Consider the following 576,716-nt stretch of genomic DNA (forward strand, 5'->3'; position numbering starts at 1 on the left):
CATAGAAGCAATACTTGATTCTGTTTTTTTTTTTTTTTTTTTTTCCCACATGCCTACATTCATGTCCAGTTACACGTAAAGAAACTAAAAGCAATTTTGTGTCCGAGCGTTACAGTAGTGTATGATAAAATTCCAAATATATATATGAAGGTCCATAAATATGCAAATTATGGTATGGACCACTAAAATTAGTACAATACACATTGGGCCGCGGAGAACTTTGCATTTGGATCAATTTCACACGAATCCCGAGGGGACACTTCGCGAATGTACCTTGTAAGACGCATCTATCGTTTTCGGGTCACACGTCTTCTCAGTATCTGCAACAGTGTTGCTGTTTCTTCACATCAATTTCTTTCTGGAACCAAAAAACACAATTACTTGTAGGTGTAGAAAACAACACTCACTGAAATTTGCCTAACAATCAGTACACACACTTTAAACATCTTATTTTCCTATCGCTACTAGAATAACTATGCAACATTACTACACGTGCTAAGGTTATACGCAACGTTACCAAGCGTCAATACGATTGTATTCAGTTGTCTTGGGACAACCTTTGTATGAACAAAGCTTGCCGAAACTAAGGTAGCCAAGTGACGATATGTGTTCACCAGATGTAAAACTAAGGAAAATATGCAAATAATCTCAATTAGTTTGCCTTTACAGGGATGATGAACATTTCAGTGATTTAATAAATTTCTACACATAGCTTACGGAATAACTACCAAATAACAACAATAGTAAGAAAGGGAGTGGAAGAACGTGAATCAGGGTTTATATTTGAAGGTATCATACGAGCATTAGAATGGCGAGAGCTTCAAAATATTTAAAGAATCCCCCAGGATGGCCAGCCATCAGATTCGAATCCGAAATATCCCAATTGTGATTGCGAATGTTCACCACTAACACATTAAGTTCAGTTTTATGGAATTGTGGTAAATTCCTTTAAGCCATTATACATTTTTGAAAGTTTCTTCCAATAAGAGTACTTTTAATATCTCCTTAACTTGGGAAATTTTCATTAAAAACATAAATACATTATAACAGTGACAGTTTACAAATTATTAAAAAAAAATGTTTCATACATATATAGAATAAAAGGAGTAACAATTCTCGTCAGAATAAATCCACATTACAGAAATATGTTACAAAAGAATTCAAAATTTCCAACACATACTAGTTTTCAGGAAACTACTCTTTTTAGTTTGGTCAGCTCTGCTCTCTATGAATCTCCGTCTATAAATCTCTATGAATGATGATCCCAGAAATAAAGATATATAAACAGAAAATTCGTATTCAAAAATTATATGGTGATTGAGAACTTTGGCAGATATACATTTAATATTAGTGTGTGAAAGCATTACAAAATAGCAAACTGACTAATTGTATGGACCATGGAATCCGAAAGTTCAATGTTGCATTCACAAAAGCTCTCCACTGACTTCTATCCTTAGCTAAGTGCATCCAGTTTCTACTTTGTATCTCAATTTCTGCGAGATCCTCCTTAACATTGTCCACCCATCTACACCTAGGTCTTCCTAATAGTATTTTTTAAATCTGGTTTCCAGTTATATTTTTTTTTTCCACAGTATCCCTATTCTCTTCCATTCTGGCTACATGAACCGCCCACCTGAGCCTCTTAGACTTAATGACCTTAGCAATGCTAGGTAAACCTTATAAATTACACAGTTCCTCGTTATGAAGTTTCCGTCACTCCTCATTTCGGTCCCTTTCGGGTCCGAATATTCATCTTAGGATTTTATTTTCAAATACTTTCGGTCTACGTTCGTCCTTCAAAGTAAGTGCCCATATCTCGTAACCACACAACATAATGCATATAATTATCGTTTTATATATCTTAAGCTTCAAACTCTGACAGAATTCTCGAAGACAAAAGCGTTTCGACCAAATAATATGATTTCCCTGCTTCCAGTTGTCATCTAATTTGTTCGTGGACATATTTTGGTCTGTTAATATTGATTGTAGACATTTGAATAAACCAATACTTTTGACTTTGTCGTTTGGTCTCAATTGACTCTAGATTTTGCATCGATTTTATATAACTTGAAACTGAAATAAAATGTGTTAAAATCTTTGAAGAATTGAAAAACATAGTAAAGTAATTATTAAAACTCAACAATATATTTGGGGCCGCGGTGGCTCAGTGGTAGAGCGTTCACCTCTGGTGCTTGGGCTCCCAGGTTCGATCCCAGCCCCCGCCAAGTGAACTTTGTGGTGGACAAACACTGTGTGCATGGGTTTCCTCGGGTTTCCCTCGTTTCCTCCCACTTTCTTCATTACACCATTGCATTCATTACTCATCATCACCGTCTCCTTTAGCCTAACTGGCATAACTGTATGACGTAAAACTCAAAGACTTCATTTCATTTTCAAAAATATATTTAAAACATAAAACACACATATGGTTGCCCTAATGATCATTAATGAGTGTTTTATTGAATGTTTTTGCTTTTACGCAATGCTTGATTTTTGCATTAACCTTTTTTTTTTTTTTTGATGCGTTTTATTTATTTTCTTGATATTCTGCGTAAAGTTTTCCGGAACCCTGATTCTTTCCACTTTATTGTTAACCTTCCATTACGTATGTACTACATTATTATTCACTTCCTTTATTCCTATAAGTGCGAAACACTGAATTTCATTTTATTTTGAAAATTAAGGTAGGAAATTTCATTCAGTAAATTTCAGTGGTTACATGAAAAAAAAGTATATAACTCTAACCTCAGCAGTAATTTAATTAGTAGGTAAAACAGCGAAAATAAATAAATACGATGACAAATAGAACAGATATCTAACTATTTCAGTGCTTCATGTTTGGTAAGCAAAAATCTTTGTCCACTAAAAGCATCCACTACCAGAAAGTAAGGTCGCGCATCGAGAAACGGTCAGGCATCAAAGAGGTGAGAGCTAAAATACGTGCTTTACTGGTTGAGTTGAAAATGGAATTCAGTGTTATGATATGCAAGTTCCACAAACACAAATCAAAATTACGGAAATGAACCAACCCCATACACTCATGCACCGGAAATAAACAAGGTCCTTCAATTTCACTGCCTTATGGCGGAATATTACCAGCAGTTTGTTTCTCATATATAGTGTATGGTAAATAAACACAACATTGTTTATTTTAAACACTTTTTAATTTTTTCATAATTTAAATATAACTGCAAATATCTACAAAAAAAGTCGTCTGAATCAAAGGTTCTTTCATTTCTTAGCAGCTAATACAATTGTTGATTTTCATAATGCATTGAAGGCTGCGTCCAAAGTTATTTGAAAATTATAGTGTGTGTCAAAAAACAAATGAATTGTTACAAATAATTGAACAGTGATGGTGTTTACCATGAAAAAAACAAATAAAATTTGATTCAGAAAAAAAATGTTCCATACTTTGTATTTGTATTCACACTTGAATTACATACGAAAAACGAATGAGAGGGGACCCAATTAACATTTTTAGATAAATATTCCTTCCCAGGTTTACTAACATAGAAAATCTATCATTGAAATAAAATACATAAAACTCACCACACTACCTCCAGACGAAGATTAGAGAAGCCATCATAACTATTTAATATTTCTCTCTCGGATGTAGTGGTTGACGCTGTGCGATGACTTTTTTTAAACAAGAATAACAAGTGGGTGCGTCAGAGTAAAAAAAAAATATATATATATGTTTTACAGATGAAAAACGTCCGAAGACAACAGTGTGATAAAGTATCATGTCCATTGCTGCTAGTTCTCCTCTTTCGCACCTTAATGAAAGCTAAAAGATATCTGAATGTGTTGTAGGACCACGTATAGTCTATAATTTCTCAGTGCGACATTGCACTATTTTTTCTTTCTTTCTTTATTGTTACTGTATTATTAACAACTTTTTCGTGGGGCATTTCTTCATATTTCCCAAGCAATATTTGCGAATGCTGCACGATAGTTTCTCTGCTCAATGGATTGGCAGATATGACCCACGAGAATGATATGTCAACAGACCACATCTGACTTCCTACGACTTTCTTTGAGAAGGGCGAAGAAAATGTTCCGGAGATCACAGAATGTGATCAAATTGGAGACAACGATCGCCAATGTGTTCAGTAACATTCAACACAATCTACTGTAGTCGGAAATTACGAACGTGCTTATACTTATATATATATATATATATATATATATATATATATATATATATATATATATATATATATATATATATATATATGCCCTGTCCAAATATCCATATATCAGAATCCTGCTGTACTTCCGAAACAATTTTATAGATATAGTTGGTAAGTATTTTAAATTATATGCCCATAGCTAAACTCCCTCTATAAAAATTGTTGTGAGTACCGCAGGATTCTAAAACTTTTTTTTTTGATAGAGCACATATTGGTTCCTAAGTGAAGTCTTGACCCGACTACGGTAGGACCTTTAAAGTTCATATTTTCATGTTTTAAGGAGCCTATAACTTCGAAAGGAAGCATTTGTGCACCCAGGTTGGTCTATACTTCTTGTCTTGTCTTGGTGTCAGGAATCATCTCGCAAACAATGTCGATGTTGTTTTGAAACACCCTGTACATATATATATATATATATATATATATATATATATATATATATATATATATATATATATATATATATATATATATATATGCAGGGTGGCCCAAAAGTAGCTATATAGTCCCGACTGGATTTTATATAATTTCTTATTGCTATCAAACAGGTAGACAAAGTTTCTTTGTTATTTGTTCTTAATGCATTTTTACTTATAACTTAAGCCCGAAACAGTTGAAGCAAATAAATTCATAATCTAGAATTTTACACTTGATCAATACACGGATTGTATACCTACTTTTGGGCCACCCTGTATGTATGTATGTATGTATGTATGTATATATATATATATATATATATATATATATATATATATATATATATATATATATGGACTTAGTTGGATATTTTAAAAGACAAACAAAAGCCTCGAGAAACAGAATTATTAATTCTTCTATCATCATTCACGTGTCTTAATACGTATGGCAAGGTAGTCCCCCCACTTTAGAAAATTGAAACAATGACTAGGTTATTCGTTTGTACCGCTTGTACCGAAAATATTTTCGTTTGTACCATTTACCTTATAGGGTTACTTGAGAGGTCAACTGGGGTGGGGCTATCTTGGCGCCAAGGTAGCCCCCCTCATCACAGCACAAAAAATTGAAATACACCATTCGAAAGCAAATCGTTTGTACCGTTTGTACCGAAAAAAGTTTTGTTTGTACCCTGATGGTTTTCGACAAAGAGGGGGTGACATTTGAGGGGCTATCTTGGCGCCACGGTGAGGTGCTGACTGTCACTGCCAATTGTTGGTGCTGATTGCCACGACTGGCGCTGATCGCCAATATCAAGGCGCTGATTACTAAGATGGCGTGCTGACTGCCACGAGCCTGACAAGGGACATCACCCAATTGTCCGGCTCCGATTTCAATGAAATTTTTCTAGCTGATAGAGGACATATATGTATTATTTGTGACGACAGAAATTTTTGTCATGGTGCATGTTTTCTATTTTTTTATATTTTTTAAGAGTTGTGATGTGGTTATTAGAGATTACTGCAGAAGTTCCTTCCTAACCTTTGTAAACGGAGTGTTAATGAAAGAACAACCATGTAGATACATATAAGGCCTAGGGGGAAGTTGTATGGTAGGTATGACCTTGACGGCAGCCATCTTGAAATCCGCCATTTTGAATTAAGGTCAAGATTTTAAAATCGGAATAGGGTAATATGATACATAATTTCGGGCTAGAATTTAATCAGGAAGACAATTGTGAAACTAGTTTTGAGACACACCCATTTAGGGTAAAGTTACAGGCATTTAGTTGTTCACTTACTACGTGCGAAAGTCTCTTACCTCCGCTTCTAACCTGCGTATTAATGGTAGTCAGTGGATAAAAGCTTCGGCAATACATATTATGCCTAGAGGGAAGTGATACGGTAAAGACATCCTTGACGGTAGCCATATTGAAATCTGCCATTTTGAATTAAAATGAAGTTTTAAAAATGAAAACCACAGCACGTGACACCTCATTTTAATAACAAATTTTTCCAGAAAGCCAATGGTATGCTTATTTTTGTTCTATAGTTAACCAGAATGAATTTAGGACTGCTTCTAATGTGCACCAAACGTCCATTATTCGATCTTTCAAAGTGGCAACACTCCTAATTTTCACCGGATGTTTTAACATTCCAACTAGCACTTTGCAATTGTTGCTATGGCTCATGTTTTCAAAATGTATTACATTTTTTTAAGAGTTGCGATTTATCAGTTCGTGAATAGTGTTGGGATAATCATCCAGCAATCTTTCTGAATTTTGAAGACTTGCAATGTAATTATTTATTTTAAACGAGAATATATGAAGAACCTATGGACCTATGTGACGTAAAAATAAAAATGAAATTATAACAAATTGTTATTGTACGAACACAAAATTACCAGTAAATGTAGCCTATATGTTGCGCAAACGAGAAACAATAAAACAGTTTTAATAAATACAACTTTAAAGGAACAACACCAACGATAGAAAATATCAAAGAAGCATAATATGACTGTTCCCAAAACATTGTTTGTACCATGAACATAATATGAAAACAGATAACTTGTTTATAAAGAGGGTAACTTAATTGTGTTCCCGATCAATACTGATTGTAAATCTTACAAACATGAATCATCGACAACAATTGCTAGAAAACGAATGACTTTTTTGTCTGACTAGCTAAAAAATTGAAATAGAAAATAAATAAATAAATATACAATAAATAAATAAATAAATAAACAAAAGACCCTTGATTTACACAACAATCATATTTCGTTTTCCTTTTTGAAGTGAATTTTCATTTGATTTTTCGCCTCATCTACTATACAAGCTACGTCTTCGGTATTACCTGAATGCAAAGTTGGAGTTGTTTCGTTGTGCAATGATTCATGTCAGTAAACAAATTTTTGAAGGGAAGGTATAGGAAATAAATAATTACATGGCAAGTCTTCAAAATTCAGTAATATTGCTGGATGCTTATCCCAACTATTCATGAACTGACAAATCGCAACACTTAAAAAAAAGTGTAATAAATTTAGAAAACACGAGCCATGGCAACAATTGCAAAATGCCAGTTGGAATCTTAAAACATGCTGTGAAAATTATGAGTATTGCCAATTTGAAACACCGAATAATGGACGTTTGGTGCACATTAGAAGCAGTCCTAAATTCATTTTGGTTAACTATATAACAAAAAATAAGCATACCATTGCCTTTTTGGGAAAATTTGCTATTAAAATGAGGTGTCACGTGGTATGGTTTTCATTTTTAAAACTTCATTTTAATTCAAAATGGCGGATTTCAATATGGCTGCCGTCAAGGATACCCTTATTGTGTCACTTCCCTCCAGGCATAATATGTATTACCAAAGCTTTTATCCACTTACTACCATTAATACGCGGGTTAGAAGAGGAGGTGAGGTACTTTCGCAAGTAGTAAGTGAGCAATTAAATGCCTGTAACTTTTCCCTAAATGGGTGTATCTCAAAACTAGTTCCACCGTTGTCTTTCTGATTTAATTCTAGCCCGAAATTATGTATCATATTACCCTATTCCTATTTTAAAAACTTGACCTTAATTCAAAATGGCGGATTTCAAGATGGCTGCCGTCAAAGTCATACCTACCATACAACTTCCCTCTAGACCTTATATGTATCTACATTGTTGCTCTTTCATTAACACTCCGTTTACAAAGGTTAGGAAGGGACTTCTGCAGTAATCTCTAATAACCACATCACAATTCTTATTTTTTTGTTACAGAAATAGAAAACATGCACCACAGCAAAAATTTCTGTCATCACAAATAATACATACGTGTCCTCTATGAGCTAGAAAAGTTTCATTGAAATAGGAGCCGGACAATTGGGTGATGTCCCTTGTGAGAGAAAGTTGCTAGACGTAACATTACCGGACGCCAAGAAGCATGAAAGAAACGCGATGAGCCTTAGGATCGTATTGTTCAGACCAACTCCTAACAAAGTTAAACAGGTCTGTGTATGTACACTCATGTCCAAAATTATTGTCGCGTGACTATAAATATATTGTTCTAGTAATAAAATTTGATAACGAATTCGCCCGGTATTTCTCATAATGTTAGTATGTGTATAATTGGCAAATACAAGTATGTAGTAAATTTTTATGTCAAAAGAGCAGTAAATAAGAACAATGAAAGGAAAATAAAATTTTGTTGTCCATTTAGTTCCATTTTATTTCACTCATTATGATTTTAGTATTTATAATTCTTTCCCTATGAAATTTACCACAAATATACATTTCCTGATTATGCACATAGCATCAGAATTAAAAGTACTCTGCAAAATCGTTATCAAATTATATTCTTACAAGAAGACAGTTACAGATATGCGACAATAATTTTGGACATGAGTGTACTTTTAGTTTTGTCAAGGAGCGGTGCGTACAAAATTGGTACGATTTATGTGTTCTCACTTGAACTCCTTATGTCAGCATGAACTGTGTACAGCTGCGCAAATTGTTTCGAACAGCTCTTAAAAGTTCCATCAAAAAAGCACTACTGACTGGGATGTCCCTCACACGGGAGGTTCTGAAGAAAGCACTCGCCTGCAGAGAAACTAAGCATGCCATTTGAAGCCCCAATTCATGCTGATAACAACAAGCTAATAAAATTCCTGTACGATTGAGAACGGTTCGAGATATTCAACTTGGAAGTTTATATAAGAAAATGAGGATATGCGCGTTTATACGCGTTAAGCACAACACAATTAGTAACGAATATTGACATACGAATTGAAAGCTATCCGAAGTAACAGAAAGAAAAGTGTTTCGCAATAACTAACGGGTTTGTTAGATACAATTAGTCATTACACTGTTCACAATAATCATAGGTTAGAGATGAAAATTGATCACTGTTGTTCTTCTGTTTTATGAAGAAATGACGCTGGCAAAAGACTCCCTTGCACCATGAACATTTTATATGTGCAATTGCGTTGCATCCGTCAAGGGAACAGTTCGCAGAACCCAAGACAAAAGCAAATTCGACAAGTGATTCAAAAGTTATAGGCCTATAATTTGTTCGTATCCTGCCTTGTAGAACGCAAACTGAAACAATCCAATGTATCGCGGTGATCGGAAGTGATTCGTATGGACACGAACTTTATTTGATTGTTTCGTTGGTACATTATAACGTCTGGATGAAGAAGTTTCGTACAATGCACAAGTATCCTGCCATAATCTTTGATTGATCGGAATCAAAACATATCAAATGATTGCACAAATCGTGTGCAATTCTTTGGTATTTTCTCAACCATTACGTCTTTGCCATCCGTCATGCAACTTGTAATGGACGATTTGTCTGTGAATGGACTCCCGTGATCAAGCAATGTCAAGTTCAAACCATCAGGCTTCGCCATGGGAGAGAATACTTAACGCGTTGAAATGTGCATCCACTCATTTTCTCATATAAATTTCCAAGCTGAATATCTCGAACAGTCCTCAACGTACAGGAGTTTTATTACCTGTTGTAATCAGCATGAATTGGTCCTTCAAATGACATGCCTATTTCTCTGCAGGCGAGTGCTTTCTCCCGAACTTCCGTTGTCAGCTGGCTTCAGACCATCATATCCATTAAATAATACAATACAACAATTAATATAAACAATGAAATGTGCAAGTTGTACATATAACAGAAAAGACAATCCCTTTATAAATATACAAGTGTATGTCGTTCCACTTAGTGAGCAACTTTTTAACTTATAGGATGTCACATACAGTTGATTTTCTGTGATGATTACTAAATTAATTCCTACTAAATTAATTAATAATCATAAATTTAGTATGCGGGATTAATTCCTCTCTTTCCAAATACAGTTTCTCCTGGCTCGTGGCAGTCAGCACCTTCATATATGCAATCACCGGCAGTCTTGGCAATCAGCACCAATAATTGGCTGTAGCAGTCAGTACCCGTGGCAATCAGCACCTATCCCATACCACAGCACGAAAAAAAAATTTGTTTGTACCCTGATAGTTTTCGAGAAAGAGAGGATGACATTTGGGCGCTATCCTGGCGCAAAGATAGCCGCCCCTCCCCGTATTACAGCACAAAAAATTGAAATACACCATTCGAAAGCAAATCGTTCGTACCGTTTGTACCGAAAAAAAGTGTTGTTTGTACCCTGTGTATACTGCATACAATACCATACTTACATATATTTTGTATATTTTTTTGGCTATTTTGCCTATGTTAATGTCTTAATTTACATATCAATATTTGCATTATATTTATATGCATTTAAATAAAGGGTTAGCTGTGGAAGCAATATTTTAAACTTAGGTAGTTTTATGTGTGTGTGATTTTGTTTTTATGTATATGAAAATGTCAGCAGGATATGAATAAGCGACTGCTTTATTAATCATGAAGCGTGATTGCAAAGTGGAGCTAATGTTAGAGTGATACTCTAAATATCAATCACTGTATTAGAACATATATGAAGCTTCAAGGCTCTCTTAGAAATCACAGCGCAGGAGATGCAGAAAAAAATTAAAAAATGTTTTAACGGCAGAGTCTTTGTCTTCTACGAGAACATTACTCTTGGATTGAAACACATGTATCAGAGTTGCTATCTGTAATAAGCAATTTATAGGTACTTATGGCTGCATCATGATATATAAAGAAATGTAGAAAGGAAGTTGTCAATATAACTATAGGAGGATATATTGGTACGTGGAGTCTCCATGTCGCATGCATCTATTGTTTAAAGAGTACTAGGTATCTTCGGGAATATATGTGAAAACCCGACTACAATGGAGTGTGAATTTTGAAAGAACTTACCAGTTCTCGCAGGTTGATAGGCAGAAGCGTCTGTGTTCAACGAATTTTTCCGCCAGCAAGAGCGGACCTATAATTTTAAACGACAAGGATGTTGTGTTGAATAGTTGAGAGAGGGAGCTATTACTCCTAGAAGTCTTCACCCCTGTTTTGTATATAAGATTCCACAAATAATTCTTTATTGATGTAAAAATTTTCTTGAAGTTCACGTAATCGTGACTTGTAGTATAGATTAGGCCGTATCTTGTTGTGCATTTATATTTTAAAATCAAAAGGCTTATGTCAATCAGTGGCTGTTTACTTCAGCAGTCCCCATGGAGAGGAATCATGGTACTCGTAACAGAGGAGTTTATCTTCCCTGAGCAGAAAAGTTTCCTGAGTGGAAAACAGACACCGAATAGTAAAATATTATTAATACTAATCAAAATCCCGATTGACAACACTTCATACTTTATCCAGTTATGTAAATATGTACGCAGTTAATTTTATTTATGTGTTCCAGGTAATTAAAGGTCTCAATCACGATTTAAAAGGCAAAAAAAAACTATGAAACTAACAAACAGTGCAACCCCTCATGCAGGTGGAAAACCTTTGAAGTACTCACGCCAGGCGGCATCACTGTATGGAGACTGCAGAAAAAGTTCTGTTATAAAGTTTGAAAATATGTACATAGTGTTTTTATATCAATTTTAGTGTTGTTTTACAAAATTACGGGACGTGTTATATACCATTTAAGAGATTGATCTTTAGAGAAAACAGTGTAAGTGTTAGAATTTCAATCCAGTCTCATGCTGGCAAGTCATTAACATGGAAACATCCAAAAGTGTTGTAAGTTGGGAAGAAAGGGCAAACACCTGCAGTTGACAAACCCCCTCTCCGCACTCTTTCCCGTCATAAGAATTGACAGAACTTCGAGGCGAGCCCGAGTTTTTCGAGTAACAAGGGGTCGTCTTAAATAAAATGAATGGGAAGGAGGCAGGGGAGTCGTAGTCGTTGTTTCGTCTTGCATACGCGAAGTTTGCGGTTGTATCGGTACCAATAGACATCATGTGCTGTGTAAAAGCACAAACTAAGTCTTTATAGATTTGTTTAATGTCCGTGTTGGTGACGTGTGTGTCAGAACAATTCCAACCGACATTTTCACACAAAAGTACTAGTGAAGTGATAACATCGTTCAGCTTTGTAAAGTTACAAGAAATTGCAACTTTTAAAATATGACCTAAGGGTATCAGTACTATGTGGTCGAATAGAAGAAAAGTGTCATCTTACTTTTTACTATAAAGGGTGATGAAGTTAGATAGATGTTTTTTAGCCAGTTAACACAGGCTGGATCGTGTGAGATAGGGTAATACGCGACAAGAAAACGACACAAAACGGAAGATGTCCGCAAAAGTTCACTAACAATAAGAGGAAAGTATACAATTTCTCAAAGCCATAGCACCGAGTTGCAAGGCCTCATTTTTGCAGCAAGTTGCCGGAGCTACTCACGAGAAGGTCTTCGAGATCTTCGAGACATCTCTAATCAAGCAGCCGTGTCTCGTCAAACGGAAGAGGCGAGGCCAACGTGGGATAACCGAACATGGGACCATCACAGGAACACTAGAGAACCAAGACAGGATCAGGAACTGCAACGGAAGTCCGAAATTTAATAATGTGCACAAACGTTTCATCTTTTTTTTTTTTTTTTTTATTAAAAGGCCTACCGAAATTTCAATCATAAAAGTTTAAATTCAAAATTAAAGTTTTTTTTTTTTTTTTTTTTTAAATTTCGAAGTATGTCGTATCTTACTTGTGCGTGGGAGAGTGCATTAAAAGCTGTTCATACCCATGAAAATCGTATTGCGTTTTTCTTCAACAGGAAATCTAAGGTACGTAATGAGATTTTATGTAACATGTTTCTTTTCCAGATGCTTGGAGTTACGACAAGCCAGCAAGGCATGATAGCCCATACCATCATATCATTGTGTGTGAGATACTATTGGTCAAATAACCTGAAGTTAAAACCAGATGCCCCTGTAATTAAGAGTCTCTTGCTCACCTAAATTCAAATTATAGTATATTCATTTTGTTTAGGTAATCATCTTATCATTATTTTGCTCTACCGATTTTCTCTACCAAAATTTGTTTTATAAATTAATTCAATTTGAATATATTTAAATCAGACATTAATTTGCATCTATTTTTGTAAGTAATTATCTTGGGCCTTCAGCCATCATAAATAAACATCACACATTCATCATTCTCTGGCTCTCTCTCTCTCCTCTTCCCCCTTTTCCACCTGATAGTTTTCGAGAAAGAGGGGATGACATTTGGGGGGGCTATCTTGGCGCCAAGATAGCATCCCCTCCCGTTCACCTCTCAAGTAACCCTATAAGGAGAATGATGCAAACGAAAATATTTTCGGTACAAAGGGTACAGACGTAGTACAAACGAATGACCTATTCATTGTTTCAATTTTCTAAAGCAGAGGGATATCTTACCATACATGTCTTAATCATCAGTCTCCCTTATCCTAAAAGGCATTACCGTGGGACGTTAAACTAGAAAGTTTTTTTTTTTTTTTTTTTTTTTTTACCGAAACAATAAAAATAACATTCCTGAAATTAACCAGCTTTCAATGTGGAAATCAAGCTTAAATAACAAGTTTGGATTAGTCAGTTCATCCCTCTTACTTCTAAACAGCATTAAATAAAACTTATCTGTATCCTTTCGGTATTTAAAAGATCAACTTATGTACGCGTTTTTTCGTTCTTTCCAACAAGTGTGAATTATACAGAAAACATGCAGCAGAAAACTGCCAGTGCTAGATAGCACAACGATCTTTCTTCTTTCTTACATTTTCCTGACAACAAATAGTGGCCAATAAATAAATTTAGCAGAAAAAATTTTTGATAAATAAGTTACACACATCCCTGGTTTTTGTTTTCATCCCAGCACCTTTTGAACAAGGACTTAAGGCCGTGTCTAACGTTTTCAGCCGAGATCATCAATCCCTATATAATAACATGGTGAACTTCTTTCCAAAGTATAAGGAAAACTATCTGTCTTATTCAGTTCAAAATTTCTCCAGATGTTAATCTACCCCAATACTTATATTTAAACTAGCACTTTTAGTTCATTGATATTGCTTTTTACAAGGAAATGTGACAACGGTGGAAACTATAAATATATTATAAGGACATCTTCACCACTTGAAAGTTAACAAACACTTATACATTAATTTGACGCCATACGGAAGTCCTTCATGTTGGATACTTCACACAATATCTTCATTATTTCCTTAACTCTATTTGATTGAAGTATTACGTAATTACTGCCTTATTATTTCTCATTAAAGTGCATGAATTTTGCGTTATTGTTTTAGAGTAAATTCATAATTCTAGTGATGGACTACTATGCATAAGAAAATATACTTTAACAACTCAGCAGTAAATCAGCGTGGTTTAATACCATGCGGCCGGTGGTTTAATTTCTGGTCGTTTAAAGATAAAAAGGAACAAATAATAGTATTTGCATCTTTACACATTCGAATTTGTTTGGTAAAATGAAATTATATATTAAAATTAAAAAAATAAAAAAAAAATCTTTACCGTCTTCCTACTGGAATTGGATGAATCAATGTAGGCATATAGTAACCACCACCAAAGTAAGCATATTCAATCAAATTTCCAAACTCCTTGGCTACGAGCTCTCACGGAAAATTAAATTCATAAACACACATGAGGAAAGATAAATTTTAATTTTGTTTATCGCATATTCAATTAGGGTCTACACATCGCTTGAAATAAGTGGAATGTTCTCATATATGCAATATTCTTTAATTAATATTAGCTACTTGATTAAGAGGAAAACAAGTGGTTGGAAAAATAAACAGTTTACTGCAAATTAAAAAAAAAATACTAAAACACACTTCACTTACATAAACGATGCAAACAGTACTGCATCCAAACTCTTCACATACCTGTAATGAGACATTAATAGGTTATTAATTAAATTATTCGACATATCAGTGAGTATATTTATTAGATTCGAGCATAGAACAAAGAGTACTCATTACACGTCTCTAGCGTTATTAATATAGGAATGACACAGTTACACAAAATTCTTGCTCGTCTGTATAAATTATATTGTTCAATTTTAATTAATTATTCAAAGAATTTTAGATGGTATCATGAATTTTCTACCTTCAATAACAGAGGAATATCAAAATGTTCTGAGCACACATACATGTTATATACATACGGTGTTTCAAAAGAAAACCTGCAGCGTTTGGGAGGTGATTCTTGACTCCAAGATAAGACATAAAGTATAGATGAACTTGGGTGTAAAAATGCTTCCTTTCGGCACTATATGAAGCCGAAGAATTGTTGAAAAAATGCACAACCAGCTATAACTAGAGAACAAAATGTAGTATAGAAGACAGTTAAAAAGGAATGTATGTTATTTTTAGTCGTAGATTTCATTAATGCATAATTGGACTTGGCGCAGGGGCGACCCTCAAAGAAACTAAATAATTCATGGGATTATTTATCAAAAGTTGAAAGAGGTAAATAAGCAATAATTTATTACAATGTTTTAATGAACAAAAATGATTGTATATCGTTCAATTTAGGACACTGTTAGAATCCGAAACAAGCAGATATACACACGTTTGAGTTACTTTGTCTCAGTACAGAATAAACTCTGAGAAGAAAGGCATATTTGATACATCCTTTGAGTGTATGACTTATTATTCAGAATATATACGAGCGCTGTCCAGAAAGTAAAGAACGATTGCACATCCCGCGCGGCGCACACTACCCACCACTGCAATCGTGTGCGCGGCAGTTAGCACCTTTCTTCACCTCAGCGTGAGCCAACTCTCAATGCTGTGCGTTCACGCTATTTGTTTCTGCAGCGATTCAAAATGGCGGCGCAAATGGAAAATCCCACCAAAAGTGAAGTACAGAGTGTCATTCGTTTCCTGAGCGCGCAAAAAATTAAGTCTATTGAAATTTATAGGTAAATAAAGAATGTTTATGGTGAAAGTGCAATGAACGATCAACAGTGCGGAAATTGTTCATTATGTTTAAATAAGGAAGGACCAGCATACATGATGAAGATCGGAGTGGGAGGCCATGACTTGTTACCAAAGAACTGAAGGAAAAATTCGAAAAGAAAATAAGAAGAACCTACGTTTCACTTTGAGCACCTTACACAAATCTTTTTTATATATATATAAAATTCACGATCACTCCTGCATGAAGTAGTGAAAGTAAACTCTGGATACCAAAAAAAGAAAGAAAGAAAGAAAAGAAAAGAAAAGGAAAGAAAAGAAAAAACTGTGCTCGGCGGGTGCCAAAGACTTTGACTGATGCCCATACGGCGAATCAAATGGAAGCAGCCCTTGACTTTTGACACGATATGACAAAGATGGTGACAAGCTCCTGACAGCATTGTTGTGGGAGATGAAACTTGGATTTCACATGGGACTCCAGAAATCAAGCGTTAGTCAATGGAGTGGCATCATTCAAATTCGCCCACAAAATCCAAGAAGGAAAAAATTAACAACCTAAAAGTCATTGCAACGTTTTTTTAGGGGGTCGGAGACCGAAAGGGTTTACTCCACATCGAGTTCATGCCAAGGAAAATAACAATAAACTCAGAAGCCTATTGTGAAACTCTCCAACGTCTTCGACGCGCCATCCGAAACAACAGACGTGGAATGCTGTCGACAAAAATGTTGTTGGTCCATGAAAATGTCTGGCCTCATGCATCAGCACGAACACAGCAGGAACTTTAACGTATAAAATGGGAAATCTTTGATCATCCCAATTACAGTCTTGAATTGGCACCAAGTAATTTTCACTTGTTCCTGAAAGTTACGGAGTTTTTGGGTGGAAACAGTTTGCAGACGATGAGGAACTCAAGCAAGCAGTGATAGCCTCGTATATATATAAATATGCATGATCCATCATGGAGTTCACTGTTTCTGTAAATTTAATTATTAAAAATGCCTTGCACTTTATAAGTAATCTACCATTTTAATGTATCTCCTCATTAAAAAATATAATTGTAGAGTCTATCCCTGATGTGTTTACATTTCTGAAATAATGCACTATTGAACATCCTATTACGCATTTTTACCTTCACTATCATCTAACTGCTTTTTTTCTTACTCCTGAAATTTTCCTAGTTGAAGTTCGATAGCGCGTTTCTCTCGCAAAGTTATTCTTCTTTTGACTCCCTAATATGTTTCCGTTGCTCTGAATAATGAAAAAGTTAAAAATCCATAACAACACCAGAGGGAGGACAGGTGACTCCTGCACCTAGACATGCCGTATTGTAATGTAAGTCAAATAACATAAAACTACTTCCGGTATACAAAAAAGTTGCTTCTCCCAAAATATTTAAGCCTCTCTGCTTGCATCCCATCCAAGATATTAAAGCCGGCGTTATCACTGCTAAGGTTGCTTCAGTGAATTTCTGTATCAATTTCCTTCGGAAGTGAAATATGTATCACCGAATGTTTTACAGGTTAAGAAATAGTTTTTGTGACTCAAGAAAGCAGTCTATACAATTTAGTTTACTATTATTGACAGGGCTGTAGACAGAACATTAAGATGGAAGGAGGGGGGAGAGACCATTTTCAGGGAGCTGACTTAAGTTCATTTTAGATTCATGCATGCATACGTATAAACAACCGAATGGTTCAGAGGGCTGAACCCCGAGATACATACCTGAGTGATGACTACGTGGGTCTTAGCACCGATACGATAATACAAAGAGGGCCAAGTGAATATCCTCACATAGACAACACCTTATCAATATGAACTGAAGTTACCTGTATCACTCTGCAACACAGTCCCGCGTCACTACATGTTTTGCCATTTCGCTATGAACTTCTTTATTTTGGCACCGTAGAATTCTATTTCCCCGTCCCTTCATGATTAGAAAACTGTTTGAATCACTTCATTATCCATGATACGACTAATAATGCTTAACACTCGTAAATCTAGTTTCCTAGAGGTCTTTACGCTATTCATTCAATTTGAATTTTCTTAGAATTAACCTAGAACAGCAATTCTCAGCCTTTTGAACAGTCCCATATGACACTTTCTTCTTTACAGATAATAATGATAATGAAATGTATTAGAAACCATATTAACGGTGAACCACCGATAATACGTCCGCGACCTTTCGAGGGACGCAGCCCACCAGTTGAGAATAACTGATCTAAGAAATACACTTAATATTTCTGAACGAAAAAAAAAACTACAAATTCCACACTTTTAAGCGTCAGTATTTTTTTGTACATTGATTTATCACACAGTATTTATTTGACCGATATATCTAACAGAGTCATAGCTTTACTCCAAAGCGAAATGGATGGTGATAAAGTGCTCATTTCTGGTGTGAAGAGTCTATCGTCTGATCTCAGACCATAGAAGTTTGTGATGGAGAATACTATGTCCGTGAGTCTTCTCGGGTATTTTTATTTTCTCCTACACTCTTAATCCACGATTTCTTTCGTAATAATTATCTTTCGCTTTTTATCCTTCCCTATTAGCCTAAAAGACATAATCGTGAGACGTAAAAATTTCGTTTCACTTCGCCTCTTCCTATGAGAATTTTTTCTGTATTGAGAGAAAAGAGAAAACATGTGTATCTCTGATTCTTTCGAATTCTATGTCCTTCTAACTTGAACAATGTCCAATTATATTTTTGTTCTTTCAAATATTGTACATGATTGTTATTTATATGCCTATTTCAACTTTCGATTTAAAAAAAAAAAAAATATTCAGTTCATTTGAAGATCACTCTTGTGCCGCCCTGCGCCAAGTCCAGTTGTGCATTAATGAAAACTACTACAAAAGTAATAGATATTTCCTTTTACCGGACTTCTATCCGACATTCTGTTGTCAAGCTATGACTGCTTTTGCATTTTTCGACAAATTTTCGACTGACTATAACGCCGAAACGAAGCATTTGTACATCCAGGTTGCCTTATACTTTCTGTATTATCTTCGTGTCAGAACTAACCTCGCAAACACTGTCAGTGTTGTTTCCAAGCACACTATATACGTATATGGTGAGTACAAAAACAGTCCCTAATTTGAAAGGGGCTTAACATTAATACCAAAAGTATTATTCTGGTCAAAATTTTTGCACTAGTTACATAAACTCAAAGGGCGTTATGCAGAGTCGATTTGACGTATGACTAGCGTCATATTAAACGCCTGACTACTACAGGAAACATATGTTAGTCAAACTCTTTAGTATGGCACCAATTACGCGTCAGAACAACTCTGCATAATGCCCAAAAAGTTTTGATGGTGTTGATTAGAATTACAAACACGCTATGTTGGCGTCATCTGTTACGTGGGAACTATTAAGACGAAATCCAGCTCTAGCCAAATCTTATGAAGCGCAACTGATATAATGGAGTTTATAGCTGTACTAATGCGCTCCTGAAGATCTGGTAAACCTAGTCCATGTGCCTACGCTACTCGGAAACTTGAGAGATTGTCAGGAATGCATCAATATGGCTATAAACTCCAATACAGCCGTGACGCTTCACATAATTTGAACGAAAATGAATTAGCATCTCGATGGTTGTCGCGTAACAGATGGCGCACGCATCGCATGTTTTTAATTCAATTAACACCACCAAAACTTTTTGGGTTTATGCAACTGCTGCAAAAGTTTGAGCAGAATAGTAATTTTAGTATTAAAGTTATACTCCCTTTCAAATCAGGAACTGTTTTTGTGCGCACACTGTGTATATATACGTCGTATATTCGCAGCCATTCCAGCTATGCATCTATGTCCAGTATGTTTAATATTGCATGAGACGATCAGGAGAGGTTTCTTGCAATACAGAATTTGTATTTGTTATTATTATTATTATCTTTTTCTCAAGTGCAGACTTCTCTAGGTATTTCTTCGTTGCCTCTCAATTGCTGTTTTTGCACACACCACTACTATATTTTTTTCGTTCTAGGCGTTTTTCAAAAATGTTTTGCGAGTCTTCCCCTGAGTTAATATATTGTTTACATTTTTCTCTGTTGTTTTCTTGGTTTCTTTGCACGGTTTCCTCACCGAAATTAACAATTGCCTTTTTTCCCGCTTTAACCACTTTTGTAAAACGTTTTACGACATTTTGCAATTGCAAAGGAAGTTCTTATTTCGACACTCTGAACTCGTCTAACTTAAACAAATCTTCTGAATTGCTCCAATTGATCATACATCAGAGATTGCTGTGAGATAGTCACATGCTACATGTGTTTACTATTGTTTTCCACCCTCTCCTGTTAACATTTTTTCCTCAAATATTTTTCATTTGAATGAAACGAAAACATTACCTGTCCTTTCTTTCATCCAGCTTGTCTAGAAACTGTTTAATGGCATGTTATGTTCTGAAATAGAGTACGTGGAAGGCAATTGTTGTTTTTTTTTTCAGAGAAAAAAATAAACATCGAAGCACCAAAGTAAATTGTCGGAACCCTTTGTGGGGGCTCGGCCCTCCTGGGCCCACCCCTTCCCTACGCCACTGGAATAACCTACAAAAGTACCGTAAATGACAAAGAATTAGCCAAAAGAGCTTTTGTCGAAAAGCCTAAATCAAACATGTTTTCTTTTCTAGGCTTTGCACGAAACAATATATCCTACTAGTTTTATGAGCTGTTCTCTTTCGCTAAAGTGTTAGAAGTTCGTGACGGATGACAATTAAAATTCTACACTCAGTGGACAGACGAGACAAGTAAGTTAGATATCGATACTTTAAGTAGTTTGGGTTTAATATAATTACACTATGAATTGCATGTACGGTATGAACTTTCCATCACTACATTATAAAATCATGTTATATAATCAATAAGACAAGAAGTTCAGGAACATATTCTTGGCTTTTAGCATCACCAACTTATGCCACTGTTTCTACTTCTTCACATTAAGTTGAGATAACTAGTCATGTTCTAACTAGGTTCGTATTCATCTTCGTAGTGATAGAGTTTATAATAACTACTTTATGTGTATTTAGTCTCTTCAAATTTATTCCGTGAGGGACTACAATCATTTAGAGAATTGGAGGTGTGTCTTGGACTTTTGTCTCGTGAATTTGATCACCCCTATGTAGGGTTAATATAACTTTTTACAGCACTGAGAAACTATTCTGTCATTTTTGAGAAAATTGCCGGATAAAAATAAACTAACTCTTGTGGATTTTTTTCAGAAGTCATTTACGTCACATTGCAGGGTTTTTAATGCTCGATTTATGAAAGGTGAATAACATCGGCGGAATCGTTTCTTTGAAAACTGTCGGAAAATATATCATTCACAAGCGTAAACTAATTTTTTGCACTTTTTGTTCCTTCTCCAGAAAAATGAGTTATGCCATTTCTTAAGGCTTTTGATGAAATATTAATTTATGGAATGTAACGAAAATATTTAGAGCTGTTTTAGTGAAAATTGCGTTTTCATCTATTTCCACCCTCTAGTAAACTAGTCATATTTCGAGGAGTAGGAAGATAATTCGAATTCTCTAAAGAAAATCTTATAAAACAAAACCTTATATTTAGAATTTGGTCTGGAAACGTTTAGGGTATGGTCCCTAGGTGTGTGTTCACGTTTTCCTCTTCCACGTATACCTCAGCAGTTATCCATCCAAAATAGCAAATGCAAAAATTCACGACAAAGATGTTTTCACTAATCATAACTTCTAAAGACGTTACAAGTATACATTTTTACAACTGATCGGTCTCATATTGATAAAGCACACCTTGCTATTATTCTGTTAGAACAAAAGTCATAACTGTTCTGTATTCGAGTACGTGATTACTCTATGAAGTTCCTCATTACCGGAGAAAATATAGGACAAGTGGTCCTGATAACTCTAATTGACGTAAACATTAATTACAAAGCCATGTCCTTGAGCGAGACTGGCCAATTAGTGAACAGAAAACCAAACCAAACAATTATTACAATTTTGTAATAAGCTTACTACCTCTCAGAAAGGGAAGAAGAGATGTTTACACTAGTTCTCTGTCAGTACAATAAATAACGGGATCAGCTTTTTCTCATTATTGTCACTCTTTTCTATAACAAACATAATTCATAGTAGCATGAACAACAAAACGTTTTCGCGGTTATATAGCTACCGTCGAACAACCTGGTTGTTGTTACAAAATGATTAATTCGGACACTTTCTACGCGGGTATTAGTTATACAATGTCTGACTGGCTAGTATTACTTAATTAAGCTGGGTTGATAGACGTGTAATATAAATTGAGCCAGAGGAAAATGGACAGAGTCTGAGGTTCCCTTAATTACAGCCACATCTCTTTCAAGCTTGTCACGATATTGAATTTCGGTGGCGCCTGGCTTATAAGCAATTTTCGTTTCCCTTTGTTAAGTGTCGAGATTATTATCTCCTGTCATTGCGTGTGACGAGCTTCTTAGAAATATCTATTAAGCGAATCCCACAATGAAAAGATGAAATCCGGACCCACCTTACAGTTGGGAAAAGTGCAACATTCAAAAATGAAATATAAAGAAAAGTATGTTTCTACATTATCTTTACTTAGTTATACTTCGAAGTAGTAATATATATTTTAGAAGGTAAACAAAATGTTGTAAATGTTACGAAGTATCAATTTCTCATTCACGCAACTTTTAACATCTTACAAAAAAAAAAAAAAAGTTATAAAGGCTCGATGTTCAAGTCGAATATTCCAAACAACACGTGAAATCGTATTACGCATATTTTAAATAGACACAAGTCGAAATTTTCGCGAGTTAATTTTGGGTTAAACACAGTGACGAATCTACGAAGAAAAGGTTCACCGGGTCCGGACCTCCCCCAAAAACCTCCTAACTCAACGTACATTTATATATTTTGTCAATAAATCTACACTTGTTTAACACGGAAGTGATTGATGTATATAGGTAACCAAGAACTTTCTGTCGCTTTTCCACCCACCACCTTCGAACATCGATACGTCACCTAAGGTGTACCTGGAAGATCAAAACTAGTCCCCATCAGCATCGACTACCTTCTGGCAATGTTCTGGAAGGCCATGGATTCCATCGCGGTAGAACTTGGTGGGCCGCGAAGCGAAGAAGGTATGAAGTGCATTTTGCACCTCTACTAGCGATTTGAATTGGCGTCCTCTAAGGTAATTGTCTTAGGAATGGAATAGGTGATAATCGGAAGGTGCAATGTTTGGGGAGTATGGCGGATGAAATAATGTTTCCCATCCAAGTCGTAAAATGGTGTCCCGGGTCATCCTAGTCAGGTGGGGCTTAGCGTTGTCCTGTAAGAGGAGGGCCCCTTTGCGATTCAGAAGTGCTGGCTCCAGAGTTTTGAGTTTTTCTTGAACACGACTCAACTACTGACAGTACACAGCTGCCTTGATACTCTGGCCAGCTGGTAGCAGTTCCCGATGCACGATGCCGCGAGCAGTCCACCAAAAACACAGAAGGACATTCTTCTAATGTAGTGCTGGTTTCGGTTCTTTTGGAATCGGTTCATGGAATGCTAACCAATGATGGTGGAGACGTGGAGCTTCGTACAGTACCCGTTTCTCATGACATGTCAACATCCTGTCCAGATATGGCTCCAATCTCAGACAAGACAGAAAAAAAAGCAGGTGTCTTCTCACGTTGCCTCCTGGCCCGGATTAAAATCATGTGGGACCAATCGACCCAACTTTAGTGCTTCCCAAGTTGATAGAGGTGCTGCCGAATGGTTTCTCCACTCACACTGAATTGTAATCCCAGTTCTTCACATGTCTGGCCACTGTTCGCTTCAATTGCTGCCTGAAGATCTTCATTCTGTGCATGTGTTGGTAGTGCGGCAAGTGGTGCGTCTTCGAGTGTTTCGTCACCGTCCTTAAACTTGTTAAACCACCGCTGCACTGTCCGCGTAGTCACAACACCCTCACCAAAATCCTGGCATATCTTCCTCCCCGCTGAAGCGATGTTTGACCCCAGTTTGAACTCGTACATCATATACGCCCTTATGATGCTCTGTGGAGGTTCCATGTTCACTCAGTCTTTACACAAGTTCATGGTGTAACTGAACTGCCACATCCAACAACTGACCTTCGCCTTATCTCCATTCGCATTTAACTCATGGTGTGAGGGTCAACTGAGCCCATACCTGCACAAAAAGCGATAGAACTTTCTTGGCTATCTTTATAGCATGGAAATTTGATATTACACTTCATTTGTACCTTTCTCTCATAAAAACTATGTAGCTCTATCATTTTGTTTCTGAAAATATAGGTGGAAGTATTTTACAATTACTTATCGTATTTTGGATACATAATAACACCCGTTCAATATTGTATATCATAGTGGCTTGTAGTATTGGACCCCCCTACAGTTTTTACCCTTCTCAATAAAAATTTCTGGGTGTTCGCCTGGTTAAAAATGTTCCTGGCGGTTGGTTAGAGCTTACCGTCTGTTTCCAGTACAATACTATACGAAACGTAGGATCTAAAGTTTAAGGTGTAATCCAACCACTATAATGCGTTCAAATTTCAAGATTTTCGTACTGGGAATCAAACCCAGGACCTCGTGCTGCACCAACCGCCGCGCGTGTTAACCAACAGAGAAGCTGAAGAGCTAAAGTGTTGATCGTTAATGAATGCATGCAACCATGAGTTGCCAACAAAATGCAGAACAATATTTTTGTATATGGTCTTATGCTTGAAGTGAACAGTCATCGTGTTAGATGAAAGTCTCATATCCAGCCAGCTCTTTAATTGACTAAATGCTAGTTGAGACTTTGTATTTGTCCTTTACAAAGCATGATTAAAAGTCATCGATTTTTAGTTTCAATGTTAGAGTTTGATTTTGGCGCCGACTATCGAAAGATTTTCCCATGTTCTTGCAATTCAAACTGTCGAATAAGGGGATAGTACTCAAAAAACACCAAATAAATTACACTGCTCCACGAAACTTACGCAACCTGAGAGAACGTGGGATAAGTGACATGTGGGGATAAGCGACAGTGCTAAAGCGCGTGTGTAACACTCTCGCAACCGCGGTGAACAGATTTTGCCACGTAGCGTACACGACATGCGTTCGAGGCTGTTAGTTGGTGGCTCCTATGTGGAACATCAAGCGTAGACACATTGCAATAGCTGGCAGATAGCATTTGAATGACGTTGACCGCTGGCGAATAATTGGGCGACGGGAACTCGACCGACTCCAAGTGGACGTGGTGCAGAAATTCAATGTGAACAAAAGTGTTGTGTCAAGGCTGTGAAGTCGCTTCCAAAATGGGCATAGGCATACAGTCAGTAGACGTCACGGTGGAGGTCGTCCGAAGAAGACGTCGGCCGCAAATGACCGTTTTCTCACAATCCTGCCAGATGTGACCGTCAAGCCTCATGCTCTCAAGTGGCAAATGATTTGTTTCAGGCAACGGGACATGTTTGTCGTGAAACTGTTCGTCCGCGGCTCAATACAGAAGGACTCTATGCCAGAAGGTCTGTGCTGTGTTTGTCATTGAAACGGGATCACAAACGTGCGCATTACACATGGCGTGAGGAATATGATGCACGAGGCGCGCGTTATGTTCTCCGATGAGACTGGATACAGCTTGTCGTCTGATTCTGGTCGGACATTAGTATGGAGAAAACCAGGAACACGCCATCACCCAAACTTAATTCCTGAATGGCCATCCTACAGCGGTGGTTCCATCATGGTGTGGGATGGTATCATGCTGGATGGGAAAACGCACCTCTTTATTGTGGAACATGACACTTTGACGACACAACGGTATCAGGATGAAATTCTCCATACAAATGTGTGCAATTTCCGTCGAGTATTTGGTCCGGACTTTCTGCTTATGGATGACAATGCCCGCTCATGCCGTGCACATCGTGTCCGAGTATCTGAAAAGCGAAGGTGTTACGCACATTGCACAGCCTGCTTATTAGCCGGACTTGCATCCCATCAATAATGTGTGGGATGTTCTTGAGCGGCGAACAGCGCAGCGCAATCCACCACCACGCACTTTTCCTGAGGTGCAAACAGCTTTCCTCGAAAAGTGTCGCTATCTGCCGCAAGACGTGATCAATACTCTGATTTGCAGCATGGAGGACAGAGTCGTGCCTGTTTATCTGTTCGTGGTGTCCACGCCATATAGACTGCCTATGCCCTCACACACTTCAGTTTTACATGTCGAGGTATCGTAGTTCTGAATTTTCTGGCCACCCTGTATATCCTAACTGAATTGATGTCCTTCATTTGTGTTGTATTGTGTATCTGTACTGTCTTTCTGTCTATTATACTTGGTGCAGTGATCCTGTCGTTTTATTTACTGCTACTTATTTCGAGTTGCTTAAGTTTTGTTAAGCAATGTAATTTCCTCCTTTCCTCTACGACATTATTGGAATGAATATTACGTTTGAGATAACACTGGCATTAGTTGCCATTAAGAATATGGTAAGAACTAAATAACTGAAACAAAGGCTCGAATAACTGAAAAAATCACATAAATCAAATAAATGCTTTCGTTCCATAAAATTACTACAAATAGTTGTTTAGGGTCTTGTTTCGAGTGTTTCTGATTCGACGGAAACCCTTTCAAACAATATAGGTTATATATACACACTAGGTGTTACAATTGCGAGACTTTAAGCAGGGACCAAATGTGCCACAGAGGTCATGAAACAATTTTAGATCAGATTAGCCGTTGTGCTTCATCAAAATTTTGTGCGAGTAATTGTTTCGCAAGCCTATTTTCAAAGAATTAAACAGGAACAATTACGATTTGTTTAGATGGCTTCCTTCTTCCAGTACATATTTCATATATAGGCCTGATCATGTTTAGACAGAAGAAGCTGGGCGTCTAAATTGTTTTCTCGCACATGAACACAGTAGACTGCCAAATTTGATCAAAATCATTAGTTCCCCTGATTCCCAAAATTTCGAGGTCGTACAAAGTTGCTTTCTTACCAAACAATAGTATATTTGACCTAATTCACGAAAATCGTTAGGTCATCCGTTCGCCTCAAAGTTTTATTTATTTTATTATTTAAAAAAAAAAGAATCAAATAATGCAGCTGGTGTCGAAGTTAACATAAATGTGAGAGTAGAACTGATATTTTACTTGTCTTCAGCATTTTTAAAGAATTTCTTATAAACGTTTCAATAAACCTCTGTTATTACGTCTTTCTGGGCCCTCAGATACAAAGGTGATCATCCAAACTAGGTGAACACATAAAGGAAAAAAACGCATCATATCATATGGTTCTTCAACGATAAACGGCAACAAGGCACTTGCAAAGATAAGACCAAACACAAAATTCATTACAAGATTTTTTTTTCTTGGTCAATAACTATAGCTAACGGTATCACAAAAGGAAATTTTCCTGCTTGCCTTTACAAGTAACGCCTGTTTACGAGTTCTTTTATGTGAAATCGTTAGGCGCGCTGAAGAGGGTTTGAGTAAAAGATTGCTTTGGGACCTGATAGCCATCTCAGTCACCCCACAAAACAAGACACCGCACTCTTCTCTCAGATAAATGGGACAACCACTACAGTAACTCCCTTCCCTGGTGACGTCATTACCTACTATTACACATAGTATTTTACGTACCATGATATATACACGTTTGACGCGTATAGCTTATCTGCAATGGGAATCTGAAAAGACAAACAGTGACTGTGATCCATTAATGAAAAATAAATAATTCGTTATATTGCGTCGCTGACTGACATTATTGTGACGAATAGTAGTGATAATCGTTATTGGTTTGTGCTGTTTTAGATACTCTCGAACATCAACCCATTTCAATTTAAATAACATAGTAACTTAGAAATAACAAGCTTTCTTTATGCTCTAGTTCATTACCAAATAAATTGGGGTTCACACTCATATATTATCATAATAGAATATTCTAGATCCATCTCGATTCGTTTTATGGATCAACATACGTAACCGCACATAAGATAAAATAAGATGTATTGAGTATTGAGTTCAATCTAGAAGAGCAATGCTGACCTTTAATTTCCTCAATATCTTAATACAATATGTATTCTGTCATTTATTGCCAGGCCACCTGTAATTTCAGAAACTTCCATCCGCCGTAGTCATCTGCTAATTTCTTCGTCTTATAAGGAATGCTTCAGAACTGTAAAACAGGTTTTGTATATTCTTTAAATAATAATAATAATAATAATAATAGCCCCTCCGAAGGTGAAATTTATTCAAAAGCTGTAGCTGCCAATGGTCATAAATAATGAAATTAGGAAAGATGGGCCCAGACAACAGTAATATTTTAAAATAGATTCATATAACTTCAATCATAATTAAGCAATCTTTAAGAAATTTCAGTAACATTATACATACTATAGAGGTTATCGAAACACATTATAATCAATGTTGTAAGTAATGCAGTGTAGCCAACCCGGTAAGACATTTTTTTTTAAATTTTCAAATAGCACTATGTCATATTCTTACGTACGGAAGATGGTTACATAACGTTAACAAAAGTGTAAGTCTAATACGTGACAGTGTTGCAAGTCTGGTAGTTAGCGTACTGAATTTCCATGCAACACACTAGGGTTCGAATTTTACCCACTTTTTATTTATTTATGTATTTATTTATTTTACACTTGGTTCAAAGTCCGGGAAAACATTGTAGGACAGTAGAAAACTGCATACATATTCGAGATATCGTCAAATACTAACATCAAGCAAATACTGTTGAAGTAATGGTTAGACTACTTTGTTTTAAAATAACGGTACAATACATTATTTTGATCATTATAAAACTTAATTCTGTTTGCTGCCGACCAGCGTCTCATTCTTCTTTTCTACTGTAATTTTAATGTACGTTGTTTCATCCGAATCTTCACTGATTTCATCTTTCCTTATACTTCTCTGTTCTTTCTAACTCTTTGTGTACCCACAGTGCATTTTTAAACTATTTTTGCTTTGATGTGTTCTTTTGTCTTCCTCATTCATTATTTCACTTTCTGTATCTCGATATTATCCTGTTTTCAGATCTTCCTTCTCCTGATATTCAACTTAGTTTCTTAGCCGTTGCCTGTTTTTCTACTACCATTACTTCTGTAGCTTGTAATAGGCAAAGTTGAATACGCTTTCAATTCGAGTTAGTACTGGTAAACAGATGGCATTTGTTACTTTTATTCGAATGTTTGTATAAATCAAATCCTGGCTTCTTCACATCTCAACTTTTCACTATTCAACTTCCAGTTACCTCCTTTCTTCTACCTGTGTTACACCCGGATATCTACTTCAGCAAATACAGGGTTATGATCACACAAAATGCCGTGCTGTGGAGATATTTCACGTTCATTAAATTAAGCGATATCAATTTTTTTCCTGAATCATAAGATAATCCAATATTATTTTATATTTCAGCCATATATTGATGATTTTACCAACATCTCTTGTGCTTGTTAAACACATTATTCGCAAATTTTATCAGCAAGTAAAAAACTAGTCTTTTTCCTATCTCATTTTTTGCCTACACTATATTTGCTTCCAATACTACTGCACATGCACCTCTCTTTTCTTTGCCTGTATCTCTATTTTCTTACAATTTTCCTCTACTTCCTCAATTGTTAGTGTGTTTATGTCTGTATTACTCCCAGATCCTTTTCGTTTCCCTTAAGTATCAGTGGTAGCTCTATCAACAAATTCTACTTTCAGAATTACTCCTACAACACTACGATCACATTTTTCTTTACTTCAGTAACTCAATCTAAATCCTTCGCTGTAAAATTCCCTATTGAATTGTCCTAATATCACAAATTTCTACCAAACCTAGAATTCCTTGCTTAATCTTTTATTTCAGATTTTCTAAATTTCCTCCATATATATATATATATATATATATATATATATACAGGATATCCATAAAGTCCTTTGGCACCCTGTATATCTTCGAATCGACTGCGAATATGAGAAAACGCACAAACCCGTCATTCATTATTTTAAGGTTCTTGAACTTTGAGCTATAAAAGATCCACCCAGACACCCCCATATAGGGGTATGTGGGGTCAACTTGAAAATTTTAAGTGGCAAAGGGGGTCGAGTAATATATCGTTGGAAAGGACTCAACAAGAAAAATATTTCGCCAAAAGTTTCAAGTCCCTATGTTGACCCCCATCCAAAATGGCGGAGGTTCACATTTCATGTCCATAAAGTCCGCTGCCACCCCGTATATCTTCGAAACAACTGTGAATATCATAAAATGCAAAAGCACGACCCCTCGTACCCCTATCTGCGGGTGCCTGAGGTGGACCTTTTATAACTCAAAATTTAAATCCCTTAAAATAATGATGGGCGTGTTTTTGCGTTTTATCATATTCTTAGTCGTTTCGAAGTTACACGTACTGGTAACAGACTTTACGGACACGAAATGTGAACCTCCACCATTTTGGACGGGGTCAATATAGGGACTTAAAACTATCATGAAAATATTCCTTTTGTCAAGGCATTTCCAACGATATATCACTCGACCTCTTTTGATATTTAAAATTTTCAAGTTGACCCCACGTACCCCTATCTGGGGTGTCTGCACTGGACTTTTTTACAGCTCAAAATTCAAATCCCTTAAAAATGATGGACGTGTTTTTGCGTTTTCTAATATTCGCAGTCGTTCCCCAGGTACACTGGGTGGCAACGGACTTTATGGACACGAAATATGAACCCCCGCCATTTTAGATGGGGTCAAAATAGGGACTTAAAATTTTCGGGGAAATATTTCCCTTGTCAAGACCTTTCCAACGATATATTGCTCGACCCCCTTTGCCATTTAAAATTTTCAAGTTGACCCCACGTACCCCTATATGGGTGTGTCTGGAGCGGACCTTTTATAGCTCAAAACTCACGCCCCTTAAAATAATGACGGGCGTGTTTCTGCGTTCTCTCACATTCGCAGTCGTATCGACGATTCACGGGGTAACAACGGAATTTTTGGACACCATAGGCCTATATTATATATAGGCCTATGGTCCGTTGCTCTTTATGGACATGGCGGGGGTTCATATATATTAAATCACGCAAAAAAGTAAACTATCTCTTTCATTTATTTATTTATTTATTTATTTATTTATTTTGAAATGGAATATCAAATTGTTGGGTTATTATTGAAATGTTCATTTATGAAACAAACACAATCGTTAGATCGTTTTTGAGAAAATACACTTTAAAAAATCACTCACCAGTAAGCTACTCTTATTTTAGGAGGAAGAAAAAAATTCGAAACTTACTCGCTCTGGATAATTTTATAAAAACTTAACATCTGATCCGTATATGTTAAACATCATGATCTGTGCACACACGTCGGGATGAACACAGGAATGGATAAATAGACATCCAAAAATGTCGGCATCTGGGGCCATGAAACGTGTAAACACATTGAAATATTGAATGCGATAATTTTCACGATCATCTTATTTTCTTGTCTCATATCCTCACTCAAAAGTTATGAAACGCACAATATAACTACATTACCGTTGTTTCTAGAAACTAAAAGCGATTTTTTAAGACAATGTATTATAAAACATATAACTCCCCCCAATAATTTCCTAAGAATTTCAGCTTATTAGAGATATAGATTGAAATCCTTTTAGTAAGAAAGAACATGATAGTAGGCGCCTTAGAATTGTTCTTCAATAAGAATGCATAATGATTCTAAATCCTGGAATGTAGTAGAATATCCCGTCCTATTTTGTCTCTAAAATAAGAATTAAACATACATACAAAATTGTGGAAGACGTTTACTCTTAGAAGATTTGAGAGATCTCTTATGGTTTTGTTGCTTATTAGCCCTTTTTTCTGTTTTCATAAAGAGAGAAAAAAAAAAACAGAACACAGATCCTATGTTAGCAGTGGTGATTTTGGTCCCAATGGATTTTCCTCGAAGCAAGGAAATTATTTCCCTTCGTTGTACTTGAGCAAGTGGTCTCTCTCAGATAGACTCTTGCGGAATTGTAGCACCACCTCCTATTTCTCCCGTCCTTGTGCTCTTCAAAGCGTGTAAAGAACGCCGGCTTCCCTTGGGCTATGGAGTCTTACTCAGCCCGTTCGTCTAAATATTTAATAGTGAAGCGACTGAACTGGAGTGCACCTTTAAGAACAGCACACAAACATAAAATGTTGTTGATGTATGCTAGCTGAAAGAGCAGGAGAAAGGCCATTGCTACGGGCAACCAACAATTTAACCTCTTAGGAACAGACATGACTCTCTCCTAGGTAGGAACTATAAGTTACAGGTAAAAATGTTTCAACGTGTATTGCATATACTGGACTCCTTTGTGAGTCAAAGGTTTCTACCAGTGTTGAGACTAAAATATACCAGAGCACATTTCTTATTGTATCACTATTGCTACAGTATTTATGGTCTCTTAACATCATTTAAAAATACACTGAGAACAGTTACAAGTCTGAAGCACACTATTTACATTAAAATCAAACACATCTTACACTGAAAAATACCGAGAAAACAAACATGTGAATATTTATTCAACATTTTAAATTTATTGGTCAATTCTGTCTTGGATCTGAAGAATGACACCTATCTCAAAGCACACAGTCCAAGATAAGAGTGAAAGAAGGATTAAGTCTCGAATATACTGGATTAGTTCATATATTACAAATGGTTTAATATTTGTTTATTAAAGATTAGTGCCTCTCTTCAGCACAGAAACGTGAACCTTCAGTTTGAGGTGCAACACAAATCACTGTAACGCGCTCGATGTTCTTCAACTGGAAATTTAATCCCGGTCCTCGTACATTAAATGTGCGTTACTAGCCACTAGACTAGCGAGAAGGGCTATTCACCAGTTGAACACAACGTATAGATTAATCAGCATTTAGGATAAATATTCTATATTTGTTAATATCTAACTTGTAAATTATTCATTGTGCCTTTGGAAAATTCAAGATTACTAATAAAACTCCAACTGACCAAAGCAGTATATATATTTTAAAATTATATATAATTTTATTATATAATTGTAACACAAATATATAATATTAAAATATATATACTGCTTTGGTCAGTTGGAGTTTTATTAGTAATTAATATTTAAATATTTCAGAGTTCGCACATGTCACTGTTGTAACCATCGCACAAATGATTCGGTATGCAATACTTTTCTTTGAAGACCCTTAATACGACCCAAATGAAACATCCGGAACGAAATACAGAATCAGCCGTTATAGTTATCAACTACTGCTGGATGAAAAACTCTACAATTTTACTTCGCAATCATCTATCTTGTATAATTCCATTTCCGTGTTGCTACGCAGTACTTTTTTTTTTTTTTTTTTAATTTCGTCACATCTTAAGCGAAAACATTCCCCAAGTTACTTCTTGCCTGCCATTACCAAGATTTTATTATTTATTATTACTATTTTATTATTACCATTATTGATTATTATTATTATAATCAAAATGTCTTCTCTTTAATATATTCACTGTGCTGCAAGTTTAATGTCTTTATCTTCATGATAATGTTTCTCACTCTTATCGTCTTCTTGATGCATGTAATTATTTATGTATTTTTGTTGATGGTTCTTAGCACGCATTCTTCAATGTTTCATTACGTAATCTGTATACGATAAACGTCTGGTTCTTGATGTACGTCATTCGTACATGTATTTCACCGATCGTTGTTGGTAAAAGATATATTTTGGAATCTCAACATCCTTATCAGGGCTGAGGATATGTGAACAATAAGACCAACAAAGTTATCGGTAGTAAGTGAGTTCCTGTTTATAATTCTAACAAAATATAGTGACCTCACTTCTTTTTGTCTATTATCTGAAAGATTATACTTTTGCCACTCATTAATTTAAGATAATTGTTTAGTAGTACTAGCTTGAAACGTTGTGTCCGTTTCATAAATTAATAACAATTATCTTCGTAATTGATTACAAAAATGTGAGGTAGCGAAAATATACAACGAAGTGTTTATTTATGTTTTTTATTTATTTACAATTTGTGTGTCTATGGAGTAATATACAATAGCTTGATTGCTTCTTTTAGATATCGTGTTGTGTTATTACGAACAAAGAATTTTAGGCATCAAATTCTATTTAATCATACCCACATTTATTTTCATATGATTCTCTGAATGAAACTTAACTTTGAAGCATGACAGTGTATCTGGAACGCCTTCAATGGATAACCACGCTACACTTCTGACTACATTACACAACGTCTCCTATGACACAATTTAAGAATATGCAGTAGTAAATGCATCGATTGATGCTGTGTTATCCCACCTACATGTGCACTTTAGTTATGTTCAGTCATAACGAGATTTTGAAAGCCACGCACATATAACCCAAAACAAGGGTCATTTAGGACGATTGTTTGAGAGTCGTAACTGTCAGCTGATAAAGAATTATTGATTCGATTTATGAGCCAGTTTTAAGGTTCATATCCAGCAGTATAGTGGATAAGGTTACACATTCTATTTTAACACACCTGCGAAACGTTTGTGATTTTGAAGCAGCAAGCAATTAAACGATAGTTCTGTAAGCGTTTTTGAATAATAGACCAACTAGAGCAGTTAACATATTTGATAGTTCTAAAGTTTATACTTAGGCACGCTCTGGTCTGAGCTTCTGATATAGCATGCTACTTTTCAAAACAACTATACAATGAGATCTCTCATTACTTCTGTAACAGGAGTCAGAACATACAACTTATTTTACGAGTTACAGAGATGGAAAGCATTGTTTGTATGAAATAAAATGACTCTGCAGTTTAACGTCCAGCATTTTTTTTCTAATGATACACAAGGCGATTGATCAATAAAGGAAATAATAATCAGAGAATTAGTTGAGTAATGATAGTGGAATGAAATGGAAGAATCCCAACAGAGCTCATGGACACAATGTTTTCCTTCACAAACCCACCTGACACGGAATCAAACTATGGACTCTTCTCAATAGGAATAAGCGCTCCACCACTGGTAAACAATATTCCCCTCCCCCATTGTGCAAATATAATGCTTGTGTATAAAGAAGAGAAACAAAGTCAGTTATGTAACATGGAATTACCTGTAGGCAGCGGTAAATTCAGATTTCCCACGGGGAGATTTCAGTACACGGAAGTGGAGTGAAATATAGTACTATGTATATTATGGTAATCACAGTGACCATAAACGTAGATATGGCTCCCGACGGGTCACTACCTTAAGTAAGCCTACAGCGTATATTAAGTTAATGTTGTGGAATAGATGAATATTAGAAAATAACATCATATTATATATATATATATATATATATATATATATATATATATATATATATATATATATATATATATATATATATATATATACATACATATATATACACATATATATATATATATATATATATATATATATATATATATATATATACATATAGATATATATAGATATATATATAGATATATATATATAGATATATATAGGGTGTATCTTTAATAATGTGTCATGGAGAATGACGAAAGAAATGATTTAAGATAAGAAGTTGCTATCCTAAAATGCGTCAGTACTGAGCTATAGCCCACCGAAAATGTACCAAGATAGAATAAAAATGAATAGAACTAGAGAACGAATTGTCGGAGAAAGGTCGGGTCAAAGAAATAGTGAATTACTGGACCTGGAGATTCGATTCAGGTAAAAATCGATGAGGAACAGTGGCGGCGCAAGGGGACTCTCATATAACAGCGCTGGTTGGGATCAGAAACATTGGGTAAAACTTATCGAGAAGATGGAAAAGGACACAGAAAGCAATGCAAGAGACGGATCCCTTTTTCAGAAATGCAACAATCCCGAGCTATAGCCCGCCGAAACAGCGATTGACTATTACAAACGAGCGAGAACTAGAGAATGAATTGTCGGAGAAAGGTCGGGTCAAAGGAAATAGTGCATTATTGGATCTGGAGTTCGATTCAGATACAAATTGATGAGGAACAGTGGCGGCGTAAGTTTATGTTCACAGAAAATGGACATACTCCTCGTGCCGGAGGCAAATATCCGACGTGGGAGCGAACAACATAAATAAAGGATGTACACAATAGTATTTGTTTGGAAAAGACATGGCTGCACTAGGATCGAAGTAGGTTGCACTAGCTACCTACCGACAGTTCAAACGGAGGCGAGTTATCAGCATCATCATCTACTAGACTTGGCGACTCTTAGCCATAAGAGAGCTCCTATACCCCAAAGTTCGAACATTACCTTTTAATAACTTCGTTGATGCATTGTGGTTGCGTGGTAAAGCACTCAGATCTGAATCCAGGGGTCCTGGATTCGATCCCAAATCATGCAAAGTTTCGTGTTCGATGACATCGTTGTACTGGTGTCTCCGGGTTTCTCCTAGTTCCATATTCCACCAATTACTGTAAATATCAGCAGACCTGACTTTCAATAGCCTCAGGTTGCGTTTTATTCCTCTTTCGTAGCGCTGTGGCAAGTACAATGGTACTTGCTGTGAATGTAAGTACATTTGCTCTTTTTACCAGTATAATTTTCAGTCTTGTCAAGCCTTAGTATGTGTCGTCCTCCATTACCATACACATAACGTACCATTCTTGCACCCGACCTCATACGTCACTTCGTTGTTTTCTATTACGTACATATTTCTTGCTCTAAGGATCCTGCTTCCTAGGATCGCTCCCAACCTTTGGCGATATCCGGGTTTTGAGATCCCACATTTCACCACAATTTATACAGCTTTCGTGAACGGATAGTTTGGTCCTCTCCTGGTCCTCTTTTATGAGTGACTTGTGGGTGGATCGTCCATCTTCGCTCTCGTCTGGGCCAGTTCTTATCTTCCTCTTTCTTCTATTGTATGTTTGTAATCGTGTTGATAAACAATAACTCGTGTTTACAATTACACATGTCTGCAAAAATAAAACAATGCTAAGCTGTTTCGGTTTAGTTAACTGATTCGTATGTGTTGGGGTGCGCTGAATCCAGGAATGACAATCGTTTTTTTCCTGGGACGTCTGGGTTTCGAACAAATTGTGGTCATTGTTGAACACAAATATACCATTTACAGAAACACTATTAACAGCGTAACACAAATTAATGTTTAGAAATACGCGCACACGTGAAGACAAAAATGTAATACCGCCCTCAATCAGATTGCTTGTGAAATAATATATTTTTAAGACTTATTAGAGGAACTAGTACACTTTCTATCTAAATACCTATGTTTCAGAGTTGGGTTGTACCGGCGCAAATGATTTTAGAGAGAGAGGTGGAAGAGCGGTACCTATAGCTCCCTCTATAAAATCCGTTGCGCCGATACGTCCCAACTCTGAAACTTGTTTATTTGGATAGACAGTGTACTATTTCCTCTAATATTTCTTTAACAGATTTTGATATCTCTCTCAGTTTTCGAGCTTGGCATCCTCAAAGTTACGATTTTCTCGATTTCGGCATATCGTAACTTCAAAACAACGCGTTTTTCGCCTTATGTTCATATTATTGTTTAGGTGTGAGAATTTTACCAGTGGATTTTGGCTACATACTAAATGAACACCCTGTACATACCGAGCGTATCAAAAGTTCGGGGACATAGGCGAACTCCATTATGAGTAAAAATAAAAAAAAAAAAATGGAAAGAAAGGAAAGCTATTGGAAATAACTGTTTTTGAATGTATTTTTTTTTCTTTCTAATCACACCAGCCGTTTGAGCTGTACACTGCTAAGTCTCCCTATGCTAAACGAAAGAACAACGTTCGCGGTTCAGCAGATTTATAGAAAAAAGGAAAGACGTGTTGCAGATGGGAGCTCTAAAGAATGTTGAGTTGCAATGGAGGTCGAAGACTCATATAAAACATATATATATATATATATATATATATATATATATATATATATATATATATATATATATATAAGCAAACAAGTAAGTGGGCTGTGCAGAGCAAGGCAAGAAATGAGAGGGCAGATTGTAACTAAATGCGAGTTCGACAGGGATGTGTTCTCTCGCCGACGTTATTTAATATCTATGCAGAAGATATAGTGAATACATAATGGAAACGATATTTCGTTAGGGTAGATGGATCAGGAGTATACTGTTTGCAGATGATATGGAGCTTATTACGGAGTTTGACAAGAAAACCAATAAAATGTTAGAAAACTTCACGAAGGGTTGAAAAATATGGGATGAAAATAAATGTTAGAAAGACAGGAACTATGGTGACTAAAACAAAGCCGTCGGTATCAACAGTGGCGGCGATTGGACGTTAAAAGTGGGAGGGCAAGACATGATCTGAATATTGGTATATGTTAGTTTTTCTGGTTGTTTCTAACACTTTGTTTGACGAAAGGTTGCATAACTAATAGGGTACTATATTTTTCAGTTAAACTACCGTATATCGTATTTCATATTTTATTAAGTAAATTGACAAGAGCAACGCAAGTAGGTACTAGCCCTTTGTACTCTTAAACAACAAAAGTGTATAAAGAGATTTGATTCCTTACTTATGAACATCTTCAAATTCTGTCTGGAAAATTGCGTGATCAGATTATTTAATAACAAATTTGCAAAACAAATTCGTAGTGATGAATAATGAGGCTTGTTTTGTAGAAGTTTTATTGAAACTGGGGATTAATGAACAACATATATTTTTAATTCCACACATGCCATTAAATGTGTGTTATTACTCTTAGAAAACGAAAGATAGTAAGTAAACAAGCATATGCTACGACATTTAAAGAAACAGGCAATTGGAATATTAATTGTTTTCAATTGCAATTAAAAAAACAATTTCCGTAGCTTTAAACTCCACGGGAAGACAAATAACCAATACGTACTCACGCAACGGCAAATATTATATGCAGAGTTGGCTGGTTTAAACCAAGGTTGTTTAAACCATGGTTTAAACCCGCTGTTTTTTTTTTTTTTAAAAAAAGAAACTGCTTTAAACCAAAAAACGAAAAATGTTCCTAAAAGTGTAGGTGTTCGTAAAATCTTGATGAACACACATTTGTGGGTTATCACATGTCACTCCCGCATATTATTCGTATTATATTCAGACCTAAATTCACCATTCATTACTCAAAGAGAGTATACTACAAAATCAACTTTTTAAAATAAGTTTATGAATATTTATTTTGTGATTTTTTTTAGTTTGTTATTATTGTTATGCAACTGCAACCAAAGAAAAATTCTAAATATTGTTCTGCTTTAATAATGTTTACTATTGATAAAATACATCGAAATACCGTACATGGTGGGGGGGGGTCATACAAACTCCACGAGAGGTATTTACTGAAATCAGAAGTATATTTGGTATATATTTATGTATAAATGGGTCAGAGCCAAAGTGGACTTAATTCTTATATTTATTCACTTTTCTTACTGATATGCAAATTAAGTCGTTGTATTTCTTTAACTTGGACTAATAAAAGTCATGGTGAACTTACTTGGACTTAATTAGTTCTTCTGTACTCTGCAGCATTTTGGAATTGTACATATGTAAATCTGTATAATGGCTTCACTTGTGCAACTTTGTCCTTTTGAAATAACATTTGACAATTCTATTAACAAGTATGTAAATATCAGTACAGGAGTCCTTCGTGAGTGAGTCGCAGACGTATCGCATTTGTGGCCAATTTGTTCCGGTTTCGAGTTCAAATGGAGGACAATTTGTTTCGGATGTAAGTCGATAAACGATTTGGACTCCGTTTTAAAATTATGTGACCCTCCCAGCATAGCCCGGTTGTTGCATAATAACAGCAAGGTGAAACAAACTTATTTTTGTCAATGTGTGATATAAATATATAGAGCAAATGATTTAAACAAAAAAAAAACTGGTTTAAACAAAAAAAAGGTTTAAACAAAAAAAAGTTTAAACAAAAAAACGTTTTTTGTTTGTTTTTTTTTTCAATGAAAACCATGGTTTTTGCCAACCTTGTGGCACCATTTTTTTTCTATGAACTAGTAATACATACAAACACTTTACATTTCCAAATGAAACTATATATATTAAGGGGTCACTTGAAAAATGTGGGGGTAACTGCCCCTTTTTGCCCCCTTAATTGCCGCCACTGGGTGTCAAATATAAAAGTAGGAGGGAAGAAAATAGAACAGGTGAATAGTTTTCGATACCTGGGTAGTATTATTTATTAGTAATAATATAAAATGCGAATGTGAAATAAAAACAAGAATAAGAATGGCGAAAGAAGCCTTTATAAAGGAGGAAGAAAATATTTGGTGAGTCCTTAAATAAAAAAAGCTGAGGAAAAGACTCATAAAATACTTCGTGAGGAGTATTGTACTGTGTGGCGCAATAACATGTATATTACATAAAAGTGGTGGAAAACGATTGAAAGCTTACAAAATGTGGGTGTGGAGAGGAATGGGAGAATCAGCTGGTCAAGCGGAAAACGAATGAGGTGTTAGAAACGATGGGGGAAAGAAGAGAATTTTGATGTAATTCAGAAGAGGAAGATAAGTTGATTCGGACATTGACTGAGAAGAAACTGTATCATGAGGGACGTGCTACAGGTCATGGTGACAGGAAAGAGAAGGGAGGAGAGAAGGAGGCTACAGTTAATGGCCTAAGAAACCCAGAGGTTCAATGCCGCTTTCGCAAAAGCTGACCATTGACTTCTGTCCTTAGCCAACTGGATCCAGTTTCCACTTTGTATTTCTATTTCTGTGAGATCCATCTTAACATTATCCCCCCATTTGCGCCTAGGTCTTTGTGATGGTCATTTTCCAACTGATTTTCCAGTTAGAACTTTGAAAGCGTTCCTATATCAAAGCAGAAAAATTGAACGTAAAGACAAAAATGCTAGCTGAAGACTGTGGTGCATGGAAGCTTCTGAGTTGCGGCAAATGACTTGCCAACAATGGCAAAATACCTATGATGGTATAATCAGAAACCCATTTTTTGGCGGTAGGAGAAGAAATCTAGAAAAAATCTCATAAAAACGAAAAGTTTAATAGTTGGATATAGATTTTTTTTCATGTAGAAGTAACTTTCGCAAATGTAAACTATATTTTCTCTAACACCACAAAATTGTTTTTTAACCATATACAATATCTACATAAGAATTAGTTATTCAGTAACAACTATATTATGTATAGAGAAGAATTACTAAAATTAATTGAAATTATAATATTATATCTTAGAGTCTGAGCAGTATGTATTTAACTAACAAAAGAAAATTAAGTTCTTAGAAGGCAAAAGGATTAGTATAGAAAGAGAATACGAGAACCAGAAAAGAATCAATACTCGTAAAATGGGTGAATCGTTCAAGCGCTTCAGTAAGTACGATGCTTGTTTCGGAGAAAAAAAAAATGAAAGAAAACTGTTTTAAATTATCACCTATAGTCAATAATAAATTCCACATGTTGATATCTATTGTAAGAATGGACAATTAAAGACATATATAGTCTGTTTTTTCACTGGAAATTGTCAAATTTATAAACTAGATTTTCCCCTTGAGAAACCAAATTATCAACTCACTTTATTCAGAAACTGTTAGGGATAAAAATTCTATCCAAGGCAAATTATGGAGAAGCATCCTTAGTTATGGTTGCAAACGAAAAACAAAGTTTTATTCGTACCCCAAGTGACACGTTAGTATGCAGTTGGACAGGCGTTTCAGAAAAAAATATTATCTCAGTTATACGAATATAATACATTTAATTTTTACTAAACTTATTTCAGAACAGCAAATAGTAAATATTGACGTATATTCAATCAACTACAGAGATTATTCTATATTGTAGTCTGAAGATACATTATCTAGAATTTGATGGGCCAAAATGAATAAAAGAAGACGAGGCCTACTGCTGTGGCGAAATAACGTTCCTTTTCATAGTAATAGAGAGATTAAAAAAAAAAAAAAGATATGATGAACTCAAAGGACATTAAATTGCTTTCCCATTGTGCATATAGTCCAGGTATTGCCCTTCTGATTGTGAGGAATTCGATCCTTCACCACCTCCCTGCGGTATGAGGTTTAGCTTATTATAATGCTGTCAAAAACATATGCTGAGGGGATTTCAACTCTAAAGCAAAGACCAAAAGACCAGATATCATCATTAATGTTCTGTTTCAGATCACATACGGATTAGTATAACGATACACAAAGAACTGCACTTTCGTAGTCGCTACATCAGTAATGATGTGTGAAATATACGTGGGATATAACACTAATAAATAAATAAATAAATAAATAATAAAATAAAATAAATAACATAAATCTCCTCGTAAAGTGTAGAAGGCTAAATCTATGGACACACAGTATTAATAAGTTAAGCATCAACAACGCAGATACATACATATGAGTAGATTAGAATTCCATACTATGTATTTCCATTAAATATGTTTCGCTCTTTGATATTAAGACTCCACCCTTTCATTTGCTAACAGTCATATCTATGGGCAAAACCACATCCAGCAAGCAAGTAAACAAGCCACTTTACTGATCGAATCCCAAGTACCACTTTGCAGCACGCATGCTTTCGTGATTTGGTCCTTTAGAGCATGACGGTTTCTTCTTACGTGCTAGCGTGTCGAAGTAGCATGTGTTTATTTTTTTTTTTCATTTTTTTTTTTTAAATTTTAGTCTCAACTTTACAGCAGCATCATCTGTTGAACTTCAGCAAGCAAAGCAAAGCTCTTTCATATGAATGTCTAGCACGGATGTACTGTAAGTACAACAGTGTCTGTGAGTACTTTTTTTTTACCATTTAAAATTTTCTCTTTTCCCTGAACTGTCTTGAATAATATTTCAGATAATATAGTTATGCGTAAGGCTAACAATGAAGAGCTTGAAAGGAATGGAAGTTTGATCTTCTCCGCTGTACAGAGTAAGTTGTCTTTTTCTGCGACCCTTTTCTCTGAGACGTATGTCTCAAGAGATATTGATTCTTAAGACTGGAAACTATAATAATTTGGCGAAAGTATTAAAGCAAGACAATTGTTTTACCTTAGTATTCTACAGGAATGTAGATTCTAAACCAATTATCTGTCGTAGGTAATGGGGTCGGAAAACCAGTAGACCAGGGGTAAGGTGGCCAGTTTTATCCCCTGTGGCTCAAAAAGGCAGATATAAAGGTCACAGTGTTATGGAGATGGAATGAAGTGGTAGACCGAGAAATAAGAATAGCAATACTGTGCTATAGCTTTACTAACAAGGGACATCACCCAATTGTCCGGCTCCGATTTCAATGAAATTTTTATTGCTGATAGAGGACATGTATTCATTACTTGTGACGACAGAAATTTTTGCCATCGTGCATGTTTTCTATTTTTTAATAATTTTTAAAAGGTTGTGATGTGGTTAATAGAGATTACTGCAGAAGTCCCTTACTACCCTTTGTAAACGGAGTATTAATAAAAGAACAACCATGTAGATACGTATAGGGCCTAGGGGGAAGTCGTATGGTATGTATGACCTTGACGGCAGCCATCTTGAAATCCGCCATTTTGAATTAAGGTCAAGTTTTTTAAATGGGAATAGGGTAATATGATACATAATTTCGGGCTAGAATTTAATCAGAAAGACAATGATGAAGTTAGTTTTAAGATGCGCTCATTTGGTGAAAAGTTACAGGCATATTAATTGTTTATACTTACTATGTGCGTAAGTCCCTTATCTCCGCTTCTAACCCGCGTATTAATGATAATAAGTGGATAAAGGTTTCGGTAATACATATTATGAATAGAGGGAAGTGGTACGATAAGGGTATCATTGACGGCAGCCATCTTGAAATCCACCATTTTGAATTAAAGTGAAGTTTTGAAAACTGAAAACCATAGCATGTGGCACCAAATTTTAATAGTAAATTTTCCCCAAAAGCCAATGGTATGCTTATTTTTGTTCTATAGTTAACCAGTATGAATTTATGACTCTTCTAATGTGCACGAAACGTCCATTATTCGATCTTCCAAATTGGCAACACTCCTAATTTTCACCGCATGTTTTAAGATTCCAACTGGCACTTTGCAATTGTTTCCATGGCTCATGTTTTCTAAATGTATTACATTTTTTTAAGAGCTGCGATTTGTCAGCTCATGAATAGTGTTGGGATAAGCATCCAGCAATCTTTCTGAATTTTGAAGACTTGCCATGTAATTATTAATTTCATAGGCAATGTAATTATTTATTTCCTATACCTGCAATTCAAAAACTCGTTTACTGACATGAATCATCGCAGAACGAAAGAACTCCAACTTTGCATTCAGGTAATACCGGAGACGTAGCTTATAATGGATAGTAGATGAGACGAGAAATAAGTTGAAAATTCACTTCAAAAAAGGAAACGAAATATGATTGTTGTGTAAATCAATGGTCTTTTGTTTTGTTTTATATTTATTTGTTTATTGTATATTTATTTATTTTATATGGCAATATTTTAGCTAGTCAGACAAAAAAGTCATTCGTTTTCTAGTGATTGTTGTCGATGGTTCATGTTTGTAAGATTTATAATCAGTATTGATCGGGAACTCGATTAAGTTACATCTTTTTATAAACAAGTTACCAGTTTTCATATTTTGTTCATGGTACAAACAGTGTGTTGGGAACAGTAATATTATGCCTGTTTGATATTTTCTATCATTGCTGCTGTTCCTTTAAAGTTGTAAAGTTGTATTTATTTTTTTAAAAAATACTGTTTGTCGTTTGCGCAACATGTAGGCTATATTTCATGATAATTGTGAGTTCGTGTTACAAAAATTTCCTTTAATTTCATTTGTATTTCTTTACATCACATAGGTCCATAGGTTCCTCATGTACTCTGGGATAAAATAAATAACTACACTGCCTAGGAAATTAATAATTACATGGCAAGTCTTCAAAATTCAGAAAGATTGCTGGATGCTTATCCCAACACTATTCATGAACTAACAAATCGCAGCTCTTAAAAAAATGTAATACATTTAGAAAACATGAGCCATGGAAACAATTGCAAAGTGCCAGTTGGAATCTTAAAACATGCGATGAAAATTAGGAGTGTTGCCAATTTGGAAGATCGAATAATGGACGTTTCGTGCACATTAGAAGAGTCATAAATTCATACTGGTTAACTATAGAACAAAAATAAGCATACCATTGGCTTTTGAGGAAAATTTACTATTAAAATTTGGTGCCACATGCTATGGTTTTCAGTTTTCAAAACTTCACTTTAATTCAAAATGGCGGATTTCAAGATGGCTGCTGTCAATGATACCCTTATCGTACCACTTCCCTCTATTCATAATATGTATTACCGAAACCTTTATCCACTTATTATCATTAATACGCGGGTTAGAAGCGGAGATAAGGGACTTACGCACATAGTAAGTATAAACAATTAATATGCCTGTAACTTTTCAACAAATGAATGCATCTTAAAATTAACTTCACCATTGTCTTTCTGATTAAATTCTAGCCCGAAATTGTGTATCATATTACCCTATTTCCATTTAAAAAACTTGACCTTAATTCAAAAGGGCGGATTTCAAGATGGCTGCCGTCAAGGTCATACGTATCTACATGGTTGTTCTTTCATTAACACTCCGTTTACAAAGGGTAGTAAGGGACTTTTGCAGTAATCTCTATTAACCACATCACAACCTTTTAAAAATTATTAAAAAATAGAAAACATGCACGATGGCAAAAATTTCTGTCATCACAAGTAATGAATACATGTCCTCTATCAGCAACAAAAATTTCATTAAAATCGGAGCCGGACAATTGGGTGATGTCCCTTGTAAGTATTCACATGTCAATTAATATTCCTTCGATATTAGGACCTTTAATGTGTTAGGTTCTAAAGAAATTAGTTTCGTCCCAGATGCAAAATTAATCTAACAATTTTGATTCTGAAGTTACCTTAATTAATCCTTATAAACAAATGACAATAATGGTACACTGAAAACAAACAAGAAAGCTTCTCCTTTTTAACTGAATGTAAATCGCAAATCGACGAAAAATTGCACTTATTTTTTCTTCTTTCTGAATATTGCATCATTGTACTCCAAAATATCTCCCATACTGAATGTGATCTACTACAGAAATCATTCCTCTTCTAGCAAACTGCAGTGGCGTTCGATCCCTCGAGTTTTTGAATCTCCAAGTACCATTATCTGACCACATTACCAACCTGCTTGGTGAATTTTACGATAAAAGCTTTCTCACTTGCTCTCAAGAAAACTCGTTAAAACAGAAAGGCCTAAAAGCCTATTCACAATGCAGATCTTTCTCCCCACTGCTCAGGCGTTATCACTTCGTAATATACATCGTCTTCTTCCATTAAGGAATAAATTCAATCAAAACGCAGCAACAGTGGTACAACTTATTTTATAATAGCCAGCCATCTCGCGAAGGCTTCAAATATTTTAACTTTCTCATTTTCACTTGTGAGGAAGTAGCTTATAAAAAACAATGCATTCTTTAAAATTATGATTTTAGTTAGGACTGGATGAAATACACATTCCTCGCCAAGCAATAAATCTAAAAATTAAGGGCAAATACTTTTAGGATACAGTATACAATATCCTGATTCCAGAAGCCAATTGACGTAACTCTTAATTCACTGGGTTGTATGGCTAGTTGATAACGGTCTAATGTCCCTTTACGCAAAGGAGGCTACATGAAACGGTACCTGTTATTTAAAATAGTACCGTTAACACTATCATATTTTTATTCATGGCACCGGGAATCGAAATTGGAATCGTACACAAGGAGCATGCACCTTAGGAACTAGGGTATGAAGAGGCACTCGAATTCACTGTAATTTTGATCCTAAATACCCTTTCCTAAAACAAAAACCTAACTGAATCACTATACATCGTCTGAACATCCGAAAACAACATTCACTTCATTTTACAATAAATAAATAAATATGATTATTATTATAATTATTATTAATAATAATAGGTCAAAAGCGTTAAGTCCTTTTCGAAATGAGGTTCCCGAAATAGCACTTAAATACGTTTCTCCGAGTTGTCCTGTAATAAAATCACTTTCTCATAGCATAAAACAGTAGATACAACAAATTTCCTGAATATTAATCAAAAATATATTAACATTCTCAAACGAACTTTCGAAAGTCGCCGCTGAATAACTTCTAAAGTTCGGAGTTTGCTAGATCGTTTTTCGAGTTCACGGTGCCCGACACTTATTGAAAATCCCTATTCAACTTCTGACACATCTTGCTCTGCTTCTTGTGACTGTAGTAGTTTCGGGAGCCTAAACACGATTGTATTAGTCTATAACTACTTTTAACCGACATTAGTTTTTCTTTTTTGAGTTGAATGTCCCACAATTATGCACCGAAGCGAAGGGATATGGTAATGATGAGATGGATGATAATGTTGGAATGAAGTAAGTGGGAAAGACACGGGAGAACCCCGCGAACACCCATGCACACAACAAAATTCAGTAGACGCGAGCTGGGATCGAATCAGAGATCCAAGTACCAGAGGTGAATGCTCTATCACTGAGTCGGAACCGAGGTGGCTCAGTGGTAGAGTGTTCATCTCTGGTGCATTGGGTGCCTGGTTCGATCTTAGCTCGCGCCAAGTGGGATTTGTGGTAGATAAACGCCGTGTGCGTGAATCTTCTCAGGTTTCTCCAGTTTTCTCCCACTTAATTCCACCATTTTCATCCGTTCTCATACTCACCGTCTCCCTTAGCCTACACGGCATAATCTTGGGACGTAAAACTGAAATATTTCATTTCATTTTTATATTATTGAGTCACTTTTGCATTTTAATCGAAGTTAGTGTAGGTTCTACTAAAATCATTTCAGTGGGAGCTAATGTGACAACAACAAACCATATTGTGCAAAATGTCTTCAGTACAGCGTAAGAAAGAAGTTTTTTTTAAAAAAGTTTGATATTAAAGGTAATCATGATATAGGCTACTTGAAATTTAGCAACCGGAAAGGGTAAAGGATACGCTTTTAAGAGGTTTATTGTTTTGATAATGTCTTTATGAAATGCTAAGATATTCAATAACTCAATATATATATATATATATATATATATATATATATATATATATATATATATATATATATATATATATATCTACTGCAGTCAGATAGTTATTAATAAAAGATGCTTTCGCTGACCCAAACTGTACATATTAGGCTAACATGCAACTCAGAAGTAGAATGATGAGAGGAAAGTGAAGGTCAACCAAACATAAGTACAAGGTTAAAACATCCACTGCATGATGGGCATCTAAAATCTCAGAAAGAACTTAACACAAAAAGAGGGTCGAATTTGTGAGGAGAAGAAATCAATCTTAGCTTGTACAAAGCTACATTAAGAAAGACTTTTGTGAACTAAATGGACTTTAGACCATATTCATTGTACAATTCTATGGAAATAATTACAATTTTCAGAATTGAACAACACGTTCTCTACAGAGGAGACTTACGTAATATGTTAGTTCTTGCTTTTGTACAATAGAATGTCCCAGTGTTTGCTGTTCTAGTCTTACCTGTTGGGACACATAGTAACATTTCTGAAATTAATTCTGAGCAATCAATTTTACCGTTTAATAATTTATATAAGAACAACAAATCAAAAACCCATCTCCTTTTTTATAATGTTTAAAAACTAAAATTTGTTACTAAGTCTTTATAGAGGACATGCTTTGAGTAGAAACCGGGTTTTTTGTATGCTAGCATTTTAGCAAGAATAATTTAAACTGTATATTTTCCTATAAATTAATCCTAGGTTTCTATATGCACTACTTGTTATCGCGTCAATGTGTTGGGCAAAGGTTAGTTTGCTATCGAATATTACTCCTAGATCTTTGATAGTATTTGAGGTAGGCAAGGAAGTGTCACTTATTGTATACGTAAAGTTAATTGGATTTTCTTTCCTAGTGAAAGTTACAGATTTACATTTCGACACATTCACTAATTTATTCTTATTGTACCATATTTGAACTCTCTGTAGATCCTGTTTAAGTTTCCCGCACGCATCAATTGAACTTACTTTGGAGTATAATTGAAGATCACCGGCGAAAAGAAGAACTTGTTAAGTTTTAATACACAGATTGCTATCTTTAATAAGAAAAAGAAACAACGGGGGACTTAGATTAGCATATTGAGGGACTCCCGATAGCGTATCGAACTTTTCAGTTACAAATTCATTGTATGAAACATATTGTTTTCGGTCATGCAAGTATGATACAAGATATTCCATTGTTTGTTTCGAAAAATTCAAAGATGCTACTTTTAGTAGCAAGACATAATAACGACGCCTATCTAAGATCAGTATAAACGACATCTACTTGGCCGCCTATATCTAATTCTGTTGCTATAAAATTTGTTAAAATTGATAAGTTTGTCGAAGTAGATCTATTACGTAAGAAGCCGTGTTGATAAGTTGAAAGAACGGATTTTACATTAAAATTCGCACATATAATATATTTTCAAGAATTTTGGCAAAGGTCGACAGAATAGCTATTGGCCTGGAATTTTCTATTTCTCTCTTGTTTTCAGATTTAGCTAATGAACAAACTAAACTTTTTTTTTCATTTATCTGGGAAAGTATTTGCTCTGATAGAAATATTAAATATGATGTGGAGTAGGTATTTAAATACATCACTGCAACCTTTCACAACACAAGGAAGAATGTTATCAAGACCACAAGATGCTTTTGGTTTCAACGCTCGTATAGCATCTTCTACTTCTTCGAGTTTTATTTCATCTAATTGAAAGTTGTTTAATATATCACATTCGATCCGATTAGAAAGCAGAGTCCATATTTTATGTGGCGGGTACATTGTTGTAAACTGAATGAAAATAATGTACAAACGCTTGTGCTATTTCGTTGACATGTTGGGTATCATAGCCATTGCATGTAAGGATGCTTGATGACAAATGTGTTTTACGTTTAATAAAACAACAGATCTGGCTTGGGTATTTTTCGATAGAGCATTCTGAGTTTAAGATAAAAGTTTTGTAGGTTAATTTTATGTCAGATTTTATTTCTTTAGGCAGTCTTTCAAATTAGTCGCGATGATAAAGTACATTTATTAATCCCCTTTTCCACTTGATATGGTGGTACGTCTTGAATTTTATTTTCTTAATTATATTATAAGTAAACCAACATTCGGATAACTTCCGCTGATATGTCTTTTGGTTGGAACACATACAGAAAATATGTTAATGCAATATATACGATAGAAGTTTGTTAATGCAATATTTAAATCATCCGATTCCGAAAGGCAATCCCAGTTTACTTTAGAGAGTTCTATGTACATCTTTTGGAAACATGCTATTCTAAAATTAAAATCGGATACCTTAACTTCTTTCTTATGTTTTTGGAGGTGTTTAATTGGGAAAGAGATAACTATAGCTGGGTGATGCTTATCTTCATTAGTAACTAGAGAAATAGGACGTACACAGCGGGTGGGTCATTGGGGTCCGCCCCCCCAAATTTTGACTTTTAAGTAAATTTAGCCTAATTTTGGGGGCTATCTTAGGAATTTTAGTATAAAACACCCTCATATTGAGCTTGGGCCTCTCCCGAAATGAATCCCTGCGTACGCTACTACAAGAGAACACTCTTTTATTACAGAAACGTCATTAAGATTTGAGAGCACTAAGTCTAAGGTTCGACCATTACTATTTTGAATGCCATTATGGGGCATTAAGTCATAAGTTGAAAGTAGGTCAAAATTAGAACATGCTATTTGATTTATATTGAAGTCCACTATTGCAAAGAACGGTGCTTCCTATTGGAACATGTCGTTACAGTTGTATTCGGAGGAATGTATACTGCAAAAATAAAAACATCTTTAGTGAGTGACTGGAGAGCTTGACAATTACACATTCAAAATTTAGACCCAGGACCGGATTAAGGGACGGACTTAGGGGGGCTGTAGCGCCGGGCCTCCAGGTGGACGGGGGCCTTCATTGTGTTCAAAATCTCAGCTGGCTGTCTAAACAGAATCATACAAGATACAATCATCGCCATAAGATAAAATATACCAAAAATATGAAACATAGCCCCTTAATGTTCCAGATATACTTTCACAAAAATGTATTAGGCGCAGTAAGCAGGAGCCGCATTTTTTTTCTAGCCCCGGGCCTTCAAATGGGTTAATCCAGCCATCCATTGAAACTCCTCAAAGTGACATGTGACAATATTCTTTACGCCTGACAACATTTATAAATAGAACAATGGGGGGAGTATTTTAAAGAGGGTCGCAAGCAATATGCAGGAAAAATTTTCCTCTCTTCCTGGCTTCTGTTTCTTCCCTACTTGACAAATATGATATTGCTTTCCTTAGTGAATCTGTTTCCTTGAACATTCAAAAAAATCGAATTAAACTTTGCAAAAATTCCCTTTACTTTAAGTCCCAAACAGAAACATGACGGCAGAAAGTTTCGGAAAGTGTTGCTATTTTCACTGGTAGCTTCTCATTTTAGATAGTGTACATTTACAACGAAGGCGGTGCATATGCACCGGTTCACCCTCCCTAAATTCGACCCTGTACATATATGTATGTTATATACTTGCATTTGTATGTGAGATCCTGACCGCCTATATTTTCTCATACGAAAAATACGTACAGATGGAACACTTAGAGAAAGTATTATAAAACATACGTTTTCAGTTATACGTTTGCTGTACGTTAAGTCCAAAAGCTACAGGATTTACAAATGTAACATACGATTTTACGTACGCCACATACAAGTTTTTTTTTCTCAGTGTATGGTTTTGAAGTAAGGATCTCGGATACATAGCTATTATCTAGAGAGCACGACAATGAATGAGCATCAGGGATTGGCAATACAATAGAACTTGAAGGTGAAGGTCTGCTTTTAACACACTTGGGCTGGGATTTACTAATTTTGTTGTACTTACTAATTGATGCAGTTCCTGAGCACAAAATTATCATCGGCTCAGGTCGATTTCCGCTTCGCTGACTCGGGATTGGGTAGTTGGTTTCTTAACAATGGGGTTTCGGACGGGGGGAGGGTTAACATTCTTCAGAGCACTGCCTTAGGCTGATTTGGATACAGGGGTTCAGAAGGTGTCTGGATTGTGGACTACCAATGGTTCAATACTTGCACTATCACATTCACAATCAGTATATCATACTGTAACTTGGACATCTTCGTTAACTGACTAACAATAAAAAATCACCTATAAATTATTCCTAATAAAAATCATTGGGCAACAGTATTACAAGCCATCCCACTGGTCTAGTGGCTAGCACCCGCGTCTTTGGTGATTGATTCCTTGTGGGAAAGTATTGAGCGACAGTGGTTAAGATTCCACGTTAAAACTATAAATCCATGTTTCATATAGCTTCACTGATGAAAGAGGACGCTGAAAGATAATCAATGAATCAATCAACTGTATTGCAAATTTCAGCTACATAAACAACTTGTTAAAGCAGCTGTTTTAACGAAGTTTAGTATTAAGGTGTCACGTATTTCTATGAGATAAGAAAAAACATTATTTTGTAACTAAATGATAGCTCTATCCACGTGGATTCTGCAAACAGAAACAATGAAAATCGATATAAAAGTAACTCACATTATTTTAACAAAAATCGATTTAGATAATAGTTTGGTCTGTCGCAAATTAGGAAAAGTTAGAAAATTCCGATTAATTGTAACAACTCCATCAGGGGTGGCAATTAGAAGGGGAGTACACCATTAATCAGCCCATTAAAGTGTACAAACTCGTGAGCTCGACGCTCGCGAGCATGGTACTCGCGCTCAACCGGCCCCAATGAAATAAGTTCTGCGAGTTCAACTCAGAGAAGTGAGCCCGAGTGCAAGTGAGCTCGAGTGAGTGCAAGCTCAGTGGAGAGAAGTGAGCGCACGATCGTGTGAGTGCAAGCCCAGTGAAGAGAAGTGAGCGCGAGCATGAGTGAGTGCGAGCCCAGATAAGATTAGTGAGCGCGAGCGTGAATGAGCGCGACCCAGTTGAGAGAAGGGATCGCGAGTTCAGTTGATACAGGTGAGCGCTAGCCCGAGTGAGTGCCAGCTCAGTCGAGAGAGATGGGCGCGAGCGCGAGACCAGTTGAGACAGGTGAGCGCAAGCCCAGTGGAAAATGGCCATCTATGCTGTGCAGGTCACGATACATGTCGTTCCTCGAAGAATGTTTGCACACTCCTAAATACCTCGGTAGTAGTTTCTCTGAAGGAAAAGTATGAGCTCTGTCTCCTAAACTTAACTGATGTAACGGTCACCTGTGAAGTTAAACTCTATGCGTAGCAGCCAAAATAGCTTGTTGTATCTTAAGGTTTCAGACACAGTCACACATACTATTTGGCCCCTATGGTGTTTGAGAATGAATGCTGGGATTGCACACACGACGACAGTGAATATAGCGTACAGGCATCACAATTTTACAGGCAAAAGTGTGACCACCGTTTGCAACTTAGCACGCCAGCAATTGTGTTTATGAGCTCATTGCAGTCAGAGACGTTTTTAGTTCTGGGTCAGAAGAAGCCGACGCAAATGTAGACATGCTTCGGGTCCAGTGTGAAGTAGATGTCATGCCTCAGTATCAAATTAAAATTGTCTCAGCTCTACGTACAAAATGTCAAGCACCCTGTGGTGAGGCCAGATTGAAGTATGAACTGACCGCAGTCACTACATTGTCATGCTGAGCGTAAAGACTCAGAATTTTGTGTATGAGCCTTGTTCATATAGAAAACACGCAAACATTATTCACAACACAATTCAATATGGAGAATGCAGAGGAAAGTGTGTATGATATTATCCGCGGCAACACACGGATGTATTTTCTACAGGGGCGGATTAAGGCTTTTGGGGCCCTGGAACCGAATATTTCTAGGGGCCCTATGTTACGAATAATTCGAGCGCATAAATTGTCTTCGATGTCTTCCATAGCCTCATAGGTTAATCGAAACACCGAGAACTATGCTGTAAAATTTTAATGTGATCCAAGTTTACAATAATTAGTGTAATTACATTCATTATTAACAGTTAAATTCTAACATGCTGCTGTGTAATACAGTTTCTGTAAAATCACTAACAGAGAAAAAGGAGAAAAATTATACAAATAGATAAGGCTGTACAAAGCTAGATTGTTAGAAAAGTTTAGAGCAAAACATTGAGGTTCTGCTGTTTTATGTTAGGCCTCACTGGACTTTTTAAGCATTTAAGTTTAGAAAAGGTTCTTTCGCCAGTACAATTTGTAACAAAAAGAGAAAATTCTGTACACAATGCAGACATTTGGGAACACTGTATCTAAGTTACTTTCATATAACATCAAAAGTATTTACTTGCTGTAAGAGAACTCGCACTGTTATTTTGCTCGTTTCATTAGCAATAAGAGTTTGTCTATACAACATGAAATGACGAATCTCTTCGCAGAAATGACGAATCTCTTCGCTAAGTGTTCGCCTTTGGGGTGCGAAGATAGGAATGCATGTGCTTCGGATTTTAGGCCTACGTCTCACTAAGCTAAATACTGAAAATGACATTAAAAAGAAACATGCAAACAAACGAGTACTAGCAACAAAGATAAAACTGAATTGTTATTTCAAAAGGTTTTCATTGTAATTTTGAAACTACGTACAAAGAAAATTAAATATCAGTAATTACAATAGACATGTTCAAGATATTTCAAAAGCATAATAGTATGCCAGAGCTCTTAAAAGACACACACACAATTATACCTACCATAAAATCAAATATAGAAATCTCGTATTAAGAAAATTTCATAGTCGTAAGAATTTCCTGTTTGTTAGGGAGTACAAGCAGCAAAGACGCGTGACTGTATAGTCGTGCAAACTTAGTCTTTTTTTAAATATACATCGCGTCCCCCTCAGTAGAGGGCTGCTAATATTGAGCTATATATTAAGTTCCCTTTTATCAGCCAAAGGGCATACAGGAAAATCAACAATGCACAGAACTCGTTGAATAGCTTCGTTACCAACTACCGCTTCATTTCGTTCATGTTTTTCAAAGTCGCTGTTTTATTTTCTTTTTACTTTCCTTTCGCTTTTTTTTTAAAGTAAATAATATAAGGTACAAACGCTTCATTATATATACTACATGTGTCAAATACGAAATAAGTTAGTGCTTTTCGAAATTTCCAGCGAAAAGAAGTTAGAATTTTAGGGGTAAAAACTGGAAGTAAAGTCTTGTTACACATAATAGTCCCAATCATACATAACAGTGCGAAATCATCGTAGTCGGAGAAAAAAAGAACCTCGCAACGGAATGCTTTCACATAGAGAGTTCATATTTGAACATCCATAATTATTAATCTATGTGAAACTAGAGATACTGCTACACTGTAGCTGTTTTCTGTGTCTTCTAATATCACTAGTTCATCCATTAATTGCATATTAATGAAGGCTAATAAGGGATGGGTACGAGTCGTGCTAAAACTCGACTAAAATTCGAGTCGAGTTTCTAGTCGAGTCAAGAGTAATTTTCTCGAGTCGAGTTCCGAGCCGAGTCACTGTTTTTGAGGTCGAGTTTCGAGTAAATTCGAGTTTGATGAATGACCCGCTCGTTCGGCTCGTTTTGAAATCATGGCATGACTAGACTGCAAAGCGAAAACCATAAGAAATGTAAGCAGTGATGTGGAATACTTATAGTGTTTCTCACGAGAGGAACACTGCTCGCATATCCACTCGTCGCGATAACGAGACAACAATACATTTTCACAACGAGACAGCCTCAAATGTCGTGAGCACCAATATACGAGTTTACAATCAAGGCTGTGACCTGCACGGTCGAATTTTTGAGCCCAATCCGGGAAGTGATATCAACCGATTTGGTTCAACTGAGAGACAGCTCGAGCCGGCTCGGTTAGGGCGAGTCATCGGCTTAGTTCGGCTCACCTGGGACGACAACCCTAAACCTGGGCGGAGAAGTTTGAACAAGTTTGGCCGGTGCCCAATAACTTTTAACATTATGTATCTCCGGAACTCAAACCCAGGACCTCGTGAACGAAGTCTTTGCCTCCTAGACTTCACGACTACCAAGGTAGACAGTCAAATAGTTTTTTGTATTCAAATACGAACCACCTATCTTTCATGTTTATACACGGAGTTGTTATAATAATAATAATAATAAAAATAATAATAATAATAATTTGTAGCAGTAATAATATTGATAATAATTATATTGTCTATGTAGGATTCTTGAAGAGAGTGCACGAAAATACACACAGGATTTGGCTCGTTTTGGCTAGGCTCGACTCGAAACTCGACCCGAATTCGAGTCAAGAGCTCCTTCATGACTAAGCGTTTAGCGTACGCGCCTTTGGCGTGGGAGATCCGGGTTCAATTCCCGGTGGGATCTCACCTGGTTCGGATTCCACGTTAATCACTAGTTCCACGTTTCATATAGCCTCGCTGCTGGAAAGGACGTTGTTACGTTTAGTCGAATAATATATATTTTTTTGTTAAAAAATTGTTAATAAAATCTCCATTTTAAATGACAAGAAAAATAGTTTTAAATGGTTTTGCCAGTTGGCCTTGAGTTATCTATCGCTGAAAGTTCTCATACTCCCCGCTGCATGGCGCTAGTTGTGCCTGTATGGTCCTCTGGAGTGTGCAGCTAGCGAGCGGCGTATTGTTCCAGGTAAGTCTCGGTTCAGACGTGCAGAAAAGTCTGTTGCGGGCCCGCAACAGAAAACTCTGTTGCGGACCCGCGCGAGCCGGAAATACATTGGTTCTTATCATTCATGCCACACGTGCAGACTTTCCCGCACGACTCTGCTGCGGGCCCGCAGCGGGCGAAAATTGAGTTGCGGGGACTGCTGGCTCGCAGCGAGTCCGCACAGGTGTTGCGGGTCGGAAAACCATTGCTGGCAATGAGGCAAGCCACACGTGCAGACTTTCCCGCGCCCGCAGAAATGGAAAGCGAAGAACTGAATGAAGAACTATTCATTAACGAAATACAAAAATATCACGAGATATGGAATTTAAACTGCGAAATATATAGAGATAGAAATAAAAAACGGGATGCATGGAATAAGATGTGTGAAACCTTATGTGAGAAATTTAATGAAAAAACAGAAGAGGAAAAAAAAACAGCATTGGTATGCATTATTATTACTTTTCAATGTAAAAATCTAATATTCACGTAGTGTTTACATATGATTTTCGTCTAGCGTCCTTTTCCAGCAGAGAGACTATGAATACTTTTTTGTGATAATAGACAACAAATACGCTTAGAGAAAAAGCCTTTATTGTTAATGCAGTTTCTTTGATGAGATTTCTTGTCACTCACTCCGGAATGAACCGACTGTTTATAACATACGTTGCATTATACTTTAGGCCGAGGCAAGGGCGCCCATCAGGGGGGCAAGGTGGGGCGTTCGTCCCCCCCTAAGAGGAAATTGTACTTGGGAATATCGAAATCCCAATAGAATTTTTACATTAGTTGCAGCAAAAAATGAAACTATATTCGAAAAGTCGCTTATATTTGCCCCCCTCCCTTGAAAACCACAACATGGGCGCTCTTGGGTCGAGGTCACGTATTATATAGCTTCTGTGCTCAAAAGGGACGCTGAAGTCCAAAACAACCATCAACATAATAGCAGAACAGAAAAGAAAGAAAAAAACATCGTTTTTCGGCTGACAATTGTTGTTTTTATTTGTTAATGTACTATTTTTTTTTTAAAAAAATAGAGTTAACACGAAAATTGTTGAACATCAGGGTACTCATGTGATTAAAAAATAAAAAAGCATGCTGAGATGTAACAGAAATATTTTTGTTTCTCGTGCAATTGATAATATTGTGCACGTCGTTGCTATTCTAGAGATAACAACTGAATGTTTTCTTACCTAAAGAACAACTTAAACAAAGTTATCTTGCCATGGAACTCTACCTATGTCGCTTAAAAAATAATCAGCCCATCTGTTTCTGCTTCCGTTTGCTGTGTTGCCTCCTTTTGGTGTGCTACACGTATTGGGGATTTCCTCAAAACCTTCTATCGTTAAATGCCACAATTATAAAAATGTTTCCTTTTTCTCACCTTAGAAATGGATTATTCGGAAACACTAAATCCATTATTTTTATTTAAGAGTTTACGTTAAGAATTTCACATCTCCAATCTAAGCGAGTCCTATACTTTCTCAATATACGTATAACGGGAATGTCACTACTATAGAAATGAAATGAAATCCTTGAGTTTTACGTCGCACGATTATACCGGGTAGGCTAAAGGAAATAATAATGATGATGATAAATGAATGAAATGGTGGAATGAATAAAGTCGGAGGAAACGGGAGAACCCCGAGAAAACTCACGGACACGGTGCTTCTCGCACCACAAAGCCCACTTGACGCAAGCTGGGATCGAACTAGAGGTGAACACACTATCACTGAGTCACCGAATCCCACTACTATAGAAATCCCCCATCTCCCCTTTAAGAGAAAATTTTCAAAGACGCTGAAACCTGTGCTCCATTATTTTTAATATGAGTTTACATGCCGAATTTTACATCTCTAACTGAAGCAAATCCTCACATTTGGTAACTTGTGAATAAATAAAGGGAAATTTTACTATTATTGAAACGTCCCCTCTTGAGCGGGATATTCGGGAAGTCTAAAAAAATGTCTAATTTTTAATTTAAAGCCACCATGTCAAAAAATCGAAATTAGTCACGCAATTGTTAAACTACGCCAGTGGCCGCTAATAACGTCTGAAAATGTCTATGAATAGGTCCCCGAATGTTTAACTTTCTGTGCTCTTACAAACGATAATTAGTTAACATAATTAACTTACCTTAATGTAACAGCCAGAGCTCCTCCGTGGCTAAGCGGTTAGTGTACCCGCCTTTGGCGTGGGAGGCGCGGGTTCGATTCTCGCCGGGAGCTCATGTGGTTCGGATTCCACGTTAATCAGTAGGTCCACGTCTCATATAGCCCCGCTGCTGAACGGGACGTTAAACTCAAAATCAACTCATTAATGTAACAGCCAACATTTCCATTGGTAGTATCGCAAGTCTCATGAAAGTATCTTCTGCTTTAATTTTATCACTTATTTTCGATAAGAGTTCATCAAATGTAGTGATGCTCATGCGAAAATAATTAAAGGTCTTTTCTTCGTCATTGCGCAAATCAATAAACATGGAAGAAAATTCACCTTTAAGCAGTCGTGAGCTTACGTAAGGATGAACCCAGTATCGTCTCGTAAGAATTTTACTGGCTAAGCATACAAAAACAGCACGTTTTCTTTTTTCAATTTCCATCTTCAACTGCAGCTGAAAATAAAATGAGCTGTTTTCTATGTCTGTGTGAAGTGGTTGGGCTGAGACGCCCGCACGAGTCTGCTGCGAGCCCGCAGCAGACTTTTCTGCACGTCTGAACTGGTTGATCTTTGACGCCCGCACGAGTCTGCTGCGAGTCTGTTGCGGGCCCGCAACAGAAAACTCTGTTGCGGACCCGCGCGAGCCGGAAATACATTGGTTCTTATCATTCATGCCACACGTGCAGACTTTCCCGCACGACTCTGCTGCGGGCCCGCAGCGGGCGAAAATTGAGTTGCGGGGACTGCTGGCTCGCAGCGAGTCCGCACAGGTGTTGCGGGTCGGAAAACCATTGCTGGCAATGAGGCAAGCCACACGTGCAGACTTTCCCGCGCCCGCAGAAATGGAAAGCGAAGAACTGAATGAAGAACTATTCATTAACGAAATACAAAAATATCACGAGATATGGAATTTAAACTGCGAAATGTATAGAGATAGAAATAAAAAACGGGATGCATGGAATAAGGTGTGTGAAACCTTATGTGAGAAATTTAATGAAAAAACAGAAGAGAAAAAAAAAACAGCATTGGTATGCATTATTATTACTTTTCAATGTAAAAATCTAATATTCACGTAGTGTTTACATATGATTTTCGTTTAGCGTCCTTTTCCAGCAGAATACTTTTTTGTGATAACAATAGACAACAAATACGCTTAGAGAAAAAGCCTTTATTGTTAATGCAGTTTCTTTGATGAGGTTTCTTGTCACTCACTCCGGAATGAACCGACTGTTTATAACGTACGTTGCATTATACTTTAGGCCGAGGCAAGGGTGCCCATCAGGGGAGCAAGGTGGGGCGTTCGTCCCCCCCCTAAGAGGAAATTGTACTTGGGAATATCGAAATCCCAATAGAAGTTTTACATTAGTTGTAGCAAAAAATGAAACTATATTTGAAAAGTCGCGTATATTTGCCCCCCCCCTCCCTTGAAAACCACAACAGGCGCTCTTCGGTCAGGGTCACGTATTATATAGCTTCTGTGCTCAAAAGGGACGCTGAAGTCCAAAACAACCATCAACATAATAGCAGAACAGAAAAGAAAGAAAAAACAATTGTTGTTTTTATTTGTTAATGTACTATTTTTTTAAAAAATAGAGTTAACACGAAAATTGTTGAACATCAGGGTACTCATGTGATTAAAAAATAAAAAAGCATGCTGAGATGTAACAGAAATATTTTTGTTTCTCGTGCAATTGATAATATTGTGCACGTTGTTGCTATTCTAGAGATAACAACTGAATGTTTTCTTACATAAAGAACAACTTAAACAAAGTTATCTTGCCATGGAACTCTACCTACAGTATATCGCTTAAAAAATAATCAGCCCATCTGTTTCTGCTTCCGTTTGCTGTGTTGCCTCCTTTTGGTGTGCTACACGTATTGGGGATTTCCTCAAAACCTTCTATCGTTAAATGCCACAATTATAAAAATGTTTCCTTTTTCTCACCTTAGAAATGGATTATTCGGAAACACTAAATCCATTATTTTTATTTAAGAGTTTACGTTAAGAATTTCACATCTCCAATCTAAGCGAGTCCTATACTTTCTCAATATATAACGGGAATGTCACTACTATAGAAATGAAATGAAATCCTTGAGTTTTACGTCGCACGATTATACCGGGTAGGCTAAAGGAAATAATAATGATGATGATAAATGAATGAAATGGTGGAATGAATAAAGTCGGAGGAAACGGGAGAACCCCGAGAAAACTCACGCACACGATGCTTCTCGCACCACAAAGCCCACTTGACGCAAGCTGGGATCGAACTAGAGGTGAACACACTATCACTGAGCCACCGGATCCCACTACTATAGAAATCCCCCATCTCCCCTTCAAGAGAAAATTTTCAAAGACGCTGAAACCTGTGCTCCATTATTTTTAATATGAGTTTACATGCCGAATTTTACATCTCTAACTGAAGCAAATCCTCACATTTGGTAATTTGTGAATAAATAAAGGGAAATTTTACTATTATTGAAACGCCCCCTCTTGAGCGGGATATTCGGGAAGTTTAAAAAAATGTCTAATTTTTAATTTAAAGCTACCATGTCAAAAAATCGAAATTAGTCACGCAATTGTTAAACTACGCCAGTGGCCGCTAATAACGTCTGAAAATGTCTATGAATAGGTCTCCGAATGTTTAACTTTCTGTGCTCTTACAAACGATAATTAGTTAACATAATTAACTTACCTTAATGTAACAGCCAGAGCTCATCCGTGGCTAAGCGGTTAGTGTACCCGCCTTTGGCGTGGAAGGCGCGGGTTCGATTCTCGCCGGGAGCTCATGTGGTTCGGATTCCACGTTAATCAGTAGGTCCACGTCTCATATAGCCCCGCTGCTGAACGGGACGTTAAACTCAAAATCAACTCATTAATGTAACAGCCAACATTTCAATTGGTAGTATCGCAAGTCTCATGAAAGTATCTTCTGCTTTAATTTTATCACTTATTTTCGATAAGAGTTCATCAAATGTAGTGATGCTCATGCGAAAATAATTAAAGGTCTTTTCTTCGTCATTGCGCAAATTAATAAACATGGAAGAAAATTCACCTTTAATCAGTCGTGAGCTTACGTACGGATGAACCCAGTATCGTCTCTGTTTCTTCCTTAGGATTTTACTCCCTAAGCATACAAAAACAGCACGTTTTCTTTTTTCAATTTCCATCTTCAACTGCGCTGAAAATAAAATGAGCTGTTTTCTATGTCTATGTGAAGTGGTTGGGCTGAGACGCCCGCACGAGTCTGCTGCGGGCCCGCAGCAGACTTTTCTGCACGTCTGAACTGGTTGATCTTTGACGCCCGCACGAGTCTGCTGCGAGTCTGTTGCGGGCCCGCAACAGACTTTTCTGCACGTCTGAACCGAGCCTAAGTGAATTGGGTGTAGTTCGTTTCGAATTTGCTGCGACTTGATAATATGGAACAGTGAAATGAAATTGTGTTAACTTAGTGGGAGTTACCTACAGTATGAGCTAATGGAGATTTTGGCAAAATCTAATCACTAAATTACTATTCTTTTCAAAACAAGTTTTTGAGACAAAAAGGAACAAAAAAGAAAATGAGTGGTTCGTACTGGTTTGTATGGTATATTTAAGTCGCTTTAGAATACTATTATATTTATGTTTCGTATTTCATATTATCTAGTCTTGACAAGAAAAGAAAAGTAATGGGAATTAATTTTGAATTAGCTCATGTCTTTCGATTTAACAGTTATTTAGTGCTGGAGTTGCTGCTTGCTAACCTTTCTGACATAATCAATTAATTTTAACTACTAAATGAAGCACAGCAAACCGTAGAGAAAAAAGGAGGGAAAGAAATTAATTGCATTAAATATAGTATTTTGTGAGTTTAAGAACATATTCTCATATTGTTATTTAGTCTGGGGATTTTATACTCTTTTCGTTCTCTGTCAAACAAAACCTGGAAAAATAAAGCTAAACGTTACTTGTTACCTACTATTGAGATCTATTCAACAGAGTTAAGTGAAGTCGAATGCTATTTCAATTTCATATATGTTTCTTGTTATTGAATTTGTTCATAATATAATAAAGTTTATCAGTTTTGGGGAAATAGGTTGTTGTAATTGCCACTACAACTGGTAACCTGCCATACCGCTTATAAACATAAGATCTCACTCGACGTGATTCCGTTAATTTTCCATGCTGGTTGTTTTGTGTATGATAGTTTTGGATTTAATTTTTTAATTGTAAATACTTCAGGTTGCAGAGCAACGAGTACGGAGAATTTCCGGAGGCATATAATTATAAATGTGTGTTTATTACGGAACAACGTTGAACTCAAAATCAAGTCAACTCAACTCGAGTCAAGCTGGAAGAGATTTTTCGAGTCGAGTTCAAAGATATCTGTTTCAAATCAAGTCGAGTTTCAAAGAAAACTCGTTCGTGCCCATCCATATTGCTAATTACATATACATTATTGTAATTAATTCGCAAACTTTTTATAACATTATCACTACATTTAGACTTCAACAAGATATTAGTGAGAGAGGCTTCATTCCGAAAATATTAAATTGAGTAATTATTCCATGCCCAGGATTTCGCACCATGTTCTCAGGCAACTATCAGTAGTATCTACACATATCTACATGATCTAATTTCGTATATCAGGTTATTATTTTAATCACTTGATCTTTAAGTTCCATTGCATAAGAGAGAACAAATGCAAAAGACTATACTGACTTTATAACTAAGACACAAATCAAGTACTCAGCGTATAAGCTTCGTTAAAAAAATATGTAAGTCTATTATTATTGTAAGTAAGAATACGTAATATTTCATTTTTGGGATCTGAAGTTACAAAGAACTAACGGTCATGGTATTAGTAAAAGTGCGCACGAGTGGATAAAATTTTAAGCACGTTTTCTATAGTAATCAGATGACCCTGAATCCAACGGAATGATATTTAACTTCCATAAGGTCACGAGAAAAATTACCTCGAAGTTGGGAGCTTTGAAGCACGGCTTATGCCAATGATAAAAGAGCTCCTGACTCCCGAGTTCTTAAATTTTAAAAGAAGGCTTAAATATAAAATCTCAAAATACAAGTTCACTACAGCCTAATTCTCTCATTACTATGGTATGGGGTAGTTTTCCGGAGGAACGATAATAATAGCACGATCATTTCCAAAAAAAAAAAAAAAAAGAACCACTTGAGAATATTCCAAGAACATTACTGGAACAAACTTAAAAAGAATGGAGTGATAGAGCGGGAAGGATAACTGTCATTGTTCCTAGATGCAAAAGTCAATTATTTAATCCGCACCTTCTCTTTCTCGCAAAAAATAGCAAAATAGAATATCTCTATGACTTAAAGTTCTCGAGATACGGATGCTTAAATATCTAGAAATTCGAACTTTTTGGCCAATATCTGGGGAACGGTGGCCAGTTGGCCAGTAGACAGTTAATCAGTGGGCACCGGTAACTATTTGGTACCAAAATGATCACCATCCTCTTAGATATTGATCAACACCAATATGATCTATCTATGACTTACGGTTCCCGAGACATGGCTCCGTAAATCTCTGGAAGTCGACCATTTACTGGCCAATATCTCGGGTACAGTAAGAGTGACGCGAAAAATTTAATCACTTTCTCTGATAGTTTTTGATGTTGTATCGAATGCAGGGTTCAAAATTGAAAAAAAAAATCGCAAATAGCAGACAGACGGAGTCAGACACACAGACATAGAGAATTCAGTAACGAACTTGTTCGTTGAAAATTAAGTATAATATCTGGCATAAACCTCATACACTGTTGTAAACAATTAATTAGAAAGTAAGGAATCCTCACTCTTCCATCATTATAAATCCTTGAAATGAAATCATAGATGCCGTGAAAGGCAGCAAGTGGGATATTACAAAATTCCGTGTGCAGTACTCAGTTTCATGAGAGAAGAAGGAAGCAAAAACCTGAGTCGGATTTGTGTCTCAAAAACGTACCACAAATTGTATTCAGGTTCGGAGATTGGGCGGGCTAGGGGTGTCAACCCAATGTTCCTCAAACCACGCCGCAACAGCTCCTGGTGTGTGATTGGGTGCATTATCATTTTAGAATTTTGCGCCATTTTCCGGAAACAACATCTGGAACATAAAATTCACGTAGTTCCCAGATCTTATCCTCGACGATTCCCTTCTTTTTCTTCACCTAAAGAAGTGGTTTGCATCGAAGCGTTTCAACAGCAGTGAAGTACTCAAAACATTAGTTCTGAACTGGCAACACCCTCAGGTGGCAGATTATTACATCGGATGTACATCAGTGAAGCCATATCTAGCATCTTGGTGCTAGATCTAGCATACTTCACTCGCATTTAGCATCTTGACTTCATCATCTTGGCGAAATATAGCATGATTTCATTCTTCCGTCTGGAGAACAGAAAAAGAACGAAAATTTAGATGGTTCAATGACCGTTGGGAACTAACCCTTTTAGTTAAAGCAATATTTGGAGTAATAAAACCAGTTAGTATTTCCGCTGTTGTATTGTTGAATTCACAGAAATGTTCGAAAATAAGCAAAACGTGACTGTGCACAAGTTGTTTACTTACCCATAGTTTTATTATTGTCAACTGAACCCTGAGTGTGAGGTTATCTGGAATGTTTCTGTCCTTTCTCAGTTTACAACTTGAGAGGGTAGGGGGTATGATCTTCAGGGGACCACTACTAATACACCGTTAAAAGAAATGCTTCAGTGCTGTGTCGCAAGCGGTATGTTTTGTATATATTTCTTAAAATGTTATCCATCCATAAAATATAAATTCCCCCTTCCTCCCCTGATTCTCTTTCCAATACAGAGAACTGATTCTTTAAATAAATAAAGAAAGAACCACGAACCCTCCCGAAAATGCTAAAATGAATTATGCGTACAAATAACAAATATGTGGATGAATCAAATAATGCAGATACATGGGAAGATGATGGCACATGTAAACAGATTTGAAGTGTTCATATTTGTGTATGTATACGTGTGTATGTGCTAGTTTCTGAGTATTTAAATGTGTGTGTGTCTTGTAATTGTTATATTAATATGCACTAGATTAAGTGAAAGTAAAACGGATTTGATGGCTGCCAAATTCACGTCATCTTTGTAAGTCATTATTTTTTAATATTTAGTAATATTAAATTAGATTATAGTTTAGCGTCGCTTTCAGGAGTAAAGCTCTACAAGACGTGAACCTACAGCTTAGCGTCGGATTTGAAACACACGAGCTCCTACCATGAATCAAACCTCGTTTGAGAAAGACTCATACGCTAACCACATAGCAACGGGGAGCTCAGCATTTAGTAATATGTACATTAAGTTGTAAAAATATATTCGTTTAATTTTCACTAATATAATCTTAACAATGTAAAGCATTCGCTGGGCACGTTATCTTGTTTAAAAACAAAAAGCCTAGCTTATGTTTCCGTTTCGGTGTTGGACTGCGGGATGATAGAAATCCGAAAGAGATGTTTTTATTATATTTTGTACAGCAGATTTGCTCCTTAATAATCTCCGTGTTTGATAAGAATGAACCTACCTGACTCACGAAAATGTATACGTAAAATAGCAAACCATGCACATTAAATGCCAGACTAATATAGCAACCATGGGGAAGCCCCCCTAGAAAATTTTCTTCGGCCGCCCATGTCTGGAGGTACACAATTTCGCAAGTCAGTGAATACTATGTGGATGTATTCAAAGTCTACTGATTTACCCATCAAATTTAAATTTTATAAAAATATTCTCAGTGAATACTAGCCTGAGGATAACTATTTTTTCTAATTTGATCGCTAAAGGATTTTTTTTTTTGGGGGGGGGGGTTCACCAGGTCTCTGTAATCGTCCGGCACGAAAAGTGAAGTTTCTACAAGTGTTTCTCCAGGCTGTTAACAAAGCATTTTTTTTAGAAAGGGGGTAGGATATTTAGGGGATAGGATAATTCCTGCTTTTGTTATATGCATATATATATAGATATACATAAATATAGATATACTGTATATATATATATATATATATATATATATATATATATATATATATATATATATATATATATATATATATAGAATATAATATAAAGATTAGTAGGAGCGGGTCTTTAAAATTAGCTCAGAAAGGTAATTTGAAAATCTAGCATAATTTGCAAGAATCTAGCATAATTCATGCCCGTGTTTGGCATCATCGCGAGTCTCGAGTGTGGCAACCCTGATGTATATGGAGGCTTCTGCCATGCTACCAGAAGTGTCTGGAGCTTCATGTAACTATGCTGAAAAACAGCTAAGGTATGAGCTTGTATATCAATCACCACAAATTTGTTCTATCATTTTCTTGCTGTAGTTTTTACAATATTGACCCGTTTTTCTTACATGCGCCTCGTATCTTTGATCTTATTCCTCCATTGCAATCGGAAGTTTATAGACTTATTACTTTCAGTTTCAGCATTGAATACGCATATTTTAGAAGTATACTGTAGTTTTAACACTGTGAAACGAAGTCACTTGTCGGTATTTGCCTTGTTCAAAATTTCAGAACTTTTTTTTTTATTTATTATTATTATTATTATTTTTTTTTTTTTTTTAGGTTTACTCATTAGTTTGAAATATCTCCACTGCACTTGTTAAAGTAATGAAGAAACAACGTTGAAATTCTGTGCCACGTAAATATCAGCAGGGGGGCATTGTTTGGTATATAATCTGTGATACCACTCAGTTAACAGTGTTGCACCCAACATAAGTTTTACTGTTTAAACTACATCAGTTTATTAGGTATTTCAATTCTACACATTAACGAAAAGTTACAATGTTAGATTTATTATTCACTGTTGCAAGCTAAGGACACTACAGGATCACAAATATCCAATTTTTGGTGGCCTCTACGGAAACAATAGCAAATGAGACAGATGGGGCAATACACATCCAAGTACTTTTGTATGTAATACTATGATCATGATATGACGGATTTCGAATTAATACGAACAATATTACAAGGAACGGAAAGTATGGCTAGAATATATATGATAAAATTCCACCATGATGCAGAGAGACTGTTCCAAAAGTTATTTCAACCTTCTATATACAATATATGATCAAAAATATCCGGACACCTGGTTAAAAATGACTTACAATTTCGTGGCGCCCTTCACCGGTACTCCTGGAATTCAATATGGTGTTGGCCCCCTCTTATCGTTGATGACAGCTTCCACTCTCAAAGGCATACTTTCAATCAGGTGCTGGAAGGTTTCTTGGGGAATGGCAGTCCATTCTTCACGGAGTGCTGAACTGAGGAAAGGTATCGATGTAGGTCGGTGAAACCTGGCACGAAGTCGGCTTTCCGAAACTTCCGAAAGGTGTTCTATAGGATTCAAGTCAGGTCTCTGTGCAGGCCAGTCTATTACAGGGATGTTTTGGTCGTGTAACCACTCTGCCACAGGCCGTGCAGTATGAACAGGTGCTCGATCGTGTTGAAAGATGCAATCGCAATCCCCGAATTGCTCAGCAACAGTGGGAAGCAAGAAGGTGCTTAAAACATCAATGTAGGCCTGCGCTGTGAGAGTGCCACGCAAAACAAGGGGTGAAAGCCCCCTCCAAGAAAAATACGAGCACACCATAACACCACCACCTCCGAATTTTGCTGTTGGCACTACACACGCTGACAGATGACGTTCATCGGGCATTCGCCATACCCACACCGTGCCATCAGATCGCCACATTGTGTACCGTGATTCGACACTCCACACAACGTTTTTCCACTATTCAATCGTCCATGTTTACGCTTCTTACATCAAGGGAGGCGTTGTTTGCCATTTACCCGCGTGATGTGTGGCTTATGAGCAGCCGCTCGACCATAAAATCCAAGTTTTCTCACCTCACACCTAACTGTCATAGTACTTTGAGTGGATCATGATGCAGTTTGGAATTCCTGTGTGATCGTCTGGATAGATGTCTGCCTATTGCACTTTACGACTCTCTTCAACTTTCGGCAGTCTCTGTCAGTCAACAGACGAGGTCGGCCTGTATGTTTTTGTGCAGTACGCATCCCTTCACGTTTCCACTTCACTATCACATCAGACACAGTGGACCTAGGGATGTTTAGGGTGTGCAAATCTCGCGTACAGACTTCTGACACAAGTGACACCCAATCACCTGACCACGTTCGAAGTCCGTGAGTTCCCCGGAGCGCCCCATTCTGCTTTCTCACGATGTCTAATGATTACTGAGGTCGCTGATAATGAGTACCTGGCAGTAGGTGGCAGCACAATGCACCTAATATGAAAAGCATATGTTTTAGGGGATGTCCGGATACTTTTGATCACATAGTGTATATTACTTGAAAATTTAAGGTATTTATATTTGCACTGTTCACAAACTAAAAATGTTTAAGACACACATTAATCAAATTATTTTTGGAGTTAGGTTCATCATACTATTTAATTAGTCTTTTTTTTTTTTCCAGTGGGTAGTGTATATCTTTAACTAAAAGATAAAGTCATCTAACATTGTCAAAAAAAAAAAAAAGAACGATAATGCTTAACTTTAATTGATACAATTTTTCAACTGAAAACAAAAATTATGGTAATGGTGCCATAATTGTAAAAAAAAGAGTCCACTATTATATTTAAAATATCGACATCTCGACAGATTTATGTATTAGCATTTGATCCTGTGAGCATTAGATCAGAAAATTTGAAATGATACTATGTAAATATACATGACTGATTTCATTAAGCGTGCAAATAATGATACCTGTACAAGGATTATTGCAAAAACTAGTATTCATGTGTGATGTACAAACTATATTACAACTTGTGTAGATATGGTTATGGGAAGGCTAACCTAATTCAACTGAAGTACGTAATTACATCACATTCAAGTACCACTTGAACAGACCTAAAATTAGAAAAAAAAAATAATAATTTTAAATGTGTGAAATCTGATCCATATTAGAATTGCGTTTAATTTACGTGTAGATTAACGTACTTAATCAAGATTCTTAGTCACTTTCTCTCATTAATTGTGCTCCAGAAGTGTTTGCAGTATTGTAGAAACATACATAAATACTGCACGGAATCAAGAGAGACTAAATCAAACACTTTTTTTATTGTATACTGTAAAATTTTGGAAATATTCTTAAATATTCAAATATAACCTAATCCACCTCTCTTCATTGATTTTATCCCTTTTATTTTGAAGCTTTCTCAATTACCTGTTCGCCAAATAAAATAAACCATGATGAAATTTCGAAATACTCTTGTTCACATGCATAAGGAACACTACACCATGTTCGCGAATCCCCTACAATGAGTTTAGAGCTTCGAAGTTATGAGTTTCTCCCTACAGATAAATTGGGGAACTAAGCGTAAAGGATTATTACCTGAACTGAACGTTAAGAAAAACGTATATTTTTCTAATAAAAATGCAGAAGACTTTCCACTAATTTATACGCATCTTGTTATATCCTCTCCCAATGGATTTTCTCCAGGGGAATTGTATTTTTAAAGCCATGTAGAACGGGTAAAACATGTTATTCGAATACAAAGAGAACGAATTAAGAGTTATGGTATTCAAGTTAACCCACAGAGTTAATATGAACAGATCTGAGACGTTTCCTTTTAATATGTGATTCAGAGCGACAAAGTTTTTTTTTTTTTTTTTTAAGTTGGTAAGACGACGGCTAGTAATTAAAGTGCAGATCAAATATATGTCAACTTACTTAGTATTTACTTCCTAAATATTCAGAGGCAAAATTTGGGTAACGAACTACGTGTTCTGACACACACAGTATAATTTTCATTTGTCAGCTTATACTACACATATTATGAGTAATAGCATTTGACATTCACATCTGAATTTAATGAGTTCTATTTTTCCCTTAAATACCCCTAAGTCTCCCCTGAAGAGTTTAGTCGAAGCGCAGGACTACCTCATTGCCTTCTCGCATTCACAAATGGTAGTTTCAATCCAATTGTGAAAATCATAGGACAACATTTTTTTAAAACCTTCCGAAAGTCGATTCTAGGTCAGTGGACAGCCAAGAGTCCAACATTTAAAATGGTTCGGGAATAATTTCTTGGCCTTATCGGATGTGTATGTTTTTCTCTATAATGACCGCTTTAGGACAGAAATCCAAAACCACAATTATTTTCCCTCTATTTTTCCCGACTAAAACTACCATATGCCATGTGTGAGGATTTTTGGTATTTCGAAGCATATGAAGTTAATGACGTACCATACACTCGTTTCAGGCTATAGTAATTTTCTTACTTACTCCTTTTTACGGGTGAGTATATGCATAGTTTTCAAAAACATAGAACGTTCTGCTTTCCAATTTTGGTAACACATTTATAAGCACGCATGATGTGTTAGTCATTATACACATGTAATCATCCCTGATGTTTTCCCATTTTTCTCTTTTCAAAATGTTAAACAGAGTACATGTCTGCTCACCATTTTTATTTTCCACCGACTTAGAAAAAATGAGGTTCTCAATTCGACCCATTTCTATGTGTATGTATGTGTGTTGTGGATACGTTCGCGCATATCTTCAACATGAGTGCAAAAATTTTAATAATTTTTCTTTAGTTTGAAAGAGTATAGATTTCTGGTGATTCCATATAAATATCAAGATGCAATGAATAGTGATGGTGTTCGGAGCATGACAAAAAACACCTCACTGAGTGCAGTGTGAAAACCTTAATTAAGCAACTTCAACACACAGAAAAAATGTATGTGATGTACGTAAAACCGTAGGTAACATGCGTAAATCCTGTAGTGTTTGGCCTTACCGTACTATAGATAATATTCTCCAGCAAACGTATAACTGGAAACGTAGAACACTTTCTTTATAAGTGTTCCATCTATACGGACTTTCCATATGAGACAAAGAAGTGTTTATAGACGGTGAGGATCTCACATAGAGATGAACGTATATAACATAGCTGATGTTTGTAACATACGTATTCGTGTGTAATATACGGAAGACTATTAATGTCAGATATTCTGTAGCGACATGATGTAACATCTAAGCGAGAAAAAAGGCAGTACGTTTGAAGCATATGGATAATGTATGCTCCGTACAGATTTTCGTAGTAAACATATGCATTCCATATATTTGTACAACATACCGCTGTTCGGATAACGGATCTTTCTCAGTGAGCATGTGTATGTTCAGGTATACCTTCGACATGAATCCTACGATTGTAATGATTATGCTTTTGTTTGAAAGAATATGCTTGCTTTGTGCTTCAACGCAAATTTGATGAACATTTAATAATAGTCTTTGGAGCTAGACATGGAACTCAAAGGCTGACAGTATTAATACCAAAATTGTGGGAACAATCACCTCTAACTTCGACATAAGTGCTACGATTTAATTTAGTTTGAAACAGTATACTCTTCTGGTATTCTCATAAATTTCATACGAATATAATTATTGTCTTTGGCGGTAGACAGTAAAATATCTCAACGGGTGCTATGTGAAAATCATAATTAATCTAATTCAGCATCAACATGCCCCCCTCTAACTTCGACATAGTGTAGGTGCACTAATTTTAATTGTTCGTTTTCGTTTAAAAGAATATACTTTTCCAGTGATTTTGTGTAAAATTTTATCAGGATTACTGATAGACTTCGGAGCTAGATCATAAAACACTTGAGAAAACCGTAATTTACCGACTTCAGTATGTGTATGTTCACCCATAACTTCAAAAAAAGACGCGCCGCAAACTTTAATTATTTTGCTTTTGTTTAAAGCAATAAACTTGCTCAGGGTTCCATGTATACTTTACGAACATACGACGGCAGTCTTTGAAGCTATATAACTGAATTCCTCAACAGCTGACAGTGTTACTATATAATTGTGTGAAAGCTCACGTATAACTTAACCATAGGTACACCAGTTTCGTTGATTTACTTTGTACTTAAAAGGATATTCTTTCGCGGTGCTTTCACATAAATTGCACTAAGATCTAATGATAGGTTTAGGAGGTAGGCGATGAAATTCCTCAACCGCTGACAGTGTAAACCGACTGCATTGTGTGTATGTTCAAACATAGCTTACCAATTATTATTATAGTTTGAAAGATTATATTTTCTCGCAGGTTTTATATAAATTTTTATCAGGATTTGATAGCAGTTTTTGGAGCTAGATCATAAAACTGCTCAACAAATGGTAGTGTTAATACTGTGTGTATGTTAACGCATAATTCCATAACGTCCAAATCGATTTAATATATATTTGTATAACACTACACACACACACACACACACACACACACACACACACACACACACACACACACATACACACACACACACACACACACACACACACACATCATATCCTGTATATGTTGACCCATGTTTCGTGAGCTATCGTATCATGTTTCGTATCCATTTTATAGGAACTAAGCGTCCTATCTTTCGTATAAATATCTAACTAAACTACTTCAAAACGCAACAAATACTTGAAAAGACTAACAGTATATATATATATATATATATAGAAACAATGAATTGCTTTCTGCTTTTTTTTGCGCTTTTTATTTCAAGTAATTATTTTCAGCTTTTTTTATTGGGTTTTGAAGTAGTTTAGTTAGATACTGAAATATGCCTAAAAGGCCTCTCAATGAAACGCCTCTGCAAGAATATATTGAAAATTTGATCCCAAAACGCCCCTTGATGGAAATCCCAAGGGTACTTTGATTCACATCCAGAACACCCCTCCTTAAAGAACGTTATATTGAATGATTTAGTCTGAAATAGTATTGTTCAACCCAAATTCATAAGTAAGTTTTTATCTCAATCCCCAATAGATAGTCAAATTAACTTTCTGCCAGGATATGTCTTTGCCTTCTTCAAAGTTGATCAACTCGCCCCCCCCAAAAAATAGAGAAAACGAAATGAAGCAAAAACAAGTATTTTAGGAATGATCAAAAAAATGCATCAAAAGATTGCGAACTTGGCCAAGAATTTCAGAAATAGTCAAAACAATGTAACAAAGAAAAAGTGAAATGAAATCTTTAAGTTTTATGTCCCATGGTAATGCCGGTTAGGCTAAAGAAGACGGTGATGATGGGAAATTAATGAAATGGTGGAATGAAGAAAGTGAGAAGAAACATGGGAACCCCAGGGAAACCCACGAGTACGGCGTTTGTCCACCACAAAGTCCACACAGCGCGACCTGGGATCGAACCAGGGACTCCAAGTACCGGAGGTGAACGCTCTACCACTGACCCACCGCGCCCCCTGCATCAAGATTGCTCTCTTGGCCAAGAATTTTAGGAATGATAAAAAATGCATCGAAAATTTCAGTCTTGGCCAATAATTAGTTTTTGCATGTAGTACGCAAAAAATAAATTAATACGTTTTTTTTTTCTGCAGAAAAACTGTTTTAGGGGCAAAATTCCCCACCCAGAATTTTGGAATTTGACGCCCGAAAGGCAAGAAGAAGTGGACCGAAGTGAATGAAATTGTGCACAAATATTGTAGAAGTAAGGTGCATGCGTAACAAAAAGGCCGTATATGGCCTTACGAACAACCTTTTGTATTAGGACAGGTACTTCAAACATTCTTTCTTACCTCTTGTTTTCATGGCAAAAGGATTGTTCCGTCCGATTTCACGTTTCTACTATAGTAGTGTGGCCTGGACTATGATGACTGAGTTACTTCTACTCTTTTTATACATACTAGCTTCTAAAAACAATTCAAAGTGAACAAAGCTAAATGAATTTGTACGATCTTTAACTTTAATGTACCTAGGTATATCTGTTAGACATTCTCAATTATGTGATATGAAATGCAATTAAGTTTTATTTATTCTGGTTTTTTCCCACTAAGGTTCAACTTAACCACAAAGGCAGATCTTGAGAACCACACTATGAGAAGCACTACTCTAAGTTATAGATACAGATGGAGATCAGAAAAATTGAAACACCTGTAGTTGGCAACACGTCAGATGTATGGGTTGGCAGTGGTGTCGTGGCGCCCGCAGCGCCGGACCACTGGTGGTGGTGTGTTAGGTCGGTCTCCATACTACGTCAGGAGCAGTGGAACAGCAGTGTCCAGTGGCTGCAGCAGACGGAGGTAGTGTAAAATGGGAGACCTCTCAGATTTTCAAAGAGGGCAAATTGTTGGTGCGCGGTTATGTGGAGTGAGTGTGACGGCAGTGGCTACTGTGTTAGGTGTGTCGCGTGGAACAGTGTCGAAGGTGATGACGGCCTACACAACACACGGGAAAACCACATCGGGGAAGCGGAACAGCGGGCGGAAGAAAATCATGAGTGACAGGTCACGCCGGGTATTAAAGCGCATTGTCACGCAGAACCGTCGTGCCACTGCGGAGTAAGTGACGGAGGAACTCAATCAGCACTTCCCCCACCCTGTTTCGACAATCACATTCCGCCGCGAATTACATGACATAAACTTACGGGGTCGTGTTGCACGGGCCAAACCGCTCATCAGGGACCATAACGCTTTCGCACGCCGCAAATGGTGCCGCGACCATGCAACTTGGACCGTTGAGGACTGGAAACGTGTGATATGGTCGGATGAGTCATCCTTCACCCTATTCCCAACCACGGGCCGTGTTTGTGTGTGGAGAATGCCCAAAGAAGCTTATGATCTGCAGTGTCTCCGCCCAACTGTGAAACATGGCGGCGGCTCGGTGATGCTGTGGGTCGCCATATCATGGTTTTAATTGGGTCCTGTGGTCACACTTAGTGGACGAATCACTGCCAACGATTTTAGGAGACCGCTTGCATCCTATGGTCCGGATGTTGCTCCCGGACAATGACGCCATCTTCCAGGATGATAATGCACCCATTCACACAGCTGGCGTTGTTGCAGCGTGGTTTGAGGAAAATCGGGATGAAGTTCAACACCTCCCCTGGCCCGCCCAATCCCCAGATCTCAACATAATTGAACATCTGTGGTCCGTCTTGGAAACACGACTCCGGCGACGATTTCCACCTCCATCCTGTCTCACAGAACTGGCCGATGCCCTGCACGAGGAATGGTGTAAATTCCACTTGCTACCATTCACGATCTCTATGCCTCCATCCCACGTCGCATCAAGGCTGTTCTGAAGGCGAAAGGTAGCCCGACACCATATTAATCTGGTAAGTTGCAATTCCGTCCAGGTGTTTTAATTTTTCTAATCACCATCTGTACGTTATTAATGTAATTAACTTATTATATTTCTTGATATTTCTTTACTTAAAATACAGTATATCATATACGCTTTTTCAGAATACGGAACGTCACTTTGCTTCAACTGAAAGTCTTAAAAAAGAAAAACTATCAATTGTTTCCCCGTTTTATAGTTTTCTCGTTTCTGTTTCCGATTCCAATAGTAATAAGGAGTTATCAGCTTCTGACACTGATTCCTCTGTGGTTCGGGGAACATAAAAGTGAAGTAAAAGCAATGAAAGGATTCCACGCTGTGGAAACGCCACTGGGGAAAAGCAACGCAAATAATAATAATACACATGGTGCGAGTTAGCCCTCACTGATCCGCTAGAAAACCTACTAGAAAATAGTAATTCCTTTTTGGATATAAGTCTGAATCTACAGTTAGTCTAAAATCGATAATGGTCACTGACAGAAGTAAATAAAGTTACGCATGCAATACTGAAGCAATTTTCAACGTAAGTATTTCACTCAAAATTGAATAACACTTGTAAAATGTTTGTTCTTGAACATTAGTCATACCTGTCATATTGATGGACACTGTAATTTACTCATGTTCCGTATCCAAAAGAAGAACTCAGTTTTGCCATAATCTCACAATAAACAAAAACAAACCTTTCTAAGACACTGATATTATTATATGCATTTAACTCTCATATCCACAAAACAATGAAAAGCAAGAAACTGACAAAAGATCTAAGAGGATATATACACGATCCAAAGCAGGTATTTTTTTCTCCTGAATAATTAACTTTCTCAGTATTCAAATTTTCCCCACGAAACAAAATTCAATTTAGTATGAAATGAGCTTCACTCGTATTAACGTTTGCCAGTTATTTTATTTTATTGCTTAAGGCACATAACAACATAGAGCAGAGAGAAAATTGCGAGAAGTGTCAGGAACACTACAACAAAATGCCGATATAGGAGATCCTATTATATATCTAAAGAGAAGGAATTTATATGGTACGTATATCATGACATTTTATTGCAGTACAAAGACTGCATACTCACCAGAAAGTGTGCGGTTCGCAAAATTATATCTCACGCATATTAGTACAAAACTAAATACCCTGTCATTAGCATCGTGTCCAAAAGCATGTTAGAACTAACTCCCCTTCTTCAACACAGCTGGAAGTGACACTGAGAAAGGATGGAAACCCATTTTGTTTCACTAACGCTGGGAGGTAACTAACATGACATTGGGTGGTAAAATAGCTGAAACATTATTCAAATCTCTCTTTTTCTCTCTGTCTCTCTCTCGCTCTCTCTTTGTATACTGCACCTTCAAACATTTCATTCTGAATGAATACCAACCAAGAAACGATTAAGAATCAACAGATTAATTCTCCCGCCCCTTTCCAATTTGGAAGAATGAATTTTATAGCTAGTTAAAAGTGTAGCGGAAGCCACCAATTACGCAATAATTTTACTACTGCGTGTGCATACTTCTGTAAAAATGGCAAGATGGATACTTTTGGCGGAAATGAAAAAATCATCTAAGTATAATTTCTTAAACTAAATCTTCTTTTCTTTCTAAGAAAAAGAAAAGAAAACGGAAGTTAAACTCACAGAAAAATGTATTTTTGAACTTGTATTGAACTTAGAGAGAATAATTTCAGCTTCACGTTACATTCGTCAAATACATATCAATTTTCTACATGTATTTGTAACCTACTTTCGTGAACGAATTTAATATCATTCAACAACTGTTTTTAATTTGATGAATAGCAAAAAATATGGTCAGTTCACGTATTTCTTCATTGAAGTCAGGATAATGCAGGGATGGAAGTTTGCAATAGTTCACTATGAGGTAAAGGAAAAAAGTAACCTTCTGCATCTTGCATTGAAGTAGAACTAGTCAATTACTTCGATGTTTCACAAACTACTTCACACTATGTGCATAGTTTGATCATGTTTGTAAAATTTGACACCCTAGAAGAATTTCGATTAGATGCTAATAAATAAAAATCTATTGATACTATAATTCGTTTGAATGCGAAGCTTGTTGAAAAGTAATGCCTTCATGGTTATGGTGTGTGTGTGTGCGTGCGTGTTTATCGATTTTCGAAGTTCTTTTTGTACCTGGTAACTACGTTTGTTCTCGACGCTTCATCTGCTCCCAGGCCTCATTGGTGTGCTGATAACTGAAGAAGATGGTGAAAAACATTGAGATGAAGCTGAAACAGCGAGCAGTCGTTCAGTTCCGCTGAGGGTTGAGAGACTATCCAAATTCATGGCTGAATGACAGCTGTTTACTGCAACGGTACCGTTGACGTCATGACGGTCAGACGGTGGGCTAGGCAGTTTAAAGAAGCAAAACCGGCCACATTTAGCGTGCGTGATCAATCCCGTAGTGGACGACATCTCACCGCATCGGATGAGCAGCATCGAAATCGTTTCAAAGAAATGAATTGCGATAACTGTCAAATCAAATAGTGGCAGATTGTCACAGAACTCAACATTTCCCAATAAAGATTACACTTTGTTCTAACAGAGGTGCTGGAGTATCACAAAGTGTGTGTTCGTTGGGTCCAGCAGATACTGACGGAACAACAAAGTTCAGAATAACCAAGTTTGTCAGGATTTGTTGGCCCGGTTCAAGTGTAAGTGTGAGATTTTCTCCAGCGCATTCTCACAAAGGAAGAATCATTGGCACATTCACCCAAAGGACAAAAGATAATTGTTGGAGTACCGTCACAACACACATCCACGTCCCAAGAAGTTCAAAGTGGTCCAATCTGCGAGGGAAGTCATTGTGAGTCTTTTCTTTTGTGTAGAAGGAGATATCCAAGGTCTTGCACTGGTGTCTCTGGCATGTAAAATTTGGGGGGGACATCGAAGAAAGTGATTAAAATGGCGCTACCTAGCCTCGATTCCATTTGTTACCTCTCTGCTTACCTTCACGGATCCCCTAAGGTATATCAAGAACTCTGATATAATCGTTCCACAGCCTGAATAATATATTCCAAATAAATATAATTATTATTTATTTATTTATTTATTTATTTGTTATTCTGTCGTTAGTAAATAAATTAAATTAGAATGACATATTGAATATTTTGTACTTCAAAATATTGGGGTGACGCGACCCCCCGTCCCCCCCCCCCGCCAGAGACGCCTGGTCTTGTACTCATTGACTTCTTGGAAAAAAAAGCACCACGATAAACTTTCGACGTCATGTAAAGAAGTTCCATTGTTGCACCGAGGCAGGAAGGGTTTGGACATTATTCTGCAGCAAACAACGCTCGCCCAAACACGGGTCGCGAATCACATGACGGGTTGTAGCGCTTGCATTCAAGTAGGTTCTACCGCACTCGCCGTACAGTCCTGACCTTGCGCACTGCAAATTTCACCTCTCCCCAAATATGAAAGAGCACTTTAAGAGACATTACTTTCGTTGTGACGTGGTGAAAGCTATCATTCAATCCTGGTGTCGACAACAACCACCGGAATTATCTCCGACGGGTTTGCCCAGCTAGTCACTTGTTGACGCAAGTGCATAGACAGCGGTGATGATTATATGAAAATGTGAATAATGCATTACGTAGAGAACAAATGTACCTATCAGAAATAAAATGAAGCTTAAAAATTGGTTAAAAATAAAATAGTTACAGCCACGTAGGCATTACTTTTCAATCAACCCTCGTAAAATAAAGTTCTCATTATAATATTCAATTAGATGAAGACCAAATATAGTAAGCAATGTATGACGTGGCTTGTCTAACGCGGGAGTCTTCCATTGAAAACTGAACCCGGCCTTTCGCACCAACAATGGACTAATTAACAACTCAGCCACAAGCGGGTCCAAAGAACGATTTGTGTCTTCTCTATAAATTTACTGCAATATCGAAACACGAATAGCTTCTGGCAAAGAAATACCATAACGTCTCGGAACCATAGAGTGAAAGAATCCGCACACGAGAAGCTATACATATAATGCTTCATCACTGTTACTGTACTTTATTTTCATGCGAATGAACAGCAATGTTTTTTCTTTCTTTCTTCATCTCCCAGCATCCTGAGTTTCCAAGAAATATTCCTCATCGAGCATTTCGTTATTCAATAAAAATCACACCGTGAAATTAGGGTGCGTGACTCAGGGAACACACACTGATTTACCATGCTCAATTCACTTAACATGTCCCGCTTGGTTCTGATTTTGCACAGGTTTCTTACTAACACCTTGCAGTGGGTATGTTATTTGAAAGTTGTTTCCCTTCGCTGCTTATTTAATTATTGTAGTAATTTCAGTTTGTACTTGTCTACTATATACTAAAGACTCACCGACAAAGTAGACAGGAAAAATAATAAGTTACTTCATTAGTTCATATGATGTGGGAGGCGAGACTTTTGCCCCTTTTTATTAACTATAATTTAACAAAAAAAATGTAATAAACACTAAGTTAAAATTCATTATGCATATAATGGAAAAACAATTTTGAATTTTAAAACTAAGCTATTAAACGGAATTTGTTACGCACTATCGGACTTCAATACAAATTTGTAACCCACATTGTTATATGCAACTTATCTTATAATTTCCTACTGTTAAGAAAAGGGATTTATCATAAATATTCTACCATCATTGGGTCTAGATCAGATCGCTCAATTTTCAAAAGGATCAAATTGTTCATTAAATGATAAAAAATGCCCACAAATACGGCTAAGAAAGTACTGCCTGACTGCTTCTGCTGCGGGGAGTTCTGGTCGTTTCGATAGACAATCAGAACCTTTTTGACAAGTAGGCGTTCTAACTGTATTTGTGGACATTTTTTGGGAGTTCTCTCTGTTGGTCGTTTGGCCATTTTAGCAATTGGGCGTTCTAATCGTTCGGCAATTGGGCATTTTGACTGTTTTAGTGAACGTTTTGAACGTCACCTACTGTAGCATTTTCCTTTATTCCTTCTTCACAAATTTTCCCGACTTTTCTTTAACTGTTATAATCGTTTTGGTGTATTTCCCTTTGTTATTCGAATGTCCTTACGGTAGAGTTATCTTCTTTTCTTCTTCCTAAATGTCCATATTGTTATCCCTATCCTTCTTTCTACTTCACTTTAACACTAATAACGTCATTACACTTCAGGTTCTTAAATGTACAACTTTATGCTAGTCACATATTGATCAGCGAGGCAAAGGGAGGCAGGAGGGAATGCGAAGAAAGGGGTCTTAGGGTGCGTCTCTGTAACAAAGTTGCAGAGGTTATTGTCAAGTACATGTTCCAGTGAATATACAGTACGAGACTTTGTTGCATTGCTCACAGTACTGAACCTCGGTTCGGCCGTCTTGTCCTCTGGTCAATATACGGCTCGTCTTATTATACTTATTCTTACAACAGTACGGAAAGAAAGAAAGGAAGAACAAATACTAGTTATACGAGGGCTGTGTTTAAATTTCTGTAAACTACTTTTTGCAGTGAAAATATTCCACTCTTATAAAATCGGGATCGACTTTTAGTGAAAATATTCCACTCTTATAAAATCGGGATCGACTTTTCTGTGTTTAAATTATATTTGATTGTTTTTTTTTAAGTCGATTCGTTTATTTTTCACAGCAGTTTGAAGTAGTTTGTGTGTGTGTGTGTGTGAGAGAGAAATGGAAATTTATCGTGAACATTTTTGGGCAATTACTTTTTATGGTTTCAAATGTAGTTTAATACAAAAACAATGTGTCAAGCCACTTTAACTGGCTTCTGGGGAACAGTCGTCATCCAATAGAACTGTGTACATTTGGTCTTCCCAATTCCAGCGTAGCTGCACATTTCTCACTGACGAATTTTCATGAAGATCGTCCATCAACATCTGTTGTTGACGGTAATGTTGATGCTGAGCGTGAAATGGTTGAGGGATATCGACACGTGACGTCTCTGCATACTGACATGAAAGCAATATACGTACAATTTTGCATGTCATCTGAACGTACGAAAACTTTCAACCCATTGGACCCTGTGTAACTTGACCGAAGCTCAAAAATAGACTTTTGTCAATTGATGTAAAGAAATGTTCAGAAAATTTAATCGAGGTAAATCAAATTTGATTTATTACATATGTACAGGGAACAAAACTTGTATCTGTTCATAGGAATTCGAAACTGAAAAGAAATCCACTGTTTGGGTGTTTTAAAGTTGTTTGCTTGAGAGGTGCCGCCAAGCAAATAATTGTTTGTTTCCTCTCTGGAAACATTCACTATTTATTTTCCTCAATTACACGATGAATCACAACTGTCTTGCAGGAAAATGGTGATATACCGTATAGATCAGGCAGGATGAATTTTCATAAGGTATTTCCATTATTTTATAACCGTATGTTTATGATAGTAACGAAACGGAAATATTATCCTTTGGTGTGTTCACGAACTATTTATACGTTATCGAAGTTGTCCAATTTATTGGAATTTCAAAGCGTACTGTTCAATGTCTGCAGAAATGTTGTTATCTTCGAATTAGTAAGCTAACTGTGCGGACAAAATGCTATTAAAAAGAGAGTGTTGTCATGATTTCTGATTAGTAGCTAGAAACAGGTTTTAAACAAGGTAAAATTTGCTCCAAGCAGAGGGGTTCATCTCAAATAATTGTGGAAAGAACATTGAGGAATTCATATTTAAAAGTCATGCTTAATGTATTGGAATAATAGCAATCATAAAGTTTGCTTATATTGACATGAAAGCTCGCTAAAAGTTTCCCACAGCATGTGAATCATTTCTAATTTCCCCTAATCAAAACAATCCATATCTCTCATATTACAATTAATCGCTATATATTGTATTATATAAGTGTTAATAGCACAAGTTAAAAATGAAATATTTCAGTTTTATGTCCCAAGGTTATGCCATGTACGATAAAGGAGACGGTGATGATGAGAATGAATGAAATGGTGGAATGAACAATGTATAAGGAAACGAAATAACCCCAACATAATCCACACACACGATGTCTGTCTACCATAAAGCGCCTTTGACGCGAGCTGGGATTGAACCAAGGATAGTGGGGGCATGGCGGCTCAGTGGTAGAGCGTTCACCTCCGGTGCTTAGGGTCACTGGTTCGATCCCAGCTCGCGCCGTGTGGACTTTGTGGTAAACAAACACCGTGCTCGTGGGTTTTCTCGGGGTTCTGCCGTTTCCTCACACTTTCTTCATTCCACCATTTCACTCATTTCTCATCATCACCGTCTCCTTTAGCCTAACCGGCATAATCGTGGGACGTAAAACTGAAAGATTTCATTTCATTTCATTTTTGAACCAAGGATACGTTGTACCATAGAAGAACTCTCTTATGACTGAGTATAAGTTATTAGGAACATTTTTTTCAGGAAGTAAAAACAAAAAAAAAAGTACAAAACATCGCCAACGCTATTTTTATAATCCTAACTAACAATGGACATTCTTAGGCATTCATTATACTACATACTATTCTTATGTGGTTATCTTAAACATGTCAAATTCAAGCTATTTGGATCGAACCTTCGTGCAGCGAAGTCGCAACTAATATATATATATATATATATATATATATATATATATATATATATATATATATATATATATATATATATTGGATCGACTTATTTAAGTTAACTTTTTTTTTAAATATAACTTTCCTACAAGTAGGACCTCCTGTGTGTGGAGTCCCTTGTTCGATCCCAGCCAACTAAGTTTGTGGTAGACAACATTCTGTCCGTGGGTTTTCTCGGGGGTACTGCAGCTTTCTTTCACATTATTATTCTACCAATTCTTCCACTGTCATTCACTTACCTTAATCTGCGTCCTCCTTAGCATCAAAGGCATAATTGTAGGACATGAAACTGAAAGATGTTATTTTATTTTCCTATAAATAGGGCATTAGCATATGCAAAAGTTTACGTGGCACACGAACAATTATTTCAAGGTCTTGAAAAAAATGGCCGAAAGTTTGAAAGCATACCTAACATATGCAATAACTGAGAAAATACATACATATTCTTTTTAAAGTAAAGAATAAACTTGTTCATTATTAACACACAAAAACACCTTTTCAAAAACGTACTAAAAATATTCCCAAAATATTTGTAACGTGAAGAATCTTAATTAACTTGTTGTAAGCTGGTGCTGACAAAGATTAATGAAGTCAAATTGTGGTTTAAAATTGTCACCTTGGTTTACAGTTCCAAAACTGGTTCTTAATGTTCATCACATATATAATAGAATTAAATGTTGGAAGTATTCCTCTAGCTTCTTAGTTCATTTCTTTTGTCTTATAATGGAACTAGCTGAAAATACCCATTCTTCGCATGGGTCAGATAAAATATCCATTTAAACAAACTGAACAACGAAAAACAATGTTGGTTAGTATTTTCTACTACTTTTACATATCCCAGTAAACGCCCCTTGAGACCTCAAGGTTCAAATTAAAAAAAAAAAACGCCTCTGGCCCCCAGCCGATGGAGGCTCTATTTGAAAGTCAATGTCTGTGGGAGTACCAAGGTTCATCTCAGCGACAGTGCAAACTATGGAATGTGACACTAATATCGGCCATTTTGGATTATTTTTACATGTCTCGGTATCTCTCTCCCATTGGTGACTCCGGGCTCACAACCAAATGGGGTGGATTTGGAAGTTAATGCGTTCGAAGTTTCACCCTTGATATCAGTGACCGCGAAAACTATGTATTTGACACTAATATAGGTCATTTTTGATTTTCTTTAAAAATTTCCCGGTAAACGCTCCCCCTGAGACCCCTTCTGCTTCGAATTTTGAAGGAAACGCTTCGCCTTCCTGGGTCCTGGATCAAAGTACCCGTGATTGAAATTCGGTAACTCTCGGCCCACTCGTCTGGTCCTCAGGTCGTACACAGACAGACATACAAACACACACACACAAACATACATGCAAACAAACTCTCTATTTTATTTATATTAGATGAATAACATCCACGTACAGTATAATATTAAAGGCCAACACCCCCAATCAAAAATGTACACCTATTATACTCATTTTCCTAACGCTAGAATGTTTTGGACTAAACTCAAAATTAAACTGCAACGAGGAACAATACTCGAATGACCACGGCCCTAGCAAGATATTTTTTATCTGCTATAATGCGAAGAAAAACAAAATCAAAGATGAGAAACTGCTTCCGCCTTCCCTAGAATTTTCTTCTTGGGAGAAAGAAAACACTCAAGAGTGATTGATTGTTTGATGTGGTTGTCTACGATGGCCAGCCTATAAGCCATTTCGCCGGTCATAAACTACCGAAGGGAACTGTAAAACCAAAGGAGTGAAAGAAAGGATCACGGACGAAGGAATGATAGAATAGAACGAAAGGAAAACAACAAACGCGAAATGGAATGCAGAGAAAAAGAACAAAAACGGAAAAGCAATTGCACGTCCTTAAAACAAACAAAACATTTTCGCACACAGCTCCTGTTGGACGAAATAGGATTTCGATTTCTAAGGAGCACATACCAGAACAGAGGAAGAGTAGATTGAAATAGGACATACACTTGAAGAGATCGAAACACAAGAATTAAATTAAAGAAAGAAGAAAAAGTCTTCAAAGATTAAATTGTAACTCTGCCCACACTACCGGACTATCGAACATGATGTTAGTTATTGTATCTGAAGAGTTTCTTACACTTGAAGCCTCTGATATTGAATCACAGCAGATTCGCAGAAGGATGTTATCAAAAATAGAGAAGCAAATAAAAATATAGAAAGAACACACACACACAGACAAATAGATGAATATCCTTTCACACAGCACATACAGTTACCAGCCGAAACATTATGACCGCTTGCATCTAACTGGTATTTCCACTTTTGGCACGTAGGACAGCAGAAATGCGGTTTGGCATAGAAGCCATGAGACCTTGGTATTGAACACCACATGTGCACACACAACTTTCTTGATTCCTGTAAACTTCACGGAAGGAGATGATGTGCTCGGATATGACTTTCAATGGCATCCCAAAAGTGTCCAATTGAATTAATACAGAGTTTGTCTGGGGCCACTACAGCAATAAAATACACCACTGTACTCCTCGAACCACTGCAGTACAACATTTGCTTGTGACAAAGAGCATTCTCCTGCTGAAAGAAACCATTGCAAGTTGGAAATATGGCCGGCATAATGGTTGTACATGATCAGCGATGAACTGCCAATAGCTGGAAGCTGTCATGTTGTTTTCCACACGCACAATTGCGACAATGTTTGGCTATGTGAATATGTCCAAATCATAATGGAGTCACCAGCGACCTGTGGCGTCCTACTGTGACGTCTCGTGCAGCTGTTCTTTTGGAAGACGACGATTCTAACCCAGACATCGATATGGTGAAGGAAGTCTCGTAATTCATTGGATCATGCAACGTTGTGCCATTGCTTGATATTGAATGACGATGGGAAAGTATTCATTTCAGTTGTAATCGGCAATGATGTGAAGTTAACATTCGTATACATGTGGGACTTCAGCTGTGGAGCCCATATCTAACGCATATTATGAACTGTGTGTTTAGGCATACTCGTGTTTTACTCACTTTTAAATTTTGCTGTTAATTGTACCATAGTTTGTGGCCTATTCTGTTGTAGGTACCTCGACAGTCTACGATAAGGTCGTCCCAAACTTTGCGTTCGCTGCTGGTTTCACTGTTCTTATATCATCTTTGGACGACACTAACTACGGCAGATCGCGAATACCCAACAAGTCATGCTATTTTGGAGATGCTCATTCCCTGCCATCTGGCCATCTGAATCTGGTCAATATAAATTCTGATTATATATATATATATATATATATATATATATATATATATATATATATATATAGAGAGAGAGAGAGAGAGAGAGAGAGAGAGAGAGGAAAGGATACAAATATGGAATAGTACTACTAATATGGAATACCGATCTATAGCGGAAATATGGTGCTGCCGCGTAGGGGTGATAGGTGCAGACGCCACACTTGAGTAGAAAGTGTTAGACAAAAGAACCAGTGTGATACAGCTGTTGATAGTTTTTTTCTGGCTCCTGAGTTTTATGTAGATAAGTTTCTAGTGGAGTATTTTTTTTTTCTTAATGAAGTTCAATTGTTGTCATTTTGCATTCTGAATTTCAACAAATGATCATTTTCGTACAAAGCAGAAAAGAGTTGAAGTGTTTTGTACACTGCTGCAACATGTAACATTTCAAGGTGGCGAGGATACATATATAGAATACCAATAGGGTGATAAATATGGAATAGTATTCAATAATTGTCACTCTCACGATTTGCTTATTTTTTTTCTTTTTTATTTTGTTTCATACAGACATGCCTTCATCCAAAAAGAAAGATTCCCATCGGAAACAATGGGCAAGTAGCCATCTTCCAGGTCAGAAGTAAGAAAATAGGATACCTAAAAGAGGTCAAATATTATTGTTCCCAGATCTACTCTACTTAGGATTGCAAATAAAAATCCGCACGTTACACTTCAGGAAACTGCCAAAACAATACTTGGACGCAACTGTATTACCTACAGAGTTGGAAAATCCTCTAATTAAAATTAGTGGAATATTCATTGCTAATGAAAAAAAAAAAAGATATTACGGCTTCACGAAGACTGACGCGAAGAATATGGCAGAAGAGGTCTAAAAATTAAATGTCTCATTCGTCCTGAGGAAATAATACCAGTTCAAAATCATAGAAAGCAGTTAGGCAGCAGCAGAAGAAAAACAGAAGCACCTACAGTTTTGACATCCACCATATAAGAATACTCTTCAGCAGCTGAAGAAAAGAAACCCAACATACAACAAACAGAAAAAAAGAAAACCCAGATGATAAACAATACACGTATAGGAGAAGGAAGAAAGTACAAATGAGCCCACAGCAACATCAAAATATCGTGAACGAAGTAACAAACGTTTAAAACGACACAGAGAGCGATTCCAACTCATCAAAAGAATGTGATATCAATTTCGAAGACTCGTCTTTAGACTTTTCTCAGCCTGACGATGAAGTTATTCCAATAGTCCTGATGCAGAATGTCTCTCTTGAGGTGGAAACTTCTCATAAGATAATCATGGAGAGCAATGGGTGATGTGTCTTACGTGTGAACTGTGGTACCACGTAGAATGTTTTGGATATGAACGACGAGGTTGTTATATTTGTAACTTTTTTAAATATATTATTACAAATATTCTATATTTAGACCCATTTACTTAAACAGAAAAAATGGCATGTTATCAGTAAATCGTTAATATCTTAGTTTTATTCATGTGACGATTGTTACTCCTTAGTGCTATAGTAAACATTCTACTTTACCTTCTGAAGTATATTTTGCTGATATTTTCAGTTTTGGTGACGAGTAATTACTTAATTAGTAAATGGTATTCCATACTCTGTTTCAAAACAACACCGACGTTTAGGAGGTGGTTCCTGACATCATGATAAGACAAAAAGTATAGACCAATCTGGTTGCACAAATGCTTCCTTTCGGAGTTATAGGCTGCCGAAATTAAAAAAAAAAAAAAAAAAAAAACTTTAAAGGCTCATAGCACCAAAACTGTGGGGCCTACCGTAGTTGGGCCAAAACGTCACTTGGAAACTAGTATGTGTTCTATTCAAATATCCATGTTTCAAAATCCTAAGATACTCACGCAACAATTTTTATAGAGGGAGTTTGGCTACGGGCATATAATCTGGAGCACTTACCAACTACTTTTATAAAAATTGTTGCGTGAGTACCTGAGGATTCTGAAACATGGATATTTGGATAGGGCATTAACGGAAAATCAATGAAAAGTACCACTGATTCAATCATTTTCACAATAATCACAAGACAATTAAGTAAGAAAAGGTTTCATTACAGACTAGTATGGTCGCAAAAGTAGAGCTCTGTTACGATTTTCGTTTTTGTCGTATTGAACTGCAGGAAGCTACGGACAATTTTCATTTCCTGTTGAATAGTAATGAATGGCGTGCTACAATAATACCACCATACTAAAGTCTAACGAATCTGACATACTGTAATAAAGGTATAACTCGCATTTTATTCTTATAATTGAGAGAATTTAACGTTCACACACTCCAACTCACAATTTTCTGTTTTCGATTTTCAAGCTCCAAAGCGCATTTTATAGTTCCCTTAGAGCTCCGAATATTAATATAGAGGTACATAACGCGAAAACGATATACATAAACTTTGAAAAAAATCAAAAGTACTGCAAAATATAAGTAAAAGGTCTTAGTAAACCAAGATCTAAAAGCACTTTCTTTCAGCGACTGCGATGTTGATATTGAGTGACAAACACTTCGCAATTCATAGCAATGTGAATCACGAAGAAACGTCACATAATTATTATCCTACTAAGTGGAACATAAGATCGAATTTTTACGCGACTAGGTATGTGTAATGCAGCTGCACTGTTGCTAAGTAACACGAACAAAACAGGAAACATTCACCAACAACACAACTTCTACTTCCATTTTCTTATTGTAGAAGATAGTACTAGCTTTCTCATCCGTCGTTTTCTGTGATTTGAACTCACAAATGATGCATTTCATTTTGGAGCAATTTAAAGACGATGCACATGCAACCAGATGACATTAAAGTGACAAAATCTTGGTTTTAAAATATTAGCAGAAAATGACAACCAGGTCCAACAGTTCACAGTTTCTCCAATACAATACAGTATATATATATATAATCAAAACGCGCTGTTTGAGGTTCTGCAAGATGTTATACCAATAGCATATTAGCAACACCACTTTTAGCAAGTCTGACTTAAATATATTAACTAAAGTGGATTTTTTTTTTTTTAATTTCCGCAAAAGTGAATTGGAACGGCAAAGTACTTTTCAGTGAGTTGTCGTTCATTGAATTTCTTCCTACGAAATGTTATCTCCTGTGGAGGCGTTCAGTGAAGAAAAAGAAATATATCGAAAAAAAATTTGACAGAAGCTATAGATAGAAATGAAGTGTCTGGACAGGACTGTCGCCAGAACTAACAGTGAAGTTGAACAGTTATGTTATATAAAAGGTGTAGTTGAGACACTTATTTCATTTCGAACTCCATGTAACTTTTAAGAATTAGAATATGTTCCAGCAAAGGAAAATATTTAGCTCTTTGATATTATTTTAAGCCAAACTAATAAAATCTAGTATTTCTACTTAAAATTGTAAGTTGGAAAATATATTAAAAGAGGGGTGAGAGGCTAGATTTTCAGAGTGTGGCTGTACAATGTATAATGAAATTGTTGAAAATACTGTTGTAAAGGGTCGAAAAAAGCGATATTAAAAAAAAAAAAAAACATTGTTACCTTTAGTTTCCAGGGCCAGGGTAGCAAATTTGGTATAACACCCTAATCTTCATGTTGAATACAATCACATTTCTATACTTGCTGCTGCCAGGAACGGAACTAACTCGCACGTCCCACCTCACTTCGAACATACATACAAGCATACTCAAACTAAACAAGAATTTGTTCTTGTATGGGAAGTTGCGTATATTCATTAACTGAGAGCTTAATTATTTAAAGTTTAGAGCTTAATTATCTCCTTTTCACATGAAAACAGATTCACTACTATGGCTTTAACATTTTAAGCACCTCACTGCAAAATAAGATGTTTTATTCCGGGGGCAGCAGCGTTCACCGCCTATTGAATAACACGTAAAGTATGCATAACATGTATGCACACGGCGCCCAGTAATAGACCAAGTGTGCATAAAATGTATGCAAGTGGCGCTTAAAGTGTTAAGTTCATTGCTATAAGATACATTATATTTAAAATTTAGAATGGTTTAACAGAATTGAATTATTTTTATGTATCTTATAAATTAACGACAATATATGTGAAAATCATTCAATTTAGTTCGGGAACTCGGAAGTTGTTAGATATTAAATTTTTGCAAAATGAATATTACTAGGCCTATAGACCTATTCGTTGAATGAACAAGACACTAAAATTGCTTACTTTTAAAAATGATGCCTTGTTCAAAAAAAAAAAAAAAAAAAAAAAAAAAAAAAAAAAAAACTAACCAGCCACCTCTCCTTGAAAATCCTTATAGTCTTATTCTTATTTCATTTTTTTTTTAATGATATAACAATTATATACTGCACATAGCTCTAAGAATACAACTTTTAAAGAGAAGTGTGTGATTAGTTTCTCTGAAGATGCTTGTGCATGATATTCTTTGCATGTATGCAAACAATCTCATATGAATGTATACGGATTTACAAAATATACCATCCTCCTTCCCTTCTAATGAGTTGAAGTTACAATTTAACATATTTTAAGTACAGGAAATAACTAACTTGACAAAGTTTCAACTTCGAATAATAATCATAAATCGATTATTTTCTGGCTGGCATGGTATTCAAACAATAAACTACTTGTAAAACTCTAGCTGGAAGCTGTACATAATTTGTTCCATATCGCTATTATTTTAACAATTGTGTGACCTAAGCAATAGTTTGTTTTACGATTCCATTTGTTTTTAATATTTGAATACCTAGCAACTATTTCCTTATTTGGGGAAAAATTCGCCCTTCATTGATTTTAATAAACCTTTGTTGTAAGTGTACACTACATTTCTATTTGACATTTAACAGGATTGTCCCATGTCTTTTCCGTTAATTCTTGTTCTTAGTAACAATTAGTGATTTTTTTTTCCCGAAAATTTTAATAAGTTCAAACCCCAAATTTGATGGAAAATTTTGAGGGAATAAAAGGTTTACACAGGAAAAGAACAATATCTACATTTTAAATGTTTACTAAGCAAGTCAAGGTCTACCAACGTACCAAGTTTAGTCTAGTCAAAATCGAATGAATTCTGAAGAGCGCGTACGCTATTTACTGTCCTTGAGATTGATTTTTCTGAAAGAGGAATCAAATTAAGGATTACAATGGTTACAATTGTAATTCAGAAAGTTCTAAAATATACAATATTAGTCATATATAATGTGGGAAATGATGAAAACGCTTAGATTTAGGAGGAACAACCTGTATCCTCCACAATAATTTTTACATTTAGTTGTGGCCCCGATGCAGTAGTTGCTAACGCTCTCATCTTTGGTGCAAACGTCCCAGGTCCGATTCGCGGTAGGGACACTCGGTCGAAAATGTGTAACAGCTTTTTCAAGCCAACCATTCTGAGTCTTCCTCATTCTCACCAGGTAAATGCCGGGATGGTACCTAACATACTGGTTCCAGGCCGCTTCCATCCTTGCCTCTTTATCGGATAGTGTGCTTGCTGAAAGCCGTCATCCCTCATACGTTACGAGCTTACGGCCATAGATTCCGGTAATGTCCAGCAATATGTATAAATAAATAAATAAAATTCAAATTCACATCTAGTTCCACATCATCTATGTAAACAACAATAAATGTAACGATATTTGTCCGTTAACTCCTAGACTGCTGGACTGATTTTGATTTTTGGTACCTGATTTCACACTAATCTAGCTTAGGTTCTCGTCACATTAATCTGATAAATGAACAAATCCTATGTATGTAGAGGGGACTCAAAATTTATACCAAATTCCAGTATATCATAAGCCCGTCAAGCTGGAAAGATGAAACTTGGTATATAGACTCCTCATTAAAAATAATGCGAAATATGTCCCAGCGTTTTTGATAACTATATAAATAAAAACGAATGCAACAATTTTTGGGTCCGAAAACTCCTCCTACACGACTGGCCCGATTTTGATGGTTTTTGGTAGATGAGTCGACTCCGGCCTATTTTAGCTTTTTATTGCATTTTCGGCATGAGAGGTGAGGAGTGGTGGGATGACATGTAAAACTAATTGAAAACTATTGATATTAGTGTTAATCCTTAGTTTTTTGGGTCGCTGAGAAGAATATTGGCAATCCCGATGCTGTGTAAGACTAAATTCATCACCCATCGATATGGCGAAGAAGGGGAAGATGAAAAGAAGTGGCACATAAAAAGAATCGAAAATAATCCATATTAGTGTCCAGTCCATAGTTTTCGGGGTCGTTCAAATGAACAACGGCGGTCGCGATGTATTTTAAGTCGAAACTCATTCCCCGTCGTTTTGGCTTGAAAGTTCACAGAAGGGTTCCAATTATTTTCAATAAACCTATTCTTTCCATACAAAGAACGGTTATTTCACCGAGTTGTTCTTGGCAGAGGTTGATTGATTGATTGATTTTAGTTTAGCGTCCCTTTCAGCAGCGAGGCTATATGAGACGTGGACCTACTGATTAACGTGGAATCCGAACCACATGAGCTCCCGCCGGGAATCGAACCCGGGTCTCCCACGCCAAAGGCGCGTACGCTAACCGCTTAGCCACGAATGAGCTCTTTGGCAGAGGTTGAGTAAGGTTTACGTAAAGTATTTGAAAGATATATAACTAAGTACGAATTGTTTGGGTTTTAAAATAGTTGTTGATGAAAATTCGATTTCACAGGTGTTACATAAACTCTCATCCTCGTTTCATTCATTACACGCCATATTTCGCCAAATTTCATATTATCGTTTACCTAGGTTCATGGGGAATAATTTGCTATACAAAATCTAGAAGTTCTATGCCTAACAGCTTCTGAGTTCTGAAGCACAGCAACGAAATTTCCAAGTGTCCTCTTTTTCCTCTCCAGAGATTGCATTCCGCAGAATCTCATCTTCTCTGCAACAAAGGATACAAGTTATTATCTATCCAAAATGTCAAAGCTGTATTTCTAATAGTTTCGGAGATCTGGAGAACGCCTGAAAAACTTTTACGTCCCCTTTAGGAGTCGAATCCTGCAAAACCCCGTCTTGTATGGGTACAAGAAGACTATTTCTGCAAAAAATCAAGATTCTACATTTATATTTTCGAAGATCTAGTATCTATTGGTTCATATTTAGAATCTTTTGAATTTATTTCCACGCAGTGCTGCCTTGCTACAGCAGCAATAATTCAAAGGAGGGAATTTTGAGAGTGAATTTTCCAAAAAATTCCTCCATTACTTCCTTGTATTAAACACTATAAACACGAGTCATACACCAATTCTGTGCCTAATTCATTGTGATTCGAAGGATGTATAAAGCGTATTTCAGCTGCAAGTGGAATTGTGAAAACAACTCTTTTTGCGAACGCTCTTATAGAGTTGTTTAAGCAGTTCAGATAAGTACAATAAGAACTGCAAATTATTATTCCATTTGTTTTCGTTGGAATAATTTGTAACTTACAGGATATTCTAAGTATGTATCAATGCAATTTACACTTTTTTGTTTGATTTCCATGCAGTGTTGCCAATTTACAGCCGAAAAATCAAAGAAAGGAAATTTTGGGCGTTAAACTTTAAAATTTCCCGCCATTACTTCATTTTACTAAATATTACAGACAATTCATATACATTATAAAAGCATATTTTATTATAATTCCAAGGAGATATAATTTATACCGATAGACCAATTAGTGTTTCTGTTATATCTGTTGAAACCCAAACCTGCAACCTTCTTCGAAATTGTTCGAATGACAACGGTTTTCCAAGATGGCGAATATAGTACAACTTTTATTTAGAGGGAATTTATATAATTTAAATCAGAAAGCTCTATATAATATTCCTACAAACTCCGCTACTTGATTTTTTCTTCAAACATCTATTTTTGAGCCTATGTCTGAACTATATAAGTGACATATCTTGAGAGAAGTGATATACAAATAAGAAAAAAACTTTTTTTTTAAAATTATTCCAATCATTCCGAAAAAAAAGAAAGAAACGTTATTCTTCCAAGCAGCTCAACATTTCCGAAAATTTTACAAACAAACGATTCTGTGATATCTCAGAAGACAATAATTTGTTCAACAAACATAGTAGACTACTTGAGAACGTCATTAATTTCATTTTTAACCCCCCACCCCCACCCAAAAAAAACTTAATATTTTCTGCGCATAGTTACACATTTTGTTTTAAATGTCAGTTCTGACTCCAGAAACCTATAACATATAATTTGCCACCTGTACATCTATCTGAGATGTCATTCGATTACTATTAGAAAAAAAGACATGCAAACGATGAGCCAAAAGCACTCAAGCTTACGTATATCGTTTACATTGATATTCAAAAAGAAATGAAAAATTAGCTATGGATAACCTCTAATCTAAAAATGGATATCTTATACATTAGGAAAATTTGAAGCGAGTATTTATATATAGAACGAAGACCTTCAAGTAGAATAATGAGCTCACCTTGGGAAAAAAAAAAATCATCTTACGGGAGAAAAAGAACTAATTGAATAGAGATAAAACTTGTAAGTAATGGATTACCAAAGATTGCTCGAAAGAACTTAGACCTTGAACAATTCTGTTAAAGTAACTTTAGGATATTCTTTCACTCTACTTCTTCTTTGTTATCTTCCTTTCACTGTTGTTGGAAAGATTTTTTTTTACTGGTTTCCATTAATATTTACTTTCCATTTCGGAATCATAATGAATTCGATCCAGTACTCGAACTCTTTAGTCTTTTTTAAATCCTCTCTCTCTTCTTTAACAAAAAAAAAAAAGCACTACACAAAGCCAGGAAATGAACTAAGTAGACAAGTATACCTTTATTTTTTATTTTTTTTTTTTGTTAACTGAATATATACTAAATTAAAACGCAGAGAATTTTCATCAAGAAGCAATCATATTTTATAAACATCTGTTACTCAGCAAGTGCACACACAATGCTTTGTATTCACATTATCCAACTAGTGCACTGGATTTCATATGCGTACGCAGGTATTCAGCTGACGACTTTTTTTTTTATTCGTAAAAATCAGCATCTTTGTTACAGTGTTTTAGAATTTAGTTGAGGACGTTTAATTTGGTTTCGCTTCCTAATTCATATGAAATTAACTTGCTAAAGCGCAAGCATTCGTATTAATCTGCTAGTTGTGCAGAGGGTGAAGTAAATATTTTAGCACATTATACAAAGTCTTTAACATATTTTTATTTATTTTTTTAAAATTAAATACAATTTACCTCAACTTAAGCTCGATTTAACAATAACTGACAACGCTTATATGGCTATATACTAGCCGAAATACTCGTTCTTCACATGGGAAGAATAGGTGTACGGGAAATATTTTAACATCCTTCCTCCTTAGGATACGCATTTCGATGAAAGTGCAATGACAATAATCTATAAAACATTATATTTTTGGAATAAATTTTGAAACACCCTACCCCATAAATACAAACTTTTATTGAATGACATGATAAAAACTCGCCTTACGTAGACACTATGTTTCAAAAGTTATTTGAAAAAGGATCAGCCGTTTTTCCGACCCCTTCCCACATGGAAAAAATACAATCTTTAAGTTTTATGTTCCACGGTTATGCCGGCTAGGCTAAAGGAGACGGTGATGATAAGAAATGAATGCAATGGTGGAATGAAGAAAGTGGGAGGAAACAGGAAAACTTCAAGGTGTTCGTCCACGCACACGGTGTTTGTCCATCACAAAATTCACTTTGCATGAGTCCTCCCCACATGGATTTGATACTAATCTGTCATTTAGATATTTCATTTTCACCCCTTCTCATCTACCATCCCGATGGGCGCCGAACGTGGAATTAAACAGCACCGCTAGTGTCTGTATTCACCTTATCGATTCCGAAAACTAAGTCCGTATTCAATACTATTAGTGTCATTATTTGACCTTAATATAAGTCGTTTTCGAATACTTTCAAGTCACCCTATTCCGACCCTATTTTTGGATGCAAGGGGTATATTACCCACACTGCAGGTTGAACCGGCGTCATGAATATCAGTATTCATATCAGTGGCCCCAGAAACTATTTTTTTTGATATTAACATCTGTCGTTTTCGATCATTTTTATGTCACTTTAATTATTGTTATAGGTAATCTCTCCCACTTCTGCTAGAAATGCTTGGAGGTCTTGCCGCCACTGGGAGCTAAATTTGCACTTGACGGATACCTTAACTGTCACCAATGCACTAGAGCATAGTGACGAGTTTTGTAATCTCTTATCCCACTATTCTGGTCACTGAAGCTTGATCTCTGTGTGTATCGGATGAGAGACTTATCTAGCCCACCTCATCAGATACCTACGCAGGTTGATAGCCTCTTTGGCCCACCTAGACCATTATCCAAACGGGTAGTCTTTTTCAAACCTGTAACCTTCTAGACGACTTTCGCTATGGCTTCTGGACAAGTCCCTGGTCATACTGGACTACCTCCTGTTGTTGCACAGGGTCCTTTTCTGACGGAGGCAATGGTCGATAAACGTAAAGCCCGCCAAGAGTCAGAACCGGGTAGTTCAACGGCTCACTCTACAATAGCTGCTACTTTTGCTGCTGCGCTACAGATGACACCACCAACCAAACGTCATCATACTTTAACTGAGTCCTCAGCAACATCTAGTAACATGGAGACCGAAATCGCTAACAAAATACCATAATCTAAACCAGTTGTTCACTCTTTTTTACTTACCAATTACGATGCGAAATACCATGATCTAAAGCAAATCTACTTACGTCTGCTTAAGTATGTTCCACGCTCAGACGTTAAACAGCTAATGCCTAACAAGATGGGTATTATTGTTCGCTCAACCGATCCAAACATGGCCTCTACACTTCGCAATACCTACTCTTTCGAGATCTTCGGCGCCTCTGCAAACATTCAGATTACATCGAACCAGGCAAAGCAGCATCGACGTCCTCGCAAGCCTCCAGCTCTATATGTTGTCACAAGAGTAGAAGATCAGCAATATATGGATGCCGAGGTCGCTGATGAACTTAAGCTGGAGGGTCATTCATTCTTAAAATGCATTCGCATAAAGAACGCATCCGGCCCAACTTATATGGTCCGTGTCCTCACAAACAGCCAAGAGACCGTGGATAATCTTCTTAGCAATGGTGTCTTCATATACCTGAAGCGACATAGGGTAGAACAGTCTCACTCACCTCCGCCTCTTCCTGTACGTTGTGGGCGGTGTCAAACTTATAACTCACATCACACTAACGACTGCAGGAACCCTTTCAAATGCGGATTCTGTGCGGGTCCATATTCCACTAAGTCTTGCACCAATCTTACTAATCCACCGCAATGCTCGACTTGCCCAGGTCTGCATCCCACGTACAGTTATAAATGTAAGGTCAAACCCGCTGCAGAGATGCTTAAATCAGAGCTCACTGTACTTATCCGCATTCATAACGCCGATTATACTACCCCGCCTCCTAGTTCTGTACATCAACCGATCACCATCGACAAATCTTGCCTTTTCTCACTCTTACACTGCAGAACATACATCCCTTTCTTCGTCAACATATACTCCAACAAGTGCAACTCGCTGCTAAAACTATCCTGCATGTCAATTTCACCGGTACTTACTCCAACCACTACGCACTCCCTATGCTCATTTTCGTTCTACAGTTCATGAATCTGCAGTATAACTTTTCTCTCTGTCTATTTTCCCCATTCTTCATTATGGCAGTTCACTTTCTGTTTCTAAACGTTCGTTCTCTACACAAAAACAAGCCTCTGTTTGAAAAGCTACTTCTGGAAGAACACGTTCATTGTTTTCTCCTCAACGAGACATTTCTTACGTCTAAAATCTCTTGCAAACTCTCATCCTATCACCTTCTTCAACATGATAATACCACCCCGCTCGCCGTGCCATTGGTGACGTAACTATTGGTTTTCCGCACTCTATTTCACATCGAGTACATGCTACTGGAGATACATCACTGCCCGAACATCTTATAGCTATCTTATATTTCAAACAATGCTACGTCACTGTTGCTACCATCCATATACGACTAGGCCATCCTATTCCTCTAAGTTTCTTTCAATATATTTCTGACAATTTCCGGACCTACATCATAATGCCCGATATTAATTACCTTAGTCGCTCAGACCACCAAAAACGCACCTTTTGCAATTATATTCAGAACCAAACCACGGGATTTATTCATCCCATTCCTAAACCAACTAGCCCGGCTAAGAATACAACTCCCGATATAGTCATAACATCACCCAATATTCTCTCCAGGCTTACTCTTTGTGTGCTTGACCCGCATGAGAGTGATCATATCCCAATCAAAGCTGCTCTTCAAAATCCAGGTACACCTCAATCCGCTCTGCCTACAACTCCCCGCATAGTGGCTCGTTTCGACCGTGCACGTTGGCCTAAATATAGGGAATACCTTTCCAACAAGTTAACACCTCTATCCGCTCCAACTTCAAAGTCTGAACTATACGAAACTATAGATGAAATCACTGATAGTAGTTATCAAGCGTCCTTGCAGTATATCCCTCAGACTACAAGTGCTCTCTACAGACCAAAATTGCCACCACAATACTTATCTTTAATACGTCGTTTCCGTCAGCTTTATCGAGATTTTACTCGCACGGGCAATCTGGAATCGCTTCGACAACATCTCCAATACCAGCGGGCAGTGCATAACTATCTCGTTGCCTACAAGACCAGGAGCTGGATTAAAACCTGTAACACTCTCTCCGATACAACACATCCAACTAAGTACTGGAAACGCTTTCATCAGCTCACTGGTAAAACCCCTCGCTCTTCATATCCACTCATTCTCAATGATACGCCCTTACGCACCGACATGGACAAAGCCAATGCCTTCGCTGACCAACTTCAAGGTGTCTTCACGTCACTTGGACCTACACTCTCAGCTCGCACTCATCCTATTGACCGGTTCAATCCAAACTCGCCATCACTCAAGCCCCATGTTGACCATCGTCTACCCGACAATTCACCTTCGACAGTTCCTGTCACCGTCACAGAAATCACCACCAACGTCTCTCGTAAGGGCAACACCGCTCCAGGGCTAGATTCTATTACGTATCGCCATATCAAAGAAGGACCATACACACTCCAGTATCTTTTGTCTCTCATCTTCACGTTCATCCTCCGTACTGGTTTTATCCCTAACGATTGGAAAACATCCAAAACCTTAATATTCCTGAAACCAAATAAACCAGCTTCATCTGTGTCTTCCTATTGTCCAATTCAACTCACCCTCGTTTTCAGCAAGATACTTGAACGGATACTGGTCTCTCGCCTCCACACACATCTCGCCGATCACAACCTAATCCCTTTTCATCAAGCCGGATTCCGTCTAAACTACAGTATCAATGATCAACTGCTCCGCATGACCACGTACATCACTGCTCATTTTAACCAATCTAAGCCTTCCTGTCTCGTCCTTTTCGATTTAGAAAAGGTTTTCGATAAAATCCAGGCCTTCTGTAGAAACCATTTTCTTTCCGACTTTCAATCTGTTACATACGCTTCATTTACCATTTTCTCTCTAGCCGCCTGACCTATTTCCATCAATAACGTTCTATCTCACCCTAAGTTTATCCACTTCTTTACTTACTGTATGTCGCTGACTTTCCTGCTCTTCCTCCAAACTTCAGTCTTTTTCAGTATGCGGACGATACGGCATTCCCGGCAACGGCGAAAACTATTCACAATGTCAACCACATCCTTCAAACTGTCATCGATGCATTAATTCAATTGTGTGATACGTGGCCCCTTAAACTTAACGGCAATAAAACCCAAGCCATTTTATCTTTCTGCCACCAGGTAAACGCAGTCGTATCCATCGCAATCCGTCCAACCTCAGAATCGAAATTGCAGGTACTCTCCTTGCTGCAAGTCCCACTGTTACATATCTGGGCATTGTCTTCGACTCCCATCTAAAATGGTCTGCTCATCTCAAAAGTCTTGCTCTTAAAGCAACCAACTGTCTTAACCTACTCCGACCCTAACTGGGGATTAAAAAATTACATCCTTCTTAACACCTACAAAGCTTTTTTACGACCTGTATTAACATATGAATTTACAGCTTGGTTTTCTGCGCCTGAATCATACTACCGCCGACTCCAAATTCTTGAGCGCCTTGCCTTCCGCATTAGACTACCAAGCCCGACAAGAGACTTATACGAGAAAACGCCTTTTCCGAATATCCTTTAGCATCTGGAAGATCTCAGACTCCGGTACGTTACGAAGCGATTTCAGACTCACCATACACTACTGTTTGATGCAATACACAACGAAGCCACTCTCCGCGAACCCTCTACTATTGTAGCCCTCCCCACTCTCTCTACTGTTGACTCTATACCATTACGTTATTCCGCCAAATAGTCCGGACTTGCAACTTCTTGACGACTTTCTCATTGCCAACCCCCACCATACATCACTCCATCTTCCATCTTGCACAGTAATCCTACCGTACTAATGGGGCTCCCCTCGTTCTCATTGCGTCCGGAGCAGCCCCTGGATAGAAGATAACATTCATTCGTCTCTCTAACACTCCTATCTGTGTTGTATTGTGATGTGAAGTGCACCTCATAGTTTCATTTTATCACCACTATTCAGCTCTTACCACTCTCCTGATGCATTGTTAGACAGTGTTCATATCCTTAACCTATACTTATGATTATGGTTAAAGGCCATAATGTCCTGCAATATGAAAAACATGGTTATAATAAAGTTTATAAAATCTCCTTTGCCTCACGACAATTGCCTTCCACCTATAGTTCATCCTAAACTCTCATCCCAAATAAAGGGTGTAACCCTTTGGGTGGGTGCTAGCCAAGGGTAGCAAAAAAAAACTTGGTGTTGAATTGACACACAAGTAACACGCTAAAGTGGAAGTCATTTTGTGTTTTTTCAACACCTTATTTCTTGCTGTGTATATAATACCTGCACAAAGTCTGGTTAAAATTGCTTTAGGCATTCCAGAGTTACTCTGGAACATACATACACACTCTCAACCACCAACACACACACACACACAAACACACACACACACATTCATATATATATATATATATATATATATATATATATATATATATATATATATATATATACGAGGAGCTCGGGGAAACATAATGACGTGTCACATTTTCTGAGTGAACTGGGAAAGAAGGTTCAGCATTCTCAGGCAATTCAACGAACGACACATGTCCAACAATCTTCCCCTGCCTTCTGCAAGTACGGTTCCGAAATTAAACTACCTATACACACCGTTTTGTTCAATTCCAACCCACTTCACTTATAACTCAATTTTACTGGCAGTGGCGCTTACCATTATGTTCGCCCGAGCCACTCATTATTTGTATATTACATATAGTTTGGAAAATAGTACTGTGGGGGATACGACCCCTGGAATACTTTAGGGGGAGAAAGAGGGTGAAATAAAAAGAACGAAAATGACCGATATTAGTGTCGAATCCATAGTTGATAATTGAGCTCCCTCATAGCTAAGCGGTCAGCGTTCGTGTCTTTGACGTGGGAGACCCAGGTACGAATCCCGGCAGGAGCTCATCTGCTTCCGATCCAACGTAATGCTGTAGATCTACATCTCGTATAGCATTTCTGCTGAAACGAACGCTAAACCCAAATGAAATCAAATCCATAGTTTCCAGGGTCGTAGAGATTAATAGTGACACTCCCAAAAAGTTTAAATTTAGCCCGCATTAGCATAACTGGGGAGAATGGTGACGGAACAATAATCGAAAACGACCAATATTAGTGTCAAATACACAGTTTTCGGGGTTTGTAAGTTGATTGGTAACAGTTCTGATCCCCTTTAAGGCCAACTTCAGTCCCCAGTGGGAATAAGACCCCTAGAGTGATTGGAAGGTGACATGAAATGATCGATATAACTGTCGAATCCATAGTTTTCGGGGTCCCTAAGTTGATTGGCAACAATCCTGATGCCCTTTAAGCTCAAGCTCAGCCCGCGTAAAGTTTTGTTAAGAAAAGAATTTTGGTGGCGCACTGTGTTGTTTCAAAACTCTTCAGTAATACACGTATTTCCTTGTCTCTTACAACTAACGACTTCTTTAAAGCTGTAGTTGAAGTTTGTAGTTTTGTGTAATAGTTTTTCGCTAGGGCACGAACTAAAGTTTTCCCTCTATAATGCAACTTATATAAAATCATTTTTATTATTATTTACACATGTTCATTCCGACTTCATAGGTCACTCAAATGTTTCGTATGTTTTCTGAAAGTTCTAAATCTAAACGCACAAAATGTGTACAGTACTTACGAAATCATTACCTCAGTTTCACCCCACATGCATTCTCCAAAACAACTCACCTGAAATAAAAAATAAATAAATAAATAAGCTGGTAACACGTCTCAAATCAGTACTATTTTTTAAATATGTTTACCAGTAAATGAGGAATACACATGAAGAAATAAATAAAAAAGATACTACTTTCTTTACGTAATAATAAAGGAAAATTTTCATTCTTCTTTACGTTTGTCCTCAATATTACTTCGTAATAATTCTAGTTTTTATATAACGCTAATGTTAGATTAGGACATTAAACAATTAGAGTTTTAAGGTGAATTCGAAAGTTACTGAAAAAAAAATATTGTAATAACCTTAAAAATGTGAAACACATATCTGAATAAAAAGTGCATTTACAAAGAAATCCTTTGAACCGAAATCCATGCAATTAACAACTGCTCCGCTGAACATGAATTGAGTCGTCGTAGCGTCCACTTAATGTTGTAGACATGTCAAGTCGTGGCACTTAACTGCCCTTTTGGATGGGCGAATCTACCAACGAAATAAGAAAAAAGCTCCAGACTACATTTAGTTCAATGCTCTTTCCCTATTAGTGAGAGACATTAACACTCTTGTGCACACACACAAAGGGCCAGTTTGCAGTCAATTGGTAAGGATATAGAGCCAACCTGAATTCCTCTCGAAGGCAATCAAAAACTTCTCCAGACGAAGGTGAGTACCAAAGAAGACCAGATGGCTGGACGTGGCAAGTATAGTAAGACGAGTTTTATCTCCTAGAACTCGGAAACGAGCAAGTCTCATCTCATTTTTGGGTTAAAGAAGAAGAAAAATGACTAAAAGGAGGAAAAAAGGAAGAACGTCTAACATTTATGGAGCTTAATGGCTCCAGGTAAGCACTTAGTGAGAAGATCACGATGGACTCTTTTTCCTATCGCTGCGACTCCAAAATAGCAAAAGTAACTTTTCAAATTGAATGGTGATGTCTCAGGAAACGACGTAGAAAGGAAAACTAAACCAGCGAACTTCAACATTTATTTTTCACGTGTCGTTATATTTTTTCTCTTGGAAGTCTGTTTGAGAATTATGCCTCTCATTCAGAATATTATTACTCAAATAGAGTTATCTATACAGTTCTATCTTTTCATACCATAGGATAGCATCAACATCAACATAACAGTCAAATGCACTTGCTACCTAATCAATTTGACTGGTTTTAAGACACTTGTAAATCACATAAACTTGTTTAAACAATGTATTTCAATTTACACTTATAACAGAAATAAGGGTATGCTAATAATTGAAGTAAGCGAAGTGTGTTTCTACTATTCGATTCAACCGGCACTGTGTGTCTGGCTGTCTGTTTGTTCCATGATAACTCTCGTAAAATTTATCAGAATGAAACTGAACATTTACCTTTTGTACCCTCTACAAGCATTCGGAGATTACCCCATTGTTTGGGGTTAAAATCTGTCAAGAATTCAGAGGTTAACTCTATCCCACACTGTAAGTTAACACATGTACGTACACAAATACAACGTACTGTACATGTTGTATTTATATAACATTTTTCTCAAAAAACTGTAGTTCATATTTATCGACTTTTACGAACATACAATGTGTTTTTCGAAAATGAAATAAAATGAAATCTTTAAGTTTTACGTCCCACGGTTATGCCGGTTAGGCTAAAGGAGACGGTGATGATGAGTAATGAATGAAATGGTGGAATGAAGAAAGTGGGAGGAAACGGGAGAACCCCGAGAAAACCCACGCACACGGTGTTTGTCCACCACAAAGTTCACTTGGCGGGGGCTGGGATCGAACCCGGGACCCCAAGCACCAGAGGTGAACGCTCTACCACTGAGCCACCGCGGCCCCAATGTGTTTTTCGAATTGAAGACATTTGTATAGGTGAGACGGAAGGGTCGAAATTAGTCTCATTTTTCATAAATTCAATAAGGCATATGGAAATCTAGGTCTACATTTTCCCGTAGAAGCTTTTTATGTAATCGACAAACTCTTATAACAGGCGAATTTAATTGTGCCATAGTTTTAGACCTGTTCACTCCATCTTATGAAACCATGTTAATCATAACTTCCCAGTGGGTCTATTGCTTTTGTTGACATTACTGAAGGACAAAGGATCAAATTAATTTCAACTTTGAAATAATCCATTTAGTGTAACTTTTTTTTTTTAAAAAAAAAAACTTCTTTTATCTCAAAAATGTTAAGATACTTTGTATCTTTAAGCACAACCAAGTTAAGCACATTGATGTAACGTTTTAAATATTTTTTGGATTTTTGTTTCAGGTATTTCATGCATCAAAACAAAACCAGGATTCTGCTTGAAAGACAGCGAAATGAAGCAGTGTAAGCTATGGCTATAAGCACGTCCTTTCTGAAGACAGACCCCATTGTATTTACATACTTTTGTACGAGTATGTAACCTTAATAAATATACTGCTCCACAAATTATTTCTTTCATTCATAAATTAGAATAAATGTATGTCTGTTTAAAGAAAATGTTTGTTAGTGTTAAGTGCTTTCAACTCTTTTTCTCTGTAAATAAGAACATTATAAATTGCAATATTTTTTTATCATTGTGCAAGCCCGATTGGATAAAGTAAAATTCTGTATGAACTATTATTTCAGGCATACATTAATAACTAGTGTATTGTTCTGTATATAAGGCAATGGTATACTGAAAATGTTTGGTGAGGGTGTTGTTTTAACACAAAATCTGCAACTCAGGTTTTCAGTTGTCAACTTCGTTGGAAATTCGAAGAAAGAAAAAAATGTTGGACTTACCAACGTATATGTGTAAAGAACATATTTCAAAATTATTTTTGTTCAAATTCTGGACTAATCCAAATTATCCAGAGAAATCATTTATGTTGCATTCTTTAGATGTATCCTTTATCCAAATCGTATGAAATTCGACTTCATACATCGCTATATTTTGTATGAACTATGTTCCGTATTTATTTCATCACTTTGTAACTTTCTCTAGTGCTGACAAGGCCGCAAGTGTCAATCGGATTATTTATTGTTTCACTCGTGTTACCTTGTGACTAATGTACGTCCTGTCGGTATATATATGCTACTGGGTTGGATTAGCGACAAAAAATAGCATTAAACAAATGAAAAAATCTACACGCAATGAGATACGATGATCTTTGACTCATAGACAATACCAAGCAACTAATTGTACTGAGTGTGGTTGAGTTTACTAGTTATTATCTGGCTAAAATCAGTGTTTCGTTAGCTATACTTCTTTTCGTGCACTGAATTGCAAACTTTGATATAACCATTTCAAATTATTGCACATCTATCTATCTATATCTATCTATCTATCTATCTATCTATCTATCTATATATATATATATATATATATATATATATATATCTATCTATATATATATATATATATATATATATATATATATATATATATATATATATATATATATATATATATATATATATATATATATATATATATATATAATTGTAAACTTGGAACTTCGGAGTAATTCCCAGAATCATCGCTCTTTCTTTGAATAATGTATGAGACTGTTACACTACTCGTTGCTTAAAATGTTGCACTAAAAGGATAATCCAGGAAAGTCCAAATTTGCAAAATGTGTAGAAGAGAGAAGGATAAATATGTTTGGTCGATGACTCCACAACTTCTCTCATACCTATGAACTCCGCCAGCTACAGTTGATGAGCTGTGGCATTGGATCGTAAGATGCATGGCTTACCATACCAGATGAGAACATCCCCTCGATGTCTCACTGTGTAACAGTCGTTCTGGCTGTCAATGTTGGGCTCAAGGCCACTGACTTTCGCCAGTTCTGCTCCGCTGTCACCACGTTGTCACAGCGAATACAGCGGTAAGTTTAAGCATATTCTACACTTACTATTAGGTATCGGCCTGGGAACTTTGGCGCAGCTACCCTGTCTCCTTGAAGTTGCATTTTTAATGGCGAGTACTGTGTAGGAATCATCTTGTGAGGGAACACGTTTTCAGCTGATACCATGTTTTTAATTATAGCGACGTTTAAAAAATAACTTATCTGTTAATTAAAATGTGCAGAGAAGTTTTTTTTTTTTTTTTTTCTGGGAAACCCTATTCAAACCTCTTATGGTAACAACTACATTTTGGAAGAGGATACTATTAAGGAAAAAAAATGAGGTAAAGTCGTCTTTATATAGTACAAGCAATGGATGATAACAGCTTAATAAATGACTGTACGTAAGTCTTGTTTGAGTTTGAATATAGGATTGTACAATTACGAAAGAATGTATTCTTCAGATGACAAAATTTATTTTCCTAATAACTCAAGAATAAATTAATATCTAAAAGTACCGATTTTGGCAAGTTATCAAATTATAACTATTCTAAAGATAACGACAAAAAGATGCAGATTAATTCATTTGTTCCCTAAATATTGGGAAAAATAAAATTAGTCAACTGAAGAATACTTTCTTCTCCGTGTGTACTTGGCTGTGCATTTTGCATTATTATTGAAGTGCTGCAAATAATTTATTGCAAAACGTATGATAAATTCTTACAGTAATATTGTCACATATTGATTTACTCTGTATGGAAACGAAAATAGTTTAACATATGGTTAACCTCCTTTGTCCCAATAATTTTAAAATTAACGCTTGTGCCACTTTTCAACCTTGGCTTTGCAGTAGCTTTCCAACGAATTAGCAGGAAGCCCAAACTTATAGGACATCCTGTACGTAAATACATTTCTCTGGACAATTTCACTGCTACAAACTAAGACTGAAAAGTGTAGTATTTTTAATTTTATTATTGGCACAAAGGAGATAACCATATTTTAAGCTATTTTTGTTTTCATGCAGAGTAAAACAGTATGTGACAATATTGCAATAAGAATGCAGCATGAATTTTGCAGTATGTTGTAGCACTTGAATAATGGTGCACTATACGTATAATCTAGATCCTGCATATGTCCAGTTCATATATTACAAAAAGGCAATACAGGTACGTATGCGATACAGGTAAAATCCGTATATTTCATATGGAAAACCTTACATATGGCCAACCTGTACGCGACGTACGTATAATCTACATGCTGCATGCAGACAGTCTGTAAGCTACATATGTGCACTCTGTATGGCGCATACGGATATGCTGTATCTGGACAACCTATGTGCGACATAAGGAAAATCTGTATAATACATACGTACAATAAGTATACTGCACCTAGTCGTACGTATGGGGCAGATGTACAAAATAGATGCTGTCTCGGGGTTGAATGCAAGAAACGTACGTACAATACGTATATTGCTTACTTTTTGAAATTATGCTCCGTCTTGATAGTCAGTGTGTGTCGTCATTATTAACCCGCATGCTACATACGGTCCTGACGTCACAAAGCTAGATATCACCTCCGTATATGCTTGTCATTGCCGATGACGTCACACGACTGACGTCATTGCCTTTATGCGGACAGTACGTATAACATATACTTTTTTCAGCTATACGTTTGCTGCAGGATGTTATATACGGTTGTACGTTAAGTCAAACTACAGGAATTACGAATGTAACCTACGTTTTTAAGTACGCCATCTACATTTTTTTCTCAATGTAGATCTTGTTTCGAATTATTTCCGATTCACTTATTCTCCACAAAGCTTTAAGCATTTCTTCTATGCTAAAGCTTTACAACAAAAGACAGTATTAATAATTTTAGAATTTAGCGATGTATAGAAAGAAAAGTGTCGTAAAACAGATAGTTAAGTCTTACATTATTTTTCACTGAGAAATAACATGTGTCGATATTATTAGTAATAAAATTACCAAAACAGCTGAAAATAGTACGTCGATTAGTCTTATATCTCTGTTTCATGCTACTATCTACTCTCTAGCTCACTAGATTATCAGAATTTTAACATTGTCTCTTATCTTGTATTTATCATTTTAAAAAAAGTGAAACATCCTGAATTTATAGAGGATAACTGTAAATTTTCTTTTCCATTATCAAGAGTATACTGGATAATTATGAAACTGGTCAAATTGTTTAAAGTATAATCAAGACCATTACCCATATTTTATCTTAAGCATATTGTCCACCTGGAATAGAACCCGGAACTACATGTACCAAAAACATGCACCAATATTAAAATCAACACCATTTCCAACTTGTAGATGTATAACGTAGGAGCACGGTTTCACAGTCTGAGAAAAGCAGAGATAAACACGTTTAAGAAAGGAGGGGATGGGATAACGTAGGACAGTAAATGTTAGCAATGCACGTGTGGTTGTGGATTCACGAGAGTCACGTCTGCAAAATTATCAACTATGCTATTGATAATCTTCTTTACCAGTCACCACTCTCTTTTACAAACATCAGGCTATCTGCCAGCTCCCTCCCCTTTTATAGAAGGCTAGCATCAAATTGTGACGTCACAGAGCAATTAGTTGGAAAATTGATTAAAAAGTAGACCCTATAAAAATTGAACAACTTTGTATGTAATGTGGCAGACTTCGAATTATTATAAGGTGAAGAAGAATTTGACTGTTCCAGGGGCAATTATTGCGAGTGATTATTTCATGGGAGCCAGGGGTAAATATTAGTGGTGAGCGCAAAAATAGGTTTTCGCTTTTCTAGAAACACCAAACCATTTCTAAATCATAAAAAATATTTGGTTTTCTATCAAAAAATCTGGTATTTGAAACTGATTCGGTTTTCTATCACACCGTTTTGCTTCCATGTTAGCTAAGAGTAGCTACTAAAAGAGCAAGAATTGATACCACCTTCAGCGAAAATCACAAAGACCTCAGTAAAAACCCGAAACTTACTTGGAAAAAATGATTTTAAAAAACGAAGCTCGTTTCTAAAGAAGATCGAAATAGGTTTCAGTAAAAAACAGAACCGGTTTCCGTTATTTATACAAAATGGTTTTCTTCACCCTAGTTAACAACCTCGAGCGTCATATCTCCATTTATGCTCAGTTTGGGTTACTAGTGTTTGCGCAGCACTACTTTTATTCCCCGTGTACTGAGAGCCTTCCGGGAGAAATCTGAAATGACCAATAGTTACTATAATTTCCTACAGGATCTTCTTTGCTTCGTAAACTAAATTCCACAAATAAGAGAAAATTTAAACATTTCATTCTGAATCTCTTAATGACACTAGTGCTGCCCTCGAAGCAGTAATAATAGAGCTCATCCGTCGCAAACTGGTTACTGTACGTGTCTTTGGCTAGTACTGTACAGCCTCCCGACATGCTTGTGTGTTTCATTTTGTTATTCCTACTGCACAGTTGTAAACAATCAGAACTTTATTTATTTATTTTTTTTTTTTTAATTTATTTCTTATGTTTTATTTTCCATTTGTATGGTGTTCCAGCACTTGTGTTGCATGTGCCAAATAGGTTCATTTTTCTCTTTGTCCTGGCAAGTGCACTGCGTGCAAGATACGAATTTCTTGAGAAATTTTTCTATATTTCGAGTACGCCATACGTCCCAGAAGACGTGGGACATAATACAAGTTCTTTACATTCTATCAGAATCTGAACCATGGATTAAGAACTTACTTTTCATATGTGTCTAGTGTGGGACGATGTCCCGGACAAAGAGGGACATTGATACCATCGTGTCCTAGTTGCGTTCTACCAGAAAGTGCATCAGCTGTAATAGCAGAATGTACAACATTATATTCCTATTTTTCGCACGTGGAACGTGTCCCAGCAGTAGTAGGACATGTTGACATTTGTCTATTAGCTACATGTCGATATCAACACACACATTGATCACATTTTAATATCGATCATGCGACCCCACTAGTGACATTCCTTTGGTTTCTCCAGTTGTTTTTTTTTTAATCCCCTTGCACAATTTCAATTTGACCTCAGTTGTTGCATCCTTATTGGCATGCAACCGTGCAAATCATATTGCATCGGTTTGAGGGAATATTATTGGGGAACTGGCAATGACTTTCATGTTCTTGATGCTATTTCTTCAATTTCCGACGCTTTGAACTCACGTTTACTGTGTATGAGTGAATTTCTGGGCATTTTTCATTAAGTGTTTCCACACGTGTGAATCACCCTGCTTCATTTATCGTGCTCTACTGACACTCCAGATGTCTTTCTAGAGCATTTGACTACAAATTCGCTACACTTAATACTCAGAACGTCACTGTTAGCCAGCATCCGTACCTGGCGATTATGTAACTACCCACAACGAGCATGAAATTGTCCGGCATTTTGTATTTGTTCAAGATATCGACTTAATACAAACGAATTATTATTACCTGGTAGAAACCCTATCAATTGAAATCCATTTAGGCCAATTTTCATTTGGCAGATTATCCGGGACTCCCTACGTTCCTTTGGGGAATCCCTTGCGCGTGCATGGTAAGATTGTGAAACATGTATAATTCAATACAGCAGATATGACTTCTTCATTTTTTTTTTTTACCGACCTCTCTATGTTGGATAGCTTCCGAACTGCTGGCGTCCGAAATTCATTGTCCCATGCTTTCGGCACCTTGTAGACCCGAAACTATGTCCGATAGCCGAAAGTTCAAGAGATTTTTTTTCTTGTCACAGTGGCGAGAGTCACCTGCCAAGAATTGTAACACTTATTTTGCAACACCCGATATATATGTACAGGAGTTTTTGAAAGGTGACAACCCTAGCGGTATCAAAGGTAAAAAGGATCTAATCCACAAACAACATGGGATTGCTGTAGGGTTGACAACCGTCCGGTATTTTACCGGACAATTTGTTTTTTGACCTCCTTGTTCGGTATCCAATACAACTCAAAACCGGACGTTAAATATACGGCAATTGAAGACTTTGGGGCAAAAACCCGTCAAGTTCAAAAAGTGGAAGTTACGGGGATAGCTTCACAAGGGACTCTCTTCATCCGATTTCCTTTAAACTTGGCACATATATACTAAGTCGAAAATAAATCGACACGTATTTTTTTTGTTTCTTTCGGAAAATAGGTTAAGGGGGGCAAAGGTCCCCTTTTCAAAAAAGGGTCCTCTTGATTAAAAGGGCCACTTTAAAGAAACGAAACTCTGCCAATGCAAAGATGACTTCAAAGTAGGAAATACGGGTTTTGTCGTTTTCGCGAGACAAGGATTGCAGGGTGAAATGGCTCCCTTCGAAACGACAATGGACCCCGCACCGGAAATTGGATTTCGGTGGAATTGCTTGAGACCGTGATTTGTTGTAGATGTGCTGTTCCTGAGGAAAAGTCTTAATGGGCACAACTACCACTCACTGACAGTTTGGCCACTACGAGGCCAATTTTTGAAAGCAATCGAAGATAGGGATGTACTGGATTTCGATGAAAATGACTGAAACATGTCTACAACATGTCACGGTTTCAGTCATTTTTTACTGAAATCCAGAGTGTCATTATCTTCAGCTGTTTTCACAAAAGTGGCCCTGTAATTTTCAAAACGGTCAGTGATTTGTGGTTGTGCCCACTGAGATGTTTTCTTAGACAATATCTATAACATATCACAGTCTCAAGCAATTCCGCCGAAATCCAATTTCCGTAAGGATTATGCGGGGTCCTTTGCCATTTGGAAGAGGCCATTGCCCCCTGTAACCCTTTTCTCGCAAAAACGACGAAACCCGTATTTCCTACTTTGAAGTCATCTTTTCATCGGCAGAATGTTGTTTCTTTAAAGTGGCCCTTTTAATCAGGAGGACCTTTTTTTTTTTGAAAAGGGGCCCTTTGCCTCCCTTAATCTATTTTGCGAAAGAAACAAACAAAAAAAGTGTCGATTTAGTTTTGGTTTAGTATATATATGCCAAATTTGAAGAAAATCGGATGAAAAGAAACCCTTGTTAAGCTATCTCTTTTACACTTTCACTTTTTGGTCTTGACGGGTTTTTGCCTCAAAGTCATCAATCTTCCTCTTCCTAGTCCTACTCTCTGTTCTATTCAAATTATTGGAGTGACGAAAGGAACCATTTGTCGATGAACTTGTTTAAAGTAAAGCTTATAATTCGCTTTGATATCTACTTGTCGTGCGCGGCATTTGTTGAAAAATTGAGGGCAGGGAAATTTACTGAACTTATCAAAACTGCTGTCAACAAAAGTATATTTTCAAGGGCGAAGACAGCACTGCTTCACCCCAGCTACCTCTTCCAGTAAATAAGCATCGAGATCCAGTAAACATATGTATGCATTATGAGACATTACCAACCCCAGTCACTTATTTTTTCAAGTAAATTTTGTGCATGCTTATATTGTCAATTATATTTGCTTTTCTGTTTTAAATGCGATGTAATATTGGTGGTATACTACAAAAATTATATGTCCCGACTCAACCAAAGCTAGAAATGGGGCGCGGTGGCTCAGTGGTAGAGCGTTCACCTCCGGTGCTTGGGGTCCCTGGTTTGATCCCAGCTCGCGCCGTGGACTTTGTGGTTTACAAACACCGTGCTCGTGGGTTTTCTCGGGGTTCTCCCGTTTTCTCCCACTTTCTTCATTCCACCATTTCACTCATCTCTCATCATCACCGTCTCCTTTAGCCTAACCGGCAAAACCGTTGGTCGTAAAACTTAAAGATTTAATTTCATTTATTTTTCAACCAAAGCTGGAATAGGTAAGTTTAAGAAGTGCTTCAAAAGTAACTAAAGTTATTAAATTCGAACTCCGAATCACTCAATTTTATGTGAAGTAACCACTTTCAAGTTGTTCACATTTTTGATGAGCGACGATGTCACAATCTTAAGACTTAACGTACTCTAGGAGGGTGTCCGGTATTTCAATTTTCAAAAATTGGCAGCCCTAGATCTATTATGATATATCGAACCAACATCATAAATGATTCAATCAAGGAACGTAGCAAATAGCTGTAAAATGTATTATAAGAATTCAGACATAGCGGAACGCAGTGTCCACATTTTTCAAGTAATAGATTGCCTTTCTTGTAATGGAAATGTACTAGTTACCATATATATATATATATATATATATATATATATATATATATATATATATATATATATATTTTTTTTTTTTTTTTTTTTTTATGGAAATACACACACAGAGACATTCATACGGCAAACATGTAAAACAGAGGGCTTCATTCTAGCTCATTATTTCTGTTTTTCACACCCAGAACGCTCCTGTCACTTTATAACAGAACAATTCCAGAGAACCAGCAAGTGGTTTCTCATCAGAGGGATAAAAAAATGAAGAAAAAAATGCGTTCCTTCCTGACACAATATTCTTAATAATATACTTCTACACTGAAACAAAAGAAATATGACTCTTAATTATTCTCGTTCTAGCTCATTAACAAAATGAAAATGGCAGGATTCGTAAGCTGTTCATTATGGTGCATTTAAAGCAGGTTTGTTTTGCGATATGGCAAACAAATGGTATAGATTAAATAAATAACTATAAACTGAAGGTAAAACCAAAGAGAACTACGATTCTTTCACAAACACAAAAATCGAATTTTGTTTGAAGTAAGGAAGCGTCACTGTTCAAGAAAGCGTCAACACTCGAATTAATTATTCATAAAAGAATTGAAATGTTTGTTTTTACTTCTTTTGTACTTACTCTACGCTGTTTCTTAGAACAATAATGCAAACGTCTCTCAGGAGAACTTCACTTTGAAAGGTAATCGAAATTCCCTCATTCAGATAATGTGTATATATTTATCTTCAATAAATATTCTAGGGTAGGTACAACAAATGATATGTTCATTTCCTTTGTTAATACCTTTCAACTGGTAACACTTTAGGGCTATAATTTTACATCTACTTGTGTTGTTACCTGCATTATACAATGGAGATTATTTTTAAAGATTCCAAAATCAGAAATTTTAACAAATAAAATAATGATGGCAACATATTCGAAGAGATCACGTTTAGAATATTACTCCGGGATGCAAATGAAAATATGGGAAATATGGCATTGAAAGAGTAGAAAGAGAGTTGATCCAATTACTTCAATTGTAATGACTATTTTTTCTTTTCTTTTATATTTTTACTTACTTTGTGCAATATTAATCCAGTTTTCTTTCTTTTAGTTGTAAAGTAGTTGTTTTTTCGGCCCCCTAAACACAAAGATTTTTGAGCGAAGAAGTGCAGATCGCTGACTCTACCATGAAAAAGAACCATTAACACACACGTTTCTACAGGTGTTGTTGCTAAAGCATCTTAATCCACGTATGCACCACGAAACAATAATGGATTACGATTATAGATAAAATATACATAACGTAAATATAATCACTGTTAGATAGAAAATGTAAAACTTTGTAAGTACGAAGAAAGTTTTGAATTCATTTGATGGCAGTAAATATATTATTCATTAACTAATGCGCTTGATCATAAAAATTAGTCATGTATAATGGCTAGATCTTTATATACATTCTCATTCATACAAGAAGACCAACATTTATATTCTGCAAAATTGCAATCACTTTACATATAGTTCTTCAATGAATACCATATATTTACATTTTTTAAATCGGCAGACTGGACACAAAATCGTAAATATTGAATTTCCTGCTGTATCAAGTGTTCTAGCTAAAGACTATGTAAACGATCCCTATAAAATATAGATCCTATTACACTCTCCTGATATTTCTTCACTTTATCGTTCATTTTTTTCATACACTCCTCCCTTCTGTTGTATTTCACAAGATGGGCTTACACATTAGTTTTCTGGCGCGCCCCCAAAGCTATTTCCCGTCCTTCTAGGTTTACTATAACGTCTTTGATGAGGTCAATTAGGATTCGATTTTACATGGGGATGCATTAAATAACAATTTATTATTATTATTATTACTATTATTATTATTATTATTATTATTATTATTATTATTACATCCATTAGTTTATATGACATCTTTCAGCACACTCCTTGTCAGTTTTTGCTCCCATTAGTTTGGGAACCACTACTAAATGGACTATATGCATATTAGTAGGACTATATGAATATAGTAGAAGGGTTAAATTCTGTAAATAATACCAATTTTTTAAAAAATGCAATACCTCATTTTTTTTTACAGGCAACCTGTATCACAAGCCTTGAGTCTATGCACTTGATACGAAATAAAAAAAGTATGTATGTGTAAAAAAAGAGAGAGAGAGAGAGAGAGAGAGTAAAGTTATATGTGTGGTAATTGTGGGTGATTAGGACCACTTCTTAAAATATTACCTGCTGTTCCTTCATTGTTTATTATGTTTTCCGATTTTCTAGTAAATATCCTCCGTATGTCCATTAGCCGTTGATTCCATCCAGAAATGTTTAGACATCCCCTAAGGCTGGAGAGGAAATTAAAAAAAAATAAAATAAAAAGACGAAGCATTACGTGTGGCCCTATACGCCGTTGTTGATTGGGTGAATAGGCCCAGCCAAAGGGTGAAAATGCCACTGAGTTTACTTATCACTGAATGAATATATTTGGAAAATACATTTATTTATCAAGATAGCAAACATATGTGTTATCAACAGTGCGATAAAAGAACAATAATGCAAGAAAAAAGTTTTCTTTTTGCTAATGAGTAATGTAAGTACAAAAATATTGTTACTCTTACTCTGATACATTGGATTACAAAGTATTCATGAAATAATGAGTTATCAAAGAACAATGTTGTTAAAAAAAAAAGAATAGGTTTCCTTTCAGGATTCAGAGTAAGCACAAAACACTAGTAGGTTACTCGGAATGCAGTACATTACAGAAGAATATCATATGAAATTATATTGCTCGCATGAAATAAATACGTTATAATAATAGAATCACTCGAAACTCAATAGTTACACTTGAGTCTGAAGTTGCACTTATATTTAAGAAGCAGAGGCAATTAAGCATCACTCGCATGCGAATATTTCCTTCTTCTCTACCGCTAGCATTTTGCATGGAACCAAGCTTTATATTTCACACAAGATATCCAATCGCCATAAAAGAGACTCTCTCTCTCTCTTTATATATATATATATATATATATATATATATATATATATATATATATATATATATATATATAAAAATTATTCTATGTATTTTATATATTATTCACAAAAAATGCATTTTCCACAATACGCTTTTCCTTTTAAGCGACAAAAGTAACGAAGAAAGTATGATGATTATGGGAAAAAATTGAATTTGATCTTTCAAGGGATTTACACGTTTCATGATCCTACATACCGAGAAAGTTATTTTTCGACATCTGTCAGTCTGTTCATCCGGATGTTCAGTAGCCTAGAGACCATACCGTTCAACGTACTGCAACCAAATTTTAAACTTAAGGTTTTCATGTGACTCTCCAGAAGGGATTCTCGAATTGTTTCGTTCCTACGAAGATAAGGATAGTTTACTGAAGGGTAAAATCAATATATTGCGACTTTCTCAAAAAACTTCAAAGACTGTTTATATTTCATAAATCAATATTTCAACAACAACCCTATACTATGGTATAAGTAATTTCTCTGCTCAGAAGAATGGAGTAGTAGTATACTCTTGTGGGTGACCTTTTCGGAAGACTTTCTCAAAAACGACTATGGCGATTTTCTTCATATCTCATAAATGTTTCATTAGTAACTTGACAATGTGTCCTAACTCATTTGTATGAAGGGAAGGAGTTTATTCTTGGAGTGAGTTTTCTTAGACGATTTTCTCAATAACAGCTCAGAGATTGTATTCATATTTCATAAACAAGTATTTCATTAATGTTCCTATAATGTTATAAAAATCACTTCCATGAGAATATCCACGAGGATTAGTTCACTCTTGGGCATGAGATTTTTGACAGTTTTATTAAAATTTGACTCACGTGATTTTGTTATTTTATAAACAAACATTTCATTAATAACCCTTACACATGGGACGCTCATTGCACAAAGAATTTAAATCAAATTTCGGTTGTTTTTGACAAATTTTATATTTAAGATAGCTGAACCTTCTTTCAGTGCTTAAAAGATTAATGTCCAGGTATTGTAAATAATTCTTATAATGTAAAAAAAAAAGTTCACTTTTCTATGTATTTAAACGGAGTGTACAAACTTTGTTCTTTTATCTCAAACTTTGGTAATTGGTCTTTAGACTCTTTTGCTCTGAACGCCCCATATGGTACAATTTCGGTGATGAGCTTTCGTTGGTTGAGGTTTTCCGAGAACGCTTCATAGCTTTGTTTGCATTTCACAAGAACATATTTCATTAATTAGCTGCAGTACAACATGATTTAGTATAAGAAACTGGAGTAGGAAGCTTATAATGAAGTTTAGTGTAGTGGACCGTACCTTTTATTTATATTATTTAGATGTAGTTTGCACGGAGAACATTTCTTCTTCACAAATATATACCACTACAGTTGTTTCAGGTACGATTAATTTGGAAAAACATAAACAAGAAACATGCATAACACTTAATACTTTTCAACTGATTTTACATCACGTATCCAAGGTAAGATAAAACATTACACTATACGTTTATGTTGGTAAGAAGAAGGAAAACTGAACTTCGTTTCGTGCCCTTGCAAATAATGGAAAAACTTTCCCTTTTACAGTAGATCTCCACATGACTCCAATTTTGAATGTACAACCATCATCTCCGCGGATCATACATCTTTGACACGCGGCGATTGAATCCCTTCGGGTAGGCCATGCAAAAGAAGAAACTTCTGCAATAGGTAAGCTTCTTCTTTGACACGAACGTGGCTGGATTGAAAGAGAACCAGCAAATAGAATTTATAAGGCCCTTCTACCTTTCTCATCATTCAGGTATTCAGAAGAATATCATTCATCATCACTAGAGTAGCAAAAGGGATAGCGCTTTTGAGGATTTACAACTCCCCATTTCGACCCAAAGAGGAGAAGAGGATGCACGCAAGGTCTCAGAAAGATTTCACGCTTCTTGAAAGAATACTGCAGAAGAACGAAACAAAACGCAAAAAATCAAATATCGTATCATTTATTTTACACTCTGTAAAGAAAAAATAGCGACACTTGCTCGGATATGGTTTTCACAACATACATTAACCAATATGAGTTTTTACATGAATTGCTGATAATATTACAATGTATATTCTTAATGAGCAGTTCATTCTTAATACTTGCGCCGCAGTTTCAGGTTTTTTTATGTGCATATAATGAATTTATATGCATATATTAGTAGCTATATGTGTTTTCAGCAAAAACGGCTGTGGGAAGAATTATACATAAAAGTATGAAAGATCAACAATAATAGCACAAACCAAAAAATGTAATTTCTTAAGAATAAGGTATATTGTGTACGAACATTGAGAGGTACAATACATCAAACTAGATTTCGTATGTGGACCATGGGTTTTAGGACTTGCAGGGGAATCGTCGAGGCCTTTTGGTGACAAGGCTATTGCAAAATGCAACCTTGATTTCATGAAATCACGTCCGGATTATCTGTTCCGTGAGTTCCATTCTATCCGAGATAGTTGTCTATTGAGTCTTCTGCTCATATCGACCCAAACTTCACAATTGGATTCATGTCAGGTGAGTTTGGAGGCCACATGAGTCTTTGAATAGTCATATTCTTGCACCACGTATTAACGATTTTCGTTCATTGACATGAAACATTTACGTCCTGGAAAATGAAATAGTCCATATCTTCTTCAGGAAAGTTATCTTTAGCTGTTTGAAGAATTTTACGTACCAGAATTTGAAGACATTTTTATACATCAAATGACTCTTCACACATATCCATTGTTCTGACGTCTTTGACAGTGAAGCAAGCCCATACCATCACTCAGTAACTGAATATTTGCATCTCTTAAACAAAATCCGTATCAAGTTTCTCGCTCATTCGTATCCACAACTTCACACCACTATCGTTTCCAACTATTATAAACCTTTTTCAACGGAGAAAACAACATGCTTCCAGTTGTCATAAGTCCAAGTAGCATATCGCCTCACAAACGTACGTGTTGAAGTCTTCAGTGTTTTTGTTAGTTTCGACTTTCCAGGCGTTTTTTCTTCGTAATATCCTCCTCATACAGTTAAGACAATACAGTCGTACGACTAACTGTAGTTCCAAGATCAAAACGATTTTTGGAGAAGTCATTCCTTAATTCTGCAGTGCCATTGATTTTATTTGGCGATCAGCTCTGGGTGATGCTTTCTTTTTTTCTATTACACTGCTGACGAAGGGATGATTTCTTATACTATTTTTGCTTGTGAATTACTCTTTCTGCCGTCGAATGGTAAATTCTGAGTATTCCAGCCATCTCCCTTAGAGATGTAACTTAGCTGAGCAAAGCAAGAAGTATGTCTTGTTCACGTGACGACAAGTCACATTTCTTACCAATCATACTTGTTTACAGTTCACATGTAGCAACAATTTCATACAAAAACAACACTGCACAACAACAATATTGCCACTTGACACTGTTCAAACAATTACAAAGCATAGAACAATCACAAAATGCTAATTACCTGGGCTTACACATCACAAATGCAATACAAAATTCTTACCCCAATAATTTACGAGACGCTCTCGGGTGCCATCTGGAGAGAATATTACTGATACATAAATAATTAGTAAGCGTCATTGTACACCATAGGTGTCACAGATAATGGAAATGAATTATCACACTCATAATTTCCTTCTATTCCTCTTCTAGCCGGCTGCAACTATGGTTTTCTGTGTAAGTTACCTTGAGAATTGAGATGTCGCTATTTTTTCTTTATAGAGTGTAATATGAAAAGAATCATTATATAAAAATTGCATTCAGTAGGAAACTGATCTGAATTACGGATCTGGGTCAACTCATTAAAAAATATATATATTGATGTGTGGCCCCTAAATAAAGAGGAAACCAATAATAATAATAATAATAATAATAATAATAATAATAATACTTGGGGGTTCAGAAATGATTGGCACTACAATTATTTTGTTTTCACAGGAACCATTTATTGAACAAACGATTACAGTTTATTTTAGAGGTATTCCCCGCCAATATCTATGTACGTTTGCCACCGTTCTGAAAGCTTCCTTATTTGTGTAGCAAACCATTCTTTGGGGGTATCTCTCTGACACTGGCGGATAAATGCGTGGAGTTCATCATTTGTGCCGAACTTTTTACCTGTCATATCCACTTTCATTGTGTCAAATAAAGCATAGTCGCTAGGAGCCAGATCCAGCGAATATTGAGGATGCGGCAGTACACTAAACCCTAGTTCATGCACTGTGACAATTGTCTGGCGACTGACATGTGGCCGTGCATTGTCGTGTTGGAGAAGAACGCCACGGCCACATTTTCCGTGTCGGCGTTGTTGGATGCGTCGGCGGACTGTGCATGTCAAAAAATATGCGCATACATAGTTATTGTCGGTAGAATTATTGAGTAAATAAATCCCTTATTTATTACCGATGTCATATCATATCATATTTATGTGTGGGGGTAAGGCATTATTGTCTCATTTTGAATTATTGTACCTTCAGACTCTACGTCCTGTTGGCCTAATTTTATCCCTCCCAATATAAACTATCTAATTCGCACACTGCTATAGTCTACCTTAATGCATACATCAACAAACATTTCAAACTGCTACCACCAGTTATAGGGGGAGTGTTAATCATTATTGAACGAACTAAATAATAATAATAATAATAATAATAATAATAATAATAATAATAATAATAATAATAATAATAATAATAATAATAATAATAATAATAATAGGTCAGACGGCCAGATGGCTATAACACTATCTACTTGGTTGCTTGGATTTCAGTTTAGTGACCCTTTCACCAGCGAGGCTATATGAGACGTGGACCTACAGCTTAATGTGGGATCCGAACCACATACGCTTCCACTTGGAATTGAACCCAGGTATCCCGCGCCAAAGGTGCACGCTAGCTATATATCAACGATAAAGCTCAGCGACATGTACTATAGTGTTCTGTAATCACAATCCTAGCACTGTGTGCTTCTCTCTTCCATAAATCCTAAAATCATCGATTGTTCTATTAATCAACCTAGTAAAGAATACACCGTAGAAATGGTAACATTGTGAGTCATCATTTAAAATATCCTAATATTAATAATATTTTTTTTAAAAAATGATCAAATCACTAAGCACAAAATTGACTTACATACGTGTCCTGTGTAGCTATGGTGCCTTCTATAAAAAAGCAATGCATATGTAAACTGCATTTTGAAATGGACGAACTGTTTTTACATTACGAATGTATATTTTCTTATTAGTATGGATATACAGATGCGGAACATTCAGATATATTATTATTATTTAATGAAATAAAACGTTAAATTTCCTAAAATCAAAAGTATGCACTGAAATAATTGCGTTTCAAATACCTAGATAACGAATCATAATTTTACATAAGGCATATAATCTGTATATTACATTTTATTATGCTCTCAAAAACTGCATCTCATTCTCTTTTCTATTCTATCAGCACAAATTGTTTCATTCACATTCAAAGGGGCATCTTTTTTGCAACAGCACGAAAGTGACTTGACCAAAGCTTTTAGGTTGTTAGCTGACATCCTATAGGAGACATTTCAGCTCAGTTCACGACAGAAATCCACGAGACGCTTGTTTCGCCGTACACTTCGTTCATTCATCTGAACACTCCCACTGATGGATAGCCTCTTCTACTTTCAGGCGCTCATTGATTGTTTTTGGGATATTTTTAATGGTGACGTCTACAATTCAATGAGTATCCTTGGGAAAAGAAGAGGACGTATGCAAACGGTTCCAATTTAAAATCATTAACTAGTGTTAATACAGAATTACATGAATTGCTTCACGCAGTCGAGCTATATTGCGTGTAATGGTCTCAGTCCAACATAATAATAATAATAATAATAATAATAATAATAATAATAATAATAATAATAATAATAATAATAATATGAAGGTTTGTATCCATGTGTCCATTATTTATGAATTAATCAAAGTGTGAATAATTTAAACCAGATTGATGAAGTTTGTACTCAAATGCGATTTCATTTTTAAATCGCAAATATCAAGATTAGTATCGCTCTTTGTAATGCGCAATGGAAACAAATTCTATTAAATGAACATTGTAAATGCATAGTCAGCATATGATTTACTTTGCCAGAAAATGTTTCAAGTATGGCAGAAAATTTTACAATCATGCTCTTGTTAAACATAAAAAGAATATAAAAGGTAAATCTTCATGTACTGAAGAATGCAAAAAGTTACAAAATTGGAAACCCTGGAATACATATTTACTATAGAGTATAGTGTGGGTAATTTGGCGGAGACTTCCAAGAGAGGCAGTGCTCCCGGTGTTATTCATATGAAAAAAAATCGAAGCCACATAAAATGTTAGGTGGAAAGCTTCTAGCAATAAATAAATAAATAAATAAATAAATAAATAAATAAATAAAATAAAATAAAATAAAAAATCGGTTAAACATTTAGGACTGGATTCATTAAAGTTACTGTCTTTTTCAACAGGTTATGTGAGAAGAATATGTTGGTAAAATAAGACCCAAACCACTACTTCGGTTAGAGTAACTCCAATAAACATCGAACCCAAGACCATAGTCACTTACATACCCATGAATGGACACTAATTAGGTCTAGTGTAAAGTAGTAATAATGCAAAACAGGATATTAGAAAAGCAGATAATAGTAATCTTGAATAAAACAAACTGGCACAGGACACAATTCAATAAAAGACGATGGGTAGGGTCGTTCACGAGAATTTTCGTGAAGAAATTGCAAAGAGAATTGTTCATTTTCAGTTTTACGTCCCGTCGTTATACTGGCTAAGCTGAAAGAGGTGGTGATGATGAGAATGAATGAAAAATGGCGGAATGAAATAATTGGAAGGAAAGGGGAGAACCCCGAGAAGACCCATTTCACGTAAGTTGGGATAGAACCATGGACCCTTCGCACCCGTGGTAAACGCTCTACCACTGAGTCATCGCGGTCCCTCAAGAGATTCCAATAGGTACATATAGTTTCCAAAGTGAAATATGACTTTCACAATGTCTTTCCAAGATGAGATAGTCTCAATTATTGTCGCACTTTCTAACGATGAACCTTTTGTTTCTTAAGTTTCATAGCCACTTCCGTCAGTATAATAATAGAAAAAAAAACTCAGTTGAAATATTTATAAAACTCATTTTGATATTCACACATAGACATATTTTAATACTTTAAAAAAAAAATAGAAATCCATCTTAGCGTAATTTGTAACTTTTAATTGTATATATTTGTATATAGTTTTGTCTATTTTACTTCTCATCACCAATTTGTAAGAAATTACCAGTAGATCAGAATCATATTTTCTTTACAGCCTATGTATTTGTATACTCTATTCTAATATCCTCTTCCTACGGTGATACTTTTGCCATTCATTTCGCTTCCGCAAGCATCCACAAACATCCATCCATCATCAGTACTTGTGAGAATAAGCCAAGTGATTCCGAAATACATTTACACAGCACGTGATCATATGACTCATCAGTGAATTGCGTTCTCAGCATCTTTTGATTTGCCACAGATGCTTCAAACTTCAGAATCTGCCAGCTCATTTCAGTATCAGTTGATATGTTCTCCTCTTTGAATTTCCATAGGTTTCCGTCTTCCAAACAATAGGAAACTCACGGCAATATCGCCTGGTTACCCAGGGACAAAGGTACTTTTATCAGTCGTTAACAATCGGAACACAACAAGGACCCCTTAACTCGTAATCCTCCATATCACAATTAGCAACTTCAATAATTGGCACTTCTAATGAGCTGAGAGCAACCCTTGCATCTGTATGGGAAGAAACGAGGGGAAGGTGTAAGGAAGTATCTCGTGAATCCACCCCGACTCTCTTCTCAAACCCTACATATGAATCGTTGCGCACAGAAACACAAGTGAGGGGAAAGGTACTCGAGAGATATTTCTTCCAATAAGCAATACCGTGAAAAAGGTCTCTACCAAATATGTTCAGCCTGAATGAGAACATAATACCATCCTCCGTCTCTAAGGTGCTATAGAGGGATCTTTATATATATTCAGATCCCACAGATTCCCCTCCGTTAGTCCACGTGCACAATAACAAGCCTAATTCGGTCGATTTGACAACGTAGACTTAGGAAGGGTCATCCATCTGCATGGGAATCAAGAGATTTAAAAGGACACTCGAGTTCTTTTTTTTTTCTTTTTCTCCTACGCTGAAGATGAGCCAGATCTTTCCAGCATTATTTATTTCTTCCTTCGCATGAGAGAACATCCTATTAACTACCCTCATTAGATCTTTTTTTTTTTTTTTTTTTTTTTGTTTATTGCAAACTAAAACCAGCATTATAAAAATTAAGGATAACATCTCTACCTTTTTTCTGCCACATTGGATTTTTAATAATCAATACCGTACTAAACAGGGAGCTGTTTTTTATTACAAAATGATCAATGACGATTATGTGACCTCCACCTCTACTTATCCTTCTGAATAACGCATGAAAAGACCTGGCATGAAATTCAAGACTCTCAACAAATATAGCTGAATACGAATGAAGAAATATTCAAGGAACTTCATTTGAACACTGAATCAATTGAAAATTATGAGCAGAATTTGGTGTACCTTGACTCTGACACACGACTTCTTATGCACCATTTGAAAATTTATGCTGGCAGTATCGCGCAAACAACTCAAAACAGTAATGGAATGAAAGGTAAAGGCACTGTGATCGGATCTATAGTTCAACTTCCGTCGTAGAAATTCTGCCTGGAAAATTAGGATAGTGTGGGTGTCATTCTGCTATTGAGGACGACGACAAAGGGAAGCAAGCATTGAAGTATATCCCTGTTAACCGATGCATAGTATTTTGAGAAACCAGAAAAAAAGACAATTCTCACACAAAGTAAGAGAAATCCAAAGAAATCAGTCGCATAGACGTCCAAATTCCGTTTGTGCATTACGTCCACACTTTAAACAGAACCCCGAAGCTACTTTGTATCTTACGAATGCCTCTAAAACTGTACTCGTTAATAGATGTAGGAGACAGAGTGATTTCCCCTTCACTCATTTTTTAATCTAATGATTGATATCCTGCTGCTTGCTTTGTTTCCCAAGGTCGACTCGGAACTCGCAGACTTTGGAATTCTTAACTTCTTAGTCTTTACGGATGACAGTGGAAATTTCACTCATCACTCTGTATGAGTTGATAACACCTTCCTATTTAAAATTTTCGATTTTGATTCAGAATCTCTACTTTCAAGATCACCGATCATGATGATTATATTAGTCAACAAGTACTCGTTTTCATCTAATATTCATCAATTTCAACTGCCTCTCAATCACTTCAAATGTTTTCAAACAAAAACTACTGCTTACTTGTCTATGCTTCATTTTAAGAAGTTATTCAGTATTTTGGTTATGGACTTATTATCATATTATAATAATGAATGATAATAGTGAACTGTTGCTTGATATTGTAATAATGAAACATGTAAGACATACTAGTGTAATTGTTACTTTGTTCAGTAGCTCGATCTCCATGGGCCGCGATGACAGTAGTAGAGCCCTCGCGCACCTCTGATGCGCGGGTTACATGGTTGGATCTCAGCTCTTGCCACTTGTGCTTGGTAGTGAACAAACACAGTTGACATAGGTTTTATCGTGGTTCTCCGGTTTCCTTCAACTTTCTTGATTCACTATTTTTCGTTCATTATAATTATTATCACAGTCTTCCTTAGCCTCGGAACATGACTGTGGAATGTTAAACAAAAAAGATTTTTAAAAAAATCTTCGTATTAAAGAAGTAGACGACACTTTCTTCTTTTTCTCAAATTTCTATACTTTTCATCCTGTAATTTACTAAAACAGTCTTTGTCATTTAAAATCGGAAACAGCATTGAGATGACAGAAATGGTTCACCCTACTGCTACACAGACTAATTCCCCATGCAGACAATCTCACAAACTCGGACTTCGTTGCACATTTGTGTCACATGAAAGTATCTAGCATATAAATTCAAGTTTCTGATTGCGCTTCTTATACATAAATAATTGAGCGGAGAAAAGAGTGTGAGGGATAGAAAAAGATGCAAAGAAAATGAAATTATAAATAATTAAAGAAGTTGAAATAAAACATGAAGAAATAAACAGCTTTCGGACTACGGAGGCGAAAAAGAAATGCATCGAAAAATATGTTTCTCTCTCTCTCTCTCTCTCTCTCTTTCTCTCTCACTAAAGCCAAAGGAGTTACTATCACGTAGAGTCTGCCAACTGAGTTGCGATTCGATTAAGCTACGGGAGTTCTACTTTTAAGTAGCAGAAGTTAGTGCAGTGGTTGATGTGTGGCGTTTACAAATGCAACCATTATGGATTTACAAAGTTTAATTTAATCGTCAATTTTTACCTCTTTTTCTCTGTATTATATGACAATCAACATTTACGATATTTTTTTCTTTTCACTAGAATACACGTGGAAACCTAAATCTAAAGCTATTATTCCAAGTGTTGCAAATACACAGTACAAGAAAGCAAAAACTTCCAGTAACGCTAATACATAGTTTTGATCTTCGCGACTAATGGTTTAAGTATTATTCTAATGCTTGTAAAATCCAAATACATGGATTGTAACTGTCTGCAAGTTTTAAAATCGCATTCTATCTTACAATATTTATTATCTATCAATGATTTGTGAACGAATGAATATTGGAAGTAAAATATGTCATGTCTTAAATGCTATACATTTTCCCCTTTGATTGACAGAAAACTAAACACAAACTATACCATTCATTCCAACAAAATTGCCAGGTAAATGAAATCTGGTGAGTCTCAACAAGTCTTAAAAATGAGGATTTCAGGAAAACACACCCTTCCTTTCAACATACTCTAAAATAAGTTCTATCTGCTCTTAAAATGATATATCTTATGCAGAATACTTTGAAAGTGACACTCAACAGCAAAAGTAGTTATCTACACCGCAAAAGTAACTCAACTTGTCTATAACTGTTAGTGTGTTATTTTAACACCAAGTTCTTTATTTTGCCAGCTAGCCGACGCACAGTGGGGCCAAACCAGTCAATTCTTGGCAAAAATCCGAAAAATGAAGTAAAAGATTGGCTCGAAATAATTTGTTAAAATGAAACCTTAATAGAGTACGAATAAGATAGTGTGCAGGAAAATAAGAGGTAGCAGTTTACAATGACCTCATGTCACGCGTAAACTTGGTTATCCGCCAAAGACGGAGAGGCGCTGATTAGTGAGAAAGACAGGAAGTTGAATTTCACTACGACTATCCCTACAGCGCATATAGATATTCAGCGGCTGGTAAATATGGTGACACGACCCACAGATATGTATTGTTTTGTACATTTAGAATGTTCATTTTAGTTGTGTTTTACATTTCATACAATCAATGGGGTATTTAAGAATTTGTTTCAGGAGACTTTGCTTGTTTCAGGAGGGCCTTTGTTAACTTTATTCTTGGAAATGTGAAAATTCTGCAACCTATATATAAAACAATAAAAAGTTGCGATAAAATTTCAGTGAGTGCTTAAGCCCGGAAGCCACTCCCTTAAATATGTCATTGCATAGAATACAATATTAAATATCTTGGCGTTGATTCAAATAAGGTGACTTCTGAGCATTAACATTTCTAGTGAAGTCATTATCACGTGATGCATTAATTAATGATGAAGTATTGTACGTACCCGCACCACTGTGAGGGTACCTACTAGAATCACTAATAATTATAGATTTTGGCGTTGCATTTTATTTCATCGGCGGGGAGGGCTCGCTACAATTTTGCGGGTTGCATAAGTCGTACAGATGGGTCAATTCCATACGAGAGTGCGTACTTGTTTTGTTCGCGGTTGAAGTTAAGTGGGGATTTGTAAGGATGTTAAAAAATTTCCGTCCCGAAAGGGTTAAAGTGGGAGAAGCAAATGATAAACACTTGTCCAAGAAATTTGACAGTTAACTATACGAATGTACTCATTTCTTCTTTCCCTTCATTTCTAAATATGCAGGAAATGAAAACAGCAAATGAGGAGGATATTACTCTCATCCCCGCTGCAAATCTCAGACAGAAGAAAATATGAACTGCACTTCAAAATATTTGTAGTGGAGATAAACGGAAATATTCCATTAATACATTTGTGTGTTTTCCTCCATGTGAATATTTGTTGAATAATAATAATAATAATAATAATAATAATAATAATAATAATAATAATATACTACTTTCCGTCTACTTTTGCTTGTATAAATATTCATTCTCTCTTGTTAAATAACAACAAAAAACTACTATGTATACATGCACATAAATTTAACACTGAAGAGTGTTAGAAGTACAGCAATATTTCTTTAAAAACAAATAGATTTGGTAGTTTCTTTTGTTTAACTCAATAAGAAAAATAGAACTCTGACTATAATTTTAAACATTTTATGATACATTAAATGTTATCTGTGTTATTAGTTTACCGGGCCTACCCTACTTCCGAGATTACTCTTCGCCACTGCGTACCAGCAGGCTGAGCAAATGAGGAGTGGCCTTTGGCTTCAATCCTTCGGTTAGTCATCGCCGGATCACCTTGCGTTGCCTAATACACCAGAGTCCCTCATTACTGCCTTGTACTTCAATTCTCTCTTAATTATTGCAGCTATCATATATGTGTGTCCAGGACACCCAATCCCACACATATTCTTTTAGGATATCTCTAGTAACTCTACTACATTATCATGGGTGACATCAATATTCAAAGCCGTTCGGATAATCAGAAGCAGTTTCGTTGACTATCACAACTAATGCCACAGCTCATATTTTTTTTCATATACCCAAGCCTAGTAATCTATCACTGAAACTACACCAGATATAGTGATTTTTCTGCCAATTTTTCACAATGGTGAATTCTTGAAGTGCTACATTTTATAGGTAGCAATCATCTTCCCATCAAGCTTCATATCGATCAGCTACAGGCTCATACTCTTCGATTATTACTAGAATATCGTCGTGTTTCAAGCTTTGGTGAAGCAAAATGAAATTATCGTTCAACAATCACTGCCGATTTAGGTAATCTTGAGCCTCCTACTAGAGAAGGTTTTCACAATCGCATCTCCAACATTACCTACTCGATCCGTCATGCTTATGAACTTCATAAACCAACGCCTGAAATCTCCAGGTACCAACCACGTTTACCACCGACTACTTACCTCTTATATACCGCTCCCGTGAATTCTTCCGTGAGTTTCGGTGCACTGGTAACTTAGAAGCTCTTCGCCATCATCGTAAACTTCACCGCGCAGTCCGCAACTATGTCAATGTATATAAACTCCATAACTTGGTGAAGATCTGCACCAACTTAATAGAAACTTCCCACGCAACTAACTAGAGGTGTTTTCATATGCTGACGGGCAGGCTTACCCGGACACCTTATCCGCTGCTAGTAAATAACTGTCCGCTGCATACTGATGACGAGAAAGCCAACCCTTTTGCGGACTGTTTGCAGCCTACATTCAACCCCTTTCTACCAGTTTTTTCTCAGAGGCACTCTACTGATCTCTTAAACTTATCGCTATATCTACAATCAAGAGAAGCGCACATTCTTCCCGGCGAGAAACAGCTCCTGGTATGGATCGGATAATTTACCATCACATTAAAGTTACACCTTGCTGTCTTCTTGTTATTCTTTCCTACACACACACACACACACACACACACATATATATATATATATATATATATATATATATATATATATATATATAGTGTTATTCTTCGTACCGCCTACATCCTCCCTGACTGGAGACCTCCACTCTAATGTTTCTAAACTCTAACCAACCTCCAGATTCTGTTGCATCTTTCAGACCGATCCATCTAATCTCTGTATATAGTAAAATTCCTGAACGCATCATTGTCACCAGACTCCATCTCTCTACCCATAATTTGTTATATGTGAATCAGGCTGGGTTTCGACCTCCTTTAATGTTAATGACCAACTGCTCAGACTCTTAAATCTCATTATGAATCATTACAATACTGAATATAGATGTTCTCGGGCAATCATCAAGGTGAATTTCACGTCTACAATGTGGAATTCACCAGGCTGATTGCCTAAGAACAACTATGTTCATCATGACATCAGGAAAGCTTCCGTTCTTATTTCATTATAATACAGCTTGTCCATCTTGTCTTTTTATTTTCGATCTAGAAAAAAGCTTTTAATAAGGCGTGATACTTGTCTGTCATGTTTAAACTTTAATGCTTCCGGCTTCCAATTTCTTATTTCTGCTTTCTTCTTTCATTTTCTTTCTAATCGTCTTTCTTGTGTTAGTACCAATAGTTCATTATATCATCCAATTGTTATCCACTCTGGCGTATCTCAAAGTTCCGGTCTCTCATTCCTTCTATATCTTCTGTTTGTGGCTGACATTCTCATATCTTCCCAGTGTGCATACTTGTTAATATGCCGAGGACACTGCTTTTGTTTGCACAGCCGGTACCATTCAACCAATTATGATGAACATTCAAATGAAACCTGGTCAGTGCGTCTAACTTTGCCTTACATGTGAGGTGGCACCACATAACTGCGGGTATGGTGGCGCCATCGACTGGTAGAGAGACTGACGCTTGCGCTCCGTTTGACGTTGCATAGAGCCAGTGTGGTCTCACGCCGAAGAGAAGGTAGTCACGCAAGTCGTCCACTACCAAACATGCAGGTGAGTAAGCAGGAACAACGAGAAGTGATACGATTTTTGGCGTCGGAGGGAGTTGGAGGCCGTAAAATGTATCGACGGATGAAGGCTGTCTACGGTGAGTACAGTCTGAGTCGTGCAAGTGTTGTTGAATGGCACAAAAGATTCCTTGAGGGGCGCGAATCACTAGAAGACAGGCCTGGACAGGCTCATCGTGTCATCACACCGGAAATGATTACAGAAGTGAATGCTTTAGTCTTGGACAACCACAGAATCACCGTGGACGAGACCAATCGGTTATTGGATATTAGCGTGAGCACCGCCCACACCATGATGCATCAACACTTGAACTTTCGAAAAATTTGTGCGCAGTGGGTTCGCCACCAACTGACCGCCGAAAAGCGTAATACTCGAATGGTTCCTCTGTCTTTGAGTCCTCTGCAACGTTATCATAACGAGGAATACGGGTTTCTGTCGCATATTGTCACAGGGGACAAAACATGGTGTCTCCATTTTGAACCGGAAAGCAATCATCAGAGCAAGCAGTGGAAACTTGCGACTTCACTATCTTCAAAGAAATCAAAGGCCGTGCACACCAGTTCTGGTAAGGTCATGATGTCCCTTCTTTTTTGACCACAATGGCCCACTGCTTGTCGAGTTCCTGGAACGGGATACCACCATCAATGCACAGTGTTATCAATACACTTTACAGAACCTTAGACGAGCCATCAAGTCGAAACGCCCAGGCATGTTGTCTAATAGCGTTATCCTCCTGCATGATAACGCCCGCCCACACACGGCCAATGCGGTGAAGACGACATTGCAGCAGCTTCGGTGGGAAACGCTGGAACATTCACCGTACAGTCCCGACCTTTCTCCGTGTGATTTTCATGTGTTTGAACCTCTAAAACAAGCTATTCGCGGACATAGATTCGCAACGGACGACGAAGTGTGTGAGTGGGTCTAGGCCTGGATCCAACAGCAGCCTACTAGCTTCTTCAAGAATGGAATTGACCGTCTAGTGTGGCAATGGGATAAATGTGCCAACAGTTTTGGCGACTATTTTTGAGTATGTGTACTGTGTATCACTACATGTGTGAGTATGTGTACTGTGCATAACTACATTTTTGAGTTAATACAATCGTTACCGTTACTTTACACTAGTGAGCGGGTTTTATTTGAATGCCCCTTATAATTTTTCTCTCAGCATAGTAATTGCCTCTTTCCATCACTGGTGCAATAAGTGGCGACTCCGTATCAACTCTACTCGGACGCAAGCAATGGTATTTATTCCACCTTGCAAGCATTCTTGAGTCCAGAAAAATCCGAATCTTCTTAATATTAGTGTCCACGGCATACTCATCCGCCATAGAAAAAGGTCACTTACTTTGGTCTTACTATCGACCATCATCTAACTTAATGACCCCATTTGAAAGAAATCATTCGCATTCCCATCATTTAAATTTACTAAAACGTCTTACTGGTACAACATGGGGATTACAGCCTATTACAGTTAATACCTATAAGGTTCTTTTTTGCGTCCAATCTTGTCGTATATCTACCGTACGTAGATTTCCGCATTACCTTTTTTTCTATGACAAACTGAAAGTTCTCGAACGTCATTTTTTTAGGTTACTGAACTAAGCTTCCAAGTCCAACGCAGGAGTTGTATGACCGGATCACTTTTCCTACCATACTTCATCACATAGAAAAAGTACGGCTCAAATTCACTACCACCCGATTTTAGCAACGGTATCCTTTATTATTTAAAGCTATATGGATACTGACCGCCAATACGATCTCGGCTATAACTTCGTCACTGTCCCTCTAACTCTGCTCTTTTCCTTCTATCTCAAAATTCATCCCGATGACCAACTCGACCATTTTGTCGTTTCTGCTTATTCTTCCCACCATCATCCCCTTCACGTTTCGCCTAGGTGCCTACACATGCTGTATTCAAAATCCATCGTACTAACAGGGTTTCACTGGTCTACATTACTGTCCAGAGCAGCCCCCGGACAAGAAGATATATTCGTGTTTCTACCAATTGTTTGTTTGTTTGTGTTTGTCTTGTCCAGTGCGTCTCACTTTCCTTTCTTAGTCATTCTGCCCTGATGATTATGTTCACAAGATCATAATGTCCAAGTGGATAACATGTCCAGAATGTAGTAAAGCTCATTATAATAAAGTACTACTAAAATAAATGATATTTTCGTTTTTCCCACACACCTTCTAGACCAGTTGTACTCTCCTTTCTGCCCCATTTTTTTTTACTTTTCACTTAGAATAGAGGGCATAAGCCTCTCAAGGGTGCTAGTTTCCGCGTACCAAAAAAAAAAAAAAAAAATGGTGTTACTTATAAACACTTACAAAGCGATCTTACACCTAATACTGACTTATGGATTTACTGCCTGGATAGCCGCTCCAATAAATTTCTCATCCTCGAACGCCATGTTTTCCGTACCGTATTCCGGACGAGGTCGCCTAGTTGTATTCAGAAACTATACCACCTTATTTATTTTCCTACTTTCCAGTACCGCATTGAAAAACTCTGCGTTACATACTGTATATCAGCAAACACTTGCAAAAACAATACCCCTTACTTCATGGTGCAATGTAAAATCTTACACTCCATCCTACATTTCACAGACATATTAATGTCCCATTGTCGTTACTCTTTACCTTGTTTCACTATACCACCCAGAGATTCTACGTTCCTTCATCGCTGATAACGTTATTCATGAACATTATTCATTCCTTTTTTTTTCCTGCACAGTAATTCCCTTTGTCTTTACCATGGGCCTCCTCAGGCTCATTATTACCTAGAGTTGCAGAAGAAGCTTCATTTGTCGTACTAACATAAACCTACGTATTCCCCTGTGTATCACACTTCGGCTCATACCTCATCTTCATTATAAAAATTTAGTATATTTTTGCTGATCATATGCCCTGTTTCTCACCAAAATTATTAGTGTTATCCGTTACAAATAGTCAGGTGCATTTGTTATTTGTAATTAGAAATGCGTCAAAATTTCCCCTTCCTAATGCTAAGGAACAAAGTTTCTCAAGTCTGAAACCTTGAACAGAGGCAAATATAGACCATATATACCCTTCCTCGAACCAATATTCCTCCGCACCGCCACCTTACAGACGGTGTAACGCTCTTACACTAACTAGACAGTATGGTTAGCAAGTTAGAAAACCTTGATGTTGAAATCACACACTAACCGTAGAAGACGAATTGAGTTGTTCTAATACCATAGTTTCTCGCAGTGTACCTATGTAATTTATTTCTTCACAAAAAACTTCGGAATAAAGACAGCTCTTCGATTACATATTACTGAATTTTGAGAAAAATATAGTTTTCTTCAGGTTAAAACAAACTATTTAAATTAGCCCACACACTCCAAAGGTTTCTTTAAAAAATAAAAAGAGCATACGTATATACCCAATTTTCCGCGACTACGAATCATAAAGAAAAAAACTTCTCAGCAAAGACCTACTACGTTTATTTTATATTCGATTCTCCAGGTTCAGTCGCAGATATAACCATTTCTGTTACACCATTCATCCAAAATAAGCTAGAGAAAACTTCAGAGAGGTTCCCAATTCACTATTTGACACTTCCTATCAAACATTCCCTTAAATGTATTATTTTAAACCTCAGCTGTTTTAGTCAGGTAAATCATCATTGTTATTCTTGATGTTTTAATATTATCGTAGACCTTATTGCCTTAAGTATTGTTGCCTACTTCACGTTATTTACGAGAGTTTCTTACAAATACTGTATAATAAATAATTCTATTTTAAGGCCATTTCATTAAAAGTAAATACATTTCTTGTTAATATGTCTCTCTTAAATATATACAGGGTGATTCAATAAGAACGTATCAGGCCTATATCGCAGCTAATACTGCACGTAGAGCCTTCAAACAAAAAATTGCATTACCAAATCGTATGTGTAAAATGCAATAAAAATAGTAGCGAGACCAGTGGCGTCTCGTGAATACCTCCAACGGGGGCAACTTCAAAATTTGAAGTGGAAAGTGGTATAACTGTTGGAATCGTTCGAAAGGACATTAAATGTCATGCAACTTTTAGAGGACAAACTTTGTCATATCCTTTCCCATTTAGCCGCTAGAGCCGCAGACTTGTATCTGACTACTCGTAGCAGACCTTTATCTCAGCTAATAATGCACATAGAGCCGTCAAACAAACAATTGAACTACCAAATCGTATGTGTCGAATGCAATAACAATAGTAGCGAAAACAGTGGCATATCGTGAATATCTCCAACGGGGGTCATCTGCAAAATTTGACATGGAAACAGGGGTTGTTTGTGCCTCCATTGAAACAAACGCACAATGGGAAAAATGTCGAGAGGAAACACGTTGGCATATTTCTTCCTCGTTGGCAGCAACACGGTCGCATTACTAGGTGAAAGTTAGATGGTGCGAGGGTGTCCCTAATCACACCAGGCGAGTGCCGGGAGGGTACGTGCAAACAATGCCCTGGCAAACAACCGCCTACGCCTTTGCAGGATTAACTCGGGGCCTAAGCCAAGAGTAGCCGTATCCACAATGACGTGGACGCCCGATGTATCTTGTGTGCGTACGTACAATATGAAATAGGGGTGTTCGATAAGGCTGAGGACCTATCGAACTTCGGGACTGAAAATTTATCGAATTGTCATCGGTTACTCGAAACCGTTCGAGTATTTGAAATTATCGAAGTTTCGGGTATTATCGACATTTCGAGTATTATCGAAGTTTCAGATATTATCGACATTTCGAGTGTTATAGAAGTTTCGGGTATTATCGACATTTCGAGTATTATCGAAGTTTCGGGTATTATCAAAAGTAGTGATGGACAGTTCGGTTCCTTCACCTCTCCAATGATTTCGTCTTGCAGCCAAACTAATCAACCAACTTTTTTCACCTGATAAGTTAATGCAAAGTTGTATTTGTCGAAATCATATGTAAAATTATTTTCCTGCCTGCCCCGTTATTGGCGCATTCGGCAAAGTGGCTATTAGTAGACTAATGGTGTCTTGGGTTTCAATTCCATTCGGGTGGCGCATGTTTTCTCTTCCTCTTTCTCTCTTCTGACAGACTGCTTAAACCTTGTACAGATCTGTGGGGAAAAAACTTTTTCTTCACTTCATTGCTAAGGAGAGAAGTTTTAATATGAACACCCTACATATATATAATACATAATTATATACAACTATGATAACCTCGAATGCATTGTTTCTTCCGAACACTCCGATAACCACGAACTTTTCCAAATATTCAAGCGACTCGACAAATCCGATCATATTGATATATTTCTGTATTTGCTGCTTTCAAACAATTCGAGACTCTCGAACAGTTCGAGTGTCTCGAGGTTGTCTAATGTTTCTTACATTTTGAGTGCTTCAAACACTTCGGGAGTCTCGATCATTTCGAGAGTCTCGAACATTTCGGGAGTCTCGATCATTTCGAGAGTCTCAATCATTTCGGGAGTCTCGATCATTTCGAGAGTCTCAATCATTTCGGGAGTCTCGAAAGTTCGATAATTCGATAAAATTAAAATTATTTATCGATGAAACGGTTTTGAAATTTTATCGAATTGTTATCGATTACTCGATTATCGGAACAGCCCTAATATGAAATATCTCCCAAATCCGGGAGCATGTGTTGTGGGCTTGTTTGTCGTTGTTTCGAACAGCACACTCATTTATCGTTGCCAGTGATTGTGTGGTGGTACTCTTGTAGATCCAGTAACAAACACGTACATGACCTTCCTCAAGACATAGTCCATGCGGCCTCGAACAGGCGATTGCTGCTATATCAGACAGAGCGCAGAAGGAGCGATGATGTAGCCAAAACAGGTAACGCAAGCGTGTAGTGTCCAAGAGTGATTAACCTCTGCAGTGAGTTAAAGTGGTCCGTGTACTGGACAAGGTGTCGTGCATTGAGTTCTGCTAGCACTGTGCATTACAAGCTTGTGATGGAACGAATACGAAACTTCTGCAAGCAGTCAAACCTCTTTGATTGTGTTGACGTTTGAGTGATTGTAGCAGGAAGTGTCGGTAGGAAATAACATTCATGCGGTATACAAATTTGGAGGCATTACAAATGCTCATGATTTTAGGGGAATGCTGGGAAAATTATAGGGCTGCAAGCTCGATTATACGCTGAACGCTATCCACAGCGCAAGCTATTTCCCACAATCTGCTGCGGAGATTAGCAGCACGATTGTGGCAGACAGGCAACATGCGTGGACGCTATGGTGTCCGGAGAAGAGTCGTACAAAATGAAGACGTTGCCATTGATGTACTTGCCTCTGTTGCAGTAAATCCTCATGTATTTTCGCGGCAGATCAGACGAGATCGTGGTATCAGTCAAGGTAGTGTCCTGCGTATTCTGTGTAAATCACATTCTCACCCGTACCACCTCTCTCTGCATCAAGAAATAAGTGACGCGGACTGTAATTTAGGGTTTCTGTTCTGCAACTGGGTGGTCAATCGCGTGAGAAAACATCCGAATTTCATTCACTTCATTTTATGGACTGATGAAGCGACATTCTGCACTGATGGCAACGTGAATCTCCACAATGCACATTACTGGGCAGCGGAGAACCCTCACTGGATGAGAGAAGTCAATCGGCAACACCGGTGGCGCATTAATGTGTGGGGTGGCATTGTAGGGACTTAGGACATTGGGCCATGGTTTTTTGCTAGTCATTTAACAGGTGCAATGTTTAGAGATTTCTTGCGACACCATCTACAGCCGCTATTGGAAAACGTACCACTCCATATACGTCAGACGCTGTGGCTTCAATTAGAAGGCTGTCCAGCCCATAATGCTGTCATGTGTGGGGAAGAGCTAAATGTTCTATTTCCGCAACGCTGGATCGGAAGAGGTTCCAATCCACAGTTTCCTCCGCGGTCGCCCGACCTTACTTGTATTGACTATTTTTTTCTGGGAGCGAATTAAGGATCCTGTGTATGTCGACCGACCAACTACAATTTGCAACATGCAAGACCGCATTATAACCGCATTCCGGACCATCAACGTGGCCGAGTTGGAAGCTGTTGCTCACAATTACATACACCGAATAAATCGCTGTATTGGTGTTCGGGGACATCACTTTGAACATTTGAGAAAGCCAGGGGGCGTCGACTACACTCCGCAGAAGGTGAGCTGATTCTTTAGCTCTTTACTCATCTTTCTCCAATGGCTTGATTGCAACGCCTCAGCTTTCTGTCTACATGTTTTGTGCCATGCTTTGGCAACAGCACATTCGGTTCGTCTTTCTTCGTTGTAACCAATAGTTTATTCTTCCGTTTTGTTATAGCATCGTACATTGTCCCTCATCATAGTTCTCCCCATCCACTGCGCTTCTGTCGCAGCTATACGGAAACCACTCTCTTCAAATATTGCATCTGTCATTGGTTTCTATTTAGAGCTTCATTCAACAGCAGCAAATGTACTTCTGCCTTCTGTTACAGTATGTACCCTCCCCCAGTCATGGTCTCTTGCTGACGCCATTGTTGTCACCACTTAAACGGTGTGATTCCGCGTATGTACAATTGTACGTCCCCTTCGTTTCAGACCGGTATTTACTCATTCCTTTGGTTCAGCATGCAGAAACCCTCGCATCATCTGACTTTGACCTCGTAATGTGACCGTGTTGCTGCCACAGAGGAAGAAATACGCCAACGTGTTTCCTCTTGACATTTCTCCCATTGTGCGCTTGTTTCAAATGAGTCATAACCAACCTATGTTTCCATGTCAAATATTGCAGATGACCCCCGTTGGAGATATTCACGATACGCCACTGGTGTGTCGCTACTATTTTTATTGCCGTCTACACATACGATTTGGTAGTTCAATTGTTTGTTTAACGGCTCTATGCGCATTATTAGCTGAGATAAAGGCCTGCTACGAGTAGTCAGATACACGTCTGCAACAACGTCTCTAGCGGCTAAATGCGAAAGGATATGACAAAGTTTGTCCTCTAAAAGTTGCATGACATTTAATGTCCTTTCGAACGATTCCAACAGTTATACCACTTTCCATTTCAAATTTTGAAGTTGTCCCCCGTTGGAGGTATCCACGAGACGTCACTGGTCTCGCTACTATTTTTATTGCATTCTACACATACGATTTGATAATGCAATTTTTTGTTTGAAGCTCTACGTGCAGTATTAGCTGCGATATAGGCCTGGTACGTTCTTATTGAATCACCCTGTATAAGACACAACTGATATTGTATCTTTAGCATTAAATGGCTAACTGGTTAGCGTAACATCGAGGTAGATGCTTTGCAATAAATGTTGAAGAAACTATTTTCAAATGTATACCCTGAAATCAGAAAATATTGTGTTATCAATTAGATGAGATAGTAGAGAAAGGTTGATAATAATAATCTGCGAGAGAAGAATTTTACTAGGCGATATGACTAAACCAGGCATTTTACTAGGCATTTTCACTTTTTTATCAGCCATAACGGCAATAATGTTATATTTAATTTATTTTATATGATATTGTAATACCGGGATCTATCTGTCTCGGTATATTTGAGCTGACAGACAACAATTCCGACTTTCAGTGAACCATCCATCGATTTTTTTTAGGATCGAGTTACATGTGACGATCCGCATAGGCTTTCAGGGAATACCAGTTGATTGTGAAGATGTCAACAGAGCCTCCTTACTGACCCACAATAGGTGTTCAAACTCAGAAAGTGACGCTCATACATTCGAATCTTGAGTGATAGTGAGATCGAAATGAAAGTAAAACGAGTAGCAGTCAACCCGTCGAATTGATATGAGTGTAAACGCGAGCACGTAAGGCTGTGACACCGATATAAGAATAGCAGTGAGTGAGTTTAGATTAAAATAAACTTCCACAAGTAGTGTTCCAACTCGATTGCCGAAAAAGGTCACTAAATTAGAGTCAAACTTTTATTTTTAGGGATTTCTTTTTAGAATGTAATTGTTTTTGTCTCTTTTTCTTCCAAGAGATACCTATCTGAAGAAGAAGAAATAACTAACAATGTTCGTCTAATTTGTTGAAAGAACGATATCATATGAGCTACGACGCACGATTTGATCACTTATGGAGATTCATCTTAATAGCAGTAGCGGCTCGTAGTCTGTACAAGCACCGGTTGCAATGTTGTAATATCAAAGGTATGTAGGTACGCGCAAGTGTTCCCATCCCCCAGCATTCTTGAGTCTTATTCAAGAAATATTCAGGAAATATGAAGAGGAAAGTCTTTTAAGCTCTATTTGTATATTATTGATTAAATTATTTCTCTAATTTTAATTTAATATATAAGCTATTTCCTTTTTTTCAAACAACCACTATCAATGCATGTTTATACACTATTTATATACGAAACCTCTACACTCATGTTATTGAACACGAGATAAATCGAATATATAGTGCGTGCTGTAAGCCATGAATGATGGCGTTAATCCGAAAAGCAGGAAAAAAAGGCAAGAAAATTGCATGCACGCAGTTAAACAAAATTATTTAATTATATAAACTATGCATTATTTTAGAATGGAAGGTCTTTCTTCGATCTTTCGGGCTACAAATTTTTCTATTACCTTATTGAAATCTGAAATGCTGCTCGCCAAGTTTCTCTGAATAGAAAGCATCGCTACCGCAAATATTTTCCGCTTTATTTTCTTTAGGGTCCAGAAATACCTCTCTCCTCCGACAATATGCATTTTGTTAACATTTCTTTGTATAAATATACGGAACAAAAAGTCCATTTTCAGGAACCACGTATTTTTTGTCTGTAAAGAAGCATGAAATCTAAGATGTTTTCCTTTGAAAATGAAAAAAAAATAGTTTAACATTCCAGCAAATTAGGCTAAAGAAGACAGACGAGTATTGGAAGTGAATGATTTGATATTAATTTATGCTCTCCGCCGGAAATCGAACACGGAATCATGTGCACGAAAGACACAGAGCTAGGAATTAGACCAGTAGTAAGACATTTTCTTCTTGAAGACTCGATTGACGCCCCCCCCCCCCAGAATAGGATTTTTAAAAAAATAAATCTTATCCCAAGAATTTTCACCTATGTATTATAAATGTTAAATAAAATCTATTGACTTCGAACGACCGCCCCCCCAAACTTTCAGCCTGGATCCGTCCCGGCTACCACCAGACTTATATTTGTTCTTTGCGAGTTTATATTTTGTGAATAACTTCTTTCTTCCACGCATCTGTATCTTCCTCACTCTATCAATTGAGTGAAGCGCTGCTAAGCGGAGGAATTCGTAACTATTACAGAAGCTGACCAGTTGCGGAAAAAATGCAACCGTAAGGGACCAATACGGGAAGATAGGAGCGTTGCAAGAATAAATCCACTTCCCCATGTTAAGAGATAGGAGCTCGCTGCCATATGCTCAATGTTACTGCTTCCAGTGGCAACGTTCGCTGCCACCGGAAAGGTAAATCTCTCTCTTTCTTTCCGTTTTTTTAATTGACCTTTTTCAGAAATGCATCAATACTGTTTTGCGCTCAAGAGCAAAGGTTTATTTTTTACTGCTACACTACTTTAACACTTAAAAATATTTTTAGTATTAAAAAAAATATCCGGTTGCACAACCATGCAACATATAGTACCAGCCGCCACTGCTTAATAGTAGCTCTTTTCTGTTTATAATCTAATTTCAACCTACACTATAGCAAATAAAACTTTCCTTTTAATAAATTTATCTCAAATAGATTGCATAATATAGTTAAAGGACGTAACATTATATAAATATATAATTATGAATATTATTTTAATATATAATATATGAAATTATTAAAATATCAACAAAAATAGTATTTTACGCTAGATTAATCCGTTTGGTGCAAAACCGTGTTCAATAGGAACAAATTACATTTTTTTGACGTAAATACAGATCCCGCGTTTTACGTTGTTAGAAAAAAAGAACATCAAAATATTACTTAAAATAAAAAGATTGTAAACAGAAACAGAATATATTTGGGAGAAGGAAAATGTCTCACAAAACCAACGCAATAACAAAACAAATATGAAAAGGCTTTTGCTAAATACAAAACGTTTGGTTTTCAATGTAACATAGAATATTGATGAAAAACAGACATCACAGAGACTTTTGACATACAATTCAGATTTGATTTTCATTTTTCATCTTCTTTTCCTTTATGTTACTATTAATAAAGAAAATCGTTTTCAAAACTAGTTTCTAGGCGGAAAAACAGGGAAAAAACAATCTCTTTCAATGTCTTTTTCAGAACGAATTCTGAATCTTGATTCCGAGAAAGAATGCAATGAGGTTGTTTTCTTTTCTTCTGATCTGTTTAAATTGAAAACTGCCAACACAGTTAAGAATTTTCCTTCCCATTCGCAACACAAGCATTTCTTTTCAATGCGACATTCCTTTTCATGCACACACAAATTTTGACCCTAAAATTTAATATATATATATATATATATATATATATATATATATATATTTATATATCACGTGCATTAGGCATCACGTATGAACGATTATTATTACAACAAACAAAAGTACGGGACATCACACTAAAATGTTTCATTCAAATTTCTCAAATCAAATCATGTCCTGCTCCTTCATAGTATTACTGAAATATTTATTTGTGAGAGAACAACACTATTACAAAAAACTTTTGAATTATGTTTAAAGTGGTATAATAAAATACATTAGCTACTCTATCTTAACCAAGAGGATGACTTACTTAATTAAACTTAAATTGTCTAAAGGACGTACAGTTTTTTTTAAAAAAACATATTTATTTATTTAGTACGATGTTCAGTAGAAAAAAAATTCACTATTGCCTAGTACGCATACATTTACGATGGAGTTTTCATGAAAATTTCTAGTAGAGCTACACTCTATTGCAGATTAAGTAAAACACACATAATATACAACCTCAACAAACTATATCAACTAAAGAAGATATAAAATTTTGGCAAAGAAAAAAAGAGAGAAAAGCCAGAAACGCCTATTACCTAATCAATGTCCAGCATCATTCTCCTAGGTTGTGAAGCTCCGTTTTTGAGTGTTTCTTTTTTCACCCATGTTCTCAGTGTTCCCTCTCATCACAAATTTTGCAACACTGAGTATGCTTGGCACTTCATGTTTAACTAAATAGGTTGAAAATTGATTTTAAAAGTGTTAGTGTTAAAAGGGCTGTTCGCCCGGAAGGATATTGTGTTCTTAAGTCATTAAGAAAAAAGGAAAGGTAGAAATAAATAAAACAAAACCAAAAGAAAAGGAAGAGAAAAAATGTCTTCACAAGGAGAAACAAACACAAATTCTTTAATTCAAAAAGCAGTAAATGGATCTAATTACGTGCTATTGAATATTGCAGTGTAGTACAAACTGAAACTCGAGCACATGATTTGTTGATAATTACATCTTGACACTGATATTTTTGGCCTTTGATGCACATGATTAACTTAGAGAATCAGTACAAAAATGACTCTTTAGTACCAATTTAATGAAAATGACGTGGTTTTGAACTTCAATCTCTCAACATAAAAGCCCAGAAATATCCGGGTGTTTATTTATTTATTTTATGGAAAATATAAAATTCTGAGTACAGTCTTGTTAACTTCTGTGTTATTTTTGCATATTTTGAAAAGGCGATTACACTCATTTCCCTATGTTGATGCATGCTTTCGTCAGACAGATCTGTTGTTGTTGTTTACGTGTTTCAGGTCTTATCACACAGCAACCAACATATGAACAATAATATCTTATGTTTAGTATGGTACACTTGTATACGTTTTAGGGCTAGTGGCAAAGTCAATAAAATATAAACAATTGTCTAAATACACTAATTGGTATTTCAGTGCGGTTTTATGTTTATTTTGATTATTCAAGTACACAAATTGCAATTACAATTACGATTATTTTTACAAATTTCGTAGGTAATATTGGTCTCATTGCTAGCACGAGTATACTTGGAATTTTATTTTAAGGGCTTCTCGGATGCATTCTGAGTTGTCAATAATCAATATTATCATCACCATTTATGTTCTTTCAATTCAGTAATAAAAAAAATACATTAAAATCGAAAAATTTTTCTGTTTATATGTGTACAGAAAGCGTTGTTACGTGTGAATTCCATGCATATATTATATATATAAAAATTTAGTTTAACTTTGCCATGTGTTTGCCAACTTGAACATAGATGAAAATAAATACAAGCACTTTTATGAAGCAACATTAAGGAAAAAAAAAGCACCACTTCGGTTAAAGCTACGGGCAACTATGCTAAATATTATAAACTTGCTTTCTTTCCCCAGCCTTTTGACACATATCATTGCAATCGGTATTTTTCTGGACTGCGGTGACTCAGTGATGTGATACACCTCTATATATACATATACCACATTACATCTCTTTTGTATATAGTTGGATGAAATTTTCTATCCTCATTGAATTGAAAAAAAGGGAAAAAAAGTAAAACTGAATACCTATCCAAATCTGTAAACCCTGAGATTTTTTCATATGAATATATTTAAATAGTCCAGCTGATTCTTAGCTCACACTATTATTAGTAATAAAACAAATTTTCGTGTTAAGAGAATAATTTTTGAAGTTCATGAAAAGGAAAAAAAACGTGAAAAAATAAGTAAAAATGGGGGATCCAACATGCATAATTTTGCGAAATGAGCACAACGACTGTCCTGTGACTTCTGGTTCAAAATATAAAATATGTCTATAATCTACTGACCCACTTGATTCCCTTCTTATCTGTAAAAATTATCATTGATTTAAGGTGTTACCAATAAATGAAAAAAAAAAACTCATTCAATTTTATAATTTCGACGCGTGAAGATGATAAATATACCCATAATCTTTTCCTTAGTTTGTTATTGAAGATCTATAGTTAATTATAATTCTGCGAAGCGATTTCTTTCCATCTTCTCACACTTTTTCTCATTTTAAGCTAAACGATATTATGTGGGGTAAATTTAAAGATGTAAAGTACCGCATCTCCTCACCTACTTAATAGCTTTTCCAGCAGCTGTAGTATATTTTCCGATCTTTAATTATCTCTTAATTATATTCACTGACTTCGCAATTTCAGTCCTTGGCAGAGCTTGGAGCTCACGCTTCTTGTTTTCCAGAGCCTTTTCTCTTTGGTCGTATATTTAAAATTCCCGTTCGTAGCTTTACTAATACGGAGTTCTTTTTTTTCTTTTAAAAGACTATTAAAACACTATTTTCCTTATGTTATGTGTTTCATTTTTTTAGAACCACGAGACGCTGAAGCTATTGGAGGAAGATAAAATCTTTTGTAAAGACTTAACTTCTCTTTGTTTAATAGGATGTTCTGAGGTATAAATCACAAATGTATTTTGTCATTCTCCGAACTTCGAGTGACATTTATTGTCAAGTCAGGAAAAATATATCTTCAGAAGAGAGAGCAATATAATTTAGTTAACTGCAATGGTAAATAGAAATATGTTGATTTCCAACGAGTTGTACTTTAAAAAGTAGATTCCCAGCACTATTTAAAAAGATACTTCTATATATTTTAAATAATAACTTCAAACAACGTTTTAGTTTCTAAGCTGTGAAGGAAACAGGAGAAATTCTAAAATAAACCATTGTGATATTCCTTATCGTATAGATATTCCCAATTTATTAAGCACAAAACAAAATGACCAATAATAAATACTGTATTGAACACACAGACCAATTTATTTCAAACTAATTTGCGAGTGACCATCATTCACCCGTTTTGTTGCTATGCAAATTGCAAAATGAGAAAGAAAATTTTAAGATGTCAATGCGTAATTTTCTAATCCTGAACTTACTAAATACTATTCAGCAAATTATTATTAATTGTAGCTCTTTTACTGTTCTATCTATCCGAACTGTATTATCACAACTGATTCGAAAATATATTTAATCACAAGTGGGAAACATTTTTACGAAGATACTGTTCAACTTAATATTTTATTTATTGCGTCAGGTGTTACGCCGATTTTCACTCTTAATCTTTCACAATTTAAATATACTTTCAAGGCCGAATTAGCACTTAACCTGAGTAAGCTAAAGCCTGGAGCGATATGTAGCCTAGAGGCTGCATATTTGGCATCTTTTTCCCTCTTATATATGACATAACAAATTAATTTAGCGTAGTAGACATTTCCAACATTACAGATAACAACATGTTTTTCTCTTTCTTTATCATATAAACATTTGTTGAACAATGATACACTGTGTAGTCGCGACTGAATTCAGGGTATATATTGCAATATTTTCTCATATTTGTAAATAATAGCAAGTGCTTCTCCACGACATTCACGAAGCAGCTGACAGAAGCCACCCAGGAAGAAGTATAAGTGGAATTAATAACTAAGCACAACGTCTTTGGCGTTTCCTTTTTCAAAATAAAGAAATTAGTAAAATAAAAAAAACGAATAACACCATCTGCGTTGCCCCTACTGTTCCAAGGCCATCTGACATGCTCCTCCTTGCCTGCACTTTGGTCTAAATGTCATCGGGAGTGTCGCGAATCATTTTAGTGACCCCAAAAACTAAAGATTCGACACTAATATTTGTCTTGTTTTATTACTTTTAGAGAGAGCTACAGTGACTCAGTGGTAGAAGTTCACCTCTGGTGTATGGGGTTCTTGGCTCGATCCCAGCCCGCGCCAAGTAGACTTTGTGGTAGACAAACACCGTGTGCGTGGTTTTTCTCGGGTTTCTTCCGTTTACTCCGACTTTATTCATTCCATCATTGCATTTATTTCTCATCTGCACAGTCCCTTTTAGCCTAGCTGGGAAAAAACGTGGGACGTAAAACTGAAAGATTTCATTTCATTACTTTAACACGTACTCCCTTTCTACCACCTGGGAATGCTAAGAGTGTCTGGCCTAAATTTGGGCTTAAATGTAATTAGGAGTGTCACCAATCATGTAAGTTGACTCCGGAAACTATGAATTCTACATTAGCATCGGTTATTTTCGATTATTTTTACACTGTCTCCTTTTTGTCATCTATTGTGAGTGCTAGGTGTGTCTTGCTTCAACACCTTGTTTTCTTTTCTTTTCCTTTTTTTCTGACTTTAAGTTATTTTGTACCAAGTTTGGTTGAAATTGCCCTAGGGTTTCTAGAGTTATGTCATAACATACCCACATATGTACGTACAATATGAATAAATGCTCCTTCCCCCTTAAAACGGAAATTTTCAGAAACGGTTGGACATGGGTTCATTTGTGAGAAGTTTGTGTATACCAAGTACCATCTTGCTAACTTGATGGGCTCGTGAAATACTCTTTTTTTTCAATTAGTCATGACTTTCGATGCTCCTCCTTTAGGATATTATATATCCGCAAATTAGTATCATATGATCTTGGGGGGGGGGAGTGCAAGTTCGATAATAATGACAAGTATAATTTCAATTGGTTCAGTAGTTGTTGCGTCATGCTACCATACAGAAACCTAACATTGACCTTTATATAATACATTTATTATTATTATTATTATTATTATTATTATTATTATTATTATTATTATTATTATTATGAAAGGGTTTGATTTACTAAAACTCTTTTCATATTTCCCATGGGGGCCGCGGTGGCTCAGTGGTAGAGCGTTCGCCTCTGGTGCTTGGGGTCCCGGGTTCGATCCCAGCCCCCGCCAAGTGAACTTTGTGGTGGACAAACATCGTGTGCGTGGGTTTTCTCGGGGTTCTCCCGTTTCCTCCCACTTTCTTCATTCCACCATTTTATTCATTTCTCATAATCACCGTCTCCTTTAGCTTAACCGGCATAACCGTGGGACTTAAAACTCAGATTTCATTTCATTTCATATTTCCCATGGCCGCCCATCTGTCCGGGAGGCGAAAAATCTTGAGAACCAGTTAATCAATCATCTTAGTTTTTCATCACCAAGAAGAATTTAGTTAGGATGTAAAGGGCCAAATGTCAAGAAGCGAGTTAGTTTTCGGCTCCGACACTTAAACTGAAATTGGTAGAATATACCTACTTCCGGTTTTAACATTGTTCCTTATAGAGTGAAAAGTATGAAAGATAATGAGAAGCGGTTTTCTGCAATCAATTAAGCGTACCAAGAATATACCATATCCACTCCAATCTTTATGTTAAAGCCATAAGTGGTAGAAATTAACCACTTCCGGTTTTAACATTTATCACCATACAATAACAAACACGTAATAGTTGGCAAGATACTGTTTTCTGTAGTCAATTAAGCATCCCAAGAATATAATTAATTTCCAGTCTAAGTTCCTTACTAAAATGGAAACGGCAAATATCAAGCACTTCCATATTAAAAGTTCATCTTTATAGCGTGAAACGGTACCAGACCGCGAGAAGTGCTTTTCTGTAATCGATTAAGTGTCCCAAGAAAATTTTCCATCTTCGATGTAGTCTCTCTACTGAAACCGGAAGTGCTATAAATATACTACCACTTACGAATTCAGTAATAATTGAGAAAATATCACACCATAAAAAACAAACTCCTTCACGAAGTGTTCACGTGACATTCCTGTCATCACTTCAGATCTGTTTTGACAGTTTTCCGATTCTATAATAAAAGCTTTTTTTTTTTTTTTTTTTTTTTAAAGGATATACTTTGGCATAATTCGTATAAATTCTGGATTCGTCTATACTGCTGGAATAGTACCACAAATAAAACTCTTACTTTAAAAACAAAAACAAAAGAACAGAAAAGAAAAAGAGAAAATAAATTATAACAATACTGTCAATGTTCCTAATTCCTGTTACTGAATCCTTTCTATTCGTCGTTATTTTGCATAAGGACAAATGGTATTCTTTCATTTGGTATTCTTTGACGTACCAAATTTCAGTTCAACTGCGAGAATTAAGTTACGAATGTTATGTGCCTCTCTGCTTATCCTGGCTTTCCAACTGTGAATCGAAGCGAGATTCACAGGAGTCCCCTAACCATTACCTCATTTGAACATGGACTCATGTATAGAAATGTTACAAAGTGAAAGATTGTTTAAAGAATCTGAAAATTTTCACGCTTATACGATGAAATGCGTGTTGAAGGACCATCATTCGCAACGAAAATTGCAAGCAGCTAAAAGAAGAAATAAAAACATAGAATTTAAGTTTTTTTTTTCGAACTCTCAAAATTAGATAGATGTTCTAAAACAATGTAAATATCTTAAAATAAGAAAATAAAAAACAAATAAAAAGAGCAAAGAAAATAAACAAAATATCTTGTCTATTTTTTGTCACATAAAACTGGCAAGTTCTCAAAGAATAATCTTTGTACCTCCATTGACCAACTATAAGGTAACCAAGAATGTTCTGTTGCTTTTTGTGGAAGCCTGTGTTCAATTGGCCCTTACACCGTGTCTTTCATGGGAATGCAGAAAATGCGAAGGTCCAGTTGTTGGTCCGGGTATATCCAACATACTACCTGTTGTAGCAGTTCAGTTACACTGTGGGAGCTATTTGAAAAAAGCCCAAAATTTTCCAAGCAAAAAAGCGAAGCAGAAAAACCCGAGTTTTTCTTTTTTTTCCAAAAAAGCCGGTTTTTTTCCGAGCCCTTGCATCTCTACTAATAATTATAGATTTTGACGTTGCATTTTATTTCATCGGTGGGGAGGGCTCGCTACAATTTTGCGGGTTACATAAGTCGTACAGATGTGTCAATTCCATACGAGAGTGCGTACTTGTTTTGTTCGCGGTTGAAATTTAGTGGGGATTTGTAAGGATGTTAAATTTTTTTCGTTCCGAAAGGGTTAAAGTGGGAGAAGCAAATAATAAACATTTGTCCAAAAAATTTGACAGTTAACTATACGAATGTACTCATTTCTTCTTTCCCTTCATTTTTAAATATGCAGGAAATGAAAACAGCAAATGAGAAGGATAATACTCTCATCCCCGCTGCAAATCTCAGACAGAAGAAAATATGAACTGCACTTCAAAATATTTGTAGTGGAGATAAATGGAAATATTCCATTAATACATTTGTGTGTTTTCCTTCATGTGAATATTTGTTGAATAATAATAATAATAATAATAATAATAATAATAATAATAATAATAATAATAATAATAATAATAAAGCTCCCTCGTGGCTAAGCGGTTAGCGTACGCGCCTTTGGCGTGGGAGACCCGGGTTCGATTCCCGGCGGGAGCTCATGTGGTTCGGATTCCACGTTAATCAGTAGGTCCACGTCTCATATAGCCCCGCTGCTGAAAGGAACGCTAAACTAAAACCAACTCAACTCAGTTACACTGTGAATCTCATTTACACTGTAAGGAAAGAGTGTACATAAGACCTCCACAGAGCGTCATAAGGGAATGTATGCTGTACGAGTTCAAACTGGAGTCAAACGCCGCTGCGGTGGGGTGGAAGATATGCCAGGCCTTTCGTGAGGGTGTCGTGATTACGCGGACAGTGCAGCGGTGGTTTAACAAGTTTAAGGACGGTGATAAAACACTCGAAGACGTACCACGTGCCGGAAGACAACACATCTACAAAATGAAGATCTTCAGGCAGCAATTGAGGTGAACAGTGGGCACATATGTGAGGAACTGGGACTACAATTCTGTCTGAGTAGAGAAAAGATTCGGCAGCACCTTCATCAACTTGAGAAGCACTACAAATTAGGACCCTGGACCAGAAGACAACGCAGGCAGACACCTGTTTCTTTGCTGTCTCGTCTGAGGAAAGAGCTATTTCTGGATAGGGTGTTGCCATGTGATGAGAAATGGGTCCTCCACGAAGCTCCGTCATCATTGGTTAGCATCCCATGAACCGGTTCCAAACAGCCGAAACCAGCACTGCACCAGAAGAAAGTCCTCCTGTCTGCTTGGTGGACTGCTCGCGGCATCGTGCAGCGGGAAGTGTTACCAGCTGGTCCGAGCATGAAAGCAACTGTATACTGTCAGAGATGAGCCGTGTTCAAGAAAAACTCAAAACTCTGCTGTCAGCACTTCTAAATCGCTAAGGATCCTCCTGTTACAGGACAACTCTAATCCCCACGTGACTAGGATGGCCAGGGACAGCATTCTACGCCTTGGGTGGAAAACACTGTTGCATCCGCCATACTCCTCGGACATTGCACCTTCCGATTATCAACTGTTCCATTCCTTGGGGAGCAACCTTAGAGGACGCCAATTCAAATCCATAGTAGAGGTGCAAATTGATACTTTCTTCGCTTCACGGCCCACCAAGTTCTACCGTGATTGAATCCACGACCCTCCAGAAAGTTGGAAGAAGGTCGTTGATGTTGATGGAGACAATTTATCTTCCAGGAACGTCTTAGGTGACATATCGATGTTCGAAGATGGTGGGTGAGAAAGCGACAGGACTTTCTTGGTTACCTTTATAAAATTGATTAATACCTCGGATTGTATTGTGGCTTCTCTTGGTGCTGAATAGTGCTCTCAAACGGGTCGGGTTGAACCGATCCGACCCGTGACCCGACCCGAACCGAGTCGGGTCGGGTCAATCGGGTCAGCTCGGGTCGGGTCAGTTCACTTTGGTCAACTGAGTTTAGGTTGAGCTTAAACTCGGCTGAAGTCGAAAGCTGCTGTTTTTCACTAGCTGCCTAATTAAAAATAGCAATATTCAATTGATTTTATAGAAGCCATAAATCTATTTTTAACACTTGCAGCTAGTGTTTTTATGGTAAATGCTTATTGTTGTACTTGTGTGTACTTTAATTTTTGAATGTGGAAGATTGATTTTACCAATCAACCGTAATATTAATATCTACGTGGATTTAGAACAAAACTAGAAGTTGTTTAAGCAAGGCCAAAAGAAAGATTGTATATGAACGACCAAGCCCAAGCAGGGCCGCGGTGGCCCAGTGGTGGAGAATTCATCTCTCGTGCATGGTGTCCATGGTTCGATCCCAGCTTGTGCTAAGTGGGCTTTGTGGTGGAGAAACGCCGTGTAGTGGGTTTTCTCGAGGTTCTCTTGTTTCCTCCCACTTTCTTCATTCCACCATTGCATTCATTTCTCATGGTCGTCATATCCCTTAACCTCGGTGCAGAATCGAGGGACCTTAAACTAAATATTTCATTTTATTTCACCAAGCCCAAGAACATCGATACAAGAATAAGATAAAGATTGGATATGCAAGACGAAGTGCATAGTAATCTTGCTCTTGGTCTTGTTTTGGTGATCACCAAGTAGCGATGAGCATATTTTCTTGCTTTCCGTATAGTATGAAAGACCATAATCAAAATCACACTTGATCTTCATTTGTACCGATGAGGCGAGCATTCTTGGCTCTTGTATAGCATGAAAAACCACAAAGACTACGAAATGCAGGACCAAGACTTGACTGTGCAAGACAAAGAATAAGACGCAGTATTGATGACGAAGACCCAGGGCAGGGGCGGATCCAGGGGGGGGCGATCGGGGTGATCGCCCCCCCAGAAGAGAAAATTTTCTTATTTTTTGTATATAAATAATATCCATCCCAAAGTTTGGATCCCTTAAAATTAGCAGTATGACAACCCACCGCCCCCCCCAGAAGTCGGTCCTGGATCCGCCCCTGACCCAGGGTGCGAATTGTTTGAATTTCATTTGTTGGGCTGAAAGTGATGAAATAAAATTAGTACTTTATAATTAATTATTATACTGTATTTTTAAATTTTAAATTACAAAATTCATATTATGTATATTCTTACTTGCAACTATATATACTGTAAAATACGTTTTAATTACCGAGAAAGAAAAATCAAAGTGGCGCGGGTCCCGGAATCACAAGAACGTATTTTGGAATGAAAGTTGAAGGGCTGGAAAAAATCACAGGTGTTCTCCCGTTTCCTCAACCCTTATCATTGTACTTAAACGATTTTCTTTTGTTTCCGCCAAGAGACTCTTGCTGCTGCCTTCCGAGAAGACCCCTTGCTGTCCAAGCAGGTGAGAACACTGACCTTGAAGAACAATTTCGTCACATAGAAATAAAGCAAGAAAAAAATAATAATTTCTCCCACGTCGGACATTGGTATCAGTTATAAAAAGAAATAACCAAACCTCAAAAGTGCCAAATATTAATTAAGATGCATATGCAAATCCCCCGCTTGATCTAGCTAGTGGTTAACGTGTAAGACTTCGGTATACATGGTCCGGGTTCAATTCCAAATTGGAGTGCATTTTGGCGTTCACCCAGTGTCGTGACCATAGTGCTCTCAAACGGGTCGGGTTACGGATCGGGTCAGCTCGGGTCAGGTCACTCGGGTCGGGTCAGTCAATTCGGGTCACGGGTCGGGTCGGTCAATTCGGGTCACGGGTCGGGTCGGTCTTCAACCCGACTCGACCCGACCCGTTGGGAGCATTAGTGCTGAAACACAACATCCAATTACTGTAATTATTGATATAATAAGTGGCCAATTAATCAAACAGCATTAGTAAACACTTAAGAATGTTTTGTTACAATTAATTAAGAATACTTAACATTAAAAAATGGTATATTTTGACAGAACAACTGTTAAGTAAAGTGCGATGTTAAAATGGGAATAACAAAACGAACTAAAAAAAATACTATACCATTCAGCATAAAGCTCGATTTTTCTGACAATACACAAGTGCTGAAAAAATAATTTGACTTGATTTGAATTTGAGGTTAGCGTCCCTTTGATCAGGGAGACCATATGAGACGTGAACCTACTGATTAACGTAGAATCCGAACTACATGAGCTCCCGTCAGGAACCGAGCCAGGGCTTCCCACGCCAAAGGCGTGTACACTAAATTATTAGCCACGAGGAAAGTCTTACTGTCAAATTATGTACAGTCAATTTCAATAGTATTGATATGATCAAACGAAATTTACTGAAAAACGTAAATAAATTATCCAGCAAACAATAAATAAATAAAATAATTTTATTTCTAAGGTTATAATAAATATTCAAGAAAACACAACTAAGGATACATAATGCAATTGTGTGAGATTTTGCATAATAGTAAACATAAACGGCTTTCAAAAATAATCGAAAATAAATTTAATTAAAATGTGGACATTTAAACAGCTTAAGCTACTCAAACAGAGGACTAGGAAGGGCCTTTACTCCTAAATTGTCATTTTTGTTGGTTTCAGTTTTATGTTATTGCTGGATCAAAAGATCCAATATATTTCAATCAAAAATTTTCTTTTACGCCTTATATCTGGAGAACTACATATAGTGTACCTAAACACAAACTATCACTTAACTCAGTATAACGTGCTTATTCTGTAGAAAATACGAAAACTCGATTTAGGGTCCGTTCAAAAATTTTGTGGTCCCTGATCAAAAACTACCCCATGCTGTAAGGTCGGTTGACCACCGATGGGCAGCAAGCGACATCTCGCCAAAATTGGAGACCCCGCAGCGACAATCCGCGGTGGCCCCACTTACGTTTTCAAAATTATGCCACCTTTGGTCCAGCAACAGCAGAGACGCGACGTAACGCCAATGAACCAGAAAATTATTCCCCCAAAATATGTTATATCACCTATATGTGTGATTTGTTTCCATAAAGGTAAGTCTAACAAAACAACCCGGGGTGGGCGCGAATCATCAACTTTACGATTGCTAGGCGCGTGTTTTTCCGACTACGACACGGAGGTGAGGAAAGAAATGATTTGGCCAACTTTTATTTGACCAATGAAATTGCTCTTTTAACAGTGTACATTAGACGATAATCGTTTTGGATCCGATAAAATGCGTTCGCCATGTAATGTTATAACAAAGTGACGAGCGTCTATTTATTTTATTTCATAGTTCTCCCATATTCACTTTCTAATGATGGGTGATAGTTGCCACCTAAATTCATACAATTAGGATATACTCACTCATCTCAAGATCTTTCACTTCATGATGTAGGGGCAGGGGTTACTCTTGACCCTCGGAGCTCATTTTAGGAACAATTCGTCAGCAAAAAATATATATAATAAATAATAAAAGCATGTACATGAATGAGAATAGTTCGTGTTGGCCCCTTCGCGATTTTCAGCGACGCATCGTGAGAGGCCTGGGTTCTATTTCCGGCGGGAGCTCGTGTGGTTCGAATTCCACGTTAATCAGTAGGACCCCTCTCATATCGCCTCACTGCTGAAAGGGACAAACTCAAATTCAACTCAACTCTCCGCGACGAATCGAGGGAGCCTGGACCAAAACGAAGTCATCTCTGCTACGCGGTGGTAACTTCAACACCCCGACTCTAGATAACCTTTTCGACTCGACGAGACCCTACTGCCAGTGGCATACTAGCGACAATCCTTCGACACGTTGGTATATCGACGATCGCAAGTGGGCCACTAGGTGTTGGTGACGTTTATGGCATGGGATAATTATTGGCCAAGATCGCAAATTTTTTATGAATTCTTTTGGGTCATTCTTAAAATTCTTGGCTAAGATCGCAATCTTTTGATTGATATTTGGACAATTCATAAAATTCTTGTTGATTTTATCAGTTGGAAAACAATTGCAAAATAAAACACAATAAAACTAATACAAAATTTTGAGGTTGTCAAAGTGAGGTAACTAAAACCGGTTATAAAATATTAAATGTAACGTTCCATTCTGTCATACACATTTGCAAAGTTTCATTAAATTATAAATAAAAAGGAAAATATATTACTCTATATTACAAAATTGAAAATGACTATGTGACTCCTAATCTCTTGAACCACCCGACCGATCTCGATCAAATTCTCAACATGAATGAGGCTTGGACCTGGGGTGTTTCTTTTATAATATCACTTTCAGAGCACTAAGGGGAGAGGGAGATTCGAAAATAAATAAAACATAAATCTTGAACCACCCAACGGTTTTACATCAAATTTTCAACATAGATGAGGTTCGAGTCTGGGACGATTTTCATAATTTTACTTTGAAGGTGAAACGCAGGGGAGAGGGAGGCATAGGCTATGTAAAAAGAAGTAAAAATGAAAGTGATTATCTTTGTGACTTCATCTCCCTTGAACCACGCGATCGATCTCACTCAAATTTTCAACATAGATGAGGTTTGTAACTGAGATGTCTTTTGTCATATTACTTTGAGGGTTCAGGGTTGAGGGAGGCGGAGAGTCATTTAAGAATGACTGAAAATTACCGATATTAGTGTAGAATCTATAGTTTTCGGGGTCGCTGAGATGAACAGTGACCATTTGGATGCTGTTTAGAACGAAATCAGCTCCGGAACTTGGGGGAGGGAGATATATGTATATAAAAATGATAAAAATATGACTTGTATTAGTGTCGAATTATAATTTTCAGGGTCGCTCAGATGAACAGTGACACTTCCGATGCCGTGCCTCGCTACATCGGGGGGGGGGGGATAAAATTATCGAAAATGACCAATATTAGTGCCGAATCTATAGTTTCCGGGGTCACTTTAATGAGCAATGACACTTCGGATGCCGTTTAAATCTAAATTCTGCCGTGCAACATAGGGGAGGAGAAGAGGAGAGAAATATAAGAATCATCGAAAATGACCGATATCAGAAAGCGCTTAGTAATAGTAACAATTGACTGTCTAACGGAACATATTACTACTTTTCTTAATTTGTCCCAGCGAAGCGGGTAATTGATGCTAGTATTACATATTAGCCTACATGTAGATATGTGGATACAAGTGAAGTATTGATATTAATCCATAGAAAAAACTGTTTACTTTTGTTTTGTTTTATTGATTACTTTCTTTAAGTTTTTGCATATTTTTTAAATTCAAACTTTCCTTCTTTCCAGATTACAAGCAAGTTCATTGACGGCACCACTAGGGAATATTTCCAGTAGCTGAAGAAAATGGTAACTCCACAGAAGAAAGATTAAACTTTGTGCTGGTTTCTGAAAACAAAACTGGTGGCACAAACGCAGAAAAAAACTTCGGAGTACATTACCAGAGAGACTTCTCTTCTAGAAACAGTGTCCCTTGCTGGAGAAATAGGTTTTCAGAAACGGAGAGTGTATTTGATTAGCAGCGTTCAGAGCGCCCCAAGGTAAGCAATGAAGATGTTAAACAGGTCTGACAAACATTTCTATGCACACCGAGGAAATTCGTGAAAACAGGAGATTTTATATACTTCCTCCCATAGTTTAGAAAATTCTACGAAAAAGACAGTCGCTGGATGCATATGAAATTGGTACGCAGATATTTATAAAGCCTGAGCCCTTCAAAAAGTAGAAGGAATTAACCCTTTTCACCAAAACCATCTCATTTTTGTCCGAGCCTTATATTATTGTTATTTTCAGTATTTTGAAAAAAAAAATATTGTTTATCCAGATGATAAAATTAAAAGCTCAGAATTAGGAATGCGCAAGATTCAAGACATGTCTCGAATCTCGACTCGGTTCGATTTGAATTCCAGTCGAGACACACTTTGTAAAATTCGAGACGAGTCGAGACAAATGTATTTCTCGACTCGACTTTCCGAGTCGAGACACGAGTCAAGTCGAGACCGCTCGTAAAAATCTCAACTCGACTCGAATGTCTCGAAAATCTTTTTTATATAATTTTTAATATTATTTTGAAGAAAGTATTCACAGAGAAACGCATTGAAACAAATTCCAGCACTTATTACTTCGCAAAGGTACAGAACGCATAAACTTAATAGTTAATCTTTCGAGATCAAGATTTAATTTTCAACCCAATTCAGTTAATTGAAACTAATAATCAATATCGTGACATTTGATTGTACTTCAAATATAATAATTATTGTTATTATATTGTTTGTATAAAACTATTATCCGTAGCCTATATCTAGTTTGCATAAAACTACTGCGATAAGGTGAACTTCATAAATTCTCTGAATGAGCAATTGGCAGTCTATAGTAATTTAGCATAGTTATTATTATTGAGTTTTCCCATGAACGCAATAAGGCTACGTAACTTCTGGATTATTCGCTTCCCCAACTACTTTAAGGCTTTACTGTGTTGCAACGTATCACGAATTACGAATAATACATAATGTAACATTTGTTGTACATCATATGTTATGATACGAGACTATTTTACATAGTATATTAGAACTGGACCTTGGCGCAGTGGCAGAGCTTTGCATTGTCCGATGCATCCCGATACCTTCTTCATCATGACAATGGAAAGGTGCGAATCCGTCGTGTTCCATGTTAACAGCTCCTTGACACCTGTATTGCGGGACGGAGACAAGCTGGCAGCGGCTTAACTATGCTCTGGGGAACATTCAAGTGACGATCCATGTGTCTAATACAGTTCGCGCAAGGCACCATGACGGCCGAGAAGCATCGCACACTGCTTGCAGACTACGTACTACTCTTCATGACGACCATGTTTCCCGACGGTAGTGGCATTTTTCGACAATATAATGCACTATGACCAGGAATGTGATGGAGCGGTTCAAGGAACACAGGGGCGAGTTCCAAGTGATGTACTGGTCCAACAACTCGCCGGATCCGCACCCAATCGAACACATCTGGTATGTGATTGAACGTGTCATCAGAGCGCATCGCCTCCCTCCCCACAATTTACAGGAATTGGGTGACCTGTGTGTGCACATGTGGTGCCAACTCTCTCCAGCGATCTACGAAGGATCATTACGTTAATGTCAAGGCGCGTCGCCGTTGTTATCCTTGCTAAGGGTGGACATACTGACAATTAGGTAGGTAGTCATAATATTTTGGCTGATGCGTGCGTATATTTTAACTCGCATATTTTGACTTGACTCGAATTTCGAGACATTTCATCTCGAATTCGACTCGAGTCGAGACAGAAACATATTTTCGAGTTGAGACAACATTTTCTCGAAACGAGTCGAGACAGGCTTAAATCTCGACTCGACTCGACTCGTGCGCACCCCTAGTCAGAATTTGTAACTGACTTGGTATAGGGAACAGAGGAAAATGATGGATTTTTTAAAAACGAATATTATTCTCTAGCGAATCATTCTTTTACGCCACAGGAACACTGAATTGATACAATGTGCAAATTTCAGGATTCAAGGGCATGTATGCTTATTGGTGAATTGGAAGGTTACCCCCGATAGAGAATGTCTGGTTTGGTATTAAAGATGGTAGCGTCGTTGGTACTTTCTTTCTCGTGGCGACGACAGTCAAAGCAGTTAGTTACATAAACATGTTGAAAACTTCGTGCACCCATAAATGGAAGAGTTTTAGCCCGACATCATTTTACAACAGATCTTAGCACGGAGGGTGTAATTATTCGTCACGATTTGAGAGAATGCTATCCGCGAAGATATACTGGACATGATGGACCGATTTCTTGACCCGCAAGCTCAGCCAACATAACTTTATTGGTTTCTTCCATGTTTTTCTTTAACTCCGAATGCTTCAACCGAAAGATCAAATTTTGAAACCTTAATTTAACACATTTCCCGACGTCATACAATGATTAAACTTAGCACAGCGATGAAAGTCTGGTGACAATAAAATATCCCATTGTTGTATTCCTATAATATATACAACACACACACACACACACACACACACACACATTACATATATATATATATCCCTTTAGGGATCCCATGGTACAATCTGTACCATACGGGGTGTTTCATGGTACATCATGGTACATTGCGTTATAACTCTCCTATTTGAGCTTTTTCGTCCGTTTTTTTTTTTTTCAAGTCCAGAGGCATTGTAGAAAACCTTTGTTTGGTTCCACACCTTCCTGCGTCGAGACATAGGAGGTGGTGACGTCATAATTCTAAAATATATATTTTCTTTTAATATTGCGGGGCCGGTCTATGTTCATTATTTTTTGGCGGGCTTATTTTTGAACGTAGAAGATTGAAATTTTGAACAAACATTCAGTCCACCGACTAGTATTTACCAGATTTTTTTTCAGATTTCTGCGTTAAAACAGAGGGGGGGATCCAGAGGGCAAAATGTTGAAAAAAGGGATATTTTTACCAAAAAAATAACTTTCTTCGCGATTTTCCCGCCTTAGATACATGATGGAGACAAGTGAATGGTGCCGCCTGAAAAGCAGTTCTATTTTGAAGAGAATGATGTGCAAACCATGATCCTAGGGTAAATAGGGAAGTGTCAGGGAATTTTTATCAAAATATACTTCTGTATAGGGGAATTTTGGACATTTTCGGTATTATTTTTTGCGGGCTTATTTTTGCACCTAGAAGATTGAAATTGTGCACAAACATTCAGTCCACCGAGGAGTATTTACCAGATTGTTTTTCGTACTTCTGTGTTAAAACAGGGGGATACAGAGGGGCTAAAGGTAGAAAGAGGGACATTTTTACCAAAAAATCTCTTTCACGGGATTTTCTCGCGTCAGATACATGATGGAGACAATGAATGGTACCGCCTGAAAGGCAGTTCAATGCTGAAGAGAATGATGTGCAAACCATGATCCTAGGGTAATTAGGGATGTCTCAGGGAATGTTTAAAAATTTCCCTCTCTATACGGGAATATGGGACATTGTCGGTGTATACTTTTTTTGGCGGGCTTACTTTTGCACCTGGAAAATTGGAATTGTGCATAAACATTCAGCCCACCTATTAGTATTTATCAGATTTTTTCAGATCTGCGTTAAAACAGGGGGGTCCAGAGGGGCTAAAAGTTGAAAAAAAGAATATTTAAACCCAAAAAATCCCTTTTTTCGGGATTTTCCCGCCTTAGATACACGATGGAGACACGTGAGTCATACCACCTGAAAGGCAGTTCTAAGCTGAAGAGAATGATGGGCGAGACATGACCCTAGGGTAATTAGGGATGTCTCAGGAAATTTTTTACCTGAGATCATGGTGTTTTACGGTAATTTAGGGCATGGTGGGAATTCCTGATAAAATTTCTCCCGCTCTTATTATTCAAGATAGAAACTTGAAATTTGGCACACACATTGAGTATACCAAGTACTATTTACGAGATTTTTTCATATGGCTACGTTCACACAGGGCCGCTCCAGAGGGGCCCAAATTGCGAGAAAAAAATTTCCCTCCGAAATTTTCCCTTTGACATTTTTCCCGCTCCTGGTACATGGTATGAGCATGCACGTGGTACCATTTGAAAGCCAGCTCCATTCTGAAGAGAATGAGGTATGAACCACGATCCTAGGATAAATAGTGACGATGCAGTAGCTGCTTGACTGAAAGTCTAAAATATAGCCCAAAAAGCCGGAATCCGGAAAGGAATATATATATATTAACGTTTAGCTGGCCCGTAAGGAGATGGATTACATTGTATTATACAAGAATGACAGTCATATTGTTTGTGATAGAATCACGGCGAAAACAACTGAACCAATTGAAATTATTTCTTATTACCTACCTCCAAATGAGTTATAATGTTACTCTGATTAAAATGCATTTTGTAATGGAGCAGCGGGAGTCATAATTCGTGAGAAAAATTTATCATCTCAGGAACCCCTCACGCTAGGAATATGAAATTCGGTATATAAACTTCTCATTAAAAATAAATGAATAGTTGTTTGAAAGTTTTAGTTTATATATATATATATATATATATATATATATATATATATATATATATATATATATATATATATATATATATATGGGGTGAACAGAAAGTAAGGTTATACAAAGCCTGCAATGATACGCGTATATATTATGTCATACAACCAACACAACCAACAGATAATACATACATTAGAATATTTTGACATAATCTCCATATAAGTTGAAGCACTTGCCACATCATGGGAAGAGTTTGAAGATTCCCTCCTGGTAAAAATCCTCTCCTTGTGTGCTCAGCAGCGCTATCAGAAAGGGTTTCACATCATCGTTCTCAAGCGAAACGATGGCATCCTAGGTTTTCCTTCAAGTGTGTGAACATGTGAAAGTCGTTTGGAGCGAGGTTCGGGCTGTTGGGAGGGTGGTCTATTTTGTCCCCCGCGAAACTGCTTCAATAGCGTAGGGGTATTCTGGGTTGTATGAGGGCGGGCATTGTCGTGAAGGAAGATGATGCCCTCGGTGAGAAGTTCTGGCCATTTCCTCCTGATTGCTTCGCCCAATCGTTTCAAGTTCTCATAGCATCGGTTGTCGATCACTGTGATCCCTCTTTCTAAAGACTTTAAGAGTATGACACCGGCACTGTCCGACAACACTGTGGCCATCACCTTCCAGGCAGATGGTGTCACATGAAATTTCTTTGTTTTTGGAGTGGAGGGGTGTTTCCACTTCTTTAATAACCGCTTACTGGTTGGGGTGTAATGGTGGATTCATGTTTCATCACCGTGACAATGTGATGAAGAAAATTGTTTCCTTCTGTGAAGAACCGTTTCAAAGGTTGCAGACTTGTCCCCATGCATTTCTCCTTGTGTTGGTTGGACAGACTGCGTGGAACAAATCCAGAACAAATTTTCCCGCACTGCAAGAATATCGTGCACAATGTGAAGAATGCTTTCGAACGACATTCCCAATTCTGCCAACAGATGTCGTAACGTAATACGCCTGTTGTCCTGAATCAGCTCCTACACGCAGGCTGTGTTCAAATCTGTTGATGCTGTACTGGGTCAGCCGCTGCGCTCTTCGTCGGTAACATTTTCTCTACCAGCTGCAAACTTTCGACACCATTCTGCGACATGGAGATATTACAGCCCCTCCGTAAACCTCTACTAGGTGCCCGTGAATTTCAGCCACGGTTACATTTTTCGCCCACAGAAATCGAATATTGAGCGACATTCTTCGCGAGATCAATTTTTCGAACGAGTTGCCATTTGTGTTTATCTACAATTAGCGCTGTGGGTTGCGGGTGGCTGAAACTCTGCACAGTTGTAACTCCATATATTAAAATTACCGCAAACTCCATTATAACAGACGCAACTCCAGAAATATCGGCCTTGTAACCTTAGTTTCTGATTCTCCCTCCTACATATAAAATCACATAATGTTTATGTATGTGTGTATGCTCCAGCATAATTCTGGAACGCCTTGAACAACTGCTCAAACTTGAGATATATGATTTACAATCTCAAAAGGAATATTGTAAGACATATCTAGACTCATGAGGGTGTTAATAGGTGATAAGTAAATAAAATTTTATATATATATATATATATAATTTCCTTAAAAATTAAACAAATTGTCCTAAAAAGTGAAAAAATAACACAAATTGTAATAAAAAAAATAAAAAAAAAGTAATTATATTGTCAATAAAATTACTTTTTAACACATTTGTTTACACATGACCAAAAAGAAAAGCACTAGGAGCGCTCTTATATATAATCAATTCATAAAATCTTCAAATCTAACATTACACTATACTATAATGTTATTTTCTTAGTATATACACAATCTTATAATATACTGTAACTCTGTATAGCATTTCTTAGTATGAAATAACATTCCGCACTATATTATATATGTTTATTTGTGTATAATTCGTAATATAAATAAAATATTAAATTTTAGTATATTGTAATACATTGCAGTATCATTTTATTGACGTTTTATTTTTAGCATAAAAATAGTTTGTAAACGCATATGTTAATACACTACACAATACTATTATAGCATTTTTTTTTTATTATTGATATAAATTAAGGTATTACATGAGTACTGAACACTTTATAAATTGTTTGTATGTGAGGGCACTCCATATGCTTTTGTTTTTAGTCATGCATAAATAAATTCTTAAATAGTAATTTTGTTGAGAGTATAATTATTTTTTACTTTTTATTAGATTTGTATTATTATTTTATTAATATTTAGTTCATTTTTTACGTTTAAAGGAAAGCATGTTTATTTAATGTCTTTTTATTTAATTTTATTATTTTTCTCTGGCAATATGGGAAAGACAATGTTTATTAGGGCCCACGGTTTGTGCAAATAATTTGACCGTGTGTGGTGCTGTATGAACTGTTTGTGCAATCGTTTGCGCAAACTTTTTCTACATCGAACTCCTTAAAAAATTGTTTACACGAACATGATGTTTGCGCAACCACGTGGACCGTGTATGGGCATGTTTGTGCAAACACGAGCTTTATTTCCGAGTAAGAGGCCTAGTGTACAGACGCTTATTTCTTGCGATATGGCGTCAATGAATAGGAATCAAGAATTCTGGAGAGAATTTATTGAACTTGATCGAAATTTACCTGAACTGCGTAAGGTAAAGAGTGAATATTATTTTTTAAAAAAAAGGAATCTGAAAAATGCGGCGTATGAGAAATTGGTGGCTAAAATGAAGAAAATAGATTAGAAGGCGGATAGAGAGTCAGTGAGGAATAAAATCATTTTTTCAGTATTTCACCACAGGTAGTTGAATCCATTCGTAAAAAATGTTATAGTCCACAGTCGAACTTATCTCAAGTTCAGATATTACCTAGGTAAATTTTGATGACTAAACTTATACCGTTTCTTGAACCACTCCTTCATCCACACCCTCTTCCTCTGTTTTGGTTTCGCAGGTCTTTCCGCTTCCAAAGCACAAGCAATTACTATCGCTAAACGACATGTTTACGCGATAAAAGTCAAAACTGAACTGAAGTTTGCACAAACAGTTGAACCGTGAATTGGCCGAATGTTTGCGCAAACACAGTATTTGCACAAATATGATGTTTGCACAAACCGTGGATCGTCTATGGCCCCTTTATGGTACAAAAGTGATGAACATTGTTGAACTGAAATACAATAAACGTCGAAATAGCTTATCCTGATGTCAAGCGGTGGGAGAGAGACAATTGTAGACTTGACACTCTCCGTGAGAGCAAACAAGAAAACTATACAAGGGTACTAACACAGTATATAAACTTCGTTTTTAGTTTATCTTTCTATCACTGCCAGCAATTCGTATTTTCATTAGTTTCTGATTTAGTAATGACTGAAATGTGTCAGACAATTTGTGTACATCCTGTATATCCCTGAAAGAAGAAATGTGGAGAAGGTGAAATATGCAACCAGAAATATTGTTTGTGGATACAAAATGATGGTAATTATAGCATACTTGTGAATAGCTTCAATCACATGAGTTAATATTTATTACAAAAGCGAATCATATCCTGAATGAGAGTATCATATTGAGCATCTAACACCCTTTTGAGTACACATAAACACGAATATCAAATGTAAACAGTGCAGGTTGTTTGGCACAACAAACGACAAGCAAAGCTACCATGGAAGACGAAGAGATCTAAACTAATTTAACGGATCAATTCATCTATAGATTGCACACACATGCACATCATATATTCAAAGCATAAATATAAAGCACAATTTAACACATTAAATTCGTCAATGTAACGGTAGAATTTGCGGGAGAGGAATGTATGAGATAACTATACCGTTCGCTGTTAAAACAAAATAAAATACATTCTCGGTTCACAGCTCATTGATCAAAGGTACAGAGAAGGGAGAATAAATTAATTTTAAAAAATACTTATCTCCGTGTTCACTTTATTAATTATTAAAATATATGCCTTCAGCAAAAAAAAAAAAAATGACAGCTCAAAAGTCCTGATCCATTCATATTTTATTTCATCTGAAGTAATAAAAGTTCAAAGCCATTATAGTTGCATTATGTAAATGGTCATTACTCTTATTTAAATGTAGATACGATAATTGCAATAAAATACTCGAGCGCTTAAATGAAGAAAGAGAAAACATTCATTTACATTTGTGATAGGTGCAATATTCATGTATGGCTGAATACATAAACATTCAGAAGAGTTCCAGAATTGTTCTCCGTTTTCATTTATTTATTAACATCAACATTAACCCTTCTTTTCAAAACAAAATTTCTTTATGCTAGAGAAACATTTGGCTACTTGCATTAAAATTTTAATATATTCAAATGTAGCGGATACAGAGAGGGAGGGGGAGAAAAAATAGGGGAAAGAATATATACCAGCTGATAGTCTCACATACGTTCATGGAGAGTGCTAATTTCGCATCACCATTCATATGTCAATAAATCAGAACAAAATTCAAGGTCTGGTGTGCATGATTATGCACAGGATGTGAAAACAAAATTCACCACAAGCTATAAGGAAGGTCAAAAATAGAAGCTATATCCAAACTTAACATATAGGCTTCTGTCTTGCATCATGCTAATCATAAAAACGAACTTTAAAACATGTTATTATTATTATTATTATTATTATTATTATTATTATTAGTAGTAGTAGTAGTAGTAGTAGTAGTAGTAGTAGTAGTGGTGGTGGTAGTAGTAGTGGTAATAATAGTAGTACAGTAGTAGTAGTAGTAGTAGTAGCAGTATAAAATATCCTTCAAGAAATCATACTATATCAGATAGATCTATCTAAGAACAGATTTTTAACTATCTATTCAGGAACGATAAAAATAGTTGAGGCAAAACTGATATATGTACACTGAACGACTGCAGCATCCAAGTAAATGTCTCCATCCTATGCATTATAAAGCATATTGTCCATTCAAACTTAGAAGCAAAGTATTTCTCCAATTCAGGTTGATTATTACCTTCTGGTGTAAGAGCTTTCTATGTCGTCAACAAATGTATATCAATGACAATATATGAAATTATGTTTCGAATAATTTGCAGTTACACTTAAAACAATGGGAGACGAATGTATCAAAAAGAGATATATATATATTCCAAAGTGTCATCTATTTGGATTAGGTCATGATAAACAAAGATTGAATATATGAATAAAATATACAGAGTGGAAGGTAACTCCACCGAAAAACTTTCGGAGGTGATTCCTTATATGAAATGAAAGGAAAACGTTCTAATGCACATGGGTCGAAAAACGTCTCCTTTCAAAGTTATGAACCACCGAATATTTGAAAAATCACGTTTCAAAACGCCCTGGCTTAGAAACTATGGGCCTTATTCAGAGTTGTTTTGACGTATGATTAGCGTTATACTAAAGATTTGACTACTGCAACAACCATATGTAAGTCGAACTCTTTAGTATGGTACTTATCATGCTTCAGAACGACTCTGCATAAGGCCCTATAGGACCTATCCCAAGCGGTTTACGGAATCACACAGGAACTAGTATGCGTTCTGTCTAAATATCCATGTTTCAGAATTCACCGCTACCAGCGAAACGAACGAACCATTAGTACTTTAAGAAGTATCCCTATACCTCAACTTCCTTTTTCAGTTCGTTTCGCCGATAACGAAGGATGGTAAAACATGGATATTTAGATAGAGCGCATACTAGTTATTGTGTAATTCCTTAAACCGCTTGGGATAGGTTCTATAGTTTCTAAGTCAGGGCGTTTCGAAACGTGATTTGTTGAAGGTTCGGCGCTTCATAACTATGAAAGGAGACGTTTTTCAACCTATATTTATTAGAATTTTTTTTTTCTTTCATTTCTTATAAAGAATCATCTCCGAAATGTTTTCGGTGGAGTTACCTTCCACACAGTATATGTTTGTGAGCAAACATACAAATGGGCACCATAGCTGTCGCAATTCAATGTAGGGCAAAATTACTAGGTATTTAGATGGCAACATGTGTGGTTTACTACATTCTTTGAACCAAAATTTAAGTAGTTTAGTTACCTTAGTACCGCAATGAATCAACACCCTAGTCTCATTGATCACTTAAAAACAATTACATAGCAGGCATATGCCTATCATTTTCCCTCAGGTACATGGGAATTTGTCCAGTATGTACATTATGTACCTCTGAGAGAAAAATCGCATGGATGGTAAGTGATAGTCACAGTCTATGTCCGCCCCTAAGCACATGCCTGACATGTACCTGGCGAACGTGTCTAGTATGTTCTAGGTATGTTCCCCATGCCGTAAGCGTCAATGAACCACAAAATTACTCCCCCAAAATATGTTAAATCGCCTTTGTGCGTAATGTGTTTACATTAAGGTGACTTTAAGCAACCCCTTAAATAAGTAAAAAATGTACCCCAGGGTGGGCGCGAACCACCAACATTTGGATTACAAGCCGCATACTCTTTCGACTTTGCCACCGTGGCGATGAAGAGAACGTTGCTTGTAGAGGGATAAACTGTTGAGGTCTTTGGCTAATAAGAGTGTTCCTTTAACCGCGTATATTTGACAATAAACGTTTGGGATCAGACAAAGCTGCTCGGCATGTAACTTTATAACAAAATAACGAGTGCCTATTTATTTTATTTCATAGCTCTTCTATATTCATTTCCAAATGATCGGCGACGGTTGCCATCTAATAAAGTTGATGAGTTTGTTGCTTCTAGTACACAATCGCTTACAAAAAGAAGCAACACATGATCAAATGTGGGAGATGAATTTAGAACACCTAAATGGGTCATGCCTAGCACATCTTGTGCCGTTAGGGTATCTGAAACAATACGTACCTAAAGCACGTACCTAGAACATGAAAGATGACATAGACGTGACGACATAGAACAAATGACTGTTAGTGTGAAAGTGAAAAAATGAAATGAAATGAAATCTTTAAATTTAATGTCCCACGGTTATGCCGGTTAGGCTAAAGGAGACGGTGATAATGAGAGAAATGGTGGAATGAAGAAAGTGGGAGGAAACGGGAGAACCCCGAGAAAACCCACGCACACGGTGTTTGTCCACCACAAAGTTCACTTGGCGGGGGCTGGGATCGAACCCGAGACCCCAAGAACCAGAGGTGAACGCTCTACCACTGAGCCACCGCGGCCCCGAGTGCAAAACTGAGACCGGTATATAAATGCTATATTTGTGGTACATGGTTGCAAATACCAATTATGCAAATATCATATGTGCCAAGTGTCGAGTACCTAAAAAGTAGCTAGGACACGTAAATGGCACATGCCTAGCACATCTTGTGTTGTTGGAGACGACACACGTTTCAGTAAAAGTGTAACTAAAAATCCCGAAGATACTCTGTTCTCGGCATAAATTTTGAACTCCCCCTATCCCATTAGGATAATCATAAATCAATGCAACATGATAAAACATTGAAGCAGGAACTAATTATGTTCCAAAAATCATTTCAAACGGGTAACCCGTTTTACGTCATGCAATCACAAACAACAGACAACACGATTCTAATGTGGCATATGAGATATTATATATATATATATATATATACAGTATATATGTACCACAGAGAACTACTTTACAGGCCAAAATAAACGAAATTGTTCTATGATGGTATGCCCTCCGGAGCCTCCTTCAGCCGCTAGTGTCAATCAATACCGACTTTAGTTGCTATCTGGAAGGAATAGATATAACTATTTTACAGATTGGTAGATCTAATCTATGGTTCTTTACTTGTGACGTTGTCACAAAGTGTAATTTGTCTCCAGACGAGGAAATGAAAAAATGAAATGAAACTTTTAAGTTTTACGTTCCCACGTTATGCCGATTAGGCTAAAGGAGACGGTGATGATGAGAGATGAATGAAATGGTGGAATGAAGAAAGTGGGAGGAAACGGGAGAACCCGGAGGAAACCCACGGACACAGTGTTTGTTTTGTTCTCCAGACGAGGAATCGAAAGGTATATATATATATAAAACCCAAAACCGGAATTTTAGAAAATGCTGGATCACGTGTCCGCTTATTTGTAATTAGTACTTTATATACAGGTTTTCATCTACTGAAATTGAGAGGCTCGTAAGATACTTCACATTAATTTTGACCACATACTCCTTTAGGATACGCCCTTTAACCAAACTGGCGATTGAAACGTAGCTCGAGGTAGATACTAAGTATGTTCCAAAATTCGTTTCAAAGATTTCAGCCATTTCCCCGTGAACTGATCACAAAAAGCACGAAACGTTGCTTTCAATCCAGAGCGGAAAAATTAGAAAGTACCCCTTCTTCTTAAAACTGAAATTTTGAAAACGCTGAGGCACGTGTTCACTTATTTTTAATGAGGATTATATGTACCGAGTTTCATCTCCTAACTTCAGGGGTTTATGTGGTACTCTATTCTGCACAAAACATTTGAATCCCCTTGCCTCCCTTAGCATAGGTATTTCAGAAAAAATCTAATTCATTGTTCTCGGAACAAAAGTAGTTTTCTGTTCAAATCTCACGTTTAAGGATTTATTAGTATGGCCTTAATTTTCAGTGGGTCAATTTTATTTCTCCATATAATAGTACATGGTGTCTAATCCTTTTTTCGGGGGTGGAGTTTTGGAGAAATGTGTGTTTCTGGGTTTATATAAGGAATTTCACAGCTCGAACTTAACAGAATCCTTACATTAAACATATTTTGACTAAATAAATCTTTCAGTTTAACGTCGTACGTTTACGCCTGCTAGGCTAAGAGAAATGGACGATTTAGGCAATTGAATGACGATGTAAGCATTGGCGAAATGAGAAAGTGGAAGAAAATGGGAATACCGAGAAAACCCACACGATGTTGTTCACCACAAAATTAACTGACCGGGGATCGAATCAGAGATACAATGCACCAGAGGTAAACATTTTATCACTGACAAGGAAAGCTATCCAACTCCTCGATGAGTATCGCATTGAAACTTGCACAAGTGGAAGGACATATTGAAAGATGGAAATATGCGTACTCTTACAATTCGCAACGTCGTCGAACCGGAAGTAGAATGATCGTTCTCTCATAGCCCCTGTAAGTTATGTACTCTAGTCATACATGCCAGAATGTGTTAAACTGGAACCTGTTTTCTCACGAAGACAAATATTACAAATTCAAGATGATAACATTCGGTGGTGATTGGGGTCTCTAGTTCCTCATTGATTCGAATCGATGTCAAATGGAGCACGACAAAATACACCGATCGTATGTTCCAAACGAACATGTTTACCCGCTGGAGAAAAGAAACAGGCTGAAACCACAACGAAAAATGGTTTTCTACGATGATTATTATTATTATTATTATTATTATTATTATTATTATTATTGTGCTGAGCGAAGCGAAGCTCTTATACTCGGGTTAGCCGTTTGGTTGTCCGCGAACTCCTCCTAGACCGTTTGGCCGATCTCAACCAAACTTAGCACGCTGATAGAGTATGTCGTGCTGAGTGACAACATAGGTCGAAATCAAAAATCCGATGTGCCATCGAGGAATAATCACCGAAAAACGCTTACTCCTAGACCGTTTGGCCAATCTCAACCAAACTTAGCACGCTTATAGAGTATGTCGTGCTGAGTGACAACATAGGTCGAAATAAAAAATCCGATGTACCATCGAGGAATAATCACCGAAAAACGCTTCCTAATTACGTAGTTTAAGCTCGCTCAGCTCATTTCATTGCAATCAGGTATATCCATTGCATTCCTAGTTGAGCTGAGCGAAGCGAAGCTCTTATACTCGGGTTAGCCATTTGGTTGTCCGCGAACTCCTCCTAGACCGTTTGGCCGATCTCAACCAAACTTAGCACGCTGATAGAGTATGTCGTGCTGAGTGACAACATAGGTCGAAATCAAAAATCCGATGTACCATCGAGGAATAATCACCGAAAAACGCTTCCTCCTAGACCGTTTGGCCGATCTCAACCAAACTTAGGACGCTGATAGAGTATGTCGTGCTGAGTGACAACATAGGTCGAAATCAAAAATCCGATGTACCATCGAGGAATAATCACCGAAAAACGCTTACTCCTAGACCGTTTGGCCGATCTCAACCAAACTTAGCACGCTGATAGAGTATGTCGTGCTGAGTGACAACATAGGTCGAAATCAAAAATCCGATGTACCATCGAGGAATAATCACCGAAAAACGCTTCCTGATTACGTAGTTTAAGCTCGCTCAGCTCATTTCATTGCAATCGGGTATATACATTGCATTCCTAGTTATTATTATTATTATTATTAGTAGTAGTGGTGGTGGTGGTGGTAGTAGTAGTAGTAGTAGTAGTAGTAGTAGTAATAGTAGTAATATGAGCAGTATGATGAGTAAAGATAATAATAATGAGAAGAAGAAGACAACAAATGTATTGTTGGGCCCGTTCAGTAACGAAGGACTTCGGTCTTTCTTGAGTGTCCTCTAACACTGCTATAAAAGTTTCAGAATCCAGAGATAACCATAGCCCAGCCGAGATTCGAAGTCAGGACCCTTGAATCGCTGGCATGATGCCTCAATCCTGACAAACATGAGGCTTGCAAGAAGAAGTAATAGCATAGGACAGAGTTTCTCAACCTAGGGTCGTGAGGATAAGTGAAAGAGATAAATATAATTAGAATCTAATACCGGAAAGTATTTTTAAATAATTATTATTTTGAATTTTGTTCTGATAGACAAATTTTATTTGTATACATACTGTCAAGAATAACAAAACATTGGTCTACTAAACATTTTCAACAGACGCAGATTTGGTTAAAAATCAACTTAAATGAAAGAGGTACGATATGAAACTAATGAGAGCAGCATATTGAAATACCAGAAGAATGTAATTGCATTTTATTTTTGTTATCGTATGACCGAAAATTGAGGGAGTTATGGAGTTTTTAAAATTTCAAACGGCCTCCAATTTGAAACAGTACGAAGATCGTATTCGATTTTTGTAATATGAATGAACGGACCAAATTTGGTTTTAATCCATTCGCTTTTAGGGAAATTACTTTATCCACTGTATACAAGAAATAGTGAGACATCCGCAATAGGTATATTAAAAATTCGACACAAGCTTATTACTAGCCAGAAATTATAAGGGGATCGCCGGCAAGAGGATGTGATAATATAGGGGGTCGTGATCGGAATTAAGTTAAGAACACTGGTATAGGATTATTATTATTATTATTATTATTATTATTATTATTATTATTATTATTATTATTATTATTATTATTATTTCTCTGTAGTCTTATTATTTTTGCCGACCTCATGTTCGTGTTGGTTGAGGAGTCAAGCCAGCGTTCAAGAGTCCCGACTTCGAATCCCGGCTGGGTTATGACTGTTTGTGGATTTTAAAACCTTTATAGCAAAGCTAGAGGACACTCAAGAAGGGCCGAAGTCCTTCGTTACTGAACGGGCCTAACAACACATTTGCTGTGTTCTTCTCATTATTATTACCTTTACTCATCATACTGCTCATATTACTAATACTAATCATACTACAACTATTATTCTACTACTACTACTACTAATAATAATAATAATAATCATAGAAAGCCATTTTTGCATTGTGGTTTCAGCCTGTCTCTTTTCTCCAGCGGGTAAACGTGTTCGTTTGGAACTTACGATCGGTGTATCGTATCACGCTCCATTTGACATCGGTTCGCATCAACGAGGTACTAGAGACCCCAATCACCACCGAATGTTACCATCTTGAGTTTGCAATATTTGTCTTCGTGAGAAAACAGGTTCCAGTGTATCACATTCTGGCATGTATGACTAGAGTACATAACTTTCAGGGGCTATGGGAGAACTCTCATTCTACTTCCGGTTCAACGAAGTTGCGAATCGTAAGAGTACGCATATTTCCATCTTTCAATATGTCCTTCCACTTGTGCAAGTTTCAATGCGATACTCATCGAGGAGTTGGATAGCTTTCCTTGTAAAGACAATGTGCCCCCTTCTGACTAAATAGGCCTAATGAGAAATCTTAGTGTTGTAGAAATTGTTCTTCCTATTCCCTTTAGATTCGGAATTTTCTCAGATGCTGAAGTACTTCTTTATTTATTTTTATTTAAGAGTTTATATACTGACTCTTACATCTTGAACTTAAGCAAATCCTCACAATGGGCACATTTTTAATAAAGAAAAGGAAATGCGAATATTGTTGTAATGACCATCCACACATTCGACGTCTTTTAAATAAACACAAGGAAACTTCAACTGTAGTGAAATTGTTCCCGATTTTCCCCTTAGCAAAAAAATGAAGACGCTGAAACACTTATTTGCTTATTTTTTTATTTAAGAGTTTACACAGAACTTTACATGTTCAATGTGAGTGAATTTTCACATTGGGTACTTTCTCAATAAAGAAAGAGCGGTTTGGATATTATAGAAATGATCCAACTTTTTTCCCCTTAGAAGCGTAATTTTCAGAAACGCTCAGACATGTATTCCCTTATTTCCGTTTAAAAAATTATACAGCGAATTTTGCATCTCCAGTTTAAGGGAATGCACACATTCGGAACTTAATGAATCAGTAAAGGTAAATTGCAAAATTATTGAAATGGCTCACTTTTTCCTCTTTAAAGCGGAGTTATCGGAAACGCAGAAATACACGTGCCTTATTCTTCATTAAAGGTCTATATACCTCCGAGTATATACCAAATTTCACATCTCTAAATTAACCAAATCCTTACATTCGCCACTTTTTGATTCAGCAAAGAAAATTTTGAATATTTTATAAATGTTCCCCTTTCCTCCTTTTCCTGAAATACGTATTCCCTTATTTCTAGTGAAGAGTTCATATGTCGAGTTTCATCTGCCTAACGCCCAAGATTCGTAACACACATTGTTCCTGGGATAATTTTGAATCCGTTATACCTCCTTAGCACGAGTATTTACAAAAAATTATTATTTATCTCTTTCTTTCATGACAAAAGGTGTATCTCTCCAAATTCCGCCTTAATACATGTAGTAGTATGGCCTGGGCAATGATGAGTCACCCACTTCTACTCTTTTACATAATGTATACTCAAAAGTCCCCTGACATAGGGTAACTCTGTTATTATCAGTTACAATTAAATGTAAGAGGAGAAACCGTTTCCAAATGTATTGTTTTAAACCTAAGTGAAGGATTAAAAAAAAAAAAAACAGACTAGCCGTTTGGGTTGTGAACTCTTCATGCGCCCACCGTTAAATGAAAATGAACGTTGCCATTTACCTTGGGTTGGGAAGGGAAAGACGGGACGGAAGGTGGACAAATTTTGTAAGAGTATGGTGAATGTTGGCATGTTTGAAATGGGGGATGCTATCAATACGTTGCATAGCAGACAGTAACTTCATTCAGTTATGTTATGGGTCCAGGTAAATGGCAACGTTTCATTTTCATTTAACATTGGACGCATAAAGAGTGTACAGCCCAAACGGGTAGTCCGATTTAAAAAAAAAAATCCTTTACCTTAGATTGAAAGCATTATATTTGGAGACGGTTTCCCCTCTTATGTTTTGTTGCAACTCTGATAATAACAGAGTTACCCAATGTTAGGGAAGTTTTCAGACACATTGTATATACTGTAGATCATAATTCCATCATTTTTATTTTCTTTGACTTTTTTTTTTTTTAATATCAAATTCAACATCAGCAATTCCAAAAATTTCTATGGACTGAGTTTTAAAAAGGCTAGATTATGTTTTCGATTTTTGGTCACGATTTGGGAATTGGGACCGCTGGCGCTGTGTGTGGCGAGAAGAATTCGTAGGGATACCTGAAAGCAAGAGGGAATAGATTATGCTGATAAGTGTCAGCAACAATGATGATGAACTAACATTTACTAATTACAAATCACTGGTTGAATGACTTAAGCCTTCTGGACTCCGTGCCAATGAGTATAGTTTAGTACAGGCTAGCAGTTAACATTCTCGCTTCACAATCAGGACACCTCGAGTTTGAGGCCGGTGCCGATCATCCTGACTGGTTTCTTCAGGAATAATATTGAGCTGACAATTTCCTTTCAAATTATTTTTGTTATTACCATTGATGTAGATTGTCAATAATTCTAGGTTAAACTGGCATTAAATGTGTAGCTGAATATTTGTTAAATATATAAACAAATTATTAATGAATTTAGTACATATTTTCTTGCTTTCCATCGAGTAAATGTTTTGGTAAGGTCAAAATTAAAAGAAAATGTGTCCGTGCATAATTATGAAAATAAGTGAAAAAATGTGCCAGATTTTGTTTAATGAATTTTGCGTATTCATCGAATTACAACCTAAAATATAGTGCTTTGTTAATTTTATCGGTGATTTTTCAGTTTCGCTGTGAAAATACAGACAACTAAATCGCACGCCTAGAGTGGTTCAACGCTTCTCTCCCGCCTCGTCTATCCCTAGAGGCTACGAGGCTAGAGTAAGGGTTGTTTTTTCCTAAAACTTACACATTGCTCTGGTAAATCAGCAATCGCGACCGTTCCCTATCAAGCGACATAATCATTTAGCAGCTCATCTGGAAGCTTGAAAATTCCCTCCATGAAATTCCCCTAAACATAAAATCCCGTAGTAATGGCATCATCTATTCCATCATCCCTTTCCCCTCTTTCCTAAATGAATCTTGAATTATGGAGTACCACAACAATGACAAAGATTCACCTACTGCTACTGAATATGGACCACCATTGGAAATTAGACAAAGTTACAATAATGTTTTTGTTAAATCTACTAGAGCCGGAGCCCAAACAACTTCAGGTCGTTTTTTTTTAAAAAAAGTAGAGAATAAAATATCGTGATTGCTGACAAGCTGCAGAAGCTAAACTTACCTCTTCCTCAAATGCACTCGTCCCTCTGCCAGCTCTCTCCCTCTCGTATACTCTGTTTCCCGTATAGTTGATAAAAAAAAAAAAAAAGACTAAATTGCCACAGAAAGGAAATCCTTTCACACTACACACAGTTTGCTTTAAAATTCATGGCTTTTTAATGGAATATTATTCTACACCACTCCGGAACATTCACAAAGTGTAGTAGAAATTAGGATGTTAGAAGTGATTATATTAGGAAGATAATTCTTTTATGTGCGGTACTATGTAGGAGCTAAAAATTTTCTACATTATAAGTTACAAAATTAGTGTTTATGGGGATCACGGTGCTTCAGTGGTGAAAGTCCAAGCTCCAAAGAGGAATTTAGAATATTCAAACCTGGTCTGGTCACATCAACATGGATTTTGAGCTGTATATTTTGATGCATGTATCTCGGATTAATACCCTTTTTCATTTTACCATTATAACGTGTGTTTATTTTGCGTTTCCGTGCTTATAGCCTTTGGTTTTCGTCGCCCTGCATCCAATTCCCGGTCATAACACAGCTTTCGATATAGAACCAGTATAGTGAAGTAAGGGAGTTCTTAAACAATTTAAAAAATGAAATCATTGAGTTTTACGTCCCACGGTTATGCCGGTTAGGCTAAAGGAGACGGTGATAATGAGAGATGAGTGAAATGGTGGAATGAAGAAAGTGGGAGGAAACAGGAGAACCCCGAGAAAACCCACGAGCACGGTGTTTGTCCACCACAAAGTTCACTTGGCGGGGGCTTAAACAATTTAACAAAGAACATCAAACGCATCGTTGATAGAGGGCAATGCTAACTATTAATTATTACCCATCTGGCACGCGAGAACCCTTTATAGGTTGTAACGTTATTGAGGTATTTGCTCATGCATAATCGTTTGCTTTAGCGAACATAAACACATGAGGCGTTATGTTAATATTTCATTACACTAGTATTTGTCAGCATTAAAATCATAAAGAATTTTACTCTTTATATATGTACAGAGTGAAGCAAAATAAATGTTGTACATAATGTATAGTAGCTGAAGCTCATTTTAAAATGTATTTTCTGGATCATGAAGATTTTTTATTGATAACTGGTCAGGGCGAAAAAAATGGTCACAGAAGAACATTGACAACAGTGAAATGAGATCTAATTACGCAGCTCATTATGAATAGTGATTTCAATGCAATAGGAATACATTTCGTTTCCTTTCGTTCCGTCCAGTCCATAAAGCAGAAACACAACTCTTCCTTTACATCAAGAATGTTTTCTGATATAATTCTCATCAATCTAATAGCATCTCGGTTGTCATTTCCTTTCCGGAACCCAAATTGATCTTCTCTCCTCTCATCTATTTTACTTTCCAGCCGCCTGTTCAGTATGCGTGCAATATATTTTTTTTTCCAGTGTGGGAAATCAGGCTAATAGTTCTGTGACGCTGTACTTCTTTGCTTGCTTTTTCTTGGGCAACGCAATCATTGTAACATCAAGAAAGTCCTTTGGCCATCGTCCACTCAAGTAGAACTTGCGCAAATCTACTAGTATGTCGTCGTGGTCTGAAAGTGTATGTCTGTTATAACATAGCTGAACATCAATCACTACACTTAGTAGAAGATCTGCTCAGCAGGTGTCGTTACGTTCTACTTTTCCATATAGTCGATTAGTGCTCCTGCTGCCTTGTCGCACGGTCGAGCGCTCTCTTGACTTGTTAAGGCATTTCGCCTCGCGAGTGCCATGGGTATAGAAAATGGTATGTCGTCTCCAGTGACTTTTCTCCTTCGCATGTCTTTGATTGCTTGTACTACTCCACTTTTCAATATAGTGGGACCTTTTTCACCATCGTCGACCTCTTCCTCTGCCTCGATCGCAATATCTGTAAAGCGGTTCTTCTGATCACAGATTTTTTTTTTTTTTTTTTTTTTTACGTATTCCTCTCAAATTCTAAGGATTCTTTGATGGTCAGTGATTACATTACCTTGTTGATCTTCGATGCCAAACGTTCCTATACTTTCGTTAGCTTTCCCTTCTAATTTTGGGGCTTTCTGATACATCAGATCATATCTGCCGCGCCGCTGAAATTCTATTATTTCCTCACATATCTATTCAATGTACTTTTCTTTGGCTTTGTACGTTTCTCTTCTCAATTCATTAATCAGCCTTTTCTATTATTTGATGTCCGCTTTTTCACCCCTTTGCGTTTCTCCACCTTCTTAAGCATTGCTTCAGTTATCCATGGCCTTCTCGGTGCTCTTCCATTCCTGCAAATATTATTGTAGAGTGTTTCCAGTAAAACCTGTTTAACCTTGCCCCAACTATTTTCTATATTGTCGACCATATCACCCATTGCACAGAATTTTTCTTCAATCTCTTCTTTCACATCATCATCGATATTTCTTAGTCGCTCTAAGTTCCTCTTTCGATTTCTCCTCCCACTTTTATTCATCGATTTTAACCAGGCTGACACTTCCGCTACCAGTATAGTGTGATCCGAATCAATGTCCGCTCCTGGCAGTGTCTTCACGTCTCGTACACTATTGCTAACACGATGCTTCGATTTGGTAGCGTTTCTTATCTCCTGACTTTTCCATGTGTACAGCTTGTTTTTTTTTTCTTCTTCTTTTCTTAAACCACGTGTTCATCACCACCAGATCATGTTGCCTACAGAAATCGATAAGCATTTGACCTCGTTCGTTTCTTCTACCTAGTCCAAACGGTCCCACTACCTTATTCTCAGCTTCTTCTTCTACTACGCTGTTGAAGTCTCCCATTACTACGGCGTTGACCTTACTTCTTCCTTCCTGATGCAATATGTCACTAATCTGATCATACATTACTTCTACTTCATTATCATCGTGGCCGGTTGTTGGCATATACACTTGTGTTATCACAATATCCACTGGTTTTACATGTAGTTTTACAATCATCAAGCGGTCACTGCAACATTCCACGAATAAATACAGATAAAATTAAATACATGGAAATTCGCCTTGATCATAGTACTGCAAATTATGGATACGTTAAAATATCAACTAATACTCTCGTCAAAGTTAATACTTTTAAATTTCTAGGATCACATTAGGAGGTGAAAACCTTATCCACGAAGAAATTAAATATGGACTGAGAACAGGGAATTTGTATTATTATTTATTCCAAATTATTTTATTTTCGCGAATAATGTCGAAGAATTTAATTAAAAGATTAAAATACATAAAACGATAATCATGCATGTTGCGAAACATGGTCACTTACTTTGAGGGAAGAATGCGGACAAAGTGTTTGAGAATTGCATCGTGAAATGTATATTTGGACCCAAGACGGACGGGAATGGCGGAAACGAGGAATTGCGTATTTTATACTGTTTAGCCAAACATTATTAGGGTCATCATGTCTAGGAAGCTCAAATGGGCACCTCATATAGCCAGAATAGAAGAAAGTAGGAACGCTTTCAAAGTCTTAACTGGAAGTCCAATCGGAAAACGACCATTACGAAGGCATAGGCGCAGATGGGAGGACCATACTAAAATGGATCTCGCAGAAATAGGAATACGAAGTCGAAACTGGATCCAGTTGGCTAAGGATAGAGATCAGTGGAGAGCTTCTGTGAATGCGGCGTTGAACCTCTAGGTCATAGAACTTGTTAGAAGCAAACCAGTTCTATGATTGATGTAGAGCCCAGTCTTTACGATTAGTTGCGGCCACTAGAGTCATGGTTACCTATAATAAACAATGCATCTTTTTTATGTATTACTTCTTGTAATACTAGCGTACAGCTAATAAAAAACGGCACTGTTTACACATTTTACGAATTATTTCTTTTTTTCTTTCTTTTTAAAAGCAATTTCGTAACATTTTACGACTTGAACAACACCCTTTACTGAAATAGCAATTAGGAGTTTATTATAGAGGATAAGTCAATGAATTTCTCTCTTCTACTTTATTATTTCGTCTATAAACCGATTCTTCTTCCAATTTGGAAAGGAATACAGTATTTACTTATAACGTTGTTGACCATGACGAGAAATTTATAATTTTCGAACTTTTTCTTCACTATTTGGAACCTACATGCAGACAAGTCAAGATATTTTGTTATATTTATAATGATATATCGAAATGAATTGATATAACTGCAACGACATGTGATTTTTTTTTTTTTTTTTATGAAACTGAGTTACTAGCAGATAATGATGAGTGCACATCCTTGTGGAAAGAAAAGAAACCAGATTTCACGAATAAATGGATTGTAAAGAATGAAAGACAGAACGATATGAGTAAAAATATGCCCCCAAAAAATCTACAAAATATGATGGTATTCCAATATCTTTAAATAAAATCGACTACAATGACTAATTGATTTTGCAATTACAGGTTCAGTAGGGCTACTCTACAAGAATCTGTAATAAGAAGAAGAAGAAGAAGAAGAAGAAGAAAAATGCATTTGTTAGCCCTCACTGCTGATCTAATCCCTAGTACGTACGCCTTTAGTGCACGGAGTCCTCGGTTCAATATTTGGTGATAAATCTTTAAAATTGAATATATTACGGTGGTTCTGATTTCGCCTTATACTGTAATTCCACGTCTGACATAGCCTCGGTGCTGGAAAGGGACACTAAAATCCAACCAATAAAAGTATTATTATTATGGTTACAGTTTTACTGCAAACTTTGCATCTATGGTTTCCTGCGTAACATTATATCACTTAAACATTTGCAAGATAACGACGCTTGTAAGTTTTGTGAAATGGGCTCTGGTGAATTATATTTATTAGAAATCGTAACATTGTAAACTATCATTACATACGATTTTTCAGCATTATAATAGATACTGCCCAATATTACTACCATAATGATATTAAACGAGATGGTAGCATCACTAACAAAGCTTCTTACGACACTACGAGTGTTACGGATTTGACAGTGTAAGCTGCAGGATAATTCAAGAACTGGGTTTATATTACAGCTGGAGTAACATATATTTTCTTCAATGTATAACTTTAGATAACATCCTAATATTTCTAAGAAGTCAACTAGTGCCACAAAAAATAAACTTAAAAGAAAACTAGTTCCCTGTTCACCGGTAACGCGTGAATTCGTCAGAAACTCAATTTCAGAACAAATGTATAGTCCGGCCTTCTATCCTATCTTTGGGACGCCAAATCTCGAAGCAATCTCAAAGCTGACACGGAGAAGAACGACTTGAAATTTCATATGTCACCAAATGCAACACCTATCCGCTCCTTTATAAAATTAGGGATTTTGCCTTTTAAAAGGTGCAGAGAAACTACGTAGTAGAATTCTGGTGACGAAACGAGAAGCTGCATCTATTAGGTTATCTTTACTACGGATGGTACACCCAAGAGACAACAAAATCGATCAAATAGCAATCTTGAAGCACACATTGTATTCTTCACATTTATTTACTAATATAATTTTAAAACATTACCATTTTTTTTACCATAGTTGCATTTTTAGAAGAAAATTTCATATACACAAGATAATTCAAAATATACTTTCAACTCGCTTTGAATTGGTGATATGCAAAATATTTCAATTTACTACTGTATGCCAATCGATTTTATGAAACCTTAGTTATATACTAGTATCAATTACAGAAATAATGACATGATTGACTAATAAACAAAATTGCGATTGGCATAACCTTAAATGTTTAAAATTGTATAGGAAACTACAACCGCATATGACAAAAAAATGAATACAAGCTAATAGACAGTGCTCTTGTTTCATACTTAAGAGGTTATGAGTTCAACTATTAGGTCGATCACTCTGACATTTCGCCAAGGCTTTTCTTAATTTCACCTGGCTAATACCAAGATCGTAAATCTAAACGAGCCGTTCAGCAACCGAAAAGGCTAGGTTTATTTCTGGTGATTTTATTCTTAGTAAATTTAATTTTCTGCGTTCAAGTGCCGACTGTGAGCCGACTTTGCAATTTGCCAGCGTTTGCACTCTGATATCTTATCTCGACTGATTTGTTTCTATTCTTCTCGTAGCTATTTGTTTGCGCAACAGTTGACTAGAGTGTCTACATCTGATAGCACTTTGAATAATAATAATAATAATAATAATAATAATAATAATAATAATAATAATAATAATAATAATAATAATAATAATAGTTCAGGCTCAGTTTGGAATAAAAATAGAGTACAGAGGGTTAACATATTTGACAAAACATTTATCTGTAGACAGAATGTTCAATCAAGTGATCAACACTACATTGTAATAAATAGTATATTGTCATTAAATCTAAACTTCCAATGTACAATTAGTTTTCAGCTCAACTTTTTCAATTCCCTAACTTTTGGATTTGTTTAGTTTGAATTTTGAACAGTCCAAATATAGGACCCTGCGACTTTCTACCACATTATTTTCCACTCTTTTACATAATATTATTCTTCATTATTTGAAAGCATGCACTGAGAAATATCCATTATCCGGACAGCGGCGTATTGTGCAAATATACGGAATCCTCCTGCTTACTACAGAAATCAGTATGGAACATACGTTATCCATATGCTACAGGTGTACTACCCTTAGTTGGTACATCATGCCGTTGCAGGATGTCTGACATCTAACAGTTTTCCTTATATCACATGCATATACTTATGTTACATTCTTCAGCTATATGTTATATACGTCTATTTGTATGTGAGATCCTGACCGCCTATATTGTTTCATACGGAAAATACGTACAGATGGAACACTTATAAGGAAGGTATTATAAAACATGCGTTTTCAGTTATACGTCTGCAGTACCTTGTCCAAAAGCTACAGGAATTACGCATGTAACCCACCTTTTCAAGTACGTCACCTACAATTTTTTTCTCAGTGTGCTAAATAAATCAAGATTTGAAATGTAACATTTATTATTTTTTTTATTTAATCTGTTCACTTGTTTAAAGAATCGGATACATTATATTTAAATTTTCTTTTTGAATGAATTTCGCTCAACTTCTTCGTTAATAACATATACACAGCCAAGACTTCAGCGACTTAACAGTATCATTCATAATATTCCGACATACTGAAGCATGCAATTTACACAACCATGAAAGAGAGAAGAATACTACAAATTATTCACACTGTTTCCTCAGTGAGTGTTACAGTAAGCAGACATATTGTCTGCTTTCCTACACACAAAGAACAAGCATATCTCCTGAATCTCTATCTGGGTACAATGTACTGTCTTGTATCTTATTGTAACACTTAATTGACAGTCTTGTATCTTATTGCAACACATAATATTCCACCGCAATCAGAAACTGTCAACCAACGCAGGAATCTATATGTCAGATCCAATGTAAGAAGATAATTGAATATAAAAAAAGAACATAAGTTTAAACCACAAACATTGTACGCGAAAGTCTTGTCGATCCTGTGGTTTCATGAGAAGCAATACTCATCTGTATGACAGATTGCAGTTTAATAACTCGCACCTACAGTGGAACCAACCCATTGCATGAAATTACGTTTGACGTCCTTTTCCTACATACACAAAAATATAATAAATGACATGGAATGTAGTGCTTTGTTAGCAAACACTAGCTCTTTGGCAGCTGCACCCGTTTAAACATTTATCAAATGTCAAAAGACTTCAGCTGTTACTAAAAAAAGGGGCGCAAAGACCAGAACAGTCGCTCTGGCTTACTATATATCATCCCTAACACTCTGCCTGTTGCAAGACTGCTTTAGCAGAACGTGCAAAGCGTGTGCTCATCTTATCATCAGAAAGTCTGATTTAAAGCTCCACATCGATCATTCTGACTGAGGTTCTTCTAGTTCTCTTTAATTTAATCAGGCGAATAGCAACAAAAATAAATAAAAAAAATAATTACGTTATTTTACAATATCTGGACCCAATAAGTTTAGAATAATCCACCTTTAAAATTCAGAAACATTTAGACAAGTAGGATCAGAAAATAATATATTTGTGGCTAGAGAAATTAAGGCTAACAATGCTGAAAATAAAGTAAATAACTTTTAGAGATATGCTCCTCAGTACAACTCAAGTCCAAATATTCAATTGTATTTAAAGCAAATATAATCCAAAAGTATGAAATTTAGATTGCAGATAATGTGTAGCAAAGGTATGAAACTATGTTGAAAAGGGTCAATAAATAGAAGTGAGGACGTTTCCGGTCACAAAGGAAGTTCAACGCTTTTTCTTGTAAAATAGCATTCAATGGTAGAACAGAAACAATAAGCATGCTTAAAACAAAGAACTTCAGAGAGTGGCATTGATTCATTAAATCAATGAATACTAAACAATTTGACCAAGAGACCTGCTTAATAAATATTTCAAAGAAAAAAATAATCACCACCCATTGATCAATATGTTGACGGAACGATTAAAAAGAAAAAAATATGTCTGTCACAACACAAACCGCTACGTGTACCTTCTAAGAAATACAAGTAAAAATAGTAACATATAGAGCAGACTTGTCTTTTTCTCTGAAATTATAGGTCTTAACAGTGTTAGTGGTACACTCAGTTCTCCACCCAATGGTGTCACGAATGGACTAACAACAGTACAGCCAGTGTTCCTTTGATTTGTGTCAGTGGATGGTTAAAAAAAATCAACGCAACAGTGCACTCATATCTCGAGCTTAGGAACACGGGTTTGAGAGATCGATTCCAAGTCGAACTCTGTAAACATGTTGTGAATGAACACCGTCTGGTAGACTCAAAGTACCTACCGTTTTATCTAATATTTGATGATGGGTTGGTTTGAAGTTTAACATCCCGTTTCAGCAGGAGACTATATAAAATTTGGACCTGCAACTTCACGTAGGATCAGAATCACATCAATTCCTACTGGACTGGCAGGGTTGTGCAATTATCTAACTAACAAGATTTGTTCGCCTCTGTATTAACAGTTGATAATATTAAAACTGATCAGTGACTTTATAAGCAACCTTCTTAACGTTCATTTGTGTTCTTACAGTCTCGGACACTTTATAAGTCAAAATCATGATACTTCGACTCAAAATGTATTCGTGTATTACTTCAATCTACATCTACCTATTAAACAGAAAACAGCTGGATATTTACATTTCATACAGTGATTGGTTTATGAAATTCCGCAGAACACGTAATAACATTTTGGAAGACATCGCTGTGAAGTTTCCTATTTGCCATTATGTTATGAATTAAGTTTTCAGCTATTAACTGTTAACTGAAAATGTGAACTTGGTGGTTTAAATTTGGATTTATGTAGTCATGGAACAAACCTTTGAATCTTTAGATCAATGAAATTTACTGAATTCAAATAAAGCGTAAGTTACTCGTCTTTACTCTTTTCTGTCTTGAATTAAATTTCAACTTTTTTTTTTCAAGAACCATAAGCAAATATTAATTCTAAATTTCTACAAATTATATATATATATATATATATATATATATATATATATATATCAAGTCCTTCTTTCATTCAAGTCTTGTTCAACTATGAATAATTTATATTTGCAGTGTTCTTCATACCTTTGACGTCAACGTTGAAGTTCCCCATTCAATAAATGTTCCTGGTTGAGATCTCCATTACAGAGATTAACTATAGGAATCAAAAACCATCTCATTCATTCAACACTTTTTATAACCTACAATGAATTGCAAGTGCTTCCTCGTATCACTTCGGCTGGAAACAGAAACGATCGTTTATGACCATTTGTGGTAAATGTGAAACTACATTCCTTCTCTAACACAATGATCACTAACTAAAACAAATCGATCTATCAATTCTATAGAAAGCACGCGTAATACGATTCGATGAGCAAACATATCAAACAAAATACATGTGAATATCTGAGTATTATCACATGACTTATAGACCACATATCCAGAATTAACTTAGAGGAAAACGCACTAACTTCATCGAAAATTAAACTAGTTCTAGGAGTCAGTCCATAAAACTAGAGAAAGCAGACTTAAATTTGGAAGAACAATGATAAATCAAAAAGACCTAACAGATCTTGATAAAGGTGTACGCTACCAAAGGTTATAATTCCATTTGTTTAACAAGTTGGGTCAATTAGCAGACTCGATAGACAAGATTTATCAGTTTCCACAACAATGTAAAAGCATTAAACTCAACAACAACAATAATAATAATAATAATAATAATAATAATAATAATAATAATAATAATAATAATAATCTATCTCAGAGTAAGTGGGGGTCCACAGGTGGCGGATAGTGGGCAGGCATCCAGATATGGAGGTCAGCTACGAATAACCAATGAAAACCCCAATCAGAGCGACAGTGAGATCAGTGCGTGTGAAGGCTAGGGTGGCGCCGAAACCTCACCTAAAGACATAAAACCCTTATTCTCGCTGTGTCATGACCAGTATGTTCCGCCATCAAATAAGCACAGTTCCTTTAACACAAGAGGGTCGAAAACCCAGGCGTGTCAGTAAAAATTTACCCATAATGAGCGGCAACCTGGTTGGCTTCTGTATCCCCATGTTAAGGGCGGCCACAAAAAAAAAAAAAGTTTAAAATGCACCCACCCGTCAATGATAGAGATAACTTAAGAAAAGTTAGAAATAAAATGCCATTGCCTGAGGAACGTCAGGCACTTCTGGAGCCACTGCTGGAAGTGACAGCAAAACTAGCCGGTAGTGACTGGAAGCTAAATAGGCAGGCCTCGCACGGGCAAGATCCCGAACATGTAACAGCCAAAGATCGAAGAAACACCAATCAACAACAAGTTTCAACCGCTGCAAGTGTTTTAACGATTAAAAAGCCAATAACTACCAAAGTAGACAATGGAAACTAGGGCATCAAATGGTCCACAGATATGAATATAGATGTCATTTTTCTAAGAAATACAGCACTAGAAACCAACATGACTGGTTAGTTACAGGAAAACATGCACCAGTTATTCCTTGAACTCTACAAAGAATTATCCACAACCGTTAGAGAGCAAATCCTAGTAAGTAGAAAGAGTAATCAAAACCAAAAGCCTGCTATAGAAGTTGAGGAAAAAGACAAATTCGAAAAGAAATCAACAGCAAAAATGATGAAGAAACTGAAAAATGATCACATAATGTAAGATTAATGAACATGAGACCCGAGAGCGTAAGACATAGACTCACAGTTCAACGAATTAGCAGAAACGCAAGCACGAGACACCAAATTTATGAAGAGTATTCAAGTTGCATTCGGTGCTCTTTACAGCAAATAGGGCTATGTGCATATGGAGGTGAATGAGAAACCTCCACTAAGGAAACCCAAACACATTAACGAGAGATTCAATAAAGCTATTCAATACGTAAACACACAGATTATACCAAATTATACAAATGAATGTGAAAATCTACATATCACATACTGTGCTGCAGTGATGAACGTAGCACAGATACAGGAAAGAAATACAGAAAAACTCGAGAAGTGTGTGGTGCAGGTAGCCAGAGCCGAAACTAAGGTTACCAAAGAACACCAACACAAAGAAAAAGAAATAAATAAGGTGGAGTGGCTGGGAATATTCAAATCTAAAAGTAAAATTTACATAAAATGCAAATTACGGGTAACCGTATAGTTACTTCCCTTCTTGGAGATGAAGGTAATCTCCTGTAAGAGCCGCCACTACCACATGTAAATTCGGTAGAGCATGAAAAATTTCAGTTAATAAGAACAACAGATCTCAGGGTTATCTGTGCAACAGTCATGGCCTTGATGCTACTATAGTGAGTTTATGGAAAATAACAAAAGGTTAAAAAAAATTTACTTTAAATCAACAGGTAGCAGCCTGTTTTGAAACTCACTATACTCATGACTGTAAGCAATGGTTCTCTGGGCATACTACTCTCTGGGCCCCATTCAGAGAGCTGGTCAGACATACACACAACAAGGGAAATTGCTTCCTTGTCTCACACTCCTGAAACAGAACATTTTAATTAGAAGTAGGTACTCACCCTGCAGCAAATTGAGATGAAGACCAATTCTGGTTTGAGATGGCGGTTTATTTCCATGAAAATTGGACATCAAGATGAATGCTGATGTTTGTCAACACTCCAATACACTTTACATCAAACTTCCTTCTGTAGTGCACTACTAAACACATACACTATTTTATAGATTATTTATATATACAACACTTCTTTCTTTCCACTATAAAAGGAAAAATTTAACTGAGGGAAGGACGAAACTTGATATTTGAGGTCTGGTTGACCTCAGAAAATGACAAAGAATTTTATATACAAATTTCTTTAACTCCTCATTTTGTGAGTTCACAGTCTCTGACAGTCTCAGAGAGGAGAAATTACTATCACACACATTTTCATATTGAAAACAACACGTTACTGAAGATAAATTTTAAAGGAGACAAAATTGAAACTAATCAAATATCCTACTAGGTTCACTGCACTGTTCTCGTAGTTAACAGATCACTCACGCACAGTTCTAGATCGAAGTTACCATGTCCTTTCACATTTCCATTCCACTGAAAAGGTTGAAATGTTCTTCACAATGTTTAATACGCTGGATGGCAAATTATCTTTGATGCGGACATGTTGAATGTCCGTGAAAACAAACAATACCAATTGCTTGTAACCTTGTTCAAAAAGTCCAAGGAAGGCACTGTGTTAGTGATGTTACAGGCCTTTTTAAAATATCTCAACTAGAGATATTGAAGGTTTACTTTTCCACTGTCAAACTGGAAGTGTAAATGCTTCCCCATACTAGAGGTGGGGTTTTGACAAGATGTCTACTTAGTTCTTCTCATACGAGTATAGGTAGCACTGTGTTGTAAAATAAAAAAAAAACAATAAATGATTTTAACTGTAGCTTTCCATTGTAAATTGTCGCTAATAGGTACGACTTAGTTTTCACTACTTCAGATATATGTGCACTGTTCACCAAATTATTGTAAGTCACAATAGAAGGTGATATGCAGAATCAAAGTTCACAACACACACGAGTTTCCGATACATGGCGGTTCATGTATTTCTCAACAGGAATCTCCACGGGGACCGAATGTCCACACATCTCCTGGGTTATAGCTAACCGATAACTCAGGAAGTATAGATGACTTCCTTCCGTCGATTTAACGTGTATTTACTTCCAGAAAAAAAAATCTACTTGTTTTCTCTTCCAGCGCTATGAACGAACTACCCCTTGTTCACCACCGAACAAGTATATTTACTGCACAAAACTTCAGAAAAAGAAGGACTCGCTCCTTCTTGGTTCTTGCAACAAAAGGTTTGTTGCCCCAGGCAAATCTTCTGGGTGGTCTTTTGCAGAAATCATACGAAAACCTGCCTATGTCTGCACATACTTCCCGCAGTTCCTTTGACAGGTGCTGCCATTGCTTCCAACTGTGGTCACTTTTGATAGCTTCTGCTACCCCCAAAAGCCCTGAGGTTTTCAAAACACATAATTGTTTTCACATATAAACAGTATTATGAATAATAGAAGTACAGGTTATCGTACACAAAAATAAAGTAAAATACACATAGAATACATTGTTATAACTGACATAAACTGTCATCTCTCTCAGTACCGGAAATAAGCCCATTTTCCTGCGGCTGCCTTTCAAAAACGTCTGCTACTAATCGGCATCCATGTTTGTAAGGAGAGAGAAAAAGGAAACATCTTTGGTTATTATTAATTTTGACAATTACAAGATCCAAATGTCTTGTACGAAAGGGATACACGATGATAAAATAAGTCAGAATTTTGTACGGTATTTCCAAGAGCGATTTGAGCGTAATACGTTAATATTAATATTTTACATAGAAAAATGAGTCAAAATAATGTAAACCTTTTTAAACTGGCATTGCATCTTGGGTAAAACTAATAGGTCCGCTCGCTGACGGTACCGGCTATGGGAGAAGGGGGGGTGGAAGAGACGCTTGAGCTCGCTGCTATCCAAAATCACACCTATAGAAATCCAAAAACTCACATGTTGACGCTAAAATTTTTACAACTTTTACAACAATAGAAGTTGAGCGTCTGTAACCACTATTTCCAAATCAGTGTTGTTTCACTAAGAAGTGAGTAGGATCCTTCCTGTGTATAATAAGTCTTATTCTGTCCCTCATATAGTGCTTTCTTGAAACAGTGAGTTGTGAGGGACCTCCCATCTAGTATGCTAGGCGACGATGAGTCGGGAGAGAACGAGAGAAAAAAAAATTCTCTGTCAGCGCTAGCTCCGTCTTCCACGATTCTAGAATCAATGCATGATTCTCATAGAATATGCTTATTTCTTCATTAATTACTCCAACGTAGAGTATCTTAATATCATTCTTCCTTCATCCCCATGTATACTATATATTATACAGTAACCCAGTAATTAGATGCAAGCGTAAAATACAATATAATTAGCCTATAAAGGAAATAACATAAATGAATAAATACAATATAATACAATATTGTATTAATATTTCCGTACTACGCTCGGTGTTTAAACATAATAACTATATAATATCCAATAAGTATATAAATATTCAAGCAATTAATTGAATAAAAAAAATACTCCATTTACATATTGATATGTAAATGTGCCCCTCATCTACATTTTGATATGCAGATGATGGAGAAGGACATAGGCCTTCTACAGTATTTCCCCCCTATGATTCTAGGTGCTGTACTTGCTAGTACAGGACGTAGATCATAAAGAGGGCACATTTTTGTTCCTGAAATAAAATCACATAAAAAAACAACACAGTAAATCACACAGTAAACATAATGACAAAATTACCAATAAACAAAAGCTAAATATAGAGAATTCAGGAGTCCCTAACTTTACATAAACCTGAATCACATAAATTCCCATAAATACACACATACACTAATACACAATTGCACTAAATCACTATAGCACTAAACTATAAACACTGTTTGTCACTTCCGGGGTTCGAAGCATCAATGGTGTGATACTATTGCATCTGTTTCTTCTTCTTCTTCTTCGGTAGGTGGAACAACGGATGGAGAACTTCTGAGTTTTTCATGCTGGAGCATCTTTAATATTGGCAGTAGCCAATGAAGGAACGCAGTTCCTTTACGTTCCGGGGTGTTCTAAAATCCAACACCGACTTCACTTTCTCCGGATCTTTACCGATACCGGATTGAGAAAGTTGGAAACCAAGTATGTTCAAACTTTTCCTTGCGAAATTGCACTTTTTCAGCCTGAGAGTTAGGCCACCCGCAGTGAGTAAACCCAACACTTTGTCGAGGTGTACAATATGATCACTGAAGCTCCTGTCGGCCAAAATTAGGTCGTCGACATACGCGCCGCAGTACTCTCGCGCTTCAGTTCCTATAAGCATATCTAAAGCTCTGACACAAGAAGCAAGGCTTTGTTTAGTCCCAAACGGAAGTTTCTGAAAGACATAAGAGATGCCCTCATGTAAGAATCCTAAGTATTTTTGATCGCATTCCTTAACTTTGATCTGCAAGAACATTTCGGTTGCATCAACGCAGCTGAAATAAGAATTATCACAAATGTCCTGGAGAACAGATAGGGGTGGCATTGGTCTGTCAGAAAGATCACCAGATATTTTGGCCAGAGCTCGGCCATCGATACAGACTCGAATACGTCCATCACTCTTCGGTGTCACTACCAGTGGATTAATATACGCCGTAGGCTGTTTCTTGATCACCCCCAACGCTAGCCATCTCGAAATTTCATTGAATACTAAGTTTCTAAATCTCTTCGGGTAAGGATACAGTTTTGTCTTGATTGGACGTTCGTCCGTTACTCCAATCTCATGCTCGTAGTTAGCTATGCAACCTGGCTTGACATCGAAAAGGGCTTGATGCTTGAGCAGCACAGCTTTCAAACTTTCTCTTTGGGAGGCTGAGAGATCTGAGTAGTTCGATACAAACTCTTCTATCTCTGAATGGGAGGCACGAGTTTTCACTTTCATCCACTCTTCTGGTGGGAATACGTGAACTGCCATTTCTTGGGCACTTGGGAATCTTCCATCATCCAAGTTCGGGGCACGAGCTGCCTTTTCTCTGTAGGTCTTAGACTCATTCTGTGCACTAACCCGTATGGCCTTCCGCCTTTCGTCTGACGGGAAAAAATTACAATCAAAATTATCTACTTCCTCCATTATACTAAATGGTTTTTGGCACTATCCATTCAACTCCAAACAACGAACTACTAGATCCTCAGTCTCGCTATCTACTGATCTAAACGCCACTTCTACATCATGAGGATGTTTGAGATGTAGAAGGCCGGTGTCATAGTCTAACACGGCACGAGATTCGGTGAAAAAGTTGGACCCTAATATCAAAGACCTGTTTAGGCCTGAAATTATAATACCTAGAGTATGATATTCCTTCCCTTGTATCACAATGACTAACAGAGTTTGGCCAATTATCGTCGCTGATTTACTACCAAAAGCGGACGTTACCCGTATATTCTTTGCACTCAAAAATGCGGGTGGGGGTTGGCTATTTGAGACGGTGTCCCAAATTTCTTTGGAGATTGCAGAGCAAGTTGCCCCAGTGTCCAATAAACAATTTACTTCTTTTCCAAATAAACACACTTGTATCTCTGGTAGTGAGATGACGTTATTTGCAGGTAATGCATCATTACATGAGTCAAAAAGGTTCTTAAATATGCCATTCGCTTCTTCATAAATTTCCCTATCTAGGTCAATATGTTCTCCGTTCCTACTAAGCAATACCAATTTATTTTGAAACATGCCTTCATTAAAATGCTTCTTTGATTTTATCTGTAAACATAAATTACAATTTTCCTCTTCTTTTTCTTCTTCTACTACAAAAATTTCCTTCACTGCGGTTTCGCAAGAGTTATCATCATTTTCATTTTCTAAGTTATTTTCTGATTCTCGCACATACCTGGGATATAATTTAGTCAACTCGGGTGAACAAGTTCTCACCGTGCCCATCCTACCGCTGTCGCAAGTATATGTGGACAATCCTCATTCCCTTGAAGAAGGAGATGAGGATTGGTTACTCCTGGTATTGTTTGTATTCTGAGTGGGAGTAGGGGGCGCACGGTCATAGCGTTCGAGAAGTTGTATTTCCTCCTCTTCTCGACGGAAGGAATTCCCTCGCTGTCCATCCGCACTGCGCATTCCGCCCCTCCTACCGCGGGCTACACGACCCTTGTTGTTGTTGTGGTGGGTGTGGGAGTTCCCCCCACGTGACCAGCCAGCTGACCCACTTCCGCTGCTCTGGTTTCGAGGCGGTGAGTGCTGGTGGCTGTTTTGGTTCGTGTTTTGTCTCCGTCTCTGGTAAGGACGCTGGTTATCTCGTGTTCTGTTTTTCTTACGAGCCAGGTGCTTACCGCTAAGGCCTGAGGGGTTATTGTCCTCGCTTTCTATGCTCACCTGGAGCATGTTGACCTCTTTCCTTGGGTTTTGTTGGTAGAACTGGTCTCGATTCGTCATCGACGACTGCAGTTCTTGGACCAAATTAAGAAGTTCTGCTATTGTTTTCGGGCGAGACGAGACTATTGCCCGAAATAGCCAATTTGGAAAATGCCGTGGGAGTACTTTTAGTAGTGTCGCATCTGACATGCGCGGCTCTAGTATACTGTTCTTGTGCAGCAAATCCAGCAGATATTCTGCAGGGGATTTGTGCACACGACTGTCGAAGTGAGAAGTTAGAATGTTAGCCCTTAAGTTAGCCAACCGCTCTTCACTTAGGTAGCAATGCCTAAATTCACTCACAAAATCTTCATATGTTCTAATTTTGCTTCTGTTTACCTGGAACCATTGGTAGCAGGTATTCCGGACAGCTCGGGGGATGAAGCTTAATCTCATCTCATCCGGTACCCCTGTGACCTCAAAGTACCGGTCGAGATCTTGCAGAAAATTATACGTTTCAGTTTCGGTCTCATTCCCCATATACACAGGCAAAGTGACATCTCTGTGTATGAGACCTAACGCTGTTGCGAGATTTTGTCTCGTCTCATGAGTACATGAGCGAGACGTTGAAGGAACAGGGTCTGTCTCGTGGGCGTTAGCGAGGTTCCCAGGTTGAGAACCGGGCAAGTCGCGACTCGAGGTGTTGTTCGGTGATGGAGGTCGTTCTTGTGTAGCGGAGACGGAGATGCTCGCGAGTCGCCCCTCGATCACCTCACTCGTCTCCTTCTGTATGGAGTTTTTCCATTCCTCCATCTTCTTTTCTAGTTGGGTGCACACATCCTGAACGGTATCTTGCATCTGCTGGATGCTACCGTTGCATTCTGATCTAATTTCCTCGAGTGGCGTTTCCTGCTCGATTTCCCCCCTGAGCCTGGCTAGTTGGGAAGCGAAACTCACTTCCACTCTCCTGACCTGATTATTAAGTTGTAAAGTGGTCTGTTCTACACGAGACGAGACCTGTTGTATACTTTCTGAAAGATCTGTATAATTTTCTTCAAGTTTCTTCGTGGTTTCTGTGACGCGTGAGTTGAGGTCTTCACGAGCGCCTACAATCTCCCCCCTAAGCTCTACTGTGGTGATCTCTAGCCGCTCGGTCAGCTCACGTTCACTGTGCTCGAGTCTTGAACTCACAGTCTCCAACTGGAGTTCAAGACGAGCATTACTGGACTCGATAGCCTGTTTGAGACGTTTATACATATCTTTCGTCTCTTTATGTACTTTTTCCAGGCTATGAGAACTTTCCTCAAATTTCCTTTCCAGTTTGCTTTCTAAACTGTGCGAACTTTCTACTAATCTATTCTCTAAATTTGCTGCACTTTCCACAAGTTTTAATTCTAATTTTTCCTCTAGGCTCTTATTACTTTGTTCTAACCTCTCACTATTCTGTCTCGTTTCATTACGGACTTGTTCTATACTTCTCTCTATTTTTTCTCCCAATTTCTTCTCAAGGTTCTTTTCTAAATCCCGCTGGCCTTGTAGCAGCTTACCCAGTATATCTGCTAAATTTAGGCTACTAGTATTTTCCAACGTGCTACTAATGTTTCCCAAAGTGCTACCTTCGTTACTAGCTGGGCTAACTTCACTCGGAGGTACAATAGTTTCGTCCCTTTCCTCCCGCAACGGCACTTCCGGTTCCCTACCGGTGACGGGCGGAACCGTATCCACCACGTCAGCGTCTCCCACCACGTTGTCCATGCGCTCGTTAGCGCTCTGTGCTTCAACAACGCTCTCAGCTGAGAGCTCATCAGCTCTCTGCGCAAAGTCTTCATTTACAAACTGCTGGTCCATGTTGTCTATTTTCCGAGCCTGCGCTCTTGTTACGACCATTTACCAAAATAGAAATATAATGTTACAAAAAGTTACTTCCCCCCTAACTTCAAAAGCCTGAATTCTCTAATACAATGTTATAGTACGAAAATTCGAAATACAAGCATAAACATTCAAAACACAAGACACCGCCGTTCTTGGAAAATTTAGGGGAATAAACAAACATAAACCGAAAAATTTACTTCAAACTGTATACTGACCAGGGAGTATATGAAGTATACTCTATTGCCCTTAACGCTGCTGGCGCCACAGTTTTTGTTGGCGCAAGAGCGTGGAATATCGAGCCCTGCAGCTGGGTAGCCACAATTTTATTGTGTGGTGCAGGTAGCCAGAGCCGAAACTAAGGTTACCAAAGAACACCAACACAAAGAAAAAGAAATAAATAAGGTGGAGTGGCTGGGAATATTCAAATCTAAAAGTAAAATTTACATAAAATGCAAATTACGGGTAACCGTATAGTTACTTCCCTTCTTGGAGATGAAGGTAATCTCCTGTAAGAGCCGCCACTACCACATGTAAATTCGGTAGAGCATGAAAAATTTCAGTTAATAAGAACAACAGATCTCAGGGTTATCTGTGCAACAGTCATGGCCTTGATGCTACTATAGTGAGTTTATGGAAAATAACAAAAGGTTAAAAAAAATTTACTTTAAATCAACAGGTAGCAGCCTGTTTTGAAACTCACTATACTCATGACTGTAAGCAATGGTTCTCTGGGCATACTACTCTCTGGGCCCCATTCAGAGAGCTGGTCAGACATACACACAACAAGGGAAATTGCTTCCTTGTCTCACACTCCTGAAACAGAACATTTTAATTAGAAGTAGGTACTCACCCTGCAGCAAATTGAGATGAAGACCAATTCTGTTTTGAGATGGCGGTTTATTTCCATGAAAATTGGACATCAAGATGAATGCTGATGTTTGTCAACACTCCAATACACTTTACATCAAACTTCCTTCTGTAGTGCACTACTAAACACATACACTATTTTATAGATTATTTATATATACAACACTTCTTTCTTTCCACTATAAAAGGAAAAATTTAACTGAGGGAAGGACGAAACTTGATATTTGAGGTCTGGTTGACCTCAGAAAATGACAAAGAATTTTATATACAAATTTCTTTAACTCCTCATTTTGTGAGTTCACAGTCTCTGACAGTCTCAGAGAGGAGAAATTACTATCACACACATTTTCATATTGAAAACAACACGTTACTGAAGATAAATTTTAAAGGAGACAAAATTGAAACTAATCAAATATCCTACTAGGTTCACTCCACTGTTCTCGTAGTTAACAGATCACTCACGCACAGTTCTAGATCGAAGTTACCATGTCCTTTCACATTTCCATTCCACTGAAAAGGTTGAAATGTTCTTCACAATGTTTAATACGCTGGATGGCAAATTATCTTTGATGCGGACATGTTGAATGTCCGTGAAAACAAACAATACCAATTGCTTGTAACCTTGTTCAAAAAGTCCAAGGAAGGCACTGTGTTAGTGACGTTACAGGCCTTTTTAAAATATCTCAACTAGAGATATTGAAGGTTTACTTTTCCACTGTCAAACTGGAAGTGTAAATGCTTCCCCATACTAGAGGTGGGGTTTTGAAAAGATGTCTACTTAGTTCTTCTCATACGAGTATGGGTAGCACTCTGTTGTAAAATAAAAAAACAATAAATGATTTTAACTATAGCTTTCCATTGTAAATTGTCGCTAATAGGTACGACTTAGTTTTCATTACTTCAGATATATGTGCACTGTTCACCAAATTATTGTAAGTCACAATAGAAGGTGATATGCAGAATCAAAGTTCACAACACACACGAGTTTCCGATACATGGCGGTTCATGTATTTCTCAACAGGAATCTCCACGGGGACCGAATGTCCACACATCTCCTGGGTTATAGCTAACCGATAACTCAGGAAGTATAGATGACTTCCTTCCGTCGATTTAACGTGTATTTACTTCCAGAAAAAAAATCTACTTGTTTTCTCTTCCAGCGCTATGAACGAACTACCCCTTGTTCACCACCGAACAAGTATATTTACTGCACAAAACTTCAGAAAAAGAAGGACTCGCTCCTTCTTGGTTCTTGCAACAAAAGGTTTGTTGCCCCAGGCAAATCTTCTGGGTGGTCTTTTGCAGAAATCATACGAAAACCTGCCTATGTCTGCACATACTTCCCGCAGTTCCTTTGACAGGTGCTGCCATTGCTTCCAACTGTGGTCACTTTTGATAGCTTCTGCTACCCCCAGAAGCCCTGAGGTTTTCAAAACACATAATTGTTTTCACATATAAACAGTATTATGAATAATAGAAGTACAGGTTATCATACACAAAAATAAAGTAAAATACACATAGAATACATTGTTATAACTGACATAAACTGTCATCTCTCTCAGTACCGGAAATAAGCCCATTTTCCTGCGGCTGCCTTTCAAAAACGTCTGCTACTAATCGGCATCCATGTTTGTAAGGAGAGAGAAAAAGGAAACATCTTTGGTTATTATTAATTTTGACAATTACAAGATCCAAATGTCTTGTACGAAAGGGATACACGATGATAAAATAAGTCAGAATTTTGTACGGTATTTCCAAGAGCGATTTGAGCGTAATACGTTAATATTAATATTTTACATAGAAAAATGAGTCAAAATAATGTAAACCTTTTTAAACTGGCATTGCATCTTGGGTAAAACTAATAGGTCCGCTCGCTGACGGTACCGGCTATGGGAGAAGGGGGGGTGGAAGAGACGCTTGAGCTCGCTGCTATCCAAAATCACACCTATAGAAATCCAAAAACTCACATGTTGACGCTAAAATTTTTACAACTTTTACAACAATAGAAGTTGAGCGTCTGTAACCACTATTTCCAAATCAGTGTTGTTTCACTAAGAAATGAGTAGGATCCTTCCTGTGTATAATAAGTCTTATTCTGTCCCTCATATAGTGCTTTCTTGAAACAGTGAGTTGTGAGGGACCTCCCATCTAGTATGCTAGGCGACGATGAGTCGGGAGAGAACGAGAGAAAAAAAAATTCTCTGTCAGCGCTAGCTCCGTCTTCCACGATTCTAGAATCAATGCATGATTCTCATAGAATATGCTTATTTCTTCATTAATTACTCCAACGTAGAGTATCTTAATATCATTCTTCCTTCATCCCCATGTATACTATATATTATACAGTAACCCAGTAATTAGATGCAAGCGTAAAATACAATATAATTAGCCTATAAAGGAAATAACATAAATGAATAAATACAATATAATACAATATTGTATTAATATTTCCGTACTACGCTCGGTGTTTAAACATAATAACTATATAATATCCAATAAGTATATAAATATTCTATTTACTCTATTTACATATTGATATGTAAATGTGCCCCTCATCTGCATTTTGATATGCAGATGATGGAGAAGGACATAGGCCTTCTACAGAAGCCAGCTAGTACAAATATGGTAAAAGGAACCAAAGCAAACAAGATACAAAAATGGCTAACTCCTCTTGAAAAAACGAATAGATTTATTAATGATAAAAATTAGCCACCTGACACACTACAAAGAATGAAATAAATAAGCCAATCTGAAGAAAAATGTTGAACACATAATTAAACCATTAGAAATTCGTTATCGTAGAGAGTTGAGATTTGTTTTATCCTCTTTTATTTAACAACAGCTTTCATACAGTATGCTACTTGACCCCCGGTTCCATTTGCAAATTTTGAGTTGGATCCCGCCTGGGACCCTGCGAGTGCCCTGGGGACACAAATTTTTCATTCAAAAGGTGCTGGGCTTCTCACACAAATTTCTAAGGTATTCGCTGAGTTTTCTTACTCGACCGTTTCCGAAAAATCTGACCCGGAATCTGACTTTGTAATGTATAATATGGAGCTCAATTTCTAACTTTTCACGCTTATATCTCCGCAATGGTTGCAATCGAGGCTGTATCCCTTTTCGTGTTATGTTCTTTTGGGACAAGGTATCCAACGGCCATAGTCTCGACTCGAAGTCAGAGTTACACTTGGATATGTTCCCTCGTAAGATATCAAAAATTAATTAAGATATGTTTAAATGAATCCCACGGTAAAGTCCAGGTAAGAAAATTTTTGTCCACGAGCTTTCACGTCGAAAATGGTCCGAAACAGGGAGATGCGTTGTCGCCATTATTATTTAACTTTGTTCTGTAATACGCTATAAGGAAAATCAAAGATAGCAACCAGGGCCTAGAATTGAACGGTATTCACCAGGTTATGACATATGCTGATGATGTAAATTTAATAGGGGATGATAGGAGAACAATAGAAAGAAATGCAGAGATCTTATTAAACTCTTGCAGGGACATGGATTTAGAAGTAAATGCGGAGAAAACTATACACATGGAGGTGTGTCGGGACCGTAATACGGCAAATTATGGATGCGTTAAAATATTAAATAATACTTTTGATAAAGTGGATACTTTCAAATATCCAGGATCAATATTAACAAACGAAAATCATATTCACGAAGAAATTAAATGCCGACTAAAGCAGGGAATTCGTGTTACTATTCGGTTCAAAATCTCTTGTCGTCGCGAATTCTGTCGAGGAATTTGAAGCTTAAATATATATATAACGATATTCATGAATGTTGTTCTGTATAGTTGGGAAACATGGTCGCTTACTCTGAGAAAAGAACATAGACTGAAAGTGTCTGAGAACAAGATCCTGAGACGAATATTCGGACCCAAGAGGAACGGGAATGGGGAATGGCGGAAACTTCATAACAAGGACCAAACATTGTTAGGGTCATCAAGTCTAGGAAGCTTAGGTGAGCAGGTCATGTAGCTAGAATGGAAGAAAGTAGAAACGCTTTCAAAGTCTTGAGTGGAAGACCAATCGAAAAACGACCATTAGGAAGACCTAGGCGCAGATGGGAGGACAATAATTAGATGGATCTCGCAGAGATAGGAATACAAAGTAGAAACTGGATCCAATTGGGTAAGGATAAAACTCAGTGGAAAGCTTTTGTGAACGCGGCATTGAGCCTTCGGTTTTCATAGACCATAGAGTTAGTTGGTTAGTTATACACAAACAAAATCTTTATAGAACTCCCTCGTGGCTATATAGTTAGCGTACGCGACTTCGGCGCAGGAGACCTTGTTTCGATTACCGGTGGGAGTTCATGTGATTCGAATATCACATTAAGCTATAGATCCACATGTCATATAGCCTCGATGCTCAATGGGACGATAAACTGCAAATCAATCAACCAACCAATATATTTATAAAAAGTAAATCTGTGAATTGCAAAAAATGTTACCAAAATTACACTAATTAATATTAGAAACAAAATTTAACATTTACTTTAACGTCCAGTTATGACTTGTAGGTTACGAAATGGACAAGAAATGCTAATGCTACTAAACAACAATGCTAATGCTACTAACAGAAGACTGTCCCATGGATGGGCTAAGTTGAGAAGACATTTCAGGCCCCGTATTCGAGAGGCACGGCATCACTGGAGGAAAGAGTTAGGCTCTCAAGGAAAGGTAACAAGTTTTCTTTTCTTTAGAAAAAACATTCCTGGGATTCAATACATTTAGAGGCAAATCATCACTTTGTAAGACATTTTAAATACTGTATACTATTGTCGATGAGAAGTGGACTTACTGTCAACAAACCGCTATATTAAAGAGAACTCTCTTGTAGATTTTCCTAGCATTGATACGAAAAATAGTTAGCACAAAATAATTTATTCACGCTGAATATGGAATTCTCATCTACATCACTGAACTCGAAATTTAATTTTAATTCTAGGATATACAAATCGTGTAAGCGAATTCCAATTATTAGTGTTCATTTTTAAACAAAAGAAGGGATTATAAATAACTCTGATCATCATCAGCAAATCGCTTACACTGCGTAAATTTATTGAATAATTTAACATAAATTAAATCTTGAACAATATTTTCATCGTTTAGTACATTACGGTCATTCGTTTCAAAATTATCGGCAACATAATCCTAATACCTTTTCTGTTAGTTTGAATGTTTGTTGATCCATATTTTTATTAAAGGGGACATGGTGGGTCAGCTGTAAAGCGTTTATCTCTGGTGTGTGAGGTCCTTGGTTCGATCCGCGGCCAAGTAAGTTATTGGTGGACAACATCGTGGACGTGGGTTTTCTCGGGTCCTCCATTTCCTCCCACATTCTCATTCTACCAATTCTTCCATTATCGTTTACTTACATGACTAATCCATCTCACTTAGCATAATAGGATAATTGTGGGACGTTAAACTGAAAGATTTTCATATTTATCGTAAGGGTGCAAAAGAATCGTCTTCAAAACTCTGGTTAACGTAATTTATCAACATCTATGTATACATGCAAACAACTAACATAATAAAGCCACAGTGATTAACTCGTCGAATGAATATTGACGGTACAAAGGGTTGCAGACTAGATTCCATGTGGCAGGCAATGTCGTGTCCATGAATTTCCTCGGGATTCTGTTGACTTCTCCTACTTTTTGATTCCAACTCTTTCATCACTATTTATCTGAATGTATTATTAGTGCCTATATATAATAATCATGGAACTTTACATCTAAGATAACATCTGTAATAAACAAGAAAATAATTTTGGAAGTATTCCCACCTACAGAAATGCCCCTGCTTGCAATGAAATAAAATACGGAACAAAAATTACTTTATTGATTTTATTATCTTGCAAGTTTTACTCTTATATGACCACAAGTTACATTTTGTTCGAAAAAAAAAATAAACGAGATAAAAACTTTAATTTGTTTTAAAGAACGTGAATGATTGAAGAAAATGTGGATTCAGAATGTGGGAGGAAACTAAAGAATGGAAAACTAAACATACTTGATGTTGTCCGCCATATTCCGGTACTTATACGCCTAAGATCAAACTAGGAACCTCTTGCATTAAAGGTGAGCATTCTATCACTAAGCCACCGTGGGCCATATTTTATGCGAATCTACATTAATGCCATGGAAAGTTCCGTACACATAAAATATGTATTCATCGTTAATTAAAACATAAGGGAAATTTTGCCATACTAATTATGTGAAAGAATTGTTATTGAAATAAATAAATATCATGTTAGAAATAACAATACTACTTAAAAAGTATTTAGATTCTTAACTAGGTTTCTCAAACCTTAGCAAGCCATGAATCTGAGAAATGCAAGAAAGTCTACATAGGCAGGATAAGAAGAAGGACAATTGTATCATAAGAAAATCTGATGCATTGGCATGAATCACATGGTACATTTTTGTATAAAATATGGCAATTTTTACGTTTTGGTTTTGATTACACAGATTTGGTTGATCTGAATGAAACAAAAAAATTCGATGCGCCAAAATGTGTCTAAATAAATTATAGACTTGTACCAATAAATCACGTCAACCACCGTTATTGTACAAAATATGATTTACTACGAACAATACAGCAAAGAGCGCAGTCTTGGCTGGACAGAAAATTCATAAGAGCTAAAGTTGACACAACAAGGTTACCGACATAAATCATAAATTTAACATTTCGATATTTTAGAAGGGATCTACCGTAGACCTAATAATTCTTTGGAAGTAAAATTATAGACAGATGAAGCGCAGAGGTGTCCAGAAACATCCGTAAATATTTGAATTATTGAATCTATAATTTATACGAGATATTTATGTGGTGCATTCGTGTGTGGTTATCCTTACAAGCCTGAGAGCGAATTGATAACATGACTTACCTTTGAACTGGATACGTTTAAATTATGTCGTGCATTTTAATAGCCTTGTATGTTTTACAAAACATTTTCTGTGTAATGTTCCTTGAATTTACTCAGCTGAACTTACCATTGGAAATAAAATCAGTTGTATGCATATACGAAAAGTGAAAAGCTTGTAAAGATGCTTCAACTTGATTTGGAGTAAAGTAGTCCCTACGGGACTTGAAGCAAGAAGAAACTAATGTGGTTTCTCTATTATCAAAACTTACAAGCAATAACGATAGTCACTATACCAAATCAGGATCTTGTATAATGGGCAAAAATAAAACCATTACAGGGTGCGTGACTTGAGTAAATTATGAAGATAAAAATCGCATATGCGGCAACACTCATTGAGTAGTAGCGAATATACGATTTTGGACACTGATCAGATCAACTACGTATCTTTCGTCGCTTTAGATTTCAAATAGAGGCGGTTCGGATGCTTGGGATGTTCGGACATTCTAATCCTACTTTAACAAATGGCCACTGGGCAGATCTAGTCAGAAATAAAATGAGGAGAGAGAGGCATCCTTTCTCCCTGTCACCGCCTTCACATCTAATGCTGGGAAAACTGATGATCTCCATTCCCCCCCTCTATCCCCGCTGACAGTCACTCGCCATTCTGGTGATTCTACGCAATGTGGGAAGACAGTTTTCCACTAAATGCACACCCTCTTCCCTTCGTCTCTCTTTCATGGATAGGATACATTCAGGACGCTTCGCACGCATTTTTCATTGTTCCTTTGTCGCTGGATTGGAGGGATATAGCACAGGCTGACCTCAATCATGTTACTGAGATGGTTTTCTTTGTTCTGGGCGGTTCAAATCATTTGTTTTCCAAAGCATGATAGTCATGATTCCAGATGACTGAGACGACACTGTTACGCTTTTATTTTTTTCTTTCTTCATTTTTTATCTTCTATATATATTTTTTAGTTCTTACTTTTTCTACAGAAACCATTCAGTTTAAAATATGTGTACTGTGATTCGTATCTACGCAACTGCGATAAAGCATGTTGAATGCAGAACTTGGAATGCTTTTTTAAAATGGAAATCATGATACCATTTTAATAACAGCCCTCAAAATGTGAATGAATCTGTTAAGACAAGAGGATAAATGTACGCTTTAATATTTGCATGTAAAGACATATGATGTACCATATATTATTGTGTTTTAAATTAAAATATATTTGTTATTTTTGGCTGTCTTTGTTAAAAGATGGATCAAATTTGAAGCAATATATAAATGCTGAGTTGTGAAAGTGCATTTTGAATTATGAGCAAAATTGCTCACATTAAGTACATTAATGATGAGAAGTGTTTGGTACTACCCACTATAAAATATTTTATTTAGCAGAGGACAATGGATTAAAAAGAAAAGAAATCTGTTGATTGGTCTGGAATGTCCTTTTTAAGTAGAGATGAAAAGTACATCTACAGGTTAACGTGGAATCTGAGGAACTTCTATTGGAAGCTAAACCCATTTTGCCGCGCCGAAGCTACATATGGTTACCATATAGCCACGAAGGAACTCGCTTCTCTGATTGTATGGACACGAAGTTGCAGAGATGAACACAGACCTACGATTTTCGAATACGTATTTATGAAAATATTCATAGGGGAAAAATGATGAACAAGTACGTAACAGGAGGTGGTAACATAAGTAAAAACTCGAAAATACGTCCCCGTTACCAAACAGTCCGAATTCATTAGAAGTGCTGTGAAAAGTTCAAAATGAGAGGAGCAATAGCGGAAGTGTTGATTAATATGTATAGGACAAATTTCACGAATAAATCGAGAAAACGATGGGTGAATAATTTAAGAAAAGAGCTGACAAGGAGAGTAATAATACAGTAGTCTGAATAAAATAAGATTTTCTTGAGAGTTTTGCTTCTATGATATTAAAATCTAAACTCCGTAACTTATTGTTATTTTCCAGAACCGTTGTAATCAAAACAGCGGTTGTCGAGTTGTGTTCAATAATAAATTCAAGCACTAATGCACTTTTAATAACAAAATTTGTCAGAAAACATGTAAAGATAAGAAAATAATCTTAGCAAAATATTGGAGAAATTAACAAGACATAAGCCGTCGCTCATGACTAGATCCCGGATTCCATACACAAACCAACCCCAAAATATACATGTAAATATGCACGAAAAACATCAAAAATATGCATTTAAAATTAGAATATGCACTGAAATATACACTAAGAAAATAAAATGTAAGTTTCTTACAAAAAAAAATCTTATCTTAATGATCTCTGTTGCAATGAACTATTAACATCTTCTTTACGTTTTCTTCTGTCAACCTTCTGCGTTTATCAGTAAGAAACGTTTTGTAGGTCGAAAAGTTTCTTTCTACATTAGCAGAAGTTACTGACACATGTGGGAAACACCAAATGTTTTCCTATGTTACGTTCTCGTCCAATTCCATGTTTTCACCATTAAGTACATTTGCAATGGCAGAGATTCTTTTTTTTTTATCCGACATTTTTGCCTAATACTTTGCAAAGTTTATCTGACGGTATTATTACAAGGCCCTGAGTTATTTCACTGGACAAAGTCTGTGATAATTCGCCCATCAAGGAGAATGAATGCTGCATTCTTACGGAATTCCAACTGTCTGATAATTTCAGGTATTCTCGAGAAATGGTGGTGTATGTACTTAATTTTGTTCCCAATGTCACTTGTAAAGAAACATTTTTGAAAGAAATAAATAGCGGCTGCATCATCGGGACTTAGTAAGTCTATAACTGCCTTCACTTGATTTAAGTTATCTGCATAATTAAGGCACAGCTTCTAGCCACGAGCTCCACTGGTTGAGAAGGTACTGGAAAATTTTGCCTAACTTCGCGAAAGATACGTACGCGCGATGGATCTTTCACAAATACTTTCTTTATATTTGATACACGCGCGTCCACTGCTAGATATTAGCATCTGATTGTATCTGCTACGCAATGAAGACCGTGCGCAAGACAAGTCAGGTGGACTAATTTAGAAAAGGATACGCTGTCTTCTGTTATTCTATACAACATTTTATTCTGCGTCCGCGTTTACAAAGTGAGTCAGTTCAATTTAATATAACCTACTTTCTTGTGATATACTCTCAAATATGCTAGTATGCAGCAATAAAAGTCGGAAACATGCATGCACATCGAAATTTACTCAAAATATACACTTACATGCACCAACGCATGCGTCTCTAACGAATCCTTGCAAGTCCATTGTAAAGAAGAAAACATTTTCCATACGTTCCTGCATGTTACTATAAACATGCATTTTTGATATAAACTCGGGCTGTACTATTGGCGTTAGAATACAATTTCTCACACTGGGTCCGAGAACAATTAAGTGGCTCTCTAGGCCTGCTCTTATGGTAATCTTAAGTTGACCATTAGTCCAGATAGAGAATTTTGCACAACGCACTGTAGTTAAGAATCTCAATCAAGTATTGTTCTACAATTATCTAAAACATACTAATATGTATTTTCTCCTATTAGTTTGCTTAATGCACCAAAGAAATCAGGTCAAGAATTGTCATAGAAAATGAGGCATTCAGGCATGATAAAATCACTCCCAACTAGCAGGCTTACCAACAGACTAAGAAAGAAGCTGATCAAATGCTATATATGGAGTATGCAATTGCATGGTTCGGAGACTTGGACATTACGGAAGTTCGAGAAGAAATATTTAGATAGCTTCAAAATGTGCTGATTCTAACCTAACGGGGTCTCCTGTTTGTCACACGATCAGCCAACAGGCAGAATGCTTAATAATAATAATAATAATAATAATAATAATAATAATAATAATAATAATAATAATAATAATAATAATAATAATAATAATTTAATTACTTGTTTATATTGTTAAGAACACCGTTAGCCATGTATAGCACTAAAATATACAACGTTATAAAACACATTTGTACCCAATATCAATATAAAATATACAATTCAGTCTTAAATACCGCGCATAAGTCCCATATAAAATTTTACAGTGTAAAATCTGAATCATATAAAGTAAAATAAAATGAGATAAAAGCATTAAAATATACCTAATCAGCAGGAATAGATTTGTCTGATATTGGAATTACCTCTGTATGAAACATAATCAAGTATAAATTGTTAATTTCATTAGTTCAAAACGTCAGAAATAATAATAAATGTTTAACATAGTCATGACCTGTAGGATTCAACTTGTCTATTATTAAAAATACTGAGTAAGGTACTTGTAAAAATAGTGTCTTGTACCATTGAGAACAATTAAGTGGCTCTCTAGGCCTGCTCTTATGGTAATCTTAAGTTGACCATTAGTCCAGATAGAGAATTTTGCACAACGCACTGTAGTTAAGAATCTCAATCAAGTATTGTTCTACAATTATCTAAAACATACTAATATGTATTTTCTCCTATTAGTTTGCTTAATGCACCAAAGAAATCAGGTCAAGAATTGTCATAGAAAATGAGGCATTCAGGCATGATAAAATCACTCCCAACTAGCAGGCTTACCAACAGACTAAGAAAGAAGCTGATCAAATGCTATATATGGAGTATGCAATTGCATGGTTCGGAGACTTGGACATTACGGAAGTTCGAGAAGAAATATTTAGATAGCTTCAAAATGTGCTGATTCTAACCTAACGGGGTCTCCTGTTTGTCACACGATCAGCCAACAGGCAGAATGCTTAATAATAATAATAATAATAATAATAATAATAATAATAATAATAATAATAATAATAATAATAATAATAATAATAATAATAATAATAATAATAATAATTTAATTACTTGTTTATATTGTTAAGAACACCGTTAGCCATGTATAGCACTAAAATATACAACGTTATAAAACACATTTGTACCCAATATCAATATAAAATATACAATTCAGTCTTAAATACCGCGCATAAGTCCCATATAAAATTTTACAGTGTAAAATCTGAATCATATAAAGTAAAATAAAATGAGATAAAAGCATTAAAATATACCTAATCAGCAGGAATAGATTTGTCTGATATTGGAATTACCTCTGTATGAAACATAATCAAGTATAAATTGTTAATTTCATTAGTTCAAAACGTCAGAAATAATAATAAATGTTTAACATAGTCATGACCTGTAGGATTCAACTTGTCTATTATTAAAAATACTGAGTAAGGTACTTGTAAAAATAGTGTCTTGTACCATTTGTAGAAAATAGTTTTGGTTTCCTTGTTCTGTGAGTTGACACTCTGAATGAGATTTATTTTACTATATACTGACTGTAAGTTTATTTTCTAAAATAGAATCAAAAAATCTTCAGCTTATTATTCTTTTCTTTGTGACAAAATAACTAGGCTAGACATCTAGTGATCGCTCATAGTTACAATAATATTGGTGGTAAATGGAAGTACACACATTTTGTAAACTTTTTCTGAACTCCTTCTATTTTGCAATTATTTGTTTTATTTATATTTAACCATATCACACTTACAAATTCAAGTTTAGATTTGACAAGTGTTTCATATAGTCTTATCACAACTTTCACATGTTGAAGTTCTTGAAATTCGACTAGTTCTAAGTAAATTGCTACTTACTATATTAGCATGCTTAATAATGTCAGTCACACGATGATTGAACATGAGTTGCGAATAAAATGCTACACCAAAGTACCTAATAGATTCAAGGTTTTCTATAGAATTACTATTTATGATATAATTAGTTGCTATGTCATGAGTTCTTTTCATGTGCGTTATATGTTTTCATTTACTACTATTTATATTGCGCAATTTGCTGTGTGATTCTGACAAATTGATGTGCAAGATTTCTGCCGTATAATTACTTCAAGAATTCGTGGATATGAAAGGAATACCGACAATACAATTATTAGTATTTTCTTGTACATTTTGAGTAGCAATACTTGTTAATTTACTAAACATTTCAAAATAGGGTAGAATTGTATTTCGACACTATATATATGTATGTTTTTCTTTTATAATTAATTGTTTGAACAGTAGTAACGTTTTTCTTGTTGATTTTTTAGAACACTTGTTGGTTTGTGAAGAATTTTGTTTTAAGTTATATATATACAGGGTGGGCCATTTTAATTAATCCACGGAAATATCTGAAAAATGATAAAACATAGAAGAAATTTTTGAAGTACACGTTATATATTGCTAAGGGGGAAAACCAATTCCGCCAAAAGTACCCCTCCCCGCCCCCGTAAATGGGGGTAACGGGGGGTAACTTTGAAATATCAAATCGGAACATGGGTCGAGTAATACCTCGTTCGAAAGGTCTTGGAAAACTAAGTAACGCTGTACCAAAAGATGTTTCATATTGTGCACCAGTTTCAAAATGGCCGCCATGATATGGTTCGGAAACTCCAATACCCGTAGTATGAAAACCATGGAAGGTAAATGAATGGAACAAAATTGAAATACGTAAATATCATAGGGCATATCGAATGATGTAATCCCTGTGATCCCAGTGGCCTCCCTGAAGGGGTCTTGTGGGCTAATTTCAAAATTTCAATGTCCGACCGGACAATGGTTCGGGCGTATGCTTGACCTACCCAATGCTGTTTGGAAGGCAGACTTCATGCATAGAGAATTGGTGCACTAAGTTAACGCGGATGGCCACAGTTGCATTTTGAGTAACTATTAGCATTCATGTCATATTGTGAGCTTAAGGGACGAAACGGTGTGTACGTATATCCCCGAAATGCTTTCTGAATAACCAGCACGCATTGCATAAAAGTTTCTCTTTTTTTAGTCACTACAGCGTCATCCTTACAAACAAATGTTTCAACCACACCATACCTATTTGTAAGGTTAGCCTTAATTTACGAATTAAAGTAGAGTTCTCGTTTGAAGTTTCACTTTACTTTCCACCCCACTCACATACAGAGCGCAGGGAGAGATTATTTTGCAGGACTTGGATTTCTCTCTATACATTATGGCAATTTTACTCTAATATTTTTATCTCTGTTGTATTATTCTCGAGCCTTGGAACGCCTCCGTGGTTTTCCTATTTAATTTTCGTTATTTTCATTTATGTCTAACCGTATTCATACTATGGGCACTAGACGTTTTCTTAGACACAGTCACCATGTCTTTGCGATCATTTTGAAAACGGTGTCTCATGTCGAAAATTTTCTTACAGAAGCTGTTTGATATTAATTTGTCTATGTAACGTGATGTTACTCGCTTCAAGCTGCTATTTGAAATTTTCAAGTTGGCCCCGGATTCTTTTCAGTTGGCCCTTGGAGTCACCCCGACAACACCTCTCGACGTGCCTTACGTCACTTAGCTACTCCAGTTTTTCTTTTGTTGATTTATCTCCAATCGCTTTCATACTACGGGTACTAAACCTTTTCTCTGACACGGATACTATGTTTCGGCGGCCTTTTGAAAACACTGCCATTTCACATCAATCGTTTTCTCCTGCAATATGTTAGATTTTGCAAGATTTATCGAACGAGGTACCACTCGACTCATGTTACTATTTGAAATTTTGAAGTTAGCCCCCAAGACCCCTTCAGGGAGGCCACTGGGATCACAGGGACCACACCGTTCGATATGCCCTATGATATTTACGTATTTCAATTTTGTTCCATTCATTTACCTTCCATTGTTTTCACACTACGGGTATTGGAGTTTCCGAACCATATTATGGCGGCCATTTTGAAACCGGTGCACAATATGGAACATCTTTTGGTACAGCGTTACTTAGTTTTCCAAGACCTTTTGAACGAGGTATTACTCGACCCATGTTCCCATTTGACATTTCAAAGTTACCCCCCGTTACCCCCATTTAGGGGGGCGGGGAGGGGTACTTTTGGCGGAATTGGGTTTCCCCCTTGGCAATATATAACGTGTACTTGAAACATTTCTTCTATGTTTTATCACTTTTTTAGATATTTCCGTGGATTAATTAAAATGGCCCACCCTGTATATATATATATATATATATATATATATATATATATATATATATATATATATATATATATATATATATATTTGGTCTAGGAATTAATTCGTGCGGTTGGTACGCAGACATTGAAGCTGTAGTACAAACACAAAATACATAAATACCTTAAGAAAAATATTGTCCATCGCTAGCCACCACTTTCGCCCATCTGTCAGGCAATGTACGGATTCCGTGGCGAAAGAAGTCCTCATCCTTGGAAGCGATCCAGTCAGAGACCCATGTTTCGATATCTTCTGAAGAAGTAAACCGCTGTCCAATCAAATCGTTGTTCATGCAATCGAACAAGTAGTAGTCCGAAGGAGCAACGTCTGGTGAATACGGCGGGTGGGGTAAAACTTCCCATCCGACATTTTCTAAATAGGTTTTGACCGGTTTTGCGACATGTGGGCGAGCGTTATCATGTTGAACAATAAGTTTATCATGTCTGTTCTCCCATTCTGGTCGTGTTCTGGCCAGAGCTTGCTTCAAACGCATTAATTGTCGTCGATAACGTTCTCCATTCATAGTTTCACCCGGTTGCAGCAGCTCATAGTACACCACACCTTTCATATCCCACCATATGCACAGCATAATCTTTGCACAGTGAATATCTCGTTTTGGTTGTGATGGATCTGGTTCACCTGGTTTCACCCAGGCCTTTTTTCGTTTAGGGTTCTCGTAATGGATCCACTTCTCATCACCCGTAATAATTCGATGCAGAAACCCCTTTCTGCTCTGTCGTTGAAGCAGCAATTCGCAAATGGTTTTTCGTCTTTCAACGTCTCTGTCTTTCAATTCATGTGGAACCCAATGTGACATCTTTTGAATCATTCCCATGGCTTTCAAGCGTTTGGAGACTGTTGTTTGATCAACGCCTAATGCTGCTGCAAGTTGTTCCTGCGTTTGACACGAACCCTGCTCGAGCAATGCTGTCAACTCTTCGTCTTGAAATTTTTTTGGCTGTCCAGCTCGCTCTTGGTCTGCCAAGGCGAAATCACCACTTCTAAACCGTGCAAACCACTTCTGACACGTTCGCTCAGCTAGAGCATGGTCACCATACACTTCCACCAAAATACGATGACTTTCAGTGGCACTTTTCTGCATGTTAAAGTAATGCAGCAGGACACCCCGCAAAAACACTTTATCAGGCACAAATTGCGCCATGTTCACTTAACTACAAACTGGTGTTGTTGACGCTTTAATCCACTGCCCTATACTACGAACGATACGCGATGACAGGGGTTTGCAACACATGTGTGGATACACGGAACTGTGGGACGCTCCGTTCGTTGCGCCATCTCTTGTCCACCCGCACGAATTAATTCCTAGACCAAATATATATATATATATATATATATATATATATATATATATATATATATATATATATATATATATATATATATATATATATATATATATAAATTGCATATATAATTCCTTTATCATTTTCTGCACTTTGAAAGTTTTATATATCATTTTAGCATTTTTGTCCTCATGTAATTTATGTAGAACCTTCTTTTGCTATTACGTAAACTCTATACTCACTGTTTACTCCGGGACATTGTGTTGAAGCTTTATTTATATTTCTCTTTCGAATATTGTTATTAAAGCTACTGTTAATGTTTATGTATACTTGCCTAACTAGATTATTAACATTATTAAATGAGCTTTCAACTGTAATGTTATTCATACGATGGTAAATTGCTGTGAAATGTGATTTTCTAGTCATAATACAAACTATTGCCTCTAGCAATATTACAAGTCGTTACATTAATAGGTATTTCGATAATTATATTCGATAATATTATATTATAATATATAGTGGGTAATATTTATCTATCTTTACTAAAGCTGAACAGTTGTTAAATAACACAATTTATCTTATTTTTGTTAGGGACAGATCCAAAATGTTGGTGTTATAGTTTGCGTCGTATGTACAGTTATATTTTTTATATTCTAGTATATCACAAAGTTCAAGTGGTTTTGCAGCCGTTTGCTTAATATAATAATGCGATATACAAATTTCTTTCGAATTCCAGTTTACATCGGAAATATTAAAATCGCTTAACATAACTGTTTTACTGCCAATATGCATGTATATTCAATATAAGTGTATTTATATATTCAATAAAAATCACCAGCACTAGTGCTTGGAGGATATGGTGTAGACCTATTATTACGTCTTTTCTATGTGATTTAAGTTTAATTCATATAACGCCGAGATTATGGAGTCAAATTTAATACTTCATATATGATATTAATTAAAATATACCACTTGCCTTTAATTTGTCTGTTGCTTTAGTGTATCTAACTTTCCAAATTATTGAATAATTATACTCCAAATGACAGATATGTACCTTCATTTCTGAACAACTTTCAGATATACAAATTAGGTCAAAATAATTACATAATGTTTGACTAATGAACTTTTCAAGTTTTCAATTCATACTACGTGCGTTCTTATAGTACAGACTTAAATACATATCAGTCACTTATTGTTCGTTATTATTGTTGTTGATAACTCACCGGGTAACATATTAGAACTAGTGTTTTGTATTTTCTCTTGCACTCTTTTATCATTGTCGAGAGTGCTGTAAAATCGCGTTACGAGGATAGTTGTAGGCCAGAGTTCCGGATTAATAAGTTTATTGTAGTCTCTCTCGTCTACAGATATATCGAAAGATGAACACATGTTAATTTCAGTTTTAAACTTTTCCAATCTAAGTATACTGACTCCCATTTTGTCCTTTGCGAAAACTGTTATTTCTTCTTCCTTGACCTCAGCCTGCAACCGTGTTATAAACAAGGGCTTGGTACTCACTTTATTCTCAGTTTTCAAGGTACTGTCCTTTATGATCCCTATCAACGTGCAAGCCTGCATTTTTCTTTTCTCATCAATACAAATTCTTCACTTTTGCTGAGGTCACTGTCCCCACAAACCGTAGATATGCTATCACCACATTCACTTTTGTCGTTACAACCTTGATATAGGTTTGTGTATTGACCTTGACTTTGAACTATCGGTGCTTTCTTTGTATTTTGACATAGTTTACTTTCCAAATCGCTTGTTTACATTTAGATTTGTGAAAACATTGGATGCAATTGGGATAGTTTTTCACTATATTTGCATAGTAATTTTCAATAAATTTGTGATATCCACTCTCTTTTTTCTTAACTTGAACTATTTCGACATGTAAAGTTTTCACTTCTTGTACAAGGCTGTCTCTCTTATCAGCCATAATATTTACCAGATTTTCTAGAGAATGGCACTTGGTAATGCAAGATTTTGTGTCTGTACGTGTTCTGCTGGATTATTTTTATTTGAGATGTCTTCATCACTCACTGGCTGGGGGACAGTTCTAAGTGTCTGGTTATTACGGCTTCTTAAACATTTATCGCAATTGTATGTCGAAATTCCATTCTGCATATATGCTTCATATTTCACTTTACAACAAGCTATAGCACTTTTCCACAAATTGCTTTAGAGCAAGGCTGTTCTCTAGGCGCAATTTTGAATTGAAGTTCCAGAATTATTATTATTATTATTATTATTATTATTATTATTATTATTAATAAAAGAGCAGTAAAATACTTCCGACGAGTGGTGATACTCATTCAGTAGCGTCGAATACACGATTTTGAACATTCTCACTAATAAAAATAATCTTCAATGGAAAACTTCCGAGAAACACAGCGTTAGAAGTTTTAGGCCTAGCAAACTCATTGAACATGGAGGATCACAACAAACTAAAACGAACACTTTAAGAGCAGAAATACAGAAAAACTTACACTTCCTTGTCACAGACAAGTAAACAATCGCGGGCTCTTCGTGCAGGCTTCGAGAAACCAAAGAACATGTCACACAACGCATCAAAGACAATATGAAATGAAGGAAGTTTAAAGCTTCACGACAGTCTCTTTCATGAAACAGGAAAACGTACGTCGTACGTATAGTATATTGTTTTCGTTGTATTGTCGCGCACCTGTGAGAACATCAAAGCATGCAATAATTTTCCATAGGGAGAAGAAATAGTTACTGTGAATAACCAATTTCCTTTTGTATTCGTAACGCTTCACTCAAGTGGAAATTTGTACTTCTCAAACAACAAGGCTCAGTTTCAAAAACAACAAAAGTACACTAACATTCATGATTAACACTGACAGCAAACTGAAGTAAACTTACAACTTGTGGAATGAATAACTGTAGACACTGAATTACTAATGGTAATGGTTAGGGTATTAAATTGCATGCAGATCGAGAGATCGATTCTTGATTATTAACAAATTAGCACTCTTTGTTTATTTTACCAGGATATTTAATAAATGTTCGGAAGAAATAATGATAAACCTTTCTTCATTATTTTAAAAGAAAACTGTTCACTCATACCAAAAGAATTGAAAATTTATATTAAAATCTTCCAAAATTTTACGGAGTTGTTAACATAACAACAGTCAGAAAGAGATTCAGAGATTTTTTTTTTTTAAATCATGGTATGCAGCATTAAGGACATCCCAAGAATAACAGTCGATGCTAGGTAACGTACCAGCACCTGATTGGCACATATGCTTAGCTAAGCTCAATATTAGTAGTATTACAAATTGAAAAGAAAGTACATAATTAACAAATTTCACTATTAAACTTATCCCTCAGAAAATGCATTCTCGTTACTGCAATTCACTGCAACGAATAAACTGTCCAAATTTAACTATTACGTTGATGCGAATGAAATGTCCGTTTTGATGTATAGTGACAAACTCATCTCAGCAACACAATACGAGGCTATACAGGCGTCTAATATCACAAACTCAGTGCACATCCAAAAAGCAGGCGAAGATACCCAGACATTCAAGTGGTAGTGTGGTGTTGAGCAGGGACGTATGAAAGTGCATCGTAGTGAACATACAATTGAGAGTGATTTTTCTTTACAAATTCCAACTAGAGCATTCTGCACAATAAGCCAACATAATAATACTACATTTGAGCGAGGAATGGTAAATGAATGCTCCATTCGCCGTTGGCTTGTCAAATTTAGTGTCAGTGACAGCGTTGCACAATGAGGTCTGTGGGCACCCACCAAACATCTTGCAACAACATCAATCATGTTCGAATGGTTCCCTCAGGAACAGCGTGGAAGCACATCGTCGGAAGAGTGTGTTCGAGACAATGGAGACAAGTTAGCTATACACAATATCACTGTCGTCTGGTGGCTTCATGCAATCGGTAAGAGAAAAAAGTTGGACTCATGGATGCCACACGACTTGACAACAGCCAATAACAATAGCCAGCTGGAAGTATGTAAGGAATAATTGGAAAACTTTGCTGCATTAGATTGTCACTTCAGATGAAAAAGGAATTTACTATGAAAAACGTAAACGGTTAGTGCAATGGTTAGATCGTGATCAACAATCAGAATGGTTGTCTAAACAACTTATCTACCTATAGAACGTGCTGTCGTTAGTAAGGTGATCTATGGGTCATTATGTCTTTCTCAGGCAAGATGAAATCATAAATTCTGACCGTTCAGTGCTGAACTCCATAAAGTGCACTGTAAGTACCCAGCAATGATCACAAGACATAGCTGACTTAGCTGGCATTCACAAATTGTGCAGCCTCTCTCTGATAGTCCGGTGGCCGAGTCATTGGACGTGGAAATTAGTTACACGGGAAGTTTTATCATAGAATTCGCTCAAGGATCAAGCAACTAAACAAAATCTGGGGGGTGCAACTTTGGCACTGTTGGGCAATCGTAGGTAGTTAGTAGAGTTCAGTAGGGGTAGTGTTTTAATTCCCTATTTGTTATTGATAATGCAGATATGTATGTTTCTGTATGTGTTTAAAGTAATTCCTTTGTTTCTTTACAGATTTGTGTGTGTGAAGAATTGTGAAGGTGTCGGGGTGCTACTTTAGGAATACTCCGGATTTCCCGTGCCAGTCAGAATCAGAATTGTTGGTTACTCTAAGTTCGAAATTAATTCAGTCGATCATCACTGCAAGTAAGATGAGAGGGGACACTGTACATACGGACCTTGACGCAGTTTGTAAAGAAACGCAAAATTGTAACAGAATGTGGGAGTGAAACAGTGAAAAAACGATGCCGTTTCGAACTTCCGGCATTCGATTTTCTTCAGCATTGCCTATTTTGTGGCATGCAATGCGTGACAGAAAGAGACAGAAAACATCCTAATCGGTGGAGAGTAGTTAGGTTATGCAGTATAGTTGATTGTGGTGACGGACAAACAACGTTCAAACAGAGTATTCTTGACACATGCAACCAGCGGCGTGACAAATCGTCAGACGAAGTCAGGATCAGAATTATGGGAGCGGTAAGTGATTTGCATGCAGCAGATGCGAGATACCATGAGGACTGCAGATGCACATTCATGGTGAGACTTAACGTTGCTGCAGCTGCAGAGGCGAAAAACCAAGAGAAGGACGATGATGAAGCATTAAGGCATGTGATCGAGGAGATGAATAGGGACAAGAAACAAATTTGGAATTCAGTAGATATGTATAGTTTGTATACAGAGAGTGGTGGTACTCTACAGCGTAAGACTGCAATTAATTAAGAAGTTGATAGACCACTTCGGTCATGACGTTGTGTTACTTTCTGGTTGTGGGACCGCGAACATACTTGTATTTCGCAATACGGCATCCTCTCATCTCAAGATTGTGGAAGATGATGACGATACTTCCTTCATTGATAGAACTGCATCTCTGATCGTGAAAGAAATAAAGGAACTCGCAAACTTCACTGATACATATAGACTTGGCCTAAATACGGTTCGGTGTTCCCTGAAGTGAGTACTTCCCTGCTTGAGCTTTTGCCTTATATTTTCAAAAACCTTGATGACACCTTGCCTGTTTTAATGATTGCAAGTATGATTTCAGGTGCTATAACACACTACCCGGCGATGCTACAAGTTGCGGTGGGGGTCATGTTGCGCAAAAAAAGAAATGATTGAGAGATTATATAATTTTGGAGTCTGGTGCTCATATGACGAAGCACGCCGTTTCAAAACATCAGCAGCCACTACCGCAGCGGAGGTTAATGTTGGAGGACGTTTTACGGCTAATAATAGAGCTCTCATACAGACAGTAACAGATAATTACGATGCTGGATTTCATCACCAAACGGTTTAGCATCAACACACTCCATGGCATTACTTGTGACTCAAACTGTCAATATCAGGGAAAATGCTACATCTTTGAAACTGGAAACCATTCCCCGTGTAAGAAAGGAAAAACTACAAAATCCTGTTGTAGCTAATGTAGAAGTTCATAGATATAATGGTCCAAAGAAACCTCCAATGCAAGAAACTGAAGCGAGAAGAACAGGGTGGTGCCAACAGGTATTGCTAATGCAAGACATATTTGTTCGAAGAGCACAGCAACTGGATTATCTATTCCTAAGTGCTGTTGTATCGGAAGAAGACTGTCCAAAATTCGTTGGATTCAATACCCGTTTGTGTCGAGAACAAGGACACGCTATAAGGCCTGCAACCGTTGCAGCATATTGTGAAGGGGAGAGGGGGAGGGAGGCAGAGAAGCTGCCTTTGGACGGCTGAAGGCCGACACAATCTGCATGAGAACACTTATGCAAACAAGAAAACTATTTTAAATACTATGCAAATGCAATTAATTATTTAAATAAATGCTGTAGAGCAAAAAGAAAGCGATAGATCAAAAAGGATAAATTGATTTACTGAACAAAACGGATTTACCTTAATTAAAATTATCAACTGAAACTCGAAGTTTCAGGCACTATGTGGCTTTACTTCAGGTTTTCTTACGAATAATACTACTCACACAACCAACACGTATGTCAGCTGTTATCATGCCGTGATGGTTTCTGCAACTCCAGACAGCTGGAAAGAAAACATATTACTGAAAATTTTATCACATACCTCAGAGGAACACCTGGTGAACATAACACAACTACCATTGCAACAGATAATTTTAATTCGCACACATGAAAAATAACGATACACTTTCAACTATACACACAGAGAGGAAAAAACATATATTGATTTTCAGATTCTCAATATTTTAGGCTTTTTCAAGATTTTGAGAATGTTCGTGCACTCTTCTTTTAATTACATTTCCTGTGACGTGATTTCCTGTCTCTCCGTGGTTTCCAAGTCTTCACTGTGGTTGTTCCATGCTAAGTTGCTCCCTCGGAGGTCTCACCTCTTCCCATTGATGAGACAGCTGCCCGGTTGATTTAAGTTCTGTTCTTTCGAATTTCCTGAAGAAGCACTACTACATAGTCATCTTACCGCTACTAGCAAGTCCTTCTTGCAGTAAGAGACTTTTAAATTGGGAATGAGGTTGTGGTTCCAAATTCAAAACTTCTGTGTGTGTCTTCTTCATGAGTGAAATTTTTAGAAAGGTCGCAAAATTCCCTGTCTATCGCGATCCAACCATGAGTATAGTGGCTATATTTTGCCTAACTACTTTCATCACCCTTATAAGAAAAGGGAAGATGACACTTTGTATGATTGTGAAACGAATTACTGACATAAATGTTCTCGGTGTTGAACACCTACACGTAATGTTCTGTGACCATTTCGTTTTCATTACAATTTTCACTGTTATCACAGAAGTGATTAATTGTTTCCACGAAATTCTATACATATAATTATATCGTGTGTTAACGTTTTAGCACATAGACTACCAACACTGACAAAACTCACACTTATAAAGAAGTTAATATGTCACTTCGTTTCTGAAAACACATACACAGTACATGATGACTGTATCAATCAGGCAAAGCGCGCCGTTTGAAACTTTAAACGCAGCTCGATGTGAAGAGCTTCCCGACTAAGCACCAAATTACCTCTCTTCACCCCAGTCCTAGTTTTAAAACGAACCCAGGTTGCTGAGTTTTCTTGGGCTTGCTAAGAAGCTCGCTGAAATCTTATGGCGGGGGGAAGTTGAGGTGAAGAGGGTTACGACCACCGGTCTTTAAACTGCCTAACCTAATTACAGCACTTCACTAGTTTTTCAGGCTGATTACACTCATATGTGGGGTTTGCTTAAAATTTTAATACTTGCACTGTCTTCCTACAAGTTTAAGCTTTTGAACGATATATATCATAATGTACGTATGAACTTTTGATTAAAGCACTGCAATTATTATAAAACACTAATCATTCACCTACAATTTTAGCTTCCTTGTCCTAGCACGTGCTGCCTTCTAGTGGGTATACCAAAGGTTTCCCACCTTGCATGTGTGTTTGTTTTCAAGTATTATTAATGAAACTTTTGCTGTTTTAGTGCAAACTAAGCAGCAGATTAATTAAAACGCAATGTTCCCTGTCTATACGTTGTGTTACATCTTTGAAACATGGTTACATACATATTTACAAACATGGTTATGAGCTGAAAAGCTGTAATCGTATATTTTAACCCTTTCCGGATCCTAGCTTTTTGGGCTATTTTTTAGACTTTCAGTCAAGCAGCTACTGTATCGACACTATTTATTCTAGGATCATGGTTCATACCTCATTCTCTTCAGAATAGAGCTGGCTTTCAAATGGTACCACTTGCATGCTCATAACATATACCAGAAGCGGGAAAAAAATGTCAAATTGAAAGTTTCGGAGGGAATTTTTTTTTCTCGAACTTTGGCCCCCCTGGACCCCCCCTGTGTCAACGTAGCCATCTAAAAAAAATCTGAGAAATAGTACTTGGTATACTGAATGTGTGCCAAATTTCAAGTTTCTATCTTGAATAGTAAGAGAGGGAGAAATTTTACGAAAATTTCCCACCATGCCCCAAATTACCACAAAACACTATGATCTCAGGGAAAAAAATTCCTGAGACATCCCTAATTACCCTAGGGTCATGTGTCGCCCATATTCTCTTGTGAATAGAACTGCCTTTCAGGCGGTACCATTCACATGTCTCCATCATGTATCTAAGGCGGGAAATTGCAGAAAAAAGGGCTTTTTTGGTCTAAATTTCCCTTTTTTCAACTTTTAGCCCCTCTGGACCCCCCTGTTTTAACGCAGAAATCTGAAAGAAAATCTGTTAAATACTACTCGGTGGACTGAATGTTTGTGCACAATTTCAATCTTCTAGGTGCAAAAATAACCCCGCCAGAAAAAAAAATCAGAAATTTCCCCTTGTTACCCTATACAGAAGTATATTTTGAAAAAAAATCACTGAGACGTCCCTAATTACCCTAGAATAATAATTCGACCGTCATTCTCTTCAGAATGGAACTGCCTTTCAGACGGTATGACTCACGTGTCTCCATCATGTATGTGAGGCGGGAAAATCCTGAAAAACGGGATTTTTTGGTCTAAAAATCCCTTTTTTCAGTTTCCCCCCCTCTGGACCCCCCTGTTTTAACGCAGAGACCTGAAAAAATCTGATAAATACTACTAGGTAGGCTGAATGTTTGTGCACAATTTCAATCTTCTAGGTGCAAAACTAAGCCCGCCAAAAGAAATATACCCACCATGTCCCATTTTTCCCTATATAGAAGTATATTTTTCAAAAAATCCCTGAGACGTCCCTAATTACCCTAGGACAATGATTCGACCGTCATTCTCTTTAGAATGGAACTGCCTTTCAGACGGTATAACTCACGTGTCCCCATCATGTATGTGAGGCGGGAAAATGACGAGAAACGGGATTTTGGGGGTAAAAATATCACTTTTTTCACCCCTTTGCCCCTCTGGTTCCCCCCTGTTTTAGCACTGACATCGGAACAAAAAATCTGGTAAATACTACTCGGTGAGCTGAATGTTTGTGCAAAATTTCAATCTTCTACGTTGAAAAATGAGCCCGCCAAAAATATTGAACATAGGCTTAGAAAATGAGAAAATAAATTTTTGACTTATGACGTCATCACCTCCTATGTCTGGACGCAGGAAGGTCAGAAACCATAATTAATGTCTTCTACAAGGCCTCTGGACTTGGAAAACAAAAACAAAAAAAAAACAAAAAAAAAACGGACGAAAAAGCTCAAATAGAAAAGAAATAACGCAATGTACCATGAAAAACGCGTATGGTACAAAATTGTACCATAGGATCCCCAAAGGGTTAATGGATTTCAAAAATTTTAGTTTTGGTGTGTCTGTTTTTCACTCAAGACACCCTCTGCTAGAGACGGCCATCTTTCCGCTGTTACTAGCAATACGCTTCCTCCCCAAGGAGGCTGCCACAGATACTGTCACTATTTGAAATAAGCCTTATTTTATTAAAAGGTAAATATACTACAAGACACAGCCTAACCTAAGCTACATATTACCATTATGACTGGTTCAAGAAAATTTGTACATATATAAAGAATTATTTCTGGGAGCTTATTTACATTACCGGGGTGAAGGCATATGAGAGTACTGGCTCCCTCTCTCTCGTTTTCAAACCAAGTATCAGTGTTGTTCAAAATTCTAGGCTCATTTTCCTTGACGGTTAAACTAGCTGATGAGAGACGTTATCCCCTTTCGAGATGTGAAAAATAGCCAACTCTTAGAGAATTCACGCCTGATTGTTTTCTGTGTTTTCGCATTACTTTTCTAGTACATTTTAACAATAGCTATATGCGACACGAAGACTCCTTCTTTCATCGTGTCTTCCTATTGTGTTTTTATCGACTATATTCTTTAGTTAACTCTATACGCAGGATGCAGAAGCAAACACCCATAAGGTGCTTATTACGGTTAGTAACGCTGTTCTATATACTCCAGTACAAATGTACAGCTACCGTAGGAAACAAAGACTGTCTTTAAAACCTTTTTTTAATGTTCAAACACAGCTCCTACGCTATGACTTTCTGAGCGATGTTGAGGCTTCATACGTTTCAATATACTAATTAATAAACAATGTAATTCTTCATTATTCCGTCTATTCTGCAGCTATGATATATGATTAAACAAACAATAAAATAACTAAGTCCTTCCCCAATTACAATATATAACAAAATTACACACATATATAAATTAACTAAATATAGAATTATTCTTCCACAACTATCTCTTTATTGAAAAAAATATATGTAAGTAAAATATTGATACGCAAATCATAATCATTACTATATATGCAAATGAAACAAAAAGTTGATATGCAAATATTATATATATATATATGATGGAGGCCAAACGACTCACACATGATGCTGGGCAGGAATATGTTGTCTTTACAACAGACCAGGCATTATATCGAGTTGCAGTTGGAATATCATGGGCCTTTCCTGACGCTTGCGATAAGTTTGTTCTCCGGCTCGGGGGGATGCACACTCTGAGTTTCGTTGGTTGTGTTGGAGTTCTTATGGACAATAGTGGTCTTGAAGAACTTATGAACTGTGCATTTGGTGACGTCACTCATATGTTGGCACGAAAGAAATTTCCCCAGAATCTCTGTGATCTACGAATTGTAACCGAACAGTTGCTCAGTGATATTTTGAAGGAAAAAACAATTAGCAGCTTTGCAGATCTTTCAGCGATGTTGGAAACGAAAGCAGCATCCAGCAGAACGAGTAGATTGTGGGTGTACAGTCTTATCAAGCCTAATGATGGTATTCATAATAATGGCCTTCATTAGAGTCGAACGCGAAGGAGACTTTCCACTCCATCTCTGGGCAGTAAAGGAAATGCTTCCCCATTTTTTGCAGCTAACCACTTCAACTATGCGCGGTATTGCTTGTACTATCTGCGATATATGGAAAAAGTACCTGATCGTGTCTTGCAGCAATCTCTGAAGGGAGAACATGTAATACGACACAAACCAGGATACTGGAATCCTATCTGGAGCGATATGTTCATCGAAACTACATTCATGCGATGTGGGAAGAGTCAAAGTGGTATTTTACGGCAAACGCTTAATCTGAGAATGGTGAAGACATGGTCCCACAGTTTACACATCTGCAGTCAACCAGTCAAAGACATTGACAATATGCGCGATAATGATCATGCAACCAAGTCCGTCACGCATCACCGGGAAGAATTTGCAGCAAGAATAAAATCTGACCGTTCTGATCGGGAAAAGATATATCAGACATTAACTCAATACATCGATCCCCTAGATCCTCAGCAACACCCTGCTGGAATAATAAACATTATGAGTGATCGTGTTGCATCTTCTACAGTTAACGTGGATCAGGTAATGACTATCGGAAGGCAGCAACTGCAGATATTCGAAGAGACATGGCCTGGAGGATTCTACAACTCCATTCCGAAGAAGGTTGTAATACTATCAGTCATGAAGAAGAAAGTGAAGGTCGGTATACAGAGTTCGTATTTGATACATCGTTGATTTACACTAGGACGATTGGACTGATGTTGTCAGGATCAATTGACGTTGCAGACATGTTGAAGCACGCACTGACACCATTCCCTACCTCCCTCTTCAGAGATAATGGCCAGATGAGATTCACTCCCAAATCAAAGCCAAAGGAACTGCTGGCCATTCAAGTGTCCGAGAGACTTCAATCGTCTCCAAATGCAATTGTGATTGATGGATGTGCTGTACTGTGGACAGTCGCTTGGCCTACAAACGGGACAGTCTTTGACTTTGTGCAAAAGATGACTCATTTCGTGAAATGTAAGTTCAAAGATCCTGACGTATACCTCATCTTTGATCGATACAACCCATACAGTATCAAAAGCCAAACAAGATGCTTGCGCGCGGGTTCACATGTAACGAGGAAACATCAACTCACTCTTCATACACCTCTCCCACCACAGCAAGTAGTACTAACTGTGACCCACAACAAATTGAAAGTAATTGACATGCTATGCAAACATCTGGTTGATTGGCGCCTTTCTACCAGAGAGGCCCACAAACTCGTTCTGACCAGTAAAGAATACATGCCCATTGAAGTATCAGACGGAGCATCAAAACCAAGAACAGACTTGTACATCGTAAACGAGGAAGCAGATGTTATTGTGCAGCAGGCATTACGGTTGCCATCGGAGAACATAAGCGCTCACATTAAGGTGATATCCAATGACACTGATGTTTTAGTTCTTCTTCTTCATTACTATGCTGAGAGGGGAACAACAAGCAATATCACCACGAATCCAACCAGCAAAAGGAGGACGTCCATTGATGTTGGAGCAACAGCATCGAAGCACGTTGATATTTGTGCTAACCTCCTTGCAGCACACACTATCTGGATGTGACACTGTTGAGAGTTTGTATGGAATTGGGAAGAAAATAATTCAGAAGTTAAAGCAGGGGTACACCATTACTTCTTTAGGTAACCTAACGTCAGACATGTCGGACATTGTCAAACAGGCGACAGAAATAATTGCTGCGTGCTATAGTGCTAACGTCAAAGAGAGTATGTCCGATATGCGGTTTCTCGATTGGAGTACAAAACTGGCAAAACCAAGGAATGTCATCCGCTCCCTCTTTGAAATCATTGCCACCAACGAATGAAGCTTTCTACGAGCACGTTAAACGATCTCACCTACAGTGTGCAATTTGGAAGTCTATAATGGACCAACAGCCACACCTTCTGGATCCTCTGCAATATGGATGGAATCGTGACAAAGCGTTCAAAACTCTCGTTCCTGTGACACTACCCGACAATGTCCCTGTAGCTCCGCATGATATTCTTCTGATGATTAGATGTGGATACTCCCAGGAACCTTTATGCTCAACGCTACGGTGCAGTTGAGCTACGGAAAAGCGTAGCTGTTCAATGTTTTGTGGTTGTGTTGGTGATCGCACCTGTACAAAGATGTACACAAACATATCGAACTCTTCTGAAATTTCAGACGATGCAAGCGTTGAAGATGGTGCTGAAAGTGATTAAACATTCTTGACCCAACACTGCAGCAAGGCCGAACCCAGGATGGCAGATTACACACTTTACAACCTTAGTTCTAAATGTATTTTTTTGTTTAGAGGCGCAGATGAATATCTTCCACGGCATCAAAATATAATTAACAACACCAGTTTTTTTTTCTGTAATGATACTCTAGTAGATTTTTTTTTCTTCGTTCATAATACTTCATCGTTGAGGGGATCAGTGCTCCCCTTGCCTCCCCCCTGGGTATTGCCAAGCCCTACAGTAATCACCATTGGGCTTAAATATATAATATCAACATGTTCTCAGTAACAAATCATCAAAAAATACCTGTATTACAATCAGATGTTTGACGTCGTGATTAATTACAGTATATTTTTCGTTTTCATTTTTTTTCTTATTTTAAGGCTATAAAAAATTGCCCACCAGTGCCAGCGTTGCACCCGTCGATTTTGGTTTTAATATACTTTTTTTTACCAAGATGCCGTCATAACATGTTACGTGTAACGCATTTCCACCTACACAGCAATTTTTGCACTCTGCCACCAGACTATGAGATGGAATATGAAATTCTATCTCCCACACAATATTCCCGCAGTACCTGTCCCACAAACTACCATCTCTTCCGGTATCTAGAACACTTTTTGAGAGGAAATCTTTCAGTTTAACGTCTCACGATTATGCCCGTTAGGCTAAGGGAGACGATGATTAAGGCAAGTGAATGATGATGAAAGCGTTGGTGGGATAAGAATCTGGGGAGAAAACGAAAGTACTCCAAGAAAAACCACGGGCGTGATGTTGTCCACCACAAACTTACTTGGCCGGGGTCGAACCAGGGACCCCACCCACCAGAGGTAAACGTCCTACTACTGAGCCACAGTGTCCTCACTTCTTGGGAGGGAAGACCTTCCCTGATGATTGGAAGGTACAACGTGTAGTTGAATAGTATACGTCTTCGCGTCATACTCCAGACTTCTTTCGTTAGGAAATACAATCGTTGGCTCAGCAATGGTAGAAGTGTGTGTTTGCGATTAATTTGATTAACAGATACTGCACTTTTCATTTTTTCAACCTCTGTAAATGACGCGCCTGGAACGAACACTTCATTCGCACCAATCTAATATCAGTAAATATGAAACTTTCCTTCATATTAACCTTCTCAACGATTTTCGCATCCTCAAAATATATGTACTTAACATAAAGGCACATAACATTATGCACCTCCACAGAACTTGAACATCATTTACGTTACCAATGTTCAATAGTTCCGTAGGGAAAAACAAATTATTGTTATATAGCAATATAGTTGTATAAAGTCGTCCTCCATTAGATTACTCGTTTTCTTCTCTCCAAGACAGACGTTTTAATTGCTATTTGAGCAGTATTTATTATGTTCGTACGTTCAATGATTAAAAATTCGAATGTGGAAAGCTCCGAACCCAAAGTCAACAGAATGAAACATTTCACAAGCTAATAAACAGATCAAAGTCTTTCATCATGCCAAATTTGCTTAAGTAGCCTTTACCTAAGTTCACGAAGGCCGCACTAATGGAAAGTAACATTAACAACCAAAGTAGGTATGTTAATTTGGACAATTGACCAATACAACACAACAGACATGACATTGTGTCCATGGGTTTCATCGGGGTTCTTCCGTTTGTTCCCACATTTTCATTCTACCAATTATTTTACAATCATTTACTTTCACTAACCATCTCTCTTCTCAAGCCTAAAGGACATAATAGTAAATCATTAATTTAAATAACTTCATTTCATTTTCTACTTACGAAGTAACACGAAAAATTCAGAGCACTATTTGAAAAGAAACCAAGCTACTATTAGATACATGTAGACATTTTCGAATAAACTCTTCAATACCTTGCAAGGTTTCTTATTAAAGATCTTATTCACTTCTCTGCTTTACTATCCATTACAGAGTAGAATATATATAATTATATATATATATATATATATATATATATATATATATATATATATATATATATACAGGGGCGGATCCAGGATATGATCAAGGGAGGGGCTAAACCATATTTTGCAGTTTTATCCAGTGTAAAGCAGGATTGAAGCCCATTTTATCCAGTGTATACCTGAGCGTCTTGGGGAAGGGCTATAGCCCCTCCCTTGGATCCGCCACCGTATATATATATATATATATATATATATATATATATATATATATATATATATATATATAAGTGAGAGAGAGAGAGATTCTTACTGACTGACAACAATTATTTGATTAACTGTATCCCTCTTTTAACTTCTCGTTATCAAACAAGTAAACTATCCACATTCTGTTTATATATATATAAATTAAAACAACAAATTTCGATGTGAACTTTTAACATATCCTTTGTATTTGGAATGTTCTGAAAAGTACGACAATTCGCCGCAAAATTTAACGAAAAGACGACTTATGTATCAACACCTATCACAGCAATTGGTAACTTGCTGAAATGCGATCATATCTCCTAACGTCTAAGCATTAATCACTGTAACTTTTGTAAGTGTTCTCGTAATTCGAGTTATATAACGTACCTAATTCAAGTGAAAAATAAACACACAATTTAATGCCAGTAACTAGCCGTACTGCAACTCTACCAAATGTGTTCTTGAGTTGGATGATTTAGTGTTGGCCCCCACTACCAAAGTAGGATCTACATACGATACATTCATCATCACGAAGGTAGACTAGAGTAGAAGTGTTTTTAATAATTTATGTGGCGGAGATTTTCCCAGACAGAATGCTGGATGTCGTCTCTTCTCTCGAGTCCCTTGCTGTCGCCCATGAGTAACGAGCCTTGAAGCGAGGCAGCTGTTGCTGCTGTTTTGTACAAAACGCGCAATGCTAGTTCTTTACGCGCTACCTTCATCTAACTTTACGTGCATCAGTAGTGTTACTTTGATCCGCCACTCGTTTCATTCTTTCTCCATCTGTATACTCTTCTTCTCTCTTTCACTTTAGTTTTCTTCTGTCACTTTTATGTCTCTTTATCACACCCCTTATTCACTCATCCAGAAATCACTGAGCGAACAAAAATATTGCAGAATAGAATGTCAGCTCAAAAGGAAAGCACACTTCGCTACACTTCTTCTTTGCCTTTGACGCCCGTGAAATATTAAAACAATAATGTTTCATGCGCACAGTAATAATCTATTTCTTGTGCCACTTCGTTGTTAAATGTAAAGATAAACGGAACTCTAACTTCGTACCGGTGACCTGGTCGCACCCATGGAAGTAAAAATGATCGGAATTGGACCTGATCGTTTGATTGTCGTTTGGTCGCCACACATGGTGACGTAATAAGCATAATTTTGTAGAAGGCTAACAAATTAACCTTTTAGCCCTCATAGAAGCAAAATTGATCAAAATTGGACTAGATCGTCTGATCGTCAACAATGAGTCTTTGATTGTCATACGTACTTACGTAATACGCATCATTTTGAAGAGATTAACAATTTAACTCGTTATTCCCCCCCCACCTGGAACAAAATTGCTTGAGATTACGTCAGATCGTTTGATTGCCAACAATCAGTGCTTGATCACGACACGTAGTGACGTAATACTTTGTACGCATAACTTTTAGATAGTTAACAAGTTAACCTTATCGGCCCGATGGAAGCAAAATTGAATAAAATTGGTCCAGATCATTTGATCGCGTTTGACCATCAAAAATCATTGTTTCATCGCCAAGCTTAGTGACGTAATACACATATTTTATAGGGGGAGTTAAGAAGTTAATCTGTTCGCCCTTATGGAAGAAAAAAAATGATCGCAATTGAGCCAGATTGTTTGGTCGCATTGGATCGCCAAATCAATGTTTGATCGCAAGGACAGTTAACAACTTATCATGTTATCCCCTCACGTAAGCATAATAGATAGGAATTGGACCAAATTGTTTGATCGTGTTTGATCGCCAACAGTCAGCGTTTGATCACCACGCATACAGACGTAATTTTGTTAGAGGTTAAAAACTTAATCTGTAAGTCCCTTACGTACGCATGATAGATCGGAATTGGGCCAGATTGTTTGATCGTAGTTTGATCATGTTCGATTGTACCAATTATTGTTTGATCGCCACGCATAGTGATGTTATATGCATTTTGTATGAAAGTTAACAAGTTAATCTGTTACAACAGTGGAAGCAAAAGAGAACGGAATTGGCCCACTTTATTCCACCGTCGTTTGATTCTTGAACGTACTGACATAATAAGAGTAATTTTGTATGTGGCTAAGAACTTATACTGTTAGTCTTCCATGGAAGCAAAATTGATCCCAATTGAACCAAATCGTTTCACGATGATTTCATTGCGTTCTGTTGGCACAACCAAAGTTTGGTCACCGCACCCAGTAACGTAATACACATAATGTTCTGAGGGGTTAAAAAGTTAAATTGTTCGTCTGCATGGAAGTAAAAGTGGTCTGATTTGGTCTAGATTGTCATTTGATCGCGTTTGAACGTCAACAGCCATCGTTTGATCCCATGTGTAGAGCATAATACACACAATTTTGCAGGGGCTATAAAGTTTGTCTGTTAGTGTTCCATGTAAGCAAAATTGATCGGTTTAATAGTCGTTTGATCGCCAATATTCATTGTTTGATTACCACATGCAATGGTGTAATACCCACAATTATGTAGGGGATAAAACATTAACTTGTTAGAACTCATGGAAGTAAAACTCATGGGAATTGGGCCCCAGATCTTCTGATTATCGATTGATTGCTTTATCGATACATGTAGTTACGTAGTAAGCAAAATTTTGTAGGCAAGCTAACAACTTAACCTGTTAGCCCACCCATGGAAACAAAGTTGAACGGAATTGGGTCAGACTTTTTGATTATTGTTTGATCTCGCTTGATTGCCAGGCATAATTACGTAACATGCACAGTTTAGTAGAGAGACTAACGAATTAGTATGTTAGACCCATGACAGCGAAATTGATCAGAATTGTGTCAGATCATTCGATCATTCGGTCGCCAACAATCAGCATCTGGTGGCCACGCTTAGTAACGTAATGTGCATAATTTAGTGCGGACTTTAAAAAAAAACTTAACGCATTAGCTCCTCATGGAAGCAAAATTGGTCAAAATTCGCCGTATCACTTGATAGTTGTTTGATTGCCACACGTAGTGCTGTAATACGCGTTATCTAGTAGAGGGTTAACAAGTTAACATGTTAGGCCTCATTGTAGGAAAATTGTCTGGAACTGGGCTCTGATCATTCCAGGTTGGTTTGGTTGCGTTTGATAGGCAACAATCATCGTTTGATCGCCACGTGTAGTGATGTAACACGCATATTTTTATGAGGTTAACAAGTTAACCCTTTAGCCCTCCATGGAAACAAAATTGATCGGACTTTGGTTAGATCTCCTGATCGTCGTTTGATCGCCACGCGTAATGATGTAATAAACATAATTTTCAAGGCAACTATAAAGTTAACATGTTAGGCCTCACATGAAAGCAAAATTGATTGGAATTGGTCCAGATTTTATTGGCAAAAAACATCATTTGATCGCCACGTGTAGCGACGTAATATACGCATAATTTAGTAGAGGCTAACAAGTTAACCTGTTGGCATTACGGAAGCAAAATTCATTGGAACTGAGCTAGATTATTAGATCGTTTTGATCGCCATGCGTAGTAACGTAAAACGCATAATTTGCTAGGGGGCTAGAAACTTAACATGCTAACCCACATTAGAAGCAAAATTGGTTGGAATCGGTCCAGATCATTTGCTCATCGTTAGATCACCAAGAATGATCGTTTCATTGCCACGTGTAGTGACGTAATAGGCATAATTTTGTAGGGGGCTAACAAGTTAACCTGGTAGCCCTTCATAGAAGCAAAATTGATTGGAATTTGGTCAGATCGTTTGATCACGTTTGATTGTTAACTATTAGTCTGTGATTGCTACGCATACTGCGAGAATATTGCGTAATGAGCTGCGTATATTTAAACGTTGATAAGTGCTCTTCATTATTCGTACAACAATTTATACAATGAATCAAGTAATACTAAAACAGTGTTTCAAATATAAGACTTCGGTGAATAGGTGCTGCCCACGAGACTCGAGACATTTCTCTTCTCGTAGACAACATTATTTAAATACAATATTGTGTTATAATTGATATTTGTTTTTAATGAAAATTATAGTACTGCACATTATTAAATGGAAGGAGGAAGGGTGCAAGTTTACATTTGAATTCTTGACTGATTTTAAATCAAGTGGTAGGAACAATTATGAAGCCTCTAAAACGTGCATCATGTTACATTGTAATGTTTAAGCGAAACACACACACACACACACATATATATATATATAAGCCGTCAAGGGAGTGGTAAGCCGCCTTTCATAAATAGGGCTAAATTTCCAACTTCTTCTTAACAGATTTTAGTCGCTGACTATTAGTTACTACACGTGATCAAATGACAAGCAAATAATCTCTACCATGATCAAATCTCCTTCCATAAGGGCCAGTTAAACTTGTAGGCCCTTTGTAAGATTATTTGTATGATAATGCTGAGTGGCGATCAAACGTTGACTGCTAGCGATCCATCGCGATTAAACTATGGTCAAAGAATCTGGACCAATTCTGATCAATTTTGTTCCATGGATAAGCTAACAGATTAAATTGTTAATCTGCTTACAAACTTGAAGACTCGTTGTAGAAAACAATTCAAGTGCCACCTTGAAATTGTTTCACTTATTTTATTTTTTTAAAATATGTTTATGCCTTAGATTTTCATACTTGGTTATATGCTAGGTTGTATTTCTAGGCAATAATATTTTTTATTTTTTTTTTTAACACTTGGGCACAATTTACTATCTTTTGTCTTTGCTGTTACAGTAACTATTGTGTTTGGTACTTACATTGTTTTCTGCAGCGAGTCTTCAATTATGCTTACTACGTATCTATACGTTTCGATCAAAGAGTCAGGGCCAATTCTGACAAGTTTTGCTTTCGTAAGAGCTAGCAGGTAAACTTGTTAGCCCCCTACAAAATGATGAGCATTACGTCACTACTTCTGGTCATGACACGACGGTTGGTAACTATGAAACGCGTTTAAAGGACGATCAAAAGACCTGTCCCAAACCAAATAACTTTTTCTTCCACAGGGGCGGACACGTTCACTTGTTAACCTTATACAAACTCATGAGAAATGTATGGGGTGACTACATGTGATGATCAAACTCTGTTCCCAATCGAATGCGATGAAACAAAATAAAATAATCTATTTCAATTCCGATCAATCTTATTTCCATCGAAGCGAACAAGTCAGCATGTTAACTCCCAAATTATGCGTATTACTTCATTGCGCATGGTGACCAAACACTGATTGTCGGTGACCAAACGCAATCGAACGACGATCAAATGATCTGGCCCAATTCCGTTCAATTTTGCTTTTATGGTTCAAAACAGGTTAACTAGTTAACTTCCCTATAAAATTGTGCATATTACTTCACTATGTGTGGCAATCGAGTGATAATTGTTGGCGACAAAATGACGATCAAACGATCTTGTCCAATTCTGATGAATTTTGCTTTCATGGAGGGGCTAACAGGTCACCGGTGACTTCGTTAACAATCTGCAATTTGATTCCAAACCAAATCATGAGTTCAAAGTTTCCAGAACTTCAAACAAGCTTATGAAAAATCATGCTACTTAAAGAAAGACGAGAAAAGGAAAGAATGGATCTAAAAAGAAATCAGTTTGGTGGTCACAGGTATCAATGATACTAAAAAGTATATTTCTCTCCAGTTAAAAAAAAAAAATCAGATTTAAAGAAATGAGTCAAGGAACTATCATACAACAGTTTCTGTGTTCTGTTGTATGTTTCTACTCTCTTAACCAAATTCATCTTTATTTTTCAAATATCAAAATATAAGCAGGGCATACCAGAAAGAAAGTAATCAGAGTCAAGGAATCCATCCGCAGAGTACTCTATACTTTAATATAATAAAATGAGTCACATGTCTGTCTGTCACCAGCTTTTCACACAGAAAGGAGTGACGTAGAATCACTAAACTTGGTACTCAGACAGACCTTTACAAGATGTAATCATCTACGATGCTTTTCTTTAATTTTGGCACGAAGTTACTCGAACTAAAATAGGTTGCAGTACAATTTGTATTATTATAGCCTACTGAACGATTACGGGAACAATAATAAGCAGGGTTAGGATTTTTAGGTGCAATTTTCATGGCAAAAAGGGAGGGGAAAAGTGCTAAAAATAAGTCAGAAAGGGGACAAAGAGGTGCTCTTTCTCTTTATAGCTCATAACTCATTTGAAAGTTTAAAAAAAAGTAAAAAAATGTTCGTATTTGTAAATAAATAGTGTAAATTATAAACCTCTTTGCATTCTAACTCTATCCATAATACTGCTTTATCACAACTAATAAACGTAAGATAGCCCTAAAAAATGAACGACAAAAAGTTATCTTTCTCCTACTTAAGATAATTGAAATAAATTCACGTTTTTCCATACCATTGTTAATTATTGATCAGAGGAAGAAAAGAACATGAAGCTGTTGTACCTTAATACATTAAGCATCTCTATGTTCTTAAGGGTAAGATTGTTCCTATCGGAAGATAAGACGTCTTTATAGATGCTAAAACTTCTTTCCACATCCACAGACACAAGGGGGGCAAACTTCGTGTTCACTCGGAATGGTAACTCTCTAGATGTAGCAAACTCCACAACATCCGGATTCTTGTGAAGACTAGCCTCAAGCTTGTCTCTGGCAAAACCATCTAACTGTTCCCTCACCGATGTAAATATTTTCCACTGTTTTTCCTTCTCGAGGCCTTCTTCTTCCAAACTTTTAATGGCTACTGGAATATTGTATTGTATTGTATTGTATTTATTTCTTTTGTATGAACTTACAAGTACGAGGAATGTCCTCAAGTAAGTGTAACATGAGTCATATGTACAAAAAATTTGCATGAGTAAAATAACGTAATATTACCTTGTCATGATATACTTGTAAACATGGACACAAAATAGTTCTGTCTTGCAGATAGCATCTGCGTCAGTTGAATCCGAAGAAAGCACAAACTCATTGATCTTGTCAAAATTCTCACATACGAAAACACCACACTCAATCCATGTTCCCCAGCGAGTAATGACCGGGAATTTTGGGAGGGGTAGGTACGTGATTTCTCTGTAGACAACGGTGCGACTCGGGGCTTTGAGGAGAATTTTCTTCAGGCCAGCGATGAATTGATTCACTATATCGTATTCATTCCTAATAGATTCACAAACCCTATGAAGGGCATGGACCAAACAGGTTACATGCTTTAACTTGGGAAACAATGTCTTCAACTGGTTAACTGCTGAAAGCATATATGGAGCCTGGTCCGTAATGACCAGGACTACTTTCTCGAACTGGGTACCATTGGGCCAGAGCTTTTGACAAAGGACCATGAATGATTGCACGACTGTACTGGCATTGGTTTTCTGCAACTCATACATCATGAACAACTTTGGCTTAACTTTTCCATCTGCGAGGGGAAACACCAGAATGCTCAAAATATATCGATCCATTGAATCTGTAGTTTCATCCAGCATGATATGATTCTCACATCGAAATCCGACACTTGCTCCTTGATTCTTCGTATGGTTTCTTGATAAACAGGTTCAAGATAGTTTTTTTTCTTAAAGTACTCTCATTGGGAACTGACGTTCGTGTATACTTTTCACGAAATCCTTTCAAGGCCGGATGGTTCACCTTATTGGGTGGAATTCCTGCTTGAGTTAAAGCTGCACACAAATCAATGCTAAATTCCTTTAGTTTTTGGAACTTTGAAGAACACTGCTCAAAGGCGTTTCTTAATAGCGGCTGTTGGAATTTGTTAGTTTGAAGAGACTTATTCTTTTGATGCTTTGAACTAGAAATGTGTTGCAGGATACGGTCTCGATGTTTTTCATCCAATATGATTCATGAATCACAAACAGTGCATCGAATAATGCTCCCATCAGTCTCGATGAAATCCTGCTTGAACTCCTGAGACAGGGCCAAATATCTGAATTTGGACACCTTCAGCATGGGGAATTCTTATACTGAACTTGTTAAGCAACAAACAACTTCGATTCAACAACAAAAACGTACTGGGAAAAGGTTTGAGTTAATTTTTATTCCCTATTACTAGATTTAAATTTCAAGCTAGCTAAAACTCAGCTCTGACTGTTGTCAACAATTAGAATGTATAAATACATTGCTACTGATTCAATATAAATTAAAAGAACCCAAAGAACTAATGTTTCCATTGTTGCAGGTGTGCTGTATTTGTATTTCTTACAGTCCGGCATTGACGACAAGGCAACGAGAAGTTAATTATATATATATATATATATATATATATATATATATATATATATATATATATATATATATATATATATATATATATATATATATATCTTATGGATTGGAAAGTAAATAAAATGGTAAAATGTGCTGTAGAAAAATGAAGTAGCAGAAGAGAAAGACCAGAAAAGAGGGAGGAAAGGGGATTTGAACAGAGTGGAGGAAAAAGGGAAAAGGGGGAAAAAAGTTGCTGGAAAATGACTCCCATTCTGAATTTCAGGCAACATCTCACACATTGATATCTTTCAGAGAGCTCTAATTTGCCCTACAAAGAAAAAGTGCGCACCTAAAATCCTAACCCTGATAATAAGAATCGCCTAGCTAAAAAGGGACATCACCCAATTGTCCGGCTCCGAATTCAATGATTTTTTTTTTATTTTTTGCTGATAGAGGACATGTATTCATTACTTGTGATGACAGAAATTTTTGCCATGGCGCATGTTTTCCATTTTTCTATAATTTTTAAAGGTTGTGATGTGATAATAGAGATTACTGCAGAAGTCCCTTACTACCCTTTGTAAACGGAGTGTTAATGAAAGAACAACCATGTAGATACGTATAAGGCCTAGGGGGAAGTCGTATGGTAGGTATGAACTTGACCGCAGCCATCTTGAAATCCGCCATTTTGAATTAAGGTCAAGCTTTTTTTTAATGGGAATAGGATAATATGATACATAATTTCGGGCTATAATTTGATCAGGAAGACAATTGTGAAGTTAGTTTTAAGATATGCCCATTTGGGGAAAAATTACAGGCATATTGATTGTTTATACTTACTATGTGCGTAAGTCCCTTACCTCCGCTTCTAACCCGCGTATTGATGGTAATAAGTGGATAAAGGTTTCGGTAATACATATTATGCCTAGAGGGAAGTGATACGATAAGGGTATCCTTGACGGCAGCCATCTTGAAATTCGCAATTTTGAATTAAAGTGAAGTTTTGAAAAATGAAAACCATAGCATGTGACACCTCATTTTAATAGCAAATTTTGCCCAAAAGCCAATGGTATGCTTATTTTTGTAATATAGTTAACCAGTATATAAATCTAGTACAACTTCCGGTTTCAATATTGATTTCTACTAGCAATAATTGTAAGAGACAGCGAGAAATTGTTTTTGATGTGGACTCAGCCTCCGAAGAACAGTTTCTATCTCTGACGTTATATCTCCATTGCAATCGGAGAAAGCTATCAATATACTACTTATTCCAGTGTTAGTATTGTTCTTTTTTTTAAATAGTTTGGAAGTCTACTACTACAGTTTTACAATGTGAGACGAAACTCACTTGTTTGTTACAAAAATGTGAGTTTCATTACAACGCAAGTGTCTTTGTCATTATAAAAGAACTTTAAAGTAGTAAAAATGCATGAAAATGAAATTTTGAAATGCATTCTGAAATTCATCCACAACCTGTACTTTTAGAAGCAGCATGTCATCTTGGAAAAACATCCTCACATTTACAGTCTCAAATAATCTCTAGTCCACCAGGATCTACCTATTCTTCTCCTTATTTTGCTTTGTGACGTGTACGGTCGGTGAAAATTAAGAGTAAATTTACATAGTAGCCAGTATCAAATGCATCTCCCAGTCACTGGTCTACTTGGAAAGAAAAGAAATGACATCCGCGTATATTATCATGAGACATTAGAATCAAAATTCAACATTACCAACACACTAAACAGAAGACTAATTAAATTTAAGTCGCGAAGGCGACGTGTGCATGGTGCTGAATTTAAAATTGATCTAACGTCCACCGACATCACAGTGAACGTAAAGCCACAATGAAGAGGCACGGCCACGTCCTCAGCTCACCTCAGCTCGTATGCAAATGTACAGTTCTCTACACAACAAATTTCCATAATTCAACCTTCGGTTAAACAGGTTATTTAAATATAGGTTACTGAAACACAGTTTGTCTTCTCAGTGTCATTTTCTGTTGAATAACCAATTACTTTGTCCCGCCACACTTCAATGAAAATCAATCAATACATCTTGTTATTATGTTTCTTACGAAGCACCATATTTTATTATATACAGGGTGTTTCAAAATAACGCCGACAATGTTTGGGAGGTGATTCCTGACACCAAGATAAGACGAAAAGAATAGAACAACCTGGGTGCACAAATGCTTCCTTTCAGAGTTCCAGTCTGCCGAAAACGTGAAAAAATGAACTTTAAAGGTCCATAGCACCAAAACTATGGGGCCGACCGTAGTCGGGTCAAGACTTTAAAAGGAACTAATATGTGCTCTATCCAAAATACATGTTTCAGAATCCTAAGGTACCCACGCAACAATTTTTGTAGAGGCAGTTTGGTTACGGACATATAATCTGAAATACTTACTAACTTGCTCTATAAAAATTGTTGCGGAAGTACTGTAGGAATTGTTGCGACTACGGTAGGTCCCATAGTTTTGGAGCTATGGAGCTTTAAAGTTCATTTTTTCACGTTTGCGGCAGCCTATAACTCCGAAAGGAAGCATTTGTTCACCCAGGTTGGTCTATACTGTTTGTCTTATCTTGGTGTCAGGAATCACCTCCCAAACATTGTCAGTGTTGTTCTGAAACACCCTATTTATATAGAAACACCCTAGAGATAAGCATTTGATTATTTGATTAGAATAATATACTGCGTGGGACAAAATTACGAAACAACTAAAGGCGAAAATTCTTATAATATTACAGGGTCAATCCATACGAAGTGGTCCAGAGGTGATTGCTTGACAATCTTCGAAAATTTTTAAAATTTGAGTGAGACGAACCTTGCGTATGAGAAGGTCAATAACATCATTCACGTTGTCGTATGTACGAGTGTTCCTGAATGGCGGCCATTTTTGTTGTCGGTGGATTGCCATTTTTTCTTTCTTTTTTCTTTTCTTTCTTTCTTTCTTTTTTCTTTTTTTCTTTCTTTCTTTTTTTTTTTTTTTTTTGCATTTGTAAGCGTTTACGAAAACTACAGTTGCTCAAGATGTGCGAATCAGACGAACACCAAACAAAAACGAATGTTTACAGGAGAGACAGAGGTACACGGAGAATATAAACTTTTGTGTATAAATAAATATGCAGGGTTGCAGACCAATGCATGAAATCACCAGAAAAACTAGGGAAAATTACACTTTTAAACGAGCTGTATTTTGGAATGGCATTAATAAGTTTTGTGCTGAATACTACTGCATGCAAAAATACTGTAGAAGTATCAACAGCTATGATACTACTGACGCCGTAGATTTATGGGGGGGGGGGGGTCCGAAAGTTGAAGTTTGTGATTTTGATGCCATTTTTGGTGCCTAATATCTCACAAGTAAACCTTACGTTTGGGTGAATCGAGTTGCTGACTGAGACACATATGAGAAAGTAGTACTAAATGTGGTCAGTATTTCAGTGAAGTTGTAGGTGCGAAGCTCCAGGGGTTTGGGAGATACAGCTACCAGAACATCACATGGAAGTACAGAATAGTTTTCATACAGTTGGAGGTAAAAGCTTTGTAAGACCTCTTGTAACGACAAAAGGTGAATAACAAATATATGGGTACATATTAGGACTAGGGGGAAGTCATATAGTAAGGGTATACCTGACGGCGGCCATCTTGAAATCCGCCATTTTGAATTAAGGTTAAGTTTTTAAAATAGGAATAGGGTCATGTGATACATGATTTAAGGCGCAAATTTTATCAGAAGAACAATGGTGACATTAATTTTGATTTACGCGCAATTGGTAAAAAGTTACAGTAAAATTAAATATTGTTGCAGCATATGTATTAGTCATTTACCCCACCTTGTAAATTTTGTGTTAATGATAATAATTAAATAAAATGCAGGGGGATAAATATTAGGTCTATGGTAAGAGTTGCCTTGATGGCTGCCATATTCAAATCCGCCATTTTGAATCAGACAAAAGCTTTAAACAAAACGCACAACATTGACACCTTATTAATAGCAAATTTTACCATAAATCCAACGGTATAACCATTTTTGCTTTATCATTAACCAGCATTTGTTATCGCATAAACAAGTTGCTAATTTAAGGGAAAATGACCAAAGTGGAATTGAGTCATAATTGACCTTGGGTCTTTCTTCCAGAAAAGTCCTCAATTAGTACAATCAATATGTAGTTCAGAAAAGAGTGCATGACTTGCACAAATGCTCTGCTCACAGTGAGCACACCTGACAAAGGCAATCGAGTTACACTTGACACATTTGTCGTTAACAATTCCGTTAAAGCAGTAGTCGTAAGGAGCGATCCATTTATTTTTGTGCTGGTTAATGATAAAGCAAAAATGGTTATACCGTTGGAGTTATGGTAAAATTTGCTATTAATAAGGTGTCAATGTTGTGCGTTTTGTTTAAAGCTTTTGTCTGATTCAAAATGGTGGATTTGAACATGGCAGCCATCAAGGCAACTCTTACCATAGACCTAATATTTATCCCCCTGCTTTTTATTTAATTATTATCATTAACACAAAATTTACAAGGTGGGGTAAATGACTAATACATATGCTGCAACAATATTTAATTTTACTGTAACTTTTTACCAATTGCGCGTAAATCAAAATTAACGTCACCATTGTTCTTGTGATAAAATTTGCGCCTTAAATCATGTATCACATGACCCTATTCCTATTTTAAAAACTTAACCTTAATTCAAAATGGCGGATTTCAAGATGGCCGCCGTCAGGTATACCCTTACTATATGACTTCCCCCTAGTCCTAATATGTACCCATATATTTGTTATTCACCTTTTGTCGTTACAAGAGGTCTTACAGAGCTTTTACCTCCAACTGTATGAAGACTATTCTGTACTTCCATGTGATGTTCTGGTAGCTGTATCTCCTAAACCCCTGGAGCTTCGCACCTACAACTTCACTGAAATACTGACCACATTTAGTACTACTTTCTCATATGTGTCTCAGTCAGCAACTCGATTCACCCAAACGTAAGGTTTACTTGTCAGGATGGCAAACTACTAGAAATTACTGCTTATTCCGCAAAGTAGTTCTGTATGTGAATAAACTTGCAAAAAAAATCATGACTGATACTACATGGAGTTCAAAGTGAGGACATGGTAAAAACTCGAAGAAAGCACCTGCGTGACGATGGTCGTAGCTCGGAAAAATTTAGATATTTTTACAGTATATGTTTAATGCTAGATCTCAAAAATCTATGCATGGTCTTGCTTTGAAATTATATATGATAAAGTAAAGCATTGACAATTATTTTAAAATATATAAGTAGTATTAATGCTGTACAATTCCATCCATGGTTACGAACAGAGAATTTCAAGGAGAGGTGGATGACCAAGTATTTTTGAACAACATTGTAAAATACAAGAATTTATAAAATATTTTCTTCAAATCAGTCCCTTTCGGAAACTTTTCTTTTACTTAGAAAATTGTTAGGAGTGGTTCCGAATTTGTCAGTTTTTTTCTAGAACTTTTATTTAGTTACTTTGTCATGTTGAGGATTACTGTATAACTTCCGTGAAAATGCCTGTGTTATTCACAAACTTGTATTTGTGCCTTCTAATCTTACTGTATGCGTTTTTTTAATCAATATCTTGAACGTTGATTTCTGGAGCAAGCTCAAAATTTTATATTTGTACGTTGTTTAATGACAATTTAGCTCCAACGTCATCACCAACTCTGTTGCTATGGTTGCAGAGAAAGTGACGCTACAGATGTTGTGATGTAACTGACATTACTAGCTTCACATAACGATTGTTTTCTTCTCACGTTTACTACAATAGAGAACGATAACCGGACATTTTTGAACCTACACTGGAAAATATATCCCAAGAACACTGCAATGGGTGACAAATACTGAACTAATATTCTTTGATACGAAAAATCATTTACATTTATTTCTAATATACATGTGTGGAATAATGATGATATAATATCTGGAGAAGATCCACAAATGTACTGCTAATACAGCAAGTCCACATGACGCAACCTGGGTTCGAATTGATGGCCTTATGTTCTTGAATTACCAAGAATGTTCATTTTTTGCCCACTATACTCGCATAAATGCAGTATAATTTACTGTGTTGTATAGACTACAAACTCATCAAGTATTATTATTACCTTGTGCATTAAATTCTCGCTTACTCTGTTATTTGATGTACAATTATATTGTATATTTTTCTATAATTTATTACTTACATGTTTATTTCATCATTCGCTAAAAGTACGTACCATGTAACATACACGCCAGGGTGATGTTTTGTGATCACTGTTTATCTTAATGATTAAGAATCACTGTTTATCTTCGAATACATCACAAGACTTTTCAATCTATTGTAGAATTCAAATAATTGTCGAAACCAAATTTTGCCACATCGAAAGAAAAAATATCGGTCATTTTCTACTACTTTTACGTATAACGGTAAACGCCCCAAAAGACACCCTGGTTCGAATTAAAAAAAAAAAAAAAAACTCTGACTGCCAGCCGATCTGTGCTGTATCTGGAAATTAACGCCTGTGAGAGTATTACAATTCATCTCAGTAACGGCGAAAACTATGGATTTTACACTAACATTCGTCATTTTGGATATTTTTACATGTATCGCTACCCCCTCCCTATCACAGGTGTCCCCGGCCCGCAAAGAATGGTAGCTGAATTTGAAAGTAATCGCTAATGAAAGTGTCACCATTCATCTCAGCGACCGCGAAAACTATGGATTTGACACTAATAATGGCCATTTTGGGTTATATATATATATATATATATATATATATATATATATATATATATATATCGGTACCCCCTGGTGACCTCCGGTCCGCAGTTGAATTTGACGAATTTGGAGGTTAATGCAATCAGAGTTTCACCATTGATCTCAGCGACCGCGAAAACTATGAATTCGATACTAATATCGGTAAACGCTCCCCCTGAGATCCCCTCTGGTTCGAATTAAAAAAAAAAGCTTCATGTTGGTCTGGGGCCTGGACCAAGGTACCCGTAACTAACATATGGTAACTCTCGGTCCACTCGTCTGGTCCTTAGGCCGCATAGAGACACGCATACAAACCCTTTATTTTATTTATATTAGATAATATATACAAGGTCGAAGGTAACAGCACCGAAAAGCTCTGGAAGGTGATTCCTTATATGAAATGAAAGAAATAAGTTCTAGTAAACATAGGTCGAAAAATGTCCCTTTTCAAAGTTATGAACCGCCAAAAATTTTAAAAAATCACGTTTCAAAACGCCCTGATTTAGGACCTATCCCAAGTGGTTTAAGAAATTACACTGGAACTAATATGCGCTCTATCTAAATGTCCATGTTTCACCATCCTCCGTTACCGGCGAAACGAACTCTAAAAGGGAAGTTGAAGTAAAGGGATACTGCTTTAGGTACTAATAATGCGTTCGTTTTGCTAGTACCGTTGAATTCTGAAACGGATATTTAGACTGAATGCATACTAGTTATCGTGTAGTTCCTTAAACCGCTTGGGATAAGACCTATCTAAGCCAAGGCATTTTGAAACGTGATTTTTCGAATATTCGGCGGTTCACGACTTTGAAAGGAGACGTTTTTCGATCCATGTTTATTAGAACATTTTTTCTTTCATTTAAATAACTACGTCCTATTTTTTTTCGGTCTTCCATCCTGTATATATATAAGCACGAATGTAAACGAAGTAATACCATACATAATAAAGTATGATTTCATATTTTCACTTTAATTCTGTTTCCATTTATCATATTTACAACTTTTGTCTCATAGCGTCGGGGATAAAAAGTGACCTTAAACCTCCATCATTGAAATCAAACCGTACTTACAATTTGGAACGTACCCATTACATATTTTAATGTATAGTGCTTTAGAATATTCAGCATTGGAATTGGAATATTCAGCATTAACAGAAATACTATTACGGAAGGACTATTAGTCTCTACTGAACTAGAGATGAGAATCCTAAGACGTTAAATAAAAAAAATAAATAAAAATACAACAAAGAGAAGGCATACGGGAAATATGAAGACAAATGTCTTTTCGAATGAAATTTACATCGATTATTTTTTCTTTCTTTGATTACTCAATGGCTTAGTGAAACCCTCCGTAAATTCATCGAAAGAAACGTATTACAAGCGAAATTTACACCACAAAGATCTATATTCCTCTTATCCTTCAGGATATAGAACGCAGGTCTCCAAGACTTACTTCCGATCCAATCGCGAAGGATTTCTCTATCTCCAACTCGGATGTGACAACATCGAAAACACGAATTTGTACGTGATCTGAGAATTGTATGACAATGTTTGAACGGAACTTCGCCGACGGATGTCTGTCGTATGATTTCGTTAGTATTCAAGTCTCATAGGTAAAATCTACAAGCTTCCGCAACTCAACTTGATAGTTTGTAAGTGCCAGTTACTCCCCTTTCCTTCTTGGTAATAAAACCACTTCCATACACATCTTCATCAAATACTACTGTACGTATAGCTATAGCTTCACTCGAGTTATCCTCAGCAAAAGAAACTAAACAAGTTGCTAACAGCAATAAAATGTGTATGTTTCAAAGATTGTACTTTTATGATGTTATCAAGAAAACATCAAGAAAAAACACACAAACAGTGCACTTAACTGACGTATTTAGAAAACTCGTTTACAGCAAACAGCCCAAATATACAAGTCTCTAATAAATTTACTTAGAATAGAAAAGACCACGCACCAGTTCTCTACCAATTAAACAATGTTCAGATGATTGGCACAGAAATCACATGCTTGTTTCCAATTTGTGATTCACACACCCATACACACCTCTATTCATATGGTATATAACACTGTAACTCACATCAATAGAAGTGCGTGCCATGGAATGAATTAACGTATTATTTAGCTAATCACTATGAACATCAATTACCTGCAGAATATTAACGTATGGCAAGATAGCCCCCCCACTTTAGAAAATTGAAACAATGACTAGGTCATTCGTTTGTACTACGTTTGTACCGTTTGTACCGAATATATTTTCGTTTGTACCATTTTCCTTATAGGGGTACATGAGAGGTCAAGTGGGGGGGCTATCTTGGCGCCAAGATAGCCCCCCCGTATCACAGCACAAAAAATTGGAATACACCATTCGAAAGCAAATCGTTTGTACCGTTTGTACCGAAAAAAGTTTTGTTTGTACCCTGATAGTTTTCGAGAAACAGGGGATGACATTTGGGGGGGCTATCTTGGCGCCAAGATAGCCCCCCCGTATCACAGCACAAAAAATTGGAATACACCATTCGAAAGCAAATCGTTTGTACCGTTTGTACCGAAAAAAGTTTTGTTTGTACCCTGATAGTTTTCGAGAAAGAGGGGATGATATTTGGGGCGGGGGGCTATCTTGGTGCCAAGATAGTCCCCCCCCCCCGTATCACAGCACAAAAAATTGGAATACACCATTCGAAAGCATACCGTTTGTACCGAAAAAAGTTTTGTTTGTACCCTGATAGTTTTCGAGAAACAGGGGATGATATTTTGGGCGGGGGGCTATCTTGGCGCCAAGACAGCCCTCCCCGTATCACAGCACAAAAAATTGGAATACACCATTCGAAAGCATATCGTTTGTACCGTTTGTACCGAAAAAAGTTTAGTTTGTACCCTGATAGTTTTCGAGAAACAGGGGATGATATTTTGGGCGGGGGGCTATCTTGGCGCCAAGATAGCCCCCCCGTATCACAGCACAAAAATTTGAAATACACCATTCGAAAGCAAATCGTTTGTACCGTTTGTACTGAAAAAAGTTTTGTTTGTACTCCGATAGTTTTCGAAAAACAGGGGATGACATTTGGGGGGCTATCTTGGCGCCAAGATAGCCCCCCGTATCACAGCACAAAAAATTGGAATACACCATTCGAAAGCATATCGTTTGTACCGTTTGTACCGAAAAAAGTTTTGCTTGTACCCTGATAATTTTCAAGAAAGAGTGGATGGCGTTTGGGAGGCTATCTTGTACGCAAGATTGGCCCCTAATATGTACTTTTCCCATGCCCATTAATAAGTATTATGTGTCTATTCATGTGAATTTATGTAAATTTAGATCTCTTGATGTACATATCCAAATGAAAAGAAGGACTTGTTGGGAATAACGCAACGTTAAAACTGAATCGGCAAGTGGGAAAACAGTGTGAGTTGAAAATAAGCCATTTTCAGTTAAAGGCGAAAATAACACTAGAGATGTAGAACTACAAGTTGTAATGAAGAGCAGTACAATTTGGAACACCTCGCACGTTATAACAGAATGCTATAATGTCGACTGTACATTTGCGGCATTAACAAACGAAAGTTCTTTCTTCAAACATCTCAAAATGCGTTTTGTGCACTACTAGTGTTTTTCGGCTCAACGATTCAAATAAATTTAATCTATTTGTGCCCTTTACCGTAAATAAATACCGTAAAAAGCATAACGAAGTGTGTACAAATTCAGAAAGAAACTGGATTTACAGAAATAATCTTAAACAAAGAAAACTAAAAGATGAAATGTTTGCTCACCTAAACTGCGTCCTTCCACGTTTCAGCTTTACACCAACTGAAAAAATTAGCTGTTTATATCTGTCACATTAACGGCTCGAGAAGTTTGCCGCTTTCATAGACAATAGACGAAAGCAAATAGGCCATTGCTGAATAATACGTATTTACTTAAGGAAAAGGGCAGAAATAGAGAAAATTTAATTGAATCGGTGAGTGGAAAATTACTATAGTCCACAAAACGCATTTTGAGATATTTGAAAAAATAACTTTCGTTAGTTAATGCCACAAATGTACAGTCGACATTATAGCATTCTGTTATAACGTGCAAGGTCTTGCAAATTGCACTGCTCTTCATTACAACTTGTAGTACTACATCTTTACTGTTATTTTTGCCTTTACTTCAAAATGGTTTATTTTGGACTCACACTGTTTTCCCACTCGCCGATTCAATTCTAGCGTTGAGTTATTACTGAAAAATTCATTTTTTTATTTTGATATGCAGAACCAGAATTCTACATACACATCAATTCACATGGATAAACATATGATACTTATTAATGGACATGGAAAAAGTACACATTAGGGGGCCTATCTTGCGTACAAGATAGCCCCCAAATTGCATCCCCTGTTTCTCGAGAACTATCAAGGTACAAACAAAACTTTTTTCGGTACAAAGGGTACAAACGATTTGCTTTCGAATGGTGTATTTCAATTTTTTGTGCTGTGATACGGGGGGGCTATCTTGGCGCCAAGATAGCCCCCCGCCCCAAATATCATTCCCTCTTTCTCGAAAACTATCAGGGTACAAACAAAACTTTTTTCGGTACAAACGGTATGCTTTCGAATGGTGTATTCCAATTTTTGTGCTGTGATACGGGGGGGCTATCTTGGCGGCAAGATAGCCCCCGCCCAAAATATCATCCCCTGTTTCTCGAAAACTATCAGGGTACAAACAAAACTTTTTTTCGGTACAAACGGTACAAACGATTTGCTTTCGAATGGTGTATTCCAATTTTTTGTGCTGTGATACGGGGGGGGCTATCTTGGCGCCAAGATAGCCCCCCCAGTCGACCTCTCAAGTAACCCTATAAGGAAAATGGTACAAACGAAAATATTTTCGGTACAAACGGTACAAACGTAGTACAAACGAATGACCTAGTCATTGTTTCAATTTTCTAAAATGGGGGGGGGCTATCTTGCCATACGTGAATATTACATTTTTATACAAACTATAAAAACTTAAAATAACAGTCAATAACATATACTAATGTTATGTTGTGTCATTAGTCCGACAATAGAATGAAATCTTTGCTTTTTGGTTCACTTCATGCATGATTTTTAAATATTATTTTTAGTTTCTTTCTTTCTGTTTCAACAATTAAATAGACTGTGTACAGCTGTTTTTGCTTCTTTTTCAACCAACTTTTCGTATCAATTTATCCCTCAAAATGATTTTCTTTTTTTCATAAACGAAAGTAGTCATCTACGGACTTTGGAGCGACGAGTTCATGCTATTCAGGATGTCCAAAACATGACAGCTATAAACTTTACTGACAACAATTTTTCCACGAATGTAAGTATCTCAATACTACTAATGTTGTTTTGTCTTTTTATATATGCAATACATTTATGAAAAGACAGTAGAATTTACATAAACACAAATCTAGTGGAACAAAAATTAATACACACTCCAGGAGTAGTTTAATTTTAAGAAACAAATTTGTTTCACAAAAAAGAAAAAAACAGAAAAGAAAAGAAGGTAACACCTAGTATGACATTGTAACCACAGACAAAAAGAAAATATCATACTTACGCAGGTAGCATTTAAAATATGTTTTTCTTTCTTCACACACTGTACAACTACGAATCTATGTATGAGTATCAAAGGTGGGAAAACTCATGTAATTTGAACATTAGTTTGTAGGTCTGCGTTTTGCATGGCCTCTGCTGAAATCAGACGCTCAAAACACTCCAACACAACAAATTTCAAAAGCGTTCATTCACGGTCATCTTTGTGAGATACGAAATCAAACATACAGGAATGCACAGAATTAAAGCTTTTTTTTTTTTTTTTTACGAAAGACAAAATACACACATATATATATATTATATGCATACATACATTCTCTCTCTCTCTCTCTATTTTATATATATATATATATATATATATATATATATACAGTGGCGGATCTAAGGGGGGGCTATAGGGGCTATAGCCTCCCCTTGAAGCTCAGGTATACACTGGATAAATGGGCTTCAATTCTGCTTTACACTGGATAAAACGGCAAACTATGGTTTAGCGTCTCCCTTGATCATATCCTCGATCCGCCACTGTATATATATATATATATATATATATATATATATATATATATATATATATATATATATATATATATATATATATAATGTTCCAGACTTCCAGACTTGTTACATAGTTTGTAGTTTGTGAGTAGATTCGTTGGGCGGCCAGGTCTACTATTGACTGTACATCGTCTACTGCGCGACTGTGACATCGTTTTCGAGATACAGCGTTGCCCATTGCGACGCACTACTGACTTTCGAAAACGGTAAATACAATTCAAAACTGGGCCATAATAGTGCCAATATATTGCAGCTAGATGCTGTGTATACAATTAGTGGAACGAATACATAACACGTCAGTGAGACGGATGTGACAGTGTTCAAAACTGTCAGGTTATTGCATGTTTTGTGTGATTTGGTACTACTGAACAAAATATGGGAAGATAATAATTCTGTGTTTCTAACTATCAGGACCAGAGACTACATATCGGCTTTGCACTTTATCATAAGTTTCGAACATGTCGTACTGTCCCATTTCAAGATTATATCTTAGGGTTCATAAAAGCTGCACCGGAATATAACAAACGAATGAAAAGAGCTGTTTGAATAGCAAGGAAATCATACAGATGTGCGTTTGCAATCGGATGCCTTGTATATTCATTTGTGGATGTGATGTCACTTTTGAAGAATAACAGACAACAACAACGAGAAATATTGTAGCTCTCCTAGTGCTTTCCTATGTAGAATTGTAAATATTATAATTGGTCTTCAATTACTGCAAGTAATTAGAAAGTGACACTGAGAGGTGTTTGAATTGAACAATAATTACAACAATAATAAAATTAAATAATAATAACAGAGGTCACAGTGGCTCAGTGGTAGAGATGTAATGGGGCGTATACGAGAGTATATGGCGTACACTTTCCTAATTTTCTTTTCTAGATCATCGTATACTCACCCTAAATTTACGAAAGAACTAGCGTATACGGGGAGAGCATACACTATATTTTTGAACGGGGTCAAGTATATACCCAACAAAAATTCTAGCATTACACCACGGATTATGGGCCAAGTAAGTTTGTGGTGGGCAACATCGTCTCGTGAGTTTTCTAGGGGTACTCCCCTTTCCTCCCACTTTATCATTCCACTGATTCTTCCACAATTAATCGCTTACTTTAATTATCTTCTCCCTTAGCCTAAAAAGGTATAATCGTAGGACGTTAAACTGAAAGATTTAATAATAATAATAATAATAATAATAATAATAATAATAATAATAATAATAATAATAATAATAATAATAATATCAGGTAGAAAAGAAGAAGATAAAGAAGAGGTGGGGGAAAAGTAATAATTCTAGTTTGAATTGTCTATGACAAGAATCGACACGATCTAGAACGCTTTCAGGTCTTCGATCCCAGCTTGCACCCGCCTATGTTACTTGTACCCTGGATTATTGGGCTCCTTCCTATCTAAATAGTTAGCGGTAGATCTTGCATCAAATCCTGAGCAGAGTAAATGTGATGTCCATGATAAACAACAGATCCGTTGGGAAAACGCTAAACAAATAAATAAACAAAGCTTGGATTTATACTAACAAAGATAATTATCAAAATGAAAACACTCAAGTGAAACGACTCCTGAAAAAAGATAAGATAAAAGAAAAACAAAGAAAACAATAAATACTAACTTGCTATATAAAATTAATTCATGGTATGCTATCAAGATGATCTGATTCCATGAAGTATATAAAATATGCATGTCCTTTATAACTCCGTATGGATACGATGGAAAGATCTCTTAGGTATAATTGTTTTTCCTATATTGTTTTGTATTTTTGACTTTAAAGTTCTAGCTTGTGTCCTCTAGGCTAAAGTACACGATGGCATATGAAGGTTAATAATGAAATGAATAGCAAAACGACAAAATACATAACGCCTGTGCCCTACACAAGATTTGAACCACGTTTGACGTGTCTTGCAATTGCCAGGGTAATGGACCTTACAAGTAAAGGGTCCAAAAGGATGAATCGAGTTGCGGGATGAGACAGTGCGTCTGATAGAGGATGTGAATATATATATATATATATGTGCAAAGTTATAGCGGACGCCAAAACAAACGTAGAGGGAGGGGGGTCAAAGTTGGTGGGAAAGGTCTATGCTATGTTATAGAAATACATCAAATAAAGTGTTCAGTCGTAAAAATAGTGAAGGATAGACAATACAAACAGAAGTAGTTTCACATATTGGCAAAAGAAGAATGGACAGAGTAGATCATGAACCTCCGCCGCCATATTGAAATCTGTGATTTTTTTTTTTAAATAGAAAGGTAGTCATGTGATATATCAATTAGGGCCAGCATGTTCTCAAAAAGTCAATTATGAACTTCAGTGATCATTATCTGTACTTATTTCTAAGATTTAGGATCAACTTTATAGTTAGGCCTTTTTACAAAAATCTAGGAGCCTGATACTTGTATGTTGAAAGTTTGGATTATCACGAAAACAAATTTAAGTTAAACATATCTACAAGCCAAGAAAACTAACAGTGAAATTTGATATCCAAGGTGTATATTAGTGCATTATTATTTATGACATTACTTCCGATTTGCTTCATATAGTGTCGAAGAGAACTGTTCGGAACTGTCCGGAAGAACCGTTTCCGCTTTGTTTTTCGCTTTTGGTTGAAAAGAATGTGGATTTTATATAGATACCTTTTGTTAAATGACATACTTACTAATACAGACCATAACTCAACAAAATCTGATAGACTGGAATGCAATTATAACGTACTGTATTATTGTACTATAGTAACGTACTGTACTATAGTATGTAGACCACTATTTTTTTCACAACTTGCTACATTTTCACTCAACTTTCTTTGTCCACTTGCGTAAGCAAAAGTAACTTGGGTCTTGCGTAGCATGTGATATCTAGATGAAAAGTAGGATATTGCAGTCGAATGTATTTTCGTAATAATCCAAACTTTCAACATGTGAGTATCAGTCTCCTAACATTTCGTAAATAACTGTAAAGATGATCCTAAATCTTCCAAATAAGTACAGGTAACGATCTCTAAAGTTCATAATTGACTTTTTGAGAACATGCTGACTCTAACTGATATATCACATGACTACCTTTCCATTTCAAAAAAAAAAAAATCACAGATTTCAAAATGGCGCCGGAGGTTCATTGATCTACTCTGCCCATTCTTCTTTTGCCAATATGTGAAACTACTACTGTTTGTATTGTCTATCTTTCACTATTTTTACGACTCAAGACTTTATTTGATGTACTTCTATAACATAGCATAGGCCTTCCCCACCAACTTTGACCCCTTCCCTCTCCGTTACTTATGTTGCTCAGCCGCTATAACTTTGCACATGCACATATTTTTACATCCTCTATAAGACACACTATGTCTCATCCCGCAACTCGATTCACCCATTTGGACCCTTTACTTGTTAGGCCAGAGTAAACGTACCATGTACGAATAATGACATAGCAGTCATTTTAGAGGTGGCTAGGAATTGTTTCCGATATCTTGATTGGCTAATTGTCTGTTGCAACATTTTTCATTCTCCATTCCAATCGCAATTAAAGAATGAGTTGATTTGTAACTCGTTCAACTTCCATTTACACTGTCTTAAACCGCTTGACCATCTCATCAGGCAACCATCTGTGTTGTTTGTTCTCCTTAATAAAAACTGAATTTTATACTTGTGTGTATACATTTTGAATAGTAAAAGTGCACCTTAATTGTTTGCGCAACTGGCAAAAGGGATGCTAAACTCGTGATAAAACTTTTCTGATCAAACTGTGTTGATACTCTCTATAATGGAGCATGAAACCATTACGAATAGAGTGCTGCCGAGTAGATCATAATTCAGTTACCACTCAGTATATTGCATCTAGCATATACGTCACTAATTAGCAAATCTCATCTATAAGCTTTCTAGCTTAACAAGATAACAGCAATTCAGAGAAAATCCCCTATTATTGAGTAAGAAGAAATCACTAATACTAGTCTTTTTTTTTTTTTACTTAATCCTCTATCCTATCAACCTATTTGTTATACGACTCTATCCATTTGGTGTGTACTATATCCAACCGAACTCCTACCATGTAGTTCGTAATTAATCCAGAAAATTAATTTATCTATATAACATACTTTACAATTTAATTTCTTTGGCCTCCATACTTTATAGCCATGCGTGAGTGCTCGTTCTCAAATACAATATTAAAAAAATAAACTCACTGAGAGATATGGTCACTTTACTACGTAACTACATGAAATTAAACAGAGTCTGCTTTCGCAAAAGAGATTATAAGAGTTAACAGAAATTTCATCTGAGTGCAAATGCTAGATAAGCGTTTATGAATCGTAAAGTAGAGTTTGGACTGTATATCATATAACGAACAACTAACAGCAACAAATAGCATCAATTTGAAATGGTTGACCTAAGACTTAAAACTACAACGACCTTCAGTGTTCCTTGGCTCTATATATCATTCCATATAAGTGGTAATTCATATTTTAAAACATGTCATATTTACATTTAAGACGAATTCATAAAAAAATATAAAAAGGTGATACGAACAATAACTTCCGAATTATTACAATTAAAAAAGTCCATTCGAAATGCTATCAGGTTGTCGTGTCAGAACTTATGAACGTTTATGACTTCACATAAATGTAACTATTGCGATATGCATTTTCATAGTGATATTTCAGTATGAGATTTAAAAAGTACACAAAAGAACACGGTTGCTACCTCCATCACAATGTACGTTCTACTTTAGTGGAAGTTCAATCGTAATTGCAAACAATAAATCACAAAGATTTATAGTTTTATATAACAAATATATGAACGATGTCTTATTTTTCATTAATATTACTATACTTCAATTTTTACAGTAAGTTATCAAGCTAGAGAAAGAAGTCAAGATTGATTAAATTCAAATTTTACTATAAGAATTCATTACTGGTTGAAGGTGTCTCCAACTTCCTTACACACCCACACATTTTCGGCATTTCTTTCTTTTTTTTTAAAAAAAATGTTCCGCACTGGTTCTTGATTCTGTTACACCCCTTTGCGTCGGAACGCTACCTAGGTTGTTTCTTTCTTTTAGTCCTCGATAAGGACTTCTTCTCTTTACCAATCATCATTTTCCCCAATATGTCCTTCTCACTGATAATTCAATCTGTCACCTCTTTTATACTTCCACGTGATTCCTTTTTTCATCATAAGCTTCCTCGTGGCTCTATGCTTAGCGAATGCGCCTTTGGTGTTGGAGACCCGGGTTCTATTCCCAGTGGGAGCCTACATGGTTTGGATTATACGTTAAACTGTAGATTTACGTCTGATATAGCCTCGGTGATCAACAGGACACTACACTCCAAATCAACAATCAAGCAATCAAATAAACCAACCTTTTTCCTGTCTTTGCAAGTGGTTTTGTTCTAGAATTCACATGTATAACCCACATGTCAAAGCAGGCAAAATGCATTCCCTGAAAATTTAACGTACATATAAACAGTGTCGAAAAGTTGACTACTAATATAGCAACCATGTAGAGCGCAGCTTGAAAAATCTAACAACTATACGGTAGAAGTTGCCCAAAATCACGTAAAATGATCTTAGAAATTTTATTGTGCGGAAATAATGCTGACTATCGTAATCCCCTCAAGAAATTCTATAAGAATGAATTTCGTTTTTAATATCTATGTCTCAAAAGTTGGAATATAGGTATATAGTCTATTACATACTAATTAGGCATAAATGATTATTTTCTAGTAGATAACACTTCAATGTAGCTTAATTTCTTTTTTCAAACATCCAACCATGCAATATCAGTTTTCGTTTTCATCTAACAAACAATATTATATTCAAAGGCTATGCAACGACACACAATATCTTTTTTCTTCAAATAGATGTTTCTCGCAATAATTAGAATGCATTTAAAAAAAATAAATTCGAGGCTTCCTTACGGCCAAACTAAAGTGACTTCATTTTGTTTAAATATACGCATTCTGAAAATACGTGATATTTACGAGTTCGACAATATATTTTGTTTAGAAATAAAAAAAAATTATAATATTGTTCAACAGGAGCCGATGATTGTAACCACAGTAATCGTAAGCAAGAATGCACAAAAGAACATAAAGTCGATCATTAAAACTGATTACGTTATTGCTCTAATACTTAGATGGTGACTTGTTTCCTGTTAGGTCTATTACTAGAATATGAAAGGGAAACTAGATTACTATTTTCCACTTTGTCCTAGTTGTTCCAGTATTATAAAGAAATTACAATGGAAAATCTGGACGTTGGACTAATGACGACTAAAACTCTGATGACACGTTTACTGGCCAGTTGATATTCCAGTTACAAGTTTAAAACAAAGAAAAAAAAATACTTAATACGAGGTATAATGTCCTATAATATCCATAGAATAGTTTATTATCCTTGCAAACTACTAAAAAACTGTTTGTTGGTACTTGAAAAGTGCACTATTTCAAATGAGTTTGAAGCGAATTGATGTGAAAATAAATAATTGCAACATTAATGGAAATTATGCTACTACAAAGTGTTCTTTCAAATATATCTGGATTATCCGGATATGCGGGTTACTCAGTCGCAATCATGAGGTCTTACTATGTCAAGAAAGACAAGATGTAAAAGGGGAAGTTTGTTCTATATGGTTACGAAACGTGATTGCTTACTCTAAGGAAAGAAAGTAGACTGGGAGTATTTCAGAACAAGATAATGAGACGAATATTCGAACCCAAGAGGAACGGGAATGGGGAATGGCGGAAACTTTATAACGAGGAACTACATAATTTATACCGTTTACCAAACATTGTTAGGATCATCAAATCAAGGACACTCAGGCGAGTAGGTCATGTAGGCAGAATGGAAGATAGTAGGAACGCTTTCAAAGTTTTAACTGGGAGTCCAATCGAAAATGATCATGAGGAAGAATTAGGCGCAGATGAGATGATAATATTAATGGATGGATCTCACAGAAGTAGGAATAAAAAGTAGAAACTGGATCCAGATGGCTAAGGATTGAATCTCCGGGTTTCATATGCTAAAGAGTTAGTTAGAAAAGATGTTGCTTTCTAAACCATAAAATTGGTGCAATTACTTTGAAACTTTCATCACAATTAGTGCAACTAAGTGTAAAGCATGTTCCTGTATTAATAGAAAAACAATTTCCAATTCTGAGATAACCCGATTCTGATATTTTAACATCCTTCCACGCATACTTTGGTATTTTCTTTCTGTCAAGAAATGATCTTATCCTGCACGATACCTGCACTATCGCAATAACTGTACATAACATATATTTGCATATACATGGACTAAACCTTTGGAAAAAGTTTTAGTAAAACACGAATTGCACACTATATTCTTACATGAACTAGCAAGGAAACAGTATCACCGAGTAATAAAATAGTCCACGTGGAAAATACGAAAAAAAAATGAAATGAAATCTTTAAGTTTTACGTCCGACTGTTATGCCGGTTAGGCTAAAGAAGACGATGATGATGAGATATGAATGAAATGGTGGAATGAAGAAAATGGGAGGAAACGGGAGAACCCCAAGAAAACCCCGAGCACGGTGTTTGTCCACCAGTGGAAAATACGAAAATGTTAGAGCCGAAGATAGGTGATTCGTATACACCCTAAGAAATAAGATTGTTTGAGCAAAACTATTGAAAAGTAAAAGAATATTGAGTGTCGATAATGTCAGAAAAATCATAATGACGTAATTTACATCAAACACCTGCTTCATGCCAAAAATTATCTGCCTCAGGAACCAACAAATTCCAGTATTTCCTAGGATTAACTCTTCTAAATTGAAACAAGAAAGGTCACAACATGTACAAGATACTGTGAATAAAAGTTGTTAACTGTCGAACGAAAACAACGCCAAATCACAGTGTGTCTGGATAACAGAAGGGAAAAGTTTCATTTTTTTTTTTTAATGTTTACTTTCTAATGTTAAAATTTGTAGTTATATTTATTTAATAAAGTTACAAAACTATTTTATTTGTAATGCATTATATGAAAGATAAGTGGAAAATGTAATTAAATAAACTTACATTTTTCTATAAAAAGTAATGATGGAGAAGAAAATTTTGTTCCAGTATTACAGTCGTAAACTTTTAAGTAGCTTTGTCATCAAAGAGGGTTTTGTTTCTGGTAACGAGTCCGTTGTCTTTGAACTCAAGTTCGATGCGATATAGATAAGTCGATGATTTCAGAAGGAAAAAAAAAATCCTTTTATAATTTGCCTTGCACCTTCGCACGCATCACGCCACCACAAACTGTAGGTCTACATCTCACTTGGCCTCGGCGCTGAAAAGGAACGCTAAACTTAACCAATCAACGAAAATAAATGAATTCAAAAACATACACCGGGTCACAAGAGTGGGTAGCAGGGTTGGAAAAAATAGTTTAAAAAAAGAACAAAACATATGTTTAAAACATGAAGAAGCTGTTCAAAGTGTTTCAAACATGTTTTAAAACACACACACACACACAAAAAAAACATGTTTTAAACATTTGTAACAGTTTAAAAATGATTGAAAAACATATTTCAAAATCGTGTAACAACGTATTTATTAAGACTTTTTTGCTCTTGCGACCGATCTTTTCATTTATTTTATTTTCGTTAAGACTACACTGTGTTGAGTACAAAATATTTCAGTATAGATTAGTAATTCTCAACTTATTTCAGATGACGACTCCCTTTTAGTGACTCTTGTAAGTACTTTCTTGGTTGTAATACGCTTTTCAGGTAATTTTAAAATCAACCTACTATACAATTTCGCACAATCTATCAATATACGTGGCAAAACCATCGTTGTATGTTGAGAACGGGTTGAATGAGAATTATGAAACTTGGAAGTGGTCTGACGCATCAGATGATGCTATCAAGCATCATGACGGACATCTTTGCTTGGTATTCGAAATTTCAAATGCAAAGGGAGTCATGTTACATGTTTTAAGGTGAGAATTTTACCAGAAATACGGCTGTGCGATTATTTTAGACGTAAAGCAAGTCATTTCGAAGTTACCGCTTCCGAAAGTTTTCTAGTTATGCCTTTATGCCACGAAGCTCGTGTTTCGTGGAGGCGGGTGAGATTTTTGTTGCAAAATTTGATTACTATTTCAGAACACATGCTAATAAAATTATTTTAAAATAATAAATTTTCGAAAAGTAATCTTTGAAGCACACTTCATGTTGGGCTAACTTTAGAATATTTTCTGCAAAGCCTGCGTAATTTTTTTTTTTTTTTTTTTTTTGAGCCAATAATTTATTAAAGGAATGTAATATTTGAGGCGTCCAGAGCACAATGGATCCAAATCCATTTTCAAGAAAGTTCAGTTTTGCTCAGCAAATGAATTCTATTTCAAAGCATAATATCTTCGCAGTCAAAAGTCCAAAACAAATGCAACTAAAATCATGAGAAAGGGTGTGGGATAGTTCCATACGACAGCCGCTAGATAGGAGCGTCAGTGGTACTGGAGGGCAACCGCCCCCATCCCTACCCTGAATTTCAGATTTTGGGGCTAGGCTTACTCAATAAATGAATTCAACGTGGTCTCTATTCGAAGTTCTATTTATTCGAATCCGATAGAAATACAAAGAGAAACTTCGAGAACAGGTAAAAGAAAAATGTTATTTTGGTGGGACTGGAACTTACCTTTAAGAGTTCCTTACAATTTAGAAACAAATGCCTTATACACTTTGTTTCTTTTCTTTAAGTTAACTGATTCACTGAACGTATCTGAGTAACTTGTCTCTATTTTCTATTTGTTTAGGCCTATACACGATTTACAATCATTTCCTTTAAGCTTGGACGACAGGAACACGAATACAAAAACATCTAGAACAGTTAAAATTCCAAAGCTCCCCCACCGGGACCCCGTACAACAAAGGCACACGTGCTAGCCACTAGACCAGCGGTAAGATCGAATGAAATGTATTATGTAGTGTCTGAAGTTTATGCCTATTTCACCCTGACGTAATATGTCTATTGATGTTTTTATGTTTACCGTATTCGTTACTTTGAGGAATACTATATGTTATTCATATAGGTTGTATTACATATTCGTCCATAAATATTACATAAATTATCAGAATTATGAATGATCTTCCATGGAAATTCACTGGTGCATGGGCAGTAGAAACAGAAGAATGCAGTTTACTGATATTAGTTCGAATGCAAATTTCCAAAAGACTGTCAGAATTATTTAATGGAAGCAGTGTTTCCCAAACTGAGGACGCGCAGCTTCCTCCTGGTTAAGCATGATGAGGGAGTAAGGGGGGAAAGCTACTGGCCGAAATGAATTGTGAAATAAATAAATAAATAAATAAATAAATAAATAAATAAATAAAGCACCACTTATAATGACGCTTTAAAATTTAGTTTGACAATTTTATAATGACCTTTTAAAAAATAATACTGCACTAGGAGAGTATGCTAAAGTCTTGCTGGAAATAAATATAAATACCTGAGATTATTGTTATTATTATTATTGGACTCTCACTTCTTGGCAGAGACGTGAAATATTCACCACCTTCTTCATACCACTAAATCAATTTCTTCACTGTTTTTTTGTCACAGCCCATACCCCTAGCTATCTGAATAGCAGTTTGTCCCATAGTTACTTGACCTATGATTTCCCCTCGCATAGTAACAGATAGTTCTCTACAGCCTTTAGAGCAATGTATTTTGACAGCCTGTAGAAATTTGCATTGTGATTCGTATTAGCAGTGACAGTAAAGTAGATCTTTCTGCTTCTGCTGTGCATCATCAGCATCATTATATCAGAAGTATTCCGCCATTACCAGCGGGTCACTTACCGCGGCTGAGAAGCTGTCATGCTCTACAATCTTCTGTTAACCTTTCCATCTTCACATACGATTTTTCTGTTTTGATATCGCCAATAGCTTAATTCTGTTTATATATAGTCTAATTCGTCCCCTCCCTCTCCTGCCACAATACCCTCTAGCACATCCCTCATGATACAGTTCCTTCTTAACGAATATCCCAACCAGTTTCTCTTCTTCTTCTTAATAATATTTTTCTCCTTCCATTTCTAACACCCTCTCATTCGTTTTCCTCTCGACCCAGTTATTTACCTCCATTCTTCTCCACGCACATACTTCGAAAGCTTTCAATTGTTTCTCATCATGTTTGCTTAATGTCCATGTTTGTGCCCTATAAATACAGTAAAATACAGTACACGAAGCATTTTATGAGTCTTCTTTAAAATTCTATTCAAGGTCCCACAAAATAGTATTTTCTTCATCCTAAAAGATTCTTTCGTCATTTCTATCCTTGCTTTTATTTTACGTTCGTATGTCAAATCATCACTAATAATACTATACAGATATCGAAACCTAGCCATTTGTTGTTTTCTCCAGCTCCTACTTCTATATTTGACACCGATCGCTTCGTTTCAATCACCATGGATTTTGTATTCCTAACATTTATTTTCATCCCATATTCTTCAGAAGCCTTTCTCAAGTTTTCTACATCTTACTAATTTTCTTTCTAGATTCTACAACAACCATATCAACCCCAAACCGTATACAGCTCGTCATTTTATCTCCAACCGAAATTCCATCTTAATTAGGTAGACTCGTTTTCGCTATCTCTTCTACATAGCTGTTAAATAATGTCGGCGAAATACATAATCTTTGTTGAACTCACCTTCCAATTACACTGTCTGTCTATTGTGCATGCACCAGTGAATTTCCATGAAAGATCATGAATAAATCTGATAATTTATATAATATTTATGGACGAATATGTAATACAACCTATATGAATAACATATAGTATTCCTCAAAGTAACGAATACGGTAAACATAAAAACATCAATAGACATATTACGTCAGGGTGAAATAGGCATAAACTTCAGTCACTACATAATACATTTCATTCGATCTTACCGCTGGTCTAGTGGCTAGCACGTGTGCCTTTGGTGTACGGGGTCCCGGTGGGGGAGCTTTGGAATTTTAACTGTTCTAGATGTTTTTGTATTCGTGTTCCTGTCGTTCAAGCTTAAAGGAAATTATTGTAAAACGTGTATAGGCCTAAACAAATAGAAAATAGAGACAAGTTACTCAGATACGTTCAGTGAATCAGTTAACTTAAAGAAAAGAAACAAAGTGTATAAGGCATTTGTTTCTAAATTGTAAGGAACTCTTAAAGGTAAGTTCCAGTCCCACCAAAATAATATTTTTTATTTTACCTTCTCGAAGTTTATCTTTGTATTTCTATCGGATTCAAATAGAGACCACGTTAAATTCATTTATTGATTAAGCCTGAAATTCTTATAAGATATGGCTATGATTTTATCATTATTATTATTATTATTATTATTATTATTATTATTATTATTATTATTATTATTTTATTTAAAGTACGAAGTTTCAATTCAGGCAATGCAGTATTTACGTAAACTAAATTATAATTTATTTGATAATATTCACTAGCCCACTATACATTTGCGAGTTTTTGCTTTGGGAAATGAAGTGTATACGACATTGAATAGTAAAAATATTACAATAGAAATATATTATTAAAAATATTGATTAAGTAATTGGAGTTAAACATGCTTTCCAATAAGAATTATATAGAGAGAGGATTTACTTTAAAGTGCGATGCAAACGAATATTCTAGTTTTAATCCGATTAGAAATCGATAACTTACACAATAATATTTACTTCATTAGTTCTATAAATCTTTATGCTTATCGTATTATAATTCTCTTTAAAATTATGATTTTGTAATTTCAAAACGTAGAACGAGAAATAAATGTAATATTCTACCTAGGAATTTGTTAAGGAAACCTTTCAAACAGTGATGATTTCAGGGCATGACCTGTAAGAGAATTTGAGACCCTCTCGACATAAATTTCCCCCTTCGTGGCCATATCTTCGATCATGCTCAATGTGAACTATGAGTTTTCTATCAGTTTTCTCTCATTCATATATTGACCATTACCCGGGGAGAATCTTCTGAAATTATCATTGCTTAGAATTAGTTTTTCATTACAAATCAAAGGATAATAATGAAACATTGAACATTCTTAACATTTAGTTTTCAGCTGTAGATTTTAGATTTGCAATTCATATAATGTTCCCTTCTAATCGAATTTGAGAGAAAAGTAGTTGCCAAAGATTTATTCAAAGAAATGTTCCCAGTCCTCTGATGAAAATGGGAACACACTTTTAAGAAATAAAAAACAAAACGAATACTTCCTACTGGGTTTGAACACACCGACTTATGATTGGTAGACTATTGACCCAAACCGCTTGACCAGTTCGTACATCTTCACTGAGTTTCTTTAGACTTTTATGTAAAGTGGTTTCCTGCTCCACGATTTTTTTTTTTTTTTTTTTTTTGTTTATGTCGATACGACTATAAGTTTATGGTGAATATTTTGGCGTTACAGGTCTTGCAATGCATAAAAGTCTTTTTCGTATAAACTACATTCAATTTTACATCGTAATAACTTATATACAACAGGCTGAATCTGTGAAATGATTGGGGTTGGAGTGATCGTAAATGTTTTCATAGTTAGGAGCCCGGATATGTAAACCCGCTTAACTTGGGGATTTACTTCTGTGAAATTTTTACTGTATTCCATAGCTCTGGTATATTTATAATTTTCTTACATTCATATTCTTTGCAACAGACCAGCATTTATTTATTTTAAAATTATAACATTTGTTTTTTTGGTAAGCAGGTCTCAAAACACATGACAAATTATAACTTGTTTAAGATCTGTTACTCTAACTACTATATCAGAAAGACGTGACTTATAATCTTGCTCTATCTGTATATTACTCTTGGACAATCTTGAACCCCCAACACGAATCATGTTCTACGAAATACGACAGTCTGTTTTATTTTTATCTACTCTTTTGTCATCATTATGATTATTTCTATACACAAATTATACATTTAGTTGGCAGCAATGTCCAGATGGGCTATTTATCTTGTAAAGCTATTCATTTTTCTCTATATATGTAAGAGAGTGAAGAGAAAATAGATTTTCCTGTACTGACTGATCCGAGGGAGGAAAGGTTCTAGCTTAATTCTTTTGAACTTAGTATCTGAAATGCAGTCTAGTTTTCTGCGAACAGTACTGTACCATCAAGAAAATTCTTCCCGATTTCTAAGTGTCCGTTCAATATTCCTTTCATGTGTGCTCGCACCACCCAGCAATGGGCATCATCCATATGAGATACAGGCTGAGGTCTTTTGAGCAGAATACTAGCGGGGATCCGAAATTGTTCTCCAGTTCTTCATGTTTCGGACTGTGCACAAATTAATGTGACAAGAAAATTGATTACTATCTGTAACACCCAGTATTGCTACAGAAACAGAAAAAGACGAAAGATGGTTTTTGTGAATTATATAAGACGCCCTAGAGATAAACATTATATATGCACTATACTCTTTTTTTTCTTTTAACAATCGTTATTGCTAAACCAAGTGTTATTAAATGAACACCATAAGATTTCAGTAATATATAAACAAGAACTCTGTAACTTGACTCAATATAAAGCTACATAGCATCCCAGTAATTCTGATTGGAAAGAGATAGTATTATCGTAAATATAATTATCTACAAATCACAAATAATCACACACATAGCATAGAAACTTCCATAACAAATTACATATTTATGCAATGATACACGTGGATCTTCTACAAATCCGATCATATATCGTAACAATACTTGAATGTATAATTCTTAACTAATATGGTATTTGAAATTTATGCTCATATAGCTTTCACGATTACTACCTTCACACACACGTCGAGATGAAAACTCCTGGCAGGATCTCGTCCAAATCTCGCTACATGCAGTTTTATGTGTCTGTTGCTAGCAGCCAACTCTTCCTTGGTGCTGCTATTTCACACGCCTAATTTACATCCGGATTACGACTGTAATTTCCCCTGTGGACCAAATCGAGTGAAAAAGGCCGTCTAGTATTCATTTTTTTCTTTACATCTTCGTGTCTGACATTATCCTCAACGACTACACCATTCACTTTTACTTTACACTGAAATGCTCTAACAAAGTTCTCTTTTTATCAAATTATTAACACGATAAAACGTAACCCTTTAACTTCTCTGTACTTAATTTCTAAGAGATGAAACGTTCAACTCGTCAAACAACAATGAGTATAATAATGGAGAAAAAGACTTCTGTTGTAGTACTCAATTAAGAATACAGTACGTTCACACTTTTATGCTGTTATATAACTTCTCTTATATGCTTCACTTATATGTTAGAATATAAACACACATACATACATATATTCTCTCTATTCATATAAGGTATATCTTGTTCTCACACACATTTCTGCTCGCTGCTTGATAATAGAGTGCATCACACCTTCCATTAGGTGTCAGTGCTAGCAATTTGAAGAGAATAAAATTAGATTATAATATGATGTAATTTTCAGAATGACACCCGTACATTATCCTATGTATAATTATGATAATTACCAGCAGAAGTAAGTTTCGCTCATGAAATAAGTTTCGCTTTCAATCCTGTTCAGATGAGATTCTAGTGATGAGTTATCTTGTGTTCCTTCAAAATTCACCGGATGAATGTTATCAGGACACAAACTTTCATTTTTCTCTCAACATATATAGCGAAATGTGCGTTCACCTAGTATCGTTATAAGTATGGCAGGCATTTTTAAATTTCCATTCATTTCTCTTCATTCCTTCCTTAAAGTTGTGTAAACTGATTTTTAACAATAAAGGGCACGAATGAATTGCATAATCATCCTAAGACTGATAGTTCCGTTTAAGATACCAGGAGAGTTGACGCACGGAATTATTTTTGAGAGAGAAAAAAATGAAAAATAAACATAATTATGGAGCAAAGAAATGTAGAGCGCAATAAGGAAAGCAACAGATACACAGAGGAATGAAAATTGTCGCGCTAAAATTTTGTTAGTCGATTCATCCACCAGCAATGCAATGTCATTTGTTGGTAAAACATTACTGAAATGATATAACAGTAAAGGGTGGCGTAGAGTGGTACGAAGAAAAGAAAGTACAAAGGGTCTTTCCTAGTAAGATAGTGAAATCGGCCCTTGATCCAAATTGGGTCGCTATTGACCCAAAAAGTTACCCTTGAAATAAAACTACCTCAAAAAAAAATTTCGACCCCTCCCCCTCCCCTTACCGAATTATCGTATCATATATGCTCAACATTGAATATTTTTTTAAAAAAATGGTGGGGTGGTCGAAAAATTTTGAAAGTTTCACAGACTGTAGGTATTATCTAGATTTAAATGTCCAATTTTTTTTCAAAACCATCGATGTGTATTTCCTTTATTTTTTAGTGTGTTGAAAATTTCAAAAAAAAAAAAAAAATCAGAAAAATTGGGGGAGGGGTCACGTCGCTGATTGTTTGGTTACAAAATTTGTTATACCCATAGGTACAACATATATTTTTTTCGGGGCCTGAAAGTGATGGCAACATTGTCAAAAAGAAATAAAACCGAAAACAAACGTGTTTTCCGCAGTTTTTTCCACCATTTTAGGTGGGGTGGAAACGTGAGGGCCTCTTCAAACAATCCTTTGCCAAAGTTCACATTTTTTATTTCTCTTGCGTCCCTTCCGCTTCTGTCGTTCTTCGGCTGCTTCGCTTGTATCCATTTCGAAATAGAAACACCAAATATATCTCCGTAACAGTGCTTCCACTTCAACCGACTCCTGCACAACAAAGTTACACACCTCGCGGTAGAGAGCGTCACTATATGCGGCCAGTAAAGCAAGCACTGATAGATACAAGGAACCGACAGGAGGTGTGTGTAACTCCATTGTGCAAGAGTCGGTTGAAGTGAAAGTTCTGAAGTGGTTTTGAAAGCTGGAAAGTGAAGCAGTTTTGAAAAAATACACATTTACATCTAGATAGTATCTACAATCTGTGAAACTTCCAAAATTTGTCGACCATAACCACCAAAATTAAAAAATATTCAATTTTGAGCATTATGGTACGATAATTTTGTAAGGTGAGGGGGTAGGGGGTCAACAATTTCTTTTTGAGGTAGTTTTAGGTCAAGGGTAACCTTTTGGGTCAATAGCGACCCAATTTGGATCAAGGGCCGATTTCACTATCTTAATAGGAAAGACACTTTAGAAAAGACACAGCAATTTAAGAAATTAGGTTAGGCTGAAAAAGCTCCTGATAACAAAGAAACAACATAAAAAAGATGGAACGTACAATCAAAATTCAGATGAGATCCTTCGGTTTGATATTTTTTGTTAAAAGTATCTGTTTCGTATTCCCTGAATCCGAAGGAGAAACCCTGGTAATTTACGACGCAAGATTCTTGACTTGGTGAATCACATTAACCCTTTTAGGATTTCCACTTTTCTGGTAAATTTTAGACGTTCACTCAAACAGCTACTGCTTCCTTACTATATATCGTAAGATCATGGTTCATACGTCGTTTTTCTCAGAATAGGGAATACTTTTCAACGATACCACTCGCTTGTCCGTATTATACACCAGAAACGGAAAAATCGGGAAAAAACGGGCAATTATTCGGGAAAAAATCGAAATTTTTGCGCCCCTCTGGCCCGGGCCTGGGTTTACGTAGGGATCTTTTTTTTTAATACGTTGTTATGTTTATAATACGTGTGAGAAATTTCCAGACTTGTATCTTGAAAACTAAGGTCGGGAGAAATTTTTGAAAATCTGAAGGTGTCTATTTTTTTCATATATATAGGCCTAAATATATGAAATATATAAATATATAGGCCTATATGTACTTAAATACTAGTAATGTACTGCGTCAGTACTAGTTGCCCTAGAGTCATGGTTTAAACGCCATTTTCTTCAGTATTACGAGCAGTGGCGAAGGGTGGTAAGAGGCCCTAAGGCCCGGCCTACCCATTTATTTTCAGAAATTATAATTTATAATTAATTCGTTTTACTAGCACAGAATGTATAATTTTCTAATAGAAAGAATATTTTATTATTCGATAAAGAAGTCATGGATAGCACCACTGCTGGAAGGCTCAACGAGCAGTGTCTCAGGTGGCTGTAGAACTATCGCCAAGCAGTAGCGTACGCAGGAATTTATTTCGGGAGGGGTCTAAACTCAATATGAGGATATTTTGTATTAAAATTCCTAAAATTGCCACTAAAATTAGGCTAATTTTATACAAAATTCGAAATTTCGGGGTGACCAAACTCCCAGGACCCACCCCCTGCGTACGTCTCTGCCGACAAGCTACTCAGAAAATTCCGAGAGAGAACGTGTTAGTGATAACCTGAGAAAGAAACCGGCCTCAGCGCTTATCGACTTCCGTTTCTCACGAGACCGATTTCGATTCGATATGTCAAATAAATAATGACCAAGAGAACGTGGCCCCATTCCGTACCAACTTTGCTTAATTTTGCGGACTTTAACGCAGCGCAAGTGCTGGAACAAATAATTCTAAAGGTGCTACGCTTAGGCTAGTTTTAGACGTAAGCATTTATCGTAGCAAAAATCGTATCATCGACATTTTACTGTGTAAAGTAGCAAATGCTCTAGCATTTCCCATGCCATGGCGTATCCTATGGCATTTCTTGTCGACAGAACATGCTCTATTTCATAGCATTTTCCCCAGCATTTCTGTTCCGATTGCAGCGCCGTGGTGTGTTAAAAGGAAGCGAAAGATTTTGTGCCAAATATCCATGCTTTTTTTTTTTTTTTTTGAGTGGGAAATTGAATTGTAGTAAAGAAAAATGAGTTGGAGTAGGGATGCTCTTTGCCCACATACTTCTTTGTAGTTTTCGTTTTTTAACATAACCGGTGAGAACTATTGTTACAACCACTATAGCTTTAGCTACCTTACGCTTTAGTTTCGGAGCCATAATGGCGCTCTTCTCAAGTGATTTGTTTGCTACGTCACGACAAGATACTTATCGAAATGCTACCGAATAAAAGCTTCATACACTTTTGATGCCATAGAATAGTATAGGAGACTTTTGGCAGTACATCTGCTACGGGAAATGCTACGATAAATACTTCCGTCTAAAACTAGCCTTATTATAGCAAACTAATTCCACTGTATCCCGTTACGTTGACGCAAATCCGCATGAAATCAGACTCGTTGTGTTCATTAGCATTGAGAAGAGAGCGTGTAGTTTTGAGATATTGTAAGCTACATTTTTCTCTTACATTTGCAAAAATTAAGTGAGAGAATAAAAGAAAATGCCAGTAAGTGAAAAATATGAACATAATATAATTCCTATTAACTAATGCTCTATGTCAGTGGTCTTTCAAAAATTAATGTGTCATTGAGGATCGAAGACCAACAACTGTGTTGGAAATAGAGCACACAGAGGGCAAGAGAGGTCTGCATGCATTGGTACAAAAATGTTTAGAGTTGTTGACACATAAAGAGCAGTCTGAAAAACAAAAGTCTGGCTCTGTTTTTAAAGAGGAATCAAGTGATATACAAAATTGCTTGTTTGAACATTTGTAATGTGTTTTGAACAATATAATTAAAGACGAAATCTTACAGAGTTTGTTTCAGTACAAGTAGACGAAACATCATATATTTCTTGTAAAGCGCAGATAATGTTGATAGTTCATCTTGTCCACCCGATCACGCCCAATTCAAAGAATTAAATTGCATTACGGCGAATTAAGATCAGCTATCAGTCACATACGTGAATTTCATTACGAAAATTGAGATCAGAATCGAATAAGTGCTGTCGATGGTCTTCAATTACGTTATTGAATTGTATGTGAATTTGACTTCTTGTGTTTCTGTAGTAAAATATTTATTTTAGCAAAAGAAACACTGTTCATTTATGTATGTTATAATATATATATATATATATATATATATATATATATATATATATATATATATATATATATATATATATATATATATATATAATATTTATGTATATCGATAATCTGTTTCATATTTTGCAAAACAAAATACACTCCTAACATGTCACGCTTAGCTACGAAGGAGTCATGCAAACATTGACTAAGTTCAGAAGAAACTGTGCATGATCTGTTAAAATATTATTCGATTCCCGGCGGGAGCTCATGTGGTTCGGATTCCACGTTAATCAGTAGGTCCACATCTCATATAGCCTTGCTGCTGAACGGGACGTTAAACTCAAAATCAACTCAACTGTTAAAATATTAGTTCGTTGCAGTTCGGTGATAAGTAAAAGCAAACTTTTAAAGTCACTCTCCTACGAAATTTTGGGTACACTTGAAGTTTAGATAGAAACGAGTTTTGGTGATTTATTATATTTGGAATCTGTAGAACTACTTGACTGTGAACAGTTTCAGGAATCGTGTTTGTTAGAATTGCATTAGTAGTCTCATACATATTCTATATGAGTATGACGATGTTTCATTTTGAAAATGAAATGAAATCCAAGTTTTGTGTCCTATGGTTACGCCGGCTAGGCTAAACGAGATGATGATGTTTACAAATGAATGACATGGTGGAATGAAGAAAGTGAGAGGAAACGGGAGAAACCCGAGAAAACCCATGCACACGGTGCCCACCACAAAACTCACTTAGCGCGAGCTAGAATCGACCCAACTGTACCAGAGGTGAACCTCTACCGAAGCCACGGATCTCTCGTTTTTTCTGGGTCTGCCTATTCAGATCGATTGAGTTGAGTTGATTTTGGATTTAACTTCCCTTTCAGTAGCGAGGCAATATGAGATGGAACCTACTGATTAACGTGGAATCTGAAACATATGAGTTTCTGCCGGGAATCGAATTCGTGTATTCCACGCCATAGGCGACCCGTGAAGTCACAAAAGAATTCACAGAGTCAGATCGGATCGCAGATATGGTGGATCATGTGTCTGACTGCTTCCGGGTCACGAACTTGGTAATGCAAATAGCATGTACTGCTGAACTATTAAATCTACAACAATTTATATATTACCTATTGTAGTTCAGGTACACCTAGCCACAAAAGTATCTCTCCCCCTAAGCGCTCTAATTCCATTACTTGGGGTCCAGGTAATTTGCAGTTGTGCGAACGCCTAGACAGATGCAACCAAACTTACACGTACCTTTTCGCGGCACTGATATCAATAGGTAGACCTGATCCATGTGTTTATTCAGGTGTAAAGTACGTGACTAACGAAACAGTTCTCCATTCTAAGATGAATCTGTATGGTTCGGATCGTGTTTTCCGAAGAACACCATATATTAATCTCAATATTGCTGTGTATGTAACGTATTATTTCTTTATACACTGTATGTTTACAGAAATATAAATACTGACCATGTATTTATCAGGAAATGCTTGAAAGTAGGTGAAAATATCAAATCTAGAACAACTGCTGGAAATAAGTTTGTAAATGATTGCCTCCATTGAGAGACCTTCTCCAATTCTCCTCATTCCAACATCATTTTCTTGAAATTAAAACATTTGAAAAAAAGTATCAACCTGGCCGGGATTCGAACCCGGGTCCGCTGAACAGAAGTTGAATACTCTAACCACTTTTAATTACTTTTGTTTACATTATTTTCGAATTACAGTGAGAAAGTTACATAATTTACAGTTGTAAGTATTTGCACACTAAATAATTTGTATAAGAAAAAACCTTTACATTATAATTACACAGAGTGACCATAGAAGAGATAATGAAGGTAATTGGAAAATAGTGTTTTCTTCATTGGTGGGGGAAATTTACCATATTGTAGATACCGGAAGTCACGAAGTCGTCATACGTGTGACGTGCTTGAGGAGAACGAGGAGACAGAATATATTCAATGGTATTTGCACTAAGCCAAATGACAGAATGATGTTTCTGTTGTGGAAAATGTTTAAAATCAGGTAAGATTAGCATTTTAACAGTAAACACAGACAAAGCTGATCTTACACAGGTACTGAATCATTTCACAATAGATTTTCCTAACTTGTGTTGATCTGTTGCAAAGCGTGAGACGATGTTCCAACGTATCCACTTTTCCACAGATAGCACATCGATTGTCGTCTGTAATCTGGAGATGATTTCGTTTTTCCTTAGTGTCTATGATGTTGTTAACAATCCTGTACCATTATGAACTTGTTGAGGTTGATAGAGAATTAAAGTAAATGTTCCTCCAAATCTGTGTCTAATTCACATTAGGTAATTTAAAGTCATGCGATGACAGCGGCTGTTTTGTTGTTGTAATAGCAACGTATAAAGAATTTTAACACTTTTAGGAAGATGTTGGGTGCCACTGGCAGACAAATAAAAGTAAGTACATATGGCGTCCGTAAAATACCAAAAGTCGGGAGGAATCAGAATCAAACACACTGGTAATGTTCCATCATTCGTATCAAGTAGAGATGAAAGTAGTGTACTGCTTAGTTGGTCTCCAAATCCTTGTATATTTTGGAATCCTCTGTGGTAGAATAAAGCTTTTATTTCACTTTCAACATGTATCAGGTTCAGTCCTCCTTCATGATAGGGCAAACAGGTAGCTGGATAGCGCACTCGAAAAATCATGCCGGCCCACAAAAACCAGTTACCGATGCTTGTAAATTTGTGAATATAAAGTTTAGGCATAGGCAAAATTTGACATATGTACCACAACTTATAAAAGGCATAGGTGTTCACAAAATACATACGAGATATCAACGGAAAATGACGATATTGATGCTGATGTGAAACAGATCTGACCCTCATGAAAACATCTTCAAAATTTTTAGAAATGCTCTCATGCAAGTTGAGGGAAAAATAAATGTCCAATACTTTGAGAAGGAGCGCCACTGTCGGAAAATGGTGATATTAATTGGTAGAACCATTCCCTAAGGGCATGAGTTTAGTTTTCACTCGACTAAGAAGTGTGCCTGAATATTCACAGTAGTTTTGAACACAATCTTCAATATGTTCTAAATCCTGTGGGTCCCGAAGAAATACATTTACGTCATCAGCAAAACTACACACTTTGACAGGAACAGGGCAGATATTAAGACCTTGGATACGTTAATTGATTGAACACCCGCCCAGTAATCACAAGGATGGTGGTTCGAGCCCTCTCCGTGGTAATTTTTTAGTACTTTTATTTTAGTGTTTTAGACTCATCTTAATGTAAAAAAGAATGACACATATAGGCGATTTAACATATTTTGGGGGAGTAATTTTGTGGTTCATTGGCGTTTTGCCGCGTCTCTGCCACTGGTGGGTCACCCTGGATCGTCGCCGCGGGACCGTCGATTTTCGGCGAGCTGTCGCTAGTTGCCCATCGGTGGTCCGCCGACGCTTACGGCATGAAGTACGGATTAACGTGAATCCAAACATGAGCTCCCGCCGGGAATCGAACTCGGCCGATCGTTTTCCATTACTTTTACACACTAATCCACTATCTATTTACCATATGTAGAAACTGCACCCCTCCCAATAAGGAGAAGGTTAAAAAAAGCTAGGAGACGTTCTGTTCATTTTCAATAGAGTTAAAATACTGAATTTCTGCTAAGTAACTTTAACGGCTTGTGAGATACTCAATTTCTTTTCGCAAATATTCGGATCCCTATTATCAATTAGGATATTATTATAATGACCGCAATATGATAACATTACAGTTTGGATCAAGACCTAACTATATACCTAACACCATTTTTTTGATTGCAATTTGGCCGTGATGATTAGGCACACATAGTTACATTCAATTTTTCATATAATAATTTATATATTACAGTGATTTAAAAATGAATTGTTTCCGGTAGTTAGCTCCCCTAAAACTCAAAGGCTGTGTGTCTCGAAAGCCAAGTAATAGTATACGTCCTATTGCTATTATTACAAATTACAAATAACAATATCCAAAAATGCCTCAGGTTCTTTCTTCACTTAGAGATAGTCATCTGAGGTAAGTAAACAGAAGCAAATGAAAAAGGAAAATTGAGGCCTTGAAAGTAAAACATAGACAAATTGACCAGTGTTCAGAAGCATATTTTTAAATCACGCTTGACCTAGTCATAGGAGCTAAATACGTGGTTTTGGTAACTTGGATTTATCCGTTTCTTGTCACGTACCAGAAATATAGCAAACATGAAGTGTCTGTTACTGGCGGTCTTCGTGGCCGAAATTAGCCCTCCACGCTGGTCAAGTGCCTAGCACGTGCTCCCTTTGTTTACGGGGTTCCGGGTTCGATTCCCGGTGGGAAAGCCTTTGTGATTTTAATTGTCCTCGATGTTTCTGTGTTCCTGTTCCTGTCGTTCCTAGGTAAAGAAAGTTAACCGAGTAAAGCACGTAAAGCAAGTCAAGTATAGTTAGTTGAATTAAGTCCCTGAGGCACGTTCGGTGGCTCAGTTAACTTTTTAAGAAGATAAAAAAGTACTAGCAAAATGTGCTAGTAATTATAATTGCTTTTGGTGTGGGTTCAAACCTGGGCCAAGGAAAGTTTTTTATTATTTTTATATTTTACTTTTACAATTTTCAATTTTTTCATTAAAATAAGATGAAAATAATACTCAAAAAATGATTACGTTACGTGTGCAGTTTTGCTATACGAATCCACAGTATAAGTGGTAGTAGTAGTAGTAGTAGGAGGAGGAGCGGGTTAGAAACCCCGCAGGGCTCGTTTTGTTAAACTTAGACTGCCACGATACAAATTTAACCTCAACTGCTTCTTCAATTTTCTTCTTCAATTTAAACAAACTGACAATGTTCTTACCATAATACACAATTCAGACACCAGAAGGTTTAAACAATCGCAAGATGCAAAGAATCAGAAACGTGTTTTTAGTTTCTATGGCTAGGGTCGAGGGTGAAAAAAATATGCTGCTCAGAAGATGCTGTCTACACTGCAGTGAGCAGAGTGGGTCTTAGTTAGTGGTGGGTCGCAGTGAGTGACATGCTGTTGACCCACGACCCACTCACTCACTCAGAAAACTCGATTCATTTGACCTACACCAACTCAGGATTTGACACCACATAGAAGTTCGAAGATCAAAAATTGCATGTTCACCATATTTTATTGTTTTACTTCAGGCAAGGGAAGAACGCCTGAATAGTGTTTGTGATTTTTACTGTCCTCAATGTGTGTGTGTTTTTGTCCCTGTTCTTAAAGAGTTAGAGGGAAAAGTGTAAAACTGTGTAAGACGCGTACAAATAGGAAACAAGGTACTGAGGAAGGTTCATTAAATTAGTTGCCTTTAAAAAATAATCCAGTGCCCTGAAACACCAGATTCCAATCAATATAAGTATCCGTCCAATGTCGTGCCGTGAAAAATCAGGCCCCGAGGCGAGAGCATACGGCAGCGCCTCCGTACATATGAGTTGTCAATTTAAAGTTGATTTATCTGGACTATTCTTTCTGCATAATACTTTGCTATTTTATCATGACTGGAATCAGAAAGTTTCAGCATTATTACACTGGAATCGAAAAAGTGTGTAATTACAAATTTACTGCAGCTCCATTTTTTCCTTCTCCCAGAACAGTGATGTCTTAGAGTAGTGGCTTAAACGTTAGTTTCGCAATGTTGTGGACGCGAGTTCGATTCCGGCTGTGACAATTCAAGAATTTTTTATAATCTCCTAAACTGATACTTCTGATGTATACTAATATGAAAACTATTCAATTTCTTTGGATCTAAGAGTTGAGACAACCTCATTCGCAGGTGAAATGACAACACAAAATTACGTCATTCGTATCAACTTCACTCGTAACCATCTGAAAAGTAACGTGTTTGGACAAGAATTGATGAATACATAAGGGCTAAACACGTCCTTACTACTGTAGTATGGGCCGAAAATGAGTTCCAAGGAATTGCTCCTAGCTGTGCACAAATTGCAAATAGTGATCGAACTTACAACGGGGATGATCCTATTTAAGATGTCACCTCACCTTTCTACCTAGAAGACGGGCGAAACAAAACGCATTACTGTTATCAGCTAACAAATATTTATATTCCATTTTTGTCATAAAATGATAATTCTATCTGTGAATCCATAAAGGTAATAATATTATTGCGTTTATGTGTAAACGTAAGAAACACCTGACATACTGTATATCTTTTCTGTTCCTATGAATACCTTTGACTATATTACTTTTTCTTTACTTTTGTGGTAATAATAATAATAATAATAATAATAATAATAATAATAATAATAATAAAGGAATGACATAATTACATCACCAATTACATAAACATTATCTTCCCATTCAGAAAAAAATAATTGCCACGACGGGATTTGAACCCAGGTAGCTGCAATGGGAGTTTCCTGCTTTCACATTTTTTTTTAAAGTAAATCGCACCAACCACAGAATTGTTCGCCACTGGCACCTCATATCGTTTCGACGTATTCCAAACACTACAGGGACACCAACACAGAAATACTGAGGGCAGTTAAAATTCTGACCTTGCTTTTCAGCGGAATTCGAAACCCTAGTGTGAGCTCTCTCGTGGCTAAGTGGTTAGCGTACGCGCCTTTGGCGTGGAAGACCCGGATTCGATTCCAGGTGGAAGCTCATGTGGTTCGGATTCCACGTTAATTAGTAGTTCTCGCTGCTGAACGGGTATCATATAACCTCGCTGCTGAACGGGACGCTAAACTAAAATCAACTCAACTCGAACCCCTAATGGATTGCACCTCACGATCATGTGCCCTCAATTTGCCACAAATTCCTCATATGAAAATAAGAAAATAAACTAGTAGTTGTGGAACATAAACATGGAACTGTCTATTTCTACACGTGTTGATACAATTTAAAGAATGTGAAAATAATTGCTGTCGTCGTTTCTTCTTTGGAAATTAGAATTTATGGTAAAGACAAAATGTAATGTAAATAGGGACCATCCCTGCAACCGATGACCAGCGCCCTAACTTAGATTTTTTCTGGGTGGCAAGCATTAATAAGCTTATTTGGACATCCTAGAAGAAGTTGTTCTAATTTTTGGGCCCTCTCTTTCCAACTTTCTCTTAATCTTTATGGGCCCCCAGGAGCCTGTGGGCCCACACGCACGGAAAGGTCTGCGGTTTCGTTAGTTACTCCCTAGGCACATTCCATACATGACAAAATTATTAAGGGGACACTATTGATAAATCTCAAAGCCATACGAATAAATATTATTTCTAGAGCCCCTAATAGTAGACATTTTTTACTGAAATGGGTCCACGACTCATTGTTGTTCTATTTACATTTTGTGACCCTATTTAATGCTTCATTTCTAATTTCATGTTCCTATCGTATATGGAGTAGGAAAATTTTTGTCTGAAAATGGGCCCGCTCGAATGGTGGGGAGCTTCTCTAGGGGGCAGTTGCCCCCTGTCCCCCACAAGTTATGGCTCTGCCGATGGCGTAGCCTCAACTTGAAGAACGTTTCGTGATATTTTCCTCATTGAGGAACGTCTATATAACTTGTTTTTGAGTTAAACAAGGAAATCTCCCGCTGGTATTAAGTCATCAAGAAGTAAGTCATTAAGAGACACAAGTTGCTTATATTTTCTTATTTATATTTTGTTTATATTTGTTTGTTTTTGTTATATTTGAGTATCTTGTTTATATTTTTCCATGAAACGGCTTTAACTAGGTAATAGTTTGGGTGGAAATTTAAATGGCGCGGTAGGTGAGTGATTAGCGCATTGAACATGTATTTGGTGAACAAGGGTTCAAATCCCGGCTGGCTGAAACTTTTTCAAGTGTTTCTGTTTGAATTTCAATTACATTGCATACTCAGTGTGACAAGCAAGGTCTTCTCTCCTCCAGAAAGAAAATGATGTTGGAATGGGGAGAATTAGGGAAGGTCTCTCAATAGAGAGAATCATTAACGAAGTTGTTTCCAGTAGTTTTTTTTTTTACATTTATTATTTTCAGCTACTTTCAAGCATTTTCTGATTCATATGTGATCAGTGTTTCTATTTCTTTGAATATACAGTATATAATGAAAAAATACATTTCATACACAACAATATTGAGATTAACAGATGATGTTCATTGGACAACACGCTCTGAACCAGAGAGATTGATCTCAGAATGGAGAAATGTTTCGTGCGTCATCTACTCACAATTTTACTTCCACACACACTAGACTCAGTGCTACCAACTGCTGTCAGTGCCAAGAAAAGTTACGTTTAAGTTGGGTTGCATTTGTCTAGGCGTTCTCACAACTGCAAAAGACCTGGACCCCAAGTAATGGAATTAGAGCTCTTAGGGGGAGATACTTTTGTGGCTGGGTGTACAAGCAATATTCCACATTGGAAGCACCTACTATCACTCGACAGTTGGAAGCAATTTATAAAATAAATCTGAACATGGATTATGTTTAAAAGTGTATTTTGAAAATCGTTAAGTAGAGCACAACCAGACAGGGTGGCTGGTTGGATCTGGGAATGGGACTTATATATCCGACGAGTACAGCAGTTTTTTTTTGTTTTGTTTTTGTTTTTGTTTTTGTTTTTGCCATACTTTGAACTGTTATCCTTATTTCTATGCTGTTTAAAAGGTTACAGCAACTTCTCTCCTGTGTGTTCTTTTCCTAATACTAACTCTTCTGTTTCATGTCCTTTTTTCAGCTCAATAATTCTCGCTTTTTCATTGTACTTCGCATCTGTTCTGTACAATTTAACGAATACCTCCCGTTTTTGTCATTCATCACATATGCGTACAAACAAAAATTGTGTAACTCTTTTTGTCTAGATGTAACTGTCTCAGTATTAAGCCCATTTGAAAATTCTCATTACCGCATTCCCATATCTAGCATGTTGTTCACGACAGCAGATATAATATGTAATTTAGATAAGTTCTGAATATGTATGGTGGAAAGGACATCATTATTAAAATCTGTCTGTACATCATTTTGCGATCCAAAAATAAAGACCGATAGATTAAGTCTGTCTCTACACAAAACTGGCTCACGATGCTTATATCATTGTGAAATCAAACGCTTTTTTTTCTGTATAGGAAGTTTTCATTTATTATTTAATGTGCATTTTTTTTTTAAATTTTTACAAAGTGTATACCGATATCCTTAAATCACACTTAAATTTTCGTGCGTTGGATTATAGAATATTCAAAATATGTCTACTTTAGAAGACATTTATACGAATAAAATTTCAACTCTAGCACGCCATGGTCTACACTGAATAAAATAATGATATGTTGTTATTAATGGGAAACGACAAAAGACAATCGAATGTATGATGCAACATGTACTTCAAGGTATGATGCTACAAATGATGTTTATTTCTGGCTGTAGTCATCAGCTACTATAATAATTAGTCTTGTGGTATACTGTACATCTTAGGTATTGTTGGCATGGTAAATCATTGCACACGGTACTCGAACATTGTGTCGTTGGTCAACATCCAGCATACTGTTATTACTACCTAGGTATAATGATATTGAGCGAAATTTGATTTGAACACTCATTTCATTGTACAGTCGCCTGTGAAAGATCATATGTATAGGATGCATCAAAATAACGGAGCCATAGGACAATTTTGTTATGAATGAAATTACGAAAAGAGCGGAAAGTTGTTGGAAATAGGTAATTTTCGATTTAAAATGATTTTTTTTTTCAATCTCACCAGCTGTTTGGCCTATACACTGCTCACGCGGCATACGTTAAATGGAAAGGCAAATTTGTCAGTTCAGCAGGCTGTCCCTTTGGCCTTCACCATACCAACAATAGAGAATTGCTGAAAAACGGATTCGAAGTGGTTTGGATTTCCTCATACAACAATGTGTATGCTCTCTATGTCATTTCTGCATACCCTCCCGTCCCGTTCGAACAACTTGCTGAATTGAAAACGTTGTTTTTCCATTAACATAGGGCGTCTTATCAGTGTGGAACCAAACAGATGGTGCAATTGGAAAACCTTCACCATTTTAGACTGAAAAACCTATTTCGAGTTTTTCCTCTATTTCCATTTATTCGTACTTTTACTTATAACTAGGTTGACTTATGACCTCAGGCCTATATACCTGACATAAACTAAATTTTTGGAGCAAAAGCCCTCATGGGGTCAGAGCCTAACAGACGGCTTGTAACACTCATTCCTTTGGGTTTGTTGTGTATTCAATACATCGGATACCCTCGCCATTAATACGGGCTTTCTACTCGGTGCTATTTCCTTCTTTCAAGTAGTTTCCCAATTGTTCTCAAGATGTTGGTGGAAGCCGCAATGCCATCTGGTGAGAACGAAAGTCATTCGTCTTTCCAGATCAGATCCCACAAGAAGTGGTACTGCAGTGCGTCTACAGCGTTGACACAAACACGCACATATATTATAATTTTTGTATAGCAATTTTGGCAGAAATGCGTATTATTCACTTTATTGTTTTATATGGACATGAAGCAAAAAAAATGTACACAATGTTGTATATAACAAACAAGTATACAAGAGAAGAAATTACTTTTTTTCAAGCGCTATCTTTGTCATGCTGTTCCCTGGGATGGATTTCGCTTGTGTGTGTCCACATGGGGCTTTTTTTAAATGCTGAATCTTTAATGCCATCAAAAACACGGGAAATTGAAAATGTGTGGCCCATGAAGTCAATACATTTTTTTAAAGGAAAAAAATACATAGTTTCCTACGACATAAGTGTTAATTTTCTAACACATATTGTAACCAAATAATGCCCGGATCGAGTTTTTTTTTCTTAAGTTGTAAACCGGGGAACACTACTTTTCTTTTATCATTTCAGTGAAAACTAACTACCGAGAACGCAGTAAGATAATATTTGTGCACCAATGCTATGAAATAAGTATCGAAATGTCATTTATGAACTCCGTACCCTAGGGCTTGAATAACATAAAGACATAAAAGGGAGTACGCTGAAGTCTCGTATTTTTCTACTTATCTAAGTTTCGAAAAGTAAGCTAAGGATTTGTATTTCGAAAGCTCGTTTTCACTTTGGACAGTAACTCAATGCTCACGTTCCAATTAAACCTCACTAATCAATTAACCAACTAAAACAGTAGGTCGTCTCGCTTGTAGCCTCCGTTGTATAATGTGATATTAAACTTCAATCAAACCAACCGATCAACCTAATCCAAACCACCAATATGAAAAAGAAAAAAAATCAGCTGTGGTTTATAAGAAAGTTTATTCTCCACTTTTCCACACGATAAAACATTTCTCATCATTTAATTGTCCATTTCTTACTTTCTTTCCTGGATTATTTCAGAACTCTTAACTTTATTCTATAGGGAAAATATGGAAAAAAGAACTTTTGTCTTTGTGGATTGCGAATCATTACGAATAACATACATAATACTTTTGTTTAAACTACTCCTTTGAATACACAACCGCCCTCTTCAAAAAGTTGGAAATATGCCACTAGAGACCAATTCAATGATGTTTGGAAACAGCAAACTTTACACTTTTTGCTCTTTATTATTCAAATAGTAAATTCGAATTCCAAGGCAAGAAGCGGAATGTGTATTCATAAAGAGTGACAGATCATAATTGGTATACGCGACACGAATGCTAACTTGAAGACTAGAAATTGGATTTCAACAAGGCGCTTAAAAACAAACTTAACCAACTTCTTTGTTACTTCAAGCTCTATGGGCTTCACTCAACTGAGGCGCAAATTTAACAAGCTACAAAAATAAACAAGAAGCCACCACGAAAACCAACAACGTCTTTTTTTCCTTCTGAAGCAGCATAAATAAACCTCAGAATGGATTACACAACATTACGTACATTGGATCGAACTTAAGACTCTTAAACTTGATTTTTTCATAAATTAAAAAATGAGAGGCACTTTTGATTAAATTGTAGTGCATGATAGTGAACAATAGTGCAATTATGTAATTTTACAACGACGTTATTTTATAACTATGATTTCAAGTTCGTGATTTCCACTTCAGCAGAAACATAATATATTTGAACAAACTTCATATTAAATTGTTATGATAACAAAGTACACATACTGCGACTAATACCGTACATTATTTGTAAATTAACTTTACAAAAATCTAATAAATAACAATAGAAAAAAAAAACTCAAACAGACAGTATTCCTTACAGGATTAATTTCTCGAGATTTCCCCCCTCCCCAAACCATTGTGACCACTCCGGAGCTAAGATAATCGTAAATCAAATATCTACTGAACAGAACAGTACTCGCGTTACTGATTTAGGAGATAAAAATCTTGGCTATGTTTAAAAATTCAATGGGTTATTAAGTGTTAAGAAATTAACAAACATACATTATTTTAAACGATTGGTGCAAATTGAGAAACAAACTTTCTGATTCTTGGTAAGACACATATGATCACATTTGAAGTAATTGGAACTAGGTTGAACTAGTTGTACATCTGTTGTTTTTGATTGATATTAGACCATAGAATCTTATTTTTTGCTGGAATTCTCATAGACTACCAAGGGACGTATTCGGGTAGAGTACAAAAAAGAAAGACACTTATTTACTGCGACTCTCCTGAGAGCGTCCTCTACAATAAGAAATTATTCCGTCTTCTCTCACTTGGACTCACTTCGGCAATTTTCTAAAATCACGAACCACGCAAATTTTCTCAAGCATGAAGAATTGTAAGGCCAAAGTCACCCTTGCCTTCTTTCCTTACCATTGACTTCAAAAGCATTTCACTGGAAATTGAAAACATTTCCTCCAATATTAGACCATCCTATTCTTCGGAAGTACGATTTTTTTTTTCCTTTTTTCTTTTAACGTAAACATTTGATTTATTGATGTCAAAAGACTAGAAGATAATAATTCACGACTAACAAGGGACATCACCCAGTTGTCCGGCTCCGATTTCAATGAAATTTTTGTTGCTGATAGAGGACATGTATTCATTACTTGTGATGACAGAAATTTTTGCCATCGTGCATGTTTTCTATTTTTTAATAATTTTTAAATGTTGTGATCTGGTTAATAGAGATTACTGCAGAAGTCCCTTACTACCCTTTGTAAACGGAGTGTTAATGAAAGAACAACCATGTAGATACGTATAGGGCCTAGGGAGAAGTCGTATGGTACGTATGACCTTGACGGCAGCCATCTTGAAATCCGCCATTTTGAATTAAGGTCAAGTTTTTTAAATGAGAATAGGGTAATATGATACATAATTTCGGGCTAGAATTTAATCAGGAAAACAATGGTGAAGTTAGTTTTAAGATGTGCTCATTTGGTGAAAAGTTACAGGCATATTAATTGTTTATACTTACTATGTGCCTAAGTCCCTTATCTCCGCTTCTAACCCGCGTATTAATGATTATAAGTGGATAAAGGTTTCGGTAATACATATTATGCCTAGAGGGAAGTGATACGATAAGGGTATCATTGACGGCAGCCATCTTGAAATCCGCCATTTTGAATTCAAGTGAAGTTTTGAAAACTGAAAACCATAGCATGTGGCACCAAATTTTAATAGTAAATTTTCCCCAAAAGCCACTGGTATGCTTAGTTTTGTTCTATAGTTAACTAGTATAAATTTATGACTCTTCTAATGTACACGAAACGTCCATTATTCGATCTTTCAAATTGGCAACACTCCTAATTTTCATCGCATGTTTTAAGATTCCAACTGGCACTTTGCAATTGTTTCCATGGCTCATGTTTTCTAAATTTATTACATTTTTTAAGAGTTGCGATTTGTCAGTTCATGGATAGTGTTGGGATAAGCATCCAGCAATCTTTCTGAATTTTGAAGACTTGCCATGTAATTATTAATTTCATAGACAATGTACTTATTTATTTCCTATACCTGCAATTCAAAAACTCGTTTACTGACATGAATCATCGCAAAACGAAAGAACTCCAACTTTGCATTCAGGTAATACCGGAGACGTAGCTTATTATGGATAGTAGATGAGACGAGAAATCAAATGAAAATTCATTTCAAAAAAGGAAACGAAATATGACTGTTGTGTAAATCAATGGTCTTTTGTTTTGTTTTATACTTATTTGTTTATTGTATATTTATTTATTTATTTATTTTCTATGGCAATATTTTAGCTAGTCAGACAAAAAAGTCATTCGTTTTCTAGTTATTGTTGTCGATGGTTCATGTTTGTAAGATTTATAATCACTATTGATCGGGAACTCGATTAAGTTACACCTTTTTATAAACAAGTTACCTGTTTTCATATTTTGTTCATGGTACAAACAGTGTGTTGGGAACAGTCATATTACGTCTCTTTGATATTTTCTATCATTGTTGCTGTTCCTTTCAAGTTGTATTTATTTAAAAAAATACTGTTTGTCGTTTGCGCAACATGTAGGCTAAATTTCATGATAATTGTGAGTTCGTGTTACACCAATTTCTTATAATTTCATTTGTATTTCTTTACATCACATAGGTCCATAGGTTCCTCATGTACTTTGGGTTAAAATAAATAATTACACTGCCTAGAAAATTAATAATAACATGGCAAGTCTTCAAAATTCAGAAAGATTGCTGGATGCTTATCCCAACACTATCCATGAACTGACAAATCGCAACTCTTAAAAAAATGTAATAAATTTAGAAAACATGAGCCATGGAAACAATTGCAAAGTGCCAGTTGGAATCTTAAAACATGCGATGAAAATTAGGAGTGTTGCCAATTTGAAAGATCGAATAATGGACGTTTCGTGCACATTAGAAGAGTCATAAATTCATACTGGTTAACTATAGAACAAAACTAAGCATACCATTGGCTTTTGAGGAAAATTTACTATTAAAATTTGGTGCTACATGCTATGGTTTTCAGTTTTCAAAACTTCATTTTAATTCAAAATAGCGGATTTCAAGATGGCTGCCGTCAATGATACCCTTATCGTATCACTTCCCTCTAGGCATAATATGTATTACCGAAACCTTTATCCACTTATAATCATTAATACGCGGGTTAGAAGCGGAAGTAAGGGACTTACGCACATAGTAAGTATAAACAATTAATATGCTTGTAACTTTTCACCAAATGGGCGCATCTTAAAACTAACTTCACCATTGTCTTTCTGATTAAATTCTAGCCCGAAATTATGTATCATATTACCCTATTCCCATTTAAAAAACTTGACCTTAATTCAAAATGGTGGATTTCAAGATGGCTGCCGTCAAAGTCATACGTACCATATGACTTGTCCCTAGGCCCTATACGTATCTACATGGTTGTTCTTTCATTAACACTCCGTTTACAAAGGGTAGTAAGGGCCTTCTGCAGTAATCTCCGTTAACCACATTGCAACCTTTAAAAATTATTAAAAAATAGAAAACATGCACGATGGCAAAAATTTCTGTCATCACAAGTAATGAATACATGTCCTCTATCAGCAACAAAAATTTCATTGAAATCGGAGCCGGACAACTGGGTGATGTCCCTTGTAAGAAACGTACTTGTTTTGCCTGTTACTGTATTTAGGACTCCGAATGAATGTGTATAATTTTAAGTCCATCTTTCTAGCAACTTGAAAGAGATGACAATATTTCATATTATTTTGCTATTTTATGAACAAATTTAATCTAAAACTGTTAATAAGGATAATTTAAAAATAATGAATGGGTACCTAAACTACAGATTTTTCACAAAAGTAAAATTTGTCTTACTGTCTGAACAAAAATTAATTAGACTTTCTTGTAAAATAAACGCAAACTATACGACTTCTATTAACCACATTATGTCAGTTTATTGCAACCTTCTTAGTTTTTTTTTTATAGTTTTATTTCATAAAACCTTTTTTCCTTATCAAACAATACTTGCCAGCTTGACTCAATACTACCCAAATTGAAAAAAAAAAAAAATAATAAAGTTTAAAAATGAATTATGGACATTATACAACCCAAGTTAAGTTATACTGAAAGCCACCTTTCTGTTCACAAAAACCTAGATAGCCTTCTAGAGACTAAGCAAAAAAATGGCCCTAGATACATACGAATTTGCTTTAGGATCCAATCATTTTACTCATTTTTGGCACAGTCAGGGGTGAAATTTGACTTATAATTTTTAAAGCACACACAAGAAAATTTCATTGTAAATAAATAAAATAGCTACAGTACACGAAATTACGGCAATTTTTAGTCGCAAATTTGATATATTATTTATATTTAAATAGCTAGAACAATTTAAACAGCGATGGAAGTAACGGAAATATGATAATTACAACTATACTACATTGATCAACCAATTCCTTTACGCGAATTGTTAATTGTTTCATGGTCAATTCGAACGTCCCCGAACCATGCCTTTGTCTAATTACCTACCTTAAAGTTAAAAATGGGGAGAAACTTATGAAAATAAAACACCGATACCATAAGGATAAAAAACAAGAACATTCAGAAACATTCTGCTGTTTCCAAATATAACATATGATTCATCCGACCTGTCTTTTGCATAGGAGAATAAGAGCAATCTGGTCTTTGTTTCTAAAAGAGTTGGAGATTTCAAGAATCAAAATAAAATCACCTTTACTAGAAATGTCAGTGTTACAACTTCATGCCACAGTAAATTTACCTAATGTTAGAATATACTACGGCAGAAAATAAACCAAAATTTGAATAAATTTTGTTGCACATATAGCGCGTTACTTTTCTTTCTGTTTTTTAAGCTAGGCTCTTAAAACGATATATATATATATATATATATATATATATATATATATATATATATATATATATATATATATATATAAACTTCTCTAATTTATTTTCTGTAAAGTCCTTCAGCAAGTAAATAGTATTCAAAATAAACATACAAATACGACGAGAAGAACCTTTAAAATTATGAATCTATTTAAAAAATAAAATAAAATGTTTGATACTTTTATCTCTTGCGGATGAGTCCCTGGACTTTGTAGTGAATAAGCATTGTGAGCGTGGATGTTCTCGGAGATCTCTCGTTTTCTCTTACGTTCTTCATTCTACCATTATTATCCATCTCATTATCTCAGTCTCCTTCCTTTAGACTCAGTGCATAATCGTGAGACATTGAACTAAAAAAAAAAACTCCTCTATTTTTAAATTAGTCTCTAAAGGTTATTTTAAGATAAATTTCATAACAATTCTACAATTTGCCACGAAGAAAAATCTGAATTTTTAAAATGCAAGAATAATGTCGATGTTTCATTAATGTGAAAATAATCTTTAAAAACAAATAAGAAATTTTATTTTATTATTATTTGTTGATGTTGTTTTGTTCATTCCTTTTCTTTCCATAGATAGACTGATGTTAGACTAAAGTTTACAATTACATTCATATTTAACTTAAAAGCTACATCAGTTATTTGTTTGTCTCAGATTGAAATATCCACATCATATTTTCTTTATATCGTAGAACTTTATGTAATGCATGCCCCTTTATGAATCAAAAAGATAATTTCCAACTCTAGGATCATCCGAACATTCCGAACAAAACATTTTAACATTCTTTCATAAATTCTTTAACATTCTTTTCTGTTATGAAATCACCTGACACTATACGTACACTATCAGATGAATAGTACCATAACATGGCTTTGCATTTATATATATATATATATATATATATATATATATATATATATATATATATATATATATATATATGGAGTAAACCAGGGGCCGCGGTGGCTCAGTGATAGAGCGTTCACCTTTGGTGCTTGGATTCAAGCCCTGCTCCCGCCAAGTGAACTTTGTGGTGGACAAACACCGTGTGCGTGGGTTTTCTCGGGGTTCTCTCATTTCCTCCCACTTTCTTCATTACACCATTTCATTCATCTCTCATCATCACCGTCTCCTTTAGCCTAACCGGCATAATCGTGGGACGTACAACTCAAAAATTTCATTTCATTTCATATATGGAGTAAACCATTGAAAATTGCTTGGAAAAGGCGAATTGCACAATTCCCTCAAAATCCTGCATAATGTAGCAAGGAAAAAAATAGTATAGCCCTCAGTGATAAAATACTCGAGCAGTAAACTGCGTTGAAAATATGAAAATGGTAAAACCGAACGAATCCATCTAACGACCTACGATTTTTTCTTGAATAAAACTATGGTAAAGAAAGTGATTAATGGTTGATGGTGTTGAAATTACGAAATTTTGCTAGCTGTAAGGTCTAATTTGGGGATGTTCTGCGAAAGATACATCAATGAAATTTATTAAATCTAACTTAAAGAGATTTAATAAATCAAACTAACATAGTTTAATTTAGACTGTGAATTTAGGTGTATGTTGGTCAATTGCCTCATAAACTGACGAAAGCCTAGTACAGATAGATTTCTCAAGCACATACCTATAGATCCTGATGATGTTGAATATTCCTATTCCGTGCTTTTGCTTATTGCTCAGCTCCAAATCTGGTATAGTCTTGATTGGTGGCGGATTATTCTCTCAGAGACGAAGTAATGATGGGGCTAGTAAATCTTTACTAATCATGTAACAACCATGCTGAACACTCCGTTTCGGCAATGTTAAACTTGAAATGAATATTGTTTCATTACAAAAATTATCAGTCTATCTCTGAGATAGTTTAAATCTAAGTCTGCCAACGCAGAATGTAACTTATGTACATGATAAGGGCGGATCTAGATCTTCCTTATTTTCTGAGTGCAATTGAACGCCAACTTTAAAATTACCTAATATTTTATATCAGGATCATTGGTGAGGCGGATAATCTAAAAGCTTGTGGACACGACGTAAAGCCACGAGCACCCGGGTTCCAGAAGTTTCAGAACAAAATTTCGAAATTTAGAAAATAATATGTCTGTGCCAGCTTTTCGTAATGAGTTCTAATTATCTAAGTGAAGTTGCCAGCAGTGCATAAGACAAATTCACACACACAATTGTATAAAAGTGTTTACATCATGATCTATTCATCATAGTCTATACAATTATTTACAAGTGAACTTAGTTTCGTATGTTTGATCTTTAATAAAATTATGCCACTAAAATGAAAATTAGATTTAATTCGAAATAAAAATAAAATTAAGACTGCCACATCTCCGGGCTTAGATCCAGTGTTGCTACGCAAGATAGAAAAAAAATAATAATATAAGATTAAATGCGAGAAATAAAATTTGAAACGAATTAAATAAAATATTTGAAGTAAATATATAAGCAACAAAATCTGAAGTTAAATTCTGAATATATAAATAAAATAAATAGATATAATGTCGTTATCAATAAGAAATGTTCCTAATCAGAAATCGGCTACTTCAAAGTTCTGTTAAAACATGAACTTCCAAAAATAAAATTACCGATGGCAAAATGTGGTAATTCAGTCAGTTATAGAAAAGTTATCTATCCAGTAAGCAATAAAGCATTGAATGCTGTTTTCGTTACACGTTGAGGAATACTTCGGAAAAAATAAATGTTTTTTTTTTTTTTTTCCTTTAGCTGCCTTAAAAAACGCTGCATTGCATACAAGATATGCCAGGCCTTTGGTGAGGCTGACGTGACTACGCAGACAGTGCAAGTTTAAGGACGGTGACGAAACACTCGAAGACACATCGCGTGCTGGAAGACCAACACATGTATAAAATTAAGATATTGAGGTGAATAGTGGTCAGACATGTGAGGAACTAGGACTACAATTTAGTGTGAATGGAGAAACCATTCAGCAAAACCTCCATCAACTTGGGAAACAGTACAAATTGGGTCGATGTTTCCCACATGATTTGACTCCGGACTAGAAGACAACGCGAGCAGACACCTTTGTTTTTTTCCTGTCTCGTCTGCGTAAAGAGCCATTTCTGGACAGGGTGTTGACATGTGATGAGAAGCGGGTCCTCCACGAAGCTCCACGGCGCCGTCATCATTGGTTAGCATCCCATGAACCGGTTACAAAACATCCGAAACCAGCACTGCACCAGAAGAAAGTCTTCCTGTCTGCTTGGTGGACTGCTCGCGGCATCGTGCAGCGGGAACTGTTACCAGCTGATCCGAGCATCAATGCAACTGTGTACTGTCAGAGCTGAACCGTGTTCCAGAAAAACTCAAAGTTCTGATGCCAGCACTTCTGAATCGCAAATGAGTCCTCCTGTTACAGGACAACACTAAGCCGCATGTGGCTAGGATGACCCGGGACACCATTCTACGGCTTGGATGGAAAACACTGTTGGACCCGCCATATTCCCCGGACATTGCACCGTCCGATTACCACCTGTTCCGTTCCGTGGACAATCGCCTCAGAGGACGTTACTTCAAATCCCTAGTAGAGGTGCAAAATGCACTTGAAATCTTCTTCGCCCCACGGCCCATCAAGTTCTACCGAGATGTAATCCATGGCCTTTCAAAACGTTCGCAGAAGGTCGTCGATGCTATTTTTTTTATCTTCCAGGTACGTCTTATGTGACATATCGATGTTTGAAGGTGGTTGGTAAAAAAGCGACAAAACTTTCTTGGTTACCTTTATAATTGTAGAATATCGTGTAGTTCACGCCTTTTTTATCGGCTCTAAGACTCTTTTAATTTGGAGATAGAAAATTTCCAAAAACACAAACCTGTATGCCCTTGTTTGGTGGCAAAGTAATTTTAAAATGTTTTTAGAATTTAAGCCCGGAGACGATTTTTGCATAATGTATACATTTATGGAAATTATAGAGCTGCTGTTTAGAAAGTAGAACTTATTTTCTCAAGATTACTTAACCCAGAACCAAATAACATTTAATTATTGTATCAATATATTTCAACATTTTATTGAATATTAAGATATTAAGTCGTATAGGAAGCACGATGGGGTAAACATCTAGGACCGTTACGTTATAGGATATAGTGCGTATAGGTTAAAGAATATTCTTTTTTTATTATTATTATTTCATGTTTATTATTACTTAGACGCAGTTTTAGAAATTGATTTTAAGCGACAAGTAATTTTATCTTAAAATTAATAATAACACCTTTTTTTTACTCGATTCGTCTATTTTAATATCAACGACCAGTGGCGTATTTACTTTCTCTGGGGGGGGGGATTTGCTAACTTTATTTCTGGAAATGTGAAAATTCTGCAAGATATGTCATTTACTTTAATATAGTATATAAAATTTCTGGGCGGCTTAAGCCTGGAAGCTCCCCTTAAATACGCCACTGTCAATGACCAAACAAATAATGTCTTTGGCGTGGCAGACCCGGGGTCGATTCCCGGCGGGGGCTCGTGTGGTTCGGATTCCACGTTAATCAGTAGGTCCCGTCTCATATAGCCTCGCTGGTGAAAGGGGCGTTAAAATCAACTCAACTCAAACAAATAACGTATGATTAAGGCATAATTTCTAAGAAAACAAAGAAACGATGGCGAAAGGAAACAAACAGCAGCTCAGCTGAAGTGCTGTTTCATAGCATGCAATGCAAAGCGGAAAAGACAGGTTGCAACCAAAAAATAGAAGAAGACATAGAGAGAAGTAAAGAACTGGGCATGGGCACCCGGAGAAAATTTTCTAGGGGCTCGTCTCCCTGGCTGCAATATTACGTTTGATATTTTTTATTTGTATTAAGAAAAATCTTAAGAAATGTAATATATTTTCGTGAGCCAGGAGGGCCCGCACCCCTGCTCTCCCCCTTCGGGTGCCCATGCAACTAGATCATGAAGGTAGATTTGTACATTTTGAGACATGAATAAAAACAATTCGTTAAATTATTCATATGATAGATATATGAGTATGTTAACTAGGAATAAGTTTAGAAAATGACAAAAGTGCAACACCAAAGTTATATATATCTTTTCAATCTAGCAAACAGGAAAATTAAGAGCCTGATAGACAATTTTCGATGACTTTGTTGGGACATATTTATTTATTCAAACTCAAAGTGAGTGAGAAACCTCTGAAGTAAAATGCCCATAATGCTGATCCTCCTTTGGTCGTTTGTAAAACATGTAAATTATTTTTACTAGTCATTTAATACTATGATTTCTATCGAATTAGCTAGTATCAATGGAAATACGAAATCAATTATTAGTGAACAAATTATTCACATTTAAGAATTACTCCTCAAAGCATTAGAATAAAGTATTAGGTTATCTTACTATCTCATTAAGTGTATTAATTCATAATAAAAGAGATAAATACGAGATTTAAGCACATACTCACTTACTAGAACAATATAATCCGGAAATGAATCCTAGACGCAGGAAAGTACTTACCTGAAAAGAGGAAAAATAATTACAAGATTAGACAAGGATAATCAACGGATTTTACTATTACTTACTAAATAAGATATTAATTCCTGTAAATCTATGATAATCAATGTAGCAATATGCGCGTAAGTTTTCCCTGGGTTTTCCCGTTTTCATCAACTTCCCTTTTTTTTACAATTATCTTTCTTTCATTCTCATCATCACCATCTCCCCTAATTTGAGTATAATCGTGGGATACTAAAATAATAAGCTTATTCAACCCCTAACCAGTGGGCTAGTTGGTTGTGCAGGCATCTTTATTTAGTGCACGGGGTTTCTGGTTCCATTTCTGATGGAGCAGCTTTAAAATTTTAACGCATTACAATGGTTCGATTCCACAACTAAGGTCAAGATCTTATAACCTCAGGGTTGAAAATATACGCTAGACTTCAACAAATTAACCAAAATAATCGAAATCCAAAACATCTCGTGTCCCAAAAATAGACTTGCAATTGTACGTACACTACAGCTCGAAATATATACATACATACATACACACACACACACATTGTATATATAATGGAACAGTCAAACCTTGCCTTCATTGCAAGTTATTTTCATTTCTATTTTTCCACCTTCTGTGATAAAACGATGCATATAATACCTAGACTTTCACCCGATTTCTTACCAAAATATGCTTTTCGTTTTAAGTTGTTCAAGATTCTGAACGTGTATACTTTTTTAAAGATACAGGTATATATAGACCCTACATGTATCTTCACAAAACAATTTACAAAATTTCTTTATAAAGATACAAAATAAGTGTTTCCAATGTAAGTCCTTAGAATTCGTAAAATGGCTTCGGATGATGAAGGATCAAGTTAGTAATGTACGAAACCCCTTTGCCCAAAGCAGCCTCCGGGGTTTGTTATTAAAGGAGTTTCCTCTATTCGTAGCGACTAAGGGAGACGGTTTGTAAGGAACCTCCTTCCTTTAATCCGGCCCCCAGAGGTGGGATGTAATTAGGAATCTCCTTTGCTCAATGCAGCTACTAGAGATTAGGTGGGAACTTTCTTGTCCAATGAGACCTCAGAAGCAGGTGATGCAGGTTATGTGATCAGTTGTAAATATATATTTTGTTGTCTTTTATGGGTGACTTCTGGGCGATTCGACCATCTTCGGATTCCATCGTGTCGGCTTTGTGTCTTCTTGTTTCTTTTGTCTATCGTCTGGTTGCAATCGTGTTTATAAACAATAGCACCTATTTTGCAGTTATAGCATATGTTGAAAAAGTAACAGACACTGAAAGGTGGAGATCCTTACAATATAAAGCACATGAACCAATAACAATTCCTCCTCGCAAAAGAGAAACCGTCAATCCAAAATGAAAACCAAAGATATATTTTTTCGGGCCAGAGAAAATCGTTTTTCTCAATTTTCTCGAAAATTGCATAGAATAATTTAACCTCACCACGTTATCTTGTTAGGCTCGATTCAATATATCGACTGATACTTGGCTCATTATATGAACAATATTTACGTTAAAAAATTGAAACTTAAGAGTCAGTCGTAATTTTAGGACATACTTCGTTGATCGTACTATGCACTGTCGTCTTGTTAATACCATAACGAAAAGCTTAATGAGAGTCTACTTCAGGACGATTTTTACCTCAATAAGTGGTTTGATTCTAGTACAGTATCAATTTTAGGTTTACAAATTAACTGAGTTTTATTCATTATCTCGAAAACTACGCATGCGTTTTCTTTTTATATATTCGTGTATATCATTTTGTTCAGCTCAGAAAGATTCATCAATTGGTTTACCGGTATGTCTTATATTTAGACTTCTTTGTTGTTGTTGTTAAACGCTAATACTCTAATAGAAATTTCACGTCATAGTTTAAGAATTAGTTGCAACTTTATGGTTGGATTACGAATAACTTCTTGAGAAAACATTCATTCACTGGTAAATAACGAAAGCTTTTCAACTTTAAAACTATTTCTTAAAGGTGAAATTCTATTCAATTAGATAGGGTGCTTCAAAACAACACCGACAATGTTTGGAAGGTGATTCCTGACACCAAGATGACACTAAAAGTATAGACCATCCTGGGTGCACAAATGCTTCCTTTCTAAGTTATAGGCTGTCGAAAACATGGAAAAATTAACTTTAAAGGTCCATAGTTCCAAAACTATGGGACATATTGTAGTCGGGTCAAGATTTCACTTAGGAACTAATATGCGTGCTATTCAAAAATGCATGTTTCAGAATCCTGCGGTACTTCCGCAACAATTTTTATTCCGTTATTCCGATTCCGGAACAGTTCCTAAGTGAAGTCTTGACCCGGCTACGGTGGATCCCATAGTTTTGGATCTATGGACCTTCAAAGTTCATTTTTTTGTGTTTTCGGCAGCTTGTAACTCCAAAAGGAAGCATTTATGCACCCAGATTGATCTATACTTTTTGTCTTATCTTGGTGATAGGAATCACCTCCTAACCGCTGTCGGTGTTGTTTTGAAACACCCTGTATATGTGTAAATCCAGTGGCTTGAGCCACTGATTCACTCATCAACAGATCTCAATAACTACTAGACCTACACCATAAAATATTGTGGAAATGTTCCTCTTGCCTTCTAAGCTATAGATGAGATAGGACTAGGAGAAATACGTATTCTAAGGGGGGGATGAGGGGCTTGAATGAGTTTTTGCAGTTCGCCAGATCTCCGAAACTACTAGACGCAGAACTTTGAAATTTTTTATATAAATATTCTAAATGCACACTACGCTGCAAAGACGAGGTTTTGGTAATTGAGTATCCTAAGGGATGGTCTATTAAAGGATATACATGTTGCTCCATATAACAAAACAAGGATAAACTAGATTTCCCTTGTAATGAGATCCGAAGGACGAAAGAATCTAGGTTCAAGTTTTCGGACTTTGTTTCTGGACAGCATTCTAAGTTTTTGTGAACAGAAGTGTACCATCTCCTCGAATAAACAAACACAGTACTAAACTTCACTAATCCCTGAAATGTGGTCTTCAGTTTTCCATGGAGGCGAAAGTCATTTGGTGTGTTACAAGATCAAATCAAAGTAGCCTTCAACCATGCAAAAATAAGAGCTTTGTGTAGTGATTATTTACCTTTCCCCTCAAGGGGAAGAACAACGTGAACATTTATGATTAAATGGTCAAGATGTACGAGGAAATTGTTCTAGTACATTAGACACATCCAGTGCTTTAAACACGGGAGACGAACGGCAAAGTGGTTGGTCAATCGGAAACCAAACAATATCTCAAAAGTGGAAGACCTAGTGCTCGAAGACTTCCGTATTATTATCAACATCATGCAGAAGGTCAACATCAGTCTCAGGTCGGTTCACACCATTCACAATAATTGTGCTCTATCGACAAGTTCCGAGATTTTTCACTGTAGCAGTACTCAGGAAAGGTTGACAAACTCCCACACCGAAACATACTATTTCTTTATGCGGGTAAACGCTAAGTATCATTACGACTCGGAAAGGAATTCAATGAAAATACAATGGAATAACACATCTTCACCGTGCCCAAAAGAAAGCAAAAGCACAGCTGTCATCTGGGAAGTTGATGTTCAGTGTTTCCTGAAATTGCTACGGTGTCATCATGGCTGACTCTGAGCGAGGGCCAAACTAATACAGGAAAATATTACGCGACATACTCAAATAACTTACATAGCATTAATAAAAGTATCCTCGAATGCTGAGAAGAAGTCCCAGATCCTGAAAATGCATCCGCATATCCTGCTCAGCGAAATTAGTTAGTTCTTTAGACTATGAATTTTTGCTTTACTCGCCATTCTTCCCAAACCTGCCATTCTATGACTTCTTCCTCTTTACTTGAAAATCCAGTGTATGTTTGCATTTGCCATACAGAATCTACACCTCACATTCTAGTATGCAGGAGGGAAGCAATAAGCTACATACCTTGTTTGCCTTTGTCTTAATTCATGGTAGTAATGCTAGTATATAGTGCCACTTTGATGTCCTCAATTCTATCTTCCAATCTTATCCGGACAGTTTGCACACATCATCTTCCAGAAGAATAAACCGTGTCTCCATACCGCCAGGCCAATTCATGTGTGTTGTATTGAGAATAAAGCTTCTACCCTGTTAGGTTTTCGGACTTAAGCTCTACCAAGCGTATGTGCGATATTATGGAACACGGGCTCCGAAAACAGCCATCATTTAGCTCTGTTAAAATGTATAATGAACGAGGGATGCCATACCATAAGCATTCAAAATCTGTATATCGAGCTCTGTCCGAACTGCTGTTTGTGTGTCCTCTCGCGTGGTTGCATGGTGTAGCTGAGTATTGAATGTTTATGAACTCTCTGTATTACATTTTGGGAACGTCACATGATCGCCATTTGGAATTGCTACCATCCAGGATCACCCTCTTTTGTATTAACTTTGAGACGTATCCGTGAATTACTATTGGATCTTTTTATAAGCAACTACACCACTGTATTTTGTCTAGAAATAAAATCTCACAAATAAAGAATATGTAATAAACGGTATAAACTTTATATATTTGTGACATTTAGAACTCACCTGAAAGTATGCCATACGACAAACAAATTTGATGTCAAACATATCCCAGTATGTTGTAGACTTTTGTATAACTATTAAAACGACTACATGTTTTTAGTAACGTTTTCCTAAATAGTGTTTATCCAATAAAGACTAATAATAACTTGCGTGTGTTTTTTCCAGTAATAATCAAATGTCCATATCCATAAAAGTTGTTTTATAGAACATAAGCCATGTACAAATACTATTCTAAAAATAATAATCTCTTTCAAACCATCATGAGAAGCCGAATGTGTCATAAATTCATTTGTGATTAACATTAATTGACAAAACTGTGCTGGCTTAACAGTGCACTGAAAACAAAAGTAAGCTTTATAGACAATAGAATTCAATATCCATTCCCAGCCCATTTTAAAGCTTTGATCCGAACATAATACCTATTTCCCACGTATAGTGAACACATGCATATCACTTCTCGTGCAAAAATGCATTATACAAAGACAATTTACAGCTCTCATGACTCGTTGAATAAACATGAGTACACAGTAGAAAAACAAAGTATTATAAGGTAAAACATAGCTCATCCATTCGAATAACAGAAGTGAACGTTTTCACTTAACAAATATCTCAAGTGATCTGCCACACGACAAACAATTATAGGCCAAAATATTTCGCGGAAATAATTGTTGATTCGATTTAATACTTACCAAAATGTATTTCCAAGCTGTATTGGATATCATATTATTAGCATGAGCTTCTTACAGTATATTTATTGTCAGATGAAGAAATTATGCACTGAAAACGGTTTATAACACTCACTACAATTGAAATATTTATCAATTTGGAAATTATTGTATAAGATGTTCGTACAGTTACTACCACTATCAATGTATGCTTCTATGTAAGTAATATATGACTTAAAACCATATTGCACCTCTCTCTCTCTCTCTCTCTCTCTCTCTCTCTCTTTCTCTCATATTACATATACATCCGTAAGAAAGATTTTGGCAAACTAAAGTCCAGAAGTGCAAACGTGTTTGTACGTCAATCATCATCAAAACCATACTTCTTACCATCCCGAAGGGGTGGAATGGATTTCTTAGCATTCATGGTATTTTATCCAATGAAGTTAATTTGCGTGTGGAGACGATGCAGTGAATTAGTAGGTGGCTATCGTCGAAAACAGACCGCGACATGGGAAGCAATTTCATTAATGACTGAGGAATATGCGATGCGAATGCTCTGCCGATTGGAAACAAGGGAGGACCTAAAATAGGGTGACCAGACGTACTGACTTTTGCAGCACAGCAATGGCGTAGCCAGGGAGGGGGCTCTACCGTCTCAAGTCCCCACCCATTAGTGTTGTGATGTTGAAAGTGGATTCTGCTTACATGAAGTATGTTCCATTTGTAACGTTAGAACTTTTCTTTTTAGCTTCCATCGTAAGCACACGGGAGCTTGTAGTTTTACTAAAGATGAAATTATGTATGTGTGTATGTAGTACTTCATTCCTTAGTAACTGCCAGCCAAATTTAAACCAAATTTGATGCGCAAGTACTCAATCATCTAAGGAATAAAGATAACTGTATGTGATGGCCACGCTCAGCTCGGCTTGCCTTGTATGTTGTATTTTATTTCTCGGTAACTACTGACCGAATATAATCGAAATTTGGTGCGCAGATAGCCTATTGTCCAAATAATAAAGATCATTATACTTGGTGGCCGACTCGGCAAAGAACAGGCTCGGTTCGGCTCTGTGGGTATGTGGTACTTTATTTCTCTGTAACTACTGGCCAAATTTAAATCAAATTTGGTGGCCAAGTACCCAATGAACTAAGGAATAAAGATCATTATACATGATGTATGGGCTCGGTCGCCGACAGTCTCGGCTCGACTTTCGTTGTATCTTGATCTTAGTTACTACTACCCGAATATCATCGAAATTTGGTCAACAAGTAGCCCATCATCGCTACGCTTGGTGGCTAAGAATAAAGATCGCTACACTTGGTGGCCGACTCGGCCAAGAACAGGCTCGGCTTAGCTCGGCTCTGCTTGTATATGGTACTTTATTTCTTAGTAAATACTGGCCGGATCTGAAGGAAATTTGCTGGACAAGTAGCCCATCACCTGAGAATAGAGATCACTTTATTTGGTGGTCAAGCCTTGCCATATACAGGCTCGTCTCTGCTGGGATCGGCAAGAGGCTGTGTTCCACAGCTACGCACACTAGGAGCATCAGAGTTCGGATCACTGGCTGTATTCTCCTTGTTATAATTTATCACAAAGAAGAACAACGATTAGTCGCGTTAAAAAAATCCTGGAAGCTCTAGATTTAACCCTACAAAAGATTTCAACAAACTATTATATACAGAATCTTTCATCTTTTCGATATCTTTTTCTGTGGCATTATTAATTTACTAACTTCGGTAGCAAATAGAGGGGGTTAAACAATTATTTTTTTTTAATTAAATATATAGGGGAGAGCGGGGCTGGTTGACGAACTGCATATAACTCCTTCATTAATTAACATAATGAGCTGTTGCTGCTGTTGTAAAAGAGCGACCTATGGATGGAGCTGCCACCTTCATATGGAATTTGTAACTTGCGGATTATGGCGTCTATTAGATAAAGAATGTTTTTGCCAGTCTGAAGTATTTTTTTTAAGTTCTCCGTTACATCATCACATAATCGTCATTACTTGGAGTACAGAGGTAAGTAATATAGCATTAGTTAGATCTGAAGTTTGTTTTTATGGATATTCAATTAATAAAACGTAAATGCCAAACAATTGCTGAGTAATTACGACTTTGTTGCATAACATGGGCTTGGGGTTAGTTGGCGTATAGCATTTGGGGTTAGTTGGCAAGTGCGCCAAACAACCCCGTGTGGAATTTTATTTCATTTTACTTTTATTGTTACACTGTTTGTTTTATTGTTATGTTGTTTACAGTTCTACCAATCTTTTACTTTAATGATAGCATGTACGCATTGGATTACTGTCAAAATTTAGAAATCGAGATAAGACTATATGCCAGACTCTGAATTTTCTGAATACACCTAATTCTCAGGATCAAGAATTGCTCTCTTGTTACAAAAATAGAGGCCTAGCTATTGCTTTTTCTTTCTTTGTGGAAAGTAGGAAATAAACAGCATTTCTCGATAATTCAGCTAAAACATATCTTAGTTTCTCTTAGCTGCTTTGTGAGAGAAGTGAAATAAACTACGTTTCTTGATAGTTCAGTTATCCTAATTACATTTTGAAATAATATGAAGAATTAACCTACACCAAATCCTATTAAAACTGATGTGGTTTGATAATCTTGTAGCTTTCAATGTCATGACAACCAAGCTAGAATGAGAGAAAGAAGTTTTCATATTTCATAATGCTAATTCTTTTAAATGTTGTGAATAAAAGTCATTTCAAACTTCAAATAACCTACTTCATTGCAATATATATAATAGAATTTTGGAAAATAACGTTTATTTCTAATAAATCCATTTTTTTTTTGTGTGTGTGTGTGTTATGCTATATTTAAAAAGTATGCCAACTAGCCCCACAATATCAGTCAACCAGCCCCTTACTAGGGGTCGGTTGGCATACTCCGTTTAAAAAGGAAGAAAAATTTATTTCTCGAAAACTGTACGCAACAAAACAAAAACTAAAATTGAATTTATTAGAGGAAACATTGGTCTGTCTGTACACATTCATTACATTGCAATACTGTGCACCACCTGCTCATAAAAAAAAATAAAATAAAGAACGAAAAGTTCGCCAACCAGCCCCGGTCTCCCCTTCCGGTACTGTTTTTGCATTACTGAGCTCCAGCTTAGCTGAATTGTCTGTGCGCGCGACTTTGGTGTGAAGGATCCGTTACTCCCTGTGGTAGCACTAAAACTATTCAGTGTTAATTTAGTATCATGAGGCAATTGGGATGCTATCTGAATCCAGAGCTATCAAACTCCAGTCCGGGAAGCCAAAAATAATGGCGTTTGGGAGGTGACTGGCTAACCATGCATCACCGAGTAGATAGAGCGCCATCTGGCCGGCCAGAGATCTTTATGGGCTATGGCGAAAGGAAGTTTAATACAACTTCCCTCTACCTGTAAGCAAAATTCATCAGTTTCTCAATATCGTGCAACTAAAGAAAACTGAAAACAATATTACTCTAGCCAGCCATATGGTGCACATAATAGTGGTCAGACTTAATTTAGAGCCTAGATTCCAACCTAGGGCCATATAATACACTGTTGCCTTTTATTGATCCGGCCTAAACGTGCATTCAAGGTGAAATTTTCGGTGTCTTCCTGTTATGCCTAGTTCATGTTCTGCCTAATGACTCTCCAGCACTTTGTAACGCATTTTTGATCTAATCTTATATTTAGGCATAACATGAATTCCTGTTCTGCATAATTAACACAAAAAGGGATATTTAGATTTACGGGAAATTTAATACTAATTTTATTCCCTACAATCCCAGTTGCTTTCAGGCCTCTTGATTTTCTTATATCGTTTCAGCTTCTCTCAAATTAAATTAGCAATCATAGGCCACCATTATTTTACTACCAGTATATCTACGCGATACCTGTTGGCCGTCTACAACTTCAGCGAGGAGATCTTATCCTTCTGGTTGCTAGGATATCGCGTAACCAAATTGCAACTAACTGAACAGTAACATAGTTAAAGGTTCTATTATAACTACCCCTACGAAAACGTGGACTGATAATTTCTCATGACGGAAAATTCTTAAAAATAATAAGAAGAAAATTTATATTTAAAAAAATGACTTTTGATATTAAAGTAATTCAATCAACATTTCCTCGTACAGAAGTTGAAATATTAAGAATAATAGCAACATAAATATATAAATTGAAACAGTAGAACCTAACAGATTAGGTTGTATATTATATAAACAATTACGGACAACCATTCTTTTATTGTATGATTAATTTACGGATCTCTGTCCGTAGTCTAAATAACAATTATTATTTAAGTACAGTAAGGTGCTGTATACAAAAACTCTTCCGCTGTGTAGAATTTAAGTGTTACAATATGTAATATTTTACCATCGAAAAAAAAAAACATACTTCTCAACAGTAAAAGAATCTCCATTCGAAAGATGTAAAAATAAGCTTGTTTGTGATTGGAAAATATAAACAAATCCTTATTTCTGATTGGTGGAATGTCTGTTCACGATATTAAAATGAAACTTTTAGACATATTTGTATCTGTTGTTTTCTTTGATGCAAGTTTGTTTTCTTAACAGTTTTCCAATAACTAATTAAGTTAGAGTTAAAATATAACATTCTTCTTTCTTCGTGTTCGATACCAGCTCCCGCCAAGTGAACTTTGTGGTGGACAAACACCGTGTGCGTGGGTTTCCTCGAAGTTATTCCGTTTCCTCCCACTTTCTTAATTACACCATTTCTTTCATATCTCATTATCACCGTCTCCTTTAGCCTAGCCGACATAATCGTGGGTCCTAAAACTCAAAAAAAAAATCATTTCATTTTTCTTCTTCCTTCGTCAGTAACATACTGAGTCATGTCCCCCTATAGAACAACTTGCTGACTACATCCGTGAATGAATATGTGTTGGTCTCTGCATACGTCATATGTTGTTTATTACATTAGTAGTATAGCAATGTATGTTGATTTTTTTTTCTTTTCCTATGCATATCGATTCTATTACAATATACTCCAAATGGACTCTAGAACGTTTTGGTGTAAGGACGTTTGGTTGTAAGGGATGTTTTGGTATAAAAGATATTTGAGAGCATTAATTATATACTCGCAGTGAGAGAAAGGGGAGAATTAGTTCACATACAAAATATAAAATAAAACTTGATTAAAAAAAAAATTGAATTTTGTGATTTTATATTCGAATACACCGAAACTTTACACACCAAACCAGCTTCACACCTAAACGTCCTTATATCGAAATGTCTTACATCGAAACGCCATACACTGAAGCAGCCGTATCCGTATCCCACTCCAAATTATTGAGTATGATTAACATGATTACGTGATGGATGACCTACTTTCTCCGAGTCTATTCCAGTATTAGAAATCTATCCAATGTCTATTTTGATAATCAGCCTATTTTTTTCTTTTGCTATTTTTTCCCGTTTGCCGTTTTTGTTTTCGTTTACTGATGATGCGCCTTTCTTAGTGTACGCTTGAGTGTGATTTGCGCCCATGAAAAAAAAAAACTGTTCAAGAACTTCAGATGCGGCTATTGATAGTTGTGTCGAAAAGTTCTTTAGATATACACGTTATTTGTGGCCGTGTGGAACTGTTAGGTTCGATTCGATTCCATTCGATTAATCCTGAATTACACAAGTTGAATATACTTTCTTGTAATAAGGATGGTATATTTGTGGAAGGTTATTTTTCAAGGAGTATTAAAATATCGAACTTGAAGAAATGCGTTTGTCTCGAGGAAAACCACTCGCTAAACTATTAGTTGTAACGTTAGCTTCCAAGTAAAAGCAATTCTAAGGAGTCGTACACTATGATGCAGTACCTATAATGGGCTACAAATATTTCCCTTATGTTACTAACACCAAAAACAGTAAATTATGTTTGAAATTCAGAGTAAGTATGGTGTACATGTCATAGTGGAAAGCCATTAGAGAATTCTACGTACTTTATAGAACAATTCTAATTTAAAATGTGAAGGAATATCTGGCCTATTACATGCAAGAATTCGTTGACATTCAGTTTACTCGCCGAAGTAGCGATAACAGCAACAAATACTTGCTTCTGATTGGCCGAAACTAGATATCAATTAATTCTTTATCGTAAATGGCCAATTATTTTTCCATATTGAAACCTAAGTTGCTTATTTCAAATAAGGAGGCATTATAGGCCTGTTTCAGTTGTACTAGCTTCCAAAAGCTACGAAAATTGAATTATTTATATTATGTTATTTAATCGGAGCTATTTTATAAATAGTAGGCCCATTACATTTTAAGTGGCTTTCCGTAATAAAGTACATGCAAATTTATTTGCATTTCAAATTGAATTTACCTTTTTGTTGATAGTCATATATAGGAAAAAGCTTTCTTATGCTATAATTTTCTACTTAATGGTCATAAAATGAATAAAATGAGAGACATAAGCCCTGAGAAAAATCTTACTGAATATGAGTTGGTATAGGATAATATAGTAGCATTTGAAATAAAGCAAAGTCTAGATTTTTGATCTTACACTCATAGCGCACTATAGGTACTGCACCATACTATACGACTCATTAAGATTGTTTTTACTGCAAAACTTATGTTACAATGAACAGTCTTGAGGGTGTTCTTCCACGGGAGGCTTATGTTAAAGATAGAGCTTATGGGAAGTAAAGTTTTTGAACATGACTGAATGACTTGTTTTTTCGTAATGAATTACAGTATGTATATTCCCATTTCAGAAAATTTAATTTAAAGGGTTCTGGAATGGCACTTGAAACTCAAGGGAAAATAGGTACTAATAAATTTCCCTCAAATTTAAATATCCCTTTTGCGAGAACTAGGAAGAACAGGAATTCCTGTTCTGCCTAAAGATAAGATTAGATAAAAATTGTGTTACAAAGTGCTAGAGGGTCATTAGGCAGAACAGGAAGGAGCCGAAATTTTCAGTAGTCGCGACTAAATGCAGAATTCATTGTGACGACAATGTGATCATTGCAATTACAACACAAGAACTACGAACATATTTTCTTTGACGGAAGGGAGAGGGGCTGAACTATAGTCTTGGGTGTGAAAATGTGTTCATTTTGCCCTGTAAATGGTCAGTTATTCGCTTCGAATGCCATATTTCTGACCTTTTCAGGCCAGTATACGTAATGATTTCTATATACTGCTTTGCTATTTATTACGGGCAAGCGACAAAACCTGAAGTTTGAATCCAGCAACAAGATCATAGAGTTTTGTTGCAAGATATAATTTATGCAAATGTCTATCGCCAAGCTGAAATATTCAGTCATCAATGGAGACCTGGCGATCGAAAATTCCGACCTGGTGACCAATTTGATACATAGGCGTACATGGTTTGGCATTAAATTAGTTAGGCGCCAGATTCGTATTCCTAGTTGCCATGGTGACCTGGCACTTCGGATTTTTCAAGCCCCCCATAAATATATAGAGCTGTCCTACATGTTGCGAAGACACCTAGAAAATCAAGAAATATCCTCTTCTTTTGAATGTCCTAAGTTAACTTATTTGCAATATCTTAATGTTTCATTCTTTATTCACATTTTGAACCAGAGGCACTCTCTTCCTGAGTGATGAACCGCTATGTTTTTTAACACTCTTCAAAATATTAGGAAAGAAGAGCAATCAACAAACCATTGTCTTGCAATACATTGTTTTTACTGTGAAGGACTTGCTGAGATATCAGTAAGATAGAAAAGGTAATGACAGTTATGCTAACCAAGTTAATTAGAAGTTCCCTCGTGCCGGTCTATTTTTTATCATTCCTTAAAAAAATATACCACGCTCCGAAAATCGATTTTGAAAAGTCTTTAGCCCAACACGAAGTTTCACTGTATGTTCATAAAAATAAACCACTTTGTTATTCATCAAACCATTTACAGTCGTGCTGAATTCTTTCAATACTTCTGATCAGTACTTTTGTATTAACAAAATGAAATATGGATATGCGCATTTCCGACGCAGCAAACTATCATATACTTTTATATTTGTGTTCTACTTTTCGCTTGTCAGAATCTGATCACCGTAACCTAAAGTTAGGTGCAAATGTTTTGTTTTATTAACTTTGATTTGAGATCTGTTTCCGGCACATTCTATACAAATCATTTCAAAATGGTGTGGTTACTTTCAGTTTCCAGACACTACGTAGTAACATGCCTTGCTGAATTATTTTCTTAATAAATTATTCAGTCTTCATCGGAAGTCCTGTAATCAAACAAAATGAACAAGAATAGCAGCAAGCTGTATGATATGATGCATATTTGACCATCAAATTTCCGATCAACATTTACTTTTTTTTATGTAACTGCCCTTAGCTCAACCTATAATCAGGCCTGTAGCTAGGATATGGCAAAGATAGGCTGATCCCCCTGTGACCACCTTCAACCTCCCTTGAAACTTTGAGATGTTTATGAGATAAATATGTTTTAAAAAAATAGCTTACTTGTTGCAAGCAAAATAACAATAATAATAATAATAATAATAATAATAATAGTTCAAATTAGTTGAAAGGCAGAACAGAGAGCGTCCCATTAAAATACTTGCAGTATTTTCAGGCATTTTTCCGTTCTGACATTGTGAATATTTTGGTCTTTATTGACTTTACAATGATTCCTTTTATCACTGCCTCTTATCTCATATCTTATAAGAGATGATTTAACCATTTCTCTTTTTCAGAAACGCAAGCGTTTCCTAGGATGAATTTTCAGGAGCTAAAAATTACTTTAAAGTGTGCTACTTGTTCAATGTAAGTTACTTCAAATGCTACTGTATGTATGTAGTTCATTAAGATGATCATATTTCATAATAACAGAACTAATGTACTTTCGAACTATGAATGTAATGAGAACTCAAATTAGCTTCCCCATAATTAATTCCCCCTCCCGTCTTATTATTTTATCTACGGGCCTGCCTTACAAAACTATCGTTTATTTCTAGTCCATGAAGAGCTCCAGTCGGCTAGATAGTGTATGTTCAGTTAAGTATGGGTAGTCTGAAAGGATTTATATCCATCAATTCAAATAATTCCATCAATTTATTAATTCAAGTAACTCTTGGCTCACTGCCCCAGTTATGCATCAAAAGCATTGTGCCCTAACCAAATAATGGTAATGGACACGAAAGGAACGCAAACTCACCTTGGGTATACGAAGCTTAATCTATTCACAAACTAGCAGATTATGTGAGGAAAGTTCACTTCAGAATCTCAGTTTGTGTTCAACCTAATTCCTTCCTTGTGTCGAAAAAATATGAGACTCACAAATGTATACAGTATTCAAACCTGAACATCGTATTTATGTAGTGTTCAGAACTTGGAGTTACATGAGAAGACATAAAGTTTCATAACGTTACAGAACTTACACAAAAACGCAAACGAAAGAATATAGTGTACGACATATTTTAGCATCTCTCTTCTTTTGTTATCATTGTTTATACAGCTTGCGATGCTTTTTACAGTAATGCAGGAAAGAGTCAGTGGATGTACATTGTGAACAAATTTTAAGCCACACCATACCAGAAACCTTAGTGTCTTTCTTCTTTTACTTGTCTGTTAGAAATAACGGAAATTTGCATCTTAAAAAAGGCGAAATTAAAATATATTCACCATCCGTACTTCAAAGTAATTCCTCCTTATTACATTTGTTGTCACTGCATAATGTTCAAGGAAATTCAGCACTTTGATGTCAATTTTGAGATAAAAATACCCATATGAGCTATGTTGTAATTCTGAAAAATATGTAAGTGTAGAAAGGTAATATTTTAATGCAACAATTTACTGCATAAACATATATTATAGAAAACGAACGAAAAATATTGTTAACGTAACTCAATTCACGTTCAGGAGACTATGGTGGAGTTTTCGCGTGCAAAACAAAAACTGCATAGAACTAACATTTGATGCACGGATACGAATTATATAACATTTCTGTCGCATAAAATAAAACAGTTTCATTAGCCATGTGTATAATACGATTGAACATTTTAAAAAATAAATAAGTAAGTAAATGTATAAGAACAAAGCAAATTGTCTGCATTTAAACTGTATATTTGTACTTCATATTTAACTCGTTCATATTTCATACCGGTACCTTATTGTATTCATACTCAAGAATATTGTTTTCCAACTGTATACACATATATATAATTAGTATTTCTTCTGTAAAGATTGTTGGTATCAAAAAAGAAATTTTAGAAGATAACATCTAGAAAGCATCATGTAAGAGGTAGACTATATTGAAGATAGTGTACACGTATACTCTTTCATTGTAATTTCATTCTTCATACCACCTAGCTGTGCAATCGGGTATCCAACCTACTATGTTGTGCTTAACAAATACAATTCGATACTGGTTTCGACTCCAATCACACGCACGCCAAAAACCAACTTAACAAAACTACTCAAATAGCATTTAAAAATCGAATTAAACCATTAACTTAATATCAGTAACCAGACTGTACAGCAAAAATGTGGTCTTAAAACAGGGTTAAAAATCTCCCTGACAGTGACAAACCACTTAAAGTTTTTAGTACTAACACAGAGGCTAGCCCCACGAAATGTTTATGCCCATTACATGGGAAGTGGTGTAAGAGGAACATGAGACAATGAGTATAGGCTGTTAGTCTACGAGTAGTTTAATTTATTATTATACATATTAAATAATAAAAAAATATTATGGCTATGTGTATATGCAAGGTAAACATTAGTGCATTCTGCTATAATCATAAGGTTGGATAGTGACGGTAAGCAAAGTATGATAAACTCTGGGATCTGAAAATGCTTGGAAAAATGAAATGAAATCTTTAAATGAAATGAAATCTATGAGTTTTACGTCCCACGGTTATGCCGGTTAGGCTAAAAGAGACGGTGATAATGAGAGATGAGTGAAATGGTGGAATGAAGAAAGTGGGAGGAAACGGGAGTACCCCGAGAAAAACCCACGAGCACGGTGTTTGTCCACCACAAAGTTCACTTGGCGGGGGCTGGGATCGAACCCGGGACCCCAAGCACCAGAGGTGAACGCTCTACCACTGAGCCTCCTGAGCCACCGTGCCCCCTGAAATCTTTAAGTTTTACGTCCCACGGTTATGCCGGTTAGGCTAAAGGCAGAGATGGAGTGGATCGGTTGGTCAAGTTTTCTGAGTGAGTCAGTGGGTCGTGGGTCAACAGCACCCACTGTGACCCATCACCCACCGTGACCCACTGCGACCCACCACCCACCATGACCCACTGTGACCCACTATGACCCACCACCCACCGTGACCCACTGCGACCCACCACCCACCATGATCCACTGCGACCCACCGACTCAGTATGATCTACCGACCCACTCTGCTCACTGCATTGTAGACAGTATCTTCTGAAGACTAGTAAATTTGTCTTCGTTTTACTTTCAAGACCTTCATTTCCCTTCCTTTTCCATTTGTTTCTGTCTACTTACTTGATGTGAGTAGGCTATATCTAAATGAAAAAATAACTTCAGGCACTTTTGGATATTGATATTTGTAATTGTAATAATAGCAATAGAACTTACACTACTACTTGGCTTTCGAGACCTGTGAGTTTTTAGAGGAGCTAACTACTGGAAAAAATACATTTTTGAATCACTGTAATATATAAATTATTATATAAAAAATTGAATGTAACCATGTGTGCCTGATCATCACGGTCAAATTGCAAAGTCAAATGAAATTACTTTTGGTATATAGTTAGGCCTTAATTCAAACTGGGACGTTATATTGCTTTCATTATAATGCATAATATCCTAAGGATGTAGTGATGATCCAAATTTTTGCGGGAAAAAACTGAGTATCTCGCAAGCCGTTAAACTTACGGAGCTGAAATTTAGTGTATTAACTCTTTATTGAAAATAAACAGAATGTGTCCTAGCATTTTTTAAAATTCTCCTTTATGTGGGGGAGGGGGCACTTTCTATATAGTAGTGAGTTGGTTTGTAAAAATTATCGAAAACGATCGATGTTATTTAAGAAAAAATCAGAAACAAAAAATACAGTGCCCAGCTTCATATATCCATTGATTTCTACTAGAGTAGGGTGGGGGGACTCTGAACGGCGGGTGACTCTGAACATAGAGTCATTTGTTTCTAGGGATGGTATCATTTGTTTCTAGGGATGGTATCGAGACCGAGACTAGTCTCGGTCTCGTCTCGGTCTCGTCTCGAATTATCGAGACGAGACCGAGACCGAGACGGACTCTTATATACCGAGACGAGACCGAGACCGAGACGGACTTTTAAATACCAAGACGAGACCGAGACCGAGACAGACCTCTATAAATCGAGACGAGACCGAGACGAGACTTAGGTCAGTCTCGAAAGTCTCGGTCTCGTCTCGAATATTGATATTGATATATACTAAAATTACCTTCACTCAAAATTTGTTTCGATGCTATGTTAGGTAATATGAGAACGGTTGACTGATGTACAGTGGCGTATTTAGGGGGTGGCTATCAGGCTGAAACCCCTCCCGAAATAAATTTGTGATCATTTTTTGCATTGCACGTAGAACGCAAATGTTTCTTACTCGTTCCTGAAGCCTCTCCCGAAATAAAATCCACTGCTGATGCAAATAGAATTCTCTCTCTCTCTCTCTCTCTCTCTATATATATATATATATATATATATATATATATATATATATATATATATATATATATATATATATACAGTTTGTAAAAAAATAACTGCATCACAGATTTATAGCAATAAAGTTTCTTATTTGGGTCATATAAATTGTATGATACAGCATAACATATTTAAAATTTAACCAGCATGTTACTGGATGTTTATTGTAACTGCTAAATTAGTTCAAACACATTTTGTCTATAATTATTCACAAACTTATGTAAAATGAAGTACCCCCAGAACGCACATAACTATATTACAAAAATATTTTGCAACAAACTAATTGAAAAAAAAATATCTTATAAGGTAACATTTAGCAAGAAAAAATATTTTTTTCTTGATTTCCAAGCGACTGAATAACACAATATCATCCTTTTTAATACTGTCCTTCATTTAATATTTTGTATGGCCTCCTTTAGCCTTCCTGACAGCTTGAATTCTTCTGGGCATACTGTGAACAAGATTACGGCATGTTAACATGTCTAAATCATGGTACTAAGTATGTACAATTGCTGCCATTAGCTGGTTTCTGTTTTCCAAACACCTTTTCCGCAGTCTCTTGTTCATAATATGCCACAGGTTTTCGATAGGATTTAAATCTAGTGAATTAGGAAGCCACCAGATTCTCTCTATATTCATCTCCTTACACCAATTATTGACTGAACGAGATCGATGGCATGAGGCATTGGCATCCTGAAAGTAGAATTTGTTCAGATTTACCCCTGTAAAATAAGTCCTAGCTGTTGGAATTAATTTATGATCAAGAATTTGTATGTACCTTTCGCTGTTAACTGAACCATTACAAATTTAAATTTTTCCAATTCCACTCGATGTGAAGCAACTGCACAACATAACACTTGACGAGAACTTCTGTGTCTCAGATATACAATTATCATTTAATTCCTCCCCCTACGCATCCAAAGCTTCACTCCGGCATCGTTTTGAACGATATTAAACTTCTTTTCGTCCGAAAAAATCACACGATCCCAGTCTTCCTCTGTTCATTCCCCGTACCTTTGCACAAAAGTGTTCCTTGCATCCTTATGTTTCTTTGTCAGTTGCGGTTTTCTTCGCGGCTTTTTCTTGTCAAATCCAAAGGATTTCAATCTAGACACTACTGTTGAATGGCTCACTCTAATACCTACCTGCATTTCCATTTGTGCAGCCAGTTGACGTGAACTCATGCTTCTTTTCTGCAACACTAGTGACTTCAATTTTCGGTCAACCCTCGCAGATGTTTTCTTCTTCCTTCCACAGTTGTTTCTAAGCGAACAGTGTCCAAATTCTAGCTGTTTCTTAATGATTCTTGACGCTGTAGACTGATGAACGTTAACTTTTCTACCAAATTCTCTTTGACTTACTCCTTCCTTGTGTAGGGCCAATATTTGTCCTTGATTGCGAGGTGATGTCTCTTTCAAGCTCATGATTCGTCAAATCGATAACAATCTATTCGCATTAAATACATTGCTTATATATTTATAAACTTCAGAACACTATAAAAGAAAACACTGCAACACCAATCAGGCAAATAATCATGCGATAAGAACAATGTGCATTACTTTATCAATCTCCACCCGAGCTGCATATGCAGTTTTTTAACGACACTAGCCAACAACAGACCCACCTGGTGACAAACAAGGGAAACAAATAACAACAAAACAAAAGATTGTGTAAGAGAACCTCACAAGATTTGTTTTCATGAAAATTTATGAATGCATATCACTACTAAAAGTAACTACTGTTATTCTTTAGATGTCCTGCCATACTTTTAGCAAGTGATGCAGTTATTTTTTTTACAAACTGTATATATATATATATATATATATATATATATATATATATATGGTCGCGGTGCCACCCGGGGCCCAACTTTAATTTTAAATGGAAGCAAGGGGTGAGTGGTACCTCCTTCGATATATCTTTAAAAACTAAAAAGCGTTCTGGCAAAAGATCTTTCATATCGGACACTGTATTCAAAATGGCCGCCAAGACATGTTGCCTCTACCAGATACAATAAAACGTGCAGTACCACTAATATGAAAACGACTGAGCATAAACGAACGGAACAACAACTCAAATAGAAAATGACTTGTGGCACATCGATTGATATTGTCGCGGAGGCTCCCAGGGCCACCCTTCATGGGGGCCCAGGGCGCAACTTTAAAATTCTAAATGAAAACATGCGGTGAGTGATACCTTGTCCGACATATCTTTAAAAACTAAAGAGTGCTGTTGCAAAAGATTGTTCATATGGGTCACCGTTTTCAAAATGACCACCAAGACATGGTACCTGCATCAGATAAAATGTCCAGTATCACTAATATGAAAACACCAGAACAAATATTCGATTAGGAAATCACAGAGGGTATTTATCATTCTATATCTCGGGAATGTTGCAACAGTCAAAAAGATGATTAGAGTGAAAGTGCCATAATGGAAAGAAAGAAATCTAACTCCTAGAAAATTATTGCTCCAACCTCACTCCGTGAGTGAAGCGGGAAGGATCGATGAAATTGCAAATGAGAGCCTTAGTTTTTGCAAATTGTATCTACGAAACAAAGTTATTTGAAATGTGTTTTTATAAGAGATAAATGTCTCTGTAATGGGATAAAGTATGTAAAATTCTTGTTAAATGGCACCTTCCATTTTGATTGTAGGCAATGGTTTGATGCAAAAATAAATCAACTGAAATGCGAAACAAATTTGTCGAACAATGCAATTTTAGAACAACATTTACAAACTTCGGTTTTGTTCAACAGTCGTCTGCATGATATTAGTTCGCTTCTTTTCCTTCTATGTCTTCTTGCATGTGATAGAATATGAGTTTTACTGAGATGTTGTCCACAGTGACATTCCAAATAACTTGGTAATTTCAGTTGTGATCCCTAGTAACGAAACGATACATACTGATGCAGATATGTCCCAAAAATCTTGCACGCATTACGTTAAATTATCAGGGGCGGGCAAAAAGGTTGTTAAACTTGAATTTCACCTTATTTTTATTCACCTTATTTCACTTTATTTTTATTCATTATAGTACCAGTCATTTGTACACACAAGTGTTTCAGACAAACCATATCTATTGCAAATAAATATGAGGTTCTCATTTGAGATTTTACCATTCATTCCCGCTTCACCTACTTGCGGACAGAGATCGGAAAGATAATTTTCTATCATTTTCTCTTTTGCATAATGTCAATTATACTTTAATAATCTTTTTCTCCGTTGCATTTAACTTGAGATGTGGAATGATATATAGCCTTTGTGCTTTCCTATACGAGTTTTATTCTGTTCGTTTATCTCCAACTATTTTCATATTAGGGGTCTAGTGGTACTGGACGTTTTTTCTGATACAGGCACCATGTCTTGGCGGCCATTTTGAAAACGGTGACCCATATGAAAAATCTTTTGGCACAACACTGTTTAGTGTATTAAGATTTCTCCAAAGACGTATCACTTGACCCATATTTCGATTTCAAATTTCTAAGTTTGGTCCCCTTGAAAGGCAGCCCTGGGAGCACTGCGAAAACATTACTAGAGGCGTCCCATGCCTTTCCTGTTTCACTTTTTGACTGTTCGTTTATCTCCAACTGCTTTCATATTAGTGGTACTGGACGTTTTATCAGATACAGGCACCACGTCTTGGCGGCCATCTTGAATACGGTGATCGATATGAAAAATCTTTTGCCACAACGCTTTTTACTTTTTAAAGATCTATGGAACGAGGGCCATCCTCTCTTTCTTTCTTTCTCTCTCTCTCTCTCTCTCTCTCTCTCTCTCTCTCTATATATATATATATATATATATATATATATATATATATATATATATATATCCGGGATAAGAGGATAAGAGATGGCGCTGTAAACATTAAGTATTGGGGAGGTTTGCTCTCAGTTTTTATTCAATTTTTACTATTTACATTTCAATATTTTTGAGAATTTTGTTATTTGTTACAATTTTAATTTACTGTGATTCAATTTCAATATGTTCATGTGCCGCTTATCCTTCCTTATTACATTAACAGTGTGTAAAACAATTATAATTAAAACAGGCTAATTCGGCCATTTTGGCACGGTCCATCTTACTACATATTCTTATTTCAAACAAGTTTAATTTAAAACGAAATTAGTGAAACAGTCCAAAGGGCTCTAAGGCCGGGACTTCCTTTATATAAATCTCCCGTAAGGGAGGTAACTGGAGTTACATTCTTTTAAGCAGTGTTGCCCACTTATATAAATTGCTAAATATTATTCTAAATATGTGCAAATAACGTAGATAAACTGCAAAATATTTTAAAATTACTCGTAATTTGTTTTATGGTGCAAGGATGCTTTAAAGAGACGACGTTTTTCATAGTCTGTGGGCTACTTATAATGTTAATGTTTAAGTCTTCGTTCCAGCAATACATGTAAATGCAAATTGTAACTGAAATTAAATGTAACTGATACATTTTCAGTAACACTAGTTGTTCCCCCTAAGCCTTAAGCCTGGTGTACACTTTAGATTAAGAACGTGCTTAATTAAAAGTTCTAATTACACCCTAATTACATTTCACTTGCTTTAGTTTGACCACCGACCACCTCAAACTCAATCCATACCATATAGCTATATGAAATTATTCAAGGACTTACAGTTAGTAATACACAGTGTTCATTTTTTTTTTAACTTGAAGCCCACAGTTATGCTAGGGCGGCTAAAGGAGACGTAGAGCTAATGATTATAGTGGAATCCGAACCACTTCGGTCGTTCAAAATTACCCCTACCGGAAATCGAACTCGGGACCATGCGAACCGAAATCAAGCGTGCTATCCGCTAGACCAAACGGGGTCCTCACATTGTGTTGATTTAAATCATTTAGTCATGTTGCCAGATCCGAGGATTAAAAAGTAGCGTGTCTATACTCCGAAAGTAGCCAATTCGAACTATTTGTAGCCCAAATATGTAGAAATGAATACTGATGGTGCTAATGAAATAATTTAATATGAGATGGAAAGTGTGCTGGACGTATTGCAAAAAGAAATTATGATCGACGGACGAAAACAATTTTAGACTGGATACCACGAGACAAAAACAGCCTAGGAAACCTCCACATACAAGAAGGTGTGACGAAATCAAGAACCACTGAGGAGTAACCTGGAAAAGAATTGCCCAAGTTAGATAGTTGTGGAGAAGACTTGGAAAGACCTTCATCCAGCTGTGGATTGATAATTGTTGATTATGATGATGGTGATGATTTTATTATATCTGGACCTCAGAGGTAAACTAAATCAAGTCATAATTTCGTAATTTTACAAAAGCGAAAAACCGGTTCCTCAACTAAGACCTAGAGTACTGTTTTTCAAACTTACTAAGTAGTTACAAAGTAGTAGGATGCTTTCAGACTTACATTATTACAACACTGGAAAGAACATAGTCTATTAAAAAAGCATTCTTAACTCAATTTTGACCAAAAAGTGACTTAGCATAGTCTACCTCTAAAGTTTATATATATATATAGTGGCGGATCCAAGGAGGGGCTATAGGGGCTATAGCCCCCCCTTCCTTGACGCTCAGGTATACACTGGATAAAATGAGCTTCAATCCTGCTTTGCACTGGATAAAACGGCAAAATATGGTTTAGCCCCTCCCTTGATCATATCCTGGATCCGCCCCTGTATATATATATATATATATATATATATATATATATATATATATATATATATATATACATATACATATAACTTTACTAGGTGCACCCAAAATTTAATGAAAGTCGTAGAGCGAAAATATATTTTTGACTATTCAATCCATCATGTTGCAGCAAAACTACGAAAATTAATACAAAATAAAACTAGAAAGTTGAGAATCACTTGTTTTGGCGAGTGAAAAAAAAATGATACACATAACTCGAATTACCTATATACTTATATAATATGTATGTCCATGTTTCGCAAGTAATTTTCAATCAATATAAAATTTCAGCGTAATGAACACACGATTAGTTTTCTCGAATAAAGATTGCATGCACCGCTGAGAGCTCAGGAATATGATTAATCTATGTTACGGCACTGGATATGTGCTTATGTCTTGCATTACGACCTTATGAATTTGTATAAGAAACAGAATGCACTTAAAATGAGAAGCGAACTATGCGAAACATCGGACTTTGAATCTAACTTGTTTTGTGATCCAACTCGAGACCTCACATAGCAAAGATGAGTGTAGTAGCTCCCACCACAAGGTTCAGGACGTTCGTGTTATAAAGTGTCAATTAAACATGGAGATGTGAAACGATAATAAAGCATTTCATCAATTTGAAACAAAATACGTATATTGTAGTAATAATTTACCCTATTTGTGAAGATATGAACGTTATATTCTGTTTTGAAAATGACAGTCAAAGCAGAATGTATTGGAAAATAAATGAGAAATTGTAAAATTCCAATTTCGGTACGACTAAATACATTCGTGCGGGTATATGTTGCGTTATCCGTTAGGGGGTATTGAACAATTCTGATTCAAAGGAAGGAAATAAACTATTGTATAGTACGGGAGTTAATTTAAGAGAGTTTAATTGTATAGGCAGTACTGAGGCTATATGAGACATACCCACTGATGATTGAACCTGGAATACACGCATGGAAAACATTAGTACTAGCAAATTAGCTATGAAGAGTTACGCCGTACCATAATTCTAAGTCAAAAATGAAAGGAAAAAATAAGCGGAAACGACAGACTGTACGAGAACAATACTTTCACTATTTTAATTTCACACAATTTATTTCGAGACTTTCGAGACGAGACCGAGACTCGGTACTCGAGACCGAGACCGAGATCGAGACAAGCATCTGTTGACCGAGACGAGACCGAGACCGATACGGCGATTTTTTACTCGAGACGAGACCGAGACCGAGACCGTTATTTATCAACCGAGACGAGACCGAGACTGTACAAAGTCTCGTCTCGTCTCGTCTCGATACCATCCCTATAATTGTTTCCCAAAACCGCCACCTTGAGTTTGGTAGAAAGTGGTGGAATTGGAAGACGTTTGTGTGGTGAGCTAAATATTCGTGCGACGTGAGGAACTCACGTTTGTTTTGGAGAGGAAAGCGAAAGAGACAAACACAAATGTAAGGATCAAGTAATAAAATCGCCATACTGTAGTTTGAGACCTTGTGTATATAGTGTGTAATTTCTATGAGAGACAGCATAGAACCACGTTGTTGATACATGGAAGTTTGGCGGGAATTTAGTCATGCCTGACTGCTACATGTTGACTGGTGCTGCCATCTGTGAAAAATTACGAATACTTAACCGACAACCTGCGTTGTGGGGCTACTCTGAACAGATTTGATGGGGTGACACTGAACACAGCTTTGTATTGCTGTTATAATGTTTTTGCTCTACAATTTGTATACAGTGCCTTATCAGGGTTTCATGTTTCATTACAGCTGCCCAGAGACTACAAGAGAGTAAAGAATGGCACAAAATATGAACGATGGAATGAGCAAACAATGGCGCAAGCCTTCGAGGAAATTAAAAAAAAAAAACTGTCCCTCTGCCAGGCTGCCGAGAAATACGAGATACCCAAGGGCACGTTACACTTGCGGTTGAAATCTGTCAGTAGGAGGTCACAAGGAGGTCAGTCCGTGTTTGGGAAAAAAGAGGAAGACGAAATGGCAAACTTGTTGCTCAAGGTGGCACGAAAAGCTTTCTCTATAACACTGCAAAATGTAAGAAAAGCCGCATTTGACTACGCTGAAAAGAAAGCACTGAAACATCATTTCAACAGGGAGACGCGATCAGCGGGAAAAGATTGGCTTCGATTGTTTCTCAAATGAAACCCTGAATTATTATTACGAACCCTGAAACAGCTATCTCTTACAAGAGCAAAAGGTTTCAACAAGGAAGTTGTCACAGAATATTTTGATCTCCTGCATCAAACCGGCACTGGCTTGGTCAACTCTCCGGAACACATCTACAACGTGGAGGAGACTGATCTTTCTTTTAACAATAAACCGAAGCGTGTTGTGGCAGACAAAGGTTGTTCAAATGCAGTGTTCGTGACATGCGCCGAGAAAGGAGAAAATGTTTCGTTAATTACGCGATGTAATGCTGCAAGCGCTTTCATTTCTCTGTCCTGGGTTATCTGCAATAGGTAACTGGATGCAATGTTCAAGATGCAGCCGTTGGTACCGCATAGTCTGTGTGAGCACTGGTGACAATGTACTTTTTATCTGTGGATGATGCAGAACTAGTGCGTGAGCACATGTCAGCATTGCTTAGTTCTACGGGGTCTACGTTCCCCAAGGAGTTTTAATACACAGTAGATATATTATTGATTTTGTTTTGACTTTAGTAAATCTCTTCCTTTGTTCTTATTGGACAGATCATACATGCAGATTATTCTTTCCTAAAATATATACGTTTAGTATTTCTGCATATTTTTAGTGCTTTTTTTAATGTTCAGTGTCACCCCTCCCGTGTTCAGTTTCACCTCTCGATCGTGGGTGACTCTGAACAGAACACACGTGTTCATTTCCACGCATGTAGCATCCATTCTATACCAGATATCGCGCAGTGCTTGCATCGAGTGTTGAACAACATATTGGGGTTCCGATTCCATATAAAGTTTCTTCCATTCGTTGCGAACCGTTTGCTTATAAGGTAAATTGCCATGAAATTGTTCAGTGTCCCCCCCCCCCCCCCCACTATATAATAATTGCTGAAGCTTATGTTTATTATATGGAGCGCTTACAGCACAGGACAATCAACCCATAAAGTTGTGAGAAAAATAGGCATAAAATTTGAATTCTAAGCTTAATTACACGGAAATTTTAAGTTTGGATTGTACGCATAATTATATGGAAAATTTTACACTTTTTTCCCTTTACGTTGGTCTACTTACCTTGATTTGGGACTTTCAAATTTCATCCTTTTTTCCACTGAAAAGTATCTATAATTCAACAAGGAAATAATTATACTATGATAATTTAATTGAAATTCATCACAATTTGGCACATGGCAAACAGCAGTGTGGTAATTGAAGGGGAAGAAGGAGGGACATTTCCATTCACCTCTGAACACTTTCCAGGAACCTCGTTCCCTTTCGCTTTCTAGAAAGGGGAGGGAACTTGGTAATGGCATCAAACCTTCATGTGTAATTACAAAAATTAAATTTATAAACAAATAAGAAATCATCAGTTTATCAGGCTTTAATTGATAATTTATTCACAAAATTCCCTATCGAAGGCGTAGTAGGTGAAGTTTCTGTTCTCCATGAGTCGGCATTGCCAACTGACATGGTCGATATGGAAAAGATGTTGTATGGTGATAGAGAGGTGATACTTCTTGCTGACTATTTCAAAACTGACCAAGAAAAATCGTTATCAGACTTAAGTCTAACAAGCAGATTGTCGACGAGGAATTGCAGAATCGGGTAGAAGTATTATCAATTTCCACGACAGAGTGCGAACGTGTATTTCCCCTTATGAATTTACAGATGATTGATATTATAAATAGATTAAGTGCACAAACATTGTCTAACTTCTTGTTCATCAATGTTAGTGGCCCACCGCTAGACAAGCTCAAAGTAGACGAGCTAGTTATTTCTTCGCTGAAGGATGGACATCATTCCGCTGCGGATGATTTACCACGAAAAAGTTACCAACAGGAAATAAACCCGATTTCAGATTTGTTTTAAGGCGGAAAATTACGAGTTATGGAAAATGTATACTTGTATGGCTTATTAGTGTTACTCAACTTTGTAAGTAATTTTTAATAAGTCTCTTCTTTGTTTTAGGTAAACTACTTTGAATAAATATTCATAATATTTGCAATTATGCATATTTGTAACTAAAATTTAACGTGGTGTTTTAGTGATTACACAAATTACAATTACGAGCATACTTTATGAAGATGCTCTCACACAGGGCACCCGAGCACTTTATCCACTATGAAAAACTGACTTTTCAAGTCTTTTGTGAGAAAAAATACTGTGAACTGAGAAAACATAACCTTTTCCATATTGTACAGGGGCATTTTCCTGCGAATAGAAGTTTCTTTTGGAATGCGTTTAGAAATTAACACTTGCAAGAATACTCTCTAAGTCCAAGTATATTTTAGGCACACACTAATTTCCCCCCACCTCGAACTGTTTCAGTTTCCTCACTGACAAAGACTTTACCATTTTATATCGTAAAGGTCAGATCCACCGTTATTGTAACATAGTAGTGCTTGAGCGATTGACTAGAAATTCAAACTCCGATTAGTGACAATTTCACAGTCTTGTTTTATTAAAATGTAAACTCTTTAGCCAGTACAGAAGAGGCCGTGGATCGTGTTCAGAGTTGATGACGATTGATTTTGGTGAGTCAGAGTAGGTCACAGTGGATGAGAGTGGTTCATGGTGGGTGGTGGGTCAGAGTGGGTCACGGTGGTGGTGGGTCAGAGTGGGTCAGGTGGGTCGTGGGTCACGGTGGGTGGCCGGTCAGTGGGTCGTGACCCACGCCAACTCTGCTTAAGGAGACGGTGATGAGTAATTAATGAAAGTGGGAGGAAATGGGAGAACCCCGAGAAAACCCACGCATACGGTGTTTGCCCACCACACTTAGCGGGGGCTGGAATCGAACGCGCGGCGCCCTGAAAATGCTTGGATGGCAGTAAGAGCCTTGGAGCTATAACCACTAGACAGTTATAGCAGTGTAGATAAATTTATTAACAGTACGTAATTGACGAAAGACATTGTAGCGTTAATGCTATAATCATAAATGAAGGTGATATGCACTAGACATCACAACACATACTCGTAGGATGTTAGACGACGAATGAACTTATCTTCCAATCCTGAGGTAGTTCAAGACCACAATAGAGACAGTGGGTACCCCGTTAGAACGAATGAGCTGTGCAACATAAAATGGAAATATGAACGATGTAGAGGAATCTGATTTGTACGCAGCAACAGATTGAACATTGGGATGATCGGAGTAAAGATTAATGATATAAAGAAAATAGAAGAAAAGCTGGAGTATGAAGAGAGGATCTATCGAAGTTCAGTGCCTTACCACGCTCGGCTACCGTCGGCAGAAGTATTGCTTGCAGCTAGTGTCTATATAAAGAACGGAAGGAAAATGTAGTTCCCTCTGCATAGATCTGTAGGAATTGTGATGGATCTAGGCTCACTTTTTAGACTGTCTCTCAAAGGGATTCTAGATTTTTGTGAACAGAAGTGTAACAATTAGACGTTTTGAGTAAATTGAATCGATTTTTGGCTTTCTCGATAACAGTGAGAAGATGTAGCTTCTAAGTATGCTTGGAATCAAGCCAAGATATTTAAGAGTAAGATTGTGACCGGTGAGTAGTAACATGAAGGCGTAAAAGTTGCGATTTCGATAGACACGAGATCGTTGCCCAGATGGTAAGAATACTATTGCTTATGTTTCCGTAGCATTGATTGCTAAAATCCAAACGCTGCACCAGTCAACAAAAGTGGCTAGTTGAAAGTGATATTGGATAGAATTGATTGTCCATCCGACAGCCAGAAATGCGGTATCATCAGAAAATTGAAAAGTCTGTATGTTGGGAGTAGTAGGTAAGTCGGATACATCTAGCAAATATATCAGGGGTGAAAAAGAAGATCCCTGAGAACACCAGAATTAAATAAGACTGGACAGGACAGAGTATTGTTGATGCAGATGCTGTCGAGGCAGGCTGTGAGAAAGGAATGTATAACACGTTTCAGGGGTGGGGTGTTTCAAGCGTTTGCACACATCGTCTTGACGAACCGGTCGGTCCGTGACGAAAGCGGCCGGTACCGAAAAGGGTCTATTCCGGTCAACTACTTCCCATATAGGGATGGGCACGAGCGAGTTCGAGCGAGTTTTCTTTAAAACTCGACTCGACTTGAAGCAGACATCTTTGAGCTCGCCTCGAGTACTCGGCTCGAAAAATTTCCCACAACTCGACTTCGGATCGAGTTTCTAGTCTAGTCGAGCCAAAATGAGCCAATTCGAGCTAAATCCTTTGTGTAGTTCCATGTACTACTCTCTTCAAGTATCCTACATAGACTATATAATTATCAATGATACTACTACTATAACAAATTATTATTATAATATCGTGTATAAACATGAAATGTAGGTGGTTTGTATCTGAATACCTAAAATTAGTTGACTGTCGGTCTCGGTCGTCAAGAAATCTACAGGAGGCAAGGACATCGGTCACGAGGTTCTAGGTTTGAGTTCAGGAGAAGCAAGTATTCGGGCTCGAGCCAAAAATTGTTAAAAGTTCTAGGACTCCGGCCAAACATGTTCAAAACTGTTCGACCCTGGTTTAGGGTTGTCAACGACTCAAGCGGCTCGCTCACAGCTCATTCACTATTGAGCCGAACCGAGAAGTGAGCCGAGCCAACAGCTCACCCAACCGAGCCAGCTCCAGCTGATGGATCACCCGAGCCAAACCGAACGGAGCTGATTGCTCACCCCAACCGAGCCGGTTCGAGCCATTGGCTCAGTTAAGCTGACTCGAACCCAGTCGATTGACTCGTTGCAATGGAGCTGGTTCAAGTCATTGGCTCCAATCGAGCCGTGTCGATGACTCGTCCCTACCGAGCCGGCTCAAGTCATTAGCTCAATTGAGCCCAGTCGATGGGTCACGCTAACCAAGCCAGCTCAAGATGTTCGCTCAGTTGAACCGAGCCGAGCCGGTTGACATCACTATCCCGGTATGACTTCTGCTTTGGCTAAAAAATTGGACCGTGCAGTTCTCAGCCTTGATGGTAAGAAATACAGTATATACTTATATTGGTGCTGACGGCGTCATTAACTTGTTCCGCCACCAACGAATTTCGAGGTGCTTTTTTTGCATCTTTTGTGTCGCTTTGTGCGCCTAATCCCACTTTTTGTGCGTCACCGGAAGTGGGTTAAAATGAGTCTCCAAAGTGGGATGAAAATGACCCACTGTTCCGCCACTAACATATTCAAGATCGCTTCTTTCGCATCGTTTAGTGCCAGCTTTTTGCCGTTTTGAGCGCGTATTTTCATGTGTTGTGCGTCACCGGAAGTGGGTCAAAATGGGCTTCCAAGATGGGACGAAAATGACCAAGAGTTTCGCCACTATCGAATTTCGAGGTCGTTAATTTCACACCGCGTACCCTTTTGTGCGCCTATTTCGACGTTTTTTGCGTCACTGGAAGAGAGTCAAAATGGGCCTCCAAGGTGGGACGAAAATTACACACTGCTCCGCCACTACCGAATTTCGAGGTCTTTCCTTTCGCATCGACTAGTGCCTGTTTTGTGGAGTTTCGCGCCCTTATTTACATGTTTTGTGCGTCACCAGAAGGTTGTCAAAATGGGCCTCCATGACGAAAATGACCCACTGTTCAACCACTATCGAATTTCGAGAACGTTTTTTCGCATCGTTTAGTGTCTATTTTTTTAAAGTTTTCTGCGCCTACTTCCTCGCCTTGTGCGTCACCGGAAGTGAGTTAAAGGGGCCTTCAAAATGGGAGTTAAATGACTCGGTGTTCCGCCACTATCGAATATCGAGGTCGTTTCTTTCGCATCGTTTAGAGGCTATTTTTTAAGTTTTCTGCGCCTACTTCCTCGCCTTGTGCGTCACCGGAAGTGAGTTAAACGGGCCTTCAAAGTGGGAGTTAAATGACTCATTGTTCCAACACTATCGAATTTCGAGGTCGTTTCTTTTGCATCGTTTAGTGCCTGTTTTGTACGTTTTGTGCGTCACCGGAAGAGGGTCAAAATGGACCTACGAATATAACGAAACAAGTTAATGATGTTCCAGCACCAACGAATTTGGAGGACGTTTCCTTCACATCGTTTAGTGTGTTTTGTACCGTTCTGTTCGCCTACTTCCACGTTTTGAGCATCACCTGAAATGCGTCAGATTGGTCCATCAATGTGTGAGGAAAAAGATACATTGTTCCGCCACTATCGAATTTGGAAATCGTTTGTTATGCATGGTATAGTGCCTGTTTTGTACCGTTTTGTGCGCCTATTTCCACTTTAGTACAACAACGAAAATGGGTCAAAATGGCCTAGAAGTATAGCAGAATAAGTTAATGCTGTTCCGTCACCATCGAATATCGAGGTCGTTTCCTTCACATTTTTGTGCGTGATTTGTGTAGCTTTGTGCGTCAGCGGAAGTGGATCAAAATGGGTCTTGAAAGTGGAATGAATATGTCTTTTTCAGTCATTATTGTAGGTCCTCTTTGACCCACTTTCGGTGACGCACAAAACGTGAAAATATGCGCAGAAGCGGTACAAAATAGGTACTAAACAATGCGAAGAAGCGACTCGAAATTCGATACTGGTGGGACATTGGGTCATTTTTCTTCCCACATTGAATGTCCATTTTGAACATTGATTCACAACACGTGGAAATAGGCTTACAAAACGGTAGAAAACACGCACAAGAGGATGTGAAGGAAAGACATCGAAATCGTTCCTGACGGAACAGCATTAACTTGTTCCGCCATATTTGTAGGATAGCATTGTCCCATTTCCGGTGACGCACTAAACGTGGAAATAGGCGCACAAAACGAAACAAAAATGGCACTAAACGTTGCAAAAGAAACGACTTCGAAATTCGATAGTGGCGGAATTCTTGGTCATTTTCGTTTCATCTTGGAAGCCCATTTTGACCCACTTCCGATGACGCACAAAATCGTACAAAACACGCACTAGGCGATTTGAAGGAAACGACTTCGAAATTCATTGGTCGCGGAACAGCATTAACTTGCTCCGAAATATTTGTAGGCCCATTTTGACTCATTTTCTGTTACGCATAAAACGAGGGAATAGGCGCATAAAACGGCAGAAAGCACGCACAAAACGATGCGAAAGAATGCACCTCGAAATTTGTTGGTGGCGGAACAGTGGGTCATTATTGATTGTGGCCCATTTTGATCCACTTCCGATGACACACAAAACGTGGAAATAGGAGCACAAAACCGCGCAAAACGACGTGAAGGAAACGACCTCGAAATTCGTTGCTGGAGGAACAGCATTAACTTGTTTCGTTATATTCGTAGGTCCATTTTGACCCATTTCCGGTGACGCACAAAAAGTAAAAAAACAGCCACTAAACGATGCGAAAGAAACAAACTCGAAATTCGATAGAAGGCGGAACAGTGAGTCATTAAACTCCCACTTTGAAATCCCGGTTAATTCACTTCCAGTGAGGCACAAGAAGAGGAAATAGGCGCAGAAAACTTTTAAAAAATAGGCACTAAACGATGCGAAAGAAACGACCTAGAAATTCGATAGTGGCGGAGCAGTGGGTCATTTTCGCCACACAAAGGAGGCCCATTTTGACACATTTCCGGTAACACACAAAACTTCGAAATAGAGGCACGAAACGCCACAAAACAGGCACTAGTCGATGCTAAAGGAACGACCTCGAAATTCGATAGTGGCGGAACTCTTGGTCATTTCCGTCCCATCTTGGAAACGCATTTTGACCCGCTTCAGTGACGCACAAAACATGAAAATACGCGCTCAAAACGGCAAGAAATTGGCACTAAACGATGCGAAAGAAGCGACTTCGAAATTTGTTGCTGGCGGAACAGTGGGTCATTTTCGTCCCATCTTGGAGACCCATTTTAACCCACTTCCCGTGACGCACAAAACGCAGAAGTAGGCGCACAAAACGGCCCAAAATGATGTGAAGGAAACGACCTCGAATTCGTTGGTGGCGGAACAGCGTTAACTTGTTCCGTCTTATTTCTAGGCACATTTTAACCCACTTGTGGTGACGCACAAAAAGTGAGAATAGGCGTACAACATGGCACAAAGCGATGCAAAAGAAACCATCTCGAAATTCGTTGGTGGCGTTACAAGTTAATGACTCCGGTGCTCACGGCATTTCACGCTGTCTCGTTTTAAAAATCTATCGTCGTTTCGCTATCGAGACGAGACGAGATGCACTAAAAGTACCGTTTTATGTGCAAAAAAACATAGATTCAAAAAAGCCGGCTTTTTTTGCGTCTCTATGCATTTGTTTTGCTGGGTTTATTGCTTACGCCAACAGTAGGTAATGCTTGCAATGCCTAATAGTATAAAAAGTATTTTTTTTGGGAGGGAGACGAGAATTTTGGAAATTTTGGCTTTTTTTCATTTTCATGATTTTTCTATTTGAATAGCTTTCTTATAGTATACTCGAAAGTTAAATAAGATTTCATGACCTAAATACCATATTTACCTCTGAAATTTGCCATTATGATGGATAGAGCACATGTTTTATGAACAAAGTGAACGTACAATACGTAGTATTTGAGGGCAATTGTAGAGGATATTTAACTTCATTTTAACTTCTGAGTTATCAACATTTTTTTCTTCTCTACGTCATTTCTTTTGTTATCCGTGTTTCATTTCTTAGAGATTAATACGCCTACTCTAGCTTCTAGCACGTAAGTTAAACGTATATTTTTCAATATATCCGTCAGAGCGTACATTTGTCAGTATATTTGTCAGAGCGTACTTCCACATTTTTGTTATACTGTAGCTGTGCAATGATTTAGCAATAATCTTCCGGATACAACCTTGAATACAGTTTTATAGAAATAATCAGTAGCGGATTCAGAAAAGGAATTTGGGGGGTGTTTCTCTGCTTAATGTTCGTTTTTCTCTAAAATTTCCTAATTTTTATTTGGGAGGAGCTTGAAGTTTGAGTATAGGCATAACTAATATTTCGTTTTGTTTGTATTCACCAATAATCTTCCGGATACAACCTTGAAGATCATTTTATACTGATAATCAGTGTTGGATTTAGAAAAGTATTTTTGGAGGGTCCTCCATATTAATGTTTAGTTTTTCTAAAAATACCTAATTTTTATTTGAGGAGAGCTTGAAGTTTATGAGTAAAGGCATAACAAATATTTCGATTGTTTTAGAAATTCCGTAATTTTGGGGTACAGGCTTCAATCTGTAAGACATCCCCACCCTAACTTCCTTCGCAAATCCGTCACTGCTGGTAATTAGTAGACCTAATAACAACGATTTAAAAACGATAAAGGAAGTCGGCCAGGATTAACACTACACGCACTATCTCTACATTCACAGATGGAATTACGAAAAACTTTTCTCAAAATGCTCGAATTTGGGATTGAATCCCGGACTTCCCGATAGAAGTGCAAAAACTGACCTTAAACTCATTGTTGTGCAGTTGTGCTTAACTTAAATACATATATTCTTTCTCTCTCTCTATGACTTATGGAATCCGAAGATTCAATGCCGCATTCACAAAAGCTCTCCACTGACTTCTATCCTTAGTCAACTGGATCCAGTTTTTACTTTGTGTTCCTATTTCTGAGAGATCCATCTTAATATTGTCCTCCCATCTACGCCTAGGTTTTCCTAATGGACGTTTTCCGGTTGGATTTCCAGTTAAAACTTTGAAAGCGTTCCTACCTTCTTCCATTCTGGCAGCATGACCTGCCCACCTGAGCCTCCTAGACTTGATGACCATAACGATGTTTAGTAAACCGTATAAATTATGCAGTTCTTCGTTATGAAGTTTCCCCCATTCCCGTTCCTCTTGTGTCCGAATATTCGTCCCAGGATTTTATTTTCAAATACTTTCAGTCTGCGTTCTTCCCTCATCGCAAGCGACCATGTTTCACAACCATACAGAACAACAGGCATGATTATCGTTTTATATATTTTAAGGTTTAAACTCCTCAACAGAATTCGCGACGACAAAATATTTTGAACTGAATAATAACACGAACTTCCTGATTTCAGTCAACATTTAACTTCTTTGTGGATATGATTTTGGTCTGGTAATATTAATCCTAGATATTTGAAAGTACCCACTTTGTCGAAAGTATTGATATTTTCACGCATCCACAATTTGTCATATTACGATCCCGGTGAACTTCCATGTATTTAATTTTCTCTGCATTTACTTGTAAACCAATGTCACTGCAAGCGTTTAGTAAGGCCAATGCATTTCTTTCTATTGTTCTCCTATCATCCCCTATTAAATTTACATCATCAGCATACGCTATAACCTGCTGAATACCATTCAGCTCTAGGGCCTGGTTGCTATCTTTAATTTTCCTTATAGCGTACTCCGGAACAATGCTGAATAATAATGGCGATAACGAATCTCCTTGTTTCAGACCATTCTCGACGTTGAAGCTCATGGACAAGAATTTCTCTACTCGGACTTTACTCTGGGATTCATTTAAACACATTTTAATTAATCTGACTAGCTTTTTCGGTATTCCGAATTCTGTAAGAATTGTACAATACTTCCCTCCTATCCGAGTCGTAAACCTTTTTAAAATCAATAAACAGCTGATGTACTGGGTAAGATATTCCCATTTCTTTTCGAGTATTTATCGAATAGTAAATATCTGGTCGATAGTTGATCGATTTCCCTAAATCCACACTGATAATCTCCAATAATTTCATCTGCGTATGGAATCAATCTTGTTAATTTAATGTTAAGAGAAATGCCTCGCTAATTATTACAAGTTTTGTCGCCTTTCTTGTGAATTGAAACAGTGATTGATTCTTTCCACTCTTCTTAAATGTATTCCATAGTTTTTTTCTTTCAAAAAAAAGTTGAATTCCTGTCGTTAAAAATTCAGTAAACTTTCAGAACTGGGTAAACCGTGATGGTGGTTATAATTTTAAAAAAAAACGATCAGATGAACGGTCTATTACGCATATGATCCATGAACAGAAAATTCGGTACTTACCCGATTCTAAACAAGCTTAAGGAACAGACAGTGCATTATAGAATTCGGAATTTTACCGATTTTGCAGATCCGAAGCACCTGATAGGTGGTAAAAGACGTATGTGATCAACTAATGAAAAAATTGTTCGAAATATCCATACAATGTATATGAAAGTTAAAATTTAAAAGTTTGAAGAATGTGCAGAACCACCCGAAACCAAGCTCTTGATGTGCAGCCTTCAAGATTATCTTATAAATATATTTCTCTCATGTTTTATTTTATTTTGTTTCAAAAAGAGGGTGTGTGATATTTTGAAGTAAAAATATTACATACAATTTTGCTAGTTATTTGTGTATCATTTTTTTTAAATAAAAGTACTTACTTTTGTATATAAGAGGTTAAAAAACTATTACATCTATCGGTTAATCCTTAGGAATTCATAATATAAATGTTAAGAATGTTATTTTTTTTTCGAAATTCATGGTTTATTTTATGTTTTATACTATTACATACATCAGCCACAAATTAAATGAGTTTTTGTGCTGTAGAGATGTGAAACAGTCTGCTTTATCAATTTAAAGCAAAATTTTGAAAAAAGCCCAAAATTTCCCAAGCAAAAAAGTGAAGCAGAAAAAACCGAGTTTTTTTTCAAATGCAATCTCTAGAAATGTTTTTTTTTTTACCATTCGTGATTTTTTGAATTAGATACTAAATTCATCAGACATGAACGTAATGAACATACGCAGAACAGGAATATTTCCTTCTTCCACAGTCTTCATTAATACTTGCAGATCTCTTTTTTTGGTAGGCACATACAATTGGAGTTTCATGCATGGAATCAATATTAATAAACTGGTCACACAAGTGCCACAACATGCCAGGAAATAGTACAATGCTAAAGGAATCTATTAAAGGTGATACTAAATTTAATATACACTGCAAACATGCAAATCAACTCCCACCAAAGACACTGTACCGTTTGTTATTGTTCCTTATTTCTTGTAGATAGTAATCAATCAAACAAGTTATTATTATTTTTTTTAACCAACACTTCATACTTCTAATATTTATGTAAGAGAAAATAAACTTTCCACAAGATTATTTCATTGCTTAAGATGTTATCTTTTGAATTTAGGAGTATAATTATAATCGACCCAAGTGTGGCCAACATTTTATTTTTATTTATTTTTACGTATTCAATTTGAGTGTTGTTCAAGTTTATAACTCGTGAATATGACTATGTCCAAATGTTGTACAGTGACAATGTACTTTGATAGCAAGATTCATTAAAATAATTAAGCTTATTAAGGTACAATAGCTCAAAATTTGTTTATTCCCTTAACACAACACATGAAAATTCACTGGTGAGCAATTACTAATTTCTTCTGACTGATTACTTGACGTCGTTCAACTGCATATGTTAGCAGTGAGAACATGTTCGTTTGCATTTTGTATAGTGATATCTCGTAACGGTAATAATAATAATAATAATAATAATAATAATAATAATACACACGTGAACTTTCGCCAATGAACAATGAGCCATTGAGTTGTAAATAAAGACGCTACTAGACGTCTAACGCGCACCAGCACTGAAAAAAGGAACTATTTTAACGCAGTAAATTGAACTAACTAGCTCCGAGTTACTCCAGAAATTTTGACAAATAATTTCAATTCATTATTATTATTATTATTATTATTATTATTATTATTATTATTATTATTATTATTATTATTATTAAGTATTGCATTCAATTAAGCAACTAACTGATTTCAATTTGTTCTTGTGAAACTTGAAATGAGGGTTTCGTACAAAGAGAAAGAGAGAGTTTAAAAATTACATGTTCCTTACAACATTAGAATAGAATAACAACAATGATAATAATAAAGGCAGTCCAAACATTGCTTTCGTGTGCCCTTTATTGCAACACAAATGTTGATGTGTTACATAAACATAAGCAACATCATTAATATTCAGTAGGCCTTATCAGAAATATAATCACACTCATAGATAGCTGTTTGGAGCCATGGCTGAGTCCTAGCATGCTAAATGGTTAATTAAACTGAATAAAGTTACGAAGTTAGTGCACACTTTTTTTTCTTTTAAGTTTTCTTCGGGTTACCTCCTTCGTAGCTGATCGATCATCTTCGTTGCTCTCACTGTTTCATCTCGTAGCCTCCAAATAATTTAAATTGTTTACAAAATCACATCAGGTTGACTGCATTATACTACGTATTCTACACACTTGTTAATTGAATAGTAACTTAGCGTGAAATATTTTATCACTTCCATTTTCAGAACACTTTTGGATTGTATTTCGACTCTACCTAGACCTACTTCACAGGAATTTCATGTAAAATCAGCAATGGGGAGCGGGTAAGAAGGGATTATGAGATTTGACTCATACAGACAAACCAACCTAATAAAAGCTTTAAAAAAAAGAGTAAAAATGATAGAAGGAATGGATTAGCTAAGAAAAGTCATATTTTTACTTTTAAGGAGATTTCCAAATGTACGCTTTTTGACAGAAATATGAAATGTGTCACAAAGTATTACAAGTATATCGAAAATTCTGTCATGTTAACAGCTCTAAGAGTATTAAATACGAATAGAGTACTATTTCTGCATTTCTAAAGATAAACCTAAAAATTAATAAGGAAATAATTGAATTAATTAGGGCATATTTTAACATATAAGTTGTATTATGGAAAGCAGAATCAAGCAGACACCCATATTTAAGGACAACAAAATATATCCTTGTATGAACGATACTTCTAAATTATGAGCTTCTAACTTCAAAGTTCATAACCCTTTACACCTGCCCCTATAAAATGACACCTTACAAATTCATCTTACAATTTTACAATACAATCTATTGCTAAGGTCTATGAATATTCTCATAGTACTAATTTTCGTAATTTTGAGTTCATTATTTTATATTGATTTTGCAGAAGTGGAAATTGTTCATAATCTCATGATTATGCATACCGTACATTGTAAGTATTGATATCTGCTTTATAAAAAAAAATCTGGTATTCAAAGTTGTGCTAACCAGATACATATTCGAGCTCCAGCTGACTTATGACAATCCTTCTCTATCCTGAAATTTTCTGAACTTTTATTTCTTTTTGTTTCAAATCTCATGTATGACAAAGCACCCACGCTGAAAACAGACTGCTATTCATGCCATTAAACCCTGGTATTAGGAAAAGTAGATGATGACAGTTTGCCGGTAAAATCCTAAACTGCAATTATATATTCTTGATTTTTTTTCTTTTTAATGTCACGTTCGTGTAACCAAAACGTAAAGATTTAGATCGTCACTTGGCTTGATATTCGTAGCTATCATATGATGGGAAGTCGTCAAGAAAAGTCTTCAACGAAGTAGGTCGGATGGAAATCGGGTTCAAGGTTCATTTTTTCTCGTATGTTAACGTGTCGCAATAAACGTTGTTCTATCTGTCACGACTAAAAGCGAATGAAGTGTACTCGTTCTTCCCTGAAGACAGTAAAAAAAAGCAACGCTTGCTTTAAATACTCGCAAGATAACTTTATGAGCATACTACCATTACTTCCGATACGAAGAAAAATATTCTGTAGAGTACGAGCACATGATAAACCAGATAACGGGCAAGCACGCATCTGCTGATCTTCTCTGACTGTTTGTATTGACACTCGAACGTAGAGCGCAATGCTCGAAATATTTATATTATTTTATTTTATTTTATTATTTATTTATTTATTTTACATTTTGAAGAGAAATGAAAAACTTGGTTGGTTCATTCGTGTTTAACGTCCTTTTTCCGAACCATGACTATAGAAGGCGTGATCTATAGCTTAACGTAAGACTCGATAATCACATGAGCTCGCATTCAGAATCAAACCCAGGTTTCCCACACCAAGATAATAATTTTGGCTTTAGGATATTTCAAAAGTACAGTTACTTTCAAAACAAATTGATCCTTCCTTTACCTACAATTTAAGAACGATGCATTTATATAAATTACAAAACATATTTTTTTCCCTTCTCTAAGCATTTTAGAAAAATAAACTTAAAGATAGAGACGAGCAGGACGAATAAAACTATTTGTCAGAGGAGAGGTGAAAATGTATTCTTTACCGTACTTTCTATTTCTTGTAAAGAATAAATTAATAATGCAACAATTTTAGCTTATTGCAAAGAAAATGTTGTATATTGTCTGTTACTTCTCTAGCAGTCTGAGAGTTTGTCATTTTTCAGTATCACGGATACACAAGATACGCCCTTAGAACCCTTTCTCATTATCCAGCGAACTACCGTGAACAGCGACGGCGAATTTCCGGACAGGGTAGAAAGACATTGCATGCAACGGAGCTCTTCACACAAGCGGTTGCCGTCCATTTACGCGGCGAACAAAAACATCCACCTCTCTCTGCAAAAATCCGGCGCGGCAGATTTCTATAGTGTTTTATTTCCTAGCAGTACGCAACAGTACGACGTACCGGCACCTTTATAATGAGAACGGAATATTTTATGCTCTGTTTTAAAAAGGGGGTGACGAGAACTTCGAAAATAACAAATAGTAAATACACATCTTAAAAAAATCAAAGTTTTTATTGTTTTCCTTTTCTTTATTTCCTCTCTAGAGAAAGAGTTGCTAATCTTGGTTTCTTCTTGAAGTCAGTTAATCGTATTCAGAGACTAGAAATACTTGAGCCCTTCTCTCTCTCTCGTTCGCTGGCAGGTGCTCGCGCCTCCCTCCAACGAAATAATCATAACAGATTTGTTTGTCGTTGAAGTTAGACTAAATTGAAAAATGAAGTGAAATTTTTGAGTTTTACGTCCCACGGTTATGCCAGTGAGGCTAAAGGAGACGGTAATGATGAATAATGAATGAAATGGTGGAATGAAGAAAGTTGGAGGAAACGGGAGAACCCCGAGAAAACCCACGCGCACGGTGTTTGTCCACCACAAAGTTCACTTAGCGGAGGCTGGGATCGAACCCGGGACCCCAAGCACCAGAGGTGTTCGACTAAATTGAAAGCTAGTACAAAAATTCTGTTCGAACTCCACCTCTGTACTCTCTTCTCAGAGGAGCCTTTGCTCTGTTCCTATTTTAATGTATTCAATTAATTGTTTTGGTTCATTATTAGCAAGAGGATTAAATGAAAACATCCCCTAGATTTTTTTCGCGAAGTGTATTCAGTAGAGATTTGTAGAACATTTTGGTAGCATGATTAATATTCTGAAAGACATTATGTGAGCAATACACTGTATATGTGTTGTTATTGAAATTCAGTATTTGTGAAACTTTTGATGTCTTTTGAAAACAAAGAATAGCAGCTTACTTTCGCCCGTTTACAAAAAAAAAAAAAAAAAAAAAAGTTAAGAAACATCACTATGATATATTATCATTACGTTTATTGTATTATAAAATTAAGATGTAAGAATGAGACATTATAAAGCATTTTTATATACATAAGAGTTCTTAGTTACAACATTGCAGTGATGTGCTACTGGACATTATTATTATTATTATTATAGTTAATAATAACTATACCCTAAAAGGTATGCATTTTTTTTTTTTTTTTAACCATTATGAACCTGAGGTCCAGCGCACCGGCACTTTTACTTTTTGGAAATAAAACAAAATATATATATATATATATATATATATATGTGGGGGGGGAGTATGTTTGTGTATGTGGTTATGTTCTAGCCTAGGACACCTGGAGTAATTTTAACCGAACTTGTTACATACAATATATGGGAAAAGATGACATGTATAAATAATCGAAAACGGCAGCTACTACCAAAGTGTCGAATCCATAGGTCGTGTATTAAAAAATAGTCCAAATCAATATAAATTATATTTTTCTATGTAATAGAAGATTTGGAAAAATAAATATCCGAGCAACACTCGTCAAATGAGCTTGTAATTCTATAAATTTGTGGTGCCCTAAAATTGAAATATACACCGTCAAATATTTCAGCAATATTACATATTTAGTAATATTACCTTAATTTACTTTCGCAAAGCAAGAGAGAATTCATGATGTTATATTTGATAAATATACCGTACTTTATATATTTTATAATTGTCTTTAGCACTTCTATGGTTATAATTTCTTGAATAGTCCTTTAAATTCAGGGAGTAGAGCAGTGCTTTAAAGAGACTTGAGTCAATAGTTGGAACACAAGAAACAAAAGAATAAACCCGAAATACTATAATAATAATAATAATAATAATATTAATAATAATAATAATAATAATAATAATAATAATAATAATAATAATAATAATAATAATAATAATAATAATGTCTACAGATCATCCTTGGGCTCAGCGGTTGTGTTTTGTCTTGGGATTTTGGGATAGATCTCAACCACCGACTATCAAGAAAGGACTTTATCCTGGTTTTCCCAGTCACAACAGGTGAACACCAGGATGGCATTTTAAATATACAGAACCTGGGCGCTATTTTGCTCAAGTCTATCAATTGTGGAAACAGTATAGAAAAATCTTCAAGATACCACTTCTCTAAAAAAAAAAAAAAAAAAAAAAAAAAAAAAAGTGAACCTGTGTCTCTGACTTCTTTTTCTGTACCTAGGTATTAACAATGCGACTAGAAGACACCTTTGCGTCTGTCCATTGCAACCACCACAACACAAGAGTCACAAGATTTTGTTTCTTCAGTTGCACAGCAACCCTGCTCGCATATTTTTCATCCACGGCAAAACGTCGCGTAATATGAAGGGGGCAGGCCAAAACTCCCACACTCAGAAAATGTCACAACGCCCACACAAATGGACAAATCTCCCACATCCACGAACGGTCATAACTTATACACTCAGGAAACGTCAAAACGCCCACACAATCGGTCATAACTCTCACACAAATGGACAAATCTCCCAAATGCACGAACGGTCATAACTCCCACATAGGTAAGCGGTCATAATTTCCACACAAATGGACAAAACTCCCACACATAGCAACAGTCACAATCCCCACATAAATTGACAAATCTGCCACACAAATGGACAAAACTCTCACACTCAAGAAATGTCAAAACGACAACACAATCGGTCATAATTCCCACACAAATGGACAAATCTCCCAAATGCACAAACGATCGAAACACCCTTGTACTTCTTTTTATTATTTTCAGCATGTGAAACTTACAAGACGTACAACCAGGATCATTTCAAAGTATGGGAGATTTGTCCGATTGTGTCTGAGTTTTGTCCATTTGTGTGGCGGTTGTGACAATTTCTGCGTGTGGTAGTTTTGTCCATTTATGTGGGGATTGTGATCGTTGCTATGTGTGGGTGTTTTGTCCATTTGTGTGGGAGTTATGACAGATTCTGTGGGCGTTTTGACATTTCTTGAGTGTGGGGGTTTTGGATGTGGTCGTTATGACCGTTCATGCATTTGGGAGATTTGTCCGTTTGTGTGGGAGTTATGACTGATTGTGTGGGCGTTTTGACATTTCTTGAGTGTGGGACTTTTGGATGTGGGAGTTTTGACCTAGACCCAATATGAAAGGGTACACTTCTCAGGCGGAAAACTGATGCGAAGGGCGACGGAAAATCACCGCATCAATGCGAAAGAAGTGTTACAGTTCAACGTGAGATTCAAGTTGCTTCTTTGTACTTCCGGGAAAGAAATCTGAGTCTCTTGCACCAAAGGATAGTGCGGCAGTTTTTTAAATCGTTTTCTTCCCTTTGTTATAGCAATAAATCCCGGGTAATAAAATCATAAACAATAATTAATCCAGCATATATCTCTAGTGTTACCAACGTTAGCCGTTTCCTGCTAAATCTGGTGCTTTTACAGTTGCAAATTATTCGCAGTACATTTCAAAACTGCATGCAATTTCAAAAGCGCACGTTTATCTGTCAATAAGGGCTCATAAGTTAAGTATTTCACGGATGGTTGTGAAATACGTAAACACTAGAGAAGTAGCAACGTTGCTATTAGAACACATGGTATGTGTCAATGTCATATGTCCTCTCTGTGTTCTTTCACTGTGTACATCACACCTGCTATATGAAGCTTAGCAGGCTTTCTCTAGTATGAGCGAATTGCATTTTGGTCTTCTTATTACGCATTATATAGATATGATGAGAAAAGCATATTTTATATGTACGGTGTTAATGAACTAAACCGACTAAATGTAAGAGGTGATTCATCACATCAAAATAAGACAAAAAGTTCATATAGACCTGTGGGGAAAAGTGCATAGTATCAGAGCTAGGGCTGTCCAAAATCGCCAAAAAATCAAATTCAACAGACCCTATTTCGAATTCGACAAACTGTGGATGGTGGTCCTTAACAGCGTAAAGGAAATCATGCATACATAGTCCAAAAATTCACATTTCATTAATGTTCAACGGGTGTATAAAGTATTCCTTGCAGCGTGAAATTCCCAGACATGCCATCAACCGAATTTTTATATATGCTCTGATTTTATGATTGGTCCAAAGTAGGAAAACGATAAGACTTGATAACAGTGAACACGGAATCCTTTGGTACGATGTTGGAAGTGTTAAGGGTCGTCAGCAGGACGGTCTCTCGTAATCGGGAAAACGCGAAATATACCACAACGAAATACATCGAATCACACGTTATTCTGAACACTAAAAACATGGAGCTGCTGGTTACTAACACTTCCGACTTCCCTCCAAAGCACTGAATGTTCATTGTAGTCAAGGCTTATCTCCTGCCTACTTTGGACCCTTCTTGAAATCAGGATATATCTGAAAACTCTATTGAAAGCATATCTGAGAACAACACCGTATAAGGAATACCCTGTACACCTCTTGAAAATTGATTAAATATGCACTTTTGGATTGTGTACGCGTAGCTTCCTGTACGCTGAGAAGGACCACCATTCACAGTTTCTCAAATTACAATTGGGCCTGTTGAAATTTAGCTTTCTCGCGATTTTGGGCAGCCCTAGCTCTGAAACTATACACTTTTCGCCATAGGTCCATATGGACTTTCTCTTATTTTGATGTGAGGAATCACCTCTTACAGTTTGTCGGTATAGTTCATTAACATCCTGTATATATCGGGTGCTTTAAATGATAATTTATTTGATAATATTCACTAGCCCACTATACATTTGCGAGGTTTTGTTTTGGGAAATGAAGTGTATACGACATTGAATAGTAAAAATATTACAATAGAAATATATTATTAAAAATGTTGATTAAGTAATTGGAGTTAAACATGCTTTCCAGTAAAAATTATATAGAGAGAGGATTACGTTAAAGTGCAAGGCAAACGAATATTCTAGTTTTAATCCGATTAGAAATCGATAACTTACACAATAATATTTACTTCATTAGTTCTATAAATCTTTATGCTTATCGTATTATAATTCTCTTTAAAATTATGATTTTGCCATTTCAAAGCGTAGAACGAGAAATAAATGTAATATTCTACCTAGGAATTTGTTAAGGAAACCTTTCAAACAGTGATGATTTCAGGGCATGACCTGTGGGAGAATTTGAGACCCTGTCGACATAAATTTCCCCCTTCGTGTCCATATCTTCGATCATTCTCAAAGTGGACTAATAATGTTCTATCAGTTTTCTCTCATTCATATATTGACCAAGGGGAGAATCTTCTGAAATCATCAATGCTTATAATTAGTTTTTCATTACAAATCAAAGGATAATAATGAAATATTGAACATACTTAATATTTTGTTTTCAGCTGTGGATTTTAGATTTGCAATTCATATAATGTTCCCTTCTAATCGAATTTGAGAGAAAAGTAGTTGCCACAGATTTATTGAAAGAAACGTTCTCAGTCCTCTGATGATAATAGGAACACACTTTTAAGAAAACAAAACAAAACGAATACTTCCTACAGGGTTTGACCACACAAACTAATGATCGATAGGCTATTGACAGAAACCGCTCGACCAGATTTTTTTTTACTGGTTACATCATTTTATAATAAATCTTATTTAACCACAATACTACATATTTTTACAAAAATGTTACGCAGTCGGTAGGACTCGAACCTACGCTCCCAGAGGGAATCTGATTTCTAGTCAGACGCCTTAACGACTTTTTTTTTTATTTACCATTTGCAGAAAAGTTACATGAAGCTAAAACAGCTTAGGACAGATATTCAGTACATAGTATACGTAAATAATTTGAAAAATATTTGTGAGCTACATTTACAGAAAATTGTTTACAAGCAGTTTGAAAAAACATCCAGTTGGTACGTCTTCACTGAGCTTCTTTAGACTTCTTTGTAAAGTGGTTTCCTGCTCCACACACTTTTTTTTTTTTTTTTTTTTTTTTTTTTTTGCTAATGCCGATACCACTATAAGTTTGTGTTGAATATTTGGGCGTTACAGGTCTTGCAATGCATAAAAGTCTTTTTCGTATAAACTTTCTGCCCATCTCGGGGCTTCGCCTCCCACACACCGTCTTTGCTCGGCCTACGATCTCGCACCTTTTGAACCCACAATTTTATCGTTTCTTTTCCTGTTTCAACTATCTAAAAGATAAGATTTTGTATCCCAAGAAAACGTCCATTTTAATAACATGGGAATTTCTTCATCCCCCTTTACACTCCAAAAAATTTTAAAAAAATACTTTTGGCATTTTTTCTGTCGGTTAGTCCTGGAAGGCTACAATCATGACAAATTTCATCATTCTAATCATGCCGGAAGTGCCTAAACATTTTGGGGTGTAGAAGATGTCCCATATAAATAACATGGGAAAGATTTTTCAGTTCTCCATAAAATGACTCTACGGTTGTAAATTTTTATTTCTGATGATTCACTTTAGTTAACGCTAACGAAAACGTACAAGCATACCGAATTTCAAGTTTTTATTACAATTATAAGTACCTAAAACATGAGATTATAGGTTCAAAACAAGGCTCATTTAAATAACATGAGGAAATTCTTCATCACCTCTTTAGACCCCCTAAAAATTATTTCACTTTTAGCAATTTTCCTCTCGGTTAGTTCCGGAAAACTACAATCATGCTAAATTTAATCATTGTAGCCCTAAATGAAGTGTTCAATAATTTATGTCAGCTCATGTAGTTTTAATATATATTTATTTATTTATTATATTTGTCCAACAGCTTTCAATAAAGTAAATAAAGCGTAAGGTCGATTGTCATGCGGCTTGCGCCATGATGTATTATTTTTGCGCATATTTGCGTTGAATCTGTAACAGATGGAAACTTCGTGAAGGGACTCAGCAGTGGCGGATCTGGCCCTGGGTGGGGTGGCCTAAGCTCGCTAGTTTTTTGAGTGACAAAATTATTTGAATCTATTATTTATATACGTATTTTTGAAAGTTTGTAGTAAAGTCATGATCTGGGTTCTGGCTCCTCCTCCCCTAGATATTACCTTCTAGATCCGCCATTGGGATCAGTATATGACTTGTATTTTACATAATTGTTGTATTTTATTTTTCTTTGTCAAATGGCTGTAAAAAATCTATTTATATCGCTATACCTGGATTTCCTTAGTAAATAAGTCATTAGTGTTTTGTTTAAATTTAATTCGAATTCATCGGGACCTCATACATACAACTAGAGACAATATTGGAAACGAAAATAGTACACACTTAAGATACAACTCTCCTATTTCTTTTGTTCTTTTTGCAACAAGAGAAAACTCTTTCAGTCTTTCTCAAAATGTCAAGTACGGAAAAATTACTTTCAAGGAAACAGACTCGAGATAAACAACGTCAGCGTAAACAGAACAAAAAGTATGATGACGGAGCACTGCTCGAAAAATAAATGAAGCATTTTCTGTGAAGCAGCCCTTCACTATCTGCAGTAAAACAATAACGTCTTTTCATAAGCTGAGATCTCCAGAACGTCATCTTTTTCCTGAAGAGCGAACTTCGAGGTTTGCAGCCAATTCTTTCACAGAGGCAAGCTTTAGTCCTCTCTTTCAAACAAAATCTGTTAAAAGTCCAGGGCAAACAATCCACCTCTGTTATCGGACACAGAAGCCTCGAAGCTAACTCATAACAGAGACCACGTCATCTCAATAATAGGCTTACGGTCTTTCGGATTTTTAGGTATTTGAAGGAAGGTCACTCACGAAGCAATATTCTTTCAGAGAAGCTTGACTTGTTTCTTTGTGGTAGTCTGAGTGAAAAATGATCTTCCTTACACGCTTCTAAAAATCATCCATGATCTACGACTAGGCTTTTTACAGACCGCTATGATACATCATCTGATTTCAAAGGCTTCAAAGGCAGGCATATGAACAAGGGAACCCGCCTAATAGCACAGAGGAAGCTTTTAAACATGTTACAATATGTGCTTATTTCATACGCACATAAGCCTCTACTTCATAACAACACGAGTAAGGTAATGTGACACTACGCTTAACTCAAACCAAGAAATTAAAAACATCCGTACTAATTTTGCTTTATCAATTACTTGTACACGCTTACAGAAATTATTATACAGACATAAATTACGTTCAAGTATTTCATACCGATTTACATTTAGTATTTGTGTCGTCAGAGCTTTTGTTTGAAGATATTTGCACTATTGTTTTATTTTTTCAAGGATAAAATTAGGAAAATTTTACATGAATTTTATTGAATTTTGATTTCCCCAGTTTTTATCTCAGATTTTCTTTTTACTTTAAATTTCCAATCCATAGTAGCAGTCTTTATTTAAATGTGCACACTTTAAGATTCAATATGCTTAATTAAGTTACTGATTTAAAATAAACAAAATACTTCTCTACTTTTTTAAAAGTGGTTTCTTATGTTTAATTTTAGGCTTACTTCAAGAAGTTCCTGTGCATAATGTAAATTTATCAATTTTATCTTACAATGTCCTTAGCCGCCACAACGGTGTATCTTCTACAGTTCCGAATAGTATCTCCAGAATGGAAGAAACTTTTTAAATATTTATTATTCTATATTATACAGGGTATTTCAAAACAACACCGACAACGTTTGGGAGGTGATTCCTCACACCAAGGTAAGACAAAAAGTATAGACCAACCTGGGTGCACAAATGATTCCTTTCGGAGTTATAGGCTGCCGAAAACATGAAAAAATAAACTTTAAAAGTCCATAGCTCCAAACCTATGGAACCTACTGTAGTCGGGTCAAGAGTTCACTTAATAACTAATACATGCCCTATCCAAAAATCCACGTTTCAGAATCCTGCGGTAGTTCGACAACAATTTTTATAGAGGCAGTTGGAGAGTACTTCAAGTTACATGCCCGTAGCCAAACTCCCTCTATAAAAAATTTTGTGAGTACCTCAGAATTCTGAAACATGTATTTTTTCATTAGTTCCTAATTGAAGTCTTGACCCAACAACGGTAGGTTCCATAATAGTGGAGCAATGGACCTTTAAAGTTCATTTTTTTAAAATATTTTTGGCAGCCTATAACTCCGAAAGGAAGCATTTGTACACCCAGGTTGGTCTATACTTTTCGTCTTATTTTGGTATTAGGAATCACCTCCTAAACGTTGTCGGTGTTGTTTTGAAACACTCTGTATATTATCCTTGTTTACTTTTCTCTCACGGTAGTTAATTTTTCTCTTAAATATTTCTTACACTGAGAAAAAAATGTAGGTAGCATACTTAAAAAGATAAGTTACATGCGTAATTCTTGTAGTTTTTGGACAACGTACAGCAGACGTATAACTAAAAACGCATGTTTTATAATACTTTCTGTATAAGTGTTCCATCTATACGTACTTTCCGTATGAAACAATGTAGGCGGTCAGGCTCTCACATACAAATGGACGTATATAACATATAGCTGATGAAGGTAACCTAAGTATATGCATGTGATATACGGAAAACTGTTAGATGTCAGACATCCTGCAACGGCATGATGTAACACCTAAGGGCAGTGACTATGTAGCATACGGATAACGTATCTATGCTCCGTACTGATTGCTATAGTAAGCAAGAAGATACCGTATATTTGTACAATATACCGCTTTCCAGAGAACGGATTTTTCTCTGTGTAGGAGTATAAAATATATTATTAGTATAATGCCTATCAGAAACGGTATATGCCTTAGGTGTACGTAGGGTATCTTCCCATCTCGCTTAACGACTTACCAGCCATTGATATCTCCAAGATAAGAATTTCCGCTATTTTACGCAAGATGGGAACACCCGAATACCCATCTTGCCTAATCTCATCTCATGTAAAATGGTAACTAGGAAGTTTCTGTTTTAGCGTTCCACAGGAACAACGACCTGAACGTAGTAATAATTTGTTCTCTTGGGAATGCTTTTTTAAATGTATTCCCCTGCCTCTCACAATCGGGGTGCTTGTCTTAGGAGAGTCTCCTTGCTTCTCACACATCTCAATTGTTTACGGAAACAAATGTTGGAAATAGTGCCCGTTTTTTGCAATATACATTGCAAGTGTTACATATATAACAAGAGTATAACCACGGATTGCGACGCATAATCGCAGTCCCTGCTTCATAGACGGTAATTTGAATGATAAATAATGTATTGCAGAAAATAGTCGCCATGCCGAACATGTTCTCATCGTTTGTCAATAATGTTTATGGATGGGCACGAGTGAGTTTTCTTTGAAATTAGACTCGACTCAAAATAGATTATTATTATTATTATTATTATTATTATTATTATTATTATTATTATTATTATTATTATTATTATTATTATTATTATATTATTATTATTATTATTATTATTATTACAACACCGTGTATAAACATGAAAGATAGGCGGTTACTCAATACTAGATCTCAATACTAGGAACTAGTTGTCTGCCGACCTCGGTAGTCAAGAAGCCTAGGAGGGACATCGTTCAGAAGGTTCTGGGTTTAAGTTCCAGAGGTGGAAGTACTCCGGCTCGAGCCAAAAATTGTTAAAAGTTTAAGGCGCCGGCCAAACGTGTTTAAAACTGCTCGGCCTGGGTTTTGGGTTATCAACGGCTCGAGCAGCTCACTTCTCATTCACTAACTAGCCGAACCGAAAAATGAGCCGAGCCAACAGCTCATCCAACCAAACTTGCTCGAGCTTTCGGCTCAGTTGAGCCGAACGGAGGAAATGGCTCATCCCAACTGAGCTGTCTCGACCCATCGGCTCCGTTGATCAGAGCCAAACAAAGGTCGTTATAATAATCCCTTGTCGTCTTGTTATCGAAACAACAAGATGCGACCAGTGTCTCCTCTCGTGAACAACACTAAAAATATTCCACATTACTGCTTACATTTCTCACGACTTTCGCTTTGCAGTCTAATCAGGTCATGATTTCAAAACGAGTTAAAATGAGCTGAACGAGTGAGCCATTTATCAAACTCGACTCGACTTGAAACTCGATTTCCAAAACAGAGACTCGGCTCGGAACTCGTAGCTCGATTCGTGCCCATCCCTAACAGTGTTTACGCATTTTGATTTTTGTCGATTAGAGCGTCATCTATCACGCAACAAAAGGAATGTTCAATACAAAAGTTACGTATTTTTTCATGGAGATCCGAATCTGGAATTAAAAATATGGGGCTCCTATTTAAGATTTTAAACTTTATTCCCCTCCCGCCTCAGGAGTCTAGGGCAGGAGGTCGGGTATGGTATCATTGGATGTCCCCCTTCGAGACGAACAACTTTTGTTACAACCTTTTTAAAATCCGATTTGTAGTTTTCTAGGTATTGCCAAAAAATGCTTTAAATGCCTCATTTGTCGATTACAGCGCCATCTATCACGAAACGAAAAAATGTTCATTACAAAACTTACGTGTTTTTTTCACAGAGAATCAGAATGTGCAATAAAAAAAAATGAGGGTTCCTATTTAAGGTTTCAAAGTTGACCCCCTCCCGTCCACAGGGGTGAGGGCAGGGGGTCGAGTAAAGTATCATTAGATGTGTCCTTTTGAGACGAACAACTTTTGTTAGAACATTTTTAAAATCCGATTGGTAGTGTTACAGATATTTCCAGAAACAGTTTTAAGTGACTTATCTATCTATCTATATAGATAGATAGATAGACGGGAGCTACAAGGGAATGGCTATAGGGTCTATAGGCCCCCCTTGATGTTCAGGTATATACTGGATAAAATGGGTTTCAATCATACTTCCTTTACACTGGATCAAGTGGCAAACTATGGTTTAGCCCCTCCGATGATCATATCCTGGATCCGCGGATATCATAACTTTAAATTGTGTTATACAGCGATTGTACTTCCACTAAACATTGGCGATCCAATGTAGAGAATTTGTGCACTATGTTCAATTCGTTCTACGATTTATTTTTTATTATTATTTTCTATAAAACTGCGCCAAGCATTGATAAAGCTTGCTATTTACCAAGCATGCGTGAATTCTCACTATTGACTGACAACCTAGGTTCATAGGTTTGTACTACCGGGTGGGCGCTACGTCATCACAAAACTCATGCGACGGTAATGTAGAATCCACTATTTGGAAAAGTTCTCACAATTCAATACCTGACCGGTATATAATATAATATAATATAATATAATATAATATAATATAATATAATATAATATAATATAATATAATATAATATGCTAATATATTATACAGACATATAAAAAATTTGAACGTTCCATTTAAAAAATACTCTCATATGAATAATCTGATAAAAGTTTCATTTTTTTTTCAGTGGCCCCAGTAACAGTGCTTCCATGTAACAGAATGGTTAATACGAGTTCCTTCTGTACGCGGTGGCTCAGTGGTAGAACGTTGTTGTTTATTTTACACAGGATCAATGGTTTGATCTCAACTTGTGCCAAGTGGACTTTGTGGTGGACAAATGCCGTGCGCTTGGATTTTTTCGCGATTATCTCGTTTCTTCCCATTTTGTTCTTTCCACAATTTCATTCATTCTCATCACCACAGTCTCCTTTAGCATGCACGGCACAATCATGAGACGTAAGACTAAAAGATTTAATTTCATTTCATGTTACAAGTACCTTTTGAGTGTATTGTCCGGGTTTGATTTCCGGTTGAGCACACTTTTTTTTTTTGTATCAACATCTTGAGGCAATCGGGTTAGCTAATTGAATCATGATGCAATGTACTATCGTTTCGAAAGAAGTAGATTGACTGACAAGGGAAGCTAATGCAAGCTAAAGCAAGGGAAGCTAATGCAAGCTAAAGTAAGGGAAGCTAATGCATAATTCAGATGAACGTGGGCTATGAAGTTGGTCAGACCTCTTTGTTGGCTATAGAAACCAGGGAGTTCAGTTTATATATCAGAAACAATTACCACATATAGATACTAGTAGAAATCAAAAATTCTTCTTTGAAATCTATTTAACACAGTGTTAGTTACGAAAGGACAAGTGGTGGCTCCTGAGGGAAATCACAGCAGTAATAATTTAAATTGTATCCTTGCAAAGTAATCAAAGAAAATTTACCTAATGCACTAATCCATGTAATGTATTAATTCCTGAAGCTCTATGAAATTTTCTTCCCTTAGATTGTAGTGATAAAACTTATTTTCTTTTTATCGACGTGATTTCTCTCAAGACCGTCAATGAAAAAAAAATTATAACTCAATGCTAGTCATTCTTTTTATTACAATCTTTATTATTTAGTTGGTATTTTAGTTTTGCTGTATATTCAAAGAAGAGGGAATCCTTGTGATGTGGAAAATTTCTTCTATTAATATTACATGCTCAGTAAAAGTACGATATATGAGTATAAAATACTGTTCACAAACACGCGCTCGCTTGTTTGACTTTACATTAGAATTCACAACTGAGGATTACGGGACGTGGATCTACAATTTAAGTTAGGATTGATCCGAATATCTAATCCCACCGGAGTTCGAAAACTGACGCGTTTGCAAACAAGAAGATAAAGCATATATGCAACCCATCCACTGAGGGATTAAAATGCAGTAGTATATCACAGCGCACAAGAAAGATCGAATCGTGATTTGATTTCATAATGCTGAGTGGGCCTTGATGCAGTTTCAACCCATTTAGTCTCTTTACTTCTTCTTTATATCTTTGCCTCTTTAGCCCAAGCGTTTACTCTGATGTGTGCCAAATAGTTCGACAAAAGTTTACATTCATATGTGTTTGCTTTCACATTTGCGATCACCTTGACATAAGAGGGAGTCCGAGAATTAAAAGAGGCCCCATCATGGCTAAATTAAAATACCGCTAAGTTTACAGTACATGGTATCTTTAAATATATAAAATATAATTAAAAAGTGGAACAAGAGCTCGCTAGACAATATTATTTTACGTAAGACACCGTTGTCACGACTCACTACTTTCCATTTCCAGCTATTTAGAAAATCGGCATTTATTTCCGCGTTTATAAATGGCTGCAAACGTAAAACTACTAGGTGACTCATGATAACAGTACCTCATAAAAATAATATTGTCTAGCGCGCTCTTGTTCCATATTTCGGTTATATTTTACCACTTTGAAGATATTACATAATTACTGTAAGATTAGCGGTATTTTAATTTTGTAATGATTAGGCCTCTTAACTAAATGAAACAAAACAAGTCTAATTAACTAATAATTTAGAGCTCCTTTTCGATCTAAAGGTGATTCCAAGAAAGCAAACGTGCTCGAAGGATCAAATCCAGAGCCAAACAGAAAGCACACGCGCCATCTCACCAACTGCTGGAGTAGATGTATTTTCTATTGGCCTAACACATTAAAAAAAATATATATTATTAACGGCACTAATAATAAAGAAAACATACTTAATATCCACTCAAGTGGGTATCTTACAGCGGATAGATTCTGTACAAACCGCTGTCACTCAAATTTTCACTTCGATGATGGATAATCAGTGAAACAATAAAAAAAGAGAATCGTAGTTCGAGAAAACCCACGATCATGACGCAACCTGGGATTGAACTAGGACATTACATTCCAGCAGTAGGAGCATACCACTAACCCATAGTAGACTTTTCTTTCTATACATCAAAGGAAAGTGATGACAAGAAGGAATGAAAGTAGTTTTAAAATTCAAGTGAGCACATTAGAGATAAGGGTTCTCTCGAATGTCCGAAGGGCGTTCTTGTCCTTGAAAAAAAAAAAGTTAGAATTGAAAGGCACATGGGGTGGATAGGGAAAAAAAGTTGAGGTTTAAGAACGGGACCAAATTTCAAATGTCATACCTAGAAAAAAAGGGGGAAAGACAAAATTGATTTCCAATCCAATTCATATCTCCCTAGACTTCTCTTGCCACAAAGGGAAGCTAGCTCTGTAACAGGTGCCCGAGTAGGAGACCCTTTCTCAGTATGCAGGACCACGATGCCCTGCCTCACTCGTTCACTCTTTTGAGGACATTGCGTGAGGTGGGAAAGGGATTTCAGAAGACGACTTCGCGACACGAAAATAATCCCCCGCCAACGAAAAATCCTTCACGAAGTAAAACTTCCTCCGGCCAACAAGAAAACGTTTCCGCTCCTGAACACCTGGCACGGTTTTTCCTACCCAAAGAACATGCGATGTATTTTTTTTTCTTTCTTTCTATTTTACTTTTGTTGTTTACCTCTTCAACTACTTGCAAGATATCGTCTGTTGATTTGCCGCTGCATGTACTTTACTGCCACTACAACATACCACCATGCAATTCTCTTGTAGCACGAAATGTGGGATTGCTGGAAAGACGTTGATTAGCAACGCATGCACTGAGCTTAACCACCACGTCCATTCAGTTTCCCCTACACATTCAACACCATATAGGAATATATTTGTACAGGGTGTTCATGAACAGCTAAACAAAGGTAGTGATTAGTTGTGAGGAAAGCAAAAACTTAGAGGAGTTTTATAACGGCCTAGTCTTTCAGCTCACAACACTCTCAAAAAATTTAAGGTTATATCGTATCTGAAACGCATATGAATAATTTAATTGAACGTGGTGAAAAGGCTCATTGGCCCCACGATGGTCTAACTTCAGTGACGGCTCCAGAGTTCTATAACAGGGAAGTCACATCAGAAATGGTGGTATAACTTTCATTGCACCTCCCTCGCAAAATCTTTCGCTGCTTTGAGTTATTTAGTGATATTTTACTTTGAAGACAGTTTTTAAAGTCTATATTAGGAATAATTATTACAGGAAAAAATGCATTGTATAATTATATATTCAGTATATGTCTTACATTCAGAATTATTTAACTTTACATCTTTTTGATCAGTAGAAGAATTCAAGAAGTGAAAAACAATTTATGTTACAACCACTACTCAACCTGTTTCTTCAGTTGAATTTTCTCAACCAATTCTGAAAGTGTAATGAAATTTCTAGTTTTACGTCCATTGATGCTGCCCTTTAAGTCAAAGGAGACGAACGAATTAAAGAAAGTGAATAATGAAATAACTAGTGGAACAAGAACGTGGGAGGAAACGAGAAAATCCCGAGAAATCCCACGGACTCGATGCTGTCTACTACAAACTCGACTGAGCGGGGATCAAACCAGGGACCTCTCGCACAGCTTGAGTTCTCCAAATTCAATTTTGTTAAATTAGAACCTTATTTCAGTTAAATACATCCATGTATGTTTTTATTTGTTAAATATCTATGTTTAGTAATAGTTATTAGAGACACAAAATAACTGTAATTAACGTTTAACGTTTATTTCTGAACAGACTAAAACTTGTACGTTTTTATTTTTACCACTTTTCAGTACATCTAGGGATGGGCTCGAGCGAGTTTTCTTTGAAATTCGACTTGACTCGAAACAGACACTTTTGAGCTCAACTCGAGAACTCGGCTCGAAAAATTTCCTCTAACTCGACTCGAATTTGGGTCAATTTTCGAGACGAGTCGAGACAAATCGAGCTAAATTCTGTATGTAGTTTTAAGTACTCTCCTCAAGTATCCTACATATACAATATTATATCAATAATACCACTACTACTACAACTTTTATTATTATTATTATTATTATTAACAACACTGTGTATAAGTATGCAGGGCCGGCCTTAAGCCGATTGGACCGATTGCTCCCAATCGGACCCCGCGCTAGTGCCCTTTACTCTACTCTCCAGTCTAATCTAGTCTCCAGTGCCGTTTTAACAGCATATTAGGCCCCAGAGCAAACAAGTGAGTTGTGGTCCCTATGGCTAAATTTTGCTCTTAATACACGTCATTCTGCTCGCGGGGACCCCGGCCAAGTAGCTATGGTACCGTTCAGATGGCTCTGCTACTCTCGGTTGTCAAGTGCACCCAACAACACACTGCACTACAAATACATCCATGGACTCCACAAGGGAGACTATTGCCTCTTCGTAACAAGTAAACGAATAGTTTGTATTAAGTTTCCGGGCATAAGCAAATATTTTCTGAATTTAATACTGCAGTAGTTTATTCTTTTACGTTTACAACTTCTGTTGTAAAAATTAGATATTATGTTCAGGGAGTACTCTGCACACCCCTAACACTCCCCAAATTCCTTACACACATATCTGGGCGTAAAAATATTTTTTTGTTTGAGTTTATGTAAAACTGTATATCATTACTCTGTGTACACACAATCTTTTATCTTGAACACTAACTAAGTAAAAGTTTCTGGCGTTCTTACTGATTATGTCATGTGACACTACGGTGAATACCGAGATGGTATCAAATAAATCATCCTCAGTGCAACTTCTTTGCATATCCTTTCTCTTATTATCTATCTATTAAAATGCTACAATAGCAAAAGCGCCTGACTCCAACGTATAACTTTAGCTTTGAAATCTTTCATTACGGTTATGTGTGATTTCACGTTTAAAAGAGACAAACATTTTAAGTATTTGTACTTTAAATAGTCTAAATTAGTTAACTATATCTTTTTCATAAAGTTTATGAATTAAAATTATTGTTCAAAGCCTTTGTATTTTAATAAGCCTTCTCTAAAATCAATGCATGTGAGTTGTGCTTCCATCTTCTTTTAAACTATGTTTATATGTTTTTGGCCTTCCTTTCGACAATGATATCTCGGAAACTACAGGCTCTAGAAAAATTACGTTTTCACTAATCGATTGGAAATTTTGCGTAGGTTGTCCAGTTCTAATTGAATATTTAAAAAAAAACATGGCCATTATTTCTTTATTACATTTTTTAAGGGTACACTGGAAGCGTTGAAATTAAAAAAAAAGCATATCCTATGTGTTATACATTCCAACACCACAATGTTGTATATTAGGGTTGTATATGTCTCAGGCGTTTGTTCCATGGCCAAATAATAGTGAAAAATGAAGTATAACCATTTCTCGAGTCTTAAGATAAATCTTTATTCTTTGAGTGTTTTGCCCAATGAATACCATAAGTGACATTATAATTAATTGTATATGTAATGTATTTGCTTATTACATACTGCATGCAAGAAGAAAGAAAACACTGGTCATACATGAATTAGAAACCCCAACTGGAAGTAGGCTCAAATTTGCACACGGTGCGAGATATTGAGAAAAACAATCGAAAAAATCTCCCTTTTATGATACCCCTTGCCGATTTTTTTTTTTAAAAAAACAAGACGTCTTTCACTTGTGTCTGTAAAGGGACATGTACATATGTTGTGAGGAATGAGAAGGAGATTTATGCTCATATGCGAATGATGCGCTGTGTAGAGAGCGCAGGTTCAGCTAGTACCTATATTAAAAATATATACAAAACCAGAGGACGAATTTTACCCTCTCCAGCGAAAAATCGCATGGATGTTTATTTATTTTGAAAAAAAAAATAAAGTCAAGAAAATCTAATGTATACTAGTGCGTACTGAATAGGTGGTGTTTATGAAGGTTTGTCTTCTAACTCGAATAATCCAATGAAAAATATGTCATCCATTTTCTATCAGTTCCTTAAGGTTTGTGATCTCATCACCATTTGATTTTTTGTGCAGTCGATAACGATTTCAAGCTGATTATACCTTTCATAAGTAGCTACCTGCGATGTTTTCACTACCGTACATTAGGTTTTCCTGACTTGAATTCTTTTCAAAAAGATACAGCTGTTAAGAAATCTTTGAACCAACGAATTCATATCAATGTGCATTTCATTATGTCTTATAAATATAAACTTATGCAAACATAGATTTTACCATTTTCCTTTCGTAAAATTCTAGCCCAATTTGATATATTACATGACTCCCTTCCTATTTAACAATGTCGAGCGGGATACAAAATGGCCGATTTCAAGATGGTGACCATGATAATCATAACCTCAAATAGATGTCTACCTCCTCCCAGTGTCGGTTAATGTGTTTTTATTTTTCATCCTTTACCCGTTTTAAAAATAAAATGAAATTTTCAAACTTGAAACACATTGTTATGCCTTATTCTCATCAATCAGGTTTTTGGCCGCTGCGGCAGTGTTTATGAACGGAAGCACTTTAAATTTTGTTTACGCTCGTTTCTTGATATTTCACACTTCTCTGCCAAGGTTGGTCAAGAAACTAGATTTCGACATGGATAGGTTTACTTGTAAGAGGAGAAAACCATGAAATACTGGTACAGAACCTTCTTGAAAAATTGGGAAGCACAAGCGTGAAATATGTATTTTAAAATTCATTTCCTGTCTCATTTCCATTTTGGCAATGGGGAAACTAAAACTCAATTTTAGGGTTCCTCTTAACAACTTAAAAATTGTCGGGGGGACCGGGGGTCCTCAGCGTTTGGTAATGTTTGTAATGTGGGGACTGAAAATAATTCTACGTTCCAACTTTAAATGCCATCCACCCTTTCCATCTTCATCTACAAAAACAAAGCCATTCAGCAATTTTCTCTCTGGACAAAGCGCCTTCAAGGCAAGACGTTCTGGCTCTACTTCGCGCGCGGGGACGAACCAACACGTCTTATCCTTTCTGAACTAAACTAAATTAATTGTTTAAATAAATAATATCACAGTCACTGAAACAAGTAGGGCTAGTAAGACTGTCCTTTTCAGATATGATATACTAGTTGTAGATTTATATATACGTAATTTTGTATTGAAATGTACTTTGTGTAGGTATAGTCTGTTAACTTTCACGCACTATTTAAGAACACATTTTGATTACCATCCATTCTGATTGCAAAATCTCTATTAAACTTCGAAATGAAATTAAAATTATTTTTTTTATTATTTGACATCCCAGGATTTGTTCTTAGGAGATGGATGATTAATGAAAGGAAGTGATTATGGAATTAAATTTCGTGCGCTCAAGACTATGCACACTACAGGCGCATGCGCTAAACATTAGACCAGCAGGGAGAGCGCTATATATATATATGTATTGGTTCTACATACTTTGGTGTAATTTAGTTGTAAACCTGGGGCCCCGGAATATTCCCAATCAGGCCCCGGAACATCTAAGGCCGGCCCTGTAACCATGAAATGTAGGCGGTTTGTATTTGATTACTGAAAACTAATTGACTGTTGTCGATCTCGGTCGTCGAGAAATCTTCAGTCGGTCGTCGAAAAGTCTTCAGGACTCAAGGGCGTCGGTCACGAGGTTCTGGATTTCAGTTCCGGAGGAACAAGTATTCGGGCTCGAGCCAAAAATTGTTAAAACTTATAGGGCACCTGCTAAACATGTTAGAAACTACTCGGCCAGGGTTTAGGGTTGTCAACGGCTCGAACTGCTCGGCTCATAGCTCATTCACTATCGAGCCGAACCAAGAAGTGACCCGAGCCAACAGCTCACCCAACCGAGCTGGCTCGAACCAATTGGTAGTCCGAGCCGAACCGAATTGAGCTAATTGCTCACCCAACCGAGCCAGTGCGAACTATCGACTCAGTTGAGTTCAGTCGAACCGAGCCGATAGACTTGTTTCAAGGGAGCCGGCTCAAGTCGATGGCTCACATGAGCCAAGTCGGTGGCTCATCCCAACCGAGCCAGCTCGAGGATTTCGCTCAGCTGAACCGAGCCGAGCCGGTTGACATCACTATCCGGGTTGGGCTTCTGCTTGGGCTCAAAAATTCGACCGTGCAAGTCTCAGCCTTGATGGTAAGAACTACATACTTATATTGGTAAGCCTATATTTATATTGGTACTCACGACATTTGAGGCTGTTTTCTTATAAAAATATATTATCGTGTGGTTATCGAGACGAGACGAGACGAGACACATTAAAAGTACCCTACAACATGACTAAAAGTACGAGACGAGACGTACCCCTGTCGTGAGCAACACTAAAAGTAGTCCACATTACTGCTTACATTTCTCATGGCTTTCGCTTTCCAGTCTAATCACTTATTCAGGACATTACTTTAAAACGAGCTAAAACGAGCTGAACGAGCGAGTCATTTATCAAACTCGACTAGACTCGAAACTCCACCTAAAAACAGTGACTCGACTCGAAAGTCATTCGACTTTCGAGTCGAGTCGAGTTTTAGTTCGACTCGTGCCCATACCTAAGTGCATCAGGATTTTTTTTTTTTTTTTTTTTTTTACGTAAGAGTAAAATTCTTTGCAGGTCATGTGAAAGTTAGTTTTTACCATTAGTTCAAATTTCAATCAATTTTCAGACATACAGCTTCTTGCATCAGTCCAAGCATTTCACATCATACTAAACACTTTCACAAAATACATGCTTGCAGGTATTGATAATTGTTTCTTTTACCAAGAAAATAAAACCAGTGTCAAAATTATTAGTCACCCGTACATTTTGAATAGCAACCCGTACACCCGTATTTGAGTTATTAAACCCGTACGATACAGGTGAAACCCGTAAAGTTGGCAGCCATGCTCGTTTCCCTCCACTTTCTCATTCCACCGATTCTTCCATTACTATTCACTTGCCTTACAAGGGAAGAGAGAGAGATTATATATCGAAGTGGAAGATGGCTTATACACCAATCGAAAGATCTAATGACGCTTATTACGAAACTGTAATACCTGCATTTTTTTTTCGAATGCATATACTGTGCGAGTTATATGAATATACACAGTATCCAGAAAATCCGTTTCCACCCCTAGAATCGCAAACGGTGAGACAAATACCAAAACAGGAGAACACGTGTTCGATCATTTGAAAAGTACAACGTATCAAAGCAAAAAATGTTGTCCCAGGGGCACCTGCAGGATCCAACTCAAAAATTGCAAATGGTAAGAGGGTGTAAGTAACACGTCATTGGAAACGTGTTGGAAAATGAAAGAAGATATAACAGGTCTGGACTCTCTAAAATTACGCTGTGCAAACTGGCGACCGGTCAAAATGTCAGCAAAAACGTCATTGTAAAGTTTATGGCCACCCCCCAAAAAAACCTGAAATAGTGAGACAGATGTCAAAACAGGAAAACACATGTGTCATCATTTCAAAAGTACAATGATTGAAAGTAAAAATATTTGTCCGGAGAACGGATTTTTTCAGTGTAACTATATATAGAACTACATGAACTGATACAAAATAAAAAGGTACTTACGGTTGGCGTGGAAAGTTGAAATTTAGCGTGATTGAAGCTTTTAAATACTGACTCACAGGAAAATTGTCAAAAGTTAATAATTTAATTTTTTTAGGAGGTCTAAAGGGGAATGAAGAAATTCTCCATGTTAATTAAATAGGTCCTTTTTTGACTTATATTCTTATACTTTCGGTACTTGGACTTGGAATAAAAACTTGAAATTCGATATGATTGTACTTATCCGTTAGCGTTACCCAACTAAATCACTTTTTTTTTTTTTTTTTTTTTTTTTTTTTTTTTTTTTTTTTTTTTTTTTTTTTTTAGAGGAAAGAGGTTTTATGAGGAAATGAAAAATCTCCCCAATGTTATTTATATGGGACATTTTCTACACCCCAAAATGTTTAGGCATTTCCAGCAGCATTAGAATGATGAAATTTGGTATGATTGTAGCCTTTCGGGACTAACCCACAGGAAAATTGCCAAAAGTGAATATTTTTACTTTGTAAGAGGTTTAAAGTAATGGAATAATTTCCATGTTATTTAAAAGGGTCTTTTCTTGCGATACAAAATCTTATCATTTAGATAGTCGAAATACGAAAAGGAATTTGAAATTTTGAAGAATTCTAGGTCTTAGAGGTTCGAGGCCGTAGGCCGAGCAAACGCGGGGGTTTGGGGGCAGAGCCCATGGCTAGAGAAAGGGTAGTTTGCAAATAAAATGTCAAATTCTTAAACTCAATACTTTCGCTTTAATACAGTTTTGAAGAAAATCAACGGTTGACATCTTGTGTACCAGTGACATCCATGGAAACGTATCCTTTATTAAGGGTCGTATTAATCCTGGAGATGATGAAGTTTTCTTAGTGGATGCAAGGTACGAGTTAGCTTTACTATTTCTTCTTAGGTAACAGCACCTTACTGACAAAAGCAGAAAAGGAAAAGTTTTTTTTTTTCGTAGATGGCAGGCCTAAGGGAGTATTCAATTACGGCACACACGTGTTTGTTTTGACGATAAACAATTATCAAATTCGAGATCGGAGAAAATAAAAACTTTGTCTTAGATCTCCGGTCAGTGTTGCCAACCTCAAGCGGCATAAAAATTTCCTCTTTAGAACACCAAATTTCCCCTTTTCAGTCCAAATGTTCCACAATGCATTTCTTAAAATCAGTAATATGGATGCTCTCGTCGCGCGTTCACAATAACTATGTCCTATATGACGGTCTAGATAGTCTTAACAGTAAATGAAAAAATGGTGTTACAGCACGCACATAAGAAAATAAACCTGGAACGCAAAGGGTTAACTTGCCAATATTTATGAAAATGTTATTCAACCGAATGTTTAGATCCAGAAAAGTAACGTTTAAGTATTATTTATGGTTATAAATCTTCCTTTAAAGAAAATACGGAAGAAATGAATTTGAAAAGAGTAAGAAATCCCTCGTTTTGCATGGGCGCCGAAAAATGGAGCAAGTGGTACCTAAAGATGTCCGATTTGACCCAAATTTTGTAGGTTTACTATATACATCTTACACAACTTTTCCGCACTAGGCTGTTTTCAATTTCTAAAACAAAAAAGAAAGTTGAATCTGCCATTTTCGACCTTCCTCTAGGATGAAACCTATAATGCAGTAGAGTAACTCGAGGACTTCTGATATATTCTCTACTTTTTGAACCTCCAGAACATGTGATCCCCCATTCCTCACGAATCTAGAGCCAAAAACCGGTTTCGTACGTGACTAGACTGGTGAGGATCTATATGTGTATAAAACTTGGTGGCTCTAGGTGATTCCTTTCTATGGGAATGTCTGATATTAGTATGGATAAGGATACCCGTATCTGAATAAAAGTCACAAATTACGTTTCTCTGCAAACATTTTCCGAAACTATATACAATAAATAGAAGTCGTGGAAATTAAACACGGTTATTATCAACTATTTTAAAACATTATAGTTCATTCTTCTACAGCACCTACAATTCATCAAGGGAAAGCACTCAAGAAGAAACTGTCTCTCTCGGAATTCGATGTTGAAAACTTATTACATATTGTTTGTAGGTTCTTAAGCGTTATGAAGCAAGTGGAAAACATAAATTGTTACAGAGACATAGGTTTCCTGAGAGAATGTAAGATTGTACCCACAAAAAGCTGCTCGTTATTCCAGCAAACGCTACATGGAAAATTTATGCACGGAAAATATTTCATAAAACACATCACAATGCATTAATTACAACTGGAAACATATTTACTAATTGCATCTGTAAGGGCGATGGCAGGTAGCAAGCAAGACGACCCAGAAAGTTGCACATGGTTTAACTCCTCGCAAGATGGAAAAAATGTATGTCCCTTTCAAGATTGTTTACATGAAGAAATATAGTAGGGTTCCAAGTTTTTTTTTTTTTTTATGATAGTTACAAGATTCATGTAACGTGACAACCACGCTTTAGAAAAAGCACGTACAAGAATTTAGTAAATGGTTGTACGTATTTGTTTACCCTGTCTGTTTTCGTAAAACCATTAGCTATACCAGCTCCTTTTATCAGTGGGGAGCTTTAGTAATTTCGGAAAATTCTCAAGGTTAAAGCTAACCATCTCAATTGTCATCTATTGGCACTTGACAGCTTGTCGAAAGGTAGAGGAGGTTTCGAGATATGAATTCCCTTAAGATTTACTCAAAACATCTTTTGCTCCAAGCTGAACACTTGTAGCTCATTAAAAAAAGGTAGTTAACTACGAAATTAGAATGTACATATGTGCCAAAAAAAATAATAAAAGACATACTTCTAGAATGAACAACCATGAATAAATTTGTTATTAATAACTGATTTGCTACTTTTCAAAAGTTATCTACACAAAATATTTGTCACCGCCGAAAAAATCATATAAACTGCACATAAATTGTTCAATTTATAATGTTGCTTTTCTTGTTCTCAATCTGAATAACTCAGTGTACTACAATATCAATTTCAATAAACTGCGTACATACGTTTCGATTTTATGATTGTTTATGTTATTGTGTTTTCAATCCGAATAATTCAGTGTACCAGACTAGTTCTCAGGAAGAGGAAGGTACATATATTAAATATACTGTAGTAATTTTTCTACAGGCATTGGCATTGTTATGAATACTATCTATAAGTTATTTAAAAGTATCCTTTGTGCCATTGCTTATTAAAATTATACAATCAAGTAATACTAGAAACCCTATTCTAAAAAAATACACCAATTACACTTATTTTCTGTAAGTTGGCCACCTGTCTAAGTTGGCCACTTTTTAATGGACCCGATGGTGGCCAACATAGACAGGTTTCACTGTGATAATTACCAAAGCATCTCTCTTTTGTCAACATCTTATAAATCATCTCAAATAGACTGTTACAAAGATTGACCCCATATGCAGATGAAACTATTGGAGATTATTGGTGCAGATTTAGGCAAAATTGATTATCTATCGACCAGGTATTTATCATTCGTCAAATACTCGAAAAGAAATGGGAAAACAATACTTCGGTATATAAATTATTTATTTATTTCAGAAAGGCCTACGAGTCAGTTAGGGGGGAAATATTATATAACATTCTTACCGAATCTAGGATACCTATAAAGCTTGTAAGGTGAATTAAAATGTATTTAGATGAATCCTAAAGTAAGGATCGAGACGGAAAATACTTGTCCACGAGCTTTCACGACGACAATGACCTGAAACAAGGAGATGCGTTGTCTCAATTATTATTCAATTTTGTTTTAGAATACGCTATAAGAAAGATCAAAGATGACAACCAGAGCCTAGAACTGAATTGCCCTCACCAGGTTACTGTTTATACCGCTGATAATGGAGAAGAAATGTAGAGATTTTATTAGCACCCTGTAGGGATATGGGTCTAGTAATAAATGTAGAGAAAATTAAATAAATGGAATGGAAATTGCAGTAACCGATACTGTAAATAATGGATACGTTAAAATATCAAATAATACTTTCGACAAAGTGGATACTTTCAAATATCTAGAATCAACATTAAGAGACCAAAACGATATCTAGGAAGAAATTAAATGTCGACTGAAAGCAGAGAATTCGTGTTATTATACAGCCCAAGCTCTTTTGTCTCCGCGAATCCTGTTGAAGAATTAGAAGCTTAAAATATATAAAACAATAATTAAGTTTGCTGCACTGTACGGTTGTGAAACATGGTAACTTATTAAAAGGAAAGAACGCAGACTGAAAGTACTTGAAAATACGTAAAATCCAAGAAGAACATTTGGACACATGACGAACGGGAGTGGGACTGGTGGAAACTTCCTAACGAGGAACTGCATTATTTATACGAATTACCTAATATTGTTAGGGTCATTAAGTCTAGAAGGATCAGGTAGATAGATCATGTAGCCAGAATGGGAGAACGCACAAAGGAATATTTCGACTGGAAACCCAATCGGAAAAAACATTAGGGAGACCTAGACACAGATAGGGGGGACAATATTAAGATGAATCTCGCAAAAATAGGAATACAAACTGGATCCAGTTTGCTAAGGACGGTAGTAAATGGAGAGCTTTTGTAAATGCGGCATAGAACCTCGAGTTCCATACACCATAGAGAGAGAGAGAGAGAGAGAGAGAGAGAGAGAGAGAGAGGAAGAGTCAATGACGATATTTTAATTCTTGCCTGCTCTCTTGACTACTTCGTTGCTATCTGAGTACGCCTTATGACAAACGAAGCGCCGAGATGCGTCTCAGTATCCCGAGGAGCCATGTCTCGATTACACACCCTATATTATATCACTTATTATAACAGATTAGCAATGAAACGTATACCAACAGTTCAGGGTATCTCAATTAATTATTACTAAAAACACCAGGTAGAAAAATTATGCATATTTATGACGAATTATCATACTCTGAGAAGTAACTTCAACAAATAGGAGCAAGATCTACATTATATTGAAACGAACATGGAATTTGAATATGAAGTCAGTAGTGAGAACACGAAATAGTTCATTCATATTCTAAACACATAAATAAAATACGTACTTACTATAGATTAAATTATAGCAATTTCATATAAATGATACTTCCTGCTGGTCTAATGTCTAGCGCGTGCGCCTTTGATTCACGTACTCTTGAAAGCATTAAAAAATTGAAAACGCTACGGTGGTTCGTATTCCACCTTAAATTGTATGTTCAAATCTCATAGAACCTCGCCGCTAAAAATAGATGCTAAGCTTCAGCAAGCAAACGAATGTCACAAAGATAATACGTAATACTTAATATAGAAAGAAAATATCACAAATGTAATAAATTATTACAAAAGTTATATGAAAATTACACAGATAAAAATGGAAAAGTAGTCATATAGAGGAGAAATTGATGGATTTGTTTTTCACAATTAGATCAATCTATATATATAAAAGAGAACGTACAAATCCTTTGTGAACTCATCACGCTAATACGGCTGAACCGATTTCTTTCATTTTTGGGGGGTTGTTAGGATTTGGACCCTAGATGGTTTTTATCATATCACTTTAATTTTTAATTACCAGTGTCTTGAGATAATGGACCATTCAAGTCTCCATAGTTCATCATAGGTAAAAATAAACGTATGTATATGCAACCCGCATGACCACGTGACTCGGCGGGTTAACATAAATGACAGGCGATGCAATTTGAAAGCGAAAAAGTAAAAATTATCTAAGTAACAAAGTTTATTGCGTTCCGGGGTGACCGCAGCGAAGCGGGGTGAACGCTGCTAGTATTGGATATACTGAGTGTGTAAATCACAGCCGAAATCGTATCTTGTCTCGTTAAGGACAATGTAACGCATAAAAGCATTAACATAACGAAATTTAAGTTACGCAAAATATTTACTGTCTGCATCTGCGACAGGCAGATGTGAACATATTCCAAACGCTTGTGTCGTGATTATGTTTTGACCCAACGCCTGTCTCAACTGCAATTACCACGAGAAGCGATGTGGAAAGAGGAGAATGGGAAAGAATGAGACAACGCCACGAATACATCGTAAACAACATTTCCAAGTGTAATACATTGTTACTAGTATTACACGATAATTTCTAATAGTGGTCAAACAGAACGGCAATAAACTCCAAATAAGGTATCTGCATTATTAATGAAGTAATAAGTATGTCCAAACGCAAGAAGTCATCTATTGATGTAAACCTATTGTGCATCACTGATCTCTTAGATATGGGCACAATAACTGTAATTTGCGCTCGAATAATATAATTGATATAAGCATTAATAACAGTTTTACTTGCTACGAAGACCATTAAGACATTTTCCATATATATACTTGTGACAACTGTTCAGGTGTATATTCTACCACATATTAACGTGTTTTCAGCGAAGCTGAGACGTATTCGTTGACAATAGTGAAGTCGCATCGGTAAAAATTTAAATTGGATCCCTACAAACTACGGGAAGAAAACTTTCCTACAGTAAATAGCTTCCTAGAGCTGTATGAAACTTCCCCTCCTTATACATAAATTTTACAGCCATAAAATTTAAACTTTTCCCGATGTGACTTTCCTTAAGGCCCGCCACTGATTGATGATACGATGTCGTCAAGCGGATTTATGTTCAAGTTGTTAAAAGAATGTCTTGTTTTCTTGTGTGCTCAATCCCAAGTTTGATAGCCTGTGCGGATATTAAATATCCATATCCACGTCTGCAACATTTGTTTGCATCAGCGAATACTGGCATAGCATATGCAGTATGCAGTATGCAGTTACATATGTTATTTATCTTATTTGTTTCACAATAATTAAGAAGTTCCAAATATTATAATGTTGTAAATATCTACCTCCTTTGTGGTTTTGTAAATATTATGATATAATATCAATCAAATTCAAGATAAATGTTAAATACTATCTTTTCCGACTGTAAGTGAATTACGCTACATAAAATGAAAAAAAAAATCTTGCAAATACATATTACAAGATTAATGAGAAAAAAAATGTCTGCTTACTTCAGGTTCTCTCAAATGCACATTTCTGACAAGAACAATTTCAATTAATACGGTGTCTTTCAAGTAGTTCCAGAGCAATCGCTACCTTTTCGTATTTCATTACGAAATAAGGCACGTAGTGGCGTAGTCAGAAAATATCATGGAGAGAGCACGTGCAAACATACACGCTTGTGTGTGTATAGAGTACATAAAAACAAATATACACACTATTTAACAGATGTTATCTGCATATTGTCCTCGAAGTTGAATAGAACTATTACCTGACCAGGATATTAGTGCGGTTTTTCGTGGAGGGCGCTAGTGTAGTGTTTACATCAGTTTCTAGGTAAGCGCGGTGGGACAGGGGAACGGAGAGCGTCACTCTGCAGTGTATCCAACGATTTTCAAAAGTTGCAGTTTACATATTATAAGTAGCCTAATCTGTTTCGCTTAATAAAGAACTCCATAAATTATATACGTAGTTGTTATTGAATGCAGTAATGGTTATTCCTGCAGTAATGCAGATGTATTGTGGATAATGGCATATGCATGGAAATTAACAATTTAAGAACAAGATAGCATACAAGTGAGTTTCTACCGTGTATTAAGCAGATTATATAAAAAAAATGATTACGTTTTATTTGATTTCATTATAAAACAGTAGAAACCTGTAAAACTCAGTAATAAGATGTAATGACTACTATATTAATTATGGGTTGGTAGCTTAGATACTTGCGCAATATCTTGTAACTGTAAGTTTAAATCAAGTTAAGGCTCGCGATGCTTGTATTTGTTTTAATGTAGGTCTATCGATTGACAACTAAATTATTTTCTTGAGTTGTAGCCAAGAAAGAATTCCGATACGTTTCCACTCGAGAACTGTGGAAGTTCTGTCCGTTGGTCTATTGGCTAGCACATGTGTCTTTGTTGTACGTGGTTCTGTGAGAGCCCAACAATTAATTTTACAATGTTTCACTTTCATTAATCATCTGTCTCCTCTAGCATAAAGAGCATAATCATGGGACGTTAAACTAAAGAAATTTCATTTCATTGTTTCGATTAATGTGAACCCTTTGGGGGGAAAATGAAGTGAAGAAGAAATTTTCCTTAATTTTTTAAAAGGGCTACGGGATTGGATAGCTTGTCTTTCGGGATTGCCTTGTAAAACCTGATTACAATGTATCTTTCTTTTAGGATTATAATCGTAATCCAGCCTTTTGGTAAATGTGAAATAAAAGTATCGATAAAACATCAGCGTATGGGTAATGTAAGCATAAATATCATTGGTTCAATACACAATAAATTCAAAACTTTTATTTATGAGTATAGAAATTCCCTTTGAACTCCCTCTGAATTTGAGCTCCTCCGTGGCTAAGCGGTTAGCGTACGCGCCGTTGGAGCGGGAGACCCGGGTTCGATTCCCGGCGGGAGCTCATGTGGTTCGGATTCCACGTTAATCAGTAGGTCCACGTCTCATATAGCCTCGCTGCTGAACGGGACGTAAAACTCAAAATCAATCAATCAATCAAAACTCCCTCTGAATTTCTTTCAGACCCTAGGTCTCTTGTGACAAAGAATTAATTATATTATCTGTTTTCATACACAATATAATTTTGAAACTTGGGAGCCTAGTGTTGTCTTTGTGTCTGTAATACGTAATCATTTGTCGATTGACTTCAGAAGACTGAGTTTAGCCCGTGAGCATAAGTTGCATATAGTTCAAACATATTAGATGTACGGTCTTGTTTAACAAATCCTGTGTGCACATATGAAATTCAAAGACAAAGGTAATCAATCGTCTTTAAACAGCTGTATTTTTATTTCAAGGTAAGTACTAAAATGTGCTACGTAGATTTCCGGCCAATTGTTTCATCGCCGGTATCTTTGAGCAATGAGATAGCAGTGGAAGACAAACTTCGTTCTTCTAACTTGATATTTTGAAAAACTTACGCAAGCGGTTTTGTTTCTTAAATACATATCTATTCACTCTAATCAATTTCTAAAGTACCATTAACTTTATAATAACATAATGAATGTAAGAGTTACCCTGAAAATGTATTTTGTATTTCATTTTTAATATGAAATTCATTTTTTCTGAATTTCACGAGCTATAAGAAATCAATTGTCAGGCTCCCCACTTTAAATTTTAATCGCTCCCCTACCGCCTCAATGTAACATTGGGTTTATTTCTTTTAAATATTTTTTTTCAAAATATGGTAGAAATACTGGATTTTTAAATTACCAAACCATGCTAAATAATGACAGGTTAGATATCAGAGAAAGTTATCTTTATCTACCTTCTTAATTAGGGGCGGATCCAAATCTCCTTCGGAGGCGGTTAGATTATCAGTTTCTCTCTCACCAGTCTTTTGCAGCACATCCAAAAATGATCTCAATGCAAATTTGTTACTGAAGGTACTGTCAATCGATCGATCACATGGTCCAAATTGGTAGCAATTTTGAAGACGCCTTATCTCAAAACTACACAATAGAACTTGCTTTAAACAATGAAAGCGCAGTTGCCAAAGTATAACTTTGATTCACAAAGATGAACTTCGAGGTTTCGTTAACAGATGAATTAGGAATTCCTTACACTCTAATGCTACGAAGTTCTTAGTGTTTCTTTGTACAACACTGAGGTTAGTTTATTCGCAAGTTATTGTCATATTAATATGGAGGGTGTATGTACTTTTTTTTTTTTTTTTTTTTTTTTTTTTTTTTTTTTTTGCAGTCTCTTAAAATGTTCTGAAAATAACTTCCATAACTTTTGAAATTGTGTTTGTCTTAACTTGAACATATGCGTGAAGTGGTTTATTATGAACAGGACAAAAACAACTGTGATAGATTAATTACAAGTGATCCGGTTAGAAACACTGTTGTTTGTATTTTAGTTCCAAAATCGGCCGCCCGCACTCGTTCGCTGGTGGACTAATATCATTAAAATACGTAATATAGTGCTTCCTCACTATATGTCAGTACTCTCACGACTCCAACATGTCATGTATTACGTTTGTTTGAAACAAAATGGCCAGTATATGCATGACACTTCAGGAACAAAATTCTGTTTTGAAGTGGAATTTCAAGTTCGAAAATGCAGCTGAAGCTAAACGTTAGTGAAGTATCTTCAAAATGTCTGTATCCCTTATGCAAATTTTTCATTTATACCTTCTCTTCACTTTCCTATATTGTTCCTCGCGTGGTTCGGATCCCACGTTAAACTGCAGATTCACATCTCATTCGCCTCAACGTTGAAAGAGACGATAAACTTCAAATCACCACCACCAACAACACATAACTAATGTCGCTAAACACCAGAAATTTAAGTTGTTCAATTAAGGTTGCCACCTTTCGAAAATAAAATATCAGGATGCTTTGTATGGGTTGCCACATTTAATAAACAAAATGTAGAGACACTTCATCTATTCGGTGGAAGGGGATGTATCAGTATTTCTTTTTCGGAGGTAATGTAATACATACATATATATATATATATATATATATATATATATATATATATATATATATATGTGTGTGTGTGTGTGTGTGTTTGTGTGTGTAATATACATACATGCATACACACACAAACATATATATATATATATATATATATATATATATATATATATATAGAGAGAGAGAGAGAGAGAGAGAGAGAGAGAGAGAGAGAGAGAGAGAATATTAAAAATGGTACATTTGAATAGTATGTAGTCTATGTGCTATGTACACTCATGTCCAAAATTATGGTCGCATGTCAATAAATATGTTATTGAAGGAATATAATTTGATAACGAATTCGCTCGGTATTTCTTACGATGTTAGTATGTGTATAATCGGCAAAGACATGTATGTGGAAAATTTCATGTCAAAAGAGCAGTAAATAAGGAAAATAAAACGAAAATATATCTTTCTTGTCCATTTAGCAACATTTTGTTTTGCTCATTCCAATTTTCGTACTTGTAATTCTTTTCCTGTGAAATTTACCACAAATATACATTTCCCTATTATACACATAGTATCAGTATTAAAAGTACCCTGCAAAACCATTATCAAATTATATTCTTACAAAAGGACAGTTATAAATATGCGACAATCATTTTCGACATGACTGCACCTAAATACACGCGAAGCAAGAAATACAAATTGTTAACTATCCCAACACTTCAATATAATTATTGTTGTAGGAAGAGAACTGTTAGTTGTTTTTGTTGCTTTAGCTGCTGCAATCCCAAGTCTACTGTTGATACTGCTGCTTACATTTAAATGTATACTTCCGGTCACTTGTTGCTGCTTTGGGAAGTCAATCTTCAGCAATCACAAAGTTCCCAAGCACATTTCTACCTGCCTGCCGTAGTTGTGAAGTTTCTTCTTATTTTGAAGGCTCGCTATAATATATAAACTACGTTCCAATAACGATAATAATAGTTACCAACTTCATCAACAATATGAAATTGTTTAATTTACTTGGATGGGACATTTTAAAATTTCGACAGAGCCACATTGGAACGCGGGACATTTTCTCCAAAATCGAAACTATTCCAACCAAGCGGGACGGGCGGAACACTATGCCCAATAAATTATCGTCTTCATGCTAATAACTCTGGAACAGACGTCTGCTCAGCAAATTCAGAGCGTTCACGAAGAGCATGTTTTGACCAATGCCTTCTGTTTTAATCAAGAGGATACGATGATGTTTTCACAATCTGGTTTTACAATATTTTCTTTGTGTTCCCCTTCCCGACCATGCGCTTTGGCAAAGTTCACATGAAAGTGTTCATATATTTAAATATATTAAATTAATATACACCTATAATATGTTTAACGAACAGATTTTGTTCTTATTAACCACAATAATTGCTGCAATCATACGAACGTTCTACCTCTGGCTACATACCTCTTCAACTGCCTGGGCAAATTATTCTCTTAAATTTCAATGTATACAACCGAAACAGAATATCACCAATTTAGTTACTTTTTAAAATTTTTTTCTTTATTTTTATTTATTTTTTAATAGAAATTAACCTTTTACAAATCTTAAAACACTACAATCTTATATAATATAGGAGGAAGAAAGAAAATTTTAGTATATTTGAAATGAAATTAAACATTTAGTTGCACATTCCATGATTATGTCCTGTACAACAAGGGAGAGAGATAATAGTAAAAGTGAATAGCAGTGAAAGAATTGTTGGAAGAAAACGTGGGCAAAACGGGAGAACCCTGCGAAGCTCCACGGATACGATGTTCCCCAATAGAAACTAGAGCTCTCTCGTGGATGATCGATTAGGGTACGCGTCTTTATGGGAGACCTGGTTTCGATTCCCGCTGGGAGATCATGTGATTTGGATTTCTGGTTAAGTTGTAGGTCCATGTTTCATGCAGTCTCGCTGCTAAAACGAACGCTGCGCTCAAAATAAAATCGAATAAAATAGAAATTCATAAGGCATGGAATCAAACACGAGACCTTTTGCACCACTGATGAGGACTCTCATTGAGCTACCGTGGCTCTATTAAACATATTCAAATTTACTCGCAACTCCGGTATTTGATTATCCGCAAATATCTAGATTCTCAGATATGGTGACGTAAACATCTGGTGCCAAGTTTAATATATGTGCATAAACCAATTATGTAAGATAATAACTCTTTCCGGTATAAAATTAACAGTATTTCGTTAATGTTCTCTTGTTGAGTTTGCAACACAGAATTAATGTGCAGTTCAAACCCTGCTGGGAAAGAACACAGATAAAAGATTCGGGCCACCGTACTAAAGTTTCTTGCTTCTATTGCTTAATTTAAATCATACCGTGCTTCAATTATTACTGAATAATCTACTAATAAAATATGAGCAAGACTTTTCAGAGAACTTTGTCCCAAGAGAATTCACCACATGCGTAACTTCCCTTGAGGACTCGTTCAAAGTGACATTGCTTATACCATATTATAGCGTTATTAACGAAATATTGATTCACGAAATATAATCAAAATCGTTACAACCGTTTTCCGGAAAAGTCGCAATTTTCGATTTTCACCCTCCAGTCAAATATTCTAATTCTTTTAGAGGTAAGAAGAAAATTCTTAGGTCTCTCCTGCAGAAAAACCTTAAGTTTAAAATTTCGAGCGAATATACTAATTGATATTAACCCTTCGCATGGGTGCATATACCACTTTTTAGACATGTAAGGGCTATTAAACGTGTAAATTTGATGACATATTGAAATTAATGCAGATCACGATACTTCCTTCTTTCACTAGCAATTTGTCACATTGCAAAATATGTATGAAGCTTTTCTTTTCCACTTCGCTTTGAACCACAGCCACGAAAAGTGATGAAAAACATACAGCTTTTCATATGCACCTGTTTTCACATGGATTCTCTTTACTTTCGTTGCCTAGGAGCATTTCTGCACACCAGGGCAAAGGGCGTTTAAAATGTGTTCTTAAAGTTATACTTTGTTTCTAACGAAGCTAAATTTATTCCAATATACATTTCGTTCTTCCGTGATTAAAATTGTAAATTAGTACATGTCTAGCTTTGTTTATCAGTAGCACATTATACGAACGGATTGTATTCTTTTTTAACAAAAAATTCATTTTTACAAACTAGTTCGAGGAAAACATTAAATTTAAAAAAAAAAATACTCATATAGTTTCAGGCCTTCAAACTTTCAACATTTTATTTTATGTTTAACAACTAGTGGCTACCTGGAAAAATTATATGACTGGTTGACAGCAAGTGAACCACCTTCACCTTCGACAGGAAAACGAATGAGCATTTTTTTCTACCGTATTCTAACATACCTATCACCTGTCGCACTGTATCAACCTTCTGAAATATTTCGATTATGATAATGTATATTATATATATATATATATATATATATATATATATATATATATATATATATATATATATATATATATATATATATATATATTGTAAGATTCCGCATGTCTTCACATCATGCGATAACCATGTGTGTACTACATGTGTTGACAGTAAACAAATAACAACGCAGACGACAGTACCGAAGAGGAGTCGCCCACAATCGCCAGCAGTCGGCAAGACGGAGATTACTGACGGTAGCCGACATTTTACGATAAAAGACAGGAGTACGCCTCAAACAGCATCAATCTATCCAGGTTGATCAAACCACCTGAAGCCCTAAGGCGCCCGGCCATTGGGTCCCTTACTCTCTCATGACGCCTGGTCACTAAGAGAGACACCTAATCACACAAAACTTATCCCCTCTCACGACGCCCGGTCAAAGAGAGGAACCACACCTACAAAGCCCTACCACGCCTGATCATTGGGTTCCTTCCACTTTCTTACCTAAAATTATTAGAGGAACTACTTATTGAAATATATTTCTGTATTTAAAATATTTTAGAAGAAAATGTGATGGGAAAGTCCAAATTCCCGTGTACGATAATTGCTCCACCTTACATAAACTGAGATAATTTTACTATCTATCTATCTATCTATCTATCTATCTATATCTATATATATATCTATATCTATATCTATATCTATATATATATATATATATATATATATATATATATATATATATATATATATATATATATATATATATATAGGGTGTTTCAAAACAACACCAACAACGTTTGGGAGGTGATTCCTGACACCAAGATAAGACAAAAAGTATAGATCAACTTGGGTGCACAAATGTTTCATTTTGGAGTTATAGGCTGCCGAAATCATGAACAATTGAACTTTAAGGTTCCATAGGTCCAAAACAATGGGACCTACCGTAGTTGGGTCAAGACTTCACTTAGGAACTAGTATGTGCCCTAACCAAAAATCGATGTTTCAAAATCCTGCGGTACTTTCGCAACAATTTTTATAGAGCGAGTTTTGCTACGGGCATATAATTTGAAGTACTCACAAACTACCTTTATAAAAAATGTTGCGGAAGTACCGCAGAATTCTGAAACATGGATATTTGGATAGGGCACATACTAGTTGCTAAGTGAAGTCTTGACCAGACCGCGGTAGGTCCCATAGTTTCGGAGCTATAGATATTTAAAGTTCATTTTTTCATGATTTCGGCAGCCTATAACTCCGAAAGGAAGCATTTGTGCACCCAAGTTACTCTCTCTCTCTCTCTCTCTCTATATATATATATATATACAGGGTGTCCGAGAAGTCCTTCCCTGATTACAGAAATTGATAACTCAGGCTAGAAATAAGATAGAAACATGAAACTGGTGTTGAACTGTTTACAAACTATAAAAGTTTTTGTCTGTGTTAGGTTTGTTCTGTTTTACAAACTCTCATTTTTTTGTTTTAGGTTTGAAGTACGTAAGTAAGAAGCCCAAGAAGCCATGCCAACCAACCAGGAGAAGGCACAGTGTGTCCTGTGGTACCATGAGACACGATCACCAACCACGGTGCAGAGACAGTTCCAGACAACATTTGGGAGGACTCCACCTGATGTCAAGAGCATTAAAGCCTGGTATGAGAAGTTCAAGAACACAGGGTCGGTTGCTGACCTTCCGAGGTCTGGTCGACCAAGAACCTCAGCAGACACGGTGGAGGATGGAAATTGAATATCGCCTAGATGTGCTACGTGCTACCAAGGGTGCTCATGTGGAAGTGTACTGATGTGACCAAAACTTTTATAGTTTGTAAACAATTCAACACCAGTTTCATATTTCTATCTTATTTCTAGCCTGAGTTATCAATTTCTGTAATCAGGGAAGGACTTCTCGGACACCCTGTATATATATATATATATATATATATATATATATATATATATGTGTGTGTGTGTGTGTGTGTGTGTGTGTAATGTATTCTGAGTAGTGAGGGTAAACTCAACAAACTTGAATGCAACTTAAATGCTCGGAAATTACATTTCAGATGTTAAGAGTAGTAATACCAAACTGCCTTGTGGTAGCCATAGTGGAAGTTTTTTTTTTTTTTTTTTTTTGGTAAGATGGTTTCAAATTAAGTAGACGAAATTTCTGACCGCACAAATACTATTTTCAGAAAACAAACATTTGTTGAGTTATCCTTAACTACATTTGATGAGTTAACATCCTTACTACCTGGAACGCTTCATACATTCACCAAAGATTCGGGCGAACTTTAGTCTGCAATTTCTTCGTTTTCATAAAAGTTAAGATGGCTTATTCTGGCTCTCAGCATTTCGTATATACACAAAATCTGCAACTTGCAATACGAAATATGCATAAGGTTCAATTTAGGAAAAACACTGTGTGAAGTTGTCAAAGAAAATAGCTATAGGACAGTCTCAAAAATTACTTAGTATTTTAATTTGTTCTGTGGAAAAATAAAATATTCAAGTTTTACCTCTCACAGTTATGCCGGCTAGGCTAAAGGAAACGGTGATGATGAGAAATGAATGAAATGTGGAGTGAATGAAGTGGATGAACCCCGATAAAACCCACCCACACGGTGTTTGTCCACCACAAAGTTCACTTTGTAGAAATGTAAGAATTTTGAGCGTAATTGTTAGTCACAATATTGTACTGAGCATGGGCTTGGATATCAACTATGATACTGACAATTACATCTTAATCATCTTTAATTCCCTTAATGAACTATTTAAAAGAAAAATGGTACTAGCATCTGCAAACTGGTTAGGGAGAAAGATGTTATTAACATATTATATATGATTTGCCAGACACATAGAAAGAGTTAAATATATCGTGTTCATTTACTTCGTATTTCACTTTCAGAAATATGAAATATGAAGTAAGTAGAATAGTCCGAACTACTGTGAATTTACAATTAGGAAAGTTGCAGCTAACTCATCTCAGCATGATGCATGTTGAGTTGAGTTCAGTTGAGTTAGTGTTTCTCCAGATGACATATTTAAGTTGCTTATCTACAATTTAAGGTGTTTGAAGAAAATTTTACTTTGATTGTAGTGACGATCATAGCAAAGCTTATTCTCTCTAAAAAGTTTAAATAACGTTTTTGCTATAAACAATGTTTAGCTAGATCTACGCAAGAAAACGAAAGATTCTCTTTTTAAAAGATGGATCGCAATGACTTCATGTATGAGATGCTAAACTTGGAAGAAATTGTCAATTAACACAATTCTTCGCCATATTAGTGAGATTATAATTCAAGTGTTAGTGTTCAACAACTGTAATGTGGACTACACAAATTTATAATAACTCAACCCAAAAGAGTTTCCTTGAAAGTTAAAATAGGAAAAAAAAACATACTATATGTCACAAACGAAAGAAGTCTTTTATTGTATAAGAGAAGTTAGAAATTACGTTTCTTCTGTGTATTTTGTATATATTAAAACAGGGATGCAAATAACCACTCGCCCAAGAAAAAAGCTATTAGCCTATATCTCACAATATAAATCATTTACTTACCTTCGGTATACTCGCCTTACATACTCGCCCGCATCGATAAACCACTCGCCCCGGGTGAGTGGACGAGTGGTTATTTGCATCCCTGCATTAAAAATAACAGTGTGCTACATATCTAACAAAAAATGACCAATACGCAAGATTTTATATAGGATAATTGCAGGTGAGATGGCCGATCGCTCTCATTTCAATAATAGTAGCCCGATTGAAGTGTAACTCGGTAGGCGGCAAGTTTTTGGTGCAAACCTTGTTGCAATTGTTGCGCACGTGTTTAAAAATAGAAGAATTTTTAGCGGTGTACTTTTCCAAATTACTAATTATTTTGTGGCTGAAGAGAGAAGTAAGCAGAAGTGCAACGTTTTTCTGCAAGATGATTTTTTAGACATACATTGTTTGACGTGTCACATTTTATGATAATGTGACCTTTACATGTGGAAGAGATGGCCCATAATTTTCCGGTAGGTTGTCCAATACATTTTCAGGCTTACTTTGGCAATATTTTTTTTCTATTTTAATTCTTTCGTTGTAAATTTTGTTTAGGTGTTCGAATATATATACTCACTAATATTTAAAAAAAATGCACCATGTATATGCAGAAAGCAACCATATCATGATTATCAGTACTTCTAAGATGTTAATTTGTAGTTGTAATTTCAAGAAGTTTCCTTTATAAAGAAATGTTTTGATTTCTTAAATTGAAATAATTGTGATGAAGTGTTAAGATTAAATAGGACGTGTAACAAAGTTTACTTTCACGGAAAAGATCTTGTAACATCAAATTACTAGTATCGAACTAAAATTATTAAGTTCCAAAAGAGGTCCAAAGACGTTCTAAAAGTGACTTCTGAAGAAAAAATGAGAAACTATAACAGTCGCTGTATGCTGCAGTGCAGAAGGGCATTTCTTCCACCCAAGAATTCGAGGATGGGATGCCTCCAGGAGCAGTTCTCTATATGTCTGAGAAGTCATCATACATAACTCCATCTCTATTCTCTGCATGGAATCTACAGTACAGTCACTGATGTTTGTGTACCTTGTGTGCAAATGATAACAAGAAAAATTTAAACATTTGCTTTGCTGACAGAAGTATTTGTCTTCAAAACATATTCGTACATGATTCATGGTTGCACGTGTAGTCCTAAGCTTCCTAGCTTAACTTCCATACTAATGTGATGTATTCTTTGTACAACTTAAACTTTGTAATTTATCTTAGCTTTGTAGAAACAATATATTTGTGTTCTTTGTTTGAAAAGCAAATTTTCATAATTCTAACTGCAGAAACATGATGGTCAATTATACCGATATGACCAGTGTGACATTTCTATAAATTTGATAGTTTCTTCACGTGGTTGGCTTTTTACCACAAAGTCTTCATGTTTTAAGGCTTCGAAAAAAAACTATGACCACCTCACCCGGAATTACCTTAATCATCATCATTAGCATTACGCCATCACTAGCAAATACCACTTACAGGAAATTCAGAAGTTTCCATGGACTACAATCTTCAGCTAACCTTTCCGTCGCTGTAATATAATACATCTATTGTGGTGTTTTCTCCTCTCCTACTTTCTTTTTCTACCGTAAAATGCTATCACGTTTCTTACAATACAACTTCTCAAAATATGCTCTAATCAGATATTTCTTCTATACCTAAGTACGTCCAATACTGTCCTTCTCTTCCTTATTATTCCCAACTCTCCTTATTTGCTTCCTGATCGACACAGCTATTTTCACTCTTCTCCATACCGACATTTTGAAGTCTCAAACGGTTTTCATCGCTCTTTCGTAACGTCCACGTTTCTGTTCCGTATAGTGCAAAACTCCATACGAGACATTTTACAAAACCTCGTAATATCTTCATTCAAGACCCACATCATTCCTAAATGACTTTTTCGCCCTACATATTTTTGTTTCTATTTCTCGTTCATACTTCAGATAAGCTAATAAATCGATAAATATTTCTGATTATCTACTTCACCTTCTACTTTGTTGTATGCCGAAATAAACTATTTCAATCCATTATATTTTGGCTTATTTCATCCAATTCTACATTTAGATCTACTAATAACGCAACAAATTCCCATTTACTCCTCTTCTTTACTTTATTTTCTTCCTTTCTGTAGTTTCATAAACTTCATCTTCTACCATGTTATATGTTGGTACGATGAAGAAAATTAGGGTTCCACACGAGACGAGAGGATCAGAATTTTCATGACAAGATTCGAGACAAGACGGAGTTCATCCAAAAGAAACAGTCGTATACTTCTTAAATGAGACATCATTTTCATGGCACTTTTTCGAGACGACGGAATTATCATGATGAGATTAGAGACGACATCGAGCTCTTCCAATAACAACATATCTGCTTCTGAGACGAGACATCAATATCACTTGATATTTTCGAGAAGAGATAGTCTCATGCTCATTACTAAGAAAAATATTAATTCTGTAAATTGTGTAAATTAGTGGTGAGCAAATGCAAAACCAAGACCCGCGTGGTCTTAGTCATGCACTGGAACACTTTGTATTTGTCTACCTTGCAAGAGTCTTGCAAGTCTTGTTTCTAACTTGAGATTTTCATAGGTAAATTTTACTCTGGCTATAAGGGATAATAAATTCTACAATGCGCCAATAGTAACAGAAATGCAATGTATATTTCTAAATGTAATATAGTTTACTTTCGTAAAGGTATGATGATAGTATACAACATAGGCGATAACCTTTATTTATTTTTCTGTTTTGAATGGGTGCCCACTTATGAGATAACTCACAACGTTTCGTAATCTTTTTGTACCTTTTAACACAACCAATACTCTACTGGTTCCCAAACTGGGGAGGCTACACTTGAGACGCATGAAAGAAAATCAAGACGGCACAGATTACTGAAATGCCATGAATTGCAAAATTATTTCTACACTCCAAAAGAATCAGATTTTTTTTTCTTTTCAACCACGAGAGCTACGGTTTGTATTGAGCAAACTTCCAATTAAATATTGAGATTTTGTTTTACTGATTCCAAACATATACTCTATGGAGCAGAAGAGGGCAGCGGTGGCTTAGTGGTAAAGCGTTCACCTCTGGCGCATGGAGTTAATGTTTTGATCCTAGCTCGCGCCAAGTGGACTTTCTGGAGGACAAACACCGTTTGCGTGGGTTTACTAAGGGTGCTTCCGTTTCCTTCCCCCCACCCTTCAATTCACCATCTCACTCATTTCTCATCATCACAGTCTTCTTTAGCCTAGCTGACATAACAGTGGGACGCAAAACTCAAATATTTCATTTTTCTATGTGGCAGAAACATGAACATTACCCAAAAACAATGAAAAAATTGGGGGTTTTCGAAACATGGGCATGGAGAAAAAAAGAAGAGAATTAGCTGGGTTGAATGGAAAACGAATGATGTGTTAGAAATAGTAGCAATAGTGGAGAAAAGATGAATTTCAGATGTAATTTAGAGGAGAAAGAGAAAATGTTTGGGACATTGGCTGAGGAGGAACTGTACTATGAGGGAAGTGCTAGAGAGCATGGTGGAAGGAAAGAGAGGGAAGAGACGAAGGAAAATGTAGTTGAAGGAAGGCATTAAAACAGAAAATTGCTGGGTCAAGACGAAGAGACTAGCTGAGGATCATCGTACATCGAAGCTTCTCAGTTGCAGCAAGTGACCTGCCATTAATGGCAGAATAGTTATAATGATCATAAGGTTATGTTTAGCAACATTGGCCAAAAAGGTAGAAAAAAATAAAGTAATAATGGTTATAATCAAACCTCTAAATATTTTAGAATAATTTGAGATTCAAATGATAACGATTCAACTGTCTATGTCTTTTGTGTAAACTCAATTTATATAAATAATTTTGACCTATATTAGAAATATAAAATAACGGCATAAAAATGCAAGTTATTTGAAATAACTGTTCAAACTCACTCTCTTGTAAATATGGATAATTTATTGTTGTATAATGTTATATCAATTAATCCTTGATGTGCACTATACCTAGGTATAAGGAGGCAAAAAGTTATATTGATAAAGAATTATTCAACGTACTAGCATCCGGCCATGAAATCAAGCTTGTGGCCACATGCACAAAGTCTTTTGTCAATGTCATGAAAATGTTACTTCGATATTAATTTTATGAGCACACATTAAAAATTTCCAACGGATGCTTGAGCCTCGGAGCCATACCCATGTAGTCGGCACCCATGGTGTACGGAATTACCGATGTTCAATACTACATTTCTCTCTAGTTTTGAAAGAACACCACTAATATGTTTTGAAATGAAATGAAATATATGTAGTGTAATATCCCACGTTTATGCATCGAGGCTAAGGGAGACGTTGGAAAACCACGAGAAAACCCAAGTAAACGGTGTTCGCCCATCATCAAAGCTCACATGGCGCAAGCTGGGATCGAACCAGGGACCCCATGCACCACAGATGAACGCTCTACCACTTAGCCGGTACTTGTGCAAGACTCTTGCGCAAGAGTCTTGGTCTTGGTCTTGCATTGGGATTTCTGATCTTGGCCTTGGTCTTGCATGCAAGATTCTTGCACAAACTGCAACACCAAGACTCTTGCGTTCATCACTAGCGTAAATACATTAATATTCCGCAAATGAATGAGCAGAGAGATACTTTCAGCTAGGATATAAAAGAACAGCTCCTTGTTTAATATGCCATTATTTCAAATTGACTGTTTATTATGATTATTATTATTATTATTATTATCATTATTTGAAAACAGCTGCAGTATCATCCATGCATGAAAAGAGGCAAAAGGGTTGTGAAACATTTCAAAGGGACTCAGCGCTCTTCTTGGCTCGCTTGCAACCAACCACTGTAAGAGAGTAGACAGTACAGGAAGAACGATGTTCCAACTTCGTTACTAAAATTGAACAACGGTCCTCAATGTCACTTTGCAAGTGTACTAACAAAGCTATCGATCGCGTTCTATCAAAGACCGGGCCACGTGAACACTCGTTCTATCATCACCCTCCTGTACGAGGCGCTCCATTCCAACCAGTTCGTAGGCCCACTCACACCTGCGCTAAGCCTTCAGCATCCACGAAGCCTGTCCCGTGGATTAGTCTGTCAGCTGTTGTTAAGCACCACAGGAATTACTGGCGGAATAGATGAGAAACACGAAGACCCCCTCAAATGGAATAGCATCCGGCTTTGTTGTTGATGTGCTAGAAACAAGCCTTATTCTGGCAAATAAGTACGAAGAGCTGTATTACACTTTTGCAGAAAAACTGCTTTAAATGCCTTTCAGCTCACAGTCAGTTCCTTTCTATTCATAGAAGACGACACCAATACTTCTTCTCTAATGCTGTCGTCATCTAGCATCCATATCACACAAAAGCAAAATCCTTGAAGTCTGACTTCTCTGTTCTAACAATGGCGGCAGAGCACGCTGAAATACATTAAAAACTCACTCATTTCCACGAAAAAAGATAAATTTTGTTCATATTATAAAACTATTTTCCCATTAAAGCAAAAGCATTTCGAAAGAAAGAGAATTGTGGATGAAGATTTTGATCGAAGCTAAACAATACTTACCAGATATTGTAACGATGTCGGAAACACATGAACGAATTATTATTATTGACTACTATTTTCTCCCTATGACAAGAAGATTCACTGTTAATTCAATTGTTTCAATAAGAGATTAACAATAATTACTTGTGTCCTCCTTCCCAGTCCGGTAGATAGAGCGAATGCATTTGATGCATGAAGTCAAGATGTTCAATTCCTAGTGAAAGAACATAGAACGCACGCATCACAGCGGTTCTGATACCACTTTAAACTGTGGGTCTCATCCTTTATAGCATTAATGCTGACGAAGGACGAATATGCACATCAATATCAAATATTATATTATAAAATATGAACCCCAGAACACGATGTTATTCATCATAAACTTAAAAGATCTGGTATCGAGCATACGACTCCTCCCACCATAAATACATGCACATACCACACTTACAGATGTCATAGAGCTCGATCCCATAATAAAGTAATTGCTGAAACACGTAACCTGCTTAGCAATTTTCTTCACTCGAACTTCTGAGTTATCTTCCTTATTATTACAATTATTATTATTATTATTATTATTATTATTATTATTATTATTATTATTATTATTATTATTATTACCTTATTTACCGTTAATGTAGATTGTTAAACCTATACTTTCTTGGAACAATGATTGATTTCTGAACAACTTCCACGTCTTTTATGCTATACGAACATCAGTGGAAGCAATTTGCATTATACCTCCAATATAATTCTTAAATGTATGATTTGTTTATACGAAAACAAAGGGCTTTTGTAAATATGTTACCTCTTGTATGCAGGCAACACTACTTACTTCACTGTATGGTTGGTTGCACAACTACACTAACTGTACGGCGTAAATGGACCACCTAGTATATGAAACTATGTTTCTTGACTATATCATGACTGCTGCAATGATTTTGATGATTTCAGGAACATGAGTGGAATGCTTATTCTAAGAGGACGGTAGTTTAAATTTGAGAAAAATTGAGTATCTCACGATCCTGTCAAGATAGGAAGACGAAATTCATTTAAAATAAGTGGACCAGTAACCCAGGGCTTCTAAGCATCCCCGTTTTAAGGGGGCCAAGGGAATTTTCTGTACATATTAAAATTAGGATGTTTTTAAACAACACCGACAACCTTCAGGAGGTGATTCCTGACACAAAGATAAGACAAAAATTCATTTCGGGGTTATAAGCTGCCGAAAACATGAACTTCAAAAGTCCATAGCTCAATACTTTGGGGCCTACCGTAGACGGATCAAGACTTCACTTACGAACTAATATGTCTGCTATCCAAAAATAAATGTTTCAGAATCCTGTGGTACTCACACAACAATTTTTATAGAGGCAGTTTGGCTACGGGCATATTTGAAGCACTCATCAACTATCTCTATAAAAATTGTTGCGGAAGTACCGCAGGATTCAGAAACTTAGATATTTAGATAAGTCACATAGTAGTTCGTAAGTGAAGTATTGACCCGACTATGGTAGGTCCCATAGTTTTGGAGCTATATACCTTTAAAGTTTTTTTTTTATTTTTGGGGGGAAGGGAAGAGCCTATAACTCCGAAATGACGGATTTTTGCACCCAGGTTGGTCTACACAGTTTGTCTTATTTTGGTGTCAGGAATCACTTTCCAAACGTTGTCGGTGTTGTTTTGAAACACCCTACATATATGTTACTTTGATTGAGAATCTAGAGAAAACCCACCTGCACAATGTTGTGTAGTACAAATTCACCTTTTGGAGTAAAGAGAATCCTTTGCACCAGAGTTAACTGCTTTATCACTGAATCACCTTGAATTTTAACTTTACCATGCGCCATCATCAGAGGTAATTCTGTCATCACTACGAGCCTACTGGTTGACATTCAGAAGCTCCCATGCTGCACTACTACAGTCTTATGACTTTCTACAACTCTTCATTTTGACGTAAGAATTACTCTCTTTAATATCAATGAAATGCAATACTACTCTCTCTTTTATCTTCTATCATAGTCTTTATAACATCATTCAGAATACAATTCATTCTAAAACACAGACCTAATCACTATTCACGTCTTCTTTATATGCTTAATTATCTCTACAGCTGCAATTCTCTCCACAACGTTTGCTAACACTTTTCCAATCCAACTAACTAATTTTCTCAATCATTTTTTTCTCGATACTCTTTATTGATAGAATTTTGATTATTACTATACAATTATTACAGTCAATATTATTTAGGAACACCATGCGAATTATAAGTGTTCTTTAGGCCATAAATAACTGAAGGGTGAACATACCAATAACCTTCCTTCTTCAATCGAAAATTACTTCTAAAAGGCAATAAACCCAACCTTTCCATTCCTCCGTTATTGAAAAAGGAAATGAAAAGATTGGCTAGTAGTGCATTGCTTCCACTTTTACAGGAGAAGAAAATTATATACGTACTTGTTGAGAAGTCTGAATCATATAGAGAATACGCAACCGAAACAAAACAAAAAAAAAAAAAGTGTTTTTAAAAGAAGTATGTTATTGCTTATCATTTCCTCTGCAGACAATCTTGTATCAAGCGCATGCTATTTTTCATAAGTTTGGTTGTTTGTTGTTTCATCACAACACTCGCAGAATCTATGTCAGCCTTCAAAGCAAAACACACCTACACAGTTAAATTCGCGTCACTACAAAGCATTGTATGACGTAATTACTGAGTATGTTTACACACAGTACTTCTGACTGCAGTATTATTTAGTTTTCAATCTTCTTCGTGTTGCTTATAACAAGAAGCTCTATATGATTGTCTCTTAGCTTTATATGATTGTTTTATAGTAAAAAATAATACTTTTGTTGCTGAGCTATTTTGTGGAAGTGTGTTCAAGTCAATCAGTAGAGAAGCAACAAATCGGTGTTTTTTAGTACTTACACGTGGCTTTGTTGACGATCATTTGGAAGTAAGAAAAAACACAACACAACAAAACAAAACAAAATAGTTCTGATGTAAATGGACTGTCCACAAAATTCTCAACTGGTATTAATACCAGCAAGCAGAAAACAAATAAGACGCCACTCATTACAGCATCCAGTTAGACTGGTGAATAAAGTAAACTCTCAATGAACATTCCGCCTCACTGAACTCGCAAATTAAACAGGAATTTCATTACAGGAAGAACAGGAAGCAACTCTCACCTACTTCTCCAGCCTCATAAACACGACGTAAACGAAAACTCATCCAGAAAAGTATCAACGTCAGATACACGCGAGTTTATAATTCAAATTCTGAACTAATAATAGAATAGTTTTATCGAATCTTGAAAACCAAATCTACAACTTCAAGAGTAACATTTCACAATTTCTTAAATGAATTCTATGTTTTACCGTATAGACAACTAAAGTTTGTTATCTCAACGTGTTGACTACTTGTGCCATCTTTGTTTTCTACCTTATTGATTACAAGGAGAAGAGTTTTAAGAAAACGATCAAAGATTTTTACATTTCGATTTTACCTAGGTAATGATTTTTTCCCTTCAAGTCTAGTAAAAGATAAACTTAATGGGCCTTATGCAAAGTCGTTCTGACGTGTGATTAATGCCACACTTAAGAGTTCGACTAACATGTTTCCTGTAGTAGTATGACGCTAATCATACGTCAAAACGACTCTGCATAAGGACCTATATTACTTAAATTAAACTTAATTTATACACATTAAAATTGTACATCACAGAATTTAATTTCCACAGAGCAAGAGACATTCAAATAGATTTTTAGAAGAAATCAGTAAAAATCAACACATTTAAAACCCAGTTTGTTTCGAAGAAACAAAAACAATGCTTTTCCACATAAATCAATGGGATGAAAAACAAAGATGCAGCTGATATTCAATGATGCACTTAATCAGGGCCAGCCCTAGACAATTTTTCGCCCCCTTCCCTCTCCAGAAAGAAAAAAAATTTTAAAAGCCACGATTTTAAGTGTGCTACCCCATCATAAACCACGATGGGGAGGGAAAGAGTACTCGCACTCAGAAAAGCCAAAACACTGCAAATACAACCTGGTTGTGTCAGTTTTTCTTTCTTTAAATAATACTCTATTATTTAGCACAAGATAAAGCAAACACACCTGCAGAGGAAAGATGGTAATTATATATATATATATATATATATATATATATATATATATATATATATATATATATATATATATATATATATATATATAATTCAATATCGAGCTTCAATCTCAATATAACGAAATTTAATGTGTGCAGGAAACTAATAAATAAGCAAAAAGAACAACAACGATATATGAAGGCTAAGACCATGAGAAAATATACAAGTAACAACAGATTAAATATCTCAATATATCAGTTTGCAATTACAGTTCAACTACCTCTTTTGTCTTTGTTCTTTGATTTTTTTCTACATCTGTTATCTTTTTAAAGAAAAGTTTCCATCTTCAATGATAAGAAACTTGTTTGTGACACAGGCAATACTAGTTTTCATATCAAAACTGTGATAACTAAGCGGAACAGATGTTCGCTGCTGTTCGAGAATTGAGTTCTTGTATTTGAGAATTAAACAATTCAGTCTAGAATTTGTTTGACCATTTGCTTTAGCACTGTCCATGTGACCTTAAGTTAATGCGACCTAAGCATGATTTATGAATGTAGCACGATTCAAATAGGTCAGCTTAGTAAATTTAACTACCATTTTCATGAAGTCTGTTCCAACTAGAAATATTTATTTGAAAATATATAATTACGACAAATTTCGCCGCTCTTCGAAACTTGCCGCCCCGTGCAAATGCACGTGTTACACATATAGTAGAGCGACTCTGTATTTAATTTTAAACAGTGCGATTTTAGAAATAGATATGAATATCTTGTAGAAATATAGGATTAAGATTTTAATTCCAATTGAATATTACGCTTCATTATAATTTTCTGTTTTGTTTCGAAATTTTTTTTTTTTAAAGTTGTACCGTAGATGCGGGCTACTTGGACCCAATTTTGCAACAAATTCGTTCTTTCGGCCTATTTTCATCCACAAAAACTCGAAAGTTATTGTCACAACCCATATTAAGTGGAACTACAGGCTTTATTGCACATATCGAGGACAGTTTTAATTACATATACTGAAAACAAAGCACAGGCGATTATTGTAAAAAATGGGTCCAAGTAAGACTCGCGTTCGGGCTACTTGAACCCACCCCCATATTTTCCTACAAAAAACCATTGAAATCTGCTCTGAGACTAAGTACGACGTTGGTGTTCCAAGAACAACACTTCTTATTTACTGCAAACCACAAAAGAGAACATGTTAAGAGGTACTATCAAATATAATGATTGTAATAGCTGATTACGTTTTCTTCTGCAGCTGCACGAGCCCTATCTATATTAGCAGCGAATCTAGTCGTTGACTGGAGGTGCATTTTCTAAAATAACTTCACTCAATCTTGACTGGGAAGATTGTCTTAGAAAACAATGACAGTTCTCCCATGCATGGCTAAATAGGACTTCACAATAAATCTGAAATCAAGTTAATTAACGAGGAATCCGAAATCACAAACTTTATCAAGATAACTAGCGAAGGCTAATTCTTCTTCTTCAGTGAACACTTTCAGATGGCCCGGATTCTGCCTTGACCTATTCTTTAATCTTCTTTCTATGGTGGAACGACTTATCTTGAAGTGAGCTTCTGTTTCTTTTCGCGACATTTTCCCCGACTGTATTGCTGGTAAACATTCTTCAAGCTGTTATGAAAAATCAGCATATTTTCGACCTGCAGGCAATCTATTATATTGATGTACCATTTTGTACCAGTATCCTTAAGGAAACAATGAAAAGTCTGTGACAGTTGCATCATTACCATTTTTATTTAATTTTTAAATAAATCTTTTAAATTCAATTTTGCGTATAATTATGGACATTAGTGAATATAATTTTTATTTTCATTTTTGTTTGTTTAAAGAGCCAAAGAACATTCTCTTTATTTTCCCTTACTATCCGAGAAGTAAGATGTTTTATTTTTTTTCTTTTTTTTTCTGTATACCTGTCCGTGCGGCGAGGACAGTTGAAAGACCCTTCCATTGTCTCTCAATACCACTGCCTAAGCCACATACGTAGACCACACACAGCAGAGTTCCCGGCGTGAAAGCAAGAAAGAAGAACAAAACAGCTTTTAGCATCTTTTTGTGAAATTGAGAAAAATAATAAAGTCCTAACACGTTGAATAGAATCCAAGTAGAAATATAATCTCTGCGAATTTGTCAAAATCACAGCATAGACCATATGTCGCCACTCAGAACCAAGATAAAATTTTAACATAGAACTGTGAAATGGTCCAAAACCATGCACGAGACGACTAGGAGCCAAATCAACTCTCATAAAAATTTTCGATATAACATGTGAAATTTGAAGGAAGCACGTACGTTAGAGAAACGACGCCCGAAAACCGTAAATAGGCGGAGACCAAGAGAATCAAAATTTAGGACACCAAAATAAGTTAACGAATAAGAGAGCAGAGACGAAATCGAAGACACCGTTAGAGGCGTATCCAAAAAGTTCGGCAGGTTAAAAATTCAAAACTCCAAGTCAGTCGTAAAATAATTCTTCACCGGGAAACAGCGTACCACCGCAACAAAAAAACATACCCGGAACTTACACACACACTACATTTATAATCACAAGATAATCTCACAATAATAATGTGCGGCTAAACTTACCGAAGCCGAGTGTACGAAGTTGCAATCTTTCCCAAGCATAATAAGTTACACATTGATCTTCTTCAAAATATATTTATATATATAAACATATATATATAAACTTTGTAACGCTGCTAATATATATATATATATATATATATATATATATATATATATATATATATATATATAGATCGCGAAACGCCTACAAACATTGTTTTTGAGTGACAGAGAGTTTCGTACTTATAAACATAATCACGAGCTATCACAGACAATTAGAATAACCTACATACACACCGAAAGCACTTGAACTAGTTTTAATCATACATAATCAGTTTTTGAAGTATTATACACAATGCTTAAAAACAATAAACACTGTTTATCCGTGTAACACTACACTTTTAACACCGAGAGTGATGTTGGTGCAGTGTGACGTCTGAAAGTGCTTTTAGTGAGAGTGCATCCTATCAGAAATGGACCAACAGAAGCCCCACCTTGATGGATCAGGAGACGCCCAAGAGCGACGCCCCTTCCAGTTTGAGAGGAGGACGCAGCGGGAATCGAAGAGAGGAACTCCGAATCCAGGACACTTCTCACGAAAGAAGGAAGCCAGTAAACGCAGGGACATCTGTATGTGTGTTGTGAGCTTGGTGGTGAGAGCAGTGTGTACGACGAAAGGTAGGACCCATCCAAATTATTTTTTGTTGATTCCAAAAGGGAAATTTTCGTCATTGAATAAAATGCAAGACGTTTGCGATATAAAGTCGGAACTATTTGAAAACTGTTAATGTATTTACACCGCGTGGAGAAAAGATTTTCCAACTCGAACTGTAATTGCTAAACAATTAGAACTCTTTTTTTTCTTTCTTTTTTGAGCAAGGCTTATTAAAAATAGAGATACTTTTTTACAATGATACTTATATATATATATATATTCTGTGACTTTAGTGAATATGTCGTTGTTTTTATTAAGGAGATAGTAGTTTAGGCCATCACTCTATTTGTCACTTAGATTTTTTTGATAACATATAAAGAAAGTTAATTTAAAAGTAGATCGAATGACGGGTTGTAGACCTTTAACGATGAAAGAAGTATTTACTTTAACATATGGAAATTTGTATGAAATAAAAATGCATCATCTGCGCTATGTACATGTAATATGAGAACTTTAAGATAATTTTGAACAAGACATAATAGATATTCCTAGAAAATATATTCAAGACATTGTTTCAATTGTCCAAAGATTATAGTGTTTGTAAAGTAATTTTGCATAGAAGTGAACGTACTAAATGAGTCTATTTCGATCTATATACTAGTAAAACTCTAATAAATAATATTGTAATGAGTCATCAAATATATGTTACGTAAGAGAGCTAAAGGATTAATTAGTAACTATGATGTATATGCGACTAGTCTCGCAATTAATCATTTTCTTGGTTGGAGATACGTAATCCATAAATAAAGCGGAACCGACATTAGTACAGTCAGGTAGAATACGGATGAAAAATACGAAGTAGGCTAATTAAAGCCGCAATTATTACGTCAGTCTGATCCTCTAACAATCGAGCGATCAGACGTTTATGCGCATAAACTAGACGAACAAACATAGAGGAATACATGAAAATGTCCGGCCGTATACCAATCCTATTAATGATAAAGAGAAAAATCACGAAAAACTCAATATATTCAGATTAAAAATCTCGAGAGACGTCTTGACATTTATTATTAATATTCATATGTTACTTGATTTTTATGTATGTATGCATGTATTTACTTATGATTTTATATATATATATATATATATCTATATATGTTTGTGTCTATTAATTTTCTACTTGTGTTAATATGAGTATATATATGTAGCCTTTATGCATGACGAAATGGTAATGCTACGCTCATTGATTTTATGTATTTGATAGTGTATGCTTGTTAGGTAAATGTCAAAGTGCATATTTAGTGCACTTATTCTCATTCTCAGTTATTAATTTAAATAATTAGAAATGGTTAGCAGTCAGGCAGTAGGTTTATTTAACTCCTTTGGATCATTCTATGTTTCTTTCATACTTCCCACAAATCTCAAATCAAAGTCATGACTTGTTTCTCAATTTATTTTATTTTAGTTCAAGTTACTTCAACTCATTTCTACTTACTTCAACTAGTTTAACTCATTTTAAATCATTTCAATACTTAGTTTTCACCCGAATAAAATATAGGTTATTATATTCAAAATTCCGTCTAGCTATGTAATATCTTAATCTCGTAAATATTAAAAAGGTTATAGTCAAAATAAATCAGCTAATCAACGTAAACTATATACTTAGCATATGATGTCAAATAATTAGGTATTTTTCAAATGCAAAATTGTAAGTTAACCAGTTTGGTATGATATCTATGTAAATCAGGAAAGCCATATATATAAAATGTAAACAATGTAAGATTGCATCTAGCACTGGTTATAAACATCAATTCCACAGATTGTTTATTATTATCAGGTTAATGATAACAATTCATTCACTACATAGTTCAATGTAATTTACTTAAATTGATTTTTTTTTTGTGTTAAGGCCTTATGCCTTATTCTGAACATTTGTTGTCAGAAAACCCAAAATTCAATATTAACCTTCAGCTTGCTTAATTTGTTTTAGAAAACATTTTTTTTTTGTTATTGTTTTCATTTGCTCATTAAAACTTTTATTACATTGTTAATCAAATTCGTAAGCTTTTTCTTTCATAAACAAGTTGTATCCCAAACCTCAAGCATATCATTGGTTTCCAAAGGATCTGTTAGGCAAATTAGGCAATATTAGCATTTCTCGACTATAGTGGGGATTAGACTGATTTTCAGAATTTTCAACTAAATTCTAAATTCTAGATAGTCGTTTATTTTCTGGTTTTATTCTTATTACTACTATCATTGTTCAGTCCGCTTGGAAAGTGAGAGTCAGTCTAGTTCGTTCACACAAACCAAACATTAGAGCAAAATTCTCTTTCAGCGTTGCAGCATGTGAATTCAGGATACGTATGCGAATAATATCAAGTTTCATTTGCTTACACGGTTTTAGAGGGATCTTATTTCCCTAAAGCCCTGGGACACCGCGGGGAGATAGGATTTCCTAACCGTGAGATCAATCCTTATCGAGTCACAAACCATTTTAGTTCGGGGAACGAAGACTTTAACGGTGGTGCAAGGGAATAAATAGGGACAGACGGAATGTGAACCCAAAACCCGCTGTCTATTTTTTTATTTTTATCACTACAAAACCTGGCGCTACAAGCGATCACCACCGGGATCTTTCTCTTTTCATTTTTCAAATTTTACAAGTCCTTACTTGTGTGACACGTGACAACAGACCTTTATTTTTCATTGATAAAGATAATAAAGGATGGGGTGGGATAAAGATAACAAAAGATGTGGGACAAAATATCCATGTTTTCCAGGTTATATGTACACACTTCATATACTGTATAATGCAATTACGCATACATCTTATTGTATATGAGAAAGTTTACCATGTCAGTTTCACTAACCTATATGTAACTACTTATGTGTTTACTTAGCATTGGTTCCACTTCCTTGCAAATAGTGTCCACACATAAAAGTTTGGCGCTCAATAAATACACTCTTTTCGTCAACGACCTTTCTCACCAATGCTGCTCAATCGTAGCCTACCACAGAACTAGTTTCAATGTGTGTACGTCTGCATTATTATCCCATCTAACGGATCTAACTCTGAACTCACTCATTATTGCATTTCATATGGGACTTTAAACGAGTTTTTGGTATGGGTCCAAGTAGCCCCTTAAGGGTCCAAGTAGCCCGCAATTACAGTACTTAATTCAAAAGCAGTTTTCACATTCCAAATAGAGTGGAGAAGCAATCATCATCTTGTAATTTGAAGCAATTCGGTTCGACTTCGGCGAAATTTGTCTTGGTTTAAGAGACTTTAAAGTGGTCATCAAAATAACTGTAACTATAGTATTAGACAACATGTTTATGTGCTAGGTTGAGGGGAAAATTCCAACCACAGGCCACATAGTTAATTTCAGTAGTAGATGTTAGCTTTCTGAAAAAAAAAAAGAAAAAAAAACAAGGAGAGGCAAATGAGCCAACATGTGACCTAAAACAATCCTTTGATTGTCTCGGTTTCTTTAATTACTATTATATTATTATTTAGCACAGAAACTAAATAAGATCTAGAAATACTGTTTAACGTGGGATCCAAACGAAAGAAACCTCGTCCAGGTTTTTGGCAATAACAGCAAGAATTAACCCACACTATGAAAAATCCGTTCTCCGGAAAGTGGTATGTTGCACAAAAACAGTATCCTCTTGCTTACTACAGAAATCAGTATGGAGCATAGGTTATCCGTATCCTACATAGGCACTGCCTTTTGATGTTACATCATGCCGTTGAAGGATGTCTGACATCTAACAGTTTTCTGTATATTACATGCATATACTTATGTTACATTCCTCAATTATATGTTATATACGTCCATTTCTATGTGAGATCCTGACCGCCTATATTGTTTCGTAAGGAAAGTACGTATAGATGGAACACTTATACGGAAAGTATTATAAAGCATGCATTTTCAGTTATACGTCTGCTGTACGTTAAGTCCAAAAAATACAGGAATTACGCATGTAACCTACCTTTTTAAGTACGCCACCTACAACTTTTTTGTCAGTGCACATAACGTATATAGAACTCAGTTAAAATAGAGATATCTTCTCCAGTATTGCCAAGCTATTCAGCATGTCATTGCATGTAGCATATTCAAAATTTATTCTTGCACGTAGAACAATTACACCCTGTATCTACACTTATACGAATTACCAAATATTACGATGCTTACGTTCGAATAGGAAACGAGATTGGAGTTAATTCGTCACTACTCTGAAAGTAAGATTTAATGAAGTTTCTTCGACATTTCGAATGTTTTCTTTCCAAAAGCCATCAATCTCAACTAATATTAATAAGATAAAGAAAATTTTAAAATTCTTTAAAATATCAAAAGCACAGTGGAAAATTGTTTTTATGGGTTAAAAATATCATAAAAATGGCTAACATTTAGTCAAAGAAATGTAATATGCATATGAAAATTAGTTTATAATACTTTGAAAATATAAGATTTGAAAGTTGTTACTCATGTTTTAAAATCCAGCCTTGTCTTCTCTCATACACGAAATAACCTTTCTTTAAACGTTCAAGTACGTCTAGAACTGTATTTGCATAATGTTACGGGTAAATATTGTAATTTACTTATTATTTTCATGCGTTATCGTAAATCGTTTGTTGGTTGGTTCGAATTTAGCGTCTCTTCCAGCCAGTGTTCGAAGTGGGGAAAAAAGCAGAGGTAGTATGTTTTATTATGATTTTGACTCAACATACCGGTTATTTAAATATTGTCTTCATTACTGAAAAACCAGAGGCGGTATGGCATACCACCGCATACCGTCTCACTTCGACCATTGCTTTCAGCAACAAGGCAATATGAGACATGGATCTACAGCCCCATGTGATCCGAACTACATCAGCTCCCACCAGGAATCGAACCAGAGCTTCCCGTGTCGAAGGCGCAAACGCAAACCATATAGTAGCAAAAGACCTCTTATTGTAAACTGTATGTGGATTAAAAGTATCGAAAGATTCGATATCAGACAAGTGTTTGCCTTTAGAGAGGAGAAAGGGGGTAATTGCCCAACCCTGGATTTTCAAAAGGATCAGTTCCTTACAACACAACTAAAAATATAATATGCGTACTTACACACTTCAGTGTTTAGTATAGCCTACAGTGCATTCGATAATGGTAAAACAAGGAGAAACGAAGAGCACAGACTTCTTTTTAAGCCACTGACAAGCTATGTGACAAAAGGAATCCGAGTTGTGTGCCTTCTTGTGGCAGGCCAAATGAACTAACAAAAGTGGGCGCACTTTCTACTAATTTCTACACACTAAAACACTACGGTAATAACAAGATACTCTGACTGGTACACACCTCCCACCTTTTATGTGTAGAATAGAACAGTGGTTCCCAACCGGTATGTCGCGACACACTAGTGTATCCCGGAGTCTCAAAGTCACTACGGTGTGCTGCGAAACTTTAGAATTTCAAAATCATGAGTCATTTAGTGATTAGTTAAACTCAATTTTGAGACACATTGTATCAGCCAACGCCTTCAACGGCAGCAACAATGGTCAGTATTACACAGAGTCACTACTTTATAGAAACTTAAAGGTTTACACTATCATAATTTATATTATTAATAATAAAAAAATCAAACAAGTGTGTCGTGATGGCATCGCATTCAGTAGTGTGCCAGCAATCAAAAAGAAAGAGTTAGGAACCGCTAGCATAGAAGATGAAAGCAGGCTAGCATGTCAGGTTTAAAAATTACGTCTTTAGCTTTAAAAATTAAACATAAAAGCAGACTGCAGATTAGTCAATACTATTGCATTCAGTATAAAGAAATATGCAACATGAACCAATTGAGAATGCTCCAAGAGCATTGCCAGAACGAACCTAAAAAGAATGGAGAGATGGAGTGGGAAGGATAACTGTGATTGTTCCTACATGTAAAAGTATATCTTTTTTATCTGCACCTTATTCTGTTTCTAGCAAAGGTTCGCAAAATTCTCTAGGACTTACAGTTCCCGAGATATGGCTCCTTAAGTCTCCCGAAATTCGAACTTTTTTGGACAATATATGGGGAACGGGGGCCAATTGGCCAGTAGCAACTTGATCAGTGGCCACCGGTTACTATTTGGTACCAAAATGTTCGTCATCCTCTTAGGCATTGATCAACACCAATATCATCTCTCTAACTTACGGTTCCCGAGATATGGCCCCTTAAACATCTGGAAATCGGCCATTTTTGGCCGCTATCACGAGAACGATAAGTCACAGAGAGATGATATTGGTGTTAATCAATACCTAAAAGGATGGTAAACTTCTTGGTACCGATATTAATTGGTGGCCATTGGCCCACTGGCTACTGGCTAGAGATGCAAGGGCTCGAAAAAAAAACGGCTTTTTTGGAAAAAAAACAACTCGGTTTTTTCTGCTTCGCTTTTTTGCTTGGGAAATTTTGGGCTTTTTTGAAAATTCTGCTTTAAATTGATAAACCAGATTTTGTTTCGCTTCTCTACAACAAAAAAAGTCATTTAATTAGTGGTTGATGCCAATAATAATATAAAACCTCGAAAATAAACCATGAATTTCGAAAAGATATTTCAAAGAGTTTTACTTCTCAACATATTTACATTATGAATTCCAAAGGATTAAATAATGTATATAATAAGATTTATTTTTTAACCTCTTACATACAAAAGTAAGCAGGGTTGGCAAGAACCATGGTTGTTTTTGAAAATGCCCAAAACCCGTTTTTTGGGGGGAGTTTAAACTAGGCTTTTTTTGGTTTAAACCAGGTTTTTTTTGGGTTTAGATATTTTGCTCTATGTATTTATATTACATATTGACAGAAATAAGTTTGTTTCGCCTTGGTGTTATTATGCTACAACGGGGTTATGCTGGAAGAGGTTACATAAGCTTAAAGAAGTCCGGTCAGTAAATTTCTTAAATTGAGAAACTCCCGCCCTAGCCATCGGGAAAATCCCGTCATTACTCTAAATGTAAAACAATAACGGAAAAAATCCTGTTATTGCTTTGCATGTAAAATTTAAAGGTCAACGTATCATAATCAGTACGCTAGAACTGAGGTATTAAATTACAAATTTAGTGCGTACATATCATTGAAAATACAATCCAAGCTAATGTTGGAAGCTACGTAGGCAATCGATAAATTTTGTCAATTTATATCAGTATATTTAAGCAACCTTGGCTTCTTTATAAAACAACAGGCATTCAGGCATGCAGAAATATACAATTTAGTTTCGTTTCGTATGTTCAGGCTTAACATCCTTACGTAATACCGAGGTTATCAAGGAGAAGATTTTCGCTTAAAGTGACATCCGAACCGCTACTTTGTTTACGCATGAAAGAAGGGTTGTGGTTCGACCGAGAATTGAACATGGGACACCTTGATAAAAAGGTGAAAAGGAAATAAAACTAATACAGATGGTTTGATGTATGGAAACGTCACCATGAAGTTCACACGATTCGCATTTTTCGTACCTTTTATTTTTGTTTCGGTTTAAACCAGTTGTTTATTTAAAAAAAAGAAGAAAAACAGCTGGTGTAAACCAGCCAACCCTAAAAGTAAATACTTCTTTTAAAAAGAATACTCAAATAAGTAGCAAAATTCTATGTAGTATTTTTACTTCAAAATATTCCATACCCTCTTTTTGGAACAAAATAAAATTAAAATAAAACATAAGAAAAATACTTAGATTTATATGATACACTTAAAGGCTGCACACCTAGAGCTTTTGGTTTTGTATATTCTTGAAATTCTAGTTTTATATAAGCACCATCACGGTTTATTCAGTCCTCAAGTTTTCTGTATTTTTAACAAGAGGGATTGAACATGAAGGGTGTGAGATAAGAACATGGTAACCCATAATTTTACTATTTTAAGAAATTAGAAATTTTCTGCTGCACAATCCATTTTGAAAGTCGGAAAGCTGATTTTTCACATAAGTCTATACATGAGGGCTTAAACGAAGCGGTATGCGTTGCTGCCTATCTGATGCTGCGTAACTCAGCAATTGAAAATTTGTTAGTTACCATGTTCTTGGCTCACACCCTTCATATCATTATGGAACTCTCCCCACCCCACCAACACACACACAAAAAAGGACTACGGAATATATTTAAGTTAAGATAAATACAACTGCACAACAAACATGATTGACTGGAGCTTTTGCACTTCTATCGAGAAGTCCGGAATTCAACTCAGCATTCGACCATTCTGACAAAATTTTTCTTCATTCCATCTATGAAGTAGAAATAGTGCGTGTACTGTGAGTTGGCTGACTTCATTTCCTATTGTTTTTAAATCGTTATTATTACTAATTACCAGCAGTGACGGTTTTGCGAGGGTTAGGGGGGCCGTCTTTCGGACTGAAGCCTGTTCCCCAAAATTACGGAATGTCTAAAACAAACGAAATATCTATTAGTTATGCCTTTACTCATTAACTTTAAGCTGCCGTCAAATAAAAATTACGAATGTTTAGAAAAGCTTAACATTAGTAAGAAAAAAACCCTCCCAAAATACTTTTCTAAATCCGCCACTGATTCTCAGTATAAAATGATCTTCAAGGTTGTATCCGGAAGATTATCGCTAAATATATAAACGAAATGAAATACAGTATTAGTTATGCCTGTACTCATAAACTTCAAGCTCCTCCCAAATAAAATTAGGAGATTTTAGAAAATGAAACAATCAGAGAAACCCGTCCCAAAGTACGTTTCTAAATCCGCTACTGATTATTTGTATAAATTAGTATTCAAGGTTGTATCCGGAAAATTATTGCTAAATCGTTGCACAGCTACAGTATAACAGAAATGTGGAAGTACGGTTAGACGGATATATTGAAAAACGTACGCTTTGACGGATATATAGAAAAACGTAAGTTTAACTTCTGCGTTAGAAGCTAGAGTACTAAGCTCTTAGAAATGAAACAGACGACAAACTGAAATGATATCGAGAAGAAAAAATATCGATAACTCAAAAGTTAAAATAAAGTTAAATAGCCTCTAAAATTGCCCTCAAATACTACATTCTTCATGTTAGCTTTAATTCGTAAAACATGTGCTCCATCCATCTTGATGGTGAATTTTAGAGCGAAATATGGCATTTAGGTCATGGAATTCTTATCTAAGTATAGAATATACTATAAGAAAGCTATTTAGATAGAAAAATCATGAAAATGAAAAAAGCCAAAATTTTCAAAATTCTCGTTTTTTTTCCCAAAAAAGCTGGCTTTTTATGTGAAAAAAACCATCGATTCAAAAAAGCCGGCTTTTTTGCATCTCGACTACTGGCCAAACCAGTGGCCACCAGTTACACTTCTACTACAAAATGAAATAAAATCTTTAAAGTTTTACGTTCAACGGTTATGCCGGTTAGGCTAAAGGAGACGGTGAAGATGATAAATGAATGAAACAGCGGAATGAAGAAAGTGAGAGGAAACGGGAGAACCCCCAGAAAACCCACGAGCACGGTGTTTGTCTACCACAAATTACCAGTTATTACAGTAAGCAGCAAAACAAACAGTACTGAAATTCGCGTACGGGTGGCGCTCAGAGCTATGTGGTATGAGCTGTGAGTGCCACATATGTGCTCAGTTGTGTGTGGACTAGCGTAGTGTGCAGTTGGTGTGAAGATAATGTTACTCACAACAGAGGAGGAGGTACTTATTGTCGAGCAATATTTGCGCTCATACGGTGTGGGGCAGCATCTCACTGCAGGAATTTAACGTCAACGTCTACTGTATTGCTCTGGAGTGTTAGCTATGGCACATGAAAATGAAGATTTCAGCAGTAACATATGGTTCAGTGATGAAAAGCCATGTGTACTTTGATCGCCACATCAATCGACAGTTGATTATTGACCCTGTCTTGCATGATTTGTGCGACTTTTACCGCACGAAAAATCTGTCGTTATAACAACAATGGATGCAGAAAGATGGAGCTATTGCCCACACTGCAAATGAGTCGCTTACCCTTCTGCTCACAAGAGTTTGGATATCGCTTGATTTCCTGTGGAACGGATTTTGGATATCCTTCCCACTCCCCTCACCTCATGACTCCAGATGCCTACGTACGGGGTATGCTGCAGGAAGTAATTTTCCGAACAGATAACTTCCTACCACTATACCGGAGTTAAGAGAAAAGATTCGGTCATTTGCTTTGTTATTCCAGCAAACCATATTCACTAACATGTTCATCGATCTACAGGACCGATATGAAGAATATGTGCGACATAATGTTCAACATTTTGAATACATGATGTACAGGAATGATTCCTTGTAAATTTACAATACGTGTTGAGTAACATTTAGTTGACATCCATTTGACAACCTTTCTTATGTTTCGTTATGTTGTACAAATAAATAAATGTCAACGATGTGATTTCAGTACTGTTTGTTTTGCCGCATACTGTATTTGGTACCAAAATACTTACTATTCTCTTAGGTATTGATTAGCACCAATATCATCTCCCTAAGACTTACGGTTCTCGAGATATGGCTCCTTAAATCTCTGGAAATCGGCCACTTTTTGGCCAATATCTCGGGAACGATAAGAGTGGTGCAAAAAATTTAATCACTTTCTCAGATAGTTTTTAATGCTCTATCGAATGCATGGTTCAAAATTGAAAAAAAAAATCGCAAATAACAGACAGATACACAGACAACTTTGTTGAAAACAGCATTATACGAGAGTAGAGTTGTAAATGGGGAAGAAAGCGGCATTTTAAAAAATGTTTTTTTTTTTTTTTTTTAAAGAAAAACTTCGAGTCGCCGTTTTTCTAACACACTTTTTTAAAGACAAATATGAAAAATATGTGTAAAGCAATTAGAAAACAAAATAGTGCTTGGAATATGCTAACATTAGCTTAAAATGAACATTTTCAAAATAAGGTGCACTACAATTTGAACCTATGCTCCCCATATTTTGTGTAATCAAATTAGTGAAAAACTAATTGTTTAAAGCAGTGATCACCAAACCGTCGATCACGAGCTACTAGTAGCTTGCGGGAATATTTTCGGTAGATCGCGTTAACTCTCCGTTTGGCTAACCTTGAAATGTAAGTTTATAGGCAGTAAACAAATATAAGTCGTTTTCTAAGTAGGAACCTTACAGTAGGATTTAAAAACGGTACGGTAGCTCAGAAGTTTCATAATTTTGGGGACCACTGGTTTAAGGAGTATTTCCATTTCAGTTATACTAACAATTTAGAGATTTTACAGTTATAATAAAACAATTGAAGAATACATTCTTATTTCTACGTACATTTTTGACGACTCAAAAATTATGTACAGTGAAGAAAACAAGAACTCATTTTTATATCAAGATATATTTTTTAACTTTCTAAAAAATCAAATGAAAAATGAAAACACAATAATTTATTACTATCTCTAGATTGGTTTTCTAGTAATTATATAACGAAATAAAAATGTATTAATTAAAAACAAAGTTACCGTTCTGGGATTACCATGAAATTGAGGAGTTTGATGCAATAAGGGCGTAAGTCTGAAAGATGCAGTTGGAGAAAAACGATGTTGAAAATTTAAGTAGTGTTTTGTTCTTACATAAAATAATGTAATATGCAGCATTTTATTCCGATATTGAGTTGAAATGTTACCAGGAGGCTAAACAAGTATGACAAATGCCACAAATGCGTTTGATGCAAAAAGGGCGCAAACTCGCTTACGCCCTTATTACATCAACCCCCTCAATTGACAATAAATAACGATCGGATTCATGTTGCAAAATATTAAAGAGAAAGAAAAATATAATAAAGGATATTTCTCTCTTCGTTTCATTGTTTGTTATTCAACACACATTAACAACTATTTTCAGACGCACAACAGGGTCACTTCTGGTGTTTCGCTACTAAGAGAAGTGACAGTATGGATGTTTGAGCATTTCGTGGAACTGACGACTTTATCCAGGTCTACTGTTATAGGTGGAAGTGGAAATAATAAAGAACGTACTGTATCGTTTTGTCGCTAATTAGAAAACATGGAATTTAAAACAGCGTGCGAATGACAAACCCATATTCATATTTATTACATACCGTGTTCGTAAATTGTATAAATATTTTTTTACTCGCAAATTATAAAGAGCTAGCCGTAAAATTGACGCCAAAAAGGCCATATGCATTCGACATTTTATAGTATATGAAAATGAAGTACCTCAATGTCTTTTGAAATGCAAGATTTCAGCTTACTTTTAACAAATTAAATAAGCGATGGCTACTTGCCCACCGAATTTCATTCACATATGGCCAGTAGTTACCGAGAAATAAAGTACAACATACAAAACGAATCGAGCCTGTCCGCCAAATATAATAAATTTTATTCATGTGACATGGGCAATGTGCCCAGTAAATTTGGTTCAGAACTGCTTTGATTTGATTCGGGTTGGATTGAATTTGAATTTAGCGTTCCGTTCAGCAACGATGCTATATAAGACGTAGACTTACAGCTTAATGTGGGATCCGAACCACGTGAGCCTCTGCCGGGAATGGTTCAAATATGGCCAGTAGTAATCGAAACATAAAGTACTACATACAAGGCAAGACAAACCGAGTCAAGCCTTTCCCTGGCCAAGCCCGGCGCCCAAATACAGCGATCTCTATTTACTAGACAATGGGCTACTTGCTCACCAAATTCCGTTTAGTTACAGAGAAATAAAGCACCATATGCAAGGCGGGTTGAACTGAACTGATTCTGTTCCTGGCTGAAGCCGGTCAACAAATAAGGCATTTTCTAATCATTTGATCATTGGCTTTCATGCTCGCAGGGAGAACAGAATGGGAGAAACGAGACTACTGAAACAAATACCAAAAGCAAGTGCCCAAGACCGAAGACCGAAAGGAAGAACAAGGAAAACCTTGAACATGAGTGTTAAAAAGATATTGGAAGCATGAGGTTTGGAGTGGAACCAAGCCAAGAAAATGAGAGCAGATAGTTTTTTCTAAAGAGCTCTCTGTAACCCCTCGACACCAATGAGTAGAAGAGGATGCGACTCACAAGGAACGGACATGAACGTGTCATCCGGACATCCCAATCAAATATAGTCCATTCGATAAACATAACAAACATATGTTCATGCACAAAAAATTAAGTGCCATGGACAACGAAGTAAGTCCCTGGGACCCATTAACCCTGTTAATATAAAGAAAATCGCAGAGTCGCAGTGAAATAGCTATTGCATCAACACTGTTCATTGCAAAGTCATGGTTTATATTTTATTCTCTTAAGCATGAAACAAGCATTCCAGAGATGCTATGTATTGGAGCAACTAACGTACTTGAACAGGGAAAATTGGGAGAATGTTGGGAAAATTCCCTCCAGGAATCAATTCTATTGACTTTGGACCCTCTGGAGTGGCTCCGGGTAAAAGCACACAATTCAAATGTATGTCAACAATAGTATAGGTAGTATAGGGGATAAGGAATGTGTATACCAAGTTTTGTATTGCTAGGCAAAATAGGTATGAGGAGAAAGCGTGTACTGGTATACAAACTTTTCCCTCACATCAATTCCGTCCAGCTCCAGGGACTTATTCCTTTGTCCATGGCGCCTAATTTTTTGTGCATGAATATATCTTTGTTATGTTTATAGAATGGACTAGGCTTGATTCGGATGTCCGGATGACAGGTTCCTGTCCGTTCCTTGTCAGTAACTTGATCATGGTCTATTTTACCCTTCAAATTTGGCTTACAGTTGGCTAGTAGTTACAGAGAAACAAAGTACCACATACAAGGCGAGCAAAGTCGTGCCGCACCTGTCCTTGTTAGGCGAGTCCTCCTAGCGAAATATAGCGATCTTTATTTCTTACACAATGAACTACTTGCCCACCGAATTTCGTTTATATACAGGCAGCAGTTACCGAGAAATAAAGTACCACACAGACACACATTATATATATATATATATATGCTTCCACTGGGAGTTAGAAACATATATCGTTAGTAGTATAGATTTAGTATCATGACCGTAAAAGAGATGCCGCGCCTTGATAAGAGATAGTTTATCGCTTGTTTATTTAAGGATAAGGGGGTAGTATCGAAGGAGGTGATGCAATAGGATTAGGAAAGGGGGAAAGGTTAATTGATTGATAAGGAACACGTGATGTGTTTCACAATGATAGATGACGAAAGGAAAGGTTGAATGACCACTACGAAGGTCACAGTGGATGGTCCCTGTGCAGGACCACAGCACATGGCCCCTGAAGATTGCACCCTGTGCAGGACCCATGGCGCCTTGGAAATGACCCCTAGGACCCATGTTCCCTATGCATGTTCCATATTATTTATTCCTACGCTTCATTAGAAGCTAACTGTTAAAAAGGTAGGAGCAGATAAAAGGAAATGACCCCTGTATAGGGACACCCTTTTATGTTTAATGAATTTTAAAAAAATATGAAATTATATTTATGTGGAGACAGGAATTGAACTTGGGAAAATAGGAAATAACTTTATTTTATTATTCAGCCATATTTGATGTCCGTACTAAAGACGGAGTCTTGTTCTTGCACATCCATCACCGAAGAACTTAAGACATGAACTGAGGTTTAGCGCGCTTTGAAAAACCGGATGAATTGACCTTTGTACGATTAGATAAACTTGTTGAACGACGAAACATCATGTGACGATGAGTAATTTTGACCATTGACGTATGACTAAACATCATGTGATAAGTAATTTGGGGCTACAATCGTATGATTAAGTAACATGTGATTGATGACTAATCACATTGATTAGGCATAAGGTGAACACGTGATGAATCTGAAAGTACTTTAAATACAAGTTCTAAGAGAGAAAATATATAAAGACAGACAATGCAGTCGTATGAGAAGAAGGACCACTGCGATATTGAAACATCATTATCTGATGCTGAAACAGAAATATATGAATCATCTTCAGATGAAGAATTTGATATTGATGAAATAGATTCATCAGTATTAACAGTTCCAGAAACCCCAGCATCATCACCATCAAGATTTTGGAGTTTAGACTGTTCTTGTAATAGTCAAAATGTGGACCGGGAATGTATAAAGAAAGCTATTGAAAAATGGAAATTTAACGACACGTTAATATGTGATGGTTGTAGAGAAGGATCGTATCATGTGTATGCGCATGATTGTATGAAATTACCCCCAAAATCATTGGAAGTCCGTGCTTGGAGTGTTATAGCAAGCCCTAGTGTTGAAGATGATGTGTTTTACCTGTATGCCAACACCCACATTATTGGAATACTAACAAGAGAAAAATTTTATGAAGCATATTTGGAACTATTAAATGATATAGACTATTTTCCGGAATTACTAGAGGTTCTATTAAGAAAAGACAGAAGGAAAAATGTATCCGAATAGTGTGAGTGTTTTATGTGTGTTATGTAGTGCTAAAAATATTAATGTGAATTGTGTATTAAAAACAATAAATGTATACTTACGTGAGAATAATCCTCTGGATTGCAAATCAAGTACTCTTCATGATATTGGATCATTTGCAGCAAAGTATTTATCTCTTGATAAAACTCTTGGTGAACTTTTTGAATTGTATGAACAAGAACATAGTGAAATCTCATTTATATGCTTTATGCGTAAAACTTGTGATCTTTTAAAAAATACTGAATTTGTTGGACAAATTATACCATATTTCATTCAGCGCACAAATGAAATTTCACCTTGCGTAAATCAATACATTATTGATATTCAAGGTTTTAAAATGTCTGATAACGAATTTATTATTCGTGAGTTTTGTCTTAGCGCATGTGATGATACAGTAAATTTTCATTGCTTGGTAAAATCACCAATAGAATATAACTTATTGTCATTAGGTTGCCAAAAACAAATTGATTGGCTGACATTGAATTTACACGGATTGAACTGGGATAGTAAAACAGGATATACTGTATCATTCATACGTAACCTTGTATATCAATTATGTACAATGAATTCAACCTTTTATTGTAAAGGTTTAGAAAAATCTCTTTGGATTAAGAGAATATTTGCATTAGATAATGTTATTGATTTAGAAACAAAACAATGTCCAGCATTAAATGATTTGTGTGGAAATACATTTAATGAATATTGTTCTTTTCACAAAAATGTTGTAAAGAAATCAGGATGTGCATATCGTAACGCACAACAGTTGAATTACTGGTGGAAATATGAAAGATCAACAGCATTAACTAATGCATTATCAAGATTGTAACGAGGATTTGTAAATTAAATGCATGAATATAGTTTAAAAATTTTTATTGTAAAAAATATATACAATAATAAAAAAAAAATAAAAAATTACTTGTGTTTTCTTTTTAAAATGTTGTTTACATGTTTATAAACAATATCATCATTCTTTTTTAAATTTTTGTTGTTAAACAATTTTAAACACTTTTCAAATGATTGAGTGCGAATAATATGATGCAAAAAATATAATACAAAGTATCCGCATAACACAGAATCATCGTGCTGATATTGTTCACTGTTTGTAAAATACAATTTAGTATTTTTGGATAAAAAATTTTTTATTTCCTTGGGAATGTCCATAGCAAGACTGTCAAAATAGAATCCATGTTTTTTCCCATTAATGTACACTGCGACCCAGTGTGATCCACTTGAATTGGATGTATCAAGATTAATAACAAGTGCTGCAGGTGGTTCTACCATTACAGGAAGTTTATCAATAGGATAAATCCCGGTAACACTTGCACCAGTCACTTTATCAGTCACTAACACTTTTAACAATTCGTCACTATACATGATTATTATTTTTCTTAATTATAGTAGGTATGTAATTATCACTGTTTTTTACATGTAAAACATAATCATACACTTTTACATATTCACTATACAGTAATGCTTCATGAATACTGCACCTATATTGTCCAAAACGATGTTTATTATGTGCACACTTGTGAACGTGAAAACTTAATGCAGTATACTTTGGACAGTCTATTTCTTCCAAATTTGTAACATTTCTTTGCAGAATTTCTTCAAGAAAACACTTTCTAGTTAATCCATACGTGTAAATACTGGTGGTATTTGAACAATATGATTGAATTATTTCCTTAAGAAGTGAATACTCTACATCGCCCTCGTGCCAGGTAATGCCATATACATTTTCACTTAAATATTTGTTTGTATTTATGATTGGCTCAGACAGCTTATTTAATGGATATGGTGGTTTAAATATCCAATTTTGTAAAAACGGAACGTCAGGATTTACAATTGCTAGTTCCTTTACAATAAATTCCTCATCATTATTATGGAATGCGGAGAAGTGTACAACAACCCTCATTCTACTCAACTGAATAAATTAAAAGGTGTTATCAGTATAAATATTTCTATCTTTGTCTATTTGTGCTAACGAATCAAATTGCGCATAGACAATACATGTAATTGGTTCAGTTAAAGTTTCTGAAAATGATACTTTTAAATTTACAGGAGAATCACGAACTACATCCCAAGTGTTGTCATCTAAAGTTCCAGTTGGAGATAGAATAAATGCATACAGAGTATATCCATTAGGATATTCTTCAAGAGTAACAGTATGTGAATAATTTTGATAATATATACCAGTACCTGATATCAGAGTATAGTAACTTAGAAGGTATAAATCATTATTAAAATCAGGCGTAAGGGGGTTGGGAGGGAATGATTTTGATCCAACATGTAATTGCAGTTTGTTAACGTTAAAGTTCCGGAACTCATATGGATTAAGATGTGATTTACCATTGAAGGCTGTGTTGGAAATGAAACCAATAACCAGACCTTTAGGAACATTACCCAGAAAGAGATTATCAAGGTTATATGACTTGACTTGTGCAGGAATAGTATAAGATCTTGTTTCTACTCTTGTGAGAGGTAACTTGGCCGTTTCTGAAACCATTCGTGTATTTAATTGCATAGCTAAATCTGCAGCAACATCAATACGACGTACATGTAGAATAACTTCCTCAAGTGCAACTTTGTAACTTGTATTTTCAGGAGACATTAAACAAAAGTTATCTTTACTACGATGTAATTTTACACGTAAACTTACTTTATTAGGAAGCATACGATCTAAACTTACAATATCAGTATGAAGACGTCCGTACATTTCAAAAGATTTACTATTTTTTATTTTATTGGTACGCTTTTGAAAACCATCATTTGTATTATCTAATTTATTAAAATTTTTTGCAGTATCTTTATGCCACATAGCACATGCTAAATGTGTTTGAGAAGCATCATGAGAATAATTTAATAAAGTTTCAATGTATGCACGATAAGGATAAGATCCTGATGAAGAACTAATTAATTTATCATTTAACGAAATATCAATTTGACTAAATAATGAATGTAGGAAATTATTTACTGGTGCTACAACATCATCGTTAACTAAATTTTTACCATCATCTTTTGTAATTTTACAACGTACATAAAGATATAGATATGCTGGATGAATAAATTCTCCTGTTTCTCCAGGAATAACAAATTCAATTGGTCCTTCTGATGTTAATGTAGAAATAGGTCGATATTCAGCATTTATAGTTGCTTCAATAGCTGTTTGTGTCATTGGTATTGAAAAGAAATCAAATTCATTGGTACAGCATTCAGAACTATCGGAATTTAGGAGCGACATTATGAAAAGATATCGTTTATATGTTTACGTTTTGTTGGTGGTCCAAAATTTACAATTGTAGGAGCCTTTCTTTTGCGTGACCGTCTCTTACCACTACCAGTTAGCAACTGTCCAACTTTATTAATAGCTTTTGTCTTTAAATTATTACCAGCTTCTTTTACACGTGCACGAACCGCTTCTTTAAATGGTTTATTTTCCAATACATCACCCGCAACTTGTATACCGGTTTGCAATGCTTGACGTCCTACAGTTTTTGCACCTTGTTTAAGAAATGGTAATGCAAAACGAAATAACCCTTTAAAGAAACTCCCGATACCATGTCCCCTTTGATATACAGGTCCTGAAAAATATGGTATTCCACGTCCACGATGTAAAGTAACACGTCTAGATCTCATTTTATTATTATTATTATTATTTAACAGGAGAGCGTTTAAAATGAAGTGTTACGGTTAGTGTCCCAGATCGGAATGGCAAATTTCGCCCTGCATGATCTTTTAATAGTATTTCAATTGTATTAAAACAAAATTTTGCAAGTGGCATATAATGAATATCTTCAAAGGTAATTGTTTGAACTTTTCCATATTTAATATCTGAAATTGTTGCTATACGTAGTAACGGAGCTTTTGTATCACCTAAAAATTGATATTGTATAATGTCGGTATAAATAAAAATTTGATGTGGATATCCAATATCTACGTATGGCTGTTTGAATCCACGGCGTTCTTTTACAAGATCTGATTTTTCAGAAAAACCTAATTGTAAAGCTAATGTAGGTGACAATGTAACAGATTCTACACGTTCATCGCATTCAACACGTACAATATTTGAAAAGCTAAACCGTATAAATCTTGATATTGTATTTAATTCATCTATTAAATGATGAATGGATGGATAATATCCAACAACAACTTTACTTTTCATAGGGTCTGCATTTTTAAATTTGTACCATACAACATTTTCACCTTCGGTGACGTTATAACATGTTAATGGAATATGTACTTCACTTAACCCTACGTACCAATCGGATTCTGATAATCGTATATTATTTTTCAACTGATTAATAAAATGTGTTGGATTATTTGTAGGATATACATTTGTACTAGCATTTGAAACTAATGTAATGTAAAAACTATCATCAATACTTTCAGAAATCATTTTCGTTTAAAGTGAAGTGTCAAGTTTGAAGTCCCGAAACGAAATGGTAATTTTAAACCGTGTTCATCTTTTAAGTTTACTTCTATTGTATCAAAATATTTCTTTTCAATTTTAACATAATGGGGTGTATGAAACACAAAAGATTTTACATTACCGTGTTGTACATTATATACACTAAGTTTTCGAATTAACGGTCCAATATTTTGTTGATGTTTTACAATATCAACACATACATTAATTGAATTGGGAATATTATAATCTAAATTACATGGAAATTTACCCCGTGATAATAATAAATCAACATTTCTAATTTTTGTGTATACTACATTTTTAATATCGTGTGTATTTTCATTAATAAATCCAAAAATATGTTGTAATCCTGGTGTAATACCAATCATACACTGATCTTCTAATTTTAAAGAATGTTTAATTACAATTTGATTTTTATTTTGTAAATATTGTAACATACGAACATTTTCAGGAATTAACTCAAGAATAGATTCGATAGACGAATAATATCCCGGTGTTACACGAACATGATGGCGTTCAACTTTATCATTGATAACAGTAGTAATTATTATTTCTTCATTTTCACCAACATTATAAAAACTCCACGGAATATTAATTTGTGTTAATGCAACACCCCATTCCCCATCACTTAAATCAATAGGTTGTGCTAATTTAACGCGAAATGAAGCTGTTGTATTATTATTAAAAAGTCTACTACTGGCATTTGAAGGAAGAGTAACGTAAAAGTCATGTGTAAGGTTTGAATTCATTTTGAAGACTGAATAGAATCGGATCTAATCCATGAATTCATACTTGACGGATATCCCAACCATTTTACATACATCCACCCATTTTTACGTTTTAATACTTTTTCAATAAGATAAGTTTTTTTTGAATTTATAATTACTTTTTGTAATTCTTGTGCATAAAATATCCCTTTAATTTCTTCTCCATTCCAATCTTTTAATTTATAAGTCACAGGATTAGATTTAATACATTTATCGACAATAAATATTTCTTGTGACCATTTAGGTAAATATCCTTTTTCCAATACATGTTTATACTTACTAACACGAACATAATCACCCGGACTAAATTTACATCTTGTATTCTTTTTATTTATTGTATTTCCGTATAATGTTTTCCACACTTGATTCACATTGGAATCATTTACTTCTGCAGGCGCCATTTTAATACTTGAATGATATGAATGGTTATAATTATTGACAATTTGATCTAAGACATTAATATAACGATAAGTATTTTTTGCAGTAAAATAACGATACAATTTTTCTTTTATCGTTCTTATAAAACGTTCTGCTAAAGCACATTTAATTTCAGAATGAACACTATAATGATTAATTTCATATTCTTTAAACAATTGTTTTACATGACGATTATAAAATTCTGTACCTAAATCGGTTTGGACATTAAACACGGGTAACTTGAAATTTTTTAAAATTTTTCTTATTGCTTTTACCATTTCAGGACCTTTCTTTGTTTTTAAGGGGACACAATATGCATAACGTGAAAAAATATCAATACAACATAATATATACTTATAATTATTATTATACTTTGCAATGTTTTGCATATCTGCCAAATCCATTTGTAATGTTTCATTTGGTGCACTAACATAATACTTTTTCCGTTGAAAAACTTTACGAATTGGTGCATGCAATGTATATGCATCTTGAGAAGCTAACCAATTTTTAATTTTCTTTTTAGATAATTTTGTTTTACGATGTAATGTTTGTATACTTGATAAAGAATTAGGATTTGAATAATCATAATATATTTTTGATAATTTTGTCATTTTTTTTTACATACTATACTCTTTCCAATGTTTAAATAAATTAGATACTGCTTTAGGACTGGATGATTTTCTTATTTTACGAATACGTTGTCTACTACTACTAGTATTCAGTTTTGATGCTGGTGTACCAATAAATTCTTTAGGAACATTAAGATCTTCTAATAAATTTTTAAATTCATAAATACCTATAGGATTTCTTGAATATTTTCTTGTACGAACAACATCATTTACTAAATCTATAATATTTGAACCAGGTATTGTTTTTCCTTGGATACGGACTATGCCAGACTTATCCCACTGAATTTTATCAGAATTTGTTAACTGCTTTAATAATAGATCTGTTTTCCTACGTAGTGTTTTTGGTACTGAATGTAAAATGTCTGATACAAATGGTAAAATAGAAGTATTGTTATCCTGTTGCAAAGCAAGTGATGATAATTTTTCTTCTTCTTTTTGTTCATCTTGAATAACAGGTAATGTAATAGGTTTATGTGAAGAAGAAGAAGATGTATACTGTAAGTAACGATGCAAAGCTTGTTGATATAATTTCCATTTTTGTTGTACACTAATATCATGACGTTTTAAAATATTATTCATTTCTTCATCTAAACGTGATTGATGTGAATCTATTGATTTAAGATTGGACTGAATTTCATGTATTGCATTTTTAGGAACTAAAATCATTTTACGTAATTCTGACATAATTATCGACTAAAAATACTACTGCCTACTGCTGCTAGAAGTGGTCCCAAAATTAGTGGTAAAAGTGCACCACCTTTCTGTAGTAACAACCTCTTCTTTTTCTTTAATGCAGTACGCTGCTGAGATAAAGCGCGCAAGATCTTTTTATGTCTACGTAATCGTTGCTTCTGACGAGGATTTAAAGGGATGTTTCCTTTTATTGTGTTTTTAGCTACTTGAGAAATTGTTCTTATTAAATCCCCTGAAGCATTTTGTAAAATTTGTTTCCGTTTTGTATTTTTGCATTTGCACAGAGCACGGAGCGTGTTGTAGTGTTGTTTTACCTTCAACATCTTGATAGCAACTAAATAAAAATTTCTGTATGCATGTCTTTTATGTTGGCGTATACATGCATAATTTCATTAGGAAAAATATTTGTACGTATTCGCAATGCATCGTTTGTTTTTTGGGTTAGGTCAAATAACAAATAAGTGTGAGGCTCACGTGTTACTTCTTCGAATACATTCACAATTTCCTTACTATATCGAGGCATAATTTGCCTTGCTAAATATTGTATTTGTAATTTATCACGAGGATTTTTAAATACTATAATATAATGTGCATTTAAACTAATATCACGTGCATGTTTTCCTTTTGGAAATAAATTTTGAATAATAAATATAACAGTCAACTTTTTATGATGTGCATACTTTGTAAATAAATTAGCAACATCGCCATTAGTTTCTGACATTAAATCATCAAGTATTAATAATGAATTTTCTTTAATTTCAAAATTATTCATGTCAGGTATCCCTTCTACAAAACGTATTTTTGCATGTGCATCCAGGTTTGGTATTACTGCACCATAACACCAAACAATATCATTAAATTTTATACTAAACATTTGATCACGTTCATTAAGTAATCGATTTACAAAACATGTTTTTCCTGCCCTTGATGGACCCGCAATTAAAATGGTAGAGGGATGTTGAAACTTTAACATGTTGTACTCAAATGAATGCATGCAATAGAGCTTTTGCTTTATATACACTCACACATTTAAAAAGAAAAGAGATAGAGGTTTGTAAGAAAACAATCAACGATTGTCCTGAACTTCTATAAGAAGCAAACAAATAAATAATTAACAATAAGCTTCTAATGAAGCGAAAGAACAATAAAATAATTAACAACGAGCTTCTATAAGAAGCGAAGGAAAAAAATAATTAACAATGCACTTCTATAAGAAGCAGTCCAACAAATAATTAACGACTTTCCACTGGAAATTTTAACAGGCAGTTTCCAAAGAAACAAAAGAATATAAAAGCAGAGTTTCCATAAAAAACGAACTGGTTAAAAAAGAAAAAAAAACATTCACACAAGTCACATTTACTCGTTCGTGGGCCTATATCCGTAAGGTAAAGTCGCACGTTTTGTTATTGGTATATCGTCAGTCACGTCATCTTCGTCAACACGTTTACGTTTTTTATTTACCTCACGGTGTGTCTTAGTCTCTGTACGACTAAAGATACGGAACCCTGGTTTACGCACAATACTATTTGGGTTTTCTATTACTGTGGACTCTAATTGTCCAGACACTAATTTATAGAAACTCTCAAAGTTAATTTTTTGAGAGGTCCTATCGTTTAGTGTTATCCCCCTAATTTTGAGTATGTGCCGAACATCCCCATTGGCATTAATTAGCCTATAACAATAATTTTTCGCACCTAGACCGTAGAAGGTTGTAAATTCCCAACCTTCTGGAATTTCATCTGTTAGATCACCCAGATAGTTTCCAAGTGGTAACAAAGGTTCCTCATCTTTTTTCTGTATATACATAATACTGTCAGTGTCACAGTAAATGGCTCTGTCTGGTCCTACAGTCGTTAGTAATTTATATAGTTCAAGTCTAGCCCACGAAGTAATAAAGGCAGCTAATATAACGTTTGAAAATTCCAGTGGGACATTTTCAGTTTCATTATCTCTATATGTGATAATTAAATGATCATCATTAATTGGGACCACACTTTGAATTTCATACCTTGCCGACGTTAAATACCTAAGGAACGTAACTTCGTCACTAACGATTACACTATGTGACATATCAGTGCGCTGTCCCCATTTGCCATATAATGAATTGAGGTAAAGTTTTGCACATTGCCTCAATCCCGGGTTCGTCCTAATGTTATCATAATTTAACTGTATGCCTTCATGGGCATAATAGTCCTCGATATATTTTTGCTTGTCTCCTTCATTTTTACAATAAGCAGGAAAACCAGAGGCTTCCTGCTTCATCTGAAGAAAGGAATTCACATAAGTTCCGAACAAACCACCTGAATTCCCCTCTTCAGGATCCATGAGTTCGAATTCCCATATTTCATGTATATCGAGTATTTTGTACCCTTTTTGAAGAGCCAGGTGTAACTCTGGAGTACAAAGCGTACCTGTAATAGCACACTCATTGTCACTATGAGTACAATCATCAGTGTTTTCCTCTTCCATACATGTCCGGCATAAACCAAAAAGTAATCGGCCTCCAGCCACATACGGAATAATTGGAAAATACAAGTTTTTCGGGGGCAAAATAGTGCATTTTACTACACCATGAATACTTTCCACATCTGGAAAGTCCGGCCCCGTATGTATCTTAGGTGATTTAACGGGCATAGGCTTACGTGACATCACATATGGATATAACGAAGTTATATCGGCGTAACATAACTTCTCATTACCCGTACAATTCACAAAAGATTTGAACACTTCAGTGCGTCCGCCGTTGTAACAATTCTTGGGAATAAGGAAATCAGGCAGGCTAGTACAACGTTCTTTAATAAACCTTTGTACGTCCTTATCCGTCTTTACCTTTTCATCCCAAGAACATTCCCAGATTTCGTATAGGTTTATACCTAAACGTTTTAGGTACTTCCGGCGGAGCATTGTTTGTTCATATCTTTTTTCCATTGTATTGCATGAGTCTTGAGCGTCATGTAAAATGTCGTTACGGTTGAAAGGGTAACAACGCGGGCACGAGTGCCAGTAACAACCATAAAAATCGAAGGCAGCGTTGAGTCCCTCATGCCATCCATCAACTTGGTACCTACCAATATACTTTTCCCCACCTCTCCTAGCATGCTGGATTTCTATCCCTAATTGTTTTTCCATATACATAAGCCATTGCATAGCTTTAGTACTATACTTTGTCTTATGATGGAAACCCAACGCGGGAATTACGGGAATAGTATTTTCAGGTAAGTACAAAGTACGATATGTACGCATTGCAAGACCTGCAATGGTGGATGATGTCATGAAACATTGCAAACCATTCGTTTTCTCCTCGATAATGTCACTAAATTTGATGATCGCTTCTGCTAGAATTCTAACATCGTTTTCGCAATAAGACAGCATTTCCTTTTCGAGGTTAAACTCCTCGCCACTTGCCGCACGTTCTTGGTGCCAGGCTATTAATTCTTGTTTTTCTTCAGTGCTTCGTCCTTCAGGGTCATAGAATTCAATGGGGGGATAGGGACCAACATAATTTTGATTTTCCTCGGTGTTAAATAAATATGGGAAATCTCCCTTTCTTAAATTTCCGCGCAGGCCTAAAGTTTTGGGAAGTCTAGATAATTTACAACCAATAAATAAATAAAAATCTTTAAAGAAAATACGATTACCAATATTAATATTAAAAATTTTCTGACCCTGAATTACCACATTAGGAATAAGATGCTGCTCTTCTATTAGATTTCTAAGGCAGAAAAGACCATCGTATCTGCTACCATTATGTGCAATACAAATTATACGTCTAAAGTCAGGTCGGTCTGCCAAAACATGGTTAATAAAGTCCGTCATTGTCTTAAAAGAAAACGAACGATTTCCATTATTATCACCACATGTTTTACAGGACTCATCGATACCTTTATTCATACAGTTGTGGCAAATATGCTTACAGCATACAAGTACTACCACATGTTCCCTTTCACCGCGCGCATTTGGTGCCTTTAACATCGTTTCTATATCATATGCAATGTACATAAACCTATCAGTATGTACAGGCTCTTGTCGTTGTACAAAACATGTGTGAGTAATATCGACATGCTTACGACAAGTCGTGCAAAAATGTTCACCACACACATGGTTTGATTTTCGACGCCTGTTATCAAAGATGATACCACAATTATTGCAGATCTTAACATTATCACACACAGATTTCCCGCCTTTATTACATTTCTTATGATTCTGAAAACATGTACCCTCAGCAAACTCTCTATTGCACGCATTACATTTAATTTTATCACTATCATAATTTCGTACGTGTTTGCATTCACAAAGAGAACACTGAGTTTCACACTTATGTTTATATGCTAACCCATTATATGCTTGCAAACAATAATAGCAATACTTCAATTTACCAAGTAATTTTTTAATGTATGGAATGGGTTCAAAATGGCCAACAGTGTCACCTCTCCTATAGAAAATAAAGATTTTATTCTCTGCATACTCTCCCGGGTAACGTACTATATATTCCCGGTCATTATTTTCATCTTCCTCATACACCACAATTTGATACTCACCACTTAAATATGACTGTATCAAATCCAGGTCTTTAAAATCACATCCACCCTTTGCTTTAACGTCAACTCCTGCCATTTCGCAGAGAACTTCTGCTTTAAGAACCCATGTATCATAATCTCTTGTTTTTAATTTATATAAACTTTCGATACTTGCGGTGTGCTTTGTAATCCACCACACAATTGCCATGGGAAGGCAGTACATATTATTGTTTTCTATGCGTATTAAACGCTTTTCCAAATAATCTTGATGTTTGGAATACTTTTCAACAGCACTTGCTGCATTTCTTCCGTTTCCATGCATACTCTCCGCTACATGGAAGCGAAACAATACCTCATGCCCCAAAAGGAAATCCTCATTTGAATTTAAAACTCGTTCAACTGAGGAAAGGACAGTTTGAGCAGAAAAATTGGGTTTTCTTCTAAATGGAACATATACAGACTTGTTATTTCTACTATTGCTACTATCAATGTACAGTCCAATATAATCTGTGGGGCGAGCATTAGATAACACATGTTCTAATGCAAAATTAAATAAGCTTTCAATATAGGCCTGTGGATTATCAATACGTCTTTCATTATCCACCGGTCTAACCGCAATTTCATGGCCCGTAAGATGAAACTTACGAAACCGTTTTCTGCTCTCTCTTACTACTTCGAAGTTATTATTACTCTGATTTTTCCCCTCATTATTATTTCCACTACCACTACTACTAGTACTACCACTAGTACTACATTCAGTACTATTTGTACTTTTCCCATTAATGCTCCCATATCCAACAAACACGGGGTCAGGAGCATGTGAGGGTCCAGGTTGAGGATCAGATTGGTCCCCATAACCATGATTATCCTGTACACAAGGGTGATTGTATACAGGATTTTGTCCCTGGACTTGTTGCGTGGGTTTAACCACAGCATCGTCCACATTTTTAACCAATCTCCTCACTTCTTGTTCTTCATCGGAATTTAGATTTACTCCATCTAAAAATGCCAAGTCCTCATCACTCAAGTTACAATTTTCTTGAGGGGTCACAGTTATGGGTGATTCAGATGGAATTAAAGATTCATCCAAAACAAATCGCGAACCAAAATCAAAAAAGTTGGATAACTCTGTATTATTTATTCTATCTATTTGCCCTTCTCCGCACGCCATTAAATACATAAATCTGTCTTGAGCATAATTGTAAAACTCCTTATTACGAAAAAATCCATATACAAATAACTCAAGCACATCGGCGGCTGAAACGCAATGATTTAAAAGTATAAGGTCATTACCTTCTAAAGCACGAAGAGCGTGTAATAAAGCCTCACATCTTACACTGGCTCGATGACCTAATCGCTGCAGCTCCATTATCGCCTTCCACGTACTGAAGACACGAGAATAGTCATCAAGCCCGCGTAAAACTTCATGCAGGAAAAGTTCATCAATCATATTGAACTCACCATTGGAACACAGGAAATCCATCTAAAACAAAAAAAAGAAAAGATTTTGAGTTCTACCATAAATCTAGCAAAACAGGCAATAATCAATAACTTGTTCTGAAAAACTATAAAAGAAATTTGTTTATTAATTACTGGTTAAAAAACAAGGTCAGCTAAAGAAATGTTCAAGAACTTGGTTTTAAAAAGTCTTGTTTACTAAGTGTTGGTTAAATAATTAATGGTTAAAAAAACAAGCTCAGCTAAACAAATGTTCATTAAATTGGTTTTAAAAAGTCTTGGTTACTAATTGCTTTCAATAAATATATTAATAAAAATAATTATGAAATACACTCACCTTCTAATTCTTAGTTGTTCTTCAAAAACTGTTAAAAATGGCCTCGCTAATGTTTATTCTGCAACTGCACACTGTAAAACAGTAATAATATTTTTTACTAAATGTTATAATTTTCAATTCAGTACTACTATTAGCACTAGTAATAAGTCAGGGGTAAACAACACGTTACGTCCAACGGCGTACAATAAAATGATATTAAAACGGAATAGATATTATATATATATATATATGTCATTACATTAAACAAGTTTACGCATGTTTTGACGCAATCATGTGGTAAGTATTGCCACCTAGCGGTCTTATTCAAAAGCATTCAGTATAGTATTAAGGCGTCTGCAAACGGGTTCATAAAACAACACGTCTCTATGCATTTTTTTCCGATTCACATTCTATACGTGTTTCCAATAACAGTAAACCTGTATGTAGCCTTGTTCCAAATGTAAAATATCCTAAAGCCCATCGCAATATTTATTCTCAAACTAAATATAGCAAAACAAAAGGCCCTCATTCTGTACTGCAGTCTACAGCAATATTCATTCTCAAACTAAATATACCAATAGAAAAGGTCCTCATTCTGTACTGCGCCCCACCGCAATATTTATTCTCAATCTAACTATACCAAAACAAAAGGCCCTCATTCTGTACTGCAGCCTACAGCAATATTCATTCTCAAACTAAATATACCAAAAGAAAAGGCCCTCATTCTGTACTGCGCCCCACCGCAATATTTATTCTCAATCTAACTATACCAAAACAAAAGGCCCTCATTCTGTACAGCGCCCCCACCGCAATATTTATTCTCAAACTAAGTATCGCAAAAAAAGTCCTCATTCCACACTCTATAATTAAGCTTTCCCCTAAATAGTCCGTGAATATTCTTAGTATACCCCCTTGATTACCTTTAGTATCCCCTAATAGTCCTTAAATATCCTTAGTATGGGCTAGCTACCCTTTAAGTATCCCCTAATAGTCCTTCAATATCTTTAGTAAGGGCTAACTACCCTTTAATTATCCCCTAATTATTCCTTTAATATTCTTACTATGGGCTACTTACCCTTTAAGCATTCTTAATATCCCCTGATTATTCCGTGATTATCCTTACTATGGGCTAACTAGCCTTTAATTATCCCCTAAATAGTCGCTGACCATATTTAGTATTCCGTAACTACCCCTTGATTATCTTTAGTATACCCTAATTAGCCCCTAAATAGTCGCTGACCATCTTTAGTATTCCGTAGCTACCCCTTGATTATCTTTAGTCTTCCGTAACTAACCCCTGATTACCACCTAAATAGTCTTTCATTAACACATTGTGTCTTACTTCATAGTCTTTGACTAATACAATGTGTCTTAGTAAGTTGTCTGTTACTATCACATTGTGTCTTACTAAATTGTCTTCGCATTCTAGTTTGCGTAAATAATCCATCGCAAAATCCATAAAATAAGCAAATGTGTTACATTATAATCTGTGTTTTGCAGTCTAAATATCATAAAGGGTAGTGAATCGGCTCATATTCCTACAGGCTACAATACAAAATGACCTAAAGCATTTTCATTTATTTTTATTTTACAAACTAGGCAATACATATACTTTTTCCGCACTTGTAAATAAAGTATACCAAAAACAATTCCCCATTTCATAATAATTTCTTATTTATTAATCTCTTTAAATCAAAAATCTTCCATTACCATTCTCTAACTAAACACAAAGTATTAAGATTTACCAACACTGCTACAGGAAGTTGAGTCACTTCCTGTCCACGCGTTTATTAGAATACGTAAAGTTCAAAAGTGGATTAGAGATGTAATTAAAGAAGATTATATATAAAGGTAAGTTTAATATCATTTTTAGCATTAAATTATTTAGTATGTACTAAAAATCAAATATTTCAAATTAATAATCTTTTTTTCTACATTTATTTTATGAATACTTATGAAAATATATTCGTTCTTATGTGCGTTAAGCAAATAATGGTGGCCTACACTATTTCACCCATGTGAATGTTAGCCGATCGTAAGCTAATGTTGTTTTCCGTGTTTTAAAATCAATTATATTGCGTATTTGTTATTGTAGATGCATAAAAATATAGCAGTGATTAATTTTAAAAGCGTAACAATTAGTGCCCATGCATGCGTGCATTTATACGGAAGCATGCGTGCATTAATTACATTTATTAGTTTTTAAAGCCGTGGCAGTAAAAGTCCATTTGGGAAAAATACTTGCATTTATACGGAAGCATTCATACATTTATTAATATTAATGTGTAACAGTCGGTGTCCATGCGTGCATGCATTTATACGAAAGCATTCGTACAAAAAATAGTTCAACCCGTGGCAGTAAAAGTCCATTTGGGAAAAATACTTGCATTTATACGGAAGCATTCATACAATTATTAATATTAATGTGTAGCAGTTCAAGTCCATTCGGGAAAAATACTTGCATTTATACGAAAGCATGTGTACAATAATTACATTTATTAGTTCTAAACATGTAGCAGTCGGTGTACATGTGAAAAACGTGGGTGCGTGCATTTATGTGGGCGGGGCAGGGTAAAGCATACGCGCAACCAAGTGGTTTAGGGGAGGGCAAAGCCGGTGTGCATTTCCAAGCAATTATTCAGTATTAGCAAACGCGTAGCAACAAGTTAAAACAAAATAATAATTATTTTATACATTATTATCAAAAGTGAATAATGCTCCATTAAAATAAAGGCGCGTTACCGACGGTCACGATACCATAGGTGGCGTTAGCAAATATATCCAGCTTAGGTTAGTTTATTAAGGAACCATATGGTTTTCAAGTAAAGGCGCGTTAGCAACGGTTACGTTACAATAGCTTAGTAAAAAAAATGTGGTTTTCAAGTAAAGGCGCATTAGGAAGTATAGCCATCTTAGCTTAGCTTAATAATAAATAGGCAATTTAATTTTTGTGCTAGGCAACTAATTTGTCCGCAAAAGTTATATAACACAAACTATTTTATAACGCGTTCTCAAATGTAAGTTGGTGGGCGTACATACAATTTTAAAAAGTGCAACCAGTATGTGCTAGGTGAACACATTAATTTTTATTTTATGTTCGCGTACGTGCAATTTTAAAAAGTACAACCAGTATGTGCTAGGTGCACACATTAATTTTTATTTTATGTTCGCGTACATGCTATTTTAAAAAGTACAGCCAAGATGTGTTAGGTGAACACAGTGATTTTTATTTCGCTTTCGCGTTCGTGCAATTGTAAAAAGTGCAAACAGCTTGTGCTAGGTGCACACAGTAATTTTTATTTTATGTTCGCGTACGTGTAATTTTAAAAAGTGCCAACAGCTTGTGCTAGGTGAACACAGTAATTTTTATTTCGCTTTCGCGTAAGTGCAATTATAACAAAGGCGTAACCAATATGTGTTAGGTGCAATTGCATTTTAAAATTATTTCCGTAAATGTTTGCTATAATTAAAAAATAAATCTTTGTGTAAGCGCGCAACATGAATAGCATTTTAAACATAGGTGCGGCATTAATGCTAAAAATATTTTACAATTAATCACTTTTTTCTCACGTTTCAATGTAAATGCCTGTGGTGGGTATACTTTTAAAGTGAATTACAATTTTACATTTGTTCGTTAGCCCTAGGTTTAAATATTAATGTACAAAAGGCGCGTCAGTGAATATGTGTGAATATATATATCAACTACAATAATAACTTACAGTTTTCGCTGGTCGTCCAAACTTTTTAAAAATCGCAAACACACACACGTAAAATCACACAATTAATTATTATAAAAGGCACTCTCAGTAGCAACAATTATAATATATAGAAAAAGGAAGCAAAGGGATTTATATATAAGTACTTTATTTAGTATAGGCGGAACCATTTTTTTTTTTACCCATAAGTCCATGTACTTTATTGCATATAGGCGGGGCATGGTCAATGTTCTCACTGTGAACATTGAATCCGTACAATAATAATTGTTCAGTTCGGGGCATTAATCTCTAAAGTTACAGTTTATTTTCTCGTATTAGATTGTAATAACAAAATAAATGTTTTCGACGTTCTCTGGTTATCTCTAAGTAATAACGTTTCCAAATTGTATATATATATATATATATATATATTTACAAATACAAGTTCAGTTTGTAATAGGGCAAGCGTTCAATAACCCATCAGTTCTCGTGATTATCGGTTTATTTTTTCTATCGTCAATATCATTTAAACTTAGACACACAAACTCGTGATCCATCTGTGATTAACTCTGTTAGATATCACTCATGGTTGTCAATAATAAAGGTTTTTAACCTTGCACGTGATTGTTATTCACAGTTCTCATTAAGTTCAAATCATACAAATGTTTGTAGATGATTGCAAGCAAGCGTTCAATAACCCATCAGTTCTCGTGATTATCGGTTTCTCTATCGTCAATATCATTTAAACTTAGACACATAAACTCGTGATCCATCTATGATTAACTCTGTTAGATATCACTCATGGTTGTCAATAATAAAGGTTTTTAACCTTGCACGTGATTGTTATTCAAAGTTCTCATTAAGTTCAAATCATACAAATGTTTGTAGATGATTGCCAGTAATCTGTGATTCATGTAAATAAGTAAAGTCTATAATCACTTTTATCATTCTGATACGGTACAAAGTTAATCTTGACGTCACTAAAGCCACGCCAAACGAATTTTCTCTCGTTCATTTCAATTTCATCGGCTCTCAAGGAAGGACGTCTATGTACATCAGTCTTCAACTCGCAAGTAAGAAAAATGCTATAATAAATATTACCCTTTTCATAGTATACTTGTAGGAGGGGGAGGGGCTTATTTTTAACTTTTCACGTTGTTCAAGTCGAGGGATGCTCACATGATGTTCGTATGGGTCCTGCATAGGGGCCATTTCCAGGGACCATGGGTTGGGGGTCATTCACTGTCCCTGCACAGGGGCCATTTCCTTTTATTTGCTCCCACCTTTTTAGCAAGGAGTATGGCTTGCCATACAAAACATTCTCACATCTTTTTAATAGGTGGCTTCTAATGAATTATATATGCTCACATACTGTTCGTGTGGGTCCTGCATAGGGGCTATGGGTCCTGGGGGCCATTTCCAGGGGCCAGGGAAGGGAACCATTTCCTTTTATCTACTCCCACCTTTTTAGCATGTAGCTTCTAATCAATTATATATGCTCACATACTGTTCGTATAGGTCCTGCACAGGGGCCATGGGTTGAGGTCATTTCCAGGGGCCATATTTTTACCAATGAGTAATATTTTACATATTACGAACCATTACATAAGCTGCAAGCAGGGACCATTTCCTTTTATCTTCTCACACTTTTTTAGCAAGGAGTATGGCTTGCCATACAAAACAATAAAAATAAGCTCACATCTTTTTAATAGGAAGCTTCTATTGAAGCGTAGGGGCCATGGGTCCTGCATAGGGGCTATGGCTCCTGCATGGGGGCCATTTCCAGGGGTCATCCATTGTGGTCCTGCACAGGGACCATCCACTGTGACCTTCGTAGTGGTCATTCAACCTTTCCTTTCGTCATCTATCTCCAGGAAAAAAAAAAAAAAAACCTGACCCTATTTCATCACCTCCTTCGATACTACCCCCTTATCCTTAAATAAACAAGCGATAAACTATCTCTTATCAAGGCGCGGCATCTCTTTTACGGTCATGATACTAAATCTATACTACTATCGTTAACGTGAAAACCATCTCTTTCTTTATAGAACCATCAAAACTCACACGTTCTAGCTAATCATGAAAAAGTAATTCCGTCAATTCGTAACGTTTCATCTTTCCATCATTTCCACCGTCAGCAATATTCCTTCTGTAAAGCCAACGGTAATATAATACTACAGGCGATATTTTGTATTCTGCCTTCCGCACCTCTCACATAGAACTGATCTGTTCTCAGAGTCTCGCACGCCTCGCGTGAGAATCTTAGTGAAATAGTGGGGAACAGTAAATACCCACACATTTTGCTTCTATTCTATGACAAATATCTATACATGCTCAAACACGTTTTAATTATTTTAAATGAAAATCTATACACCGAACTTCCGAGATATGGACATCTTAACATAATTAACTGCACTCCCATATCCTCCTTCTTCTACATTAAATTTCAAAAAAGCTATCCCTAGTGATACTTTACGTCACAAATACTTCCCACTGCTAAATTGCAAGTTTCTAGCTTCAGGTGTTTGGCCTAGGCATTCATCAGTCAGTCAGCATTTCTTCTTCTATATGTATAGATCGAATAGAGTTTAACTTCCTTTCCGGCATCAAAGAAGGAACATATCTATTGAACTATAGTCTTAATCATTAGTCGGGTTTCCATTCGAAGCTAAGCACCTCAATACTGGGACTGAACCCAGGATTATGTGAAGGACTCTCTTTGCTGAGTTGTACGTTTGAGTCTAGTGCATGCGATGACTTTTTTGGGGTTAGGGGGCACAAGTATCGCGTGCATTTTTTTTCTCTCTCTTGGTTCTACCAACTGTTTACTCTCTCAGATTTAACATTCAGTGAAAATAAGCTACCGTAATTATTAAATTTGACTTTAGTACAATTTGTGCACTTTGATTGAAGTAGAAAACTTATAATTGAAAATATTTTGTAAGTATACAAAAATAATATGGTCAGAAATAAAACTACAGTGTGTCTTTAAAATATCTAGTAACGATTAAAAACGATAATTCTGTTATTCAATCAAGAATAAGAGACTATTACCTTCGTAAAGTATCGTTTGTAAAGGAAATTGGGAATCTCCCGCCTACAAGGTAAAAATCCTAAAACGATACTCAATCTCAATTCAAATGAAAATTAATGTTCTCTGTCAAGAATGAATCAATTGACCATTGCAAAAATATGACTAGAACTTCTTAAGTAGTAATGTAATCTAACAATATATGAGCCCATTATTTGTGGAGACTAATGAAAATACGAGTCTAAGAGAAAAACAAATGGAAACTTCTTCCGACCCCATCATGAGAGCCACTATCTTAAAAGCAAAATTATCGTACATGTCTTGCCGTTGACAAACTGTAGACAATACTTGTTTAAACTACCTTTCCTTCCCCAGCTTCGCTAATATGAACCGTAAAATACAACCCCTATCCCACCAACATGTTTCTTTTTCATGCCATACTCTCATTGTCTTCCCCTCCTCATCTGTCATCTAATATTTATATATGTCCAATCAATGAATCACTTGCTAAGAACTCAGTCTATAAAACAACCTTCACTTAGGCGGCGCCGTGTCATTTCATTTCGCGCGTGACACAATGACATTCATTGTTCACGCAACGTCTCTTGAAACACTTTATCTTGTAAAGATTACGATCTTTAAACCACGGAAAAGGGAATGATCTTGTGTCCATAGCTTTAACTTACCTCTGTCACACAGTTACTAGACCTTTCAGTCGTGGACAATCTCCGGAAGTTACTAACATTAGCTCGTTGCTTTTGTTACTAACATTGTGTAGACGCAAATTCTGCTTTCTCTCTCTCTCTCATCCCTAAAACAGGTAAACGTATACCAAGACAATGTTCGCAACAAATTACGTAATTTATACACTATGTTTTACTTGGAAACAATTTTTGTATGTCCAGATATATATTACTTCTAACAAAACAATGATACATTATACACGGAGAAAACTGAAATGTTCTAAACTATGAATACCATAGTTACACCTTATCACACATCACTTATTCCTATTTATAATAACATATAAAAAAAGAGCAAAGATAAGAAATGGAGACAAAGTTAACAGAGTCCGTATGAATTTTTTCATGTAATGAGTCTTTTCTTTTTCACTACATGATTATTTTAAGTCTTTCACTTATAATATTCGTTGCGTACTCTCCATACAATAACAGAAGTTTTACTGTGACTATACACTCGTTAGCATGATGAAACGATCTTTGCAAGTAAAGGATAGTATTTCAATACCATAGGACGCCACTATTTAAATATTTATTTATTTATTTAACTCTTGGGAACTCTAAATAATCAGCCCTACGGTTGTTTTTCTTTTCTTTTTTTTTTCGATGCAATACTGTCACATACGGAGCATAGCATTGAATTCACTCCCGTTGCTGAAGCGCGGTGGATACAGCAATTCGACACAATAAAACATTTTAAGTTAGCTATCTCTATAATTAATTGATCTCTGCTTAACTTAATCGCATACCTGTACACACCTGTAAATATATTCATGTCTTATTATCAACATGTAAGTTGGCCACTTGAATAAGATTGATAAACCGTGAAGATACTACTTGGTGTATGCAGCCACCTGTATTCTTACAGCAAAACCCTCGATTTCATTCATAAGCAGTTCTCCGACAATGTACCACTGTTTTAGTGTAGAACAGTGATGTCCAATTTCTAAGACATCGTGGGCAAGAACAAAATAACACCCAAATTTTGGGACCATCTTCTTTCCTCCCCGCTTCAGAGGATATGGTTTGCTGAATATGCATAAATCATATACTGAATCTTCGTTATATTCTTCTTCCGTAGGAGCCAGAGTTAGGAACATTTGAAAATAGTTCTATGAAGCCTGTAGCTTTCTAAAAGTCGGCAAAGTACCAACGGTCTTACCTTGCACAATAGGCTTGGTAACCAAAAGGACAAATAAATTATTTTCACAGTTAAGTCAAGTCTTGATTCAGGTATATTATAATGAGCACTTACACATTTTTATGGAGTTACTCATGGAGTTTTAAAATGAGATTCTTTTTTAAATTTTTATTCGCGGACTGAATGAAACATACTCGCGGGCCAGATCTTATAGGGATTTTTTAAAGACTACGTGTATTTCCAAAACGTTTGCACAAAAAGATTCAGCGAAAATAATCACAGCCGCCGCGAAGAAACGAACGAAAAGGCTGAGAGCAAAGTGAATCAGAATTTTATGTTGAGATTGGAAGGATATGTTAATGTAACCCACAATAAATATCTTCAATGTGTAACTAAAATATCATATTCAATAATATAACTGACAATTGCATAGACCAATATAATTTTTATTTCTACTTACTGTAATTGAAGGGTAAGGGGAAAAAACAAGGAATGTCCATGTATGAGGTTTTTCGGGTGCTTTGTCCTATCTGTTGCTGACTCTTGGTACTATTTGACTATATATGCCATGCATGCGTAGATGTAAAAATGTCCATGTAAAAAGGGGCAAAAGATGCAACTAACTCTATTCTTTTTACGTGGTTTTCAATATTAAAACGCCGTTTTCTCGTAAATGCAGTTTTGTGACATTCCTTCTTTTTTCCCCTTACCCTTCAATTTTGAAAATTAGTTACATGAAATTACGAAATTAAAACTGAAATATTAGTATAGTGAAATAGATCATACGATTTCTTTCTTTCTTTTTTTTTTTTTTTTTTTTTTTTAACAGTTCACACCAACTAGAATTTTACCTCATTTCTGAAATCAATAGTTTCCAAAAATAAAAGGTGTGAAACATTACCAGTTGTTGCCCTACGCAATTTGCCGTCTCTCTGCTTATACTATCATATACCAACTCTCCTCCCCCATCACAAAAAATACCTTATCACAATATTAAGTATGTATCTATCATAATTTTAGCAGCGATAATGAAAATTTACAATTCACTAAATAAGCAAAACTATAAAAATAAAACTATTAATAAGAATAATTGAAGCGCCAGTGAGAACATATAAAGTTATCATAGGTTTGTCACAAATTAAAGTTTAATTACCTCTTTCGCAAAAAAAAAAAAAAAAAAAAAAAAAAAGCTATTTTTAACTTTACTGAAAAGTGTCATGTCAACAACAGTGGAATCAGAAATGCAGTTACTCAAGTCTATGACTGACCTGCTTTGTCGCGCCACGTTGTATGATATTAACGCTGTTCACGCGATCATAAACATGATTTATGAATGTAATATGCAAATAAACGGGTCAGATTAGTAAATTTAACTAACATCATGAGTCAGATTTCAACAAGATATATTTATTTTAAACAGTTTATTTTATTTATTTTTTTCAATTTTTTTTATATATTTTTAATAATTTTCAATTTTGCTTATTTTATGTCAGATCTTTGCCGCCCTGTGCAAATGCACGTGTTGCACGTACAGTACAGCCAGTTCTGGTTGTTGGAATAAGTCAATGCTAGTTTAGTATATGTCATACTAGATCAAATTCCCGTCTATGCACACCGAGAATAGGTTTATGGAAACTGTTTGCGCCTCCTCTCCCCTTAGGATACGTATATCGATGGAAGTGTAATAATAAAACCCCATAATTTGCTATATTTTTGGCATAAATTTTGAATCTCCATCCTCCTAGAATCAAAGTTACATAATAAAATCCCAGGTTGAGACAGGAACTAACTACACTAAAAAAAAAAAAAAAAAAAAAAAAAAGCGGTAACCTAGTGGAGGTTAATGGACAATTTGGCTGCTAGAACCAGTTACTAATTTGCAACAACCCTCCTGAGACAAAAAAGGTTAATTTTACGAGGTCACCGGTAATCAATCGAAAAAGGTAACTAAAAAATGCGTAGAAACAATACATTGTTTGGTTGTTATTAACCTACAAAGTAGGTTAGAAGAAGGTAACCGATTCAAGAAGGTTAATTTAATTTAAAACACACTGTTGTTATCAACCGATTTTCACACAAGGTAAATTTAACCCTCCAGAACTTGTTTACTGGTAACACTGCATTGCTAGAAGCACAAACAGCAAGATCGCCATTTGCAATTTTAAGAACGAGAAGTTTTAACAATTATGAATACATCCGAAGGAATAGGAAAACAGTTATTAAAATATGGATTCTACATAAATTAATAGAGAAATGTGAAGGAAAGTCTATTTACGAAGGTTTATGCATTTTCTGAGCTTTAAATGAATAAAATGTTGTAAGACATGTTTCTAGTACAAATATCCACATTAGATGGTAGCATTACTAATCAGGTAATTGTTGTCAAATAATTCATACACTCGCAACAATAATGTTGTGATGTTTACAGGAAACATATTACGTTGTACGTTGCTTTCCGGTACAAATAACAAAATCCTTTTACATCTTTGCTTATAGGGAAGAGTAACACCCAAACAAATTCACACTGTTAGTTGTCAGATACTTATGATATGGGTGCGTATAAAGGTAGTACATACTGATCTTTCTCCGAACCTAACTCCTCTTGTAGTCAGTTACTGTACTATGCTGTGATCAAGTATAGCAAACGTACTTGTGAGATCAGTACAAATACCCTACTTAGGGGTCTGGCAGAAGGTCGTCATCTTTTGGAGGGTCTTAACTTACGACTTTGAAGGTCACTGTACATCCTCGGACAGTATAACAACGTCCATCCACTACTGCCAAATTTTCTAAAAATGTCTTTTCACCTCCATCTCATTCTCGCTCACCAAAACGATCTCGAACATCTAGTGCCATAGAGACTGCTACTCCTAAACCTGCACGTTCTCGCTCACACTCGCCAGTACGAATTCCATCTGAAACTAATATTCATGACTCATCTATGGATTACATTTCAACAGAAACTTCTGCTACTCCGTCTGCCTCTGTCAATCCTCAACAGCCAACTCTTTACAACTTTCTAATAATTTTGACACTAAATTCAAGACTTCAAAGCACATCTTCCAGCAACTTATAAAATACGTTTCGCGTGTCGAAATCAGTGAGATTATCTTCCGAAATATGGAGTCATTTTGAAATCCTTTAACCCGGATTTCCATTGCCATGTGCGAACAAAGCAACTTTAAAAATTTTTGCCAAAAATACCAATATAACGCAACTTCAACCCAGACAAAACAAACAACCTCCGCCTCCTCGAAAGCCTCCTATGCTATCAGTAGTCATCAAAGGCGTTGACCCTGAGTATACCAGACACTGAAATTGAGGAAGAACTCAAAGCGGAACAAGTTCAAGTACATAAATGCATTCGAATCCGCAGTGACAGGAGACCCATCTACCTAGTACGTGTACTAACTCCTGAACAATATGCTGTCGATCACCTGTTTCTTACAGGAGCATACATTACAGACGAAGACACAAGGTTGAATCTTCAAAAACTCCTGCACCGCAGTCTATACGTTGTGAACAGTGCCAAACATACAATCAGCATGTGGCTAAAGATTGTAAAAATTCTTTGATTTGCGGCTACTGTACGAAAGCCCATGCTACTCGGGATTGTCCTAATGGCACTGCAGCTGTATACGTATCGATGCCGATCAAAATGTTCCACCCCGCCTACAATTTACACCACTTCTATCAGCATATCAACTACGAGATTTATTACCAAACATTTATCCATCTTTTGCACTTTAATTTGCACTAACAAGGGCATCATAGTGTTCTCATTATGTGCCGAGTCGCCCCGGCACAAGAAGATAATCCTACATCTGTCTAACTAACAATATCACTGTGTTGTGGCATCTAATTTGCATCCCATCTTTCATCTCATCACACAAACATCTTGATAGATAATGAACGTATAATGAATAGCAATTCCTGATCAATTGACGAATAAAGATCCCAATTATGAATAAATAAAGATAATAAATAATTGAAATTAAACCTCTTTGTCCATCCAATGTATCCTTTATTCCCTCTACGCATAACTCCACTCCCAAGAGAAGGTATTCCCTTCTACGGGTTCTTGCATTGCAAAAATATATAAATAAAAAATAGTACATACTACAAATGAACAATAAATTTAGGTAGTTGTTACCTATTTTAATATTGCATTTTTTTTTATATTCTCATATCATCAGGTTGAAAGAGTAATGCCACTTACTGTAATTAACTAAATATGTTATATTAATCAAAATACACGGTTAGAAAGTTATCGCACCCTGTTTCGTTAACCGAGGAGCCGGTTGTTCTAACATGCTACATAGGTTGCCAGTTACAGGCAATGATCGGTGGTGGTAAGTACGTGATCGTTTAGCGTACCCCTGGAGTTATTACACTGTAACCCAGCAATATTAACCTGTAACTCAAGGTTGCGATCACCGTCTCGCGTTAACCTTTTTGGCTTGGCTGCTGGGACACACGGCTTTGTTGTCCCTATATTGAGAAACTAACTTGGTTACTCTCCACCTTGGCTCAGGTGGCTCAGTGGTAGAGAGCTTATCTCTGGTGCGTGGAGTTCCTGGTTCTATCCCGGGAAAGTAAGTTTGTTGTGCACAACATCGTGTCCGTGGGTTTCCGCACGGTGCTCTCGTTTCTTCCCACATTCTCATCCCACCAATCCTTCCATTATCATTCACTTGCCTTGATCATGCGTCTCCCTTAGCCTAAAGTCATAATTGTTAGACGTTAAACTGAAATGTTTAATTTCATTTTAAACAGATCTACCGTTTCCCCGTGACGCGATCACAAAACAACAGACAACGTCAATTTCAATGTAAAGAAAGAAACTATAGAAAAGGTCCAAATTCTTCCCTGCTTAAAACGGAAATATCCAAAACGGAGAGAGATGTGTCCACTTATTTTTAATGAGGAGTTTATGCTGAGTTCATCTTCTCCACTTCACGAATTTGTGAGATACTGTATGCTTGCCTGAAATTTTGAACCCTCTCTACACCCATAGGATACGACCTTTTAATCACAGCAATATAGCTCAAGGTAGTTAATAACTACTATGTTCCAACATTCATGTCAAACGATTTAACCGCTTCTCTCTCATGCGATCACAAATAAGATCGTTTTCATTTTTATATAATTAAATAGATCAATTGACAACTTCTATTTTGAAATTTGTTAGAGCAATAAGTTTTGAATATCAAAGAACGTAACTCGATATTTTTATAAAACTGCAAGAGTATTAAGGTTTTAAGGTCTTTTTTTCTTGTCTAGAGTAGTTTCCAAAATGTGCTTTTCACATGTTAAAAAAATACCTAAAAGGAAAAATATCTCAAGTAATTACAGTAGCCACTCTATTATGCAATAAACAGGATAAATTTTATTAGCGATTGGTTGTACTTAGCTTAGTCATATTTTGGATTTTAAAGAGGGACTTTTCATACAGTCTTACTTATATATATATATATATATATATATATATATATATATATATATATATATATATATATATATATTCCAACAAACAAGAATAATCATAAAATTATCTCGGACGTTAAACTCAACAGTCAAGACAAAAGTCATAACACATACTAAGTATATAACAAATACTATCTGTAGTAACACAGCAATATGAAAAAAACTAGAATAAAATTTACATACAAAGACGTATGTGGAAATCCATTATAGTCAAGATGCATACATATACATATTGAAGATTAAACTGAATCTATTTTCTCACCTCAACGTACGATAGCAAACAACAGACATAAATTATCAAAAATTCTTTCTCCTGAGGGACCAAAATGAGTGGAAAATGTAAGAATGTGAAAATGATATCACACTAAATTAGCCTTTGTCTACAAAAACACGTTCAAGAGCCTGGCATTAACTAAATGAGTAACTAATAAGAAAACAACATAATTGAAAATTTCACCTAATGCAAACCACATTAAAAATGATATTACAATGTATGATTGTTTAACAATGTAAAAGTAGTCAATACAATTATAGCTATTTTTAAAATATGAAACAAGTGTGTAAAAGCATACTGTCAATACTTAATGCAAAATTAACTCTTTCCGTCACTTCCACTGTATGTTCTTTAGTTACCCAAAAGGCTATTCACTTGTGAGTTAGTTCAATGTGAAATAATAATAATAATAATAATAATAATAATAATAATAATAATAATAATAATAATAATAATAATCGTAATCATAATAATAAAGCGCCAGATACGCATGTGGCCATCACGATGCTGCAGACAGAAGCGGGATTTGTCGGAAAAGAGGATGTCCTGCTATTCGTCTCCATAGGCGTGACGTTCGCCACAGCAAAGGACGCCATGAAAATATACCCCGCCCTGCCAAGAGACTTAGAGCTGGTCATGGGGACACTGGACGGTGTGCAACAACCTTCAGTGTTTGCGCCTAGTGTGACCACCGCTAGTACTTTCCCACTAGATCTAGTATCTTTTACAATATTTTAGTGTTCTAGTACGTTCACTAACAAATCTAGTACTTTTCTCCTCTTCTTATTTTCTCATAAATACACTTGGGAGAGAAAAAGGAATATCATGAAAATGTGGCAATGTACGAAAATTTCAGTTCCTGGTAACTTTTCTCTGCCTTTTTTTTCAACATTGGTATTTACAAGAGCAGAAGTGGCACATAGGTGCCTTCTCCAACTAATAAATAACCACAATAAACAATATTACATATTTGGTGATCCTTTAAACAGTACGCTATTAAGGAATTAAAACTCGATTTTCTCAATAAGCCCATTTTATATTTCTTGTTTTCTCCTGACATCCTCTATATTTGTCATTCTTGTGTTACTTTAGTGGTGTTACAGCGATTTCTAATATGGCAAATAAGCAGGGATTCCGCCAGGGATGTTTAGTTTGTGGGCGTAAAGTCAAAATTGGAGCGGTTGGTTTGCACTGTTTGTATCGAATTTTTACTGTAAAAAAAAAATAAAGTTGGAGCTTCTTTCAAGAATCTAGGGGTCACTCTCCTACCCACAGGGAGGATGCGCTGTCGGAAACCTTCTAATAAAATATTAATATCGTAAAATATCATAAATAGGGTGAAATGGGAGCAGATAAAATTTTAGTACTTTTCCCTAGATCTAGTACCTTCTTCTGCATAGGTTAGTACGAAATATTTCTGCTGGGTGGTCACACTGCTTGCGCCAATATGCGAGATGTAACTGTCCGATTCTCCAGAGCAATACATGTAAGTTGTCTGTTTCCGCGGGCCGTCATGCGGCACGATAGCTGGGATCCGGTGTCTCGCTGTGTAGTGCTTTCGTGGGGCTATCAAATCAATATGTGGTCACATTCCGTCCAATACGGGCACCAAAACGAAAGGATAAACCACATTCGCGACACGCCACTATTTGCCCCTGATCAACGGACAAAACCTGCTGGGAGGACTGCTGCATTCGGTGAGTCATCTTTGATCGTACGAACAATCGACCTCAAAACCAACCTTCGTCCACCAATAAATTGTGGCTCTCAAGCAGGCCTCCGCTTGCTGTCACTAGGTGACACACCCAGCGTCTTTGCTGCATCACGGTGCTGACGTGCTAATCAACTGTTTATCTTTCCATGTTCCAAATATTCTGCAGATTGCGACTACCTATGATGTCTCAATTGTGGTGCATCTTTAATAGAGAGCACTGTATATAAGGTAGGTGCACGTAAATACATCATGTTAAGGGCATTGTATTTTTTATGACTTTAATTTTCAGGAAACACAAAGGACAAGACATGTGCGTTGCAGAGTAGCCTATTCCACGAGTAGAAAAAAACGTGGCAATGATGCGACTCACTTCTATTTGTACACAAGGTAAAATAAAAAGTGTTACAAAGTGGCGTATTTACCAGCACTTGCAGGTAATTATACCAAGTTTAGGATACTACTAGAAACCTGTAATAATCTTGCAACTGCTTACATCGTCTGCATTATACGAACTCAAATATTACTACACAATATGGCTCAAGCAAAAACTAGAAGAACCAAAGTGCAAGACGAAGATAAAAAATAGAATGATAAAACGATAATATCCGAAGTTGAAATGAAGTTCCAAACTGAAAAGTTATGGTCCTTAAGAAGATAAACAAACAGTGTCAATGTACTGTGACTTTAAAAAACTACACCGATATTACATGGAACATGTGGGACAAATGAAAACATCTTTATCTTCTGCAGTCCGTCCTGCACAAGTCCTGGCGTATTTTGATGTGCCATGCTTGGTATTGATTTAGTAGCCATGGAATCACAAAACTCAAATTACATTTACAAAGAAAGTGTTTCTAGACGAAATAAGGCGTATATTGCTGTAAACAATCGGCAATGTTCTAAGTTAGCATGGTACTAATAACGGATTCTTACCTCTATTGAAATAATAACGTCCTTCCACGGAACCTTTCCGCAGCGAACAACGCTGCACAGCGTGGCTGTCTCAGCGCTGTCTCCCGGAGTATTCGTCAAATCAGACTTGTCCAAGACCGTCGCACATATTGGAGGCGCATTTTAGCGGATTTCGTCAGAAACGTCCCAGCACTGAACACTTGGCGTATTTAGCTGCACTGGCGTATATACCTGCAGTTACCTTATGAAATATTCAAGGCATAACATTCTGATTAGGAAATGAAGGATCAAAGAAATGAACGTTCGAGCTCGAGTAGTGGACATCATTAATCCACTATAACATCCTGTAGTAATACTCCAGAGATATAAAGGTAACAAAGGAAGTTCTGTCGCTTTTTCACCCACCCCCTTCGAACATCGATATGTCACCTAAGAGGCACTTGAAAGATCAAAAATCATTTCCCATCAGTATCGACGACATTCTATCAACGTTCTGGAAAGCCATGGATTCCATTGCAGTAGAACTTGGAGGGCCGTGAAGCGAAGAAAGTATCAAGTGCATTTTGCACCTCTACTAGGGATTTGAACTGGTCTCCTCTAAGATGATTTTCTAAGAAATGAAACGCGTGATAAACGGACGGTGCAATACCCGGGGAGTATGGCGCATGCAATTGTGTTTCCCATCCAAGGCGTAGAATGATGTACGGGTATCCTATCCACGTGTGGCTTAGCGTTGTCCTGTAACAGGAGGACCCATTTGCGATTCAGAAATGCTGGCTCCAGAGTTTTGAGTTTTTCTTGAATACGGCTCAACTGCAAACACTACACATTTGACCAGCTGGTAGCAGTTCCCGATACACGATGCCGCGATCAGTCCACCAAACACACAGCAGGACATTCTTCTTGTGGAGGGGATGCTAACCAATGATGACCGCGCCGTGGATCTTCGTACATGACTCACCTCTCATCACAGCCTGTCCAGAAACGGCTCCTTCTTCAGGCGAAACAGCAAAGAAACATAGGTGTCTGCTCGAGTTGCCTTCTGGCCCGGAGTCAAATCATGTGGGACCCATCGACCCAACTTGTAGTGCTTCCCAATTTGATGGAAGTGCTGCCGAATGGTTTCTCCAACCACACTGAATTGTAGTCCCAGTTTCTCACATGTCTTGGTACTGTTCGCCTCAATTGCTGCCTGAAGATCTTCATTTTGTGCATGTGTTGGTCTTGCGGCACGTGGTGCGTCTTCGAGTGTTTCGTCACCATCCTTAAACTTGTTAAAAGGCTACACGGTCCCCGTAGTCACGACACCCTCACCAAAGGCCTGTCCTACCTTCCGCCCCGCTGCAACGGCGTTTGACCCCAGTTTGAACTCGCACAGCATACACGCCTTTATGACGCCTCTGTAGAGGTTCCATGTTCACTCTGGCCTTACGAAAGTTCACGGCGTAACTGAAATACCACAATCAGGTAGTATGTTGGATAAACCCACACCAACAACTGACCTTCGCCATATCTCCATTGCCATTCGCAATCACCTCACGGTGTGAGGGCCAACTGAACACAGGTCTCCGCAAAAAGCGACAGAACTTTCTTGGTTGCTTTTTTGTTTAGCTGTTTTTAGGTGTCGAGTCTTCGAGTCATCGGGCGAGAAGCAAAACCGAGAGAAAAATTCTGGCTCAAGTGGGTCAAGTAATTCGTTCTCCTGTACTTTCGCTTGTGATCACGTCGTTTATTTCAGCACCTCACGTAAGGAATGAACATTACGCAGAAGCAACTAAAAGCAACTAAAAGCGACTGGAAGCTTTCGAAATGACCACATGCTATGAATGGGTGTGGAGAAGAATTTAGAGAAACAGATGGGTCGAATGGAAGACGAACGAGAGAGAATTAGGAATAGTAGGGGAGGAAACGATTTTAGATGTAATTAAAAAGAGGAGGAGAAACTTGTTGGGACACTGGCCGAGAAGGAACTGCATCGTGAGGGACGTGCTAGAGGGTATGGTAGCAGGAAAAAAAAAAGTGGGTGAAGGAGGCTACAGTTGATAGATAGCAATAAAACAGAAGAATTATACGGGAAGACAAAGAGGCTGAAGACCGTGGTACTAGAAGCTTCTCAGTTATTGCAAGTGCCCTGCCAATAAATCGCAGAATACCTATGATTATCACCATATTCATGTGGACTGTGCATGAGATTTGATTCCACAGTTCTTTCTTGATGTTACAGTTATTATTATTATTATTATTATTATTATTATTATTATTATTACATTTACCTATCTGTATCACATGTTAAAAGAGTTGCCTTAACAGAACTGTGAGACAGGTCTCTGAAAAGTTAAACTGAAAGAAAATCCTGGAAAGTTTGAAAATACATATACCTACAGTTATCAACATGCCAACTTGCTCAGTTGTGGCTACCCTCATATCTAGCAGCCAAACAACGGAATGGGAAGCACACATGTCATATGTCTTCTACTGTCTGTTCTGAACAAGTCAGAGCTTCCGTTGACTCGGCATCTTGAAGACAACTGAGACCTGTCTGAAGCCGTGTTCCCCTCATCTCGTTTTGTAAACTTCACTGAATGAGAAAAAACGCAAAACACAAGACATATTGACAAATGTTTCGAGCTCTCTGCGTTGTCTTAACTTGCAATGATGAAGTAGAAGTGATTTCGCTGTCAGTACCTTACAAAGAGGGACCTACAAATCTCCCCATGCTACAAAAGCCTCATTGATCCAACAACAAACCAAAACCACTTCCCTCAGTTTGGTTTGACGGCTCATCTGAAACAAAAATCATCGTTAAATTGAAATCAAGTTTGTGTGGTTCTATCCCTAATGTATGTATGAGACTTTTCTTTTGCTATACGTATTTACATTGCACATTTTCAACCAAAGAGCATCCTTTTTAGTAGCTAGTCCTTAAGAATAAACCTGTTTTGAGAGACAAGTCGAACGCTTTCTTTTCTTTCGTCTCTCCTATTTTGTAGTAAACTTTGAATTACTAGCAGTAATAATGTCGACTGGAAGCAAGAAATCCGTGTTATTATTCAGTTCAAATCCTTTTATCTTCGCGAATTCTGTTGAAGAATTTGAATCTTAAATATACAAGGTGTTTCAAAACAACACCAATAACGTTTGAGGATGATTCCTGACACCAAGATAAGACAAAAAGTGTAAATGAACCTAGGTGCACAAATGCTTCCTTTTGGAGTTATAAGCTGCCGAAAACATGAAAAACTGAACTTCAAAGGCCCATAGTTCCAATAGTATTGGACCTACCGTAGTCGGCTCAAGACTTCACTAAGAAACTAATATGTGCCATATCCAAACATCCATGTTTTAAAAATCCTGCAGTAGTTCCTCTATAATTTTTATAGAGGTAGTTGGTGAGTACTTCAAATTATATGACCGAAGCCAAACTTCCTCTCTTAAAATTATCATCTTAAAGGTTCCATTTTATTTCACTAATAATACAGTTTTAATTTATTTGAATGATTGATGGGGAAGGGTGGGAAATAATTTATTTGAATGTTTGTTGCCAATTCATATTGTCAGAAAAATAAAATATGTAGATTAATTATCTAAGTCAGGGAGGAGAGAGAAACAACTTATCAGCGGGAAGTGTTACCTAGTTATAAAATACACCACATCTCGATTGATTGAGAGTTAATGCCCCTTTTAGCACCAATACTATATTAGATAGGATCTAGCGCTTAAGATGACATGCAAACCACTACTCGGGTTCAGAGAAACTTACCCAACTGAAGATCTAATCCGGGACCACAAACACAGAAAGCAGGCACGGTACACGCTTGGTCATAAAGGGACACAACAGACTGTGTAGATAAATGTTATAGACATAATATTACACGTTTATACACGCCTATTTCTAGAGAGACGCTAAACGTTTAGGGCCTTATGCAGAGTCATTTTGACGCGTGATTAGTGCCACACGAAAGAATTCGACTAACGTATGCTTCCTGCAGTAGTCAGGCCTTTAGTATGACGCTAATCATATGTCAAAACGACTCTGCATAAGGCCTTTAGAGTTTTATACGAAAAGTTTACTTAATGAAACTCTACATTCAGAATGCTGTAATGTCCTAACATGGTTCTGTATTCGCTTTTAACTTATTAAATTGTGCGGGCAAAGCTCCTTATGATATGCTTGTATGTTACTTTGTCTCAAAACTTGTCCTAGGCTTTTGCAGTATGCAATCCTTAAATTTAGCATTTAAAAAAATAAACGATCTTATGTAAAAATGCTTCGACTAATCGCATCGTCGAGGCATGATAAAAAAAAAAATGCCTCACACACTTGAGAACATACATATTGTAATTTTTGATACCGCAGTTGCCAATTGCTCAATATTTCATTATATATATATATATATATATATATATATATATATATATATATATATATATATATATAAACTGCCCCGCCAACACATTTTCGCTATCTTATGACTGAATTATAAACTTCGTGCTAACAACCTTGAGACAGTTGTTGAAAGCCCAAAATCAATTTTTAACGCTGCGTACAGATTTTGTAATATGGTCTCGTACAATCTGAAACTATCAATAGCAGTTCACAGGATGGAGCAAGGGTCCAAAGGAGTGGTTCATTGAATGCACCGTCAACAGCTCAAATATGGGAAACCCATAGAACGGATTTGAGAAAGAAGTATTTCATTGCGAAACAAACTAAATGTCCATTCGTTCCCTAATAAACAGATACTTTGTACTTTTATTTTAAAAAATAGAAAACAGAAAAGAAAAAAATTGTGTACAATTGCAATCTTTGCGTCAGTATTTGATTTCCCTACTCCTATAATCAGTGATTACAGATTACGAAAATGTTTTTAAAAAATGTTCGACAGAACAAACGTCTAAATTTCTTTTCATCAGATGTCTATCAAATGTATAGCAATTACCTCGGAAAGCAGGAAAATCCATAGAATGGATCCTTGCCGTTATAGCAGAGAACAATACCAAGACCTATTAGATTTAGTCATGAACAGTTAGTTATCTTTATGTGCTGATCAATCATGTTCTTTAGGAATGGCAGCGATTCATCCCTTCAGAGGATCCAATATTTTAGAATTCAACTTGTGTATTGAGTGCGCATTGTTAGTAACTTGGCTCGCCACTATTACATTGTAAATGTCACTATTACCTAGCTATTACCAATGTCTTTCAAGGTTTACATCTGGGACACAAACATAGCCTGCATATATACATACCCAAATTTTTATGATGAAAGAAACGAAAAGAGGGAAAACCAGTTTTACATCGCCTCGAAGACAAAGTTGCCTGCTAAATGTATTGACAAAAAAGTTTTCATGTTTACTACTTCACCTATTATCAGAAAAACACACACGAAACTACGTTCCAAAGGAGATTAACAGTACTTCTCAAAACATGATAAGAGTTCTTCCTACAAATGCAAAGTATGTTGAAAGACCTTTGAAAATTTACTGAACCGAAAATCGCCCATTAATAGAAAGAACAAAGTTGAATTAAGAAGCTATCTCACTATCCGCAAGATCAGGTCAATTTAGATTGCCAATATATATTTCAGTCCTAGAAAATAAATAACAAAGACAATTATATGGTGCAGTAAAGTTGTAATTTAAGGTCCCTTTCGAATTTCGAATAACGATATGTACTTGCAAGGGCTTTTATTACAGAAACCTCAATAAAAATAAACACTAACACATAAGAAAAGTGAAATCCAATTATTAGCGACGTTTGGTCGCATCGCAACACACACTTTGGATTTGTGATAATTCTACTTTCTTGAGTTGCTGGAACTTTAAGACCCACCCACCAATGCGCATTTACAAAATCCATGAGCGAAAAAATTATGAACGATTACATGAGGAGTGTATTTCTAAAACATGTTAGATTCAAAACTGTCCGATTTTGACTATGGAAGAGTATACTATGGAACCTCTTACGTTAAATTTTGTAATTATTTTTTTGTCAAAACACATTTTTTTCTGTGGTAAATTCTGTTTGAAATATCACTTTAGTGCCAAAACATGCTAACTAGGAAAAGAATCTATTTCCAGACTATGCAATATCCAATTTCATGACATAAAATCCATGCTAGTGAGGATGACAGAAACAAACTTGTAGTTAGATATATGGTGCATAGAGATAGAGCAAAGCGTTGTATTCAAGAATTGAATCCTAGGCTAGGTAATACAATTACTTAATACAAATTTCGACTTAATGCAAAATCAACCTCTTCCGAAGAAGTCAATAGGATAGGCTTGGTACTACATCTTCGGAGTGGTTTTGCATGGTAAGAATGGCTCGCTTAAGAAAGAAAATGTTCGTTTTTTAGATGGCTGGAAACCGAATATGGACGTGGTTGCAATGAAATTGTATCATGTTTGTCACATTTTCTTAACAGAGTGCTCACTCCAATTACTTTGGTAGGAATTACAGGTCTGCGATTCTTCTCCGATTCGTGCACAAATCAAAACAAGACCTACGCAATGTTATTGATCTTGATGTGCTTCTGTCAAAAGAAAAAGTTACAGTTTGAATGGTACTTTCCGATGCGGGGTTATTATTATATGTCCGCTGATTGGGCATTCGGGAGAGTTGAAAAACGCTCAAGAAGAATTGAAACAATAATGCACCCGGCAAAATATGATAAAATTTTATCAGAAATTGGTATTCTTCATATGATGGGAAAAACGTAATGATAAAACAATGGAAAAAAATGTGCACATAAAGTGCTGAAGAGTAACAAGATTTCAACATTACAAATGCAAAAGTACTGTCGTTGGATGATCCATTACAGAATGTAATTAGCTTCAAACTCTTATATTCTATCGCAAGTACTCAACATAGAATTTCGAAACAGAACTATATGAAATCATCTCTTAATTTGAAACCAGTTAGACGCATCACACAAGCGAGTGAAGACAAAGTTAGGAATGTAAAGAATTTATTACAGGAAATGGATCTCGCGTAGGACACAATGGACTACTACAAGGACTGTCTTAAATTTTATAACCTGAATACAGATTACAATGGTGATTTCTATATTGAAGAGGATTAACGCATGGAACTGCGGAGAACAATGTTTGTTAAACATCTGAAAGAACTTATTACAAAATCTGTTTCAGAATATTATGTTACGGAGAGTTCATGTAAAGGAAATTTTCTTAATAATTCTCACTTAAATGATATGTACGTTAATATGCCACACAAGAAGGAGAAATGCTAACCAAATTAAACAACATTCTTTTTGTATTCATTCCATACATTTTGTAACTTTGTTTAAAGAATTAAAGTCTTTGTGAAGTCGTAATTCAATACTTCGTCTCTTTAGTATCAAAATATACTAAATCCTCAAATATTGTTTTCAAAACATGCTAAACGCCAAGTTTGTTGCCAAAACATGCTATGCACCAACTAAACCATTTCATTACCCTAACTTCTAGATCTTTGACAGGTTTAAAATTTTGCCAGCATAATCCTCTTTCTAGAGTCAATAAGTGTTTCTTTGAAACATTGCGATAGTGTTTTAATTGAAAAAGATATAGTATTTTGCCCTTTCTGAAAAATTCTACCAAATGGACTTAGCATGTTTTGGAAATATACCTCATCTGATTAGGTACACAGTTATCAAATGAAGCCTTATAAAAGAAGGCTTTATTAGTAGTAACAATACAGAAATAGTGTACCAGTTGTCAACAAAACTAGACTACTGAGTCATCTTTAAACTAGATCGTTCAGCACAGAGAGCACATATTCTACTACAAATATTTACGGAAGTTTCATTAATGGAGTTCATTCCACATCGTAAGCCAATTAATCATAATTCTACAATATTATTAGCATTGAACGAAAAAAAAGCCGAAGATGAGATACATTACCACATGCGTAATTTAAAAAGTAGATAAATGATTTTCTTGTAAACTTAAAAATAAGTGTTGTACGATAATCAAGTTGATTAAGATGAAACTGATACTAAAGTATACTCTGATCAAGTTTTTATCATGACAGTAGTGTACACACTATGGTTAATGAGATATAGCTCAAAACTATGATCAGCCCTTTGTGTACCAGTGACATCCACATGGATGTCATAAAATATAAGTTGCAAAATACCAGTGACTTTCGTGGGGATCTCATTCAAAAGTATCCTTTATTAAGAGTCGTATTAATCCTGGAGATGATGAAATTCTTTGGTGGTTTAGAGGTAAGAATTATTTCTATTATTCATAATAGTGAGACATACGCATATTCCTAATTCTAAGACATAATTCTGACAGTTACGCGCAAAAAAACTTGCGAAAGTATTTCGTCGCAAATTCACAAATTGTATACGTATTTTACTTTAGAAACTCTGAATGCAATAGACATATAAATATGAGAGCATCTAATAGTCTGACAATGAAGTCAGAACAGACGAACTTCTTGCACAACTTAGTTTAAAAAATAATCATTCAAAAGAAACAAATGTCAGTGTCTGAAAACGACTGAAGTTAATTTAAATGATCTTACTGAAAATCTCAATATAGGTCATTCTCCCTCAAATTTAAGTCACTATAAATGATATTATTATTATTATTTATTAATTAATTAATTAACTAATTAATTAAACGTCTGACATACAGCCACTACTGACAGCAAAACTGGAATTTTGAACATCTCACGGCCAAATGAGACGAATAATTAATGAAAGTGAACTATGTAGCAAAATGGTTGGACGAGAATGTGGGATAAAACGGTAGAACCCCGAGAAAAATGACCGATACAAAGTTGTCCAGTACAAGCTCATATGACCTGGGGGGATCTACTTGGGACCATTGCATCAGAAATGAGCGTTCTAACAGTGTACCCCACGGTAGAATTTAAATACGAGGTAGATACTCATGATTATTAGATAAACTAAATATATGAAGATATTGAAGCCAACCGAAGGAAAGTGCGCTACTGTCTTACGTGAGAAGCAGCCATTTTCGATCATGTTTAATTGTATAGGTAATATTCATCCTATGAGTAATGTTACTAAGGGAAACGGAAAATCGAAAGAATGCTATCACAATCTATTGTATCTTGTGCAATCTCAATCTACTCTACATTATTTCCCACCTAAGACTACGCTTTATCCTAATAACTTGATTTACCTAAAGGTCTTTCTCCTCTAGCCTCTCTCATCTGCCTTAGCCTAAAGGATATAATCGTGAGTAGTTAAACTAAAATATTTCATTTAATCTTTTCCTCTAGGCTCTCCGACTAGAGCTTGACGGATTCCGCCTATATGATCTCAGAAAGCGACGTATCCCGCCCACCTTAAACGCTTCGATTTTATTGTCCGTATGATTTTTGGTACTGATATTCACCGTTTTATGAATTGGTCCATTTGTTCAAGTCTCTTCGCACCATTTTCCCCCCTGAAAACTTTAGTTTCGGTAAGTTGTCTACGTACCAAGTAAGCGGCCCGGTTAAGATTCCCGGCGGGGATGGGGAATCCTTTCATTACTCAATCTTTCACCCAATTTCTTTAAAATTAGTACCTGAGGAAGTAAAGAATTAGTATTTGGAGCATGGTGCTAACAACACATCTCCAGAACACCGGAACAAAAAAAAAGTCGAATTTTACATCGGCTCTTCATGGCCCGTCTCAAAATGGGGACGACTTTTACTTGGCACTTAAAGTATGTTTACTTCTTGTCACCTCTTTACGTTATTATTTGGTGGTAATGGAATTTAGCATATCTGTCAGTACTAAGGCTATATGAGACATGGATCTACAATTTGACGTAGAATCGAAACCACATAAACTAGGGAATAAAATGCGAGACTTCCGCGACTAAAACGTGTCTCATATTTGGATAGGGCACATATTAGTTCCTAAGAGAAGTCCTGATTCGACTACGGTAGGTTCCATAGTTTTGGAGCTACGTACTTTTAAAATCCATTCTTTTCATGTTTTCGGCAACCTATAACTCCGAAAGGAAGCATTTGTACACCCAGGTTGGTCTATCCTTTTTGTCTTATTTTGGTGTCAGGAATCACCTCCCAAACGTTGTCGGTGTTGTCTTGAAACACCCTGTATATAAAGAAGTATTTGGTACAACAAACTCCTTTAAAATTGCTTAAAGAAACCAATTTTCGTAAAGTGAAACATAAATATGAAAAATGTTGATATTAAAAGTAACTCTTTTTTGACATCTACAGTAGATTATCTTTGAAAAAGGCAAATTAATAGAAACCAAACACTCTACTAAATCCAGAAAAGCATGTTAAACTCCATGCGCTGAAGGAACCGGGTGTGGTCCCCTACTATTCTAACAAGCTTTAGGTAGAATCAATACGCAATATTGGGTCGAATTCACGTTTTACAGAACAGTGTGTTTTTCTCCAAACCAAAGAGTGCCATAGCAACTTCACGAAAACATAATTTCCAGACAAGATACAAAACTTCCACTGTAGGTCTACTTAATATTAAGTCTGCAATTACATCTGATTAATTTCTCTTTACACCTTTATGCGACACTGATGCAAGGATGAACGTCGCCTATTAGTGATGTGGAATTTAAACCACTATTATAGCTATGGAACCAGAGCACTGTATTCTACCAACGGAGGCTAAAACTGGGAATATGCAATCGTAAAATCGCACGAAATAACTATAACGTTATAGAAGAATCGCTGGCTTTGAACATCCATACAGGGTCTACTTGTGCCTGCAAGTGTTTATGTACGCTAAACATGAGATAGAGAAGTAATTTAACGCACTCTTAGAGAGCAGTGACGTAACAATCTTGATTGACTTGATATGACATAACACATAGTACACTGGCGAGCTTTGGTATCTGCGGCGCTGAAAATCTTCGAAAAATTTAGAGGAAAAAGCTAATTGTTTTTAGCAATTTGTGCACCAACGACCCACCCTGTTTAGATACTAAATAATATAATGTTTATATTGTGAGTCATGAATACTCAAAATACCATTGTAAGTAGCAAATTTTAGGACGATATACACATGACAGATGAGTAGATACAAGTAACAATAAAATATACGAAACATTAACTTGAATGACTTTCATTGAAACACAAAGGAGAAGAAATATTCCCCGAGAAAACCCACTGATGCAACAAAAACCAGGAACACTTCATACAAATGAGGGCTGTTGGCAGTAAGACACCATGCTACCAACTAATAAAAAGAAATAGATCATAAAAATGTAATCAAGTACAGCTCATAAATACTAGTACGCCAATTTAAGTAAATAAACTATAAACTATGAAGTCAATATAAAAAATTAAGAATAGGCAACACTGTTTACATTCCGCAACATTGTTGTCCACATATCTTACTCAAACACGAACACTACAAAGATCAATGAACAAAAAATCACACCGAGCAAAACCAAGGTACACGCCATCAATCTCTACAACATTAAATTATTCGCTAAATTCTCCTCTATCACTTCTGATACGAATGCCTTCTATTTAATACTTCACTTTCGCTATGGGAATATTGAAACGACGGCAAGTATTCTAACATCATAATATAAGGTACAGAGTGTATCAAAAGTTCGGAACCATGAGCAACTTCATTACGAGTAAAGATAAGGGAAATTGGAAATAGAGAAAAGTGTCGGGAATAGGCTGTTATCAATCTAAACTGGTGGATTTTTTTTTAATTGTAGCAGTCATTTTGGCTTCATACTGATAAGGCACCCTGTTAAATGAAAAAGCGTATTTTCGTTTATCAGGCTGCTCGAACAGAAAAGAAGGGCACGCAATTCATGACAGGGGAATGTGTATGAGAGAATCTAGAACAGCTCGATTCCGCTTCCCAACAATGATGCATTATTGGTGTGATGAGGGCCAGAGGGAACAGAGTAGTAGGCCCCCCCGTATATTGCGTCGAGTCAGCAAAAATTTTTGTGACGTCATAGGTCAAAGGTCAATGACCTTGGCCCGGGGTCAATGACCTAGGGGTACCTAGGACCACCCCCTCTAAATTTTGGCAGGGGTACCATGGCCCACCCCCTAAATTTTGGCAGGGGTACATAGGACCACCCCCCTTAAATTTTGGAAATTGCCAAATCTAAAAATTTGGTATGGTAGCCTAGGACCATAGTATGTACCCCTATCAGTATTGGGTGTCTATGTCGTTCCCTTTCATGGGTAAAAAATTGCCAAAAATTCAAATTTCGGGGGGTTTTGACCTAATTTATCCCCTTTGATGAGGTATTATTACCCTATATAGTTATATGGGCGTATACAGGGGTCCATTCCCTTTTATAAGACATGGGTATATTAATGCACCCCTTGAAAAATTTGGGAGGGGTACCTTGGCCCACCCCTTAAATTTTGGAAATTGTCCAGTTTAAACATTGGATATTATAGTACAGGACCCTAATATGTATTATGATAAATTTGGGCGGTCCACCTTGTTTCCTTCTGGGGGTACAAAATTGCCAAAAATATAAACGTAAGCAATACGTTGTACCACGTGTTTGGTTTTCGACCTAATTTATCTCCTTGGATGAGGTCCTATTACCTTATATAGTTATATGGTCATGTATAGTGGTCCATTATCTATTATAAGACATGGGTACATTGGTGCACCCCTTGAAAAATTTGGGAAGAGTACCTTGGCCCACCCCTTAAATTTTGGAAATTCCCAAATCTAAAAATTTGGTGTGGTAGCCTAGGACCATAGTATGTACCTCTATCAGTATTGGTTGTCTATGTCGTTCCCTTTCATGGGTAAAAAATTGCCAAAAATTCAAATTTCGGGGGTTTTTGACGTAATTTATCCCCTTTGATGAGGTGTTATTACCCTATATAGTTATATGTGCGTATAGAGGAGTCTATTATCTTTCATAATATATGGGTACATTGGTGCACCCCTTTAAAAATTTGGGAGGGGTACCTTGGCCCACCCCTTAAATTTTAGAAATTGCCCAATTTAAACATTGGGTATTATAGTACAGGACCCTAATATGTATTATGATAAATTTGGATGGTCCACCTCGTTCCCTTTTAGGGGTACAAAATTGCCAAAATATAAACGTAAGCAATACGTAGTACCACGTGTTTGGATTTTGGTCGATTTTATCCCCGTTGATGAGGTCCTATTACCTTATATGGTTATATGGGCGTATACAGGTGTCCATTACCTTTCATAAGACATGGGTACATTAATGCACCCCTTGAAAAATTTGGGAGGGGTACCTTGGCCCACCCCTTAAATTTTGGAAATTGACCAATTTAAACATTGGGTATTATAGTATAGGACCCTAATATGTATTATGATAAATTTGGATGGTCCACCTCGTTCCCTTTTAGGGGTATAAAATTGTCAAAAATATAAACGTAAGCAATACGTTGTACCACGTGTTTGTTCTTTTGGCCCATTTATCCCCTTGGATGAGGTCCTACTACATTATATTGTTATATGGTTATGTATAGGGGTCTATTTCCTATCATAAGACATGGGTATATTGGTGCACCCCTTTAAAAATTTGGGAGGGGTACCTTGGCCCACCCCTTCATTTTTAGAAATTGCCCATTTTACACATTTGGTATAATAGTATAGGACCCTAATATATATTACTATAAATTTGGGTGGTCCACCTCGTTCCCTTTTAGGGGTACCAAATTGCCAAAATTTTAGTACAACCACGTGTTTGGACTTTTGACCTAATTTATCGCCTTTGATGAGGTGTTATTATCCTATATGGTTATATGGGCGTATACAGGGTTCATTACCTTTCATAAAACATGGGTATATTAATGCACCCCTTGAAAAATTTGGGAGAGGTACCTTGGCCCACCCCTTAAATTTTGGAAATTGCCCAATTTAAACATTTGGTATAATAGTATAGGACCCTAATATATATTACTATAAACTCGTTCCCGTTTAGGGGTACAAAATTGCCAAAATATAAACGTAAGCAATACGTTGTACCACGTGTTTCGTTTTTTTACCTAATTTATTTCATTGGATGAAGTCCTATTACCTTATATCGTTATATGGTCACGTATGGGGATTCATTTCCTATCATAAGACATAGGTACATTTGTACACCCGGGAGGGGTACTTTGGCCCACCCCTTTAATTTTGGAAATTGCCCCTTTTACATGTTTGGTATTATAGTATAGGACCCTAATATAGATTAGTATAAATTTGGATGATTCACCTCGTTTCCTTTCATGGGTACGAAATTGCCAAATTTTAGTACAACCACGTGTTTGGTTTTGGCTCAATTTATCCCCTTGGATGAGGTCCTATTACCTTATATGGTTATATGGCCATGTATGTATTGGTCCATTTCCTATTATAAGACATGTGTACATTGATGCACCCCAGGGAGGGGATTCGGTATCATAGTACATGCCTCAACATGTATCATGATAAATTTGGATGGTCCATCTTGTTCCCTTTCATGGGTAAAAAATTGCTAAAATATAAACATAAGCAATATGTTGTACCATGTGTTTGGTTTCTGGCCCAATTTTTCCCCTTTGATGATGTTCTATTACGTTATATGGTTATATGGACATGTATATGGGTTCATTTCCTATCATAAGACATGGGTACATTGACGCATACTTTAAAAATTTGGGAGGGGTATTTTGGCTCATCCACTCGGTTTTAGAAATTGTTTAATATAAGCATTTGGTATCATAGTACAGGACCTCAATATGTACCACTATAAATTTGGATGGTCCACATCGTTCCCTTTCATGGGTAAAGAACTACCAAAAATCAAATTTTGGAGGTTATTGACCTCGTCTTATAAGGTTTTAACGCGTTATATGGGTATGTACAGAGGTTTATTACCTTCATATGTTTATGTTCCCTTTTAAATTTGGGAATTATCAAATAACAAAATTCGGTAAACGTTTTCTAGGACCCATTGGTGTTCCTCTTATGACCAAATATTCAAAATTTAAAGGTTATTGACCGGCTTTATTATTGAATAAGTACAGGATTTATTACTTTTTTCATAAGACACAGGTGTGTTTGTGTACCAATCTTAAATTTTGGGAGGGGGTACATTTCTTATTGTCATATCAATAATTGGTAATTGTTCTTAGAATTGGGTGGTATCTCTTTCTTTGGGTAAATCATTGTCAAATATGAGTATGATCACGTGATCAGTTATTGACCTATGATGGGATTAGGAGCCCAGGACATTGGTACATTTAAACTTTATAGGATAATTTGAGAATGCGTCATTGGTATTGATTATTACAGCCAAATATAAACGTAAGCAATACGATTTACCACGTGATTGACCTTGATGAGGTAGTGTACAGGGATACATAGCTAACCTTATTGAATCTTATGACTCATAGTCTTAAGGAAATACTGGCAAAGTTATTGTTGATGCAATTTGATTGGTGGATCACTATCTTTCGTGCAATCTGATTGGCTGATCACTATCTTTCGTGCAATCTGATTGGTTGCTGATGTTCAAATCTTTGCTGCATTCAGTTTTAAGTTTTGTTTAACATTTAAAAATCTTGGTTTCGTTCAACATTTTGCACTCACTGATAAATATGATCAAAACCGTTTATTTGTTAATCGAATAGTTAAAAACCGGATAAAGTTTGACGGTTAACCGTGAAACGTAAATTGTTTTTGTTTGAAAACTCTTGTTTCAAATTTGTTTGAATTTTTTTGAAAACCGTTTATTTGTTAATCGAATAGTTAAAAAACCGGATAAAGTTTGACGGTTAACCGTGAAACGTAAAATTTTTAGTTTGAATTTTTTGTTTGAAACTTTGCTTGAAAATTCTTGCTTTCAAATTTTTGTTTGAATTTTTTGTTTCAGAATTTTGTTTGAAATTTCTTTGACAACTTTTGTTTCAAAATTTTTTGTTTAAAAATTTTTCGTTTGAAATTTAAAAAAAATTTTGTATCAAAATTTTGTTTAAAATTTTTGTTTGAAATTTTTCGTTTCCAAATTTTTTGTTTGAAATTTTTTGTTTCAAAATTTTGTTTGAATTTTTTTGTTTAAAATTTTTTGTTTCAAAATTTTGTTTGAATTTTTCGTTTCCAAGTTTTTCCGTTTCAAAATTTTTTGTTTCAAAATTTTGTTTCAAAGATTTTTGTTCGAAATATTTGTTTGTAAACTTTTTTGTTTGAAATTATTGTTTGGAAAATTTTGGTTTGACATCTTTTAAGTTTGTGCACTCATTAGTAAAGAACCGGAACTGTTTAGAACTAAAACCTCTGGCAACATTGTGGTGCACGTCAGAACATGATGTTGTAACGTCATCGGTTTTGCATCATCGTTCGAGTTAGTATTCATGATAACGTCATCATGGCTACTTGTATGCAGTTTCTAAATACGCGTGATGTGATGAAATCATTTACCAAGATTACTGATTTACAAGAGAATGTACCTTATAGAATCTTAGCTAGCCAAAAAATCCCTACAAAGTTTGGATTAAGAATCGTAGTGAAGCTTGAAAATGATAAGAATATAATTTTACCAGCAAGATATTTACCCATGAAGGCATCAAAACAAGAAGAACTGCTGCGTTTCTTAAATACTGGATCTGTATCTTTATGTTACAAAGGATTCTTGGGTCGAAGTCATCAATTTGAATTTAGTATACAGCCGGATTCGTCAGCAATTGTGATTCAAACGTCAGCACATTAGACATAGTTGTATGAATTTGGTTGGTCGGCATGACGTCAGTAACTGTGATGAAATCATGAATTCAAACGTCAGCACATTCCTTTCCAATGACGTCAGCAATAACTATAAACCAGCAAATACAGTGTCATCCCACGAAATCATTTGAGCAAGTGCTTTTCAGGAGGAAAGATGTGTACTTCTAACGATAAAGAGTTCATCTTCGCAAGCTATTATCCAATCAATATATTTCAAACAAAACATGTGATGATTGGTATCAGTGCTAGAACATTTGAACCAGTGATTCGATTGGGCAAAGCAGAACAATTTGGTGTACAACTGACCTGTGAAGAATGGCAAATATTATGTTCACGAATCGGCCAAATGAACGATTATTTTCATGATGAGTTAAATGTGACCATAGTCAAATCATTAGGCTCAAATCATGAAGTGGTGCTACGTACAGTCCTCGAAGAGAAGATGGTGCTGTTACGTAAAAAGAGTACATTCCATGTCCCTCGCAACATGGTGTATCTAACGCAAACGGAATGGAACAAATTCATCAGCATATTTCAGTGTGTTAAACATGCAGTGGAAGTGTGCAACAAAACAAGTATATTCCTGAAAAAGTACTATTTTGAAAAATGTGTTATGCATATTGTACAACATGTATCTAGATATTGTGATGGTTGTCAACATCGTTCGTGGGTGCATACCTGTATTGATAAACAGTTTATTTGTGATCAAATGGACATTGAGTTTCCACCAATTGATATTGCAATAGACCTTAAAAGACTTCAATTGGAATTAAAATTATATGCTAAAGACAAACTAGTGCACGAAGTTCAAAATACATTGTATCGACAATATCCAGAACCACTATCTGGTATGGATGTATGTGGAGTGTAATAAAATGATCCATTTCAATGAAGTGTTTTTTTTTCATTTCAAGTACAACCCCATGTTCTGACGTGCACCACAATGTTGCCAGAGGTTTTAGTTCTAAACAGTTCCGGTTCTTTACTAATGAGTGCACAAACTTAAAAGATGTCAAACCAAAATTTTCCAAACAATAATTTCAAACAAAAAAGTTTACAAACAAATATTTCGAACAAAAATCTTTGAAACAAAATTTTGAAAAAAAAAATTTTTGAAACGGAAAAACTTGGAAACGAAAAATTCAAACAAAATTTTGAAACAAAAAATTTTAAACAAAAAATTCAAACAAAATTTTGAAACAAAAAATTTCAAACAAAAAATTTGGAAACGAAAAATTTCAAACAAAAATTTTAAACAAAATTTTGATACAAATTTTTTTTTAAATTTCAAACGAAAAATTTTTAAACAAAAAATTTTGAAACAAAAGTTGTCAAAGAAATTTCAAACAAAATTCTGAAACAAAAAATTCAAACAAAAATTTGAAAGCAAGAATTTTCAAGCAAAGTGTCAAACAAAAAATTCAAACTAAAAATTTTACGTTTCACGGTTAACCGTCAAACTTTATCCGGTTTTTTAACTATTCGATTAACAAATAAACGGTTTTCAAAAAAATTCAAACAAATTTGAAACAAGAGTTTTCAAACAAAAACTTTCAAACAAAAAAATTTTACGTTTCACGGTTAACCGTCAAACTTTATCCGGTTTTTAACTATTCGATTAACAAATAAACGGTTTTGATCATATTTATCAGTGAGTGCAAAATGTTGAACGAAACCAAGATTTTTAAATGTTAAACAAAACTTAAAACTGAATGCAGCAAAGATTTGAACATCAGCAACCAATCAGATTGCACGAAAGATAGTGATCAGCCAATCAGATTGCACGAAAGATAGTGATCCACCAATCAAATTGCATCAACAATAACTTTGCCAGTATTTCCTTAAGACTATGAGTCATAAGATTCAATAAGGTTAGCTATGTATCCCTGTACACTACCTCATCAAGGTCAATCACGTGGTAAATCGTATTGCTTACGTTTATATTTGGCTGTAATAATCAATACCAATGACGCATTCTCAAATTATCCTATAAAGTTTAAATGTACCAATGTCCTGGGCTCCTAATCCCATCATAGGTCAATAACTGATCACGTGATCATACTCATATTTGACAATGATTTACCCAAAGAAAGAGATACCACCCAATTCTAAGAACAATTACCAATTATTGATATGACAATAAGAAATGTACCCCCTCCCAAAATTTAAGATTGGTACACAAACACACCTGTGTCTTATGAAAAAAGTAATAAATCCTGTACTTATTCAATAATAAAGCCGGTCAATAACCTTTAAATTTTGAATATTTGGTCATAAGAGGAACACCAATGGGTCCTAGAAAACGTTTACCGAATTTTGTTATTTGATAATTCCCAAATTTAAAAGGGAACATAAACATATGAAGGTAATAAACCTCTGTACATACCCATATAACGCGTTAAAACCTTATAAGACGGGGTCAATAACCTCCAAAATTTGATTTTTGGTAGTTCTTTACCCATGAAAGGGAACGATGTGGACCATCCAAATTTATAGTGGTACATATTGAGGTCCTGTACTATGATACCAAATGCTTATATTAAACAATTTCTAAAACCGAGTGGATGAGCCAAAATACCCCTCCCAAATTTTTAAAGTATGCGTCAATGTACCCATGTCTTATGATAGGAAATGAACCCATATACATGTCCATATAACCATATAACGTAATAGAACATCATCAAAGGGGAAAAATTGGGCCAGAAACCAAACACATGGTACAACATATTGCTTATGTTTATATTTTAGCAATTTTTTACCCATGAAAGGGAACAAGATGGACCATCCAAATTTATCATGATACATGTTGAGGCATGTACTATGATACCGAATCCCCTCCCTGGGGTGCATCAATGTACACATGTCTTATAATAGGAAATGGACCAATACATACATGGCCATATAACCATATAAGGTAATAGGACCTCATCCAAGGGGATAAATTGAGCCAAAACCAAACACGTGGTTGTACTAAAATTTGGCAATTTCGTACCCATGAAAGGAAACGAGGTGAATCATCCAAATTTATACTAATCTATATTAGGGTCCTATACTATAATACCAAACATGTAAAAGGGACAATTTCCAAAATTAAAGGGGTGGGCCAAAGTACCCCTCCCGGGTGCACAAATGTACCTATGTCTTATGATAGGAAATGAATCCCCATACGTGACCATATAACGATATAAGGTAATAGGACTTCATCCAATGGAATAAATTAGGTAAAAAAACGAAACACGTGGTACAACGTATTGCTTACGTTTATATTTTGGCAATTTTGTACCCCTAAACGGGAACGAGTTTATAGTAATATATATTAGGGTCCTATACTATTATACCAAATGTTTAAATTGGGCAATTTCCAAAATTTAAGGGGTGGGCCAAGGTACCTCTCCCAAATTTTTCAAGGGGTGCATTAATATACCCATGTTTTACGAAAGGTAATGAACCCTGTATACGCCCATATAACCATATAGGATAATAACACCTCATCAAAGGCGATAAATTAGGTCAAAAGTCCAAACACGTGGTTGTACTAAAATTTTGGCAATTTGGTACCCCTAAAAGGGAACGAGGTGGACCACCCAAATTTATAGTAATATATATTAGGGTCCTATACTATTATACCAAATGTGTAAAATGGGCAATTTCTAAAAATGAAGGGGTGGGCCAAGGTACCCCTCCCAAATTTTTCAAGGGGTGCACCAATATACCCATGTCTTATGATAGGAAATAGACCCCTATACATAACCATATAACTATATAATGTAGTAGGACCTCATCCAAGGGGATAAATGGGCCAAAAGAACAAACACGTGGTACAACGTATTGCTTACGTTTATATTTTTGACAATTTTATACCCCTAAAAGGGAACGAGGTGGACCATCCAAATTTATCATAATACATATTAGGGTCCTATACTATAATACCCAATGTTTAAATTGGTCAATTTCCAAAATTTAAGGGGTGGGCCAAGGTACCCCTCCCAAATTTTTCAAGGGGTGCATTAATGTACCCATGTCTTATGAAAGGTAATGGACACCTGTATACGCCCATATAACCATATAAGGTAATAGGACCTCATCAACGGGGATAAAATCGACCAAAATCCAAACACGTGGTACTACGTATTGCTTACGTTTATATTTTGGCAATTTTGTACCCCTAAAAGGGAACGAGGTGGACCATCCAAATTTATCATAATACATATTAGGGTCCTGTACTATAATACCCAATGTTTAAATTGGGCAATTTCTAAAATTTAAGGGGTGGGCCAAGGTACCCCTCCCAAATTTTTCAAGGGGTGCATTAATATACCCATGTCTTATAAAAGGGAATGGACCCCTGTATACGCCCATATAACTATATAGGGTAATAATACCTCATCAAAGGGGATAAATTACGTCAAAAACCCCCGAAATTTGAATTTTTGGCAATTTTTTACCCATGAAAGGGAACGACATAGACACCCAATACTGATAGGGGTACATACTATGGTCCTAGGCTACCATACCAAATTTTTAGATTTGGCAATTTCCAAAATTTAAGGGGGGTGGTCCTATGTACCCCTGCCAAAATTTAGGGGGTGGGCCATGGTACCCCTGCCAAAATTTAGAGGGGGTGGTCCTAGGTACCCCTAGGTCATTGACCCCGGGCCAAGGTCATTGACCTTTGACCTATGACGTCACAAAAATTTTTGCTGACTCGACGCAATATACGGGGGGGCCTACTACTAACAGCCTGCTGAACTAACAATGTCGCTTTTTCATCTAGCATAGACCGCTTTAGCCAGTGTAGAGCTCAAATGTCTGTTGCGATTGCATAAATTTTAACTGTTTTAGAAAGAAAGCCACCCATTCCCAACAAACTTCGCCTCTTTCCATGTTTTCGTATCTTGGCTAATAACGGCGTTGGCATATGGCCCCGGACTTCTGATACATGTGATATGTAAAATAATGTCTCCGTTTGTTTATCTCTGCGTGTGTCATCAGTAGACTTCGGATCGATATGCACTAAAAAACGGCAAAATATACACTAAAAAATAAATATGCACCATTCAAAGGTAAAGTTAAATTAGGAATATTATTATCTGTAGAGAAAAAAAAAGTGTATTGCATGAACTACATATACTTGGTGTATAGCTATGATGCATTCATGCTACAATACACAGCTATGTAGTTTTCGGTATTTTCTGACAAAAACCTGCATTTGTCAATCAAAACATTACTGTACGTGGAAAATGTTACTTCCGTGTCACGGGTCGTTAAGGGATAGTATTTCAAAGAAGCAATGCTACTGCCGATAAATCTGAAATTATTGCGTCGTTGTTCCCAGGAACACTTTGTTTGCATTAGACAAGAATTATGTGCCAGGTTTTTTCGTGTCAATTGACTGTGCTTTTCGAAAAAAAAAAAATGCTTGTCGAATTGGACGTGGCGGAGTCTGTTTCATTAATGAATCAAACAGCTCAAATGCAATACAAACTCCTAACCATCGTTCTTCTAACCTCGTTATGATCTTTGAAATTGAACTGAAAGAGTATTGATAAACACAAGTTCGCTTTTAATGTTTTCAGTTCCGCAAGCGTCCACGCCTTCTTGAATACATTTGGTTCTTCCGGTTCAAACAGCTCAGTATGTGAAACTAAAATACATGGATATAGTAATTTTCAAATAAAAAAGATTAGAATGCCACAATTACCTGCGAATAAAGAATAAATATACTCAGAGAAGTAAATAAATATTTCTGGCATAAGCATATAGTAAAGTCTGCATAGTGAAATTGAACAGGACTCGCAAAAAAAGGACCCCGCACAATCCTTATGGAAGTTGAATTTCGGTGGAATTGCTCGAAACCGTGATATGTTGTAGATATTCTGATCCTGAGAAAAAGTCTCAATGGGCACAACTTCAATCACTGACAATTTGTTCGCTATAGGGCCATTTAAAAAATGGCCGAGTACAACGATGTTCCGGATTTCAGTGAAAATGAATGAAACTGATATGTTGTAGATCTTGTCATCGTTAGAAAAAGTCTTAATGGGCATAATCATCAATCATTGACTTGTCCACATTTTTAAGAACAGCCAAGTATAACGATATTTTAGATTTCAGTGAAAATGAATGAAACTGTGATATGTTGTAGATGTCGTGTTCCTGAGAAAAGGTGTTAATTTATGGCTATTGAGTAACGTTAGATCATTTAGTAGAGCGTTTAGTCACATTGGGAAGTTTCGACCCAGGCCGATCATCTCTATGACTTCCGGGGTTGTCCTTTGTCTTGCAAAATGAATATCGGTATGTTACCAATGCTTAAATGACGTTAGCTGCTACTCACCACCTCCCTTTACCGGGTAGTGTGATCGGATGAGAAGATCTAAACATTTTCACGGTTTCATACAATTCCACTAAAATCCCAGAATATCGTTATCTTCTCGTTTTTTTAAGGCCTCGTAGTGGTTTCAAGCAGTTCCACCAAAATCTAGAACACTGTTACATTCTGCTGTTTTGTGAAATATTTCGTTAAAAGTAGCTCTGTAGTGGCCAAACGGTCAGTGATTGGTGGTTGTGCCTATTGAGACTTTTTCTCAGACTCCAATATCTATAACGTATCATGGTTCCAAGCATTTCCACCGAAATCCAGAATACTGTTACATTCTGCTGTTTTCAAAAAAGTGGCCGTTGGTGGTTGAACCCACTGAGACTTTTTCTCAGGATCACAAAATCTACAACATGTCTCGGTTTCAAGTTAAAGAAGATAGATCTATGCTTAAATAAAGAAACAATATTATACATACATATAATGGACATAGTGAGGTAAAATAAAATGTACATACCGTATTCAATTACAGTATTTATTTATGCTACGAATTAATACGCATAAAACTCACAGCGAAAAAAAAAAACCTACACACTATTTCCAAGGCTAAGACAAAACGTAGATGCTATGCCCTTTTCGGCGCTCCTTCCTGTACTTTTGGCTCCCTTTTGATCTATTTTGTATATTATGCTCCTGGTTCCATGTCTCTAGACCAGCTAGAGAACGAGAAATTGGTATTTACAAAAAAAAAAAAAAAAAAAAAAAAAAAAAAAAAATTGGAAATTGCACTTCGTTCAAAAAATCGCATGGTATCTAAGGCCTTACATGGCGGCGGACTGAAGGTTGAATGTGTAAGTAGAGTAACAAGAAAACGAAGACCTTTACAGGGAACGTAGTTCATATCCCTAACCTATCACAGAATGTCTAATTTTTTTTTCTAATCGCTGCGTTCTGTAACGTGAAAATTTCCGTTAAAAAGTAGTCTAAATTTTAACATCTGTTGTCTACAACACTGATTCCGCCTAATCAAGAGAATTTAACAGTTTTTTTTTCTTTTTTTTTTTTTAATCTTTAAGTTCACGGGACCGTGAAATATTTCCGTTTAAGATAAATTTCCGTTTTATAAAGGACTTGTTGAAGGCAGTTTTTACTGTATTAAAACCTGTATTCAAAACCGTATGTTCTTGTTTAAAAGAAAATAAATCCATTTGAAATTGCTTTTTGTATTCAATTATGTGTAGATACTAGAATATTTTCTTCTACCGTAACAATGTCCGCTTCAAACAGCAATAATTTACAATGTATAGTATTGATACTTTAAATGGAATAAACTGATTTGAGGGAGACATGAAACATGAATGGGATGAAGGTAAATTTATCGAAAACATAACAGAAAACTTAGTAGGAAAGTTAAGTTTTGAGAGGCGTAGATGCGTATCAAAACAACACAAGCTTACATTTAAATACCCTCATGAACTCCTTAAAGGAAAACTCGGGAAATTATCTCATCTCAGACAGTAACTGCTGCGACAAGTTTTAGATTTTGTAACGCAAAGATTTTAATTAATTGTAGAGCTCATTTTCAAGAAGGTTGTTCATTTCTTTCCGAAATATATTTTTCAACGCTTCGGGATGAACTCTGTCGAGTATGAAAGAAAAAAAAAGAGCCACATCTGGGTTACTTTATAGCTGTATAAACTCCTTACCAGACTTGAAAGTGTTATGAAAATATAATAAGGTCAAAAGATAGGGCGGTGCTGAAGTTTGAGCTTTTATTGTCGAACAAAATGGAAATGTTCTTTTCTAAGATCAAGCTTGTTTACTTTGAAAATATTACTTGTTAACATACACTTTGCAAAATATATTTTCTTCTTCAATCCCTTGTTTCAGAACGTAACTCCTAGAAGATTTTTCTTTAAGGAGGAAGCCACAGGAACACACAATTTCAAACCCATACACACAGAACAGTAGCAACTTTAACTTCCGAGATGGGTGACGTGGAAATTTTGTTGTATGTGATCTGACACTGTTATTTATCTTTTGAAAAGGTGACAGTCATGCATCATTGCTGGGAGAATGAATCACTCACCCTTTTCTTATTATTTTTCCTTCACATGACCTTCAAAGATACTCTAAACTGACAACAATGACCCATTTCAAGGTCTTGAGTCTATTTATATTAGAATCTTGAAATTTCATTTATTAGGAAAGTTGCTTAAAAATTATCAATTTGGTCATGCCTTTAAATATGCATTTATATGCAATAACGACATAAACATGCACTATCCTCCGAAATATGCACTAGAAAACTCTATTTTATCCCAAAACAGCTCAAACGAATTTCTGTCAAGAGCATACCAATATCACGTCAGGACAAAAACATACAAATACGCAAAAATACGAAGTCTAGTCATCAGATTCTAGTATGCAAAGGAGTCGCCGTTTTATTTTGTACACAGATCTTAGTCAGATCTAATCGCGTACGAAGCAGTCTTCTTTCGACTCGATGGGGAATTGAGGAAGGGTCAAAATTTAGAGTGGAAATGTGTATAGTGAACCATAATACCTGCGAAATAAGTAATTTAACCATTTTCCTGTTGTCCAGGTTGCTGTCCCGAGAATAGATAGGAGTAATGCTGAAGACATTGCTAGTCGTTATATATTTCACACATTTTTTTTTCCTTCCAAAGGTTTTGCATAAGCAGTATTCTTATGGTGCAAAGAACGGACAATTCTACTAACATTAAATTACATTTACTAGCTATGTAAGTGTATGAAATAATATGGTGTTCCGGCTTCTGAGGAAGAGAAAGCAAAATCTAATGAAGGGTATTTTTTTACAATTACGAGTATTCCATTTGTGCACACACACACACACATATTATATATATATAGGTAACCAACAAAGTTCTGTCGCTTTTTGTGGAGGTCTGTGTTCGATTGGCCCTCACACTGTGAGTTAAATGCGAATGGAGATAAGGCGAAGGCCACTTGTTGGTGTGGGTATATCTAATATACTACTTGGTTGTGCCAGTTCAATAACACCATGAATTTGCGTAAGGACAGAGTGAACATGGAACCTCCACAGAGCGTCATAAAGGCGTGTATGCTGTACGAGTTCAAACTGAGGTCAAACATCGCTGCAGTAGGGCGGGAGATATACCAGGTCTTTGGTGAGGTGTCGTGACTGCGAAGACAGTGCAGCAGTGGTATAACAAGTTTAAGGACGGCGACGAAACATTCGAAGACGCACCATATGTACAAAATGAAGATTTTCAGGCAGCAATTGAGGCGAACAATGGCCAGACATGTGAGGAACTGAGACTATTATTCAGTGTGAGTGGAGAAATCATTCAGCAGCACCTCCATCAACTTGAGAAGCACTATAAGTTGGGTCGATGGGTCACACATGATTCGACTCCGGGCCAGAAGGCAACGCGAGAAGACACCTGCGTTTCTTTGCTGTCTCGTCTGAGGAAGCAGCCATTTCTGGACAGGGTGTTGATTTGCGATTAGAAGTGTGTCCTGTACTAAGCACCATGGCGCCGACATCATTAGTTAGCATCCCACGAACCGCTTCCAAAACAGCTGAAACCAGCACTGCACCAGAAGAAGGTCCTCCTGAGTGCTTGGTGGATTGCTCGCGGCATCGTGCATCGGCAATTGCTACCAGCTGGTCAGAACATTAATGTAACTGTGTACTGTCAGAGTTGAGCCGTGTTCAAGAAAAACTCAAAACTCTGGAGCCAGCATTTCTGAATCGCAAAGGGGTCCTCATGTTACAGGACAACTCTTAAGTCCCACATGGGTAGGATAACCCAGGACACCGTTCTACGCCTTGGATGAGAAACACTATTGCATCCGCCAAACTCCCCGGGCATTGCACAGTCCGACTGTCAGCAGTTCCATTCCTTAGACAATCAAGTTAGAGGACGCCAGTTCAAATCCCTAGTAGAGGTGTAAAATTCACTTGACACATTCTTCGCTTCACGGCCCAGCAAGTCCTACCGCGATGGAATCCATGGCCTTCCCAAAACGTTGACAAAAGGATTTCGATGCTGATGGGGGTTACTTTTGATCTTTCAGGTACGTCATAGGTGGCATAACGATGTTCGAAGGTGGTGGGTGATAAAGCGACAGAACTTTCTTGGTTGCCTATATATACCTTAGTCCATTCAAGTAAAAAGGAAATAGTGATTATTCTTAAAGAACCAAATAATACTCCATCCACTTTTAACATCTGAGAGACTTCCTTCATATTCAACTGACTTTTAAAATTCACTGCTCATGAGTACTTGCCTACTTCAACCTCCTGTCTGTACCCAGCTTCCGTTACCTTTTTGGCACAATAGCAAAATATTACATTACGAAAGTTACAGCATAAAAAAGTCATCGATTAATCCCTGTATATATATAGGGAAGACTTCAGGAGTGAGAGATGTTGCAAAACATGATTTCAAAATCACGTGTAGCGAATTCTCAGCTTCATAAATAAACACGTAGCAGTAAGCACAGGCGCATCCTGAATTATTGGACGGGACGGAATGTTTGATCTCTTCATGTAGCAGTTATATATGGTGTTAAACTGCATGTAAAATTATATAATCGGGTGCATCTTTTAAACGTACGTAAGGGGTGCAACAAATTACGAACATACAAAATAAAAATTTTCGAGATACTATCTTGAGAGTTATCCCCAAAAATGTACCTTATTGTTATTGTTTGTATATCAAACTATTACTTCTCCGTGTTTCTTAGGTCAGCCAAGGAAGAACTGAACCTCTTCAGGTTCCACTACATGAAAGTTTAAAGCAAATAAAAAATGCTTTCTAAAAAGTAGTGCTCGTGATGAGATAAACATAACCACACACACACACACGAATTCTTCTTAATGTAACTTCAAATAACCTTGAATCATTTTTTCAATGTTAACACAATGGCTTGTTTCTGAGCTTTGTATTAGTAATCAAATGCTGCAATAAAATAGGTGCTTTACACTATGCTTAAATTACTGTATAATCTTTGCACAGGTAATTTATTCAACAAAGAATTACAGTGGCCATGAATTGCCGTAAGCAGGCATGTAGTGTAAATTTACTACATTCGAATAGATCATGATTAAGTAACTGTTGAGAGAAACCGGAAACAGTATAAGAAAAGATTGTATAAGTTGTTAATCAGGCAAAGTATGAATTGTGTAACTTTATTTCACGCGGACAACGATATAGACGTAATAATGGTACTTGTTAATTTGATCGGAAGTAAACCGTACTGTAAGCGGAAGAATATGTAGGAGTATGGCATACCTCTAAATTGAACCCTCCGAGACTACAGGTATTGAGAAAGCCATGAACAACTACATAACACAGTCCTAACCACACCACTTGCGGCTTTCTAGGACAGAAGTCGATACATCTTACTTTAAATAAGACTTTAACTGCTTCACAACCCTAGGAACACCAAGGGGGGGGGGCTCGGAGGCCCAAAAGTTTTTTTTTTTTTTTTTTTTTTTTTTTTTTTTTACAATATGTAACATTTCTAATTGCATAAAAATCTGAAAATAATTGATATTGTCAAGCTTTACCCCATTCATCATAAAACGCACGTGCTTAGTTTTTAGTGTTTTATTCTTCCTATTTATAAATAAAGAAAGTGCTGTGGGTATCAGAGTCTCCCCCCTTGGTAGTACTAAGGGGCTATTCTCCGCATACGCTAAATGTTATATTCCAGTGTTTTGGTTATTTATTATATTTTCGTTTGAAACAATTTTGGTATTACAACATGCAGGGCACGCTGAGCTATTATTCTTGTGCAGTGTTGCCAACTGCAGATTATAAAAATTTAGTATAAACATTATTTCTGATTATTTTTTGCACCTAAATATTCGATTTTCAATTAGCTAACACCTAAATATGTCACTTTATATTAAAATCACACACACACACACACACACACACACACACACATATATATATATATATATATATATATATATAACAATCACCAGATACAGCTCAGAGGCCATTTTACACTGGATATCCAACAACAACAACAACAACAACAACAATGGAAAGGATTTGGGAAGGTATCGGCCAAGGCCTGTTTAGTAGGTTCCATCCCGGCATTTGCCTGGTAGGACTGAGGGAAACCCTGGAAAACCTCAGTCAGGATGTTCGGCAGCGGTATTCGAACCCACGACCTCCCGAATGCGAAGCCAACGCTCTACCACTTGAGCTACTTCGCTCGGTGGTAGCTATATATATATATATATATATATATATATATATATATATATAGATATAGATATAGATAGATAGATAGATAGATAGATATAGATAGAAAGAAAGAAAGAAAGAGAGAGAATCAAATTTCAATAGTGATTGGAAAGAACTGTGCTGCTGCGCCTCTGGTGCTATCAAGTATTTTTAATTATAGAATCTACAAGCATCAGCTTGCAACACTGACTGAAGACGCATATTTCATAGGAAATTGTCAGTTCGTTATTTTGTGACAGACTGTATGTGGGAATCTGCAGCAGCATTGGAACAATGGCAAATCGTGTTCTTCGCCAAAATTCAATTGAGGAAGAACTTAAAGAACTGTAAAATGAATCTGACATAGAAGGTAGTGAGATCGAATATAGCAAGGTGGAAATAACCCTCTCAGATTTTGATGCAAAAGACAATGATTTAAACATTTTATTTGGTAATGCAAATGGAACAAATGGAAGCAGTCGTACGTTTCTTGCAATGAATTCCTTGTAATATTGTTGTAGTGGTGTTAGTTTACAAAACTGACAGAAAAGTCGTAGCTTCGTTCTACATGTTTATTCCAAGATGCAAAAATCTGACGTTGTACTACTAGAAAAATTGTAACTTATGTTGTGTTGGCAACACTGCTTCTCTGGTGACACCCCTTATAGTGTCCAATGACCTTGCCTCGCACTATCTTTTTGCGAAGACAAAACTTGAAAGAATTTCGCCATTTCAAGGATAACCGGGATGAAATTATAAGAGATTAATCCAGAATTCATTGGAATACTGAAGTATACCCCATTCTTCCCCATTCTACCCTACTTTACAACGCCACCACCAAAATGCTTTTAGAAGACGCCTTTGTACACATACTACACTGTACTAAGTTGTTATCGATCTGTTTGATAGCTTTTCTACACAAACAAATAAAATAAATAGGTCATAGTTACTGACATAAATAAAAAATGATAACTTAAACAATTACACACATATAGTTGGCAACACTGTACTTAGAAACTTAGTAAGAATAGAGAATAAAAACATATGATGTCTTAGACACCCCAAGTTCATATTAGACAAGATAGATTATTTTCCGTGAGAAATAATGGTCTTTATGCTGTGGGCCTCAGAGGCGTTGGTGTTCCATGTAACCCAAAAATACCTTGGTGTTCCTAGGGATAATACTGGGTGACAACCGTAACAATCGAGAGCACTTACTGCCTATACCCAGGATTTGAACTCATCAAAATCTGAAATGTACCAAACAATAAAATTAATGTGTCTGTTTGTGCAATAATACCGTTGCACACCTAATGCATCACCAAACACATCGTGAATAAGTGACAGAAGCAGTCATTTGCCTAGTAACAGTGGAAAATTCAGGCAGACCAAAAGACGTAGCACCTGCAACGACATGTATAAGGTCAGCTGTATGTTGACCAGAGGACATGATAGCCTAGCTGAGGTTCAGCACTGTGAGCAATTGAACAAAACTTTGTACTCATATTTCCTCGAGCGTGTACTAGACCTCTCCAAACCTGTGACTGACAGATACGGGTAATGCACTCAGGTCTGATTCTCTGCATCCTCTCCTGCCTCCCTCTGCTTCATCTTGGCTGGTCTTCTTTAGTCAATGTGCAGCCGACTTGAGATACGTTTCTTCGTAGTTCTTGGTCCCGCGAATACGACTTCAAATAGAGGCACAGATGCTTTTCGGTGTTGATCGAACATTGTGAGTCAAGACAGGAAGTTTGTGCTTGAATTAAGACGTATAAATGTCCGAAACACTTATGGAAAGCCAGAAAACAATCTCATGGGAATGAGTGTACGGACAACATATCAGGTAACCACCTGGGTGGTCATAACCCTTCGTGGATCCATCTTTCAGAGCCTCTGGTACTTGCACAATCATTTTAGAGAGACTGTTTGGGAGTACTTGATCACTCTCCACCTACCTCTCTACAAATTGGTGTGCAAGTACTGGAGCATTTCTAAACATGGATATTTGGATAGTTTACATAACAGTTTCTCAGTGATGTCTTTACCCGACTATGATAGGTCCCATAGTAGTGGAACTATGCACTTTTAAATTCCACTTATTTCACGTTTCGGCACCCTATAACACGGAAACTATCCACTCTTAAGCACAGGTCCAGATGAACTGTTTTTTTTTCTTCCTATTTTGATGTGAGAAATCTGTTCCTAAAATAACGTGCCACATTTATGTAACACCCTGTGTATATATAAAAGCAACTATAGTAGCATGCGCGTGTGAAATTCTTTTTTTTTTCTTTCTTTTGAGATAACTACAGGTAGTCTTTAAATAAATAAAGTACTACCTAAATGTCATGAATTTTGAAATGATATGAGGACATGAGTTGCTGCTCTTAAGAGAAGTCACGCCTATGAAAAGCATCTAAAACGTTTTATCGCTTCAAACTAAGGAAACTTTCTCTCCCTTAGTTTCAAGTGCTGTAAGTGATTTCTTTTTATTAATTTGACTTCCCTCAGAGCCGCAGATGAACGATATACCCAGAACCACACTACTAATAAGCAGAACATTAAGCACTCAAAGCGGAGAAAACCTAAATACGCTACCTATAGAGCTCACATTTTTCCACAGCATGATTAAGAAAATGTCGAGATGGCAACGGGATACAATTAACACTTCCTTCAAGGATCCTTATTTTTTGAAAAGCAATTAAAGTAAGTATTCACAAAGACGGAAAAAAATTACACAAAAATATTTCCAAACCTTGCCTTCAAAAATTAACAAGATGTTATTATTAAAAAAAAAAAAAAAAATACACAATACGAGATAAGGTATACTGTCAGTCTCCTAATACTTTAAATGTGACGGATTTCAATTGACGTCTAGACGAAAATAATAATAATAATAATAATAATAATAATAATAATAATAATAATAATAATAATAATAATAATAATAATAATAATAATAATAATCATCATCATCATCATCATCATCAAAGCACTGCAATCAGTGAATTACTCTGTTCGACCAGATAGCACACATCTAACTGTTTGAACCATTTGTACGATTCTGCGCATTGATCCTCAGTGCTACGAAACGAATTACATCCCTTGCATCTTGTTCACGAAAGAGTTTAAGTGGCACATTAAAGAAAATACATTTCAAATCTAAATCAAATTACTCTTACATATAGGGTGTTCAAAAGCACAATATTTACTCTAACAGCACGATAAGCACACCGAAACGCCTAACAAAAAGATGTTTACGTACACAGCCGGTTGTTGTGCAGATGCAGAATATAATTCCAAGAATGCTAAAACCTTTGCGTTGTTTGACAATGCTCGTTGTCAAAACCTGGTTAACGATCAGAAGCCATTCCATCATGTTCTAAACGTACTCGATGTATACTAAACGCAATGTTAACTTGAGAGCCGAATCACAAGCGCATTAGTACATGTTGGCGCGCGAACCTTTTCGCAGGGAAGCCTTTGTATGTGTGTGTGTGTGTGTTTTGGTTGGGTTCTCATTCGCCACGGTTTCAACTGGCGCTGCTCTGGGTCTCAGCTGATATGCGCGGAGCGGTGATTTCTCGTTCTTTTCCTGCCGCTACGAAAAATGTTTCTTGGTTTATTTGTTTATAATAATTCATGAAGACACGACAATAGTAATAAATATATTGGAAATTCGCACGTGATGTATTTGCAATCCTCACAATTAAAATTCGAGAGCATGAAAACTATTTTGATTATTCATTTCAATTGATTAAGGTAAGAAAGGGTAAGAAATGAAGTTACTCTCATATATCTACCTGGAAAAGGTCAATCATAAACAGAAACACACAAGCAGCCACCCTCCCACATAATAAATTAAAAATGCGATTTTTTCCCCTTAAAGCACAGCAACTCTACGTTAGCAATGAGTAAACCAGCTGCGAACCGGCAACAATCATATCAACAATTTCTTCAACATTTTTGTCTGCATATTTTTCTCTTAGTCGAGCAGACACATTGATGACAATTTACTTTGCTTGGCTTTAAAGAGATTTCCCTTCCTCGTGTTTGCGATAATACTGAGAAGATAATTCGCATTCATTCATGATTTTAATTTCGCGCTTAGCACTCTCCGTGGTTTCAGTTTCACTACACCCACGTACCCACACTAACGCACGCGCGAAGACAATATTTGGCAGAGCAGTGTTACTCTCTGCACAAAAATTGCAGAAGTTACATGTGAGTCCCGTTCTTTCTTTTGTTTCATTTATCAGCAGGCATAGAAGTTCCTTACGTGGTAGCAACTCTATTTAATTTATACATCATATAAAAATATTAAGCCATTTCCTATCCATTGTGGACGATTTCTAACATTGATCAATTAACTAATTTTACTGGTCTTCTGTTTTTGATATAAGATTTTTCAAGTTTATAATCTTGCAACACTTGCAAGAGACTCGCATCTTAGCTGCCGGCTTTTCACTTCTTTCTTTCCTTCTCTCTTTCCGATTCTGAGTCGTGACGTCATTTTCATAACCCGTTACTAATAAATCTAATACCTTTTATTTTAAATATTGTGTCTGTATTAACATTTTTATATACTTGAACTCAATTAGCTCTTTGAATTCATCTCCTAAGTAATGTTTTACGTGTGTAACGTGAAGAACTATGTAACATGCGCGGAGTCGCCCGAATTGAAGTTGCGTACCTCGGCTATCAGGATAAGGTCGCGGCGAGTATAGTGATGTCAACCGGCTCGGCTCGGTTCAACTAAGCCATCGGCTCAAGTCAGCTCGGTTGCGATGAGCCATCAACTCGGCTCGTCTCAGGTGAGTCATCGGCTCGAGCCGGCTCGGTTTGGCTCAGCTCAGGTGAGCCATCGGCTCGGTTCGGCTCAACTCAGGTGAGCCATCGGCTCGGTTCGGCTCAGCTCAGGTGAGCCATCAGCTCGAGTCGGCTCGGTTGTGGTGAGCCAAAGGCTCGGCTCCGTTCGGCCCAACTGAGCCGAGGGCTCGAACCGGCTCAGTTGGGTGACCTGTTGGCTCGGCTAACTTCTCGGCTCGGTGGAGATTGAGCCGTAGGCCGAGCCGCTCGAGCTGGTGACAACATTAGATTAAAGTTACTAACTACGTGCTACGAAATGTTAAAACAAAAGCCCAATTTTCGAAGTTCAATTATTTAAGACAAACAAAATGTTTTACATTTGAATTTGTATTAACTGATCTGCTAATCAATCTCTTAAATCAGTGGGCACTAGTTGCATCTATGTTGTATATACCATTCAAGAAACTAATTTAATAATAGTACAAATATGTAAAAGTTCGGTACGCCTACAACTATTATTGTTAAGGCCGTGTAACAGCATCTACGTTTTTTTTTTTTTTAACGCATCCATCCTTTGTGTTCATCTAGACTTGTTTTGTTTTATTACTTCCATCTATTTATCAATAACTGAAAAAATATTTCTAAATGAACTTGTATTTTTTCTTTGTTGTTAAAATCAGGACGATGTTGCGCCCAACCGGCTCGGCTCGCCCCGGTTCACCTGAGTCATCGGCTAGACCTCAAGTGAGCCATCGGCTCGGTTCGGCGTTGCTCAGGTGAGCCATCGGCTCGGTTGGAGTGAGCCATCGGCTCGGCTCGGTTCGGCCCAAATGAGCCGAGGGCTCGAGCCGGCTCGGTTTGGTGAGCTATTCGCTCGGATTACTTATCGGCTCGGCTCGGTGGTGACTGAGCCGTGAGCCGAGCCTCTCGAGCCGTTGGCAACACTAACTCGATGGCGCTTAGGTCTGCAGACTTCGCAGGTCAAGGTAAAAAGCACACCCAGCAGAGCACGTTGGGTTACCCTGGATACATGAAGACGCGCATCGTAGTGCTAGATGTTGACCCGAAAAGTGTCCAGATAAATCCGAAAGACAAGACTGGCGACATAACGAACGCACGGCGCAATATACATATTCCTTAAATGAAAATCGAAAGCTAATGAGCTAATATATTAGGTTTATTCTCCGACGCCACAACGGCAACTACGTTTCCTATCTAATGAGTGCAAAAATACACTATTTTTTTTTTTTTATAAATTTTTCTATGGGTCTGCACGTCTACAGACACACACGCGGCTGTCGCTGATACCACAGACCTCCATTGACCTCTCCACTGCAGCCTATCTCGACAGCTCCTGAGACGTTCTTGGCGATAGTCAGGTACACTTGCAAAGTTCAAATCTTCCCCAACCGTCTTCCTTTGTACTCAGGCAGAAAATTTACCCTAACTGCATTCTTAAATAATACTCCGAACAAGCCATAAACGGCACGAGTGTGATGTCGACGGAACGCGTTATTGCCATCGCTAAAATTATAATAAAAATGGATGCATTTGCTAATATTTATTAATATAAACAAAAGTATCACTAACATTTTAAAAAAAAAAAAACTAAAATTGTCCTCTTAACGTAATACAACATATTACATACGGAGCTATAAAGGCCAAACAACGTATTGACTACGTTTGTATTCCAGTTTTCGGTGCGAGAGGGCTTCAAAAAGTAACATCGCTCCCTTTTCCAGTAGGCCAACTGGAAGATGATCCACAACTAGAAGAACTTGTTGAAATATCCCTCTCATGTAACAAAGAAACATATAGGCCTAGTTTACTTCAATGTTGTTTCGCTTCCTTTAAAGCCGCCTGAGGGACATTTGGCATCGCAGACCCTATCAGAGGCATTAGTGGTAGCAAATCGTGACTCTACCCCAGCAATCGTCTAGTGTTCTTTCGCTTACACTAAACATGGAGGTACGGTGGCTCTCATAAAGCACATGAATCCCGCCCTATGCGGCATGACGTTCATTAATATCCCGAGGCGTCCCCAGTGCATCTTAGGGACAGCGGTGCCACGTCTAATTTGGAAACCCTGTTTCCTGTCAGGCGCGCACCCACGCGGAAGCCATCGGATCCGGACCCCTCCCCCAAAAACTTCGTAACTTGACATACACCTGTACACTTTCTTAATAAAACCTATACATGTTTAGCAGAAAAATGATTAAAGGACAAAATTTGATTTTACACTTCAATCGTACTTTCTTTTCTTTATTTATTAAGTTTTACGTTTCTTTTTCTGAGGATATAGGTGGCTGTAGTTACTAATCACTTACAGTTTTCTCAGGTGTACAGTAACACTGGTTCTATACTACATAGACGAAGTATCTGTAGTATTGACCACTCCCAACAATAATTTCTGGGTGCTCCCCATCATGTAAACAACCCATTCAATAGTTATAAGTCAAGACCCACGTGAATGTCAATTCTAGAAAACGACCAGCCCATTTCTCGTAATCCTAGTTATACGGTCACGCTGGAAGTCACTTAATTGCACAACAGATGTTTCCTGGCATAGTTGTAGCATTCCAAACACGGACTGTGATGCACAACTACACTTGGGTTGTTCGTCGACCTTCAAAATACTAGCAGCATGTCTTGTACAAACATAGTGAACACCCTGCCTTCTACGGTGGTCGGTGTGCTAGGATCTTCAAATTAAGATAAGCATGCCGTCTACAGTTAAAACTTAGTTCGAACCGCACGAAGAAATAAATGAATAACTAAAAATTTTCAGTTTAATATCCCATAATTATGCTCTTTAGGCTAAAAAAGACGAAGATTAAGGCAAATGAATGATGATGGAAAAGTTGAGAATGAGAATGTGGGAGGAAACGGGTATCCGAAGAAACCCACGCACATGATGTTTTCCACCACGAACTTACTTGGTCGGTGATCGAATCAGGAATTCCATGCAACAGAGGTAAGCGCTCTACCACTGAGCCACCGTGCCCCCCCCTCAAGAATAAATAAATATGATAAAACAATCAGATTTTCAATAATTAATGAAATGATGTTAAAGTTGAGTTGATTTTGAGTTTAACGTCCCTTTCAGTAGCAAGGTTATACGAGACGTGGACCTACTGATTAACCTCGAATCTGGACCACATGAGCTTCCGCCAGGAATAGAATCCGGGTCTCCCACGCGAAAGGCGCGTACGCTAACCGCTTAGCCTCCAATGAGCTGTGATGTGAGAGGAAGCAAACGAAGCTTGTGAAGAGCTATGGTGTTTCAGCACAGAGCAGCAGAAAATCGAACCCGCGATTAAGTATCAAATATTAATACTTGTCCGCTGTACCAAAGATACAATTGTTTCACTGAATATGATGCAGCAGACAGTATTATACTTACCCTGCAATTAGGGAACTTCAAACCCATTTATCTGGTATTCCCATTATGATCTTTGTTTATATATATACATTTAGCGCCCCTTTTCAGCACCTTACATGAAACAGGGACCTATAATTTATAAGGTGGAATCCAAAATCACCGTAATGCTATCAATACTTTCCCACCGAAAATATTACCCAGGACATTGTGAATTAAAAGCTCACGTGTTAGTAGGCAAGCGAGGATGCAATTTTCATTCAGAGTTTCATCCGTTTTCCTTACGCAACACGAATCAAATGTAGGACTCATGGCACCGCACTAGTAGTGCGCTCACCTCCTATTTTTGAGGATCATGTTCAGCCTCAGCGCAGGTTGAGTTCACGATGAATAACACTGTCCCCGCGGTATTTTCAAGTTCTCCCATCTACTCCCCCCTTAGTTACTTTCGTATCACTATTAATATGATCATCATTCACTTTCTCTAGCATACAAAAAGTTGAAATAAAATTCCAGTTCAATGTGTTTTATAATACAAATGACGATATCGTGCTTTAAATGAGAGAATATTGGCTATTTTTACAAACAATGTTTTGCATCGGATGTCACTCTTCAGAAAACTTATCCCTTGATTTAGTGCTAGTGCGCACCTTTAGGTGCACGGGATTCCGAGCTCGATATCTGGTGCAGGACCATATTGATCGCATTACAGTGGAATGGGTTCTGCCTTAAACTATAAGCCCATGTTTCATATAGCCACAGTGCTGTAAAGGCGCGTTAAGTTTCAACAAACAAACAAACAAAAATCAGTGGACCAACCAGATTATTATACCTACTAGCCGAACCTGCGCTATTTACACAGCGTACAGATCTAATATGAACATGAATCTGCTTCCCACTTCTCGCTATATCTATGTAAGTCTCTTTACAAACACAAGTAAAGGACAGGAAGACTCTTAAAGGGAGTGAATTGCTATAGACGAGCATATAAATATAGTATTTTAACATTTAGAATGTTGGGAGAGTTTGTATCAAACTTGGATAAGTAATAGATGATGCCAAATGCAAATATTTTTCTTTCCGTATTTGAGTACGCCTCATTGTGGGTCCACAACCCTTCGAAGTAGCCAGCTTGCAATAGGCTTTGTCATTCAGAATAAAGCAAAGCGCCTGAAATGTCCATCAACCCGCTATACGTAGCTCCTCTACTGGTTGCCTTTCACAAGGATATCAACCTAGTTGCAATATTAAACTAATAGGGCCAAAACAACGCCTACAATGTGAAATAGAAAAATAAAGACAGGTTTGTTTGAAAAATTGAATAAGAACTAGCAAATCTGCACAAAATTTGAAAAAGACCAGCCAAAACGGCACGTTTCTAGCACTTGTGGTTTTTGAGAGCTCATTGTCGAAAGTATTGGCCACAAACATATAAACTTCCCTATCATTTGAATACAGATACTATTCAACATAGGTCTACATTTCAGATGCTCCTTGTATTTATTTACGACGATTTGTCATACCTGAATTTTACAGACAAGCAAACAAGTACGTTCTAACATTTCTACCTCATGTTATCGGAATTTCAACGCGACACTTTATGGAGACACAAAAGAGAAAATTAAAGTTTCACTTACCTGAATCTGCTAATGTATTCCTGACGACACAACACAACAAACACAGAACTCCACACAACATATGCATATTCACCATTTTGCTCCAAGCAAAATGTTCTTTATATTGACAGTCAAGTAGTAAGCACAAACAGAAACGGACCACAACGAGAACAGAACAACTTGTTCACAATTGTTTAATTATATTTTTACAAAAGTGTACTCGAAACGACTGCAAAAACAGTTACGGACACACCTTGTTTCTAAACAGTAATAGTCACAGAAAAAACACACAACATATAAAAAATCGTCCATGAGAAGGTCAGTTGCAGTTGCCCCAATCCGGATTTTAACGTGAAGACCCTGAAAAGAGAAACAAAAATATTACACCGCAAATCTTATCCAAACCTGGAATACACATAAATACTACATACTTATCAGCTACTGTAAAACGTTAACATCGGTGTCTTCCGAAAATGGAGCGTTGAATGGCGCATTTTGAGTATTTCCTTTAAAACAAATGCAAGACGCACATTTGCAATAAATAAATAAATAAATAAATAAATAAATAAAACGTAGCCCTACGTCACACTTAATGCAAATTACTATCTAGCACACGAATTCCTTAAAAAGCGTCAAACTATGAGCACAACAATTTTGTTTTAATTTCAAAGTTTGCTATTCTCTCAGGTAATACACTCCATACAATTCGCTATATATATTTCAAGGGTTAGAAAGGATTTCCTATTACTAAGACGTTTCCATGCCTTCCGTTAAGCAAAAACATCACGCGCAAAATAGTTTGTAGTTGTAAACCACTGTAATACGTTTGATGCGGGACGCACGGTGGCTCACTGATACAGTCCTTCGGTCCACGGCCAAGTGAGTTTGCACTGGGCAACATCGTGCCGTGGGTTTTCTCGCGATACTCTCGTTTCCTCTCACATTCTCATTCCACTAATTCTTCCAACACCATTCATTTACCTTAATTATCCATTTCTGTTAGTTTAAAAGGCATAAAAGTAAAACGATAAACCAAAATATTTCATTTTGAATATCTTTGCCGCTCCGTCACCGGCAATCAAACCCAAGAGCTTGTGCACGAGACACACGCGCTAGCTACCAGAGCAAGGGAGAGAGGGCGTATATATGTCTTAAGTGTTATATAGTAGATTAAGAGGGCAACTTACATTTTTTTCATAATCATTAACTAGCGCATCTTACCTCAGATTATATATAAAATAAAAATTCACATCTAAATCCCTGAGGGGGGAGACTTCCACTTTATTGATCGTCAATCTAAGTACGATCTAGAAACGTACTCACTACTAACAGGTCACGATTCTTATCCAGTAATAATACACCGATATTAATTGAGCATGGGATACCGACATTACTATATATGTATCACACAGACAGAACGCAACACAGGTATAATGTGTTACTAAAGAATACGATCCTTAGTCTTATATCATTCTAACACAAATCAGAACAGTAAAGCAATACCACAAGATGAAGCAACTTACATGAGTGACAGAAAAACAAAGTATGTACTGTATACTCTTAAACTGCATACCTCTAATATATATATATATGAAGAGAAGGTTAATGTAAACCAATGCTGCACACATTCTTTATAGTGGGTAGAACACCTTCATGCCTACCGTAACGCGTCTTTAACGCGGGAGACTCGTGCTCTAAGCCCGGTGAGACCTCATATGGTTAGGATCACATTTTAAGCTGTAGGTGTACGTCTCAAATAGCGTCGGTAAATACTAATCCAACAATCGTCATAGGGACTCACAGATCCAATCCCAATGCAGTCCGAAAATTTTCCGCTCTTTACATCACGCAGAATACCGGACTGATAATTTGAATTAAGGGCCGGACTGCTTTCTTCTCCATGAAGAATCATATGGGATTTATTAATGCTGAAAAACAACCTTGAAAAGCATCATCTACAAATTACAAACTGAATCAATGAATGATATCCAAGATAAAGGGAACAGACAAATATTCCGCAATTTAAATCAGGAGAAACTAACTTGTTCATTGTTACAAAGTTTTTTTTTTTTTTTTTTTTTTTTTTGTAAGATAAAAGTTAAAGGCTCTTTATGGGTATTTATTGATTTCTTTTTAAATATTTCTTGGCTTACTTTAAAAGTAATTTTAATTAGACAAAGCAGCCAAGGCCAAGGAGTATTAGTTCATATAAAAAGATAAATGCCGGTCATTTGTTCTATGAATATATGTTTACAAATGATCAGCGTAGAAATTAGAGTATTATGATCAGAATTAAGGAAAACCATACAATAATAATAATAATAATAATAATAATAATAATAATAATAATAATAATAATAATAATAATAATAATAATAATAATAATAATAATAATAATAATAAAAGCGTGTAGAAATTACAAGTTTAACAATTATTCAATAACCAATAACACTCTATAAGAAAAATTATCTTCTGACTTTTTTAAAACTGATACTATGTAGTCCAGTACTATCCAATTCTTCCCTATCACATAAAAAACAGCGCATTTTACGGTGTATCTATAGAACGTCAGTCTGCGTCTGATCTGTGAAACTCTGTTGAATGGAAAAAGAAATACTACAATCTAGAACATATCCCAAGAAAACAAGAGCGAGCTGGTCAATCCCACCTCATGGATATTACCCGACCAACCGCTAGAGAATTACATATCACCGGCCACAACGCTTCAAGCTTCAATAACTGATCTATTGGATCGTGACAATATCAAACAAGAGTTGTTCATTTCTGCTCGATTATCTTTTTTCTAACAATTTTCATGTCAGCAATCACGGACTAACTAACATATGCAGTTTTGAACGAAACCTTTGACAGTTTTGAACGTGTGACGAATTGCTGCTTCTGACTTCTACCTTCTCTACTGCAAACGCCTATACGGCCAACCTCTCGTATACTTCAACCCGCAAAAGCTTCAATGGATAATTTAATATTCGCATTAGAATCAGATATCAAGTGTGTTACAGACTAAAAAATTCTTAGAAATGAAATTTTTAAATCTTGCTTTGACAAATGAACGACACAGCGTTACGAATCTGTAACAAACAAATAAAAAAAAAATAGAAAGTCTGAGTAATCACAATTTTCAAAATGTTCAGAAAACTTCATCTTCACGTTCCATTTGTTAGCGATAGATCATAACCACTTCCTGTTATCGTAGACAAACACAAAACTTTGAACTTATTGAGCACAATGAGAATTTTGGATTAGAGCTTAGTGTCGGCAGCGGGGTTACATGACATGTTAATCTAGAGCTTAACGTGGAATCCGAATTACATGAGCTTCCACCGGGAATTGAACTCGGGTCCCCCACGCCGAAGACGCGGACGCTAACCATATAATTATGAGCGAGCTACACTCAACGGGAACTATTATTATTTCCTACTAGCAATTTTGAAAACTGTTTAATTCCTATATAACACGAAAACTGATATTACATGCGTCACTGTTGACCCGACAACGAAAGATCTTTGTTCAATTCAGGTTGTGAAATTTTCTTATGAATGAACGAAAAACGTACCGGTACGCAACTTTTAGACAAAATCATACTTGACTAAAATGTGATGTTGCTCCCACAAAGATAAATTAAATTACTACCAATTATCCAAATATAGAATAATGTAAATACGAATTTTGTACAAATGTTTAGACTGGATTCATCTTTTGAATCAACTACCGGTAGATTAATTGAATACACAACTTTAAGACGTCCAATATTATCATAAATATACGTAAAAATACCACATTTTAGAATAAAGTAATTTTAAAAGTAAAATATTATAGTTTCCTGTTATGTGCTTAAATGTACTGTCCTTACAACTACATACGTGTGGACTTTGTAACTAAAATGCATTATGTAGGAACTTGTAGCTTCTTAAATAAAATATCCACTTGGCACTAGGTCAAAAAACGTAATGTGTATGAACACTTGTATTGTGTTTATGTGAATACGGTAGTACATATAAACAAATGAGCACTATTTACCGGGTGTTTGAGTCTCTCCTCGTGAGTGTTGTTAAGGAATCAGCTGCTCGCTAGCAAGGTCAATCACTGACGCCAATGGCAACATCTACTTGCAGACGAAAACTATCCACTATATCACGAGTCGAAGTGAACTTGCTGAGAAATAGTAACAACAATGGGTTCCAATAAATACAAACACTCGTCTCTATCACTCCACAAACATCTATTTGCTAGCTGGTGTGCCATTGCTGCCTCGGCCGTCGGCCACACACAAAGTGCATCAACTCATCTCTACGCTGCTCAATTTTCTTTGCAACCGGCACGTAAACATTCGATAGATGGTAGCACCAATCGAGGAAGCGCATGTGCTATCAAGTGACAATTGACTGTGCCGTTCCGCCACTCAGAATGCGACAACATATTTCTTGTTATTTCTCTCTTTTCTTTTCCCCTCCTTTTTTCAAAATTCTCTGAATGGAAGAAACTGCCTTTTCAGTCAATCTATAGCCCTATGACACTTTTAAAATCACCAATGCGATTAAAACTGAATATTTAAAAATTCAGTATAAAAATGTAGATCTTAATAAGATGCTTATAGCAATGTTTTCACATAAAACACGATCATACTTATCGGCATGATGCATTTTGTACTTATATTCGAATCTATTCCGTATGTGCAAATTAAAGGGGGTTAAAGAGAGGATAACATATCCTCCCTGAAGTGTAACATATTCTGATCTGGCGATCCCTCGTGGCTATATGGATAGCGTACGTGCATTTAGCGTGGGAGACCCGGGTTCATTTCCCGGCAGAAGCCCATATGGTTCGGATTCCATGTTAAGCTCTAGATCCAGTGGCGGCGATTGAACGTTACAAGTGGGGGGGCAAGATATGATCTGAATATGTGTATATCAATGTTAGTGTTCCTGGTTGTTTCTAACACTTTGTTTGACGAAAGGTTGTATAACTAATAGGATACTATCTTTTCCAGTTAAAATACCGTATATCGTGTTTCATATTTAATTAAGTAAATTGACAAGAGCAACGCACATATATTCCTTGCTCATGAACATCTTAAAATTCTGTCTGGAAAATTGTGTGATCAGATTATTTAATAACATATTTGTAAAACAAATAAATAGAAAGGATATTATTAATCATATTAATGAATGATGAGGCTTTATTTGTAGAAGTTATATTGAAACTGGGGATTAATGAACAACTTACATTTTTAATTCCACACTTGCCATTAAATGTATGCAATTACTCTTAGAAAATGAAAGACAGTAAATACTACAAGCATATGCTACGATGCAATTGTAATAGTAATTCCTTTGAATTGCAATTAAAACGCAATTCCTGTAGCTGTCTTAACTCCACGGGAAGACAAATAACCAATACACACTTACGCAACGACAAATATTATATGGTACCACTTCTATGAACCAGTAATATATATATATATATATAAATATATATATATATATATATATATATATATATATATATATATATATATATATATATATATATATATATATATATATATATATATATATATATATATATATAAAACTTTACATTTCCAAATGAAACTATATACATTAACCATTTTAAATTATGACTTTTTAAAGGTAAATTATTGAATTTCAGTCAATCAGCTACAGCATCATCTCTTTTTACCCTAGGATCATGGTTAGTACCTCATTTTCTTCAGAATAGAACAACCTTTCAAACGGTTCTATTTGTGTTTTCCTATCATATCCCTAAGGCGGGAAAGTTTGAGGGAAATCTGGATTTTTTTTCTTTTTTTTTAAACTTTGATCCCTCTGGACCCCCTTTGTTAATGCACAGATCTCAAAATCAACTAAAAAACTACGAAGGGGTGTACTAAATATGTATAAAAATTTTCAAGCTTCTATTTTGAAAATGTGCGGGAAAGTGCGGAACGTGCGGGCGTGCGGGAAAATGTTTACCAATGAGCTAAGAACATTCCCACAATGCCCCAGATGACTCGGATGTAATATAAAATTTTCCTGAGACATCACTATTTATCCTATGATCATTGTTCGTACATCATTCCCTTCAGAATAGAACATACTTTCAAACGGTACCACTCACATGTCTCCATCGTGTACCTGAGGTGGGAAAATCATGAAGAAATGGACTACTTGTATAAAAATATTCCTTCTTTGTACTTTTCTGCCCCTCTGTATCCCCTTGTTTTAACGCAGAGATCTGAAACAAATCTGAAAAATACTAAGGCGTGTACTAAATTTGTGTGCAAAATTTCAATCTTCTAGGAGCAAAAGTAAACTTTGCAAAAAGTAATAAAAAAGTCAAAACAAAAGCAAATATTTTTTAGTTATGACGTCATCACGCTACGTCTCAACGCAAAAAGGCGTGAAAGCATATGTAACGTGTTCTATAATGTCTCCAGTCTTGAGAAAAATGGAAGTGAAAAGCTTTTTTTGGTACTTTTTTAAATCGAATGAATGAAGATTCTAGCCTATCCCCGAAAAATATATGATATAATTTAAAAGAGTTAAGTGGTCACTTCAAAAAAGTGGGGGGGCAACTGCCCCCTCTTGCCCCCCTAATCGCAGCCCATGTCTAGATCCATGCCTCATATAGCCTCCCTGTTGAACGGGACGCTAAACTCAAATCTAACTAATATCCTCTGCAACGAGTGCCTGTTATCTCTTAGGGAGAAGCCTACCATTGAATGACAATAATCACAAAACGCACTACATTGTACGTAGCTCGTAGCTGTACCCAAATATTCTCAAGAGAAAAATAAAGAACAATATTATTTTCTATGTCCAATAATTATCATTCAATATGTAGGAATATTAGCTTTTTCAGTCTAATGTTACACTATGGTGGATATAATTTTATTTAAAATGATTTATAGTCACAATTATTTTTAAATGTAATGTTTTAATATGATGAACTTATTCTTTACGTTGATCTCGAACCACGCTGGGAATTGCATTCTTTTTCAATTGACCCACACACATCATCATCAAGCAAACTTGTCTCGCCTCACCTTTTCCACTTTACAATTTCTTCTCAAGGAAGCTAGAGGATCTAGCTACAAATCACAGCTACTTGCTAAACTTCGGCAAAATTATGACTGTTATTTCCTTAACTGTATTGTGGATACATTTGTGTTCTATGATACCAAAGATTATGAACACTGTAAGGGGAATGGGAGAATTCGCATTTCCTGTCTTAATTCTTTCTTCTTAATTGCATAAATTGTGACATTTTCTTAATCTGTATACTGCATTCTATGCCCAAGGCGGCAAATTGCCAGGGGCCGAGATTGAAGTATGGAAGCGAAAAAGAGAGGTTGTCCACGAGACAGTAATTTGAAGGCGACCTATATTGAAAGGAATGTTCATACCACAGTGCAACCGAGTTCTGCCGTTACGACTCTATAGCGGCGCTGGAAGGAGTTGAGGCTATTGCGCATTGGCTGTCAACGTAAGCTATAATGTTCTGTATTTTGTCAGTTTTGTGTTGTTGTTTTTTCTTAGATATAACTGAATACGAGTAAATACTGATAGACACATTTTCTTGAGCCCAGAGTGGCATTTTGATCAGGAGAAAAAAAAGTAAATACCGGCCCTGGTGCATTCATACAATCATCACATTCACACGATGTTTTGTTTATGACCACAATACTGTAAACAGGCATTCTCGTTAGCTAATTAGAAAATATAATACTTAGAGATGAATCAATCAAGAATTAAAACTAGACATTTATTTATTTATACATATTTCTGAGAATTACCGGTATCTACAGCCTCAAGTGCGCCACATATGAGGAACGACATCCCTCGACGAGTACACTACATCCGGGGAAAAAATGAAATGAAATCTTTGAGTTTTACGTCCCACGATTATGTCGATTATGCTAAAGGAGACGGTGATTATGAGAAATGAATGAAATGGTGGAATGAAGAAAGTGGAAGGAAACGGAAGAACCTCGAGAAAACCCACGAGCACAGTGTTTGTCCACCAAGTCCACACGGCGCGAGCTGCGATCGAACCATGGACCCCAAGCACCGGACGTGAACGCTCTACCACTGAGCCACTGTGCCTCCCATTATATCCGGGGAAGTGAAGAAGGAAGGAAGGAATAAGAAAGGAAAGAAGTGACCTTGAACCTGTAAGTTAGGTACATCCCGCTATTTCTTTGTGTGAATGAGAAAAACTCTGGAAATATCTTACTCAAGATAGTGGGCCTGAAAAAGCTCTTATACATTTTCGACCAAGTTTCCCCAACCTTGAACCGAACTCGGGACCGCTCGCACAAAAGCAGTAGTAACACTACGTATGCATAATAAAGTAAAATGGCCTGCGTTATGCACAACCAAATAATAATAATATGCATCATTCAAAAATTTAGAAATGTTTTTAATAGCAACCAGCAACCGTTATCCCAATTAGAGAAAGAAAAATAGAGCCCACACGAAGGGATATAAAAGCCTGAAATGTTAGGCAATATGTTTTGCAATATCATTTTATATGTTGCAGATAATAAGTTTCCATTAATATGTCAATCGTGAATATGAAAGAGAAACTATATTTTCTCTCCATCCGGAAGTTCTTAAATCTGACGTTGTCTTCTTTCTTACTTAATTTTCTTTTTTTCTTGCCCTCTTTTCGTCCTTCATTTGATTTTTCCTTGAGAATTTAAGGACACGATATATTTATATATAGAGTTCAGTCAAACTGCCGTAAAGTTGATATGATAAAACTTGACTTGCTATATAAGTGTATAAAATATTATGTGCAAGTTTATGGTTCCTGTGTTATAGGTGGTCAAATTTTGCGTCGTATTTTCGAAGGAAAAGACCAATACACCAAACTCATAAGATCAGAAACACACCTGGCGTCGTGGAAGAACTTCATCTAGCAAGAACCTACTATAAAAGCAAGTGAAATATTGTGCTGTGCAGGGTTGCAGTTCTCGAGTTAGAGGTGCTCAAATTTTGCATCATATTTTCCAAAACAAAACTCCACGCACATGTAAATGATCTGGTCAAGATAAAAAAAAAATGATGGTACATTTACACTTGCTATGTAAGCGTACGAAATATTGTGTTGTGGAGGTTTACAGTTTCCGAGTTATGGGCGGTCGAATTTTGCGTTGCATTTTTAAAGCAAAAATTCGTACACTAAAGTAATCCAATAGGGATCAAACTTGACATGCTGGTAGAACTTAACCTACTAGGAAATCACGTGAAATTTTATTATGTGTATGGTTATGGTTCCCGTGTTATAGGCGGGAAAGTGTGCGTCATATTTTCAAAACCAAAAACCCGTGTATATGCAAATGATCCGATCGGGTCACATTTGAATAGTGGTAGATCTTGACCAGCTATATAATCCTATGAAACATTTTGCTATGGAGGTTCAAGGTTCCCGAGTTATGGATGGTCGAATTTTGCGTCATATTTTCGAAAAAAAAAATCAATAAACCAAGGTTCTCAACCATTTTGACTGACGAAACCAAGAATGTCATAAAATAGGGCTGCAATGATATTGCGCACACTTTTCCGGTTTTATCAGTTTTACCTGATAAGCCGTTGACAACCTGTCATAATGTACAGGATTGCGCACAAAAAAATTAAGCAATGTTGTCAGAGTAAAAATATTTCCTCTTCTGTTATGTTTGTATATATGTATGACTTTATTGACAAGTTGAATGTATTTGTTTATACCTTCTTTGGGTTTGTGTTGTGACTGCCTTGTTTTGACACTGGAGAATGGCGGATTTCCGAGTAAGTGTTACTGAAAAAGGAGTTGCTTGTGTGATTAAAGATGGTTTTAAGTATCGTCGATTTCGGGAGAATAAGAAAGGATCACAGTAACGGTAAGTAAAGTATAATTATTAATTATTTATTTGATGAGGAAAAGAGCATAGGATAACTATAAATAATTATATTTTTTGTATTAAAGTATATACAGTACTAGCAGCGTTCACCCCGCTTCGCTGCGGTCACCCCGGAACGCAATAAACTTTGTTACTTAGATAATTTTTACTTTTTCGCTTTCAAGTGATATGATAAAAACCATAGAAGATTGCAGTAAATGTTAACATTATATCGCCTGTCATTTATGTTAACCCGCCGCGCTTCGCTGCGGTCACCCCGGAACGCAATAAACTTTGTTACTTAGATAATTTTTACTTTTTCGCTTTCAAGTGATATGATAAAAACCATAGTAGATTGCACTAATGTTAACATTATATCGCCTGTCATTTATGTTAACCCGCCGAGTGACACGGTCATGCGGGTTGCATATAAATACGTTTATTTTTACCTATGATGAACTAACAAAGGATTTGTACGTTATGGACACTTGAATGGTCAATTATCTCAAGACACTGGTAATTAAAAATTAAAGTGATATGATAAAAACCATCTAGGGTCCAAATCCTAATAACCCCCCAAAAATGAAAGAAATTGGTTCAGCCGTATTAGCGTGATGAGGGAACAAAGGATTTGTACGTTCTCTTTTATATATAAGATAATTTTAATATTATATAGCAAAGTAAATTTGCTAACGATATACCACATATATATCTAACACTCTTGACAAATTTATTTTCCAGATGTACGTTAAAATCATGTTGTGCCGTCATTATCACTGATTGCGACAGAACTGTTATTTTGGAAGAAAGAGGACAGCACAATCAGTTGAGCGATTTTTCAAGGGTTCAAAGTCACGAGTTACGAAAAATCTGTAAGAAAAGAGCAGCGGTATACCCGAAAATACAGGGAAATTAACGCATAAGGATATGAAGAGGTGTAGAGAAGCGATGTACTGTATTCGAAAAAGAAACACACCAGTTCGTCCAAGAAATATTACAGAGGCTGTTGAGCAAATGATTGAAAGAGAAGATGAGTTCAGTCATGATGGAGAAAAGTTTCTATTTGTAAATAAAGAAGCTAAGATTATCGTCCTAACTTGTGCGAGTAACATTAGGTACGTATAATGATAACATTTACTGTACATAGTCGTAGTGTATGTAATAATATTTAGTATAGTTTCAATATTGTTGGATGTTTTTTTTTTTCCTTTAAGCTTTTCATTTGACATTTTAGACTTGATGAACAGCTGAATAGTAGGAATTGTTCGATTTGTAGTATTAGTGTTAATAAATTTAATGCAACTGAAGTAACATTTCTCCTCGTCTCACTTTTCAGATTTATATTTGAGACAAATGGTGTTGAGATGTACGCAGATGGTACATTTACATATGCTCCTCGTCATTTTCATCAGCTGTATACTATTCACGCATACAAAAACCAATTTTATTGGCCTCTATATTATGCGTTTTTTGTTGGGGAAGGATAAGGAAACTTACAAGGCAATGTGGGAAATTATAAGAAGTTTAGAACCTGAAATAAATTTGAAGACGATCCATGTAGACTTTGAAACTGCAGCTCACGAAGCTATCAGGGAGGTATTTCCAGAATGTAACATCATTGGATGTCGATTCCATTTGGGTCAATCTTGGTGGAGAAAGATCCAGGGCAACAAGCACTTATATCGAGCCTACTTGAATCCTCAGTCTGAGTTAGGTAGGTACTGTAAGTGATTTTCCTTCATAAAGTTTTGCTTGTTAGCCAACTAATCAAGACAGTGAAATTATAAACTTTCAGTAAACAAAATTGATTCTTCTGAGATGTAATTGCTTTTAGTACCAGATAAAGATGGCATGTAATAATATATTTTTTAAATAATAAAAGCTTTTAATTGTTAACAAGTAAAACAATTGATTATACCTTGTTCAAAGTAATTCCAATCTGTATTGTTATTATACACATTTCGTTAATAGTCTTCCAACATTGTGACATCTTACCGTCGTTGGCACTCAGAGACTAAGTCGTTCCTATTCGATTCTACTTTTGTGACTCTCCTTTAGCCTAACCGGCATAACCGTGGGACGTAAAACTCAAAGATTTTCTACTTTTGTGAACTACATATCGTTGAGTTAAATAGAAATTCTTCTGAATAATTATGGGGTTCCTTATATAAGAAGGATTCCCTCTTGTCTCATATAGGAAAGAAGAAATACAATATATCGTTGTCTGGGATTAAACAGCTCGTATGTCTCCAATTTTGGCGAACTTGAGTGTTTGATACTATTAGAATCAGTATAAGGTTGTGCACAATCTGGTTAACGATAGATGATTCTGTTATTCCCTAAAAGGCTAAAATTATTTTAGCCTGTTTATATTAAGGCTAAAATTATTTTTGTAAACGTTTTTTTTTCTCCTGTAAAATTAGCGAAGAGTTACTTACGCGGTGTTGAATCTCAGACGACGATATAATAAATTGTCAATTTTAACTATAATGATCATCAGACTTGTTATATTTTAAATTACATTAGAAATCATAAAATACCGAAACAGTAGTGTAATTGAGGGGTTTAATTGTATTTTACAGGGATGTGGTTAAAGTCGTTTTTCGGTCTTTCATATTTACATCCAACTGAAGTATCCGATGCGTTTGCAGATTTGATATCAGTTGCACCGGACAATGAAGGTCTTCGCTTCTCCGAGTACGTACTCGAAAATTACATTGAAGAAACTAGCAGGTAGGTACAAAATAATGTTTCTAACTAGATTTAGGAAGGTGATTTAACATATATTGACAGATTCCATATTATTAATAAGTAAATCGTGTAATATTGCAAGGATTATATTGGAATAATCAGTATTTATATGAGGAAGTCGATTATAAACATCAATGTTTGTATTAATAGTATTGTAATCTAAGTTTATTGTATAGTATATTATTGTAACAAGTATATTATATGGCTGAAAAAAAAGATGTTAAGGACAGACGTTAATAAATTTATAAAAGCAAAGTTTTACGACAAGGGAGAACATTATTCATTTTGATTTTCAATTGTCAATTTTTCCATAAAACTTGGATAATAGTGAGAAGCATGCCTACTGTACTATATTATTATTATTATTATTATTATTATTATTATTATTATTATTATTATTATTATTATTATTATTATTATTATTATTATTATGTTTTTTAATAATTGTTTGCTTCGTTTTATTTAGATTTCCACCTAGAATATGGGCTTCAGAACCCTCAGTAGCTCCTCGAACGACGAATAGGGCGGAAGCATTCCATAAACATTACAATGAACAGTTCTATTCACCGAGTCCGTATATTTATCAGGTGATTTCATCTTCGTTGAAGACACAATCCGAAACAAAATTGAAATTAAGATCAATTACTAATGGAGATACCAATACACAAAGAAAGGAAGATGTGAAGAGATATAATTTCATATTGAAGCAGTATGAGATGCTTAAAAGTGGTGCATATTCAGAGTATCAGACAAGGAGAATTAAATTTCTAAAAACTGTAGGCTTAAAATTACAACCAAGAAAATTTTAACATGTACATTATAAATATAGAGAAACTTGGTTTTGGAGGTATCTTGTATTGTATTTACTGATCCAATTATATTTAGTTCATGCCTAAAAATGTTTAAAGGTGATACATATTCAGAGTATGAGATAAGGAGGATTACATTTCTAAAAATTGTAGGTTTAAAATTGGAACCAAGAAAATTTTAACATGTGGCTTGTACATGTAAATACTTGGTTTTGGAGATGTATTGTATTCATTGATCAAATTATATTTATTCAATCCAATTTGTATTTTATTTCTAATTTCTGTTTCTATCCTAGTCTGAAAGAAAACCTTGTTTGCGCACAATATCAAAGCTGACATTGTGGCAACGTTGGACAAAAATATGTGTTAAAAGAGGCCAACAGAGATTTGTGTGCAATTCGGGATCTAGAGTGTGCGCAATCCAGGTGCTCCCTAAAATAGAGGATCTGCCCATACGTATCTTCATTATATGAACTCAATGAAGCCAAAAAACAACCAAGCATCGTCTGAGCCGGCATATCTGATTGGCTACTCTGGTTTCCGCCATGATTGTTGGCTCGAAACATTGCGATCTTAGTGGCGCGGAGTGGGCAGAGTAGGTGTGGCGAAGCTGTGACGTATGGCTTCACGATTTTCTTCTTTGGGCAGATCCTCTATTTTATAACATCCTTGCACGAAACACTTTACTGAACGTCCAGGACATCGCGATACACTTGTTTGATATTTTATTATAATTAATGATAATAATATCTATTATAACAGTGAAGCCAATTAGTTTTTATAATGACTCTAAAGAGCACTAAGCATTATTGCTACCGTTGGAGGTATTGAATGGTACAGTCTGTTTTTATTTTAACTAATTAATATTAAATTCTTCATGATTTTTAAATTCTAAAATTTCGCGACAAACCCTAGAGAATGCGTGACACACAAGTGTGTCGCGATACATCGGTTGAGAACTACTGCACGAAACTCACCCTATCGGCTCGAACTTGGCATGATGGAAGAATTTAACTACTAGAAAAAGAGTGTGAAATGTTGTGCAGCTTTATGTTCCCGAGTTATATGTGGTCGAATTTTTTGTAATATGTTCAAAAACAAAAACCTTTATATAAGTAATCCAATCAGGATCAAATTTGCCGTGGTAGATCTTAACCGGCTATATAAACGCATGAAGTATTATGTTGTGGACGCTTACGGTTCTCGAGTTATAGGTTGTGAATTTTGCGTTATGTTTTCGACCAAACTCATCCGATCGCGATCAAATTTAGAATGATGGTAGATCTTGATCTGTTTATTAGCGTGTCAAACATATTATTGTGTAGATTTTGGTTTCCAGAGTTATGCACAATCCAATTTTTAAATCATTGGACATAATGAAAACTTAATAAATACAGTTTAAATAGCAATTAAAAGATCAGTCATGCAGAGAAAAAATAAATAAGAATCTAAAGAAGGACGATATTTTTGCGACTACGTGTATTTCATTTGTTGAAGAAATACTGCTTTCCCTCAATAAGATCGAAAGTAGACATAATCAATACGATATAACATATAAATTCTGGCCATTATACTGAGAATATTTCATCACATGTCAATAGTGAAGCCTAAATATTAGGACCTTAAAACTAAGAATGATAATTGGTCGTAATTGAGGCAGGTTCAGAAATGACTACTATGTATTTGAACAATGAAATACACAGTCATAACAAAAATCATCTTTTGGTAACTTTTTACACTGAGAAAAAAATGTAGGTGACGTACCTAAAAAGATAGGTTACACCGTAATTCCTGTAGTTTTATCGTTACGTACGTATAGTAGACGTATAACTGAACATATGTTTTATAATACTTTCCGTATAACTATTCCATCTATCCATACTTTCAGTATGAAACAATATAGGTGGTCAGGATTTCACATACAAATGGACGTACATAACGTATAGCTGAGGAATGTAACATAAGTATACACATGTGATATACGGAAAACTGTTAGATGTCAGACATCCTGCAACGGCATGATGTAACATATAAAGGCAGTGCATGTGTAGCATACGATGGATAGTATGCTCCATACTGATTTCTTCAGTAAGCAAGAGGATTCCGTATATTTGTGCAATATATCGCTGTTCGTAGAACGGATTTTTCTCAGTGTACTTTTGATGCCCAATACTGACCTTCAATTGCTATTTAAGTGGTATTTATTGTGCTTAGTTTTGTCCATGATTTAGAAATTTTATTGTGCACAACTAGGAAACCCAAGCCTCCAAAACGTAATATTTCACACACTAATAAAGAGATCAAGGTTTATTTTCATGCCGAGTTCGATCTCAATCAGATTATTTCGGGGTAAAATTCTTGTTTACAAAAAAGGACGCAAACTTTGAATGCTTATATATGTATTTTTTTTTAAAACATGATGCAAATTTTGACCGTCCAGAACTCGGGGACTGTAAGCTTCTACAACATGAAATTTCATACAGTTATGTAGTAGAGCAAGATATGCCTACATGTGAAATTTGATCTCGGTCGTATGATTTTCATATATAAGGACTTTTTGTTTCCGAAAATATGACGCAAAATTTGACCGTCCATAACTCGGGGACCCAAAGCCTGAACAACATAATACTTCGCGTGCTTGTATATCAGGTCAAGCTCTACCACTATGCCTGCTTTGATCCTGATTGAATGAGTTCGGCTGAAATCGTACGATATATGATATCCTTTCATTTTCAGAAAAAAAAAAGCAAATGAAGGCCAAAAATATTAGTTTCAAAAAATACAAGTTAAAATCGAACTCTTTAATAATTTTATTATGAATGTCAGGACAGGAATGCGGTGACTTAGTGTTAAATCACTCACGTCTAGTAGAAATGTTCATGTTTTTTTTCCTAAGCCATGTGAGTTCTTTGAGCACAACGTCGCGTCCCCGGATTTTCCCGGGTTATTTTCACAACACATATTTAAAGAAAATCAACTTGAAACTCAAAGCGCTAAGTTCAGTTGGCGTTGTTGTTGCCACATCACACTCAGAAATTAAAACAAAACTTACGATTGTATTATACCAACACTGAGATACATGGAAATCATACTAATATTCAATGAAAGGCATTGGACCCGGTTTGAAACTTCTTTACACAAAATCGTCATGATACTATCTGACTCCAGAACTTTGCAAGGAACTAAAGGAGTGTTCCAATGTACTAACGTGAGAGTAAGACCAGTTAAGCACTCATCTCGTGTCCTATGATAAATAATTATTTAATTATCTTCATAGTCAAGAACGATCTTTCTACACTAGCTGTGAATACTGGGAGAGAGAAAGAGCTTCCCAAAGAAAATAAATATTTAGATAATAGAGCTTAATCAATCTGAAACCTTAGCATGAAACCTCCAAGCTGGATGCATTTGAAATGTGGTGTTGGAGCAGAATGCTGTCCATATCATGGACCGAAAGGAAAAGGAACGAAGACGTGCTAAAGGAAGCTAAGGAAGGACACCAGATCATGGAGATAATAGGGAAAAAAAAGAAACAGCATGCTCGGCCATCTTATTCGGCATTCCGATTGGATCACTGTGTTGGTAGAGGGAAAGGAAGAAGGAAAACCAGGAAGAGGAAGACCAAGGATAGAATATCTAGATGCAGTCATGAAGAAGAGTCCTTATGAAAGTATAAAACAACTCTCTCAAAGGAGAGAAAAGTTTTAAAATTTCCATGTTGCCCGCCAATCTGTGATTGAAGTGAGAAAAAAGAAGTATGAAACCTGTCCAAGCACTAAGGTAGTACCAAAAATACTATACTCTGTTCATGTAAGTTTTACTACGACGAAATGTCTGCTGAAAATGACCACTTGTTAAATAAATTCACGTTTGTTGATGTGCACTTTAACCAGTAGTGTAGCGTGGTATTCCGAAATGGGGATGCCAAAGTTAGTCACTTGTCTGATATAATACAATACAATGCAATAAATGTTCAATGTGTATTCTCCTTAACAAGTGAAAAGATTCACTATGCAGCAAATGTTGTTTCGATGACTCATGTTTTATAGCTTTCTTCATGAAATTACCCAAATCAGAAATACCGTTTGAACACCACTTCGACTCCTTTGCTCCAAACATAATGCAGACGAAACATAACATTTTATTCCCTACAGAACACCCAGAAAGCCAAGAAAACCTATCACCATACCACGAAGACTGAAATATTCGCGACTGATTGCTAGTTGTCGTTTTTATGGAAAGCTTTGAGGTAGGTCTCTCCCTTTCAGAGAGCAGCGCTGCTCGTAAGTCAACCGAGATATGGTAGTTGTTAACAAAAAATCAATTAAATTTGTGTCTGGTACTGCTATCGTAGTCATCATTTGCTAAAAGTTAATAAGGTACTATACCTTGTAGCAGCCGAACACTTTCCACAGCTTTGTTTCTTAGTTATAAATGCAATTTTCTTCATACTACAGTAAAACAATAAAACAAATATTCATTTCAAATCACAACACAAAAGAAACTTTATACCGCCAATTTTTCTTGACCACCAACGATCAATGTTGCTAATCAAAAGCATAAATCTAGTACAGAACGCAAGAGCATATCCAGGAAGAGGTGAGCCAATACCAATAATTTATCACAAGAAAGGATTGTAAAGTCATGTTCATTAAACAACTTGCAGAAGGTTTATATTTAGCACAGCACAATTTGCAATCATCCCATACGATTACACAACACAAATAGAAGATTAACAGGCTGTGTCTGCTCATTAAGGCCCGCAACCAGACATTAAAGTTTAGGAGGGAAGCACAAATATGCTAGGGGGTCCAATCGTCACAATTCTAGATCTCTTTTATCAAAAACTACTCTTAATAATTAGGAGGCCAAAACATTTATGGGGCTAGGCTCCCCTAATTGTACGCCTGGTGGGGCATACAGAAGTAAATGCGTAGATTACGTTAGACTCCAATAAGCAATTGTCTCAGCTCCTTTTCTGGCACTAGCATTGTGACGAGAAAAACCGGCTCCACTTTTGTATGAATATTGTTTTCAGTATAATTCCCTTTATTTCTCTCTCGTGGGCAGCTTCTTTCTCCGCATACCATACTTCAATCTCGTTTTTTATTTTTCAATGTCACCCCTAGAAATTTGTCATCTTGGGTCCGGACCCTTAGGTGCCCGTTCGTGAATATGGGCCTGAGTATGTATATCATTTGAAGATATAAATAGAAAGCACTTAAAGCAACTCTGGGGGCCTATTTCTGGGTATCTACTTCATTGTCAGATATGCAGATACGGAAGAGCCCAAGTAAATTTTGTGAAAGGCGGAGGGTGGCCTACCAGATCGGTGACCGTGATTCTACATAATGCATTATAGTTATGCCTGTGTATGTGAGTCCTCTCAAAGAGTATCTGGCTACACCCTGGGACATGATATGTATTTATGATGTAGACAGTAACGTAGCGTGAAGTTTTGAAATGGGTAGGCTGAAATTAGATTCGTAGCTAGAGGGTGGCTAGGAGGGGCCCAATCCCCTGAAACTTGCACTTTTTGTTGTATGTATATATGATTGTAAAGTAAATTTAAGTTCCCCCCCCCAAAAAAAAAACTATCCCGCCCTTATTTAAACAATCACGTCTTAGTATTCTGACTACGCTGTAATGCTTGATAGAAAAATGCTAATTCATGCAATATATTTTTCATACAATGCAAGAAAAAGTATGAGAGTGGTTCTGCTTCATATTTCCCTTACATATACGGTTTCCTTACATATGCGATACTAGCATATCACACAAACACTGTATTACTGTTTCAAAGAAACAAATAAAAACGGATAGCTATAGGACGATCTTAAGTGTAACTTCCCCAAATCATAGACAAACTTAAGCACTTCACCCACAACAACACATATCAGCATACTAATGGAAAACAGTGGAGCAGTAACTCACAGTCAATTGATGATTTTTTACAGAAAGCTATTTTTAGATTGAAAGTATGGAAAAAAAAAAGAGAAAGAAACTATACCTCATCTGAGGTCTCCTTCAGTATCGATCTTCGAAAACTTGCGGATAGCAACGCAGCGCCAAAAATACAACAAGCAATTATAACTGCTATGTCAATTATCAAAAACTGAAATGTAAATTTTTCGCTGTGATAACTCAAACCAGTACGCAATAACGTCCCTGATGTATTAATACTATTCATAATAACATAACATTTTTATTATCTCTGTCCTTTTTTTTGGGGGGTCAAAATTCGTTACTGAATGTGAGCTTCTAAATGTTTCATAGTCTCTGTTCTATACTTTCTTACAAGACCGCATCCTGTCGCTTTTGTTTCGCCAAACACCCCGAAGGGCTAGCCTAGCCTTTCGTCAATATTCGTCCACTTTCGTTGCATCATGTTGAATTTGTGTATAGCTCAAGAAGTTTTCGTCTGCTGAGGGTGGCGGGAAAGTGATTATCACCGCCCCATTCTCCTAATTACATGAAAGAAACGGAAGGCTAGCCGCCGATAGCCTTCAATGCGTTCTTGCAGAAGCTTCGCTTCAACTCGCTTGATGTTTAAACAGCGTATTATAAAATAAATCCATTTTAATAAAATAATTATATCAATATCCAAAAGCAACATTTGAGGCTGATGTATAAATAAATGGATGGGCTAAGCCTTATAGCCTTAACGGACACTACGTCTCTGAATGTAGATTATTAGTTTGCCTTTAATTACGATTAAAATTACGATGCATTTAATTACGATTAAAGCATAACTATTTTTATACTACCACTTACATAAGCGACATGCTTCATAATGGCGTTGAACTAACTATTTATGTTTTGTTCTATTTCCTTGACAGCGCTCGTACGTTCTATACAGAAACCATAGCTTAGTTCAAAATATATAGGGTGGTATGAATAAAATGGAGCCTAGACTCTGCTCACTTGAGGTGAGCATGCTCTATTCGTGAGCAAACTCTAAAAATTTCGTATGAATAAAAACTATCAATAGTTTTGAGAGCTTACTCTTGCAGAAGCCGAGCATGCTCATAGAGGTTGCTCCACTCCGCGCTGGGACGACGAAGCAAGCAGTCTGCAACTGCACTTATTTCTACTATATTATTTTTAAAAGAATAGCATGTATTGTCATTTATTTTAAGAAGTGTCAACAGACATAAATGAAACAAAAAAAGAGAGAGAGAGACATTTATTTCAAGAAATTTGTGTTGAACTTTTCTATAAAACCTCATAGATGCTATAAGATTTATAAGGATTACTAGGTCTGTAGTATAACATGAATATTTTATATCAAGTATTTGACAAACTACTACTGTAAATAAACTGTACTTTTCATGAAAGTTCTTACATTATAATGACGAACTATCATCCTGGCAATTTCATTTCTCCTTTGTTGCCCCCGTTGTCTCACGCGCGGGATGCCCTCGTTATCCTCTTCCATATCGTCATAGTCTTCAAACGCTCTCTCAACAATGTAAAACTCACCGTCTTTTAGATATTTAGCCACATTATGAAGAACAAAACAGGCTAGAATCACCGAAGGCACTTTTGTTGGTCGCCAATCGTATTTTATTTTCCAGTATAGGGAATCGCTGCTTGACTTGACGAAGCATCTTTCTATTATAACTCGTTCTCCTTTGAAGCAGTTGTTGAATTTTCTTTCTCCTTCTGTAGCTGGATTTTGGAAAGGAGTCATAAGCCAAGGAGCAATGGCGTATCCAGAATCGCCCAGAAGCAAGGCTCCTGACCTGTTTTCTGTCATGACCACACGAACAGCTGAATTCATCCATATTCGGGAGTCGTGCACCGAACATAGCCAGGAAGCATCAACGCTCGTGAATTCCTCTTTACAATTACAAGTGGCTTGAACATTCAAGGTGAAACGTCCTTTACGATTTATGTACTCCTCCGCGTGTACATGAGGTCGTTTAATTTCCACATGTGTGCAATAGATGACCCCGATGGCAAAGGGAAAATTGTATTTTTGGCGCCACTTATTCATTTCTGCCTGCTGTTCAGCAACAGTTGTTGGGAACTTCATCCACAGGGGAGCCTTTTCGATTATTTTGTCTAGAACATTTGCAAATGCCACGGACACCGTACTCTGATCCACACCTATATCCTCCCCTTCCCACTTTGAAACCCTAAATCACTCAAATATCTCAAAAAAATTCGCATTCTCTGTTCGTTAGTAAGTGCCCCGCCTCTAGTTTCATTTGTTGCATCTAGGGAAACCGCTTCACGTTTTCTTGATCAAAGCGATACAGAGTTTTATAGTCCACTTCCCACGTGTTTCTGCGCTCCTTGTATATTTTACGTCGTTGTAAATTCATGAATTCAGCCATTTTCACAACACACCTTCACTGCACGGCTTGAGTCAGCTAATGAGGTGACTCCAGATTTTTGGAGACAGTACTCCGAAGTGCGAGCACGAACTCGTTTTTTATTCATATGAAATGTGAGCATGCTCGATAGTTTTCAGACCATGCTCCAGCACTGAGTAACCTCTCCCTGAGCATGCTCTCTTTGCTCCTCTTTATTCATACCAAAAGGAGTAAACTCTACAAATACTGGAGCATGCTCACCTTGCTCCACTTTATTCATAAGACCCATTTATTTCAAGAAATTTGTGTTGAACTTTTCTATAAAACCTCATAGATGCTATAAGATTTATAAGGATTACTAGGTCTGTAGTATAACATGAATATTTTTTATCAAGTATTTGACAAACTACTACTGTAAATAAACTGTACTTTTCATGAAAGTTCTTACATTTTAATGACCAACTATCATCCTGGCAATTTCATTTCTCCTTTGTTGCCCACGTCGTCTCACGCGGGTGACGTGCATTTTCTCACGGTGCAATCTCGCACGGTGCTCATTATCGAGCAATTTCACACGGTCCTGGTTATCGCATTAATCAGTCAGCAGGTGTGGTGCATTTTCACACGGTCCATCTGCAATCACGTGATTCACCCTGAAACTTCTTTCACTACAAGGGGAGGGGGGACAGAACAACTATGAACTAAGTAAGAACAGAGAAAGAGCAAATACAAGTTAAATACGAACAATTGCAAATAACAAGATAGAACAAAGAAATAAGCAAATAAAAACAATAGTAAAGAAGAAGAGAAAAATAGCATATACAATAAGAAATTGAAATAAATAAAAAATAACAGAAACTATCGGAAATTGATATTAATACATAAAGAACAGCAAATGAAAATAAGAACAAATAAAGAATAATCAAAAATTAAAATAATTAGGGACAGAAGATAGAATAATCACATATTAAAATAAATAAAGAATAAAATAAGCAGCACATCAGAGAATTCAGACAGGTAGTTCAACAATCGAAGAAAAATGTGCCCGCCCTAGAGCATAGAAAAACGTTGTGATTTGTAAAACACACAATATTAGCTCCATACTCCAAGGCGGTTCTAAGAAGAACCTTGTCATCTTGTTATTTTCCGAGCGAACAGCACGTCGTTAAGATGGAACCTTCTACTTTTGTACGTCGTCAACCCATTTTTACAGTTCATAGCCCATTATCTTAGCTTTTGGAGATAGCTCAAGCTTCTCAAGCAATTTTTAAGGTCTGCGCCATTTTCTAGCTTCTCCAGGACTAATTGCAATCGTTCGTCAAGACGGATGTAAGTGAATTTTCTACGCTTCTCCGAATTGCAGTCTAAGCCCTGTCTCGCGAAAGCATGAAAACTAGCTGTCGCATCTGCTTTTAATACACTCACAAGCTCAAAGATATGTGGTGTACTCTTAGATATGGTGCGATTTAACTTATTGTGCCAACCCTCCACTGGGTTGTTTGTTCTGTGCCTTTGACCGTTGCAGTTCCATATTTCTCTTGGAACATTTGGATTATCCATCCATTGTTCAATGAAATAATCGTTGAACATTTCGATTTTCTGGCCAGATGGACAGTCCTCCATGACGGTGAGCCAACCTTCATCGATCCTGCTTGTTGGTATTAATGCCAATGCACTACACATGCGAACATGATGGCGTACATCTTCATTGTGGAGGTATTCTTCGACGAGACCTATACTCTGAATCTTCCGCCAGATACTCTGGTTGAAATGGTAATGGCATCCGGAAACCTGTGAATTGGGAAACACTGCACGCAACGCATTGATTGCAGCAAGTTCAAAATCTATTTTTAACACTCGAGGTTCGTTCTGGCCAGACCACGTTTTAAGAAATGTAAACAGTTGTTCGTATGTTCGCTCTGTTTTATCTGGCAACAATGCATACAAGACCGGTACAACCAGTGTCTTATCATGTGTGCTTCCTATGTCTGCATGTATGGTGTATAACTGGGAAAAATACTTACAGGAACTCTTGAACGTTCCGTCAAAAAAACATTGTTCGCTTTCCTTCAGTGCTGGTTTCAAACCCTCGTAACCAAAACACAGAATTCGTCCGTCTCCTTCCAGTGCGTCGTACTGTAAAAACGAGGTACCATCTTCAAACCGAATCATATAATCGGGAAAGCAGATATTTCTAAGAGTCGGTGCACCTTGATGTATGCCGAGTGATTTCCTTCTAACACCATTTAAACCCCCTTTCTTCTGATCATACGATGGTATGGAGGTTACTAGGTCCAGACCTTGATTAATTGGAACAGCCATTTCTTCTTTGAAGATAACAGACACTGGTGTAAGGATCTCGTCTCTTGCTCTCTTCTTGCAATTTGAAAGTCGCTTTCGTATCTCGCAAACTGCAACATCAGGTACACACTGATGATCTCTTTCCACAACTGCTATTTTATCTTCTGTCTTGGGCAGATTGAGCCTGCCATGGCAATTTACCTTCTGTCTGTTGATGCATAGCTAAAATAATAATAATAAAAAAACATCAGCTTCTGAAATAAACAATTGAAATGTGTTTTCCCATATACGTACACACACATAAAAAAGCGTTTGCTCGGTTACAAATGTACAAAATAAATTATTATTCATAAGTATCTTTTGTTTAAAAAATGAAACATAAAAACTTGCGAATTTGTGTTATTACTTCCTTTTACGCAATTATATATGTGTAGATATTTGCTTAGGCAAAATATCACATGAAAGAAAGTTAATTTTTAAACACAGTAAAGCTCCGATTATCCGCGAGTACTTTTTTTTAAGCTGCTGCAGCCGCCTTCTATTATTTTTCATAAGTACTCGAGTCGCTGCGGGATGACAATCCGTACGCAGATATGTACTGTATGTTCTAATACATAAAAATAAATTGCATTGTAAAAATCAATATTTCCAATTTTCTGCTGTATTGTACATATTTTAAAAGTTTTATTATGTCTTGTTCGTACAATAAAACAGTGTTTATGCTGAAATATTTTTGGGTTATCGGAGATTTTCGCCATCTCTGGTGCCCTTGCTACCAAATTCCGCGGAAATTGGGGCTTTACTATATTAGAAATACTAAAACAACGTGAAAAAATATTTATGCTTTAGAGAAGCAAGTATACTGTCCTCTCAGATAAAGATTAAAAGTAATACAGATACTGTTCTTGTAATTCAGATAAAGATTAAAAGTTACGAAATTTTCAAAATACCATCATACATGTAAGATATCATAAAGTAAGATATCATACATTATTGCATATTTTCGAATGCCTTAGACGATCGGTGCCCAGTTTATGAAAACAACCACCAAGAAAACTAAGAATGTATTAAATCCACAATATAAGCCAACCTACTTCATTAAAAGAAACTAACATGTATTACGAGAACATGTCATGTCTAGACATCGGATTTTTATGCACTTAAAATTTATGAAATATGCATACAACTTCAGGGACTTCTTTTTAGAATTTACTTTTGTAATAGTTATAGGTTACATACTCTTAACGTTTTAAAACACACACAAATAATGGAATTAAGTTATATGAGAACACGATCTCTGGTTTTCTTGACATTTGTATTTTACAGTGGATTCAATTAACACGAAATAATACGAGTTGAGTTGATTTTGAGTTTAACGTTCCGTTCAGCATCGAGTCTATATGAGACGTGGGCCTACTTATTAACGTGGAATCCGAACCACATGAGCTCCCGCCGGGACGAAATAGTACGAGTCTACACGTTTCCATTGTACAAATAGTAATAATAATAATAATAATAATAATAATAATAATAATAATAATAATAATAATAATAATCGTTTTCAAGGGTTTACTCTTCCCGCAATTAGCCTTACAGTGTATCACAAGATGCTTCTCTTCACTTTTTGGTATCCGTTTAAGACATTTGTAGCCAGAAAATGAACTATTAACATCAATAGATGTTACTATACAATATTTACGCAGAGGAGCAAGTGTAGTATATATATCGGGTGTTGCAAAATAAGTGTTACAACTCTTGGGAGGTGACTCCTGCCACTGAGACAAGAAAAAAAGTTCTCTTCAACTTTCTGCTATCGGACATAGTTTCAGATCTACAAGGTGCCGAAAGCGTGGGAAAATGACTTTCGGACGCCAATAGTTCGGAAACTATCCAACATAAAGAGAGCGGGTAAAAATTCACTGAAGAAGTCATACCTGCTCTATTGAATTTTGTATGTTTCACAATCCTACTGTGCACGCGCAAGGGATTCCCCAAAGGAACGTAGGGAGTCCCGGATAATCTGCCAAATGAAACTTGGTCTAAATGGATATGAATTGATAGGCTTTCTACCAGGTAACAATAATTTGTTTGTATTAAGTCGATATCTGGAACATATACAAAATGGCGGACACCTTCATGCTCGTTGTGTGTGGTTGCATAATCGCCAGGTATAGATGCTGGCCAACAGTGACGTTCTGAGTATTAAGTGTACCGAATTTGTACTCAAATGCTCTAGAAAGACATCTGGAGTGTCGGTAGAGCATAACAGATGAAGCAGGGTGATTCACATGTGTGGAAACACTTAACGAAAAATGCCCAGAAATGCATTCATACTCAGTAAACGTGATTTGAAAGCATCAGAAATGTAAGGATTAGCGTCAAGAATATTAAAGCCATTGCCAATTCACCAATAATATTCCCTCAAACCGATGTGCAATATGATGTACACGGTTGCATACCAATAAGGATGCAACAACTGAGGCCAAGTTCAAATTGTGCAATTGTACTCACTAAGAAACTGGGTAAACTAAAGGAATGCCACTAGTGGGATCGCATGATCGATATTGAAATGTGGCCGATGTGTGTGTTGATATCAACATCTAGCTAATGGACAAATGTCAACATGTCGCACTACTGCTGGGACACCTATACTAATGCATCTATACCTGGCGATTATGCAACCACACACAACGAGCATGAAGGTGTCCGCCATTTTGTATTTGTTCCAGATATCGACTTAATACAAACAAATTATTGTTACCTGGTAGGAAGCCTATCAATTCATATCCATTTAGACCAAGTTTCATTTGGCAGATTATCCGGGACTCCCTACGTTCCTTTGGGGAATCCCTTGCGCGTGCACAGTAGGATTGTGAAACATACAAAATTCAATAGAGCAGGTATGACTTCTTCAGTGAATTTTTTACCCGCCCTCTTTATGTTAGATAGTTTCCGAACTATTGGCGTCCGAAAGTCATTTTCCCACGCTTTCGGCACCTTGTAGATCTGAAACTATGTCCGATAGCAGAAAGTTGAAGAGAACTTTTTTTCTTGTCTCAGTGGTAGGAGCAACCTCCCAAGAGTTGTAACACTTATTTTGCAACACCCGATATATATTCTGGCAAATTGAAATTTAACCCTTGGAGATATTTTCCCATGGCTTCAATTATTTTTAGTTGGAGTTTCTCCCAATAAGATCCGTCATTTTTTTTCAAGGAGTGCCGGAATTTACCAGAAAATGACCGGAGCTCGTGTCGAACTTCACCAACTAGAGCTAAGCATTCACTGAGTAGCAATACTCGTATCTCTTGTTTCTGAATTAATGTCGACACGATATTACAATGTCATTACTATTATCAGATTTCTCTTAACGTTTTGGTAATTGTGGGCATTTCTGCTCTGGTGATCGGTTTCTAACATTATTGGTCGTCTATAAATTAGGAATTCTTCCATCTTCTCATGCAAAAAGCCCTTCCGTTGCATAGGCATGTAAATGTATTGAAAATATAAACTAAAACTGGATTTATTCCATGTTGTAAGCATACATCTGAAATAAAAACTTATAAAATGTGCTGAATATGCTCTTGAGTACTAATATATGCTCTAACCTTTGAAATATGCATTTATATGCACTACAAAGCTTCAAATTCGGACTATATTATTATTTCTAGAAACCCCTACCAAATTTAACAGAGATGCATACGAGCAAACAATGCATTTGCATAAAAATCCGATGTCTAGTCATATTATATGAAGCCTTCGCGCCCCCCCCCCCCCCAAAAAAAGAAAAGAAATTAAGAACATAAAAAAAGGAAACATGAATTTTTACAGAAAATCCTAATTCTATTAATACGATACTTACCCATACTGTATGATCCCTGTTTTCTCTCTGCATGTAGTACTGGAACCCTGCATGAACTAAGAGACGATTACCTCTGCTAGTTGTTATAAACTCCATTTCTACGTTGAATCACTATGTTCACCCAACAACGAAAACGCTAAAATTAAGGAATTAGACATCAAGGGCGATTCTTTTATACCCTATTTATCCCCCACCCTCCAATGACATGATTCACAGGTGTACCATGGCCATACGCACCTGCAGAGATAACTAAGCAGTAACAGGAAAAGAATAATCACAAAATAAAAGTTTATTTAACTCATCTTTCTATTTTTAAACAATGGGTTCCGACTTCATTAACAAAGTGCTTATTTTATTCTTTGCTGTGGAGAATGACTTTATTGTCCATACATTATTTCCGAAAATAGAGATCTTGATCAACTTAGCCGCAGAATGCCTTGAAAGTCGACCTGCAGAGACGATATCAATTTGGAGTGGAAACCAGTAACACATTTTAGTCTGTTTTCGCAAGATTATTTGTTTTTCTGAATTTTTATTTTCATGTACTTTAATTTGCTATTATTTTCGTTATTAGTTTTATTTTATTTTTGTAATTATTTTCCTCTTCTTTAATATAACGTGTGTTTGTTACTTTTTTCTTTTTTCTAGCTTCTCTAGTATTAATTGCAATTGTTCATATTTAACTTGTATTTGCTCTTTCTCTGTTCTTACTTAGTTCATACTTGTTCTGTCCTCCCTCCCCTTGTAGTGAAAGGAGTTTCAGGGTGAATCACGTGATTGCAGACGGACCGTGTGAAAATGAACCACACCTGCTGACTGATTAATGCGATAACCAGGACCGTGTGAAATTGCTCGATAATGAGCACCGTGCGAGATTGCACCGTGTGAAAATGCACGGAATCCTCACGCGCGGGATGACCTTGTTATCCTCTTCCATGTCGTCATAGTCTTCAAACGCTCTCTCAACAATGTAAAACTCGCCGACTTTCAGATATTTAGCCACATTATGAAGGACAAAACAGGCTAGAATCACCGAAGGCACTTTTGTTGGTCGCCAATCGTATTTTATTTTCCAGTATAGGGAATCGCTGCTTGACTTGACGAAGCATCTTTCTATTATAACTCGTTCTCCTTTGAAGCAGTTGTTGAATTTTCTTTCTCCTTCTGTAGCTGGATTTTGGAAAGGAGTCATAAGCCAAGGAGCAATGGCGTATCCAGAATCGCCCAGAAGCAAGGCCCCTGACCTGTTTTCTGTCATGACCACACGAACAGCTGAATTCATCCATATTCGGGAGTCGTGCACCGAACCTGGCCAGGAAGCATCAACGCTCGTGAATTCCTCGTTACAATTACAAGTGGCTTGAACATTCAAGGTGAAACGTCCTTTACGATTTATGTACTCCTCCGCGTGTACATGAGGTCGTTTAATTTCCACATGTGTGCAATAGATGACCCCGATGGCAAAGGGAAAATTGTATTTTTTGCGCCACTTATTTCTGCCTGCTGTTCAGCAACAGTTGTTGGGAACTTTATCCACAGGGGAGCCTTTTCGATTATTTTGTCTAGAACATTTGCAAATGTCACGGACACCGTACTCTGATCCACACCTATATCCTCCCCTTCCCACTTTGAAACCCTAAATCACTCAAATATCTCAAAAAAATCGCATTCTCTGTTCGTTAGTAAGTGCGCCGCCTCTAGTTTCATTTGTTGCACCTAGGAAAACCACTTCACGTTTTCTTGATCAAAGCGATACAGAGTTTTATAGTCCATTTCCCACGTGTTTCTGCGCTCCTTGTATATTTTACGTCGTTGTAAATTCATGAATTCAGCCATTTTCACAACACACCTTCACTGCACGGCTTGAGTCAGCTAATGAGGTGACTCCAGATTTTTGGAGACAGTACTCCGAAGTGCGAGCACGAACTCGTTTTTTATTCATATGAAATGTGAGCATGCTCGATAGTTTTCAGACCATGCTCCAGCACTGAGTAACCTCTCCCTGAGCATGCTCTCTTTGCTCCTCTTTATTCATACCAAAAGGAGTAAACTCCATAAATACTGGAGCATGCTCTCCTTGCTCCACTTTATTCATAAGACCCGTAGAGTTGGCAGTACTTAAGCATACGCCAGCTTATATCTAAAGCAAATGTTTGGTTGCAAGGGATGACGGGGAGTAGGAAAAGAAGTAGTTGGGCATGCGCATTCGACAGAAAGCAGGCGAAAACCCGGATGCTTGCAGTAGGCCTGGATGCCCAAGGAACATAGCATACAACAAGAGGAAAGACAGAAAATGTGCATCTGAGTGATGCGCATGCGTAGGTTCTGCTTGCCAAAGTAAAGCGAGAGAGCACATCCAGAAGATTGCAGTGGAAATAATTGTGGTAATTATAAGCAAACAATTTATAACTATAATGAAATACTTACTTTTTTCTTATTAACAGGGGATGCCGGGCATACAGGCGTTCCCTTACGCTACGCCGCTGACTTTAACATTGAACATAACTTAATATCCAGGTTGGTCGATTTACTCTTCAACACCGTCACCGATGATATTGACTTATTGAAAAGATACTTAGACCAGATACATATTCGTGATTGGTAGTAAGGAAAATTTTTCAATCTTGGGAAATTATATTATACAGTACATCTATTAAGTTAGAAATTGCAGGTAGGGAACAGACCCCTCCAAACTCCATCTTTGATGTCCATGTCGGCAGATACTGCAATAGCAAAGCGAATGTAGATTGTTGGTACTTAGTGATAAGATTAGGGGCGTCATTTAGGGGGAACAGGAGGGGCAATGTCCCCCTTAGTTTGACGCACACACACACACACACACACCTATTAGAAATATACCATATGGGGAAACATGGTTGGAACTAAATAAAAATTGTGTCAATTGTTAATTTGTTTGTTCTTTAAATGGCTGATTTTAAAATATTGCAGAAAAATTATTAATGTATCAATAATGCATAACTACTATTGAAGTAATCATTTAGTAAATATAGCCATACATATCTCTGCATTTCCATTTATGCTCCACAATATGAACCATGGGTGATATAATAAACTTTAATGAATATATAGCTAACACAGGAGTATAACTTTAAAATTATTTGAAAATGTACAGCTCTAAAAGATCACAGTTCAAATGAATAGTTTTTTTATTTTCCAAGAAACAATAAAAAAAAAGAGGTTTACAGTCATATGAATGGTACAAGTGTTTTCTTCAAATATTTATTGTATCTAAACATTAAGTTAGATAATACCTAGAGCATAAAAATCTATAGACACAAACGATCTAACCCTCTCTCTCTCTCTGTATATATATATATATATATATATATATATATATATATATATATATATATATATATATATATATATATATATATATATACAGTATGGCGCTAAATTCGTTGTACAAAAGCAGAAGAGTGATTCCTGAGAGTAAAACAAACAAAAAAGTTCCAATAAACATACGGCGAAATCCTCATAGTTTACCTGTTATAGGCTGCCGAAAGCATGAAAAAATGAATTTTAAAGGTTCATAGCTCCAAAACTGTGGGACCTAGTGTAGTCGGGTAAAGACTTCACGTAGGAACTAGTATGTGCTCTATCCAAAAATACATGTTTTAGAATCCTAAGGTACACACGCAACAATTTTTATGGAGGTAGTGGGAGAGTACTTTATATCATAGGCCAGTAGTCAAATTCCCCCTATAAAAATTGTTGTGGAAGCACCTCAGGATTCTGAAACACGCATTTTTGGATAGGGCACATACTAGTCCGAAGTGAGGTTTTAACCCGACTACGGTAGGCCCTATAGTTTTGGAAATATTGACCTTTAGAATTCATTTTTTCATGTTTTCGGCAGCCTATAACACGTAAACGATGGGGTTTTCACCCTATGTTTATCGGAACTTTTTTGTTTGTTTTACTCTCACGAATCACTCCTCTGCTTTTGTACAACGAATTTAGCGCCATACTGTATATATACAGGGTGATTCAATAAGAACGTACCAGGTCTATATCGCAGCTAATACTGCACATGGAGCCTTCAAACAAAAAAAATGCAGTACCAAATCGTATGTGCAGAATGCAATAAAAATAGTAGCGAGACCAGTGGAGTCTCGTGAATACCTGCAACGGGGGTCAACTTCAAAATTTGAAATGGAAAGTGGTATAACTGTTGGAATCGTTCGAAAGGACATTAAATGTCATGCAACTTTTAGAGGACAAACTTTGATATATCCTTTCCCATTTAGCCGCTAGAGGCGTTGTTGCAGACTTGTATCTGACTACCCGTAGCAGGCCTTTATCTCAGCTAATAATGCACATATAGCCGTCAAACGAACAATTGAACTACCAAATCGTATATGTAGACATCAATAAAAATAATAGCGACAAAAGTGGCGTGTCGTGAATATCTCCAACGGGGGTCATCTGCAAAACTTGACATGGAAACAAGGGTTGGTTGTGCCTCCATTGAAACAAGCGCACACGGGAGAAACGCCGAGAGGAAACACGTTTTCATATTTCTTCCTCTGTGGCAGTAACACGGCCGCATTACTAAGTAAAAGTCAGATGGTGCGAGGGTGTCCCCAGTCACACCAGACGAATGCCGGGAGGGTACGTGCAAACCATGCCCTGGCAAACAACCGCCGACGCCTTTGCAGGATTAACTCGGGGCCTAAGCCAAGGGTAGCCCAGACCCACAATGACGTGGACGCGCGATGTATCTTGTGTGCGTACGTACAATATGAAATATTTCCCAAATCCGGGAGCATGTGTTGTGGGCTTGTTTGTCGTTGTTTCGAGCAGCACACTCATTTATCGTTGCCAGTGATTGTGTGGTGGTACTCTTGTAGATCCAGTAGCTAACATGTACATGACCTTGCTCAAGACAGTCTATGAGGCCTCGAACAGGCGATTACTGCTATGTCAGACAGAGGGCAGAAGGAGCGATGCTGTAGCCGAAACAGGTAACACAACTACACAAGTGTGTAGAGTCCGAGAGTGATTAACCTCTGCAGTGAGTTAAATTGGTCCGTGTAATGGACAAGGTGTCGTGCATTGAGTTCTATTACCCCTGTGCATTACAAGCTCGTGACGGGGCGAATACGAAATTTCCACAAGCAGTGAAACCTCTTTGATTGTGTTGATGTTTGAGTGATTGTAGTAGGAAGTGTCGGTAGTAAATAACAGTCATGAGGTATACGAGTTTGGAAGCATTCCAAATGCTCATGATTTTAGGGGAATGCCGGGAAAATTATAGGGCTGCAGCTCGATTATACGATGAACTCTATCCACAGCGACAAGCTATTTCCCACAATCTGCTGCGGAGATTAGCAGCACGATTGCGGCAGACAGGCAACATGCGTGGACGCTATGGTATCCGGAGAAGAGTCGTACAAAATGAGGACGTTGCCATTGATGTACTTGCCGCTATTGCAGTAAATCCTCATGTATATTCGCGGAAGGTCGCACCAAATCGTGGTATCAGTCAAAGTAGTGTCCTGCGTATTCTGTGGAAATCACATTTTCACCCGTAGCACCTCTCTCTGAATCAAGAACTAAGTGATGCGGACTGTAATTTACGGCTTCTGTTCTGCAACTGGGTGGTCAATCGCGTGAGACAACATCCGAATTTCATTCACTTCATTTTATGGACTGATGAAGCGACATTCTACGGTGATGGCAACGTGAATCTCCACAATACACATTACTGGGCAGCGGAGAACCCTCACTGGATGAGAAAAGTCAATCGGCAACACCGATGGCGCATTAATGTGTGGGGTGGCATTGTAGGGACTCAGGTCATTGGGCCATGGGTCTTTGCTGATCATTTAAGAGGTGCAATGTTTCGTGATTTCTTGCAACCCCATCTACAGCCGCTATTGGAAAACGTTCCGCTCCATATACGTCAGCCGCTGTGGTTTCAATTAGATGGCTGTCCAGCCCATAATGCTGCCATGTGTTTTGAAGAGCTAAATGTTCTATTTCCGCAACGCTAGATCGGAAGAGGTTCCAATCCACAGTTTCATCCGCGGTCGCCCGACCATACTTGCACTGAGAAAAATCCATTATCCGGACAGCGGTATATTGTACAAATACAAGGATTCGTTATGTTTACTAAGGAAATCTGTACGGAGCGTACTTTATCCATATGCTACACAGGTATTGCCTTTTACCCGCTTAGATATTACATCATGTCGCTGCAGGATGTCTGACATCTAACAATCTTCTGTATTTTACATACGTATACGTATGTTAAATACTTCAGCTATATGTTATATATGTCCATCTGTGTGTGAGGTCCTGACCTCCTATAGACACCTCTTTCTTGCACCATAGATGACGTCATGAAACAACGGTCGTTTGCTTGCGAGTTGGTTTATAAACGAGGTTGTTTACAAACGGAAAAGAAGAGTGGAAGGAAACAAAAGCCTGGGTAAGTAAACTATCACTTTAGTTAAATATTCCATTAATTCCTTTAGTATAACTTGCTTTAATATAGTACTAAACAAGTAATGTGATTTATGACTACAATTCTTACTATTGTAACTCGTTAATGGTTGAGGAGAAAGGAATGGGTTAATCTGAATTTTGAGAAATCTTTGAATATTAATGTTTTGTAACTTTTTACATTTCAATGTACTCAAAATGAATGTTATGTGTTTATTCATTCCTTTTTATATGTGACGGTTTATTACTTGATGGAGATTTACTACAGGACTGCTTAACATAATTGCTAAGAAACCGTTTTCAGCGCGAACATTTTCTTGTGTAGTGAATGAAGATTTAGGATTTAGATTTCTGGGCTTTCGGCATCAATGACCTTGTTAGCCCGTCACATGTGAGTTATGACGTCCCTCGGTGAGCACACTATCCGGGGAAAGGGAAGGAAGCAAACGGCCTGGGACATATATGTTGGGTACCACCCGGCATTTGCCTGGTGTGAAATGAGGAAAACCCAAGAAAGCCTCATTCAGGATGGCTGGACTTAAAAGCTTTTGATACTTTTTCGACCGAGTGCCCCTACCGGAATCGAACCTGGGTCCGCTCGTACCGAAGGCGAGAGCGTTAGCAACTACGCTACGCGGAGCCACTTGTGTCTAGAAAATTTATTTTTACTAGGATATTTGCAACAAAATTTATTTCATTTCTTTGTTTATTTTTCTTTTTCTTTTTGTTTTTTAACAATAAAACAAAACATATTTTACAGCCTCACTGAAATTTAAAAACAGCAGTCAGTTCTTTTTGTTTTGTTTTGTTTTGCTTGTTATGTTCTCTAGTTAACTAATGTTTGAGTTACTGAGAATTAAAACATTATTATTATTGTTTCATAATTTTGGAACCAAAAATTAGATGTTTTTATTTTTTTCCTTGTGTTGACGTCATTGTGGCAAGTTGGGGTGTTTGTATCGTACCTTGGCATTAATTTGGTTACTAGCACTTAGTTTCAAGGTCATAAGTTGCAGACCGCTTGAACCAGCTACTACACAGCTTGAAGAGTTAGGAGTGTCAGGCGTTTGACTTGCAGCTTTCGTTACAGCGTCTAAATTGCAGTATTGGATTGCGTCCAGCTTCTATCGCTGGTAGAAAAGTTATATCGCTTTCGTAATATGGTAAGAAATACAATGTAACAGTTAGGTATAGTATATATGACTAGTTTAATCAGTCGGAAATTACTCTGTTTCCTTGTCTTATTCTTTCGATTATGTTTAAGTACTGTTACTTCATAGTATTGTTTCACTATTTCTAGAAGGAATTAAGTATTAACGAAGTAAAGAATAAGCATAAGCCCACTTTGATTGACGTTTACTATTTCTCATACTTCATTGAGAATGTTTTGATCCCCAATTGCGCAAACTTCTAGTATATGTATGTATTTATGTATATATGTGTGTGATTGATTGATTGATTTTTTGAGTTTTACGTCCCGTTCAGCAGCGAGGCTATATGAGACGTGGACCTACTGATTAACGTGGAATCCGAACCACATGAGCTCCCGCCGGGAATCGAACCCGGGTCTCCCGCGCCAAAGGCGCGCATGCTAACCGCTTAGCCACGAAGGAGCTCTCTCTCTCTCTCTCTCTCTCTCTCTCTCTCTATATATATATATATATATATATATATATATATATATATATATATGTGTGTGTGTGTGTGTGTGTGTTTGTTTCTTTTTTTGTTTTTGTTGTTGTTGCTTACACTGCTTTTGAGATGAGCTCCTTCATGGCTAAGTGGTTAGCGTACGCGCCTTTGGTGTGGGAGACCCGCGTTCGATTCCTGGCGGGAGTGGTTCGGAGTCCATGTTAATCAGTAAGTCCACGTCTCATACAGCCTCGTTGCAGAAAAGGATATTAAAATCAACTCAGCACTGCTTTACAGATGGAGTTGTTTGATTCAGGGTTCGAATGAAGCTTTTTACGGGAAGCAGGCACGTAGCCGAGGGGTGGGTCCAGACCCCCCCTTTGGATCCAGAAATGAAAAATATTAAGGAAAGATGAAACAGATGAATCAGCCTCAAAAATATAAAGCTACAAGAAGCGTTTGGTTACTCTTTCTTACGAGGAGCTTTGTGTGGAGGAAACGGGGGGGGGGGGGGGTCGAGTTGAAATTGGATATTATTGTAACGGAACATTCCGAATTCCATCTAGCTCCATGTTAACCCTATGCAGCGGCGCAAATCTGTCTTCAACATTGAGAGGGACGCGTAAGACAGTTCTCATAATTTTTTTAAAGATGTTCAAAATATTTATGAAGTTGAAAAACAAAGCTGCGGAGGATCAGGGGAGCAGAGTTATCTTCAAAATTGTGAGGCGGGCAGATAGAAGGCTTATTCTGGGGTGGGGACATCATTTCATCTTACTTTCCTTTGTGGCAATCGGACACAAATCATCACATTTCTCCCCCCAAAAACGCAATTCAAATCGGATTATTGAGGGGAAAGTCCCCCCCACACTTCTAAGATTGGAGGGGACATGTCCTCATCCCCCCGGGATTTGCGCCGGTAACCCTATGGACTAAAATGACGATCTATAAACCGGTTCTTTCAGATAGCCTGTCAGTTAGAACTTAAGCAATGCCCAGAATTACCAATAATATGAACCATTTTGAATTTCGCGGCAACACTAATCCATTTTATAGGATGTCTTTACTCCCGAAAGAGATCTCGTTGCTATCCTTGACGGCATTAAACTAAGATAAGAGAAATAGAAAGAAGACGAGAAGAACCGAGTTCGAATGACCTCGGGAGACTATGTCTTTGTTAATACTTTTTTCTATTCTTTTACGCAAGATTTCTTCATAATTCTTTAATTAAAATACTTACTAACATATCCTCATTTTATTGTCCTAACAAATCAATATGGATATGTTGTCAGTAAAATAGTTTAGATTGATCGATCCCCTGGTGTTGTAACCACAGTATTTCAAGTCACGCACCCCCTTCCATTACGAAATCCTGGCTAAAGGAACGAATATATGCTACCAGTAAAACAGTTTAGAAGGATCGAACCCAAACGAAGCAGGTAATTAACATTAGTACTAGGTATGTGTAGACTAAATGAGGTGATTTGCTTCGTGACCCTTCGAACAATGTACGAAGCGGATGCAAGCAGTTAGTACATGGAGTTAGCTTACCTAAATTTAGATTTCGCTTTCCGAAATCTTAATGGATGTATTAAGTGATTTCGTTACTTACACTCTCAGTCTCTAAATACAAGGATTCAAAACACATTTTCGATTCCAAACTATGACTCTGCTAGACAAAGAAAGCATAGGCCAGTGTATGTTTTACTTCATTTTCATATACGTGCTTGTAGGTTTTCTCGGGGACTTGGTTTCCTCCCACTTTCTCATTCCACCAAATATTCCATAACCATTAACTTGCTTTAATCACCGTCTCCCTTAGCCTAACAGCATAATCGTGGGACATTAAACTCAAAGACTTTATTTTTATTTTCAAGTAATTACTTTTCTCTCCCTTATTTATTTTTAATTTAATTTCTCTTTCAATTTCCCTCTTTTAGGAACATCAACATAATTTGCAATTCTTTCTCATTATAATAACACTATTAAAAGTCTCATATGCAGCTTACCACGTTGTAACCCAGCGGAAACGGATGAACAACGAATATTGTCGAAAATATGTATTGCTTACAGCGGCGTAGCGAGCATTACAAGATTGGGAGGGGAATGAAACTTGAAATTGCCAAGTCTTGGTTTCTTTCTTTAAAAAATGTCAAGTCTTGATTAAAAAAAATGCCAAGTGTTTCGAAAATCTTACAAACCCTGTGGAAAACTATTACAGGAACCTTATTTTCATATTCGTTCCATTTCATGCCCTGTCTGAGACACGAATAACATCAGCCCTTGTTCCGCTCTCGAGTCCAATTTAACATCTAACCTCAGGATCATTATCATCACCCACGATGCACAACTGTTAATTTGATAACTCATGGCTATGTCAGGTAACCTCCGCCAGCTAATCTTCACGAGAACCTTTAAAGTTACAATCAGTTGTAGAAATGCATTTAAAAACGTAGAATAAGGCAGGATATATTAATTTACTGTTTGTGATGTAGGAGTGCCTAATTTACATATTAAACATTCAATTGAGGGGTTCAGTGAGGACCAGGCTAACCTACATCCAGGTCAAGATTGAGATTTTGACGGAACAGCATACCAATGTCATTAATTGACCTTTGCCTCAACCACTTGTCGGTGTAGCTTGCCCTGAGTTAGGGGCGGATCCAGGGAGGGTCTATCGCCCCCAAGAAGAGGAAACTTTGTGTATTTTAATATAAAATAAAATCCACCCAGAGTTGAATCTCTTAAAAGTAGCGATAGCTTGTAAGTAGTGGCATTACAACCCACCGCCCCCCAGTAGTCCATCCTGGATCCACCCCTGTTGTATACTAAGCCAAACTATGAATATCAGACGTATCCTTTGTAACGTGCTGTTTTCATTTGTTTCCTTTTCTTTGAGAAAGTTAAAATTTTCAGTTAGCCTAGTCTCTCGCTAAACTGTCAATTGTGACAAAACACACCAATAATTGTTGATGCCAACTAAAACATACATATCCAAAGCCTACAAAATATATCACATTATTTAAGTTTTTTTTTTTTTTTTAATCAAAATTGCTTGCAATGTTTTTCTTCGTGCCAAGCATCCGAATGTCATCTTGAATTCTGACCTTCTCATTTCACTACAATTCTTTGAAGTATAAAACTGCGCAGCTTTTTTTGTTTTTTCCTCTCTCTCGCTCTCTTCAGTCCTTCAGTCTCCCCCACTTTGATTTCATGATTTCGCACTCTGATGAAAAGTATTAAACACCAAAACGGAAAAGTACTAATATATAACCTCTCTTTTAGTAGCCCCTCCAACCACGCGCCCGGGGCACGTGCCTTGCTTGCTCGCCCATAGCTCTGTGAGCTATATAAGTAACATACAATGCGCGCGCATATGTAAACTTGGTGCCAGCTTTGATTCTCGCTGAGAGAGTATACATATAATGTTGGTTCGAATTCCATCAAAACCGTAGGCTCATTTTTGTGTAACCTTGGTAGTGAAGAAGACAGTAGACTTCAACAAATATTCCTGTCGGGCCTCGATGGCTCAGTGGTAGAGCGTTCACCTCTGGTGTTTGGGGTCTTTGATTTGATCCCAGCTCGTGCCAAGTAAACTTTGTGGTGGACAAACACCGTGTGAGTGGGTTTTCTCGGGGTTCTCCCGTTTCCTCCCACTTTCTTCATTCCACCATTTCATTCATTATATCATCATCAGCGTCTCCTTTAGCTTAGCCGGTATATCCGTCGCACGTAAAACTCAGATTTCAACAAATATTCCCTTTCCAGCAAGACATTAGGTTAAATTGGAAACAACGATCTAGATCACATACTTCCAACTTCATTATTGATACAACTGTTATATACAGGATGCATCAGAAGTCCCTTGCCATCCTTTCTGAAAACTACAGGGATGTAGTTTCATTGAGTGCGAGATAAGAGATACACATTAGGCCCAGAAGGATACTTTCGGATTACATCACGCGGACGGTCGCCATCTTAGATTCGAAATTGTAATACGGATGATAAGTGGGTAGTGTGATACATGGCCATGCACTAAAATGTTCTGAGGATGTCAAATGTGCAATCAGATATCATTTAACTTATTCTGGTGAAATGTTATTGGCAGTGAACCAAGTGAGACTATATGTAGTATGTCATACCCTTCTGTTTTTTGTTTTTTTTTTTCAGTGATAGAGACATACCGTTTCTGGTTTTTTAGTGATCAAGATATACCTTCAGGGAAGAATAAATGCTAAATACCTTTAATAAATCCATTTTTATATATTGACAAAGATTTTATTTCTCATGTAGAAGTAACTTCTAAGTTGACAATACTGACATTTTTTTTACCTTTTTCTACCTTTTGTTTGTAAAATGAGGTGTTTTCAAAGAAGTTCATTAGTTTATATTTTGATGTGCCATATTGAATTGTTTCTTTCGTATGTTGGTATGTGTCGTCTTGTCTGAAGTCTTATAAGCGTCGTGGTTTGAGCGTGGGAGGATTTAGGGGATTGCAGTGGGGGCGAATCTTACGGGAGTTTGAAATACCCCTCATTCGAGTGTGTGGTCCAGGAGTTTTCCCGCTGGAAATTGTTAATATTAAAAGTCGGTTTTTGAGCACTTTCGTGTATAATTCTCTGATACAAGGTAAGGGGCTATTTTTTTTTTTTCAGAAAGTTGTTCACGATGGATGGATCAGTCTCTCCATTTTTTCTCAGTAACTAAAGAGGCTTTCCAGTGGTTTTCAGACATTATGTAAATAGAATTGCAATCTTGTAGGCTTCACACTTCACTACATTTGAACATTTAGATAGCCGATATGTCGAGTCAAAATCGTAATAAAACGCACCGCCTCTGATTGTTCCCACTTCGAACACATTTCCCTGTTAGTCAGGGGTAAAAGCGAGGGGGAACGCGGGAGACACAGTTCCTCACCTCGAAAAACATGTACGGCGTCTCCCAGACCCTAAAATGGTACAATGGGCAAAGATAGGCAGGAGGAACGGCGTGGAGTGATGCCGCTACCTACCGTCCCCCCACCTTTTCAGGTCCACTTTTACCCCTGGTTATAGTATATGTTCCACATGTTCCTACTGAGGAATAAATATTTGCCGAAGCTTCTTCCAATTAATGTGGACACAAAGTAGGATATAGGGTCAAATTCGTGCACAGACGATGGCGATACTTTGTTCTAGATGATAAAAATTATGAATATTTACTGCACAAACCATAGGCTTAACATGTCCACAAAGCTAGAAATATAACAGCGTTAGGTCCGGTGATCGGGCAGCCATTCAACTGCCTCTCGTCGATCAACTCATGTTTTAGGGAATTGTTCAAGTAGTGACGCACCACGAATCCATAATGAAGAAAGCGCCATGGTGTTGAAAAAACTGCGAGAATGTACCATCCTCGGGCATCGCAGCTCGCAATATCTATCCCTGTACGAGCGTGAGGTATCATTTATCTGCCAACATCATAATTAATTTTCTTTGCGCTGGTCATGTTGGAGGGGTCTTGCACGCGGGGTTGTCAGGTGACCAATTGTGCATGTTCTGCCTATTAACCTTCCCATTTACGTAGAGGTCAGCTTCATCTGAAAAGAGTATTTGCATAAAAATGTTAGAGTTTAACCATAATTACTCGATAACTCGGTCACAAAACTGCACTTGGCGACCAAGATCGTTCTCGTGGAGATGTTGCTTCATTTGCACCTTGTACGGATGCACTTATACACGCGCAGACCCTATGACTCAACCCACATTGCATTAATAAATGACGTGTGCTCCTTTGGGGCCACATCGAGAAGGAAGTCAGCACTGCCGTAGGCGTTGCTTCATCTGTAGCTGTCTACGATCGTCCGCTACGACGTATGTCCACGAGTGTGCCCGTCTCCTCAAATTTAGTTAATTACTGTGACACTGCAACATGTAACACAGTCACATTGTGGATGATTCTGTTTGCAATCGGTAACCACTGCACAGGCACTCCTCCCGCCCCACAGTTTGAATATTTCGATACATTCCTCACGTTCTAACGGTATGGTTCTACATCTAGAAGAAAGAGGTAAATACAACGTTCAATTGGCAATAACTTTTCACCAAATTAAGCTCCATGGAATCTGATTGCATATTTGACATACTGAGAAAATTCTAGCCCGTGGCCATATATATATATCACATTACCCACCAATTTATAACAAACAAATTTAATCCAAAATGGCGGCCATCTGTGTGAGTATTCCCAAACGGCCTAATGTATCATCCATCTCACATTCAATTAAACTACACCCGTGTAGAATTTAGAAAGGAACTTCGTATGATGTATACAGGGTGTTTCGAAAGTCCCCTGACACAGAGTAACTCTGTTATCAGTTACAACAAAATGTAAGAGGAAAAACCATTTCTAAATATGTTGTTTTCAATCTAAAGTGAACACTTTTTAAATCGGAGGAGCCGTTTGGGCTGTACTCTTTATGCGCCCAATGTGGAATGAAAATGCAATGTTACCATTTACCTGGACCCACAACATATGTGAATGAAGTTACTGTTTGAAATGGGCCATCGACATGTTAACGTAAAAGACAGTAACTTCATTCACTTATGTTGTGGGTCCAGGTAAATGGCAACGTTGCATTTTCATTTAACATTGGACGCATAAAGAGTGTACAGCCAAACGACTCATCCGATTTCGAAAATTCCTTCAACTTACATTGGAAACATCATATTTGGAGACGGTTTCCCAATTACATTTTGTTGTAACTCTGATAATAACAGAGTTACATTATGTCAGGGAACTTTTGAGACACCCTATATATCTTATGGAATATATGTTTGATGTCCCTATAACTGTGGTATAATTTTGTTTAAATTTACAAGTTATTACAAGTAGATTCTGACTTACATGCGTAAGAGTTTGTATGTAACTAACTAATGAATTGTATTTCATGAAATTTACATTGAAATATTTAACACAAAATCTTTTATATTCATGCTTAGTGACTTGGCTTTGGACTGCAACTGATTATTGTACCCCATTATTGCTTGAGAAGAAAACCGATGTCCGAATCTTCATTTGGAGAAACCAAAGTTCTATTGGAATGCTGAGGATTGCAATTATTAATTTCTAGACTTCAAGGTGCGTAAATTATATCTAGGTATATTCTGTGTTTATTGTTATAATTACTATTACTATTATTGGGTTTAGAATCAATCAAGTACTTCGTGATATTTTAGAGGGATCAAGATGGCTGCCAGATAGATAAATATTTGAGCGTCAGGCCCTTATTTCTTTTCAATTTTATATTTAATCAATGTCTATTTTTCCCCCTCATTATTCCACCAAATCGTATTCCAAGATCATCAATTTTCAATACTCATTTGGGACTGTCAGCATACACAGCATAACCGTAGGACGTAAAACAAAGATTTATTTTTATTTTTCGTTTTCATGTCTTTTCTTCATAGCTGTGAAAAATAACGCCTTCAACATCATAAATTTGTATGCTACTTGCCTGCATTCGAGCACAGTAATCAACTATTTGGACATTACGAAGCAAAGCAGGTCTACTTTGCAGTTAGCATAGTTTTGAAAGGATGTGACATAATGATATTGGTGTTGCGATGTTCAGCACCGTAGATAATTAAACAGTGCTAGTAAATAAATTTGTAACAATTGTATTGGTGTTTAGCTTGCATGACCTCTAGACGGGCCATTTTTTTACAACATATTGTTACTTGTACTCTATATGAAGGGCCGCGGTGTCTCAGTGGTAGAGCGTTCACCTCTGGTGCTTGGGGTCCCGGGTTCGATCCCAGTCCCCGCCAAGTGAACTTTGTGGTGGACAAACACCGTGTGTTCTCGGGGTTGTCCCGTTTCCTCCCACTTTCTTCATTCCACCATTTCATTCATTACTCATCATCACCGTCTCCTTTAGCATACCCGGCAAAATCGTGGAACGTAAAACTCAAAGATTTCATTTCATATAAACTTTGGTGCAAAGTAACCCCATAGATGAAGATATTTTGCACCACATACAAAAAAGTATGTTCAACATACTAACATAATGTTTGTCTGCAATGTTTTCTCTCCTGTATTTATACATTTCACTTTTTACACAAAACTGCATGCAGTCTACAAATATTGATGTTGGAATTATGGTACCGGTATCAGTACTTAGTATGAATTATCGATATTTGTAAAGAAAATTATGTATTTTCTGGTACCGATATAGGAGCCACATTCTGATAGTTTAGCATGACCCACAAAAATGGCAACTGAAAAACACAAAAAATCTCCGTGAACAGATTTGCCTTGGCTGCTCTTTATATCCAAGAATATCTTCTCAACCGTAATCAGTGGAAGATTTACGGGATTTGGGGCTTTCAGGCTGAAGCCCACCCAAATTGCAGGATTTCTTTTTAAAAAATCTAATTTAGTCATTCCTATGCGTATGCCCGTCAAGCCCTTCAAAAAGTCTAGTGATTTCTAAATAAACGAAGTATTTCTGTGTGAAGTCCCTCTCAAACTATTCTTCTGAATCCGCCGCTGTTCGTAATTTATTTTCCAACAAGAAATCCATTTCGACATCTATCTAAAGAGGAAATTTTCCTAAAGTTAGACGAGAGGAGGTGCCAGTAGTAAGAATTTCCCATTTAAGGGGTTACGTTGACCCGGTGCAAAGTAACCACGATTTGAGGCTCAAAACAGCCTTCTCCCAGTGTTATTTTTCTATGACTTTACAATGTTTCACCCTTCAGTTTCAACTATTGCTTGGAAGTCCCATCATACACAGTAGAATTCTACGAAACCGACTTAACTTTGACGGAAATTCTTGTAGGTGATATCTTCCAAATTTTGTCTGCATTTACAGTGAGTGCTTTCCATACCTCTACAACAACAAACCCTTCAGGTGATTAGAACTGATGTTAACCGCCAACATTATAGCCAAAATCCAGTTAGATGTTCTATCTTACGGTGGCAGTTGAAACTTTCTCTTTACAGTTCATGGGTTTACCGACGGAAGACTGTGTAACTTTTTTCGTATTTTGTGCGAAGTTAACCCTGAAGTGCAAAGTAACCCCGTCTTAAGGTACTTACAGATTACCTAGGTAGTTAGCAATTTTCACATTCTTTTTTAAGGTGGTAACAGTTGGAGCCAAGGGATGTGCGATATTTCGATCGAACGATTAATATTTTCAAATATCAAACGATCGATATCGAAATTTTTGACCGACATATCGATGTTTTTGATCTTTATCAATTTCTATATTTTCGATTTTTGATATTGCTTATATTTTGATATTGCTGTATTTTTTGATATTTCGAACAAGTTTCAATAGTATTTCAATATCGATTATCTATTTCAAAATTTGGATATCACAAAGCCCTATCGAAACCCCTCCGAAATAAAGTTTTTGTCTATGGCCTGATTAGGGTTGCGCACGGCACGAGACTAGACAGAATTTTTGTTACGAAATTCGAGACGAGACATAGCTCTACCAATAGAAACAGATACAGATTTCGAGAGGAGACAACTTTCGCGACATCTTTGCGAGAGGTGACAGTCTCAAATCATTTCTCGTGCGCACCCCTAGCCCATATCGTGAGTTATCAAAAAGCATGTTAATGAGAAATAACAACATGTAAATACAATATAGGTAGTTAAAAACATTTTTGTTTTCATTCTTCAGTAATGCATTATTATTAACCTCCGTATTTTATAGTCCATTCTTAATCTTAAGGTGATGTATAATTAAGTTTTGAATTCGGTTAACTTATTTTGTTTCTCAAATTGTTTTAAAAATATATGTACAAACATGTTTATTTTCATTCTTGAGTGCTTAAAGTCACTATAGTTATTAAACATAGTATTTAATATTGTACTCTTAACGTTAAAATAATATACAGTTAACTTTTGAATTCAGTTAACATTTTTCTTACTGAAATTGCTTTAAAAAAGTATGTAAAAACGTTTTTATTTTCTTTCTTGAGTGCCAAAAGTGATGCACAGTTATTAACATTAGTACTTTATACTCTATTCTTAATTTTAAACTGATAAACAGTGCGTTTCTGAATAAATTATGTCAAGTTATTTGAGTGGCGAACACTGGTAGAAAATTCTGACTACTACTGGAACATTTTGATTTTAAGCTGACGACTACTGGTGCAAGGATTTTAAAATATTGGTTTTCCTTCAACGGCTACTCCTTTTTGAATTCTGACTACATGGTCATTATAGGAAGGATCAGTGAGTCTTTCCAACTATGGTACAGCTCCGACAGATTCACGATGTTCAGAGAAGAGACAAAATAGTATGTTTTCAACCTTAAAGTGAGAACCACTGGCGTCTTTACCCTGCTATGCAAAAGTAAGTGGGTACTCCAATGGGGTTCCAATGCGGTACCTAATTTCTGCATTTTAGATATATGGAAATGCATGTGTCTAAAATGTAAAGAACTGATATTTGTTTACTGAAAACTGCAACTCGGTAAGCCTTACGGATACCGAGATATGGGAAAATAAAGAGCGACACGATATGTATGTGGGGCTTGGAGCTTGCATACTTGAAGGTACAATTTGGAAAATGAATTAAAATATGACTAAGGCTTTCAAGATATTGTCAAATAAAGGGAGGACCATTACAAGTATGAGATTTTCGTGTTAGATGATAAAATTTCCGAAACCGGTCATGGAAAGTTAATAAGCACCAGTAGCAATTCCATCTTCAAGTAATTAGATATTTCTATGGGGTATTAGAACATCTTACAGTCTACTAAGATTAAATTTTAAAAGCTTTTGAAAATATAACTTGACATTTGTAAAGAGTATTAGAAATATGTAAGTATAAATATGTTTACCTAAAACTTCCAGCCAGTACATTTAACATATAGAGAAACACCGTAAAATAAAAGAGTATGAGATGTTGAAACTTCGGAAAAATTATTGGTCCCAACAAAATTAAATAAGATGGTACTTCTATGGGTTAAGTGAGTACCTCATTACAATTTCGATGGAAAGATTAGTTCTAGGTTTTCTTCAGGCAGTTCCAAAGGTTCATCGAGCTGTGTAAGAGAGTGAAAGATCCCTGTGAATATCTAATATAGTAACCAAAATATAACGAGTCATATGTTTTATGACGTAAAAATAGAGATCTTGAAGGATTTGTACTTCTGGGTCTGTGCTATAAGAAAGAAATTCAAAAACCTACTGTATATACCTTAATAGACAATTAAATCAGTGAGGACACAGTAACTTCGTGGTGGGGTGTTTACCTAGTATGTTTTGCAGAAACTACACTGGAGTATTCTCTTAATCCACAGAGATACGATCACACTTAACTGCCCATTTAATTTTAAAATGAAATTAAGGCAAATGAATGTTGATGATAGAATTGATGGAGTGCAAAGGTGGGAGGAAACGGGAGTGCCCAGAGAATACCCACGAATACGATGTCGACTACAAACTGACTTGGCCGCGGATCGAACCAGGGACCCAATACACCAAAGGTACGCACTCTACCACTAAGCCACCGTGCCTGCACCCATTTAATTGTCTATTAAGGTATATACGGTAATTTTCTGAAATTTCTTCTTCTTACAGCAAAGACTCAACAGTACAAATCCATGTGGGTCTCCATTTTTACGACGTCATAAAATACATAATTACTTATATCTCGGTTGCTATATTAGATATTGACAAAGAATTTTCATTCTTTTTGTACGCTAGGAATTTTTACCCGAAGAAAACTTCGAGCTGAATTAATCTTTCGATCGGAATTGCCCTGACGAGTGTGAGGTACTCACTTCACCCATATAAGTACCATCTTATTTAACTTTTATTAAGATCAAAAGTTGTTTTATGAAATTTCAAGATCTAATACTCTTTTATTTCACGGTGTCTCTCTAGCTGTAAGATGTACTGGCTGGAAGTTTTGGCTAACTCTATTCTCTTTTCTAACACTCTTTACAAATGTCAAATTATATTTTCCAAAGCTTTTAAAACTTAATCTTTTTAGACCCATGATGTTCTAAAACCCCATGGAAATACCCAGTTACTTTAGGATGAAATTGCTACTGGTGCTTATTCAGATTTCATGACCGGTTTCGGAAATTTTACCACCTAACACCAAAACCCCATAACTGTGTGGGTCCTCCCTTTATTTGACAATATCTTGATAGCCATTAGTTATATTTTCATTAATTTTCTAAACTGTACTGTCAAGTATGGAAGCCCCACATACCTATGGTGTTCCTATTTATTTCACCATATTTCGGTAACTGTTAAACGTACCGACTTGCGGTTTCGGTAAACACACACCTGTAACGTTCTTTATAAGTTTATTAAGATATATTTTAGAATGTTTAGAAATGGGAGGTCTGTGAATGCCATAGTACCCGAAAACCCCCATAAGGACGTGTGTGTAGTGTATTGAATTGAAACTACTTTTGAGGTTGTTGTTAGCTCTCAGTAATTACGTTTTCGAAACTGCAAAATCTGGTACGCAAACCTCACACTTCTATGGTGTTGTTCTTTATTTTCCCATACCTCGGTATCCATAAGGCTTACCGAGTTGCGGTTTTCTGTACTAAACAGATATCAGTTCTTTACATTTTAGAGACATATATTTCCACATATCTAAAAATGCAGACATTAGGTACCCCATAGTACCTCGAACGCCATTGGGTACCCACTTACTTTTGCATAGTAATACATTTCGAGTTGTTCAGCATCAATAAACACTTTTTTTTTAATTAATCGTTTTTCTACCAGAAACCCAAAAGTCCATACCTGACTGAACAGATTTTGTCCATTTAATTTTAAAAAATGTTAAATATTTTAAAATGTAACATTTTAAATATTTTTTGGATTTTTGTTTCAGGTATTTCATGCATCAAAACAAAACCAGGATTCTGCATGAAAGACAGCGAAAAGAAGCAGTGTAATTTGTGGCTAAAAGCACGTCCTTTCTGAAGACAGACCCGATTATATTTTCATTCTTTTGTACGAATATGTAACCTTAATAAATATACTGCTCCACAAATTATTTCTTTCTTCCATAAATTAGAATAAATGTATGTCTGTTTAAAGAAAATGTTTGTTAGCGTTAAGTCCTTTCAACTCTTTTTCTCTGTAAATAAGAACATTATACCTTGCAACATTTTTTTTATCATTGTGCAATTCCGATTGGATAAAATATCTGCACGAAGCACTATTATTTCAGACATACATTAATAACTAATGTATTGTTCTGTGAATAAGGCAATGGTATAGTGAACATGTTTTAACATAAAATCTGTAACTCAGCTTTTCAGTAGTCAACTTTATTGAGAATCCGAAGAAAGAAAGAAAAAATGTTGGACTTAACAACGAATTTCAAAATTATTTTTGTTCGAATTCTGGACTAATCCAAATTATCCAGAGAAATCATTTATGTTGCTCTCTACAGATGTATCCTTTATCCAAATCGTATGAAAAGGAGACTTCATACATCGCTATATTTTGTATGAACTATGTTTCGTATTTATTTAATCACTTTGTACCTTTCTCTAGTGTTGACAAGGCCGCAAGTGTCAATCGAATAATTTAGTGTTTCACTCATGTAACCTTGTGACTAACGTACGTCCTGTCGGTATATATATATATATATATATATATATATATATATATATATATATATATATGTTACTGGGTTCGATTAGCGACAAACAATTTTTAGCGTTAAACAAATACAAAAATCTACATGCAATGAGGTACGATGATCTTTGCCTCATAGACAATACCAAGCAACTAACGGTACTGAGTGTGGTTGAGTTTACTAGTGGTATTATCTGGCTATAATCAGTGTTCCGAGAGCTATACTTCTTTTTGTACTCTGAATTGCAAACTTTGATATAACCGTTTTAAATTATTGTATATCTATCTATCTATCTATCTATCTATATATATATATATATATATATATATATATATATATATATATATATATATATATATATATATATATATATATATATATATATATATATATATATATATCATATAAAATTGTAAACTAGAAACTTCCGAGTAGTTCTGAGAATCATCGCTCTTTCTTTAAATAATGTATGAGACTATTACACTGCTCGTTACTTAAAATGTTGAACTAAGAAGGATACATCCAGGAAAGTCCAAATTTGCAGAATGTATAGAGCAGGGAAGGATAAATATGTTTGGTCGATGGCTGCACAGCTTCTCATACCTGTGAACTCCGCCAGCTACAGTTGATGAGCTGTGGCATTGGATCGTAAGACGCATGGCTTACCATACCAGAAGAGAACATCCTCTCGATGTCTCGCTGTGTTACAGTCGTTCTGGTTGTCAATGTTGGGTCAGTTCTGCTCCTTTGTCACCACGTTGTCACACAGCGAAAACAGCGGTAAGTTTAACCCTTAACGTACCAAGCCTAAGTCGTCACAGTTGTTTACCAAGCTGGAGTCTTCTGGAGACCCCAAGTATTATTTTAATTTCTCAACATAGTATTGCAGAGGGTTACTCCAACTATTATTTTTTTGGATGTCTAGAAGCATACTTAAGTTAAATGAACATTGTTGACATCAAATATTATGTATATTTGAGCACTATTCAGTTCTTCATACAATTTTATATTTTTGTGTTCGTAAATCTGAAACACAGGTTTAACAATGGAGTTTTTACATTTTCAAGTGTGTTTTTATTTTTTGTATTTTTTAAAGAAACGAGTCGTTGATCTAATCATGTAATTAATATCTCAAAGGGTTGCAGGATACATATAAAAATTGAGAAGAAATTGATTCTTATGATTGCGGCAGTATCTCTAAATATCACTCTCTGGGGTCCCTAGAGTACCCCGCTTGGTATGTTAAGGGTTAAGCATATTCGACACTTACTATTAGATATCGGCTTGGGAACTTTGGCGTAGCTACCCTGTCTCCCTGAAGTTTAATTTTTAATGGCGAGTACTGTGTAGGAATCATCTTGTGAGGGAACACGTTTTCAGCTGACACCATGTTTTTAATTATAGCGTCATTTAAAAAATAACTTATCTGTTAATTAAAATGTGCAGAGAAGTTATTTCTGGAAAATCCTATTCACGCCTCTTGTGGTAACAACTTCTGCATTTTGGAAGAGGATATTATTAAGGAAAAGAATGAGGTAAAGTCGTCTTTATATAGTACACACGGAAAAGAAAGTATTTGACAGTTGACAAATTTTCTTTTGCCAATAGCTCGTGAACAAATGAATTTATTTGGATCTTTTTGTTGTTATTCTTCGAATAGTTATAACTTGACAACCTGCCAAAGTCGGTACTCTAATAGGTTAATTTATTGTTGAGTTTTTAGGAAAACAAATTTTGTCAAATGAAGAATATTTAATTTCGTGACTGTACAAGCAATGGATGATAACGGCTTAATAAATGACTGTACGTAAGTTTGTTTGTTTGAGTTTGAACATAGGATTGTACATGGCTGTGCATTTTGCATTATTATTGAAGTGCTGCAACTAAGTTATTGCAAAAGGTATGATAAATTCTTACAGTAATATTGTCACATATTGATTTACTCTGTATGGAAACTAAAATAGTTTAACATATGGTTAACCTCCTTTGTGCCAATAATTTTAAAATTAACGCTTGTGCCACATTTCAACACTTGGCTTTGCAGTAGCTTTCCAAAGAATTAGCAGAAAGTCCAAACTTACACCCTGCAGGTAAATACATTTCTCTGGACAGTTTCACTGCTCCAAACTAAGATTGAAAAGTGTAGTATTTTTAATTTTATTATTATTGGCACAAAAGATCAACCATATTTTCAGCTATTTTTGTTTCCATACAGAGAAAAACAATATGTGATAACATTACAGTAAGAATATATCCTGCATTTCTCAGTATGTTGCAGCACTTCAATAATAGTGCACTATACGTACAATCTAGATCCTGAATATGCCCAATCCATATATTACAACAAGGCAATACGTATGCGATACAGGTAAAATCCGTATATTTCATACGGACAATCTATAAGCTACATACATCCAATCCATACATTACATATGGCCAGCCTGTACGCGACATACGTATAATCTATATACTGCATGCACACAGTCTGTAAGCTGCATATGTGCACTCTGTATGGTGCATACGGATATTCTGTATGCTGTATCGGGACAAGCTGTGTGCGACATAAGGAAAATCTGTATAATACATACGTACAATACGTATACTGTATCTAGTCGTACGTACGGGGCACAAGTACAATATAGATGCTGCCTCGGGGTTGAACGAAAGAAACACACGTACAGAACGTATATTGCATACTTCTTGAAATTATGCTCCATCCTGATAGTCAGTGAGTGTCGTCATTATTAACCCACATGCTACATACGATCGTGACGTCACAAAGCTAGATATTACCTCCGTATATACTTGTTACTGCAGATGACGTCACACGAATGACGTCATTGCACTTATGCAGACAGTATGTATAATACATACTTTTTCAGCTATACGTTTGCTGCAGGATGTTATATACGGTTGTACGTTAAGTCCAGAAACTACAGGAATTACGAATGTAACCTACGTTTTTAAGTATGCCACCTACATTTTTTTTTCTCAGTGTGTATGGACTTTTTTTGTCTGGGGTCTAATTAAGGATCTTTTGTATGTCAACCGACCAACTACAATTCGCAATATGCAAGACCGCATTACAACCGCATTCCGGACCATCAACGTGGCCGAGTTGGAAGCTGTTGCTCACAATTACGTACAGTGAATAAATCGCTGTATTGCTGTTCGGGGACATGACTTTGAACATTTGTGAAAGGCAGGGAACGTCGACTACACTCCGCATAAGTTAAGCTCCATCTCCAATAGTTAAGTTAAGCTCCGCATCTTTCTCCAATGACTTGATTGCAACGCCTCAGCTTTATGTCCCCATGTTTTGTTCCATGCTTTGGCAACAGCACATTCGGTTCGTCTTTCTTCGTTGCAACCAATAGTTTCTTCTTCCGTTCTGTTATTGCATCGTACATTGTCCCTCATCATAGTTCTTCCCATCCACTGCGCTTCTATCGCAGCCATAGGGAAACCACTCTCTTCAAATATTGCGTAAGTCATTCACTCCCTATTTAGAGCTTCAGTCATCAGCAGCAAATGTACCACTGTTTGCTGTAACAGTATGTACCCTCCTCCAGTCGTGATCTCTTGCTGAAACCCATGTTGTCACCACTCACACGGCGTGATTCCGGGTATGTACCATTGTACGTCCCGTTCGTTTCATACCAGTATTTACTCTTCCCTTTGGTTCCCCATGTAGAAACCCTCGCATCATCTGACTTTGACCTTGTAATGCGATCGTGTTGTTGGCACAGAGGAAGAAATATGACAACGTGTTTTCTCTCGACGGTTCTTCCTTGTGTGCTTGTTTCAATGGAGGCACAACCAACTCCTATTTCCGTGTCAAATTTTGCAGACGACCCCTGATGGAGATATTCACGATACACCACTGGTGTCGCTACTATTTTTATTGCCGTCTACACATGCGATTTTTTAGTTCAATTGTTTGTTTGACGGCTCTATGTGCATTATTAGCTGAGATAAAGGTCTGCTACGGGTATTCAGATACAAATCTGCAACAACGCCTCTAGCGGCTAAATAGGAAAGGATATGACAAACGTTGTCCTCTAAAAGTTGAATGACATTTAATGTCCTTTCAAACGATTCCAACAGTTATACCATTTTCCATTTCAAATTTTGAAGTTGCCGCCCATTGGAGGTATTCACGAGACTCAGCTGGTCTCGCTACTATTTCTATTGCATTCTACACATGCATTTTTTCTTTGAAGGCTCTACGTGCAGTATTAGCTGCGATATAGACCTGGTACGTTCTTATTGAATCACCCTGTATATATATATATATATATATATATATATATATATATATATATATATATATATCAGACTGTCCTATTAATGCATACAAAATATTTTGGGGGGTAGATAGCTGATGTCAAACCAAGATAAAAGTCCATTTCAACTTTGACCAAAAGTCCATAGTTTCGGAGATATAGGGTGCCAATAGCGTGGAAACTGAACTTTAGAGATCTATATCTTTACTATCCTAAACGATAGAGCAAAGGCGGTATGGTCAAGTTGAAGACATCGAATGTGCTCTATACAAAAATGTTTATGGTGCAATCGTGAAACCCGTGATCAAGGGATTCCCCAAAGGAAGTGAGGAATCCTCGTAAATTCTCTTGAGAAAGAGAGGTCTACATTAGCGTGGTTCGAAGGCTAGAAAAACAGCAAACTGTAATTCCTTGTCGGGAATGTGATATCTTCAACGAATTCAACATGGCGCGGTAATATTGTAAATAGCTATATGGGGTTGCATAACTGCAACATCAGTAAAAGGTAAAAACATATGCTTTAGTTACCATAATTGAGAGAGTCGGGCCATTCGAAGTTAATAACAGCAGCACAGTGTGTTTATACCTGCAATAGGAATTGGAGTGGGAACATGAATGAAAAGAGGTGCTGTAACCAAAACCATAGGAAATATGAGAAACTACTGAAAAGAAAATGCACATGAGGAAAAGTGCGTACTAATCAGCATGCAAGTTGTGCAGCAGGGGTGTGCAACTTGGAACAGTGAGCGGGCCAGTCACAAAGCACTAAATGGCGTTGCGGGCGTCACTGTAGGTATATCATTTTTACGACAATTGAATAGTATAGTATGAAATGGTGGAACATGTTCATCGTAATTTACATCACAATAACACAAAACAACTGTTATATTGGTAACCAAAATATTTACTCACTAAAGTGGAGCATAATAATGTATTTAGAGCATTATCAGTACATCTAGCAAACCTTATACTGAATGAAATTTCCCCCAAGTACCCAAATGCTTAAAAAAAAAAAAAAATGCGCGTACACTGTAACTCACGATTTTATGCATTTATTCCATTTTCCTTGCGTTTATGGATAAAATTCAGTTATTAGTAAATGACGATAATAGAAAGCAATCCATTTAAGGAGATATTTAAAAAAATATATAATAAAATAATAAAATTATGCTCAGTTTTGTGCCTACTGGCAATCATGCTTTCGAGATATGTTTGCAGTAGCGGAGGGAATTTCAAAATTTCGTTGGAAAGTTGGATCAAGAAACTAAGAAGAAAGTGTAGTAAAATATTGCATTTATTGGTTTAAACTTAGTGTCTAGATTTGTCTGCAAAATATAAATTAGCTTCTGTGACCAAGATGTATGAAACTATAGAAACAAACACGAAAACTCTTGTCTTGAAGTTGGAAGTGACACGCACGAAGACTATGAGCATTTATTTGTTAAGAAAAAGAAAGGAACCAAAAATTAGTTTCCGTGGTTAGGTGGATAGAGTGGTGAACTAGTACTTTTTATACTGTTTTGATGCCAGATCGACTCCCATCCCAACTCATCCCATCTTATTTTGCAAAACATTACAGGAAGTTAATAATTTTCATGTTAATAAGAACCGAAACAATATATTAAGGAAATATCTTATTGATATTTTCCTTTAATTACGTATTTATTCAGGATTAGAGTACCATTGGTAATAGTAATTGTTTTCAGTTTATGCTATTGTATAGCTTCTCTCATCCTCTTTTCTTGGAAAAAGAACAAATTTGTCTCCAACAAAGTATGAAAGTTTACAGACAGAAGCAGACATTTTAGTACCAAACGTGATTTATCGTGATGAAATGGACAAGTTTGCCGTTGTTAAAAAAGAAAGGTACAGTAAATTATTGAAGTTGTTTTTTCTTTAACTTTCCAGCATAAGGCAATGTGTGCGATCATACCCACAAATTTAGCTAGGAAGTGAAAGATGATTTTTTACACAAATAATTTACAGGTTTATGTGCGTGAAACACCAATACACCATGGTCTCGCTTATTCGATCTTCGATTATTTCACATAGCGTATGATCCGACATACCAATGGAGGTAAAAATTGGAATCAATCGGTAAGAACTGCAATTTGTGATCTTACAATTTGTTAGTCTATTTTTTGATGCTCTGGACTCTATCGCCTAACGCGCCCGTCTACACCATGACTCATATGTCTATCATTCAGGGCAGGCCTGTATCCAATTTTTCTTTTCGGAGGGGACCCAACACAAATTCTCCTAAGGACGTAATTATAATGTTTCAAAAAGTCAATTAAATAATAATAATAATAATAATAATAATAATAATAATAATAATAATAATAATAATAATAATAATAATAATAATAATAATAATAATAATAATTGGTCTAGGAATTAATTCGTGCGGTTGGTACGCACACATTGAAGCTGTAGTACAAACACAAAATACATAAATACTTTAAGAAAAATATTGTCCATCGCTAGCCACCACTTTCGCCCATCTGTCAGGCAATGTACGGATTCCGTGGCGAAAGAAGTCCTCATCCTTGGAAGCGATCCAGTCAGAGACCCATGTTTCGATATCTTCTGAAGAAGTAAACCGCTGTCCAATCAAATCGTTGTTCATGCAATCGAACAAGTAGTAGTCCGAAGGAGCAACGTCTGGTGAATACGGCGGGTGGGATAAAACTTCCCATCCGACATTTTCTAAATAGGTTTTGACCGGTTTTGCGACATGTGGGCGAGCGTTATCATGTTGAACAATAAGTTTATCATGTCTGTTCTCCCATTCTGGTCGTGTTCTGGCCAGAGCTTGCTTCAAACGCATTAATTGTCGTCGATAACGTTCTCCATTCATAGTTTCACCCGGTTGCATCAGCTCATAGTACACCACACCTTTCATATCCCACCATATGCACAGCATAACCTTTGCACAGTGAATATCTCGTTTTGGTTGTGATGGACCTGGTTCACCTGGTTTCACCCAGGCATTTTTTCGTTTAGGGTTCTCGTAATGGATCCACTTCTCATCACCCGTAATAATTCGATGCAGAAACCCCTTTCTGCTCTGTCGTTGAAGCAGCAATTCGCAAATGGTTTTTCGTCTTTCAACGTCTCTGTCTTTCAATTCATGTGAAACCCAATGTGACATCTTTTGAATCATTTCCATGGCTTTCAATTGTTTGGAGACTGTTGTTTGATCAACGCCTAATGCTGCTGCAAGTTGTTCCTGCGTTTGACACGAATCCTGCTCGAGCAATGCTGTCAATTCTTCGTCTTGAAATTTTTTTGGCTGTCCAGCTCGCTCTTGGTCTGCCAAGCCGAAATCACCACTTCTAAACCGTGCAAACCACTTCTGACACGTTCGCTGAGCTAGAGCATGGTCACCATACACTTCCACCAAAATACGATGACTTTCAGTCGCACTTTTCTGCATGTTAAAGTAATGCAGCAGGACACCCCGCAAAAACACTTTATCAGGCACAAATTGCGCCATGTTCACTTAACTACAAACTGGTGTTGTTGACGCTTTAATCCACTGCCCTATACTACGAACGATACACGATGACAGGGGTTTGCAACACATGTGTGGATACACGGAACTGTGGGACGCTCCGTTCGTTGCGCCATCTCTTGTCCACCCGCACGAATTAATTCCTAGACCAAATAATAATAATAATAATGCAACAGTTCTGTATTTCTCTTAAACTTTTACTTACTTTTCATTTATGAACCGATTTGCTTTGAACAAACTGCATTTGTAGCACAAACAGAATTAAAAATAGTTTCGAGAGACTTGCAACCAGTGGGGTATTTAAGGGGGGCTTTCGGGCTTAAGCCCCCCGAAATTTTATTTACTATATTAAAGTAAATGAAATATCTTGGAGAATTTTCACATTTCCAGGACTAAAGTTACCGAAGCTCCTCCGAAACAAAATCGTAAATACGCCACTGCTTGTAACTAAGGAAAACTTTTCACTACGTATTGTTACGATACTAGACGTCCGAGGACCTTGGTTCAATTCCATCGACGGACTTTTGGATTCACGACATCTACTTCTCTGTATTATTATATTTTTCTTTCGTCGAAAACTTCAATTATATAGTCTCGAGCTTCCTGGAAGCATTTCTGTATACCTTTTTGTTTTATTAAAGATAAGTGCAATAGCAGATTTCTTTAACCTTATAACGAGTCAATATCCTTTGCAATCTGTCAACTTCCTACTTGTGTCTGGCTACGTTTTCATTTCTGGGCCTCCCCCGCCAAGTGAACTTTGTGGTGGACAAACACCGTGTTTGTGGGTTTTCTCGGGGTTCTCCCGTTTCCTCCCACTTTCTTCATTCCACCATTTCACTCATCTCTCATAATCACCGTCTCCTATAGCCCAACCGGCATAACCGTGGGACGTAAAATTTAAAAATTTCATTTCATTTTCATTTCTTGGCCGTGTCACTATACTACGTTTGAGGACATTGCTCACATCCAGCTAAATTGTAAATATTTCGAGCGCCCAGTTAGCACTCCTCTAGCTTACTCAATGGATTGCCCCAGCTATAATATTTTGTCTGGTAACTACGTCGGCGATTATTGTTAAGTTTGTATTTGGTGTTTACTTCTTTTTGGTAAGGTTTAGCTCCGCACTTTGATTTCCGCAGAAAATACAACTCAAGATTATGAGTTGAATTCCCCAGCTTGTGAGGTCTTCGACTCTCAAACGTTTCGACATAAGTGATGTCACGAACCCGGTGTTATGAGGAGGTTAGATTTTATGGATTGACCACATTTGGTATAGAGGAAATCAGGAGGTGTGGTTTAGGCCTGAGATCGGGAAACAAAACTGAATGGTCAGAGTTTCTCGGGGTACTTCATTTAGAGTTGTGGGAAGAACAACGAGAAGAGAGAGAGGAGAGAATGGAGTGTCATCCATTGAAGAAGGTACAGTAAATACGTCGAAACATCTAGTGACAACGCCAAACTATTCACTATTATTCTAACTTTACCTATCCCCATCTGCTGCACTTTTAAAAATTAATATTAGTGTTCGAGTTATAATTTGCATACACATATGAGCTAACTAACTAACTAATTAACTAACTCTATGGCCTATGGAACCCGGAGGTTCAATGCCGCGTTCACAAAAGCTCTCCACTGCCTTCGATCCTTAGCTAACTGCAGCCAGTTTCTACTTTGTATTCCAATCTCTGCGAGATCCATCTTAATATTGTCCTCCCATCTGTGCCTAGGTCTTCCTAATGGTCGTTTTCCGATTGGTCTTCCAGTCAAGACTTTGAAAGCGTTTCTACTTTCTTCCATTCTAGCTACATGACCCGCCCACCTAAGCCTCCTAGACTTGACGACCCTAACAATGTTGGGTAAACCGTATAAACTATGTAGTTCCTCGTTATGAAGTTTCCGCCATTCCCTATTCCCGTTCCTCTTGGGTCCAAATATTCGTCTCAGGATCTTGTTCTCAAATACTGTCAGTCTCTGTTCTTCCCTCAGAGAAAGTGACCATGTTTCGCAGCCATACAGAACAACAGGCATGATTATCGTTTTATATATTTTAAGCTTCAAATTCCTCGACAGAATTCGCGACGACAAGAGATTTTGAACCGAATAGTAACACGAATTCCCTGCTTTTAGTCGACATTTAATTTCTTCGTGAATATGATTTTCGTCTGTTAATATTGATCTTAGATATTTGAAACTATCCACTTTATCAAAAGTATCATTTAATATTTTAACGCGTCCATAATTTGCTGTATTCCGGCCCCGACGCACTTCCATGTGTTTAGTTTTCTCTGCATTTACTTCTAAACCCATGTCCCTGTAAGCATTTAATAAGATCTCTGCATTTCTTTCTATTGTTCTCCTATCATCCCCTATTAAATTTACGTCATCAGCATATGCCATAACCTGGTGAATACCGTTCAACTCTAGACCCTGGTTGCTATCTTTGATTTTCCTTATAGCGTATTCCAGAACAAAGTTAAATAATAATGGCGACAACGCATCTCCTTGCTTCAGGCCGTTTTCGACGTGAAAGCTCGTGGACAAAAATTTTCCTACTCGGACTTTACTTTGGGATTCATTTAAACATATCTTAATTAATCTAATTAGCTTTCTCGGTATTCCAAGTTCTGTAAGAACGTTGTATAATGTTTCTCTCCTAACCGAGTCGTACGCCTTTCTAAAATCAATAAATAGTTGATGTACCGTCGTATTGTATTCCCACTTTTTTTTCGAATATTTGGCGAATGGTAAATATTTGGTCGATAGTTGATCGATTTCGTCTGTATCCGCACTGATAATCTCCAATAATTTCATCTGCGTATGGGGTTAGTCTTGCTAATAAAATATTTGAAAGGATTTTATAAGATGTTGACAGAAGAGAAATTCCTCTATAATTATTACAGTCAGTTTTGTCGCCTATGAGCTACATTTCCAATATTTCTAATTTGATAAGTTGTTATATTTCAGATGAAATTTACTTTCATATTCTAGCGTATGTTGCTGGTGGTGGAGAAACGTCCCCTAAGTTTGTCATCTACCCGTCTCTTAATGACCAAAGGGATAGATGTGATTAAGCTGAACACAACTGCTATTTAGTCATGTTTCAGTATATAACATAACAAAAATAGCAAGAAGACAATGAGTGTATCGTTCTTATACTTTAAAGCTATAAACAGAACGAAAACTAAATTCTAATTCTATTTAAAAGTGTTTTTAAATTCCACCTGGGATCAATTGCATTACGGTATTTTTTTAAGAGTGTAACACGACAACAAGACATTGTCTTAAGTTTGGACACTGACTTAAAGTAATCCGTTATAGAAGAACTACAACAGAGTAAAAGTAGGTTTATTAAAAAGTGCTTGAGTTTCGGAAGGGGAAAGCCTCAGGACCCAATGCCTCCAATCCTGGGGCCCCGAGGGTGCCTGGGCCTCCATTGTTCATGTGGGCTCCCACATTGTATTTATGAATATACAATATTTGGCATAATTTGAATTCAATTTATCTTAAAATTCTCATATATATTTTCTGCAACCAAGCACGCATCTATCTGAATGTGCCTCCCCTAAAGATACAGAGAAATCGGCGCCCTTGCCAGGACCTCACGCTGGATACGTCCCTAATTCAGTGCAGTGCATTTATTTGTTTTAAAACATGATTATTAGATGTGTAATATGTAAAATTATATCATAGTTTGACTTTTAATAGATCTTCTTTTTTTAACTCATCCATATTATCCGGCGTTCTGCCTATCTGTTTCTGTCAGATAATCGAAACTCTACTGTATTTCCAAAAATAGCATATACACGAACTAGAATTGTATCATCCTAGAATAAACAATAGTGTGAGTCTGAAATGCTTGTATTAAAAGGCTGAAATTAAAAAAAAAAAAGCATTAGTATTGTTTTGGTAGTGTGAGAACAAATTAAAAATAATTAAGTATATTTTCTAGGTTTCAGATTATCACCTCGTGGGTCGATGTGTATTCTTTTTTAAACATAGTTTTAAATTTAATACCATGAGCAATATTCCTAAAGAAATCGAAAGAAAAACTCCCATGTGCTTCTCGTGGCAAAGCGGCTAAGGTGTATGGTCTGGAATTCGTTTCCCACGTTAAGGAATAACAAATCGGTGCATAAAAGAAGTGTTAAATAAACCAAAACAAATAAATCAATCACTCAAACAAAGCCCTACAATATTATGAAGATATCAAGGGTATATTATTTAAAAGAGGTTGGAGCGATTGAAATGTCCATCTTACATGAGTCACTTCTAGGGATAGGCACGAGTCGAGCTAAAACTCGACTCGACTCGAAACTCGAATAGAATTTGTGTCGAGTCAGAGGTAATTTTATCGAGTCGAGTTCCGAACCGAGTCACTGTTTTGAGGTCAAGCTTCGAGTCGAGTCGAGTTTGATAAATGGCTCGCTCGTTCAGCTCGTTGTAACTTGTGTTGAAATTATGACCTGATTAGATTGGAAAGCGAAAGCCATGAGATGTGTTAACGGTAATGTGGAATACTTGTAGTGTTGGTCATGACAGGAGACGCTACTCGTATCTCGTCTCGTCTCGATAACGAGACGACGATAGACTTTTATAACGAGACAGCCGCAAAGTTCATATCATCAAGGTATAGACTGTAGTACTTACCATCAAGGCTGAGACCTGCAGGGTCGAATTTTTGAGCCCAAGCAGAAGCCCAATCCAGTAGCGATGTCAACCGGCTCGGCTCAGTTCAACTGAACTAACAGCTCGAACCGGCTCGGTTGGGATGAGCCACCGACTCGGCTCAGGTGAGCTATCGGCCCGAGTTAGCTGGATTGGGTGATTAGCTGTGGGTTACTTCTTGGTTCGGCTGGATAGTAAATGAACTGTGAGCCGAGCTGCTCGAGCCGTTGGCAACCCTAAACCCGGGCAGGGCAGATTTGAACATGTTTTTTTTGGTTCCCTATAACTTTTAAGAATTTTTGGCTTGAGCCCGAATACTTGCTTCTCCGTAACTGAAACCCAGAACCTTGTGAACGGTGTCTTTGCCTCCAGAAGACTCATCGACTACGGAATCGGTAGTGAACCAATATTTAGTATTCAGATACAAACCACATATCATCTTTCATGGTTATAGACGATGTTATAATAATAATAATAATAATAATAATAATAATAATAATAATAATAATAATAATAATAATAATAATAATAATAATAATAATAATAATAAGTTGTAGTAGTAATAGTAGTGGTATTATTGACGATTATATTGTCTGTGTATAATACTTGAAGAGAGTACTTGAAACTACATACAGGATTTAGCTCGATTTGGCTCGTTTTGGCTCGACTCGACTCGAAACTCGACCCGAATTCGAGCCGAGTTTCGAGTCGAGCTGGATTAAATTTTTCGAGCCGAGTTCTCGAGTCGAGCTCAGAGATGCCTGTTTCGAGTTGAGTCGAGTTTCAAAGGAAACTCGTTCGAACTCGCAAGTGCCCATACCTAGTCACTTTCAAAGGTAAAAAAAAGAAAAAAATGAAAACTACAATACTAGGTTTAGTCAGCAGTCTCTCGCTAAAGTTACCTTGCCAAGAAATTACTGAAATATCGGAAAAGGTAGTAGTCGATGGGAGAGATTAGGATAATATTGTGAGTAGAGACGGGTTTTATACTTCAAATCATATGTATTATACATCATCGTTTGAGGAATTACATTGAAGTGCATATCGTTGCTGAGCCTTCAAAAAGCTCTATGTGCAGTTTTTGTTCAAAGTATGATTTTTACAGATGTAGGCGCAGTTTGGTATTGAGCATATACCTACAACTGTTACGTGATATCGTTTACTTAAGGTGTTGTTACTTCATAAAACAAACTCGCTATGTGATGTTGCAGTCAAACTGCACCTATTATTTTCTACCGTTCGCAAAGACACCTAGCTGATTTTATGTTTGAAGGTAGCAATAATGCGTGTCCAGCAGTTGCTCATTAGGGTGGATCGAAAAAACTTTTTTTTTTTTCGAAATCGATAACGGATCACACGGGAAAAGTTGCCCACCCATAACAATAGTTCACTGATTTTTTTTTTTTTTTTAACATTTTTCGGACGATGTCTTCCGGTGCCGCAATCGCCCTAAAATTTTGGAAAAGTCGACATAGGCCACACGCATTACACCGTATGTAGACGTTTTGTTTTATCTTCCAATACGTTTCGGAAGTAGCATATTTCTCTACATGATCGTTCTTCAACTTTATGTGCTGTGCTAACGTCACTAATATGTACAGTTCCTTGCTTGTTTTAACAGTAAAATTGCATTTATTAACGTCGAAGCTGCGGAAAGAATAGGAACGACGAATGGAAGCCCGATTCCATTGTTGCGCGCATCAGCGTAAAGCGATACAGTTAGTGTTTGTTTCTGGTAGTGGGCGAGTTCATGTTGAATGAATGATATGGCCAAAGGAGGGTTGGGTTGCTGGGAGGGCCTGTGCTTTGCTTTAGTACAGTGTCGTCACTAGCGGATCCAGAAGGATCGTTTGGGGGGACGGTCCGCATCCTGGAAGATGAGCATAGCCTCAAGGTGAAAAGAATTTTACTTTGCAAGAATCTGACGCATATGAATGCGGAACTGGAGGGGGGGGGATAAACCTGATTACTAGATTCCATTTTGGGACTCGAATTTCAATTTTATTTTTAAAAAATGAAAGTATATTCCTTTTGTAGATTTAAATTTAATGCGCGCTTTCGTTTTAGACATGGCGGTGTCATGATTCACTAGTCCCTGCCATATATCAGATGCACTGTCTTGCACAGTACTTGCACAAAAGTAAATACTGTATTGACGATGACATTCATTTTAACGAAAGAGTGTACAATTTGCACTAATTATTTATATTTTGAATAACAATTGAGAGACATCAATTGAAAAAAAATGACACATTCGGTCTACGCAAAAATAGACAACAAAAGTATACATGCATAAAGAATAATACAAAGTGTCAACAAATATCAAAAGACATTATGATATTTCTATGTGCACTCATGTTCAAAATGATTGTCGCATATCCATAACTGTTTTCTTGTACGAATATAATTTGATAATAATTTTGCAGGGTACTTTTGATACTGATACTATGTGTATAATCGGGAAATGTATATTTGTGGTAAATTTTATAGGAAAAGAATTATGAATACGAAAATTAGAATGAGTAAAACAAAATGTTGCTAAATGGACAAGAAAGTTTTATTGTTCTTATTTACTGTTCGTTTGACATGAAATTTGCCACATACATGTCTTTGCCGATTATACACATATTAACATTAAAAGAAATACCGGGCGAATTCGTTATGAAATTGTATTCCTACAACAACATATTTATAGATATGAGACAATAATTTTGGACATGATTGTACATTTCTTGGTAGTAAAAATAATACAATAATTAATTATAAAGTGATGTTTAATAGTATATGGCACACAGTGTTCCAAATGGTCCAAAATATGGGGGAGCAATCTTTACAGATTGCTTTCATTTCTGTTTATATCAGGATATAATTCAGCAAATTGAAACTTGAAAAGAAAAAGTATAATATTCAAACTGTACTCCAAGGATATTTAGTGGCTCTGTGATTATTCCCAGTGATAGTGATTGCTCGAACATGAATTTAGTGGCTTTCCCCCCAAACAAGAATGTCATGGTTTTTGCCTTAAAAGAACTGACCTGCGCACTCAAGGGTACAGATCAAGTACAGGAGAATGAAATGGATACACTTATTAATACATAATACTAATCCTCACTGTAATTAAACCTTGTACTGTAGTACTAACAGTAACCCAGAGCGACGGTTTGAAGTTGAACTACAGCAGTAACATGTAAGGAAATGATTTATGAATATAAATCCTATATAAATGTATATTGCAGTACTCCTTAACAATATAAATCACTACGAAGGTAAATGCACAATTTATTCATAAAATACTGCAAATAATGTAATAACAAAAATATCAATAATAAACTTTTCCTTACAGAAACTCAACAGAAATTTTGTCAGATCTAGCACGAAATGTGTATAAATTTTATATGAATTAAAATATGAATTAAAATTATATAGAATCACAATATAAGCCATTATAATGTATAAATACTGAAAATTGAAAGATTAGCAAAGCCTACAAAAACTGAAAGATTAGCAAAGCCTAGAACAAAATGAATTAAAGATCAGAAATGTAAAACCAAAGTGATGTTTCCGTTCATCACAACACACAAACTATATTTCCTAAAACATACCGACTGGCGATTTTATTTGACAATATCAGATATTTGAAAAAAAAATGCAAATTAAAATTTAATTTCAAAAATTCTTACCTTTAAACGAAATTACCAAGAGAGAATAAAGTACGTAAAACTTGTTGTTTTTGTTTCATCTCAGATATAATATGGACCCCGTTTGGTCTAATGGCTAACACGCTTGCCGTTGGTGCGCGTGATCCCAGGTTCCATTCCCGGTGAGGGTGCAGTTGAACGAAAATAATGGTTCGGATTCCACTATAATCAGTAGGTCCACGTCTCCTTTAGCCGTCCTGGCACAACCGTGGAACGTTAAACAAATATCATATGTATAATATATAACTGTTCATTAAAAATGTAATATAGCCTATATACCAGTACACATTTTTTTACGATCGTAGTTGTGCCGTTTTGTTTCAGTTAAAGATTTTATAAAAAGCAATTTCAAAAACTTTTTCAAATTCGTTCATCTTCCTTGATTTTGTTTGCGATTCAGATACGTCCAAGCAGTTCAACTTTATACTCAGATTGATGACTTTTGGGGAATACCCACGAGTTGAAAATAATTACGGCAAAAATCACGACGGGCGGAAACCACATAACGGCCTTAGTCACTTTGCAGTCTATCTCTGTGAAAGTCACAACAGAAACTCAAATCTACGTCCTTTCTTGTTACTGGCAAATCTGTCGATACCACGATCGTAATCTACGTTTGTCCCGGTGCGTATACAGTAGTGCCAGGCCGCTAAGTCGATCTGCACTCATCCGAGATCGTAGCCATGTCTTCAACCTTTTTAGTGTTGAAAATGTTCTTTTGGCTAATGCTCTGTATAGGGTATTTTGTGCGACTACATCGCTTTTGCAGTGGTATAATTGAATATGTAAAAAAAAAAAAAAAAAAAAAAAAGCATTAGACCAGACTAGGAACACTGAGTTGGAAATTGGCTCTATTAGGTAATTTCTTAAATGCAGTTTTTACAAACATAGTATAATTATAGCTATGCTTACAACAACACTAAAATTGTATTTTATTAGCCTTCGCCCCCAGACCCTAAATTTGCTCTACATTCGGCCTCGCACGAAATAGCAAATGCTCCTACGTGCTACTGTGGCACAATATTTCGCGTTCTTCCTTCTGTGTCTTTCATATTGAACTGGATTGAGCTAAAACTCTCTCATGAAATTCAAACACATTGAAAGGCATTTTAGTGAACTACCCCAAATCTTTTCCTTCCCTTCTATGTTAAGTAACAAAAAACGCTCAAATACATGTTTATTTTAAATGAAAAAATAAACTACCAACTTTCATGTCTCTAACCTTACGGGATCCCGAGATATGGGCATCTTAATAATAATAATAATAATAATAATAATAATAATAATAATAATAATAATAATAATAATAATAATAATAATAATAATAATATTATTATTATTATTATTATTATTATTATTATTATTATTATTATTATTATTATTATTATTATTATTATTATTTCCAATCCTTTTCTTTCCTTCTAGGTAAAATATCCAAAACGTTGAAATGCGTATTGAATTATTTGAGTGAGAAGAATTTCAAGTTTCTGACCTTCAAAGATTCTTAGATATTGATATTATAATAATTGCATTCCCCGCCCCCTTTTCTTTTCACCTCTTTTTCCCCATTTTACTGAAGTATCAGAAAACGTTGAAACGCGTATTAAATTATTTTAAATGAGAAATCCAAATACCAAATTTCAAGCCTCCATCCTTAAGGGATTCAGAGAGATGACCACCCCTTTCTTTCTTTCTTCGAATTCCAAGAAATCCTTCCTTAGTGACACTCTACATCTAAAACTCTTACCTACTGCCCGAATTCCAAGTATTTAGCTTGAGCGGTTTGGCCTGTGCGATCAGTTATTCACTCAGGACTTCGTCTTTTATATAACAGCTTGTAGCTTGCGTTATTTCCCAAGAAAAGATTAAATGTCGTTAAAAGTCATATTGAATCCCTGGTCCCTTCCTAATCTTTCCGTGTTGGACCCCAAAAGTCACGGCTCTCTGTGTTGGTGTAGTAGCTAGCGAACGTATCTTTGATACATGAGGTTCTATAGTTTGATTCCCGGTGAGTGAGCATCGAACGCACTACAGCAGTTCAGATCTAATTTTAAACTCTAGTTCTCGTTCTGTAAAGCATCGCATTTGACAATCGACGTAACCAACCGAAAAGTCTCAGATTCAGAGAGCTTTTCGGTAAGGAGTGTTGAAGAATCTATATTTCTCTTTATTTAAGGTAAAGGTACCAAATTTCACAAAATTAAATCCCCACGTCAAGCGGGTTTGCATATCCAGGCTCCTAACTATGAAAACATTTACGCTCAGTCCAACCTCAATCATTTCACGAATTCAACCTGTTTTATGTATGTTATTAGGACATAATATCAATTGTGATTTATTCTAAAAACACTTTTATACATTGCAAGAGCTGTAACGTCCAAATATTTACTGAGAACTCATAGTCGTATCGGAATAAACAAAAACGAGTATGGAACAGTAAACTGCTTTCACAAAAGGCAAAAGAACATGTGCAAAGGCATACAAAACGGTCGAGTGGTTTGGGTCGATACACTATCAATCAAATGTTTGTGTGTTCAAACCCGGTAGCAAGTTGTTTCTTTTTTTTAAGTGTCTTCCTATTTTCATCCGGAGGCTGAAAATATTTCTTTGAGTAACTCATTGAAAACTTCTTTTGTTTCAAATTCGATTAGAACGGAACATTATATGAATTGCGAATCTTAAATCCATAGCTAAAAAAATGAAGTATACTCACTACTCCATTATCCTCTGATTTGTAACGAAAAACTATTTATAAACAGTGGTGACTTCAGAAAATTATCCTTGGGGGGAATTTCAATATGCAGGTGGAGGGCAAACATTGGTAGTCCACATTGAGCACGATCGAATATATGGTCCTGAAGGCGGAAATTTCTTAGCTCGAGAGGGGTCTCAAATTCTCCCTCAGATCACGTCCTGAAAGCATCATTGCTTAAAAGCTTTTCGTAACAAATATAATATTACACTTGTTTCTAGTTCTACATTTAGAATTGGTAAAATCATAACTTATAGAGGATTATAATAAAAGCATAAAAATTACAATATGATACCAATCATGTATAAATTATCCTGTAAGTTACCAACTTTGGGTCAGATTAAAACTCAAATATTTGTTTTCGGATTGCACTTAGAAGTAAGTCCTCTCTATATAATTCTGATTGGAAAGCCATGTTTAACACTAATTAATTAATCAATATTTTTTTATTTTACTATTTTTACTATTCAATAGTATATACACTTCATTTCCAAAATCAAAATCTCGAAAATGTATATTGTACGAGTGCAGACTCGCAAATAAATGATTATTTATCATATGTATTGGTCTCTATTCGAAATTCTATTTAATCGAATCCGACAAGAACACAGACAGAAATATCGAGAACAGGTGAAAAAAAGAGTGAGAAAAAAGCGTTGTATCCGGCGGGGACTCGAAGTAAGTTCGAATGGTGCTTTACAAGCCGAACGCCTTAGACCACTCGGCTATGGAAACAACTAGTGATTGTAGCAAAGGCTTCGAGTAGTAGTTCTTATTACAGAATAACATTTTCTATTGCCTAAAATTTAAACCTAATTTACTTTGATATAATATATCTATTAATTTGTTACATGAACACGTTTTCGTTACTTTGATGAATGAAGTATGTTGATATAGATTCTATTACATGTTCTTTCGTAAATATTATAGAAAGTATCAGGGTTATTTATGATCTTTCATGGAAATTGACTGGCGCATGCGCAGTACACAGACAGTTCAATTGGAAGGCGAGGAAGGAAACGCTAACACACTGTTAGAATGTTTCATCGCTGTGAAGTATAAAGAACAGCTAAAATGTATTTTACGCTTGTCATTTCGTAAAGAATCACCAGGTTAATGTTTGTCCAAGTTCTCACTAATCAACTGGACTCATGAAAAATAATTAGTATTGTCATTACTGCAAAATATGAAGAATAAAGAACGTATATTACACAACATTGTTCTCGAATTCGAACTTAGCTAAGGAAGGGACAATAAACAAAATGTGATTTATTCATTCGAATTGAGATAATTCAATGAAACTAGAAATTACACAATCAAAAGGATATCGTTAAAAAGACAATAATACTTTTATCCAAGATGTGAAATAAAGTTAACTAATAACTGAAATGAAATTACTATTGGGCATGATATAGAGTAAGGAAAAAAGTAAATGTATTCTTAGAAACGTTCAAAGTAAATTCACAAATACTTTTTGAAGATATACTACTCTTCCTTTACGTTTTAACGAACTAATAAGTAAACAAGCAGAGGAAAAGAATGAAGAACGAAAGTATTGCTCTTGAAAAAATATAATAAATAAATGAAACTTAAATAAATGTTTACACAAAAAATAACACACTAGTACTTCGTGTAGTCAACTGCAGAGTCAGTAACTTCCTGAAGTCTGGAGGGGATACTAGATACAAGTCTCGAGCAATACGACGGTGTCACGAAAATGTTGCCACAGTTCCATAACATGATTTTGAAGAAACGTTTGGTCTCTGTCTTCACGTCTCTCTTCCCATTCTTGCACCATGTAGGCCCACAGATGTACAATTGGGTTTTAAATCTGGGGATAGAGGGGGCCACTCAATACAAATTAACTCTGGATGTTCACTTAGCCACTCTCGTGTTTGCCGGGAAGTGTGAACAGCACTGTTGTCATGTATAAATATATATTCTTCCTGTTCGGGGAAGTTTCTTTCTAAGGACGGTAACAACGTATTTTCGAGGATATTAATGTAAACACTGCTGTTCATTCTCTCAGGCACCGCAACCAAATCTCCAGGACCAGCAGCCGTCATGTATCCCGAAAAGTGTGCTGATATTCGTCCTGAACAAGAAGTTCTGATAATTTGTTCAGCATACCTGGTTCCGCGCGGTCTATACAATATAACTCTGCATTGTTGGTTAGACTTGACCTTCTCGTCGGTCCAGATGACTAAGTCCCAATATGACTGAGGTTGGGTTATGTTATTCTGTGCTCATTCCATTCGTCTGGCCTTGTGAGTTTCAGTCAGGAGAGTCTTCCTAGCGGGTCTTGAATAGTGTAGACCAGCCCCCAATAATCTTCTTATTATTGTTTCGTGAGAACAATTATATTCTCTGGCTTTGTCCAAGAGGATTGACGTGTGGCGTAGAGGTCTGTTGATTACTTCTGTAACTAAAGCTTGATCTTGAGCTGCAGTTGTCACTTTTGGCCTTCCACTTCTTGACTGAGACCTGAACCATTCACCACCTTCTTCATGTCGCTGAATCCATTTCTTGACCGTTTTCTTGTCACATCCCAGATCTCTAGCAATCTGAGGCACAGTTTGTCCCATTTTTGCTCGGCCTATGATTTCTCCTCTCAGAGCAACAGACAGTTTTCCACAACCTTTAGAACGAGGCATTTTGAGAACCTGTTAGAAATTTGCGTTCTGGCGTGTATGACAAATGTCGGTAAAGTACATCTTTCTGTTTCTACTGCGCATGCACCAGTCAATTTTCATGAAAGATCATAAATAATCCTGACAATTGCTGTAATATTTATGAACGAATACGTAATAGAACCTATATTAACAACATCATTCGTCAAAGTAAAGAATACCATAAACATAAAACAATTTCAACAGACTATTACATCAGGCCAAAATAGGCTTAAACTTCAGAGAATACAAAATAAATTTCATACTGTAACAAAAGATTGAACATGAAACACGCTTATTATATTTTCAACTTGTCACATTAGCCGAGGGGACTAAGGCGTTCGGCTAGAGCAGTGGTGTCCAATTATAACGAGCCTGAGGGCCCTAACAGTCTTTACTAGTAAGGTGGAGGGCCGCAGCTAATAATAATAATAATAATAATAATAATAATAATAATAATAATTATTATTATTATTATTATTATTATTATTATTATTATTACGGTACAAAACAAAAATATAAAAATGTATTTTGAAATATTACATACCTATTCAATGTGGCAAATGAGGGTGACTAGTAGCGTTTACAAGGGCTGGGATATCTACATCCATTTTTGTTGTTGCTAGAGAACAGGAGATGTAAAAGAGAAGAATCTCCAAGGCAGCTTCTGAAGAATGGGTCAACCTGAAGGTCACAAAGTTCGAGCTGTAAGTTTGGAGCTTGTTCTTCGATGTCTATTGTCAATGGATTAGTAAATAACGCAATGTCGTGTTTTAGTTTGTCAAAATCTGAGAATTTCGCATTAAATCCATTCGTGATACTCTCGATGTCTCTACAGAACTCAGAAAAATTAAATGCTTCATTTTCAAAATCTAATGTCAGACGATTGCAAATTAGAAAGTATGCTAAATTGTGTTTATCACAAGAAGTGGTGTATGTCTTGTGCGCTATGGCTTCTAGGCAAAGTTCGAGGCAGAAAGGGTCTGATTTAAAAAGCTAGATCAAATATATATACGTTCTTGAAGTAATCGTCCCTTTCAGCAGCGATTACATTACCGACTCCAGTGTTGCCATGGATGCTCGCGTCTTTTTGTTGTATAGAAGCGCTAAATGGTTGCCTTATTCCGCAAGAAGAGTGGAAACATTAAAAGAATGAATGAATATAAATTAAAATATTATGTTATAACAATCGTAAATCAAGAAAGCTTTGCGGGCCGCAGAAAATGGTTTGGCGGGACGCACGCGGCCCGCGGGCCGCCATTTGGACAGCCCTGGGCTAGAGATTCTGAGGCACCATTCAAGAGTAGTTCGGATCCCACCACAGTACAATTTGGTTTTACCTCTTCTTGACGTTTCTGTTTGTGATTCTGCCGGATTCTATTAAATATAATTCCGTAATACGATAAATATACGTAATATTTAAAGTTCTTAACCTCCCATTTTTACATTTTTCAAGCTCAATTGAGAAGAAAGAGGGAAAATGAAAGTACAAAGATTTACAATAATTACTAGCATTTACTGTCATTGTAATTGTGGATATTTTATTTATGAAAATGTATAATGAACTAAAAATATATTTAGTAGGTCACATGTCTCCATTTTTCGATTCTAACTTGAAAGTTACAGTTTAGGCCGTGACATATCGAAGACCCAGGGGGTTGAGGGGGTTGTAACCCCTCCCATTGAAACTTTTATATTCTATTGAAATAAAAAGTGTTTCAGTTTATAATCTAGGAAAAGCAACAATCACTGTGTGTGGAGGACGGTTTATTTATACTACGATTTATCACTTCCAAATGTGTAGAATATGTGACTGGATATTGTGTATAATCATTCAAGAAATATGACAACGAAGGGACTTCGTAAATCCTTCACGCCACCCCAGGAGGAGGAAGTGCGTCCCGCCGTCCCTCGGTTGGGAACTACTGCTTGCGAGGAAAACATTCTAACAGTGTGTTAGCGTTTCCTTCCTCGCCTTCCAATTGAACTGTCTGTGTACTGCGCATGCGCCAGTCAATTTCCATGAAAGATCATAAATAACCCTGATACTTTCTATAATATTTACGAAATAACATGTAATAGAATCTATATCAACATACTTCATTCATCAAAGTAACGAAAACGTGTTCATGTAACAAATTAATAGATATATTATATCAAAGTAAATTAGGTTTAAATTTTAGGCAATAGAAAATGTTATTCTGTAATAAGAACTACTACTCGAAGCCTTTGCTACAATCACTAGTTGTTTCCATAGCCGAGTGGTCTAAGGCGTTCGGCTTGTAAAGCACCATTCGAACTTACTTCGAGTCCCCGCCGGATACAACGCTTTTTTCTCACTCTTTTTTTCACCTGTTCTCGATATTTCTGTCTGTGTTCTTGTCGGATTCGATTAAATAGAATTTCGAATAGAGACCAATACATATGATAAATAATCATTTATTTGCGAGTCTGCACTCGTACAATATACATTTTCGAGATTTTGATTTTGGAAATGAAGTGTATATACTATTGAATAGTAAAAATAGTAAAATAAAAAAATATTGATTAATTAATTAGTGTTAAACATGGCTTTCCAATCAGAATTATATAGAGAGGACTTACTTCTAAGTGCAATCCGAAAACAAATATTTGAGTTTTAATCTGACCCAAAGTTGGTAACTTACAGGATAATTTATACATGATTGGTATCATATTGTAATTTTTATGCTTTTATTATAATCCTCTATAAGTTATGATTTTACCAATTCTAAATGTAGAACGAGAAACAAGTGTAATATTATATTTGTTACGAAAAGCTTTTAAGCAATGATGCTTTCAGGACGTGATCTGAGGGAGAATTTGAGACCCCTCTCGAGCTAAGAAATTTCCGCCTTCAGGACCATATATTCGATCGTGCTCAATGTGGACTACCAATGTTTGCCCTCCACCCGCATATTGAAATTCCCCCCGAGGATAATTTTCTGAAGTCACCACTGTTTATAAATAGTTTTTCGTTACAAATCAGAGGATAATGGAGTAGTGAGTATACTTCATTTTTTTAGCTATGGATTTAAGATTCGCAATTCATATATTGTTCCGTTCTAATCGAATTTGAAACAAAAGAAGTTTTCAATGAGTTACTCAAAGAAATATTTTCAGCCTCCGGATGAAAATAGGAAGACACTTAAAAAAAGAAACAACTTGCTACCGGGTTTGAACACACAAATATGTGATTGATAGTGTATCGACCCAAACCACTCGACCGTTTTGTATGCCTTTGCACATGTTCTTTTGCCTTTTGTGAAAGCAGTTTACTGTTCCATACTCGTTTTTGTTTATTCCGATACGACTATGAGTTCTCAGTAAATATTTGGACGTTACAGCTCTTGCAATGTATAAAAGTGTTTTTAGAATAAATCACAATTGATATTATGTCCTAATAACATACATAAAACAGGTTGAATTCGTGAAATGATTGAGGTTGGACTGAGCGTAAATGTTTTCATAGTTAGGAGCCTGGATATGCAAACCCGCTTGACGTGGGGATTTAATTTTGTGAAATTTGGTACTTGAATTTCGGAACCCGATTTCCATTTCCATATCCTTTTTCTAGGATACAATTTTAAAATATACCTTTTTAGTTCAAAGAGTGAACCGTCTCACCCTCCTTCCTACAGCTGTTCATCCAACGAATGAATCACATTCTTGCTCCTTTTATGGTGACCGCCTCAAGGAACTAGGGACAGAAGTATTAACACTTCAAATGTGTCTGCATTGAGTACCACACATTTTGATTAGACTCTGCTAGGCTTGTCACACAGATTGAATCGGTCGGGAAAAGACCGTATTTGTATTTTCCAACGATAAATACACGAAGTAAAAGCCAGACCTTTGGGGGGGGTCGCCCCCTCCGCCCCCCCCTGGATCCGCCAGTGAGTGTCGCCTGCAATACGATTAACGTGTTGACTGTTGAGTGTTGGCAGAACGAGCGTTCTTTGAAGTTAAAAGTGTGTGATTCGCGTGTGCGCGGGTTAGTATTCTATAATCAACTTTCTGGAGGCGAAACAAGCGGATTTTGTCAACAAAAGTTGCAGTGGGCTGCAATGGAACTGCAAGCAACACCGGTAAACATATTGGTAGCCTTGTCAGTATCGAAAAACGACTTCGAAGGGAAATTCAGTGTTAGTATGTCTTCTTCATTGTAACGAGATTCCACTGCACTACTTGTTTCAACATTTGGATGGAGACACTACTGGTCCAAGGGCTTACTCAGGTCCAATAAGGCAGAAACTCAATTCGTGCGAGAGTAAGCCAATAAGATCTTACCAGGCAGTACCGCTTGATTGGCTGGACGATTATGCCAAAGTAAAAGATGATCTTAGTATAGACCAAAATTACTTGAAATTGTGCAGATCTGTATCGGCGGGAATTTGGTCACCAAGTATACTTGATTTGAAGCCCGGCCCCGTGAATTATTCCCGGTGGCTGACGACGGCATGCCGCATCCTGCGGCCTTAGGTAAGCGAAGAGTCACATAGTTCTTCTTTACTTTGGCTTGTCAAATTCATTGTGAAGGCCTACGCATCGATGTGTTTCGTGATTCGACGGCATCCTTCTTGCAGTGAAGGGGCGCAACATCTGTGTAAAATGGGCCAGCTTTCGTCAGCAATTTTATCGGATAACCTGAAAAAAAATATCCTTTTCGGTGCTCCAAACAAATGGCTTTTTATCACGTCCTGAAAATGTGTTGCTGGCGATGATCACCGACTCTTCTCCAGTTATTCGAACTCTTGGATGGACACGAATAAAGAAGGCCCGCGCCATGGCACCCAAGAAATCCATTCGACAGTTTGTCGAGCCTTACATTAGCTTTCAAACTGAAAACTATTATGATATGATAAGCTGGTCTTCCGTCAAAGTCAAAGAATCGCCCTTGACTAAAGCATCTACATCGCAAGAAGTAGAATAAAACATCAAAAGTGCAGCAGTCGCAGTTGATAACGGAATTTCCATGTCATACCCAGGCCGTAGAAAGGATGGTACGAGTTACTGTAGCGTCCGAGAAGAAATAGGGATTTGAAGAAAGTGACGGCTTCATTCGAGCAAGACTGCTGTCCAGAATAAATATTCCCACTTTTGAGTCGAAACAAGACTTCGTCATCTAAAGTTTAGGCCTTAACAACAATCTATTGTCTACTGGGTGGATAGGTGGGAGGAGTTCAAGGTTCAGTCACCTTCTCGTGGTGAGCTCTGGGTTATTTTAAGTCATTTTGTCGTTAAAATAAGCAAAGAAATGCACATATTGGTGATACCAGTACATCACATAAAGTTGAAGAACGATCATGTAGAGAAATAAGCTACTCCCGAAACCGTATTGGAAGATAAAACAGACTGTCTGCATACTGTGTAATGCATGTTGCCTATGTCGACTTTTCCAAAACTTTAGACCGATTGCGGCACCGAAAGACATCGTCCGAAAAGTGTGAAAGAAATTCAGTGAACTACTGTTATGGGTGGGCAACTTTTCCCATGTGAGCCGTTATCGATTTCGGAAAAAAAAAAGGTTTTTGATCCAGCCTATTGCACATATCCGAGTTTCTTCCTGCCGCCTCACAAACAATTTAGCAGTTTTTTTATTTCTCCTTTAAAGTTTTAGATTTTACACACAGCGTTTTTTTTAACTTGTAACGATCGTATGTAGGTGTGTGTTGAAGTGAACATTAGAACTCGATGTCTGTTGGTCATTTATAGATGCTTACGGACAGGTTTGAACATTTCACAGCGTTTAACATTGTAATAGTTTGCAGTGGTGGTTTCACACCGATGCAGAAATATATTATGAAGTACTCCCACCATTTATCACCATAGCAGCAACATAATCTTTTATGGCTGGAAATTATTATTTCTACACAAGCGTTGGATCTATCTATCTATCTATCTATCTATCTATGTATCTCTCTGTCTCTCTCTCTTTCTCTCTCTCTCTCTCTCTCTCTCTCTCTCTCTCTCTCTCTCTATATATATATATATATATATATATATATATATATATATATACAGGGTGGGCCATTTTAATTAATCCACGGAAATATCTGAAAAATGATAAAACATAGAAGAAATTTTTGAAGTACATGTTATATATTGCTAAGGGGGAAAACCAATTTCGCCAAAAGTACCCCTCCCCTCCCCCGTAAATGGGGGTAACGGAAGGTAACTTTGAAATGTCAAATGGGAACATGGGTCGAGTAATACCTCGTTCGAAAGTTCTTGGAAAACTAAGTAACGCTGTACCAAAAGATGTTTCATATTGTGCACCAGTTTCAAAATGGCCGCCATGATATAGTTCGGAAACTCCAGTACCCGTAGTATGAAAACCATGGAAGGTAAATGAATGGAACAAAATTGAAATACGTAAATATCATAGGGCATATCGAATGATGTAATCTCTGTGATCCCAGTGGCCTCCGTGAAGGGGTCTTGTGGGCTAACTTCAAAATTTCAATGTCCGACCGGACAACGGTTCGGGCTACGCTTGACCTACCCAATGCTGTTTGGAAGGCAGACTTCATGCATAGAGAATTGGTGCACTAAGTTAACGCGGATGGCCACAGTTACATTTTGATTAACTATTAGCATTCATGTCATATTGCGAGCTTGAAGGACGAAACGGTGTGTACGTATATCCGCGAAATGCTTTCTGAATAACCAGCACGCATTGCATAAAAGTTTCTCTTTTTTTAGTCACTACAGCATCATCCTTACAAACAAATGTTTCAACCACACCATACCTATTTGTAAGGTTAGCCTTAATTTACGAATTAAAGTAGAGTTCTCGTTTGAACTTTCACTTTACTTTCCACCCCACTCACATACAGAGCGCAGGGAGAGATTATTTTGCAGGACTTGGATTTCTCTCTATACATTATGGCAATTTTACTCTAATATTTTTATCTCTGTTGTATTATTCTCGAGCCTTGGAACGCCTCCGTGGTTTTCCTATTTAATTTTCGTTATTTTCATTTATGTCTAACCGTATTCATACTATGGGCACTAGACGTTTTCTTAGACACAGTCACCATGTCTTTGCAATCATTTTGAAAACGGTGTCTCATGTCGAAAATTTTCTTACAGAAGCTGTTTGATATTAATTTGTCTATGCAACGTGATGTTACTCGCTTCAAGCTGCACTGAGAAAAAAAATGTAGGTGGCGTATTTAAAAAGATAGGTTACATGCGTAATTCCTGTAGTTTTTGGACTTAACGTACAGCAGACGTATAACTGAAAACCCATGTTTTATAATACTTTTCGTATGAGTGTTCCTTCTATACGTACTTTACGTATGAAACAACGTAGGCGGTCAGGATCTCATATACAAAAGGACGTATATAACATATAGCTGACGAAGGTAACATAAATATATGCATGTGATATACGGAAAACTGTTAGATGTCAGACATCCTGTAACGGCATGATGTAACATCTAAGGGCAGTGCCTATGTAGCATACGGATAACGTATGCTCCGTACTGATTTCTATAGTAAGCAAGAGGACACCGTATATTTGTACAATATACCGCTGTCCGGAGAACGGATTTTTCTCTGTGTGCTATTTGAAATTTTCAAGTTGGCCCCGGATACTTTTCAGTTGGCCCTTGGAGTCACCCCGACAACACCTCTCGATGTGCCTTACATCAGTTAGCTACTCCAGTTTTTCTTTTGTTGATTTATCTCCAATCGCTTTCATACTACGGGTACTAAACCTTTTCTCTGACACGGATACTATGTTTCGGCGGCATTTTGAGAACACTGCCATTTCACATCAATCGTTTTCTTCTGCAATATGTTAGATTTTGCAAGATTTATCCTACGAAGTACCACTCGACTCATGTTACTATTTGAAATTTTGAAGTTAGCCCCCAAGACCCCTTTAGGGAGGCCACTGGGATCACAGGGACCACACCGTTCGATATACCCTATGATATTTACGTATTTCAATTTTGTTCCATTCATTTACCTTCCATGGTTTTCACACTACGGGTACTGGAGTTTCCGAACCATATTATGGCTGCCATTTTGAAACCGGTGCACAATATGGAACATCTTTTGCTACAGAGTTACTTAATTTTCCAAGACCTTTCGAACGAAGTATTACTCGACCCATGTTCTCATTTGACATTTCAAAGTTACCCCCATTTAGGGGGGGCGGGGAGGGGTACTTTTGGCGGAATTGGTTTTCCCCCTTAGCAATATATAACGTGTACTTGAAACATTTCTTCTATGTTTTATCATTTTTCAGATATTTCCGTGGATTAATTAAAATGGCCCACCCTGTATATATATTTAGTGCGTTCCACGAATAACACTAAGGCCCGTCTCCTGAAGAAACCAAGGCAGATAGAAACATGAAACCTTTTGTAACCTTCAAGGGACATAAAAGACAATATTATGCTGATATGGAGAACCGCTATGAAGTGCGCTCACGGGCTTACGGGGAGGTAACTACAAAATTTTAAATAGCTACCCCCACCATGTGGTATCTCGTTTGAAAGGTATCATGAGTAGAGACCAATTTTGGAAACTACATGTCGCTAGCGTGTCCCTATACAACATGGCGGCTATCCGTAAGGTAGGGTCGAAGTAAGTTCCACGCATAACACTAGGGCCCATCTTCTGAAGAAACCAAGGCAGATAGAAACATGAAATCCTTCGTATCCTTCAAGGAACATAAAGGAAACAATTATGCTGATATGAACCCTCATGAGGTGCGCTAAAGTGGGTTACGGGGGGTAACTATAAAATTTTAAATAGCAACCCACATCGTGTGGTATCTCTTTTCAAACCTAATGGCATGTAGAGACCAGTTCTGGAAACTGCTTGTCGCTATCGTGTCTCTATCCATCATGGCGGCCACCCATGCGTACGGTCGAAGTACTCGTAGTTACCCCTGGTACCTCCCTTAGGCCCCCTCATGGGTGATTCTCCTTATCAGCATAATGTTGTCTTTTATGTTCCTTCAAGGTTACAAAAGGTTTCATGCTTCTATCTGCCTTGGTTTCTTCAGGAGACGGGCCTTAGTGTTATGCGTGGAACGTACTTCGACCCTACTTTACGGATGGCCGCCATGTTGGATAGGGACACGCTAGCGATTTGTTGCTTCCAAAATTGGTCTCTACACATGATTGTCTTTCAAACGAGGTACCACACGGTGGGGGTTGCTATTTAAAATTTTGTAGTTACCCCCCGTAACCCCCTTGAGGGCACCTCATGGGGGTTCTCCATATCAGCATAATGTTGTCTTTTACGTTTGTCAAGTCAAAATCGCCACTTACTAACAATTAAATGAAAAATACACTAATCGTTAGTACTACGTTAGTACTGGTTAGTACTCCAAGCACAACGTTAGTACTCACACCCATATAAAGTTATTAACGAATTAAAGTGGCGATATTCACTTGACGTCAAGCCAGAATCGCCACTTTTGTAAATCTTCCCCAAATTATACAAAAGTAGTCTCAATCGTTAGTACTACGTTAGTACTCCAAGCACAACGTTAGTACTCACACCCATATAAAGTTATTAACGAATTAAAGTGGCGATATTCACTTGACGTCAAGCCAGAATCGCCACTTTTGTAAATCTTCCCCAAATTATACAAAAGTAGTGTCAATCGTTAGTACTACGTTAGTACTGGTTAGTACTCCAAGCACAACGTTAGTACTCACACCCATATAAAGTTATTAACGAATTAAATTGGCGATATTCACTTGACGTCAAGCCAGAATCGCCACTTTTGTAAATCTTCTCCAAATTATACAAAAGTAGTGTCAATCGTTAGTACTACGTTAGTACTGGTTAGTACTCCAAGCACAACGTTAGTACTCACACCCATATAAAGTTATTAACGAATTAAAGTGGCGATATTCACTTGACGTCAAGCCAGAATCGCCACTTTTGTAAATCTCCAAATTATACAAAAGTAGTGTCAATCGTTAGTACTACGTTAGTACTGGTTAGTACTCCAAGCACAACGTTAGTACTCACACCCATATAAAGTTATTAACGAATTAAAGTGACGATATTCACTTGACGTCAAGCCAGAATCGCCACTTTTGTAAATCTTCCCCAAATTATACAAAAGTAGTGTCAATCGTTAGTACTACGTTAGTACTGGTTAGTACTCCAAGCACAACGTTAGTACTCACACCCATATAAAGTTATTAACGAATTAAAGTGGCGATATTCACTTGACGTCAAGCCAGAATCGCCACTTTTGTAAATCTTCTCCAAATTATACAAAAGTAGTGTCAATCGTTAGTACTACGTTAGTACTGGTTAGTACTCCAAGCACAACGTTAGTACTCACACCCATATAAAGTTATTAACGAATTAAAGTGGTGATATTCACTTGACGTCAAGCCAGAATCGCCACTTTTGTAAATCTTCTCCAAATTATACAAAAGTAGTGTCAATCGTTAGTACTGCGTTAGTACTGGTTAGTACTCCAAGCACAACGTTAGTAGTCACACCCATATAAAGTTATTAACGAATTAAAGTGACGATATTCATTTGACGTCAAGCCAGAATCGCCACTTTTGTAAATCTTCTCCAAATTATACAAAAGTAGTGTCAATCGTTAGTACTACGTTAGTACTGGTTAGTACTACAAGCACAACGTTAGTACTCACACCCATATAAAGTTATTAACGTGTTAAAGTGGCGAAATTCACTTGACGTCTAGCCAGAATCGCCACTTTTCTAAATATTCTCCAAATTATACAAAAGTAGTGTCAATCGTTAGTACTGCGTTAATAGTGGTTAGTACTGCAAGCACAACGTTAGTACTTTCATCCATGTAAAGTTATTAACTAATAAAAGTAGTGATATTTAGTTGACGTCAAGGGAGAAACGCCATTTTTGTGAATATTTTCCAAATTATACAATAGTGCTGTCAATCGTTAGTGTTTCCTCAGTGCTTGTAAGTGCTACAAATACACAATTAGGGCTTTCACGTACTTTAAATTGTTCACGAATTAATGTGACGATATTTAAATAACAATGGCAGAATCGGCACTGGGGACAGTTTCGTAGTGGGATATGGAGATGGTTTTTGGGATATGCTTTAGCTATGTTGGTATAATCTGGAAATTGTTAAACACTTTTAGTCGATAATTTAAAATGTATATTTATTTTTAAAAAATATTTATCTTTTTACATTCAATTTCTTTTGCCACTTAACCTTTTTGGTTTGTTTGATAATATTTATTTTCTATAATTTGATATTTTAAGTACATATTTCGTAATCTAATGTAAACTCATTTATAAACGCTACGCAACAATATATAGAATAACACTAACTCGTTCGATATTATTAAGGCATGTAGTATTGGCGAAAACTACCAAATAAGTGAGGACACACATGTGCAATTCACATTTATTTTCTTTCTTTTGGGGTGACTGAGGAAGATTCTTGTATTGGTTTTCAATATGAATGTCAACCATATTAATCAGTACTTGTGTGGTGTAATTATCGATAATAAACTTCAATTTCATGGAAAATATAAAAAATGAACTCGAAATTTTATGTAGAGCAAGAATGACTTATGAAAAAGAAATTTATCATATAAATGTAAATTTGTAGCATTTTTCCTTGTTACTAAATAGTGTTGAATTTTGCTATCTTGAACTTTTCTAACTGAAGTGCGTAAATAATAGACTACTAGACACTGACAAATACTAATTCTTCTAACTAAATGTGGGTGATGAAAGAAAAACACATAATGAATTCAAGAATTTCCTCAAACTTCCAAAATATAATTATAGAAAATCAATAGCACAAATCACGAAGAGAATTATACAAAATTCTACAAACAGTTAAGTAGCTGCAAAATGTACACTCATGTCCAAAATTATCGTCGCATGTCTATAAATATGTTGTTGTAGGAATATAATTTGATAATGAATTCGCCCGGTATTTCTTATAATATTAGTACGTGTTTAATCGGCAAAGACATGTATGTGACAAATTTCACGTCAAGAGAGCAGTAAATAAAAATAAAACGAAAATAAACTTTCTTGTCCATTTAGCAATATTTTGTTTTACTCATTCTAATTTTCATATTTATAATTCTTTTCCTATGAAATTTACCACAAATATACATTTTCCGATTATACACATAGTATCAGTATTAAAAGTACCCTGCAAAATCATTATCAAATCATTATCAATCATTACAAGAAGACAATTATAGATATGAATCAATCATTTTGGACATGAGTGTACATTTTAAATCTTTAACAGTTGAAGCAAACATTACCCTACCCCCATCAGATATACATATGTGAAGAGTACGGGGGAATAACGATGAAAGTCCATTTTTAACGATTTTTATTTTATGGACGCCAACGATAGAGGTCAGCATGAGCTTTCTGGACATATATTCATTTTCCACAGAAACGCTTTTAGTCCCATGTAAAACGAGTTTTTAAAAACCTTGAAAGAGGGAAGAAAGATGAATGTCACAGCATACGCTGAATAAACGATGGAAGTCCAAATTCCTACTGAACAAATCTTTGTATTGTTACACTTTCGATCGAATGATAAGATTGTTTCGCAACGCTTTTAGCTGTCAGTAGAAATACGCCTTTACATAGAGCAGTCGTGTTGCTGAGAAATGCGTTAATAATAACACGGTTTTGGAGTTAACATGGTGCAAATTAACGTGGGAAGAAAAGAAGAGGACATGAACGTGTGTCGGACGCTTCCAAAAAATTACACCAACAAACGCATGAAACAGGTGCAGACTGTAAGTGTAGAAGAGTCAAGTGTTTTGAAAGTGTATACGGAAGTGGCAGGGATAATATCATCAGTCATTTCAATTCTTTGCCTGATCGAGATGCTCAACGGCTCCATTTAAGCGGTTTAATTGAAGTTAATCTAGTGAATAGGAGGCGCCCGCGAAAAAAATCAAAATGAGGCTCACCTTCGTGATAATGCGTACAAGTCCAAAGTGAGGGTTAAAAGAAATGATGTGATGGACGAAATACCGGTTTGCTACAAAGCATTTTTGGCACTTCATGGCATATCAGCGAGAACTTTACAGACTATTTAAAAGCAGTTGAAAGAATGTGGTACGGTAATCCCCGATAGAGTTAAGCACAAAAATCGATCACATTCTTTACGCTAGGAAACCTTACAAAAATTTATAAACACATTCAATCTCTTCGAGGTCGGAAAGCACATTACTCATTGAAGAAATCATCCAAGATTTATCTGCCGGCGGAACTCAATGGTAAGAAGCTGCATCACATATTTTAGCAATGTACCCTAACCACCATGTTTCATACGATAGTTACATGCGTGTTTTCAATACTGAGTACAACATTTCGTTTGGATATCCCCGTTCAGATACATGTTGTGCATGTGATGCAATGAAGGCGCAAGAGAAACTATTGCAAGAAGAATTGGTATCCAAAGCGAACTCAGATGACGATGGCAGGAAGAAGGAAAAGGACCTGCATAATTTGCGTATTAAGAAAGAACTACATTTGCGGCGAGCAGAAACATTTTATTCCAGGAAACGTCAGTGTCGACAACGCTGCGCACAAACCACAAAAGAAGCCGTTGCTATGGATTTTCAGGCTAATTTGCAACTCTCGAATATACTAGTAATATTGTGTATTATAAACGACAACTAACAGTGCATTTATTCAATATTCATCTGCTGCCATCGGGAGAGTCAGTCTTTTACGGATACGACGAGGCAGTAGCTAAGAAAGGGGCAGATGAAGTCGTCTCAATGCTCCACCATTTCATATTTGAAATTCTATCCAATGATGTGAGGCATCTGCATATTTTCTGTGATTCTTGTGCAGATCAAAACAAAAAATTCACAGTATTTAGATATATACATTATGTTGTTGCATTTTGTAAGCGTTTGGACAGAATAACTATGACGTTTCCAGAACGTGGCCACTCATACCTGGAGTGGGACAAAAATATGGGACTCATTTCACGCTCTTCTCGAACTGAAGTTCCTGCAGATTGGTATGAGGTCATACGATCCAGCAGAGTCAGACCTATCCCATTCCAAGTAGTCGAGTGCCAACAGAAGATGTTCAAGGCTTGGACACATTTCTTTGCCTCTAATGGATTGTACAAAGGGAAGTTACCTGTTCCCTCCAGACTCCTGAAGTAAGTCAAAGTAGAGATTGAACAGCCACGCATTATGTCTATGCGCTCCGCAAGTTATAAAGGTGCATGGGAAAAGTGGTACTTACAGAGGCAATTAATAAGAAGCAGACATAATTTGGGTTGCAGGATGGTGAGTTCCTCTTACCAGGCGAAGTGTATTCCCACGACTTATCAATATCTGCTTTGAAGTGGAAAGACCTGCAGGAAATCTCTAAACTTCTTACCACAAAGCAGTCAGTGATGTTTTATTCAAATTTACCGCATCAGGAATGAACACACAGAGATATATTCCCCAATTAGTAGTTATGTGCGTGAAGCATACTTCTGATTTGTTATCATTTTAAATCTTTTTGTGGTTTATCTGTTCCAGTGATGTAGAATTTTCATTTAAAGATAGAGGAGAGAAATGTGACTTTCATCGTTTTTCACTCAATTTTCTGGACATTCATCTTTTTTTCCGCTTTTCTTTTTACGTTACAATGCTATTGTTGAATTTTCTCCATTGTTACCAAATATAACCTCTTGGAACATTTCTGGTGCATTGTCAGATTGTTGACCTTATGCTTCATTCCATTTATTCTTGCTCATTGTATCAAATGCATAAAATAAAGCGTTTCAAAGTTTAAAAAGCTAATATCTCCGAAGTGTGAAAATGTGACTTTCATCGTTATTCCCCCGTACTCTTCATGTATTCGAAACACCTTTAAGCTCCGTACTTTCTTTGTACGAGATAACAAGTGTAATATTGAAAACATTGTTTGAATGAGTGGTAAACTTCTCATTGTATAGGTACAAAGTATTACATTTTTTTTTTAGATAATCAGTCGAACCTGGTAAAAAAAAGTTTCAAATAGGAGAAAATGCTAAGAATTTTACCATTTTTTAAAACATTGATTGACTGTTTTCATACTAATGATGTTACATCAGCTTACTTTATACATTTTCAACGATTTTTCATTTACAAACCTTCAGACTTTATGTTCTGTTGGCCTAATTTTATCCCCCCCAATATAGATTATCTAATTCGCACGCTGTATATATATATATATATAAGACGACGATTCAAGGGGAGGGTTATAGGGGCTATAGTTCCCTTGGGGCTTTAAGTTTCGCTTAATACCTCCTAGCTATGCAAATGACAAATCAAAGCGATGACACAGAGTTAATTTCCTTGTTAGGCGAAAGTTGAACTTTTTTTTTTTAACTTGGTTTAGCTCACATACGTTGATAGTTCTGCATCTCATTAATAGTTAACCTTTCCTATTTTCGCGCTCTTATTGAATAATACAGTATGTAGGGGAAAATTTTGACAAACCTAGCAAAAATTAGTATCTTAATGAAATTTGCAGGATAATTTCCTTTCATCAAGTATAGTAATATCCTAAAGTCCCCGAATATCCTTCTTGAGCTGCATCCAATTTGGCTTAAATTTCCAATTTGACCGCCACCGTCTGTAGAACAATCATGTTTTAATTGATTTCTTAACTTATGTTCAATTCTACAGTCTTGGAACTTACAACAAAATATTTTGTAATTAAAATTTATTTTGTTTAATATATAGTTCATATTTGTAGGTCAGGTAGACAAAAAGTTACAAATGATAGAGAAGATTTGTATGATTTAATCTTGTATTTATTTCAAGCGTATTTTTCTGATTTCCTTATATTTTTATACATATAATATTGATATAAGGATAAAAATAAAGAAAATGTGTCAACATGCCATAATTACAAATTATATATACAAAATATGGGACATTATACGGAACATAACTTATCAAGCAAAATAGTCTGTAGGGAAAACGTTATTTAAGCAAAATTCAGCTTTTTATAAACGATAGAAATAATTTATATTATATAAAGCACACAAAAATTAACCCATACCTGGCACGGTGCACTGTTGGGACATAAACGATCCGGTTGAATCAGACCCCCTGCTACTTCAGATGAAAAAAAAAAAAGTAGTTGAAACAACGAGTATTAAGGAGAGTGTTTATATTTTAGTAATTTAGGCTTCATATAATAATCTCTACTTCTTTCGGAACAGAAATGGTACCTATTACACTGAAAAACTAAAAAAGAAAACGAAAGGAAGAACTTCGAAAGATTCATAGAAATAACACATAATTCGAGGATAGTTCAACACTATAAGATAACGCCAACATGTCACTTCCATTCTGTTGTTTTCTGATTCCCAAAATATGATTTCGCTACAATTAATGCACATGTCTGAGTAAAACAATCTCGAAGATGAACAGTTGAACTAAGTACATGACAGCTTTACATTTTCAATACACCAGCTTCAGAAAAGAGTTTGATGCTGGTATGTCCAAACAACTAATTGGGTAGCATTCTTCATTTTCCTTGGGACCACGGTGGCTCAGTGGTAGAGCGTTCACCTCTGGTGCTTGGGGTCCTCGGTTCGATCCAAGCTTACGCCAAGTGAATTTTCTGGTAGACCAACACCGTGTGCGTGGGTTTTCTCGGAGTTCTCCCATTTCCTCACACTTTCTTCATTCCACCATTCCATCCACTTCTCATCACCGTCTCCTTTAGCCTAGCCGGCATAATCGTGGGACGTTAAACATCTCATTTCATTTTCTTCATTTTCCCCTCCGATCCTCAATAAATTGCTGGAATATCTTGCTCCAATCAAATTTGCTTATTATGTACACCTTCAATACGTGTCGTCTGCTCGCACTTGCTCTTATGGGTAAAACTGAAGGATAAGTGACTGGTGTGAAATAAGTCTTCTGTATGGGAAATATCGACAAAAAGCTAGTGCGTCACCACCATGCGATGCATAAATATATAATTGGAAATGTTATTCCCCTTTTACTAGTCATATTGGGTAAAGCTTAAGGCGGATATCTAAGCATTTTAAGATATGCATATACTTGATGGAAAGAAGCTGTCCTGCAAGTTTCATTAAGTTCCTAATTTTTTCCGGATTCAGACCGCTACATACCGGTACTGGACTAAAAAATATATATTAATTTTTCAAATTTAGAAAATAAAAATTTTTGTGTCGTTTCTTGTCGGCACTACCAACATAATTTCACATTAGGCAAATCTGGAAAGTTGAATCTTGAATTCTAGAATCGCCTACACTTTCTCTTGAGTTAACATCTGTAAATTCCATTGCTTGAGGTTATTAGGCGAATCTTGAATAGGCGAAAGTTGAAGTCACCGCCTCCCTTGACGCTCAGGTATACACTGGATAAAACGGAGACTTTAATTCTACTTTCTTAACACTGGATAAAGCTATGGTTGAGCCCCGCCCTTGATCATATATATATATATATATATATATATATATATATATATATATATATATATATATATATATATATATAAGTTTCCTCTTCTGGGGGGCAATCGCCCCCTCCCCCTAGATCCGCCACTGCGCGGCTATAGCCTATATATATATATATATATAGGGCCGCATTTAAGGGATGAATCGGTGCGCGTGCACTCCCCTTCGTTGCAAATATACACTATCTAAAGTGAGAAGTTAGTAGTGAAAATTGCAACGTTTTCCGAAAATGTCTGTGGCCTTAAAAGAAAGCGCAGTTTTGTAAAAGCAATAGTTTAAGTTAATTTGCTGAAGGTTGAAGGAAAAGGATTCGCCGAGAACAGACAGCATTTCCGGGGCATTTCCTCACTCATATCACAGATGCTTAAAGGCATTTTAAAAATTCATATTTAATTCAAATGCACTGCTAGTTATTGGTGCACCCCTCGTCAGAAGATCATGGATGGGGGCCTGTATATATATATGCGAGAGAGAGAGGGGGGAGAGAAGGCTATATACATCGATCTTGCATCGTTTGGCCTAATCCTCGTTTCGCCTAACCAATTATCTGACACTTTTATGACAGATAAAAGATAAGCTTCATGTCCGCCATTTTAGGCAAAAAAGGATCTTCGTTTGGCCTAATCCTCGTTTTGCCTAAAATGGTGGACTATAAAAAAATCGTGGAGATGAAACTGGAGGGAAATTTTTCCAAAGAAAAAAATATTCCCTATTATGTGAAGAACTGAGAAATACAGATGCAAAACCAGTTAAATCCCTCTTCCATATTCAGTTTCATATACTGTTAAATCCCAAACCAGCAAATAACCTAATGAGAAAAGCAGAATCAAACCCGGTTAATTCCATATTTCAAACAATTTGAGGTTTCGTACTGTATAGGATTAGTTTAGTAATCTGAATATTTATTGCAACTCTTCGTAAATCATTCGAAATTTTATTTGGCAGAATTTGAAGTGTGTGTTTTCATTATTTTTTTTAATTTTTGGACTAAAAATTGAAGAAAAAAGAAAATGAAATCTTTAGTTTAACGTCCCACGATTATGCCGGTTAGGCTAAAGGAGACGGTATGATGAAAAATGAATGAAATGTAGGAATGAAGAAAGTGGGAGGAAACTGGAGAACCCCGAGAAAACCCACGAGCACGGTGTTGGTTCATCACAAAGTCCACATGGCGCGAGCTGGGATCGAACCAGGGGCCCCAAGCACTGGAGGTGAACGCTATACTAATGAACCACCGCGCACCCTGGACTGAAAATGGAGACACTATACTTCTTAACCTAACTGTTCGTGAAACTTTTCTGTGCTTATTTGCTTTTCTTTAATAATTACTAGACAAATGCACACAAAATCGAAAGAAAACGATACTCTAAGCAGCGATGATCATAATTTTGTTATCAGACAACACCAAAATTGTCTAGAAAACGTACAAAGCTGGAAACGAAATGTAGCCAAAAAGACAAGGTGAGTGGACTATCTATGGTTAGAAGTCGTTTGTTTTGTATTTCAGGGTAACTCTTTACTTAGAACATTGTTGGATTAGGTTCTTCTCTAAACGGTCTATTCAGCTTCAGCAGAACCTCTTTCTTAAAATGTCTCGTGTCAATTATCATTCAAAATTATAACATGCTTCTGGTACAACATGTTAAAAAATGTTGCCACCTATTTACCATTTCTGGTTCTCTTTCTGCCACTGTTTTGCTCAAACTCAACATTTGCACATTTTGTTTTGCTATATTTCAAATTCATATACTGGGATAATTGGCAAATTAATATTCACCCTATGTTAGTCCATAAAAGGTTACAAACTCTTCCAAAATAGTAATTCAGTTTAAAAATGTATAGGGATAGGTATAACTTCGCTTGTAGTTACGAAGGGTTTGACGATTGAAATCAGCTCAAAACTCACGTTTTACAGAGAGGTTTTTGAGGAATAGAAAACCGAGAAAATGGTGATGCGCCAGAGGACGACGACGATATGGATTTCTATTTAGTAGATGATGATGGAGAGGAGGTTACATATTTTTTTTTTTTTTTTTTTTTTTTTGCACATTTGGATCCATTGTTTTCAATTTAGAACAAAATATAGCATTTATGTATCCATATTCATTTGTGCCAATCTTGTGCAATGTATAGTTGATAATACATCCCCCCCCCAATATTTTAGTAAGCATAATACTGATTTCTGACTCTGACTCCCTTTCTTTTTGATGGGTTTTGTATCTTGAGCCTCAACAAAAAATGGCCGGTCGTCCAGATGCAAAAACTGTTATTTCCATTTACATACGCAAAACCTGTTAAATCCAAACTATTTTCTTCAATAACGCAATTCACAGACTAGTGTGATTATACAGCTTTCGACAGACCAACTCTCACATTATTCTTAATTTTTTAATGCTCTCTAGTTTCTAATGTTATTTTACAATTATGACGTGTTCAAACAGTTATTCTCGATTTGTCACAAATTTTGAAATGTGAATTTAACGGGTTTTGCTATTCACCTATTCATATATATTAGTATATATCCATGGTCCTAGTAAATACATAAAGGAGTTTTGGTAATCCTAACTCCTCGAAAATAGTTAATATAATATTAATCTATTTATTTTGCATTTCTTAATTATTTATATACTAGGGAATTTTCTCTTATATAATTTCCCTCTAGTTGAATTTCCACGATTTTTTCTTATTGTCCGCCATTTTAGGCGTAACGAGGATTAGGCCAAACGAAGATCCTTTTTTCGCCTAAAATGGCGGACACCAATCTTATCATTTATCTGTCATAAAAGTGTCAGATAATTGGTTAGGCGAAACGAGGATTAGGCCAAACGTGGCGACACGATATACATCAGTAGTGGATTTTGTTTCGAGAGAGGCTTGAGGAACGGGTAAGAAAAACATTTGTGTTGTACGTGCAATGCGAAAAAAAATATCATAAATTTATTTCGGAAGGGGTATGAGCCCGATAGCCACCACCTAAATACGCCACTGTACATTAGTCAATCGTTTCCATATTATCTAACACAGCAACGAAACAAATGTTGACTACACTGACCTAAGTCTCGTCTCGATTAATAGATGTCTATTTCGGTCTCGGTCTGGTATCTGTTATGTAAAAGTCCGTCTCGGTCTCGGTACCAAACCCTAATAATGATTTACCACCTGTTAGCATCCTCCCACAAACTATTGTTTGCTGACAATCTAAAAATCTATCGCAGTATCTCCACGGAATTTGACGCTTTTTTTTTTTTTTTTTTGCAAAGCGACATAAATTCTATTTTCCAATTATGTGAGTCAAACAAGTTGTTAAATATTCAAAAATGCAATGTAGTATCATACACCAGGAAAATGAACTATGTACACAATGTGTGCACTATTAACAAACACCAATTGAGATTATATAACCGATCTTGGAGTCACTCTACAGTCAAACCTATCATTCGATATTCATTTCAACAGAGTAAGGAGACTAATTTTTCCGAAAATCATCAGCGTTTTACTGACTCTAAAAATGACGTGTAAATAAGCTCAACAACAATTGATTTATGAGTGTGTTAACCCAGTATTTGAAAACTACGTAATTAATTAACATCCTTCGAGAAAATTACTTGAAAGAATTATGTAATAAAGAAAATGATAATCAATGAAATATTTTTTAATTTAACGTCGCACTCGTATACCGGCTAGGCTAAAGGAGACGGTTATAATTAGAAATGAAGGTAATGGTGAAATGTATCGTGGGAGGGAACGAAATAATCCCAAGAAAACCCACACGTACGGTGTTTATCCACCACAAAATCTACTTCACTAGATCTGGGATCGAACAAGTGAGCTAAAGTGCCAGTGGTGAACGCTCTACCACTGAGCCACCGCGGCCCCCTTCTTTAATAAATAAATATCACAGAACGTCTCGTATAGTTTTGAATGTTGAAATTTCCTGATTTGAGGAGAGAACACTACCTTAATTTTTAGTTCCGTAATAATATTTATAATGAACACAAAATTTGATGCTTTTATGCGATTCTCAGGTGCACTTTTATCATAAAAGAGATCGATGTTATAGGTCTTATACCTAGTTTCGGTATCGGTTTTCGATTACGGACACTGACTGCAAGCACCCACCAAAGATAATAATACTAATATTATAATAATAATAATAATAATAATAATAATAATAATAATAATAATAATAATAATTTTTATTATTTTTATTTTTATTATTATTATTATTATTATTATTATTATTATTATTATTATTATTATTATTATTATTATTATTATTATGTTCACCATCTTTCTTCCTAGCACGATAAAGGACTAAATTAGACACCCTTGTGACACGAATGAGCTATTAAAAAAATAGAACTATGATAAGTGATAGGAGTAAATAGTATTCTTCTCTCTCTTCTTTATGTATATCGTTTAGTGCTCTTAATATGTTTACTATTTTATTTTTGGATAGAAAGTACACCTCCGGAATATGTCATACGTATTCTCATGAGAATTTCGTGAAACCAGAAATTGCTGAAAACTGAAGACCAGATGGTACAGGCTTGATCACATCTACGTGACATTATCGAAAGATTCGTTCTGCATAATGGTACGAAGCGGTAAACTTTGTGTACTGCAATTTTTGTCCTAATTTGTTCGTTGTTTTGTATTATATGTATAGGATCAGTATGATATTTATTTTTCTGATCATTGAAACAATAGAGTCGCCCGTGTGTGTGAATGTGGGTGTGCTAAAGCGCAAAAGTAACAGATTTGTTTAAGGAACATCAAATTCATGTCACGGTGCGAGTAAAATTGTAGCAAAGCGAAATTACCTGCTGTCTTCTCACGGTCAGTTCGCAGCAGCAATCCGTGGTACTAGACCTTTTGTTTTATTGTGTTTTTGCCGACTTTTATCTCTTCCTTTCCAGCTTAGATGTATGCAAAGTTCGTCAACCTTGAGATGAGTCAGTGAGAGAATTGTGCGTGAGGGAGCCTGATCAATAGGGAAAATGAATTAATTACAACGCATAATACAATATATGAGAATGTCAGAATTTCCTGTTTACAGCCGATTTGAAATAACAATTCCCGCCAACTGTCATCACTGCTCTTGAATCAGGAAACTCAGTAGATGTAAGTTGTTGGCGGGAGAAGGGTGGAATAAGGATCTATCCATTCAATGTAATCTCTTGAAAATTACAGATGTTTATTCCTTTTTATGTGAACCGTATACATTGATGTCTATGCTGTGTTTTCAAATTCATTTTCTACATTTGCACATTTGGTTGGTAGATTTATGGAACTATACATTCCTTTTTCCCCTTCTTTATAAAATATCTCTTTCGGAGAAGTTAAAGGAAATTTATGCCACCTGGCCGTGTGATTCAAGTAGTAAAATGCTCGATGCTAATCACTTTTGACCACACCCCACTACACTCAGTTTCTTTGCCGGTCAGTTTTTCCATATTTAAATCACCAAGCTGTGGGAAAGAGTTGTTTTCTTTCTTCTTTTATTTTGCTTCTTGAGGATGGAACAACATGAGTGTTTGGTGAATTCTCAATACATACCTATATCTATTTTTATTACATGAATGAGAGAAAAGATGTATAAGCAATTCTGCACATTAAATAATAGTTTTGAATGAAACTTAATATTATTCTTCGTGCGTTATACTGTACTGACTGATAACCAGGCCCGCAACCAGAGGTGGGCTAGGGGACCTGGTCCCCTAGACTTTTCATGGCTTCTCCAGACCTCAATACAAAAAACCCAATTTAGATATTTGTAAGAGAATTTTTAATGACTTGGCACCCCCTAACATACTCATGGCCACCCCAAAGCTCTGTGGCTGGTTTCGGGCTTGCTGATAACTCTACCGTAAATTGAAATTATTATGAACGCATTTCATTCTACCATGGACGAATTTAGGACAGAATGGCAGGAAATAAAGGCAGGAGGACGAAATTACAGCGGACGAAATGGCAGGAGGACGAAATGGCAGCGGACAAAATGGCAGGAGGACGAAATGGCAGAAGGACAGAATGGCAGGAAGTTAATTTGGCAAAAAATATAACACTTACGGCTCGTATTTTTAGGTTTTACCTATTGTGTTTGTTAGTAGGTAACGGTTCTCGATTTAGTCATTTCTACCTCAAATGTCCAAAGCATATAAATACAGCTAAATTGAACCAAGAGCGTAAAAGAGGGTAAATATCAGTTATCCATGTCTTAAATTTTTTCTTAAATTTATTTCTTTTTAACCATCTTCCAATTGATATTTTCGTTTTATAACAATTCTAAGTAGCACAACCTTTATTTATGACGAAAGAATTTTCCCGTGGACTCCCTCTGAATTTCTCTCAGGGTCTAGCTATCATGTGACAAAGAATTAAATCTACTAACTGCTTTCACACACAGTATAATTTTGAAACTTGGGAGCCTAGTGGTATCTTTGTGTCTGTAGTATGTAATAATAATGATACGTTATTCTTTTGAACATCTTAATGGTATTTGTCGTTTGACTTCAGAAGACTGAGTTTAGCCTGCAAGTACAAGTTGCCTATAGTTAAAACATATTAGATGTGCGATCTTGTTTTATAAAACCTGCCCCTCCCCCTCCTCTATCTGAAAAGCCCTATATTGTTATTCACATATGAAATTCAAAGACAAAGGCAATCGTCTTTATCCAGTCATATTTTTATTTCAAGTGTAAGTCTTAAAATGTGCTACGTATGGTTGCAGAGGCTGTGTGTTTTTTTTTGTTTTGTTTTGTTTTGTTTTGTTAATACTGAACTTCGGTGCCTAATATTGGAACTAATTTTCTTCATGAATTGATGTAAGAAGCGGCCGCGTGATTTTCGACCAATTATTTCATCACTAGTATCTATGAGCAATGAGAACAACAGTGGAAGACAAACTTCGTTCTTCTCAAACTTGATACTTTGAAAAACTTATGAAAGTAGTTTCGTTATCCAAATACATATTCAATCAAATCAGTTTCAGAAGTAGCATTAATCTTATAATAACGTAATGGCTGTAAGAGTTACCCTGAAAATGTATTTTGTATGTTTTCTTTTTTTCGTAATTCAGAGATTTTTTCCTGAATTTCACTGGAGTTATGAGGAACCTTAAATTATCAGGCATTCCACTTTAATCGCTCCCCTTTCACCCCCAATGCGATATTGGGTATATTTACAGCTTAGTGCAGCTTAAAGGAACCATGATCGTGCATATTTGATTTCTAACTTACTTGCTTATAGCGTTGCCCTCAAGACGAGATGAGAATTCAGGTTTTCTCGTCTCGTGTCGTAAATGTTTGTGAAAGTCCTGTCTGGAATCAAAATTTTCTTGTCTCGTTTTGTAAATTTATGTACAAAATGTGTACTGATTTCCGTCTTAGATTCATGTAGAATTTATCAGAATTCTTCAAGGTTACGACGAGTCCAAGAAAGATTGATATAATGACACTTAAATCATATTTATTAATGAAGTAAATTGTGGAATGACTTGCGTATATTTAAACGTTGCTAAATGCTCTTTCTTGTGTTCATACTATTACCTTATCAAATTGCATATGACATATATACAGTTAATCATATGACATATATACAATTAATCATAAGTCATATATACAATTAATCATATGACATATATACAATTAATCATATCCTATATTTTGAAAACGGGAGATCCTATGTCTACCGAAAGGTCTAGTGTTTCTTGTGAGTACTCCACAATTTGTTTCCTCCAAAGATTTTTGCCCCGAGCTTCCCTTGAATTTGTCCCTATGCATATTTTATAGACTTAAAAATACTAGAGACAGTCACCAGAAAATAATGAGTACACATCCTACATATCCTCTCGTCAAAAACTTCAGAACGAGTCGAATCGACCAATTTTAATTCGTTTTCTTTGCCACAGAAAGTATCTGATCCTTTGTACAATACCGAAGTTAGTTTATTCGCAAGTTAATATGGAGGATGTATGTATTTTTTTTTTTTTTTTTTTGCTTGTTACTTAAAATGTTTTGCAAATAACTTCAATAACTTTTGAAACTGTTTGTCTTCACTTGAGCATATACAGATCACAGTGCGAAATAAAGATAAAAGCTGCTTCCTTCTAGTAATACCCGAAAAGATCTTAAATAATATATATAAAAAAGAAAACAACTAAAACTAATTTCTTTCATTAAGACACTGCTGCTATGAATAGAAAGCTTGCAATAGTAAGGTGTTTGTAAATGACTGTCAATTAGAATTGAAATATTATTAGCAGTTCGAATTTTGGAGCATAATGAATAAATCGAAAATTTGTGTTGAAATCTTCATTTATCAAGCAAGAAACAAAATAGTTTAAAACCCGACAATTCAACTTCCTGCCATTCTGTCCTCCTGCCATTTCGTCCTCTGCCATTTCGTCCGCCTGCCATTTTGTGCCCTGCCATTTCGTCCGCCTGCCATTTCGTCCTCTGCCATTTTGTCCTCCTGCCATTATTTCCTGCCATTATGTCCCCTGCCATTTTGTCCTCCTGCCATTCTGTCCGTTCCCCACCATGGACACATGATTTTACGATTCTATAGTTACCTCCTAGGGTTGTTCCGATAATCGAGTAATCGATAACAATTTGATAAAATTTCTAAACCGTTTCGTGGTTAAAAATTTTAATTTTATCTCCTTATCGAACTTTCGAAATTCTCGAAATGTTAAACATTTGAAGTGTTCGAGATTTTAGAAATTTTCAAGTTACTCGGCTCGAGACTCTGGAAATGTTTGAGACACTCGAAGTGTTCGAGACTCTCTAAATGTTCGAGACACTGGAAGTGTTCCAGATTCTAGACATTTTCAAGACACTCGAAGTGTTGGATATTGTGGAAATGCTTGAGACACTCGAAGTGTTCGAGACTCGAAATTTTCAATACACTCTAAGTGTTCGAGGCTCGAAATGTTCGAGACACTTCAAGTGTTCGAGACTATGAAAATGTATTAAACACTTTAATGGTTCGAGACTCTCGAAATGTTCGAGACATTCTAAGTGTTCGATATTCTCTAAATTTTCAATACACTTCAAGTGTTCGAGACACTTGAAGTGTTCGAGACTCTGTAGGCCTAAATGTTTCAGACACTCTAAGTGTTCGAAACTCTCGAAATGTTCGAGACACTCGAAGTGTTCGAGATTCTCGAAATTTTCAATACACTTGAAGTGTTCGAGAATATGTAAATGTTTTAGACACTCTAAGTGTTCGATACTCTCGACATTTCCAATACACTTGAAGGTTCAAGACTCAAAATATTCGATACACTTGAAGTGTTCGATACTGAAAATGTTTGAGACACTCTAAGTGTTCGATACTCTCGAAATATTCTTGAGTGTCGGATTGTTTGAAACAGGCTCGTAGCCAGGGAGGGGCAAGAGGGGGCACTGCTCCACATAAATTACGTTTTTTTCCTCTAAAAATAACGCAGAAGAGAATTTTCAAAGTGACTCAAAACCACTGAAATTCTTCCGATTATATTTACCAAATTAAATTCAACTTTACGAATTCTACTCATTTCTGTGTAAAATCAAGTGTTTCTTGCTAGATGCACCAAATATCTTTTATTGCCCTTACCAATTTCAAGAATTTCAAACATTACCCTATTATTGCAACCAAGACAAGCATCCAAGGATACCAGGTGCACCTCCAAACAACAATATCATAGTCCATAATGTTAGTTATGTATAGTAATAAACAGCAGTGTTCCGCTTATTTTGGAAGGTAGAAAATTGAGTGCAAACGTTGAATAAAGCATATATTTCTATTTTGAATTTTTATAACCTAAAATTGATTTAATATAATTTTGTTCTAATGTTAAAAAAATAAATACTTCCATTTTCATTATTAATATGAAACAAAGTACCTCGCAAAGAGCTTGTATTATGCACACAAAAATGAAACAAAAATTTACTTTTGCGATAATTTAAAAATGGAAATAATAAATAAAAATAAACGCACGTTTCAAGTCTTCCGGGTAGGTTGACGTCAAGTTGGCCGGGACATAATCTTGAAATTTTAAAATTGAATAATATGACTATGCCAATCGTTCCTGCTTCATTTCTGCTGTAAACTGATCGAATTTGAACGTTATTGCTAAGTAAATAATGCTGTTATTTCTATAATTACGTATTAATGTTAGGGGAGTCGGGAAATTGAACAAAATTGCTAAATTTGAAAATCTGACTACGGAAATCGTTTCTGGTGTGTTGCTGATGGACACTACTCGTATTTATTTGTTACTGTTAGATAAATAACGCCGTTATTAAAGTTTCTATTATAACGTATTAACTTTAAGTGAGCTGGGACATAGAAGCACAATTAGTAAATTGTCAATTTGACTTTGAAAATCGTATTTGTTTTCCTCTCCACAGAAACTGCTCGAATTTAGACGTTGCTGCTAGATACACAACGCTGTTGTTGTAGTTTCTATTTTCAGTATTTGTGTTAAGTGAGCCGAAATGTAAAAGCAAATTTACTAAATTTGATAATCTGACTACGTGAAGATTTACTTCTATGTTCCTGTTAAAAAGTGCTCGAATTTGAACGTTACTGTAGGTAAATAACGCTGTTAATCATGTTTCAAATTACCCTGTCAACTTGATGTCAAGTTAACAGGAACATAATCTTAAAAATCACAAAATTGAATAATATAAGTTTGCCTACCGTTCTGCTGAAAACTACTCAAATTTGAATTCTATTGCCAGGTTAATAACGCCATTATTCGCATTTCTATTATCATGTATAAACGTTAAGTGAGCCGAGATATAGGGGCAAAATTACTAAATTTGGCAATCTAACTAAGCGAATCTTTGCAGTTACGTTCCTGCAGATAACTGCTCGAATGTGAACGTTATTGCTATGTAAATAACGATGTTATTAACATTCCAAATGTACTGGCCACCAACTTTTGAGGAAACAAGAGGAAGTAAGAAGAAGTAAGAGGACCCAAGTAGCGAATCTCTGATGTTTTTTGGCCATATCGAGTTAGGGGGATAAAGACAGGTAACTTCAGATCCTCTATATTATAAGATCCTTGGATAGCACTAACGCTGGTGTGTAGTACATTTTGCAGTGTCCGTGGGGTGTATAGTACATTAATAATAAGTTTGGATATTTTGTGCTGATAGGAATAGCATTTTCCAGAACAGAATTGTTGGTCACTGCAATAATAATAATAATAATAATAATAATAATAATAATAATAATAATAATAATAATAATATTTCCACTATGGATTTCTTTTCTTATAAGTTAATTCTCATTTTCTTCCTTTTTCTCAAAAATTTGAAATTGTGGGTTAACTTTGTCTTTCAACGCCCCTCAATTTCAAGTGTAGAAATGAAGCACTAACGTTAGGATTTGTAATACTAAGAAAAAGTAAAGAAATACTACCATGATATTACCTGTATATGTGATTGCTAATCCTAATATGCGATGAATCTGATTCTTGGACGTGTTTAAGTAAATAGCTAAAATCTAATGTCTCAATTTTTCCATATTATAACTGTGTCCATACCCCTACTTTATCAGTCTCGATTGTCATTAAGTTTTAGTTTCATTCGAGCGTTTTGTACATTTTTAATATTTTTAAAAGGTATAAAAAAGCCTTTTATTTCTGCGGATATCAGATAAACAAATAAAAATTCGATATAAAACAAATTGTTAAAGAGAACGCTTTTAATCTACATCCATCGTAGGAAGACTAATTACATTGGACACATCTTGCGAAGAAACTGTATGTAAGAAACGCCATAGAGGGAAACATGGAAGGTATGACAGGAGTAGGAAGAAGAAGATTGCAACTGGTTAAAGATTTAAGAAACGGAAGAACGTATTGGGAGTTGAAAGAGGAAACTGAAGATCAATAAAAGTGGAGGAAACATTTCGAGACATATTTAGAAAAGTGGCAATTTTGGCTTGACGTCAAAGGAATATCGCCACTTTAATTAGTTAATAACTTTACATGGGTGAGAGTACTAACGTTGTGCTCGTAGTACTAACCAGTACTAACGTAGTACTAACGATTGACACCACTTTTGTATATTTTGGACAATATTTACAAAAGTGGCGATTTTGCCTTGACGTCAAGTGAATATCGCCTCTTTAATTCGTTAATAACTTTACATGGGTGATAGTACTAACGTAGTGCTTGCAGTACTAACCAGTACTAACGAAGTACTAACAATCGACACCACTTTTGTATACTTTGGTCAATATTTAGAAAAGTGGCAATTCTGGCTTGACGTCAAGTGAATATCGCCACTTTAATTAGTTAATAACTTTATATGGGTGTGAGTACTAACGTTGTGCTTGGAGTACTAACCAGTACTAACGTAGTACTAACGATTGACACTACTTTTGTATAATTTGGAGAAGATTTACAAAAGTGGCGATTCTGGCTTGACGTCAAGTGAATATCGCCACTTTAATTTTTTTTAATAATTTTATATGGGTGTGAGTACTAACGTTGTGCTTGGAGTACTAACCAGTACTAACGTAGTACTAACGATTGACACTACTTTTGTATAATTCGGAGAAGATTTACAAAAGTGGCGATTCTGGCTTGACGTCAAGTGAATATCGCCACTTTAATTCGTTAATAACTTTATATGGGTGTGACTACTAACGTTGTGCTTGGAGTACTAACCAGTACTAACGTAGTACTAACGTTTGACACTACTTTTGTATAATTCGGAGAAGATTTACAAAAGTGGCGATTCTGGCTTGACGTCAAGTGAATATCGCCACTTTAATTCGTTAATAACTTTATATGGGTGTGAGTACTAACGTTGTGCTTGGAGTACTAACCAGTACTAACGTAGTACTAACGATTGACACTACTTTTGTATAATTTGGAGAAGATTTACAAAAGTGGCGATTCTGGCTTGACGTCAAGTGAATATCGCCACTTTAATTCGTTAATAACTTTATATGGGTGTGAGTACTAACGTTGTGCTTGGAGTACTAACCAGTACTAACGCAGTACTAACGATTGACACTACTTTTGTATAATTCGGAGAAGATTTACAAAAGTGGCGATTCTGGCTTGACGTCAAGTGAATATCGCCACTTTAACTTTTTTAATAACTTTATATGGGTGTGAGTACTAACGTTGTGCTTGGAGTACTAACCAGTACTAACGTAGTACTAACGATTGACACTACTTTTGTATAATTTGGAGAAGATTTACAAAAGTGGCGATTCTGGCTTGACGTCAAGTGAATATCGCCAATTTAATTCGTTAATAACTTTATATGGGTGTGAGTACTAACGTTGTGCTTGGAGTACTAACCAGTACTAACGCAGTACTAACGATTGACACTACTTTTGTATAATTCGGAGAAGATTTACAAAAGTGGCGATTCTGGCTTGACGTCAAGTGAATATCGCCACTTTAATTCGTTAATAACTTTATATGGGTGTGAGTACTAACGTTGTGCTTGGAGTACTAACCAGTACTAACGTAGTACTAACGATTGACACTACTTTTGTATAATTTGGAGAAGATTTACAAAAGTGGCGATTCTGGCTTGACGTCAAGTGAATATCGCCACTTTAATTCGTTAATAACTTTATATGGGTGTGAGTACTAACGTTGTGCTTGGAGTACTAACCAGTACTAACGTAGTACTAACGATTAGTATATTTTTCATTTAATTATTAGTAAGTGGCGATTTTGACTTGACAAACGTTTGTCTTTTACGTCCCTTGAAGGTTACAAAAGATTTCATGTTTCTACCTGCCTTGGTTTATTCAGGAGACGGGCCTTAGTGTTATTCGTGGAACGCACTGTGTGTATATAAAGCGAGTAGTCTTGAGCGGTTTAGTGCGCCTTCGGGAACACGCTTGGATGCAATGGCGACGTTCTTCCATGTTCATAAATCCAGGTCGATTTTTCCTCGTAACTTAAAAACTGGGTTTTATATAAGTAAATAAATGGTTGATGGGGCAAAACGCGTAGTCAAGGGGTGGGTCGTAGGGGGCCGGACGCCAAATCCCTTCCAACTATTTGAACATATGGACGCCCATGCATAACACATTCAAATCGATATCAATCTAATAGAAACGTCTTGAAAAAAGTGCAACGTAATGGATTAAAAGGCGTTGGACCACCTTTGCCCTCAGAACAGATCTAATGCAATGTAAAATGGAGTCTTGAAGGTCGTAAATGGTAACAAGTAAAATATCACACCGCCTCGCTTGCAGTGCATAACTACGCTCCTTGAGAGAGGATGTAAGCGAAAATCTACACCCGGTTCGTATATCCTAGAGGGATTACAAATATTCAATTATGTTAAGATCTGGTGATTGGGCAGGTGTCCAACTTCTTCCTGATGTTCTTCAAACTACGGATCAACAGCTTGAGCTGTGTGAATTGGCCCATTATCATCTTAAAATATGGCGTTATTGCAACAACAATATCTAGATCATATGATTCACATGATTCTCTAGAATGGCGACATATCAGGGCACTGACGTCACCGGTAAGTGTCAGCACAGAATCCTCTGAAAACCTCGATATTATAACGCCACAGTATCAGAGAGTCGTTTCATCTTTGGGTAGTGATCATACGTTTCTTTGGGCATCCGCCACACATAAACACCGCCCAAGCTTTGCAATAAGGTGAAGGATGACTCGTTACACCATATTACACGCTTTCAGTCATCCATGGTGTGTGTTCGCGGCGCCATTGACGTTTTGGTAAGCCACTATAGTCCTTTATCAACAGTTTCACCCATGTAACCCGACTCCGTATTTCCATATCCATGCAACGGACTGTGATTATGAAGACAGGTTTTGGGCGGTGCTTCTTGAATTCTTCCGTCTCTTATACCCAAGTCGCATGACGGTTCAGAGCGATGATCCGCTACAATGTTTTGAGGGACCTGTCACTGAGAGGTTTCTTTGGACTCCGTTCCTCTTAGCTGGTGTAGTTGGGTTGTGTTTGTAGCTTATCATCCCTTTGGCACTGTCCTTCGCCACATACTCAACATACTTGCCACCTTTGTCACACTCAGACTACATAACCGACCGCAACGATACCTTTCGAAATCACAGAGGACGCCTATTTTACAGTATCATCGTCTGCTTAGTTCACTCTACACTGCCGTTTCATTGCTTCTCTCGTAGTACAGAGTTTGGTCTAGCACACCGTGACCAACTGATCGCTGACTATTCGTTGCTGCGATTACCGACTATCCGTTGGCAACCAGACATCTGGCATGTTTCCACTAAATTGATAACGATACGTAGGTGTAATGCCCAACGTTATTTCAAAATCTTGAAGACCAACATCGCTTGGTGAACAGATATAACATTTCTCAACGAAGATCTCAATAAATGTTCTCACCAGAAAGTAACAGCAGGCATTTCCTGATTACTTAATCATCTAAATCAATGTTTTCACTTAGAGCCATGCCGTCGATTCGCGTTCCCTAGGACTAAAATAAATTGGGGGTCAATAGTGAAGATAAGACTTTCATATCAAACATGAAGAGACTTTCTTCATTCGAACTTTTTTTTTTTCAAATCTATGATGGTATATTACATTATGAGTACAATTTTCGAAATTAATAGTATACAATCGTAAAACATATCTTATAAAACGATGGTCTATCGCAAAATATTTTGAACCCAAAGAATAAATTACAAATAATAAACTTGTTACTTTTCCTGAAGAGTCTAAGTTTTGAATGAGACGAGTTCTCTCGAGCGTAGTGGTTGGAGCGATTGCCTTACTTCACGTACCTTCCCCTGGGGTAGCCTTGATTCGACTTGATTCTAAATGGATTATTCAGATGTCGAAGTCGGAAGATGTTCCCCATTTTTCAAAACAAACTTGGCCGATTACAATCTGCCTTACGTGTGAGGGGAGATGCTAATGAACAAACAAATACATGAATCTAAAGCTTTATAAAAACGTTTACCCAAAATTCACATCTAGCAAAATCAATTGTTGGTATTCCAGAACTGTAAATTCACCTATATTTATGATTTACTTCTATCGTAGTTTTGATATGAAAAAAATGAAATGAAATTTTGAGTTTTACGTCCCACGGTTATGCCGGTTAGGCTAAAGGAGACGGTGATAATGAGTAATGAATGAAATGGTGGAATGAAGAAAGTGGGAGGGAACGGGAGAACCCCGAGAAAACCCACGCACACGGTGTTTGTCCACCACAAAGTTCACTTGGAGTTTTGATATGAGAATGATATGCCTGAAACTATAACATAAGTTATTAATACATTTTTTGCTTTAGTCAGATTTAGCAGTTTTACTTAACAATCAATCAATTTGGATCTGTGATTTCAGAGTTTTAGGGATTTCCTTGAATTTTTCACTTCTACTGCAGTTTGCAACTAACACCATTAACATCTCTCTTTCGATATTTCCATCAGGTAATGGCTCTGTCACTTCCAGTATATTTCAAACAATCAACTATTTAAGTGTCTTACTCCATTAATCAGAACTACATTTAATATTCCACAATTCTGTGCATTTTTCCTTAAATCTGCCGGTCCCTGAGTTTACTTTTCTAACATGAGAATAGAATAACCCTATTAGAGTCCTATCGTTTATCTACAATGTTAAAACACAGAAATTATTCTACTCAAGTTTCTGCTTCTTAATCTATTCCTTCAAGTGATTTCTATAGAGAATGGAGTGTAGAGAAGTAGAAATAGTTTTTCAAACTTAAGGTCAGTGGCTCAAATCTACTCACAAATTTTTCGAAACTGTTTTACTTAAACATTATTTAGAATAATGGATTCATGTTAATTTGTGTTTTAATTAAGGACTGTGATTATGAAGACAGGTTTTGGGCGGTGCTTCTTGAGTTCGATAATTTCATCTTGGAATTTGAAATATGGCCCCATAAAAGGGCTGATTAATTGTCCCAAAGAGTTCAGTATGAAGTCCAACGTCCTGCTGCATCAGTTACTGTTTGAAGCCGTCATCTTCTGATGTAATTATGACTTTTTCCAACCCTTCCCAAGCCTTCATTTCATTAAAGATTACATTTCATTTCAAAAAAATTCAACCCGAAACGACTGCAGGAAGTATATAATTCCGAATAAAACAAACCACTCTATAAAATTCTGAGTATTTTTTAAAATAAAATTCTCGCGAACATTATTTCTAAATCGAAAGATAAGAACAATAAATTCACTATCTTATTATTATTATAGATCCATTTCAATTGAAGCAGTTGAAATAGTTGGGAAAAATTAAAAAGCCATACCCTATATTTCAGTGTGCCACAACTAGTATAATGCGGCACACTGGTGTGCCCAGCAAAGTAAACAGTGTGATGCGAACTTTTACCTATAATTTACAAGAATATTTGTCGAGTTTATTTTATATATTATTATTATCAACGATTCTCCAACGAAAATAACATATTGAGGGAATGAGTGCAATTATTTACTTTAATATTAATAGAAAGACCTATTTTCTTGTATTTTCTACCGGGAATAACTACATCCGGTCTAGAAAACTAGAACTAACAACAAGGGGACCCGATGTGCTGACAGCACACCACCCCTAAGTCGTCAGTGCCACAAGTCCTCTTCTACGCCTTGGCACCCTAAAGGCAAGAGAGAGAGAGAGAGAAACATAACTTAAGTCCCTTGCATTTACATGCTTTAATAAGTGTTAATATATGTTTATAAATTACGTAAATGATCATTTCGTTTTCTGCTTATTATTATTATTATTATTATTATTATTATTATTATTATTATTATTATTATTATTATTATTATTATTATTATTATTATTATTATTAATTCTTTCTATTATGTATTTCTCAACACGTTGACTACCATTTGTATGGAATTCCATTTACACGGCTCTCCCATGCAGGCCGCGTGTATGATTTTTCATACACAAACAATATATTCCAAGTCTGCTGTGTTCGTTCTATAGGTGTGCATGTAATTAGATACATATGGCGTAGAAGTCAAAATTTAATGTCCACGCCAGTTATATGAAAAACCATACACAAAGACATTTATGAACACAGATAATAATTATTGAGCTAAAACAAAGTCGAAAACAAAGAATTACTGGCAGATTGTTGCCCGTAGTGCACAGGTGATAACCGTGAACAGTTTAAAATTTAAACAAACAGAGTTTTAATTAAGCGTGAATTTAACTTACAGTGTATAATAGTGAAGGCTCAGGAGTTCTCTAGAATTGTTGCAATATCCAACCCTGTGAAGTGCACTGCAAACCTGTCCGCAAGCCCCCGGCAATGTTCAGCAGATATTGTGTCTTAATCTTCATTTCAATGCAGACCTATATACGCACTTCAATACCCGCCCTCAAACGAAGGTGTTGTCTATTCATGATTTGCAGTATGAAATTCTCTCTCACCCACTGTATTCTCCTGACATGTCTCCCAGCGATTACAACATTTTTTGGTATCTCAATCAGTTCTTAGTAGGATAGCTTTACCTAGAGACCACTGATTAATGTGTTATTGTATTTGTCAGTCTTTTACCTTTGGAATTGAAAATCATTGGTTGGACATTTCAGTCGCATCTACCTAATATTAACAACATTTCTTCGATAATTTTGTAACATTGTATTATTTCTTTGTATTATTGATTAGCTTGGTTAGTGT

General features: G+C 36.3%; 1 long non-coding RNA gene across 3 annotated transcripts; it reads right to left on the bottom strand.

The window, feature by feature from the left end:
• Nucleotides 1–14,856: 14,856 nt before the first annotated feature.
• Nucleotides 14,857–473,636, bottom strand: LOC145688276 (uncharacterized). 3 transcript variants are annotated; one of them, XR_014131863.1, is made up of 4 exons: nt 473,354–473,636; nt 469,337–469,675; nt 420,670–420,794; nt 376,656–377,181 (listed from the first exon to the last, which is right to left on the bottom strand). It is a non-coding gene; the product is annotated as an uncharacterized LOC145688276 (long non-coding RNA). The 3 variants fall into 3 exon arrangements; XR_014131865.1 differs by lacking the exons at nt 376,656–377,181; nt 420,670–420,794 and adding an exon at nt 14,857–14,875; XR_014131864.1 differs by lacking the exons at nt 376,656–377,181; nt 420,670–420,794 and adding an exon at nt 427,412–433,035.
• Between the last annotated feature and the right edge of the window lie 103,080 nt (nt 473,637–576,716).

This window comes from Thermobia domestica, chromosome 6, assembly GCF_964235325.1.
Source record: "Thermobia domestica chromosome 6, izTheDome1.hap1.1, whole genome shotgun sequence".
Lineage (NCBI taxonomy): Eukaryota > Metazoa > Arthropoda > Insecta > Zygentoma > Lepismatidae > Thermobia > Thermobia domestica.